General features: G+C 33.5%; 3 protein-coding genes and 1 long non-coding RNA gene across 10 annotated transcripts; 2 read left to right on the top strand and 2 right to left on the bottom strand.

The window, feature by feature from the left end:
- Positions 1-101,363: 101,363 nt before the first annotated feature.
- Positions 101,364-154,867, bottom strand: LOC118196743 (E3 ubiquitin-protein ligase MARCHF5). Its single transcript, XM_085813804.1, has 5 exons — positions 154,614-154,867; positions 125,998-126,203; positions 113,905-114,035; positions 104,564-104,929; positions 101,364-101,744 (listed from the first exon to the last, which is right to left on the bottom strand). Exons 1-5 carry the CDS (start codon positions 154,697-154,699, stop codon positions 101,568-101,570), a joined length of 966 nt encoding a protein of 321 aa, XP_085669930.1. The 5' UTR covers positions 154,700-154,867; the 3' UTR covers positions 101,364-101,567.
- Positions 154,868-155,274: 407 nt separating this feature from the next.
- LOC118203484 (cytoplasmic polyadenylation element-binding protein 2-like) lies at positions 155,275-437,512 on the top strand. Of its 2 annotated transcripts, XM_085813802.1 has the most exons (10): positions 155,275-156,306; positions 314,692-314,806; positions 373,734-373,784; positions 373,895-373,918; positions 401,225-401,407; positions 403,912-404,001; positions 405,152-405,270; positions 414,168-414,282; positions 424,587-424,768; positions 430,512-437,512. In XM_085813802.1, the coding sequence occupies exons 1-10, from the start codon at positions 155,386-155,388 to the stop codon at positions 430,737-430,739; spliced, it is 2,028 nt and encodes a 675-aa protein (XP_085669928.1). In that variant the 5' UTR covers positions 155,275-155,385; the 3' UTR covers positions 430,740-437,512. The 2 variants fall into 2 exon arrangements, with proteins under 2 accessions (XP_085669928.1, XP_085669929.1); XM_085813803.1 differs by lacking the exon at positions 373,895-373,918 and having other exon boundaries at positions 155,276-156,306.
- A 67,103-nt stretch (positions 437,513-504,615) lies between these two features.
- LOC118197050 (ELMO domain-containing protein 3-like) lies at positions 504,616-550,145 on the bottom strand. Of its 5 annotated transcripts, XM_035368521.2 has the most exons (11): positions 549,601-550,145; positions 535,412-535,466; positions 532,678-532,749; positions 532,408-532,496; positions 528,714-528,837; positions 522,038-522,160; positions 519,100-519,230; positions 518,202-518,278; positions 513,319-513,446; positions 507,629-507,680; positions 504,616-507,243 (listed from the first exon to the last, which is right to left on the bottom strand). In XM_035368521.2, the coding sequence occupies exons 1-11, from the start codon at positions 549,652-549,654 to the stop codon at positions 507,207-507,209; spliced, it is 942 nt and encodes a 313-aa protein (XP_035224412.1). In that variant the 5' UTR covers positions 549,655-550,145; the 3' UTR covers positions 504,616-507,206. The 5 variants fall into 5 exon arrangements, with proteins under 5 accessions (XP_035224412.1, XP_035224413.1, XP_035224411.1 ...); XM_035368522.2 differs by lacking the exon at positions 507,629-507,680 and having other exon boundaries at positions 504,617-507,243; positions 549,601-550,143; XM_035368520.2 differs by having other exon boundaries at positions 504,619-507,680; positions 549,601-550,143.
- On the top strand, positions 540,144-556,552 carry LOC146998258 (uncharacterized). 2 transcript variants are annotated; one of them, XR_015040399.1, is made up of 6 exons: positions 540,144-540,158; positions 546,318-546,360; positions 550,934-551,004; positions 551,086-551,221; positions 556,072-556,171; positions 556,322-556,552. It is a non-coding gene; the product is annotated as an uncharacterized LOC146998258 (long non-coding RNA). The 2 variants fall into 2 exon arrangements; XR_015040398.1 differs by lacking the exons at positions 540,144-540,158; positions 546,318-546,360 and adding an exon at positions 550,306-550,458.
- Positions 556,553-576,716: the final 20,164 nt, after the last annotated feature.

Below are 576,716 nucleotides of genomic sequence, written 5' to 3'. Positions count from 1 at the left end.
AGAAAAAAGGAAACACAGAAGTCTTCTGTTGCTCAACATTGTTGGTCCGAAAATCACACTTTCAATTTTTCTGCTGCGAAAATTATTCAAAAAACATCTTCCATTGGAGAACTGGATTTTCTAGAGGCATTTCACATTCATAAAAATCTTTCTGTTCTAGTTAACGATCCTAATTCCAATCCAAGGCATTTCACATTCATAAAAATCTTTCTGTTCTAGTTAACGATCCTAATTCCAATCCAAATTTGCCTTCGGCTTTTAGAGAAATTATGTTTTAGTTCTGGTTTCGCCAAAAGATGGCGCCACTTGCTTATTCTTGTCCAGGTTTTCTTATCTTATCTAATCATTATTTCCTATCTTGCTCATTTGCGGTTTTGCAGCTGAAGATGATGGTTCGGTAAAACCATCGAAACTAGTCCTGTGAAAATTTTGTAGGTATAACGCTGATTTTTGTTGTTTGACTTCTGAATTAGTATTTATTCGGCGTGTTATTGTATCTTAATTATAGAAGCCCCAAACAGGCTTACATTTTGCTTTCTTTTTTGCACGTGGTGTGGCCGCCATTTTGTTATTGTAGGAGTTTCGGTGAGTACATTTTTGCAATTTTCAAGTTATGTTTATGTTTTGTACATTTGGATATTGTGCTTTGCTTGTCTGATTTCATGCATTTTGCTTACAAACGTTTTGTTTTCTATTCATTTCAGTGAGAGATTTTTCTGCTGTTTTGTGTGTACTTTATTATTGCTCAGTTAACTTAGTTTGATTTTCTGCATTGTTTATCATGCCTTCATCCGTTAATCGTTTCACTAAATTACGCCTGAAACGGCAAAAATTCCTGAATCATCTTGACTTTTTACTTAAATGTAAATGTAAAAAATTGATCCCCAATTTTATTCAAATCAAATCTAATCAAAAACCTTCGAGTCGCGTTTCAAGAATTCTGTTAAATTGCAAGCTTGCCTTACTTCGGTCCGTGATAAGGGATACACGTCAACAATTGTCCAAAATTGAACATGAACTCTATAAGCTTCACCTGGAACTCGCTAAATCATATCCAAAATTCACTGCCCTTGAACAAAAGTCTTGGTCTGGAACAGAGAATGCAGTTAACCGTCATAAAAACACCCTTGCAGTTAAATTCAAAAAACTTCTTTTACAGTTTTCCAGTTCAAGTAGTTCAAAAAATCTTCCCATTGTAAACATCAAGCCCATTGTAAACATAGTTAATATTTCTAATGTTAGTCTTTCAGAAGAACAAGAGAGAATTCTAAAATATAATTTTAACTTCTCACAAACCTGTAAACCCTCGATTCCAAAGATTTTGGCTCCTATCGAAAAAGCTTTCAAGTTCAGTAAAGTTTCAGATTCACAGAAAGAAATGATTAGGCATCTTATCGCTCATAATGTGAAATTCAATAATAAACCTTTGAAACCAAATCTAACTGCGAGAGAAAGAGCTACAATGCGCGAAATTCATTCTAACCCGGATATTATCATTTCAAAGGCTGACAAAGGTGGCCAGATAGTCGTCATGGATAAGAACACTTACATCGATGGTATCACTAAACTCTTAAACGAAGGACCATATAATCCGATCCCTAAAGATCCTTCACCTTCGGACTTATCCAAAATAAAAACTGCGATCAAATCTTCGCAAATCATTTCAAGCAACTTAAAACATTCGCTTATCCCATCTGTTGCGAATTGTGCCAGATTATATGCTCTTCCCAAAATTCATAAAAGTGGTAGTCCTTTCCGCCCTATTGTATCAAATTTAGGTACTGCCTCGTATCCTTTAGCTAAATATTTAGTTTCTAGATTTTCCACTCTATTAGACAATAACATTTACACCATAAAAAATTCAATAGAGTTTCTAAAAAAGGTTAAAAACATTTCTCCTAGTAATTTTACTCATGGTTTCTTTTGATGTAAAATCATTATTCACCAATGTCCCAGTGGAGGGTGCATTAAGATGTCTAGAAACCAGACTTCGCGAATTTCATTTCTCTTGCATCGAAATTGATGAGCTAATTTCTCTCACTCAACTCTGTTTGAAACAAATACATTTTGTTTTCCAAAATAAATATTACAAGCAAACTGAGGGATTAGCCATGGGAAGTCCCCTCAGTCCCATCCTGGCTGATATCTACATGCATTATTATGAATCAAAATTGTTTGAAACTTTAAACTTCCCGGCATGGTTCCGCTACGTAGACGATACTTTTACCCTGTTTAAAGGTAATAAAGATGATTTAAATAAAGTTCTTTCAACAATGAATTCTATTGATCCTGCTATTCAGTTCACTTTTGAACTTGAGACTTGCAATTCTCTTCCGTTTCTCGACATTCTGGTCACACGTAACACATCCAACTTCAGTACTACAGTTTACCGTAAACCTTCATCGGTTTGCCTTCCACCACACTTTAAATCATGTCATCCGACTAAACAAAAGTTAGCTTCATTTTATTCCTATGTTTTCCGTGCTCTTCAAGTTTGCTCCTGCAAACTAGCCCTTGATGAAGAACTAAATTATTTAAAAGCAATAGCTATTGACAGGGGCTTTTCACCCAACATTATTAATCAAGCAGTTAAAAAATTCTCATGTCAACACACTAAAAGCCACACTCTTATTTTAGGAGATTATAAAAATTCTGTTGTCATTCCCTTCTTTCCATCAATTAGCTATAAAGTTGCACATATTTTGCAGAAATTTAACTTTCGGGTTGTTTATTCTCCCATCAATAAAATTCCAACTTCTATACTCAAGGACCCCATTCCGGATATGAATTCCTGGGGTATTTATAGGATTCCTTGCCAGTGTGGTTTAATTTACATTGGCCAAACTAAGAGAGCCTTAAAATTTCGCGTCAAAGAACATGAGGCATATGTTAGAAAAAAGGAAACGCAGAAGTCTTCTGTTGCTCAACATTGTTGGTCCGAAAATCACACTTTCAATTTTTCTGCTGCCAAAATTATTCAAAAAACATCTTCCATTGGAGAACTGGATTTTCTAGAGGCATTTCACATTCATAAAAATCTTTCTGTTCTAGTTAACGATCCTAATTCCAATCCAAATTTGCCTTCGGCTTTTAGAGAAATTATGTTTTAGTTCTGGTTTCGCCAAAAGATGGCGCCACTTGCTTATTCTTGTCCAGGTTTTCTTATCTTATCTAATCATTATTTCCTATCTTGTTCATTTGCGGTTTTGCAGCTGAAGATGATGGTTCGGTAAAACCATCGAAACTAGTCCTGTGAAAATTTTGTAGGTATAACGCTGATTTTTGTTGTTTGACTTCTGAATTAGTATTTATTCGGCGTGTTATTGTGTCTTAATTATAGAAGCCCCAAACAGGCTTACATTTTGCTTTCTTTTTTGCACGTGGTGTGGCCGCCATTTTGTTATTGTAGGAGTTTCGGTGAGTACATTTTTGCAATTTTCAAGTTATGTTTATGTTTTGTACATTTGGATATTGTGCTTTGCTTGTCTGATTTCATGCATTTTGCTTACAAACGTTTTGTTTTCTATTCATTTCAGTGAGGGATTTTTCTGCTGTTTTGTGTGTACTTTATTATTGCTCAGTTAACTTAGTTTGATTTTCTGCATTGTTTATCATGCCTTCATCCGTTAATCGTTTCACTAAATTACGCCTGAAACGGCAAAAATTCCTGAATCATCTTGACTTTTTACTTAAATGTAAATGTAAAAAATTGATCCCCAATTTTATTCAAATCAAATCTAATCAAAAACTTTCGAGTGGCGTTTCAAGAATTCTGTTAAATTGCAAGCTTGCCTTACTTCGGTCCGTGATAAGGGATACACGTCAACGATTGTCCAAAATTGAACATGAACTCTATAAGCTTCATCTGGAACTCGCTAAATCATATCCAAAATTCACTGCCCTTGAACAAAAGTCTTGGTCTGGAACAGAGAATGCAGTTAACCGTCATAAAAACACCTTGCAGTTAAATTCAAAAAACTTCTTTTACAGTTTTCCAGTTCAAGTAGTTCAAAAAATCTTCCCATTGTAAACATCAAGCCAATAGTTAATATTTCTAATGTTAGTCTTTCAGAAGAACAAGAGAGAATTCTAAAATATAATTTTAACTTCTCACAAACCTGTAAACCCTCGATTCCAAAGATTTTGGCTCCTATCGAAAAAGCTTTCAAGTTCAGTAAAGTTTCAGATTCACAGAAAGAAATGATTAGGCATCTTATCGCTCATAATGTGAAATTCAATAATAAACCTTTGAAACCAAATCTAACTGCGAGAGAAAGAGCTACAATGCGCGAAATTCATTCTAACCCGGATATTATCATTTCAAAGGCTGACAAAGGTGGCCAGATAGTCGTCATGGATAAGAAAACTTACATCGATGGTATCACTAAACTCTTAAACGAAGGACCATATAATCCGATCCCTAAAGATCCTTCACCTTCGGACTTATCCAAAATAAAAACTGCGATCAAATCTTCGCAAATCATTTCAAGCAACTTAAAACATTCGCTTATCCCATCTGTTGCGAATTGTGCCAGATTATATGCTCTTCCCAAAATTCATAAAAGTGGTAGTCCTTTCCGCCCTATTGTATCAAATTTAGGTACTGCCTCGTATCCTTTAGCTAAATATTTAGTTTCTAGATTTTCCACTCTATTAGACAATAACATTTACACCATAAAAAATTCAATAGAGTTTCTAAAAAAGGTTAAAAACATTTCTCCTAGTAATTTTACTCATGGTTTCTTTTGATGTAAAATCATTATTCACCAATGTCCCAGTGGAGGGTGCATTAAGATGTCTAGAAACCAGACTTCGCGAATTTCATTTCTCTTGCATCGAAATTGATGAGCTAATTTCTCTCCCTCAACTCTGTTTAAAACAAAAACATTTTGTTTTCCAAAATAAATATTACAAGCAAACTGACGGATTAGCCATGGGAAGTCCCCTCAGTCCCATCCTGGCTGATATCTACATGCATTATTATGAATCAAAATTGTTTGAAACTTTAAACTTCCCGGCATGGTTCCGCTACGTAGACGATACTTTTACCCTGTTTAAAGGTAATAAAGATGATTTAAATAAAGTTCTTTCAACAATGAATTCTATTGATCCTGCTATTCAGTTCTCTTTTGAACTTGAGACTTGCAATTCTCTTCCGTTTCTCGACATTCTGGTCACACGTAACACATCCAACTTCAATACTACAGTTTACCGTAAACCTTCATCGGTTTGCCTTCCACCACACTTTAAATCATGTCATCCGACTAAACAAAAGTTAGCTTCATTTTATTCCTATGTTTTCCGTGCTCTTCAAGTTTGCTCCTGCAAACTAGCCCTTGATGAAGAACTAAATTATTTAAAAGCAATAGCTATTGACAGGGGCTTTTCACCCAACATTATTAATCAAGCAGTTAAAAAATTCTCATGTCAACACACTAAAAGCCACACTCTTATTTTAGGAGATTATAAAAGTTCTGTTGTCATTCCCTTCTTTCCATCAATTAGCTATAAAGTTGCACATATTTTGCAGAAATTTAACTTTCGGGTTGTTTATTCTCCCATCAATAAAATTCCAACTTCTATACTCCCATTCCGGATATGAATTCCTGGGGTATTTATAGGATTCCTTGCCAGTGTGGTTTAATTTACATTGGCCAAACTAAGAGAGCCTTAAAATTTCGCGTCAAAGAACATGAGGCATATGTTAGAAAAAAGGAAACACAGAAGTCTTCTGTTGCTCAACATTGTTGGTCCGAAAATAACACTTTCAATTTTTCTGCTGCGAAAATTATTCAAAAAACATCTTCCATTGGAGAACTGGATTTTCTAGAGGCATTTCACATTCATAAAAATCTTTCTGTTCTAGTTAACGATCCTAATTCCAATCCAAGGCATTTCACATTCATAAAAATCTTTCTGTTCTAGTTAACGATCCTAATTCCAATCCAAATTTGCCTTCGGCTTTTAGAGAAATTATGTTTTAGTTCTGGTTTCGCCAAAAGATGGCGCCACTTGCTTATTCTTGTCCAGGTTTTCTTATCTTATCTAATCATTATTTCCTATCTTGCTCATTTGCGGTTTTGCAGCTGAAGATGATGGTTCGGTAAAACCATCGAAACTAGTCCTGTGAAAATTTTGTAGGTATAACGCTGATTTTTGTTGTTTGACTTCTGAATTAGTATTTATTCGGCGTGTTATTGTATCTTAATTATAGAAGCCCCAAACAGGCTTACATTTTGCTTTCTTTTTTGCACGTGGTGTGGCCGCCATTTTGTTATTGTAGGAGTTTCGGTGAGTACATTTTTGCAATTTTCAAGTTATGTTTATGTTTTGTACATTTGGATATTGTGCTTTGCTTGTCTGATTTCATGCATTTTGCTTACAAACGTTTTGTTTTCTATTCATTTCAGTGAGGGATTTTTCTGCTGTTTTGTGTGTACTTTATTATTGCTCAGTTAACTTAGTTTGATTTTCTGCATTGTTTATCATGCCTTCATCCGTTAATCGTTTCACTAAATTACGCCTGAAACGGCAAAAATTCCTGAATCATCTTGACTTTTTACTTAAATGTAAATGTAAAAAATTGATCCCCAATTTTATTCAAATCAAATCTAATCAAAAACTTTCGAGTGGCGTTTCAAGAATTCTGTTAAATTGCAAGCTTGCCTTACTTCGGTCCGTGATAAGGGATACACGTCAACAATTGTCCAAAATTGAACATGAACTCTATAAGCTTCATCTGGAACTCGCTAAATCATATCCAAAATTCACTGCCCTTGAACAAAAGTCTTGGTCTGGAACAGAGAATGCAGTTAACCGTCATAAAAACACCTTGCAGTTAAATTCAAAAAACTTCTTTTACAGTTTTCCAGTTCAAGTAGTTCAAAAAATCTTCCCATTGTAAACATCAAGCCAATAGTTAATATTTCTAATGTTAGTCTTTCAGAAGAACAAGAGAGAATTCTAAAATATAATTTTAACTTCTCACAAACCTGTAAACCCTCGATTCCAAAGATTTTGGCTCCTATCGAAAAAGCTTTCAAGTTCAGTAAAGTTTCAGATTCACAGAAAGAAATGATTAGGCATCTTATCGCTCATAATGTGAAATTCAATAATAAACCTTTGAAACCAAATCTAACTGCGAGAGAAAGAGCTACAATGCGCGAAATTCATTCTAACCCGGATATTATCATTTCAAAGGCTGACAAAGGTGGCCAGATAGTCGTCATGGATAAGAACACTTACATCGATGGTATCACTAAACTCTTAAACGAAGGACCATATAATCCGATCCCTAAAGATCCTTCACCTTCGGACTTATCCAAAATAAAAACTGCGATCAAATCTTCGCAAATCATTTCAAGCAACTTAAAACATTCGCTTAACCCATCTGTTGCGAATTGTGCCAGATTATATGCTCTTCCCAAAATTCATAAAAGTGGTAGTCCTTTCCGCCCTATTGTATCAAATTTAGGTACTGCCTCGTATCCTTTAGCTAAATATTTAGTTTCTAGATTTTCCACTCTATTAGACAATAACATTTACACCATAAAAAATTCAATAGAGTTTCTAAAAAAGGTTAAAAACATTTCTCCTAGTAATTTTACTCATGGTTTCTTTTGATGTAAAATCATTATTCACCAATGTCCCAGTGGAGGGTGCATTAAGATGTCTAGAAACCAGACTTCGCGAATTTCATTTCTCTTGCATCGAAATTGATGAGCTAATTTCTCTCCCTCAACTCTGTTTAAAACAAAAACATTTTGTTTTCCAAAATAAATATTACAAGCAAACTGACGGATTAGCCATGGGAAGTCCCCTCAGTCCCATCCTGGCTGATATCTACATGCATTATTATGAATCAAAATTGTTTGAAACTTTAAACTTCCCGGCATGGTTCCGCTACGTAGACGATACTTTTACCCTGTTTAAAGGTAATAAAGATGATTTAAATAAAGTTCTTTCAACAATGAATTCTATTGATCCTGCTATTCAGTTCTCTTTTGAACTTGAGACTTGCAATTCTCTTCCGTTTCTCGACATTCTGGTCACACGTAACACATCCAACTTCAATACTACAGTTTACCGTAAACCTTCATCGGTTTGCCTTCCACCACACTTTAAATCATGTCATCCGACTAAACAAAAGTTAGCTTCATTTTATTCCTATGTTTTCCGTGCTCTTCAAGTTTGCTCCTGCAAACTAGCCCTTGATGAAGAACTAAATTATTTAAAAGCAATAGCTATTGACAGGGGCTTTTCACCCAACATTATTAATCAAGCAGTTAAAAAATTCTCATGTCAACACACTAAAAGCCACACTCTTATTTTAGGAGATTATAAAAGTTCTGTTGTCATTCCCTTCTTTCCATCAATTAGCTATAAAGTTGCACATATTTTGCAGAAATTTAACTTTCGGGTTGTTTATTCTCCCATCAATAAAATTCCAACTTCTATACTCCCATTCCGGATATGAATTCCTGGGGTATTTATAGGATTCCTTGCCAGTGTGGTTTAATTTACATTGGCCAAACTAAGAGAGCCTTAAAATTTCGCGTCAAAGAACATGAGGCATATGTTAGAAAAAAGGAAACACAGAAGTCTTCTGTTGCTCAACATTGTTGGTCCGAAAATAACACTTTCAATTTTTCTGCTGCGAAAATTATTCAAAAAACATCTTCCATTGGAGAACTGGATTTTCTAGAGGCATTTCACATTCATAAAAATCTTTCTGTTCTAGTTAACGATCCTAATTCCAATCCAAGGCATTTCACATTCATAAAAATCTTTCTGTTCTAGTTAACGATCCTAATTCCAATCCAAATTTGCCTTCGGCTTTTAGAGAAATTATGTTTTAGTTCTGGTTTCGCCAAAAGATGGCGCCACTTGCTTATTCTTGTCCAGGTTTTCTTATCTTATCTAATCATTATTTCCTATCTTGCTCATTTGCGGTTTTGCAGCTGAAGATGATGGTTCGGTAAAACCATCGAAACTAGTCCTGTGAAAATTTTGTAGGTATAACGCTGATTTTTGTTGTTTGACTTCTGAATTAGTATTTATTCGGCGTGTTATTGTATCTTAATTATAGAAGCCCCAAACAGGCTTACATTTTGCTTTCTTTTTTGCACGTGGTGTGGCCGCCATTTTGTTATTGTAGGAGTTTCGGTGAGTACATTTTTGCAATTTTCAAGTTATGTTTATGTTTTGTACATTTGGATATTGTGCTTTGCTTGTCTGATTTCATGCATTTTGCTTACAAACGTTTTGTTTTCTATTCATTTCAGTGAGAGATTTTTCTGCTGTTTTGTGTGTACTTTATTATTGCTCAGTTAACTTAGTTTGATTTTCTGCATTGTTTATCATGCCTTCATCCGTTAATCGTTTCACTAAATTACGCCTGAAACGGCAAAAGTTCCTGAATCATCTTGACTTTTTACTTAAATGTAAATGTAAAAAATTGATCCCCAATTTTATTCAAATCAAATCTAATCAAAAACCTTCGAGTCGCGTTTCAAGAATTCTGTTAAATTGCAAGCTTGCCTTACTTCGGTCCGTGATAAGGGATACACGTCAACAATTGTCCAAAATTGAACATGAACTCTATAAGCTTCATCTGGAACTCGCTAAATCATATCCAAAATTCACTGCCCTTGAACAAAAGTCTTGGTCTGGAACAGAGAATGCAGTTAACCGTCATAAAAACACCCTTGCAGTTAAATTCAAAAAACTTCTTTTACAGTTTTCCAGTTCAAGTAGTTCAAAAAATCTTCCCATTGTAAACATCAAGCCAATAGTTAATATTTCTAATGTTAGTCTTTCAGAAGAACAAGAGAGAATTCTAAAATATAATTTTAACTTCTCACAAACCTGTAAACCCTCGATTCCAAAGATTTTGGCTCCTATCGAAAAAGCTTTCAAGTTCAGTAACGTTTCAGATTCACAGAAAGAAATGATTAGGCATCTTATCGCTCATAATGTGAAATTCAATAATAAACCTTTGAAACCAAATCTAACTGCGAGAGAAAGAGCTACAATGCGCGAAATTCATTCTAACCCGGATATTATCATTTCAAAGGCTGACAAAGGTGGCCAGATAGTCGTCATGGATAAGAACACTTACATCGATGGTATCACTAAACTCTTAAACGAAGGACCATATAATCCGATCCCTAAAGATCCTTCACCTTCGGACTTATCCAAAATAAAAACTGCGATCAAATCTTCGCAAATCATTTCAAGCAACTTAAAACATTCGCTTAACCCATCTGTTGCGAATTGTGCCAGATTATATGCTCTTCCCAAAATTCATAAAAGTGGTAGTCCTTTCCGCCCTATTGTATCAAATTTAGGTACTGCCTCGTATCCTTTAGCTAAATATTTAGTTTCTAGATTTTCCACTCTATTAGACAATAACATTTACACCATAAAAAATTCAATAGAGTTTCTAAAAAAGGTTAAAAACATTTCTCCTAGTAATTTTACTCATGGTTTCTTTTGATGTAAAATCATTATTCACCAATGTCCCAGTGGAGGGTGCATTAAGATGTCTAGAAACCAGACTTCGCGAATTTCATTTCTCTTGCATCGAAATTGATGAGCTAATTTCTCTCCCTCAACTCTGTTTAAAACAAAAACATTTTGTTTTCCAAAATAAATATTACAAGCAAACTGACGGATTAGCCATGGGAAGTCCCCTCAGTCCCATCCTGGCTGATATCTACATGCATTATTATGAATCAAAATTGTTTGAAACTTTAAACTTCCCGGCATGGTTCCGCTACGTAGACGATACTTTTACCCTGTTTAAAGGTAATAAAGATGATTTAAATAAAGTTCTTTCAACAATGAATTCTATTGATCCTGCTATTCAGTTCTCTTTTGAACTTGAGACTTGCAATTCTCTTCCGTTTCTCGACATTCTGGTCACACGTAACACATCCAACTTCAATACTACAGTTTACCGTAAACCTTCATCGGTTTGCCTTCCACCACACTTTAAATCATGTCATCCGACTAAACAAAAGTTAGCTTCATTTTATTCCTATGTTTTCCGTGCTCTTCAAGTTTGCTCCTGCAAACTAGCCCTTGATGAAGAACTAAATTATTTAAAAGCAATAGCTATTGACAGGGGCTTTTCACCCAACATTATTAATCAAGCAGTTAAAAAATTCTCATGTCAACACACTAAAAGCCACACTCTTATTTTAGGAGATTATAAAAGTTCTGTTGTCATTCCCTTCTTTCCATCAATTAGCTATAAAGTTGCACATATTTTGCAGAAATTTAACTTTCGGGTTGTTTATTCTCCCATCAATAAAATTCCAACTTCTATACTCCCATTCCGGATATGAATTCCTGGGGTATTTATAGGATTCCTTGCCAGTGTGGTTTAATTTACATTGGCCAAACTAAGAGAGCCTTAAAATTTCGCGTCAAAGAACATGAGGCATATGTTAGAAAAAAGGAAACACAGAAGTCTTCTGTTGCTCAACATTGTTGGTCCGAAAATCACACTTTCAATTTTTCTGCTGCGAAAATTATTCAAAAAACATCTTCCATTGGAGAACTGGATTTTCTAGAGGCATTTCACATTCATAAAAATCTTTCTGTTCTAGTTAACGATCCTAATTCCAATCCAAGGCATTTCACATTCATAAAAATCTTTCTGTTCTAGTTAACGATCCTAATTCCAATCCAAATTTGCCTTCGGCTTTTAGAGAAATTATGTTTTAGTTCTGGTTTCGCCAAAAGATGGCGCCACTTGCTTATTCTTGTCCAGGTTTTCTTATCTTATCTAATCATTATTTCCTATCTTGCTCATTTGCGGTTTTGCAGCTGAAGATGATGGTTCGGTAAAACCATCGAAACTAGTCCTGTGAAAATTTTGTAGGTATAACGCTGATTTTTGTTGTTTGACTTCTGAATTAGTATTTATTCGGCGTGTTATTGTATCTTAATTATAGAAGCCCCAAACAGGCTTACATTTTGCTTTCTTTTTTGCACGTGGTGTGGCCGCCATTTTGTTATTGTAGGAGTTTCGGTGAGTACATTTTTGCAATTTTCAAGTTATGTTTATGTTTTGTACATTTGGATATTGTGCTTTGCTTGTCTGATTTCATGCATTTTGCTTACAAACGTTTTGTTTTCTATTCATTTCAGTGAGAGATTTTTCTGCTGTTTTGTGTGTACTTTATTATTGCTCAGTTAACTTAGTTTGATTTTCTGCATTGTTTATCATGCCTTCATCCGTTAATCGTTTCACTAAATTACGCCTGAAACGGCAAAAATTCCTGAATCATCTTGACTTTTTACTTAAATGTAAATGTAAAAAATTGATCCCCAATTTTATTCAAATCAAATCTAATCAAAAACCTTCGAGTCGCGTTTCAAGAATTCTGTTAAATTGCAAGCTTGCCTTACTTCGGTCCGTGATAAGGGATACACGTCAACAATTGTCCAAAATTGAACATGAACTCTATAAGCTTCATCTGGAACTCGCTAAATCATATCCAAAATTCACTGCCCTTGAACAAAAGTCTTGGTCTGGAACAGAGAATGCAGTTAACCGTCATAAAAACACCCTTGCAGTTAAATTCAAAAAACTTCTTTTACAGTTTTCCAGTTCAAGTAGTTCAAAAAATCTTCCCATTGTAAACATCAAGCCAATAGTTAATATTTCTAATGTTAGTCTTTCAGAAGAACAAGAGAGAATTCTAAAATATAATTTTAACTTCTCACAAACCTGTAAACCCTCGATTCCAAAGATTTTGGCTCCTATCGAAAAAGCTTTCAAGTTCAGTAAAGTTTCAGATTCACAGAAAGAAATGATTAGGCATCTTATCGCTCATAATGTGAAATTCAATAATAAACCTTTGAAACCAAATCTAACTGCGAGAGAAAGAGCTACAATGCGCGAAATTCATTCTAACCCGGATATTATCATTTCAAAGGCTGACAAAGGTGGCCAGATAGTCGTCATGGATAAGAACACTTACATCGATGGTATCACTAAACTCTTAAACGAAGGACCATATAATCCGATCCCTAAAGATCCTTCACCTTCGGACTTATCCAAAATAAAAACTGCGATCAAATCTTCGCAAATCATTTCAAGCAACTTAAAACATTCGCTTATCCCATCTGTTGCGAATTGTGCCAGATTATATGCTCTTCCCAAAATTCATAAAAGTGGTAGTCCTTTCCGCCCTATTGTATCAAATTTAGGTACTGCCTCGTATCCTTTAGCTAAATATTTAGTTTCTAGATTTTCCACTCTATTAGACAATAACATTTACACCATAAAAAATTCAATAGAGTTTCTAAAAAAGGTTAAAAACATTTCTCCTAGTAATTTTACTCATGGTTTCTTTTGATGTAAAATCATTATTCACCAATGTCCCAGTGGAGGGTGCATTAAGATGTCTAGAAACCAGACTTCGCGAATTTCATTTCTCTTGCATCGAAATTGATGAGCTAATTTCTCTCACTCAACTCTGTTTGAAACAAACACATTTTGTTTTCCAAAATAAATATTACAAGCAAACTGAGGGATTAGCCATGGGAAGTCCCCTCAGTCCCATCCTGGCTGATATCTACATGCATTATTATGAATCAAAATTGTTTGAAACTTTAAACTTCCCGGCATGGTTCCGCTACGTAGACGATACTTTTACCCTGTTTAAAGGTAATAAAGATGATTTAAATAAAGTTCTTTCAACAATGAATTCTATTGATCCTGCTATTCAGTTCACTTTTGAACTTGAGACTTGCAATTCTCTTCCGTTTCTCGACATTCTGGTCACACGTAACACATCCAACTTCAATACTACAGTTTACCGTAAACCTTCATCGGTTTGCCTTCCACCACACTTTAAATCATGTCATCCGACTAAACAAAAGTTAGCTTCATTTTATTCCTATGTTTTCCGTGCTCTTCAAGTTTGCTCCTGCAAACTAGCCCTTGATGAAGAACTAAATTATTTAAAAGCAATAGCTATTGACAGGGGCTTTTCACCCAACATTATTAATCAAGCAGTTAAAAAATTCTCATGTCAACACACTAAAAGCCACACTCTTATTTTAGGAGATTATAAAAATTCTGTTGTCATTCCCTTCTTTCCATCAATTAGCTATAAAGTTGCACATATTTTGCAGAAATTTAACTTTCGGGTTGTTTATTCTCCCATCAATAAAATTCCAACTTCTATACTCAAGGACCCCATTCCGGATATGAATTCCTGGGGTATTTATAGGATTCCTTGCCAGTGTGGTTTAATTTACATTGGCCAAACTAAGAGAGCCTTAAAATTTCGCGTCAAAGAACATGAGGCATATGTTAGAAAAAAGGAAACGCAGAAGTCTTCTGTTGCTCAACATTGTTGGTCCGAAAATCACACTTTCAATTTTTCTGCTGCCAAAATTATTCAAAAAACATCTTCCATTGGAGAACTGGATTTTCTAGAAGCATTTCACATTCATAAAAATCTTTCTGTTCTAGTTAACGATCCTAATTCCAATCCAAATTTGCCTTCGGCTTTTAGAGAAATTATGTTTTAGTTCTGGTTTCGCCAAAAGATGGCGCCACTTGCTTATTCTTGTCCAGGCTTTCTTATCTTATCTAATCATTATTTCCTATCTTGTTCATTTGCGGTTTTGCAGCTGAAGATGATGGTTCGGTAAAACCATCGAAACTAGTCCTGTGAAAATTTTGTAGGTATAACGCTGATTTTTGTTGTTTGACTTCTGAATTAGTATTTATTCGGCGTGTTATTGTGTCTTAATTATAGAAGCCCCAAACAGGCTTACATTTTGCTTTCTTTTTTGCACGTGGTGTGGCCGCCATTTTGTTATTGTAGGAGTTTCGGTGAGTACATTTTTGCAATTTTCAAGTTATGTTTATGTTTTGTACATTTGGATATTGTGCTTTGCTTGTCTGATTTCATGCATTTTGCTTACAAACGTTTTGTTTTCTATTCATTTCAGTAAGGGATTTTTCTGCTGTTTTGTGTGTACTTTATTATTGCTCAGTTAACTTAGTTTGATTTTCTGCATTGTTTATCATGCCTTCATCCGTTAATCGTTTCACTAAATTACGCCTGAAACGGCAAAAATTCCTGAATCATCTTGACTTTTTACTTAAATGTAAATGTAAAAAATTGATCCCCAATTTTATTCAAATCAAATCTAATCAAAAACCTTCGAGTCGCGTTTCAAGAATTCTGTTAAATTGCAAGCTTGCCTAACTTCGGTCCGTGATAAGGGATACACGTCAACAATTGTCCAAAATTGAACATGAACTCTATAAGCTTCATCTGGAACTCGCTAAATCATATCCAAAATTCACTGCCCTTGAACAAAAGTCTTGGTCTGGAACGGAGAATGCAGTTAACCGTCATAAAAACACCCTTGCAGTTAAATTCAAAAAACTTCTTTTACAGTTTTCCAGTTCAAGTAGTTCAAAAAATCTTCCCATTGTAAACATCAAGCCAATAGTTAATATTTCTAATGTTAGTCTTTCAGAAGAACAAGAGAGAATTCTAAAATATAATTTTAACTTCTCACAAACCTGTAAACCCTCGATTCCAAAGATTTTGGCTCCTATCGAAAAAGCTTTCAAGTTCAGTAAAGTTTCAGATTCACAGAAAGAAATGATTAGGCATCTTATCGCTCATAATGTGAAATTCAATAATAAACCTTTGAAACCAAATCTAACTGCGAGAGAAAGAGCTACAATGCGCGAAATTCATTCTAACCCGGATATTATCATTTAAAGGCTGACAAAGGTGGCCAGATAGTCGTCATGGATAAGAAAACTTACATCGATGGTATCACTAAACTCTTAAACGAAGGACCATATAATCCGATCCCTAAAGATCCTTCACCTTCGGACTTATCCAAAATAAAAACTGCGATCAAATCTTCGCAAATCATTTCAAGCAACTTAAAACATTCGCTTATCCCATCTGTTGCGAATTGTGCCAGATTATATGCTCTTCCCAAAATTCATAAAAGTGGTAGTCCTTTCCGCCCTATTGTATCAAATTTAGGTACTGCCTCGTATCCTTTAGCTAAATATTTTGTTTCTAGATTTTCCACTCTATTAGACAATAACATTTACACCATAAAAAATTCAATAGAGTTTCTAAAAAAGGTTAAAAACATTTCTCCTAGTAATTTTACTCATGGTTTCTTTTGATGTAAAATCATTATTCACCAATGTCCCAGTGGAGGGTGCATTAAGATGTCTAGAAACCAGACTTCGCGAATTTCATTTCTCTTGCATCGAAATTGATGAGCTAATTTCTCTCACTCAATTCTGTTTGAAACAAACACATTTTGTTTTCCAAAATAAATATTACAAGCAAACTGAGGGATTAGCCATGGGAAGTCCCCTCAGTCCCATCCTGGCTGATATCTACATGCATTATTATGAATCAAAATTGTTTGAAACTTTAAACTTCCCGGCATGGTTCCGCTACGTAGACGATACTTTTACCCTGTTTAAAGGTAATAAAGATGATTTAAATAAAGTTCTTTCAACAATGAATTCTATTGATCCTGCTATTCAGTTCACTTTTGAACTTGAGACTTGCAATTCTCTTCCGTTTCTCGACATTCTGGTCACACGTAACACATCCAACTTCAATACTACAGTTTACCGTAAACCTTCATCGGTTTGCCTTCCACCACACTTTAAATCATGTCATCCGACTAAACAAAAGTTAGCTTCATTTTATTCCTATGTTTTCCGTGCTCTTCAAGTTTGCTCCTCCAAACTAGCCCTTGATGAAGAACTAAATTATTTAAAAGCAATAGCTATTGACAGGGGCTTTTCACCCAACATTATTAATCAAGCAGTTAAAAAATTCGCATGTCAACACACTAAAAGCCACACTCTTATTTTAGGAGATTATAAAAATTCTGTTGTCATTCCCTTCTTTCCATCAATTAGCTATAAAGTTGCACATATTTTGCAGAAATTTAACTTTCGGGTTGTTTATTCTCCCATCAATAAAATTCCAACTTCTATACTCAAGGACCCCATTCCGGATATGAATTCCTGGGGTATTTATAGGATTCATTGCCAGTGTGGTTTAATTTACATTGGCCAAACTAAGAGAGCCTTAAAATTTCGCGTCAAAGAACATGAGGCATATGTTAGAAAAAAGGAAACACAGAAGTCTTCTGTTGCTCAACATTGTTGGTCCGAAAATCACACTTTCAATTTTTCTGCTGCCAAAATTATTCAAAAAACATCTTCCATTGGAGAACTGGATTTTCTAGAAGCATTTCACATTCATAAAAATCTTTCTGTTCTAGTTAACGATCCTAATTCCAATCCAAATTTGCCTTCGGCTTTAAGAGAAATAATGTTTTAGTTCTGGTTTCGCCAAAAGATGGCGCCACTTGCTCATTCTTGTCCAGGCTTTCTTATCTTATCTAATCATTATTTCCTATCTTGTTCATTTGCGGTTTTGCAGCTGAGCATGATGGTTCGGTAAAACCATCGAAACTAGTCCTGTGAAAATTTTGTAGGTATAACGCTGATTTTTGTTGTTTGACTTCTGAATTAGTATTTATTCGGCGTGTTATTGTGTCTTAATTATAGAAGCCCCAAACAGGCTTACATTTTGCTTTCTTTTTTGCACGTGGTGTGACCGCCATTTTGTTATTGTAGGAGTTTCGGTGAGTACATTTTTGCAATTTTCAAGTTATGTTTATGTTTTCTACATTTGGATATTCTGCTTTGCTTGTCTGATTTCATGCATTTTGCTTACAAACGTTTTGTTTTCTATTCATTTCAGTAAGGGATTTTTCTGCTGTTTTGTGTGTACTTTATTATTGCTCAGTTAACTTAGTTTGATTTTCTGCATTGTTTATCATGCCTTCATCCGTTAATCGTTTCACTAAATTACGCCTGAAACGGCAAAAATTCCTGAATCATCTTGACTTTTTACTTAAATGTAAATGTAAAAAATTGATCCCCAATTTTATTCAAATCAAATCTAATCAAAAACCTTCGAGTCGCGTTTCAAGAATTCTGTTAAATTGCAAGCTTGCCTTACTTCGGTCCGTGATAAGGGATACACGTCAACAATTGTCCAAAATTGAACATGAACTCTATAAGCTTCATCTGGAACTCGCTAAATCATATCCAAAATTCACTGCCCTTGAACAAAAGTCTTGGTCTGGAACGGAGAATGCAGTTAACCGTCATAAAAACACCCTTGCAGTTAAATTCAAAAAACTTCTTTTACAGTTTTCCAGTTCAAGTAGTTCAAAAAATCTTCCCATTGTAAACATCAAGCCAATAGTTAATATTTCTAATGTTAGTCTTTCAGAAGAACAAGAGAGAATTCTAAAATATAATTTTAACTTCTCACAAACCTGTAAACCCTCGATTCCAAAGATTTTGGCTCCTATCGAAAAAGCTTTCAAGTTCAGTAAAGTTTCAGATTCACAGAAAGAAATGATTAGGCATCTTATCGCTCATAATGTGAAATTCAATAATAAACCTTTGAAACCAAATCTAACTGCGAGAGAAAGAGCTACAATGCGCGAAATTCATTCTAACCCGGATATTATCATTTCAAAGGCTGACAAAGGTGGCCAGATAGTCGTCATGGATAAGAACACTTACATCGATGGTATCACTAAACTCTTAAACGAAGGACCATATAATCCGATCCCTAAAGATCCTTCACCTTCGGACTTATCCAAAATAAAAACTGCGATCAAATCTTCGCAAATCATTTCAAGCAACTTAAAACATTCGCTTATCCCATCTGTTGCGAATTGTGCCAGATTATATGCTCTTCCCAAAATTCATAAAAGTGGTAGTCCTTTCCGCCCTATTGTATCAAATTTAGGTACTGCCTCGTATCCTTTAGCTAAATATTTTGTTTCTAGATTTTCCACTCTATTAGACAATAACATTTACACCATAAAAAATTCAATAGAGTTTCTAAAAAAGGTTAAAAACATTTCTCCTAGTAATTTTACTCATGGTTTCTTTTGATGTAAAATCATTATTCACCAATGTCCCAGTGGAGGGTGCATTAAGATGTCTAGAAACCAGACTTCGCGAATTTCATTTCTCTTGCATCGAAATTGATGAGCTAATTTCTCTCACTCAATTCTGTTTGAAACAAACACATTTTGTTTTCCAAAATAAATATTACAAGCAAACTGAGGGATTAGCCATGGGAAGTCCCCTCAGTCCCATCCTGGCTGATATCTACATGCATTATTATGAATCAAAATTGTTTGAAACTTTAAACTTCCCGGCATGGTTCCGCTACGTAGACGATACTTTTACCCTGTTTAAAGGTAATAAAGATGATTTAAATAAAGTTCTTTCAACAATGAATTCTATTGATCCTGCTATTCAGTTCACTTTTGAACTTGAGACTTGCAATTCTCTTCCGTTTCTCGACATTCTGGTCACACGTAACACATCCACCTTCAATACTACAGTTTACCGTAAACCTTCATCGGTTTGCCTTCCACCACACTTTAAATCATGTCATCCGACTAAACAAAAGTTAGCTTCATTTTATTCCTATGTTTTCCGTGCTCTTCAAGTTTGCTCCTGCAAACTAGCCCTTGATGAAGAACTAAATTATTTAAAAGCAATAGCTATTGACAGGGGCTTTTCACCCAACATTATTAATCAAGCAGTTAAAAAATTCTCATGTCAACACACTAAAAGCCACACTCTTATTTTAGGAGATTATAAAAATTCTGTTGTCATTCCCTTCTTTCCATCAATTAGCTATAAAGTTGCACATATTTTGCAGAAATTTAACTTTCGGGTTGTTTATTCTCCCATCAATAAAATTCCAACTTCTATACTCAAGGACCCCATTCCGGATATGAATTCCTGGGGTATTTATAGGATTCCTTGCCAGTGTGGTTTAATTTACATTGGCCAAACTAAGAGAGCCTTAAAATTTCGCGTCAAAGAACATGAGGCATATGTTAGAAAAAAGGAAACACAGAAGTCTTCTGTTGCTCAACATTGTTGGTCCGAAAATCACACTTTCAATTTTTCTGCTGCGAAAATTATTCAAAAAACATCTTCCATTGGAGAACTGGATTTTCTAGAGGCATTTCACATTCATAAAAATCTTTCTGTTCTAGTTAACGATCCTAATTCCAATCCAAGGCATTTCACATTCATAAAAATCTTTCTGTTCTAGTTAACGATCCTAATTCCAATCCAAATTTGCCTTCGGCTTTAAGAGAAATTATGTTTTAGTTCTGGTTTCGCCAAAAGATGGCGCCACTTGCTTATTCTTGTCCAGGTTTTCTTATCTTATCTAATCATTATTTCCTATATTGTTCATTTGCGGTTTTGCAGCTGAAGATGATGGTTCGGTAAAACCATCGAAACTAGTCCTGTGAAAATTTTGTAGGTATAACGCTGATTTTTGTTGTTTGACTTCTGAATTAGTATTTATTCGGCGTGTTATTGTGTCTTAATTATAGAAGCCCCAAACAGGCTTACATTTTGCTTTCTTTTTTGCACGTGGTGTGGCCGCCATTTTGTTATTGTAGGAGTTTCGGTGAGTACATTTTTGCAATTTTCAAGTTATGTTTATGTTTTGTACATTTGGATATTGTGCTTTGCTTGTCTGATTTCATGCATTTTGCTTACAAACGTTTTGTTTTCTATTCATTTCAGTGAGGGATTTTTCTGCTGTTTTGTGTGTACTTTATTATTGCTCAGTTAACTTAGTTTGATTTTCTGCATTGTTTATCATGCCTTCATCCGTTAATCGTTTCACTAAATTACGCCTGAAACGGCAAAAATTCCTGAATCATTCTGACTTTTTACTTAAATGTAAATGTAAAAAATTGATCCCCAATTTTATTCAAATCAAATCTAATCAAAAACCTTCGAGTCGCGTTTCAAGAATTCTGTTAAATTGCAAGCTTGCCTTACTTCGGTCCGTGATAAGGGATACACGTCAACAATTGTCCAAAATTGAACATGAACTCTATAAGCTTCATCTGGAACTCGCTAAATCATATCCAAAATTCACTGCCCTTGAACAAAAGTCTTGGTCTGGAACGGAGAATGCAGTTAACCGTCATAAAAACACCCTTGCAGTTAAATTCAAAAAACTTCTTTTACAGTTTTCCAGTTCAAGTAGTTCAAAAAATCTTCCCATTGTAAACATCAAGCCAATAGTTAATATTTCTAATGTTAGTCTTTCAGAAGAACAAGAGAGAATTCTAAAATATAATTTTAACTTCTCACAAACCTGTAAACCCTCGATTCCAAAGATTTTGGCTCCTATCGAAAAAGCTTTCAAGTTCAGTAAAGTTTCAGATTCACAGAAAGAAATGATTAGGCATCTTATCGCTCATAATGTGAAATTCAATAATAAACCTTTGAAACCAAATCTAACTGCGAGAGAAAGAGCTACAATGCGCGAAATTCATTCTAACCCGGATATTATCATTTCAAAGGCTGACAAAGGTGGCCAGATAGTCGTCATGGATAAGAACACTTACATCGATGGTATCACTAAACTCTTAAACGAAGGACCATATAATCCGATCCCTAAAGATCCTTCACCTTCGGACTTATCCAAAATAAAAACTGCGATCAAATCTTCGCAAATCATTTCAAGCAACTTAAAACATTCGCTTATCCCATCTGTTGCGAATTGTGCCAGATTATATGCTCTTCCCAAAATTCATAAAAGTGGTAGTTCTTTCCGCCCTATTGTATCAAATTTAGGTACTGCCTCGTATCCTTTAGCTAAATATTTAGTTTCTAGATTTTCCACTCTATTAGACAATAACATTTACACCATAAAAAATTCAATAGAGTTTCTAAAAAAGGTTAAAAACATTTCTCCTAGTAATTTTACTCATGGTTTCTTTTGATGTAAAATCATTATTCACCAATGTCCCAGTGGAGGGTGCATTAAGATGTCTAGAAACCAGACTTCGCGAATTTCATTTCTCTTGCATCGAAATTGATGAGCTAATTTCTCTCACTCAACTCTGTTTGAAACAAACACATTTTGTTTTCCAAAATAAATATTACAAGCAAACTGAGGGATTAGCCATGGGAAGTCCCCTCAGTCCCATCCTGGCTGATATCTACATGCATTATTATGAATCAAAATTGTTTGAAACTTTAAACTTCCCGGCATGGTTCCGCTACGTAGACGATACTTTTACCCTGTTTAAAGGTAATAAAGATGATTTAAATAAAGTTCTTTCAACAATGAATTCTATTGATCCTGCTATTCAGTTCACTTTTGAACTTGAGACTTGCAATTCTCTTCCGTTTCTCGACATTCTGGTCACACGTAACACATCCAACTTCAATACTACAGTTTACCGTAAACCTTCATCGGTTTGCCTTCCACCACACTTTAAATCATGTCATCCGACTAAACAAAAGTTAGCTTCATTTTATTCCTATGTTTTCCGTGCTCTTCAAGTTTGCTCCTGCAAACTAGCCCTTGATGAAGAACTAAATTATTTAAAAGCAATAGCTATTGACAGGGGCTTTTCACCCAACATTATTAATCAAGCAGTTAAAAAATTCTCATGTCAACACACTAAAAGCCACACTCTTATTTTAGGAGATTATAAAAATTCTGTTGTCATTCCCTTCTTTCCATCAATTAGCTATAAAGTTGCACATATTTTGCAGAAATTTAACTTTCGGGTTGTTTATTCTCCCATCAATAAAATTCCAACTTCTATACTCAAGGACCCCATTCCGGATATGAATTCCTGGGGTATTTATAGGATTCCTTGCCAGTGTGGTTTAATTTACATTGGCCAAACTAAGAGAGCCTTAAAATTTCGCGTCAAAGAACATGAGGCATATGTTAGAAAAAAGGAAACACAGAAGTCTTCTGTTGCTCAACATTGTTGGTCCGAAAATCACACTTTCAATTTTTCTGCTGCGAAAATTATTCAAAAAACAACTTCCATTGGAGAACTGGATTTTCTAGAGGCATTTCACATTCATAAAAATCTTTCTGTTCTAGTTAACGATCCTAATTCCAATCCAAATTTGCCTTCGGCTTTAAGAGAAATTATGTTTTAGTTCTGGTTTCGCCAAAAGATGGCGCCACTTGCTTATTCTTGTCCAGGTTTTCTTATCTTATCTAATCATTATTTCCTATATTGTTCATTTGCGGTTTTGCAGCTGAAGATGATGGTTCGGTAAAACCATCGAAACTAGTCCTGTGAAAATTTTGTAGGTATAACGCTGATTTTTGTTGTTTGACTTCTGAATTAGTATTTATTCGGCGTGTTATTGTGTCTTAATTATAGAAGCCCCAAACAGGCTTACATTTTGCTTTCTTTTTTGCACGTGGTGTGGCCGCCATTTTGTTATTGTAGGAGTTTCGGTGAGTACATTTTTGCAATTTTCAAGTTATGTTTATGTTTTGTACATTTGGATATTGTGCTTTGCTTGTCTGATTTCATGCATTTTGCTTACAAACGTTTTGTTTTCTATTCATTTCAGTGAGGGATTTTTCTGCTGTTTTGTGTGTACTTTATTATTGCTCAGTTAACTTAGTTTGATTTTCTGCATTGTTTATCATGCCTTCATCCGTTAATCGTTTCACTAAATTACGCCTGAAACGGCAAAAATTCCTGAATCATTCTGACTTTTTACTTAAATGTAAATGTAAAAAATTGATCCCCAATTTTATTCAAATCAAATCTAATCAAAAACCTTCGAGTCGCGTTTCAAGAATTCTGTTAAATTGCAAGCTTGCCTAACTTCGGTCCGTGATAAGGGATACACGTCAACAATTGTCCAAAATTGAACATGAACTCTATAAGCTTCATCTGGAACTCGCTAAATCATATCCAAAATTCACTGCCCTTGAACAAAAGTCTTGGTCTGGAACGGAGAATGCAGTTAACCGTCATAAAAACACCCTTGCAGTTAAATTCAAAAAACTTCTTTTACAGTTTTCCAGTTCAAGTAGTTCAAAAAATCTTCCCATTGTAAACATCAAGCCAATAGTTAATATTTCTAATGTTAGTCTTTCAGAAGAACAAGAGAGAATTCTAAAATATAATTTTAACTTCTCACAAACCTGTAAACCCTCGATTCCAAAGATTTTGGCTCCTATCGAAAAAGCTTTCAAGTTCAGTAAAGTTTCAGATTCACAGAAAGAAATGATTAGGCATCTTATCGCTCATAATGTGAAATTCAATAATAAACCTTTGAAACCAAATCTAACTGCGAGAGAAAGAGCTACAATGCGCGAAATTCATTCTAACCCGGATATTATCATTTCAAAGGCTGACAAAGGTGGCCAGATAGTCGTCATGGATAAGAACACTTACATCGATGGTATCACTAAACTCTTAAACGAAGGACCATATAATCCGATCCCTAAAGATCCTTCACCTTCGGACTTATCCAAAATAAAAACTGCGATCAAATCTTCGCAAATCATTTCAAGCAACTTAAAACATTCGCTTATCCCATCTGTTGCGAATTGTGCCAGATTATATGCTCTTCCCAAAATTCATAAAAGTGGTAGTCCTTTCCGCCCTATTGTATCAAATTTAGGTACTGCCTCGTATCCTTTAGCTAAATATTTAGTTTCTAGATTTTCCACTCTATTAGACAATAACATTTACACCATAAAAAATTCAATAGAGTTTCTAAAAAAGGTTAAAAACATTTCTCCTAGTAATTTTACTCATGGTTTCTTTTGATGTAAAATCATTATTCACCAATGTCCCAGTGGAGGGTGCATTAAGATGTCTAGAAACCAGACTTCGCGAATTTCATTTCTCTTGCATCGAAATTGATGAGCTAATTTCTCTCACTCAACTCTGTTTGAAACAAATACATTTTGTTTTCCAAAATAAATATTACAAGCAAACTGAGGGATTAGCCATGGGAAGTCCCCTCAGTCCCATCCTGGCTGATATCTACATGCATTATTATGAATCAAAATTGTTTGAAACTTTAAACTTCCCGGCATGGTTCCGCTACGTAGACGATACTTTTACCATGTTTGAAGGTAATAAAGATGATTTAAATAAAGTTCTTTCAACAATGAATTCTATTGATCCTGCTATTCAGTTCACTTTTGAACTTGAGACTTGCAATTCTCTTCCGTTTCTCGACATTCTGGTCACACGTAACACATCCAACTTCAATACTACAGTTTACCGTAAACCTTCATCGGTTTGCCTTCCATCACACTTTAAATCATGTCATCCGATTAAACAAAAGTTAGCTTCATTTTATTCCTATGTTTTCCGTGCTCTTCAAGTTTGCTCCTCCAAACTAGCCCTTGATGAAGAACTAAATTATTTAAAAGCAATAGCTATTGACAGGGGCTTTTCACCCAACATTATTAGTCAAGCAGTTAAAAAATTCTCATGTCAACACACTAAAAGCCACACTCTTATTTTAGGAGATTATAAAAATTCTGTTGTCATTCCCTTCTTTCCATCAATTAGCTATAAAGTTGCATATATTTTGCAGAAATTTAACTTTCGGGTTGTTTATTCTCCCATCAATAAAATTCCAACTTCTATACTCAAGGACCCCATTCCGGATATGAATTCCTGGGGTATTTATAGGATTCCTTGCCAGTGTGGTTTAATTTACATTGGCCAAACTAAGAGAGCCTTAAAATTTCGCGTCAAAGAACATGAGGCATATGTTAGAAAAAAGGAAACACAGAAGTCTTCTGTTGCTCAACATTGTTGGTCCGAAAATCACACTTTCAATTTTTCTGCTGCCAAAATTATTCAAAAAACATCTTCCATTGGAGAACTGGATTTTTTAGAGGCATTTCACATTCATAAAAATCTTTCTGTTCTAGTTAACGATCCTAATTCCAATCCAAATTTGCCTTCGGCTTTTAGAGAAATTATGTTTTAGTTCTGGTTTCGCCAAAAATGGCGCCACTTGCTTATTCTTGTCCAGGCTTTCTTATCTTATGTAATCATTATTTCCTATCTTGTTCATTTGCGGTTTTGCAGCTGAAGATGATGGTTCGGTAAAACCATCGAAACTAGTCCTGTGAAAATTTTGTAGGTATAACGCTGATTTTTGTTGTTTGACTTCTGAATTAGTATTTATTCGGCGTGTTATTGTGTCTTAATTATAGAAGCCCCAAACAGGCTTACATTTTGCTTTCTTCTTTGCACGTGGTGTGGCCGCCATTTTGTTATTGTAGGAGTTTCGGTGAGTACATTTTTGCAATTTTCAAGTTATGTTTATGTTTTGTACATTTGGAGATTGTGCTTTGCTTGTCTGATTTCATGCATTTTGCTTACAAACGTTTTGTTTTCTATTCATTTCAGTAAGGGATTTTTCTGCTGTTTTGTGTGTACTTTATTATTGCTCAGTTAACTTTGTTTGATTTTCTGCATTGTTTATCATGCCTTCATCCGTTAATCGTTTCACTAAATTACGCCTGAAACGGCAAAAATTCCTGAATCATCTTGACTTTTTACTTAAATGTAAATGTAAAAAATTGATCCCCAATTTTATTCAAATCAAATCTAATCAAAAACCTTCGAGTCGCGTTTCAAGAATTCTGTTAAATTGCAAGCTTGCCTTACTTCGGTCCGTGATAAGGGATATACGTCAACAATTGTCCAAAATTGAACATGAACTCTATAAGCTTCATCTGGAACTCGCTAAATCATATCCAAAATTCACTGCCCTTGAACAAATGTCTTGGTCTGGAACGGAGAATGCAGTTAACCGTCATAAAAACACCCTTGCAGTTAAATTCAAAAAACTTCTTTTACAGTTTTCCAGTTCAAGTAGTTCAAAAAATCTTCCCATTGTAAACATCAAGCCAATAGTTAATATTTCTAATGTTAGTCTTTCAGAAGAACAAGAGAGAATTCTAAAATATAATTTTAACTTCTCACAAACCTGTAAACCCTCGATTCCAAAGATTTTGGCTCCTATCGAAAAAGCTTTCAAGTTCAGTAAAGTTTCAGATTCACAGAAAGAAATGATTAGGCATCTTATCGCTCATAATGTGAAATTCAATAATAAACCTTTGAAACCAAATCTAACTGCGAGAGAAAGAGCTACAATGCGCGAAATTCATTCTAACCCGGATATTATCATTTCAAAGGCTGACAAAGGTGGCCAGATAGTCGTCATGGATAAGAACACTTACATCGATGGTATCACTAAACTCTTAAACGAAGGACCATATAATCCGATCCCTAAAGATCCTTCACCTTCGGACTTATCCAAAATAAAAACTGCGATCAAATCTTCGCAAATCATTTCAAGCAACTTAAAACATTCGCTTATCCCATCTGTTGCGAATTGTGCCAGATTATATGCTCTTCCCAAAATTCATAAAAGTGGTAGTCCTTTCCGCCCTATTGTATCAAATTTAGGTACTGCCTCGTATCCTTTAGCTAAATATTTTGTTTCTAGATTTTCCACTCTATTAGACAATAACATTTACACCATAAAAAATTCAATAGAGTTTGCAAAAAAGGTTAAAAACATTTCTCCTAGTAATTTACTCATGGTTTCTTTTGATGTAAAATCATTATTCACCAATGTCCCAGTGGAGGGTGCATTAAGATGTCTAGAAACCAGACTTCGCGAATTTCATTTCTCTTGCATCGAAATTGATGAGCTAATTTCTCTCACTCAACTCTGTTTGAAACAAACACATTTTGTTTTCCAAAATAAATATTACAAGCAAACTGAGGGATTAGCCATGGGAAGTCCCCTCAGTCCCATCCTGGCTGATATCTACATGCATTATTATGAATCAAAATTGTTTAAAACTTTAAACTTCCCGGCATGGTTCCGCTACGTAGACGATACTTTTACCCTGTTTGAAGGTAATAAAGATGATTTAAATAAAGTTCTTTCAACAATGAATTCTATTGATCCTGCTATTCAGTTCACTTTTGAACTTGAGACTTGCAATTCTCTTCCATTTCTCGACATTCTGGTCACACGTAACACATCCAACTTCAATACTACAGTTTACCGTAAACCTTCATCGGTTTGCCTTCCACCACACTTTAAATCATGTCATCCGACTAAACAAAAGTTAGCTTCATTTTATTCCTATGTTTTCCGTGCTCTTCAAGTTTGCTCCTCCAAACTAGCCCTTGATGAAGAACTAAATTATTTAAAAGCAATAGCTATTGACAGGGGCTTTTCACCCAACATTATTAGTCAAGCAGTTAAAAAATTCTCATGTCAACACACTAAAAGCCACACTCTTATTTTAGGAGATTATAAAAATTCTGTTGTCATTCCCTTCTTTCCATCAATTAGCTATAAAGTTGCACATATTTTGCAGAAATTTAACTTTCGGGTTGTTTATTCTCCCATCAATAAAATTCCAACTTCTATACTCAAGGACCCCATTCCGGATATGAATTCCTGGGGTATTAATAGGATTCCTTGCCAGTGTGGTTTAATTTACATTGGCCAAACTAAGAGAGCCTTAAAATTTCGCGTCAAAGAACATGAGGCATATGTTAGAAAAAAGGAAACACAGAAGTCTTCTGTTGCTCAACATTGTTGGTCCGAAAATCACACTTTCAATTTTTCTGCTGCCAAAATTATTCAAAAAACATCTTCCATTGGAGAACTGGATTTTCTAGAGGCATTTCACATTCATAAAAATCTTTCTGTTCTAGTTAACGATCCTAATTCCAATCCAAATTTGCCTTCGGCTTTTAGAGAAATTATGTTTTAGTTCTGGTTTCGCCAAAAGATGGCGCCACTTGCTTATTCTTGTCCAGGCTTTCTTATCTTATCTAATCATTATTTCCTATCTTGTTCATTTGCGGTTTTGCAGCTGAAGATGATGGTTCGGTAAAACCATCGAAACTAGTCCTGTGAAAATTTTGTAGGTATAACGCTGATTTTTGTTGTTTGACTTCTGAATTAGTATTTATTCGGCGTGTTATTGTGTCTTAATTATAGAAGCCCCAAACAGGCTTACATTTTGCTTTCTTTTTTGCACGTGGTGTGGCCGCCATTTTGTTATTGTAGGAGTTTCGGTGAGTACATTTTTGCAATTTTCAAGTTATGTTTATGTTTTGTACATTTGGATATTGTGCTTTGCTTGTCTGATTTCATGCATTTTGCTTACAAACGTTTTGTTTTCTATTCATTTCAGTAAGGGATTTTTCTGCTGTTTTGTGTGTACTTTATTATTGCTCAGTTAACTTAGTTTGATTTTCTGCATTGTTTATCATGCCTTCATCCGTTAATCGTTTCACTAAATTACGCCTGAAACGGCAAAAATTCCTGAATCATCTTGACTTTTTACTTAAATGTAAATGTAAAAAATTGATCCCCAATTTTATTCAAATCAAATCTAATCAAAAACCTTCGAGTCGCGTTTCAAGAATTCTGTTAAATTGCAAGCTTGCCTTACTTCGGTCCGTGATAAGGGATACACGTCAACAATTGTCCAAAATTGAACATGAACTCTATAAGCTTCATCTGGAACTCGCTAAATCATATCCAAAATTCACTGCCCTTGAACAAAAGTTTTGGTCTGGAACGGAGAATGCAGTTAACCGTCATAAAAACACCCTTGCAGTTAAATTCAAAAAACTTCTTTTACAGTTTTCCAGTTCAAGTAGTTCAAAAAATCTTCCCATTGTAAACATCAAGCCAATAGTTAATATTTCTAATGTTAGTCTTTCAGAAGAACAAGAGAGAATTCTAAAATATAATTTTAACTTCTCACAAACCTGTAAACCCTCGATTCCAAAGATTTTGGCTCCTATCGAAAAAGCTTTCAAGTTCAGTAAAGTTTCAGATTCACAGAAAGAAATGATTAGGCATCTTATCGCTCATAATGTGAAATTCAATAATAAACCTTTGAAACCAAATCTAACTGCGAGAGAAAGAGCTACAATGCGCGAAATTCATTCTAACCCGGATATTATCATTTCAAAGGCTGACAAAGGTGGCCAGATAGTCGTCATGGATAAGAACACCTACATCGATGGTATCACTAAACTCTTAAACGAAGGACCATATAATCCGATCCCTAAAGATCCTTCACCTTCGGACTTATCCAAAATAAAAACTGCGATCAAATCTTCGCAAATCATTTCAAGCAACTTAAAACATTCGCTTATCCCATCTGTTGCGAATTGTGCCAGATTATATGCTCTTCCCAAAATTCATAAAAGTGGTAGTCCTTTCCGCCCTATTGTATCAAATTTAGGTACTGCCTCGTATCCTTTAGCTAAATATTTAGTTTCTAGATTTTCCACTCTATTAGACAATAACATTTACACCATAAAAAATTCAATAGAGTTTCTAAAAAAGGTTAAAAACATTTCTCCTAGTAATTTAATCATGGTTTCTTTTGATGTAAAATCATTATTCACCAATGTCCCAGTGGAGGGTGCATTAAGATGTCTAGAAACCAGACTTCGCGAATTTCATTTCTCTTGCATCGAAATTGATGAGCTAATTTCTCTCACTCAACTCTGTTTGAAACAAACACATTTTGTTTTCCAAAATAAATATTACAAGCAAACTGAGGGATTAGCCATGGGAAGTCCCCTCAGTCCCATCCTGGCTGATATCTACATACATTATTATGAATCAAAATTGTTTGAAACTTTAAACTTCCCGGCATGGTTCCGCTACGTAGACGATACTTTTACCCTGTTTGAAGGTAATAAAGATGATTTAAATAAAGTTCTTTCAACAATGAATTCTATTGATCCTGCTATTCAGTTCACTTTTGAACTTGAGACTTGCAATTCTCTTCCGTTTCTCGACATTCTGGTCACACGTAACACATCCAACTTCAATACTACAGTTTACCGTAAACCTTCATCGGTTTGCCTTCCACCACACTTTAAATCATGTCATCCGACTAAACAAAAGTTAGCTTCATTTTATTCCTATGTTTTCCGTGCTCTTCAAGTTTGCTCCTCCAAACTAGCCCTTGATGAAGAACTCAATTATTTAAAAGCAATAGCTATTGACAGGGGCTTTTCACCCAACATTATTAATCAAGCAGTTAAAAAATTCTCATCTCAACACACTAAAAGCCACACTCTTATTTTAGGAGATTATAAAAATTCTGTTGTCATTCCCTTCTTTCCATCAATTAGCTATAAAGTTGCACATATTTTGCAGAAATTTAACTTTCGGGTTGTTTATTCTCCCATCAATAAAATTCCAACTTCTATACTCAAGGACCCCATTCCGGATATGAATTCCTGGGGTATTTATAGGATTCCTTGCCAGTGTGGTTTAATTTACATTGGCCAAACTAAGAGAGCCTTAAAATTTCGCGTCAAAGAACATGAGGCATATGTTAGAAAAAAGGAAACACAGAAGTCTTCTGTTGCTCAACATTGTTGGTCCGAAAATCACACTTTCAATTTTTCTGCTGCCAAAATTATTCAAAAAACATCTTCCATTGGAGAACTGGATTTTCTAGAGGCATTTCACATTCATAAAAATCTTTCGGTTCTAGTTAACGATCCTAATTCCAATCCAAATTTGCCTTCGGCTTTTAGAGAAATTATGTTTTAGTTCTGGTTTCGCCAAAAGATGGCGCCCCTTGCTTATTCTTGTCCAGGCTTTCTTATCTTATCTAATCATTATTTCCTATCTTGTTCATTTGCGGTTTTGCAGCTGAAGATGATGGTTCGGTAAAACCATCGAAACTAGTCCTGTGAAAATTTCGTAGGTATAACGCTGATTTTTGTTGTTTGACTTCTGAATTAGTATTTATTCGGCGTGTTATTGTGTCTTAACTATATCATGTTGTTTAATATATCTCGGAGGGCTTCCACCAAAAGAAATTCACGTGAGGACTGTTTATCGATATAACCAAAGCTTTCGATCAAGTTTTGTGTTACGCACTTACAAAATTCATTATTCGGAGTTCCCAGATTACATTACACATATAATTAAATCCCACCTACCAGGCAGACATTTTGTCATTCAAACTTCTGATACACAGTTAACTCGCCGTACCATTTTAGCAGGCGTACCACAGGGTCCTTACTTGGCCCCACTTTATTCAGTATTTATGTGAACGACATTCCTGGCACACCACACACTACATTTGCAAAGTATGCTGATGATGCAGCAATCCTTTTACAAAACGCATTTCTTAGTCCAGTTATTCAACATCTCATTCTCGATTCTGAGCGTAGAGCGTGAAGGTGCTGTGTCCCCTCGCTTCGGATTATTTGAGTGATTGAGTCTTCGATTCGATTCTGTTTCTGATTCCTATGTTGGAATTTCGCTTCACATGTGAGTGACTGTTCGTAAAGTATCTTCTACCTATGATCTGTCGTGCATAATGGAGGGGGAATGATATTCCCTCACCTGTACGTAGTCGAAGTGATGTTAAGGATGCGGCTTGCCGCCACGTGTTCGGTCTACCTGATGATATACTGAATTATGGAAACGATTTGCTGGATGGCAAGAACTTCTGGTGAAAGAGAACTTATCTTTAAAGGAATTTATATGTTTGCTTCATAACTGTGACAAGTCATCCGGGACACTGCTAGTATGGACAATTTCTATGAGCGAACTGCCAAAAAATTTACTATCAATGAAGAAATGGAGTATCTGAAGCATCGTGATATTACGGAAGGTTTACTGAACACTGTAAAAGGTAAGTGTGAGTCTTTATGTGCTAAAAACCCTAGTTATGTTGAGTCTAAGGATGCAAATGCCGTTAGGTCTGTACTTGGTCTGAAAAATGCTGTCGATGTTGTTAAAAATGCTGCTTGAGTTAAAAATGTGGATGTTACTAAACATGTGGACGTTGTTAAAAATGCTGATGATGTTAAAAATGTTGCTGTAGTTAAAAAGGTGGATGTTGTTAGAAATGTTGATGCTGTTAAAAATGTATCTGAGCAAAGTGTATCTGATAATGGCGTTATCTGTTTGACTGAAATTACTAACCAGGAGGCAAGTAGTACTCCTTTGCCGAGAAGGGCTTCAAAAAAAGAAGGTTAAGCGTTCAATTAAGGTGGTCTACTACAGCAGCATTACAATACTAAAAATTTGTTTACACTTAGAATCGCTAATTAAGAAACTATGTTGCGTGAAATTTGGCAGAAATATAAAGCAATAGGTCAGTTTTGGAATCAAAATGTTAGAATCAGGTTTGGAATGAAATTTACTTAAATATTATATTTAAAAAAAATTAGTTTGAAATACGTAATTTTAATGTGTAGTTTGGAAAGCTATCAATAGATGGCTCTACGAGTTAAAATTTAGCATTGTAATCTTATTTCTGCAAAAATTCACGAAGTAATTGATTTTGATACCAGTTATAAATCATATTTTTTTCTAAATAATATTTAGAAGCGTTTCATATATTCCTTTATACACAGTTTTCACTAAACAGGGTCAGCTGTCAGCGGAATGACGTTTACGGCAACCCTATTGCATTGCTATTCCGCACTCGTTTTGTTTACATTTATTTGTACTGTGGTCAGTTAGCAAAAAATATGCGAAAATATCAAGGAAGACCGAAAAAAAACATCCTGGTTTTAATAAAAGATCCAGAATTTAGAGACAACGTCGAGCTCAAGAAATAAATATGGAATTAAATTCCCGAGATGTGGAAGATTCCGAACAAGCGGATATTTTCGAAAGGTGAGAAATAATTTATTCTTTATATCGACTACCTCGTGTTTATGATTTCGTAGTAAGTTAATTCCGAAGTAAAATATGCGTATTTTTTTTATTGAAGGTCAGAAATTATTGATACAACTGCATCTGTGTCAAAGGAGAATCATTGCCCGGATAATTTTTTTACAAAGTAAGTTTTTTTTTTTTTTTTTTTGTTGTATGTGTGTGTGTATGAGGGGATGCTAATAATTGTTCAATCCTGTTATAACAATTTATTCCTCCATTCACACTAAATTGTTGGGAAATATTAAAAGGGTAAATTCCAATTCACAAGGAATTGCTGAAATAAATTAATCTTTTCAAAAGTATGAGCATGTTCTTGCGATCTATCTTGCGATTATATGGTGTTTGCTACGAAATGCTTTGTCAGTTACCTATGGTATATTTTTACAGGTATATGCACATTTCATTCATGTGCTCGCTGTTCAACTTGCTTTTTTTTATTATGTCACTTACTTGGATGTTAAAACGTTCTTTTAGCGTTGGAACATTTTATGATCATTTAGTAAAATTTATATATAAATATATATTATTGCTTGTTTATTTATGGCTCTGTGTATTTGTCATGTATGCATGTTGTGAAGTGTAGTTTTTGAAAAATATGTCACAAATGGTAAATTCCACCAAAAGCTAAATTGAATTGATATTGGGATGCAGGTAATTAGAAAATATTTGCCGTGTATTTTGAGCGTAAACCATACTAGTGCCAAGAATGGGACCAATACGCTCAGGCTTGCTTAGCCTTTTTGCCATTGTCCAAATTGAATTAGCTCTAGTAGAAAGGGAGTGAATGCTTTCTCTGTATAACAATAAAATAGCTGTCTGATCAATAATCTACCAATAAGAAACTTTTCATATGTTATGTGGCAGACTTTCTGCAAACAGAAGTCCTCAGCTCTGTTCTTGTACATGTTTTTTAATTGTGGTTCAGATGTGTACTTCTCAAAGGAATTCTTCTCATAGGAAGATTGTCTGAACATTTAAAAACTATATTCTGCTTTTAGGGGCCTAATATTTTAGGTGGGAACTTCCTTTTTTCATGTTTGTATTCATTACTGCATGATTTGCTATTTGAATTGCTTCAAGCTGTAAGTAAACACCATAGATAAAGTCAAAAACCTTATTGTTATAACAATTGTAACTCATTAGCAGCAAACATTGTTAATCTTGTAGTGAATATATAAATGATGCTTCCAAACTCGGTGAATGCAATTATTTCAGTGAGCAAAGAAATAACATTTGTGTGGTTTTGATTATTCTAATTTTTTTTCATTTGTTTATGAGCATGGATGAATTAAATCCATATAATTGTTGCAGTCATAGGTCCTACATTTGGCATGCTTCCTGTGATATTTATAAAATGTTGAAAAATATGTCATCTGGATTCCGTGCAAAAAATATAATCCTTTTTTCATTTCTACATTTGCAATTCCTGCATTATCTTTATTCCTACATTTTTTAATTAGAAGGAATTTCATTCGCAGAGCCCTCTAATTTATTCTTACAAATCATGTAATGTACCATTTTAGATAGATATAAATAACACATTTTGTAATTTTTCTAAACTGTGGTTATACAACATGATATAATAGCTACACAAGGTCCGAAAAAGTGGCCCACCTCATGAAAGGTATTGCTGAAGATTTGTACCAGGTCCTGTCGTCCCAGGACTATGACAGCGTCGATGCCTTCGTGAAACGCTGCCGTCACATAGAAAGCCTTCGACGAAGACGTATCGCCCGATCACGATTCTAGAGGCTGCCTAATGTCTCCGCGGTCTCGGCCGATGCGGACGCCAGTGAACTAAAGTCTATAGTGCGCACGATCGTCAGAGAAGAGCTTCAGAAGGTCCTTACGCAAGTTCAGGGCTACACGGAAATAGAACCCGTATCACCGAATGACATAGCATCTGTGGTCCGGGAAGAGGTTATAGAGGCGCTGGCACCACTCACAGGAGCAGGGAGAAGCAAAAACACTACCCAATGTTCACTTCCAGTTAGGTCGCAACCAAGACGTGAAGCCAGCTAGAGAACTGCTCCACAACGTAGGACAGATCTGTGGAGGACTGACGATAATGTACCTCTCTGTTTTCATTGCGGGCGCCCAGGACATGTTCTGAGGTACTGTAGGGAAAGACGCCAGATATTTGAAAATGCAACAGCCGCAAAGACGTCCAACCCTCGACGGGACAGGGACACTGAATCTACATACAGCTTCGACGACGAATATGCACAACCTAGTTCTTTCCGAATAAGGAGCAGTTCACCTTATCCGCGACGCTCTCTCAACCGCCGACAATCGCAGTCACCAGTACCCGGTCCAGCCGTTCCCCACGCCGAACCAATGAGGAAAACTAGCTCAAGCGACCTGTACAGGAGGTGAGGCCGCAGTTGAAGAAAATCCTCCGACGTGCACCACAGCCAAGTTGGAAAAGAATAACACTTTTATCACCGTGAACGGACAGTGTGTGAAAGCCCTTGTTGACTCGGGTGCCGATTATTCTGTCATATCTGAACAGTTACGTCGACAGCTAAATGCTCCTATGTTTGCTGAGAATGGACCTGTATTGAAAACTGCCTGTGGTAAAACTGTAGCTGCCTCGGGACGCTGTGTATTGAAAGTTGATTTGAATGGGACTAAGAAGCCGTTTGAATTCCTTGTGTTTCCTGAATGTAGTCATCAAATGATACTTGGATGGAATTTTTTCCGTGCCACCGATGCCGTTATCGATTGTGGAAATCAAGAACTTACACTTGCAGAAATCCTTCAAGACATTGAATATTTAAATAAGTCACACCTCTCCTTGTTTGCCGCAACCGATTATGTAATTGAAGCAAACACCGCAAAGCGAATATGTGCCTTGAATTCAGAGCTACGAGAAGCAGACGAAGCTATGATTGTTGGAAATAGAGTTCTTATGTGCGAAAAAGAACTATCGACACCAGCCTCAATTGTCACTATAGAGGATGATTGTGGTAAATGATGGGTAACTAATTGTTCTCGACGAACCCAACTGATACCGAAAGGGATGAATTTCGGCTATTTAACGACCATAAAAAGCGACGCTATTTGCTCCCTCAGTGATCAGGCTCCAGCAGGTTCCAAGGGACATAGGTCCAGGAAAAGGTTATCTCAAGAAAAATTAAAAGAGATTTTTGATACTGATTTGACCAATGCTGAAGAAGACGAGCTATTGAGTCTACTACATGAATTTAGTGACATTTTTGACTTTAACAGTATTGCGAAAAAATCCCGATGCAATTCGGTGAAGCACAAGATTGATACAAGTGACAGTGCACTAATCAAACAAAGGCCATACCGTGTGTCAGCCACTGAGAGGCGTGTGATTGCAGACGAAGTGCAACGAATGCTAAAAGAAGATGTGATACAACCATCAGATAGTCCATGGTCATCTCCAGTCGTGCTTGTGAAGAAGAAAAATGGTGAATGGCGTTTTTGTGTCGATTACAGAAAATTGAACAAGGTAACGAAAAAGGACGTCTATCCGTTACCTCGCATCGATGATGCTTTGGACTGCCTGGCTGGTGCAAAACTTTTCTCTATGATGGATCTGAAGTCAGGCTACTGGCAAATAGATGTTGATGATAAAGACAGAGAAAAGACAGCTTTTGTGACTCTGTAAGGATCTTAAGTTTTACTAACGTTTAATTTAGTTTAAATCTTTACTATCACTTCTTATTTTCTACTTCCGGCCAGAATTATAAGCGTTAAAGTATTTATGCAAAGTTTGTCTAGCGAACGCCAAGTATTTAAGTTGTGGCTTTTTGCCAAGCGAGAGAGAGGAAGCAGTTAGTCGTAGCAGGCCGCTTACCTTAGAAGTTTTACGCAGTTGCTGGTTGCCTTCCAGGCCAGAGGTTTTAATCCTCTTGATAAATTTTAAACGTATTGTAGTGTTCACAGTTCTCTGTACTACATACGGCTTCCTGTTAATATAAGGCCAATCTTCCACGTTTACTATTTTAAAGTTAAATTAGAGTTTAGTTCTATTTTTATATTTTTACGTTAGACCCCAAGTAGCGGGTCTGTGTATTCCGAAGTACGGAAGTTATTGTAAATAGAGAAAAATAAAGGGTTTTGTATACCCTTCTTGTGTATCCTGTTTACTTCCCACAGTTTTGAACATAGCTTTAGTAAGCTCTCTGTTCCGAGTCAGGTCCTTGCATGTTCCCGAAGAAGGTTAGACGGAACATTGAACCTGATAGTGGCGTCCAACGAAGAAGAATAACCATGGCCGAGTTTCAAGAAGAACCTGTTCTGCCTGCAGAAGCGGCTCAGAATCCAGAAATGCCAGCTGCCGCCCTGGAAGGATTTGGTTACATCGTCCAGACCATGCGCGCTTCGATGAAACCAGAAACAACATTTAATGGAAACTCATCGGTAACCAGTTTTTTGGAAAAATTGGATGACCACTTCATGCTCTACCCCGTGCACGAATTTCAAAAACTTACCTTAGCTACCAGCGCTTTGAGGGGCCAAGCGCTTAATTGGTTCAAATGTATAGGCAGAAGTCTCTTGGGTCAAGCAGGAAGTCCCACCTATACTTACGAGAATTTCAAGACTGCCCTACTAAAAGCCTTCCCTGTTGTAAGGGATCGTGCGAAATTAGAAACGGAACTTTTTAGTATATATCAACAAAGAATCGAAAACCTCTCAAGCTTTATTTTAAGAAAAATTCACGTCTTCAAGCTCTTGTATGAAAACCGTCCGGATCCTGAGATAATTCAAGTGATTTTGCCGAGGTTACTGCCCCAAGTGCAAGACTTTATTGAATTAAGAAATCCGACTACACTGGAAAAGTTATTTGAGTTAGCAATCCAGTTTGAAAGTAGAAGAACGGCGGACGTTGAAAGAAGACGCCAATATCAACAGCGGAACCAATTTGGTGCGCCAAGACTACAGCAAACTCAAGCACACGGCTACGGAAGCAAAGCGAATCAGTGGGCAAGGAAACCCGAGCATTCAAATACAGCCGGCGAACGTCGACAGTTCAATAGCAATCCAGAAAAAAAAGTCTCAAGGCCAGGGAAAAAAGAAGGAAAGCACGGAAATGAAAAATAAGTTAAACTAAAACGGATTTCTGCTGACAAGAGGGTGCGGAAATCCGAAGGCCACGAAAACCCCTCTTCCTTCAAGTTAAATACAGTAATGGTGAAAAATTTGACTCTTACGAAGATTGAAGTGTTGGTGAATAATATCCCAGCCACCGCACTCCTGGATACAGGCGCGCAGTGTTCCTGTGTGGCAGAAGATTTTTTTAGGAAGTATTTTCGGAAATACCGCATATATAATTCGGATAATACGACAGTGTTAGCGGCGCAAGGAGAACTATGTAAGTGTATAGGTAAAGTACCGCTATATGTCCGTATCAAGGACGAACAAGTAAAGGTGATGTTCTTTTTAAAGAATCTGCAAGCACATATAAGTTTAGGAATAGATTTTCTTTCAGAAGCACAAGCAACGCTGGATTTTAATGAAGCGTCGCTTAAGCTGACAACGAAACCAGTTCGTGCAGAAAAGGCTAAACCGCCGATGTTAAATCTTGACCACCTGCCTAATGACGAGCAAGGAAGAATCCGACAAGTGGTAAGTGAATTTGCTTCGTTATTTAGTGATATTCCAGGATTTACTCAGGTTACTAACCATAGTATTGACACCGGAGATTCAATGCCAGTTCGCCACAAAGCATACTGGCATGATAACAATAAGGAAAAAATTATAGAATGGCATGTCACCGATATGCTACGTAAAAAGATCATAACGCCCATCTCAAGTAGTTATGCTAGCCCGGTGGTTTAATGTAAGAAAAATAATGACTATCCTTTGACACATCCAAAAAAGTGGAGATTCGCTATTGATTACCGTAAATTAAACTCCATAACTAAATATCCGGTATATCCGTTACCTATTATTGATGAGATTCTAAGGAACATAACATCCACCAAATATATGACGACTTTAGACTTGACGACTGGTTATTTTCAAATAGGGGTTAGCCCTGAGGACGTGCCTAAGACTGCTTTTATAATCAAGTCTGGCACTTATGCATTTTTGCGTATGCCGTTTGGCCTTTCAGGAGCGCCGGCAACATTTCAGCGATGTATGGACATTGTATTAAGATCTGTTCTTGGAAAGTCCACATTTATCTATTTAGACGATATCATTATTACTAGTGATAATCTCGACCAACATGTACAGCATTTAAGACAGGTGTTTTCTTTATTAAATGAGGCCGGTCTAAAAGTTAATGTCGAAAAGTGCAAATTTGCAGCCCCTGAATTAAAATATTTAGGTTACAAAATATCTCAAAAAGGAATCGAGACAGACGAATCAAAAATAATCGCTGTACAAAAGTATCCGACTCCAAACACGGCGAAGAAGCTCTCTTCTTTTCTAGGATTTTGTTCATATTATAGGTCCTTTATAAAAGATTTTGCAGCTATTGCTGAACCATTGTTAAAATTAAAAAGGAAAAAGGCAAGATTCTCGTGGACGGCCGAAGCCAATAGTGCTTTCGAAAAATTAAAGCAAGCATTAACGCAAGCCCATGTGTTGAAATTTCCTGAAAAGGATGAGATCTTAGAAATTTCAGCGGATGCTTCGGATTATGCGGTAGGAGCGGTACTTTCGCAAAATCAGCAGCCCGTGGCATTTTTTAGCCGAACTTTAAATCAAACACAAAGAAATTATTCCGCGACCGAGAGAGAGGCACTTGCAGTTCTGTTAGCAGTGCAAAAGTTCCGAGTCTATTTTGGAAAGGCGCCGATAACAGTGTATTCTAATCATGTAGCGGTAACCAGATTGTACTCAGGGAAAAACTTATCCCCAAGGTTAATAAGATGGGCACTCAAGCTACAAGAATATAACCTGGTAATCAAGCATACCCCCGGAAAGGAAAATATCGTAGCAGATGCCCTATCCAGAATAAAAATAGATGAAGAAGGTAATACTGTAAAGAAGGCAATGCTCACAGCATGTACAATAAATTCCCGAGAAACTGTAATAACCGAACTGGGTAAGGATCCTGAGTTTGGAAGCATTTATGAGTATTTAAAGGATCCTGAAAATTTTAGCCACCAAGATATTGTGGCGATAAGAAATAGGGCGGCCCATTACGAACTAATAGATGGTCTATTATTTTATACAAAAACTACAAATTCCAACAACGAATTTCGACCTGTTATCCCAGCTAGTATTAGATTAAATATCCTGCAGGAGTTACATGACAGCCTTTTAGCTTCTCATGCTGGTATTCGAAAAACTATCCAACGCGTATGCGAGGCAGTCTATTTTCCCGAACTGCAAAAGTTAACAAGGGCGTATGTCCAGTCCTGCCCAACATGTCAAGCAGTTAATTATATTAATTTCCGCCCGGCCGGGTTTCTAAATAGTATTAAATCTGAATTTCCAAATGAAATAATTGGCATCGATTTATTGGGCCCTTTCCCAAAAAAGTCAGTTAAATAAAAGTCGCTATCTCCTTGTAATGGTTGATCATTTTAATAAATGGACCGAAATTGTTCCCTTAAAACGAGCCTCCGCGAAATTAGTTACTGATTCTATTTTAAATAAATATATTTTAAAATACGGGGCGCCCCTAAAAGTTATATCGGATAATGGTCCTCAATTTGTAAGTAATATATTTGAAGACATGTGCCAAAAACTGGGCATACGTCATTTAAAAATGGTCCCGTATCGGCCGCAATCAAATATAGCGGAACGGGTCAACAGAAATATAGTGAAAATTATCCGTAGTCATGTTAAAAATTTTCATAAAAGCTGGGATAACTATATCAATGAATTTGCTTTCGCCCTTAGGACCGCAAAACATGATACAACGGGCAAAACTCCTGCTGAGTTATTTTTAAGCAGAAAGATTATAACGCCGTTAGATAAATTATTTTATGTGCAACAAAGAGCCCCAGAATTTAAAATGGGTGATATAGAAAAACTAATTAAGGAAGCAAAGAAGAATACTGAAGTAGCACAGAGAAAACAGAAACTCTATTATGACTTAAAACGACGGGGAGTAACTTATAAAGTAGGGGATGAAGTTTTAAAAATTAAGCATTCACTTTCTTCAGCACCAGAAGATAAAACTGCCAAATGTTTCCACGATTTGAAGGATTATATGTCATAGAAAAAATAACTCATGCTTTAGTAGTGTTAAAAGCTAGAAATGGTGAAACCTGCTCCGCAAACATTGATCAAATCAAACCCTACTATGATCGTAATAAAATGCAAATATTTTCAGATCTTTTGCAGTATCCGGCACGGCAGACACCGCAGGCACAAGCTCCAGAGGTGGAAAAACAACAAGTACAAGGGAAAGCCATTAAGAGGCAGGAGCAAGTGAAAAGAAAGTTTCCCCGCGGAAAAATTGAAGGTGGCAAGAAAAAGAAGCCGTTCCACCGTCCAGAAAAGAGAGCTAACGAACACCCCCAGATTGAAGAAGGGAGAAGGACGACGTATGCAAAGAGAGCCAGGAGAAATGACGGCAACTATAACCCGGCTCTAAAACGGAAGATCTACTCATCCGACAGGACTCTCCGCAGCAAATGTCGCCGAACTGCGGAAGGGCCATCAGCGGCGGAGGAAAAGTTACAAGGAAAATTTGAACGGCCAGCAACGAGGTCCAAGCAGGAACACGAAAGAAGTTTCCCAGTTCCGCCAAGACCAGCTGCCATCAAACGACCAAGACCACAGGCAGAAGCGAAAAAGAAGGTATTCAAGCGTGACCGAACTGGAGGAAAAAGAAAGCATCTAGAGGAAGGCACTCAAGGGCGAGCACGTACAAGAAGGTGGATAAATCAAACAACTATCTGCACTACCTTTAAGGACTGGGCCCAGAAAAGAATGTCCGAATATCACAAAGATAAGTAAAATTTTATGTTACTTTGCAAACTTAAGTTAATCCTTCATTCTTACTGCAAGTGGCAGATTTCAAGAAGTTTTACCTCATGCGAGGTCTACCTTTATCGCCAAAAGTGCGAGAAATGAGTTCTTACCGATTTTGGTATTATGTTTTACAATTATTCGCGCGTAAAACTAAAGTTGATGTATAATAGCGTTGTGTAAAGACTGAAATATTGTAAAAAGTTATTGTATAAATATTATTTAAAACATTCTGGCAAGAAAGAAGTTTTAGTCTGAAAGACTTTTTGAAATGTATTATTTCAATGTAGAAAGAAGTGGCACTTGCTTTGAAAAGAATAGAAGTTAACAATGTACTACTAATGTATGTTTTCAAATGTGTAAAATTAACGGCATGATAATATGTTCTTATATACAATGTGAACTGTTATTTTAAATGTTAAGAAATACCGTGATATGGTAAAAGTGAAAGTAATGTTAAGATTTTTTTTATTCGTGTGACTGTAAAAAGACTAAATCATGGTGAATATGTGTTAAAGTTTGAATGATGTAGTTAGGCTCTCTGACGCTACACTTCAGAGTTAGCTACTTTCAGAATAGTACCTCAGGGTTTAAAGTTGAAATTAGGGTGTGTTAAGAGGTCTTGTTATGTTGAATTTTAACACGTTAGTGTTTTGATTGTAGGAGGAAGCGTGGAACACGTAGACAGAAACACATTCGTGTTTGGTGTTCTTTTACAACACATGTCAGAGAGCACGGGGAGAGATAATTAAAATAGTCATGAATGAAATAAGAATGTTAAGAGAAATATAATTATACATGTTACTTGCCAGCTCATTGTGTAACATTTCATTAAACTAGTTTTCCTTCCAGATCTCTGGAAGGAACCAGATTTGAATAAAAGCTCCTGTTTAGATGCAGTACAGATGAAAAAAAATTGTGTCCTGGGAGCTGCTATTGTAAAAACAAATTTCTTTCTTTTAAATTTCTAATTTCTAGCGAAAAATGTTTGTAAAAGATTGGCCTCGCGTTAGATTCTAGAGCTAAAAGTTTTCAACAAGGTCATTTTAGACCTCAGTTTCAAACTAATTAACTCTGGCGGGAAGTATGTAAGGATCTTAAGTTTTACTAACGTTTATTTTATTTTAAATCTTTACTATCACTTCTTATTTTCTACTTCCGGCCAGAATTATAAGCGTTAAGGTTTTTATGCAAAGTTTGTCTGGCGAACGCCAAGTATTTAAGTTGTGGCTTTTTGCCAAGCGAGAGAGAGGAAGCAGTTAGCCGTAGCAGGCCGCTTACCTTAGAAGTTTTACACAGTTGCTGGTTGCCTTCCAGGCCAGAGGTTTAATCCTCTTGATAAATTTTAAACGTATTGTAGTGTTCACAGTTCTCTGTACTACATACGGCTTCCTGTTAATATAAGGCCAATCTTCCACGTTTATTATTTTAAAGTTAAATTAGAGTTTAGTTGTATTTTTATAATTTTACGTTAGACCCCAAGTAGCGGGTCTGTGTATTCCGAAGTACGGAAGTTATTGTAAATAGAGAAAAATAAAGGGTTTTGTATACCCTTCTTGTGTATCTTGTTTACTTCCCACAGTTTTGAACATAGCTTTAGTAAGCTCTCTGTTCCGAGTCAGGTCCTTGCATGTTCCCGAAGAAGGTTAGACGGAACATTGAACCTGATAACTCCAGATGGTCTCTATGAATTTAAAGTCATGCCGTTCGGATTATGCAATGCTCCAGCCACATTTGAACGGATGATGGACACGGTACTAAGAGGTCTCAAATTGAATATTTGTCTTTGATACCTCGACGACATAATCGTGTAAGCACCTAATTTCGAAGAACATCAAAAGCGTTTGAGGGAAATATTGAAATGTATTCAAAGAGCAGGGCTGACGCTAAATTCCAAGAAATGTTCATTCGGCAAAAAGAAACTGACTATACTGGGACACTTAGTCGATCAACATGGGATATATCCCGATCCACAAAAGGTAGAGGCTGTAGCAAAGTTCCCTATTCCGAAAAATATCGCCGATGTCCGAAGTTTTCTGGGCTTGTGTTCCTACTACCGACGATTTATCCAAAATTTCGCAGATATCGCAAAGCCCCTACATGACTTGTTGAAGAAAGATGCAAAATTTTCTTGGAACGCGTTACAGAGTGAATCTTTCGCAACGCTCAAAAGGCTGCTGACCAGTGGCACTGTTTTGGGACCAGTGGCACTTTTTTTACCATTTGTAACATTTTATTCCAGACGCAGAAACCAGGATACATTCTGACGCTAGCGGCTATGGTATCGGTGCAGTACTGGTTCAGATCCAGGATGTCAAAGAAAGACCAATAGCCTATGCATCCAGGTCCCTTAGTGCAGCTGAAAGGAATTATTCCACCACCGAAAAAGAATGCCTTGCCGTCATCTGGGCAATTAGTAAATTCAAGCCATACCTCTACGGAAAACCCTTCACGGTAGTCACAGATCACCACTCTTTATGTTGGCTGGCCAATGTTAAGGATCCATCCGGAAGACTGGCACGGTGGGCTCTCAGGTTGCAGGAGTACGACATAAATATCGTCTACAACAGCGGTCGGAAGCACTCTGATGCAGATTCACTATCGAGGAAGCCTCTTATAGAACCAATAATTGAGAACAATGAAGATATCCCTTTCTTTGCAGCAATCGTAGATTACGGAAAAGAGCAGCAGAAGGACAAACGATTAAAATCCATCATTACAACTCTCAAGAGAGGTGACGCATATCAAAATTATCAAATAAAAATGGTATACTGTACAAAAGAAGCTATGACCCTATGGGACAGAAGTGGCTCTTGGTGGTACCAAAGCAACTTCGTAGCGAGGTTCTAAGAAGTCTTCATGGTGCTCCAACCGCTGGCCATCTCGGATTTGCCAAAACGTACGACCGAATAAGGAGGAAGTACCATTGGCCAGGGCTATATGGAAGCACACGGCGGTATGTATCACACTGCCGAGAATGCCAAAGACGGAAATCACCGCCGCAACGTCCGCCAGGACAGCTTCATCCGATAAAACTTCCTGACACACCGTTTACAAAAATTAGAATAGATTTACTTGGACGCTTTCCTGTTACTCGAAATGGGAACCGGTGGATTAGAGTTTGCACAGATTACCTTGCCAGATTTGCAGTCACAAAGGCAATACCGACAGCTGAGGGCACTGAAATTGCCAAGTTTATAGTTGAAGAAATTGTACTGAAGCATGGTGCCCCCAAAGAAATGATAAGTGACCGAGGACGCAACTTCCTATCCAATGTTGTTAAAGAAGTAATTCATCTATGCAAGACGTCTCATCTGCTGACGACTGCTTACCACCCTCAGACCAATGGCTTAACTGAAAGATTCAATAAAACATTGGCAGACATGTTGTCCATGTACGTAGACGTTGAACAGAAAAATTGCATACATTTGTAACCTATTCCTATAATTCAGCCAAACAAGACACAACGGGATTCAGCCCATTCTTTCTCATTTATGGCAGAGATATCCAGACTCCTCTCGACGTAATTTTCCCATACAGTATCGAAGATCCCGAAGATAGTTATGCGCAACATCTGATCGCTAGAGCTGAAGAAGCTAGACAGCTTGCAAAACTCCATATTCTTAAAGCGCAAACCACAGACAAGCGCCGATACGACGAGAGACATCGACCTGTCAGCTACAACATCGGAGACTTTGTCTGGGTCTTCACTCCAGTACGAAAGGTTGGGTTATTCAAAAAGCTTCTAAGACGTTACTTTGGACCGTATCGAATAACACGACAGCTCTCTGACGTGACGTACGAAGTAAAAAGTATGGAACAAAATAAGAAACGACGGAATTCAAAAGACATCGTTCACGTGTTGAGGTTGAAGCCCTATCTTGATCCGAAAGTGCAACTAGATGATGAAAGAAAGTCCAATATTTCCAGGAGACCGGTTACAAGAAGCCAGACCAGAACGCAGCGGGACGCTGCTTCTTCCTCAGAAGGGGATAATGTAGCGAAAATCGCTCTTTTTAAAAGAGCTCCTCATAGCTTAGCGGAGAAGGCGCAGGACTCGAAACCTGAAAGTACCGGGTTCGAAACCCATCAACGGCAAGGTGATCGATAATTGGTTTTTATGTAAATATCCTTGCTGTTAATGTTATTTTATTTATGTAAATTTCCTTCTTTTTCTTCCAGAATATTCCAAGTCTGGAATGTTCCAGCATGTTCACCTGTATATAAGTAGCTCTTCATTCAGTTCTAGTTAAAAAAAGTCTTGAGTTTAGACTTGTACTTGCCTGTTCATTTGTAGGATCCCCTCATCTACGCGACAATATTGTAGCTATCAAAAAGAGGGGGATGAATTTGATTTGTACCAAATTTGGACGTTTTGCATTAAAGAACTTGTAAATAAAATATTTTTTCAAAATATATTCATTGAAATCAGTGAAATTTTCAGACGGGACACTGAAGCAAATGAAAATATTTTGGGGTTCGATTCTTTTGATGGGAGCCTCATCAATAAGCCTACTATCTGTTTTAAATATTGCTTCTTTTTCATTGTTTTCATGATGTTTTATATTCCCTTCATGAAAGAGATTTTTAATAATTTAAATTTTGTTAATAAAATATAACAAAATGAAATCTGTGATTATGTGGCTATTATTTTTCCATATATATTTATTTGAGGAAAGCCAAAAATTTTATTATTTTACAGAATTTTTAAGAAAAATATAAGGATAAAATTTTTTAAATAGTTCTGATTACTACCTTTTCTTTCCTCTCGTAATGTGCCTCAAGTTAAAGCAATTAGACAACAAATTTAATTCATGTGATCTTTTTTTTCCAAGTTTTTTTTAGGCTTAGGAGTATAAATTGCTTATCCCCACAAGACATTGCATCTTCTTAGTATGCCATCCTGAGGCTCCGTTCAGATGATGGTATAAATGTCATAGACGCATAATCATAAGGCATAAAATGTGGGAGTTCCATTCCCACCTGCGAGAGAGGGTCTAAGCCATAGCCAATTAGAGAAGCTAAATTTGTGCATGCATGTATGTGTCTACAGCTTTCTCTCTCAATAGGTTTCATGTATATGCTCTGATTGGCCGACTCTTATATCAAGTCGGCACAAAGTTGAAAACTTCAAGCTTAATGCCCAAACTAGTTTTTGTGACATAGCAAGGTCTGACTACGAAGCGTTGTTAGTTGTGAATTATGACATTTATACAAAGGCTTGAATAGAGCCTTAGAAAGCTATTTGGTAACTGAGGTATCCACCATGAAAGAGTTATTCTTGCCCCTCTGAATTCAGTGTTTACTGGAACACGAACATTTTATACTCAGGTGTAGAGGCTCTTCATGTGAAACCTCCGGCACACAAAGTACTGACTAATATTGCACGAGCAAATGACACTGCGAGCATGGAAGCAGCAGTTGTGAAGATTACTCCTCTTCTTGTATTAATATACTGATAATCCAATGTATTATTATTGTTAATTTATTTGCTATCTGTTGCCTAAATTTTTCTAAACCTAATTGCGAATGGGCTGCCTGCATGGGCGTTTTCATTGTTTTCCCCATGTATAATGTGTATATGAGCCATTTCCCTTAGAAAGTCCTCCATGAAAGCATCCCTCCTCTTAGGCAGATCGAGTGCTTTGCTGTCATCAAATAAGCCAAATTTAAACCTAATTTGTAATATTTATGTATATTAATTATATATATGTATATATATACATATATTGTGTGTGTATATAGTATATATATATTAGCTTGGAGTCTGAGCCTCTTCAGGAGAACCTTAATGATGAATTTCTGTGTCCTGATTCACCTTTAATTATCGAAAGGGAAGATCGACGAAAGGCAAATCCATTACCATCTGGCAGAACAATTTGCAATATGTCTTCTGTGATAGTGCAGGCTAGAACATTAGAGCAACATTCCCTAAATTGTAAATTTGGAGGATCATTTATTTTTGTCAAAGTGATTCGACGTGGTCTTGTCACTACATATAACTATGTATGTGATAAAATTTTATGTGGGAAATGGCAACAATTTGTTCTGATATGGAGAAAAGCAGCCTAAATCAGCTTGCAATATTAGGTGCGTTATCTACTGGCAGTGGATTTTCACAAGAGGAGGAAAAGTTTAGCATCATGGAAATTTCGTATATGAGCAACTCTACATTTGCTTCTTGTGAGGGAACTACTGGCAAAATAATACAGGGATGTGCACAGGAAACTATGTGTGCTGCTATAGAAGAGGAGAAAAGGCAGGCAGAACTTCGCAATGATAAAAATAATGATGGTTATCACTGTATAACTGTCATTGTTGATGGAGGTTGGTGTAAAAAGAAGCTATGGGCATGGTTACAATGCTTCAAGTGGCATATCTGTTATTATAGGCATGGTCACCCAGAAAATTTTGTTTGTTGAAATTCGCAACAAAGTGTGCCTTATGTGCAGTGCTATTGAAGATGGCAAGATGCCAAATAAAGTGTACCTTTGTTGGCGAAATTGGAATGGGCCTTCTACAGGTATGGAAAGCAGTGCCATTGTGGAAGGTCTGAATTATCTCCAGTGTGTTCACAAAATACGTTGTACTCGACTTGTTAGAGATGGAGATGCTAGCACAATGGCCAAAGTGAAAGAAAGCGTTTCATATGGAGGACGGTTGATAAAAGTAAAATGTGCTAACCATACTGTTCGAAGATATCGCAGAGCTCTTGAGAAACTTCAGCAAAATACTGCGCGCTTCCCTGGAGCTAAAGGAATTGCTGCCCGTAAATTACTGAAAATTAAAATGCCACTGTTAGTCAGAGGTGCTAGAGTAGCTATAAAAGCTCATGCTTTACCTAGCCATTATCAGCACACACAAGAAGCTATTGATGCATTAGTATCTGACTTGAGAAATGGGCCACATCATGTATTTGGCAAGCATGATGCTTGCAGTGCTTTTTGTGCAAAGAAAGGTGCTGAGTTGGACAGCACATACAATGAAATTTTTTCCTCGGGTATGTTGCAAGCTATTGAAGTGGAAGTGGGAAGAGTGCTGATATCGTGTAGCAGTACTCTTATTTGGAATGCGAAAAATAATCCTGCTGAAAGCTTCATGAGTCAACTGTGTAAAACATCTGGTGGAAAAAGAGTTGATTTTTCCAAAGCTGGTGGCATAAACAGGCGTGCAAGTATTGCTGTCATGGCCTATCAAAATCCAGCACAGCAGTGGCAAAAAAATGCACAAAAAGCTGTAACAGGAAGTAGCCCCAGGACTCCAACTTTGAAATTCTTAGCTTCCAGAAATAAGCGCCATGTAAAACGTCTTGAGAGACGCAGACTTTTTGACACTGAGAAGAAAAAGAGAAATATGAGGAAAGCAGGACAGATTCAGCAAGGTGGGGATATTTCTTATGGTGGTTTTCCTGAGAAACCAGACCTATCAGACGAAGCATATGAATTGGCAGCTAAAAATTTTTTTTATGTCGATTGAAGTTCCAAAAAAAGATTCTCTTGAGGCCGTAACGCGTGGACAGTCATCATCTGAAAGATGGCGTCACGAAAGATCAAGAAGAATATCATCATCCTTTTTCAAAGATGTTGCTGATAGGCGTCCAACAACACTAAGTGTTGCTTTAGTGAAACGTATCATATATAATGATAACGTTTCAACTAAAGCATTAAAGTATGGCTTGGCTAATGAAGCAGTACCTTAAATCAATACAAGGATAAGCACATGGGAAAAAACATCAGACGTTGTGGCCTTTTAATTGATCCTAAATATCCCTTTCTTTGTAATTCGCCAGATGGATTGATAGACGAAGATGGATTACTAAAAATAAAATGTCCTTAAACGGCCAGATTCTCAGCAGACTTGTCAGACTTTTTCAGCAAGTCTAATTCTGTTGGTCTCCGGATGTATGCTGATAATAATCTTTATTTACCGAAAAGCCACAAATATTATTTTCAAATTCAAGGGCAGTTAGCCATAACATCGAGGAATTGGTGTGATTTATATATATGGTGCAGAGCAGATGCAATCACATTAAGAATACCCGAAGACAAAACTTTCTGGATCAGTTTAATTCCAAAACTCGAAAAATTTTACGTGAATTGTATTCTTTCTGAGCTTGTTGATCCAAGAGCACCAAGAAAAATGTCTCTTAGAGAACCGAAGTATATTGTTGATGCTAGAGCACAGAATGAGAAACAAAAACAGGCCACTGTTTCTGTAAAACAAACACAAGAAAAAGGAGAGATTGAAATTTCAGAAGTAGATAAAATTGTTTCACCTCCTAGAAAGAATGCAGGAGAGAAAAGAATCAGGAAACCAAAAATTATTTTTGATTTGTAATTAGTAACAAGCCAAGCCAGCACATCGTCACATTTTCCACGTCTGAATACAAACTATGCCTGCAACGAAGCATTATGATTAAATCCATACCTAATTAGAATATTACCCATTTCTCCAAAAAAATATGTTCAGAAAGTCTCTGCTTTCAGTAATAGATACGTCTGATCAATTCTGCCATAATTCTGTAATCAATACTTGAAGCTAGAATCTCCTGTGCTGCACTGCCATTGCAGAAAATTAAAGTCATCTCTTTACTGAATGTTTCATCATCCACTTCTCCTTCTAAATATTCCTGTGTGCTTTCATTTATAGCTGCTAACTTGTTGTGAACATTTTCTGCACCACATGTTATATTTTGCAGTGTAAATAATGCCTGCAATCATATATTTTGGTTTTAATCATCAGTAACTTCGGTAAAACTACATTTATGTAAAGAAGACTTCCATAAAGTCACAGTTTCTGTGAAAAAGAAAATAAGTTTGATGACTCTGCCATAATTCAGTAAATAATTTTTTAAAATAGCATCACCTGTGCTGCACTAACATTGGAAAAAATTAAAGTCATCTTTTTTCTGAATGTTTCCTCATGCACTTCTGTTTCTAAGTATTCTTGTGTGCTTTGATCCATAGCTGATAACTTGTTGAGAACATTCTCTGCACGACATGTTATACCTCTGAACTTAAATAATTGCGGTAAAGAAGTATTTTGGTTTGAATCATGTGTAACTACAATATAAGTCCATTTCTCCAAGGAAAACCTCCACAAAGTCACTGCTTCTGTAGAAAAATAAGCCTGATGAACTCTGACATAATTCAGTAATCAATTTTTGAAGATTATATCTTCTGTGCTGCACTGCTATTGCAGTAAATTAAAGTCATCTCTTTTCCGAATGCTTCCTCATGCACTTCTGTTTCTGAGTATTCTTGTGTGTTTTGATCTATAGCTGATAACGTGTTGAGAACTTTCTCTGCACCACTTGTTATACTTTTGAACTTAAACAATTGCCGTAAGGAATTATTGTGGTTTCAGTCATTTTTAACTCCAATATAAGTCCATTTTTCCGAGAAAGATTCCATGAAGTCACTGCTTCTGTAGGGAAAAAAAGGTCTGAGAACTCTGCCATAATTCAGTAATCAAGTTTTGAAGATAGCATCACCTGTGCTGCACTACCATTGCAGCAAATTAAAGTCATCTCTTTTCCAAATGTTTCCTAATCCACTTCTGTTTCTAAGTATTCTTGTGTGCTTTGATCCATAGCTGCTAACTTGTGAACATTTTCTGCGCCACATGTTATACTTCGCTATGTAAACAATACCTGCAATGATGGTTTTCGGTTTCAATCATCAGTAACTTCTGAATAACCACATGTCTGTAAAGAAAACCTCCATAAAGTCACTGCCTCTGTAGAAAGAAAAACAAGTCTGATAAACTCTGCCATAATTCAGCAATCATTTTTTGAAGATAGTCTCCTGTGCTGCACTGCCACTGATTATTAAAGATAGCATCGTTTCTTTTGCCCTACCGTTGCAGAAAATGAAAATCTTTTCTTTTCTGAATTTGTTCTAGTACTCATGTGGCCTGATATGCTTGTTTTCTAAACATTCCTGTATATTTTCTGTGCAGCTGCTAACTTTTTGTGAACATTTTCTCCACCATACTGTATACACCTGCTTGTAAACAGTGATAGCCATTAAGTGATGAACATCTACATATACTTAATTTGAATACAAGAAATAAATATATGTCTGATGAACTCTGCCATAATTCAGTAATAAATTTTTGAAGATAGCATCTTCTGTGCTGCAGTGCGATTGCTGAATATTAAACTGATCTCGTTTCCGAATGTTTCCACATCCACTTTTGCTTCTAAATATTCCTGTGTGCTTCCTCCATAGCTGTTAAAATTTGAACATTTTCTGCACCATGTGTTATACTTCACAATGTAAAACAATGCCTGCAGTGAAGTATTTTGGTTTCATTCTTCTGTAATTCCAGTATAACTCCATTTCTCCAAAGAAGACCTCCAAAGAGTCACTGCTTCTGTAGAAAAATGTGTCTGATAACTCTACCATAATTCAGTAATCAATGTTTGAAGAGAGCATCTTCTGTGCTGTACTGCCATTGCAGAAAATTAAATTCATCTTGTTTCCAAATGTTTCCTCATCCACTTCTGCTTCTAAATATTCCTGTGTGCTTTCTCCATTGCTGCTAACATGTGAACATTTTCTGCACCACGTGTTATACTTCACAATGTAGAACAATGCTTGCAGTGAAGTATTTTGGTTTCATTCTTCTGTAATTCCAGTATAACTCCATTTCTCCAAGGAAGACCTCCACAAGGTCACTGCTTCTGTAGAAAAATGTGTCTGATAACTGTACCATAATTCAGTAATGAATGTTTGAAGAGAGGTGCGCCCGGTGAGCCTGTCGGCAGCATCGCAAAGCGTAATTTTACTAACGAAAAGATCATGCTTTGAATCTGGTGAGATTGCCGTGCTATTATCCACAAAAATGAATCTCTCCACTAGTCGCACTATGCATCACATAAACGTCAGCTGTGCGCCACATGACCTGACTCAAGCAGATAAGGTCAGACGTGTTCGAGCCTGTACTATTCTTCTCGAATATCAACGCAAAGACAAAGTTCTGGACCAGATAGTCACTTGTGTTGAAAAATAAATTTATTTCAACAAATAGGCCAAAAATTTAGTTGATCTGCGCCCGTGAGTCCGTCGGCAGAACCCTAAAGCGTAATTTGACTAACAAAAAGATCATTCTTTTGTATTTGGTGGGATTGCCGTGGTATTAATCACAAATAGTATATGGAAAAGGTAAAACCCTTGACAGTAAAGGATACAACGAGATGCTAGTGCATGTTGACGCTGCTATCAAGGAAAAGAGTCGAATTGAGTTCCGGCGCAGAAAGGTAACTGTGATATCATCCCTTTCATCATCCACCGCCTCATAGAGAAATAACTCCACCTTCTTGTATTTTTAAACATTTATTTCACAAACACAAAACTAATACTAAACTACAATACTAATAACTGAAATATATAAAGTAATAAAAGTGAATTTCGGTTTCATTAATGGCTCCCACGAGCCTTCCGTATGACCTCTTTGTCAGTCTCCCTCCTGAAAACTAAACTTTTGGCGCCTCTCCAGACTGAGAGTTAGCGCTCTCTATACATCTTGTTGGTTGGCGTCACCCATACATCACACCCCCCCCATCCAAGATTGAAATAGGGTGAAAGCCTATTGAAATATGACAAATTATGGTGACGTCAAACGAAAGAGTTACTTACCTACTAAAGTCTATAAATCAATCGATACTGAAGTTGAAAGATATATAACACAATACTTATATAGGTTAGTTCTACACCTACTACAAGATTTCTTCTAAAACTGTAATATATAAATGATTAAAAATTAGTATTCAAACAATTCTAATGCAATAGAATACTTAAAGCGTCTATGATATACTTAAAAGTCTCTAGGAGAGTAGCTGAAAAAGAAACACACACATAAAAAATAATAATATTAAGAGTTCATAAATGTCTATGAAAAGTTCTTTCTTTCACACAAGTCACTCAATAGTCTCTAGTCTGGACAACGCATCAGCATTGCTTAACTTAGCACCTGGGCAATGTGAAATTGTAGTATCATACTTTTGTAATGCTAAAGCCCATCTCTGTAACTTAGAAGATTGTGGTGCGTTCTTTGTGATGAAAGTTAACGGATTGTGATCAGTTATCAGTTCCACAGGTGATCCAAAAATCCAAGTTTCAAACTTTTTCAAGCTCCAAATAACAGCATAAGCTTCCCTCTCGATAGTTGGCCATGCTTGTTGTGTTTTGGTAAGTTTCTGGCTTGCGTAAATAATCGGGTACAACTTTCCGTTTTTCCTTTGAGATAAGCAGGCTCCAACACCTGTTGAAGATGCATCACATTGAATTATAAAAGATAACCCTGGAACAGGGGTATAAAGACTAGGTGCTTCCATTAGGCATTTCTTTAATTTAATGAATGCTTCGTCGCGTTTTTCTGTCCAGCACAGCTCTTCAGGACTTCTTCTTTTGGTGAGCTCGGTTAATGGATAAGCTGTTTCGGCGTAATGTGGAATGTAGTCTCTGTAATAATTACATAGGCCTAGAATGCTTTTCAATTGTTTTTTTGTTTGAGGTCTAGCTAATTTCTGGATAGCCTCCACTTTCTCTGGATCTGCACGATGACTGCCGGAACCGATGATATGTCCTAGATACTTAATATGAGTTTTAGCGAAGGAACATTTCTTGAGATTTACGGAAAACTGTAGTTCTAACAGTTTTGAAAAAAAAGGTGTCAAAATGTACTAAATGTTCATTCCAATTATTTGAATAAACAGCTATGTCATCGACGTAGGCTCGAGCAAAATCTTTGTATTTAGCAAGGGCCTGGTTCATCACTCTCTGAAATGTTGCAGCGGCGTTGCGTAGCCCGAAAGGCATGACTTTAAATTGATACTGAGCTCGATGTGTCTTGAAACATGCTAATTTTTGACTCTCTCTTTCTAATGGTATGGCCCAATAGCCTGTGAGTAAATCAATGCTGGATATCACTTTGGCTTTTCCAATGTAGAATAAGAGCTCTTTAGGATTTTCCATAGGGAAGTCATCTGGTTTTGTTACTGCATTAAGGGATCTAAAGTCAATGCAAAGGCGAATATTACCGTCTTTCTTCATAACGCATATAATAGGGTACGAAATTTCAGCGTTGGTTTCTTCAATCAATCCCATTGATAACATTTCTTCGATTTGTTTATCTACTTGAAGCTTCAATGCTTCTGGAATTCGATAAACATATGGCTTCTTCCTTTCATTGTCATTTAATCTTATTTTATGTTCTCCTACTTTGGCAATTTGTACCTTATTTATAAATAAATTTTCATATTTTCTTAACAAGTTCATCATTTCATTCCTTTTATCATCATCTAAATGGCTTAAATCTACTTCGCTAAAATGAAAATGATCGGACTTGTCACTCACACTGGGTGTGGGATGGACTTCTCCTAGCTCTTCTTCGTTCTCAAATATTACACCTACTGCCTGTACTTTTGGATTAAATTTTCGAATTTTATTTACATGTACTCTTCTTATTGTACCATCTGTCAGTCTGACTCTGTAAGAATCTGGATTACAACGAGATACTATTTCTGCAGGTCCTATCCATCTGGCATATAATTTATTACTGGAATCTGGAATCAGCAGGTACACTTGATCTCCAGGGTTGAATTCTTTATATATAGCCCTTCGATTAGCATATCTTGCATATGCACCTTGTTTCAATTCTGCAGTTATAGATGCTTGCTCTGCTGCTATTTCTAAATTCATCTTTAGCTCCTGTAGATAATCAACAGCACTTTTACCCAATTTTATTGGTAATGGAATTTCTCCTGGCCATGACGATTTTAATACTGACAACGGACCTCTGGCCTCTCTTCCATACATTAATTTAAATGGGGATACTCCCGTAGTACAATTTGGAATTTCGCGGTAAGCGAATAACAGGTATGGTATATGTTTGTCCCAATTTTTAGAGTCGTTTCTAATGATATGATGAAGCATACGTTTTAGAACTTGGTTATACCGTTCAACTAATCCCGAACTTTGTGGATGTCCTGGTGTTGCAAATCTAGGACTTGCTCCTAATCTGGCATGGAATTCTTGTGTTAATTCTGCAACAAAATTGGTAACTTGATCGCTAGCTATTACCCGAGGTATGCCCGTTCTCATAAAGATTTCTAATAATGCGTCGCATGTTGATTTTGCTGTAATAGTTCTCAAAGGGACAGCTTCTGGCCACCTAGAATGTTGGTCGACTAAACATAGTACATATTTGTGTTTACGTGCTGATGGAGGTTCAATTGGACCGATTATATCTACATTCACTGTGTCAAATGGAAATTCAGGCCTCTGAACTGGAACTATGGGTATACGATCATTAGTTCTTTCTCTACTTTGTAATTGACATTCCTTACAAGTTTTACAATATTCTTCAATATCTCGTGACATGTTTGGCCAATAAAATGAATAACGAATCCTTTCTTTTGTTTTTCTCATCCCTAAATGATTTGCAAAAATAGATTCGTGAGCTAATTTTAAAATTTGTTCCCTTCTTCTTCAGGACTTCTTCTTTTGGTGAGCTCGGTTAATGGATAAGCTGTTTCGGCGTAATGTGGAATGTAGTCTCTGTAATAATTACATAGGCCTAGAATGCTTTTCAATTGTTTTTTTGTTTGAGGTCTAGCTAATTTCTGGATAGCCTCCACTTTCTCTGGATCTGCACGATGACTGCCGGAACCGATGATATGTCCTAGATACTTAATATGAGTTTTAGCGAAGGAACATTTCTTGAGATTTACGGAAAACTGTAGTTCTAACAGTTTTGAAAAAAAGGTGTCAAGATGTACTAAATGTTCATTCCAATTATTTGAATAAACAGCTATGTCATCGACGTAGGCTCGAGCAAAATCTTTGTATTTAGCAAGGGCCTGGTTCATCACTCTCTGAAATGTTGCAGCGGCGTTGCGTAGCCCGAAAGGCATGACTTTAAATTGATACTGAGCTCGATATGTCTTGAAACATGCTAATTTTTGACTCTCTCTTTCTAATGGTATGGCCCAATAGCCTTTGAGTAAATCAATGCTGGATATCACTTTGGCTTTTCCAATGTAGAATAAGAGATTTCCAATAAGAGATTTCCAATGTAGATCCATCTTTAACTGTATTCTGACTTCTAACTTTTTCTAATTCTAATTCTTTCTCTTGCTGCGCTAATTTTAATTTTTCAAGTTCAACCTTTTGAGCTTCTAGGTCTAACTGTGTATCCCTAGCTTTTATTTCATTCTCTTCTCTAATTTTTCTTTCCTCAACTATTGAGTTTAATAATCCAATTACAAATTCTGGATCATCTTTAAATATTTTACTGTCCTCAATTTTACCTTTTAGTTGAACCACTGTTAAACCAACAGTTTGTGTATCTTCAATTTCACCAAGAAGATTTACTAAGTCTTCTTTCTTAGTATTCTTATACATTTTAATTTATATATATCTTCAATACATCTATACTTTGAGTAAATAAAATCAAAAGCTTCCTACCTGCTTCTCTTGAAGTTTCTCTACCGTCATCTAAAGCTCTGGTTCTCGATAGAGAGCGTGTGATATCATCCCTTTCATCATCCACCGCCTCATAGAGAAATAACTCCACCTTCTTGTATTTTATGTATTAACTTTAGGTAATACCAATTGACTAACTTGTTCTCCGGAAATTCTTTCAGTATGATAAATCAAGTCATCCATTAAAAAATATTTATTTTTATTTCTTTGCGCGTTTTTATAGATACTGCGTAAGGTCTCACATTCCCTTTGCTTTTGTTTAAAAATACTGACATCTGAATGTTAACCCACCCCACTTTCGTTTTCACCCTGAATGCAACTTATGACTAAATCTTGCTCTCCTCCTGTCATAAATAAATCAGCGCGGTTTTCGCCTTCGAATTGTTTTGACTGATGACTCCTCGTTTCCGGTATCTGCGATGGAGACACTGTGTCGCAATCACGATTCGCGCTAAGCAGATGAGATTCAGAGGTCAATAAATCATAAACATTTGGAGTAATTACGCAGGGAATATGAAGTTTTTCTGTTTAATACTTCGACAGGTTTCAATAAATTAGGATTATCAGTATTTTTGATGGATAGAGGAATTCTAGCCACTTTAGCTGATATGGTTTCTCCGAATGCAGAAATTAAGTCAATATTACAGTTGTTCTCAATAGAGAAATTTGATATGTGTTTCGGATTTATTACAGAAATTTCAGCACCTGAATCAATTATGGCTTGGATTTCGTTACCTGTAACGCAAATATTTACTTTTTGCAATGGTTGCGTAAAACTTTCATTTGACAAGCATGAAGATCCGATTTTTGCTATTACTTTATCACTAGTATTTTTCTCTGGTGTTTCTTTTTTTAGAGGAGGGTTTTGTGTTACCGATTTATTTCTTTGTGGACAAGATTTAGCGAGATGCGTTAATTTTCCACATATGTAACAGTCTTTGGGTGGATATTTATTTTTATTTATGTTGCTTCTCATATGAGGCGGAATATATTTCGATTCTCTTGAAGAGTGGGACGATTTAGCTATGTTTTCATTAGTGTTAAAAGTGGTTTCGTTTAACGATTTTACAAAATACAAGTCAGCTTCTTTAGCTAAATCCTTAGGTTTTAACCAATTTTCTCCTGTTTTAATATTAATGTAAGTTGCCGTTTCTTTGTCTAACGTTTGGAAAAGTTTGTCGGAAATCATTAGTTGACAAAGTGCATCAAAATCATTAACTTCACGTAACTGACAGTAATACTGGAAATTTGCAGACAGCAGTCTAGAAGCGAACTGAACATGTGACTCTTTAGGATCGCGTCGTGCTCTTCGGAAATTCATTAAACATTCATAAGCAGTTGGCTGATATTCTTTTAATACTAGTTTTTTAATGGTTTCATAACATTTTAGTCCTTCATCATTAGTGTAAAATAATATATTAGTTGCCTTATCCCCTAAAATGTTTAAAATGTTAATCAAAATTTCGGATTTGAGCTCCTGTGGTACATTTTTAGTTATGAATGCTCTCTCTAATGTTTGAAAAAACAAATTGAAATTTTCCGATCTTCCCGGAACAGGAATAGTTAACGTTTTAACACTCTTTATCAAATTTTATAAATAATTTCCCGAACCTGTAATCATGTCTTTATCTGTGCGAGATCCATCTTTAACTGTATTCTGACTTCTAACTTTTTCTAATTCTAATTCTTTCTCTAGCTGCGCTAATTTTAATTTTTCAAGTTCAACCTTTTGAGCTTCTAGGTCTAACTGTGTATCCCTAGCTTTTATTTCATTCTCTTCTCTAATTTTTCTTTCCTCAACTATTGAGTTTAATAATCCAATTACAAATTCTGGATCATCTTTAAATATTTTACTGTCCTCAATTTTACCTTTTAGTTGAACCACTGTTAAACCAACAGTTTGTGTATCTTCAATTTCACCAAGAAGGTTTACTAAGTTTTCTTAGTATTCTTATACATTTTAATTTATATATATCTTCAATACATCTATACTTTGAGTAAATAAAATCAAAAGCTTCCTACCTGCTTCTCTTGAAGTTTCTCTACCGTCATCTAAAGCTCTGGTTCTCGATAGAGAGCGTGTGATATCATCCCTTTCATCATCCACCGCCTCATAGAGAAATAACTCCACCTTCTTGTATTTTTAAACATTTATTTCACAAACACAAAACTAATACTAAACTACAATACTAATAACTGAAATATATAAAGTAATAAAAGTGAATTTCGGTTTCATTAATGGCTCCCACGAGCCTTCCGTATGACCTCTTTGTCGGTCTCCCTCCTGAAAACTAAACTTTTGGCGCCTCTCCAGACTGAGAGTTAGCGCCCTCTATATATATTGTTGGTTGGCGTCACCCATACATCACAGTAACGTTCCATCAAGATAATACCATACGTGTCTGCATTCACCGGCTGGCCTCTGTACAGACTCGAAAGGGATCTTTCACCACACCCACTATATAACCCCGACATCGCACGTTCAGACTACTACCTTTTTTTCACACTTGCAGCTACATCTTGCTGGCCCTATCTTCACTTCTGCACAAGACGTCCAAAATGAGGTTGACCTGTGTTTGGACTCGAGCCACCAAGTTTCCGGGCGGAAGGTTTTGAAAAACTACCAAAAAATTGGCAGGAAAGCATAGATTTTTGATTGTGATTACTACCCGCACTAAAGGTACTGACTGCTTTTTTTTTTTTTTTTTTTCTATAACTTTATGAAGAACGTTCGGGCTTAAAATTTTCGTTACAACCATTAAATTCTGCAATTTATGAATTCCTTCCCACTTCTCATGTATTTATCATCTGTACTTTATGAACCTGATATTCCTACAATTATCAGCTGTACTTTATAAATCTGATATGTAGAAACGCAATTTGATTTTATGCATTTCAGTATCAAGTGAAATCTTGAAACTAATCGTTTATTATAACACTTTATGTTGTTTTCATTCAAGCTGAATTCAGATAATGTGCCGAGGTTGAACTACCAGTAATAGGCGACTTTAGCGCTCGCCCGCTAGAATTTAGTGAGGAACTGAGTGCTACAATTGGGTTAGGCTCTTTGAATATAGCAAAGCCACGAGGTGGCAGATAGCAGATGCCTTTGTGAAGGAAGTTTCTGAAGGCTTAGTTTAGTTTATAGCAAAGCTCCCCATACACGTTACACACGGGGAAGATTATGAAAACGCCCATGTAGCCATCCCGTTAGCCTTGATTCGAACCCAGGTCGGAACTACCAGTGTTCAGCGATTTAACCTCTCGACCGCGGGTGAGCCTAATTGCTGAAGGAAACTGGCTTGTATTCATGTTGCACAACGGGAAAACAAACCATGCAGCCAGCTGCTTCGCCTGGGATCGAACCGAAACCAGGTCGAACTTCCAGTAATCAATATTCTTAACCACTCAGCCATTGGTGGAGCTGTGGCAGAAGTAAGAGCCACAGATATTGTAGTGAGCAGCAAAAACCTCTAATACTGGCTCTGGTTACTAGTAGGATTATATATTGGTAATAATCCAATCTACAGCAATGAAATTTCAGAGCATAATTGTGAAGTTAAATACGAATGGAAAAACATAATTTTTATAGATTTGTAGTGGAGTTTTAGGTTCCGTTTCTTTTCTACTGCGAAGTAACGTCATGCAGTCACATTCACTGCTCCAAACAATTAGGGGATATTGTGGGTTTGGTATGAAATAACCATATAATCGATAACCTTTTTGAACAAAAGGAAATAGAAGAGATTAATTATAAAGGAAAATTATAACGTTTACAAAGTTGGGAATATGCAAATTTAGTCTGTGACGTCAAAAACTATGCGTTTTAGATAAGGAGCATGGATCGACCTGCAGTATTCCTTTTCTAATAGAAGATTAAAAACAATTGACATGCGTTGAATGCTTCTTAGCAGTGAATATACGATGTCTCAGCAAGATGACTTAGTTGAATCGGTAGCCAGGAAGGCCATCAGTCGTTTACAGGAGAGTCAAACGCAATCCATTGTAGCGGTAGCATTAGGATTTTCCTAAAATGTCATTTCCAGATTATGGAATCGGATTTTGGAAACTGGATATGTTTGAGAAATTCGAGACAAGGTCGTGTTATCGTTTTAAAATAAAAAGTGGGAGATATAAGTGCATTTTGCTTAAAAAAATAAAAATATATCTCTGCTTTGGAGAAGTAAAGTGGTTAGGAAGAACGTTTTGGTTGATGTACTGCAAACTGGTATTTTATTACAATTTTACCAGACAAATCAAGAAAATAAATAATTAATTATATTACAATAGTTATTAATTTTAAATATATTTTCCAGAAATCGATCAAAATAAAAACTGAAATTTTCCGGAAACTCTTGTCTGGAGACCATTTGGCGCGGGCATCATGCATCCCCTGGCCCCCTTTCGCTACGCCACTGCAAAGATATTCAATCAAGAATAGTATTGTCATTTCTAAAATCCATAGTTCTATTTGGGAGAGCTTTCGATTTCTATATTCGATTCAAATCACTACTTCAATTAAGTCTTAATGAATTTTATTTACACACATATTTTATATTACAATATATACATAATTCGAGATTAATTTCAAATCAAAAGATGGGGATTATCCCCCCTTCGTATCAAATTCTATCAAGAGAAACTGAGTGAGCGACCGCTCTCTTCCAAATTCGTTTTTTGACTCCCCGTTGCCACTGGCAGAAGAGAAACTTTCGCTCATTTCGCGTTCGAGTTGCAACAAGTATCTTTTACTACTTTTATGTGTATGGATACATAGACCGTTTCTCCGTGTACTAGAAAAATCTGATAAGGATTTATCCACTTTTGAAGTAAAGAAATAATAGTTAGGAGTGTTATACGATTTTATAATACAAGTAAAAATATATATATAAAGCTCTGGAAAGTGCTAACACATATTTATGGAATATTATGGATGGATGAGTAAATGGAATATTATGTGCATGCTATATATGTATACACATATCATCAAGTATAAAATCATTTATGTAGTGGGGGAGTTGAAGATGTTAAATAACAATTCCAACGTTGTTTTCCACACCACAGAACATTTAATAAAGATAATCAGAAAAGGTACAAATTAAATTAAATACAAGTGCCGTTTGATACAAACAGGATTCTGTATAGTTTTTACCAGTCTTATCACATAACCGATTAGTGCCTAATCGCACTTGCTGATGTATTAAACAGTCAATTTACCACCTTCGCGTGGAAAACTACAGTTCCTTATTCTACACCTTCACGTGCAGACAGACATCTCACCACCTTCGCGTGGGATAGCAGAAGAAGGTCTCTGTCATACTCCTCTTTCACCTCGCTGCTGGCGCATCGGTGTGGTCCTCTGGTGGTTGTGTCGCACTTACGGATACTACAACTCGTCCGTCCTGACACTTTTTCGTCCACGAAAACACGGATCAGCAACACTGGAACATCAAGACAGCACCTGAAAATAAATTAAAAAAAAGAAAAAAGAAAAAAAAAAAAAAAAAGAAGAAAAAAAAAGAAAAGGGGAAAAAAACAAAAAGAAAGAAGTGCGGAAGAACCACACATAGTCCTATATAGTAGAAGTCCACGGCTTCATGAGATCAGCTGCTGTAGTGGTACATCCAGGACGCTCATGGTGTCCCACTTTTTCCACCTGGTAACGATCTTTGCCTTTCCTCGCTGTTACACGATATGGGCCGAAGAACTTTGGCCTTAACTTTAGTCCACCTCCATATTGCGTTCTTTGTATGGCAACTAGGTCGTTCACATTGTATACTTGTGCCTCTTTTCTCTTCTTGTTGTATGTTTTTATATTCTCTTCCTGAATTTTTAAAATGTTTTTTCTTGCTTCCTCTCTCATATCTTCTCGATCTTTCCTCATAATATTTCTTTCTTCTTCTTCAAGAATTTCCATAATCTTTAAGTCCTCTATATTTCTCATTTTAACTCCAGTGAGAAGCTCAAATGGAGAACTCTTTGTGCTTCTGCTCTTAGTGCTGTTCAATATCCTTTGTACATCTCCAACATACTTGTACCACTTGGTTGGATCATCTATGGATAATTTGGATAGGACTGGAATCAAAGTGAGATGAATCCTTTCCACTTGTCCATTTCCTCTAGGAAAGCCTGTAGTCGTAAATATGTGCTGGATCTTCTCTTGACTACAGTAATCTTCAAAGTCTTTAGAGGTAAACGCCGTACCTTTATCACTTATAATTCTCAAAGGACTACCGAAAGTTGATTGTTGCAGTTTCAGCTTCTGCAATGCCTCTTGAGCTGATGTAGACTTTACTGGATAGAGCCACACGAACTTTGTGAATGCATCAACCACGGTTAAGATGTGATTGCAGTTCTTATTTGTCGACGGTAATGGTCCTATAAAATCGATATGAAAAGTGCTCAAAGGGATACTATCTTTTGGTATGGGATTCAGCAATCCTTCGCTCTTGCCTCGTTTTCTGTCGCACAAAATACATTCTACACAATTTGAAATAACTTGTTCAATTCGTTTTCTAAGGTTAGGAATATAAAAGTCGATTTTCAGTAGATCTTCCGTTTTAGACACTGCGAAATGTCCCTTGTTATGAATACTACGTATGATTTCTAGCTCTAATGCTTCGGGTACCACAAGTAACTCACGACCACTGTCGAACTTGTATAATACTCCATTTTTCACTAGAAAATCTTTCTTTAGTCCTTGCTCGACTAAGTATTTTAGCAACTGGAGACGCTCATCACTTCTTTGTGCGGCTGCAATTTTGGCCGTAACTTCTCCCTGAGAACAAGTTATCAGGTTCAATGTTCCGCCTTACTTTCTTTGGGAACATGCAAGGACCTGACACGGAACAGGGAGCTTACTAAAGCTATGTTCAATAAATGTGGGAAGTAGACAAGATACACGGGAAGGGTATACCAAACCCTTTATTTTTCACTCTTTACAATAATTTCCGTACTTCGGAATACAGAGACCAACTACTTGTGGTCTGAACGTAAGAATATAAAAATATTTAACTAAACTCTAACTTAACTTTTGAATAATAAACAAGGGCCTACGTGGAAGATTGGCCTTATATTAACAGGAAGCCGTATGTAGTACAGAGAACTGTTAACACTAAAATACGTTTAAAAATTATCACGAGGATTAAACCTATGGTCTAGAAGGCAACCAGCAACTGAGTAAAACTGCTAAGGTAAGCGGCCTGCTTCGACTAACTCCTTCCTCTCTCTCGCTTGGCAAAAAGCCACAACTTAAGTACTTGGCGTTCGCCAGACAAATTTGCATAAATAAGTTAAAGCTTTTAATTCTGGCCGGAAGTAGAAAATAAGAAGTGATAGTAAAGATTTAAAATAAAATAAACGTTAGTAAAACTTAAGATCCTTACATACTTCCCGCCAGAGTTAATTAGTTTGAAACTGAGGTCTAAAACGACCTTGTTGAAAACTTTTAGCTCTAGAATCTAACGCGAGGCCAATCTTTTACAAACATTTCTCACTAAAAAATAGAAATTTTTAAAAAAATTTGTTTTTACAATATCAGCTCCATGGAGAACCAATTTTTCATCTGTACTGCATCTAAACAGGAGCTTTTATTCAAATCTGGTTCCTTCCAGAGATCTGGAAGGAAAACTAGTTTAATGAAATGTTACACAATGAAATGGCAAGTAACATGAATATTTATATTTCTCTTAACATTCTTATTTCATTCATGACTTTATTTTAATTATCTCTCCCAGTGCTCTCTGACATGTGTTGTAAAAGAAAACACCAAACACGAATGTGTTTATGTATACGTGTTCAACACTGCCGTCTACAATCAAAACACTAACGTGTTAAAATTGAACATAACAAGACCTCGTAACACACCCTATCTTCAACTCTAAACCCTGAGGTACTATTCTGAAAGTGGCTAACTCTGAAGTGTAGCGTCAGAGAGCCTAACTACATTCATTCAACCTTTAACACATATTCACCATAATTTGGTCTTTTTACAGTCACACAAATAAGTTTAAAATTTTTTTGGCATTACTTTCACTTTTACCATATCACAGTATTTCTTAACATTTAAAATAACAGTTCACATTGTATATAAGAACATATTAACATGCCGTTAATTTTACGCATTTTAAAACATACATTAGTAGTACATTGTTAACTTCTATTCTTTTCCAAGCAAGTGCCAATTCTTCTACATTGAAGTACTACATTTCAAAAGTCTTTCAGACTAAAACTTCTTTCTTGCCAGAATGTTTTAAATAAAATTTATACAATAACTTTTACAATATTCCAGTATTTACACATTCCTATTATACATAAACTTTAGTTTTACTCGCGAGTAATTGAAAATCATAATACCAAAATAGGTAACAACTCATTTCTCGCTTTTTGGCGATAAAGGTAGACCTCACATGAGGTAAAACGTCTTGAAATCTGCCACTTGCAGTAAGAATGAAAGATTAACTTAAGTTTGCAAAGTAACATAAAATTTTACTTATCTTTGTGATATTCGGACATTCTTTTCTCAGCCCAGTCCTGGAAGGTAGCGAAGATTCCAGTTTGATTTATCCTCCTTCTTGTGCGGGCTCGCCCTTCAGTGCCTTCCTCTAGAAGATTTCTTTTTCCTCCAATTCGGTCACCCTTGAATACCTTCTTTTTCGCCTCTGCCTGTGGTCCTGGCCGTTTGATGGCCGCTGGTCTTGGCGGAACCGGGACACTTCTCTCTCGTTCCTGCTTGGACCTCGTTGCTGGCCGTTCAAATTTTCCTTGTATCTTTTCCTCCGCCGCTGGTGGCGCTTCCGCAGTTCGGCGACATTTGCTGCGGAGAGTCCGATGAGTAGATCTTCCGTTTGGGAGCCGGGTTATAGTTGCCGTTATTTCTCCTGGTTTTCTTTGCATTCGTCGTACTTCTCTCTTCTTCATTCTGGGGGTGGTCGTGAGCTCTCTTTTCTGGACGGTGGAACGGCTTCTTTTTCTTGTTACCTTCATATTTCCAACGGGGAAACTTTCTTTTCAATTGCTCCTGCCTCCTAATGGCTTGTCCTTGTACTTGTCGTTGTTCCACCTCTGGAGCTTGTGCCTGCCGTGCCGGATCCTGCAAAAGATATTTGAATATTTGCATTTTATTACGATCATAATATGGTTTTATTTGATCAATGTTTGCGGAGCATGTTTCACCATTCCTGGCTTTTAACACCACTACAGCGTGAGTTATTTTTTCTATGACATATGGTCCTTGAAATCGTGGAAAAAATTTGGCGGTTTTATCTTCAGGTGCTGAAGAAAGTGAATGCTTAATTCTTAATACTTCATCTCCTACTTTATAAGTTACTCCCCATTGTTTCAAATCGTAATAAAGTTTTTGTTTTCTCTGTGCTACTTCAGTATTCTTTTTTGTTTCTTTAATTAATTTTTCTATATCACCCATTTTAAATTCTGGGGCTCTTTGTTGCACATAAAATAATTTATCTAACGGCGTTATAATCTTTCTGCCTAAAAATAACTCAGCAGGAGTTTTGCCCGTTGTATCATGTTTTGCGGTCATAAGGGCGAAAGCAAATTCATTGACATAGTTATCCCAGCTTTTATGAAAATTTTTAACATAACTACGGATAATTTTCACTATATTTCTATTGACCCATTCCGCTATATTTGATTGCGGCCGATACGGGACCATTTTTAAATGACGTATGCCCAGTTTTTGGCACGTCTTCAAATATATTACTTACAAATTGAGGACCATTATCCGATATAACTTTTAGGGGCGCCCCGTATTTTAAAATATATTTATTTAAAATAGAATCAGTAACTAATTTCGCGGAGGCTCCTTTTAAGGGAACAATTTCGGTCCACTTACTAAAATGATCAACCATAACAAGGAGATAGCGAATTTTATTTAACTGACTTTTTTGGGAAAGGGCCCAATAAATCGATGCCAATTATTTCATTTGGAAATTCGGATTTAATACTATTTAGAAACCAGGCCGGGCGGAAATTAATATAATTAACTGCTTGACATGTTGGGCAGGACTGGACATACGCCCTTGTTAACTTTTGCAGTTCGGGAAAATAGACTGCCTCGCATACGCGTTGGATAGTTTTTCGAATACCAGCATGAGAAGCTGAAGGGCTGTCATGTAACTCCTGCAGGATATTTAATCTAATACTAGCTGGAATAACAGGTCGAAATTCGTTGTTGGAATTTGTAGTTTTTGTATAAAATAATAGACCATCTATTAGTTCGTAATGGGCCGCCCTATTTCTAATCGCCACAATATCTTGGTGGCTAAAATTTTCAGGATCCTTTAAATACTCATAAATGCTTCCAAACTCAGGATCCTTACCCAGTTCGGTTATTACAGTTTCTCGGGAATTTATTGTACATGCTGTGAGCATTGCCTTCTTTACAGTATTACCTTCTTCATCTATTTTTATTCTGGATAGGGCATCTGCTACGATATTTTCCTTTCCGGGGGTATGCTTGATTACCAGATTATATTCTTGTAGCTTGAGTGTCCATCTTATTAACCTTGGGGATAAGTTTTTCCCTGAGTACAATCTAGTTACCGCTACATGATTAGAATACACTGTTATTGGCGCCTTTCCAAAATAGACTCGGAACTTTTGCACTGCTAACAGAACTGCAAGTGCCTCTCTCTCGGTCGCGGAATAATTTCTTTGTGTTTGATTTAAAGTTCGGCTAAAAAATGCCACGGGCTGCTGATTTTGCGAAAGTACCGCTCCTACCGCATAATCCGAAGCATCCGCTGAAATTTCTAAGATCTCATCCTTTTCAGGAAATTTCAACACAGGGGCTTGCGTTAATGCTTGCTTTAATTTTTCGAAAGCACTATTGGCTTCGGCCGTCCACGAGAATCTTGCCTTTTTCCTTTTTAATTTTAACAATGGTTCAGCAATAGCTGCAAAATCTTTTATAAAGGACCTATAATATGAACAAAATCCTAGAAAAGAAGAGAGCTTCTTCGCCGTATTTGGCGGCGGATACTTTTGCACAGCGATTATTTTTGATTCGTCTGTCTTGATTCCTTTCTGAGATATTTTGTAACCTAAGTATTTTAATTCAGGGGCTGCAAATATGCACTTTTCGACATTAACTTTTAGACCGTCCTCATTTAATAATGAAAACACATGTCTTAAATGCTGTACATGTTGGTCCAGATTATCACTAGTAATAATGATATCGTCTAAATAGATAAATGTGGACTTTCCAAGAACAGGCCTTTGCACAATGTCCATACATCGCTGAAATGTTGCCGGTGCCCCTGAAAGGCCAAACGGCATACGCAGGAATGCATAAGTGCCAGACTTGGTTATAAAAGCAGTCTTAGGCACATCTTCCGTTCTAACCCCTATTTGAAAATAACCAGTCGTTAAGTCTAAAGTAGTCATGTATTTGGTAGAAGTTATGTTCCTTAGAATTTCTTCGATAATAGGTAACGGATATACCGGATATTTAGTTATGGAGTTTAATTTACGGTAGTCAATCGCGAAACGCCACCTTTTTGGATGTGTTAATGGATAGTCATTATTTTTAATAAAACCATAAACCACCGGGCTAGCATAACTACTTGAGATGGGCGTTATGATCTTTTTACGTAGCATATCGCCAATGTGCCATTCTATAATTTTTTCTTTATTCTTATCACCGGTATGCTTTGTGGCGAACTGGCATTGAATCTCCGGTGTCAATACCATGGTTAGTAACTTGAGTAAATCCTGGAATATCACTAAATAACGAAGCAAATTCACTTACCACTTGTCGGATTCTTTGTTGCTCTTCATTAGGCAGGTGGTCAAGGTTTAACATCTGCGGCTCCGATTTTTCTTCTCGAACTGGTTTCATCGTCAGCTTAAGGGACGCTTCATTAAAATCCAGCGTTGCTTGTGTCTCTGAAAGAAAATCTATTCCTAAGATAATATGTGCTTGCAGATTCTTTACTATAAAAAACATAACCTTTACTTGTTCGTCCTTGATACGGACGTATAGCGGTAATTTACCTATGCACTTACATCTTTCTCCTTGCGCAGCTAACACTGTCGTATTATCCGAATTATATATGCGATATTTACGAAAATACTTCCTAAAAAAATCTTCTGCCACACAGGAACACTGCGCGCCTGTATCCAGGAGTGCGGTGGCTGGGATATTATTCACCCACACTTCAATCTTCGGAAGAGTCAAATTTTTCACCATTACTGTATTTAACTTGAAGGAAGAGGGGTTTTCTTGGCCTTCGGATTTCCGCACCCTCCCGTCAGCAGAAATACGTTTTACTTTAAATCATTTTTCATTTCCATGCTTTCCTTCTTTTTATACTGGCCTTGAGACTTTTTTCCTGGATTGCTATTGAACTGTCGACGTTCGCCGGCTGTTTTTGAATGCTCGGGTTTCCTTGCCCACTGATTCGCTTTGCTTCCGTAGCCGTGTGCTCGACTTTGCTGTGGTCTTGGCTCACCAAATTGGTTTCGTTGTTGATATTGGCGTCTTCTTTCAATGTCCGCCGTTCTTCTACTTTCAAACTGGATTGCTAGCTCAAATAACTTTTCCAGTGTAGTCAGATTCCTTAATTCAATAAAGTCTTGTACTTGGGGAAGTAACCTCGGCAAAATCACTTGAATTATCTCAGGATCCGGGCGGTTTCCATACAAGAGTTTGAAGACGTGAATGTTTCTTAAAATAAAGGTGGAAAGATTTTCGATTCCTTGCTGATATATGCTGAAAAGTTCCGCTTCTAATTTCGCAGGATCCCTAACGACAGGGAAGGCTTTTACTAGGGCAGTCTTGAAATTTTCGTAAGTATAGGTGGGACTTCCTGCTTGACCCAATAGACTTCTGCCTATACATTTGAACCAATTAAGCGCTTGGCCCCTCAAAGCGCTGGTAGCTAAGGTAACTTTCTGAAACTCGTGCACGGTGTAGAGCATGAAGTGGTCATCTAGTTTTTCCAAAAAACTGGTAACCGGTGAGTTTCCATTAAATGTTGCTTCTGGTTTCATCGAAGCGCGCATGGTCTGGACGATGTAACCAAATCCTTCCAGGACGGCAGCTGGCATTTCTGGATTCTGAGCCGCTTCTGCAGGCAGCACAGGTTCTTCTTGAAACTCGGCCATGGTTATTCTTCTTCGTTGGGCGCCACTATCAGGTTCAATGTTCCGCCTTACTTTCTTTGGGAACATGCAAAGACCCTGACTCGGAACAGGGAGCTTACTAAAGCTATGTTCAATAAATGTGGGAAGTAGACAAGATACACAGGAAGGGTATACGAAACCCTTTATTTTTCCCTCTTTACAATAATTTCCGTACTTCGGAATACAGAGACCAACTACTTGTGGTCTGAACGTAAGAATATAAAAATATTTACTAAACTCTAACTTAACTTTGGAATAATAAACAAGGGCCTACGTGGAAGATTGGCCGTATATTAATAGGAAGCCGTATGTAGTACAGAGAACTGTTAACACTACAATACGTTTAAAATTATCACGAGGATTAAACTTCTGGCCTGGAAGGCAACCAGCAACCGAGTAAAACTGCTAAGGTAAGCGGCCTACTTCGACTAACTCCTTCCTCTCTCTCGCTTGGCAAAAAGCCACAACTTAAGTACTTGGCGTTCGCCAGACAAATTTGCATAAATAAGTTAAAGCTTTTAATTCTGGCAGGAAGTAGAAAATAAGAAGTGATAGTAAAGATTTAAAATAAAAATAAACGTTAGTAAAACTTAAGATCCTTACAAAGTAACCATCATGATAGTGTTTCTACTTAATGAATCCACATGCTTCATTTGTTGCCCAGATCTGTGAACAATTTCATAGTGAAATTCTTCTAGAAGTAACGCTTATCTCGCCACTTTAGGGTTTTTCTTTCTTATACATGGTCTTCTGGAAAGCATCGCAATCCGTAACTATCCTGACCTTAGATCCTAAAAGGTAATTCCTGAATTTCTTTAGAGCTTCTACTATAGCTAAAACTTCAAGCTCATAACTAGAGAGCTTCTCTTGTTGGAGACTAGTTTTTTTTTACTCATGAAGTAAATGGGGTGTAACTGTCCATCATATGACTTTTGTAGCAATACAGCGACGAAACCATGACTGCTTGCGTCTGCATGCAATTCTAATGGTGCTCCTTGTTTAAATGATCTATGTTGTTGTGCTCCTGTGTCTCAAGGACAGAAGCAATGGCTTTGTCGATCATATCATTTTTTTTCCCAGAAGAATCTGAAAAATAAATAAAAATTTCATTATTAAATAGTAATCTCAATCTCCACTGTGCATATTTTACTGAAAATATTTTAAAATTTGTTTCACTATTTTGCTTTGTATTTGGAATATATACATGTGCATTTTAGAAAATTAGAATTTTTTTTATTATTATTTAAACATATTTTTGTAAATTAGCACATGTATAAATAAAAAAATTTTCATCATCTAAACATGATGTATAAAAATAACTTAAAAAAAAAAACAATTTTTAATCTACCAGAATTCCAATTCATATTAACTAACATACTTTTATGTAAGGTAGACTCAGAAGCTGTTTCTAGTCCAAAATCTTCAAAATCCTCTGACTCTTGCACATCTAGCTGCTCAAAATCCGTGGAGCATGATGCTTCATTGGAGCATGATGAATTCATGCTTTGGGTGCTCAAATTAGACCATGTACTGAAACAATTTCAAATTAATAATTACAGATTATGCAAAATTCAACCTTATGCTCATAAATTTTATTCAAATTCAACAGTATATTAGTTTTATTGAAAAAAATTGTTGCAGAGCAAGAAATGTTTAAAATTAAAATGCTTTAATATACAAAAGACCAAAAATAATTGCATATGGACCTGTAAGGAAGTACAGCTTACAATGCATGTTTAAAATTAAAATGCTTTAATATACAAAAGACCAAAAATAATTGCATATGGACCTGTAAGGAAGTACAGCTTACAATGCATGTTGCTAAACTGTGCTAATGGAATAAACCTTTTCATTACCTGAGTCAATCAATAATTAATATAATTAGTGGATTATACCTGGAGGTATATTAAAATGTATTAATAAACCAAGCAAAATTGTATAGTGATTCTCTGATAGGCTATATTTTAAATCTTAACTTACTTTGATTTTCAAAAGATTTATACTTCAAACTTTTAATAATACAGTGTTACAATGGAGTGGACAACTTTTACTTTGCTCTGCGACTGAGCTTTTAATCTGATCTACTCATATCCTAAAAAATTTTATTCTTTAAGAAATATTTAGATACCATTAATCCATTGCAGTCCCCAAACAACAACCTCAGTTTTTAACGATGTGTTTTTAAATAAAAAATGAATTACATGTTATACAGTTCTTATTTATTTTTTATGCACTATATTGCATAAAAATAAATAAAATATGTATAAAGCATAATACAAATATATGAAAGAATTTAAAGAAATAAAATACTTTTACAAAGCTTAATTATTATGTTCTACTTATGTACAACATACCTTCATTATTCTTTACTGTTACCTTTTTCTCTACAATTTTTTCATTTTCATCCCTAGCTCATTTCAGTAAAAAATTGTCCAAGAAAGTATGTATGTCATCATATGATGTTTAAGATTGTTTTCAAAATGTGTTAAAGAAGTCTCACTTGAATAGCGCTGTTGTATGGCAAGTTGCCATTTTTTCCAATGAACTCAGCAACCCTAAAGTTAAACTTTGGGTCTATGAGTCTCATCAACAAAATCTTTTTTTAGTATATGCAAAGAAATTTTTGTTAAATGTTTCCTCATCATCGCCAAGCGTAGTGTCAATATAAAAGGTTAACATACTCCTTTATTATTCAATTTCTAACATAAAAAAAGAATGTTTAGGCATTGCTACATGAGTCTTTACTCAAGTTGCCATGTGTGGATAAACATGGCATAATGAAAGGAAAGTATAATACACATAAATAATGATTCGCCAGGTTGGTGTCATATCAGCGATGTATCTATATGGAATGTTTCTGTTTGAGATGTGTGCCAATGCATCTCAAACACAGCAATGAAGCCAAATTACTGATTGTACAAATTTATGCTAAAATGATTGTTTCTTCAATAAGAATGTATTTTATTTAGTGTAGAAGTGAAATTAAGAATCAGGACTCTTCACATGTTTTATTATGCATGGAGGGGTTGGGGAGGCAAATGAGGTGGGGGAGTTTTGAGGTCCAGATTTTATATCATTCCGGACTTTATACTGTATAATGTTTACATTTTATTCCCAGCATCAAAAGATGAAGTTTTCAAATAATATTTTTTCACGATATAAATAGGCACTTGTTTCTCTCAAAGTAAAACTTCTTAGTATCGTATTAAAGAATTACAGTTAAATGTTTGTCATTTGATAAAGGGTCTTCTATACAAAAAAGAAAAAGCGTAAATTTGGACATTCAAATGTTCAAAATTTGATTACTTGACCTGTTCAAAGTAATCAAATTTTTAAGGTAAAAAGAAGTGCTTTAAAATTCATAGAAACACTTCTGAAAATATATATACATTTTAACATGAATAAATTGGATGTTAAATTTCATTCAGATGTTTTTGTATATTAATTTCAGTGATGATATTAATTTGATAGGACACTAATACCTATTTTCAATCTGTATATTTTCCCCTTAAGCATATCTAACATATTTTCAAACCATATAAACTCACACAAAAGAAACTATATACATTTAAAAAATATTAATTGCTTAAAATTATCTTTCCAAATTAAAATCCTCAAAAAAAGTTCTGTTAGGTAAAATAATATTGTATGTAGTTAATCATAATGCTATGCAAGAATATTGTGGAACAAGTACATAATTTAAAAATCTTACTCTTTATCAATTAAAAACGGCTCAAGAAATGTCATTGATTGAAACAGTGGCCATTCTCTTTTTCTTTTTGCACCACTGCCACTCGTCTGCTTAAGCAAACGTTTTTCTTTCCTGAAGCGATCTCGGAGCGATTTGTATCGCTCCTGGCATCTGTCAGCTGCAAGAACAAATCATAAATATAATGAGAAACTTTAATCTGTAGAAAAGTCATAGATCGTAATACTTCGTTATTTAAATTGATTAAAGAATATAAACTAAAAATGAAATAAAACATAGTATTCACTTTAAGCAGTAGTATGAGAGGAAATTACGATATTTTTAACTTACAAATTCAGTAAATCATGTTTTATGAGTTTATTTAAAAGTTAATTTTAGTCAAACTGAATTGGTTATATTTCAAAAATTAGCGTAAGTAGTTAAAATAGAAAGAATTTTAATCAGTTTAAAATGCAGAAAAATTGTATGCCACTCACCTGTAGATCCAATGGCTTCAGCTATGCTGATCCACGCATTTCTCCTCATCAGGGAATTTTTGTGGCGTTTATCGTTCAGATTATATAAGTACGGGTATTTCTGAATTTCATTTATTAGAAGTTCATCCGTCGCTAGAGAAACACTCATTTTTTTTTTTTTTTTTTTTTTTTGATTTTTTGTTGGTACAAAGTGCTAAAATGGGTAAAAATGGCTTTCAAAGCTGCAGTAGTAAGCGGGTAAGTAAGCAAACATAATCATTGGTTGTTGCAATCACTTGAATCGAGAAACACACGCGTCAAAAAGTTGAAGTTGAATCAATCCATCTGGCCATCCGTCATCCGGCGAATGCCGCCTCTGAGCTCGCTTCTGATTGGTTAACGCTTTACGCGCGAACGCGTTGCCGCGCCAGTGTGAACGCAGCTTTAGGTGTTGGAGATGTGGTGCTGAAGGCCGCATACGACGGCATTGCAGAACACCGCAGGGCACGGAAATTTGACAAGACCAGTCAGGCACTTGTCAGTGCCTTGTGACGGAACAACAGTGAAAAGAAACCAGTCCTAAAGTGATGGAACTGCGGTGTTGAAGGCCACATACGAAGGAACTGCTGAATACCCCAGAGTACGAAGAATGAGACAGGCGAGTTAAACAGACAATTAAATGTCATGAGATGGAAAAGAATGACAAGAAACCAAAGTGCTGAAACCGAAGGCCACATACGAAGGAATTTCAGGACACCCTACAGTACGGAAAATAAGACAATTTACTGGCAACGACGGAGAAAACAAATTAATGACCATATCGTTGAACGGAGGTTGCCAGATAATTAAAAACACCGCTTTAAAGCGTTCAAGATTTCTGCAGTGAATGGTAACAGTAATGGACTATCCATCAATAAGTATAACGATAGAGTTCCTTACAATGTGATCATTGACAGAGGAACTAATGTTACCTTCATTCGAAAATATTTAGCTCAACAGTTTCAAGAAGAACTTATTTGGACGCCATCCTGTGTTACCCTTCAGAGTATGTCTAGCGATGAAATCTCCATAGCTGGGAAGTTAAACGTGAACATCTATCTCGTTTGGAAGTGCCGCCTGTTATCACACGGCATATGTGGCGGATAGAGCTTTCTTAACTTCTGAAGAAATGACCACGATTCTCTGCGACTGTGAAGCAGTGACTAACTCCCGTCCATTGACATGTGTAACTGAAAATGATACTACTTTATATGCATCTTTATTTCTGCGAGACATTCAAATAAGTGGTGTTCCAGATCTTTATCGCATTGGGCATAAAAGTCTTAAAAAGCTGGTTAAATATAGAGAAGACCTGCAAAGAGATTTAAGAAACAGGTTTAGGTCTCAATATCTAGGGGCACTCATTCAAGAATCAGAAAATCTGTGAAAGTGAATATTGGTGTTGTCAAGAGAGAAGTAGAGGGCGCTGCTTGGCAGTAGCGTAATGCATGTAAGTAGAAACGAAATATCGTTTGACTAGGCAATATGATTTCTGTGAAGGTAGTCCGCCTAACAATAGAACAGTTGTAAATATGTAAATATAAACGGATAATAAATAGCATTAGAAAAACTGAACCACCGGATGTTTTGTGTCCCTCTTCGGGCCGCCATAGTAAAATGCAGGGTCGTCACAGTGGTGCATCTTACGGAAATGTTTGGATTTGTTAAAGTGAACTTCACGAGGAAGGATGTGTCCAGACCATGCCCTAGGTAAGAGCATGATTATTATTAAATTTTGAACGTGTTTGATTTGAATTTTGATAATTTGCAGTCTTAGGTACATTTACGTATTAACGCGAAATAATGGCGGAACTAGATAGATTAAAACGAAAGAGAACCGCATTGAGAACGGTAGTATCTATTAAAGAAAGTCGAGGATAGCTTAGCAAAGAAAGATACAGATCAATTATGCGAAGTGCATGAATTGTTAATAGAAAAGAAAAGTAATTTAAAAGAATTAGACGAGGCAATTCATTCCGTAATTGAGATAGATTCTCTAGAAGCGGATGTAGTTAGTTCTGAGGAATATCAGGAAAAATGTTCTCGAGCTATTAAACGAATTAATCGAATGTTGGAAGAGGATAAAATAAGTATTAAAGATCCTGAACAAAACTTGGTTAGACTGCAAAATGTACAAAGTACGGTAAAACTTCCAAAACTAGTTTTAGAGAAATATTCAGGTGATCCTGAAAAATTTAAATTTGGAACAGTTACGAAAGCACTATAGACAAAAACGAAAGTCTTAGTAAGGTAGAAAAATTCGCATACTTGAAAACATTACTTACAGGTGCCGCGAGTAATGTAGTATCTTCATTAGAATTAAATGCAAAAAATTACGATGAGAGTATAAAAACTTTGAAGGATAGATTCGGGAAAAAAGATATAATAATTAGTCAATTTATGAACAAACTGTTAAATTTAGAACCAGTAAGGAATTCAAATAATATTAAAGCTTTACGTAGGTTATATGATGAAATCGAAATTGCAGTTCGGAATTTGGAAGTGCAAGGAGTTACGAAAGGTTCATTCGGTCAATTATTAATACCTGTGTTGTTAAAAGCTATCCCAGAAGAGTTCGTTCTGGAATTTAATCGAAGGAAAAACCCAAATGAAGAAATTAATGTATCTGACTTGTTGGACTTCATAAAGCGGGAAATTGAATGTCGTGAAGCGTCGAGTTTATTGACGCGAGATAAAAGAAATACCTTGCCTCCACGTTTCGAACATGCTAAGTCTGATTATAAAAAAATTCACAGAATGTACCTACGGCTGCCAGTTTCAATGCTGTCGATAATCGTGCATGCATCTTCTGCGAAAAGTCCCATAACTCATTTTCTTGTGATAAAAGCATTAAAGAAAAAATGTGTAAGTTACGTACTGAAAATAGATGCTTTATTTGTTTTCGAAAATATCACATTTGGAAATCGTGCAGGAATAAAACTAACTGCTTAAAATGCGGGTTTAAGTCGCATCATGAGTCACTATGTACGAGTAGTTCAAATCGTAACAAAGCGCGAAACTCCCCGAAAGAACACACGCTTTCTGTTGTTCCTTGTGATAAATCATGGAAGAAAAATGCTTTATTGCAAACCTGTTCAGTGTTAGCTCATTATGACGGAAGGTCAGAGTTAACTAATTTAATTTTCGATTGTGGTGCTACACGAAGTTTTGTTCATATTAGTGTAATTAAGAAATTAAACTTAAAATTTGTTGGAGAAGAAACATTGTCTATTTATTCTTTCGGAATGAAATACGTAGTACCTGAAACATATAAGGTTGTCGAATTCTGTGTTTCGGATGCGAAGCAAAAGAACAAAATAAAAATCAGCTGTCTTGTCACTGACGCCATTACGGCTGCGCATATGACCACGCCGTCAAAACAAACACTAAAAATGATGAATGAGTGCGGATTGCGAATCGCTTGTTTATGTAAAAGAAGCGTTGGAATTCTAATAGGTGTGGATTATTACTGGAAGATGGTAAGGGGGGAAAAGATTCAATTAGGAAAGGAAATTTATGCGATTTCTACTATGCTTGGATGAGTCCCAGTTGGCCTTCAAGAGAGCGAAATAGTATCTCAAAACACGGCAATAGTAAACCTTTCTTCATGCGTAACTGATTCATTGCGATCGTTATGGACTTTAGATTTGATGGGCCTTACCGATGACACTAGCGATTTCTAACGAGGTGAGGGAAATGATTCAGAGCTTTGAAAAGGAAATACGGGTAAAAGGTAATAGATACTATGTCAGTTTATTATGGAAATCGGAAACAGGGCAGTTAGAAAATAATTTCGGAGTCGTATTAAGACGATTTGAAAGTCTTAAAAATAGACTTATTAGAAATCCTGAGATTTATCAGCAATATAAATCCGTAATTGAAGAGCAAATGAAGGAGGGTATAGTTGAGAAGTGTTCACAGGAAATAACGGAGGCATCGTATTTTATGCCGCACAGGGAAATAATAAAACCTAAGGAAACCACAAAGTGTAGGATTGTTTACGACGCGAGCTCTTCTAGAGCTAAAGGTGTAAAGTCCTTAAATGATTTTTTAGACATTGGACCTAGTTTGATCCCCGTGGTTTTGGACATAATTTTAAAATTTCGGAAATATGAAATTGCTTTCAGCGGAGATTTAGCTAAGGCCTTTTTAATGATAGGAATCTTAGGAAAGGATAGAGAATATTTAAAACTTCTTTGGTTTGGGAATAGTGAGGAAAAATATAAAGTTTTAAGGTTTAAACGACTTCCATTCGGACTTTGCTGTAGTCCAGCAATTTTAGCGATGACGATAAAATTCCACATTAAAAAATATAAAAGCACAAATCCAGAAAGTTATGAAATGTTAGATTCCTCGTTATATGTAGACGATTTATACTACGGTGCAGACACTATTGAAGATGCATGTCGATTATCCTCAGACGCGGTTAAGATTTTTAAAGATGCTGAGATGAATTTGAGAAAATTAAGGTCAAATTCCGAGGAACTTAATTCCTGGTGGATTGGAAAAGGTTATAACATAGAACCAGCTAAAGAGTCAAAATTTTTGGGCATGATCTGGAACTCTGAAGCAGATAAGATCAAGTTGAATTGCGAATTTTTAGGAAATTTATCCCATGGCAGTGCTGAGGCCACAAAAAGGACTATTCTCCAAATGGTGGCCAAAGTTTACGATCCAATTGGTGTTTTTCAACCGTTTGTGATGAAAATGAAAATTCGGTTACAAAATATTTGGACATTAGGTGTGGACTGGGATGATACCCTTCCATTAGAAATAATTAAGGACTGCAGTCGCTGGCAAGCTGAATTAAAGGTGTTGGAGGATTTTTCTATTCCGAGAAAATATTTTCAAGACTATGACTCTACCTCGTTTGGAGTTGATGGCTGCTTTAGTAGCCGCCAAATTGTCTATGTATTTGACAAAGCTGTTTCCTGAACTGTGTCATCAAAAGTTTCTTTGGACTGATAGCCAAATAACTATCTACTGGATAAAGGGATGTGCAAGAAACTGGAAACCCTTTGTATCAAATAGAGTTTCTGAGATTCAGTCGTTCACGGATCCTGAATGCTGGTTTGACTGCAGTGGGAGTGAAAACCTTGCTGACCTTTTATCTCGAGGAGAAAATGCCTTTAATCTTGTGAGAAGTTCCCTTTGGTTACAGGGACCTAGCTGGCTGTCTCAACCTGAAAGTGTTTGGCCAGTAAATCAACAGACCAACATCGACGAGGAGAGCATTCAGAACGAAGCAAGGATGCAAACATCTCTTCATGTTTCTATTCAAGACGTAGAATCTTCGGCATTACTAGAGTTAACGCGATTCAGCAGGCTGCTGAAGGTATATCGAATTACGGCTTATGTTATGCGGTTTACCAACAATATAAAACGAAATTCAGTGAAAGTCAAAGGTCCATTAAGCTCTGTTGAGATTCCGAGAGCTGAGCTCTATTGGGTAAAAGTTACACAGCGAAAATACTTTGCGAAAGAGATTCTAGATCTATCAAGTGGAAAATGCTTAGAAAAGACATCGTCGATTTATTCACTTAATCCAGAGTTGGATACCCATGATCTTCTGCGTTTAAAGGGCAGACTTCAATTCTCAGACTTTGCTTTCGAAGAAAAACTCCCATGGCTGTTACCTTATAAAGATAGATACAGTGAACTAGTAATTTTTGAGTCTCATAACAAATTGTTTCATGCTGGAGTCGAAGCTACCGTAGCCGATATTAGAGAAAAGTTTTGGATCATAAAAGGACGCCAATTCGTCAAGTGTACAGTAAGTTCTTTTTGTGTAAACGATACAAGGTGCGTGCCGGTACACAGGAAACTGCTCCTTTACCACCTGATCGTGTTCTTCAGTCATCTCCATTTTCTGTAACAGGGCTGGATTATGCTGGTCCCTTCTTTACAAAGGACAGCAAGAATAAACATTATCTGCTTTTGTTTACATGTGCTACAACTCGAGCTTTACATCTAGAACTTGTCCCTTCTTTGAGTGTGGAGAATTTTATGCTTGCGTTTCGCAGGTTTATTTCTCGTCGTGGATTGTGCTCAACGATATATTCAGACAATGCCAAGACATTCAAATGTGCTGATCTCGAGTTGCGAAAAATTTGAAAGTGTATTCAACATCCATCTGTACAAAATTTGTTTTCTTCCCACGGTATAACATGGAAGTTTATTGTGGGAAAAGGAGCATGGTGGGGAGGGTTCTGGGAAAGGCATTTTAGAACGATTAAAACTTGTTTAAGGAAAATAGTTGGACGTTCTAGTTTCTGTTTGAATGAGCTAGAAACAGTCTTCGTAGAAATCGAAGCCATAATTAATTCAAGGCCCATAACGTATGTCTACAATGACTCTTCAGAACACTCACCGCTAACTCCTGCTCATTTCTTAATTGGTAAATGTTTACTTTCTCTTCCAGTTACAAGAGTGTGCAGAGAAGACTTGACTGGGTCTAGACATACCTTGATCAAAAGGTATAAACATCAACAAACCTTGTTAAATCATTTTTGGAATAGGTGGAGGAAGGATTAGATTACTTGCTTTCTTTAAGATCTGTGAATTTATGTCCACCTACTAAAGTGTCTGGTGAGTTTAATATTAATGACGTAGTCCTTGTACATGACGACCGTTTACCTAGGAATTTGTGGACACTAGGTAAGATAATATAAACTTATCCTGGCAGAGATGGTCAGGTTCGTTCTTGTCTCATTAAAACTCAAACAGGTAATCTAAAGAGACCAGTACAATTGCTGTACAACCTTGAAATGCATAATTAGTAGTAAAGAGTTACAGTGTAATAATCTAATTTATTGTTTGCACATATGTCATCTTCAGAGTATCTATATTGATTGTTGCTAAATGTAATTTAGTTTATATAATTATTGCGAATTTTTATTTAGTATAATGTTTCTTACTAATTCAGAAGTCAAACAACAAAAATCAGCGTTACATTTACAAAATTTTCACAGGACTAGTTTCGATGGTTTTACCGAACCACCATCTTCAGCTGCTAAAACCATCGAAACTAGTCCTGTAAAAATTTTGTAAATGTAACGCTGATTTTTGTTGTTTGACTTCTGAATTAGTATTTATTCGGCGTGTTATTGTGTCTTAATTATAATGTTTCTTATTTAGTAATTACTTTATAAGTTGATTTAAAATTAAACATTACTTAATTGTTATTTGCAATTTGATGTAGTTTATATAGTATTCAAATGTTGTGTTTGATTTAGAAATACTGGTTTATTTTGTATTCGGTATGTGAACTTAAAGAGTTCACAGGGTGAGGAGTGTTGTAAAGAGAGAAGTAGAGGGCGCTGCTTGGCAGTAGCGTAATGCATGTAAGTAGAAACGAAATATCGTTTGATTAGGCAATATGATTTCTGTGAAGGTAGTCCGCCTAACAATAGGACAGTTTGTAAATATGTAAATATAAACGGATAATAAATAGCATTAGAAAAACTGAACCACCGGATGTATTGTGTCCCTCTTCGGGCCGCCATAGTAAAATGCAGGTTTGTCACAATTGGTGGTGTTGTATTGATAGGAAGTGATAACACCAAGCGAATTAATTGGCCATAAGGTAAAATAATTCAGATCCTTCCATGGAAAGATGGAATTGCAAGACTTGGTAAGCTTAAAGCAACTAATAAACCATTGCTAAGACTAATTCAAAATTGTAACACTTGAAGCATCGAACGATCATTCCATTATTGAGAAATTTCCAACCGAGAAGTTGGAGACGAAACTTGTGAAAATTCTACCTCTGATGACTTATGTGAACCTGAACTTCAGATTCAAAAGACTAGAGCAGGTCATACAATCAAATTACCTAAGAGACTGGACTTATGATTACTTACTATTTAGTTTTCTTTTTTAATTTAACTATTTATAATTTTATTTTGTAAATTTAATTTTTAAGATAAAAAATTTAACTTAGGTGGAAGAATGTCAAGTTGAACCTCTTGTGTGACTAATTTAGAAAAAGGTACTTATGGCAATAGTGCAGGTTTCTTATATTTACGTTTTGAGCTTGTTCTTTTTGTGAGAAAAGGAGAAAAATGGCTTCGAGTCGCATTTCACAGTATTTTGAGAATTAATGAGTATTATCTTACGCCTTTATATTTTGAGTGTTGCTTTGAGATGTTGAAACTAGAGTTGTCACTTATTAGATTTATAAATAAACTGTTAGTGTTGTAACGAGATGTTTCAATGAATAATTGATTACACTCATTTCTATGACTAATTCTTCTGATGTTCGAATGCAAAACGTAACACCGAATGCATACATAATGAGAATAATAATAATAATTAAATCTGAAAGCTTTCAGATTTTACATTAAGCCCAAAGGGGCGATTTTTAACGTTTTGTGTGTTACCTTTATTTATTAAATATGTCCTTCGCACTTAAAACATAAAATTCTGTTCGACAGCAATATCGCAAAATAGTTTTAAAATGAACATATCTTTAGAATTTCCGATACATAGTCTCGCGAGCTGGAGATAAAAATGTCTCCCCCCTCCGTTACAGTTTCTCACTTTCAAATCGTTGAGTATGTTAATAAAAAATTCGTTAAAGTTTTACAAAATATGAAATAGATAATGAAATTCCAAATTCGAGGTTCCAGATGCCCATATTCGGGGGAAACGTATGTTATTCAAAATTTGATGGTTCTAGGTACCGTTGTTTTATCCCAATGCGAGAAACATATATACATTTATGCACATTCTTCATTGTTTAATTTCCTTAAATATTATACAGGGCTGTAATATTTGGCGGCAACAGATTGAAAAGTGAACCGACATTTATCGTGAATCAATGCAAAATGCCAAAAAGAAATTAATAGCCCTTCTGGGCTAACAAATTCCAAATTAGGAAAGCAATTAGCAAATTAGGAATGGAAAATTAAGGCTTCCAGATGCCCTAATTTTCCTTTCCTAATTCCACATTTAAAGTTTCCAATGCAAAATTCGAAAACGAAATTAATAGCTCTTCCGGGTTAAAAATTAATTTAAAAAAAGTTAAAAATTAATGTTTCAGAACATATGATTAAAAAAATTTGTGGCACAGTTTATTTGAAAAATAACTAAACATAAATGCACTTTAAATTCATTATTTTAACAACAACAACTAAAAACTATTTTAATAAAAAACATAAAAATAATAACATTATACTGGCCGGCCAAAACCTCATTAAGCTTTCTAAAATCACTACAAATAAGTCTTCTTTATGAAGATGGAGCCACATAAATTCTCATACATACGAGTCTAAATGCTGTCGTGAATACTGGTAGTTCAGTTCGGGCGAGCGGTCTGACTGCATAGCCGTTTTCGTGGTTTTCCCCAAGTATAACGTGGATACGAGCCAATTTTCCTTACAAAGACCTCCACAGGGCATTCCTCCCTTTCCGCGTAGTTCAGAAGGGCGGAGCACCTAATAAGTTAAAAAAAGGTGCTGTCGTGCAATGCTTTTTGTTTCACCATTTTGCCGAGTTCTTTGCTGAGTGAGTTTCATCTTTCGGCTTTCTGTGTGCGTGCACAACAGAATTATAACTGCGAATGACCTTGAAATGTTCGAAATTTGCAGCTCTTAATTCGTCAGTCGTATATGCCTTCCATAAGTCAGAAAAAATAATAGATCCTTCATCAATATTGTCTTTAATTGCTTATAAGATTAATTGCTTCAATATTTGTTTAATTGCTTGTAAGACGGTTGTAAAGACATTAGGTTAATTGGAAGCAGAAAAGATGAAAAATATGCAACCGCCTTGGCCGGGAATCGAACCACGGACCTCTGAAATACCGGCTCAGTGTGCAGAACCACTACACCACGAAGGCACGCTAGGGAAGTGGGAGAAATACCTTATAGGGTGACCGCTGTTCTATCAGGAACTCTTACGATAAAACACTCATTATTCTCGCGACCAATTCCTCCAAACATCCATTTCTCAGAAAGTATTCTACCTGCTATCAATCCTTTCTTAGTTAAGCTTTTTTTAAAATTACTTAACCAGTAATCGACATTTTTCAATGTATTTCTTAACTTTCTGATATTTTCCTATTCATATCATTTTACATTCAGAAAAAGAAACCGCAAACAAACACCATTCAAAACGGAAACTGAAAAACTGACTTTCAAAACTGAAGATATTTTGAGTTGAGCTGTAATTTTATGAAACAAAAGTGATATAATTTTATTCACTAACAATGACCGGCATCATTTGCGTGTATTAAATTAAAAAATGCTGTTTCAAATGCTATACTTTAACCTGAATTTTTAGAAAAATTTAAAAAAAAATTTATTGCCTTAAAATATAATAATAAATGGACACTTTTCAAATAACGAAAAGTTTTAAGATGTGGTGAAAGTCAAGAGCCAGTGTTTGTTGAATTGCATAAGTATTCCACACACTGCCTAATTAAATAAGTATTTGAAATTTTCAAGATTTACCCATGCATTCTTATTACCACAGAATTATACTAGCAATCTTAATGTTATCTCTCAGCTACTACACGGGTGGGATTTTATGACCCACAAGGTGTACGGTGAAATTCATACTGTACAGTGAACACTCGAGCAAATTAATATTTTTTGAAATGAAACAAGCGAGTACAACGTTGAAGATAATCTGAATGCTGGTCTATCAACCACATGAGGCAAATAACCCTTGCATGCTTTGCCCTAATGCAAGTTAAATAATCTGTCAATCGTAAGACCTCATTTAAAAAATTCTGTGAAGGCATTAAACACAGATTTGAAATTACTAAATGACTGGGTTATTTGATGAAGGCATGATTCATACAAACTCCCATAATTACGACAAAAAGCATACCAGACAATGGAAACAAGATTTTGTACTCCTCTTGCTCTACCATCAATCTCTCAAGATGACTTGTTAGATTAACACATTTTAAGCGACTTATTCCACACAAAAGTAAACAGTCAGAAACATCTATGTCTTGATCATCTTAATCTGAATAAACTTATTTCTCTTAAAGGTTATTTTTTTATCGACGGACCAGCTTCACTGCTTCGTTTTTAATTATTTTATTTATAAAAACATCATATACAAATATTTACAGTGAAGCAAATACAATTTAATTGTGAGCTTCGGTTACATGCTTCGGTTAATTGCTCACGTCAGACCGGTTAGATTTCTTTTTTCAGTCTGCTGCCTCAATCGTAGGAGGCAATGATTTGGCGAGATTCGTTGGCGTAAAAATGCGCCAACATAATCTTTGAAATAGAGTTCAACACCAAGATAGCCAGCCCCTCTTAAGCCACCTAACCATCTGAGACGGTATAAACTAAAGAGTATTAACATAATGAAAATAACAGACAATAGAAAAATTCAAATAATTACATCCTATAATTGTGAATGTACTGTTAAGTATGCTGTCAATCAAAGGAATTATTATTTTTAAACACTGATGCTTTGAAAGTTCTCTGGCACAGAATGGCTCCTTTCCTTTTTTCTTAAGTCAGTTCCTCAGTAGCATCAAAATGAGGGTTCTGCGACAAGAGGGTCAGAGGCATGCCAATAACCCTCTTGTTGCAGAACTCTCATTTTCATGCTACTTTCCTCTCACATCTGAATTTTACAATACACCATTTTCTCATCAAAAAATTTAATAATCGTATTATCTATAGTTATTCATCTTTAGTGCAGCGCAATATAGCAGGCATGTAATAAGCATACAAGCTTGATAAAAAATCAACACAAATAGGCAAACAATTTTTTTTTTACTGCACTTTAGTTTGAGCTAAGTCATACATTATCAAAGCATTGCTATTATGATGAATACAGTAGAAGTTGCAATGCTTCATGTAAAAGTTAAAGTACTTGATTAAAAATGAAATGTGAGCTGAAAACAGATTTTCACACACCTGATGAAAACTGCTATGCGCAAAAATTTAAGAAGCATCTGAGAAATTTAAAATGAGAAAAAAAACTTAGTGTAAGCAATTATTTTGATCTTTTAAAAACTGGAAGCTATGATTTTAATTCCAACAACAGCTGTAACATAAAACCGAAAGTTGCAGTTTTAAGTTCCACTATTAACTGCATTCCCCCCCCCACACACATTCAGTCCTTAGAAATGTATTTTGTAGACAATACAAATATATATTTTATTTTTCTAAACTCGGTAAAATAGGGTAAAGAATTTCAGTACAAACTTAAAGGATTAAATATGTTTTAATTCTACTTTCTGAGGGCATGAAATAACAAGTTATGTCGCAGTTGACTAGTTTTATACTTTTACACCATCATAAAACTCTCCCCCCTTTCTCTATTTATGTTATTTAACATCCATGCGTTCTTTTGCATTGATATGTGCTACTCACTTAGTCACATGAAAGTAACAAAAATAACATTTTATAATACCATTTAATTATAAAGACAACTTTATTTAGAAGATTATTGATAAGAAAGCACATAAAAAGCATTTAAAGAGGAAAAAAATTAATATTTTATAGAATTCTGTAACAAATTAAAATTTAAAATTTAGTGGCAAAATAAACATTGGAGATCTATTTAGGGAAACATGTAGCATAATTTATGCTGAAATCTTATTTCATTATGATTTAATTTTTTTATAACAAGAACTGTTTCAAGTATAACATGCAATTATACAGCCAATGAAAAATTTTCCTAGACAACATACACTTCTTTTATGTGCTGTCATAACCCTGATCAGTATTAGCATAGTAATTCTTAAAATTTCAGCATCTTTCATTAAACACATATTTAAATTTTCAGTTTCAAAATTTATCTCTTAAGGCATAAGCAGAGAAAGACCTTTTTTAACTATAGTTTTTCATACATAAAATGAAAACTATATATCATAAAATGATGTGTGATTTCATCACACATTAGTTCGACGAGATAATTTATATACAGTCTGAGCAACTACCCTTTCCCAGATAATAAGAATTCTGTTATCATTCAAGAAGGAGCTGTTTTTTTTTTACACTTCAGAGATTATAATAATTTCTCAAAAATGCTTCATTTTGCATTTTAAAAATATGTTGTATATACATATATTATATATATATAATATGTGTGTATACACGCATATACATGTATATACACGCACAAATATACAGGGGAAAAATACATAAATAACAGTTCACCAAACATCCATTTAACTTTGAATAAAATTTGAACTTGAACTTAACCATGAGCAAACAATCATACACTGCTCGACATTGAAAATGCAACACCAAGGAGGAGTGGTTAGAAATTTATGTAAATTTTAGAGTAGACGCATGTCAATGAGTTATGCGAATGACGTGAAATGCGCAGCTCTCCTACGCATGTGAAGTAAGATATAAGGGAAGGAACGTGCAGAATGGGCAATATTTGTGTCGTTCTTTCTGCCAGACGAATTATCGAAGAAAGTTGGTTTTTGTCCCGGAGGATACATGTAATAGGAGTTACCGAAGGGACTTTCAGCAGGTAGACGATTTTACGAGGGGTATGGTGATCGGACTGAAAAAGGCGATGCGAGCACGGTGCATCGTCTATGGCGAACATGGTTGGAACAAGGAAATGTGGGAAGAAGGAGGGGTGCAGGTGCAGCCAGAGTGACGTCATCCGCCGACAAACTGTGGCGGTCCCGCAAGTCACTTGTACCACGATTCTGCAGCATGTGCAAGATACCCTGGATGTTCCTGTGTCGACCAAAACCATTTCCCGTCGATTGGTTGAACATGGCCTGCACTCACGGCATTCGTTCAGAAGACTGCCATTGACCCCACAGCATAGACACCAATGTTTAGAATGGTGCGGGACTGGAGCGATGTGGATGACAGAACGACAAAACGTCGTGTTCTCAGATGAGTCACGCTTCTGTTTAGCCAGTGACAGTCGCTGCATATGTGTGTCGTGTCGACGTGGAGACAGATCTAATCCGGCAGTTACTGTGGAACGCCCCACCGTGTGACATAATGGTTTGAGGCGCTATTGCCTACGATTCCAGATCACCTCTAGTTCGTATTCAGGACACTATGACGGCCCAACGATACTTGGATAATGTACTGCGGCCGGTGGCAATCCCCTACATTCAGGGGGTGTCTAATGCAATTTTTCAGCAGGATAACGCCCGACCACATAGTGCTAGCATCTGCCAACATGCTCTGCAAGGTATACATATGCTTCGTTGGCCACCGTACTCTCCTGACCTGTCACCAATCGAACATGTGTGGGATGTGATTGGACGCCATTTGAAGACTCTGACCCTGCCTCGTTCAGAAGACGAATTGTGGTAAATGCTTGAAAGGGAATGGAGAGCCATTCCTCAGAACACCATCCGCACTCTTATTGACTCTATGCCTAGACGTGTTGTTGCAACTCAACTCTTGCTGAGATCCGATGGCTGAGTGACGTCATCTCTAACTATGAACTCTCACTTAAAGATTGCACGAGAACTCGGAACGGAGAAGTCGCACGCTGCGTTGTGCCACATTTAAATACTTTTCATTATGTAAATATTCTGTAACCCGTTTGCGTCTTCATTAAATATGTTTGTGTAAAGAAAGTAGTTATCATTTATGGATTATTCCAGTCAAGATTTTGCAGATAGAGATGCATAGAGGAGAATTCAACCAGTGGTCCTGGCAGAACCCATTGGGACACGGTAAGTAGTTTTTTTTACCTTGATTAATTAGTTAGAAGTAACGATAACGATAGGAAAATAAATAATAATATTGTGGCGCCAAAACGTGGGCTATTTGGGTTGAATTTGAACTGAAATTTAATAGATTTTGCTTTAAGCAAAAACATGGATTTAGAAAAATTAAAAAAGAAACGATCTGCTATAAGAGCAGTAATTACGAGGCTGAAAAATAAGATAGAAACAGAAATTGCTAATGAGGGGGATAAAAATGTATTTGAAGAAATGGTTGCTCAGATAATTAGTAAAGGAGAACTAATCTTAGCGTATAATGGTATTCAAACATTAATTCATGTAACAAATTTAGAAGATGAAATAATGTCTAGAGAAGAGTATAAAAGTAAAATTATTGTTTGGAAATTACGCGCGAAAAGATATTTAAATACTAATCCACATAGCGCTAATTCTACTTCATGTGGAAGTGTCACTGAATCGTAAAACAAAATTAAACTCCCCAAATTGGCCCTGGAAACATTTTCGGGAAAGGATGTGTGCAGTTGGTCCGGGATTTGGGCCCGATTTGAGACAGCTGTACACAAAAACGAAAGTCTACATACAGTAGATAAATTTAAAGTCAATTCTTACTTCCAATGCTATACAAGGGTATAGCAGAAACTGTTATACAAGGGTTGCCGTTAACAGCGGAGAACTACGAGAAGGCTATGAAAATATTAAAAAATCGCTTCGGACGCAAAGAACTAATAATAGATACCCACATGAACAATTTATTAACTCTGACTCCGGTTAAAAGGTCTTGCGATGTGACAGCACTTCGAAAATTATATGATCGTTGTGAAGTACAAATTAGAGGATTAGAATCGTGTAATATTTTACCGGATTCGTACAGTACCTTATTATATCCGATATTAATAAAGGTGATTCCGAATGATTTAGCACTAGAATTTAATAGGAAATATGAAGATGATAACCAGACAAAAATTACACAAATTTGCTAAATTTTTTAAGAAAAGAGATAGAAAGTCGAGAACGTACAGGATTTTTAGTTAAGCCAACAGATTCTGAAGTCACTGAAAGGAAATCCCATTTTGAAAATAAGCGGCAATTTCGAGAACGTTTTCGAGACAGCGAAAGAAATCGGGATTATAATAAGGGTAAAATTCCTTCAGCTTAAGTTAAACACATCACTATCTAATAGCTGTTTATTCTGCTCTGAAAATAATACGTCAGAATCATGTCAAAAGACTGTGCCAGAAAAAAAGGAAGCGTTAAAGCAAAGGGAAATTTGTTTCATGAGTCTTAGAAGGTATCATTTAGCGAGAAAGTGCAAATCGAAACTAACTTGTGGTATTTGCGATCGACGACATCATACATTGATACACTCTGCTGAAACGAATGCGTCAGACAAGAGTCCCGTCCAAGGGGCAGTAGTCTCTTCTGTTTCCGATTGCGCAACAGCAAATAACTCATTTCTTCTGAGAGTACGAGCTGAAATTATAAACACAGGCAATTGGCGCCAGCAAAGCATTCGCTTGTTGTTTGATTTAGGATCCCAGCAAACATTTATTAGGGAGGACATCTGTAAAAAATTAAAACTTCCGGTTATTGGAGAAGAAAAAATAAAAATATTCTCTTTTGGTTGTATTTTATGCCACATCAAGCCGTTATAAGAAAAAACAAGGAAACTACAAAACTCCGTGTGGTTTTTGACGCTTCGTTACATGCGGAGAATTGTTTGTCATTAAATGACTGTTTACATTCAGGTCCCAAGATGTGTCCAGACATACTGGAATTGCTTCTTAAGTTCCGTCAAAATCGAATTGCGTTTACAGCTGATATCGAACAAGTATTCTTGCAGATTTCTCTTGCTGATGAAGACAGAAACGCAGTCAAGTTTTTAAGGAACGATGGTGAATTAAATGGAACCAAAACAAAGGCTCTTCGTATGACAAGGGTAACTTTTGGAGCAACATCTAGTCTGTTTCTTCTCAGAGCAACTTTTAATGTACACGCTGACAAATACAAGTTTATTTTCCAGTATCCGAACGTATTTTCCATGCTAACTGAAAATATGTATGTTGACGACTTACTCGTTGGAGCAAATGAAGAATCAGAACTTATTAAACGCATACTGAAAGAAGGTGGATTTAACATGTGGAAGAAATTTACAAAAGGTATTGAATTAAGAAGATTTTTCTCAAGATTCGACTTATTCTAAAGTATTGGGATACATATGAAATAAGTCAAATGACACATTTTTGATAGAAATTGAAGATTTGATAAAAGGTGCCGATAGATAACATACCCACTAAAAGGGAAATCTTGAGATTTGTAGGACGTTTCTTTGATCCACTGGGGTTTTTAAATCCATACACCATTCGAGCTAGGATTTTATTGCAAGATTTATGGCAACAAAAGATAGCATGGGACAGTGAAATACCAGAAAATATCAGAAAGAATTGGCAAAGCTGGTGTGATGAATTAGCTCATATTTCTAGTTTGGAAATACCAAGACATCAGTTTGCAGATGCTGGGAAAAGGGATATAAAGGATGGTTTACAGCTACACTGTTTCACAGATGCGAGTCAGAAGGCCTACGAGGCTGTTCTGTATTTTTGGTACTCCAAAAATCGAGTCATTCATACAAGTTTCATTACATCAAAATCACGAGTAGCACCTTTGAAAAATTATCACTTCCCAGATTGGAATTGATGGGTGCTTTGATAGGCTCCCGCTTGTCAAAATACCTCCAAAAGAAACTTCGGGACATTGATTTAATTGTATATACGTGGACTGATTCTAGCATAATGTTACACTGGATTCGAAGTGATGTGAAAAGATTGAAGCCATTCATTCAGAACAGAGTGAAGGAAATACAGAAGAATTCAGATGTCTTGAACTGGAGATATACGCCTGGTGAAAATAATCCAGCTGATTTGCTAACTAGAGGTGAAAATGTCAAACATCTGAAGCAAAATAGCATATGGTGGCGAGGGCCCACGTGGTTAAAAGAAGAAATGGAACACTGGCCAAAACTGAATTTATGTTCCACAAAGAACATTGAAGATTCCAACAAGGAACTAAGAAAAACATCGAAGGAAGTTTTCGTAAATTCATGCGTTACCGAACCTTCCGAAGATTTACTGAAAGCCCAAAATTACAGCAATTTACACCGAATTTACCGAATTACTGCGTGGTGCTTAAGGTTCATCAACAATGCTAAAAATACCTCGAAATTATCAGGATGTTTGCAGATTACCGAATTGGAAATGGCAGAAACTTATTGGATCAAACGTGTTCAGGAGCGAAATTTCACAAATGAAATACGTGCATTGAAGAACAACGAGGAATTAGGTTAAAAATCAAAACTGAAGTCCCTCAGTCCATTTGTAGACAAAAGTGGTGTAATTCGTGTTGGTGGACGATTAGAAAATTCAAATTTGGATTACAAACATGCACATCCAATCATGCTGCCCGACCAAGATAATTTGATTGATCTAATTATTCTTCACAGTCATCAGGTGGTAGGGCACGGAGAAATAGCAGATACTTTAAATCAGATAAGAGATAAATTTTGGTTGCTGAAGGCTCGTCGAAAAATGAAAAGTGTTCTGTACAATTGCAATGTCAGCAAAATATTTTGAACTAAACCTGTCATGCAAAATATGGCACCTGTCCCACCAGACAGATGCTGAGAAGCCTTTCCGTTTGAAAACTTCGGGATAGATTGTGCGAGTCCACTGTACGTCAAAAGTGGAAGAGAATTATCTAAGACATACTACGTTTTCCTGTTTACCTGTGCTGTAACTAGAGCCATTGCATTTAGAATTTACAGCTGACCTTTCCACAGAAAACTTTTTGCTTGCATTTAGACGGTTCATAGCGAGAAGAGGTTTGTGCCGAATAGTGTATACCGATAACGCCAAAACCTTTAAAAGAGCGAAAAAAAGAATTAGAGCTACTGAATGAGTTAAACTTCAAGACGAGTTCTCTAAGCAAGGAATCAAATGGAAATTTATAAGTAAGAGGGCGGCATGGTGGGGAGGCTTTTGGGAGTATATGGTTCAGTCTCTGAAGGCTCTTCTGAAGAGAATCCTAGGTAAATCATCCTTGACATTTAGGGAATTAAAGACAGTCATAACAGAAGTGGAAGATATATTAAACTCCAGACCTCTAACATTTATATACTCAGATCTACGACAGCCAGAATCTTTGACCTCTGGTCACTTCTTAATAGGAAGACGGTTACTGTCATTGCCACAAGAAAACTCTAAATTAACTTCAACAAAGGAGAGTCTTACACGTCGATTTAGACATCAACAGATACTGGTAGAAAGAATCTGGCAAAAATGGAGAGAGGATTATTTGATGAATTTAAAATCTGCTCATCATTCCAAACTGGCGAAAAGAGGAACCTGTTTGAAGAAAGGAACTATTGTATTAGTGCATGAAGATAAAATTCCAAGGCCGAAGTGAAAGATGGGCATCATAATGGAAACTTTTTCTGGAAGAGATGGCAAGGTGAGAGCCTGTGCTGTCCGCTTGCCAAATGGCCATACAATTAAAAGACCAGTGTAACTACTATATCCAGTGGAGCTGGAATGTAATAAGGACAATTACAGAAATTGTCCTTCCGGGCCGGAGGATGTTGCAACTCAACTCTTGCTGAGATCTGATGGCTGAGTGACGTCATATCGAACTATGAACTCTCACTTAGAGATTGCACGAGAACTCGGAATGGAGAAGTCGCATGCTACGTTGTGCCACATTTAAATACTTTTCATTATGTAAATATTCTGTAACCCGTTTGCGTCTTCATTAAATATGTTTGTGTAAAGAAAGTATTTATCATTCATGGATTATTCCCGTCAAGATTTCGCAGATAGAGATGCACAGAGGAGAATTCAACCAGTGGCCCTGGCAGAATCCATTGAGACAAGGTAAGCAGCTTTGTTTTACCTTTATTAATTAGTTAGAAGTAAAGATAACAATAGGAAAATAAATAATAATACGTGTTTCTTCGTGCATTGTTGTCTGCGGTGGTCCTACATCATACTGAGCCGACGATGCTCGCTCTGTATTCTGACTATCATTTTGAAATAAAGATCACTTATTGCTGCTTGCTGTCTCTGTGTTTTTTCCAAATTTCATCACTTCTGAACACACCTTCTTGGTGTTGCATTTTCAATGTTGAGCAATGTATTTATTAGCAGGTATATTTATTTTTATTTTTTAATATATTGACTAACTGTAAATTGTTGGTTTGCTAGAAATAAAGTACAATGAGTAAATAAAAAGTTTCTTGTGCACTTAATGCTTCTGTTGCATAATGTGGCCAATGCATATTTGCAAACTTTCTAAGAGAAAACTCAGTTTTTTTTTAGGACGGGAGGCAGAGAATTCAGAAAACTGTATACAGTGAATATTATAAAATTAACTCTACTTGAATACTTTGAAATGATCAGACAAAGAGAATATTCTTTTCATATAAAACAAAACTGGACAAATGAAATTAATTTTAATATGATTTTAGTAGCTTGTTTTTGCTTTTGCCAGAAAATAAGTTGGAAAGAGTGCTTAATTACATTTACTTACTTAGAGTTTAGAACCAGAATGTTCAAAGAATTGCCAGAGTGAAAAGTAAAGACTTAAAACATGAAAAAGAAATAAAATTGTTTAATTTTTATGTTACTTTTCTAAAAAATGTAATTCCAACATATTATTTTTACTCAAATAACATAATTAAATGAAAAAAATGTCCCATATTTCCCAAACCACCAAATCAAAATTTTTCTATACAAATTGATCATAAAATGGCCAAAATGTTAATAGGTTACCTGATTTAGAGATCCACAATATATAATTCATATTCAAAAAAGGGAAGAGTTTGTTTTTGATATAATAAAAGGCCAAATGTCTCCCCAAAATATGTGAAATAAAGAAATTTAGGGAAAAAAACAGCAAACTAGTACACTTTTTGGCACCTCTGCAAAAACCGAAAAATTTTTAAAAACGTGTAAATTGTAAAAATTATGAAAATTTTGTAAAAACTGGCAGATATGTGAAAGTAATCCAATATAAAGCTAAATGGAACATGTGGTACCCATACTCATGATGTTGTTACCAAACGCATTCAAAATATACTTATTTTTCTTTCACATTATCCAGTAGCATAATACTACGCTAGAGTAGCTACAGCCTGCAATTAAAATATATGGTTTGTGGTAGTAGGATGACATAACTATTGTGTAGTAGGTATCATTCTACTTCACTATGAGGCAAAAGCCGGAAGCAGTTAAATGGGAGATTTTTCACTGTAATACAGTACAAAGTCTGAGATCCGAACGTCCAATATCCGGAATGATCTAAAATCCGAACCCTAAAGTCACCAACAATTAAAAAGAAAAAAATATGCTTTACGCATGTGCAATTGATTTTTTCACGTAAGAAAACCCGTGGAGAATCCCAATTCTTAATTTCATTTTGGCACTAAATAAAATACCTCATTCTTGAAGAAACAATCATTTTAGCATAAATTTATGTAATCAATAATTTGTCCCTGTAGCTGCATATCTGCTTGGCACCATCCCAAACCATAACATTCTACACAGATAGTTTATTTTACAACTACTAATATTTTATATTCCTGACGCCAATCTGGCAATCATCATTTACTATATTTTGCTTTTATCACCATATGTTTATCAACATAAGACAACTTGAGTGATGACTCATGTAGCGATGCCTAAAAATTTTTTTGTATATCAGTATTTGAATGACAAAGAGTATGGAAACCTTTTATGTTGACATTACACCTGGTGATGATTACAGATTTAAGTTTAATACGCTAAATGTTGACAAGGAAAAATTTAACAAAAATTTCTTTCTATATGTTAAAAATCGATTTTGTTAATGATACTTATAGGCCAAAAGATTACATTTAGTACTATTTGAATTAAAAATAACTCATATTTTTTATTCACATAAACCCAGAACCGGCAACTGAGCTCGTATGGCTGCACTGGGCAGCAGAATAAAGGGAAAGACAACATTTTTGAAATTTAGAGAAGCATCGAGTAACAAAATTAAGGAATGATAAAATTTTTAGAATTTGAGAAAAGTAATAGGACCCAAAATTATGGGGCGGCAAAATTTAGAACTTAAAGATGCCCTTGTTAGCAGAATTTAGGACTCACATAGACTGCATCAGGCGGCAAAATATCTAGCACCGGCCCTCAGTAAGCTTAAGTATATGTGGCAATTTAATTTATTCACGACTCGGATAAGCCTTAAGCATGTGCAAGAATTAGAGGCAAGTATAATAAATAACTAAATTAATGCAATTCAGCCTTAATTATCTCAGTGCACGATAGAAGCAAAGCAAAATTTAATGGAACATTTTGTCTTTCGTCGCCAGTCTCATGCTACATAGCCAATAATGTATAGCAGAGTCTGTTAAGCTAAACTAAAATTATACTTTACTGATTTCAAAGAATTTCAGTTAATACAGCAGATTGTGCTGTTACGAAAACTTTCTGATTTGATCTAGCTTATTATCTTTTGCAGGCTGTTATAATTACAGCAACTGTATGAAAACTAGTCTGAACTTTCCATTATGTCAAAAGGAGTTTCTAATTCTGGAGCTGCAACAGGATCTACAAAGCACAAGCATGTTTCGATGTCCATTAAACAAAAAGTGGAACAGCTGCAACAAATGGATATAGGTATATCACTCTCAAAATTATGCAAGGCATTGGAAAATCAAATGTATATGACAAAACAGGAAAAGGAACTTTATGAATTTTTTATGAATTCTGACCCCCCACTCGCAATGAATAACAGAAAAATTATTCGCTATGCCAAAAGCAATGATCATGACAAAGAGATGATTGAATGGTCAGACAGAGACACAACGAGAGCATGCCACTAACGGGTCCAATGCCAATGGCTCAAGACGAAATATTTCATGAAGAAATTTAACTTAAAAACTGAGTGCACATTTTCGACAAAGTGGTTAGCCAAATTTTAAAATCGCCACGGTATAATGTCATTAAAAATTTCAGAATAGTGAAATGTTATCTCCAGGACATATTTATAACGCTGTTGAAACTGGTCTTTTCTGGCAATATGTACCAAGAAATACCTTGACAACCTCTACAGAAATGGCTCCAACTCGTATCAAAGATTCCAAAGCTATACCAACAATTTTAAGATGTGAAAATGCTGCAAGAACACACAGGTGTAAACTTTTCATAATCAAAAAAAAAAAAAAAAAAAATACATGACCTCGAGCATTAGTAGACATTTTTCCATTATATATCATGCAAATATAAGAGCACTGATAACACAAGCGTTAATGTATGATTGGCTTGAAAATCATTTCATATCGGAGGCTCGCCAAAAATTGCAGCTCCATGTAAAAGTTATCTCTGAATATAAAGTGAGTTATTGCCTTTCATTAATCTTTAGTGTGGTCACAAGATGCAGCAAAACATGTAAAACTTATTCTTTTCATCTAGTGAGACGTAAAATAATTGCAATTTGTTCAAATTGTAGTGAGGCAAAAATTGTTCTGATCGTAGATAATTGTTCGGCTCATATTTCACTTAAAGTTTTAATGAAAGATAATGTATCCGTGTTATTCTTTCCTCCAAACTGTGCATCCATCATTCAACCTATGGATATCGGAATAGTGCACACGCTGAAATGCAAATATAAAATAGCACTTTTAAACTCCTTCTTGAATAATGGCACAACTATTCAAGAATTTAAAAAATATTTTAGTGCAAAATCTGCTGTGGGGAGCATCATAAGATCGTGGCAGGATGTGCCTCCAGAATACTTTAGAAAAAAAAAAAAAAAAGTGCAGAAGCAGTAATAAATGATGATATAACACGAGCTTTTCATTGCAATGACAATATTCCAAACATTAAGCAATTAACAGACGGCAAAATTTATATTATGGTTCTAGATTCAGGAATTACAACTCCCGATAGTGAAGAAAATGACAGAGAGGTTATTGAAAATGAAAAAATTGTGATTGACAAGTTAGTCGGAATTCTCGACACAGAAACTACAGGACTTAACAGTGGAACTTTGTAACTGAACAAGAAATTACGTCTGTCTATAGAATTGAAGAAAAAGTATTAGCATAAAAAAAAAAAAAAAAAAAAAAAAAAAACAATTTACATAAAAAAAAGTGTTTCATAAAGCAAACAAATAAATATCAATTTTTTTTTTTTTTTTTTGTAAATTTTGACCCTTTAGATCATAAATGATCATAAATCGGAATATCGTGGGAGGATGTGTCTTCAAGTACGTTAAAAAATGCTAGGCATAATTTATGGCCATCTACCATATTTCATGGTGAGGAGGATGAAGATGATAGCAGCGAATTTGAAGTTTTCGGACATCGCAAACTAAAGGTGAAATTTTTCAGTTATTGGATTTTGTAAAGAAATGTGGAGAAGCGGTAATAAATGAAGATGATATAAGAGAAGTTTTTCATTGCGGCGACAATGCACCAATCATCAATCAATTAACGGACAGCGAAATATGTTGTATGGTTCTAGATCCAGAAAATATCGCTTCCGATAGTGAAGAAAGTGACACAGACGTTACCGAAAACGAAAGAATTTCGATTGACAAATTAGTCGATATTTTCGACACCGCAATTATAGGACTTGAACAGCGGAACTATGTAACTGAACAAGAAATTACGTCTGTCTATAGAATTGAAGAAAAAGTATTAGCATAAAAAAAAAAAAAAAAAACACAATTTACATAAAAAAAGTGTTTCATAAAGTAAACAAATAAATATTAACCTTTTTTTTTTTTTTTTTTTGTAAATTTTGACCCTTTAGATCATAAATGCTTCATTATTTCATAAATCATTTAATATTTTTAATTTTATAATTTCTACATGTCATCTTAATAGATTTAAAGTGATGATCTAATATCCGGAAAAATCCCAAAATCCGGAATCGCCAAAGTCGCAGCAATGAATCCAGATCTCGGACTTTGTACTGTATTCTTTTACTTCATGTTTGCTGGAAATGTCTCCGAAAGAGCAATGGTTCAAATCATATAAATAAAGTGGTCTGCTTCAAACAGTTTTATACAGATGTTATGAAATACTACGATTAAACAGACATCTTTAAACTTGTTTATCAGTGGAACAACTGCCTTAACAAGGGTAGTAACTTCTTCGAAACAGATTTAGCTGCCTACTGGGCTACGCAACCTACAATAAAACTTTTAACAATCACTACGTATTTGTAGCACGCAAATTATACATTCTTAAAATGGGAGAATTTTTTTCACATTTTTAAATTGGGCACCAAATTTCAAAATACATTATTTAGGTATAAAAAAAAAAATTTTTTTTTTTGGCTGCTATTTAGTTTAATTACATACTAAGTTTCATAGTAAGCTTTGATATTCAATAAAAGAATCAATTCACAGTTACCTGAATTCCAATTACAAATCTTTGGAAATTATATTTAATTTCATTACAATTCTCATGAAAGTATTGCTCATGAAATTCCACATGTTATTTTAAACAATCTGATTTATGTCATCTAAAATTTTCCCTTTTCAGAAAATAAGGAATTGGGCAAGACTGAAGTTTAATCTCAGAAGTGTTCTGAATAATTTTCTGCTTTGTTCACACTCATTAACTCCACCAATTAACGTATTTATTTGGTCAAGGGAATGCTTTAAAAAATGTATATAATAATTTTTTACTTCATACTTTTTTTTAACTCTATTATTTAAAAAGTTAAATTAATTCAAAATAAGTAATAGAAAATAAAATATAAAAATGGCATCAGTATTTTAAGACTATAAATAGGCAAAATTTCATAAATAACCCATATAATATGAAATATTCCTTGTTTATTTAAAAGAAAAATTTCATAATTTTTATAAATAAATATAATAAATTAGAACTGTTTATATGGCAACATTAACTCAGTCAGCTATTAACTGATACATGATTAAACTATAATACACTCACTTGTTTTCAGTGAATTAAATGAATGTTTTCTTAAAAGACTATAGTTATGATATTTTGTACAAAACTTGCTTTGGTTTTATACAATATTTTCCAACACTGCAATGTAAAACAATAATAATGACATATATATACAACTTCTATTTTCTTAAAACACTTCTTTCTATGGGTACGACATCTGTTCCTAACAACACCATCATCAATGAAATATTTTAATAACTTGATTTTCAAATATTGGATTCAAAATGCATTGACCAAAAGCAAGGAAAATGAAGTACCAGACAGTTCCTTATACTACCTTTTATAACCTCTTTACTTAAAACATACAAAAAATTTATTCCATTGAATATTTAGTGTAAAGAAACCCCAATCAAGAGGCTGATTTAATATAAATCTCTGATTAAATTTTTGGCTATAAAAATCACATGAAATGTCTCTCCAAAACCGAACGAAAGCACATTTCAATTATAACGATAAAATTTCCAAGCTTTAATGATCAGGATTAGAATTGTCATTAGTTTGTGAAGACTGTGAATTGGTTGGTGAATTAGGATACACAGAACTTCTGTCAAAGTTCAATATTTTACGTTGACACTGTCGAACATATTGCTGCTGTCTTAAATACATTTTTAAAACTCCTTTAACAGCTACAAATGTTATTCCACCCTGAAATATACAACAAAAGAAGAATTAAAATTTGTATAACATTATATAGCAGTATATAATGTTTAATCTTTCTCTAACAAATTAAAATAAATAATTTTGTTAGGCATACAGTTATTATATCACACATACAACACACAAACTAAAAATCACACACATTAATAGCAAAAATAATTACTGAGTAGTTACAAATAATTAGATAAATACTAAATGAAAACAAGCTTAAAAAGGCATTTTTACACCTTACAGATGATATCTTACAGATAGCCTGAAGTTATTCAAAAAATAATTTAAAAAATTCTTAAAAATTCAAAAATATAAAAAATCAAGAGGTGGGGACTGCACTCTAATTTTCGTATGATTACAGTGCAATGCTAAAATCCACTTTAAGCTAGACAGTACTTTAAGCCATACCACAGCTGCCAACTTTTAAATATGAAAAACTGGAAGTGTCTGGAAAGTTTTCACATTGCACAACTACATATCTTCAAAAGAACTCAAATTCTCTTTATAGTGCATGATTCAGGTTGCTCAACTATTTACATCATGATTCTTCAAATATCCTCTATTGTATGCTCTTTGGCTTATTTCCCTTTGTAATTTTATTACATTTTTTAATTCTGAGAAAATTATGAATAGGGAAGGAAAGATTTAATTTATAAAGGTAATTTTAAACATGATAGAAAAATTTGATGAAAATATTTAATGTGTAAGCTATCGAGTGGATAAACTTATTAATATAACACATTTGACATAAAACAAAATTAAATACAAATATTTACTGATTATACATTAGCTGAATATTCATACAAATTTCTGTAAATGTCTGTAGTAGATTTATCGGCTCTGATTTATTAAGAAAAATTATGCTGAAACTTTCTTGGAAGAATGAAATTCATGCAATTTAAGTGTTATTTACTTAATAAATTTCATTTATTCTTCTTTGACCAAACTCTTAGTACTTAGGTTGTATATAAAAAATTCAACAACATGGGATAAATGTAGATCATTCTGCATTGAAGATAAGGTAAATATTATTTGAAAAGTACAAAATGGTTGTAGCCCAATAGATATCTGCTGGGAATGAAGTTTATCCAAATCTACAATTGGTAACATACGAAAAAACAAAGATTTGATCATTTTTGCTCATGAAACAAGTTTGGAAAAGGTGAGAAACACCACACATAAGGATGTTGAACAAGTACTGTTGAAATGGTTCTTATTTAAAGAAACTGTCATCTGCCAATATCTGACCAAATGCTTCAGTTAAAGGTCCAGATGCTTTAGAGAGACTGACATTTTGTGCTCAAATGGCTGGCTAGATTGGTCCAAGAAGAAAAACATTCCTTCCAGAAAAACTGTTGGAGAATTAGGCAGCATTTCAAGATTAGATGTCAAGAGATTGGGAAAAATGTTTTGGATATCTTGTCAGTACCAAGCTGATAAAGCTCGGTTGTTCTACAAGATGAAACCAAACCAAACGTTAACATTTAAAAGGCCAAAGATGCACTGGCGGAAAATCACCAAAATACAAATCACAATTCTTGTGCATGAAAATATGAATGTTACTGAGTATCATAGGCGCTTTTGGTAACTGGAAAATCTTAGAAGCCAGGATGCTTAAAAAACTCCCAACACTCATTGAAGAAGACCTACAATAGTGGGATGGACTTTCAGGAAAAAGCGAAAGATGTCAACCCTTACTATCTGACATCCATACTGCACACATTAATGTCAGAAACTCAGAGAATGAATTAAGATTACCCCCCTTCAATGCAACTTTAATGCCGCAACCTATGAACCAAGGCATGATTAGGAGCTTGAAACGCCATTACGGGAAGCAACTTAGTTTAAGTACTTTTGGAGAAGTTTGAAAATCATGTCTATTATAGTGTTTCACCTTCTGGTGGAATGCTAGACTAGGAAAAAAAATTGCAGTTTGTTACAGAATCAACCACGCAAAATTGTTTTTGTTATGCAGGTCTAGCAAAGGGTTTTGAAGATGATGATGAAAAGGGGATATGTCTATTGCTAAATGGCTAGTAAAAAATTATATTTCAGTATTTTCAGAATGTGATAAGGAAGTTTTTCACTCATGTTAACAATGTTACACATGAAAATCAAAGTGATGAATATATAATGACAGAAATTAAGATGAGAAATGCTGATGAGAATATTTATGCTGATGAGAAATGCAATTCATAGAAAATTAACTTTCTACCACTGTGGATGCCAAGACATGTTAAGTTTTTATTCACACAATCTGTAGAAACATGTGATGGAATCTTTCAAATTTTTGGACAAAAGTATGAATAAAAATTTCCCTCAATTTGCATTAGCTCAGCAGAAAATTTCACAGATTATTTTTTATTCAGAAGTAAACTTTAAAGGTAAATTTGTCAATATTTTGCATTATCCATTTTTATGAATAAAATAATTTTTCATGGTTATAAATGTGTAATTCATGAAAAGAATCAGAGCCATGATATTTATGCTAAACAATGTACCATATAAAGTTATTAAAGTATACAAAAATTGAAAAGAATGACCAATAAATTTAATAACTGAGCATAATGACTGTAATTAAATCTTGAGATTATTTTTAAAATTTATATGCATTTTTCACACACTGTGGTAGAAGTGACAATGCTGATCTCCCCCCCCCTTTTTTTTTTTGCGTTTCAGAATTTTACACGTTTTTGTGAGATTATCAATTTTTCTTATAAGGTCAAATACACTGAACCAAACTTCTGGTTCATGATAGTTGGGTGCAAATGAAAATAACGTTTATGTGAGATGTCAAAAATATGTTTACTACTTACGAGAAGAATTCTTTGAGGATTGTGAGGGATGTGGCTAAAAAATACACGGCCAAACACAGTAGCCATAGTTGGGAGTAATAATGCACCACAAAGAACTCGAGTTACAGATACTGGGTCAGAAAATGCAGGAACATCAGGAGGTGGCCGATCTCTAATACCTATTCCTTCAGTATCTGATGATCCTCCTAAAAGCTGCTTAAGACCAGGAATTCTATTTGAATATCGCCTCCATAGCTTTAGTAAGTAGTCCTCCCATCGAACCATCTTCCCCAATATTAACATAATTGGAATGGTTGGAAGACCAACTAACAACACAAGAGGGTCTGCATGTTCCATAGTACTAAGACCTTCTTTATGACCAAGAATCTACAATAAAAAGAAAATATTTATTTACAATAATCATAAAGCAAAGAATCGAAAGCATTATAATTATTACTTGCAAATTTAATATTAGGGAAAAGTATGCTGAAGTACTGTTGAGTTAATTATGGTTCCGCATATGTATGTAACAAGAATTATCATAAGTTTCCAGTGGGTTGCATACATCCATTTTTGATAATAAAGGATTCAAATTTTTATTTATATATCGAAGCAATAATAAAATTAGGAGCTTGCAGCACTATTTATTTTAAAAGAAATAAATGATTTCTTAAAATAAGCATAGACTCCAACCTTCAGAAAACCTTGTCAGTAGTCAACGCACGAACGACATTTTTACAACTTTGAAAATGTGCGCGTAGTGTATGTTGTAATTAACCATTCATTAATTTTAAATTAATAATTAATTGTAATCAATTTTATTACATTTAAAATCCATATACATATAAAACTGAATAATTAAAAATATACCTTGTAAATTATATGCACATTTAATTAGAAATTTTCTTTTTAACTCCTCAAGCATTCACTAATAAAAAGTACTTCAAATCACTACTAATCATAGAAAAAATCAGAAGCTATAAATCATATCTTTATTCTGGATATGATTTCTACAGGGAAATAAAATTTAAATAACCAAGAATGATACATATAAGTATTAAACAAAATACGCATAATTTATGAATGCAAAGATTTATATGTAGCATGCTTAGCAAGCTTAAGTTCTGATTTTGAGAATGTTTTTTTATAACACAGTTCTTCATTTGCCTGCATATTTATTTTTTCAATCAAAACTGCTTCAAGAGTTTTAAGACCTAAATTTGGTCGAAATTCCGTCTGATTTTTTTTAACAATAGAAAAAATTCTTTCGTAAGCTGCATTTGAATGAGGTATTATTAAGACAGCAAGCATTACAGAAGGCAATACTTTGTATTTAATACACCCATTCATATTTTTTAATTTGGCAATTTCTCCCCATGCTATATCAATACGCAAATCTACAATTTCTTTCAAATCATCTACTTGATACATGGAAAATTCAATTTCTACTTGATTAAGACATTTTTCATCAATAATGGATGGAAAAGTATTCATCAAGTAAAGAACAGATGAAAATGAGACTTCAGTTCTCAAGTTGATGTCAGCAACTTCAGCATGTTTTAGAAATGGATCACTCAGTGGAAATTTATCAATTATATATGAACATGCAGTTACAAAAAAAGCTCGCACAGAATTGAAAAATGATTTCACTTCACTTTCATTCAACTTGGCATTTTTTAAATATAGTCTTGTTTCCGCACCAATCACTAAATTTTCATTTTCTTTTTGTTTACTATACTTCTGAAATGGAATAGACGTTAGAGTAACATCTTCATTTTCTTTAGAAATTACTGATGGTTTTACGAATCTAACAAATAAATTCATTAAAAGTTCAAAAAGTTCTCTTCTCAATTTATGTATATAAGGAGCTTGTTGTTGCAAATTAATATTTACTGTTATAAACAAAGGCAAAGTATTTTTCAAAAATAACAAGTACAATTTGGTGGTCGGTGACTGTAAAATTTTTTTAATGTTTTGCAATCTCTTTCCTTCATTCTCACTGTTATCTGGTTTATCTCCAAAAAAATTTATCACAGCATCCCACTGTTCCAAAATCCTTGTTATAGATTCTAAAAGAGACAACCATCTCGTACTGCAATATTTCAAAATTTTATGAGATTTTGCATTCTGTCCCAAAATTTGTTGAGCAACTTTGAAGCTATGCTTCCGTTTCGAACTTTTCTCCAAGTAAAAATATATATCTATTATCAAAATTTCAATTTCTGAGCCAATTAATTTTTCAGTAGCTTTTTTTGCAGCTATATGCAAGAGGTGGCACGGACAACCTCGGGTGATTATACTTGGTTGATGCATTTTGATAAATGATGCTACACCTTTAAACTTTCCAATCATATTACTAGCATTATCTGAAGAAAATGATAAGCAATTTTTCCATTCTAAACCTTTGTTTTTAAAGTTTTCATTTATACAATTAAAAATACCTTCTCCTGTATTATTCGTGCATTCTAAAATAGAAATCAATGAAGTAATTATCACTCCCTTTTCTTTACTGTAGTATGTTATAACCAATGGGTACAGTTTGTTATCATTGTTATCATTACTTCCATCAGTACTTAGAGAAAATGATGTACTGCACACTGATTTTATAATATCAGCAACAGTATTTTCTGCAAGCGTTTTCACAATAGCAGCAGTTTTGGTATGACCGCAGCTAAATTTTTTTGCTATGGCAGAATCCGGAAACATTGCTTTGAAAAGCTCTTTGGAATGATCCGAAACAGAAAGCGGTAGATTATGTTCAATTAAAAAACGAACAAAATAGCATTCGGCTTTTATAGGATCTGTTTCATCATCTTTTATTAAGAAATTTGTTATTTCTTTAGATTTTACGGTGCCAAGTTCTATATGCTTTTGAGAAAACACATGCCGTTTACAGTCATCTTTTCCGCCATGAGCAACTGAGAAGTCTTTGTTGCATACACTGCAGTGTGCGTGATTCACAGAAATTTCGGACGCTTTAATGCATGGAAAGAAATGCAAATTCTGAAGAATATGAATCTTTAAACTTCTGCTTTGATAATTTTGGCTTCTTCGTTCGAGGCAGCATTATGATTAAAAATCTTTCACCTGATTCACAGTTCACAAGACACACGCTAAGCTCTCGCAGTAAACTACACAATGCAGCCGAATGCAGCCTAAACACGCATCAGCGAGGAACCTGGGAGACAGACAATTGGGTGGAACTATTGATAAGTCGTTAACGGTTGGAGTTACTGATCTACGATTGGCTAATTCTTCAAAACTAGGAACGCACTCAACACGTGATATATGATAACACGAGTATTCAGCCAATCATCGGATGAATTAGTTGGTTCCGTTTTGCGTACTGGTTCTCCTGCTCTTGTTTCTGTAAAATCCGTAGTTTTTTCCATACTTTTCGTAGCTCGTAGTTTTTCATGAATTTCCATAGAAACTACGGAGAATCCGTAGTAGTTGGAGTCTATGAATAAGTGATGAAAATGTATTTTGAGAAAAGACAAATCTTTGTCCTAAATGAGACTTAAGTCATGGCTTTAACTATACTCCAAAGTCTGAGATCTGGTCTTGCTGGAACTGTGGTGATTCAGGATTTGGGATTCTTCCAGATCTAATCTACAAATTTAAATGTTAATCTACAAATGTAATCCCAAATATAAATCTACAAAAATGACATGTAGAAATGTCCCTTTCTTCATAAACAGTAGCGATACTTTCTGAATTTAGAAGCATACTACCGATTTCGCAATCCATTAGTTTAATGATGATTGAGGCATTGCAATGACAAACGTCTGTTGTATCATCTTCATATATTACCATTTCCCCATTTTTCTTCAGGAATTCCATTAATTAGAAATTTGCCCCCTTTTTTTTCCCAATATTTGAAAACCTTTCTAATTGAGGCTACCATCATAAAGCTAAGCTAGTGTCTACTATAAATTATTTACGATGTATCATGAGAGTGGCCACGAAAGACATATCACCTAACCAGACCTAGCTCTAAATTTGGCTTGCTTCTATTGCATGCTGATGAAGTTAAGCCTGAATTGTGTAACTTTAGTTATTCATAACACTTACACCCATTTCCCTCACATGCTTAAGATTTATCAGAGTTCCAAATAAATAAATTCCCACATATACCGAGTGGCCATAATTAAACTGACAGTGCTCACAGTGTTCTGTAGCGCGATCTATTTGCGAGAATGACACCACATTTTGTAGGAAGATTAAACAAGACGGAGGATTCCGCGAAAAAACAAATTAGTTCCAAAAGTCACCGCTAGGGGAATATTTGGCGCTGTGTAATAGAAAATAGAGTGTTAACAAATGCAAATTAATACGGAATAAAATTACCTTTTATTATGCACATTTTCTGATTTAGTTCAAGCGCAATATAGCAACACTTTTAAAAAAGCGTAAAATCTACATAAGCACCGATAAAGTCTCGTGATCTGCAATATCACGTATGCTGAGCAGAAGTTCTTTATTCAAATTTCACATTACACCCATTCGCACAGTGCCAGCTGCTTGGGTTTTAAAAGGCAATGTGTTACGTTTCGAATCAATCGGATTGAAAGTTTATGTGCAATGTCTCCTTCCTTAGTCGAGCGTGTGTTACTGGTCAAATTCTTTTAACTCAACCAGTGCAACGTGTCAGCCGCTCCTCATGCTTTTAGAACACACATACAAAAAAAAAAAAAAAAAAAAAAGCGTAAAGGTAATGGTCCTGTGTCAGTTAATGGGCTAAAAGCAATGGTTGCGACGTTTGAGATAACAGGTTCTCTGAAGGTTCAGTCAGGCAGAGGACGAAAACTTGTACCACAGGATACAATCAAAGCAGTTGCCACGGCGATTGTCGATAGAGGACCAGACAATATTGCTGCCACCTCTAGCGCTCGTGGAGTAGCTCGGAATATGGATATGCCTTACAGTACGGTATGGAAAATCTTACGAAAGATTATAAACTTCTATCCGTACAAGATCAGCCGTGTACAAGAGTTACTGTAACCCAACCATGATAAGCGATTGACTTTTGCTCTCACCTTTCTTGCCAGAATGGAGGTGGATGATGCTTGGCCGTGATGGGGAGACGAGGCCCACTTTTACCTAAATGGAACTGTGAATACCCAGAACTGCCGAATTTGGGATGACAAACCACCACATGCAGTCACAGCAATTCCTTTACATTAATTAAAACCAAAGGTAACTGTTTGGTGTGGGTTCACAGTGGAATTTATCGTAGGTCCATTCTTCTATGAGAATATTACCCCGACAGAACCGGAAACCTCTTCTGTTACCAGAGAGAAATATTGCCACATGTTGAACAGCTTTGTCATTCCGGCACTTCAGCAAAGACAATGCCTGGGGGAAATCATTTTCATGCAAGATGGAGCCCCTCCACACATTCCTGTATGGGTGCAACAGATGCTATGACAGAAATTCACAACAGAAACAGTCGTTAGCCGCTACTTTCCAACTGCATGGCCACCTCGGTCCCCTGATGTTACCTCATGCGATTTTTGGCTATGGGGTTACCTTAAGTCCAAGGTCTATCAAGGAGTGGTCCAGGATCTGGCTATGTTGAAGGATAACATATTACAGACTGTGCGGGAGATTCCTGCAGACATGTTACTTTCTGCTGTTGTGCATACTGTGCACAGAATGCAATATGTGGTCCACAACATTGAACCTCATTTGAATACAAAATAAAAGGTAATTTCCGTATTGATTTGCATTTGTTAACACTCTATTACACAGAGCCAAATATTCCCCTAGCGGTGACTTTTGAAACTAATTTGTTTTTTTGCGGAATCCTTCGTCTTCCGCCTTGTTTAATCTTCCTACAAAATGTGGCGTCATTCTCGCAAATAGATCGCGCTACAGAACACTGTGAGCACTGTCAGTTTAATTATGGCCACCCGGTACTTAAAGTTTATCCAGAGCCAGCAATAGAAATTTTGTGGCCCAGTGCAGTTTCTACAGTAGAAAAATTCTGCTGTCGAACATCTCCCTTAATTCTAAAAGATTCTGCCATCCCTTAATTTTGTTGCTCAATGTTTCTCTAAATTCTAAAAATTTTACTTGACCTACGTTCGGTTGGCTGGTATGGCCACAACAGATCTATCAGCCCTGGAATTATCTGAATAACAAAGCAATTATTCTTAACTCAAAAATCACTAAATGTAATTTTTTGCATACAGGAAAAAAAAAAAAAGTGTTAAATTTTTCCTCCAGAGTTCATACAAATTTCTGCACAAGGAAATTGTAATTTTAAGACTTAAGGACCATTAATGATAAAAATTAAGGACCTATCAGCAAATGAGAACTGAATAAATTCAATTAAGGATATTATCTATATATTTACATTATATTTTCCTTGGAATATAATAATATAATATATGTATGCAGGCACCTATTTCTTCTGTAGGATTTTATGTTTTGTGATACGAAATCAAATAATGTCTGGTTGTGAAAATAACTCAATTATGGCCAAAGTAGAGCAGCATTGCCAGACTGTGCGATTTTTAACAAATTTGTTGCATTTTACAAACTTGTGCTACTAAAATTTATGTGAATATGCTGCTACTTCATCATTTCACCATGCTACTTTTTAACATTTCAAAATTTTTTCCTTTTCCCTCTATCATCAAATGCATACATGTTAACAACTACTAATTTATAATAAAAAGTAACAAAACTATTTAAGCTTAAATAAAAGTTGATAACTGGCAAACCTGCAATTGTAGCCCATGAATACACGGGCACTCAATTTTCAGCATCAACAGCTGGTATTTTCACATGTTTCGTTGATTGCTTTGCTTACCATTTTTTTTAATCTATGAAGAGGAATCCACTGTTTCAATTAGACTACAGCTGTTGCGTAAGTTAAAGAGTGAAGTAGAAGGAAAATTAGCAATCTGATATTAAGATTTTCGTCAAAACTGATATCATAAGAACAGGAATTGAACTACAATCCATAGCCTACCGAACTCGTGAATTTGGGATAACATCAAAAGTGATTAAATTAGTTGTTCTGATGAATTGTACAACATGTGGAACGACAAGCAATATTTGGTGCATAAGCAGCCAATAAATATTCATAGAAGTTTTTCTCATTTTCTTTAGGGAAAAAAAAAAAAAAAAACTTTAACACTGTCAACAGGTTCTTTTGGTTTCGTTTCCTTGATTATGGCAAAGCAATGCACATTTTTAGCAGCCCATTTGCCGAGATTTGAACACCAGACCAAACTACTAGTGCTCAGCCACTGGTGGGCGCTAAACACAGAAGTAGCTATCTTGAGTGGTTAGTAAAGGTGGCTAATGTATCTATCTACCCGGGTTCAAATCCTTGGTATTGGTAAGTTTATAGCGTCTGCTTGGTATCAGAATACTTAAAAACTGGCCAGCCAAAATTTTTTTCGAAGGGTTTGCTGGTAGGTAAAAAGGGGTGACAGATCCTTGGATCCATGCCCTGGAGTGTGCTCCATCAAATTTGGCCCAGAACTGTACAGTTAGTATGGTGGAACTACATTTGTAAGACCATATGGTCAAATTCTGGTGTCCTTCTTTTTGTCAACAGAAATAGTCTTCCTCAACAATACTCCCCAGCTCTTAAAATAAATATATATTTTTAAATGGTTATAAAGGCCAGTTCTTTGGGATTATCCCGTTGACCTGTAAATGATCGCGGAAATGTGCAAATCCTTTGGCACCATCATAATAAAAAAAACATTCTAAACACATTAAATTTATCAAATAATAATAACAGAAAAATATATGTAACAAAAAGAATCAAAACAAAGTAAAAAAACCTATATATTTTTTAATAATTACATAATTATTCTTGAATCTAACCATGCATATTATCATAAATCATTTCAGTGACCAAAAATCCTTGACAGCTTTTAAAGCACAAACAAACAAGTCATTATGCTTGTGCACTCTCCGCCACATAAATTCATTTAAATATGAATCCAAGTGTTTGCAGGTAGTTCCGAAGTCTTTCTTATTTCTCTAATGAGCTTTGTAAAAAAGCTCTCATTTATCTTTACAATTTTGTTCCGACCTCCTATTTTTTCGAATCATGTTGTAGAAGGCTTTAAGTGCACACTTCCACCGTATAATTGTTCCAATCAACAACAGCCTCTTCTGTTAAATTCAGCTGTTTTTCTTACCATTCAATTAATGTTACTTCTTGCAAAGAGCAGTAAATAAACTGGAGGGCAGTCAGACATGGGAGTTTAAAACCCTCCAACCCCGTGCCTTTTCGAATAGCTACTCATTTATCACACCTCTTTATATGCCACTGCACTTTCTTCGGTGCTAGGTAAATCCCAAATTCAAATCATTTTGCAGAATAATAATAATAATAATAATAATAAAAACCAGTGTATTTCAACACACTAAAGAAAACTAACTTGCGTAGTCAAGGATTAAACAGTTATTTATTTGCAGTTATTGGCGCAGAAGCTACCTTTTGGCGATAATATTGGCTTTGGTGAAATTGGTCGATGGGATAATCCCAGAGTACCCAAAGGCCATTTTCTTCAAATATTCAAATAAATTCTAAAAGCACATAGTTACTGTAATTAATTTATACCTGTGCACCATGCTTTTTTTTTCTTCATTTTGTATCAGATAAGAAAAAAATATCCTTTTACTATCAGCACAAATGGTCTTCTCTAAAAGAAATTTAAATTTCTTAAAATAATTTTCTTTCCCTTTAAAGAAACTATAAAGGACTTATTCTTTAAATATCCAAATACGTTCTAAAAATATACAGTTAGAGTCTTACTTACTAACCTAAACTTACTATGAAATTCCTTCTTGAAAATTTGTTGCTCTGACAGATTCAGTACAAAATGGAGTTGGAAATTTCTAGAAATATACATACATAATAGCTAAGCGTTTGATCCCTAAGTCCTGAATTTTTCCAAAAGGCAATGAGTAATTATATTTTGTTGATTATAATTCAAAAATGACCATCCCACTTTGTATCTTGATTGTTTTTCTTCCAATATATATTCTTAATTGCCTAGATACATTTCAAGATGAATATCTATATTTAAAGGTATCATGATCAAATTTTTTAACATATATATGGCCAAATAATATATATGGTCAAATAAAGTTTTTTGGTGGTAGTAGTGGCAGAGTAAAAAATTGAAAGAAATCTTGATGCAGAATTTCACAAGTTATAAAATAAAAACTATATCTTGCAACATTTCTTCTTTAACACGTTCATTAGAAATGTAAAGAACATTTTTCTAAAATTATGTAATCTAAGAATGAATTTTTCCTACTATTGAAGTTAAAACTAAATAAACAAAATTACAAATTCTTTGTACTGAATAAAAATTATTTACCTGCATTACTGTTACTGCACCATAAGTAACAGCAGTCCAGTAAATTGACCCAACTACAATACCAGCTGTGGCTAAAGGGCACATTTTATACATAAGTCTGTCTGCCATATCTAGTACAAATACAAAACGTCCTGAAAAGAAGGAAATCATATGTTGCAGATAAACAATTCAAAATTTTGTTAAATGTATTTAGAAACAAAGTGTAGAATTATTTGCAATATTCATAATTTTTTATTTGATTCCATTGATTTTTTCCATGACCCATAATTTTTTATATGATTAAGATGGATAAATAAAACATATTAAAAAAAACTAAATGTGGTTATAAAAAAATGTGATTTTTAAAATTTTAGTCCCTTTATTAATGCAGCATCATTTGATGGTTAAGTTATCATTGTTACCTAGGAAAGAAACATTATTTGAAAACAGAACTAAACTGAATAGATAATTTGATTCCATTGATGCAGTAATTGGCTGTGAAAAATTAATCCCAATGTAGTTCATTCATGTCATAAAAGGTGATTAAAATGAACCACCCAGTGGTCATTGATATAGCAAGTACCCCATCACCTGAAAATTTATAAATATGGAGGTCTACTCTTTGAAGCTGGGAGTTTTTACAGATATTGAATTTCTAAAAGGTTGTAATGAAATCAGAGTTTTCTATTCTATTCTTATCACAACAAGGGAAATTTAGAATTCGAGTTTAAATTTTAGTGATAAGAATGGAGGGATTCAAGGATATTCAATCCATCCATTTTAAAGAACTATTCAATACTAACTCAATAAAGAGAACTTTTGATGTAGATATGGTCCACCCTCTATCTTGGAAGAAGTTAAAGTTGCAATGAAAAAATTTATGCAATAAAGCTTCAGGCCCTGACCATATTCCAGCAGAAGTAAAAAATGGAATTCCATTATTAACAAAAACTGCATGCAAATTTGTTTTTTCATGCTGCAATAATGAGGTTCTGAATACTGATTGGAGTTTGGATATAATACATGTAATGCAGTACTCTCAAGCTTAAATTAATTGCCTGCAGGCTGCATGCACAATCTAAAAACAACAAATGAGCCAAAATTTTTAACAAAAAAAATTTTCATTAATAAAATATTTTAAATAAATTTTAAATTTCACTTACTAAATATTTTTCAAAACATATATAAATAATAATATCGCAAAGGAAAAAAATTCAAATTTATATTTAGTTTCTGGCTGAAATCCAAAGTTTGATACCTGCAAGACATTTTTGTTGGTTACACTCTGTGATACAAATACATCGATAGCCAAATATTAAATTTTAAGACTGATGTTTATTTAAAGTAGTTCTAACGTGCTTAATTTATAATTAAATAGCTTACTTTAATAGAGACAAAAAATAAACAAATTAAGAAAACTTTCTATGTTTTCAGGCAAAATTTTCAAAGTGGAATAAAATTTATTTTACATATGTTTGTATGTAAATGATTATAAATGTCTTTTATTTTTTACTACAGCTTGATATTGGATGACATTTTGAGCCCAATAAAATTTGTAGTCTAGGACAGTAATTACTAGAAATTATCTTCATCATGGATCATAGATGGTCATCGATCAATCCTTTTTTGTTTCTTATTAATCGTCAACTGTGGGGGGAAAAGGCCATTTACATGTAAACATATTCCCAAATAAAGAGATTATTTGGTACAATTTTGTTACAGGGACCGTAAAAAATCACCAAACTATTGTTGATGCCAATGCTGCTAAAAATAATCACGGTAACCCTAAGGCAAGAAAGGAAGCACAACAGTTAATAACTATCTAAGATTATTGTTTTAATTTAGATGAAAAATTAATTTCACACAATACATTTTTTTATTATTAGAATTTATAAAAAAAAAGGCCAAACATAACTGAAATACAGTAGGAGGCATAGAAATCAACATAGCAGAGAAAATTTCAGTTTTTTTGTGCAAATGTCTGCGAATAAACTTGGACAAATAAGAATCGAAATGCTCTTGAGCAGAGTCCCGATGCCGTTTATTATGCAATTTAATACTTACTGCCCTACAGCCGCTCTACTGTTTGTGTATGACACCCACTTTCGGGGTCCACAAAACTGTAGTTGTTGTTGAAGTTAAATGTTCATAACCGGAGTCTTACAGTTCAATCTGACTTGTATGATTTCTCCAGCAGTCAGTACAAATCATGCTTCCCTCTGCAGAATCTTTCTTTATGACGTTCAATAAGGTTTTTGCCAATCGAACTAGAACAGCGACTAAGAAAGATTCATTTGATTCTTTGCATAATCCGCCGATAACCCACTGTGATGGAAGAACATGTCCAAAATTATTCTTTTATTTACTGAAAAGGCATTCTTCTATTTCAATAATTTTGCCACATCCGACGATTTTCAACTTATGCTAAGCAATTAAAGTTGCGGCACACACTTTATGCATGTAACTGTTCCAGTCTACAACTGTACCATGGTTCATCTTCAGCTGGAGTTCAGAAAATCCAATAGATGCCATTTCCTGACACCAAAAACAGATGAACTAACGGCTGGAAGGAAGGGGATTTTTGACCCTTTGAACCAATTTTCACTTCTTAATCCTTTCTTCCCATGAAAGATTTCTTTCCTGCATCACCATTTCACTGCTGAGTTACTGCTAAAGCAAAATTTCATCTTGTGGTTTTTCGTGTAAGCTTCTATCATGAAATGATGCCTTTTCTTTGAAACAATTCTTGCAGACTTTTCGTCACTGGGCCATTCCCATATTGTTAAATCCATAGCATTACAGTCAAAAGTCGTTAATCCGGACTCGTCGGGACTTTGGCAGTTCTGGATTATCGATTTTTCCACATTATAGATCATCAGTTTAAATCTGGTAAGATGGCATGCAGAAATTATAAAATTAAAAATATGAAACCGTAATTTATGAAATAAAGAACAATTATGATCTAAAGGGTATCAAAATTTACAAAAAAAAAAAAAAAAAAAAAAAAGCTTAATATTTATTTGTTTACTTTATTAAACATTTCTTTCAATGTAAGTTGTTTAAGTTGCTTCGTTTTTTATGTGATAATACTTCTTTTTTAATTCTATAAACAGACATAATTTCTTGTTCAGTTACGAAGTTCTGCTGTTCAAGTCCTATAATTGCTGTCTCGAGAATACCGACTAATTTGTCAATCGAAATTTTTTTGTTTTCAATAACATCTGTGTCACTTTCTTCGCTATCGGAAGCGAATTATAATGACGAGGAATTTGATTTAAATCATATCAAAGACGGAGTACATCGAGATGAAATACTACATTTAGTAAAGAATTATAAGCCAATTAAAATAAAAACATCTGCCACAAAGATAAGGATAGTGCTGACAGATCAACTTCCAATTCATCGCGCGCCGAGGCGTCCCCCCCCCCTGCCGCAGAGCAGCAGCGTGAAATTTATAAACAGATTTCGGAATGGTTAGATAAACAAAGGATATGCCATTTTTTGCAGCAATTCCACTTTTTGTTTAATGGACTTCGAAACATACTTTCGCTTTGTAGATCCTTTACATATTAGTAAATATATATCAGAAATTCTATTTGACATAATCAAAAGTTCAAGCTTACTTTTATAAAATTGCTCTAACAGTCTGCAAAAAATAATAAGCCGGATCCAATTCGAAGATTAAGGTATAACACAATCTGCAACATTAACTAAATTAGATAATTTTAGCTTAGCTTATACCGTCCGTTATACATTAAACGCACATTCGTAAACGTATTTTGCGCATGCACACACGCATATTTGCAAGCCGTAAAGGTCTCATGCGCATGCGTCAATGCGACGCATGCACATAAAGTTTGTAGCTTTGAGGTCTGGATTATAGATCATTCCGGATTATGGGTGTCCAAATTAACGACTTTTGACTGTAATGGAAAAACATTGTTCTCAAGCACATTAATAGAGCAGAACCTGCAGCAGGAACAGGGCTGTGGAGTCGAGTCATGGAGTCAGAATCGGAGTTAGGCAGATTTTTGGGTAAAAGGAGTCGGAGTTGGAATCGCCACAAACAGGTCAACTCCAACTCTAGCTTTTGTTGGACAGTTTGAAGTGAAGTTAAAGATATTGAAAAAAAATTAATGACAAACTAAGTTATTATTTTTATTTATGGACTATATACATTAATAAATAGTTAATTTCTATTTTATTGACATAATAAATAAATATAAGGGAGAAGTATGGATGTGATATTTTCCATTAGTGATTAAACTGATTCATTTAGTTAAAAATCTCACTGGTAAATTTAGATAAGCAGCAACACCAGCAAGAACTCCCAAAATTGATGCCATTCTTAGTAAGCCAGCAGGAAAAGGAGCAATTATTGATCAAGCAACGCAATGGAGAAGTATATATTTGATGATATAGAGGTTGTTAGAATTAAAAACGTTTCTAGAAGATGTAGATAATCCTCAAAAAGATTGTGGAATGATGTTTCAGAATTGGAAACTCTTCTTTCTACACCATATACAGACACAAAAGAGCTACAATCTGAAAAATTAAGAGGAGGTGAAATGGAAGAATGCGATGTTTGTTCTTCCTGAACTGAAGAGTTTATTGCAGAAGGAACCATTTCTTCAATGTAAAATAGAGAAACTAGTTTGCTAGACAATGAGATCTTGCTGGGTTCAATATATGTAGATCTAAAACACCAAATTTTGTTTGATGACGAACAAATTAAGAAGGCAAAGAATGCCATCTGTGAACTTTCAATAAGAAGGAAATTATTTTGAGAACAATTGGAGTATTCAAATCAGGACAGTCAAACTGCAAACATCACAACTGAGTCTCTATCATACTCTTCCAGTGATGAATTAAGGATCATTTTCAAGATGAACATTATGATCATTTCAAGAGTTTCTGTTCCACTTTTTCCAAGCAAAAGCAGAATTTCAGTGTCGCATGCCCTTCAGAAAAATCAATGATTGCAAAAGCAACAATCACATAAAACAGCTGTCGCTATAAACCTCGCCGAAACTAGTCCTAACCTTCTTCAGAGATGGCCCTTGGCTTATGGACTCGGGAATATTCACTCTATGCACTCAGCACTACAAAAACTCTGCCCACCAAAAAATTAGTTCTGTTTCTTTTGGGTATCCCCTCGTAAAATAATGTGAAGTTTTACACTCCCTCTCCCCTCCTGAACTCACTATATTTACCATATAAATAGTCATACATCAATCAGCATTTATTGTTTGTTCTACAGCCCTCCAAAGAAATGATTCCAATATGACCTGATTTACTGCAAATGTAGCAATAATTTTCTTTGAAGCAATATGTGCATGAATTTTTGCAGGATTTAATTCATTCTGATTAATCAAATTATTGTTTTAGTTTATGATCCCATGAATAAATCCATTTGTCATCACCAGAGTTAAATCTTTGGAGATTTTCTTTCTGCACCCTATGAGTATCCTTCTGAGCTGGGTTTAACTGCATGGAACATATTAAACACATATTTTCTTTCATGTTTAAATGATCATGTAAATTGTATGCACTCAGATTCTTAAAATATTTAAAGACGCTTTAGTTTTATCATATGTGACATGATGATAAAATGTGTGTTTTTTGGGGGGAGGAGGTTACTGCACCAATGTTTTCAAACACAACAGCAGTTCTTTGTCAACATTCACAAAACTCATCCTTCAGATTTTAGTGTTTAAAATAAAATTATTTAAATTTTTACTTTAAAAATGGTGTTCATCATTAAAAGTCCAATTAATTTCATTCACACATAGCTGTTGTATGAAACCTAATTGAAAGACATAATAAATCATAGCTCGAAAATCTCTCTAACTTAAAACTGCATTTTATAACTACCTTATTAACATCAAGATGATACTGCAAAAGGAATTTTATAGCATTTTTGGTTCTTACACAATCAATATTCACAAAAAAGAAAAATTCACATTGAAAAAAAAGTCTGGACTTTAATTCCAGTATTAAGAGTTCTAAAAGCTTAAGTACCAATCTTTATAACTGTTGGCATTTTTATTTTATTTATTTTCTTAAAAAAAGTTAGTTGATGAAAACTTTATTCTAAAAATATACATTTCTTGTTATTATTTGCATAAGCACTAATGACACAGTGATATTTTACACAACAGAAGACACATTTTTTTAGTATGTTCAGCATTCTTTCTTGCCAATTCGTTGAGAATTACAGTTGCTTTTTGCTGAGCATATCATTATTAACAAAGAGCTTTTCATTAGACAATTGATCTTCCTTCATTGCAACAGCAGGATGCATACTGCTTGCATCTACACAACAGCTGCTTCATTAGCTGCATGGACGCAACAGCTATTTTGTAAATTTGAGTGGGGATTATGGAGCATTCAGAAAACACAATTTTTTCACAAAATTGAAAGAATTTGGGAGGAAAAGCATTCACTGACTGCAAAAGCTCAGAAGGTAATAGTAAATGATACTGGATAAACAATAAAACTTAAAATAACAGAATAAAAGAGATATTAAGTTTTAAAAAAATTCTTTCAGTCTTGCAAATATGGATGCAGTGCACATATTTGTTATTGAAATTCTAAAGCAGATTATGTATGGGTTACATTTCATAATCTAAGAAAATTTTATTTTAAAATTTAAAACGAAATATTAAAATACTAATAAAATGTTAATTTATACAATCAGGAAAGTCATTAATTAAAAATTTTATGTTTTTGAAAACTAAAATTTTCTGCACAAGATTCTGACCTTATTATTTATATTCTATTATTCATTTTAGTTAACCCATTAACCACCAAAACTATAAGGAATGTTTCTTTTCTCATGAAAATAATAACAAATATTAAATTAAGCATTTATAACATAAATTTACATTGAAAATTAAAAAAATGCTCTTACCTGTGGAAAACGCGAGTGTTGCGTTCGCGCAACGTCAGCGGAATAAGACTACGGATGTTTAGTGAGTAGGATTGTACTCGTGTGATGTTTCTTTTGAGTGGAGCACAGGATTACTTTTTAGCTGTATAACGTTTCATAAATCTACAAATCACTTTACTTGTAATTAATTTAATATTAAAATATACATTGTATTTCTTTTACAAATACAGATTATTTCAATTGAAAGATTCAAGCATTACAATCATGATGTAAAGCTACATTCCATACTTTGCATCTATAAACAGTCTGGCTATGGTACTCTTTACAACAAAGTCTTTTGCTATCAACAGACTTTACGATAAAATGTCTACCATCTCCATGCAATGGTTTTTGAATGCTGAATTCACTAGGTCTTCCTGTTGCTGACCTATTTCTGGCTGATTCTACACTCTCAATAGGAGTTTGCAAAAGTAATAATGCATTCTCGCATCTGAAATCTAAAAGAGACTTTATATTTTCAGTAGTAAAAAGTGGTGATATTTAGTAAGTTTAGATACGGTCTCACCTAATATAATTTATCAGTATTGTCAATTTGACTATTCTCAAATGCAAATTCTGTTTCATATTCCTGTACTGCAAACATGATAACCATTCTTGCTCGTACAACAGGAACAGAAATGTCCTTATTAAAAGACCAATACATTTTTTCTTGAGGTAAAGAATGATATCCTGTAAGCAATAATATTCTAATAAATCTTCTCATATAGGCTTCAGATGCAATAAATTCTGGGCCTTTTTTTTTTCTTTTTCTGCTGAGCGTATATATTTGTCTGTTCAACGAGAAGAGAGTAAATGTCTAAACCAAAACGAAAATCTAAAATCTGTGCACTAGTTTTACCTTGTGTTTTGTCTTTTATAATTTCTCTTCTATCTCTTTCGTCATGATCTTCCTGAAACATAACTAACAGTTCCTTTTTTATCCACTTCAAGATTTCAGTCTTCTGCTTTTTAAACTTTTTAGTATGACTATAACTGCTTTTAGAAGGCTGAAACTTACTTCTTACGTGAATTTCAACTTCCCCAGCAGTATCATTTGGTAAAATATCATTATCATTATTTAAAACATTGCCATTCCTTTCTTCTTCGTCACTAGATTCTACAATTTCTGAGGGAACAACAACAATATCAGTTTCATTCTGGTCATTATTTACATTATCATCATCTGTTTCTTCATCAAAAAATCTTTGAAGGGCTTTCTCCATTGTAAGATACCTCGTTCTAGGCATTTTTAAACAACCAGAGGTACTTACGTATTATCGCAACCAGGTTGGCGCGATTTGTAAGTTTGAGTAAAAAAGTATGAATAGAAAGAAAATGTACATTTATTAATTACAGATAATTTTTACAGTTTTTTATATTATTTTGTTTTAAAATATAAAATAGCAATTAAACCCTTCCGGTTTCGAATTTGAATAAGTTGCAGAATTATTTTTTCGGCAGAAATCTTTTGGCTATTGCTTTTAGCACTGATTAAAAACCGTCTTCGCCATTAACAGCTTGACCTTGGCGCCATATAAATTCGATACAAGATGATGACGGGCTGTTCCTCTCTGTTTTTTGTTGCGCCATTTGGCTGAGCCCCACATGCGCTCTACATGTTGTGTGTGAACGCCTGTGTTGGGATCCACAAAGTTATATTTGTGATTAACAGTTCGATGCAGAAATCCAGCATTTTCGAACTCACTTGTATTGTATCCTTTCCAGCAATCCGAATAAATGATGCTTCCTTCCTTGATATTTTCGCAAATTTTTTCCATGAGGCTAACGGCGCTTCTGTTAGGTACAGTAAGCAAAAATGTCTCTTTCTTTTCTCGGCAAATTCCGCCGAAAACCCATTGCTGTGGTAGTACACGCCCAGTGTTATTTTTTCTTTTTACAAATAAACTTTCGTCTAAACACGTAGGGTTGCCGTAAGTAGGGTCGCCAAATTTGGCGATTTATGCGAATTTTGGCCTGGTTGCGTTAATACGTAAGTACCAAACCAGAACATGAACCAGAACATCGAAAGGAATGAGTGAAAAAGGGGATTGACTACCCGTTTCCTGCTGACGTTACGTCAGCGCAACACCTGTTTTTCCTTCGTTCTCAACACAAATATAAACATCTGACTGATGTAATGTTCTGATAAACGGTGACCTTGACTAAAAATAGATCACTCATAAAAACGGCGATTCTTTCGTTAAATATTTTCAGGAAAAATACCCGGTCGAAAATTTTGCTTAAAGTATGAGATTAATTATTATAAACAAAATGCTTGTTGAAGGTAAATATTTTTTTACAGATATAATCTTCATAATATTCCCTATACAAATTCATCAGCTGGTATAAAATATCTTAGGTAGTTATATTCATATACGCATTTATTTTGACCGTTGCGTCAAGGCAACACCAGCAGCTAATGGGTTAATAAATTTTTAGTCTGTTATTAAATCTTTTTTGTGAACCTTTACATATAAATATCCAGGCATTCTAGAATGAATGCAGTAATTTGTTATGATGATTATATGAACTTTTAATATTTTCTTTCACTTAATTTCAAAAGGAAAAAAAAAAAAAAAAACTAAGATGTAAATTAAGATTTATGAATGACATATAAATTCAGTTCAAAGACTGCTATTTGAATTTGTTTCTCATATACAGTCAAGAGTCGTTAATTTGGACACCCATAATCTGGACCTCAAAGCTAAAAACTTTCTGCGCATGCGCCGCGTTGGCACATGCGCACAGGCGTTTTACGCGTGCACGTAAGACCTGGACGACTGCGCATATGCGTGCACGCAGGTGCAGAATACGTTTTCGCCTTCGTGTTTAATGTATAACGGATGGTGTAAGCTAAAATGATCTAATTGTTTATTTCAGTTAATGTTAATGATTGCGTTGTTTCTTAATTTTCGAATTGGATCCCGCTTATTACTTTTTGCAGACTGTTAGAGGAATTTTATAAAAGTAAACTTGAACTTTCGATTATGTCAAATAGAATTTCCGATGCTGGAATTTCCAAAGGATCTACAAAACGAAAGTATGTTTCCATATCCATCAAACAAAAAGTGGAATTGCTGCAAAAATTGGATAAAGGCATACCTGTCTCAAAGTTATGCAAGGAATATAACATTGGAAAGTCAACTGTATATGACATAAGCAAAAAGAAAAAGGAACTTTTTGATTTTTTTGTGGATTCCGACACCCCACTTGCAATGAGTAACAGAAAAAGGGTTCGTTATGCTAAAAGTGATGATTGAATGGGTCAGACAGCGTCGCAGCGAGGGCGTGCCATTGATGGGTCTAATGGTAATGGCTCAAGCCAAAATATTTCATGAAGAAATGAACTTAAACGGAGAGTGCATATATTCGACAGGTTGGTTAACAAAATTTAAAAATCGCCATGGTATAAGACAATTAAAAATTTCTGGTGAAAAATCTTCAGCTGATACTGAAGCTGCTGAACAATTTGCAGATAAATTCATCGAATTCATTACTAGTGAACAATTATGTGCAGAACAAATTTACAATGCTGATGAAACTGGTCTTTTCTGGCAATATGTACCGCGTAATACCTTGGCAACCTCTACAGAAAAGGCTCCAACTGGTGTCAAAGATTACAAAGCGAGACTAACAATTTTAGCGTGCGCAAATGCTGCAGGAACGCACAAGTTCAACTTTTCGGAATCGGAAAACATGCACGACCTCGACCGTTTAAAGGAGTAACGATTTTCCCTGTTATATATCGTGCAAATAAAAGAGCATGGATGACACTGTTGATGAATGATTGGTTTGAAAATCATTTTATACCCGAGGCTCGGCGACATTTGAATTCAGTTGGTTTACCTGATAACTCAAAAATAGTTCTGATTGTTGATAACTGTTCGGCGCATACTTCACTTAAAGTTTTAGTGAAAGATAATGTATCCGTGTTATTCTTCCCTCCAAATTGTACGTCTATCATTCAGCCTATGGATATGCGAATAGTGCACGTGCTGAAATGCAAATATAAAACAGCATTTTTAAAATCTATGTTAAATTTCTTGAACAGTGGCAAGACTATTCAAGAATTTTTGAAATTTTTTAGCATAAAATCTGCCGTATGAAGCATCGCAATATCGTGGGAGGATGTGTCTTCAAGTACGTTAAAAAATGCTTGGCATAATTTATGGCCATCTACCATATTTCATGGTGAGGAGGATGAAGATGATAGTAGCGAATTTGAAGGTTTTCGGACATCGCAAACTAAAGGTGAAATTTTTCAGTTATTGGATTTTGTAAAGAAATGTGGAGAAGCGGTAATAAATGAAGATGATATAAGAGAAGTTTTTCATTGCGACGACAATGCACCAATCATCAATCAATTAACGGAGAGCGAAATATGTAGTATGGTTCTAGATCCAGAAAATATCGCTTCCGATAGTGAAGAAAGTGACACAGACGTTACCGAAAACGAAAGAATTTCGATTGACAAATTAGTCGATATTCTCGACACCGCAATTATAGGACTTGAACAGCGGAACTATGTAACTGAACAAGAAATGATGTCTGTTTATAGAATTAAAGAGAAAGTATTATCACATAAAACAAAACAACTTAAACAACTTACATTGATAGAAATGTTTAATAAAGTAAACAAATAAATATTAAGCTTTTTTTTGTAAATTTTGTTACCCTTTAGATCATAATTGTTCTTTATTTCATAAATTACGGTTTCATATTTTTAATTTTATAATTTCTGCATGCCATCTTACCAGATTTAAACTGATGATCTATAATCCGGAAAAATCGATAATCCGGAATCGCCGAAGTCCCGACGAGTCCGGATTAACGACTTTTGACTGTATATAAGTCTGTTACAAATTCATTTTTTATTCCTAAAACTATATCTTCTTTAACATAAATAAATAAATAAAAGTAAGCATACAGTTATCTGTAATTTTTTTTTTTTTTTTTTGAAAATTTAAGGTACCAATTACTGGATTTCATTCCTCTATACTTCAGTGAAAATACTGAAAAATTTAGATAATGAATTATATATTATTCTGCATGGCAAAATGGAACTAAACAAAACTTTGGGTTATTTAAATTATAAAACACTAGAACACATATATGAAAAATAAAATTACTTTGCAACTCATGTATAAACCAATTAAGTAATCAATAAGGAACAGTAAATTTACCAAATGGAGGAAATACAAGAATGTACTCAGCATTGCACTGAGGGCAAGAAACTGCAGAGGTACTATTGCCCTTTTGTTTTTCATCAATCCACCGCTGAAGACAAGTTTGATGAACCCATCTTGTTGTACCTCGACACCTACACGGTTGAACCCATTCAGCATCTCTATCGTCATCTGCATTTCCAAAACATACCCAACAATTTACTCTAAAAAAAATTTTTAAATTAAAAAAAAATTCATTGCGGAGAAACAATTTTAGTCTTAAAATATTTGGAATTTTTAATACCATTTGGCAATTTAATTATTATCATTTCCATTATGATGTTTATGTATCTGATAAGTATACAAAAATCAAATAATATTTAAAAAGTTCAAATTCACATTAGAAAATACATGTAGGAGTGACATGGATATCTAAAGTGTTTGTTTTCCTAAGATATATTATCTTAATCAATAAAATGTCTTTCACTTTAAAATAAAAAAAATCCCAATGAATATAAAACTAATTAATAGCAATTTTCCATTAATATTACCTACCAACCTGGCTGAACTTTTTTTTTAATTTGGATCAAAATTATGTTTTATTTATCAATAAATATTTGGCTACAGTAACTCTATTAAGAAAAAGCTTGGGGTGTAATAAAAAGCAAAAGAAGAAAAGTAAAAGCTTTGATAACAATTAAATATATATATGTAAAAAATCAATTTATATTTATGCTTGCGATTAATATCTTTCTAAGATAGAGGGGCAAACATGAAAAATAAGTATATAAAATTTTACTACAAATAAGTGTAAAAAAACTGTTAAACAATATTCATTATTCCATACCATTATAGAATGATCGAGCTCTGAGGACAGAAGCTTTGTACTATTCCGCTTTGAGGACCGTAAAAAAATTGCAGCGAGAATGTATGCGCAAAAGCACCAAAACTAGCAAACTCGCCCATTTAACAGCGCGCCAAATCTAGCGTACGTGCTGATTTCAGATTGCGTAAGTTTATATAGATCTATATTTCTTAAGACGCCATTGAAATACTAGTTTAATTTTTAAATCCTTTTTTGATATCCTATGGATTTAACAATTTGGGAATTGCCCATGACGAAAAGTCTGCAATAGAATTTTGGGTAAAGTGCAGAATCACCCACTGCTTGACGCATTTTTAAGAATTGCACATACTCAGTATCCATGTACACATCAACCTATTTTCACATAAAAAAAAAAAAAAAAAATATCCCAGAATTGCTCAAAAATGGCACTGCGCACACCCTTGACTTTTATCTATTACACATCAACCTATTTTCACTTAAAAAGTAAAGAAAAATTGACAAAAATCCAATTGTCCATTGTAAAAAGTGGCAAACAAATAAGTGGGTGATTCTGCACTTTACCGAGAATATTTTCAAAGAAAAGGCATCATTCATTATACAAAATTATGTTGAACAACCAACGAGATGAAAATATGCTTTAGCGAACTCGTTAGCGAAACAGCGATGCAGGCATCCATTCAGTTATGTTTAGCAATTTTTATATAAATTATAATAATGATCTGAAATAGTTATTTAATCTTATGCTTCCATTCATGTTTAGCCCTTTTTTATATAAATTACAATAATAAAAATGTATTATATGAAATTAACGTTTCATCTAAATTAAAACATCAATCTTAGATAGTTATTTACTATTATACTTCCTTTCTTGCATTAGAGGTGCCGAAGTTATTTTTGGCAGCACTGGCATCAACAATAGTTTGGCAATTTTTTATGGTCCTCAAAACCGAATAGTACCGAAGCTTTTTATACTGAGCAAAATTATGAGTTTGACTGCATTTAAAGTAATTTTCTTTTCTGATTCACACACGATTTAATACTGCATCCCCTTTCAAAAAAAAGTTCCATATTATGATTATATGTGTAAATCCTGATTTGACAAAATACCATTTCTGTACAGAAAAGTTATAACTTTTTCCCCTTACCTTGTAAATTCCAAATGTTCTAATAAAACTTCAACAACTGTATATAACACAATTAAATTCTAAAGATTTAAAATACTGCCATTATGTGTGTAATATTTCTGAAATTTCATTACCTAAACATCACTTAAAATGGCTGAAGGGAAAAAAAATGCTTAGGTTTAGTGGACCACAATCATATTTGTTAGGTTTATGATAACTGTTTTTTTTTTTTTTTTTTTTTGATACATGCTACATGCATAAAATTCAATTTTTTTATTATTATTTTTCAGTAAATAGTACAATTGAAAAACTCTTTCATGTAAAACTTTATCCCATATTAGATGCTACATAAATATACAAATTCAAAATAAATACATATTTCATTCTCTTTTAATACATGTCATTTTAATTTTAAGTGAACCAAGCCAAAGAAAAACAATACAATTTTTATTTGCGATGCAATAGTACATCCATGTATGAATAGATTGCAAAAGGACTATTTTTTCCCAAGATCCAGTTGGTCATGAAATGAAAATCACAGGGAAAATCAAGCTGTTTTTACTGAAAAGAACTGTTTTTACATTTTCCAGCTACTTCTCTACATAGCTGCTGCTCTGACTGTAGTGTGGCACCAACTTTCCAATATCCTAGTCATAGAACACGGCCACCTGTGCTTGAACCAATTCTCTACACTGTTACAGTTATCTGACAAGAGGCGGAAATTATAATAACATGGTAGAATGCCTAAAATATTGTTTTGGTCAAGATGAATTACTTATGGAGTTCTATGAACAAGAACTGCTAAAGTTAGTTGTAAAATATGCTACAAGCAATAACCGAAAGTTGGACACTGTTAGACTGTATGATAAAGTGAAATCCTATCTGAGAGCTCTGGAATCCATTGGTTTGACAGCGATATATATTCTGCCATGCTTTTCCCTCTCATCAAATCTTGCATACCAGAGGAGATGGTTGCAAAATCTGATAGTTAATACACTGGATAAGTCAGCGAAAAATCCATACAGTGAGAAGCTAAAAAGCTTGTTACTATTTATGAAAATGGAAATAGAAGGACAGGAGTGAATTCTTTTAGCGAAATCTGAGTTTTTCAAATAAATATGAAAAAGCGGAGAAAGAAAAATAAAGATAAGATGACTAAAGTTCTTAATCAACCGACAGCTGCAGATTTCAAGAGTTTTCGAAAAGAGAAAACAAAACATAGCTTTTGTACTTTGTGAAAAGGCACACAAGAGCAGACATTGATTTAAAGCTCTGAATTTCCAGCAGAAACAAGATATTTTAAAGCAGGATATTTTAAAGGATAAGGAAATCTGCTTTATATGTTTAAGAGCTGGACATCGGTCAAAATTTTGCAAGACATATATTAAACGTATTCTTTGTAAAAAAAGACATAAATATAAAAATCACCGCGAAAAAGTTGCAACGGGTCGTGCATCGGAGTTGTTCAACGAAACCTGCCTAACTCATTTCCGCAATATCCTGAAAGGAAGGAAGAAACACACCTCCTTGGACAGTTTCTAAACGATCTGCAGGTGAAAATGAGCAAAGCATGACGAAAAAAGTGAAGACCAGTGACGAAAATTAAGCACTTCCGTAAGCACTTCACTTTTTCTTTTAATTATGTTTATATAGAAAATGTATTTGTTATTTATAAATAAATGTTTCTTCTTGTAAATACATTTTTCTCATTCAAAAACACTTAACAAAAACAACTGAGGTGGTATTTTGAGAGCCGGAACGGATTAATGGCATTTCAATTAATTTTAATGGGAAAAACTGCTTTGAGATACGAGCAAGGTTATGGAACGAATTAAACTCGTATGTCGAGGTACCACTGTATAAAAAATTTCATTTTTTTAAAAATATTTTTAATTGTAGAAATATAATTTTAGTCATCTTTATGCAATGCATTGCTCAAGTTAAACTTTAAAGATAATTTACCTTGAATTTTCTTTCTTTTCTTCTCGGACAGCATACGTAAGCAAAATTTGAAAATAGGCCATGAATGTGATTTCACTTGCATGGACTCAAGTAAAAAAAACAAAGATTAAAAATAGCTTCATTTAACCCTTTGACGTGCGGTGGTCATGCCCTGAAACCACCAATTTTCAAAATTTTTTCTCTTCTTCCTTCCGAAATTTTTGAGTGAAAATCAATTGATTACTGATCTTTGACCTCTAAATCAGTGGTGCGCAAACTATGGGTCGCGACCCCTATGGGGGTCGCCAAATTTTTATGAAATGCATTATGCCTGCATGCTGCATACCATACAGTGTACATATAAAGAGTGAAGCGCCGTCACTCATTGATTAATTGCAATTTCATGCTGTCCGCTCTTTCTTTGACCGTGATGCTTAATGTATGTAAAGTGTGAAACGCAAGTTTTTCACTCCGGTAGATAGAGCCCTCTTCGCGGTAATTCGCCAGTTTTACTAAAAAGCGCCTATTTGACTAGACGTTAACCGCAGGGAAAGGGGAAATATTCGGTTCCGTGATCAGCCAATCAGATGGCGAGGTACGCAGTGTATCTGACAGTCAGAGTGAAGACGTGAAGTGTTCGCATGAAGTTCTAGCATGTAGCAGTTGGCCTGCAATTGTTTTAGTTTATCCTCGAGTTTTATCATGTGACGTTGTGTAATTATGATTTTTTATATTTTTATCGTGCTCTGCTACTCTTTGTTATCAGGTATGTACTATCATTAGAGAAAAATCTCTCTTAATTGAATTTATCGAAAAAAAAAAAAGATAAAATTTTATATATTATTTGTTTTAGTTCAAATAATTTAATCCCTATCTTCATAATGGATAGATGGGTAATACATACACCAGGTACATCTTCAGCTAACAAACGAACAAATACTGATGAGGAGTCGCAAAATACTGAACCAAGTGCCCTATCTAAAAAAATAAGAAAATACAATGAGGAATTTATTAAGTATGGTTTTACATTTTGTGTTGTTGATGATGAAGAACGCCCGATATGTGTCATTTGCAACGAAAAATTAGCAAATGAGAGCATGAAACCAGCTGAATTAAAAAGGCACCTGGAAAATAAACATAAAGAACTTCAAAATAAACATGTCGATTTTTTTCAAAGACGTGCTGAAAATCTGAAAATTCAAAGTGCACATTTAAAGAAATTTACAATACATCAGAAAGCATTACGAGCTTCTTTAGAAGTTTCTTATCTAATAGGAAAAACAATGAAATCCCATACAATTGGAGAATCCCTTATCCTTCCTGCAGCAACTAAGATGACATCAATTATGCATGGCGATAACTATGGAAATGAACTAAAATCAATACCATTATCAAGCGATACCGTGTCTCGGCAGATTTCTTCTGACACGAAATATCGACTCAGAAGTCATAAAACGCATACAAAATTCATCTGTATTTGCTTTACAACTGGACGAGACTACCGATATTACTAAAATGTCACAACTAATTATTTACGTTAGGTTTATTTTTAATGAAGATATAACAGAAACATTTTTATGTTGCAAAAGTTTGAAAGGACAAATAACTGGAGAAAAAATATTCGAAGTAATAAATGAATATTTTGTAACAAAGTCCCTTACCTGGGCAAACTGTGTTGCGGTTTGTACTGATGGTGCTGCAGCATTAACAGGTTTGAATTCAGAAACTCAGAGGCTTAATTCAGAAGGTGGCGCCTCATATGGTATTTAATCACTGTATGATTCATCGGCTAGCTCTTAATACAAAAGACATGGATGAAGAGTTGCACAACATATTACAAGACGCAGTTAGTTCAATTAACTACATTAATGCAACAGCCACAACAGCCGTCTCTTTTCAATACTTTGCAATGAGATGGGCTCAACGTATGAGAGATTACTGTTACACACCGAAATCAGATGGCTTTCACGTGAGAAAATACTACGACGGATATTTGATTTGAGAAATTAAGTGTACATATTTTTAATCGAAAAGAAACATAGATTGGCAAGTTATATCAATGAAGTTTGGCTAGGGAAGCTGAGCTATTTAGTTGATATTTTCGAAAAACTTAACGACTTAAATTTGAGCTTTCAGGGTGAGAATTCAACTATCATAACTTCAGCCAGTAAAATTCAAGTTTTTAAGAATAAGCTTAGTCTCTGGCAAATTGAACTGAATAAAAACAACACCGACATGTTCCCTTGCTTTAATGATTTTATCGAGGAAAATAATATAGATATATTTACATTTAAAAACATCAGTTCCATCACATTGAAAAGTTAAAGGAAAATTTTTCGAGAAGATTCGAGGATTTTCCTGAAAACGATCTTGCTTGGATTCGTGATCCATTTCCTTTGACATATGCAGTTCAACTCTTCAAATTAGGGAGAAAGAGCAATTGATAGATCTAATTAGTGATTATACTCTTCGAAATCAATTTAAGACTTAGCCTTGCCAAAAATTTTGGCTATCCGTGGAAAAACAATATCCCGTTTTATGCAAGAATGCCATCAGATACAATTTGCATCAACGTATTTATGTGAAACTGGATTTAGCAAACTAGTTTCAATAAAAACTAAATACCGCTGGCGTTTAAACTCTGAAGATGATATGCGAATTACAATTAGCAACATACATCCAAACATCGATGAGATAATTAGAAACTTGCAGCCACATACATCTCATTAAAGGGCAATTTACTGATTTTTGTGTTATACAAAAAGTATTTTCTTAAAATTATAAATAAAATTAATATGAATCAGATATGATGATGTTTTTATTCGATGAAATGAAAGAAATGCGGGAAATATACGTCGTATTTGTGAACATTTATCTCTAGGGGTCGCCAAAAATTTTCTCTCTACAAAAGGGGTCGCAGTCGAAAAAAGTTTGCGTATCACTGCTCTAAATAACACAAAATGACTACAGAATCATACATGTTTTAGGTCTTAGTACTTCAAATCGGATGCCTTATAAAATTTGTTTTCAATGAGACAAAATAACATCCTTTTATTAATATAAACAACTTTAAATTTCAAAAGTTATTCATCACACATCATGATTTCTATCATAAACAAGAAAAAATAGCAATAATTAAACTGCATGTATAAAAAAACCCCTCTATATGTATGGCATTTGCTTTGTGGTTTCAGGGCGCGACCACTGGCCCCATTGCCACTGCCACTCTAGAGCATTGTGTCACAATGCTCTAGAGGCTCGGTGGTCGCACCTTGAAACCCCTGTTTTTCACAATGGCATTTGCTTGCTTCTCAAATAGGAATGTTTATTTTTACCCAGATATAGATAAGGGGTTTTGAAATCACAGTTATTTTATTACTAAACAATACATGCACCTGCCCAGTAAAAAGTCTTTCTTTTCCAGACACTTTTCTATGACCTATTGTGATTTTATAAATTATTTCCTGTGTTTTAAATTTAATGTATGCAAATATACTTTGCAGTAATTAAAAATAGAAATCGCATAAAGTTTTATTTAAATAAAAAATATTTTCTGAATATTTTGAGATGAAATACGAATAAAATAAGTATGAATGGGAAACGAATGATTCATACCAAAGCCAAAAAAACCAAGCCCACCCCCCAACCATTAACATAAAAAAACCACAAATGTCATGTGCCAGATGAAAAAAAAACTAAATAACGCTGGACATATACCGGTGAAATTTAGATCCAATCAGTGTACATTTTGTAGCACAAGATAGAAACATCATAGAAGAAGATACATGTGCGAAACATGCAATGTGGGTCTATGCATGTACCAAAAAGACAAAACATGCTTTGAACAGTGTCACAAAAATATTTGTTCTTTGAAATAAAATAAAATAAAAAAAAAAAAAAAAAAACTGAGTCTTTTTTTTTTTTTTTTTAATCCTTATTTTACTGAGTTTTTTAATCCATAGCCAAATGTCCTTGTAGGTACTTATACTTTCACTGCTATAGAAAAATTACATATAAATGCTTATTTTTTAATTTTTTCTGACAATTTAGTTTGTAAAATAATGTAAAATATGTATATTATGCAATTCTTACATGCATTTTTTTAAATTCGTCAATTTCGTCATTTATTGCACATGGAAAAATGTAAGTTTTTTCCCCCTACTACCTATGTAAGTTGGTAAGTTTCAAAGTCCTAGATGCGTGGTGTTTTCACAGTGCGACCACCACTAACAAAACAATGGGCAAGAGTAGATTTTTTTTTAAAATTCATATATTATTTGTCTCTAGGATCATAATATTCAATTCTACAGTTTTTAGTTTAAAAAATTATAAAAATAATATCGCGCGCGTCAGAGGGTTAAGAGGTATTTTCAAACTCTGAGTCAAATGAAAGCATTGACAATGAAAATTATGATGAAACTCAGATTATGAATGAAGAAGATTGGATACTGGGATTAGGCATTATAACCAAGGAATATGTAAGCTGTGCCAATGTAATGAAGTCAGACTTATGAACAGTTGAAGAACTGACTGAAAACATTTTACCAGATGAACATTCAAGTAGCAGGGATGATAAAGAAAATGAAGACATAATCCAACCTTCTTTTCAAAATGTTATCTACTGCATTGACACTATCAGAAATTTCTTTGTGCATCATAATGCAAGCAAGAAACATTTCAAGAACTGAATTCAATTCATTAAGGCTGAATAGGAAAACAAAAAAATCACAGTTATTAAAAATTAAGAGGTTTACTTCAAAATTATATTAAAATTTTAAAATCTAATTAAAATGGATCCTATAACCATGTGATATGGATTTAAACATTTAATATACAATGAACACTCTTGTGGTGACCTCTTCCAAAAGAACTTCCCAGAGTAGAAATAAATGCTTGTACTGAGCATTATCTCTCTAAGACAACCATCTTCACCGAAGACCAAAATAATTGGAAATGTGGATGATGGTCTAACAGAGGATTTAATATACTTTTACAATTCACCAGTGCGTGATCCACCTAGATCTGAACCATCTAGTAGCCCATAAACAATTGGCGACCACTTCCAAAACTGACCAGCATTTCTAAAGATATAAATAAACACCTGCAGTGAACATCATCTGAGGAGATCACTTCCACAGAATACCAAAAATCAACTAGAAAAATAGATAGATATCTTAGAAAGACTTTTACTCATAGTAGTTACATTCATTGCAATTATGTGTAAAGCTTAAGGAAATTTATAAGCGGCCGAGCGGTTAAGTTGCTGAATACTGGCAGTTAGACCTGGACTCGATTCCTAGCAAAGCGGCTTTTCTTGGTTTTTCCTACACATAACGTGGTTACGAGCAAGTTTTCCTTAGAAAGCCCTCCATGAAGACAACTCTTCTCTTAGGCAGATAGCTTTCATGCGCTTTGTTATAAATGAAACCAAATTAAAGAAACTTATTGATTTTACACTCTAAATTGTATCCCAAATAAATCATACGTGGGAGCTTTTTGTATTCAGAACCTAAAAACATATCAGAATGGAGGTTTTTCCCACATAAAACGTGGTTACGAGCAAATTTTCCTTATAAAGCCTTTCATGAAGACAACTCTTCTCTTAGGCAGATAGCTTTCGTCGCTTTGTTATAATTGAAACCAAATTAAAGAAACTTATTCATTTTACACTCTAAATTGTGCCCCAAATAAATTATGCATAGGAGCTTTTCGTATTCAGAACCTAAAACGCATCAGAAAGGAAAATTAAATAAACTTAATTATTTAACTTCATTATGAAGAATTCCAGTTTTTAATTTATCTCTAGTTTCCAAAAATCTGAGCATGAATAATCATGTAATAAAACATAGATCGATAACTTTGAAATTCAGAGAATAACCTTGATGACCTTCGACCGCTAGCAACTGAAAGGTAAAAATCGTTGAATATTGGTAGCTCGACTGGTGTTCAAACCATGGCGGATGGGCTACTTACAAGGAAATTTCGTGGTTTTCTTCAAGTGTAACATAAATATGAGTCAGTTTCCATCAGACGTATGAAATAATTTTTGTATCAACTCCACACTATAAAGAGTCCTCCATTAAAGGCATCCATATCCTCTCGGCAGATAATCTTAGGGTACTTTGACATAATCTAAATAATCTGATTTGATGATCATGCTAATCTACTTTCATACTGAAGCTTGTGATGCTTTAATTAATGTTTTATTTATCATAAACTGTGTTAACTACTTTAAATTAATCATTTCAGCACCTTTTCTGTTAGATTTCCTTTTTAAAATCATTTTAGAAGCCTAAATATGTCTGATTGTTTTAGTAAAACATACTATTTGTAACTGTTTAACATATAAGTACAGAGAATCTCATGACGACGAACTCTAAAAGTGTTTCCTATAACATAAACAGGCTTTTGTAAATTTGCCTCTCTAATGCAAAAATCTATATAAGTGGCCCAAATTGCTTGAAGCCATTAGTGGTCGCACTAGAAAAGTCTCATTATATTTGCATTTTTGTGGCATTTAATAATTTCAGTTTATTTAACATGTCTGCCTTATAAATTCTAATATTAATTTTTCAAGGTCATATAACAACTTTCAAAAGAAATTAGAACAGTAATAATCTTTTACACTCCATTTGGATTATTGTATTCGTATGAAAGCCTTGAATCAATTGTTTATCATTATTTTGTATGTATATTATTGGAAAAATTCAAAATCCTTAATTATGATAATTTTCAGCATTTGAGCTGTAAATGCCAAGTTATTTAATGACAGATTAAAAATTTGTGCATTTACAATAAGAAAACTATAATTATGAGCTTTTTAGCATCTGAAGCTGGTTAAAACTGGCTGAAACGTGTTGCAGTCTCAGTTTCGTATGCAAAACCATTCTTGCACTGATTTGTTATATGCTTAATTTATAGCAGTTTCCCTAAGTAACAAAATTTTAGATTTATATCGTTTTTTAAAATTTATGAAAATAAACAAAAGGAAAGAAAAAAATTTCATTTATACATTATAATTATTTTCTGTTCATCGTTTTCGTCTTTCCTAGCAAATTGCAAATTTTAAGATTCAATAAATCAAACTCAATCAACCCAATTTTAAGATTCAATAAAGACACTAAAGTTATATAACATTTAAGAACTCTCGGTAATTTAGAACTCCAGGGCATTTGTACTCAAGAAATGATTTCAAAAATGTTCTGCTGCATCTATTAATAATTGTTCTATCCCTTGAACAGCTAATATATACTGCATTTCCCCCTCATTTCTTCTTAGGTTACTTGTATCATGATAAAAGACATGTGGGCTACCTGTCTAAGAGAAGGGATGTCTTCAGGGAGGACTTTTAAGGTAAACTGGCTCTCATTTACTTTATACATGAAGAAATTCACAAAATTTCTCTTCGAACCAACTTGTTCACTGGGATTTAAAGCCCGGTCAAAGAATTAGTGTTAAGCGATCTTACCGCTGTAGCACTAATGGGCTGCATTATGTATCATGCTTTATGTATTTAGAACACAAATGACCTTCAGTTCTTTTATATCATCTTATATTATATATGTATTTAGGGGCCATAGAGATAGTTCTAATCATTCTAAGGAGTGTGTTTATGTGAGTATCGTTTGCTTCATTTTATTGTTGCAAACAGCATAAATTCCTTTTGTTTTTCTTCTTTTAGTTTTGAACTTTATGTGTGGCAACAAGATAATTGATTGATAGAATTGTGTTTGTGACAGCCATGTAGAATGGCTCGCTTATTTTGTATCAATTATTTTGCATCGCTGACAAGTGTAATGAAATAAAAGTGTAGGAATACAGTCCATTTGTTGATTGATTATTGTTTGTGAAACATATTAAGTTTAAGAACATTTATTGTTGGTCAAAAGTCTAGCCGGAGAGCTAGCGAAGATAGTGACTGTTCTAAGTGTATTCTAACAACGCAATTATGCATATGGTTGGTGAAAATTATCCACTTTGTGAGGTAAGTGGATTTTGAACAAAATTCGTTTAATTTGTTGTTAAATTTTAAGAACAATGTTGTAATACAACATAGAATTCGATTTCATTTTAATAATAGTGTTAAGTGATTTAAGAACAATTTCTGTTTTTGAATTGATCAATTATGAGTGAACTTATAACTTTTAAAACAAAAAGAGCGGTCTTACGCAGGAGTGTTACTAATTATGTAAAGAAAATTGAAACTATTTTAACTGCAGATGAAATTAATTTAATAGAACTAGAGGAATGTGTTGAATTATTGACACAAAAAGAAACTGAGTTAAGGAAGCTTGATTCTGAAATCGAATTACAGATACTAAAGAATTAGAAAACGATACTCACATAAACAGAGTGTATCCATAATATTTTTTACCAGTAAGACCTTTTTCCATTGCTCTTTTTCTTCCCTTTTTGTTCTCGTGATCTCCTGTTCTCATGCCCAAGTTTTATGACATTCAGTGAATATCTATCAGGTATTTCTCCTGCCTTCTTAGCATGCCTTCGTGTTGTAGTGGTCAGACACATTTTTATTTGATTTGTTTTGTATAAAAATGAGGTTAGTGCTACGAAATCTACTTGTTGGGATTTGTTCCATCAATCATTAAGAATTGACACGAATAATACTTTATAACTGAAAATATTCCATCATAAATGGGTAAAATTTTAAAGCATGAAATATGACTAGGATATTTTCAGCTAAGTTTTGCATCATGAATCCTGACCTACCAGTTGATGTTATTAGTGATGCAATCAGAGTCGTAGCTAGGGTTTTCAGTGCCCAGGGACAAATGAAGATCACGTGCCCCCTACTGCTTGCCAAGGATGGAAAACATTTAATTCTAAAATGTCGTAACATCGGTTTGGCGCCCCTTGGATTCTGTGCCCGGGGACAGATGCCCCCCTTGCCCCCCTCTAGCTACACCCCTGGATGCAATATATGTTATCATTAAAGCATATAATTCAATTATTTCATAGAATAACTAGGTATTTCATGAATTAACTAGTTAAGTCAATTAAAGTGTATAATAGATTAATAAGTCACCCAACCAGGATAGTGGTTAGTGAAGCTGACTGCCGTATTGAAGAGCCCGTGTTTGAATCCCAGAGAAGCCATGGATGCTTGGAAATGTATAGTGTCTGTGCGGCATGGGAGCACTCTAAATTTGCGGCGAGCCGAAAGGCCTCTTGAGAGGTTGGTTGCAGAGGGAAAGTGGTGGGAGACCCGCAGACCTGTCTTTTCTCAGGATGCCCTCCTTCAAAATTTAGGGCAAGAACTTAGCAAAGTCATACTGTCAACAGTAGAGTGCGCAAGGCTCTTGTCAATGACAGGTGCAATCTTGCACTCCAAGCAACAATGTATTTCGTGGGCTTGCTCTGATGTTACAGTCTGACAAGGGAGATAAGTCACGACAAAAACAACAACAATGGATTAATAATTTCACATTTTCTAATTGTTCTATAAAATAAATAGTTATTCTGTAGATTAATTAAAGATAGATTGTTAAAGTAAAAAATAAACAATTTGGATTAAAATCAAATCCTTTGTTTTATAAAACAACTAATGATAAATTGCTATTCTCTCGAAAAATACATTTTATATTACGGATAGATTAACTGATAAATAATAAAATAAGACAGAATACATAAAAAGAAAATCTGAAAGATTTCACATTTTAAATTATGTCCAAAGAGGCGTTTTCTTAAAATTTTAATTTTATTTATTAAATATCATGCTCTTCACACTTAAACCCTAAAATTCAATTCAACAAAATTATCGCAAAATAACTTTAAAATGAGCATATCTTTAGAATTTCCAATACGCAGTCTCGCACGCTGAAGACAAATTCCCTCCCCCCGTACAGTGTTGCCATTCCTCATATTGAAGTTGTTGAGTCTGTTAATAAAAAATTCTTCAATGTATGACAAAATATTAAATAGATAATAAAACAAATTCCAAATTATAGCTTCCAGATGCCTATATTCGATGGAGGATTACGCTGTTCAAAATTTGATGGCTCTAGGTATCGTTGTTTTATCACAAGGTGAAGAACATACATACATTTATGCAGATTCTTCATTATTTAATTTCTTTAAATATAATACAGGGCGATGGTGGCCACACTTTGAAAAGTGAAACGGACATTCAGAGCAATTCGATGCAAAATTGCAAAACGAAAACAATAGTCCCACAGGGACAAAGCCCCTTTGAACTAATAATAAATATTGTTGCTATATTAATTAAACAGCAATAAAATAATAATATACAAAAATAACAGATTATATTGCACCAATAGTTATATTTTTACAACTTATTAAGTTAATTAGGCTACTTAGTCATACTTTCAATAAAGCAGCTTACGCGTGCCATCTGCTAATGATCAGGCATTTTCTAATACAATAACGAAGGTATTTACTAATACTTCATAACGATTAGGCCATCATTATTCTATAAAATAACTATTTATATCGCAGAACCCAATGATTTTATATACTCTAACTGATTCATTAAGGTAATTCATGAAATATAGTTATTTTAAGAAACAGTGAATTCCAGGCCTTTAACGGCAACATAAATAAGAGACTATATCGAGCTGTGAACAAACTGCTAGTTTTCAGTCAGGGACAGATGAAATCGTTTAGTTCCACAGATGGTAATCATTAATACATTAGAGTAGAAAAACTGTTCCCCCATTGATTCTTTTCTTCCGGGGGATCTACCCTGAAACTGGATCTCTTTCCAGAACGGTGTGAAACAAAGTGAGATCTTTCCAGAGGCATCTTGAAAAAAAAACTCTTTTCTAAGTGACCTTGGTAAGGTGCAGCTAGCTCAGCGTCTTATACTACACTCCCTCAAGATGGCCCGCTATAACCTTCCTGGTTAATTGAGAATTTGCCTGTTTTCCCCAAGTCAGATTGGCGATATTATTTGGCGAGATTTTAGAGTTCCTTTTCTTTTCTGTTCCTTATTTTCCGAGCGGACATTTTTTTCCCTTCTATATTTTCCCGTGTGACATTTTTTCCGCACACCGCTAATGTATATGTTTCATATCGTTAATTCAAATTTTGTTTGGTAAAAGTATATTTTAGGGTACCCTTTGGAGAAACCTGGCGATTTTTGGCGGTACATGGATATTCAGTTTGTGCAATTCTTTGACTTGTGATTTTGGCTTACACAGTGGCGATTTTTGCGCCAAAAATTGCGACACAAAGCCAAAATAACAAGACAAAGAATTGCACAAACTCGGTATCCATCTACACATCAACCTATTTTCACTTAAAAAAAAAATCCCAAAATTGCACAAAAATGGCATTGCACTCTTCCTTGACATTATCTATGTACACATCAACCTATTTTCACTTAAAAAAACATCAGAAAATAGCACAAACTACGCTAAATCGCTGTTACACAAAGACAAAATAACAAGACAAAGAATTGCACAAACTCGGTATCCATGTACACATCGACTTATTTTCACTTAAAAAAAAATCCCAGAATTGCACAAAAACGGGACTGCGCACTCCCTTGACTTTATCCATGTACACATTGACCTATTTTCACTTAAAATAACATCAGAGAATTGCACAAACTATGCCTTATGCACTCCCTCGAGTTTGTCCATATACACATCAATATATTTTCACTTGAAAAGTCAAAAGAAGCACCCAATTCTACAGTACAATCAAACAAAAAATACATAATCTCAATAAACTACATTTTAAACCAAACAATAAATTAACATAAAAAAGAAAAAAAACCTTTTATGCATTTCTGCACTACACAAAGCAAAGATCCACTTACCTTATTTAGAAATTCGTTCGTCTTCAGTCTATGGCACACAAATTCCTTAACAGCATCCAAAAACTTCCTAAAATTATCTGAACTAGAATCCATATATCGGCGTCACCACATAAAGTCACAAAAATAAGAGTAAAAAATATACTACATAGTTTCGGACTGTCCGGAAAATGACTACTACATTTACACACCAGTAAATTCATGCATGTTTCCCCTTTCGTTCCCAAATCGTACAGAAACTTCAAATTAATCTTACTACATTCAGCCATTGTATTGTCTAAACAATGAAACAAGCAATGTACTTCCTAAGCAACAAACACCACAAAAGCCCTTGCAAATCATCCCATGATCAAAATTTCGCAGAATAATGCAAACGATTATGCCATAACAGGATTTCCATAATATTCAACTACTCAGGTTAAAACAACTTGGCGATAAATGAAACAGCAACATCGCGATAATACAAGGGGTACCCTAAAGTCAACTCTAACTTTTTGTTTATATGTTTTTCTCAATTATATGTTGTCTGTGAATGGTCCCTTGAAAGACATATAGTAAATAGTGCTTCACTGTATTACAAATATTCATGACATATTACAAAACTCATTAGCTAATCTTCACTGTACGGTACCTCTCGTTTTTTATCTTAAAAAATTGCCAAGCGTTATTGGTTGTTCGTGAAATCTGGAAGCCTGCAGTGCTTTTTTGTAATAGTAACCCTTTTGTATGGACCCAGGTTTTTGGTTCTTACTATTCTTTTCAGTTGCTGTCTTTGCTTGCATGTGCGTGGTATGCTCTTGGATTTTGAACTTGCTATTATTTTGCTGTGGGTACTATCATTTGAGTATTTCTGAGGTGAGCAAGAGGATGAATGTTGATTAACAGTGGATGAGCTAAAACGATGAAAAATTTAACTGAACTGCTTACCTGGAAGATGGAGGAGATGGTGATGGGAAGCCTAAATGTATGCACATGAAAAAAAAAGTACATTAAAAAATTGACATTTAGTTATTCGTCTCTGTGTCTTAATTTTTGCTAAAAGATTTGTTGTTTAATGTTTTTATGTTGGGAGATATGTATTTTCGGTTATTTGTTCGTCACTGTATGTTAAGACAGCGGCGAATTTTTTCTGGTTACCATGATAGTTTATATTATTTTAGTTTCCTGACTTTATTTTGGTTTTATGTAGCAGTGATCTCGAAATCGGCGATCCTTCCTGGCACCGATCTTGGCGTCAAAAAAAAGATTCGCCAAGGGGTATCGTAGAGTAAATTTTTACTAACTCCTCTAACAGCAGTGAGAACAGGACTTAATTTTCTAAAATACCAGAGTCCTTGGGCGAACTGACACAAATTGCGAAGAATAAATAATGAATAACATAAAAATATATATAAAATTAAAGAAATGATACAGCAAATGAATAATGAAGCAGGCTCACTTTATACAATAAAAAGAAAAGGGTTTAAGGGTACAGTAGACTTTAAGGTACCCCTTGTATTATGGCGAAGTTGTTTGATTTATCGCCAAGTTGTTGTTTCATTTATGGTAGCCTGAGTAGTTGAATGTTATGGAAACCCCATTGTGACATAATCGGGTGCATGATTCTGGGAAATTTTGAATCATGGGATATTTTGTAAGCGTTTTTGTGGTGTGTGTTGGTTTGATTCTTTAGACGGTAGAATGGTCGAATGTAGTAAGATTAATTTGAAGTTTCTGTACGATTTGGAGTGAAACGGGAAAAGAGCTTTAATTGACTGGTGTGTAAATGAAGGCTTACTTAGTAGCCATTATAAGTGTCCTGTATGTAGGAAGGATATGCGTCTAGTCAAACGTAAAAACCGTTTAGATGGATTTGAATGGATTTGTAGGAAGAAAGGTTCAGATGGTCACTATGTGAAGAATTTGATCAGAAAGAGTACTTGGTTTGAAAAAACGTCATTTGAGTACGATTGATATTTTGATTTTTACATGGCTCTGATATTTTGATTACGAAGCGAACTCGAAAATCATGGTAAGTGAATACTTGCTTTTGGTAGTGCTTAAATGTATAACATGTTTTTCCTTTTTTATGTTATTTTATAGTTTGGTTTAAAATGTATTTTATTGAGATTATGTATTTTTTGTTTGCCTATATTGTAGAATTTGGTGCTCCTTTGACTTTTTAAGTGAAAATATATCGATGTGTACATGGACAGAGTAAAGAGAGTGCACAATGCAAGTTTGTGCAATTCTGGGAATTTTTTTTAAGTAAAAATAGGTCGATGCGTACATGGATAAAGTTAAAAGAGTGCGCAATGCCATTTTTGTGCAATTCGGGGATTTTTTTTTTTTTAAAGTGAAAAGAGGTCGACGTGTACATGGATAAAGTCAAAGGAGTGCGCAATGCCATTTTTGAGTAATTCGGGGGGGGGGGGTTAAGTCAAAATAAGTCAATGTGTACATGGATACCGAGTTTGTGCAATTGTTTGTCTTGTTATTTTGGCTTTGTGTAGCGGAAAAATTGTTTTTTGGCTTGTGTAGCGGCGATTTTTAGAACAAAAATGCTGCTTTTCAAGCCAAAATAACGAGTCAAAGAATTGTACAAAATTGGTATCCATGTACCGCCAAAAATCGGCAAGTTTCGCCAAGGGGTACCCTAAACTATACTTTTACCAGGTTTAATCCTAGTATCCGGTGCACACGGGATTTGGCTACTTTTGGCGATTTTTATGATGAGCAGTAAAAACGGGACATATACGATGAGTAGTAAACGGGTATTCAAAGAATATATATAGTTATACATAGTATATGCTATGTATATAGTGATAGTATAGTATATACATAGACATTCTTTGGGTAATTTTTGGTGTTGGCGATAATTTTCAAAATCGTGCCAAGGCTGCACAGTATACTAGGATTTTACCAAAGAAAAGTATTGGTTAATCTTTGGATTATGGTAACTTGGCAATTTTTTGGTGAAAATTTGGCGACCAACCCTGCTACAGTAACCTGCTAGTTTTTGTTTGGATGCCATTTTGTTTTCACGAAGCAAAGGCATTTTTTTTTTTTTTTTTTTTCTTTTTTTACTCAACATTTTTTTCCAACAATCTGCTAGCCGAATTACGCTTATGCTAGAACTTTTATGGAACAAAAGTGCTTAATCATGACGAAGATTAGGTGTGAAATTGGGAGAAAGTGGAGAATCGCAAACTGCTTGCCGCGTTTTTAAGAATTGCACATACACGGTATCCATGTGCACGTCGACCTATTTTCACTTTAAAAAAATCCCAGAATTGCACAAAAATGACATTGCACACACTCTTGACTTTATCCATGTATACTGCTAAAGTCCTAGCTAGTAACCTTTATCGCCTTACCAAAATGTCGCCAAACTACCTGTTACCATATTCCAAAGATTAGCCAAAGTATTTTAAACAGGTTTAGAGCTCATATACAATTGTAAAACACACTTTTTACTCAAAACTTCACAAAAATTTAACTGCAAATGGAAAAATTTATCACCATAAATTTTATTGTAAAAATGAACTAAAACTATTCAACATAATACATAAATATTGATTGGATAACATTTGTATTGATTACAATCTTATAACTAAAATTTTGATAAATAAACCTTTCCTATATCTGGATACCATAATATCTTACAATCAAAACTCTCATATTTTTCGTAAACATAACATCATCATAGCATTAGATAGGTTTCTTTCAGTTTCTAACTACATTCAAACCCTAAAATTAATTTGACACTTTGGCTTACATCAATCATATAAAATTTCCCTTCGAATGTGGAAGTGAAATTTGCATTTCTAACCCCTCAGTTGTTTCTTGCATTTCTTATGCTGAAGTTTTTGACAATGCAATTTGCCTTTAATCTTCCCATGGAATGAGACACATACATTTGGTTGCTAATATTAGCATCAATGGGGTAGAGTAGACTTTAAGATACCCCTTGTATTATGGTGAAGATCTTGTTTGATTTATCGCCAAGTTGTTGTTTCGGGTTTTCTTCCGCAAAGGATCCGTTGGCGCTTCCGCAGCGGATCTGGTGGCACCGATGCGTATTTATTCGCCAAGCTCATCAACGGCTAATAGGCCATGATTTTAGCGGTGCATAGTTAGTTACGTTGCAAGATATTTAACATATGGAAGTGATGATTTGAGCGGTGTACAGTCAAGTTATAAGATATATAGCATACAGAAGTAAAATAAATAGGTTAACCATGACATTTAGCGGTGTATAGTTAACCTGGGAGGATGTGCGCTATATTATTATGTAACACGAGAACGCGCATCGCAATTAAACAATGTACAAATGTAATAATGTAAAATAATGCATTCGATATTAATTACAGTCAAAAGTCGTTAATTCGGACACCCATAATCCGGAATGATCTATAATCCGGACCTCAAAGCTAAAACCTTTCTGCGCATGCGCCGCATTGACGCATGCACATAGGCGTTTTACTCGTGCGCGCAAGACATTTACGACTACGCATATGCGTCTGCGCAAGTGCAGACTACGTTTTCGCGTGCGCGTTTAATATATAACGGACGGTATAAGCTAAAATTATCTAATTATCTATTTCAGTTAATGTTGATGATTGTGTTGTTTCTTAATCTTCGAATTGGATCCGGCTTATTATTTTTTGCAGACTGTAAGAGCAATTTTCTAAAAGTAAGCTTGAACTTTCGATTATGTCAAACAGAATTTCCGATGCTGCAGGAGCTCCCAAAGGATCTAGAAAACGAAAGTATGTTTCGATGTCCATCAAACAAAAAACGAATTGCTACCAAAAATGGATAAAGGCATATTCTTTGTTTATCTAACCGTTCCGAAATCTGTTTATTATCAATTTCACGCTGCTCTACGCGGGGGGGGGGGGGGGGCGACGTCGCGGCGGGCAATGAACTGGAAGTTGATTTGTCAACATTATCGTTATCTTCAGGGCACATGTTTTTATTTCATTCGGCTTATAATTCCTTACTAAATGTAGTATTTAATTTCGATGTACTCCGTCTTTGATATGATTTAAATCAAATTCCTCCTCATTATAAATATCACGAATACAAATCAAATAGTTTTCTGGTCGCAATTTTCTAATTTGGCTATGCGTAAGGTATGCTTTACGCATCCGCGCGTTGAAAGAAATGTTTAATAAAGTACACAAATAAATATTAGGCTTCTTTTTTTGGTAAATTTTGATACCCTTTAGATCATAATTGCTCATTTTTTTATAAATTACGGTTTCATATTTTTAATTTTATAATTTCTGCATGCCATCTTACCAGATTTAAACTGATGATCTATAATCCGGAAAAATCGATAATCCGGAATCGACGAAGTCCCGACGAGTCCGGATTAAAGACTTTTGACTATATAACATTTACAAAATTTTCACAGGACTAGTTTTGATGGTTTTCCAAAATAAATATTACAAGCAAACTGAGGGATTAGCCATGGGAAGCCCCCTCAGTCCCATCCTGGCTGATATCTACATGCATTATTATGAATCAAAATTGTTTGAAACTTTAAACTTCCCGGCATGGTTCTGCTACGTAGACGATACTTTTACTCTGTTTGAAGGTAATAAAGATGATTTAAATAAAGTTCTTTCAACAATGAATTCTATTGATCCTGCTATTCAGTTCACTTTTGAACTTGAGACTTGCAATTCTCTTCCGTTTCTTGACATTCTGGTCACACGTAACACATCCAACTTCAGTACTACAGTTTACCGTAAACCTTCATCGGTTTGCCTTCCACCACACTTTAAATCATGTCATCCGACTAAACAAAAGTTAGCTTCATTTTATTCCTATGTTTTCCGTGCTCTTCAAGTTTGCTCCTCCAAACTAGCCCTTGATGAAGAACTAAATTATTTAAAAGCAATAGCTATTGACAGGGGCTTTTCACCCAACATTATTAATCAAGCAGTTAAAAAATTCTCATCTCAACACACTAACAGCCACACTCTTATTTTAGGAGATTATAAAAATTCTGTTGTCATTCCCTTCTTTCCATCAATTAGCTATAAAGTTGCACATATTTTGCAGAAATTTAACTTTCGGGTTGTTTACTCTCCCATCAATAAAATTCCAACTTCTATACTCAAGGACCCCATTCCGGATATGAATTCCTGGGGTATTTATAGGATTCCTTGCCAGTGCGGTTTAATTTACATTGGCCAAACTAAGAGAGCCTTAAAATTTCGCGTCAAAGAACATGAGGCATATGTTAGAAAAAAGGAAACACAGAAGTCTTCTGTTGCTCAACATTGTTGGTCCGAAAATCACACTTTCAATTTTTCTGCTGCGAAAATTATTCAAAAAACATCTTCCATTGGAGAACTGGATTTTCTAGAGGCATTTCACATTCATAAAAATCTTTCTGTTCTAGTTAACGATCCTAATTCCAATCCAAATTTGCCTTCGGCTTTTAGATAAATTATGTTTTAGTTCTGGTTTCGCCAACAGATGGCGCCACTTGCTTATTCTTGTCCAGGCTTTTTTATCTTATTTAAACATTATTTCCTGTCTTGTTCATTTGCGGTTTTGCAGCTGAAGATGATGGTTCGGTAAAACCATCGAAACTAGTCCTGTGAAAATTTTGTAAATTAACGCTGATTTTTGTTGTTTGACTTCTGAATTAGTATTTATTTGGCGTGTTATTGCATCTTAATTGTATAACATTTATTATATAAAATTGCTTAAAAATAAGGTTACTTTTAAAATTAATGACAAATAAATCAAATGTACTTAACTTTTTTTTCATATGACTAGGAATCATTGATTTCTATGAGAAATTTTGTTTTTTATTTTTGAATGCTATTATAATCCAAATTATGCAAAATTATTACATGGACAATGAGTTATATAATTAATTTTCAAATCAATTAGGCTCAAGAAGAATTAGATATTTTGTAGTTTATACATGAAGCTTCTGTTTCATTTATTATTATGTAGCTAATATTGCAATTTATTTTTACCTTTATTTCAGCTAAAAGGATTTGGGGCTGCCTCATTATGACATGCTACTTAGAAAATTTAAATGATATATTAAGCTTGACATATTTTTTTTACACATCACACATACAGTTTTTGATTTTCTGTCTTTTTTTCTTGAGCACATGTAACATCTCCGGTAACATAATTTTGTTTTCTTTGTTTGAGAATCTTCATTGTATTCCTACTGTTTCTGCTATGATTTCAAATGAGGATCTAAAAGTGCAAAGGCCAAATCAGAAGTGCCTCCTATTCCTGAACTTCTCTGGTGGAATTTTAATAGATAAAAGCAAGATCCTTGAATTTATGCCGGCAATATATAATAGCGAAAAAAAAAAAATATGCCCATCAGTTTGATATTCTGGCCATAGAATAAGTGCCACCCATTTCGTCGACTATATCAACTGCTCCTTTTGTCATGTTATAAAACATAATTACTTCAGATTTCTTCAAATCTCCAGTGCTTTCATCAATATGGTCATCATTGTGCATAGTTGACAAAAGGTTAACACATTTGTTCTTTTCAGCCATATAAGAAAGTAGCATTATATCCTTTTGAAACCCCAAGAGAGTTGAATGCTGTTCTTTATTATTATTCGACACTAATTCAGGTGGGATAATCTTCTTATCCTTGCATATTGTTCCAACGATAGAATTTTTATTTTTCTGTAAGAAATTGGCCAATTCATGACTGGTATACCAACTGTCTGTGTCAAACAAAACATGACAATTCTGAAAAATGTTTCTTCCAGAATTGTATAATGGAGCTAGGATGCACTTTGCTTTTTCACAAGAACTGTTGACTTTCTTGTATGACCCATCTGGCTGCTGACCTGAGTAAATTTCCATATTCAAAGTATAGAAGGTTCTAAAATCAACCACAGTAAATATCTTTATACCATATCTTGCAGGTTTCTTAGGCATATACTGCCAAAAAGAGCATCACCCTCGAAAGGGTTATAGTTTTTCGTCCAAAGTCATGTATTCCCCTACATGATATAATTTCTGACAATTCTCGACAAAATTTTCAAACAAATCTCTTATTGAAGCTAATTTATCACTCTTTCTTCTGTCATCCCATGTTCCAACATTATCGAATCGCAAGGCACGAAGAATGAGAACATTCATAGTTCATTTGTTTTATGAAAAATATCCAATGTTGTTCCAACAGTCGCCCATAATCCTCTAGCATTTACATGGGAGGATTTGTGCAATCCAGCTATGTACGAGTCCTAAAAAAGCAAGAATTTCTTCTTTCTCCATAGGTTTTGCGTCTCGTAAAATTTCCCGAAATATTTTTTACATAAATATTAGAGCATCTCACAATCATTGTGTCATCAATATTAGCTTCCATGCATCGATGGGTGAAGCCACATCTTTAGATATATGTGTATTGCCAGGCAATTTTCTCATGATATTATGGGAATCTTTGAATTCGAAAGTGTTCTTTCTTCCATTTTGTTGTTTTATCTTTTCCTACAAAATAGTCAGTTTGATCACAAGGAATGTCTTCTGTAGAGTCGCACTCTTTTTCTGATTCAGACTGATGATCACTAAATATATTATAAAGTATTTTGCAGTAATTGACAAAATAGCAGATGATCTTCTTAATAAACCACAAATTTTATTTTTAGTTTAGGGAGATAGATAATTTGAATAAAATTCTTTAGTGGCAAAATTTTCATACAACTACTAGCTGGTAAAACTTCAGAATTCTCATTTTAAACAATTCCTTACGTTGCTCAGCAATGGTTACATCATACAAATCTGGCGTTGCCACTTCAATAATAAATATATATTTATTGGTTAAATAACAAAATATTACAATATCTTCATTATCTGAATCTTGTAAGAAAGTCCACCTCTGAAAAGATGTTTGAAAACTTATAAGAAATGATGTTCCGCAAATTTATCTTAAAATGGACCTAATTCAATGCTATATACATTAGTGCAATTTAGAATATCCAAAGTGAGAATTGAAAAAGCAATATTCTCATTTCCATTTATGAAATAACCAATGCTGTTGACAAATGAATATGTACCCTAGAATAATTTTAGTTCCAGGATATCATTGAAATTATTTCTCCTTATAACAGATGTGGGAAAAACCCCTAATGAAATTAAACATGACAAATCTCTGTTATAGTGAGAGTCTTTGGAGAGACTGCCGATGATATATTAGTTTTGACAAAGTGGGTAACATGGTCAAGTGAGATTGTTATTATGCCAAGCAGTAATAACTTTAGGGGGCATGACAGTGTTATGGCCCAAGATAATGAATACTGAAGATTGAAACTTGGGTCAAACTACCAGTATTCAGCAAATGTATTGCTCAACTGCTTGTGAATTTGAACAAAAGTATGAATATCTTGTTAGTGAAACCCATGACGTAAGAAAATCGGGAAAATTTATAAAGTTTTCAAGATTAAAACATGGTCTATTTTGTTATAAATCCCTGACATGTTTTAAATACACTCCTGCTACACGGATAGAGGCGGAATGATCATTATCCTGCTTACAACAAATACATCATGTTAATGTAGAAACTAAAGGAAAGTTTAGGTTATTCGAATATGGCAAAGAATACCAGCTATGGACCTGAAGAAAGATGCTGTTTTGAACAACTTTCTAAGGGAAACTGGCTTGTATTTGCATTACATATGAGGAAAACTAGAAAAATCAACCATGCAGCCAGCCTTTAACCATGATATGAAACCAGATCAAACTACCAGTATTCAATATCAGTTGCAGGGAAAATCTGAAGAAAATGCTTGCAATATCATGTAATCAGAAATTAACTATGTGTTGCATAGCAGGATTACTTTTGCAAGTGTCGAGGTAGAGAATACTACATTTTTTGTGTGTGTGTATGTGTGTTTCTTTTTCTTTGTATAGGTATTTGGCTATGGTATTCATTACATATATTCTCTGACATTCATACAGAATACTAATATTTTTAGCAAAAAGCGTCTTTTTCATTAAGTGCTTTGCTTGTCGATATTCTTAAAATTATGTTTAATAATTAGTGCTACTGTACTAATAATTAAATAATAATTAATATAATAATTAGTGCTACCATTAATAGATTAATGGATTCATTACTAAATAATACATTTAAAACATTCATTTTACACAAGCAATTTTTCAAAGTTGTTTTTTGAGTTTACTTTCTGATAGCTTAAAGTATTTTATTTTGAAACAACTGCCTTTTTCATAATAAATTTGACAATGCCAAGAATCTTCAATAATATTCAAATCCTTTAAAGTAGCATTGTAAATAAAACTAGAAGAAATATTATACATTTTGTTATTTTTTAAGATTCATTCAAACTTTGATTAATTACTCAAAGCAGTGGTTTACTAACTTTGATGACCCTGGGAATACATAAAAGTATTTTGTCATCTCAGAGAACCAATAATAATTTTTATTTCATTCTAATCATCTGTTGTATATAAACACCTAGCATCCTTTGAAAAATAATTGTTAAAATGCCTAAAAAATATATGAAATTTTTAAGCACGAAAATTAATTTAATTCTTATTATTTTAGATAAAAATAAGAGCTATAAAAATAAAAACGTAATTATTGCAGCCCACGTTAATCATGTTTTAGGAGCCGTATGGCTCTGCGTATTTAAAGTCTTTAAAAAAGTAACGTAAGAACACAGCCGTAATTATCATTCACCCCCCTGCGCCGATTTTCACCACCTTATCCGGTAGTTGACAGACCGCTAGCCACCGGCGAAACGGAGCCCCGAACAGATGAGAAATATTTTGTCTAAAAGTGAACCAGGTTGCTACCTCACACAAACCAATTTGCCGGGTTACCAGCTTTGAACTGTTATCGCCATTTTTGGCGATGTTTACATTTACCGGATCTTTTGCGGAAGTGCTTCCGTTGTTTAATTTATCGTAGCCTGAGTAGTTGAATGTTATGGAAACCCTATTGTGACGTAATCGGGTGCATGATTCTTGGATATTTTGAATCATGGGATGATTTTTAAGCGTTTTTGTGGTGTGTGTTGGTTTGATTCTTTACACGGTAGAATGGCCGAATGTATTAAGATTAATTTGAAGTTTCTGTACGATTTGGAGTGAAACGGGAAAACAGCTTTAATTGAATGGTGTGTAAATGAAGGTTTACTTAGTAGCCATTATAAGTGTCCTGTATGTAGGAAGGATATGCGTCTAGTCAAACGTAAAAACCGTTTAGATGGATTTGAATGGGTTTGTAGGAAGAAAGGTTCAGATGGTCACTATGTGAAGCATTCGATCAGAAAGAGTACTTGGTTTGAAAAAAGTCATTTGAGTATGATTGATATTTTGATTTTTACGTGGCTCTGGAAATACGAAGCGAACTCGAAAATCATGGTAAGTGAATATTTGCTTTTGGTAGTGCTTAAATGTGTAACATTTTATTCCTTTTTTATGTTATTTTATTGTTTGGTTTAAAATGTATTTTATTGAGATTATGTATTTTTTGTTTGCCTATATTGTAGAATTTGGTGTTCCTTTCACTTTTTAAGTGAAAATACATCGATGTGTACATAGACAAAGTAAAGGGAGTGCACAATGCAAGTTTGTGCAATTCTGGGATTTTTTTAAAAGTGAAAATAGGTCAACGTGTACATGGATAAAGTTAAAAGAGTGCGCAATGACATTTTTGTGCCATTCGGGGATTTTTTTTAAAGTAAAAATAGGTCGACGTGTACATGGATAAAGTCAAAGGAGTGTGCAATGCCATTTTCGTGCAATTCGGGGATTTTTTTTTAAGTGAAAATAAGTCGATCTGTACATGGATACCGACTTTGTGCAATTGTTTGTCTTGTTATTTTGGCTTTGTGTTTTTGGTGCAAAAATCGCCACTTTGCAAGCCAAAATAACGAGTCAAACAATTGCACAAAATCGGTATCCATGTACCGCGAAAAATCGCCAAGGGGTACCCTAAACTATACTTTTATCCCATCAATGTTGCTTATTGCTAAAAGAAATAATAATTATGCCAAAAATCTCATTTGAAGCTAGGGCATACTCTAGCTGGACTTATGATCTATCTTTAAAATTAAGAAATATCCCAGCTGATTTCCAACGTTGTGGAAAGTGTAGAATCACCCACTGCTTGGCGCGTTTTTAAGAATTGCACATACTCGGTATCCATGTACACATCGACCTATTTTAACTTGAAAGAACATTCCAGAATTGCACAAAAATGACATTGTGCACTCCAAAGAAAAGTGACAAAAATCCAATTCTTTTTACTCTTGTAAAAAGTGCAAATAAGTGGGCAATTCTGCAATATCCTTCAAAAAAATTTAAACACTGTGTGAGAACAAAAATAACATGCCTCAATGTTTAAAAATTTATACCTTTATTAAAAGGTTTATATTTAAATCATGATACAAGTTTAAATAACATAAACGAGAAAATATTATAAAGTAAATAACTACTTATATAACATAACACTCTTTTATTATGATTTAAATATTTTATAAAACAGCTTAAGAATTTTCTCACATACTAAACGTGTTAAGTATCCTATACTTAATTTCATCAAAAGCAATTTTTAAATCTTGATTGAGTTCATATTTTATTTATGTTACTTCTTATTTCGCGGACTGTCAAGTTTTGATATGTACTTCAAAAAATCCTTTTTCATCCATTCACCTGAAACACTGCAGTTATAGCCGTATTATATTAAACGGATTATTAAAACAATTAAATTAAAAATGTATCCTATAATACATATAAAAAGCTAATATTATCTCATTACAAATTAAACCTTATAAAGTATACGTGTTAGGAACACTGGGTCACAGAGAAAGACTTTTATTTTTTGAAATTTTTTGCCAACTCAGCCAAATTTCACTTTTTTTTCCCCTGCAATTACACCTTAGCCATGAAGTTAGGTTGTTTAATTACATACCTATCATTTGGTGTTGAATTTTCCACATTTACAGGGGCATCGTCACTATTGGAAGATCCTGGTGGAGAATCGCTACCCTCAGTCATTTGTGTGCTTTATGAAGTTAATAAAAAAAAAATCTAAAATTATAAATTTTAATACCGCGTTACGTTCATGTCCAACAGAAAACTAGCGATCTAAAACATACAGATAGCAGAACACGGTACCAGTTTCTTAAACCAGGAAGTTATTTCCACAACTTACAACTATATGTCACATCTTTACTATCTTGTTGCCATTCTAAATAAATATGGAACAAATAGAAGAATTATTTTCCCCCCTTAATCTTATTTCTGAATAGATTACATTTGTGTTCTAAAGTTTTCTTTGTATCATATTAAAAATAATAAATTTTGAACTCAATACTTTACACTGGATATGTTTGTTTAAAAAATGACGGTTCTGGAAATAATCGTTGTATACAGAATATTTTACATACTAGTAATGTGAAATATTTTAAATACTACGTAATATTTTAAATAAAGTAAGCTTTAAAATAAATCGAATATTATTGTGGAATGTATTTCATAGTTAAGTAATTATTTTAGCTGAAATAAACGACGCTGTTGGCAGCCGTGCTGTGGAAAAGAATAAAAAATGTTACCGTCGTTTGGTTTCGATGCTGCAGTGCGCATTACATAGGTCGGTCGAACGCGGTGGAAGTTGGAAAAACGAGTCGCGGAGAGAACAGCTGAGCCAAACTAAATAAATACGCAATCAAGTTGGCCGTCTGATGGGGGATTACAATTTTGGTGTAAATTCGAGCGTCGCGGCTTTATCTCCAGTTGATTTTCAAACGAATTCCGGCAGCACATCTCTATTTTTTCCGAGCGAACCGGTCGCGCATACGATGCAAGATGATCTACTGCTCGATAAATCTACCGGCAAACAACTTCAGCAACTGTCTCCTTCGACTGATAATAACACAAATGGAGAGCAAAATTCAGATGATTATTCTCTAAGAAATAAAAAAAATGAAGATTCAGAAAATGATGATGTTCAGATCGAAAAAAAAAATTTGGACTCTTCATCTCCTGGAGCTACGAGTTCTCCTTTGCAACTGGGATTTTCGGAATCATCGAATTCGATAAATATCACATCAACAGCACCAAGCTTCTGGTCAACAGTAGGTACAGATGATACATTTGTACCAGGAATACCTACCATGAATGGCTCATTACCGTTCCAAAACTTTGCTTCATCAACAAACCCGATTCTAAGTACCAATATGGGACCTCAGTTAAATCTTTCGCAGCAGCATACACCTCAGAGGCGTGCTATCACCGGTGCTCACAATTTCCCTCAAAATAGGCATCAGCCTCAACCTAATTTATTCAAAGCTTACACAAATTGGAGTAATCCTCATCAAACAGCGTGGTCCACTCCACAGACCCCAAATGCATTATCAGCTTGGAATGCAGTAAACATCACAACAAATCACAAAAGGTCCGTGCCAAATATGAGCCCCATCTCACCAATGAAGAAGACACAAACAAATGTTGGTCAACATTCTATGGTTATATCACCGTCCAAATTTCGTCGGAGTACATCAATGCCTGTTGGGAAACCATTTCCCCATGGACTTGGAGCAAATACAACATATGATATGACTGGTGATGAAAATAGGGATGGTAATGTTATCATGCCTTTCCAGGTAAATTCAATTTCATAACTTTTTTTTTTTTTTTAATTTGAATAATATGATCTAGAAGGGTGCAGTGAAGGATTTTGGAATCATGTTTAAATTGTATTTTAATACTTTGCTAATACCATTCTGATTCAGATTCATTTTATTAGTTTGCTTATCTCATTTATATCATTTTTGGTACACTCCTTAAGACTAATTTATTTCTAAAATCTAATGCAATTATCTTCAAAATAGTTGATTAAAATTAAAATATTTTACTTATTAGAATATTTTAAATGTCTGACTGCAAAATTTTTCAGATCTTTGTTAGATTAAATTTGCCTACTTTCCTTTATTTCTAGCTTTATACACATTTTTTAGTATGGTTATTATTGTGGGAAAAAAAAAGTGAATACATTTAAGATTATTTTCTTTGTGTTCATAATGTGTGTATCATGAATATGGGAAATTCATATAAGCAGGGTTATCTTCAGTTACAAATATTTAATCTTGACTTCTTTCTATAGCTGAATGATTATATTCATTTAATATTATACAGCTTTTTTTTTTTTAATATAATCTTTAAATCATGATGCACTTGATAAATTTTTAATGAATTCTGTAATTTTTCCAAATATCTATGAGTGAAAATGGACCTGTGCACTTGACTTGTTGTGTTGTCTTGGCCAAAAGTTGGTGCAGAAAAGTAATATAGGGCCCAAAGTATCTGAAACAGTCCTAGAGGAAAAAAGGTTGCCAGTGTTTCAAAAAAGTAGGACTTTTACCTGTTGGTCCGCAGACGGTATTTTACTTTTCTTCTACCAACCAGTGGAAATTGCTAGAGGCATTTTCTATCCGCAACCTGGTGACGCATCCTCTGGGGGTTACAGGCCTTCCCGAGAAGCACTTGAGTAGAATCTTTGAAATAAAATATTTCTAACCAAACTATATGTTTAAATTCAAAATTTTTCAGACTGTATCACTAATTAAAGATAACTTTGTGTCTAACTGTTTGTGTGTTGTCTAACCGTTTGTGTGTTGTGTGCCAGTTATCATTTGTAACAGCAAACCTATCCAGCTTATATAAGATGTCAGGTCGCAGGTTTTCATTTTCTGCGATTTCTGAAACTTTTATAATTATCTCACATAATGTCATATTAAACCTAATTTTCTTCTAATTTTTTTTATTTTGCTGCTAGACTCTATTTGATTTTGAAATCATTTTAGATATTCTTCAGCAAAACCTAAAAAGTTCAATGGAATGGATATTTATATAATCAAATTTTATTTTGTATAATGAGATGTTACATATGCTTTTTCAGAGTAGTAACTTTTATAGTTTTGTATTTTTCTGAACTTTGAAAGTAAGCAGCATAAAAAAGTAAAAATGAACTCTAGAAATTAATTAGTATCAAGATATATTTAGGGCTTTACATGCATATGGTCTTGAGAAAACTCAAGTTATGAAATGTATATAGTAATAATTTTTTGCCGTCATTCTTATTTACATCCAACGACCTCCCCAGTAAAATGGTATCCAAAACATAATGCTATAAAACAAAATTAAAACCAAGTGCCCCTTTGATTAGTGACAATTTTTTTTTAAATTTTGGCGATGAACCCTCCTGGTTACCATGATAGTTATAACTTTGTTTTAGCTTTCTGATTTTATTTAAATGAAAATAGACTGAAGTGTACATGGACAAATTTAAGGGAGTGTGCAATGCCTAGTTTGTGCAATTCTAGGATGTTTTTTCAAGTGAAAACAGATCGATGTGTACATGGACATAGAGTTTATACAATTCTTTGACTTCTTATTTTGGTTTTGTGTAGCGGCCATCTTGAAATTACAAGGGGCACCTAATTGTAAACTTTTACCACAAAAATATATAATCTCAATAAACTGCATTTTAAATTAAACATGGAAATAACATAAGAATGAAAATACATGTTATCTAATCGACGTGGTATAAAGAGGAAATATCTATTTACGTTATTTAAAAATTTCTGTTTCTTCAATATTTGCGACACACAGAATTCCTTAAAACAGCATCCAAGAATTGTTTAAAATTATTTAAACTAGAATCTGTATACTGCCATCATCATATTAATTCACAGAAGTAAAAATGAAAAATATTCTCCATACTGCTGTACTGTCGGTAGCATTTCTTTCGAAAATCCCTTTTTATTACACCCCATATTTCTTCCATAGTGTTGATATGAGCTCTGGTTTTGGAATCCTTAAATCTCACTATGTAATTTACCTAAAGGTGAACTAAGCCATTTAAAACTTCATTTACACACCAGTCAATCAATGTTTTCTTTCCCAATTGTTCTAAAGTGTACAGAAACTTCAAGTTAATGGTACCACCAGCAGGCATTTTATGGTGTAAAGAACAAAATAAGTAACGTATTTCCTAGCACATAAATAAGCCCTTACAAATGTTTTCCCAATCATTCAAATTCACTGCAATCATACAACCAATCACGTCATAATAGGATTTCTATAACATTCAACTACTCAGGTTACCATAAATGAAACAACAACTTGGTAATAATCCAAGGGGTACCCTAAAATATAGAACTCCATATTTTTTCATAGCATAATATAAAGCATTGAAATTATCCTAGAATGTGTATGTAAGTAAAAACAACTCAGATTCATTAGACATGCTGGTAAGATATATAAGTCAGATGTTTAAGAAGGCTAGTTACCTTCAGAAAAATCTAAATCATCTTAGTTTGCTAGCTTGTACTATGAAGACTTCATTTAGAATAATAATTTTTTGGCTAAAAATTTGAATGTTTATTCACTAGTCATTTTTTTAAAAATTGTAACAGTTAGTTCTTTTACGTTGTTTTATTAAAAGATGCAAGTAATGTTTATTTAAAAATAACAAACAGTAAAGCTGAATACTTTATGGAAATTAACAGATGTAAAATAATAATGAAATATGTATATTTTTAATATTGCATTTATTATATTTAAAGGTATTATTTAATTGTTTGAAATGGTCTTTTTTTATTTCATGAAATAAATGGGAACAGCGCTGTTCCAAATGAATATATAGGTATGTATTACCAGCATGATGACTTACTACAATTCTGAAATAGCATGTTTTGAACCAAATGCATTTAGAGGTCTGTCTGAGAAAAGCCAAGATATATTACATAATAATTCGTTTATATGGATGATGAAAGCTGTTTATTTCTATTTATTGTTATAGAGTAAAACTTGTAAGTGTCTGGAATATAAATTTAGGTGGAAACAGAAGAAAAATACAAATTTGTGGTTTTGGCCTGGTGCCAATAATATCATTCAGAATGAATGATTAAGTCTTTTCCCTTGTAATTGAATATTGTCTACTATATCATTGGACATAGGCTATATCTACAATACTATTGTAAAAAGACTTTTTTTTTTTTTTTTTTTTGTACAAGATAAACTTGATGGTAGGATACCACCATATCCCCAAATTCAAGTTCTGAATAAGAATTAATTAGTTCTGAATAAATTCAAGTTCTGAATTTTCCCTTGTAATTCAATATTGTCTACTATATCATAGGACTTAGGCTATATCTACAATACTATTGTAAAAAGACTTTTTTTTTTTTTTTTTTTTTTGGTACAAGATAAACTTGATGGTAGCATACCACCATATCCCCAAATTCAAGTTCTGAATAAGGCGTTGCATTTGTGACTTAAGTAGTTTTGTGAAGTGTTATCAAGAATTTGTTAATCCAAAAAACTGTACATGGTGGAGGGGTAGTGCCAGATTTAAGCTGCACAAACTATAGCTTAGGACCCCCACTTTCTGGGTGCCATCCCCAATAATTGTATCATATCCCATATAAAAAAAATTGACACATAGCCCTCATAAAGGGCCCCATATCTCAAATAGCTTAAGATTTCGTCAAATCTAAATCCAATCCTGTGGAGGAGTTAGTGTAACAGAAAGATAAGAAGTAAGCTTTCTTATCCTGGAACAGAACAATGGAGAACAGCAACAAAGAACATTCCGTACTTACGTATTATCGCAACCAGGTTGGCGCTATTTGTAAGTTTGAGTAAAAAAGTATGAATAGAAAGAAATTGTACATTTATTAATTACAGATAATTTTTAATACAGTTTTTTTATATGATTTTGTTTTAAAATATAAAATAGCAATTAAACCCTTCCGGTTTCGAATTTGAATAAGTTGTAGAATTATTTTTTTGGCGGAAATCTTTTGGCTATTGCTTTTAGCACTGATTGAAAACCGTCTTCGCCATTAACAGCTTGAGCTTGGCACCATATAAATTCGATAAAGTATGAGTCAAGATGATGACGGGCTGTTCCTCTCTGTTTTTTGTTGCACCATTTGGCTGAGCCCCACATGTGCTCTACATGTTGTGTGTGAATGCCCGTGTTGGGATCCACAAAGTTATATTTGTGATTAACAGTTCGATGCAGAAATCCAGCATTTTCGAACTCACTTGTATTGTATCCTTTCCAGCAATCCGAATAAATAATGCTTCCTTCCTTGATATTTTCACAAATTTTTCCATGAGTGTGACGGCGCTTCTGTTAGGTACAGTAACCAAAAAAGTCTCTTTCTTTTCTCGGCAAATTCCACCGAAAACCCATTGCTGTGTTATTTTTTCCAGTTACATTTGATACAGTTATTCCAGTGTTATTTTTTCTTTTTACAAATAGATTCTTTTTACAAAACTACGTATAACACGTAGGGTTGCCGTAAGTAGGGTCGCCAAATTTGGCGATTTATGCGAATTTTGGCCTGGTTGTGTTAATACATAAGTACCGAACATTCTCTAGTTTCACTACAAAATGTTCCAAAAAATACAATCTATGTTATTTCTCCTTTTTGTAAACACATTTTCATCAGTTTTTGTTGCATTCATTGATGTTTAATGCTAAGAGAAGATAACAAGGAACTAACATATGTCTTTTCGGTACTTACGGAAAGTCCCGTCGACCACAAGAGACAGCGCCAATCATGCCAAACCAAAAAAAAAAAAATTACTAAATACAAGAAAAAAACGTTCTATTCTTATTTTTATAATAGAATATTAATAATTATTTTTATAATATAATATTATAATTTATAATTTTTCTTAGCATAATAACTAACTCGTGTAATAAAGGTTATATCAAACCCAGCGTGTTTGAAGAAGACTTTTCCATTTTGGCGAAAAATCGTGCAGTTTGGCGCCTTTTCTTTAATAGGCAAAAATGGTTGATGGGATTTTCCATAAGTACTCTTTTTTCTAATGTAATTATTTCAATCAATCACTGTTACATAATTTATTTGAAGCAAACTTTGGTTTATAAAACTCAGTAGATATTAACTCCTGACACTATAAGAAGTTAACAGTATAATAGTAAGGAAAATAATGAATGACCTAACAAGCCATGTTTGTATTCAGATAACCATTTGGGTTCTTGGCTAAATGAAAATTGTGAGCTATTTTGTTTCAAGTCATATTTTAATTTCATTAGGTGGTTATTCAAACACAGTCTTTCTTTGTGAAGAACATCTCTTTCTTTAAAATGTTTACATAGGCTGTCTGAAAAGTTTCCGACCTAACAAAGAAAAAAAAACTTTCTGCCTCCAAATTTACATTTATGTTTCGACATAGTCTCTGTTAATTCTAAACATTTCTTCGAGCGAGGCGCCTATTCTTTTAACCCGCCCAAATAATATGCGGAATCTCTTTCTGCAAAGTCTCCTCATATCTTTGCCCTACAAATGCTTCTTTTAGCCTAGGGGGAAAATGTCTTATTGATCTGGCAATAGAGTGAGTGGTCAAGCAGTTCAAACCATAATTCATGGATTTTCACCATTGCAACTGCTGGGGTGTGAGATGGAGCATTATCTTGGCGAAATGTTTTTTTTTTTTTTTTTTCTTTTGCAGATGAGGCCGTTTTTTCGCAATATCTACTTTCAGCTTGTCAAGTAACATTGCATAGTGTGCTCCAGTAATAGGTTTTCGCTTTTTAAGATAATCTGTTAAGACAATCCCATGGTTGTCTCAGAAAACAGTTTCAAATTTTGAATTAAGTTATAAAAAATCTGCTTTCCTTTTTTAAACTTACTGAAAGTCATTGAATAACTTATGTATACAGTAGAAAGTTCATAATCCGGATGTCCATTATCTGGAATGATCTATAATCCGAACCTCAAAGCCGCAAACTTGTGCATGCGCGTTTGATGCACACGTCCGCTACGCATGCAAATAAAGCCAGTAAAGCATTTACTCATGCGTGCTTCCGGTAGTGAAGAAAGTAACAGAGAACGTTATTGAAAACGAAAAAATTTTGATTGACAAGTTAGTCGGTATTCTCGACACAGCAATTACAGGACTTGAACAGTGGAACTTTGTAACTGAACAAGAAATTATGTCTGTTTATAGAATTAAAGAGAAAGTATTAGCACAAAAAACGAAGCAACTTAAACAACTTATATTGAAAGAAATGTTTACTAAAGTAAACAAAGAAATATTAAGCTTTTTTTTTTTTTTTTTTTTTTTTTAAATTTTGATACCCTTTAGATCATAATTGCTCTTTATTTCATAAATTACGGTTACATATTTTTAATTGTATAATTTCTGCATGCCATCTTACCAGATTTAAATTGATGATCTATAATCCAGAAAAACTCTTAACCCGTAATCGCCGAAGTCCCGACAAGTCCAGATTACGGACTTTGTACTGTATAGTACCCTGCTTAATATTAATATTTCCCGATTTCATTAACTTTTGCTTCATGCACTGTTGGTGATTAAATTATGATTCTTTTCTGAATGAATTATGATTTATCGTATTCTGTTAATGAGATGCCAGTTGCTAAATGTGAACCAGATCATCAAATAGGGTAGCGTGGTTATATCGTGTTATGAACATCTGTGCAGCGATAATATACAATTGTGTGCAAAATTCAGAAAATTTGAAAATGTTACCTATTTTTAAGAAAAGTATTGAACCAAAGGTACTATAATGCAAATATTTAGAGTCAAATATATAAATGTACACATGCGTGTCTCCAGAGCTGTGATTGTCGAGGGGATATAATCGCATGAGGTGTTTAGCGCATTTTAGCACTTATTCTCCATGCACCGCCGCTTCTCTAGGAGCGAATCCAAAGACAGGTTAAAAGCACAGTGGCTAAATACTTGTGCACCTCCATGGTCGGCGATTTGTGTGCTCGTACTTCTTTCTAATATTTGTCGTGTTTCTCGCTAGTGTTGAGCAAACTATATAAGGTGTCAGGTAAAACAAATTACCATGAACATATGGATAGCGGAATGAGATAGAAGAGCCATCCAGTCATAGTGCAGGTGGCGACAGAGCTCAGTGTAACGACCAGCGTCTTCTGCAGTTTGTTTAAACTAAACAGTTTCAGGGCACTAGATCTATACCGAAAAGACCTGGACAAGCTCAACCAAGAACCACAACGACAAATGAGGATCGTTAGTTGACACTTTTAGCATGGTGACACAGAATTCGTACAACCTCACAGCTCTCACTTGAACTGTATGCTGCAACTGGAATCCAAGTTTCATAGTCTTCAGTTTCCTGAAGGCTTTATGAGATAGCGTTGTTATGCCAGAAGGTCTGCTGTTTGTCCTGTTCACTGCAGCACTCAAGCGAGTACGTTTAGCATGGTGCAGACGACAGTGGAGCACCGAGCTTTTTACAGATGAGTCGAGGTTCAGCCTGGATACGTATTCTCGGTCACTTGCATTTGGGGCAAGCTTGGAACACGATACCATTCCTTCGTAATCTGGGAAAAAGATCATTGTGGTGGTGAAGGTATAATGGTTTGGGTAGGCATTATGTTGGACGACCACACATCCCTGCATGTTTTTGACAAAGGCTTCCTGACTGCTAAAGCTATAAAGGTTCCCTACCTGCTGCGAGGTATAGGGAGGAGGGCTTAGAGCCCTACGTTCGCCTTCCCAGCGGTGTAGTAGGTCCTGAGATCGTACGTCTACATAGGGCTCTACGATTACATAGAAATTGACGATATTCCCCGTATGGCTTGGTCAACCAGATCTCCTAACCGTAGCCCTATAGAGCAGTGGTACTCAACCTTTTTTGGTGCTGTGGCACACAAGACAGTTTCAGAAAGCGAAGCAAGCACCACATAACATTTCCGTCCCGGTTTATATTCAGGCCATCCCTTGGCGATATTATCACATTACTAGTTAACGCTAGCCTATAAGAAAAACAAACGCGCCCTCATAAAGATGGAAAAAATGGATCTAGATAGAAACAAAATATACATTTCATGCACAAAGTTTTTATTACTTACAAAATAGTCATGGCTCTTCTGTTTATTGTGTTGCACTTAATGTGATTTTTGACACTAAATTTTATCCACCAACATATGTACATTAGGTGCATACACTGAGGTTCCCACACGCAAGTAATTGTCAAGAAGCAAATCAGTGAGCCTGCTCTGCTTCTTTGACTTGATTAATGTTCATAGTTGAAAATAGATATTTGCAGAAGTAGGAAGACCCAAAACAAGATTTGATTTTATATGCAACACTTCTTAATAATGGAAACCTATTCTTTTACACAAGTTTCCAGAAGTCTACATCTGTGGCATGTACTTGCAGGATAATATGTCTTCAGTACGACTATTTCCAGCTCGAGGTTTTTCACTTCTGCGGCAACCATGCTTGCAATTGCTGTAGTGGTTTCAGTTCCTTCATGGTGAATGGGTTGACAAAAAAGCTCACCACTGGCTCCAGGCAACTGAAATCTTGAAATCGCATTTCGAATTGGTCCAAAAGCATCTCGAGATGGCCGGAAAATCGCAATACCCAAAATTGCCGTTATTCACCAATTTTTTTCACGTTTGAAAATGAACCAGGGACTTTGATCTCATTTGAGACATCCATAATGTCAATTTGGCTTTGAAAGCTTTCACAGATCCCATCATTTGATCCAGCTCCTTTTCTTTACCCTGAAGATCCAGATTTAAAATGTTGAGTTTCTCAGTGGTATCGGCAAGGAAAGCCAAATCAAATAGCCATAAAGAGTCACTTAGTTTTTCAGTGTGTTTACTGAATTTGTCAGGGTTAGATTGAATGAACTCTTTTATCTGCTCAATTAGAGATAAAAACCTTGATAGAGCTTTACCTCTGCTGAGCCATCGAACTTCTGCATGCAAGATGGGGTCGACTGTTTTATCTTCGGAGTCTTCCAGCAGTGCTTTAAAATGCTGGTGTAGCAAAAGAGCCGCACGAATAAAATTGATAATCGACGTGACAACATTCATGACCTGTTCATATGGAAGTATCTTTGTGCACAACGCTTCTTGATGAATGATGCAGTGATCAGTGGCGTAACTAGAATTTTTGGACGCCTATGCCAAAAGTCCCAAAAATTTTACAGTACTAAAAAAATGGGAGGGAAAGAAAAAATCTGAAAGATTTTAGATTTGAACGGCCACCCAAAAGGATTTGCTAAAGTTGTTTAGGCTCTCTCTGAGCACGCAGTCTACCAGTCTGTTGTCGTACTCACTCTTGTCAATCGCACTTATTTTTGAAATCTTTTTAGCTTTATTATAGCATCAATTTCTTCGCGCGCTTTTAAAAGCCCATGTTGAGAAACCCCGATGCGGTGTTAAGCGTTGGCATACATTTAAATTTTTTTTTTTCAGTTTTCCCTCAGTGTATTATATTAATATTCAGTTTTCTTAGCAAGATGGCTAACGATTTTTTTTTGGCTTTTTATTATTTTATTTCCTTTTAATGTGTTAAGTTTATTTATTAAGTATCACATTTATCTTATATCTCTCTATATAATATATATATATAAAGATAGAAATTTAGAACTAGTTCCAAAAATTGAAATTCGTAATTAATAAATTTTAATTAATCCTTCTAAATGTAGAATACGAATTCTTATAGATATGTTGCACGTAAGGGATTCTTAAAAACTTAAAAGAAAGCGGAATCCATTTTCTATTAAATTAAAACATATGAATGAAGCAGAATATTCAAGGGCCCCTATGCGACGGCATTCCTGGCATACCTTTATTTATGCCACTGGCAGTTATAAGACATGAATTTAGGAAAACACTCGTCTTTCTTGTACAAAGTGACAAAGCTGTTGGTTCTTCCTGTCATGACAGGTGCTCCATCTGTGGTAATAGCCGATAGCTTTTTAAGCGGCAAGCCAATTTTTTGCCGCAACCGTCATAAAAACATGTAAATGTCTTCTCACCGCGTTCTCATCTTCAAAGGCAGAATTTTTAATATCTCTTAATTAACAGAAAAGTCGTTAAATACCATTCTTATCATAACAGCTAAGTGCGACGTGTCGGAAATATCCGTGGACTCATCAAATTGGAGAGAAAACCGTCCGCATTTTTGCAAGTCTCTCTTCAGTTGAGATTGCATGTCATCAGCAATTGCTTCTTTTCTCCTTAAAACAGTGCTGTCTGATAATTGAAGGTCCTGAATCGCATTGATGATTTCACGTTTGTTAGAGAATCCGTCAAAGAGGCTTTCGAAACCTGCAAGAAATGCTTCTTTCAGCAACTGACCATCTTGAAATGGTTTTTCTTCTTCATCAGTAAGTGAGCAATTTTAAACAAAGCTGTTGTTGCATTTTTGGACTTTGAAACTGGCCTAAAAAATAGCGATTGCTGTGCTGAAAACTTCAATTTTCAGTTTTTTCACTTCAGTTTCAGCTCGCATACTTTCTTCTTCCTAATTTCCAAACCCTCCGGGCAGTTCGTTTTAAATGTTCGATTATTCATATAAAGTGACGTTCCACATTATGTTTCTTGGCCAGTGCTACAGAAGCACTACATAGCAAACACTCGCACTTCCCTTTCACATTAACAAAGCAGTATATTTCTTCCCAGCTGGAATTGTATATCTTCTGCCTGTATCTGGGCCCATTCATCGTGCTACAGTGGTGTACAAAAAAAAAAAAAAAAAAAAACTATTCTCCGACACAGAATGAGCATGCCGAACAAGACTGAGTGCGCCACTAACACTGTAACTGCCAAAAGCTCAAAGAAGACTGGTGAAGAACGCAGGTCAAAAGTTGCCTATTTCACCTTTTGAAATACTGCATTATGCCTACATGACTAAATAAATTGTGTCATACAGTCGAATCAAGGATCGACTCTGACCTGTAGTTCCCACCACTTTCGTCCCTCTTTTTCAGCCCTTGGTGTAGTGAGCACCAATCTTAAAACTTTATAGACCTATTAACCCACGAGGGACGCGCGTCGGGCCGGCCACACCGGGTTGTTACAAAAACATAATACAGAAATTATTCCTTTCGGGGAAATTTTTCGACCTTCACAGTAACTGCGTTCAAGATCATGTACGTGCCATTCACAGGCATTTCCGAAATTTATTTCTCCCTCTTTTTCGGAAATTGGGTAGCCAGGCCCGTTTTTTACGTCCGTTCTTTCACGAACTCTTGAACAGGCAACATAAAGTTGACCGTGTCCAAATGCAGTCCCAGGTAAAAAAATGCTAACACGCTTAAGCGTTTGGGCCCTGAGACTTATGGATGGTCATAGCAAAGGCAAGTTTTACAAGACGCGGCTTAAGCGTCTGTTTGTCGCCGATAGTTTATTGGTTGCTTGCGTATATATATGGGGTGAAGTAACATCATCTCCTCCGAAACGGCTGGCTTCCGGGCTTAGCGAAGCACGTCGTTGGATTCCGCAGGTCCGTGGCACACCATTTTGACCATTCGCGTCTTCTTGGGAATTTAATTAGCCGAGATATTAATTAAAAACTAATTTTCCACTGCGTTTTTCTTACATTTTTCACGTTCTTTCTTGAGTTTTCCCTACTACAGGGATTTGACTACGTGCCAAATTCTTTTTTCTCGAATATCTGAAACGGCGCCGAGTTGAAATTCGAGACGCGTATCCTCGGATTACAAAAAATTCTCCGAATCCATCGATACCGTTCTCATCTTCGTACGACTTTAATCGGCCGAGATATTAATTAAAGACTGCGGAAACGTTATTTTCTGTGCTCATTTTTCGGAGTGGCAACAATAAACTATCGGCATCACACACTTTAGCCGCTTATGTATATAACTAGGGAGCCCGGTGGTCATACGAAATGACCGCTGTTCTAGATATTATAAATTGAAATTAAAATGATTTGTGCAAAGGTGTCTGCTAATTCAAATTAAAATACCCAAGCCAGGCGGCGAGGACGTCCCTTTGCTTACTGGCCCACGGAGTTTCCCCCTTCTACTTTCTTAATTGCTTAAAGTAGAGTGCAATGAAGAAAACATTGGCGATGCATTTCTTAAGAGCCACCGCTAGCTCAATAAATAAAGGTAATTTAAATAATAAAATGTTAATTCACATGTCATAGATCTCTTCGTACACAACATTTCTAGTGTAGATCTTTCCATCATTTTTAAGCTTGCCTTGCAGAGGACCATCCATTATTTTTAATTTTACGTCCGGTCTTTCACGAACTCTTAAACAGGCAACATAAAATTGACCGTGTCCAAATGCAGGCTCAGGTAAAAATATGCCAACACGCTTAAGTGTTTGTCCCTGAGACTTATTGATGGTCATAGCAAAGGCAAGTTTTACAGGAAATTGTCTACGTCTCAATTGAAACGGCAACCCTGTGCCGTGGCAACTTCACCCCATTGGCTAGTACAGTTACTCAAGCAACCAATAAACTATCGGCGACAAACAGACACTTAAGCCGCATATATGGGGGAAAGTAACATCATCGTCTCCGAAACGGCTAGCCCCCGGGCTTAGCGAAGCACACCGTTGGATTCCGCAGGTCCATGGCACGCCATTTTGCCCAATCGCGTCTTCGTGATACTTTAATTAGCCAAGATATTAATTAAATCTAATTTTCCCTACATTTTCCACTTTCTTTCTTGGGTTTTCCCTATTAGAGGGATTTGGCTACGTGCCAAATTCTTTTTTCTCGAATATCTAAGGGACGGCGCCGAGTTGAAATTCGAGACGCGTATCCTCGGATTCCAAAAAATTCTCCGAACTCATCGATACCGTTATCATCTTCGTACGACTTTAATAGGCCGAGATATTAATTAAAAACTGCGGAAACATTAATTTGTGCACTCTTTTTTCAGAGTGCCAAGAATAAACTATAGGCGACACACACTTTAGCCGCTTATATATATAAAAAGAAGATAATATGTGTGTGCGTGAGTAAAAAAAAGTATTTCGATCATATTCATATAGTTAACTACTTATTGTTTTCCACAAGATAAATAATTCTAATAATTTATCGTATATTTGCATAGAGACAAAGAGGAGTAGGATATTGTAATTTGCACATTCTCTTATTTGTTTTAAGAAAGCGTCTGCTTAATTTTTTGCAGTGATAAACTGGTGCGAAGTTGGCTAAAATAAATCTACTATAAAATAAAAAGATTGCAGCGCAAGATCAGAAAGAAGAGTAGATTCTTTCGTAGTGTAACGACGGAGTTACGTTTTGAAGGAAATAGAGCACAGAGAAAAGCAAAAGAAAAAGGCCAATCGTTTCGTCCCGTCATACAACGCACCACCAACTCGTAAATAGCGTTTTTTTTTTTTTTTTGCAGATTTTTATTTTTAAACTTTAACGTTTTATGCCGACATTTCAAATGAATTGCATCGCCACTGATCTGGTCAAGTGTATTGAACTAAAGCTATCGTGCACTGATGAATTCTGCCAAACGCGATCTTTTTTGTGAATGCCGTGTATTTATCTTGAACAGAAACCTTAAATTTCATTTTAATTTATTATGCTATAAAACTAATTATATAGATATAGGATTTTTTAACGTATTTTTTTAATTATATCAGACTTTAGTCAAAAACTGAGGACACTATCGGAGTATTTTCCCCAACTTGTAGTATATCAATGACTATTAATTAATGAAAGACACATTTACAAAATTATTCGTGTAAATGTTACGATTGTGATAAAAATAAAGGTAAAGATGTAAAATAATTCTTGGCATTTATTATTTCTTATTTTCAGAGGTTAAATTCGTTGTTGCCGGTGTTACTTCTACTGCTTAATTTAAATTTATCTGCCGGGAGGGGAATCTTTTACTTTTTAATAATTTTATTTTAATTTGTATCTTATTTTAATGATGAAGATCTACTTCTGAAACAATGAACTACTTTTAAAAGATTGCCTTTGATTCTTATTTTCCTGTTTCTTTTTAATAAAAGCCTGTTTTAATCATTATATTAGGTAATTTTAACAATATTATTTTTGAATGGAAATCACAGTCGTTATCATGCTCCATACATCAAGACAGCATTTTCGTAAGGACTTTAAGCATTGCTCGTCTAAAATGAAACGTATAACGCATCCACGTGGGTGGAATGCGGCTTGCCGTTTTCATTTTAATTTTACTGTACGGAAATACATGTAAATAGAGCGGGGAGGGTGATAATAAAATGAATCGGACAGCATTTACATTTTTGAAAAATATTTACAAATTATTTTAATAATAATTAAGACCATACATGGTAATTAGAAAATTTTAACAATAATAGATTTACTCTTTGCTGTTATTTACTTATTTTGCATGTAATGTTTCTCTTGCGTTCTTTGAAAATGCCTTTATATTGTAGGAATCGTATGCAATTAAAATTTAATAGAAATCACCTATAATTTGATATTCATTTCATCAAAAAAATTCTTCATTTCAAAGGAGAGCTTATGCGGCTCTTTTGAAATGCCTATACAACAGCGGTTGAGCGGTTAAGTCGCTGAACACTGGGTATTTCGATTTGGGTTCGAGGCATCTCTGCCCTTATGCAGATAGCCCTCGCGTGTTTTGCCATAATCAGATAAACCAAACCCTCGAAATGCCTAGTTTTCCTGTATAACCAATGCCAATCTAAAGTTGAATTTTTCTAATTTTAAATTGTGTAATTTTCGTCCTCGAATTATTATTTTGTACATTTATTGCTGTACCGCTAGCTAAATAGACGTTGGTTCCCATTAATTTACTTAAATTATCTACTAGTAATCTAGCTGGATTTTTCGTTTTAGCTGAATTCTTAGAGCTAAATCCGCTTCCGCAGTGTGCATTTGATGTCCGAAACTTTACCATATTATCACAGAGAAAGAATATATCACGAAAGTCTGAAGCTCATCCAGTTTTAATTTTCTCAGTAATTATAAATCAAACATTCTAATGTTTAAGGAGAGTCGTATCACTTTCGTTATTTGTAATAAATCTTAATTTACCCCCTTTGCCCAAAACTGCATTAGCCTGAATGAGATACTAGTCTCGAAACGGGTATCTGCGTCGTCCACTATAAACGGTTGTATCACTTTTCAAATTGTTGCCATCAAATATTATCGTCATGTAATATTTTTAAAAAAGTTAAAGAATCTGCATGCATGTATGTAGTATGCTCCTCGCATTATAAAAAAATTGGTGGTAGCTAGGGCCATTAAATTTTGAATAACATAATCCTTCACCTGAACATGTATACCTGGAAGCCTGAATTTTATATTTAGAATCTTATATTTCATATTTAATAAAACTGTAATGAATTTATAGTTAACAGATTCAACGATTTGAAAGTGAGCAGTAAATAAACTGCCGAATAAAAAATTTTTATCTCCAGCGTGCGAGACTATCGTATATCGCACGTATCGAAAATTCTAAGATATGCTGTTTTTTATTGTTTTGTGATTTTGCTGTTGAACTGAATTTTATGATCGTAAGTGGGAAGAATATGATATTTAATTAATAAATTTAATACACAAAACGGTAATTATAAAAAGACCCCCCCCAAAAAAAAAGAGTTTTGCAAGCCATTTTACTAAAAAAAAACATTCATGTGACGAGCTAATTAAAGCCTGAAAAAATAGAAAAATGTATGCCAACATTTAATACTACATCGAGAATTTTAAACATACGCTGCTTTTAAAATTTTTGTAATTTTGCTGTTTAATTTTATAGGGCGTAAGGGCGAAGAAAATGATGCTAAGAAAGCTAAAAAGAAAAAAGAAACGGGTTAGCAGGAGTAAGTGCAACAGCAGAGTGACTGCGAACTAACAACAACAAAAAAAAAAAAAAAAAAAAAAGTCTAACAAATCCTTTTGGGCTACAGTTTTAAAATCTAAACCCTTTCTTATTTCTATGTGCCATATTGACGAGATTGTGGCCGAGTGCTTAAAAGACCGCTGAATACTGGGAGTTCGATTTGAGGTGAACGGGTTGGCGGAACGCTAATTTTTCGTACTTTTCCGTGTGCGTTAACATAAATACGAACCAGTTTCACGTAGAAAGTTCTCCACGAAGGCGTTCCTTCTAGGCAGATAGCCCCCACTCTGCTAAACTCTTTTTTCCGTCTTTTTATTATTAACGTTTTGTGTATTACATTTACAAATTAAATATCATATTCTTCGCACTTAACGCCTATTTCAGTAGTCTGACTTTTCGATTGTCGCCATAGGGTTTAATAGAGTCTACGTGACTTAACATGCATTATTATGCGGTCACTTATGTGAGCAGTTTATGAAAAAAATTATGCGAATTGCTATTTGTTGTCATAAATGATGCCAAGTTTTTTAAAAAAAGATTCGATATTTTTATCATAGTTGCTGTCAAGACAAATTTCAGTGTCTGTAGAGTTTCTTTTCACATTAGCACATACTAAATTTTTATGTATTTTGTATGCAAAATTTTCACAATATCTGAAAGAATGAAACAGCGATTTGTGATTTTAACCGAAAGCGCCATTTATAAAGAGAAATGACTTTTTAATAGGAAGTATTTTCTTTTTCGTACTTTAAGCTCTTAAAAAAGAAGGGCAGTCAAAATCGAAATCAAATTTCTTTTATTGGGATCCTTTTCACCTGTTTAGAGAAAGGGGGAAGGGAAAAAAGTTCGTGTTGTTCATTAATTTCGTGTCTTTTGTACACTGGTAAAGCAGGTTTTAATAAAATAGCCCGTTATTTTCTGTAGCCAAATCTTTCATAGGAGTCAAACCTACATCTTTGGTTTCGGACTACAGTCAGCTTTTGCTATGAGGACTGCCGTCAGCCTGACTTACTACTGTTGTCTAGAACGGCAAAATTCCGTAATTTTGAAATCACAGATGAATGCAAGCTCATTCTGAGATATTAGAACGGAAAGTAGATTTGCTTTTTCTGGAGTTTAATGGGCCACTTCGAATTCTGGAAATGGTACACGACTTATTTTAATATCTCCACATATTGCCGTACGTTAGGAGTTGTAATTTTGCATTTTCTATTTTAATTGTCGGTAGAAAAACAAATAATTTTGCTTTTGTTTATAAAAATGAGTTTTTACTTTTCATTTACCAGCTTTCACCACTTAGTGGCTTTTATGACTTCTAAATGTTGTTTAACTGTAAAATAAGCTGCTTGCTTTTATTAGTCAGTGTAAAAATTCCAGCTGTTCCATTAAAGCTTAATCTTCTTGATGCAGTTAGAATATTTATCACTTTATTCTCTAGATGTGAAAGTTAGATTTTTATCGTTGTCTGTGTGTTTATGGGAATGTTTTGAAATGAAGTTTACAACATAAATATTAACATTCTTTCCTGTTTGGTTAGAGTTTCATTTCAACAAAGGAAGGGAATATTAGAAGGAGGGAGAACTACTGAAAAGATTTTTGTTTTCGTTTATAAGATTTTAGATTTACTAAGCTTCATTCAGCTGGAATAAATGTTATTAAAACAGCCTGATGCTGGTTAATTACATGTTAAGGAAATTATTAAGATTAAAACTCCTATTCTTAGATTATTCTCTAACATCAATTGAAACAATTACGGATTTGATTTACCACTCGGCGAGGTAAATTTACTGTCGATGGGATTTCCGTTTAAAGGGCTTGTCTTAAATCGTTGGTTATAAATAGCTAAAAGGAACCATATCCTTGGAATCTAATGCAGTCCGTTCTACGTTCCTGCCTTTTCCTGTCAAAATACTGATATCCTATTTTGAGTGCTTTTCAGCGGGTATAGTTTTTATTCTTTTCCTACTTCTAGATTTCTAATCGGCTTTCGGCCTTGCATATTTAGCAAATTCTTTTTATATTGAATTTTATTTCTCATTTCTGTATGGGCTGCGAGGCAGATAGATAACCTTAATCAGTTAACTAAGCTTATCACAGGCTGTGGATTTTTAAAATTTACTTACGAAATAGAATATATATAAAATAAATACTTTCTTTTTTATGCCTATTCACTTTCGAAGAAATTTTTTATAGAGATATCGGATAAAATTTATATAGCAATTGAGTATTAAAAATGGGAAATTAAACTTGCACGTTTATTTTTTGAATCTTTGGCTACAATATATATGCATATATGTAGGATAAAAAATAATGTAAATCAAAATTGTAATTTATACCGGTAAACCTTTAATTCTCCCTCTGTAGTCTAAAAATCGTAATAGTAACTTTTCTGAACTGCGTCATTTCTAGATCAATCCATCTTTCATGACTTGCGTAACCTTGATGACATATCTAACTCGGAACCTGAACTCAAGTTTTCGAGAACTAAAACTTTTCTAATCTAAACCAAAATCTTCTCTTGGTGAGACTCCATATTTGTTCAAACACACTTTTTAGCTTCAGCTGTCCTGCAGTCAAGATGCTACTTCGCTTCGTTTGCTTTGTCGTGCCGCTAACTATGCCGTTATCTAAAATGTAATGCTATATATAAAATTGTGGGGTGCGTATCGCGCCCATGATCATGTGTGATGAAAAATATTTTTGATAATTAGTTCGTATCTACAAATAAAAGTTATATTCAATTCGCCCACGTCTGTCTACTAGTCGAGTGCCATCTTTCTAACCGTGTTATCTTTCTAACTTCTAACGTAGTTAGAAAGATGTCGAGTGTCATCCTTTTAACTACGCAGTAAAATCTTCCCAGGATGTAACGCAGAGAACCACTGTCAATCTGTTGAAGGTTACTCCAAGTCATCATATTACACACACGCACATATATATAGTGTTACAAATTTTTATTTTGAAACAAAGTTATCCCAATATTATTTCCGTTTAGTATATTGCTGGAAATTAATCAATAAGAGACAAAAAGTAAGAAATTTAGAACCAAATCCACAAAGACACGAACGAAATTAAATTCAAAACCAGTAATGTCCAAAATTCTCTATAAGTATGTAAAAATTAACCAATAGTCATCAATTCAGAAGTCGAACAATAAAAATCAGCCTTATATTTTCAAATTTTCACGGGACTAATTTCGATGGTTTTACCGAACCATCATGCTCAGCTGCAAAAGTGCAAATAACGGCTTATTTTTGGCTTCCTTTTTTGCGCGTGGTGTGGCCGCCATTTTGTGATTGCATGGGTTTCGGTAAGTACTTTTTTTGCAATTTTGAAGTTCTGTTTGTGTTTCCTATATTTGGATATTGTGCTTTGCTTGTCTAATTTCATGCATTTTGGTTAAAACGTTTTGTTTTCGATTCGTTTCAGTGTGGGATTTTCTCTGCTGTTTTGTGCGTGCTTTATTATTGGTTAGTTAGTTTATTTAGTTTGTTTTTCTACATTGTTTATCATGCCTTCATCCATTAATCGGTTTACTAAATTACGCCTGAAACGGCAAAAATTCCTGATTCTTCTTTACTTAAGTGTAAATGTAAAAAACTGATCCCCAATTTCATTCAAATCAAATCTAATCAAAAACCTTCCAGTCGCGTTTAAAGAATTCTGTTAAATTGCAAGCTTGCCTTACTTCGGTCCTCATAAGGGATACACGTCAACTCATAAGGGAACACTGTCCAAACTGAACATGAGCCTTGTAAGCTTCATCTGAAACTCGCTAATTCATATCCAAAATTTACTTCCCTTGAACAAAAGTCTTGGTCTAGAACGGAGAATGCAGTTAACCGTCATAAATACACCCTTGCAGTTAAATTCGAAAAACTTCTTTTACAGTCTTCCAGTTCAAGTAGTTCAAAAAATCTTCCCATTGTAAACATCAAGCCAATAGCTAATATTTCTAATGTTAGTCTTTCAGAAGAAAAAGAAAAAATTCTAAAATATAATTTTAACTTCTCACAAACCTGTAAACCCTCGATTCGAAAGATTTTGGCTCCTATGGAAACAGCTTTCAAGATCAATAAAGTTTCAGATTCACAGAAAGAAATGATTAGGCATCTTATCGCTCATAATGTGAGATACAATAATAAACCTTTGAAACCAAATCTAACTGCGAGAGAAAGAGCTACAATGCGAGAAATTCATTCTAACTCGGATATTATCATTTCGAAGGCCGACAAAGGTGGCCTAATAGTCGTCATGGATATGAACACTTACATCGATGGTTTCGCTAAACTCTTAAACGAAAAACCATATAATCCGATCCCTAAAGATCCTTCACCTTCGGACTTGTCAAAAATAAAAACTGCGATCAAATCTTCACAAATCATTTCAAGCAACTTAAAACATTCGCTTATCCCATCTGTTGCGAATTATGCTCTTCCCAAAATTCATAAAAGTGGTATTCCTTTCCGCCCTATTGTATCAAATTTAGGTGCTGCCTCGTATCCATTAGCTAAATATTTAGTTTCCAGATTTTCTACTCTATCCACAATAATATTTACACCATAAAAAAATTCAATAGAGTTTGTCAAAAAGGTTAAAAACATTTCTCCTAGAAATTTACTCATGACTTCTTTTGATGTAAAATCAATACTCACCAATGTTCCAGTGGAAGGTGCATTAAGACGTCTATAAACCAGACTTCGCGAATTTCATTTCTTGCATTGAAATTGATGAGCTAATTTCTCTCACTCAACTCTGTTTGAAACAAACATATTTTGTTTCTCAAAATAAATATTACAAGCAAACTGAGGGATTAGCCATGGGAAGCTCCCTCAGTCCCATCCTGACTGATGCCTACATGCATTATTATGAATCAAAATTGTTTGAAACTTTAAACTTCCCGGTATGGTTCCGCTACGTAGACGATATTTTTACCCTGTTTGAAGGTAATAAAGATGATTTAAATAATCCGATAGTGAAGTTCTTTCAACAATGAATTCTATTGATCCTGCTATTTAGTTCACTTTTGAACTTGAAACTTGAATTTCTCTTCCGTTTCTCGACATTCTGATCACACATAACACATCCAACTTCATCGGTGTGCCTTCCACCACACTTTAAATCATGTCATCCGACTAAACAAAAGTTAGCTTCATTTTATTCCTATGTTTTCCGTGCTCTTCAAGTTTGCTCCTCCAAACTAGCCCTTGATGAAGAACTGAATTATTTAAAAGCAATAGCTATTGACAGGGGCTTTTCACCCAACATTATTAATCAAGCAGTTAAAAAAATTCTCATCTCAACACACTAAAAGGCACACTCTTGTTTTAGGAGATTATAAAAATTCTGTCGTCATTCCCTTCTTTCCATCAATTAGCTATAAAGTTGCACATATTTTGCAGAAATTTAACTTTCGGGTCGTTTATTCTCCCATCAATAAAATTCCGAGTTCCATACTCAAGGACCCCATTCTGGATATGAATTCCTGGGGTATTTATAGGATTCCTTGCCAGTGTGGTTTAATTTACATTGGCCAAACTAAGAGAGCCTTAAAATTCCGCGTCAAGGAACATGAGTCATATGTTAGAAAAATACAGAAGTCTTCTGTTGCCCAACATTGTTTTGTCCGAAAATCACACATTCAATTTTTCTGCTGCCAAAATTATTCAAAAAACATCTTCCATTGAAGAATTGGATTTTCTAGAAGCATTTCACATTCAAAAAAATCTTTCTGTTCTAGTTAACGATCCTAATTCCAATCCATCTTTGCCTTCGGCCTTTAAAGAAATTATGTTTTAGTTCTGGTTTCACCAACAGATGGCGCCACTTGCTTATTCTTGTCCAGGCTTTCTTATCTTATCTAATCATTATATCCTATCTCTTTCGTTTGCGCTTTTGCAGCTGAGGATGGTGGTTCGGTAAAATCATCGAAACTAGTCCTGTAAAAATTTGAAAATATAACGCTGGTTTTTGTTGTTTGACTTCTGAATTAGTATTTGTTCGGCGTGTTATTGTGTCTTATAAAAATAGTCATCAAAGCAGTAGAATTACAGAGAAGAGAAATACGAAAATTACAAAAAATATGTAGGAAAAGAAATGCAATAAAAATCTGATTCAGCGTTATTAAGAGGAGGTCGATCAAATTCAATTGAGCCCCTCTTCCTTGGAAAACCACTGCCTTTCTCTAATTTAAAATTAGCTGATGAACCATTCTAAATTATTTAATTATAACAGTTAAGCGAAAATTTTGAATGGGTTAACTGTTGTAATTAAATGATTTAGAATGGCTCATGAGCTGATTTTGGATGAGCAGAAACGCAGTCGCTTTCCAGGGTTCAGCTGAATCTGATCTACCTTCTCCTGATAACGTTTAATCAGATTTTGGTTGTGTTTCTCTTCCTATATATTTTTTGTAATTTCCCTTCTCTGTAATTTTACTGGCTTGATGACTATTTTTTTTTTTTTTTTTTTTTTTTTTTTTTTTTTTTTTTTTTACATATTTACGGGTGGGGGAATTTTGGATTCTATTGGTTTTGAATTTCGATTCCTTCGTTTCTGCAGAATTGGCTCTAAATCTCTTACATTTTGCTTTATTTATATGTATGTATATGTTAATCTTATTTATAAATCATTGAATTTTTTCCCCGTTCTACAGTTAAGTTTTCTGAGTCCAGAAATTCAGAAGCTTGAATTGTATAAGAATAACGGAGATTTTGTAAATATCCCTAAATGAAAATGTTGCGTATTTTTAAGCACTATTAATAAATATTAAATCCAGATACGACAAAAGGTTGACTTTACTATAACTAGCGACAGTTGTTGGCATATTTTATCTAACGGTGAGTTTGAAAGTGTTTATAAACTGATTAATTATAATTTCAAATTCATAGTGGCATTTATTAGCCCAAATTGATTATTGTATGAAGCAGAGGTAAAGGAAACAAGTTTGATAGCTATGCCTTGTTATATATTATATCGTTATTGTTTCTCTAATAGATCATGTGTAGAGAAGACGGAATTAAATTTTTAGATGATTGGGAGGGGAGAATATTTATGAGCATAAGAAAAATAAATAATATGATAAACTGAAGCAGTTTACAAATATAAATATTATAGCCAAAGAGGAGATGCTCCTTTCCTCTTGCTTGCCCCCATATGACTGACGTTTTACAGAAAGCTGGATATTGTTATTTTTTATTAAATGAACTGTATAATTAAAAATGGACATTTTTTTAGGTATGAACTATAGTAATAACGGTAATATTTCATAAAACAGTCTCGTCATAAAAAAATCGATTAATATATATTATAATATCGATTAATAATTAATCGATAACATATTTTATTTATTTTTAAAACAGTTATTAAATGTTTAACCTCAGAATACTAAGGTCTTAAAAAGTTGCATTGTTTCTGAACCATCATAAATTTTTGGACAGATACTGCTGTGCATATAAATTGGCTATTGGAAACTTAACATAAAAAAATAAAATAAATTTATTGCTAATGAAAATATTCTTTGGTATTATATAATAAGTTTAAGGTAATTAATAGCATAACCTGTTTAAGGTAATTAATATATACAAGTCTTTCAGAAGAAAAAAAAAAGCATCGTTTGAGTATATGGAGAAGTAATATAAGGATAGTGATCTAAAACTGCATACATACACTAGAGACTTGGCTTTTCAAATGGAAAATCCTTGTAAATATAGAAAAGACCAAAGCTGTTTTATTCACAAGAAAAACTAAGATCAGCAAAAATCTACAGATCTATGGCACCGATATTCCATGGGCCAAGCAAGTCCTTTATCTTGGGGTGATCCTCAATAATACTCTTACATAGTCCCCACACATCACATATATTGTCCAGTTTGGGCCCATACAAGAAAAACTAATGGTCAAAAACTTCAAGTTATAGCCGAAATAGTGTGTTGAGGCAAATTATAAACGCAGAATGGTATATTCGAAATAACAGAATCCATGAGGAACTTGGCATGGAGTTGCTCAGGACTGACTATTACAAACTTGCAAAATTTTTCACAATAGACAACCACTCATAGACAACCCAAGCATAAAAATATGCAATTATGATTTCAATAGCCTAGATAACACTGACAGGCTGTTGGCCCAGTTAAATACTTGGCTAATGTAATCCACACTTCTCCTTCATTTCCCCTTATGCTATGTACCACCACACGTTGGCTGTGTGTATTCTTTGTATGATATGTTTTTGATTTTGTGTATTTATATTGTGTATCTTACTTGCATATTTATTATTTATTTTATTACTCCATCTGTATTGTGTATTTGCACTGTGTATTTTACTTGCAGTTTGATATTATTATGGATTCAGACTTCCAATATTTACATTTATTTTTACTGTGACATTAACACCTGCTCGACAACCTCTGTGCATAAGATCATTAACAGCTTATCAATTTCCCAGTTTAATTTTGCTCATCATGTTATGTAGCGAATTTCAATTATTAATATGTGTTTTAAGTTATTATTATTCTAATATTTTTATTTGTATTCATGTGTATTTTAATCTGGAAAAAAGTATTCTTAAGCTCTTAAGGTTTTATTTAACTCGTTATTCTTGAGTAGGAATTGTAACAAAGGCGAAAGACAGTTGCAAGGAAACACTTCTGGTTGATTGGTTTATAGCCTTTTTACTAACAGTGGAGGCAGTAGGGTCCTTTTAACTCATGGCGTGTGAAACGGAAATTGTCTTCCTGTCGCTTTGTAAAGTTTACAGTTTTGCGTACTTCAAGACAGTGGGGGTTAGGTAATTGGATGCTCGTAAAGCTTAGTTTCGCTTGTTAGTTGGGGGGGTCTATTTTTTTTCCTCACGTTGTGAGTACAGATGTTTTTCGGATTGCATTGTCAGATTTTCTGGTGTTTGATTCGTCATGGGTGTGTCATTTTCTCAATTTAGATAACATAAAATTCCGGGATTGGTAAGATTTAATTTTATGATTTTTTTGAAAGTCTATGAACTCACAGAAGCGGAGAAACTGAGATTTGCTGGGTGCTTGCACCAGGCTGGATATTATTCTGATTCTGATTTTTGAGCAAAAAAAAAAAAAAAAGGAGAAGGAGAAGCAGAAAGTGTGGCGGGGCTTCCCTTTCGTGGGACGCTTTGCTCTGCTGCGGGCTTCTTGAGCAAGAGGGACTGGGTACCGTTTTTCTTTGCTCTAGAGAATGCAATCTTTTTCTGCGGGATGTTTAAAAGTTTTGTGCGAAATGCAAGGAACATTTTCCTGCGTGATGTATGGAGAAATGTGCGCGAGCTGCAAAGAGCACTTTTACTGAGAGCTGATTGAGATGTATAGAGAAAAATCTACCAAGAAAATTTAGCACAGATTTTCTCTCTTCACCTGAATCGCAGGTTAATCTCCAAGAGCCTTTTTCCGAAACATTCAGCATAAAATGTTGCCTCGCCGCTTTGATGATGCACGTGATTGTGCTAAAAACTGGTGTATATTCAGCTACCTGTTATTGAATTGAAATAAAGAGCCTTCTGAATTGGACTATTGGTTCCCACCTAATGGACAGATAAAAGATCCTTCTAAATTGGACTATTAGTTCCCACCTAATGGACAGATAAAGCGATTCCTGGCTGTTTGAAGAATTATTAGACTGTAATTTCCACTCGTGATTCCTAATGATTTTTAGATGCTTCAGAAAGGGTTGTCACAGAAAGAAAAATGGACTTGGCTCATTTCCATGTGGATTGGACACTAAGGATCCTGCTAATCAGGAAAAACTGTTTTCCATCTGTGAGTGAAATTTTTAAGTATATTTTCTCTCTCTCTCTCTTTCTTAGTTTTCCGGAATGCAGAACAGTTAATAATGATTTATTTACCTGTATATTGTTATTACTTATATAAATTAAATATTACAGTTAGAGAAATTGAGAAGTTACTTATAATTTCAAGTGAATGCCAGTTTTAGGAGGATTAAAATTTGTTTCACCTACTGAATTTTGTGAGCTAGAAAAGCGTTACTTTCTAATTAATGAGAACCTGTTATTTGGAGGATTAAATTTTGTTACACCTCCTTAATTTAAAAAAAAAAAAAAAATGTTAACTTTTAATTGTTGAAAGCTGTATTTTTGTGTAACAGATGCGATATTTTCATAGTAAAAACATGTGGTAAGGGATACTGATCAGTTATCCATTATTTAATTATTAATAAAATAGTTAAGAATTTAATAAATGTGTGTTTAAAACTTAATTGCATTTGTGTATTTATGTTGTGTATATTTTACTGTGGTCTGTCATGTCCCTCCATTTGTTTGAGCCGGAAGGCTTTTAAGAAACATGGAGTTTAATTATTTTGGGGTTATTGATTATTCCTTGGCATAGGTTACTCACAACGCAAACCTAAAGGTTAAATTGTACTACCACTATACGAATGTTTATAAGAATGGCGATATGATATACCATATGCTATATGAATGATGAATATTTTGATGAATTATTTGAGATTTTTAGTTAGTTTTTGTCCGGCACCATAATTGAGTCAAAGTTAAGTTAAAAAACTATTAAAACACCAACATAAATTTTTTCTATATAACAGTCACAGTTACTGGTACATAATTTCTCACTTGCTCATATCAAAATTTAATATTAATTTAAAAAAAATGAAGAAATTATATCCTGAATTGATAGGTTAATCTATACTATCTTTCGAAATCACTAATTATTCTACATGGGGTAGAGCCTAGGCTCAGGCACCCAGGTGTAGCAAGCACCGTTCCACAGGGAGGATAGTGATCTAGGATTCAAATAAATCTCTATTTTGTTTCTTTTGCAGAATTTCGTTAGGGAAAAATCTCTTGTTTATTTGTTCTTTCATTTACTAGAGTGACTTTTTTAGTTTAATTACTCTTCCTCTCCCTTTTTTAAAGTTTACTCTTATATTTTAGAATTTTTCTAAATATTCAAGCGACATATTCACCTCCCCCCTCTATTTTTACTCCTGCTTATTGATGTGCCATTATTGAACGATAGTGTGGTATTTGCGTAGCACCGGTGTGCGCAAAGCTCTCTCTGTATTGGCCATGAGCCAGAAGTGATGGTCATGCAATCAGCTGAGACGCAGAATACGGGCTTTTAAACGCGAGTGCATACCTCACGTGATCAATGCGGAAGAGAGGTAAATACTTAGCTTCAAACGCGCAGCTCGTGCAGATAAAGTAGTCGTGTTTGATGTCTTCGCGATTTAATGTTGGAAGGTCATGGTCTAACAGAAACACCTTGGTTTCCGAAAGCGACCCTATTTCTTGTTTGTTTATTGCATAAAATGGGCAGAAAGGAAAATAGCTTGAGAAACATGCCTTTTTTTAGCCTGGGCATCTTTACTTTTTGTGTCCGTTCCTTGAAGACGGAAAAGTTATATTGGAGACATACTTTGTTTAGCTTGGCACTTTGTGTACCAACATTTCGTTTCAGTAACTACATTATAGAAAATTAAACAGTGTGTGATTGGTACTTTTTTATTTTAAAGCAGTGCTTATATTTTGATTATTGCTAATTTAAAACCTGCAGTTCAAGCCATTTATTCATTTCGTTGTCCCCTTGTACCAGTTTCCATATGATCCGATTTATTTTGAATCTTGATGGGGAGGAGTTAATCTTGATTATTAAATGTCAATAGTAGAATTGTTTTGGAATTCTTTTGCTTTTTGGGTTATCAATGGTGCGTATCCGTACGCAAATCTATGAAACTGTACGTTATTACCGTACGCAAATCTATGAAATCAAGCCATCAGATTTTCAAGAAATACTAGATTCCCTGAAAATAATCTTAGACACAAGTACAAGGTGGCTTCAAAAGGTTGTTGCAATTATCGCCTCCTGTATAAAAAATGTCAAAAAGGTATTACTAAGTGGCAGCACAGTACTTTTAAATTGTTGAGTTTATTAATCGAAATGTTTTTCGTACAGAATATGAAATAAATTTTGAAATATTTTAAATTCAGGCTTCGAAGTACATTTGTTCGGGTGGTGGACTACGTGCATTCAAAATGTGTTGGTTCTATGTGCCACTATTTTTCCACAGTTCTAGGAACATGCGTACATACGGATTCTACATTATTTAATAATGTGTAATGTAGCTTGCTATTGGATATACATAAAGTAGAAAATCAGTTGCCTATAAACAGTGCTGTATCAAAGACGTCAGTTTATCATCTGGATTAATGAAATATAATTTTTCAAAATACGATTGTTGGTGTTTGTCTAGTAGGTCGTCATTTAACAGATCAACTAAAGTAGTGAACGTGGCAATAATAGCAAAATTATAGCTCCTTATAAATTCTGTATTATTATATTATTAACAAAAATTATAGCGCCATACAAAACGTAAATTGCTTTGCCTTTAAACATGCAGCCGTGAATGCAGAAATTTTGTCAAATCTCGAGCAATGACGCGGTTTCTTTGCCTAGCGCGTCGCGCAGCTGCACCACATGTCCGGGGTTCGATCCCTTGGCTGGGCAAGGTTGACTCAGCCTTTCATCGCTTGAGTGGCTCGATAAAATGAATACCAAGTTCGCTGGCGTCTAAACCCCGGGGGGAGTTATATCGGTCCCCCCAAAAAACATGTACGTACCAGAATTCCAACCTTCAAGAATGGAAACTGATAATTTAGTGGAAGGAGTTGTTCGCTTTCTTTCACAGCATAGGACGAGTATACAATGAGAGAGATATTCCAAAAAATTACTTCAACTGCTCCAAAAAATTACTCTAGCTTTAAGGCAGTGGAATGGATGAATGGAGGAATGAATCCTGAAACGAAGATTGGGATTATATGGTCTGGTATTCTTTTGAATTTTTGTGTTTTTGGAATTTTAATCGCCTTCGCGCAACACCGCATCGTCGAATGGCATAGATAGACTGTTTCTTCGGTCTTATCCACGGAAATATTTATCACCCTTCGATTTTCACAGGCATCCACAAGTCGTCTAATGGTAGTCACTTCTATGGAGAATCTCGTATCTAGCTCAATTTTGTCTTTCAACTGAAGTACTTTCATGAGGGAAGCCAAAATCTTTTCGTCTGTTAACCCTTTGCGGCACCTAAAAATTTCCTTCTGTACGCACAGAAAAATTGAATGAAAAAGGAGTTGAAGGTTACTATGAACTTTATTTATAGTAGATGGCAGCTCAACACAAACCAGTCCATATATTTTAGCCATGTTTAGTTTTCTAAGACCCTCATTTTTCAAAGAAATCTGGAAGATTTTTTTAGGGTATAAAAGGAATTGTTTGAAGGGAAATTTCCATGTTATTTTTTGGTTGTATGCTAATCTCCGTATTCTATATTAGTTTTAAATTTTTACCTTGAAATCTTGCCTAAAATCGAACGGCGAACCGAAGTGTTCCCAGACTGGGCTCACTGCGAGTCTAGGTCACTAAGAGGCTGCTGTATCTTTGTTTCTCTGCAGCTCATTAACATGGAAAGGTGGGTCCACATCTGTATTTCATTTCCTATTTTCCTGTTTCTTCTCTTCTTTTTTTTTGGGGGGGGGAGGAGGGTTGGTTATCAACTAAGAAATTGTTGGGTGCTACGTTTAATAGTTTTGAGTTGTAGACATTTATATTTTTGTTTTATAGTTTATAATTTCAAATTGTAGATATAGTTTTAATTGTTTTCAAATTGTAGATATAGTTTTAATTTCAAATTGTAGATATATATTTAGTTTATTTTTTCAGAATAGTTTTAATTGTTTTCAAATTGTAGATATAGTTTTAATTTCAAATTGTACATATATTTAGTTTATTTTTTCAGATTTTTAATTATTTTCCAAACGGATCGGAGAGGGCTGACCATTTCTAAAGCACCGAAAGTGCTACACGAGTTGCTTTCAGATAGTGAATCTGATACGGATCCCAACACATGTGCAAAACATGCAATATTGGGTTGTGCTTTTTCAAAGGTGGTGTCACTTTCTTCGAAAAGTACCACGATGAAAAAAATAGACTAAAGTGTAAATATGAAATGTAAATAATGTAAATTCATATACCCAAGTTAATTTTTTTTCCTTATTCATAAGCATGTAATAAAAAATGAGCCAAAAATATAACCAAAATATATAACCAGATGAGCCAACATATAACCAAAAATGAGCTTTTTATGGGGGTGTAGAGTAGGAGATCTCCCCGCGGCACACCTTGGGTAATGCTAAATCTGCTATGGTATTTAGAATCTAGTGTTTTTTAATCGTAGGCAAAATCTCTTACTCTTTTACGCGCTTCCCAGGCAATGCTCGTTTTAGCACTCTTTTCGTATGCATATTCAATCAATGTGCCCGTTTCGGGCACACCCACAGAATTAAAACGATGCTATCTTTACAAAATTTTACTTATGTACTCATCTAGGCCTAATTAAACTGCCTACTTTTTTTTTTTTAATCGAAATTTCAGTTTTAAAAGGTAGCGTGCCGGAAAGGGTTAAGAGTTTAAACAGCTATAAGCGAAGTGCTGACTGGCGTATTTAAGCCTTCTGCTTGGGTATAAAACCGGATGAGATGCTATGGACTTAAATCAGCTGTAGTTCTCCGAATGAGCTGTCCGAACAATTCTCGGACTGTATATGGAGTTCGAATCATCGGTACTCCTTGCACATCCTGAGGTAGTTGTTCAATATCTTTACTGGCGAGGAAAGTAATTTCCTTGACAATATTGACAGCCTGGTATTGGTGATTCGGCGGAAAAAAAATTTTTTTTTAGTATTATCTCCTAATTCAACTGGGAAGGGGAGGATAAAAAATAAATTGTTAAAGAAAGTTTCTTCCGGTAATATTTTGTATCAAACAATTTAAAAGAAATATTGTGATAAAATCATGAAAAAAAAAAGAAGGTGAGACAGAAAAATGCACACCGAACGTTCATTGGAACCAGCAATGTACACAGTATCATGAGCTAATGATAAAAAAAATCTAAAATTAAATAAATTATTCAAAATAAATAAATGCATTCACTTCTAGTATCACATTTAGAAAAAATATTCTAACAAAATCTCATAAAGATAACTAAACGAAATTGACATTAATATTTAACTCAAATTCGGAACCCCTTTGGTAATATACAAGGACAAAAACAGGCGACTTTAATAAACGATTTGATTAACTTCATCTAATAACTATTAAAATCAAATAGAATACGTTCAAAATTAAAAGAAAAATAGAATCCCTTCAGATATACGTTCAAAAATAATTGTTAAAAAATACGTGAAAAAGATGTTTTGGTTGACGTAATGTAGTATACCGTTAAGGGCGCATGAGGTAGAAGACTACATGAAACAAATACACTGATTGGTTGAGCGAGAAGCGGTTAGTGTTTAAGAGTCTATTCCTTCACCTTCGCGTAAGCACAAAGGCGTGAAGCGGTTTGAGCACAAAGGCTTGGAGCGGTTTGAAAGGCGTGAAGCGGAACAGGCTTGCGCATATGCAGTAATTTAGCCTAATGGCGTGATAGTGGTTTATACTGTACGGCAATACCAAAAAACAGGGTTTAATAAACAAATCGTAGCTTTGTGATATCGCATGTATCTTCAATGCGAGAGGTGAATTCGATTTCTAGCTGTGGGGTTATTTTTAAAATCCATGAAATTACAAAAGAAATTATTCATTAAAATTGCTATATTAAATTAAATAATAGAATCGAATCAATTAAAAATAATGAAAGATTAAATAATTAAAAATAATGACATTTTAAATAATTAAAAATAGTAAAGGAAAAAATGATATCATTCCAAACGCGTGGTTCAAGAAGTCGTTGCTACAAAATAAAACTTTGGAAAAATATTGTCGTGCCGCAAAAAATAAAACTAACATGCATGACATCATTCATACACATCTACGTCACTTCTAGGTGCACGTGAATCAATTGGCGGTGGCCACACTCCTTTTCAGTGATGTTACTTCCGTCACCCAGTTACTTTGTGTCGTCTAGCTTTGTCGTCCTCTAGCGGGACATTATCACCTATAGCCCCGGCAGAAAAGCGCACATAAGCACCAAGGATTTGATTTCTATACGCCTGAGCATTCATGGTTCCACGTGGAAAGACATGGAGGTCTGTGCGTCCACCCAAAGAGATACCACCCCAAACACAGACATTGTCTCCTCCGCATGCATCTCTTTCAAGAATGTACTAGGTTCTCTCTCCAAATCAAATAACGCCTACTATTACTTTGAAGGCTAAACCTGGACTCGTCCGTAAAGAGAACATGTTGACGTGCCCACCTCAAACGTCCCTTCTATGACGTGACGTGAGTGGTACGTTAATGGCTGGTCGTTTCGCGTACAGGCCTTCTTCGTGAAGCCTTCTTTGCGCGGTTGACGTTGACACCAACTTTCCGGCCCACCAGCGGCCGAGCGGTAAAGTCGCTGAATACTGGTAGCTCAGTACGCGAACGGGCTGGCTGCATGGGCGTTTACGTGTTTTTTCCCATGTATAACGTGTAAACGAGCTAGTTTCCCTCAGGAAGTCCTACAGGAAGGCATCCCTCTCCTTAGTTAGATAGCCGTCAAGGGTTTGCCGTAATGACATAAACCAAACCAGACACCAACCTTCCGGTAGCTGCTGCAAAGGAGGACCGGAGTTGGGGTTCGTTCTATCCCTTCATACGCATAAGAACAAATATCGGTCATCAGCGTTTGTCGTAGCAGCCAGCCGTCCTTGGCTGAACCTCTTGGATGCCGAATCTGTGGTTAGAAGTTGTCGCTAAAGTCTGAACCATAGAAGTACTCACATTTAGCCATCTGGGCACTCCTGTCTGACTTGCCTCTAGTCTCCCAATAGCTCTCCATCGTAGTTCTTCATGCAAATGATACCTGGAGGTCATTGTTATAATTTGGCTGCTCCAGATTTCTTATCTCGGTATCACAGGGAAATTTGCAGGCTTGCTCTGAGACATACATGCATTAGATGACGTATTTCGATTTCAGCCCCTATAATTTGCATACTTCAGTTTTACTCTGCAATTCTTATTTGACAGCGTATTCAAATTGCATAGGGATTGTCGTATTTTTGTTATCGCTATGGTTTTTTTTTTTTTTTTTTTTTTTTTTGGTTATTTTCCCTTAATTTTTGGAAACTAGTGTATTATAATTGTACCATTTTAAGTTTGTAATTTTAATTAATAAAAGATGTTTCTAATGCTAAATATTAGGTACTATGTACAGGATAATTGCTTCTATCCTAACAATAAATTACTAACAGTACAAGCTTTTTCAAACATACAGAAAAGAGAGAAATATGCAAAAAAGGAGAGTTTCCTTAATTTCATTAATTATTTTTAATACTAGTAACGGTGCTACTTTGGTAGACGGTTGCACGGATTTTGGCGACTTTTTGGCGATTTGCCTTTTGGCGAGTAATACAACTTATGGTAAACCCATTGCTGGATAAATTATTTATGGTAACCGATACTTTGTTGTCATTTTATTAAAAAAATAATGCGTTTTATTATACATAACTTCCGTGTTTTAAATATTATTTATGGCTTCTAAATATTAAAAATCAATTTAATTTTACATTTTTATTTGAAATAAAAATTTTGTTGTTTATAATATTTTATGTTGTGGATGATGTAATCAGTGGCGTCACCTTACTTAAAAAGTAATTGATTTTATTAATATCTAGAAATTTAATCTAATGTTTTAAACATTATTTATGGCTGTTAAATATTAAAATAAAATTTAATTTTGCATTTGTTTTAAAATGATTTTATTATGAATGATTATTTAAATAATTTTAATTCTATGCGTGATGTAATCAGCTCCTTGATTGGTTACTGAATATTTGTTCATTACCGCGCCATTTTAAAATTTTATTATTCATCTCTTCGAATTCCTCGGATTTCAAATGGAATGGATATCTCCGTTTCGAAGACGAATGTTGTTATTGGTAATTACCAAGAATTATTCGTATTGGAATAAAAAAATTGCCCTTTGAGACTTTATTTTGGCCAACCTGTCTTTCCTAATCAAAGATTTATTTATAAATTGTTAATAGCGTTCAGAGGAAATTTTGGAGGAAACCTCGCTAATTGCTTCTTCAATGAAGTGCGAGATATTTGGATAACAGATGAAGATGGTTAAAAGATCCGATTCAATTATGATTTCGATTTTTTTTGTGGTACTTATCAATAAACAAGACGTTAAATTACTCAAAAAAAATGTAAGTACATATTTTTCTTTTATTTTATAATTGTATACTTCAATTTTTGTTAAAAAAATTAATACACTATTTTCAAAAATTGCTGAGATAATTATTGTCACATATGTTTTAATGTTAATTATATTTTATATAACGTATTTTAAAGTATTTAAATTTAATAATATTCTAATTCTTTTAAATGTTGGTAGGATGGTTTTTAATTCGATATTCAATTTCAGTAATATTTTAATCTAATTAAACGTTGGCACAATGTTTTTATAGCGGTGTTTTTATTCTCTTTTTTGCTATGTGAAACTAATAATAGCCTTACTTTAGTACTTTATACTCATAGTAAATGTATTTATTTACACTTGCCTGCCATCTTAAAAAACGACATTTTCAACAAAAAATTAATCCATTACTTTTAACGATATTTATTTTTTTTAAGTTTCGAATACTTTACTATGCGTAAAAACAGCGTTTTTCAAAATGGCTGACGATTGAAAAAATCGCACCAACAATTGCGCCAACGTAAATCGCCAAAAATCCGTACAACCGTCTACCAAAGTAGCACCCTAGTAACTGAATGAAAATTAGGTAATATTTGTATTTCCTCCGTCTGAAACGGGGAACTGGAATTAAGAGACAGTTGGGGGGGGGGGACTGAGGAAAAGACAACCTTCCGCAGTTGAAAAGGAGGAAGGAAAATTGGGTGTAATATCATTTATAAACCACAAGTATTGTGAATAGCGTGTAAAATATTTTATGAAAATTACAGATCATTTCTTGTTTTTAGGCTATAAGGTGATCAAAAATATTTTTGTCTTTGCTGCATAGTGTAAGTTAGCAGCTATCTGAAATTCTGAATTGATATATGCATAAAGGAATCAACATAGTAAGTAAATTGTGAGAAAGTTTTTTTATTTTTACTTCCTTGTACGAAGTAAAAAGGAAGTATTGCAATCGCGAAAAGTTACAGGCAGCATATTTCAACGAAAATATCCCATTTTGACCTCTTTCAAATGCAATTTAACGATGTATTTCCGTGATATCTGTATGTAAGGACAGAATAAAACACTTTTTTCTCCCCCCCCCCAAAAAAAAGATAAAACTGCTTTAAAATGAATTCTGAAGAGAATTTTTCGTGGCGTCTGTACGAACGTATGTACGTACGTACGTATCTCGCGTAACTAAAAAACGAGTAGCCTTAGAACGTTGAAATTTTGTATATAGGACTGCTATAACATGTAGATGTGCACCTCGTACTTTGGTTATAATCGGCCGCACCAAACGTATATAAATATATTTATATATATATCCACTCTGTTACCCGGCTCAGTGATCTCAGTTTCTTTACTCTTATATGTTTGTAAATTGTAAATTTTTTGCTTTAAAAATGATTGAATTATGTTGTTCTTATCTTCTGGTTAAGGTTTTTATGCCTTTAGTAAATCTGTATGCAATATTTTTAGAATTATCAAAAATTTAAAATTGTTTAAGTGCCGCTAAGCCTAATAATGTTTTTGATGGCGGCCATTGCTCTTGTTTACTTTTGAAACAGCAGGATAGCGGATTTGTTGCCAATCTAGAGAAACTTAGCTTCGCAACAACAAAGATAACGCCTTCATTTATTATTTAAATCATGTTTAATCCTTTCTGGAATTTTTTCGCGGAAATAAGTGTTTAAGATTTACTTCGTAATTTTTAATACAGATATTTTGAGTTTTTATGTATTTTTGCCTTGTCGCGAAGTGAAAACTGAATTAATTGAATGAGAAATACTCAATCGTCTGTGAAAAACTGGTCCTTTTTGTGTTGTTTGCTTAATTTCTTTTATGCATAATTCTAGCTTCATTATAGTATTTGAATAGAACATGTGGCAACGATTAGATAATTCTTTAACTGATATAAATTTTGTGCATTCTGAGTTATAATATGAACGAAATATAATACTGTTAAGTAAACCTAGCGCCAGAGTGTCGCTATGGTAAACAAGGTGAATTTTAAAGCATGCATTTATTCTATTGTGGTTTATGCGCTGTCGACGAAGTAGGTTTAATTCAATCTAATAAATTTAAATGAAATGCAAGAAAAAATGCGTATAATTTAATATTCTGTACAAGGAAGTCATGTGGTGTACACATCAGATTTTTATACTTGGAAGCCTAGATTACCAAAGGACAAAAATAAATAAAAGATTAAAAATGGTGGTAGTAATAAAAAATTTTTCTTCTATCTTTTGCATTAATTGCAATCTCCATTTTTTATCTTCTTTACTTTGGCCTTTGCTTTCTCGGTTTGCTTGCCACCGAAAAAAAATAATAATACAATTTACTTATTTTATTGCATTATTTATAGCAGGAATGGCGCACAGTTAATAGAATTTATTTTTGGATTTTCATTTCTATTGTATGTATATTGTTATGAAATGTACAGGCGCGGTAAGATGACTTCCCCGCAAAGCAGTTTTAGGGTTTGCCATAAAATAGCAAGAAGGCAGGGTTGCCACATTTGGTAAGAAATCGCCCATTTGGCGGCAAAATTGGCGATATGCCGTGGACGGATAGAGAACCTTCTGGAACAAATTCTGACCGGTTTTGGCCTGAATGTTCTCGAACACAAGCCGAAAGCTATATAAACCCTGCTGGTCCGCAGTCAGGGAGTGCCTCGCATAGAGTGAGAGATTGTCATTGCGTGCGGAGCCGATCGAGTGGACAGCCGGGCAGCGAATGCCGAGTGCATAGAAGAGTATCTTAGTGTATCGCTGTTAGTGCATCGTCGAGAGAGTGTGTTAAGCTCCAGGAACGACTGAACCGAGGAGTCGGGAGCTGTGCTCTGTGTGTCGTCGAGTGCATCGCGAGTTGTAGCGTGGAGAGTCTCGAGAGTACGTGGAGTTCCGAAAACGACCGAGCAGAGTCGGGAACTGTACTCTGGTGCTTTGCAGTGAAGCTGTCTCCACCGTTATTGCCTGAAAGTGTGAAGGCTGTGTCGCTGATTGTTCCAGCGTGTTTATAGTAGATCTTCGACGACTGTAAAAGTGTTTTGGAGCTGTCCTGATTAATATTAGTAAATAAAGTGTGTTTCGATATTCCATCAAGTAGTGTCGTCGTTATTCACTCCAAATCCACACGAACCCCGTACGAACGTGAAGGAAGAAAATAACGTAACAACTGGTGGGGGAAAAAAAAAAAAGAAGTAACAATATGTTATCGCAAAATTGCGAAAATCAGCTGATGTGTGGATTATTGAGACTGTTTTTTTAAGAGTGAGGAAAATTGTATCATTTTTCACATTCTCTGCTAGACACTTCATTATGTAATTTCTCACATTACCTACTAGAAAGAGAAAATAAGATTTTTGCTCGAAATACAGTAACATTTTTGTACTTTTAAATTAATACTTGGCCAAGACAACTCAGTAATACTGGGTACTAGTAATTAAAAAGCGTGTTCTACTTTTATTCCATAAATTTATAATTTCTTGTAATAGTTAGCAGATTGCAAATAAAATGCACTGTAATTGTTGAAACGTAAAAATATTTATTTACTGATCAATTCTGTGTAATAATCAGGGAAAACTGAAAGTAAAACACTGGCAGTGATGAAACATGGTAATATTTATTTAATTTTTTTTTCTTTCTCTTTTTTTATTTATTTATTTAAAAGATTAAATTATAATGGCCATTTAGTCTGACTAGATTTTCATCTCACGTAGTCTGACTAGACTAGATTTTCATCTCCGCTCGAACATGTGCACCTCAAAAGTCCGAATGCAAATTTTGATTTTTTTTAAAATTTACTTCAGATTTTGTAAGAATGTCATGAGTTTTTGATTAACGAACTGGGCCATTAAAAAGCAGTTTGTCGCCACTCTGCAAAGCGTAAGGTGTTAATATTTCAAATTAAATCAGAAAAATCCCGGTTTAAAAAGAAATCTGTCGCCACTCGACAAACCATAAGATATTTGCCAGTTAAATTTAATAAAAGAACTGGGCTATTTGAAAGAAATGTGTTGCCTGTACCTGATAAAATATTTTTATCATCCACGCGCCAGTTTGTTGCTATTTGGCGAAGCATAAGATATTTTTCTGTGAAATTTAATATGTCTCTTATCTATTAACAAAGTAAGCAGTTTAAAAGAAATAAGCGCTTCTTTATTTCTGTTATTAATGACTAGCTGGACCCGTGAAATTACACTAGGATTTATTAAAAATGCTATTTTGGGAAAAAAAGGGGGGAGGGAGAATAAAATTATGTTTCTTTGTTAGTGCAATTTAACAACGGTTGACCCTTTCAATTATATAGCAACTGACTTTTGCGACAAGCTATGAGACAAACTAAGAGAACGTGATACCAGAAAAGAAACTTCAACAACTGAAGTTTCAGAAAAGGGAAAGGAAAAGAGAGGAACAGTCTTTTGTCTTGAGTTGATTCAGAGTACGTTAATATGCACTTAAACTGCCTTAAAAGTGCGAAAAACTCTTTAATTTGTAGATGATCCCGCACTTTAACGGAATAAATCAGGTGATCTGCACTTGAACAAATCTTTATCTTTAACGGTAACATATAGGTGTTGATTCTAAAATATCTGGCAAATACGTAAACAGGCAGAGAGAATCGAAATAAGCAGATTTTGGAATGGACTGTATGTGTGGAAGTGGCGCATATAAGTACTGGCACATAAGCAAAGTATGAACTACAAGTAAGAATGAAAAAACTGCTAAAGCCAAAATAAATAAACATTTTAATCATTCAGCTTTTTACAACAGGGGCTCAAAAGTATAAATACCAATAATAGTACAATGTTAATTCTCGCTCAACTCCCACTTAATACACTAAAACTCTTGGCGATTCGGCAGCTGCCTTCTGGGTTATTATTCGGTTATTCATTTTGTTTCATTCAGAGCTCTACAGATAAAATGCAAGTCGGCCATCTTCGCGTTCGTGTAGCGAACTAGACATCGCTACACGAACGCGAAATGTGCACTGAAATGTGCACTCGAAATGTGCACACACACACTCGAAATGTGCACTGAAACACACTCGAAATGTGCACTGAAAATGACAGTTTTACGTCAGGCGGACTGCTCTCATCTACAGATCGTATCCTTCTATTACCTCAGCTCGCCATTTCCGCAAACACATTCCATAACTATCTGCTTATTTTGATCTCTTATACTTGATTTTACATTTTTGCCAAATATTTCAGAATCGCCCTACGTATATAATTTTGTGCTGTATATTATACAAGATTGAGTATGCTTTTTTAATTTTCTTCAGACTGTAATATATATTTTTAATATTTTTTTGTTTCTACTATTTTACCTTGACGAAATGCAGAAACAAATTCTGGAGCTTTTATAATTAAAATTCTCGAGACTTCAAGACTGTAATATATATTTTTAATATTTTTGTTTCTACCATTTTACGATGACGAAATGCAGAAACAAATTTTGGAGCTTTTAAAATTAAAATTCTTTTTGAGTTGAGTTTTAATTTCGTTCAAAAATAGAAATATTGTTTTTAGAACCGAAAAAAATTGTTTGAAGTAAGCTTTTAGATAGTATTAGGCTTTTCGGGGTAGGAAACGAGAAAAATCAATTGTACTCTTGGGTATTGGATCTTAGAGTTGCTAGTTGTTAGCTAGATGTACAAATCACACCAGTAAAAATGAAAGAAATGCTATAATTCTTCATAAACTCTTTTTCGGAGTTTTTAGATTTTGAGTTAAAATTTTCTTTTTGTCTTGTTATTAAAACTTATTTTTTGGAAGAAAATGAGTGATTGGATAAATTGTGTTTGAAAACCTGTTTTCTTTATGACAGAGATATAATCGGAGCGTTAAAAGGAAGAGTATCTTTTCAGTCTTTTTTTATGAAACTGCTAAGTTTAAACAGACGTAATCTACTCACAGATTTGGAAGGAAAATTGCTAATTTCTCATTCTGTTCTTCAAGGAACTGCACGATCATTTTGACGGCTTAAATCTGTTAAAATGTAGAATCATTTCTTAAAATATGCATTGCATCAAGAATTTAAAGTTAACTTGTTAACTTATATGCTTGTTCATATTATCCAGAAACCAAAATGAAAAAAGGTGTAACTTTTCCTCTTAATATATTATATTATAACTTGAGCTGCGGAAAATTCAAATTCATGACTACATGTTATGTTCTTTTCCGTTTGGAAAATATCTGTGCTGCTGAAGAGTTCCTGCAACTGCGTATTATATCGATTCCTAACGTAGATTCTGGTGATCAACACCCTCGTTATTCATAAGGCTTCTAAGTTCTCTTAAGCGAGGTGAATCTCTCCGTTTAAACCGCCCTTGTTTATTATTTCGTATTAATATACTATGTACAGGAACAGCAATTGTATGAACTGGGTACTTGTCTGAATCCGTACTTCTCGTTATCACGAGTTGCACATTTAAATTTTCTGAACTTTTCAAGATACAAAGGGCGAAATTTTCTTGTACAGTCACAAAAAAAAGGGGAGGGATGGGACAGTTCTATATCTCCCGTTCTACTGGGCCAATTGACGAAATTCAAATTGCGTTTTTCATGTCTCGAAAGCGCGACTTAGTATATATATATATATATATATATAATGTTGTATGATTTTAAATTTAGTGCGAAATCGAGTTATTCTACTACTTGCGCAATTGCTGCAAAGTAAGTTAATAATAATTTATTTACTAAAGAAATATTGACTAATATATATGGTGCGAAATTTATGGAGAAATTCAAAAATTTGTCTTGGCGTATTTTTTTCGGTTTTCGCTAGGATTAATTTACTTGGTGAACTTCTTAATTTATAGCAAGCTAGAGGTTGGTTATAATAAAAGTTACACTTTGAAATGGTCATGAAAAGAAAACTACTGTTTCAAATGCTATAAACTTGTTAGTCGCGTAAAGGTCATGGGAAATTATTTTCCGCGGAAAAAAAAAAAAAAAAAAAAAGTTCAAAAAGTCACCACCGGCGGGCAAATGGTGCTGTATGCAATATTGTTAAACAAAATAAGGAACGGAATGTAACTTCTTCTTTTTCTACACGTGTTTAACATGCTGTATACCCTTAAGAAACATTGATCTAAACAAAACTATCATTTAAAGAGGTCAAAGGCGACAAAAATCCAGTGCGGCATCCGTGTAACGGAGAAATCCGTCCATGAAACCCACAAATTAGCGATTAGGAAAATCTGAGATCGCAAAAGTGTGCGCTTTCCGGAAATCGTTTCTTTTAATTTGTGATTTTTGAAGCCTGAATTCGGCTCGAAGACATGCAGATATCGGTTTTAAATGTTTTTAATCGTTTCAAAAACGAGAGTGTTTGCGGGGTTATGCAAAACCGCAAAGGCTTATAATTGGCTTACCGCAGGAGGAAGCAAATAATTTATGCAAATAATGTAAACAATTCGGAGGAATTAAAAAATGCGATATACCGACATGTCCATAACATTTCTCCTCATATGCTAAGAGCTGCTGTTGAGAATGCGGTAATACGCTTTCGGAAAATGCTGGACGCCACATTGAACATGCTTTGTAACACGTTTCAGGAACAACTGAACACATTTTAAACCGATATCTTCATGTCTTATTACGTTTAACAATATTGCATGCAGCGCCATTGGAACTTTAATTATAACCATCCTGTATTTTCCTTTTCTTCTTTTCGTTGTAGACGAGTGCGAAAAAATCATTCATACTTTCAAATAATTTTAAAGTATATAAACCACATTTGGCGTTATTATGGCTGAAAAAAAAAAAGATGCCAAATTTCAAAACGCGTCAATATGTAAATTCATGTACACTCATGTCCATAAATTAAGGATAATGCAAAATCAGGCAAAGGAAGAGTTAGAAGCAAAACAAATTTGACTTATTTCTAAAGCTTATTTATTAAACAAAAGGTAAAGAGCAAAAAAAGATGCTATATGTTTGATATTATTAAAAAAATTAGCGATTTTTTCTCCCTGGAGCAAATTATAAAAAAAAAAAAAAAAAAAAAAAAAAACCCCTATTTAGGGGGAAAAAAACAATATTACATGGTTGGTATGATTGTTAATACACTGTATGTTTCCCAGACGATGCAATACAGTCCGTAAAACGCCTAGGCATTCTGAGTATCAAATTAGCGATCTGATCTTGGGGGATATTACACCACTCAAAAAGCAATGCTCTCCGAAGTTCCGGTAGACTTGTAGCAGGGGGTTGACGGGCTGCAAGTCGTTGGCCAAGCATATCCCACACGTGCTCTACTGGATTCGAGTCCGGTGAGAATGCTGGCCAGTCCATACGAGTGATATCCTCCGATTGAAGGCATTCGCTTACGATGTTTGTACGGTGAGGACGGGCGTTGTCATCCATAAACACAAATTGTGCGCCCATGGCGCCCCGAAACAAACGTACATGTTGTTCCAGAATGACGTCCCGATAGATTTGGCTTGTAATGGTTCCAATTTGAACATGCAGGTCAGTTCTGGAACCCAGAATAATTCCATCCCAAACGAGCACTCCTGCACCACCGTAACGGTGTCGTTCAGTGATATTTTCTTGGTGGTAACGGGTACCTGGAGCTCTCCATATGAAAGTCCGGCGAGAATCAGACTGCTAGCTAAACCTGGACTCGTCGGAAAACATCACACAAGCTCACTGTTTCGGTGTCCACAGTGCATGTTCTCTACTCCAGGCTAACCGCAGGCGACAGTGAGTTGCAGTAAGTGGAACGCATCTGACAGGTCTACGAGCATATAGACCAATCTGCCCTAAGCGTCTGTACACGGTCTGCCTTGAAATTGTCGTACCAGTGGCTGAAGAGAGCTGACGAGACAGGTCTGAGGCTGTGCTCCGCCTGTTTCTTTTGGCAGTAACTGCCAAATACCGGTCCTTATTCGGCGTTGTTACTCTGGGGCGACCTGTGCTGTAACGTATACTCACATTACCATCATCTTGGAATCGTTGCCAAAGCCTGGAGATGACACTCTGGGCAATTCCAAGTTCGTCTGATACTTCCAGTTGGATACGCCCACATTCCAGACGGCCGATAATTCTACCACGTAAAAAATCATCCAAATGCGTCCTTTGTGTCATAACTATTCGGTTATTGCATTGAAATGCTTATAAAGCGTCTGCGAACAATTTTACTTCTTTGCCTGTATTCCTTATATATCACTCTCTTACACTCTCGTCATTGTGACGTACCATCGGTGTCATCTGGTTAGTTCCTGAAATTTGCATATGATTCTTGAAGATGTGTGTAGTGATTTTACAGGTGATATATTTATTTTAGAGTTTGATTTCCGCGTGACTCCGAATTATCCTTAATTTATGGACATGAGTGTATATCTTCAAAAATTTTGAATAAAAAACTTAATTTTTTTCAGGTGTGCCTAGAAATACATCTGCTTTAAGACGATGTAAAACATTTTATAAGTAAAAATAGAAAAAAAAAAAAATTCGAAAAATTTTAAAATAATATTTAAAAATATAAATTTTAAAAATAAATCCTAAAAATGTGCGAATTATATTTGGATTAAGCCTAAATTTTGAATTCTGGAAGAATGAATCAAGTAATTTTAATAAAGAAAAGAGATATTAATAAATATATATCAAATTCAATTAACATGAAGGAGCTAAAATTTTGAGAATTAATTTTTTTTAAAAACTGCAGTACAACTATAATTATCTGAACTCTTACTATGCGAATTGCTGATTATCCGAATCGCTTTCAGAATTTTTTGGAATCAACTTAAGAAGAGAAAGAAAAGGAGAAAAAGGAAAAGAAGATCAAGAAAAGGAAAGGGAAGAGACAGGAGAATGTAAGGACGACTTGTCACTTGAGGAATTAAGAAACATTCTTTTAAAAATTCCTGGATGTTCAGAAGTTGTTGATGTCTAAATCGACGTGTAAGACTCTTTGTTGAAGTTAATTTAGAGCTTCCTTGTGGCAATGATAGTAATCGTCTTCCTATTAAGAAGTGACCACGGGTCAAAGATTCTGGCTCTCCTAGATCTGAGTATGTAAATGTTAAAGGTCTGGAGTTCAATATAGCTTCTACTTCTGTTATGACTGTCTCTAATTCCCTGAATGTCAAGGATGATTTTCCTAAGATTCTCTTCAGAAGAGCTTTAAGAGACTGAACCATACGCTCCCAAAAGCCTCCCCACCATGCCGCCCTCTCAACTATAAATTTCCATTTGATTCTTTGCTTAGAGAACTCGTCTTGAACTTTATTGCTTTTCATCACCTCGTTCAATAGCTCTAATTCTTTTTTCGCTCTTTTAAAGGTTTTGGCGTTATCGGTGTACACTATTCGGCACAAACCTCTTCTCGCTATGAACCGTCTAAATGCAAGCAAAAATTTTTGTCAGTGTCCATGCTGTGGAAAGGTCAGCCGTAAGTTCTAAATGCATGGCTCTGGTTACAGCACAGGTAAACAGTAAAACGTATGTCTTAGATAATTCTTTTCCACTTTTCACGTACAGTGGACCCGCGTAATCTATCTCGGAGTTTTCAAACGGAAAGGCTTCTCGGCATCTGTCTGGTGATAGAGGTGTCATATCTTGCATGACAGGTTTAGTTCGAAATATCTTGCAGACATTGCAATTGTACAGAACACTTTTAATTTTTCGACGAGCCTTCAGCAACCAAAATTTGTCTCTTATCTGATTTAAAGTATCTGCTATTCCTACGTGCCCTACCACCTGATGACTGTGAAGAATAATTAGTTCAGTCAAGTGATCTTTGTCGGGCAACACGATTGGATGTGCTTGTTTGTAATCCAAATTTGAATTTTCTAATCGTCCACCAACACGAATTACACCACTTTCGTCTACAAATGGATTGAGGGACCTTAGTTTTGATTCCGAACTTAATTCATCGTTGTTCTTCAATGCCCGTATTTCATTTGTAAAATTTCGCTCCTGAACACGTTTGATCCAATAAGTTTCTGCCATTTCTAATTCGGTAACCTGCAAACATCCTGATAATTTCGAGGTATTTTTAATATTGTTGATGAACCTTAAGCACCACGCAGTAATTCGGTAAATTCTGTGTAAATTGTTGTAATTTTGGGTTTTAAATAAATCTTCGGAAGGTTCGGTAACGCATGCATTTACGAAAACTTTCTTTGATGTTTTTCTTAGTTCCTTGTTAGAATCTTCAATGTTCTTTGTGGAACATAAATTCGGTTTTGGTCAGTGTTCCATTTCTTCTTTCAACCACGTGGGCCCTTCCCACCATATGCTATTCTGCTTCACATGTTTGACATTTTCACCTCTAGTTAGTAAATCAGCTGGATTATGTTCACCAGGCGTATATCTCCAGTTCAAGACATCTGAATTCTTCTGTATTTCCTTCACTCTGTTCTGAACGAATGGCTTCCACCTTTTTACATCACTTCTAATCCAATGTAACGTTATACTAGAATCGGTCCACATATATACAATTAAATCAATGTCCCGAAGTTTCTTTTGAATGTAATTTGACAAGCGCGAGCCTATCAAAGCACCCATCAATTCCAATCTGGGAAGTGATAATTTTTTCAAAGGTGCTACTCGTGATTTTGATGTAATGAAACTTGTATGAATGACTCCATTTTTCGAATAACGAAAATACAGAACAGCCCGATAGGCCTTCTGACTCGCATCTGTGAAACAGTGTAACTGTAAACCATCCTTTATATCCCTTTTCCCAGCACCTGCAAACTGATGTCTTAGTATTTCCAAACTAGAAATATGAGCTAATTCATCACACCAGCTTTGCCAATTCTTTCTGAGATTTTCTGGTATTTCAGTGTCCCATGCTATCTTTTGTTCCCATAAATCTTGTAATAAAATCCTAGCTCGAATGGTGTATGGATTTAAAAACCCCAGTGGATCAAAGAAACGTCGCTTACCTTGTTCCAATGGGTTCGGCCAGGGCCAATGGGCTGAAGTTCCTCTGTGCTGTGCATCTGCAAAATCTTGAGAGAGATAATCCATAAATGATAAACTTTCTTAACACAAATATATTTAATGAAGACGTTAACGGTTACATAATTTTTACATAATGAAAGGTTTTAATGTTCGCACGACGCAGCGTGCGACTTATCAGTCCCGAGTTCTCGTGATCTCTAGCGAGAGTTCATAGTTCGAGATGACGTCACTCAGCCATCGGATCTCAGCAAGAGTTGAGTTGCAACAGAAGTTAATGCTGAGGATACAGCAGAATGAATGGTGTGCGATTTGTCAGACCCTGGGTTTCAAATTCTAAATGATAATGAACTGATTGAAAGTGTGAGAGAAGAAAGTGTCGAGAAAGAAGATACCCTTAATTTCGAAGTTGAAGCAGACACAGGACCATCAGCTAGTGAAAGGTTTGCCGGCTTTGAAACTGCGTTGAATTGGATGGAGCGTCAACCCGAGTATGACTACATGTAACTTCTCACTGTCAAACAGCGTACCTTGAACGGGATTTTCAGCAAGCAATGACTTTCAGCACTTGTAAGTACTGTACAGTACGCTGTGTAACATGTACGTAAAAGTGCTGCCTTTTCATTTTAATAAATTAAAACCTATTTTTCTTTAGAAATAGTTTCTTTTTTCATTTTAAACATACAGTGCATACAGTAATTAATTAAAATATATGTTAGACCTTTTTTTCGGGAAAAATCCAATTATCCGAATTTTTGATTATCCAAATGGGGTCCGGTCCCAGTTGATTCGGATAACTGAAGTTCTGCTGTAAAAACTTGCACGAGTACAGCAGAACTATATATAAATCTAATACATATCCTAAGTTGCGCTTTCGAGGCATGAAAAACGCAAGTTAAATTTCGTCAATCGGCCCAGTTAGAACAAGAGAAATAGAATTGCCCCCCCCCCTTTTTTTTGGCAGTGTACTTCAGTGTTCTCTAGATAAATAACGCATACGAAGAATACGCCGCGAATTCTGTGTGAAAGGCGGTAATTATACTAACTTCCATCGATCGAAGGTGTGAAAGTAAGCATCATACATGGTAATTTGCATCATTAACTAACTTATGACACTTCATTTTATTACAACACAAGCATCCAAGAAATAATTATTTCGGAGTGCCCAAGTTTTAGTACCATCAACTGATTGATTGCCTGATTGCTTTCCTTTCAATTCTGGTACGAATTTCTAATAATTTTTACCATTTCTTTCTAAAAAGCCTATATGGCCATTCACGGTGTTTTTATTAATAGCGTGCAATTGCACCGCTGACCCAAAAGCGAAAATAAAGTTCATGACTGAATCAGGCGATTTTACAGGGGTGGAAGGTCAAGGTGATCGTAAACATTTATAAAGTTCGTAATCTGAGGCGATTCAGTCGTAAAAGCACTGCGCTAGCTTAAATTCAGTAAGGTAACCTCTACCTTTACATCATAAAAATGAAAAAATCGGATGTGTACATTACATGACTTCCTTGTACGGAATATTAAATTATACGCATTTTTTCTTGCATTTCATTTAAACTTATTAGATTGAATTAAACCTACTTCGCCGACAGCGCATAAACCGCAATAGAATAAATGCATTCTTTAAATTTCACTTTGTTTACCATAGCGACACTCTGGCGCTAGGTTACTTAACAGTATTATATTTCGTTCATATTATAACTCAGAATGCACAAAATTTATATCATTTAAAGAATTATCTAATCCTTGCCACATGTTCTATTCAAATACTATAATAAAGCTAGAACTATGCATAAAAGAAATTAAGCAAACAAAACAAAAAAGAAACAGTTTTTCACAGACGATTGAGTATTTCTCATTCAATTAATTCAGTTTTAACTTCGCGACAAGACAAAAATACATAAAAACTCAAAATATCTGTATTAAAAATTACGAAGTAAATCTTAAACGCTTATTTCCGCGAAAAAATTCCAGAAAGGATTAAGCATGATTTAAATAATAAATGAAGGCGTTATCTTTGTTGTTGCGAAGCCAAGTTTCTCTAGATTGGCAACACATTCGCTACTCATCTGTTTCAAATGTAAACAAGAGCAATGGCCGCCATCAAACTAGGCTTAGCGGCACTTAAACAATTTTAAAATTGTTGATAATTCTAAAAATATTGCATACATATTTACTAAAGGCTAAAACCCTTAACCCGAAGATAAAAACAATATAATTCAATCATTTTTAAAGCAAAAAATGTCCAATTTACAAACATATAAGAGTAAAGAAACTGAGATCACTGAGCCGGGTAACGGAGTGGATATATTTATACGTTTGGCGCGGCCGATTGAAACCAAAATACGAGGTGCACATCTACATGTTATAGCAGTCCTATATACAAAATTTCAACATTCTGAGGCTACTCGTTTTTGAGTTATGCGAGATACGTTCGTACAGACGCCACGAAAAATTCTTTTCAGAACTGATTTTAAAGCAGTTTTTTAGTTTTTTTGGAGGAAAAGAATCTATTATTCTGTCCTTACGTACAGATATCACGCAAAAACATCGTTAAATTGCATTCGAAAGCGGTCAAAGTGGATATTTTCGTTGAAATATGCTGCCTGAAGCTTTTCGCGATTATAATACTTCCTTTTTACTTCGTACAAGGAAGTAAAAAATGAGCAGAATTAGGAAAGGATACATAATAGGCGTTGCAGAAAATTGTTTAAGAAGAAGCCAACATGACTTTAAGAAGTTTAAGAAGAAGAAAAAACTTTTAAAAATATTAAAAGTTTTGAGAAAAATTTGTAGCGATTAGCGGAATTCGATCTCGGGACCTTTCAGTCTCAAGTCTAATATATTAACCGCTGAGCTAGAGAGAGAACAAATATTTTTGTAATTTCGAACTCTTTATTGTTTTGGTATTTTATAATTTGTTTTTAACATCTCGACAATACAAAAGTAAAAGCGGCTAGGAAAGCGATTAAGATTAATAGGCTGCTTGGTTACTTGGATGTAAAATCATAGTAACGCTTAACATTAAATAATTAAAATGCGCATAGTTAAAAATTAACGCTTTACTAAAAATGGGAGTTTTAGAGATGTTTAATTTGGTACTTATCTTCTGTAATGGTTTTGGTGAGAAAATGAATGGTGTTTGCGCAACTGGCTCTTAGGAAAGTGAGATTTGATGCGAAATGTTGTAAACACCCGCGAAAACTAAATTGATGACGGGAAACGATAAATCGGCAATTCATTCATTATCGGCTCAATCCAAGTTATTTAATGTACACATATCGAAGGAATTTAAAATATAAATTTGTGTTTATAATGCACATATATAGAAAAAATTTATATATAAATTGTGTTTCTTATAGTATTTAAAGCAATTTTATCAGCATTTTTTTTAAATAATAATTCAACAGAACGTATATAATATATGCGTTAATTACCTTATTTAATACAATTATGTAAACATTTTATTTAAAATAACAAACTTTATAAACATGATGAAAAATTAATTATTTTATAATTATTTACTTTTTTATACCTGATTTGGTCCTAATATAGAAACTGTAGTAATTTTCTTTTTCTTTTTAAACTTTGCTTTTTCTCTTTAAATCAAACTTGGTCTGTATAAAAGTTTAATTGGAAATTAAGTGGCACTGCTACTGGCATTAAAGAACCAGTATGAAACTTCCATTAAAATATATCGCTTCTTGGCCTAACTGCTTGCGCGGCCAGCCGTCTAAAAAGCTATTACAAGAAAAAAAAAAAAAAAAAATATATATATATATATATATATAATGATTTTAATCAATCTAGATAATGCAATTTCATGGGTCCATTTGGTAATTAGTAATTATTAAAATTAATCTGCGTTTATTGCTTTTAAATCGCTTATTCGATTAATTAATAACAGAATAAATTTGGAAAAAAAAAAATTATGTTTTGCCAAATGGCAATGCAAATCGCTAAGTTTTTAAATTCGTACAAAGCAGAAAATATATGTATAAGGTATAAAATATTAAAGTAAACTACTAATTTTGATTTGGGAATAGTCCCTTTTATTCCTCATTTTAATTTGGCTGCTTCGCCTTCCTACTAGATGTTTATAATATATGAATCTAAACTGCGTCATTTCAAAATTAATCCGCATCGTACCATTTTATGTAACGCATAGCATCGCAGATATATTTTATCCATTCATAGATCAAAATTGCAACAAAGAACCGATTTTGTATCTCTTGCTGGTGCTGAATGAGTACTTACTTTACCGTTGTTCCTTGCTGTACCGACACGTTGCTGGTAGTTGCTGTGTATCGTTCACTGTTTGAAAATGTAAGCTTTTGAAAATTATAGGGGGCTTGTTGTTTCCCTGATGATGTGTGAATAAGAATATGTGTATCAAGAAATAGTTGTCCAGCAGTAAATTATGTCTTATCTTCGGCCACGTCTGTCTGTAAATGTTGTCTCTGTAAGTGCGCAGTTGCCAAGTTCCGCCCAATTGTTACTACGCCACCATCTCCAATCCATTGTTGCTATCATTCTGTCATCAAGATATTATAGATTATATTACACACACATATATTTCGAAATTCAAAATTCAGGTTTCTAGGTGATAATTTTTGGCTGGAATATTTCGTATATTCAAAATTTGCTGGCTCTAAGTGCAGCCTGGTTTCCCCCCCCCCATAGTATGACAAACAGATTCTTAATTATTTAATGGAGATAAATGAGTTCACCGTGTTTTTAAAAGAATACATAAATAAATTTTACATGAAATCCCTCTTTAAAATGTCTGCTTCTACAGAAGCTGGGAATCTGAAACAATATAAGGGTTTCTCGCTTTTTTAATGTTTTCTTCCTTGAGTTAGAGAGAATTTTCTATTTATAGAACTCTGCTCTTTTCAGCGTAGTCAACATGTTTCTTACGAGCTTTTGCGTCGGAGTAGCCTCATCTATTTTTGTGAATGAAAAGAGGTTTCGAATAATACTTCCAGGTTCACTGTCTTTTAGATTCAAAAACGAGAGAAAACACACCAAGTAAAAAATGTTTTGTTGTTTTATATTAGAATTTATGGAAAATGTTTCTTTTTAAATAGGTTTAAGATACGAATGAAGTTTAAGTGAAATCACTAAATCTGTGAATCAAAGAAGATTATGATTTAATCAGAGCTATAGTAAGAAAATTTTTATGGCGTGTTTATAAATATTTAGCAAAATTACTTAATACTATATATTATTATCGAATTTTTGTATTATATAATTGTAGCCTAAATTATGAATCAAAAATTAATAATCTCTGTTATGGAGCTTATTTATAACATAAATACGAAATCACTTAACAAAAGTCTTAGATCGTGGGTTGTCAGTTTTATGACTCTCATTATCCAAATATGCACATATGGTAGATTTTTTTATGAGAGTAGGTTTTTTTAATTGATTATTATTCATCCTTAAAAAAATTATTGTATTACGAAATTTCTTTTTGTTGCTTGAAATCTGAATTAAAACTTATCAACTACTGAAAAGTTAACTTATATTTTTACATTATTTTCTTATGATTTAATATTGTGATGACCCTCACATTAATGGCCGATTGGATAAGACCACTGAATATTGGTATTTCGATTCGAATACTTGAGCGGCTGGCTATTTAAGTATTTTCGTGATGTTTCCATCCGTAATGTAAATACGAATTCCCTCATAAATTTTCCCGCAAATTTCATTTATCCTCCCAAAGGCATCCCTTTCCTTAGACGGATAGCGCTTGTGAACTGTGTCGTATTTTATTAACAAGCAAATAAAAGTTTAATGTTAAGAATGTTATAGTTAGCTATTAATGTCAGTTGTCACTGAGTGTTATACTGTCGATTATCTTTCAGTACAGCCCAACTGTAGGTGAGTGATTAAAATCGTCGAACTCTAGTAGTTCGATCCAGATTCAAATCCCGGTTAACGGACTGGCTGCCTGGGAGTTTTCGTTGTTTTTCTCATGTGTAATGTAAATACGAACCAGTTTCTCTTAGAAAATGGTTCCGTAAGGCATATAGCTCTCGTATACCTTAATTAACTCTCTCGATATATTTTCTCTCGATAAAATTTCATTGTACTCGAAGAATAATCGTGTCCAATCCGCGCATCGTAATCAGTTAACTTTCAGGACTTGCTGATCCGATTCACGTTGTATGACCGAAAAATGTGCGAAAGTATGGGCTCATGCAATGTTGAGTTTGAGAATGAGGACTGTGTAGATGATTTTTAGTGCATGTGACTGCTTAATTAAATATTTTTGACATGCCTCTTTACGAGCAGATGCAACTAATGAATAATATTTTTAAGACTGCAGAATTCCAATTTAAATTGAGGTTGGACAGTGCTACATTAAGGGCCGCATTTTATTCATTCAGGACCTGTATTGTTTCTGGATTAAACTATGTACTTAATGGAATTATGTGTCATGGATAGCCATTTTCCTTTTCGCATAGAATAGGTTTTGAGACTGCAAAAAACACTTAGATACATCTGCTAATTAATTTTGATTTGACATCAAATTTATCTGCTTATTTCAAATGAAATGTGTAGAATTCCAATCAAATAGTCAATGTAAAAATCAAGTTTGGTTTTTATAAGTTGTACGTACCCAAGAAAAAAAACTTTCACGAACAACGAACATTCCTTGTTCATGGTATCACTTTTCGAAGATATATATATTAGCGAGTATCTAAATAAAGCACGCAACTAAAGTAATATGGGAACAATACTTTTAGTATATTGTTGCGTTCTACGGGTTTATGGGAGTGATTGATGACAACATTTGATGAAGAATCAAAACACAATTTACTTGTCAGTATTACACAGGACAGTTCTAAAGACGAGTTACAGTCGTCGAAAAACTCTGACAAACACGCTGAAACAGTCAGCAACACAACCTTCCGGCTATCAGGCTATAACGGTGAAGACAGCTTCACGGCAAAGCACTGAAGTACAGCTCTCGACTGGGTTCGGTTGCTCTCAAGCTAATCTCTGAACTCAAAGCACTATTACTGAACTCAACACACTCCCTTACTCCAGGTACAGGCAAGGTATATATAGCCTTTGACCTGCGTTCGAGAGCATTCTCGGGAAAACCGGTAAGAATTCGTTCTAGAATATTGTCGCTCCGTCTATGGCATATCTCATATTTTGTCGCGAAGTGGGTGATTTCGCGCCAAATTTGCAACCCTTCCTTTCTTTGCCACTTTCTAGCAACCCTATCCCCGCTTTGCGAGGAAGCTATCTTACCGCAGCTGGGTATTTCGCAACAATATGCTCTTTACAATCACTGCCATGCTCGTCAAATTAAATACAGATGCTCTGTTATTAGAGGAAAACAGGCTCAATGTTCACTTTAAAATATTAATATCATATTTTTAGAATTTAAAAGTAATTGTAATTTTATCAGACACAATATTTACACAGGTTCTAGTATTATTAAATTCTGCGTATGGCCGTTATCATGTTTCATGAGAACCATGGCACATTCTTGTTAGACTAGGCGGCCAATAAGTTCTGAAAGACATCTATATTACAGACATAGATGTCTTTCAGAACTTTCAGACATCTATATTAGAGTATTTAACATTCTTATTTAAAAACATCAAGTATAGTCAGTTGTGTTTCAAGAGGGGAAGGGCCTGGATTCAAACCCCGAAGAAGGCATAGATGCAAACTGTCTTTCCCCTCGTAGGAGGTAGCCGCCTATTAAGTGCTTCCATAATATAAATTGACCACCACTTCTGGCCTTAGTGGTGAAAGGTTAAAAACGGCTAGTGCCCGTCATTAAAAATAAATTAATAAATAAAAAAGTTACTATTAGATAGATTCTATGTACGAACGTTTTCAAATATTTGGAAAACATTTTGTTTGTTTCAAATTCCATTAAAATACGTTACAGTGTTTTATTACACAAATTTCCCCCCCCCCAACTCATGCTACTTAGAGGCAACTCTACCTCGATTTCTCAGGAAGAGTACCATCAGATTTGGTAGAGAGACTAATGCGACATGAGAAAAAATATTCTGTGAATATAAATATAGCTGAAAGTTACCGATAGGGAAAATGTGGTGCTGTTCTATTCTGCACGGCTAAGGAGAGCAAAATTAATAACAAAGAAGTTTCAGTGCATCACCGCTTTAATGCAGCAAATGAAGGCTCAGGTGCGGTGTACGTTTGTATCAGGCTCCTGGGCTAATAAACCTCATCCTAACGCCGTAAGGAGTGACATGACTTCCCTAACATAACGGCATAGAACTCATCAGCTGGGCATCTTTCATAGTTCTTAAATGAGAATAAATCTCGTGATAAGCATTGATGAGCCTTGCGCATGTACGTAACGTCGAGTCAGTTACTTCCGATGTCTGAAGATGTTTCAAGCAGTAATATCATGGCAGTTGTTGCAATAAAGCATATCTTAGATGTCAAGGGCTACCTTCACGGCTGCTGGCGCTCAAATGTGCAAGTATGAAGATAGAAGTTCTCCGGTGACTTGTGTGGAGCTACTGGGTCATATGGTCCAATGGTGATGCAGCAAATGAACTGCTCCAAAGGGTTACAGAGACAGGGTTCGTACGGTCCTTAAAAGTCCTTAATTTTTTCAAAAATGATTTTTGGTCCTTAAAAGTCCTTAATTTTGCTCATTTGACATTTCTTATCATTTCTAATGGTTGCCATTCTGTGTGTGAATTGCGATTTCTCATGAATATGGAATTAAAATTGCACGGCTCTTAACCAATCTGTTGGCGGATTTGCGTTGTAAACGATTAAAAAAAAAAAAAAAAGCTACCCGAACGAAAGTATCGGTGTGTCTGATTGGCTATTCACCCAATCTTTCGAAACAGGTGTTATCTATAAATTTAGGCAGATTGTGACGAAAGCGTGAAGCCGGAAGTTCTTTAAGAGGCAAAAGTGATGATGAAGGTACTCGAGAAAAAAAAAAGGGGGGGATTCTGAAAATATTTGCCAAAATTAGAGCAATCCCAACCTGGAAGGCCACAACCCTTCCGACGCCAATAGGAACGAGATGCCTGGAAAGTGCATTTTCAATAAACTGTGGCTTCATCAAGCTGACTACAAAGACTGGATATTGATGGATGGCAATCCTTAAATGTGGTCTTTGTATGAAACAAATTGAAATTTCTAGAATGGGAGAGTCAGCGCTGAAAACTCACATGAAAATTAAGTTTCGTTTTATCATTTCAATTTGTTTTTACACGGTTTTGCTTAGCTTAATTTCTATGTTTGTTTCAATTAAGCCATAAATTAATTTATCACCTTCTACGGAGTTTATTCTCTTTTGCACATACTATATGTATGGGATATCGGGATTATGAGTTTATTTCTGCAGAGGGTCTGTTATCGATTTCGCGAGAAATCTGTTGCCTCCATTTCGATTTTAGGTCGCCAAGGGCAAATTCGGTAACGCTATCAGGTTCAATGTTCCGTTTTACCTTCTTCGGGAACATGCAAGGACCTGACTCGGAACAGAGAGTTTACTAAAGCTATGTTCAATAATTGTGGGAAGTAGACAGGATACACAAGAAGGGTATACAAACCCCTTTATTTTTCTCTATTTACAATAACTTCCGTACTTCGGAAATACACAGACCCGCTACTTGGGGTCAAAACGTAAAAGTATAAAAATAAAACTAAACTCTAATTTAACTTTAAAATAATAAACGTGGAAGATTGGCCTTATATTAACAGGAAGCCGTATGTAGTACAGAGAACTGTGAACACTACAATACGTTTAAAAATTATCAAGAGGATTAAAACCTCTGGCCTGGACGGCAACCAGCAACTGAGTAAAACTTCTAAGGTAAGCGGCCTGCTTCGACTAACTGCTTCCTCTCTCTCGCTTGGCAAAAAGCCACAACTTAAATACTTGGCGTTCGCCAGACAAACTTTGCATAAATACATTAACGCTTATAATTCTGGCCGGAAGTAGAAAATAAGAAGTGATAGTAAAGATTTAAAATAAAATAAACGTTAGTAAAACTTAAGATGCTTACAACGCTAGCTGAGAAAAAGTGAAGTTCGGAAATACGTTTAGAAGCTTCAATAGACAATTAAGTATTTGGTTTAAACCTATGTTGTTGATAGTAATGCATAATTTTTGCTAATGGCGATACAATTATTAGTTGAAACTAACTAATTAAAAATTTTTAAATATTTTTAAAGCTGAAAACAACTAATTGAAACTAATTTTCTTGAATTAACTAGACGCAAAATTAACTTTCATGAATTACTAAAGTTATTATGTAGAAGTTTACCTGAAAATATACATTCCGTATTATATATGTAATGTTTTCAGTTATTCCAACACATCGTGGGCGAATGGTGAGGCTATTCCATTACACGTTCTGGCAGATGGTTGACGAAGGTGGGATGATTGAATCACGGAGAAAAATGACGACTCGGGACTTTTCACTTTTAACAGCAAGCATATCTGTATTTTAATTTACAGCAGATGACTTTTTCCAGATGGAGTTAATCAAATAACTTATTCAGTAATTGAACTATTAGATACGACTGACTTTAAACTTTAATACGTCATAACGTTCTAACAAAGAAAGAGGAGCATAGCGGAAGTGTTAGCAGGAAGAAGGCGAGAAGGCATCTGTTTAGGAGAACTTATGACGCAGCATTTATATGAAAGGTTATGTAACAGAGTAGCTTCTAGAAAAATGTAGAAAAACTTATGACGCAGCATTTATATGAGGAGGTTATGTAATGGGTGCGAATGTTCTAGAAGGTACTGGCGTAGGGGAAGATCCTGAATTGCAGAAAATTAATTAAAGGTTGCTGTTTCGCAAAGAGCATAGCCATCGTATTTATATATATATATGTATATATATTTCACATCTTCCCCCCCCCCGTCAAAAAGAGAGGCCGGGGTGAGAAAAGCATTAGTACAGGAGTAAAGCAAAGGTATGAGAAAAGACATGAAAACGTCCTGGACATAGCGTACGAGCTTTAACTATGGCCTATCATAGTTCATGACTTTCTCATATAAAATTTTGACTTTATAGCATATGAAATTTTGAACATTAAAACTATGAGTTATAAATAAATGTACAATATATGACTAATTTTAAAACTATAACATAAATGAATATGGAATACTGATAAATAAATAAGTTATAATTACAAAAGTCCTCAATTTTGTTAAAAATGTCCATTTTGTTTTTTTGAAAGTCTTTTTCATAAAAAAAGTTCGAATAGAATGAAAATATCTGGTAAAATCTCTAAATGCCAGATAGTCCACAAATATTATGCATGTTGATAGTTCACAAATATGATGCATTTTTTTTCACTGAATATGTTTTCATAATAGTAAGCTTTGATTAGAAAATATTTTAAATTTTTCTTCCTTCAGATAAAACTTAGAAAAGAAATAGATTATACAATTTATGAATAATATATTATGTGCATTTTTTCCTCTCATCGTAGGCAATTAAAGATTGACATATTTTACACTTCAATACAAAATATTATAATTATTCAAAAAACAATTCAATATAAATAATACAATTATACACTAGAACATGAACACTTTGACTTTAAAACTATGGCATGTCCTCGCCAACAGATCAGCGGGATTACTTGCTGATGGTTGGGGGGTGCTAGGTACAAATATCGAAAAACCTCCGTTGCCTAATACAAGGTAATTGGTTTTTGGCATTGTACATTACCTCTAAGTACATTACCTCAAAGATCATATAAAATCAAAATTATAAGGCAGATAATTTGTATAATCAAGCTAAAGTCTTTTTTATAATTTTGTAAATTAGAAACAAATATTATCCTACAATAAGAAGAAAATTTTTGCTGCAAAATAATTCAAATTATGTGAAAAATATAAAAGGTCAAGATCGGGAGAATAATTTGTCATAATAGGGAAAATAATTTGTCGTAGTCAGGAAAATAACTTGTCGTAGTTAGGGTTTAAGTCTAAATCAGGTATTAAAAGTCATAATCAGGAAAATGTTTAAAAGAGAATTTTGAAAAAATTAATTTTAATTTTGAACAGAGATAGGAATTCTACTATTTCTGACAGTTAACTTAAACTCACTTGCTGGATTAAAAGGTCTTAATCTAGTTGAATGAACAATTTCTGATTTCTTTTTAGTTAAAGGATTAGGTTTATCTATTTCATAAGTAACTTCAGAATATTGTTTTAAAATTTTATAAGGTCCTGAGAATGGAGGAGATAATTTACGTGTATTAGGGTATTGAAATTCTTCATACATTACTAAATCACCAATTTTAAAATTACTAGGTTTAAAATGAGTATCATATCTTTCTTTATTTACATTATGATAATCATCAGATCTCTTTTGAGCTATTTTTCTAGCTTCTTCTATTGACGGATACAATTCTTGATTTTGAATTAAGGAATCACAAGGCAATTTTCCATACATTAAATATGATGGAGGGAATTTTGTTACAGAATGAGGGGTATTATTATACTCTTCAGTTACTTGGGGTAATAATTTTGTCCATGCTATATTACCTTGATAAGAATTTAGTTTACATTTTAATCTAGTTATAATAGTTTGATTAACACGTTCAATTTTACCATTAGTTTGGGGTCTATTTGCAGTAGTTAGCAATTGTTTTACATTATGATTCCTTAAAAAGTGCTTAAATTTTGAAGATGTAAAAGCAGCATTCCTATCACTTAAAATCTTTTTAGGGACCTGAATTTGGAAAATTTGTTTTAAGCAATTTATATAAGTATCTGTAGTTACACTTTTAGAAGCAAAAGTCCAGATATATTTAGTTGCATGATCAGTAATTATATGAATATACTTTTTAGTAGAATTATAATAATTTAAACCACCTACAGTATCAATAGATAATATTTCAAAAGGTTCACTAACTGATGGTAAATTTTGCATTAAACCAAATTTCTTTTGTTTAGTTTTCTTATTAAACTGACATACTTCACAATGTTTACAATAATTTCTAACATCTTTAACAATTCCTGGCCAATAATATTGTGGAGATAACAAATTTAGCATAGATGATACACCAATATGACCAAATTGTATATGGGCCTTTTCAAGTAATTTCGTACGTAGAGACATGGGTATCACAATTTTGTACAATCCCTGTTTTTTGATAGTTAAGACATCATTCATTTTCCTATACTTAGTATTGCAAACATTATCTAAATTTTGATATTCTTTTAATTCTTGTAATGATAATAAATTAACTTGCAATCTTAAATGTTGACACATAGGATTTCTAGAGAGCATGTCAGCTTCAACATTAGTAGATCCTTTTTTATATTTTATATCAAAATCATACATAGATAATTTTAAAGACCACCTAAATAGATGACCTGTAGGGTATTTTATATTTTTAAGCCAAACTAAAGCAGCATGATCAGTATGTACAGTAAAATGGTTACCATGTAAATAATAATAAAATTTATCAATTGCATCAATAATAGATAAACATTCCAGCTCAGTAATGGCATAATTTTGTCATAAGATCTTAATTTTCTAGAATGAAAAGCAATTGGATGTAAACTACCATCAGGATGTTCTTGTTTTAAAACAGCACCAACAGCTTCTTTGGACGCATCAACAAATACATGACAGGGATATTTAGGATTAAACAAAGTTAAAATAGGTCTAGAAATCAATGCATCTTTTAATTTTTGAAAAGCTTTTTGACATTCATCAGTCCAATTATAAGGAGTATCTTTCTTAAGTAAATTAGTTAATGGGGCTCTAATTTTAGCATAATTTTGAATAAATTTATGATAAACATTAATACTTCCTAAAAATCTTTGTAATTCTTTGATATTTTAGGGGGTTGCAATTTCTTAATAACCTCTATATTTGCATTACTGGGCTGGTATTTACCTGCTTGAATTTCATATCCTAGAAAATTAATTTTTTTCTTTAGCAAAATTACATTTAGATTTTTTTAATTTTATATTCTCTTTGTCACATATATCAAATATTATTTTAAGATGATTTAAATGTTCACCAAAATTTGGAGAGAATACTATAATATCATCAAAATAATTTAAAGCAAATTGAATCTGATATTTGTTTAAAATTTGTCTAAGAGCTCGTTGGAAAACAGCTGGGGAATTTTTCCAACCAGAAGGTAATCTAGTAAACTCATACAGTCCAAAATTTGTAGTGAATGCCAATTTTTCAGTATCCTTTTCATTTAATTTTATATGCCAATAGCCTGATGCCAAATCCAATGTAGAAAAGATTTTTGCATTTGTTAATTGATCTTAAACAGCATCAATTCTAGGAATAGGTTCAGAATCAGTTTTAGTAATTTGGTTAAGCTTCCTGAAATCAATACACAATCTGCTTCTGGACTGCTCGTCTCGCTTATAAGCTAAGTTACAGGAGCAGCATAAGGACTATAAGAAGGTTTAATAATTCCAGCCTTTAACAATTCATCTATTTGTTTTTTAATTTCACTATTATCTTTAGGAGATGCTCTATATGGTCTATAGGCTATTGGTAATTCAGAAGTTAATATAACTCTGGGAGGTTCAACCCTCACACAACCAACATCATATTTACTTTTTGCAAAAAATTTTTAACGGTAAAACGTTAATTTGCGATCCCGTATCAATAATACTGGGAATATTTTCCTGTCCAATTTGGACATTCACTTTAAAGTAATATCATTTTTTTAACTTCCCTTTTAGGAACCGTGTTATAATTAATAGCAGGTAATTGTGGATATCGAATTGGCTGATACGCATACTGTTGAGGTCTATATTGCACTTGTTGATAATTAAAAGGTCTCACACTACGAAAACATTGATAAGGAGTGGCTTGCACTGGTCTGGGATAATAGCACCTCGGAACAGTTTGCCTTAGAGAAACAAATTGGTAATTATTATTTCCTAGACCATCCAACGGCATCTGAACTGAAAACAGTTTCCTAGCAAGAGTAATCCAGTCTTTCGGTGTGTCTATTTTTTGCACTGTTAACAGCATTCTTTGAGACTCAGGAAGTCCTTCCGTAAGTGATTCCACCATTGTGGAATCAGGTAGTTTCAAACTGGCTCCTAATTTCAACTTATTACGAAAATAAACATCAATATTATTAAATTTCTCGTATTTTAAAGACACAAAATCATTAAAAGTAACAGATTCCGATGTTGTGAAGTATGTCTCGAAAATATCCTTTATATTGTTCCAGTCTTGATCTAAACAATCACGTAAATAGAGGGCTAAAGCCTCTCCTCTAATACACTCTGAGAAAACAAATTTCTTTTCCTTTTCTGGAATGTTCTTTGCGGCACATTTCTCTTCAATAACAATAGAAGATATTTGTCTATTGGAAAATTTGTACTTGTGCCGTCAAAAATGGGGAATTGAAATTTCACTGTATCCACAATAGCTACGGATTCTTGCTTATAAGTTGACATTTTTGCCGCTTTTGAGCGTGTTGGCTTTCCAATCACAAAATCTTGAATTTAAGAGTTCGCATACACATCAATTTGAACACTAAAATCAATCACTTTAGAAGCACTTGATAAAACGCATAACTTTAGAGACGAGGGAAAGCACTTAAGAATCGCCGGAAAAGAAGCAAAAACATCAGACCATCACACACTGTCCTTGACCCACTGTTGAATTTAGAAGCGCGTTAGAAATAAATCCAGGAGCTTTTTTCCCACGTAGAGGTTATATCCTGTCGACTAATTAATAACTGTAATGTTTTCAGTTATTCCAGCACATCGTGGGCGAATGGTGAGGCTATTCCATTACGCGTTCTGGCAGATGGTTGACGAAGCTGGGATGATTGAATCACGGAGAAAAATGACGACTCAGGACTTTTCACTTTTAACAGCAAGCATATCTGTATTTTAATTTACAGCAGATGACTTTTTCCAGATGGAGTTAATCAAATAACTTATTCAGTAATTGAACTATTAGATACGACTGACTTTAAACTTTAATACGTCATAACGTTCTAACAAAGAAAGAGGAGCATAGCGGAAGTGTTAGCAGGAAGAAGGCGAGAAGGCATCTGTTTAGGAGAACTTATGACGCAGCATTTATATGAAAGGTTATGTAACAGAGTAGCTTCTAGAAAAATGTAGAAAAACTTATGACGCAGCATTTATATGAGGAGGTTATGTAATGGATGCGAATGTTCTAGAAGGTACTGCCTTAGGGGAAGATCCTGAATTGCAGAAAATTAATTAAAGGTTGCTGTTTCGCAAAGAGCATAGCCATCGTATTTTTTATTTTTTTTTATTTTACATATATATATAATATAACAAGCAAGGTAGTTAGTACAATACTGTAAGACCAATTTGGTCTCGATAACATTTTGCGCAATATGCTGCAAAATAAGTAAATTAGAAATTGTAGTAAGCTCGCCTAAAAGTTACCAGGAGCTGTGGCTCCAAAAAGTTCGACACGTTTTAAGAAACAATGTCATTTAAGGGTGAGATATATATTTATACAGTACAAAGTCCGAGGTCGGGACTTCGGCGATTCCAGATTTGAGATTTTTCCGGATATTAGATCATTTTAAATCTACTAAGATGGCACGTAGAAATTATAAAATTGAAAATATGAAATCGTGATTTATGAAATGAAGCATTTATGATTTAAAGGGTATCAAAATTTACAAAAGAAAAGAGCTTAATATTTATATGTTTACTTTATTAAACATTTCTTTCAATGTGAGTTGTTTGATTTGTTTTCTCTGCTAATACTTTAGACTAATACTATAGACATATAATTTCTTGTTCAGTTATTAAGTTCCATTGTTCAAGTCCTGTAATTGCTGTGTCGAGAATTCCGAATAACTTGTCAATCAAAATTTTTTTCTCGTTCAGTAACCTCTCTGTTACTTTCTTCACTATCGGTAGCTGTATTTTCTGGATTTAGAACCATACTCAGATTTTGCCATCCGTTAATTGATTGATGATTGGGCATTGTCATCGCAATGAAAAACTTCTGTTTAACTTCGCTAAATTCTGCTGCCTGTTGCGGCCATGCGAGCTCTGGCGCTGGTTCTGGCTTTATGTGAATAACAAATCAGTTATTCTTAATTCAAATAGCACTAAATATAATCGTTTGTTCTATGAGTATCATTAACAAAATCTATTTTTAGCATAAGGAAAGAAATTTCTGCTAAATCTCCCTTTGTCAACATTTTAGCGTATTAAACTTAAATCTGTAATCGGATAATACTCTGTTATTTGGCGTCGCTGCATGATTCATCACTCAAGTTGTCATCCGTTGATAAACATGCGGTGATGAAAGCAAAATACAATAAATAATGATTCGCGATTTCGGCATCAAGGATATAAAATATTAGTTGGTGTAAAATTAACAAATGTTTCGGTTTGAGATTATGCCAAGCAGATACGCAGCTATGGAGTCAAGTTACTAATCACACAAATTTATGCTAAAATAATTATTTCTTCAATAATGAGATATTTTATTTAGCGCCAAACTGAGATTAAGAATCGGGATTTCCGGCATGTTTTTTTATGATGAGGAAAAAAAATCTAATGCGCGTGCGTAAAGCATACCCCTTCCCTTCAAAAAGCCCTAAAAAATTGGTTGGTGGTGGCTTTGGTGGTTGGTGGTGGCCCTAAAAAATTGGTTCCGGATTTTAAATCATTCCAGATATTGGATGTCCGGATCTCGGACTTTGTACTCTATATATACATCTTTCAAAATATAACTACCAGTATGGATTCACTTTTTAAAAATAATTCTACTTTAATTAAACTTAGGAGGTAATATAATCAATGGGTGTACTCCAACTGCGCTGATGAAACCCCCCCCTCGTCCTGAGATAGTCCAACTGCGCCGATCAAAATTTCTTTTTCCCGTTGGCCACAGGGTTACAATTTTATTTTTCGAAGCCAACTGTAGCCAAGAGGAAAATAAAAATAAAGAAATATATTTTTTATAAATGAATAGTGGATTTGTTGCCAATCTAGAGAAACTAAGCTTCGGCAACAACAAAGATAACGCCTTCTTTTATTATTATTGTGAATTAAGTCATGGTTAATCCTTTCTGGAATTTATTCCAGGAAATAAGTGTTTAAGATTTCTAGAGTAAATTTCTTAGGGGTTGAAATTTAAAAAATGCAGCAGAAATGAGGAGAGAATTTAGATCTCTTTCATATCATAAGTTTATTAAGCATTATATACCCTACACGGAGCACGCATTCCTTGAAACTGAAATACGGACATAGTGGCACAAAAAAATATTTTTTGAAAAGAACTATGTAGTAATGCATAAATGAAGAAAATTAAATAAAAACTATCAAAGAAAATATATAATAATTATTACATCAAACACTCTCTTTACCGCAAGTGATAGAATTTTGTTTTTTCGTTTATCTTTCAGCAAAGCTTATACAATTAAATAATCACTTTCATTCGCGTAAAATTATAAACAAATGTAAATTATTATAGAAAACGCATAAAGTTAAACACTACAGTGTGAAAGGAAAATTCTGGAATAAAAATGTTAAGAAAATTAGATGAGAAATAATCCATAATTTATTGATATCCATATAATCTATATGCTTTTGGAAAAAGTTACACATAATTTGCACTGACGTAATTAAGACACAATAACACGCCGAATAAATACTAATTCAGAAGTCAAACAACAAAAATCAGCGTTAATTTACAAAATTTTCACAGGACTAGTTTCGATGGTTTTACCGAAACATCATCTTCAGCTGCAAAACCGCAAATGAACAAGATAGGAAATAATGTTTAGATAAGATAAGAAAGCCTGGACAAGAATAAGCAAGTGGCGCCATCTGTTGGCGAAACCAGAACTAAAACATAATTTCTCTAAAAGCCGAAGGCAAATTTGGATTGGAATTAGGATCGTTAACTAGAACAGAAAGATTTTTATGAATGTGAAATACCTCTAGAAAATCCAGTTCTCCAATGGAAGATGTTTTTTGAATAATTTTGGCAGCAGAAAAATTGAAAGTGTGATTTTCGGACCAACAATGTTGAGCAACAGAAGACTTCTGTGTTTCCTTTTTTCTAACATATGCCTCATGTTCCTTGACGCGAAATTTTAAGGCTCTCTTAGTTTGGCCAATGTAAATTAAACCGCACTGGCAAGGAATCCTATAAATACCCCAGGGATTCATATCCGGAATGGGGTCCTTGAGTATAGAAGTTGGAATTTTATTGATGGGAGAGTAAACAACCCGAAAGTTAAATTTCTGCAAAATATGTGCAACTTTATAGCTAATTGATGGAAAGAAGGGAATGACAACAGAATTTTTATAATCTCCTAAAATAAGAGTGTGGCTTTTAGTGTGTTGAGATGAGAATTTTTTAACTGCTTGATTAATAATGTTGGGTGAAAAGCCCCTGTCAATAGCTATTGCTTTTAAATAATTTAGTTCTTCATCAAGGGCTAGTTTGGAGGAGCAAACTTGAAGAGCACGGAAAACATAGGAATAAAATGAAGCTAACTTTTGTTTAGTCGGATGACATGATTTAAAGTGTGGTTTAAGGCAAACCGATGAAGGTTTACGGTAAACTGTAGTACTGAAGTTGGATGTGTTACGTGTGACCAGAATGTCGAGAAACGGAAGAGAATTGCAAGTCTCAAGTTCAAAAGTGAACTGAATAGCAGGATCAATAGAATTCATTGTTGAAAGAACTCTGTTTAAATCATCTTTATTACCTTCAAACAGGGTAAAAGTATCGTCTACGTAGCGGAACCATGCCGGGAAGTTTAAAGTTTCAAATAATTTTGATTCATAATAATGCATGTAGATATCAGCCAGGATGGGACTGAGGGGGCTTCCCATGGCTAATCCCTCAGTTTGCTTGTAATATTTATTTTGGAAAACAAAATGTGTTTGTTTCAAACAGAGTTGAGTGAGAGAAATTAGCTCATCAATTTCGATGCAAGAGAAATGAAATTCACGAAGTCTGGTTTCTAGACATCTTAATGCACCCTCCACTGGGACATTGGTGAATAATGATTTTACATCAAAAGAAACCATGAGTAAATTACGAGGAGAAATGTTTTTAACCTTTTTTACAAACTCTATTGAATTTTTTATGGTGTAAATGTTATTGTCTAATAGAGTGGAAAATCTAGAAACTAAATATTTAGCTAATGGATACGAGGCAGTACCTAAATTTGATACAATAGGGCGGAAAGGAATACCACTTTTATGAATTTTGGGAAGAGCATATAATCTGGCACAATTCGCAACAGATGGGATAAGCGAAAGTTTTAAGTTGCTTGAAATGATTTGCGAAGATTTGATCGTAGTTTTTATTTTGGATAAGTCCGAAGGTGAAGGATCTTTAGGGATCGGATTATATGGTCCTTCGTTTAAGAGTTTAGTGACACCATCGATGTAAGTGTTCTTATCCATGACGACTATCTGGCCACCTTTGTCGGCCTTTGAAATGACAATATCCGGGTTAGAATGAATCTCGCGCATTGTAGCTCTTTCTCTCGCAGTTAGATTTGGTTTCAAAATTTGGTTTGGTCACACGTAACACATCCAACTTCAGTACTACAGTTTACCGTAAACCTTCATCGGTTTGCCTTCCACCACACTTTAAATCATGTCATCCGACTAAACAAAAGTTAGCTTCATTTTATTCGTATGTTTTCCGTGCTCTTCAAGTTTGCTCCTCCAAACTAGCCCTTGATGAAGAACTAAATTATTTAAAAGCAATAGCTATTGACAGGGGCTTTTCACCCAACATTATTAATCAAGCAGTTAAAAAATTCTCATCTCAACACACTAAAAGCACACTCTTATTTTAGGAGATTATAAAAATTCTGTTGTCATTCCCTTCTTTCCATCAATTAGCTATAAAGTTGCACATATTTTGCAAAAATTTAACTTTCGGGTTGTTTACTCTCCCATCAATAAAATTCCAACTTCTATACTCAAGGACCCCATTCCGGATATGAATCCCTGGGGTATTTATAGGATTCCTTGCCAGTGTGGTTTAATTTACATTGGCCAAACTAAGAGAGCCTTAAAATTTCGCGTCAAAGAACATGAGGCATATGTTAGAAAAAAGGAAACACAGAAGTCTTCTGTTGCTCAACATTGTTGGTCCGAAAATCACACTTTCAATTTTTCTGCTGCCAAAATTATTCAAAAAACATCTTCCATTGGAGAACTGGATTTTCTAGAGGCATTTCACATTCATAAAAATCTTTCTGTTCTAGTTAACGATCCTAATTCCAATCCAAATTTGCCTTCGGCTTTTAGAGAAATTATGTTTTAGTTCTGGTTTCGCCAACAGATGGCGCCACTTGCTTATTCTTGTCCAGGCTTTCTTATCTTATCTAAACATTATTTCCTATCTTGTTCATTTGCGGTTTTGCAGCTGAAGATGATGTTTCGGTAAAACCATCGAAACTAGTCCTGTGAAAATTTTGTAAATTAACACTGACTTTTGTTGTTTGACTTCTGAATTTGCACTGACGTATCAATCACCGAAACCAACATAATTTCTTTCCTTATTTTTTCTTATCAGAGTGATTTGTAAAAAGACACGCTAAGGTGAAAAATTTTGCAATATTTTCAAAGAATAAATTTTAAAAGTATTTTTACTTCATGAACTGAAATTTTTACTATACATTTTTACACAGTAAATAAGTACAAAAAAAGAAAGAGTTAGGGGATCACTGGGACTAGAAACTCGGGTTGAACTACCAATGTTTAGTGACTTTTCCGCTTGATCATAAGACCTTTTGAAATTAGGCTGAACAGTATATTAAAGAAAATAGAAGATATAGCACACGTAAGAACAAAAGTGGGCTGAATTAGAGATTTACATGTTTAATGAATAAGTTAAACTTACCTGTATGCCGTCATGAAATATTAGGAAGTAGCATAAAAGCATGAGTGAAGAAGGCAATGGCAACTAAATCATTCTAATCTAAATTTATAACATTATCAGTATCTGCTATTAATTTCAATACTGCTGAAAAAATTATAAATGAATTATATTATAAATCGTATGAACTCGTTGCATTATAAATTACAACAGTTAGAAATATGATTAGCGTGATTTAGCGACATCTTTGTTAACAAATAATTTCAAGTAACTAATTTTACAAATAAGTCAGCCTGAAACTAGGTTATAAAATAAGCTACATGCTGAAGATTAAGCTTTGCCAAGGTGTTAGAAACATCTTCTATTAACTAGAGTTTTGAAGCAAGAATTTGTAAAAATTATCATTTAAATATAAATTGGCATAAATACAATACAAATTATATAAATTTTACATACATGAAAACTTGAGTACAGTGCAACAATATGTGAAAAAGGAATGTATTAAAAGGGAGACTGAAAATCTCAGGATATGAATGTAAGGAAGTTTTAAATTTTTTTTTTTTTTTTTTTTTTTTTTTTTAATTATAAAAATTCTGATGACGCTCATAATTATCAATTTATTAATTAAATGTGTATTAGAAATTAAATGTATGCCAAAGGTGGAAAACAGAATAAATATTTTCTAGTATTAGAATATGGAATTTGTTAAAAGTTCGTTTCTAGTATTAAATATAATAAAGTTCGTTTCTAGTATTAAAATATGGAATTTTTAACAAAGTTAAATAACGTTAAAATAACTTCAATGATTAAAAATGGAAAGCTTAATACGGGAATATATTGCAATAATATTAATGTGAATTTAGAACGACTTAAGAAGTCCAATTTTTAGATTTAAAAAAGAGAATTTTTAAAATTAAATTAGAACTGTTTACCTAAAATAGTAAATTTGAAAGTTAAAACCATTCTGCTATCTAAGAAGATTTGTTAATATTTATCTAGACAAGAAACTTATTTAAGGTCAGCTACAAATCCGATATTTGATACGTTGATTATGTATCAGTTTTGTGTATGTCATTAATCTATCAATTTTACTATTCAAAACTGATATATATATATCAGCGACTAAAATCTACAATTTGGAAAGTTTTTAATTCTTACAGAGAATAAAAAAGATCTGGCTCATCATTCCTTTAAGCATCGTAAAACTTTAAAATGAGTGTAAAAAAAATTTATTTTTTAGCACACGCCAGACTTTAAATTAATATTTGTTTTACATGCACAATTTTTACAATATTGATAAACGAAAATAAAGGCTTGCAGTCTCAATAGAATGTCCCATTAATGGCGATAAACGACTTCTTGTAGCACCCAATCTTCTTGGAAAGAAATGGGGGACAGGAAACGTCGCGCAGTTCGTGGATTAAAAAAGAGGGGTACGGGGATTTTCGATAAAATTTGGCGCAGTTCGTACCCTACCTAATCAATTAATCAATATTGTTTAGGAAATAAATTATATATATATATATATAGTAAAAATGTATATTTTCACTATTCAAGTATTCACTGTGACAAGTATTCTTATCTTGTCACTTGAACAGGCCTCTGTAGAAAGGGGCTTCTCTTACATAAAATTTTCTGGAGGTGATCTTAATATCGAAATTAATAAAGAAATGAGATCAGCAGCAGCTTCTGCAAGAAGTGGAGTTCGTTATTTAGAAGTTCAGTATTTAGAAGAACAAAAATCTTTAACTTTAAAATTCAAAGAGGAAAAGAAATATTATTGACGAAGAAATGATTATATGAAGCAGAAGAAAAAATTTCTTCAAAGGGACATTAAAGATGTTAATGAAGAAGTAGATGCTTTAGCAGATGAAGCTGAGACCAGCAGGAACATTGATTTGTTTATCAAAGCAAATGAACTTAGAAGAATAGTTAAAGAAAAGGAAATAGACATAAATAAATTAGATGTTAAAATAGCTGAAAAGATTTCAGATTTAAAAAATAGCACAAATATTTTGTATCTTTTATTGTACAGTTTATTATTCTAGTATCTTTCAAAAAAACCAAGGAAATAAATTATATATTTACAAATCAGTTATTTTAATCTGCAAAATATTCTTACATTGTGATTATAATAGTAGTTGACTGTGTTTAAATAAATATCAAATAAGTTAAATAATAACCATGTAAATCTCTAAAATAGTGACTGTTATTAGTGTAAAATACACTTATACATGTTTTTCAAGAAATTATGTTCCTAATTTAATGAATCCTAATTTAATTAATTTTCAAAATTGTTTTATGGTAAGTATTAAATTGAATTTAATAATAGTGCATAATACACACTTCTGTTAGTTTCTTAAAGTGAAATTACAAGCATGAAGTCGGTTGTATGGATAATTGCTTTATTCTATTAATTTTTTTTTTTTTTTTTTGTTTGTTTGCTGATAGGTCCTTAATTTTTTCTTTGATGGTCCTTAAAAGTCCTTAATTTTAATGTAAGGAAATGTGTACGAACCCTGAGAGATGATGAAGTGGTTCCTCGTCGAGAGCATAGATCTTTTACAGTGTGCCCCCCCCCTTCTCATAGATCTCACATAGCATCTTGAAGACAGTCCTTTAAGGTCATCAAAGTCCTGACCCTACCAGGATAGCCCTTGAACTTCAAATAACCCCACAGAAAGAAATCTCATGGGGTTAGATTTGGGGAGAACGCGCCAATGCAGATTGAAAAAATCTGATGCGGACATTTCATCACTTCCTTGTACGGAATATTAAATTATACGCATCTTTGCTGCAATTCATTTAAACTTACTTCTTCAAATTTCATTAGAGCTAGATTTCTCATTCAATTAATACATTTCTCATTTTGCAGCAAGGCAAACATACATAAAATCTCAAAATATCTTCATAAAAAATATTGAAAAACATAAAACACCAAATATAGTTAAAACAGTTTAAAAAAATTTACAATTAAAATTAGAGTTTCTATGTAAAGTAAGCAATTCGGCTAGCACGCAAAAAGGCAGACTTTTCGGTGCACAAGCTTGAAACCCCACTCGGCAAAAAGGCTCTGAAGGTGCAGTAATTGACTTAGTTCACCATTCTGTTAATTTGCAATTGTAACCAAATATGCTATGGCTAAAAAAATTGGCCTTAACCGTACTTCAACAACTTTTAAATTGCTGATATTTCTTCAACTATTGCATGCAGATTAACTAAAGTCATAGAAACCTTAACGGGAAGAACAACATAATTCAAAATTCAATAATATTTAAAGCAAAAATGCACAATTTACCAACATATAAGACTAAAAGAAAACTGGGCGAGTAACAAAGTAGGTATATATATATACACCACAGTCTTATTTTAAATATTTATCTATATATATATATATATATATATATTATATATATTTAAAATAAGACTGCGTTATTCTTGAATTTTATTGTGATAAAACCTGTTCCATTAGATGTACAGTAAAAACTGTTATTGTGATGAGACTGCTCCATTAGATGTAATAAAAATGCGTTATTCTTGAAATAAGATTGTTTTATTATATCAGATGACTTATGATTTTATGAAAGTTTCAACGGATTGGAGCATTGAAGTTGATTGAATTCCTCTTATGTTTTTGTTCATTTTTCTTTAAATTTCATTAATTTTTTTAAATGGGATTTTGCTTGTTTGAAAAATTTTGGTTGTAACATTCTTAAAATTCTTTCTTGCATTTATAAGAATATTTGAAATTTATTAATTATGAATTTCAATTTTTGGTCGTTGTGAATTATTAGTTCTAAATTTCTTACTTTATGTCTTTATTGATAAATTTTCTGCAGCTGATATATTGTTTCACAAGAATGTAGTAAAGTTAATTTTAAATAATTCTCTTGCGCCATTGCTGCAAGGAATGAAATTTGAATTTAACAAATATTCACTATTCGCATAAAGCTAATATAAATTTAAAATTTAATTAAATTTTAATTGCAAAAATAAAAATAAAATTAATTATTGCTGCGAACTAATTTACATATGCTTACGTGCATTTAATTTACATATGCTCTTATAATTTAAATGATACTGTTGATTAGTTCGCATCAGTAATTAATTTTATTTTTTATTTTGGCAATTAAAATTTCTTAATTAAATTTTTAATTTATATTAGCTTTATACGAATAGTGAATATTTGTTAAATTCATATATATTGTATTTATTTTATATTATTATTTTTCAATTTTTATTATGTCTAGATAGCGAGTTTTTTTTTTTTTTTTTTTTTTTTTTTTTTTTTTTTTTTTTTTTTTCCCATAATTCGTATTGGGGAAGTACCAGAATAGCTTGGAGTTTCTAAATTACTTTGGATTTATACTCTTAATTACATTAGCAATGTACTTTTAATTAATTAACTTACCAAATTTCTTGAAATTCTTTTAAAATTAAATTTCTAATTTTGGTAATTCGCTACTGTTGGTTTTACTTTTGGTTTTGAATAATTCTTTACTCATGCCTGTATGATTGACGAAACACGAATTGAGTAATTGAAGAGTTAGGTTTGGGGGCAACCTCCCCTTGAAGAGATCTTTCCCCTACCTGCTCAACAATTATTCACTTTATGCAATGTAATTTAGTCTTAAAAAATTCTTTAAAGTTTTTAGGATTAATTTATGGATTTTTTAATATTTTGTTCGTGTATTAAGATGCTTAATTTGCATATGCTTCCTGAATTTGAATGATATTGCAAATTAGTTCACAGCAATAATTAATCTTTTATTAGTTTACAATTGAATTTTCATAAATTTAAAAATTAAAATAGCTCTATATGAATGAGATAATGTTTTTGTGTTTATATATATATATATATATATATATATATATATACATTTGGTGCGGCCGATTGCAACCAAAAAGGGAAGTGTACAACTACATGTTATAGCAGTTCTATATACAAAATTTCAACGTTCTGAGGCGTTTTTAAGATGGATACATAGGTACGTACATACAGACGTCACAAAAAAAATCTCCTCTGAATCCATTTAAAATCAATTTTATAATCCGTTTTGGAAAAAAGAGTCATTTATGCTGTCCTTACCTACAGATGTCACGCAAAAACATCCTTAAATTGCATTCGATAGTTGTTTAATCTTCATTAATTAAACGCAACTGCCACTCTTGGTCAAAATGGGTTTTTTCTTTGAAATATGATACCCGAAGTTTTTCGTGATTACAATACTTCCATTACTTCGAACCAGGAAGTAAAAAGTGACTTCTGTTCCTTTCATCTGCAAAGTGATAGCGCGAAAAATGCCGTATCCCTATAGACCAATGTACCTACATAAAAGTTACCTAATACAGTACAGTTACTGTATTAGGATGAAGTTATGAAATGACAAAACTCTCTGCTGAAGTTATGAAATGACAAAACCCTCTGCTGAAGTTATGAAATGACAAAACTAGTCAGCTTATCTGATACCTTTGCGTGCTAACGGTTATGGTATGTGGTGCCGATAGAGTTATGCTTTCAAAAAAGAATGGTCCGCTTATGAAATCTGCTGTGAAGCTACAAACAGTGACTTTTGGTGAATGCCGTGGGATTTCCTGAACTCGGATGCCGAAATTCGAGAACTGTGAGTATTAACCTTCCCATTTACATGAAGATGGACATCGTCTTTCCAAAGAATTCTCCACGATTTCCCGAAGAACCTCCTTCCGAGCAAGAAACATCAGAGTAAATGCTACCTGTTTATCGTAATCGCTATATTTTTAATTCCTGTCCGCAGCTAATCTAGTATGGGTAAAAGTGAAGTATTTTCTGAAATTTTTGCCATAGATTTAATTCCTTGGGTATAGGTATTATCAGTAATGGTCCCATGGGTGCAATCAACGACTGCAGTCGCGACATCAGTAACTGTCTGTTCTGACACCGGTTTCCGCCCTGTTCCAAACCTAACTGCTAAAGATCATATTTCTTCAAACCAATTAGTGCCTTAATTGGTAAAAAGTCTTTAGGTAAGCTGTTAGACTTTTAAACTCGCGAAGAGTGGCGGTTGCGTTTAATTACAACTTCTCAAGTAAAGTGCGCTGAGGTAAAGTGAGACGCACTTAGAACTTAGCTAAACATTCGGAATGCTTTGGTGTTCTTGCCTTATTTTTATAGACTGAATTACTGACGCTACTGTCTTTTACTTAACCGAGCATTTGCCATTTTCATATTTTACTTGCGTTTCATGCAGATTTTTCAGTTGTGTAGACTAGAACAGTGCACATTTCCTCTATCGGCAATTTTCGGAACTATTTTTTTCTTTCATGTCGTTATTCGTCCCCCTACTAAATTTAGTAGAATTTCAGCTGATAGATTACAAATGGCTGGAGTGGTGTGAGTTTAGCAAACTTCATGTAGAGCAATTAGCGTCTATTGTAGCGTTTTAATATATCATTCTCAGTTTAAAGGCTTTTAACATGTTATAGTTTTTATGCTGTAGTGTTAACAGTTGCTACGAGGTTTTTTTTAATATTATATTATATGATAAGCTATTTTGTTTAATAACAGCTTTGCGTGTGAAAAGAAAATTTAAGAAATGCAACTTTTACTACAAAACTGCAGAAATGTAAACTTACAAAGTATAAATTTGCTAAAACACAAAAATATAATTTGCTATTGTGACTGTGGAGTAAAACCTGTATAACTGAACTTTCTTGTTTAATATCAAGCATCCAACACTGCTAGTCACCTTACCTTTTGGGTTTTCTTTCATTTCCTCTAATGTTACTTAATTTGACCAAGTTTGTGTGCCCTGCTAATCGTGAGGATTATTGCGAATATCAAAATCAACGACTTTAGTGTTACATTTTCGGAAATCGAAAGAATAACTTCAATTATTTCTTAATTCAGGTATTGTGCATTCAAGCATGAATAATGGTCATCTAATTTTAAAATGCATGTAGCACTTTAAAAACCATGATGTATTTTTTGATATCATGTAAAATCCAGTTGAGGAGAGGTTCCGCCCCTTTCTGTCTATGTCAGATCATGTATACTTTACAAAGATTGTCTCCACCGGTGGTAGAATTATTTAAACATCTGGTCCGTAAATATTTTGCAAAAAGAAATCAGAAAAACAATCCTTTTTCTTCCATTTAGTGCCGTATAAATATTCCAGTCTCTATGTTATGCTATTCAAAGCGCAGATTGATAGCCAGCTATAATATCATTACTAGAGATATCCATCAGTGTAGGCAATGAAATGAAGCATCGGCTGAGTATTACATAAAATCTGCAACAGATCTTCGAGAAACTGATTCTTCTTTCACATAGTATGTGATTTAAGCCATCTTCATTCTACAATTACTACCATAATTTTAAGATTTTATTCTTTGAATCCTATAAACGCTGATTGTCGGTGCCTGGTGATCTTCATTTTGTGGATGTGACTGATTAATCAGACTGAAGGTAATTTGGTACAGTATTTTACACGTTAAACCTAATTTCATGTTTTTAATGCACTCATGAACAATATTCCCTATATTTTTTTCACAATGCTACGTATAAGATCTACATTGGTAATTACATTATAGTCCTCCCTCAATTTTTTTAAAGAAAATAGGGATAGGTCTCTCCATCAATGATAAGAAGTGATTTTTATGTCTTTTTATGTATATTAATCATACTGAGAAAAGGAATTTAGAGGAGAATCAACCAACCGACGTCACCAGAGGTGTGCAGACAAATTTTAACATCCGAAACATTAATAAAAATATTAGTAATAGCTTAAAAGTAGTGAGACAATCCTAAGACAACTATTTATAGTTCCAAACAATTTTGTTCTGAAAAGATGAAGGCTTAGAGAGGTGATGTCTAATATCGAAGTTTATTTATGTTTTAAGAAATACTTTTAGAGGTAGTTATTTATTTGAAAAACTTACCACTGAATTTTTGACTGTATCTAGTTTACGTTATAATTTCACTCATTTATTACATTTTCTGTTCGTGTATGTTTTATTGAGTCAAAGAGCCTCGCTCTTGATAATCTCTTTACTGCTCTGGTTCTCTAAGATACAGATTACGAAAACGTTTCAAATCTTTTTCAAAACTAGTCGATGATAAATTTCTTTATATTCTTTGGCAGTAAATCGTTTTATTTTTACTTCGTATTTCATTTAATTTAATAGTTTCTCGTATTAGTTCTGAGCATATCCGATTATTTCCAGAAATAGTTAAGATTGGTAAACGCAGAAGTAATGATTATTGTATCTTTGAATTAAATTATATGACATATTGAAAAGAGAAATAGTCAAGATCGGACAACGGTAATTTTGATTATGACAACACATTTAGCTTGCCCCGTTTTGAAGAATCTATGTGCAGTTTAACAAAGATGCTCACTTTTTAAATATTAGACTTTTCAAAAGCTGTATTATATGTGCTGTCAGAAGCTCTAATTTGAATTTAAAATTAGGCATTAAAGCAACTTTAGGTTGGCGAACCTAGTTAGATCTGACCTTAGTTTTAAAATTGTCTTGAAAGATTATTATATCGCATATCAACCAAATTTGCTTGTTAATAATAAAACAAAAATAACAGTGTTGGTTCAATAAGATTTTCAGTAGAATCGTGAAATAAGTCAATTGATGCACCAACTTTAATGCCCTTTTGCTCAGGGTGACCAAAAGTTAGCTTTCAATTTTGTGCAAAGAACATTTTGTTGTGCAACGAAAATTTGTCTTCCTGCCTGACGGCCGAATTGTTTGTTTATGCTCTGAAATTTAAACTGTAAAAACTGTTTTCTTAACTGTATTTTACAATTTTTTATGAAGATGTTTTTTGTTTTTTGTACTTTTGCCTTGCCGCGAAGTGAGAGTTGAATTAATTTAATAAGAAATATATCTCTAATGAAATTCGAGGAAATAAGTGTAAATGAAGTGCAGCAAAAAAAAAAAAAAAAAAGTGTATAATTTAATAGGCTGTACAAAAAAGTCCACATCTGTTTTTTTTTTTTTTTTTTTTTTCAAAACGGATTGTAAAGTAGATTAAATATAGATTTAGAATAGATTTTTTTCGTCACATCTGTACGCACGTATGTATCTGGCATAACTCAAAAACGAGGAGCCGTAGAACGTTGAAATTTTGTATATGGGACTGCTTGAAAGATTAATGTTATCATCACTCTCTTTTGTTCGCAACCTTCCCTCCGGTATGAAAATGATTATCTTGTATAGATCAAGAAAATCCAGATTCTAGATCTTAAAAGACTTTTTTAGACGTATAGTTTCTTAGTATTCACCTTGAATTTGAATCTGGTTAATAACAAAATATTTTGATAATTTTTCAGATTTTGGTATAAAAGAAAAGAAGAGACATTTTAAATAATTTGTACATATTTTGACAAAACTACGCAATTATACAAAGTTCTATCTGACACCAGCCCTATCCGCAACCAAATTTCTTACAAAAAGCTCAGTTTAATTTCAACTTTAATTTTACTCATTTATTATTACCATACACTAGGCTTAATTATTTTTATTAATTATTATTTTATAGAATTTCTTTTACATATATCTTGATGATGTTTTAAATGACAGAAATCAATCCGCATGTAACATATTGTTGTGTACCTCACTTTTTAGTTGCACTCGGCAGCACCGAACATAAATATATATTTATGTTTCGGTTTATATATATGTATATTGTCACTCTGTTACCCGGCTCGATAAGCAGTTTTTTTTTTATTTTTATGTGTTGGTAAATTACGAATTTTTTGCTTCAAAAGTGATTGAATTATGTTATTGTTGTGTTCAGGTTAACGTTTTTATGGCTCTATTTATTCTGCGTGCAATAATTTTAGAATCATCAATAATTTAAAAGTTTTATGTGGCGCTGCTAAGCCTAACGAGGTTGCCATTTGTGTACATTTGAAATTCTTAGTAGAATAGTTAATTAAATAAGTTGATCCACCAAGTTCGCTGTCTTTTTTGCCTAGTGTGGTCAAAAGTTAACTTTCAATTTTGTGCACCGAAAATTTTGTCTTCCTGCTCGTTGGCCGAATCGCTGGTTTTTTTCGTAGTTAAAAGTTTAAACTAAGTGTAACGAGCCGCCATTTTTTTACATTTGAAATTCTTAGTAGAACAGTGAATTAAGTCCGTTTGTCCACTAACTTCAGCGTCTTTTTGCCGAATGGAAGCACAAATAGGCTTTCAAATTTGTATACTGAAAAATTTGTCTTCCTGTCCGCTAGCCGAATTGCTTGTTTTTGTAGGAACTCTAATTTTAATTGCAAAAACTTTTTTTTAGCTATATTTGGTGTTTTATGGTATTTTACAATTTTTACTGTTTATTTAGATGGTTTGAGTTTTTTTGTATTTTTTGCCTTGCCGCGAAGTGAAAATTGAATTAATTGAAGAGAAATATACCTCTAATGAAATTCGAATTTAAATGAAATGCAACAGAAAATGTATGTAATTTAATAGACCGTGCAAGGAAGTTATGTGGTTTCCTATTCAGGTATTTCTGTCTGAGATCGGCTTGCAAAAATCTTGGCCACTTTGATTTAGTATTAGTTTATATTTATGTTAAATTTTTAGCTCCATAATCCTGCTTCCTTTTGGGGAGGGGAATCGCATTGATAATATTAGCTATAGTTTGAGCATAATTTCACCGTATGTTTTTAAGTCGGCTGAAAATCATTTCCAAATGATCTGAAAAATTTATCTAATGATTTATTTTTACTTTAGCACGCACACTCTCCTTTTGGGATAAGAAACTGTTGTAATACTCGCGGGAAATATGCCTGTAACACCCCTAAAAGCACCAGTTTCCTATTTAAAAAAAGATTACCGAACTCAAAATGTTAGAAATTTGGCAACAGAGATGGAACAACTCCACCACAGGCCGCAGAACCTTTCGTTTCTTCCCCAAAGTTGGCCTGAATCTAGTCTTTAGTAGTGCTCATCTTACACATTTTTTTTACTGGACACGGACCATTTCCAAGCTATTTACGGCGCTTCAGATTAGCTACTTCAGACAGTTGTAGATGTGGAACACTAGGTGATCCGGATCACTTTGCTTTCGAATGCTATCTCACGATACCATTTCATTTAAAAAAAACCCTCTGAAGCACACTGGTCCGGGTGGTCAGACACCTTCAAGAGAAGTAAGCTCGCATTTAATCAGATTCATCGAGTAATGGACATTTGTGCTCGTGAATTCTGTTGAACAGAAGCGGTGTCAACAGCAGCTATAGCAGGCAATTCTATACCAACAACTTTCATAATTCTTACCTTACAAATTTGGTATCTTACTATATACGATAATATTCAACTACTGAAATTAGGACAATTTCAGAGACTAATGGCATGCCATTGTACCTATGTTACGTATGTGCATGACAGCCATGTTTAGTGCAGTACATGAGTAACTTTGCTGGAACATGTTACCTCCTAGATGCAGATTACCACAATCAATGTCTGTTTATTTGTACTTCAGTATCGCTTCTATCCATTATTAATCTTTAAATTTTATTGTGTTTACTTAATTTTTGTATTGTATTCTGTGTATTTCAATTTACATATTGTCTTAGTGTATTGACCTGTTAAGTAGTAAGTGCGTTGTGTTATGTTTTCAAATTAAGTTTGCGGTATAATAGTAAATACATATATAGAGCTCTCGGCTAGTACCATGAAATATTGTGTGCAAATGTTTTGTAACAGTTTCTAGTATTGTGCAAAATGTAACAGTCTCTAACAAATATTCGTGGCTGCAGAACCAACTTTCTGATAAGCACATTGTATATTGATTATTTTGTAGTATTCGCCATTTTCTTTCAGTGTATGTACAGTATTCCATTAAGTATCTTGTATAATTTTTTTCTATTAATGTGGAGTATAATAGTTTAGGGTCGTATAATGATAAGTAAGTGTGATGTATAATAGTAGTATTGAACCAGACTTTCTTGGTTGTAGAGCTTTGTAAATATGTATTGAAATATTTTGCTGGATTTAATGTTTTGAAATGACTCGTATTCTAACTCTGCTACAATATATTATATTTGTAATTTCACTGTGACTGTTTCCAAAGGTTATTGTCTAGTGTTCTTTTGATTATTTTTAGCGTTACAGTATAGCATCATGTACAGAATTGTCTACTTTTCTGATACGAGCAGTGTATATGTTGTGTTTTATTTGTAGTATGAGCTTTACTATGTCAGTGTGTACTTTTCTGATACGAGCAGTGTATATGGTGTGTTTTATTTGTAGTATCAGTTTTACTATGTTAGTGTGCTGTTTAGTATTATAGTAATATATTGCATATTTTTTTTTTAAGTAATGTGCGGAATTATAGTAAGTGTATAATAGTAAGTCAGTGTGATGTATAACTGCAGGCTTGAAATTCCAATGTTAGTCTTAAATTTTACTGTTTTTGTTTTACCTTTACCAGTTTTGTATCAATGCAGCTTTGTACTTCTAAGTACTTTTTTTTTTATTTTTTTTTAATCTGTGCTATCAGGAATGTCATATGTATTCAAGGTAGTCCTTTGTATTCCCTATCTAGATGTGACTCTTTAATTTTTTTTTTTAATTTAGACTTAATAAATGTCTGCAGGGCGGACATCATACTGCAAAGGCTTGTTCCCGGTCAGTAGTCCTCCTTAGCAGTGTAAAAGTAAAAAAAAAAAGTTAGGAATACAAAATTGTTCCAAAGTAATTTGTTAGCTTAACTGGTTTTTACGTGAATAAAAATAACTTTTTTCACATAACTAACTCAAAGACTTGTGTATGAAAGTCACATTTAGTCTTAAGTCATTTAACTACAGTAACTCAAAACTCGGACTGCTGATGACTTCGGACTGGGACTATATGAAACTATTGATAATAAAAGGAAAAATATTTAAATAAAAATAAAAATGAACTTTATTTACTCTTTTAAAGTACTTCTAAATTAAAAAAAAAAAAAAAAAAAAAGATTAAGCGAAACCTTTCTGCATTAATTTTGAAAAAGTTCATTGAACAATAAAAAATAATCTCAAAATCAAACTCGGGAATAATTATTGTTGTGATTTGAATTCTTTAAATAAAATTTAATATTTGGCTTATAAATCTTTATTTACTATAACGCCTTTTAAACTATTAGGCACTGAACAGACTAATTTTTCGCAATGATTAAAAACAATTTTGGACCACTCTCTTTTAATGCTTTTTCTAAATCTTTTGAATTCGATATGGCATGATTTTAAAATTTTTCTTTCAGGGTTGCGCATAAATTTTAATTTCATTTAAGTCTGGAGATTGAGAGGCCATATCTATAACATGTAGGTAGTAATAAAAAAACCACTCTAACAATTAAGGCTGTATGATTCGGACCGTTGTCTTAATAAAAATGAAAGCAATCGTCTATACCCAGTTTTTGAGCACTCTATTTAAAATTTTCTTTCAGAATTTGTGAATATTTATTTTGATCCGTGAATAACATGAAGATTACCTGGTCCAGCGGATGACATTGATCTCCATATCATTATTGATCCAACCACCATGTTAAATTTTTTCTTTATACGCTTCATTTGGGCAAACATATCTTTGCCCATTCGGACAAAAGATATTAAATTTGCATTTTTCCGTAAATAAAACTGTCCACCAAAATGAAAAATATTTATTTTGATGAAGTTTCCCAAATTTCAGTTTTTTCGAACGATTAATCTTATTCACAAAGTGCTTTTCCCAAGCAACTCATCTACTGAATCGTTTTTTTTTCCTTAGAATAATTTTGATTGTTTCTAAAGTAGGTCTTTTTCCAAAATGATTTTCTGCTTCTACATCCAATTTTAGAGTATTTTAATTTTATTAATTAATTAAATAATTAGTTTTTTTTTTTTTTTTTTTTTTTTAAACGTTTCGCGTGATCTAACAGTTTTTAGAACTCCTAAAAGTCTTTCTTGTGTGGAGAGCTCACCAGTGGCCAAGCAGTAAAATTGTTGAATAGTGGTAGTTCGACATGGGTATGAATCCCAGTTAAACGGGCTGGCTTCATGGGCATTTTTGCAGTCCCCCCCTATTTGTAGCGTGGATATGAACCAGTTCCCTTACAAAGACTTCCACGAAGGCATTCCTTCCCTTAGGCAGATAGCCGTCGCGTGCTTTGTCAGAAGGAAATAATTCAATCGTTTGCTTAGTTTTAATTTATTGTCAATGGTGTTTTTCGTTTGAAATCACTTGATTGTGTCACGTGCTTCGTTATACTACTTATTACTTACAATAATTTTACTTATTACTAGCAATATTTTTTACTTACAATCCTTAATTAAAATGCTTTATGATAAGCTCATGAATTTCCAAAGGCGTTTGTCCAGATTACCATCCCATTCTCAATCATCAGAACGAAAATTAGCAATCAAAGAACGAATCAAACTAATATATCAATGCTAACAACAGGAAACTAATTAATTTTTTTGCATTTTAAGTAAGAAAATTCGCAGAAAGTAAATTGTCTTTTTTTTTTTTTTCCCTGGAGACTAGTTTTTGCTTCAAAAGTTCAAAATAAAATTTTTTAAAAAAAGTAGCAGTAATTAATTTTTTTCTTTTGTTAATATGTATAATATGTGTAAATTAATATGTATTCAAATTCTGTTTCATAAAGGCTATTTAACATTTTATTTAAGTTATCTCTGATGTTGAAAATTGCTTTATAAAATGTAGAAGTGTCAGATTTTGCTTTGAGCCTCTATAAGTCGTTAGAAGCAAACTGAATCATTAGCTATATATTATTTTATCTAATCTTTTTGTTCTATAAGGCTGTAAGGTTTGGGGTTATACTATTAAAGCAGAACTTGTCACTATATTTGTGTACTGTTATGCCGCGATAACTACTGCCAGTTCTAAATTAGCATCACCACAATAGTTAGTCGCAGAAGCGGAAAGTATGCGCCTCCTTTTTTTTTAATAATTAACAAACGTTGAATGATTTGAAATTGCTTGAAAATTATTATATACGTGAAGTAATTTGAAAAATTAAATTACTAATTTGAAAAAGTGCAACACAGTATATCTTTTACAAATAATAATTATGTTTTAAAAATGAAGTTATAGTGTTTGGGCCGAAGATCTACCTACTGATCATACGTGATTCATGCAATTTTTAATTCAACATGGAATGAGAGATCAAGGTTAAATGAACTGAGGATGAAACTAGAGAAAATTTTATTCAAATTCAATGCATTGAAGAGAAGACCCTGAACTCTGTAGCCATAACATTTTTAAATATTTACTTCGAGAAATAGTATAATACAAGTGGCATACATTTGTATAAATGGTAAAGTGTGAAGTTGTATAATGTTAAAATGTAACATAGAAAACCTTCTTATGCTTTGCGGTGTTTAGATAAATAAATAAATGTTATGTGCAGTGTTATTTGGCACTTTTCACACGCCTTAATATATATGATCTTTTTCATTTGCAAATGCTTTGATGTTTTTTTTTTCCTCTATTACATTATACAGTGCTTGCGTGAAAAACTTTTATTTCAAGAAAATTTTTTTTTTTTTTAAGAAGTCAAATTATAAAGTAAAATATTAAATCTTATCCAATATTTTTACTTAAAATTTCATATCATAATCGTTTTATCTGATATTCGCTCAAATGGTATTCATTTTTAAAATAACGAAAATCGTGTAAAACATTTCTGAATTATTAGTAGGCAGTTGAAAATACCGTGTCTTTAATATGTACGGGAATCCCTATACGCAGTTATAGACAAGCTTGTCTTAAAACATCCAGTTAGCGCAGTGTTCGTGTATTTGCTGTTGAATGTTATGTTCTTGATAATAACCTATCTCCTTTCACTACAGAATGACGCTTTCCGTCCGTAGAAAATAGAGATAAAAAGAAATAGGTTAAAAACCTGTACATTCATGTTGTTACTTATCTTTGACGACTTGCGTTTTATTCAGATCATATCTAAATTCACCTCTTCTCCTTGTTTGTTGGCAGAAGGAAATAAATATTCGTAAATAGTAAAGTAGAGATTAACAGATATTAAGGGGAAAAAATGTAGATTTATTTAGAACGTCGTTTCTTGACTCTTGAAGCAGAAGAATAGAAAATATTAAGCAAAGGTAAATATTGTTGCGTGCGTACGGGTTCGTTATGAAATGAATGCACAAGTCCGATGAAAAATGAACAAAAATTTATTATTATCACAACAAAAATGCTTAAATTTTCTCAAATTATCATGCAGTATTACAATATCTCACAGTAGTTTCCTTTTAACTACTCAAATGTCAATAGAACGTAATTCAAAACAGCTAAAGAACGCTAATCCGCGAATTCGCTACAATCAACAACAGTAGTTTTCTAAACAACAACAAACTAAGCAACTACTACAAACTGAGATGTTTTCCTCCTTTTATAAGATTTTAAAATCACGCGCTAGAATTTTCCAGTACTTTCTCGAAATCAAAAAGAGATATTTATTTATTTAATGCACGCGCTCTTGTATTTTCAATTTTCCGGCTTAGCTTTCTTTTAATATTCGTCACGCGCTGCACTGCGCGAGAAATAAAACCATTTAATTTCTAATTGAACTAACATTAGCTTTTTAAATACCAAATTCGTAACACTGCCCCCTTCCCAAGGACTGCACGTCCCGGGCAGTACAATCCCTGGACAGGAAGCAAAACTTACAACTGTGGCATAAATGCATTAATAAGCATTACATTACAATAATAAACAACATGAACAATAAATGCAATACATAAAACAAATCAAATGCTATCAAATACAAATCAAATACACATTTAAAAACAAAAATGGACCATGGTCTTATACTATTTACAATTATTTACATTATGTACTATGGCCATAGTAATGAGCTAACCTGTCGTAATGAACGACTTTAGGTTTAGAGTTCGAAGACTTACGAATCCGAACCACGACGTCATTCAGCCTGTTTAGGACTGTGTACGGCCCATCCCAAGGTGACTGTAATTTCGGACAAAGTCCTTTCCGAGTCGGATTCCACAACCACACCTTGTCTCCTTCGTGGAATTGATGTTCAGTAGCTCTTGTGTCGTATCGGGTCTTCATCTTCTCCGTCGCCAAGTTGACTCGCTCTCGTGCAAAATTGTGCATCACTTCAAACCGGGCCTGGAGATCTTGAATATATTCCTCAGACGATGAAGGAGCATCCGGAGGGCGGCCAAACAATAGATCACAAGGCAGACGAAGGTCAAGACCGAAGAGCATCTGTGATGGAGAATAGCCGGTAGTCTCGTGGACAGCACTGCGGTAAGCCAGTAAAAAGAGTGGTAATTTCTTGTCCCAGTCCTGTTGGTTTCTGGAAACCACTAATGAGAGGTTATTAAGGATGGTTCGATTGAACCTCTCTACCATGCCGTCCGACTGGGGATGCAATGGCGTCGTTTGAGTTTTGTCAATGCCAAGTAGTTTGCATAGTTCTTTGATTACTGCCGAGGCAAAATTCCTTCCCTGATCGGAATGTAACTGAAGAGGCACTCCGAACCTGGAAATCCAGTGCTGTATCATTACCTCAGCTACTGTGACTGCCTCTTGATCAGGAATAGGATAAGCTTCAGGCCACTTGGTGAAGTAATCAATGACAACGAGTATGTATTTGTTGCCATCAGCAGTTCGTGGCAGAGGTCCCAGGATGTCAAAGGCGATACGTTCAAAAGGCGCACCTACGTTGTAACGTTGCTGTCTGCCTCGGCTGCGTTTCCTCGGTCCTTTCCGACCTGCACAGGCATCGCAAGATCGGCACCACTTTTGCACGTCATTCTTTGCATTATTCCAGTAAAAGCGCTCACGAACTCTCTGTAAGGTCTTCATAATTCCAAAGTGACCTCCTGTAGGGCTGTTATGTAGTTCTTTGAGGACATCAGGAATCCGGGATCTCGGAAGTATCAGTTGCCATCGGAACGTCTTCCCATCATCCGACTCGAATTTCCGGTATAAGACGCCGTTTCGAATGTGAAGTGAATCCCAGAGTGCCCAGTATTGTTTTGTTGTAGGACTACAGATAGAAATGTCCTGCCATGTAGGTTTTCTGTTTGATGACTCTATTAAATCAAGTATGGGTTTAATGTCGCGGTCTTCCAGCTGGTCTTTCCTGACTTCATCATCACTCCACGGGTCTCGAGCAGCCGATGTTGATGTTGTAATTTGTCTTGCGACCGGAGTCAGCAGTTCGTATTTCGCTTCCACCCTGGAACAATATCGGCAGTTTTCTTGGCAAGGTCTTCTAGACAGGGCGTCGGCGTTTCCGTGTGATGATCCCTTACGATGACGGATAGTGATGTCATATTCTTGGAGTCTCTGTATCCACCTGGCTATTTGACCCTCAGGATTTTTGAAATTTAAAAGCCACGCCAATGAGGCATGGTCCGTGCGGAGGAGGAATTTTCTCCCGTATTGATAATGATGGAAATGTTCTACAGCTTTGACTATGGCGAGCAACTCTTTCCTTGTGACACAGTAATTCCTCTCCGGTTTAGACAGGCACTTGCTCCAGTAAGCTACTACACGTTCTTGGCCGTCTATTTCTTGGGACAAAACAGCACCGACACTTTCATTGCTCGCGTCGGTGTCGAGAATAAATGGTCTGTCGAGCTGAGGATACGTCAGGATTGGAGCAGATGTTAAAGCTTCCTTTAAGTTGTTAAATGCATCCTCGCATTCCTTTGTCCACAAGAATCTTTGCTTGCTCTCTGTCAGCTTGTGAAGTGGTCTTGCGACGGAAGAAAAGTTCTTCACGAATCTCCTATAGTAGGTGCAAAGCCCTAGGAAGCTTCTCAGCTGATGGACATTTTCGGGACGCGTCCAGGATTTAACCGCTGATACCTTTTCAGGATCCGTGCGCACACCTTCTGCAGAGATGACATGTCCCAGGTAAGTCACTTCCTTTCGAAACAATTTGCATTTAGCGGGAGTCAGCTTCAGATTGGCCTCTTTCAGTTTCTGAAGCACCTTTCTAAGATTTTCTAGATGCTCTTCAAAACTCTTTCCGACGATGATGATATCGTCCAGGTATATCAGACGACTTCGTAAGAAAGGCCTTTCAAAACAGTCTCCATAAGACGTTCGAATGTTGCCGGCGCATTACACAGTCCAAACGGCATCACTTTGAACTGCCAAAGTCCTTGTCCCGTAGTAAATGCCGTCTTTTCTCGGTCATCAGGATGGATTTCTACCTGCCAATACCCACTCTTTAAATCAAGTGTTGAGAACCACTTGCTTCCAGAAAGAGTGTCTAGAATGTCATCAATTCTAGGAAGAGGGTAACTGTCTTTCTTCGTAACCTCATTCAACCGGCGATAGTCAACGCAAAATCTTGTTGAGCCGTCTTTCTTTCTGACGAGAACGATGGGAGATGCCCATGGACTCGCTGAAGGCTCGATGACATCGCCTTCTTCCATATCTTTTAACAGTGTTCGCACCTCTTCCTGTTTAGCAAACGGTAGACGTCTTGGATGTTGCTTGATCGGGGGATGATCGCCAGTATCTATTCTATGTTGTGTCAAACTAGTTCGACCCACGTCAGAAGACGAGCGGGAGAAAACAACTTGAAGATCTTTAATGACGCGATCGGCAGCATTTTTCTCTTTATCGTTTAATTGTGCATTCTGCAATAACTCCGATGTAATGCTCTCTGAGGACACGGATTCTGGGATGTTACTCTTTTTTTCAACGCTGGTTACTGGAGTACATGTTGCAACCACTTCACCTTTCTTAATAACTCTCGACTTTTCAGTTACATTGGCGACTCTCACCGGGATAACCGTTCTGGATAGGTCGACGAGTGTTGAGGCTACTAATACTCCTTTTGGGATATTACAGTTATTGGGATATTCTATGATGCCGTAGCGGAAATTTCTATTTTCGGCTATGGATCCAGGAAGTAAAATTTCTGTTCTTGCCGGTATTGTAATATAGTCTTGTGCTATGATTTTATGGACAGATTTAACTTCTTCATCATTAACGAGAAATAACGCTATGTCCTCAGATGTAGAATGCAATTCGTTATTTTTAAAATCCAAGGAAAAATTGTATTTCCTTAGAAAGTCCAATCCGAGTATGCAAGAATCAGTGATTTCTGCTACATATGCCGTGTGATGGTAAGCGGCACTTCCAAACGTGATGTTAACATTTACTTTTCCGTCGATGTCGATCTTCTCACCGGACACAGTCTGGAGGGTAACGCAGGGCGGCGTCCAGATAAGTTTGTTTCCTAGTTGTTGAGCCAAATCTTTTCGGATGATGGTGACGTTGGCTCCTGTATCTATAGTCATATTGCACGGAACTCCATTAATATGTCCTATTATGAAAAGTCCATTACTGCCGCCTCTCACTGCAGAAATCTGAAGCGCTTTAAACGGGGGCTTTTCATTATCTGGCAACCTCCGCCCCGCGAGATGGCCACTAATTAGTTTCCCTGCTGCTTGTTAGAAGCGGTCTTAACATCAGTACCCTGGGGTGTTTTGCAGTTTCGTCGTATGTGTCCTTCAGCACCGCAGTTCCAGCACTTAACGGTCGGTTTCTTCTCACCAATATTCCGTCTCAAGGCGTTCAGTTGTCTAGTTAAATCGTCAAGTCGAGCGGTGACTTGATCCCCTGGCTCCTGGACTTGAGCAGCTCTGACTGGGTGGCGGTCTCGACGAGTGGCTTGCTGGGCTGCCTCAAATTTCATGGCGTACACTAGAGCACTTTTTAAATCTTTTACATCCGCCATTCGTAGAGCTTTCTGTATTTCAGTATCTCGGATGCCGTCGATAAAGTATTGCAAGGACAGGATTTCCCTTGTTTCTGTTAGGCATTCCGAAAAGGCGAGATGGGACAGCCTTTCAACATCCGCGGCGAGCTCCTGAAGTGTTTCGGTAGGCTTCTGTTGACGAGATTTTAATTGGAGCCTGCTGTAGTCTTTTAAACACTTCTCCCCAAAGCGCAACTCCAAGGCGCCGGACAGAGCTTCGAAATCTAACCTTTTGTTTTCGGGAAGAGTCTGAAGGATATCCGCTGCGTCGGCTCTTAGAGAAGCGGCGAGATGACAGGCCTTAGCTTGGGAATCCCATCCATTCGCATCCGCCACGATAGAAAATTGTGTCTTATACACCTGCCAGGAGGTCTTCCCATCATATGTGGATAGCTTCAGAGGTGAACGAGCAGGCATTGGTAAGAATTTAAAATCATCACTCCTGCTCCCTGCCGACGCTACGAATTTCTTTAAAGTATCCATTTCTTTGGCAACTGCAGAAACTCTCTCATCAATTTGTTCTTTTACAGAAGAAACTCTTTCTTCTATTTCTTCTTTCACCGAAGAAACTCTTTCTTCAATATGTCCAACTTTATTTTCAACTGCGTCAATTCTGCCTTCCATAGCTTCAAATTTATTTTCTATTATGCAAGTAATTTCTCTTTTCATTTCTTCTTGACCAGCTTGAACGGCTTTCATTTCGTCCTTAACGGATTCCTGGCCCAATTTCATTTCTTCCTTAACGGATTCCTGGCCCAATTTCATTTCTTCCTTAACGGATTCCTGGCCCAATTTCATTTCTTCCTTAAATGATGCTTGGCCAGCTTCCATCTTTTCTTGGAATGCAGCAAAAGCACTAATGAGCTGTCTCAATTGTTCTTCCATCGCTCTTGTTATTGGCATTCAAATCCCACTCCTGACACCAAAAATTGTTGCGTGCGTACGGGTTCGTTATGAAATGAATGCACAAGTCCGATGAAAAATGAACAAAAATTTATTATTATCACAACAAAAATGCTTAAATTTTCTCAAATTATCATGCAGTATTACAATATCTCACAGTAGTTTTCTTTTAACTACTCAAATGTCAATAGAACGTAATTCAAAACAGCTAAAGAACGCTAATCCGCGAATTCGCTACAATCAACAACAGTAGTTTTCTAAACAACAACAAACTAAGCAACTACTACAAACTGAGATGTTTTCCTCCTTTTATAAGATTTTAAAATCACGCGCTAGAATTTTCCAGTACTTTCTCGAAATCAAAAAGAGATATTTATTTATTTAATGCACGCGCTCTTGTATTTTCAATTTTCCGGCTTAGCTTTCTTTTAATATTCGTCACGCGCTGCACTGCGCGAGAAATAAAACCATTTAATTTCTAATTGAACTAACATTAGCTTTTTAAATACCAAATTCGTAACAATATTTTAAGTCACACTATTGTAGAAAATTTAGAAATCTAAATAGTAAAAAAATTGTTTTTTTTTTTTTTAAGTGAAGAAGAGTGCTCGCACCTTTTGGGCTTAAAGTAATTTAATTTTTAATGAAGGGGAAAAAGTACTTGCATACGCCTATTCATTTTTAACAATATTATTTTCCAAGCTGAATATTCGAGTGGCTAAAGTCGGGATGTACTGGTAAATATCCTAGACTTTACGTTTAAATGGTTGGACTTCATGGGGTTTCCCCATATGAGAAGCGGCCCACCAGTGGCTGAGCGGTAAAGTCGCTGAACACTGGTAGTTCAGTCCGAGGTTCGAATCCAGCGAATGGGCTGGCTGTATGGGCGTTTTCATGGTTTTCCCCATGTGTAACGTGTATACGAGTCAGTTTCCCTTAGAAAGTCCTTCACGAAGGCATCCCTGCCCTTAGGCAGATTAGCCCTAGTATGCTTTGCCATAATTAACTACACACACCATATGAGAAGCATAAATATTAGCCAATTTTCTCCTCGAAGGCATCCTCTTTTTTTGACAGGTAACCCATGCGCATTTTGCTAAAATATAATCCAAGGCTAGGTTGAAATCTTCTCAGGTAAAGATAAATTCTAAACATTATCTTAGGTACACTCATTAGAGTTAGTAATTTTTAATGTTCAAAAACATGATTTAAAAGTCAAATTTTATCAAGCGATTTTAATAATAATTAAACTGAAGCCAAGCAAGAAATATTGCAAACAAGATTTTTGACTCGCGTGGCCATTTTAAAAGTTATAGAGAGGCTATTTGCATATTTTTACACTTTTTGATTGGGAAAATTGAAAATCTCAAACATTGCAGAAAAATTGTATGGTAGCAGTTTAGCCTTTTTTTTTAATTCTTAATTACATTTTAAGATATAATTAATTAGAATGGTAAACGTAAAGGGATTTTGGTCAAAGACTATGCGTGTGCCTTTTCCGAAGACAAATCTTACAACTTCAGAATTGAAATCGTTTCTCAGAATCATGGGATTAGCATTTCTAAATGCAAAATAGGCAATACTCTTTGCTCTAAATCTGAAAACATCCAAGCGTAATCTTTACTTGAGCAAAAAACTAACAAACTAGTATCAGAAGGTATTGCATATTTTTATATCTGTTTCAAGAGTGACGTCTTTGGTCTTGAAAGAAAGATATTCAAAAAATCTATATAATATCCTTTAAAATTCTCTGTCAACGGTAAAAAAATCATAACAAAGGTTTAAATCTTGAAAGAGCTAAGAAGAGTAATGTTTGTCGCCTTTTGTATTTGATTGAATGCATAGTATATGATGATTAACATAGATTTGAACTAACACTGAATTCCGCAACTCTATGGACATGCGGCTTAATCAGAAGGTCATTGTCGCTAAAGCTTAGATTTCTAAGTTACTTAATAAAAAATTCGATGTATTACTGTGAAAGTAGATAAAAGAACCTGTAATTAAAAAAATTATAGAAAGTTTTAATAAAGGATATACGATTGTTTCTGACCTTTTTACAACGAAAAAGGTTAAAAAAATGTCTCAAAATATATTAAAGTCATAGTTATATATAATTAAAATAGCATCTTAACGTTATTAACTTAAAGACAAGTTTTCCGCTCTGTCTTGCCATCTAAGCGTTACAGTTGTATTTCTTGAAAAGACAAAAGAGGCATGTATTAAATCTAACTTTATTTTTTGCTCACATTGCTTTAAATCCCTTGAGGTTTCACGAATGAACCATTATGCCTTTGGATTGTGAATAAAAATACCTTCCAAGCACACATCTAAAACGCTAAACGAAATGTAGAAAACGGTGGAAGAAGGATGAAAGAAAACACTATAGTTAACCATATGTCATTTTATCTTGTAAATTAACATGCATAGAATGTGAACCCAGAGAAATGCCACTAAATTAGAACATTAAAGAAGTAAATATTTTTGTTTAAATATTAATTATAAGGCAAGATATTTCGCTTTAAAGGTACCTAACCGTATTCAGTTGTTGAATAATATTAATAACTGAATATGTGGAATCTTACGTAAGTATTTAATGAATAATTTATGTAACTAATGCGCAAGTAACGGCAGAATTGATAAAATTGGCTTGTGGTCTAGGGTATGAGTCCAAAGTTTTTATCACTGTATAAATTAATTATAATTTAATTCTTTCTGTATACTCGCAATAACTTTGTAAAATGAACTTAAAAAGACTCATGTAAAAAACCGCTATCCAAGTCCTAAATGTTAAACTATTCTCGTTAATCATGACTTGTTTTTCTCCACTAATTCACTTAAATATTCATATAATCGTTTTCACGTGCTTTTTCTGTATTCAGAAAAACCGAAGCAGTATGTTTTTGAAATGTGAAATCAATTAGGTAACGTGCAAACGTTGATAGCTATCGTATTAATGGTATTTTTTATTCATTTTTCAAAAATATTTTCCTTTTTAGTTCTTAAGAAATGTAGAAAACGGTGGTTAAGTTAAACTTAAGAAAGAACGTGCTGTGTACGGAGTGAGAAAATGATGACCTAGTTTCTTTCGTCTGATTAAATTGCTTGCTTAATTCCTTACATAATTACCGTGTTGATTATTGTAGTTGTCTGTATGTTTGTTTTAATAGCAGTAATTATTATCTTAATGCTGATACATTTCATTACTACTGGATATTATTTCTCTAAGTTTAACCTACAGATAGGTCTCCAGCCCTATTCCTGTCGGTTCCATAATGATCGTCGGAATTCTTGAGTATCCCTGCCACTGTTTCGCCACAACTGGAAGAAATTGTTTGAATTTAAATAATAAAGCTGGTTATGCTTTTTAAGTGATAGCAGCTCATCAATGACAGAGTGAATAACAACTGTTGAATGTCGATTGTTCTTGGGCTCGGTTTTCTTTGACTGAATGGCCTCACCTGTGGCTGACCGGTTAAAGACTTCTAAATACTCATAGTTCATCTCAGATTCGAACTCTGCAAACGGGCTGGGTGCAAAGTCGACTTTCATGCTTTTTCCTGTGTGTAGCAGGAATATGAGCCAGTTTCCCTTAGAAAGTCCTCCACGAAGGCATCTCATCACTTAAGCAGATAGTCCTCGTGTGCTTTGCCATGTTCAAATAACGTAACATAACCTATCGATTTTCGTGATTTTTCCCGTTGTGTAACATAAATGCTAATCAGTATCCTTTTGAAAAGTTCTGTTTAGTTTCTCTCGCTAGCACAGAAGGCATCTGTGCTAAGGTAGGTAAACGTCAAAGTTTTGCCGTAAACAAAGAGGTTTTTGACTAGTGTTGCCAAAAAACGCGCTTAGTTATAATTCGGTAGAAAAAAAAAAAGCACTTGTATGTACAATAAAACTTCTATTCAGTTTTGTGAGTGTATATTATTTAATTTGCATTAAACTTGCATTTCGATTATTCGTTATGTGACCGTTTTAACCGAAAACTTGTAAAATGATATAATGTGTTACTTATTACCAGTAAACCTCGGATTATCTTTAAATTAAAATGACGAACCAACGTACTGTGTTCTGTCCAACATTTAAACCCTTGCGTTTAATCCCCAGTGATCTGTCTCGAATGATTTTTTTTTAAAACGTGTTAATACTGATGGTAATTTGTAGAGCGCATGGAGAAAACTAGAGATTTTTTTTACTACTTAATGATCTGTTTCAGATTGTTTTTTTATTCTCGAAATTATAACTTAAAGTAAGCATTGATCAGCTGAGTGCGTCCACGCCACATATAATTTCCCCCCCTTTTCTAAGATAGCAAATTAGTGAAAGACTACCTGTCTTATGAGTTATGCTTTCGTGAAGGACTTTTTAAGGGAAATTGATTCTTACATAAACAGGGAAACCACGAAAATCATTCGCAGCCATTTCATTAAACCCCGGTATCGTTTCGGACGAACAAGGTATATTATGAACCACTAAAGAGATTTTGCCATTTAAGTTACTAATGGATTGCAAACTTGGGGAAATTCGTAGTCTGTCAGAGGTGAATTTTCTAACATACCGTAATTTTTCAGCAATTATTAGTAATACTATTTATTGTTATTTCCCAGTGAATTAAAAAAATAATTTAATCGACCACAAAAGTTCAGTACTTACTAAATAAAACTGTTGTAAAAATATGTAATTAATTGTTGTAAGATATCTATCTATTTATCTACATTTTAAACTTAACTGAAATGAAGAATATTGAGGGGTGACAATTTTAAGTCGCTTTTTATTTAGAATCCTAACAATGATATGAAAAAAAATCTTATATTTGTAATCTACTGAAATTATATATATATATATCTGTAAATTTTTTTTCAACGATTGTAACACTAATCATAACTATTGCTGGATCATCCATAATAACACTCCTGTCATTAATACCATTCAAACAATTAACATCCAAAACATTAACTGCTATGACTTTGAAAACTTATATACCTCACATCCAAAACATTAACTGCTATGACTTTGAAAACTTATATACCTCACTTCCTCTAGAAGAAATCTATACCAGTCTACTTGATCTGCCTAAACTCTTCCCTGATATGCTCAAAATTATGACTCTTAACAAATGGAAAACCTACCTAAAATGCACACTTTTTCATAACTACATCAAGTTTCAAAATCAACTTTTTAAACAAGTCAGAGGATTGCCAATGGGCTTACATTCCAGCTCCTCGATCTGTAATATCTTTTTATTTATCAAAGAATTTAACTTCCAAAAAAATCTACAACCCACAAGAGTTAAATTACTACAAACACACCTACAGATATATTGATGACCTTATTACAATTAATAATTTTGGTAAAATTGAACACTCCGAGATTTATCCAAATTGTCTTACACTTAATAAAACTAATAATTCACAAAATAGCATAGACTTTCTAGATCTTCAAATCATTAACTACGAAAAAAATTTTACTTTTTGACAAAACAAGAAACTTCAATTTCAATACTAACAAATTAATAAATTGGAACTCCAACGTATCCAAAAAAGTAATTAACAATACAATAATTAATCAAATACAATGAATTAAAATTATATGCACAGATACAATAGATTTACAACGCGAAATTTTGCTCCTTATTAAAATTCTCAAAAATAATCTAATACCCAATTCAATTTATTAACCATTGCCTTAAAAAAGAAGGCGTTAAATACACACTCTAAATCATTTAACTGATAGGGATATGATAATTTGTTCCTAAACCTGAGAAGGCGGTATAAGTTGGATGACTATCAGTTGAAGGATTTGTATATAGTGTAATTACTCAGTTGTATATATTGTAAAAAGCTAATTGTCTTCAGACTTATGCTGTTACTAAAAAAATGGGCCTATTTCATGACTTTAGTCTGTCTAATAGCTCTTGGACAGTGAAAATTCCTTTTTTCCTTTCTTAAATTCTTAATCATTACGACACGACAATTAGCCAGAAATTAATTAATTTCCATTCACTAGTATTTTCGAAAAAATCTTAACAGATAGTTTCACTCAAATAAGAACTCCACATAATACATCCCTCAAGAATTCCGAGTCCCACCCATTACCATAAATTACTTCACCCAATTCTTACCGACTGATATTATTCAAAGCCCCCACTGCCGCTAAGAATTTTTCGGATACCCTACACTTATGAGTCAGACGCGAAGAGAACACTTTGCCAACTCCCCACTAGAAAGAGTTTAAGTTACTTAATACCTTTTCTGGCCTTTATACGAGTATCTTCATGTACATTCACTGTTCTTATTATATTTTTTATTTTTATGTTATTTTTGATTTTTTTTACAAAGTTTGCATTATTTATCTTATTTTGTAATCTTCTATGTTTATTTCAACTTAACTTTGAATTCTATTTCATAATGACAATTTCCAATGTTTAATTTTTACAAATAATATAGAACTCAAATGCATAAACACGAGGGTGTCGGGAACGGTTACTCGAGTTTTTTCGGATTTCTCTACAGAAATTGCCTTTTACTCCAAATTGAATTGGCTAAAATGCTTCATAAGAATAAGTTCTTTGAGTATCAGCATTGGTTTATAATCCCTTCTATTCGCGGAAATATTTGGCCCGACTAGAATTGCTGGTTTGGCTTTACCTTATAACTCGAGTAAAGACGAAACACCTTCGTATTTACGTATTTATTTATTTATTTATTTATTATTGTTCATTGAACGGAAGTTGGTTTGTTCCCCTTGAAAAGTCAACTAATTTCCGATCAGTGACAATGATTACATGTTTTTAACTACGTTTGGATTTTCAGTCATGAGTTTTAAATAATAGGTTGTTAGTTATAGTCAAGATTTTTATATAATAGGTCGTTTCATGGTATAGTATATATATAAAGCGTTTAATGATACATTCGCATAATTGTGAATATATTTTAGTGCAGATATTGCTGGCAAACTTTATATTCGGCGTTTTTTATTACTGATGTTTGTATAAATACTCTAATAACTGGTCAAATTATAAGCGAAATATAATTTGCCCATGTTTACAGTTATTGTTGTATTTACAATTAATAAGATGTTTACTGTGAATAAAATTTGAAGATGAAAGATGAGAATTTTTTGCACTTTACATTTGCTTTTACTGTTTCTACATTTGTGTTGTGGCATATCTTCATTGATCCTGATTAAAACATATCTTATACTGAACTATTTCACATCGAAATAATCTAATCATACAATCTGCTGGAAAATCTTAAGCCAATTTTGCGTTCTTTTGGGAGGGGGGGGGGGAATTCAGATTCTTAAAGTCGGAATTCATTTATTCAAGCCTTTATTTTCTTTAATAATTCATTATAAGGAATTCGGATTCCTTAAGTCTTAAACTGATTATTGAATTCAAGTATCGATAAAACATTTTCCGAGTTTAAGTACATGTAGCCGAGAGCTCTCGGGTTAGCTACTTGGCAGAGAACTGGCTGATTTGCATGGCTGTTTTCATGATTTTATCAGTATGTAACGTAAAAATTTCTCCTTGAAGGTATTCTATCTCAAAAACTGGTAGATCTCTCTTTACCAGAATGTTTTTTTACATTGCTGTTGGTTTGCTGTCATTTTTCTGAATAAAATTGAAAAACTGGGATTTGTTGCTATTTCAATTTTACCCATCACAAATAATTAAAATATATTTAAAACTGCGCATAAAATTGCATAGCAGTACTTGATTCTCAGCGATGTGGTTGATTGATTATTCCATGTAATTAATATTTTATAAATGGATTAACTTTTTATAAATGACGCATGTTTGATATATCCGTTCGCAGTGAATTTGCCGCCTTTGATATTCTCTTAGTCAAGGTTTCTTAAACTTTTTTCAGTCACGACCCACTTTTATCATCGAGATTTTTTTCGCAACCCCCAGGACCCTATAATATTTACAAAACTTCTGTGGAACCCCATAAGTATTGCGCAAATCCGACACACGCTTGAGTGAAACTGTCAATTTTTTCACTTTTACCGTAATATACTATTGCAGTTTTAGGTCATTAGCTTTAATTTCTAATTTTAAGACATAGAACAATGTGAAAATTTTAAATAAGTAACAGACGAAATGACAGCGTCACGTGCAAAGCCAGGAAAATGAACGTTTATATTATAAAAAGAATGCGTCGAAACGTTTTCGTTTTTGTCTTTGTCTGTATTGCCTTATCTTTATAACTTTACTTTATCTTAATATAACTTTATTTTACTTTAACTTATCTTAATACTTTCAGATACATTATGTAAAAATATTTAGTAATTATAAAATTATTATAATTAATAAGTTCAATATCAAAACTGCTAAAAGTTTTGGCGACCTCCTACTGCAGGTCCCGCGACGACCCCCAGTTTAAGAAACCCTGCTCTTGATTATAAATCATGGGGAGAGTAAGGTGCAGACCTGCTTCTTTTGCTGCCTTGTTAGAATTTGCATTATTAGGTAGTAGCTTTGTTCAGTAAATACTGATTAATTCGAAGTTGGTTCTAACGTTTTACACATAACGTAGTTTCGCAGTTGTGTTGTGACTTTACTCCCTTGTCTGACAGTAACATCAGAACAAGCCCACGAAATTCATTGTGGCAAGGAGTGCAAATTGCGCATTTCATTGGCAAGAGAATGGAATCTGACTTCAGTAGACATACAGCCGTCTTCAGAGGACACATAGTCAATACACTGTTTTGCTGTCGTTTTCTTTGTCCGTTGAGATCTCTGTATATTTGCTGAGTGTTTGAAAAGACATGATCTTTCTTCCTTAGATTTACATGAAAAGCTTTTAGAATGTGACGAATACTTTAATGATACATGTCGAGGAAAGCAGTGAAAAGTCGGAAATTTCTATCTTTTATTCTGAAGAAAAATTCTGGAGAAGGTATATTATCCTGTAGCAGGCCAGCTATTAAAAACTTGTAACTTGGCATTTTCTGAACTTTGTGTTTAGCACCACGAAAAGGCCAACAAAGATATGTATAGCAGGCATAAAAAGAAAACTTCGTAAAGAAGCACTCTGTTAATACGAGCAGTGTTTTTTTATGTAGAAAGCACTCTTTGAAAACCCCTTGCCTTTTCATTTAGACTTAAATGCGGGAAAAACTATGACTGTTAAGCTGCTTTATCAATAAAAATGATCGTTGGTGACCTTTATTCAAGGTGACCAATAACTGACCATTGGTGAGTCCCGTAATGCTAAAAAGAAATCTGGAAAAGAAAATTAAATAGCTTATCTGTAAAATCGAGAGAGCCTTTCGAAGCAAGTTTCATTACGAACGTGTAATTTAATGCAAAACTTTATTATTTTTTTAAATCGCGGGGAAAAAAATCCCCGTCCCCTTTTTAGGACTGCAAAAATTCCTTTCTTTTCTCTGCACTGGAAGTATAAATGATGCTGTGGTCGACATACTATAGTGAATAATCTGACTGGACTTTTCAACTATCTATTTTCCTTTTTAGTAGTTAGGTAAACTAAGAAACCAAAGGAGCACAGAAGCAGCTGTGTGCTTCTGCGTATTTCTTCAATTTTAAGCCGGTGAAGATATGATCAGGCCATTCTTTTCATTTGGTTTTTGTTAAGTATTTATATTGAAAAGCAACTTTTTGAAAATAATACTGAAATATCAACCTATTAAATAATAAAATGTATTATTTTTATCATCGGGGGGAATTATTAGAAACATTATGTGTGTTTATTGTATAGATGAGTAATATACTAGTGGAAATGAGAGCTACTGGCCAGGCTACCGACCTAAGGTTTAACCAAGCGGGTTTTGTGCCCGGTCAGTGAGATAAATGACTGTCAGCGGTTTTATTATTATTATTATTATTATTATTATTATTATTGTTATTATTATTAATTTATTTCAGAAGAGAAGCTTACAAGGTAGGTTACAATTTTTAGTGATACAGGTCATCTGAGTTACATAGGATGTTGGCTACATAGGATATTTAAATTAGCTAAATGCAATGTTATTGTTGCGTTTTTCTTTTCTGACACCAGTTGTTACGTTATTTCCTTCCTTCACGTTCGTACGGGATTCGTTGGATTTGGAATGAATAACGACGACACTTGATGAAATATCGAATAGGACACTTTATTGGCCAGTGTTGTCAGGACAGCTCCAAAACACGTTTTTGCAGTTGTCGATGCAATACTATAAACACGCTGACACGATCAGCGACACAGCCTCCAGGTTATCAGGCTATCACGGTGGTGACAGCTTCACCTCAAAGCATCAGAGTACAGCTCCCGACTCTGCTCGGTCGTTCTCGGAACTCCACGTACTCTCGAGACCCCCCGCCACAACTCGTGATGCACTCGACGACACACAGAGCACAGCTCCTGACTCTTCGGTTCAGTCGTTTCCGGAGCTCAACAGGCTCTCTCGACGATGCACTAACCGCGATACTCTACGAGACTCTTTCGGTGCACTCGAGGACCCACTCGGCACTCGCTGGCCGGCTTTCAACTCGATCGTCTCCGCACGGACTAACTACACTGGTTATCATAAATTAAGGAAAAATCACAAAAATAGCAATAACTCCCTCAAAAATAAGCCAAACCGTGTAAAATTTGAATATGTTGCCAAGTAAGAGAGTAGCTGAATAAAACTGCAATATGCAAATTAGTGGCGCTGCTTTCGGAATACGTCATCTGCGAGGAGCATAAAAGTCCATATTTGAGAGCAAGCCCACATATTTCACTGTGACAGTGACATCAGAAATCTGAGATAGCCAATTCTTAACAATGACCTCCAGGCATCATTTGCCTTCAGAACTGCGATGGGGAGCCATTGGGAGATTAGAAGCAGGACAAAGTCAAACAGAAGTGGCCAGATGGCTAAATGTGAGTCCTTCTATGGTTCATAGACTTTGGACGCGATTTCAAACCACACTTTCGGCATCTAGGAGGTTCAGCGAAGGACGGCCAGCTGCTACGACGAGCTCCAATGACCAATATTTGACATTTATGTGCACGCAGGAGTAGAACCGCTACTCCGACTCTTCTTAGATCCTCCCTTGCTGCAGCCACCGGCAGGTTGGTGTCAACGTCAACTGTTCTTAGAAGGCTTCAGGAAGGTGGTCTGTATGCGAAGCGACTAGCCATTTGCGTGCCGCTCATGTAATGCCATAGGAGGGACCCTTTGTAGTAGGCACGACAGCATGTCTGCTGGACGCCTGATCAGTGGAGGGCTGTTCTCTTTACGGATGAGTCTAGGTTTAGTCTAGAAAGCGATAGTAGGAGTTTTTTGATATGGAGAGAACCTGGAATCCGTTATCATCCGTCAAACATCCGTTAAAGAGATGCATACGGAAGAGGCAGTGTCTGTGTTTGGGGTGGCATCTTTTTGGGTGGACGCACAGACCTCCATATCTTTTTAACGAAAATCATGAATGCTCCGGTTTACAGAGTTAATATCTTTGATGCTTATGCGCGCCCATGTGCCGGGGCAATAGGTGATGCTTTCCTGTTACAGGCATGGACCTTATAAGAGATAATAGACTAACCCAGTGGGCGGGGTGCGCGTCACCGACATGTCGGCAAGAAAGAGTAGGGACAATCTGGTTTACTTTAACACTGAAACCTATGGCGTTTGTATCACATAACTCTTTTTAATTATTAAATGTGATACGTTGTATAGTGATGAGATTATGAAAGCCCCAGTTTTTTCCAAATATGATTTAATATATCTTATTAAAGCACTTTTTACTGCATTTCGCGCATTTTTTTCACGCATAATTCTTGTACAAACATCTTTACTTTGGTAAAACGGTAAAAACTCTAAGCACAAAATTTATTAACTTAATTTTGCGTAAAAATAAAGTAAAATTAAATCAGATTGATAGAACGCGATGCTTTGAAATAAATAAGGTAAAATAAACAAGATCTGATAATTTGTTTTTTAATTTAATGAACATTTTCAGGCAGTGATTTTCCAAATTATAATAACATTACAAAACGATCATAAATATTTGATTACATGATCATTAAATTATTAACAGTAAAGTGGATTAGTTATTTTAATAATTCATAAAATTCGGAGCATAAAATTTTCTGAGTGTAATGAAGGGGAAAAAAAAAGATAAAATAAAATCTAGAAGCACTCAGATTTTATATTACGGCCAAAAGGAACCTTTTTTTAAAGTTTTGTGTGTTACCTATATTTATTGAGTATCATGTTCTTCGCCCGTAAATAACATACATTTGAAAACAGCATATGTTTAGAATTTCCGCACTGGAGATAAAACTGTTATTTTCTGTACAGTGCTCGCTCTGAACTCGTTGAGTTTGTTAATCAAAAATTCGTTAAAGTTTTACAAAATAGGAAATAGATTAAAACAAATTCGAAATTCGGCCGTCCAGATGCCCATGTTCGGGTGGAGGATTACATTATTCAAAATTTGATGACTCTAGATACTGTCGTTTTTGTCACAGTGTGAGAAACATACATGTATTCATGCAGATTCTTCATTATTTAATTTCTTTACATATAATACAGGGCGATAATATTTGGTAACAACAATTTGCAAGGAGACACGGACATTTATAGTAAAACAGCACAAAATGCCCCTTCGAAACTAACAGCCTTTTTAGGCTACCGCTCCTTTGGGAAATGTGTAACAATTTTTAAGGAGTCAAAAGTGTTTATCACTATGATGTATTATGAAATATAATTGAAATAAAATTCCTTTATAGAAATTGTGCTATAATACTCATCTATAATTTTAAAAAAGTAGCACAATTTAGAATTTTAAACAAAACTTTCAAAATTCGATTTTAAATATTTTAGTATTTTTTACTTATTTACACCAATAAAAATATTACACCATAAATCTTATTACACCATAAAAATTGCAAGAGAAAATTGCTTGTTTGAAATGTTCTATTAGTTCAGATTTAAAATATTATTTTCTAAAAGTATATAGTTACAAATTTCCGTACAGCATAGGAAAAGCTATAAAATATCCAGTCCTGAAAGCATGCAACAGCTTTATAATTATTTAGTACGTTAATTATGCTTGATAAATATGCTAAATTTTTAAAAATCAATTTTTAAAAATCAATCTCATTTTAAAAAATAAAAATATGTAGAAATTCTAATTTGTGAAATGAGACGCTACAACCAGCTTTTTCTTGACAATTACACACGCTGGAATAGGCAACCAATGTTAAATTTCTGCAAGTCGTCCCTACTCCTCCGGATGTGATCAACGCCTCAGACGAGGGAGAAAACCCGTTTGAGTTAGTCTATTTCTTATAAGGTCCATGGTTACAGGACGATAACGCAAGACCACACAGGGCTCGCATCGTAGATGATTATCTTCAACAGGAAACAAGTATGCGCATGGAGTGGCCAGCTCGATCCCCGGACTTGAATCCTATCGAGCACGTTTGGGATGCTTTAGAGAGACGTCTAACCTGCTCTCAATCTGCCCTCTCAGACCCTTTCTGCTCTTGCAACTGCTTTGCAAGAGCAATGGCTCTCGCTTCATATAGAACTGGTAGACCGCATAATTGAAAGCATCACGCATCGCTGTATGTGCTGTATTGCTTCTAGAGGCGACCATATTCCATATTGAAGGTACTTTTTCTATAGCAAACTGACACCTTCGATTTGTTCATTTTATGCATGTGCTAATTTCTATACTACCATAATTGTCTGGTAATTTATTTTTATGTTATTTGATACCTTACTATGTGTTGTATATTGTGGGTAAGTTTTAGAAAATTCTACATGTAACTTTTTCAGTAATTGTCATTTTTCCTTAATTTATGATAACCAGTGTAGATGAGACACACTCACTAACTCGCACTCGACGAGGCACACACTGACTGCGGACCAGCAAGGTTTATATAGCTTTCGGCTTGTGTTCGAGAACATTCTGGGCTAAACCGGTAAGAATTCGTTCCAGAAGGTTCTCCATCCGTCCATGGTATATCGCCAATATTTTCGCCAAACGGGCGATTTTTCGCCATAAGTGGCAACCCTGCTTTCTCTTTCCAGTTTATGGCAACCCTAAAACTGCTTTGCGGAGAAGTCATCTCACCACGCCTGTACATTTCGTAACAATATCTTGTTTCGTGATATTTATGTTACATTTCGCGTTTCCTAGTAGTATCTTAAGCTTCATTTACATTATATTGTATATTTTTCTTTCAATGCATGCGTTATGTTAGGGTGTAGTACATTACACCCTACATTATATTGTACTGTACATTATACATGGAATTACTGGGGATTATTATATTTGAGTACATACATTATATTAGAATACAAAACATTAAATCATATATTATATTATTCAATACACTCTACATAGCACATTACTAGCACTTAGTATACTGTACACTACATACATGGTACTAGTTACTTAGTACTTCATATAATACTGGAATACATTACTGGATTACATAATATACATTACATAGTAAGAAATGCGTTATACGTTACTGTGTTCGCTTTTCATAGTTGTGTGTCGTGATTTTCCTTTCAATGCATGTGTTTTTTGGATACAGTGCACTATATCATACGTTAATTTATACAAAACATTATACGTGGAAGACATGGAATATATTAACGGATTACACAGTACATTACTGGTACTTAGTACATGGTACTCTACTGTAAGTACTGTACTACTGTATTTTGCAGTAATTTACAAAACAGGCAATCTTCTTAGTAGAACATAAATTTTGTTTCTAGTTCACGGTGATAGACAAATTTTATTCAATTCTTAAGTGGCAAAATTTTTATACTACTCCTAGCTGGTAAAAATCTACAGAATTCTAATCTTTTTCAAACAATATCTCACGTTGCTGAGTAACGGTTTAATACAAATATGGCGTTGCCACTTCAACAATAATTATATTTATTTATTAAATAACAAGATATTACAACCTCTCCCCCCTCCAGATAAACTTTAATTTATATTTTTGTAAATTAAAGTTTACAGTTTTTAAAACAATAATATCAGCACAACACAGAATTAAAATACAAGCATTTAAAGGAGAATTAAACAAGAAATAACATAATAATATACACTGAAGAAGAGAGGAAGGAACAAAATATTTTTTTTTATCTATATAGAGAAACAAATTATTTAATCAGGCCAGGGAGTACGACTTAATGCGTCTACATTTTTATGGTTTTTACCACTTCGATGAACGATCGTATAATTGTAGGGTTGTAGTACCAGTGCCCATCTCATAAGTCGTGGATTTAGACTCACATTATTTTTGAGCCAAACTAAGGGATTATGATCGGTCATGATGAGGAATTTAGTATGCCCGTCTAAATAACATTGAAGTTTCCTTACAGCAAATATTATGGCGGCGCATTACTTTTCTGTGGTAGAGTACTTTTTTTCAGTTTCTGTAAACTTCTTACTGAGGTATAATACTGGATGTTCATTGTCTCGTTCATCTTTTTGAGCTAGAATGACACCCATACCAGAGTTTGAAGCATCAGTTTGCAAAATAAACTCCTTATTGAAATCAGGTGCATGTAGTATAGGCCTTTGAGACAGTTTCTCCTTTAGCTCTTCAAATGCTTTTGTGCACTCTTCTGTCCAGTTTATTTCCCCTTTCTTTAAGTTTCCTTTCAAAGTTTCTGTTAAAGGTGCTGCGATAGATGAGAACATGGGAATGTAATGATTATAATATCCCGCTAATCCTAAAAATGCTCTGACTTGACATTTTGTGGATGGCTCTGGAAAATCAAGAATAGCTTTTACTTTCACTTCACTTGGCATTCTTATACCACGACCTACAATATGTCCTAGATATTTTACTCTATCTTGAGAAAATTTACATTTTATTGGTTTAATAGTTAAACCAGCGTCCTTTATTTTGGACAAAACGGCTTTCAGGTGACTTAGATGTTCTTCCCATGTGTTTAAAAAGATTGCCACGTCATTTAAATATGGAACAGCAAAGTTTTCACAACCGTGAAGGATTTCGGCCATCATTTTACTAAATGAAAATGGTGCATTTTTAAGTCCGAAAGGCATCCGTAGAGGTCTAAATGTGCCAAAACTTGTAATAAAAGTGGCTAATCTTTGAGCATTAGGTGTTAAAGGTATTTGCCAGTATCCCTTTGTTAAATCCAAAAGAGTTATATATTTTGCGTCTGCTACCGTTTCTACTCGTTGTTCGATGTTAGGCAAGGGGAAGAATTGTGTTTTAGTCAATTTATTCAATTTTCTATTGTCGATACAAGGTCTTGGATCCCTCCCTGCTACTTCTACTAAAATCATAGGAGAAGTGTAATCTGAATCTCCTATTTCAATTATTTTATGCTGAAGCATTTTATCGATTTCTGTTTTTAATATATCCGTTTGTCTAGGAGACATTCTGTATGGTTTACAGTGGATTGGGGTGTTTTCTGTCACGTTATTAAATGAGTTTTTCCAGGTTTATTAGAAAAGATTTTTGAAAACTTCAGGAGCATATCATGCAATTCTTGAATCTGTTGTTCATTTAACTTATCACTTAAGGAGCATATCATGTCCTCAAAATCGAACAATGTTGGTTCAGAGTCAATTGTTGGGAAATTTTTCTCCATATCATCAATTTCAGATTGATCTTCTGTAATCATAAGGTTAACCGATTCTGCTCGCCTGTGATAAGGCATGTTAACATGGTAGACTTGGTTAAAGTCATTTTTTCCTTCGAAACTCAAAACATAATTAGTTTCAGATAATTTCTTCTTAACCTTCACAGGACCTTTCCATTCAACTGCTAGTCTGTTTGGTTTATTCGTTGATACAACTAATACTAAATCTCCTTCAGAGAATTCTCTTTTGATGGCTTTACGATCGTACCACACTTTTCTTTTGGTTTGCATTTCCAGCATTTTATCTGTAACCAGCTCTTTGCATCTTTTTAACCGATTTATTAATTGAAAAACGTATTCATCAACATTATTTCCTTCGTCTTCAGGATTCATCCATTGTTCATATAATAATGTTACAGGTGTTCTAAGATTTCGACCATATACTAATTCTGCAGGTGTAAATCCCGTACTCTCGTGCGTTATTATTCTTAAAGCAAATAGAGCTTCTCCCACTCAGGGGCTACTTCGATACATAAAACTTTTAAAATTCGTTTGATTGTTCGGTGAAATCTTTCAACAGGGTTGCTCTGCGGATGGTGTACTGAGCTTCTAGTTACTTTTATTCCAAATTTTTCTACAAATTCAATGGCTAGATTGCTCATAAAGGAGGTACCTTGATCAGTTTGTATTTCTTTCGGGAAACCCATTCTACTAAATATTTGTAACATGGCTTCAATTACTGACATTGTGCCAATATTAGGAACAAGTACAGCATCCGGATATTTTGAAGCTACACAAATAGCTGTAATTAAGTATCTATTGTCATTCGGTGTTATTGGTAAAGGACCGCATGCGTCAAAGTTAATTTTTGAAAATACTTCTGCAATAATTGGTACTAAAGTCAAAGGTGCTTTGGCTTTATCTTTAGATTTTCCCACTCTTTGACATTGATCGCAAGTTTTAACATACTCCTCTATTTCTTTATAGCAATTAGGCCAGTAAAAGTATCTTGTTAATCTATCTTTAGTTTTGATGACGCCTAAATGTCCAGATGTACTATCATGACATAATGACTTTATTTGATCCCTATATTTTTCAGGAATAACAATTAATTCCCTTTCATTTCCATTTTTATCTATTTTCCTTTTCACCAAGAATCCGTTTTCTTTTACTTTGAAATCATTTGTCTTGCTGGAATTTTCATTTTTAGCTTCGTTAAGCAATGACGCTAGATCTCTGCTTTGATGCTGAGATTCAATTAATTGCTTTGAATTAACATTAATCACTTTCTTAATTTCCTTGTCTTCCTCATCAGCTTGCGGTAAAATATCTTCGTCAGTGTCAATAAACGTTAATTCTTCTAGTTTCTCCATTTCGGTTTCTCTATTTCGATCTTCTTCACGAGATCTTTTTACTTGAGATCGTGTCAAACTGCATGAAAAAACTGTATTTTTTCTAAATTTAAGAATGATTTATTTTTGAACAATTGGGCAGTTTTGTTACCCAATACATATCTGCCTGGATCATTTGTAACAACAGCTGCCTTTGTCTTTATATGACCAAGTTCGCAATTAATTTCAACTTCCGCTAACGGTAGACACACTAAATGGTCATTTAAAAGATATTGTACCCAGACATGTTCTCCAGTCCTTTTGGCGTTATCAATGTATTTTCGAGAAATAACATCAACAGTGGCTCCTGTGTCTCGAAGAATAGGCATTTCATACCCATTCACTAAACCGTTAATTGTATATGTCTCTAACAAATCATCATTCGAAGATACGCAATTTACCTTTTCATTTGGTTTTAAGCGAGGACACTGAGGCTTAAAATGTTCGTATGATCCACACTCGAAACAACGTGGTCGATATCTTTTGTCATATAAATTTTCTTGGTTTTTGTTTTGGAACTGATTCCTTTGCTGATGATCTTTCTTGTATTTTGAATCATCCCATCTATCAGAATGCTTAAAATGAGGCGGATGCTCTATTTTTTTCACAAAATTATCATAACGCGGTTTAAATGATCCTTTGTTAATTTTCTCAGTCTGATTGGCAGAAAATTTCGGTTTTATTGTTTTTCTCACATCTTCAAAATCTTCAATTTTCTTAACCATTTCAGTAGATGAAATGATGGTTGTCCATTGATCCATAAAATGTTCTTTGAAATCAGGAGAAGTACGCTTTTTTATTTGATCAACCAGCATGAGATCTTTTAGCTGTTCAAAAGTTTTAATGTTTAATCCGTTAAGCCATCCTTCTAAATAATTCTTTAATTCATAGTAGAAATCATACCAAGTACTTTCAGTAGATTTTTGGTGTTTATTAAATAGTTGTCGAAATTTTTCTGCACTCAATTCAAATCGTTGTAACAGTAAAGTTTTTACATATTCATACTTTTTCGGGTCCTCTTCTGGTTCCCTAGCAATAAGCTGAACAATGTCGGGAGGCAGCAATGAAATAAGTTGAGTCACTTGATTTTCAGCAGGTATATTCATTATTTTAGCTTGACGCTCAAATAACACCAGAAATAAACTTTTTTCATCTTCTCTAGGGTTAAAACGTGGCATGACATCATGAATTCTGATTTTTAAAGGCTGCTCAGGTAACTGCGTAGTTTCTACCGGCTGTGCTGTGGCAGCCATTGCTACCAACTGAAGTTTCTGTAGCTCAAAGGCTCTAATTCGCTCTTCTCTTCCACGCTCTTCTTTTCTTTCCCTTTCTTCTCTTTCGCGTTCTTCTCTTCTTTCTCTTTTTTCCCTTTCGCGTTCTTCTCTTCTTTCTCTTTCGCGTTCCTTTTCTCTTTCTTCCCTTTCGCGTTCTTCTCTGCTTTCTCTTTCTTCTCTTTCGCGTTCTTTTTCTCTTTCTCTTTCTTCTCTTTCTTTTTCTCTTTCTCTTTCTTCTCTTTCACATTCTTCTTTTCGTTCCCTTTCTTTTCTAATTGCAGCCAGTAGTTCTCGAGTAAACTTCTCATCATAATCGGGACTTTCAAGAATCAGTTTATGCAACTGAGCAATCTTAAATTCATGTTTCACGGTTAAACCTAACTTTTCTGCTAGAACTTTTAAATCCTGTTTTTCACTCCTAGCTAAGAATGACATGTTGACACAAGTTATCTTTATTAGGCTTCCTTTTGAAATTGAATCTAAAAGATCGTACTTGTACTAAAAATGTATAATTTCTGGCGAGACTTAATTTGTCAAATACGAAATTCACACTAACCAATTGGAGAGAATTATTTAAACAACTTTGCCAGGTTGGCAAAAAATACTATAATACTACGTCGGGTTGACGTTTTAACTCACTATTCACAAGCCTCGTTAGCTATAACTATATAAGCACCTTTGCCAGTTAGGCAATTAATTACTCACGTCAGTTTGACGATTTTACTATCTATCACGACGCCTCGTTCGCGATAACAAAAAGAATTTTTGCCAGTTTGGCAATTCAACTTTTAGAATAGACAATCTGTAATACGTCGGGATGACGTTACTATATACCACACGCCTGGATGGTGAGAACTAAGAAAAAAACTTTTTGCCAATTCTGCAGTATAATCAAATCACACTACATCAGTTTGACGTTGCTACTTATTTTCCACGCCCCTGCTTGGCAACAAATTCAAAATTCGGTGAAAATGTGCTTTAACCCACTGCTTGGCGATTTTCAGTAGCGGCGATTTTTTTAAAATCGCCAGTAAACGTTGTATAAACAAAGTTGCGAAGGCGGAGCTATGTGACGTTCATAAATGGGTGGTACTAAGATTGTGACGTCACAATGTATTTTCTACAGATGTAGAAATAAGTATACTAAATTTTTTGTATTTCAAACTATTAAATACGGTAAGTGAATTGTAACAGTTATTAAAACTGTAAACAACGTCGCAGTCTCTCATACAGGGTGAATATTTTTAAGCTTTAGTATTTATACAAATAAAAACAGATTTTTTTAAATTTTAATTTCATATTGTGGAACATTTTAAATTTATCATCTTTACAAAATTACCTTATTGCTACGTAACGACACCATCTGTTACATACTAATAAGTAAACAATCTTCATTATTTTCTAAAAATTTTTAAGCTTTATATTAATAAAAAAAAGGAAAAATATTTATTATTGAATATCAACATCATACACAGCTTTCATTTCCATGTTTCTTAAATTCCTAAACCACGTTCTATACTTTCGTATTAGAATTCTACACATTAATAAATTTTAAAAATCTAATTTCTCACAATGAAAGATAATATTAAAAATAAGCAATTTTAAAAAGAAAAAATATTTTCACTTACCCTTTTCAGGAAAATAAAAAGTCTTTTTGACAATGATGGCACGTTTCCCTTGCATTTGCAATAAAGTAATAAATATACATATACATTCACTCACGTCTCTCAGCATCACAGATAAATCCATAGCGATTGTTTATTTAACGAAATATATGCAGAAAAATGGCAAAAACACACAAATAAAACCACTCGATTGATAACTACCACATAGGAACATTCAAACGGCAAATGAATTAACTGCTCAAATTACGAAGTAAAAATTCTAAAAGAAATCGTCTGCTTGGAAATTCTTTTTAACTGCAAGTATAGTTTTGAAAGCATAAATTATCGTCTGCTACTTGACAATTTGTCTTCGGACATTTGTGCTCTCTCCGAAGAAATTTATTCTTATCTATTTATCAAAAAGCGCTGTGAAAGCCATGGCTTTTCGATATCTAAAGCTACGATAGGTAATATTGTCAACAATAGGAAATTTAAAAACAAAGACAACAAATATAATGAAATTAAAAAACAAAATAAAATCTGAAATTTAAGATTTTACATTACGCTCCAAAGGTGCATTTTTTTAACACTTTGCGTGTTACCTTTATTAATTAAATTTCATGTTCTTCGCACTTAAACCGTAAAATTCAGTTCAACATAAATATCACAAAATAATTTTAAAATAAGCATATCTTTATATTTTCCGATACACAGTCTTGCGCGCAGGAGATAAAAATGTTTTTATCTGTAGAGCATTGTCATTGCTTGCTTTGAAATTCCTCAGTATGTTAATCAAAAATTCGTTAAAGTTTTACAAAATATGAAAACGATAATAAAACAAATTCCAAATTTCAAATTTGGGCTTCCAGATGCCCATATTCGCAGGAGGATGACGTTATTCTAAATTTGATGTTTCTAGTTGTTTATCAAAATGAGGAAAAAATACATGCATTTATGAAGATTTTTAATCGTTTAATTCCTTTAAATATAATACAGGGCGATAATATTTGTTGGCCACAATTTGAAACATTGGCTACATTGGCTTTTCCCATATACACATCGATCTATTTTCACTTAAAAAAAATCCCAGAATTGCACAAACTCGGCATCGCGCACAACCTCGGCATTGCGCACCACATTGGCTTTGCCCATGTGCACATCGATCTATTTTCACTTAAAAAAAATATCCCAGAATTGCACAAACTCGGCATCGCGTACAACCTCGGCATTGCGCACCACATTGGCTTTGCCCATGTGCACATCGATCTATTTTCACTTAAAAAAAATCCCAGAATTGCACAAACTCGGCATCGCGCACCACATTGGCTTTGCCCATGTGCACATCGATCTATTTTCACTTAAAAAAACATTCCAGAATTGCACAAACTCGGCATTGCGCACCACATTGGCTTTGCCCATGTGCACATCGATCTATTTTCACTTCAAAAAATCCTAGAATTGCACAAACTCGGCATCGCGCACAACGTCGGCTTTGCGCACAGCATTGGCTTTGCCCATGTACACTGCTCAAAAAAAAAATGGGACAGTCCTATATCTCCCAATCTACTGAGCCGATTGACAAAATTCAAATTGCGTTCTTCATGTCTCGAAAGCGCGACTTAGGATATATATTAGATTTATATATAGCACTATTCTAACATAGGTATTTTGACACAAAATCGGACTTTTTCTGAAATAACGTACTAATTTTTTTCCATATTTCGATTCTGCGACTCAAATTACGCCTAAATATGAAATTTTGTAAAATTTGGAGCGAAATTTACGGAGAAATTCACAAATTTATGTTGGCACTTTTTTGTCAGTTTGCGCCAAGAATAGTTCACTTGGCGAACTTCTTAATATATTGCAACCTAGTTTCCTTTCCCGTGAGAGGAAAAAAAGTCACCATCGTTCCTTTTTTCCAAATAATATTCTTTATATTATATTTTTAATTATAACTTATTATTTTAAGTAATTTTTTCTTTTCGAATTTCATTTTAATTGTTTAAGTTGCATGGTTTTTTTCGAATAACTATTTTAAAAATTTCTACTTACCTATTCGAACTGCGTAAATAAAGGCGCAGCGTTTATTTTTTTTTTTTTCAAATAGTTTTCTTTATATATATTTTTTGTCATAGTTATTATTTTATGTAATTTTTAAATTCTTAACTTTTATTTTAATTGTTTGTGTTGCATTGTCTCTTCAGATAATTGTTTTAAAATTTTCTATTTATTCCTTCGAATTGAGCATTTTAAATACATTTATTAATATAAATTTTCCAGAATTTGATTTTATTTATTTGAATTGCGTTTCTTTCGGAGGAATACTTTGTAACCCCCCCCCCAAAAAAAAAAACGTTGCGTTGCGTTTGAAAACTGCATATATTAAAACAGAAATTACAGTAAAGTACAGTTAACACGCCTTTCAATGTTCCGTTCAGAAAAGATATATATAAATAAGAGAGACATTTAACTTGGGATTGCGACATTTTAACTTAGGATGACTTGCATACACTGCTTTAAACAGTTTTATCATTGTGCCCATTGCTTTACAGAATTTTATCCTACATTTGGCATCTTAAATGTTATTCATGTTTTAGTCAAATATTTTATTTTTCAAATCGTAAGAATCAAATATCATATAATTAAAAAGTTTTAAATTTAAAAAAAAAATATAAATACTAAATTTTACCGTAAAATTGATTTTTTCTTCTCTTTTTCTTCAGGCATTCTACTTTATTCTTGCTCTTTTTCTTTAGGCATTCCGCAAGTATATTAAAAAGTATCCAAATTTTCGAAATATCTTGATATTTCTGACAATCATTTTAAATAAAGTTATCGACTTCCAAACATAAAGGCCCAAAAACGGCCGAGCGGTAAAGTCGCTGAACACTGGTAGTTCACTCCGGGGTTCGAATCCCAGTAGACGGGCTGATTGCATGGGCGTTTTCGTGGATTTTCTCATGTATAACGTGTATGCCAGCTGGTTTCCCTTAGAAAGTTCTTCACAAAGGCATCCTTCCTTTTAGGCGGATAGCCCTGCTTTGCCGTAACTTAATAATCTAGTTCAATCCATTTCATCAGTATTTAAGTCAGAGCCTTTATCAATCTTTAGAGGTTAGCATTTTGAAAGTATTAGATGAACGGAAAGGCTGGTTTCATAAAGAGGTTTTGGTTTATTTAATTATGGCAAAGCACACTAGGGCTATCTGCCTAAGGGGACAGATGCCTTCGTGGAGGACTTTCTAAGGGAAACTGGTTCATGTACACGTTGCACATGGGAAAAACCACGGAAACGCGTATGCAGCCAACCCGTTCGCGGGATTCGAACCTCGGACCGAACTACCAGTCTAAAAACGAACCATATAGTCTAAAACCAGTCGCTCTTCACTTTAATGTGCAATGATATCGTTTTTGCCTTTTCTGTTAATATGAGCTGAATTGATGGTATTTGCTGGGGTACACGTCCAAGTGTTTTCTCGTTGAACACCTAAATTCTTTAAAGTATCCTGAAAGTATATTCAAAAGCGTCTAACTTTTTGAAACATCTTTGGGGGGGGGAGAGTTCAAAAACTCGTCACCAGGGGGAAAATGGCACTGTATGCTATATTGTTAATTGAAATAAGACATGAAAATATCGGTTTAAAATGTGTTTAATCGTTTCCGAAACGTGTTACAAAGCATGTTCAAAGTAGCCTCCAGCATTTTCCGAAAGCAAGTTAAATCCTATTACCACATTCTCAACAGCAGCTCTTAGCATATCAGGAGGAATGTTACGGACATGTCGGTGTATCACATTTTTCATTTCTGCCAAATTGTTTAGATTATCACCATAAACAGTGCTTTTGAGATAACCCCATAGCTAAAATTCACAGAGGTTGAGGTCCTGGTGGGAAGATGGGAAGTGTCGGCCTCTAAGACGTTCATTCATGAAATGTTGCCTAAGTAGCTGTGCGACACATCTGAGGTGGGGCCCAGCCCTGCGTAAAAATCCTAGTATCTAAAATGCCACGTTACTGCAGTTCATGTATCACGAAACATTTTAACATTGACTCTAAGTGAGCTGCAATCACAGTGGTCCAGCTATCGACTGCTCTTCAGAGAAAAATAGTTCAGTTATAAAACTAGCTGTCATTCAACACTAAACGGTGTGGAATGACTGCTATGCAATCGAATGCAGTAGGCGACTGCAATGGAACTAGATAGATAAGATGAGGGATTTCTTTGGCCTAAATCGATTAAAAGCGTTTTGAATCAGTATCTTCATGTTTTAGGGCCGAATTCAGGCTTCAAAAATTACAAATTAGCGATCTGTAAGAAAACGATTTCCAGATTGTACGCACTTGTGCGAGTGATTTGCGATCTCACATTTTCTAATCGCTAATTCGTGGTTTTCACGGACGAATTTCTCACTTACACGGATGGTACACTCCACGTTTATCGAATTTAACGCCTTTAAATGGTAATTTGCTTACTTCAAAATTTCTTAAGGGTATACAACATATTAACCCCGTGTAACAAAAGGTTAAGTTAGATTCCGACCCATATTTCGTTTAAAAATATTGCATACAGCGCCATTTCCCTCCTGGTGGTGAGGTTGGCTGTTTCTAAATTTAGATGGTCATTCCTTAATTAAATAGCCCGCCAGCGGCCGAGCGGTAAAGACGCTGAGCACTGGTAGTTCGTCTGAAGTTCGAATCCCGCGAACGGGCTGGCTGTATGGGCGTTTTCGTGGTTTTCCCCATGTGTAACGTGTATACGAGCCAGTTTACCTTAGAAAGTCCTCCACGAAGTCATCCCTTCCTTGAGGCAGATAGCCCTCGTGTGCTTTGCCATAATTAAATAATCCAATCCAATCCTTAATTAAATATAATTGATTTGTAACTTCTACTAGAGCTGACGGTAAAAATTGAAGTGCATATAAATAATATCGTGTGCAATCTTGATTAATATAAAAATTTTGCATAGAAAAATATTTGCATTCACAGAAAGTTTTTTGAAATATTTGCAATTACTTTATAAGAAGGATTTATTAATAACCGTAATAATTACTTATTATATTACTGATGATTAGGATTCAGTTCATGACAATTACATTCTAAATTAGAATTTTAAGGATATATTGAAAATACGCTACGCACAAAAATACATTTTAGGATAAAAATGAGTTGATTTTTTATGTTTTAAAACTTCTTAAATTCATTTAATAAACATCGTATCCTCGTTGTTAATTGAATCCAGAATGTTGTGTGTCGTTTATATAATTATTCTTACTTGTCCACAGAAGCTACTGACTTATCCACCATTAAGTAGCTGCAGATCATTTGTACATAACCATTGAACTTCCACTAATTCAGTCTCTAGAGGGTTGTATGTTTATATCATAATTTGACTTATATATATAAATGATTATTCTAAACCTTATGTTTCTATAAAAATATACTGTGCTTTAAAAATATGGATAATAGTATCTGCCGCTCTTTCAGCCACTTCAAAAGCAACAGTTTGTTTAGAAATAAATTATGCAGTTAATGTCATAAAATATTTTCATAAAATTCAAATAAACATTAAAAGAAAATTCTCAGTTTTAGAGAATTCGATTTAAACGAAGTAAAGTAGCAGACGATAAAACGCCGAAGGTAAAAATTTACTCTTAGAAAAATGTACTCTTATTTTTAAAAAAAAAAGGAAGAAAGAGAGAAATTTAAAAAAATTGTTAAAAATTTGAATATCATCTATAATTTAAAAAAATAGCTTTTCATATAGTATTAATAAATATTTATTACGCCTTATTGAGGGAAAAAATTTCATATAATTAATTCTCCGTAAAATTTTACTTGAAATTTAAGGTTAAAAATAGCTGTGGCAATTCAGTGTAACAAAAATCCATAGACCACATTTGGCGTTATTATCGCTCAAAAAAAAGGTGCCAAATTTCAAAACACGAAAATATGTAAATTCGTGTATATCTTAGAAAATTTTGAATAAAAAAGTCTAATTTTTTGCAGATATGCTTAAAAATACGCCTACTTTATGATGATGGTAAAAATTTCATAGGTTATAATTCAAAATTTTTTTCGAAAAATTTATAAAAATTATTTAAAAATAGAAATTTAAAAAATAAAACACAAAAAATGGGTAAATTTTATTTGGAATGAACCTAAATTTCGAAATGTGAGAGAAAAAATCAAAAAAGTTTAATAAAAAAAGAGATATTAATAAATGTTTGCCAAATTCAATTAACATTGAGGAGCTAAAATTTTGAGAGCTAATATTTTAAAAACTAGTCGTACGATTTTTACAAAACTTGGTATTCTGGCATAATTTGAGTCGTAGAATCGAAATATGTAAAAAATTGGTATGTTATTTCAGAAAAAGTCCGATTTTGTGCCAAAATACCTATGTTAGAATAGTGCTATATATAAATCTAATATATATCCTAAGTCGCGCTTTCGAGACATGAAAAACGCAATTTGAATTTTGTCAATCGGCCCAGTAGAACGTCCTTTTAGTCCAAAGGGGCTAAGATATAGCACTGTCCTTTTTAGTCCAAAGGGGCTTTGTCCCTGAAGGACTATTGTTTTCGTTTTGCAATTTTGCGTCGGACTCATAAACGTCGGTTCACTTTTCAAACTGTTGCCACAAAATGGTAGAGTCCTGCATTATATTTGAAGAAATTAAATAATGAAAAATCTGCATAAATGATTGTCTATTTTTCGCATTGTGATAAAACAATGGTACATAGAGCCATCGAATTTTGAATGACGAAATCCTACTGCGAATATGGGCATCTGAAATCCCAAATTTGGAATTTGTTTTATTATAGATTTTATATTTTGTAAAACTTTAACGAATTTTTGATTTACAAACTCAATGCTTTAAAAGCGAGAAATGGCAACGTTATATAGAAAAAAAATACTTTTATCTCCAGCTCGCGAGACTGTATATCGGAAATTCTAAAGATATGCTTAATTTAACATTATTTTGCGATATTGCTTTTGAACTGAATTTTATGGTTTAAGTGCAAAGAACATGATATTTAATAAATAAAGGTAACACTCAAAACGTTAAAAAAACGCCCCTTTGGACGTAATTTAAAATCTGAAACATTTCAGATTTTTTTTTTATTATTATTTTTTTATTTATTTATTTATTTATTTATTTAGCAGTGTACATATCGATCTATTTTCATTAAAAAAAACATCAGAGAACGTTAGCTTTTCCAATCTTATAGGATTGAGCCAAAAAGAAATACAAAATATTAAAATAAGCAACTTTAAAACGAACCATACAAGAAAAATTTTTTCACTTACCCTTTTCAAGTAAAATGTAAAGTCTTTTTGAGGGGTTTTATATATGAATTTATTTCAGGGGGAAACCCTTTTGGATCCCGCCCTCATCTTTAAATAAATTTACAAACGTTTATACGCCGTTTCCGTAATATACGCAGAAAAAAGCCTAAAACCCACAGGGGGGAACACTCGATTAAAAAAAGAAACCACATAAGAACATTCAAACCGCAACAGAATTAACAAGTAAAAATAAATAAATAAATAAATAAAATAAAAATAATGAAAGCTTTTAGATTTTACATTACGCCCAAAGGGCGTTTTTTTTAACGTTTTGTGTGTTACATTTCTTTATCATATAATGTTCTTTACACTTAAACCATAAAATTTAATTCAACAGCAATATCGCAAAATAATTTTAAAATGAGCATATCTTTAGAATTTCTGATACACAGTTTTGCGCTCTGCACATAATTTTTTTTTTCTTCCTTCTTTTTTGTACTGTGTTGCAGTTGCTCGCCTTGAAATCTTTGAGTTTGCTAATACAAATTTCGTTCAAGTTTTACAAAATATCAATCAGATAATAAAAAAAATTCCAAGTTTGGGCTTCCAGATGCCCATATTAGGTTGGAAACGTATGTTATTGAAAATTTGATGGCTCTAGGCTCTGCGGGTTAAGTTTTAAATAACATGGCGGACATATTTGTTTACATTTGAAACAGCAGAATTGTAGATTTGTTGCCAATCTAGAGAGACTAAGCTTCGCAACAACAAAAATAACGCCTTCATTTATTATTGAGAATTAAATCATGCTTAATCCTTTCTGGAATTTTTTCGAGGAAATAAGTGTTTAAGATTTACTTAATTTTTTAATAATTAGTAATTTAATGTTTAATAATTAGTAATTTTTAATACAGATATTTTGAGCTTTTATGTATTTTTGTCTTGTCGCGAAGTGAAGACTGAATTAATTGAATGAGAAATACTCAATCGTCTGTTTTTTTTTTTTTTTTTTTGTGTGTGTGTGTGTTTGCTTAATTTCTTTTTTACATCGTTCTAGCTGTATTATAGTATTTTAAAAGAACATGTGGCAACGATTAGATAATTCTTTAAATGATATACTTTTTGTGCACTCTGAGTTATAATATGAATGAAATATAATACTGTTAAGTGAACCTAGTGCCAGAGTGTTGCGAAACAAATAGAGTGAATTTTAAAGAATGCCTTTATTCTATTGTGGTTTATGCGCTGTCGGCGAAGTAGGTTTAATTAAATCCAATAAGTTTAAAAGAAATGCAAGAAACAAATGCGTATAATTTAATATTCCGTACAAGGAAGTCATGTGGTGTACACATCAGATTTTTTTGAATGCTTTAAAGATCTCTTTAAATGTAATCTAGTATCTCTGAATTTTTGGAAGTCAGTCCGTCATGGGGCATTAATCTTTATCTTCCTGAAACAGAAAACCCGAACGTGCTCTTTTATGGGAGCGTTAAGGAAATGAAAAATCGATTCCTCATTGAAACTTAAAGTTCCTTTTCTACTAAGTTAGCTTATTGATTTTGGGCTGTCCTAAGTTTTGCTGCGAGGTCTTGCAGTCATTTTTCTTGAGAATCCTTGAGATGATAGTCCATGTTAAATAATCTATTCATTTCATATTTACTTATGCGATGCTTACACATGTTTTACATTTTCAAGTGCTAGTATGCATTCAATTTTTTTTTCCTTATTAAATGAGGGGTAGGTAAATACTTTTAACTGCGGGTCAAAATGGTCCTTTTTAGTGCATCATGCAGGCAAGGCCGCGACGATCTTTTTGTTTGTAGAACGCAATGGGATAGACATCCCTTCTCGGTAGAAATTAAAAAAAATTCCAATTTAAAATAATTACAAGTATGTCAAAAATGGGATCTCTTTTCCTGTTGGTCACCAAACGCTAGTATAGTCATGCGTATATGTGCACATATACACCGTAACAAACATATGCGCAATCTTGCTCCTGATTTCAATACTGTTAAGTTAGAATAATTCTGAGTGTTAAGTTATAATTTGAAGGTTAATAATGCAGAATTTTCCTGCTGTCTAATTGTTTTTACATTTTACTTCGAAACACGAAAAACAAAATTAATTTTAAATATGTAATTATCTTAAAAAAACTGAATTTGAGTGAATGTTGAATGGATCTAGAATAACATTTTTCTTTATAATATTTAATTTTAAATGTGTTTGGGACTGCTTCTTGCGTAATTGTTTTAGTTGCATTGTTAAAGTTATGCAACTTCATTATTTCTTGTGCGAATCTGTATATCTTGCTTAATCATTTAAAGAAGCTGAGCATAATGTATTTTGCAATAAATATTTTGCTGCTTGGAAAATATTTCTCCCTTTCTTTCTACAAACTCATTTCTGCCTTATCGCATCTAAAAATTTTAAATAATTTGAGTTGTGTATTTTCATATTACGCCTTAATCGATATTATAGAAATATCTTTTTTTGTAAGTAATGAATATGTTATTTTTTTATAACCAAATAATTCAAGGAAACAAACTTGCAGGTCACTCGTAGAATGCAGATAATGGCATGTATTTCTTCATTCACCATTGACACATGTTAATATCAAATAGTCACTCTGGAATTTTAATATAATGTTTGTCGCAATTCCAGTACACATTTTGAAATTTGATAACAAATGAACTGCGCAACCAATGTCAAATTTTATTGCTGTGAAATAGAAATAAATGTAAGTTTTTTTTTTCAGTTTTAACAAACGCTGAGTGCCCTTTTTCGCTGGTAGACTTAATATGTATGCCTCGCTATAGAAAACTGGCAGATATAATCGGAAGCATTGATGATTACCTTCTTTCAACACAACAGTTTCTGACTCGTTACTACAAAAGTGATTATTAAGATCAAATGCAAGAATGTCTCGATAAAAAATTTTCGAAAAACTGAAAATATTTTCAAAAGTTTCTTGATTTCTACAAAGGTGAACAGGCAAGCAGAAGACGCATTTTTACGGTATCTCGTTCTCTCGGATTTAATTCCATTTGGCATTTATTTTTGAGGCAAATGGCGGATTTATGAAATGAGTGGTTTACCTCACCTGAACACTTTGAGGCTTCACATCTCAAGGCGCGTGCTATGTTTGCTATTTTTTTAATGAGATAATAGTTTCGGGGCTCCACGATTGCGACTTGTTCGAACGGATAAATCCACCTCTGTAGCGGGATCTGTTTTATAGGCATTCTATTTATGCTTCTACTCCATTCCTAATATCCAGGTCTTCGTGACTGTATCCCTGATCATATGAGTATACTCGATCATAGTACACTGTAGCATGTGAGGGACGAAACGGATTATCACGTAGATGTGTACTATATCAACAATGATGAAACAAATATTTATGAAATAGATAAAAATATAAGATAATTTAGTATGGCTTGCGTAATAACTGTGGTGAATTTTTATAATTTTTCACGGAATTATGAATAATTCTGCATAATTGTTTATAAATTCTTATAACTGAGGTAAAGCTGAAAAAAAAAATATATGTGAAATTGTTGTTTATTCTTTTGCATTTGGCTCATAGTCGTTAATTTAGCTATAGATCTGGATTAAAAAGAATTTCGTTTAACAGGAAATTGTTTCCACAGTCGTAGATTTTTCATTTTTCTCTGTTTATATGTAAATCTGTTTTTTTTTTTCTTCCGTTTTAGCTACATCTTGCTTAAAATTCTTTTGCATAAAAATTTTTAATATTTTTTTAGATTTTTGGGGCCCAAAGGATTTAATACTATTAATATAAGATTATAAGATTTTAAAAAAAAGTCTCTCGCAAACTGTTTTGTGTTAGAGAAAGGAGGGGAGGTATAGGCAGAAAAGGAAAGTAAAGGTGAAAAAAAATATTGCTATGAGGATTGAAATATTTCTATATATTGGTATGAAAATTTTGGTTGAAGTAATGTTCTGCTCCTTTTCCGTGATTTTAAATTTCAAGATGTGTTTTTATTAAAAGCTTCCTGTTTATAATTTTTCAAGAGAAGTCTTTGATATAGTGCAGTGATGGTTATGGGAAGTATAATTCGTTGCGAATTGGCCTACCAGTGCCGAGTGGTAAAGCTTCTCAATACTGGGAGTTTGATTTGGGTTCGAATCTTGGCGAATGGTAGGACGGAAATTTTCGTAATTTTCTCCATTTTGTAAATTGAATACAAACCAGTTACCCTTAAACGTCTTTGCGAAGGCATGCAAGATAGCCCTTGAATACTTTGCCATAATCTAATTAATCCAGTGCAATAGTCGCAGTCTGAAATAGCAATTTTTTTTTAATCTGTGACCGTCATATATATAATTTATCTTTCTAAAAACTGACCGCTGAATTCTAAAATCGTGAAAGCTAAAAGGTTTAATTGCTTTAAACAGCTTTCCTTAATCATTTTGTAAAATACATAACGATTATTCCATCCATATACAACTCTGTGAAATAATGTTTTTCGTAAAATAACAATCTAAACATAATATTCAGTTTATTGTATACTGCTTATTGTGTACTATATTCAAGTTATTGTTATTATATACAGTGTATATGGTGTCAGAAATCCTAGTGTTTACTTCTTGTCTAGTATATGTTGTGTGTGTTACTATTGTCGGGATGGCTAATTTTCTCATCTCACTGTGCTGTAGAGGATTTGGATGTAAGTCTCGCCAGGAAATGCAGCTGTTATGAAACAGGAAATGATGCTCGTGGGAAATCCTCATCTAGAATCAAATGTCCGTTGTCGAAGCTCACTTAGGTGTTCCATTAAATACTTTGATATAATCTCAATTGATTTTATATTCATTTAATTTTATGTTAATGTCTTCAAATCTCATGCTTTCATATTCTGAAACTTAAGAGATTTTGGAATGCTTTCTTGCTTCTTAAAACATGTGTAATGAGAAAAGGATATTTAAGAAAAAGTAAAAAAATAGAAAAGGTAAAAAAAGTTGCTCAGTCTTTTATCGTATTCCGTTTAAAATAAATTAATAAATTCAGTGTTAAGTTTTAAATTTATGTATTCGAAATAGCTATTATGTTAGGCCACGCTATTAAGCATACGCATAAAATACTAACTCGTTTTGTATTGTCTTATATCCTTATGCCTTACACACACAATACCAAAACGTACTTTATGTACACATACTTTTTAATTGTGTAGTCTAAGGAAACGGATACGAATGCATTTGAGTATACATGAAATAATATCTTGTATGCAGTCCAAAGCCGGGCCAATGAGGTACTTGCCTCAGTTGAACAACTAGAAGTAGTGTCAAATTGGCTGTGAAAAGTTAGAAATTCATTAAAAAGGAAATTATGATTGTTAACAATAAATAGTCTTTGAAATAATATATCAAGAAACATAGCTTTAAAATATCATAGTATAAGTAATGAAACGTTGTTCACCATAACATACGATTAAGTTAAAATATTGTGTACTTAATACTGCTTTCATTCTCAGTGTTGTATGGCTAATTGTCTGATTCCGATTAATCATATTTGGTAGGCAACTCCTCGATTGGGGTAACGTCTTTCAAATTACGTTTGAAACAATCTAGCGCCAACATAATGAGCAGCAAAATTATTTAAAAATGAATTAATTGATTAAGTTGGAATCTTAAAATCAGTTCCTTTAATACACATTTTTATTAGATAATTTTCTTTAATTTCAGGAAAGGAAAGGGGTTTTTTATTAGAAATAATTAACAAAAGCGTCTTCTCGAAAAAAAAAAAAAAAATTGCTGCGGTTTCACAGCACTGTATATATAGTGTTTTCAAATGTTTAAACTTTTTACTGTTGTAAACAAAGTAATGATGTTGATTTTCGTTCATTTATTGTAATTGAGCTATATAAATTGAATTTGGCCGGGAAATGACCGCTAGCTTAGTGATTTTTTAGTGTGTTCCATTAATCTGGAGTTGAAGCTGTAACTGTGCTTTCTGTTGTACAACCCGTTAAAGTTCAAAGTAGCTCAGCTTCGCCATAGCAAGCTTTCCAAAATCCACAAATTGAAAGTAAAAAGCACGGCATTTTCTTAAAATTGTTTTCTAGAAACGCATAGCACAAAACTGCATATGAATGACATCAAGAGATTAAACCATCATGTTAAAAAATAAAATACTATAATCGCATAATCAATCAGTTGCATTTTTCATTCTTCCTGTATTGTTTGCCTGGCTCTGTTTTTCTTTCCAAAGTTTGCCATTGAACGACATGTATAACTGGAGTTTTCTTCCTGTTGTAGTTGGCCTACGAGCGGCCGAATGGCAAAAGTCGCTAAACACTGGTATTTCGGTCCGAGTTTCGAACCCCGCGAACGGACTGGCTGCATGGGCTAGCCTTTTCCCCATGGGGTTCTCCCCATGTGTAACTTATTTTACTTCTCCATGTGCAACCAGTTTCTCTTAGAAAGTCCTCCATAAAGGCATCCCTACCCTTAGGCAGATAGCCCTCGAGGCTTTGACGTATTCACATAAATCATTCTATTGTAGCGATATTTAAAGTTTCGTCAAAACTATACAGCTGACTTTTGAACACGGAACTGCACTTTTGCCAGCCGGACGGGTTTCAATTGTACCATGAAGGCATGCGATAAAGTAGGTGAAAAATATCTTACACGGTAAGAACTTGACTTCTCTTGTTCTGGGGTTTTTTAGATTGTTTAAAATGGAGAGGAGAAAGATGAAGGTTTAAAATTTTTAACTCAATTAAACAAAACCGTTCTCATTAATTATTAGAAAAATTTATTTACGATTGCAAAAGCACTGATTTTTGAAAATATCTGGAACAACCCCCGTCTTCCCCAAAAAGTATTGTTAGTAAATGAACTTTGTTTTTGAAAAATAAATGTTCTAAGTAAAGCAAAAGTTTTTTTTATTAACATTTTTACTAAATTAGGCACTAAATTTAACAAAAAAAAAAAAAAAAAAAAAAAAAAAAAAAAAAAAAAAAAAAAGAAGGTCTTTTTAGTATTGTACTTACAACCTAGCTTATAATATTATATATACATATATATATTAAAGATATATTATATCTATATCTTTTTTTGGGGGGCTTAAATACAAACTAGTATCCGTCAGAAAATTCTCTATTTTAACAGATAACTCTCACGTGCTTGGAATGCCTTCGTAAAGGAATTTTAAGGAAAACTGGCCCCTGTTACACATAGCGTAAACCACGAAAACTACTATGCAGCTAACACATTCCCCGAGATTTGAACCCGGACCGAACTATCAGTGATTAGCGACGTGACCGCTCGGCGCTGGAGAGCTGCTAGTAGTTGGAAAATACTTAATTAAAATTATGGTCAGGGCAGAGTAGATTTATTTGTCCTGCTTTCGAAAACATCCGAACAGTCTCCTTATCCTCGCATTCGAGCTCTCGTGACGCAAATGATTAGTACATCCATCTGTTAACACTATTCCTGTCCGGCGAATTCACAAGTGATTTTTCATATTTCTAGGCTTCGCAAATTTTTGTCCAGAAATATCCAAACTATGATAGTTCAGTAATACTGGTCATTAAAGCAAGATCAGATCTTTTAGTTGATCAAGATTTTAAAGATAATTCAGGAATACTCTTCAGTTGTAGCATATTCGAATTCGGGTTTCATTGAGAATATTTTTTTGATTGTCATTTCTATTGTTTTCTTGATCAAAGCTTCAACAAACAAAAATTAATAAAAATTTCTCAAAATCGTTCTTAAAAATACTCGTTCTTAAAAATTTGTCAAAAATGGCTTTTGTTTTCCTAGAACATGAAATACGTAATGAAGTATTAAAATATATTGGCAGTTTGAAATATATTAGTTACTGTCGATTTTTCTTCGATTAAGCAAAGTAAGTTGCGAAAAGAGCTTGAAAATCAGTAACAAGTTTTTAATAATACTTGCATTGTTATTTATGTTATTCGTGCTTATTTCAATACTGTTTGCTATTTACCTACAAAGATTTTTTCAAGGCTTTCTTTCATTTTAGAATTATCAATTGTACATGCATTAGTTTTCTGGCTGCATAGAACTACAACTAAAAATATTATTAAAAGTGTTTTAATTAATATAATTTGTTAATTTGATTATATATAAGGCTGTATATTTATTTACTTTTTTACCTCAGGCGAAAAAATATCCAGTCAGTTTCTGATTAAGAGTTTCAGTATTTAAAATGTTAGTGATATTGCTTCTTAAACATTTTAATAACTAATCACTGAATATTATAATTTGTGCTTTTTTATTCTTTACTTTTAACGTATATGAATCAGAAATATTATATCGAAGTTTTATCGAAAGTTTCCACCACCACAAAAATCGTCTGCACAAACAGTTAACGTTGGCGTGTTTAATCATATTTTTTCAAACGATTTTTGGCATTTGAAAGAAAGAGAGTTGTTTTAGTACAGTGTGTTGTTAAATTTGTAAAAAAATATCGTTATCATTAAGTACAAGGTGTTTTTTTTTTTTTTTTTTTTTTTTTTTTTGTTTGTTTTGTTGTTGTTGTTGTTGTTGTTGTTGTTGTTGTTGTTGTTGCAAAAAGTCAGCTACAGAATATTATCAAATCGTGTGTACAGCTTTAGGTTCTAATGTTGCATCATATGACACTGTGAAGGTTTGGTACCAGTTCAAAAACAAGGACTACAACATTGAAAAAGCAGAGCGCTCTGGCCGGTCTACTAAGGTCGGCGAGGGCCGCTTGCGAGAAATTTTGCAATTTTGGCGGAAAATTTCGCCACTGCCAGGTATTTTGCGCTATTGCTTGTAACATATATGAATCAGAATATCAACCGAAGTTGGAGTTAAGGTTTATAATAAATATGGATGTACAATAATTGGTCTAAACTACCATATAGAATAACAAGAAATTAATTTTCAGATTTTCACGTGCGAGGAATCCTTAGCTATTACGTATTTAAAATATTTGTATTTGTAACTGTCAAAAAATTATAGTAAGCTGTAGCTGTGCGCTATAAATATTATGTTTAAAAATAACATTTTTATTCTATAGAAAAGTACATATGTATACATGTTGATTGAAAAAGTCCTAAAAACATTTATCTGTTATCTGTTTTTGTAGATAGGCCAAAGTGAAATCCTTTACAATCTTAGAATTGTTATATTTAGGTCTTCAATTTACTTTACGACTGTAATTAAATATGTCTCTAATCATTTGTCTTATTTTATTGTCATTAACTGCGACTATTATATTAAATTATTACTTAGAAAGTAGTTCGAGAAATTCATTTTAATTAATATGATGAAAATATATGAATATGTATTAAAATTTTTGTTCGATGTTTTTGTAAATTTTTATGATTATTCAACCAGGAAAGTTAGTTACGAAATTCTTCATTAACTTTAAATATTACAGTTGCATTTGAAAATTTGATTCCGATTTTTTTCAGAATTTTTTCATTTCCTAGGATAAGGCAACGTAGCCGCGTGAAATTTTCCATTATTTCATTCTTGTATTATAATGAGTTAGTTTGGCTTTGGCTGTAAAGTTTTTCTGTGCAAAATTTTTGTTAAGCAAGCAGATACTTATTTCGCTGGATTAAAAATTAACATTACTGGATGTTAATCTAAGAATACCATAAATAATTTCAGTTTTCAAGCTCGAATACTAGTTTTAACTTTTAATTCAATTAAAACTCTTTTTCACCAGAAATTTTAGAATTATCATTTTCTATACTTTTCGAAAACATGTGGTCGCTTAATCAAGACAGTGAATGGCCAACGAGCTCGTGCACACATGAGGTGAATTTAGCAAAAATTGCTTGATCTCAGATATATATATGTTACCGTGAAAGACCGAAATTGGAGAATGTCGACTTTCACCGGAGAATGTCAACATTCACTTTGGTGAAAGATTGAATATTGCATTACATTCTTGTACATTCGGACCCTCACCGGTGTATGTCGACAATCACAGATATGCTCTGGTGTAGGTCGAAAAGAGAGAAGTATATATGGACGTGCTGTCATTGCAAAAGAAGTGTTCCACAAATAAATGCAGTTGTAAAAGCAAGGACCTCTTGTGCAATTCAAAGTGTCCTAATAGTTTAAGTTGTTGCAGTAAATAAGATTTGAATCACATAATTTAGTAAGTTTTTAACTTCTATTATTTTCCTTTCTTATTTTGAATGTACTGTGTGTTTTAAGTTCTTATATTAAGTTCTCGTTTTAAGTCTGAATTATGGAGAAGAAAATATAATATTCTTGTATGTTCAACATTCACCATTACCACATGATGAATGTCAACATTTACCGGTGTAAGTCAGAAATAAGAGTATTTGGAAAATATTTCGGACATGCGCCAAGCGACTATGTGAATGTTGATATTCACCGGTGAAAGTCGACATTCTCCAGATTTCGGTGTTTCACCGTAACATATATATATATATAGAGAGAGAGAGAGAGAGAGAGAAATTTTGCCGTAATGTAAGGTGAAATACGTTTCCATGTCTTTTTAATCCTTTGGTTACACACAATTTACACAACAAAATTGCGCAAGTAATATACGAAGAAACTCTTCGGATTTTATTCAGTTGAAATAAATTATTAAATAAACTGCTTTGCAGGATAGAACGCTGACGCACTCTCTGATTTGAATGCTTATCCAACACGATTTGTTTATAAACCTTCAGAGCCATCACCTGTTACAACAGCTTACAATTCTACTATTGCAATTCGAGATTTAAAACAATTTTATGCAGTGTGATTAAAAAATATGTGATAGAAATGTAAAGGCAGGTAGAAGGAACTCAGATAAACAGATTTTGTAATGGAATGTGTTTGCAGAAATGGGACATTGTAATAGTACAAGGCGCTGTTGAGCGGAAGATAAAAGCATTCTCCTGGCGTAAATAGTCATTTCCCGTGCAGATGTTGAACATAGAGCTCGCTAACATTTATCTCTGGGGCTGCGGTTGGAAATGGAGCATCTGCTGCTGCCAAAGTAGCTGCTCAAGAATCCATCTGTGTAACTACTTTGAGTAGCTGCTCCGCTTTAGCCACAGCCCAAAATGCATATCGTCTAGCCTTGCGTTCAAGTAGCGATGCATAGCCCTCAAAATTCTGTTTTGGACAGTGACAATTTCCTCCAGCAGAAGGCTTTTATCTATCGCTCAACAGCGCCTTGTATCACCTCAACGTGCCATTTCTGTTCTTGCATTCTATTACAAAATCTGCTTATTTCGGTCTCCTTTACTCGTTTACGGTTTTACCAAATATTTTAAAATTAGTCTGCTTGTGTAAAAATGTGATGTGTTTATGCAATGTTGTATGAAGGTAATCTAGCGTTATCATTTAAGAATACCAAGAAACCCAAGAAACTAATTAACTAAAAATTTATATATTTATTGTAAACTGAGGATCATATATAAATGCACGTACCAAATAAATAGAAATCAGATGATCAGAAGTAAACTTCTAGTGAAGTGATTTAATATTATATGCCGATAAGAAACAAGGATAAATAATGTAATGAATCTTACTTTGAACATAAATGTTCAAAGATGATATAAGTATGATTTAAAACTAAAATTACTGAGTTTTGACGTTTACTCTGTAATTTCCATTAAACATTAGTATCATAATGAGTTAAGTAAATGTTTAAATGTTAGCAGACGAGAAATAGTAGAGCAGTATATGCATGAATTGCCATCAATGTATAAATGCGATGTACGAGTTACTACTAAAAGAGAACACGAATACTACGAAAACATCCCGAAGAATGAAAAAGTGTCTCATCCCCCTTCTTTCCATTACCAATAACTTCCGAGTCGACAGATCATAGGTTCCTTTTTCCTCACAGACGTTGTGGTTGGAAATATTCGTATATTGTCCAGGATTCAAAACAAAGCTCAGTAATAAGCTTGCTCTTACTTGGTCATATCGAACGTCAAACTGTAATTTTAGTCTTAAGATCTCGTATCCCCCAGGCCGAGAAACTTACCACTTCAGAGCTCGCTCGAAGGCAGGAGAGACGATGCTATAGAGGACGGTTATGGCAAAGAATTTGTAGGGAGCTACCATTGTTTCCTCATTACTGTTATAAGTTAGTGAACTTATAACAGTAATGGGGAAACAATGGTAATCAACTTGCTACAATCAGTCACGCCAACGAAAGATTGCTAAGCATACTTTAGGTCATGTAATTTAACCGAACAAAATTTTATCTAAAATTCATAATCGCTTTTATATATGAAATCATAACATTAATGAAAATCTTAGATTTTTACTGACATGAGTTATTTTAAGACTTCAGACAACTTCGCTTAAGAAAGTGGATTGTATTTGAATGGGGAAAGAATAATTATTTGAGCGCGTCTGCAATTTCAGGCACGTTCTGCAAAAGTTTCTTATTCATTGGTATGTGATAATTTGCATATTCCATAATTCACTCACATATATTCTTTAGTCTAAAGACTGGTAAAGTCTTAGCATAATTTCGTATTCTGTTGGTATTTGTCGTTTACTTTCAATTAAATATTAAAAATATTTGTGTAGGTTTTCAAGGTATAAAAAATTTGCAGTTTACTGAGGTTTTATGTAGTTTTACTTGTGTACGAAGTTTAGTGAGGTTTTATGTAGGCTTTGCTTTCAATGTCCTCATTTCTGTGTAAAGATAATTGTTTGTTGAAAAATATGCAGTCTCAGTGTACCATACATACCACAGTGCCTACCCTAAATTGTAAAAATTTGGCCATCCCTAAATTTTGTTGCTCGATGCTTCACTAAATTCCTTAAAAATTCTGTTACTAGCTCTGGCCCTAACCTTGTGTAATTTCATATTAATTCTGAATACCCATATTATCTCTACATATAATAAAACAAAGAGTCTGTGTGTGTGTCTTTCGATCGCGTAAGCTAATAGACCCACGGCTACGAAATTTGGTACATAGGTACATCTAGACAACAGCCAGTGCACCTCGAAGCGATTTTTTCGAAATTCGAATTCGAATTTTTTTTATTTTATGTTTTGTGACGAAATCGCGTCATTTTGAGACATAATGGGCTATAGGAAAGCGAGATTTTACTCTATACAATCCATTTTCACATCGTCATGAAACGTAGGCACTTAGCTATTTTACGAACTTAAAATAAATTTCGTGTTTCAATAAATCGATTAAATACGAATTTATTTAACAAAGCGAGCTTAACACCTTTTCAAAATTTTTTCTAAAAAAGCTTATTTTTAAAAATGTACAGTTTATTTTTCTTTGATTTTTGGACACGTTAAACTTCCATCCTTGCGACTGCTTTTACAAAAAGAATTTTGGAAAAATGATAATATTTTGTATTTTTAAAATGTTTTTTAAATGAAGCTTCCGAGTACACTTCTCACATCTCACATCTTTAAAAATGTGATTTTGGCAACAATTTTCCTGTCTTATTGTTGTTGATAGATTTTTGATGAAATCGCATCATTTTGAATAGTTTCATTCTTTTAGAAATGTGGGTTTGGCAACAATTTTTCATCGTGTATCTTATGTCACTGTTTTTAAGAGATTGGCATATTTCATTGTCATTTTTTTATATATATAATACATTTTTATTGATTTTTTTTTTCATTAAGTTGGTCTGTAGAGTAAAATTCTGCGCAGAATTTTATGTTTTTTTTAGTTGCTTTCATGTTATTTTTTACTTATTTCACTGTTTGTAAGATATTAAAAAGTTTTGCATGATTTTTTTTCTTCAACGGAAAGTTGGTTAATTTTTTATTAGGATAATTGATATTTGTATTAAGGGATATAGCTTATTTCTTTTCTTGCAATTTTTTTTTCTTGGAAAATATGAGATAAAATATCATTAATTATACTTTCCTTTTCAGAATTTTTTGTTTTTTGTATTCTTTTATGTTTTTTATTGCTCATTTCACTGTTTTTAAGATATTGAAAAGTTTTGAGTGATTTTTTTTAAGAAACAAAGTTTTTAACCTCCTTTATACAATTTGAGTTCTTACAAGTTTGCAAAGGGAAGTTAGTTAATTTATTTATTAGGATGATTAATATTTGTATTAAGGGATATTGCTTATTTCATTGTAATTTTGTTATACGTAATAACTTTTTTATGAAGTTGTTCTGCAGAGTAAAATTCTACGCAGTTTTTAAATTAAACGTTTGGTGTTCCCTTCAGCCATTTTTCCGATACATTTAAAAGCCAGACGAAGGCTGGCAGCGAAGCTGCTAGTTAAAGAAATATAATGAACAGTTCTTTATGTACACTGCGGGGTGGGGTCCTATATCTCCCGTTCTACTGGACCGACTGACGAAATTCAAGTTGCGTTTTTCACGTCTCCAAAGCGCGACTTAGAATATGTATTAGATTTATATATAGCATTCTCTAATATAAGTATTTCAATAGAAAATCGGACCTTTTCTGAAATAACATGTCTTTTTTTTTTTTTTCATATTTCAATTCTACGATTCAAATTACGCCAAACTACCAAGTTTTGTAAAAATCGCACGAGTAGCTTTTAAAAAATTAGCTCTCTTTGGGTATGGTATATATTTATTATCTTTTTTTTTATTAAACTTATTTGATTCTTCCTTTCATATTTCGAAATTCAAGATCATTCCAAATAAAATAAATTCCGTTTTTTATGATTTATTTTTAAAATTTGTATTTTTAAATAATTTTTATAAATTTTTCAAAAAAATTTGATTTATAATCTATAAAATTTTTACCATCATCTTAAAGTAGACGTATTTCTAAGCATACCTTAAAAAAATTACAGTTTTTTATTCAAAAATTTCCGAAGATATACGTGAATTTATAGTATATTGAGCAGTTTTGAAATTTGGCATATTCGTTAAAAGCGATAAAATATCAAATGTGGTTTGCTAAAAATTATTTGCTAAAATTATTTGAAAGTAGGAACGAAGTGACTTTTCTTCCGCTCATGCACAATATGGTGTTGGTGTATTTAATTATGGCAAAGCATACGAGGGCTATCTGCCTAAGGGGAGGAATGCCTTTCGTGGAGGACTTTCTAAGGGAAACTGGCTCGTATACACGTTACACATGGGGAAAACCACGAAAACGCCCATGCAGCCAGCCCGTTCGCGGGATTCGAACCTCGGACCGAACTACCAGTGTTCAGCGACTTTACCGCTCGGCCGCTAGTGAGCCATGCACAATATGAAAGGGTAGGAAGGAGGTACCTTTTTTTCCGCTCCAGCATAATGGAACGGAAAGAAAAATTGGTTGCCATATATTAAGAAGTTCACCAAGTGAATTATTCTTGGTGCAAACTGAAAAAATTGCGCCAAGATAAATTTTTGAATTTCTCCATAAATTTCTCACCAAATTTTACAAAATTTAATATCTAGGCATACTTTGAGTCGTAGAATTGAAATATGGAAAAAAATTAGTACGTTATTTCAGAAAAAGTTCGATTTTGTGCCAAAATACCTATGTTAGGACAATACTATATATAAATTTAATATATATCCTAAGTCGCGCTTTCGAGACATTAAAAACGGAATTTGAATTTTGTCAATTGGCCCAGTAGAACGAGAGATATAGGAGCTGCCCCAATTATTTATTTATTTATTTCCTCCGCAGTGTACATTTTAAGTACAAGCAGTGGTTGTTCAGTAGTAACAGTCAGGGGCCGTTATGTGCTGTCTGCGTCACGCGGCAAAAATTTCAATGATCGGCAAAAGCCAAGTTCTGCAGGCTTGGCAAAAGCCAAGTTCTGTACAAGCAGCTCTTTAGAAGAACAGAAATCTTTAATTAAATCTGAAAATTCTAAAATGAAGAGGAAACTAACTGTAGAAGAAATTGCTTTTATAAAAAGAGAGAAAATTATTCTTTAAAAATACATTTCTGAAATTAACAAATTAGGAGATAAAGCAGACTAGTGGGAACATTAATTTGTTTATTGAAACAAATAAATTTAGGAGAGATGTAAAGAGAAGGAAACTAATGTAAATTGGCTAAAACATCTAGAAAATTTTCAAATTAAAAAGACGCATAAACATTTTGTTCTTGGTACAAAACATGAATGTTTTGTAGCCTTTAATGTATAATTATACTAATGTCATTTTAGAATCAGTATCATAAATTATAACTGCTGTAACATGTTTTTAGTGCTTTTTAATGGGTATTTTTTTAGAAATAATAATAAAATAAGTAATTGTAACCATGTAAATAAATCTATTGTGACTGAGGATATCTAACTACGTAATTTAATTATTTGTAACAAAAGTTACCTTTGTTAAAGTGAGTTTATTGCTTTTTCATAATCCTTATTGTGGGTACAAGTTGTATCACAAGGATGTAAAAAACTTACATAAAACTTCATTGTTGCTCTCTTGTCCATGTATTTTATGAAAGAACGGCTGCCAGAGCCTCAAGGAGGTTGAACTTCTACTTCCACCCCAATTTTGACGGAGAGCACCCCGGGGGGGCGGTGGACCGAAAGTCTCCTACCCCCTCTTTCCTACCACCATACCACATGAAAAGACTTTCGGCTCGACATATATTTAGAGTTCCCCGTATCGCAAAGACAATTTTTGTTTACAAACATCCATGCCTTTTCTGGGATTCGAACCTGGACCCTTCGGGAACCGCAGTAGGCTCCCTTAATCACTATACCGTCTGAGAGGCGTAAAACTTTATTCCTTACAGCTAATGAGACTTAAAACAGTAAAGTGTAACGTATAAATATTTTAAAAAGTTTTATTTTAATTCTAATTACCTGAAAAAAATTATGTAGTTAGTTTTATTCTTGAATTTGTTTTGTAATTAAATTAAGTACCAGATTATATTTAATGACAATTTATACTACTTACAGATTTACTGTATACTTACTTACAAATAGCAAAAATGATGTTACAAAAGTGGTATTCCAAAAGGGAAGTTCGGGGGAGGGTAATTACTTTAGTTAATCCAGTTTCTATGCCCTTAATATTTATTAGTCTTTAAAAATACTTTATTTCCACGTGCAGAAATATGTACGAACCCTATAATAAAGAGACAACATCAAGAATAAAGAATTTTTTGATTATCACTGGTGGTGTTTGTCACGTATTATTGAGTAACTAAAGCTGGAAACACTGGTAATTTCCTCCAGTATCTGGTTTTATTGGCAACATGGGCTGTTTGTATGGCTGTTTTCTTGATTTTTCTCGACAGGCTACAGAAGTGGTCATTTTTAAATAATAAACCAATTTTTCTTGGAATTTCTTCTAATAAATTTAATTTCTCAAAAGAAAATACATTCAGAGGCAGACCAAAGGGTAAAATGATTGAAAGGTCAAAGCTAATCTTACATAACACATTTCTTTCGAATAGCAAGAACACTCACTGCCGGAGAACTGTCTGACATTTACAGATTATATGTTGGTTCCAGATTTTTATTTGAAGCATTTTCCTGCTATTTTGCAAATAAATTTTTTATCTTTTTATTTTCTTTCTTACATTTAAGAGTAACAGAATTTAAGGAACAATGCAGTTAACAGAATTTAAGGAATTTGTTTACTATTAAAAATTGGGAAAGGTGTTGCTTCAAATCTACATTCGCAATGTAGATTGTAGAAAAAAATTGATTAAGAACTCTATAAGAAGTTTTTAACTAGGAATGAACTTGTCTTATGAAGCATTCAAAATAGCATGCACTGCAGCTTGAGATTCATTTCTAATTGATTGGTTAACCATTCAGAGATTGTTACATGATTAAATAGAGAATTGTTCTTTCTAAACTTTCCGAGATTTTTTTTTTTTAAAGCATTAAATTCTTTTACCCACTCTTTGTATTATGTAGTTTGGTATAACAGAACGCATCGATTAAATGGTCGTTGCTAAGGGCGTTGACCATCGGGGCCCACTGCAAACAGAAACGCAATATAGAACCGTACGTACTTAGCCTTCTCTCTTCTTGGACTGAAAACCTTTTATGTTTTAGAATCGGGGTTCGATTTGTTAGGATAGAATGTATGTAGGAGTGTCACTCATTCGCTCTCTCCCTCTTTGCGATCGCAGAGTAAAGGATCTAAAAATGATCCTACCCATGTTGCGTCTCCGTTTTTACTACGTATTACGAGGACCAAAGTGGGGAGGGAGCGACAGCATGATGCACATCCCTATCGCTATTAATAGGCTCTACTTCGTTTGGGCAGTTTTTCCTCTTGACTCGCGTGTGTTGCTAGCTGTGCTGCAGTATTTGGTAGATTCCCTTTTCTGATCCTCTTCCTTCTGTTTTTCCTACGCGGTTATTGAGTTTTGAAATTATTTGCGGTTTCCCTTCACCGTCTCTTGGCCGTGGGTTCTTTGTTTCTGCACAAATTGTTATAAGATTTGTATCTCTTCCTAGAACATAATGCATCTAAATATTTCATGCGAATCTTAAAACAGTGTTAACTTTCAGTCAGTTAATGATTTAAGTTTTCCGGATAATTTTGATTGAAACTCGAAGAAAAAGACAACCGAAGAAATCGCTGGCACCTTCCACTGCGTTCCGAAACTGTCAGTTTGCCTTTTTACTTACTATAAGCGTTGATACATCATGGCACCCTCATCCCTTCTTTCGTTCTTTAAGCGAATTAGTTAAATTGCATTTACTTAATGGTAAACTACTCAAATAATTATTTTTCATGTGAAAATTTTAATGATGAGCGTTCAGTAGCGCATATTATCTTCCATATTTCTGTAAATTGAAAATGTTCAAAATGTTCAAAAGTTGTTTTTATTATTTTAGAATTAATATTCCTAAGTGTTTTTTTATTATTATTATTTTATTTTTTATGTGTACGCATTTATTTACACATGCAAATTCAAAATTTGCATCTTAAATTTAAGTACATCCTCTTATCGCAATATATCCTTAAATTTCAAATATTAACGTAGAGCGTTCAATTAAATGTATCTAAAAATATGTTTAAACCTGAAAAGCTTTCAGAAAGAAGTTCACTTTTGATTATAAGCTAAATTGTCCGTTATAGAAACTGTCAGTTTGTCTTTTTATTTACTATAAGCGTTGATACATCATGGCACCCTCATCCCTTCTTTCGTTCTTTAAGCGAATTAGTTAAATTGCATTTACTTAATGGTAAACTACTCAAATAATTATTTTTCATATGAAAATTTTAATGATGAGCGTTCAGTAGAGCACATTATCTTCCATATTTCTGTAAATTGAAAATGTTTTAAAGTTGTTTTTAGTATTTTAGAATTAATATTCCTAAGTGTTTTTTTTTTATTATTATTATTTTATTTTTTATGTGTACGCATTTATTTACACATGCAAATTCAAAATTTGCATCTTAAATTTAAGTACATCCTCTTATCGCAATATATCCTTAAATTTCAAATATTAACGTAGAGCGTTCAAATAAATTTATCTAAAAATATGTTTAAAGCTGAAAAGCTTTCAGAAAGAAGTTCACTTTTGATTATAAGTTAAATTGTCCGTTATAGAAATTAAGGTGTCCAAATGCTTCTTTTCTGTTTCTTTTTTGCTATCCAATTTTGTAGGTAATCTGATTTCCTCTATCTTGTTTGGAAGCGCATGATCTTTGAAATGATGACTTCACCCTGATTCTACGCAATAGAGTCTATATAGAAATTTTATTTTTGTATTTCTTTTGTTTTGTTTTGCCACTGGATGTTGATTTTATTTTTTCATTTTATTATTTTCAAAATATACGTTCTTGAATAAATTGTATTAAAATTAAAACTCATAACTGTGTTTCATTGCATTTAAGAAAAGTTCTTGATGCCTTGAACTTCCGTTTACGTGGAAATTCTTGCTTTGGTCCCAAAAATAAATCCGAGTTATGATCGGTAACATGCTCTTTATCTCGAATTCTACTTCGGTTAACTCAGACTGCCACGAGAATACAACCATGTCTTAATGTTAGTGAAGACAGATAACTTTCTTATCAGCAAGCTAAATTAAGCTGGAAATAATGACTGTTTCACTAGAGATTGTAGCCAGTTGTTAAAAAAAATACGGTTTTTTTTTTTTTTTTTTTTTCCATGCTGTAAGCGATAACTGAAGGTATAAACTAATTAAACATGTAAACATCTTATAATTGGAAATACATCTGAAATATTAAAAGTATGCAGGGGTAGTATCAATAATTTTTAAATAGCGTCAGCTACGATATGATAATATAGAAACTCGCTAATAAGGAAGAAAGTACACAAATGGGCAGAACAATTTGGCCATATAGGGTGTCTTGTCAATTCTTATTCTTTTATTGATAACATAAATAAGAAATCATTGCTATGGTGTACTTCTGATTTTCACCATATGTAAATATAGACAGTACACTACCTCATAAGAAAACTCCCCAGGTAAATATACATTTTTTTTCTAATAATTTATCATATGAACTTTATATTACGGTGAGAATATTACTGTAGGTGATGAAAGATATGGCCATGTACGAAGACAATTTAAACTGATTAATACGGAGCATGTCATCCTCCGCGTCGCTTTCTGTTTATTGTCATTTAGTGATAAGATGTACCACATGTTCTCAATCGCTACTTTTGAATCACCACTCAAAACGCCACAGCAGAGCGATACTGATTTACATTACTGCTGTAGTATATGTTAGAATCTCTCTTCGTTTTTCAATTGCATTATGGTTTAGGGTTAAGATGCGACATTCTAAACATGGCACATTTACCGGACTCAAAATTAGAACAATGAACATGAGATGCTGCAAATTATCTTGACTTTTCTTTCAGCAATTACAAAGAAGTATTACTGAAGCTAAATACTCATAAAACCAATAATGATGTTGTAATGGTTTTGCGTTCCTGATATCAAACCAGTTAGATAGTCCAGTTATTAGAAACATTTAAATTTTGTTTTTCTCATCTGTCAATGTAATGAGCTAACCCTGTCTGTAATCACGCAAGTAATTTATCTGTACTCGAATATGAGTTCTACTCGCCAACTAGCAAATTATCTCTATGTTTGAAAATAGTATGACAGAGACTTACGAAGGTTTAAAAAATTCTTTTATTAAACTGAACTTTAACAGAAAGGTACAACTTGTGCTAAAAATAAACCACTATTCTTGGCGATGTAAATTTTAACCAATAATAGGTACTTATATTTAAACGTTGATAAAAGTAATCTAAAACTACACAAGCAATAAATTAAGTTATAAGCTGGCTCAACTACCTTTACCGGCGCATAAGCGATCGCCTGCGAGAGACAAGAGAGCCGAGATAATTACATTTAGATAGAACTGGCAGAAGTATCAACAGCCCTACGCGAGTGCCAGAAGCTCTCTAATATCCTTAAGCTTAAGCAAAACCATAAGCTTAAACCATAAGCTTAAAGCAAAACCTTAAGCAAAACCATAAGCTTAAAGCTACATACATATATATATATATTTTTACAATAAATACATTTAAAGCTAATTTTCATTCTGATAAGGAATACAGAAAGAAGAACTTTGAAGTAAAGATCAAAATTATAATAACTCGTTAATTAACATGAGAACCTTACACATGTATTTGTATTCTTAGTTGAATCGGTCTTTTTCATGTTGTGATTATGCAAGATGTTTTTGAATAATAGCCTCATTTTCTATTGCCTCAATAGACTGTGTCTATATAGCTGTCTTGATTTGAGGTAAAGACAGTTTGGGGAGAGGGGTTAATCTCACTGTCTGCCTGTCTTCATGTTGCCTGCGCTCTTTGGCATCGTGATTTTGCATATTACCAGTTAATATTTTATAAATATTAAATTATACATAATTATACATTTTAAATGATGCAAAGCTGTGATTGCATGTACCTTACCTTCTGGTTTCAGTATGATTATACTGTAAATCTTCTTTTACATGAACTGTAGGTTTCACGGTGGTGAAAACTAGTCCTTTCTTTTTATAGTGCGATACATAGTTTTGCTTAATCAATCACAAACTTTACATTTGCATAAAACATGCAAATGTGTCTAAACGTTTGAGACATATATAGATCGTATATCGTAATATTTTCAAGTAAATGCTTTTATGTAATCTTTAGAAATTCTGTGCATTGCACTGCCATTATTTTATCATTTTACACGCTTATTGTTACTCATTTATTTTTAGTCGGCAGATTTTTATGAATGTTTCAAATTTTAAAAAGAATGAATATACCTGTTATAAAAATTCTGTGTTTCTTGGAAAACATTGAAAAAGTAAATACAGCATAATTTATATCAAAATAATTGCTTCGAAAATTTTATAATAAGATGATGCTTTTTTTGAAATATGTTCGTTTTGGTAATAGAAATTTGAATATTTAAAACGCTGTTGTAAAAAATAAATTAAAAAAAAAACGCTATGTGTCTTAGGGGGAAAAAGGGCCAACTTTTTAGAGATCATTACACATTTTATATTGGAGCAGGAGACGTGAAAAATATGCAATGCCTCGCCGAGAATTAAACTTGGACCTCCCGATGCTAGTCGGATATGCTTTCCAATTAGACCACGGTGACACGCGGTAAGGAAGGAGGAAAACCTTAAAGGGTGGCTAGAGTGGCCGGAACCCAGTCGCTGAACTCTGGTGGTGACGAATTATCGTTCATTATCTTTTGGCGTTATATGTGGAAACCATTAGAAATTTTATTTTGCAAGGGATGTGAAGCTAGGCCGTGCCTTTTCTTAGACTCGGAACTCCGGACCTTTCGATGCTAGCCGGACGTGCTTTCCAAGTACATCACGAAGGCATGCGGTAAGGAGACCCCCCCCCAAAAAAAAAAAAAACTTAACAAGATTTTTAATAAAATTTAGGGCATCGTTATAGAAACCTGTGTGACATATCTTGCCTTATACTGTTTTGAGTAATTCACAAACACCGGATACCTATTGTAAATCACTGCAGAAATTCTACATAAATTTTGAGTACCATCAAACTTTTATTGAAATTTTAAATAAATAAATAAATGAAAAATAAATAAGTTTAGAAGCTCTGCAATCTTTAATCCATTGGGAAGCTTTAACACTATCACTGAGAATCGTTTTATTCAGTGCCTAAGAATTGCAGGGAGAAGACTTCCAATTGTAATTTATAGCTTTGGCCTTTCTTGCTCTAATTTCATTGTTTTGCTGCGTTGTTGTTATATATGCATTTCTATTGTTCGTTTTTCTTATGAGAGTGCAGTTTTTTCCCGCCAGATTCTTTGGCCCCGCGTACTGAATCGTTAGCAATTAAAGACCTTTACGCTGGATGAGTGCCAGTTTGGAACTCATTTCTGTTTGTGGTAGAGAAAGGTTTGAAAAATGTCACCTGGCCTTGTTCATTTTTTTTAACTAGATCTTAGTGTATTTGCATTTGCTCGGAGCATGTGTGTTCAACTTGGTATACGTTAATTCTCCCGTTTTTTTTTTTTTTTTTTTTTTTTTTTTTTTAAAGTTTATTTGCGTTTTTATTTTGTAACTATGAGCCATTTTTGATTTGAAGAAGGATTTTCACTAAGTTAGGCCTCGTGTTTTTTCTTAAATGTGGCACTGAGTAATTTAACACACGGTGCCCAAATGCATTCTCGTTTTCCAGTTTCACCCTTTGAATTGTTTTTATCATTATTATTATATTTTGAGGCGCCTTGTATGAAAGAAGCTGTTGTTAAGTTTTTGACTATTGTGTTAATTTTGTATAAAAATTAGACCAAAGTTTTATTTTTGGAGAAATTTCGATACATTGAAAAGATTTAAAAATCTAATATTAGAAAAATGCAAGTGCTAGTGAAAGGGTTTGTGTATATATATGTGTGTGTGGTGATGTTGTAGAAGTTATTGGCATGGAATATGAAACAGCTTTCAGGGACGATTGAACATGTTTGATTTCTTGCCAAAACAATTCTTGAGAAGCACATTCATAACCTGGATTACATTGCGCGAAGGGCATAGTCTGTGCCCACTTTCTAATCACATTTGTACATTTTACATCATTATCAAAATATAGGTGATGAAAGATAGGTAAGCGGCGACTTGGTTGTAAGACAGCAAGCGACAGCAGAAATCCAAGATTAACGTTTGGTGCAAAAGGATTTAGTTGAAGTTTAGCTTTATTTTATTTGGTTAATATTAAGTCTCTGTTCCTAAATTTAAAATCATTATTGGCATAAATATTATATAGGTATCTGTCCTAAAAGCGTTATGTAAGAATCATATGACATAGATTGATCTTGAAAAGACATATATATATAAGAAGGAGATAAAGAAAATATATTTCAATTAAAAGTGGGAAACTGTCTAATAGGAAGGCACAAATTAAGACTGATTTGAAGGAAAAACTTAAAAATTAAACCTGAAATAAAAGTAAATTAATTCAAAAACAAAAAAATTTAAAACAAATATTCTTCAGTTTTTATTCTCTCTCTCTCTATATATATATATGTGTGTGTGTGGGTGTTGGGTGTGTGTATTGCTTTTCATAGAGTTACAATGTTTCAGTTAATAGATTCAATGAGGGCGCAGTCCGACAAATTTAGCAAACCAAACAGTCGCCCTATGGTCAGCAATTAATACACATTCTAAAACATTATCGCGCTTACTCTTTGAGTTGCCAGAAGTATTAACTAGCAGTTCAATTTTTAAAATGATGTTGTGTACATTCTCACAGCTCTGCCCTATTTCAAAAAAAGGGGGGGGGGATTTAAAGTTGTTCTAATTATCTTTCCCCTTATTAACAAGGTTCATAATACTTAAAAAATTTCTAACAGGATGTAACTTTAGTAATTAGATAAAATTCTTACATTTGGAAAAGATAAAATGTAGGCATTTAACGAGAGAGATGCAGATTTATGGTTGTTGAATATTCGAAATACCTAGTAACTTCATAGTTGGGAGCAAGATTAATTTATTAAGTATTTAAATTAATTAGAACATCATGAAGCTCTAACTCATTTTTGTTTTAATTGAAAAAAATTTAGTTCTTCTATTCTAAAAATTTCGTAAAATTTACTTCTTGACCCTTTTGGACCCGACTGGCAATTATTGGCTTGATATATTCAAATAGCTGGTATTTCGGCTATGTTATAATATTTTCTGACTGACAATATACGCCCTTTCTCAATAATCGCAAGCTTCTAGAAGGATACTGATGCGGGGATTTCCCATTCAAACAATAGTATTAATACAAGACTGTGCGAACGAAAATTAATTTTTCATTTGCAGTGTAATCATAGAGGAAAAGTCTAATTTAATTATAATCACTAATTATAAAATTTAGTTATAATCATTAATCCAATATATATCTTTAATTTCTTTCTTTTTTAGTCCAAAGGGGCTTTGTCTCTGAAGGACTATTGTTTTCGTTTTGCGATTTTGCGTTGGTTAACTATAAATGTCCGTTTCCCTTTTTGCCGTCAAATGTCCTGCATTATATTTGAAGAAATTAAATAATGAAAAATCTGCATAAATGTATGTATATTTCTTGCATTGTGGTAAAAAAACAGTACATAGAGCCATCGAATTTAGAATGACGTAATCCTACTGCAAATATGGGCATGTGGAAGCCCAACTTTGACATTTGGAATTTGTTTTATTATCGATTTCATATTTTCTAAAACTTTAACGAATTTTTGATTAACAAGCTCAACGATTTAAAAGGGAGCAATGGCAACGTTGTACAGAAAAAAAAAAAAAAAAAAAAATTTTTTTTTTCTCAAGCGCACGAGACTCTGTATCGGAAATTCTAAAGATATGCTCAATTTAAAACTATTTTGCGATATTGCTCTTGAATTCAATTTTATGGTTTAAGTTCGAAGAACGTGGTATTTAATAAATAAAGGTAACAGACAAAATGTTAAAAAAAAAACTCCTCTTTGGACGTAATTTAAAATCTGAAACCTTTTAGATTTTTATTTATTTATTTTAAACCCAAAGGGGCGTTAGACCCAAAGGGCTAATAGTCTCAAAAGAGCATTTTGCTTCGTTTCACTTTCTGCATTGGTTCACTTCTCAAACTGCTGCCACCAAATATTATCGCCATAGATATTTAAAGAAACTAAATAATGAAGATTAGGCATGAATGCTTGAATATTTCTCGCATTGTGAGAAAATAGCGGTGCCTAGAGCCATCAAATTTCGAATAATGTAGTCCCCAACCAAACATGGCCACTTGGAAGGCCGAATTTTAAATTTCGAATTTGCTTTATTATTTATTTCAAATGTAAAATTTTAACAAATTTTTCATCAACACAGTAAAGATCGTGACTTGTAAAGATCATGACTTGTGAAGATCGTAACTTAAAGAGAACGTGAAATATAAATAATAGGACAAGAACTTGCATTTTACGGTGTGGCAACAAGAGGAGGATTCGAAAGATTTTTATATATTTTGTTTTAGAGTTTAAGATTTTTTAGTTTTTTTTTTTAATAGTTGTAAGAGTTTTAACTGCAGTAGTTAAGAGTTTAAAATTTTGATAGTTTAGAGCTGCAGTATTTATTTTTTGGTTCTGTTTTAAAATTTAAATAAAAGTATTTTGTTTATTCTGAAAAATTAGCTTTATTCTTCCTACAAGATTCAATATTCATCATATTGAAATAAGGAAAGGATCTTTACTGGCGCAGTCGACAGGATCGGGATTTACCCGCATATAATTACGAACCAAAATAACTCAGGTGAGAGCTCAATTTACCTTGTAAACGTAAAATAATTTATTAAGATTATGAAAAGTTAGTTATTGTTTCCGTCATGGAATCTTAGTTTATTTACTTTGAAAGTAATGAATACGCCAGTGTTCAAATGTAATTTCGTTTGACTCGCCAGAGTAAGTGAACAACACATTAAGTATTGATTCCACTGATTGATTTTCGTGCCGAATAAAATTAAATTCATTGTGAATTATATTTAAATAGAAAAAGAAAAGAGAAAAAAATTGTTTTTTTAAAAAAAAAAACTAAGAGTCTATTGGCTGAATAAAATCGAGACATGGCTTTTATGGGACGTGGGAAAAAAGAGGATTTGCTGGCTTTAGCTGCTGAATTAGAAATTCAAGTAGATCCAAGTATGAAAATCGTGGCGATAAAAATGAAATATTTCAAAGTGATACATATGATGAAGCATTTGCTAAAGAAGTGTTTTTAACGATTATTGAAGAGAGGAAAAGAAAAGAAGAGGAACAGCGAAGAAAGGAGAAAGAAGAGCTTGAGGAAAGGCGAAGGAAAGAAGAGATTGAGGAACAGCGAAGAAAGGAGAAAGAAGAGCTTGAAGAAAGGCGAAGGAAAGAAGAGATTGAAGAACAACGAAGGAAAGAAGAGATTGAGGAACAACGAAGGAAAGAAGAATTAGAAGCACAGCAGAAAAGAGAGCAAATGGAGTTTGAATTGAGGAAACTCGAAATTGAATCTCGTGTTCGACTAACACAAACTCCACCAACAAATGAAAATGGACATCATAATTTTGATTTAATTAAGCTTATTCCCAAATTCAATTTAAGACACGATGATATTGTGATTTATTATCCTTATTTGAAAGACAAGCTAAAAGGACAAAGATTGATCCTAAAGATTGGGTTTCATGTTTATTGACTTTAATGCCATCTGAAATCATTCAATTAATTGGTAGGGAATCTGAAGAAAATTTTGAAGATTATGAGTACATTAAGGCCATTTTATTGAAGAGATTTAAATTAAATCCTGAAAGCTTTAGAAAAAAATTTGTGATGCACCAAAAGAGCGCTGAAATATCATGGAGAGATTTTTGCTACGAAATTACAAGTTATTTTGAAGAATGGATCAATGGTCTTGAAATCACAAATTTTGCCGCGTTAAAAGACTTGATTATTACTGACCAAATTAAGAAAAGAGTACCGTATGAAGTAAGAGACCATCTTCTTGACGACTGGGCGAAGTTCGTTTCTCCAACCAAATTAGCTGATAAACTTGACGAATATGACAGTGTTCGTAATATCTCAAAACGGACTGGTGGTAATCCATCAGCAGACAGAACTAATAAAAAATGGCAACCTCATTCTCCACTTCCAGAAAGAGCTTTCAGAAATAAATCGCTGTCCGCTGAAAACACGCCAAGAGTGTACCCATCCCGTAAGAGTGACGGACCACAAAAGCCTAGTTTCAAACTAACTTGCTATAATTGTGGAAAAGAAGGTCATACATCTAAGTTATGTACCAAAAATCGGATACCAAGAAGTGCTTCTGCAACAGCACAAAACAACTTAATACAAACACAAGCACCCCTTACAGAAAAAGAAAAACCAGAAGTGCTAACTGCCAAGATCTCTATTCCTGTCTCAAAATCAGTGGACGTGTCTAGAAACATAGATGAATTAAAACTTGTCAAAGTTAAATGTGGAGATATTATTTTAAATGGAATCGTAGACACGGGAGCACAAATCTCAGTAGTCCGTGAGAAATTGGTTGACAACATACCTTGCGAAGGAGAAAGTAAAATAGAGATATCTTCTGCTTTTGGTGAAAACGAAATTACTCCACTAAAGATTTTCCAGATGAAAATTGACGATGATTTTCACGGTAGAGTGTCCATTACGTGTGCTGTTTCAAAAAAGCTAGTTACCGATTTGCTATTGAGTTCTCCAGCTTATGAAACACTCTGTGGGAATATCGAACTGTTTAACTGTGATCGTTATTGGGATGCATCCCCCATAGAGTACAAAGAGACAGATGATAAACCCTTACCAGTTGAATACAATACTACAAATTTGGCTGCTGTTAATCAGATTTCCCAAGAAAACATAGAGTCTGGGAAAACAACGAATAGAGTAAGACTAGAATTCAAGACACATCAAGAACAAGACGAAACTCTGAAAAAATGCTTTGAATGGGCAAATAAAAATCAAAATTCATATACTTTCGATGATGGCATATTACTTCATTCCGAATATATCTGTGGTGAAAACATTAAGCAAGTTATGTTACCTTTAGAAAAAAGAAGGGAAGTCCTAAGAATGGCACATGAAATCCCTCTTGCCGGCCACCTCGGTGAGAAAAAGACAATTCAACGAATCAAGTACTCATTCTTTTGGCCTACTATTAAGCAAGATGTTAAAAATTTCTGTGGAAGTTGTAAAGAACTGCCCTTTACAGAAATGGAGAAAACAGAAATGATAGAAGATAAAATTGTTGAGCAGGAAGCACAGAAGGAAGAAATTATAACAGGAGAAACTAAGAGGGTAGAAACAGAAGATGAACTCAAAGGGGAAAAGTTAATTGACAGCAAAATAACAGATGTAGAAATTATTCCACCTGAAAGTAAAAACGAATTTATGGGTGAGACTGAAATCCCAGTTGAAAAAGAAACTGTCAATGAAAGTGAAACTCAAGTGAAGCCAATAACCAAAACAGAAAATACAGATGATGCTGAAACTGCAGCTGAAAAAGAAATAATTGCAGATGACAAGAAAACTCAAGTAAATCTTGATTATGAGAACATAGAAGAGAAAGAATATATTGCTGAAATTGGAAACGAGAAGGAAAAAGTAGATGATAAAAAGAATGACTTAATAATCCATAAGGAAAGTATGAAAGCTGACTTAGTAACTGAAAATGAAAATGTAAATCACACAGAAGCTGCAGATCTTGAAACTGAAAATAAACTTGCAGATAACAGTGAACTATTACAATTTACTGAAAAAGAAATTCTAGATGATAACAGAAACAAAAAGTACAATAAGGACAGCATAGATACTGTTGAACTGGGAGATGAAAAAGAAAGTGTGGATTATACAACAAAAGTTGAAACTGAAAAGGAAAATGTCATCCACAATGATACTGAAAACCACAGAAACCTTTCAAGTTCAAGGGTGAAAATATGGAAGATTGAACAGAAAGTTATTCGAATGAAAGCGAAGAACTGGAAGACGAGAAAAAAACGGAAGGAATTGCTGAATTAATAGAAGAGCCCGAGTCGAGGTAGACGATCTACATCATGTTGATGAAGAATTATTAGAAAAAGCAGAAGAAAAAAATTGCTGAGATTTTTTTTAGTTTATAGGACTTTCACCAAGCACAGAAATCCCATATTTGAAGAAATTGATAAAGTTGAAACAATTGATAAATGGTATGAGCTACTTGACAAAGCCATTGGAAAGATAGAAGAGAGGAGAGATGATAAGGAATAACAGCTACTAGGATTGCCTACCATAGGTGAGAATGATAATGAACATAAGCCATTTACAAAAGAAATGCCCATAACATTTTTCAGCAAGAAATTAACGCCCTGTCAACAACGATGGTCAACCATTGAACGCGAAGCATTTTGTGTCATCGAAGCCTTGAAAAAATTTGACACATGGATTTTCGGTGCCAAAGTGCAGATTGTGTCTGATCACAATCCCCTCACCTACTTGACCCAAAGCGCCCCTCATGGTGTTAAACTGTCTCGTTGGGCCTTAGCGTTACAACGGTATAACATGACTGTGACATACCGCAAAGGAAGTCCACATGGGAATGCTGATGCTTTTTCAAGGTTAGCTGTTAACTCTTTCTCTCTCAATGAACTCTGAGCAACATTCTCTCTACGGTGACGAATGTGCTTCTTGTGGGGGGACTAGTAAAGATCGTGACTTGTAAAGATCATGAATTGTGAAGATCGTAACTTAAAGAGAACGTGAAATATAAATAATAGGACAAGAACTTGCATTTTACGGTGTGGCAACAAGAGGAGGATTCGAAAGATTTTTATATATTTTGTTTTAGAGAGTTTAAGATTTTTTAGTTTTTTTTTTTTTTTTTTTAAATAGTTGTAAGAGTTTTAACTGCAGTAGTTAAGAGTTTAAAATTTTGATAGTTTAGAGCTGCAGTATTTATTTTTTGGTTCTGTTTTAAAATTTAAATAAAAGTATTTTGTTTATTCTGAAAAATTAGCTTTGTTCTTCCTACAAGATTCAATATTCATCATATTGAAATAAGGAAAGGATCTTTACTAACACACTTCAATGATTTCAAAGCGGTGACAACACTGCACGGAAGGGGGTATAAATAAAGTAAAATGAAAAAGAAAATCTGAAAGATTTCAGATTTTAAATTACGCCCGCGCACTAGGGCGTTTTTTTAACATTTTGCATGTTAACTTATTTCTCGCATTTGATATGTATTAAATATCATGAAATCTATTAAATATCATGTTCTTCGTACTTAAACCATAAAATTCAGTTCAAGAGCAATATCACAAAATATTTAAAAACAGCGAATTTCCGATACACAGTCTCACGCGCTGGAGATATTTTTTTTTTTTTTTTTCCTGTACAACTTTGCCATTACTCGCTTTGAAATCATTGTTTGTTAATAAAAAATTCGTTAAAATGTTAAAAAAATATGAAATCGATAATAAAACAAGTTCCAAATTTCAAATTTGGGCTCCCAGATGCCCATTATTCGCAGTAGGATTACGTCATTCAAAATTTGATGGCTCTAGGTACCGTTGTTTTATCACAATACGAGAAGCATACAATGCAGATACAATGCAGATTAATGCAGATTCTTCATTATTTAATTTCTTCATCTATAATACAGGGCTATAATATTTGGTGGCGACAGTTTGAAAAGTTAAATGGACATTCAGAGTGATTCGACGCAAAATCGTAAAATCAAAACAATAGTCCCTCAGGGACAAAGTCCCTTTTTTTTTTTTTTTTTTCCTTTGAGAACATACAGACTCCCCGTGCACCACATATGTACAACACGGGGCTTACAGAAGTAAGTTAACTAGAACATTAAAGGTTACATGTATAAATAAACATTAAAAATTACATGCGTAAATAAAGCGAACAAAAGCAGAGAACAGCAGTCTGGACTTCACGAAAACAGATAAGTTCACTGGCCAAGTCACTCCGAACATTTTCAAATCGTTCTGTAAGCATAATCTAGGGCCATCAAATGTAGGGCACGAGAAAATCAAATGTTCCACATCCTGAGGAACTCTTTTTGAACATTCACATAAATTGTTTGATCGTAGATTAAAACGAAACAGATAACTTGCAAATTTACCGTGACCAGATAAAAACTGAGACACTTTAAAATTTAACGAGAGGAAAGACTCGGAATTCAGTCTATGGTAAATAGAAGGAAGGAACTTTTTGGTGACTTCCGCATTACAAGATGAAATGTATTCCTCATTCCACATAGCTAAAAGCTTTTTATAATGAAAGGACTTCCAATAACTCTTTGGAATGCTAATGTTGATATCAATGGGTAAATTTAAGGCATCTTTAGCTAAGAAATCAGCTCTTTCATTTCCGTAGAAACCATGATGAGCACGCACATAAGCAAAGCAGATATCAATACCTCTAATTCTAAGTGAACTAACAGTTACTAGGGTTTCGATAACTAATTTATCGCAGCTGGTAATACTGTTCAAAAGTTGAAGAGAAGAAAGAGAATCAGAACAAATAAGGTACTTTGAGGATGCTGTCCCATGATCCTGGATCCACTTGACGGCAAGATAAATGCACAGAAGTTCTGCTTGAAAAACTGTACATTCATTCCGTATACGATGTCTAAGAAAACAAATCTCGGAATTGCCTTCAAAAAGAACAAATGCAAGGCCAACCTTGTTGTTCATCTTGCTGCCATCTGTAAAGAAAACCATATGAAAATTTATTTCAGCAGTCTCTTTATAATCGCAGAAATTTATGGGTTCTAAAGAAGCGGGATGAGGAAGATCAGTGAAGTGGACAATTCCATTAATACAGTCTTCCGAAGCATGAGTTGCCAATGACTCAAAAATATTATTCTTATATGCAATTTCAAAATCAATAGGCAGAACTCCTGCAAGAACAAAAGTAGCCTCATAGCTTAAGGTTCTATAACCACTAATAATACGAAGAAGAATTCTCCGTTGAATCTGTCTTAAATTTCTTTTGTTAACCTTCTTGGCAAGAACATGTCCCCAAGCACGACAGCCGTACGAAATGAAAGGTACAATACACTGCTTATACATGAGTTTCTTAACATCGTAGCTTACTCCAAAAGTATTTTTGGCAATTCGGTGAAAGCCATTAATAATTTTTTCACATTTAGCAGAAAGGAATTCAATGTGCTTTTTCCATGTTAATTTTTGGTCAAGAATGACACCAAGATATTTAACATTTTCTACAAATTCCAACGGAGAATTATCGAGCATCAAAGAAGCAATATTTTGTTCATCAAACGTACTGGGAACAAGCATAACTTTACTTTTTGAAGGATTGAAAGTGAGTTTATGAGAAATCGCCCAACTGGAGACAAAATCTAGAACGTCTTGTGCTCTCAAAAGAATGTTATTCAAAATCCTTCCTTGGAAAATTAATAGTAAGTCGTCTGCAAACGCAATTTTTAAACAACCGTCGAGATGACTTAAAAGATCATTTATGATTATGTTCCAAAGAGTAGGTCCGGATACAGAGCCTTGAGGACAGCCTTTTTCTAGAGAATAAACCTTAGCTTCGTTCCCAAGCTGAAGCTCAGCAGTCCTCTCGTTCAATGAACTAAAAAATACTTTTATCTCCAGCGCGCGAGACTGTGTATCGGAAATTCTAAAGATTTGCAGTTTTTAAATATTTTGTGATATTTGTCTTGAATTTCATTTAAGTTCGAAAAACATAATATTTAATAAATGAAAGTAACACACAAAACGGTAAAAAAGCTGAGGTAATATAAAATATGAAAGCTTTCAGACTTTTCTTTTATAGCTTATATTATTTTTATTATTATTATTTGCTATTATTATTTTTTTATTATTATTATTTCAAGTCCAAAGGAGCAATTTGCTCAGAAGGACTATTAATTTCGTTTTGGCATTCTGCCTTGAGAACTATAAACGGCGAATCCCTTTTCAAATTGTTGCCATCAAATATTAGAGCCCTGCATTATATATAAAGAAATTAAATAATTAAGACTCTGCATGAATGTATGTAATTTTCTCGTATTGTGATAAAACAACGGTACCTGGAGCCATCCGATTTTGAATAACGTAATTATTTTATTAAAATACAAAAAAAAAAAAAAAAAAAAATCAGAACTACGCCGAGACCACCCGTCAACGGTTGTTCTGTACAGGTTCTTAATATACGTATATAAACCTTAATAATAATTAGACACAGTGAGTCTACTATTAGAATACCTGTTTACAATTTCAATATTTATAGAAAAAGAAATAAATCTTATCTACTTGGTTTCTGCACATGCTTCTTGTCGAATAAACAATTTTATTAATATTTGACATCAGCATTTTCACAATTTCTTTGAAGTAAAGCAGGAACTAGGATATTATTCAATAAAAAGAACAAAAATACAATATATATTTTTGCGTTTTTCTCTTCCTGACGCCAGTTGTTACGTTATTTTCTTCCTGCATGTTCGTACGGGGTTCGTAGATGTGGAGTGAATAACGACGACACTTGATGAAGTATCGAAACACACTTTATTTATCAGTATTGTCAGGACAGCTTCAAAACACGTTTTACAGTCGTCGATGAACTACTATAAACACGCTGACACGATCAGCGACACAGCCTTATCACGGTAGAGACAGCTTCACGGCAAAGCACTAGAGCACAGCTCTCGACTCTGCTTGGTCGTTCTCGGAATTCCACGTTGCAACTCGCGATGCGAACGACACACAAAGCACAGCTCCCGACTCTTCGGTTCAGTCCTTCCCGGAGTTCAACATGCTCTCTCGACGATGCGCTAAGAAACTCCGTCGGTGCGCTCGACGAACCACTCAGCACTCGCTGGCCGGCTGTCAACTCGATCGTCTCCGCACGGACTAACCAGATGAGACACTCGCACTCTAGACGAGACAGACTCACTCGCCGTCTCGACAAGGCACTCACTCTCGATACTAACTGACTGCGGACCAGCAGGGTCTATATAGCTTTCGGCTTGTGTTCGAGAACATTCTGGCTAAACCGGTAAGAATTCGTTCGAGAAGGTTCTCCATCAATCCATGGCATATCGCCAATTTTGTCGCCAAACGGGCGATTTCTCGCCAAATGTGACAACTCTGCCTTCCCTTGCCATTTTATGGCAACCCTAAAACTGCTTTGAGGGGAAGCTATCTTACCACGCCTGTACATTTCGTAACAATATAATTCAATTCAATCCATATCAACATCAACATCAAAATCCATAGAACACTTCTATCAGTAAGCAAACACGGATCAGAACGTGAACGAAAACTGATACCATCCACAAAAAAAAGGATACATAAAACTCGCGTCATTAAAACATTAATACATTAAAAGTCTCGTGTTCATTGAATAAGTTATTCATAATAAAGCCTCGTGGATATCTTCCGAAGTTTATTGACAGCATTATGTAACATTAATCTTCCACCGAATATGGGCATCTGGAAGCCCAAAGTTGGAATTTCGAATTTGTTTTATTATCGATTTCATATTTTTTAACACTTTAACGAATTTTTGATTAACAAACTCAATGATTTCAAAGCGAGCAATGGCAACACTGTAGGAAAAAGGAAAACATTTTTATTTCCAGCTTGCGAGATTGCATATCGGAAATTCTAAAGGTATTCTCATTTTAAAATTATTTTTTGATATTGCTGTTGAATTGAATTTTATGGTTTAAGTGCGAAGAACGTGATATTTAATAAATAAAGATAACCCAGAAAACGTTAAAAAGTCCCTTAGAGCGTAATGTAAAATCTGAAAGCTTTCAAAATTTTTATTTATATATTTATTTTTTCTGCTGCAGTAGTACAATATGGGAAATTTATAGCAGTATTTGAGTAACCTTTTTAAAAAGGATGCTTTGTAATAGAATATTAAGTCATGTTTTAGTGTCTTGTATCTAAAAAAAAAATTTTTTTTTTAAATCTGATCAAAGAAAAAAATATGGAAATTATATCAGTAGCATAGAGTCCAAAGGGGTTCATAACGTTTTTGAATCGCAGTAACGCTGTAGAGGAAATAAAAGTAAATATAGCACTTCTTTAACTAAATTTGTTATGTATAAAAAAAGGAGTAAAAGATATAGTGTCTGTTGCCAGTTAAAAAAATATTTTTAAAAACCTCTCTCCCTTTGAACAGCAAACGACTTCTCAAATGCGTGAAAAGACGCTCTTAGTGAGGTGCAGATCTCACTTTCATCGGGAGTGGGGGAAACGGACACAATGTCTGAATGTATAATAGGAAACTAAGGTGAGTGCTATTTTTAGACTGAAGCTGTGCGGCGCTCGGAAAGGGTTGCCCGCGATTCCTGGGGGGGGGGGGGATCGGGTCGATTTGAGCACGTGATTCATATAATTTTAGCGGATTAAATTGTTCTGCATTCTGCTGCTTTCAAGGTTAGTTTTCTTCCTCGTTTTAAAAACCGTGATCTCACCTATATATTGCAAATAAGCAGATGATACATATTCTCCAACAAGGCTTTTTAATTGTTAATATAATGCAATATTTGATATTGAAATAGTCTAAGATAAGACATAACAGAAGGAAAATTTCATTTATATGTTTTAAAAATTTTGCAGATCATTTCTCATTAGTTTACAATAACAATTCAGTGATTTTTTTTCAACTTCTTCGCAAATTTTAGTTTTTTTTAATTAATATTACTATCTTCTGCTCATGCTTCTGCACTTCTGTAATACTGTTATTATTTCCTTTCTTATCTATTTAGATTTTTTATGCGACTGAAACATTTCTGTGGGGAAGATTGAACCCTCAAAATTTTCAAGTAATTCTCTCCATATAATGGATATTAATGATCCATATATGATTTCTACAGAATATTTCATTTTATTGTAGCACCTAAAGGATGCAAAACATTAACATAAAGCTAGCTGTTGATAATCTTGAGTCTTGTTTATCTACCTATGTGCCCATTTTCCTTTGAAAATTGCTTTACATTTGTTCTTAAACCTATAACTCCAGCAACGTGAAAATAAAATGCATCTATTAATTAAGTGGGAAGAACATTATGACAAACTAATTATTCCTGACGTTTTACTTCATATCAATCATATATTTTATTCACCCTCGGTGCTTATCTTTTACACCGTATCATGTTTTGTCTTTTACACCATATCCATGTTATTCTACTTTCTTAGCTTGCTTCCCTGGATTCCGTACTGTGATGCCAGCAGATTTTTAAAAAAATATTCAGTAGTCGTACCTAGTTTTTTCAACCTAAAGGAAGAAATTGTCAAGCTTCTTTTCATATGAACCAGCAGACACAAATTATTAACAGAAGCAGAAAATTTTTATTCCTCCGTACCATCAAGGCGGTGCTTATTTGAAATATTTATATTCAATTACTGTATAGATTTTGTTGAAAATGTAATTACTTTGACCTATTACAGAAAGATTAAATATGATAATTTTTCTGTTGCCATCAGTCATTCGTGCTCCAGATTTAGTGAATTTGCGTTTCGCCGAACTACTAGAGAAAATGAAATAATTTCAAAATAATAAGCACATAGCCACTTTGGGAGGGGCTGGAATTTTGGAATGTGGAGATTTCGCACTATCATATGCATGCCCAGTAAGCCATGCTCGCATTTGGGTATCATGCATTTTACAGGGTGATTCGCTACCAGACCGACAAACGTGTAGACGATTCGGAATCACATAGGAATGTAGGGTAGCAAATGCCGTAGTTGCGAGCTATGGTGCAAAGAAGCATAGAAAAAGAACAGAAGCAGCAACGCATTAATGGAACAGAAAACATTTTATTGAACAGTTGTACTGGAACGTGTGTAGGCTTTGGAGAACCCTCATCGTAAGCAACCACGTACAGCTCAACATATTATTTATGTATTATTACAGCGTTTATCTATTAGTGTTTCGGAAGGCGTTCTTAGAGACTACCTCATTGGACCGTACCTTCTGCCCAGTCCTTTGGACAGTAGGGTATACCTGATCTTCTTGCAACAAGTCCTGCCCGAATTTCTTAACGCAGTACATGTTCCACTGTAGTTGCTGCGCTCCAGGTGGTACCAGTATGTTTGCCACATTACACGATGGATGTCCGCTGACACCTCGGCGTAACGTTTGGACAGCGGTGGATAGGTCGTGGTGTCCCGGTGCACTGGCCTGCCAGATCACCGGACCTATCATGCATGACTTTTTCTTCTGGGGTCACATAAAGAGTTTGGTGGACGGAGACGATAGTTCCTTCAGTTGAAGACCTCATCGCTCGAATATATGTAGCTGTCAGGAGCATACGTGACATGGCAGGGATCTTCCAAAACTTAAGGGATTCCATGCAGCACCGCTATCAGGCCTGCCAGCCGATTTCTGGTCGTAATTTCGAACACCTGTTGTAGTGCAATCTTTCAATGAAATGTTTTCTATCCCACTAAAGTGTTGCTGTTTCTGTTCTTTTTCTCTGCTTCTTTGCACCATAACTCCTAACTACGGTATTTACGACCTTGCAACCCCTACACACCCTGCAAGTTTGTCGCTTAAGAAAGAATTTCCCTGTATAAACTGCACCATTGTACTTCAGGTATTAGGATCGAATCTGTAATTTCAATTCTGATCTTTAAAAATGAAGCCGCCAGAATTAAACTAATACCTCCCACACTTAGGTTTAAATTTACAAATTGGATTACAGGAAGAAGACTGCATAGCATGTTTCTTTATGTCGATCAGAATTTAATTAGCAGCTCTTCGCAATTTACCCAATACTAAGAGGGCATATCCCATATATTTCCTACGTTCATCGTTTTGGCTTCAGGAATAATGACTTCTGCATTTGCGCTAGCGTCGGTCATGTTGATTGCTATTTATCAACTGCGCATATACCAAAAACTATCATTTGAAAAGACCCTCTATGACCCACCGACAAGCTTGGGTCAAGAACACTAGCAAGCATAAATATGCACTTAGTTGCATAATACATTATACTGCCATTGCTAAAAGTATAGCTGACAGCCTGGAATTATTCGCTACTACTTTCCTACCTTTTACCCCCAAAAAGAGCCGGCAGCTATGTACATTTGCATTTTATTATGTATTTTTTCCTTCTTCGTAAGTATTATTTTGTGTTTTATATCCCTGTATCACTTACTGTACATAATTTTAAGATTTCTGCATGTAATAATGTATAGTTTTATTGTATTATTTATCTCCTTGAATGCATTTCTGATGTTAATGTTGCGCTAATGCACTGTTCTGTTTCACAAATATATTATTTTATTAATAATTTTATGCCTTGCTTTTAACTGTATTCATATGAAAATGTTTACATAAATATTACCGTGCCCACATTTCATCACTGTGTGTTTTTTTACAATTTGTATCTGTGTGATAGTTTATACAGTTTGTGGCTTTTTATAGTATTGTATCTATGTATATGTATAAGTTTTTCTTTCCGTGCATGCAAATAGTGTCATGAGCAGAACTGAGTTGTCTAAACATACTTTTACTTTCATGCTGCAGAAGAAGACTGCTGACCCTACGGCTAAAAAATCTGCCTCACTGCATTATTGTTCTCCTTGCAGAAGGGATCTAATGCTGCTGCGCTCCCTCCGCAGGAAAGCCGGTAGAATAGAATGCTACAAACATATGAAGAATAAGAAGTTCACAAGGCTATTTACAGCAATGCATAAGTCCTCGCAGGCTACACAATCTTGCCCTAATCACTAAGTGAGATCACTGTTGGTCCTGTGTTCAGATAGAGACTAAATTTAGGACTTAACAAGCACAGTTATAATATTACAATCTGAGATACATGAGGCTGCATTACAGATACAGATGCAGTCTGTATATGACTTTATTGCTTATCATATATATGAAAAAAGTGGTATAGTATATGATAAGCAATCATATATATGATTGCTTATCATATATTATACCACTTTCAGGCTAATTTCACAGAGCGCTATTGAACAATGCATTGAAAGTGCTATTAAAATTACTTACTCTGTTGAATGAAGCAATTATGATATTAGAATTGAACAAGGTAATAATCATAATACAATTGAAGTAAAGATTAAATTCCGTTGTTACAATAAGCAGCAAAACGAAACAAGGATTATACATAGATGCAGTGTGTATATAAATGCAATTACAATTGGAACACACAAAAACCGCATGTATGCAGGTACTATTGAAGGAGGTGTTTATACTACTAATGAAACTTTGTGTAATGAGACCTACTGTTGTGCTTCTGCTTTTCAGAGTGTCATTACATAGTATTACAAATCAAAGGGACTTATGATGTTCTGAGAAAAAAGTGTGCATAGTTTTTGGTTAATTTTGTCTGAACATACTACTTGTTGTCCTGCCCTGCCAAACCTCTTACCATTAACTGGTTGAAAAGTGTCCTTCTTTAGATGCACATATTTGGTTTTCATCCCAAGGAGTATGGCTTAAGTCCCTCGCGAGTATGACACAAATTATCAAACACTTCCAATAATGGGGCTTTCAACTGGAAAACTAACTAAATCCAATGGATGACTGCCCCATTATCGATGGAAAAGAAAAGGTATATAACCTTTCAGCTTCATATACATAAATGTAAATATATGTACACAGAAACTTCAAAAGGTGATTACAGGCTTCCTTTCTTTATAAATATTAATCCCAAGAAAATGCTGCAAGTAACATATTTTCTCAAAATAAAGTGGACAATTTATTAATTATTTGTTAATTTTCTTTTTGTTATTTATAGAATTATTTATTTGCTTTGTTATTTTTGTAGGATCGCCAGATCACCAGTAATCTAAGCAGTCCCCTTGACAACCTACGGCATCCCCTGGAACAACAATTAATGGACATCATGCGAACTACGATGGATGGACAGGATCATTATAAAGGTTGGTCAATCTATAGCTGTCTGATATAATTAAGTAGACTTAAAGGAATGTTTATAAAATTATAATAAAATAAAATTTATAGTCCACTGCGATATTATATCCCGTCGCTTTGCTTTTTAAATTAGATTTGCTTAGAGCTTTTCTTAATACATCAGAATCTCTCAATTTTAGTTAGTAATTTTAATTAAAATCCAGTATTTGCCAAACGTTTTAAAACCGTTTTTCTTAACTTTTTTAATCATTTTTATTTTGTTCAGTAAATGGCACTATTATCGTTGATTTCTCCTTTTTTATTATTTTATTTTATATATTTCAATAGCATATTTCCTTCTCAAGGACTCTCTACATGGGAACTTCATATATATATGAGGTTCCAAAATTTGGGTTCAGTTGTTGATATGTGAAATAACTCTTTATAGTTTAAACTTTTACTTACGTAATTAAATAAATTGTAAGAGAGAATCGAGCAGAATATTTTTGCGCTTTGAAGAAGAAGGGTTCGTGCCATTCGCGCTCTAAATGCTTAATTTTTCTATAAAACTATCATCTGTCTGTCCAAAGTCGGCAGAAAATTCCCATTCATCGACAGCAACGTCAAGTTATTTTTCGCTTTTTTATCTTGATTTCTGTCAATGCTGAAAATCCAAATTCGTAGGACCATGAAGATTCAAAAGGCAGAAACATTTTAATTGCTTTCAAGCTGACTGCAGGGTACAATGTTTTGATAGAAAGCCACAACTCATCCAAATGTTTTTCGAAGAATGTTGAACGGTAAAACTTATAGTTTCTCAAATGAATGAGCATTCGTTTTCTGTTATTGTTAAATTTTGTGTTTGCAAATTACAAATAGGATGAAGTTTGATTTACCATTCATGTTCTTCAACTTAAAGCAAAAGGGAGTAGCTAAGTGACTTTTAAAGTTCTTTAGTGGTGCCTATAATTTCATGAGCTCCCCCCCCCGACTGAGATTCATTGACACCCAGAAAATAGACAGAATTTCCTTTTGATATTTCAGATTTCCAGATTGTTAATTTTCTTCAAATGACTTCAGCTTTGATATTGATCTGACGATAATCTTGATGGACTTTGAGGACTGAAATTTAGAGAGTTCAGCTTTTTGAAACAAGTCCGAGAGAAAATTAACTTTAAGCCACCAAATTTCTCCCGAAAAGGAAATTAAAAAGCATTTTTCGACCTCCAAAAAGAAAACCCACCTCTGCTTTTAGGTGCATGAGTCGTTTAAAAACCTTTCCCTTTGAAAGCTAACGCAATTCGGTGTCATGTAAAAGAGTATTGTACTTAGTATGCATTGCGTCGCACAGCTGAGAAAAAATCCGGGACTTAAATGGTGGCTTCTTGATGAAATTGACCATTTGGATGACTTGATTCATAAAATTCAACATATCTGGAGGTAAAGATTTTAAACGAGAAATTTTTTGTGAATCATGCAGTGGACGCTTATAATAATTGAATTTTCTTGGCGTACAAGTAGTTCCTGACATTGAGATACATCCGTCTATCGGAACACCAGTGCATTTTATCCACAGCGAAACAAAGCGTGAAATATTTTCTTTTCAAGCTCAAATATGTCTTTTCGTGTCGTCGTGCTCTTCAAATCTGTGCAGAAAATATACTCATTTACGAATTTTTCATCTTTAACAAATCCAATGAAAGCAAGGAGCTGTGCTTTTCCACGGGTATCTTCGATGGATCAATCTGAAATGACCAGAGTTCACTGCCGTGCGATTTGAAATGCTTGACAATTTATTTTTTTTTTCAAGTCTGAAGATAAAGTTTCGATTCTGTGTGATACTGAGTCATTCGAAAATGGTATTTTCTTTCTTTACCTTCTCTATCGCTTCCTTTCCCAGCATTGTTTCGACTATGATAAATGCTGGTACTGTGAATGGACTCGGCATAGGTGTGTGCTTTTTCGCATTCTGTTATTAATTATGCAATCTTGTAGTTGGTAAACAATCCCTTTTCTGGCATCTTCAAATAGTTTGAATTTTTGTTTTCCCCTCTGCTGCCTGTTTTCAAAATATTCTCTTCCTCCCCCTTTGAGGGAAGAACAAATATCTTTTCAATTTACTAGGAACGAGAGATTCATTTGCATGTTTAATTTTGCAGACTGCACAGAATGATATTTGAGAGTCTTCCGTTTCATTTGTGATGAATTCGAGTTTGATGTAGTTATCTTTATACTTCAGTTTGTTTCTTTGTTTATCTTCCGTTCGTGAAGCAACAGATTTTATTCTTTTTCCATTGTGGTGGTCAAATGAATAAAACGCTTTTTTAATTGCTTCACAGCAGTGCAGTTACATGAAGAAATTTAGACTTACTTATTTAACAAATCTGCTGACTTTAAGGAACAGCCAGTTTGAATCAACGTCTGTTACAATTGGGGAAAAATGCAGTAAAATATCATATAAAATAAGTTTTATCTATGTCCCTTTTAGACAGATTTGCAAACTAATTTGGGGTAAAATAATCTCAAGGTAGTGGACTTGACATGAAGTGGAAGACAAATTATTTTTCTATTGATTTGTTAAAGAAAAAAAACTTCTGTAATCAATTTTTATCATGGATATAATACACTAATAGTTCATATTTAAAATAATTAAACTTCTTTATCTAAAAAAATAAATTAGGTTACAAAACAAAGAGGTTGAGTAACATGAAACTTGAAAGGGACAGGCATTTTTACCTACGATCACACATTTTAAGATTTATATCTAAAAAATTTTAATTGATTTTTTTCGTACAAGGAAGTATTGTAATCGCGAAAAGTTTCAGGTAGCATATTTCAGCGTAAATATCCATTTTGACCACTATCGAATGCAATTTAACGATGTTTTTGCGTGATATCTGTACGTAAGGACAGAATAAAAGACTCTTTTCCTCCAAAAAAAAATATAAAACTGCTTTAAAATGAATTCTGAAGAGAATTTTTCGTGGCGTCTGTACGTAGGTACGTATCTCGCATAACTCAAAAATGAGTAGCCTCAGAACGTTGACATTTTGTATATAGGACTGCTATAACATGTAGATGTGCAGCTCGTATTTTGGTTGCAATCGGCCGCACCAAACGTATATAAATATATTTATATATATATCCACTCTGTTACCCGGCTCAGTGATCTCAGTTTCTTTACTCTTATATGTTTGTAAATTGTACAATTTTTGCTTTAAAAATGATTGAATTATGTTGTCTTTATCTTCCGGTTAAGGTATTTATGCCTTTAGTAAATCTCTATGCAATATTTTTAGAATTATCAACAATTTTAAAGTTGTTTAAGTGCTGCTAAGCCTAAGCCTTTTCTTGATGGCAGCCATTGTTTGTTTACATTTGAAACAGCAGACCAGTGGATTTGTTGACAATCTAGAGAAATATAGCTTCGCAACAACAAAGATAACGTCTTCATTTATTATTGCCAATTAAATCATGCTTAATCCTTTCTGGAATTTTTTCGAGGAAATAAGTGTTTAAGATTTACTTCGTAATTTTTAATATAGATATTTTGAGTTTTTATTTATTTTTGCCTTCTCGCGAAGTGAGAACAATTAATTGAATGAGAAATACTCAATCGTCTGTGAAAAACTGTTCCTTTTTTGTTTTGTTTGCTTAATTTTTTTATACATCGTTCTAGCTTTTTTTATAGTATTTGAATAGAACATGTGACAACGATTCGATAATTCTATTCTTTAAATGATATAAATTTTGTGCATTATGAGTTATGAACGAAATATAATACTGTTAAGTGAATCTAGCGCCAGAGTGTCGCTATGGTAAACAAATACTAGAGTGAATTTTAAAGAATGCATTTATTCTATTGTGGTTTATGCGCTGTCGGCGAAGTAGATTTAATTCAATCCAATAAGTTTAAATGAAATGCTAGAAAAATGCGTATAATTTAATATTCCAATACAAGGAAGTCATGTGGTGTACACATCAGATTTTTTTATATTTTTTATATTTTATATTAGTCATCTTTATGCAATGCATTGCTCAAATTAAACTTTAAACATAATTTATCGTGATTTTTTTTTTTTTTTTTTTTTCTTTTGGGACAGAGCATGTAAGCAAAATTTGAAAATGGGCCAAATATAAAATATAACTTTTTGTATTAGCCCGGTTGAGCAAAAATTCCTATTAGTAAAGTAATTACTGTGTATTTTTAAGTGAAATGCGGAAGTTTCGTACCTCTACGGTAAAGTTCGCAGTGATATGAATATGTAATAATTGCATGGGAATAGCTGCAAATTTAACAATATATGCCATTTTATCTTGTATGCTTATATGCTAATTTCGAAAACAAGCAACTTTTGTGTTTCATTTGCGTATATTTTGATAAAATGCTAAATTTCGATGGTTAATAGGAAGTGAAAAGTGATTTTAGTGAATAATTTCATTCTCGAATATCTCCACAAATTTTGTATGTATAGATGTGAAAGTTTTGTATTGAACTTATAGAATAATAATTTTTATTTAACCGTATGGAGACAGGTTATTTCGAAGCAGGAGAGATGAAAAATGAGCAATGTCCTCTCTGGGATTCGAACCACGGACCTCTTGAATACGTGCCGAGCATGCTGACCGTTACACCACTAAGGCATGCTACGAAGGCTTGTATACTCCCCCTTTTAAAGGGCGACTGAGGATTACCCATTTACGACTGAGGGACCCAATCGCCAAATCCTGGTGGTGAAGAATCATCATTCACCACCCTTTAGTTGGGGCGCCACTGTAATGACTTTAGGTTATTTCGATGCTGAGAGAGGTGGAAAATTAGCAATGCCCTCGCGGGAACTCGAACCACGAACCTCAAAACGCGTTCCAGCATGCTGACCACTACACCACGAAGGCTTGCTAAGAAAGCGGGAGAAATACCTTATAACATATAGTATTAAAAGTGTTTTGATAAAATTCTCTATTTTGAAAGCTTTGTAAATGGAAGTACATGCCTAAGATGAATAATTTAGGAAATGAAACTTGTAGCCACTTTTCGAATAGCCTGTATGTAGATTCGAAGACATCTGACTTTTTTTTGCCTGTGTTGTAAAAATTCTTGTATTTAGTCTTTACTGGCTATCGACTTATAGGTGAGGAATATATAGTAGAATGTGGAAGTTTCAGCGTTTGATTTAAGGTAAATGCGATTTTGCATCGTATCGATTTCAGCGTTTGATTTAAGGTAAATGCGATTTTGCATCGTATCGATACAGATATATTTCCCTAACAGAACAAAATCTCTATGATTTCCTCCGTGCCTTTTATTATTAATAATAATAATATTTTATTTATTTATTTCCATGTTTGAACCCCTGACCAAGAGAAATGTCATTGAAGAGGATTTCATAATTATACGAAGTCTTCCTGACATTTTTCTTTTGATTATACGAGTGGAGTTACTTTCTTATTTTGTTTTAGGCTATTCATGCAAATCTCCTCCAATTTCATGAAAATTTGGGTTCGTCGCATTGCGTTGCAAAAGATTGTTCAGTAGTGAACATGTAACTAGTGATTCGAATTTAGTTTTGAAAAAGTAAAATTTCTCTACCAAGCTAATTCTATAAAGTGGGACTTTGGTTGCTATCGCCCTTTCATTTAACACCGCCCTAAGCCAACGATGGCATCGATGCCTCATCATTATGATCTCGCGGGCACAGAGTGCAGTAGCTTTTGCTGAACCGCCGCACTTGTTCCTATGGCAACCATGTCCCCGCCTGCACATGCAGAGAGTTAGCTAGCCAGCTGTGAATGCGTTCTATCCACAGCTGCGAGGCCTGGTTGGTTGCTCATTTACAATCAAGGAATGCACTTTGCATACTGCTATGATAGACCCGGATGAGCTGCTTCATTGCTATTTTAAGATCTTCACCCCAGCCTTTCAAGTACTTGTTTTAGATTTTAAACTTCAGATTTATAAATTTAATATAAACTCTTATTTCATACATAAATCTATGTAATAATACCCAAATACGCCAACGTTCTTACTATACCTTTAAGTCTTTTCAACCAAGAAATTTAAACTCATGTGATTAGAAGTGAGTAAAAGTGTTTCTTCTTTGCTATATCAAATCAGTGCTGTTTTATTCTTTTATTACGCATGGGTTTATGTTTTTCAAATATTAGTTTTATAATTTTTCTTTAATTTATAGAATAGGAATAAACAGAACTAATACTAAGGTTGGTACCTGGATGGGACAAGATACTTTTGTAATATTATTGTAAAAGTATCTGAGGAATCTGGCCGATTATTCACTGCATTGCGAAAAATCAGTAATATGCAACAAAGCGTTCATAATCTTCTGCAACTTGCGTGTAAAGTCATTAGATTTTGTGGATGGGAACTGGAAAATTTTATTATTATTACTGAAAAATTGATTGCTTAAAAATTAGTAATTAAATAATAAAGAGACATAAAAAGATTTATTACATATTAACTAATTTTATTATATGTAATCCATAGAAATAAAAGCTTTTTAAGTTTTTAATCTATCATACCTGTCTGGAAATTGAAAAGCGCAATACTGTAAAAACGCTTAATCACTGATTTGTGCTAATAATTTAATTTAAAATCCCTCTGTGGCATCTGTCAGTGATATACCTACATATTTATTTAATAAAAAATTAATATGCATTTAAATAAGGGATGAAAATTATGCACAGAATGGAACTAAGCATGCTGTATGCAAAGTTTACAGTTAGAAAAAATTTACTTATTAAAAGTGACAGTGCTGAACTAAACTCAGTGGCGCAACAGCCCTAGTGGGCCACGGCGTGCAGTGCCCCAAATCTGCTTTCTTGACCTTTGGCCCCGGAATGTATCAGCATATGCCCTGGGCATAGGGGGTCAGCTTGTCGCAGGACCCCTGGTATTTAGTCCCCAAGCGAACTTAGTACTCATTTTATGGACCCACTCAAGGGATGAAAGGCTGAGTCAACCTTGCCCAGCCCGGGGATCGAACCCCGGACCTGTGGTGCGACTGCGCGACGCGCTAGCCACTTCGCCACCGGGCGGTCGAAAAAGAGGTGTATATTTATTATTATTTCTTCTACTTGCCTCAAAACAGCGTTATCACCGGATTCTGGTCAGTTGATTTGTGCAAGTCTTATTTAACATCATATTATTTTAATTTATTCATTTATACTGAAAACATGAAATATACACTCTGTCACAAAAAAAATATATCACTCAGACGGAAACAAACTACTATCACGAAACTTAACATGTATGTAGTGTATGAGGAGATAGACAAGTGATTACAAATTCAGAACAAAAGATAATTTTATTAAGAAGTTATGGCATGAAAAAGGTTACAAATCATCAAGTAGTATAGCCGCCTCTGGCAGCTATACAAGCCCAAACACGGCGTTGCATCGAATCAGGTAGGTCACCTATGACCCCCTGCGGAAGATTATGCCGTAAATTTGCAATTGGTGTACCATATGCGAGCTTACGAGATGGAGAAATAATCTGACCAGTGGTCTTTTAAATATTTATTATAAAACTTAGACAAAGATTTTTGGGTTAAATAAAAGTAAAACATCAGTACAGCTGCAGAACGAACAGACAAAACTTCCGCATGATGCGGATCAGACAATCGCTTGGTACGACTTCTACCTACGGCATTTCTCGGGCAAAAGCTTCTTCCTTTCCTTTTACATATTCATCGCAAGGAAACCGTACAAGGGGACTGTCCTTTAACGAGTTTTTTCTTGTTGATTACTTTCCGGGCATTTAGCCCGGAAAATCACAAGCTCGGAGAAAACAGGAAGTGCTCTATTTTAAAGCTGACGTTTCATGAAAACTGGGGATCGTTACACTGGACAGTTAATTCACGAATATTCCGGGACAGCTGCAGTTGCCTTCCAAGTATGTCCCAAACGTGCTGTATTGGCGAGAGGTCTGGTGACTTAGCAGGCCACGGAAGTATGTCATATCCTTGGTAACATTGTTGGGAGAGTCGCGCAGTGTATGGATGAGCGTTGTCTTGCTGATAAATGGCACTTGGCGCCATGATAGCATAGGCAGTACAACCGGCGTTAAAATGTCGTCCACGTAACTGCGAGCCGTCGTAATGCCTTGAAGGATAACTAGGAGGTGATCATGTGTTCCAACAAAACACTCCTCACACTGTCACACCTCCAGTCGCCACACACACGCCTCCAGTCGATCACACTCCAGCTTGCCATTGCCTATGAATCCAGTCGACACTGCTTATGATGTGGGTTCAGTGTTAGGCGTCTTTAATGTACGTCGGCAGCATATACCAGCTTCGGCTAGTCGTCTTCGAATGGTTTCTCTTGGTACCACCGAATGCCTGGAAGGTGGTAAATGACGTCGAATCGATGCTAGCGACGTTATTGGTGAGGAAGTGGCTGCTCTTATGATTGCGTGATCCTCGCGTTCATTGGTGTTACTGGGACGCCCTGACTATCTGTTTCATGACCCATTCTCGCCAACACCGAGCAACTACCATATCGCTCCGACCGAGGTGGTCACCTTTTCAACTAAAACCTTTCAACTCTGAGGCCTACTATATATAGGCCCTTCTCAAAGTCCGACAGCTTTTCCTACTGCCGCCGGTTACGTCTCAGAGACATGTCTAGTCAGAATACCGTTCATCCAAGACAACAGATTCGTTTGAATAGCCCTACGGCACGAGCAATCATGCTTTTAAACTCTCCCAGCTGCACATCTCATATGCGCATAGCACGCTTACCCTTGTCTCATTGGCATCGAAATTTAAATCATTTGCATATCTCTTACCAGACTATATTCCAGCCGAGTTTCGTGATTTAGGCTGGATTTCTTCTGGGTGCATTTTCTTTCTTTCTTTTTTTCTTTCTTTTTCCTCTTTTTTTTTTTTTTTTTTTTTTTTTTTCCTGTGACAGAGTGTATATTTTTCCTGCAGCGCAAAATTTGGTATCCAATTATAGCTATAGATATATTATCCAATTATATATCTCAATATCTGTGAATTTTCACCTTTAAACAAATTGAAACTGTCTCTTCTAATAATAATAATGTTTTATTTAGTACGAATGAGTTCTTCTTTTTATCTCGTATTGATTTAATGAATGAATGAAAGAAATTTTTTTTAGGGGGGGGAGGGATATCTTCTTCTAAATGATAATTTGAGACAATATCGGAGCTTCTTTTAAAGTTGTTATTATTTGTAAAACAAATATAACTTTAAAATTCTAGAATTCAGTTTCGTACTGGAAAAAAAAGCTACAGAGCTTGTGATTTTCTTACAATTTTAATGCAGTTTTAAATTCATATATTTAAAATTTAATTTCCTTCTGCAGATAATTTATGAGACTACTCTCTTTCAGAAAGGAAACATTACTTTTGGGTTTTAAAAGGCTATTTTGCCTGTTTTAGATAATCTACTCAATAGATTCTTTTGGACAATCTACTCAACACATTTAAATCGTTTTAAATATAATAGCTGCCCAATCGGTATAGTGGTTAGCGTCGCTGACTGCCGTGCCGAGAGAAGGGCCCGGGTTCGAATAGTGTCCGTGCGACGTGGGGGCACTCTAAATATGCAGCGTGCCGAAAGTCCTCTCGAGAGGTGGTGGTAGGGGGAAGAGAGGTGGGAGACCCTCGGATCCATTCCCCTCCGGGGGCTGTTCATCAAAATTGTGGGGCGGAACTGAGCTAAATCGCACTGTAACCTGTAAGGTGCTCAAAGCTGTGGCCAACAACAGCGTATACTTGCGCTTCTTGCCGCTAGTATTTTCTTGGGCTTGGGCTGACTATAATTCAGAAAAGAGAGTTTTAGCCACAACAAATATAATATATTAACCGTCAATAGTCGAAATACAACTTTCGTGACGTTCGAAGCATTTTTAATTATCTGGATTAAATTGGAGTTGCTATAAATTTTTTTACTGAAGGTTATATCAGAAAGTATTCTGAATAGAAAAGAATAGAAAACTAATGTAGGAACTAGAGATCTGCTCCGAAATTTGTATTTTTAAAATTACTAATGTTTAAATAATTGAAATTCATTAATTATTGGAATTTAATTAATTTAAATAATTAATAAATTAAAATTTGCACCAATTTTTAATTGCTGAATTTTCCATCGATTTTGCTTTCTCACTTGGATTTTGATGGGTGAGGAGTGTCATTAGGTCACGCGTATATATGGTTAGCTGTTTTGGTTGTCATGGAGATGGAATGGTCGTTACAGAGTTGTCTGTCCAAGGTGGGAGACTAATGAATGAAAGCCATAAGAATGTACTGGTAGATTTGCTTTATTTATTTAATGCCCTTATGCTAGATTAGAAATCGTCACTGAAGCACTTAAAATTCTTGTTTCTATTTTGGGTTGAGTGGTGATCAGTAACCGTTGGAAACGTAAATACATATTTTCTTCTGTATTTTTAATAAGAATGTTTAAGGTTTCACAGAATGGCTGCAGAACCTTCTAATTTAATTTGGTACTACGAGTTGGATATGTGCGAATAGTTCGCATGAAATACGTCAATCTCAATATGTGTAATTTGTCTAATATATCTTATGTGTCACGACTTGACACTGAGCTCCATTGTTAGTTACGTTGAACAGAACTGATAAACGTAGAAAATTGTAATGGAACATTTTTCATGTGAAACTTTTCAATACTTTATGAACTAAAGTTTGCCATCCGCTTTCAGTATAAATTCTAATATAAATACATTACCTTTCACGGCGATCATTATCCATACATATTTATATCTTGAAAGTGAAGAGTATTTCTTAGAATATGAATCGCACAAGGAACAAGCGTTATTCCAAAAATGTGCGTGAGGGAATAATATGTTATTTATTAAATGAACCCTTTTAAGTATTACATCATTGGTCATTTCCATATTTAACTTTTAATTGTCATTTAGTAAACAACATCTTTCTATTGGATGTAATTAATATTAGTTAGTAACTAGTAAAATAGCTTTCTAAACGGTATGATTTTCATGGGATTTTTCTTGCGTGGATAATGAAAGAACGAGTTTTTACTATAGAAATAATATATATGATAATATATTAACGGTATTTTATTGTGCGAAGTGACTTTCTGCCATTTTTAAGGTGCTACGAAGGTAATTTTCTCCCTTTGTTTGTAGACAATTCAAAAGACCTTTTTAATGCTGCTTTAAGTTTTTTTTTTATTTGTTACTTTATATATTTCTCTCTCTTTGTCGCATTGTTTATATTTTGAAAATTGTAGTTCTGTTTTAATGCAACTAATTCCGAAACTCTCTTGGCTTAATGTCATCTTTAATAGTTTAATGCACTGAAATTAAAAAAAAAAAAAAATCTTTGCTTCCTTTATAGGGTAGTATTTCTTCATTGAATGGTAGTCTTTCTTTATTGAATAAAGTAAGTTCGCATAAAAAATGTTTGTTTTTCTTAATATCCGCAGACATTATATGCCAGAATCATGTTGTAAGTCTCTCTCGCTTCATCTACACGCACACACACACCAGTCGTGTAATAGATGTTGGCATTCTGACGGTTGTAAAAATTCTTACATGATGGGAAACCTAAAAGGGAAGACTATTTGAAATCTAAATAAACTGAATGAATAAATATACATGAAACGCCCCCCCCCGCCGCCTTAGAAGTGCTGTAGTGCAGTCTCTCCAACCAAAATTTGTAGATCGTTATGTTAGTTACATGTCACTGCCACCCATTTATCTTCTAAGGACGTACGTAAGGGTTGTCATTATTTTTAAAATTGTCATCAATATTTTTAAATTTCTAAGTAACTCATTAAATTGAATTATGAAGATTACATTATTTGCATAAATTTAAGCGAAATCAGGTTTAAAACTGTTTGACTGTTTTCTTTCCGGTTTTGTTTAAACAGTATTTTTCCTTCTGACTTGTATGCAACCGAGCTGCACTAAACTATGAAAGAAAAGAAAAAAGGAATTTGAGTAGTTTAAACAGAGTTAATTTACTCCAAAGATCGTTCGATAGTCTTATGGAATTTCAGAACCAAAACATACATGCAAAAGCCGAGGAATTTCCACGAAATTTTGTGGAAAGGAGGAGAGAAAGAATAAAAACTGTAACTCTTTCGAAGAAATACTAAAAATGAAATCTCGTTGAAGTTAGTTTGGTCGCATTGCAGAACACTGGTTATGAGAGGCAGTAAGTGACAATAAGCTGGAAAAACAACCAGAAAAATGCCTGTTGTGAACTCTAAAAGGCCTGCTATGAGGTGCTAAGCGCCACATAGCAAGTACTTAGAGTTTTAGAGGAATTGGAAGAAAATGACATACAGACTTCAGTATCAATGTGTTCTAGTCTTTGAAATGTCTGTCATCGTAATAAAATCTTTTAATTAAAGTAATTGTAATATAATTTATATACGTTTGTGATGAACTTTTATATCACCTGCAATTATCATAAAATTTATTCCTATAATATTTTTGTTAACTTTAAATGAATACGATCTTATTTTATTTTTTCTAAATATTATGTGGTAAGACCCTGTGTACTTGAGTATTGTGTCTATGGAAATATTTTCTCAGCTTACGTCGTGTCCATTCTGTTTCCAGTCTAGGAAGGAATTACGGTACTTTTTTAAATAATGACATTTTGTATAGTTTTATATTACTTACTAATTAATTATTATAGGTAAATTAAAGCACATAAAAATGACCGAACTCGAAAGAAAGAAAGGAGGGAGGGTACTTGCAATCCGAAAACTTCAACTTAAAAGTCTAAGCTTCTAATTCATGAAATTTGCTATTATAAATTTTTAAATCGTTTCCCCGAAAAGAAATAATGGAAGTATTAAAAATTGGAAGTATAAAAATTTAGAATATGAAAAATTTTATGATTTTATTTTGCTCTTAAATAAAAATAATATGTACTTTTGCCAACTCATAAATCTGATTGTTAAATAAAAATTAAGACTCAGCTCAAAAGTAATTTCAGTTTTAAAAGCTACGGAGTTTGCTTCTGCCTTTCTTTAAGTGTATAAACAGAAGAATATCAAAATATTGCCATTTGAATGAAAAAGGAAAAAGAAAGAAATTTATGACAGGTTTATGATGACACCACGATGAAACAATAATATTTTGAATAGGTTTTTCTTCGAAATGTTAAAAAGAAGAAAAATATGTCTGTACGACTGCAAAAATTAAATGTGCATGGGTGTCATTTACATGCCTACTTCTAAGTCAGCTTTTGCAACACGAGATAGAAATCCGAAATAAATAAATAAAATGTAATTTGTTCAGAAATTAGAAATTTTAAAAATTTCTTTTTTTTGGGGGGGGGGCTATTATAAAAGAACATTTTTGCATTCATAGGAATAGTGCAAGTGTAGAGATTAATAGGGTGTAATGCTGCCATTCAAAATTGAAGCGCATGTCAAATTCTTAAATTAAAATATAATCTAAAATATGCTTTTAAGAAATTACAATACATTATTTTTTATAAATTTTTGCTAGTTTATTAGGCATTTACTTATTAAAAGATTGTTGAGTTTTGCAATTTCTTTTATTTACATCAGTTCGGCCGTCATGTATATCTTGTTTTCAAAATATTGCTCAATGCTGAAGTCATATATATATATATAGGTTTTCTATTTCATTTCTTGTTTTTATAAATTCATCTGTAATACTCTATGGGGAATTATGAATATGCATCTGTACGAACAGATTCTTCTTATAACACCTGTAAGACTGAGTGCCCTTTTGAGGATAAGCATAAAATCATATTCTACTAAAATAAACTATACAGCAAAAGAGTGTATATATATATATATATATACATTTTGAAAAATATAATATGTTATTTATTTTTGTAACTGGATTAGCCGCTTCCTAATTTTTAATAATACCTTTATATTTTTCAATAGAAGCGAGGTTGTTAAGGGGACTATATCTGAATCGCGGCTTCCATGCATGAAGGATGTAAAAGGAACTTAAGCCGTAAAAACTAGCAGGTGTATATCTAAGCCGTAAATCTAGCCGTAAAAAACTAAGCCGTAAATCTAGGAAAAGTTCCTTCAGAAAAATGGAGAAAATACGTGTCTACATACGCATGTAAAGCAACTGATCGCGGAAGAAATGCACAAATTTAGAAAATTATTAAACACACTGAATTGAGTCAATCCTAGAATTATAGCTGCCAGCAACTTGGCAATGAAATACCTTCTATACCAAGAACCGATAGTCTAACCCAGCGAGCGTTTCGTAACCCTTTTCTTGCTTTGACCTCTTCTAACAGAATGTTTTGTTCATCGACCCCCTTATATTTTTCTCTTCAATACAGTAGAATAATAATACAAATAATTGCACATAAATAGTTTAAAGGTAACCATTAGACTATGAATATGAACAAAAGTTTAAAAAAAAGGGTATTAGATGTATGTTTTATTATATTTGTATTATTATTCTTTGTAATTTTACAAATACGAGTTTAATAAGTATAAATAAGTTTTAAGCAACAAAATCAAAGCTTTTAATTGTACAAAATTTCAGTTTTGATTAATATAATAACTGAGTTTTATGTATCGATTTCATACGGCAGCATTAATTTTTGAAAGCCGATAAACTTTGAATTTTACAATTTAAGTTTTAAAATCGACTTCCCTTATACACCTTCTTATAACGACATGCAAGAAGTTCGTAGAGAGTGCATATTATTATATTGCTGTTCTACTCGTATGATCGCTAGTATCTCTTTTGTTGTGTACTTTTATTTATTTATTTATATTTTTTTAATTTTATTAATTTATTTGTTCTTTTGTGTAGTAGTTCATAATGGATGCAGTAACATGTTGCAAATGCTTATCCTCGTATGGTGGTAGTGCTGTTCAGCATTTAGCTTGTAGAATTTTTTATCAAATGTAAAGGATGAACTCACGTATTGATGACGTAATTGCGAATTGACTATATAATTTTTCTTAAGTTTCAACGGATGGCAAGGGTGAAAGAACAAGAGTAGATTTTCTTATGGTTCATTAGTTTTGCGTACCTTTTTAATTGTGTTTGCGTTTTAGTTTTTTATATTGCACTTATTGCTTAAAAAATATTATTCATGTTAGTGAAGTTTAGTGAATCTCTTTTTTGTATTTCCATTTTTATATGATTTCTTTTTTAGTTCTTTTCCAGTACATGATATAGCTTTATATCAGTGAACAATTATTATCAATTATATTAATTTTTTGTAATGAATGGAATATTCAATTGCCAGTGCATATTCGGCTATCGACCCTTGCTATTCGGCTATGACCGACTATCATTGACAGCATTTAAAATTTCATCGACTCCTAAAGGGTGAATATTGAACCCCGTGGGAAATCCTGGTTGAACCCTTTCCAGCTTTTGTTGCATAAATTAATAAAGGAATTAAAAATGTTAAACGAAGAGGCAGTGCGACTATTGATGTCTATTTGCAAGTCAAAGCATTAAATCACACCGTACGTGTTTCACATTATACTGTTGCCTTTACATAGCGGGATATAAATAATTGTACGAATAAGAAAAATAACATAGGTCTAAGTTTAGGAAATTGAAATAAATGCATTCTGCAGGAGTTAGACTGAAATCTAATTGCTTATTCTTTGAAAACTTGAAAGAATTATATGTATTTTAATGTCTTAGTTATTCACAATGTGTATTATTTTTCGGAAGAGATATGGTGTATTCTTTCATATTATTCTTTCACATGAAATTATTTGCACTCAATTCTGTAAAGAACGTAGAATTACTTTTGGAGAGAAGCTGCAATCAATTTCATAACGTTTATAAACTTGCAGCAATTTCTCTTGGTAACTCATATACTTTTTACTGTATTGGTTATACTTCTTCATTTGTAAAAACTGTAACTGTATAAAAACTCCAAAAGGTTTTTTTTTTTTAAATTAAATCCTTTACCCTTTAATGTATAGCTTTCCTTTAACCATTTATATATAGCTAGAAAAATAGCATTTCGCGACTGAAACGGGGTGGTGGAAAAGAAGCTTTAAAAACGCTTCAGTCTGTTAAAAATTTTATATTATTTGTTTACTAAGGTAAGATGTTTTGATTTCTTTCTTCCGGTATAGCAGTTTTTCTGCGATCTATTTTGAAATCTAATAATTTGTAATTTTCACTATCGGAACTCGGATCAGCTCTAAATATGGCTTTTAACTCAATTTGTCATTTCCGCCCATGTAGCATACAAATTCGAGCACCTTTTTTTTATCAACTGATGCGGTACACATTCATGCTTGAATGCTTTGAGTGTTCTTTCTTCTTTATTTTCTTTTCCTTGTTTTAATCTTTAATCCCTTTTGACCTGTTTAGGGGTAGCGGTGTTTCGTATCGATATTCACGCATCGTTAGCTGTAACATGTGACGTAATTATTGTCATGGCGACAGCCTGTACCTTACAGCTAAATGCTGGCCAGATGCACACCGTTGCTCCATGGAGCTTACTAATAAGAATCGAGATAAGATTTTTTTTTTATCTTTTATTCTCTAATTGTTAATGTAGAAAGTCTTTATCTTAAACTACAAGTGTGGATGAATTTACTTCTTTAAAAAAAAAATTCGCCCCTAATGCCAAAATCATACTGGAATAAAATTGATCTCACTGCAGGTTAACATAATAATGTCATAATAATATGCAGCAAAAAGAAAAATAAATGTCGAGCATTAATGTTACGTATTAAAATTTACTGCATTGTGTTTAATAAAACGCATTTTTTCATTGACTCTTTAAGTATATTTTCGTAATTATTTTAACGTTTTTAAGTGCTTTGCATTTATTAAAACAGTTCGCTGCTGCATAATTCAGACCCGTTTTGAAGCTGTTATGGTTAGTGTTTGAAGTGTTGATGAATTAAGCGATTTATTTTTAGATTGCAGTGCAGTGATGTCTATGAATTAGGAAGCTATTTTAGTAGTCTCGTAATTAATATAATATGTATAACAGAAATCTGTCATTTCTTTAAAGAACATGCTATAGCTAGCAATAAAAATGTCTAACCGTAAAAATTAAATAAAGCAATTCTTCGTCCATACACAGCCGACCAGTGAAAGCCGTTGGATAATAATCGTTCACTGCAGGTTCTTTTCTCAGTAGCTGAACTGGTTGGCTTGCTTTGTGAGTTTTATTTGTTTTCATGTGTACACACAGGTCTGGTTACTTTAAAGAGTTCACTTAGCAAACGTTTAAAGTTAACAAAAAAAAAAATCTTCAATTCTTAACTGCATAAGGAATGAATGTGATGGTAGATATCGTACTAACTAAAGAGGCTTTGGTTTGGATTTTAGCAAACAAGGCAACAGAAATTCTCCTAGAGATGCTGAAAGCGAACTGCTTCGACAGTCATGCAAAATCTGGTTTTCATACCTGACACTTTAAAAAAATGTGAAAAGAAATGCATCTCAATTTTGAAAACGTAAGAATCTAAAATTAACCAACAAACAATTGGAAAAAATCCTGAAAGCGTGCTTTGATTTGATATGATAATTTTTGCAGGTATATCGGGTTTTAACGAAAGTTATCGTAGGCGTGTTTAATCATATTTTCTCAAACAAGTTTTGGAATTTGAAAGAAAGAGGCTTGCTGTTAGAATACTGTGTAGTGAAATTTGTAAAAAAAAAAAAAAAAAAAAAAAAAAAAAATTAAATTAAAAAAAAATAAATAACAACGTGTCTGAAATGGAACTATCACGCTACCAGATACCAGATTAGAACCATCATTTGCACACCATCAGTGACAAAGTACTGTATGCTTGTATGCCAGATATGACTGAAGTAAGGTGGGAGAACTTCCCACCTTAGCTAGTTGGTGCTTTAGTATTCTGGTGTTTCCGATGTTGGTGGTGCTTTAGTATTCTGGTGTTTCCGATTTCTTCTATACGGTGGTACATCTGATGTATACGTTTCTTGAGTCAGTCACTAGCTGGTTAGGTGGTGATTGCGCAGCCATATTGCTATACAGATAGAAAAAAAGGCTAACTTATAGCTTCTAAATCATGTTTATTAGCCGAAAACGATTATTAGTGTGGAAACACGATTTTTCGTCGGTTCTTCTTAAATGCCATGCATTATAAATGCATTATTTCACTTTTCATTCGAATCTGTTGCCATTGAGCAAAATGTAAGCTATTTGTCTTTTAGATTTAATCTGTTTATTAATTAAAAACTAAGCTATTTAAAAGCATTAGATGAAGCTAGATTTTTTTTTTACTTTGATTGATTTAAATAAAAATGTATTTAATTCATGATATATCTAATTCAAAACATTAAATATTTTTGTAAAATTACGTTATATACACTGGTGTGCAAAAATTAAGGACGAGACGGTTTTTTCAATATAACTTTGTACAAAAGCTTTCCAAATCAACACATTTAATACCGTAAGATCCCCACTACGTAAGGACATGAGTAATGTAAGCAACACTTACTAAAAGAGAAATCAGAGGGATAAAAAGAAGCTTTATTGAAAAAGTAGCATGGAGCGCAATGCGACTGAAGGCCGAAACATCCGCTCTTTAATAGGGGATATGATCTCCCCTGACTGCTAGGTAGGTTTCACAGCGTCTGCCCATGCTGAGAATGAGGGTGTCAATGAGTTGTTGAGGCATTGCTGCCCATTCGTCTTGCAGCGCCAAACGAAGCTCCGGAATCGTTACTGGTGGTAAGGTACGAGCTGCCAAGCGTCTGCCTAGAAAATCCCATACATGCTCGATGCGATTGAGATCAGGAGATCGTGCCGGCCAATCCATACGTTCAATATCCTCTTTCTCTAAGAGCTGTTCGGCAGCTACTGTGCGATGACATGGTGCATTGTCGTCCATGAAAAGGAACTGCGGACCCATAGCGCCTCTAAAAAGACGCACATATGGAAGAAGAATCTCGTTACAATAACGGGTCCCGTTGACTGAACCTGCGTCGAAGATGTGAAGGTCTTTACGACTACCAAGCATGATGCCTCCCCAAACGAGAACACCGCCACCTCCATACCTGTCCCTTTCAATGATGTTCGAGGGATGATTGCGGCTTCCCCGCTCTCTCCAGATGAGTATGCGATGAGAATCGCTACTCAGACTTAATCTGCTCTCATCTGTAAAGAGTACTCGTCCCCATTTATTGTCTCTCCAATTCCGGTGATCCCGGCACCACAGAGAACGCCTTCTCCGATGGGCAGGCGTTAGAGTACACACCGTACAGGGCGTCGTGCAAACAGACCACCACCGTACAGTCTTCTGACCACGGTAAAACGCGATATCGGTCGTCCAGTCGCCTGTGTCGTGTATCTAGCGATTTCTCCCGCTGTCTGCCGCCTGTTTCTCCTGGCCTGTAAGGCAATATACCGGTCATCTGCGGGTGTGGTTCCTCGTGGACGACCACTACTAAACCCCCGGATAGCTGTTCCTGTAGTTTGAAATTGTCTCCAAAGTCGTGAAACGATGCTGTGAGCAATTCCGAATTCTGCAGCCACACTTGTCACACTGCGGCCTTCCTCCAACTTCCCAATGATTCGACCTCGGGTAAAAGCATCCAGATGTCGTCTAACAGATTGATTATTCACCATTTCTCGCTGAGGCAGCAATTCGGTGTGATTTTAACTGCTATACGGCGTGCAATCTCTTTTCCAGAAATACTGATCTTACACCGACAACATGCTTTATACTACTCAGACACTCCCCCATTACGTCTACCTGCATATCTGCGCATGTGCTACCGTACATCACCTTACTTAATCTCCTGATTGGTCTTTCTGTCCGCTCTGCCTCTTCGTTCAGCTGATATGCTAATTTTTCGACTTCGTCCTTAATTTTTGCACACCAGTGTATATATATATATATATATATTTATTTTTACAAACCAAACGTATGCAAAAGATATATGTGACGTTCCCTTAAGTTTAAGTGTATACTTATCTAGTATCCTGCATGATTTCGTCATTCCACTTGGGCCATGTCTATCGCTGATTTATTTAACTTAAAAATGCCCTTTTAGGCGACTGTTAAAATCTGAACCCTTTCAGATGTTTTATTTATTTATTTATTATACTTTTTATTTACCTTATATCAATACTTATGTTTGGAATTATCCATAACTTCTGAATATTGGTTTTGAGCGTATTAAAAATAAGCCTACGTAAAGTTCTTGCAGTACCATTCAGAGCAAAAATAAATGTAAATTTGATTTTTTCCCTTTGCATTATATTAATTAGTATTATTTATGTATTTTTGATAAATATTTTATGAGTGAATTTTAAAATTTAATAAAAAATTTTCTTAAAAACATTTATATTTTGTAAGGAAACACTTTCATTTTGTTTTTTAAAAAAAATTAGGTTAATCTGCTGCTTTCAGATCCTGTATTCGACTACCACTGATCTAGGTATCTCATGCCCCTGTGAGAGCTAAGTTTTGTGTCATCTTTTTTGTGATAATTGGTTTCTTTTAAGACTTTGTTAAAACCAGTCATTAAGAAAAATAATGTTGTTTTTTATTGTGTAATTAATCATTAAACATTATCTAACACATCTTTAGATACTTAGAGAAATAAATTGTAAATCTACTTACATTTAAAAATTTCTTTAAACTTTTATTTTGAAAAGCTAAGGAGAGTCCAGTCTTTCTAATTTTGATAGCTTTATTTTACGTGCCTGCATAAAAACCCATTCGAGAAATTTCTTGCTTTTTGTTGTTGCCAATAGAAGAATTTCCGGAAGAACCCTTTTAATAACATCTTCCAAGTTATTCTTCATGTGCCCATTAGTTTTAATGGTTAATGCCATTTTCGTGTCTTAAACAATAAATAAACAAAGGAATTTACTAATTTAAAAAATTAGCCGTCTGTACGGCCAGTGGTGTAAAAAAGTTTATTATAAAAGAAATAAATATAATTATTGTAATGAGTCATGCTAGTTTAGGCCCACCAACGGCTGCAAAGTCGCTGAACGCGTGTAGTTCGACCCGTGATCGAATTCCGGCAAACGGGCTGGTTGCATAGTTGGTTTTGGATGGATACGAACCAGTTTCTATTAAAAAGTCCTCAACTAAGGAATCCCTTCCCATAATCAGATAGCCCTCTAGTTGCTTTGCCCTAATGGTTAACCTAAACAGACTGGACAGCTAGTTATAACGAAGACATATTACAGCTAATGTCCAGCCTAATGAATTAATCTAAACATGGATTTCGTTAGTAATTAATAATAACAGAATTTAGGAACTTTGTTTAATGATTTCATATCGCTTGATATGTTAACAACAGACAAACTAAATATGAAAAAAAAAATGAAATATCTTATTCTTTGCCGGTGGAAGCTAAAATTATTTTTTATTTCTGGCAATGGCAACACATTTCTCTGAAATCGCCAAGTTTGTTGATTAAAGTTGAAAGAAAAATATATTAAGCTTTGTTGAGTGGCAATACGTTTCTTTTTGATCACTGAGTGTTTTCTAATTAAATTTTAAACATAACTATTGTATGCTTTACCTAATGGCAACACACTGCTTTTAGAATGTCATTAAATTCGCACAAATATGAAATAAAAATTCAGGCTTCGAGACGCACATATTCGGGTAGATAACTATGTATGCTCAAAATTTGGTGGCTCTAGGTGCTATTATTTTTCCACAATGCAAGGAATATGCATACATGCATACAGATTATTCATTATTTAATAATATATACAGGTGGACAATATGAATTTACAACAAGCCAAAATTTAGCCCTTTAGAAGCACAATATTTCTTTATTTAATTTATTGGGAAAAAGCACCCTAGGACTATCTACCTAAGAAGAGGAATGCTTCGTGGACAGCTTTCTGAAAGAAATTGATGTGCTTGCAGATTTCGCGTGGGAGAAACTACTAAAATACCCTTTAACCCAACCCGTGTGGAACCCGAGTTGATCAACCAGTTTTCAGCATTCTTATCTACTCAGCCAGTGGTCGGCTTAGAAACAAAGGCCTTATTTACGAACAGAACTTTGTTGTGAGTTATATGAATTAAAGCATCCTATTTGTCTTCCACATTTTTTGAAGGAAATTAAAATTTAAGAACTATGTTTTCAAAATAAATCATTTGGCACATGAAAAAATGTCAGCCTCTTTATTAGTAGTTCTTAATACTAATGAAAAAAATAACAGCTTTAAAACCGTCTGCCAAATTGAAAAATGAGAAATGTCTTGATTACTGCAAAATCGAAAGAATAAATCTCGTTTCATTGGGTGTGGATGCCTGATGCTCACTAATAAAAGTTCTTGGCCTAATGCATTACTGGATACCTAATTTTATTGTTTGCGTTCGGATGTCCTTTCGAAGGAACATCGGGAGTCTTTTTAGTGATTGTACTGGATAAACTTACTCCAGCGCATCGTTTTGAAAAATATATGTTACCTTAAGATTTTCTATTGATATAACGTGAAAAGTCAAACCAAATAGGATTTATATGCAAAGATACATAAAAAAAATATAGGCCATTGTTAAGTCGGAAGAGAATGTGATGTTCTGGACAGGAGATCGAGGAGTGTTAGTACGAATTCGGTTGATTCGAACCTTTGATTAATTCCAGCTAATCCAAAGTCCCCAAAAAACTTGTATATTGGAATTAATGTTAAAAATATTTCATTAATTCTAATTAATTTTTTATCAAACGGAGAAAATAACGCTGAAATAAGAATCTCGTTTAAACGGAGAAAATATATGCTGTATTTCTTATTTTATACGTCAAAATTATCTGTATTTCTTTTCTGTGTAAAGAGGCACATGCCTGCATTCCTAGACACTCGCATTTCAGTTAAATGTTAGTGACTATTATCCTGCTGTCCATCTCTTATCAATGCTTTAACGGACAGAGCTCCCTGCCCTAACCTGCTTCCTTGGATTTATTCAGAACCTTTTATGAACGGGTCGGGGTAAGGGAGAATCATTTATTTATTTGTTATTAATTTTCTTAGAATTTCGTAAAAAAAAAAAAAAAAAATTCTTTACACTATAAATTCTACAGATCTGTGTCAGTTACGCCTGCAGTGCAGGCATGTTAATGTCCTCTAGTTTTTCTCCCTCAGTGTGCGTTGTGAACGTGTAAAAATTCAGGACATATACACGTTGAAAAGTACAAAACTTTTAACTTCGGAGACAAAGGTAGAAATAAAAAAAAAGTAGAGAATGGCAAATGTAAAATAAAATTAGCAACTGACTAAGGAATTAAAAAAATACCTTGTCCCGGTTACTTCAGACTAAAGGTACTCATTAAATCAGATAAATGAGACGGCTCGCTTGAAATTGACAAACAAGAAGTTTCTTTAAAGGCATAAACATTTTGTTTCAATTATTTGGAACAAACCGCTTCATTACAAACTCATTTCTATTGTTAAAAATCTTTAAACTAGTGTTCTAATCATAGTCTCGCGATAAACAGAGGCGTTGCTACTCTTCTTCAAACAAACTATATTAACTGAGGTAATTTACTTATCATAAGTGGTGCATCACCTTGTCAACTTATTTGAAACACAAGGAATCAATTTTAGGCTCATTGGAAAAATCTGAATTTGCTAGATGAAGGAAACGTAAGAGAAATGCGTCCGAAGAAAATCTAGAAAAAGCTCTACTGCTTTGATTCCAGGAGACTAATTCTCGAAATTTTACGGTAAATGAACCCCTACTGCAGACGAAACCTGATGAATTTGGAAGTCAAATGGGTATTGAAGATTTTAAGCGAAGTGATGGATGGCTTCGATCCAAGTCAAGGCACAATATTTCTTATCAAACTGTATATGGGCAAAGCTCTGATGTAAGCGAAGACGTATGCAGTAATTTCGGTAGGAAATTGCCAGGGCTTTTCTCTACTTATTTACCGAAAGATATTTTTAATGTTCTGCATTTTTTATAAACTCTTCCCAAACAAGATATTACATTTTAAAGGGGATGTTTGCGTAGGAGGTTAATGCAGTAAACAGAGGATTACAGCTTTAGTTTGTACTAACATGAATGGGAGCGAAAAGCTTAACTTATTAGTGAGTGGAAAGTGCAAGAATCCAATATGTTTTAAAGGAATTCGAACACTGCTGGTTGATCATGTATCCAATACACAAGCATGGATGACACGAGCTATCTTCAGTAACTGGTTAAAAGGAGTAAATAAGCAATTTTAGAGGGAAAAGCGTAAAATTCTCTTATTTGTAGACAACGCAACCCGCCACAATAACCTTCCAGAACCGAGTTCCGTACAGGTTAAATATTTGCCGCCAAACATAATTGCAACGCTACAACCAATGGATCAAGAAATCTTCCAGAATTTTGAAACAAATCATCGTAAGAGACTCTTATAATAAATCATTTTTTCTTTAGATTGTGATGAAAACTACGACATTACTCTGCTGACAGCTATAAATGATCTATACGCCGCATGTGATGCTGTTAAAGATTATAGCATTTATAGCATCACAATTAGTAATTGCTTTCGTCATGCTAGCCGAAGAGAACAGTCATATCGAAGAATGTGACGATACTGCTACAGCTTTTCTGAATGTACTCTTCGTAGGGTATTGTACGGTTTGAAAAGACAAATAAGCGAATCTATGATAAGACAACGCGAACAAAAATATACCTTCGAATTCGTGTTGAAGCCTAAAATGGTATAGTAGACCAAGACTTGCACTAAATCTTATTACATATGTATGCTTTTATAATTTCATATTTCGTAATCTACATTTTCGCAAACAAGTATTGTCGGTCACACCAAGAGGAAGTTGAAGAAAAATCCCCATCTTTTGTCAGAATCTTCTGGAAATTTGGGGAAATTATGACTTGAAACGAGAACAGTTCAGAAAATAAAAATATATGGTTCTAATTACCAAAATTATTTAATTAAAGTGGGGAAAGGTAATAGAAATATTTAAACTCATATGTGAAATCCTTTGACACAGGTCGTCCCGTTACTGGATCAGATCCCGCCGTCGAGTCGAGAGGTGACTACAGCCTGTAGAATATGCTTTTCTGCTTAAATACTAAGTTTGGAAGGAAGCCTTACCTCATACTCGCTTTTTGAAACGAATAATTTATTTCAGAGTCTTTTTATTCTTGTTTTGTGCTTGTGTAACTTGTCGTAAATTGCAGTTTATATTGCTTAACGGTCTCAAACGTGCAGACTTTAAAACTACTCACTTTAAACTTTTAATGAATAAAACTGCAGACTTCAAACTTTTAATGAATTCAATGAAGTGAATTGGTTATTTTTTAATAATGAATGTGAATTGATGTTTTTTTTAATTTAATAAATCCTAAAATCCTTTAATTTTTTAGCTTAAATCTGCATGTGAAATACGTTATGTTACCGTAACAATATAACTATTTATTTGGAATAATCTTTAAGTTCCGGTGAAGTGTGATAAGTAAACTTTAAAATTAATGCTTTACCCATCGATTTTGTTCTTTTTTCAAGTAATGAATTTATTGTTATGAAATTATTAAACCCAGTGCTTGTGAGCCAGAATGCTATTTTAATAACCAAATCAAACAGGATTTGTGTGTCAAAATCAAACCATGCTTTTCATGTTTAAAATTTTAATTAACTGATACCATTCGATATAAATTCTTATTTACAAAAGTCAATAAATTAGAACACACTCAGCAGTGGCTTGCTTCACCCTACCACAACTGTTCTTACTAAATAAAATTAATTGGTTTTAAACATAAGTGTAATTATTTTATTAATTTATTCTGAAATCGTTCGTAGTTTCATTCATGTAAAGTAAATCATTAAAGCATGAAATAGTGTAAAGATTCTCTGAATGCGGTAGGGTTTAATAAATGCACATTGTGAAATTCCTAATGAATTTTTGTGCATACATTGCGAAGGGAAAGCACATATTATTTGTATTTCTAAATGTAATTTTTCTTGTATTAATTCTGATGTAAACGGCGCCTATGTAATCATATCCCCTAAAGCAACAGACAGATTATAATGAGCAATGGCGTTAATTTCGATTATATCATTTTTCTTAGAAAGTCGTTGATAATATTGCAGAACTTCAACACAATTAATTTATAATTGCTTCAATAAATTTTCGTATTCTTGAAAAGTAACCGTGTAAGGTTAGTAAAGAGAAATAATATTTAATATCGATGGCATTGTAAAAATGCAGCTGAAATGCGTCGCAGTTGTGTTGACCTCCATGTGAATCTAAGTAAATTTTTTTTTTTTTTTTTTTTGTGTGTGTGTGTGTGTGTGTGTGTGTGTTTCTTTTAGTGCATATTCATTAATTTTACAAAAAAAAAAAAAAAAAAAAAAAAAAATGGTAGCTGTGGTATTACTAATGCCTGCCAGTATTGTTAACTGCACTGTAAAGTGCTGTTAAAGGTTTCGTCTGTATGCGATTAAAGGGAAGAATGCTACTGACTTCTTATGTTTTTCAAAATTAAAAAATTTTATTTAGAAAAATAACTTAAATTCTGTGTCCTCTTCATGTTAAATTTAGCATCATTCACTACTTTAGCGGGCAACAAACTTTTTTTTAATTGATAGGGAAAACATAATTCATATACGAAATTGAAGGTAGAATTTGTTCGATAGAATCAGAAAAGAACAAAAATTATGAATCCAAACCTCAGACGACCTTACATATAAAAGATTACTATGTTTTTGAAAATGTGTATAAAAAAGCAAAAAGAAAGGAATTGTACATAAGACAATCTTTAAATACGAGACTTACATATTTACATAAATTACATACGTTGAAATTGTTCTACTAATAATAGTGAATTTCATACGTTGAGAAAAACTACGCTTATATGTTTCCTTTCGACATGAAAGTAAAGGAATCAGATATAAATAATCTTAGGTTTTTTTTGTTTTTTTTTTAATTTAATGTTAGGTTGCTCATCTGAGACGGTTTGGTTTATGAAGAAAAGGGCTGTCGTCTTGTAATACATTCAGTTGAATACACTAATTCAGTTTTAACAATTTATGTTTTAAAAATTGAGTAATAATAAATAAATTTAATACTTAATAATAATTTTGACTGCATAATAATAATAAGATTTTATATCTGAAAAAATTCAAAATGTAGTTTCAGTTCCAGAAACTGACGGTACCGTGTCATAAATTTAACTTTTTTTAATTGCTGAATGCGTATGTAATTACTTATTTTGATAAAATGTGATGTGAAAAGTAACTGGAATATTTTTAAATTTAATTTAAATGTAAATTATGCATAAAGTGTAATTTCTGTTGAGAGCAAAATCTCGGAATGATACGTAGTTGTACTCCTACTTTTAACGCAGTAGATGATCTGTTATACAGTGCGTAGCTGAACAAGTAATGTTTAATTGTTAATAAAGTAAATTATCTTTTCTAGTTATTCATTGCGGACAAATATCTTTTCATGTGTCACGTGGTGATCCACCTTCTGCTTATCCATTTTTCTCTCTCCGCCGCATGATTCCTCTTTTCCTTGGCTTTCCGCGGAGTGGATATCGGTGAAAAGCGACCTCCAACATCTTGAAGGAATGGCGTTGCCCGGGTTACTGCATTGATTTCTCTGCTGTAGCCAAGGCCGTACCGTGGTAGCTATAGTTATACTAGTATTGGCTCTTTCCTGGGATGGCTGGACCTGGTAAAACAACTGTTCGATATTGCGTGACCTGGTTTTCACCTCGGTTGCGTTTACTTGCGGAGAAGAAAAAAAATGCTTTATTTTTAGCATCAATGGTTAATGTTATAGCGTACCCTGGAATAAGTAATAGCTTTTCGCCGTCTATATATTTTTTTCTTTCCCTGTTTTGCATGCGTATTACTTTTTGTCTACGTGCACTTGTGCAGATTAAATATAGGATATTTGCCAATAACCTTTAATAGTTGTATCGCGCCTCACACACACTTTTTTTAGAGAGAGTAGCATTAAAACATTACGAAAAAAACTTTAATCTCAAATAATTTGGTAATATATTAATGCGTTGTATAATTGGTTAATATATTAATGCGCTGGAAGAAGAAATGCATTTCATGGCTAATAACTAATACCAGTGGCGTCGCTTAAAAGGTATATCGTTAACTCGGGTTAAGCGATACGAATACTGCTTTAAAACTCCTCTTGATTATTTGCGGAATATATTGTTTAATTTTTTTTTCATGTGATCCAATTTTATCATCATTTTTAAATGAAAATATTTAAAGTTTATTTCTTAAAGTAGTTGAGGGAATTATAAAACTCTTATAGATTTTCTGTATATCTGTGAATTTCCAATCACATTTAATATTTGCATGTATTTTTGATTAGAGAAGCCTTATGTTTAGCTTTTGATATTTCTGAGATGTTTTAAGTCATTCTCCGTATCTAAATGGATGATCTTAATATAAACACTTTGCTATAGTCCAACCTCTGCGTTATTCTGTAGCAGTAACTGTCATTTGAGCTAATATTTAGTACATTCATAGTCTGTCATGCAATCATCGGATCGCGTAATATCCAAAATTTGGAAGAGTACTTAGGTTATCTTTGTCTGTGAGATTTCTTGTAACTTGATTGTCTTAAAACTGTTTCATATGCGGAGTTGTAGTTAAAGTTCGGATTGCTTCACTCATTTTGAATTTTGCACTTTTTAATGAGTTAAGGGACAGTTCTGTATTTCCCGTTTTGCTGAGCTGATTGATGAAATTCAACTTGCGTTCATGTCTCGAAAGCACGACCTAAAATATGTATTAGATTTATATATAGCATTGTTCTAATATAGGTATTTTGACACAAAATCGGACTTCTACTAAAATGACATGCCATTATTATTTTTTTTTTCCCGTATTTCGATTCTACGACTCAAATTATGCCAAACTGCCAAGTTTTGTACAAATCGCACGAGTAGTTTTTACAAAATCAGCTCTCAAAATATTAGCTCCTCAATGCTAATTGAATTTGGTATATATTTATTAATCTGCCCCTTTTTTTAATTGAGCTTATATGATTCTTTCTTTCACATTTTGAAATTTAGGCTCATTCCAAATAAAATTCGCCCATTTTTACTTCCTTGTACGAAGTAAAAAGAAAGTATTGTAATCGCGAAAAGTTTCAGGCAGCATATTTCAACGAAAATACCCATTTTGTCCGCTATCGAATGCAATTTAACGGTTGCATTCGTTTTTGCGTGACATCTGTACATAAGGACAGAATAAAAGACTCTCTTCCTCCAAAACAATTATGCAACTGCTTTAAAATGAATTCTGAAGAGAATTTTTCAGGGTGTCTGTACGTACGTATCTCGCATAACTCAAAAACAAATTGCCTCAGAACGTTGGAATTTTGTATATAGGACTGCTATAACTTGTGGATGTGCACCTCGTATTTTGTTTGCAGTCCGCCCCACGAAACGTATATAAATATATTTTTATATATATCCACTCTGTTACTCGGCTCAGTAATCTCAGTTTCTTTACTCTTATATGTTTGTAAATTGTGCATTTTTTGCTTTAAAAATGATTGAATTGTGTTGTTATGTCCGAACAAGAGAGAGCAGAGAGGGAACGCGAAAAAGCAGAGCAGGAACGTCACAAAGAGAGAGCATGGGCTGCGGCTGAGCAGAAAAAAGCAGAAGAAATAGCCGAACAAGAGATAGCAGAGCGGGAACGTGAAGAAGAGAGAGCGGAACGGGAGCGGGAGCGAGTTTTTGAATTGGAAAGGTTAAAACTGATGAATGTAATTCAGACTAATAGCCTAGTTTCCACGGTTTCGAAAGTTGAACAATCTAGAGAAAAAAAGGTTAATTTGAAAGATCTAGTACCGCGTTTTGAACCGAGTAATATAGATATTTCATTATTCTTTATGCTATTTGAGAAACAAGCTCAAAAAGAGAACGTTAATGAGATTGATTGGGTCTCGCAATTAATTCCTTTATTACCTCACGATGTAGCCCAGTTAATAGTGAAAGAACCAGCGGATAAAGGGGATGATTATCAGCGTGTTAAGAAATTACTCATGCAGAGATTCAAGCTTAGTTCTTGGGCACTAAAAACAAAATTTGAAGAACATTCTAGAAAAAACCGAATGTTATGGGTGGATTTAGTGTATGAATTGAGAGTGTCTTTAGAGAATTGGTTGGATTCAGTAGAAGTTCAAGATTTTGAAAGTCTTAAGGAACTTATGCTCACTGAGCAAATTAAGCGGCGAGTCCCTCTAGAAATAAGAGAGCACTACTTAGACAACTGGGAAGAATTTAAAACAGCTTCCATTTTAGCAGAGAAATGCGACAAGTATGAGGCTTTGCGAAGAGATACGAGGAAGTTAGAACAGAGAGCTGGGTTAAAGAAACCATTTGAGAAAGATAGAGAGCGGTATGTAAATTCTAACTGTAGTTATAATCACAAAAGTAGTGGTCATCAAAGAATTAAATCAGAGGAGCATAGAAAAGTGGAGGCTCCTAAAAAAAAGCAAGTTTTCAATGAAGGAGGTTTCGAGAAACAGCGTAAAATAAGGTGTTACCTATGTGGAAAGGACGGACATATCCGACCTAACTGTCCATCGCTGGAAAAGAATAAGGCTAATCTGGTGAATAATCTAGGAACGGAGAGTTTAGGAAAATGTTTTGAGCCGTATTTCAAGAAAGCAGTAATTAATGGGATAGAGAGAGAATATCTGAGAGATACTGGAGCTGGTATGGATCTGTGTACTTGGATTAATACTAGTGACTTATTAGGGAAAACTGTATGGGTGAAACAGCCTTTGGACACAGAGTGTAAATGTTTACCTTTAACGAAAGTCACCATTGAAGGTGATTTTGGTGTGGTCACCACAAAGGCAGCGGTTACTCCAGTAGAATTAGATAAAGAGTACTATTTGTTAGGAAATAAAACTGCACAGTGGATAGAGGAAATTAAGGAACGACCGGTTCTCTTGAATGTTGTGGAGACTCGTAGTCAGGCGCATGCGCGCAGGAGTTTAGAGAGAGTGCAAAAGTCTTAGATTCCAGATCGAAAGAAGAGAAAGAGATAGAAAGTGAAAGGGTCGTGAATAAAGAGCATTCGGAAGAAAGGTAGTTAACCAGGAATACGGAAGAGGCAATTAAAATTCCAGGCATCAGTTTAGAAGAAAGGTCTATCCTTGTGAATGTTTCGCCAGCAGAATTCTCAGAAGCACAAAAATCTTGCGCTAGTTTAGCGGCCCTGTGGAAGAAAGGGGAAAGTGAAAATGAAAAAGAGTTTATAATTGTCAAGGAAAGGCTATTCAGAGTGGCAGGTTCTAAAAAATGGAAAGATAAGCGTCAGCTGTGTGTGCCTCTCGTTTTTAGGAAAGGGATCTTGAAGTTATGCCACGAGGAAATCTCTGGTCATTTAGCGGTAACAAAAACCAAGGATAGAGTTTTGACGCACTATTTCTGGCCTAATTGCTACCATGAAATTGAAGAATTTGTGAGGACGTGCGATATTTTTCAGCGTGTAGGTCACAATAGGGATAAAAAGAAAGCCCCTATGAAGATTGTGCCCGTTATATCAGTAATGTTTAGCAGATTAAATATTGATGCAGTAGGACCTCTGATCCCTAGTTCGCGTGAAAATAAATACTTAATTACGTCTATTTGTATTGCTTCCAAATATCCAGATGCCATCCCTGTACAGAATTTAAGCTCTAAAAGTGTGATTCAAGCCTTGATACAAATCTTTTCTAGATCTGGTTACCCTAAGGAAATTCAGTGTGATTTGGGTAGATCGTTTACCAGTGAACTTACATCTGAGTTTTTTAGCAAGTTCGGAATTAAGGTGTATCATTCTTCTGTGTGTCACCCTCAAAGTAATTCTGTTGAAAGGTTGCATTCCACCTTGAAAAGGGTATTGAAGTCTTTGTGCTTGGAAAGCGGGAAGGACTGGGAAGAATGTTTGCCATGTGCTTTGTTCGCCCTCAGAACTGTTAGCCATGAGAGCACAGGTTTTAGTCCCTGCGAGTTAGTACATGGAAAAAATTTGAGAATGCCTCAAACGATCGTGTATGAAAACTGGCTAGAGGAAGAAAGTTCAGACCCCACTGTGGTCGAGTATGTTCTAGACTTAATAAACATATTAAAGAAGTGTCAGGAGCTGGCTGTAGAGAGGATGAAAGGGTGTCAGAGTAAAAGGAAACTCTGGTATGATCGCAACGCTGTTACGAAAAGGTTTAAGGTCGGAGATCTTGTGCTTGTTTTAGCCACGTCTAAACCACACAAAATGGCTGTGAACTGGATAGGGCCAGGTAAAGTAACAAGTGTGATTTCCGAAGCCAATTATACGGTAGAAATTCCGGGTAAGCGTAGCAGTGACACCATTTATCACGTAAATATGATGAAACCTTTATCAGCGCCCCGAGTTTGTTAATCTTGTGATGGAGGAGGTCATGGAAGATATTGAGGGAGAAGTGTATATTCCTTATTCGTTGGCTGATCCAACTCAGGTAGATTTTTTGGAAAATAGTAGGAGATAGTAAGGTAGAAGAAAGAGCTTCGGCAGAGGAAATAGGAAAATTCCAGGAAGTAATAGGGAAGTATGGAGCGGTGTTTTCGTCCGACCCCGGCTGTACGTTTGTGGTCGAAATGAAAATTAAATTGTTGGATGAGACTCCGGTTAGAGTCAGGTCTTACCAAATGTCGGCGAGACAAACCGACATCCTAAAAGAAGAAATTAGGCGGTTGCTTGAGTTAGGAGTCATAGAAGTCGGGCAATCTGATTATGCTTCGCCTATGATCTTAGTAGAGGTCCCAGGAAAAGATCCTCGTCCTTGTATAGACTACAAAAAATTAAATTCAAAAACTATGACCGAATTTTTACCTCTTCCCAATATTGAAGAAGTGGTAGAAAAAGTCAGCGCAGCTCCATTTATCACAATCATGAATCTATCCAAAGGATACTTCCAGATACCACTCACAAAGCGTGCACAGAGGTATGCCGCATTTGTGACGCCTTTTGGATCTTTCATCCCGAAGAAAATGATGTTTGGGCTTTTAAATGCGCCTTTCTATTTTTGTAAATTGATCGCTCAAGTTTTAGGAGGGCTGGACAATTTTGTTCTACCGTATATTAACGACATCGCAGTCTTTTCGCCGACTTGGGACAGGCATATGAAGGATTTGGATGTGGTCTTAGGTCGCCTTCAGGAGGCTAAATTGACTGTTAAGCTCTCGAAATGCAAATTCGCACAAGACCATGTGAAATTTCTGGGTCATAAAGTAGGGTCTATAAAAGGGCGCCTAGTGAGGCCAAGATTCAAGCAATCAGAGATTTTCCGATCCCCACTACTAAAACACAGATACGTTGCTACCTTGGTACTGTGGGCTACTATGCAAGGTACATAAAAGACTACGCCCGTATTGCGGCGCCTTTGACAGACGCTTTGAAGGGGAAAAACAAAAAAGAAAAAGTGATTTGGACAAAAGAGTGCGACGAGGCTTTCAATAAACTGAAGACCAAACTAGAAAAAAGTCCAGTTTTATTTGCACCAGATTATTCTAAAGAATTTATTGTGCAGACAGATGCCAGCTTATATGGTGCGGGTATTGTGTTGTCTCAAATTCAGGATGGGGAGGAACACCCTATACTGTATCTTAGCAAAAGGTTTACTAAAGCGGAGCGAAATTATAGGACCATTGAAAGAGAACTAGCGGCCATTATTTATAGACTGAAGAAACTAAATCATTATTTAGACGGACAAAAATTCAAAATCCAGACGGATCATAATCCGTTGACTTTTTTAAACAAAATGATGGGATCAAATTCTCGTTTGACTCGCTGGGCATTGTGTCTCCAACAGTACAACTTTGAAATTGTTCATAGGCCAGGCAAATTACACGGTAATGCAGTAAAATTGGTGAAAATGATTTTTATAGCGTTTTGGAATTATATTTGCATTGTGTGTTTCATTTTCAAAAAAAAAAATTGTTAGAATTAAATGTTTTATCGTAAGTATTAGCATTTTATAAAAGTTGAGGAATGTACTTTGTATGAGGCAGACATTAGGAGTAGTTTAAATTATTTTCTGCGTTTATGTTATGTAGAAATAAGTGCAGAGTAATGTAACTGGCTTCTCTATTATCACTTAAATGGTTACCACTTGTGTTTTGAAAGCAGTGAAAAGTATTTAGAATTTTTCCTTCCATAATCAAGAAAAATTCCTTTATGAGGGAATGAGTTGTGATAAGGTCGCATAAAGGAAGAAGAAACTGAAGATTAATATAGACAAGGATGTCTTGTGAGCATAAGATGAAAATTATTATTATTTAACTTCCGAATACGTTTTCAATAGTTTTTAAAATAGTTGTTATTAAAATAATTAAATTGTTGGCAATGTTAAAAACGCAAGCTCGAGAGCCACGTATTGCTCTCGCACGTAAAATGTGTAGAATTTGATTTTAAGAAAAATTTTTAGGTTTTTCTCTTGGATTGTATGTAGCCATTTTTTTGAGCGTTCAATAAATTTTTTATGCTGTGTTTTTGTCAACCTGATGTCACAAACCAGGGTTTGCATAGCGGTTTCGGCCACTATACCACAATATCATATTTTTTCATGAAAATCTGTTCAGCACTTTGTAAAGCATCACTACTGGTTTATCAATTTTAGACCGAATTTAACATGCTATTCCCATTGATATAAAAAGTCAATTGATAAAATTAAAAGTTTTGGATTATATTTTAATGTAGTTTTCATTAAAAAGTATTGTGGGTTTTAAGTAAAGTACCTGTTTCCGGTTATCCAGTTTTACTCCCAAATCTAATCAACTCCTTAAAGGAAGGAGTTTAAATTCGGAAAATAGAAATTTTTAGAAGCTTGTTGTAAGAGGTATCATGGACGAAAAAAATGGTCATACACACAGACAGACAAACATCATTATAAAAATAGTAAAAGCATGCTATGGGAACCTTAGTTCCTGCTTATTCACTGAAATGTCACAATCGAATTTTTCTACCGAATTCCCTTACCTCTTTATATAGGTTGATGGGAGGTTAAAAAATAAAATAAAATAAAAAGGAAAGAAAATTATGCCAAAAAAAAGCCAAACGTTCTCACTAACCTTTCAAGCGAGTTTGAACTCAATTATGTTATTCAAATTATCATTTGAATATTGTTCTTGAATGTCATTTATAACTTAGTTTCTTTATTTCTAATTATGTTTATTCTTCCGTTATTTATAAGATTTTTTTTCTTTAAATACTGATTTAATTTACGTAACAAAATTAACATATTTCCTTAGATTAAACTGCTTAAAAATATAGCTAAATTCTAAATAGTATTTTCATATGAAATATGAAATTGGTTATTCCTCTTTCCTTTGTTTTAAACTGCCTTCGGATTAAGTGACTTTACATTAACCATGCACATCTTTCCTAGTATTTTCTGCGGATTACTCAAGTGTCTACTATCCGTCTGAAGTATATAATACAATTTGTGACTAATGGTCAGCGATAGTTTACCGCCTTTAATAATGCATTGCACTTAGAAAAATCAAGACTGTGAGGATTGATTTTTATTTTTTCTTCATTTCTTTTATTTTAACCTTAAGGGTTAATTTTGAGCACATGTTTTGAGTTGGCATTTTATTTCTTCAGTTCTCTATTTTGTACTTTTATTGCATTTTTCATATTTCAACTCAAGATTGTGCTCTGAATTATCTTCGAATATGAGCTGTCTAGCCACATGGGAATTAGTCACAACCGTCTTCCTTTGTATGAGATTTTTAGACAATGCTATGCTAAAGTGATGTGTTCAGTGTGCCATTATTTTCAAGAGGTGGTTTTAGATGGTTGCTGAGCTCAGTGCATTTCCAAGTTCCATTAAAAAAATTGAAAAATTATTTAAATTCTATTCTAATGCTTTCCTAGTGAGAAAATTTCTACATTTAATAGGAAAATAGCTTTGATATTGAATAAAAAATGCAACAGTGGAAAAAATCATGCCCATTTCTATTAAAATTCAACAGTACATGCAATACCATTACAGCTGTTCCTAATAGATTATAAAGGTACCTAAAGATGTTTATAAAAAAATAAATTATTTCAGAACCAACAACTTTATAACAATAAGAAAATAAATATTAATAAAATAAAACAGATTTATGTGAATTTAATGATTTCAGTTTATGCGTGTTTCATATTTATGAATCTCAAAGAAATTGCCTTGAATTAAGCTGAATATACATATATAAATGTTTGGATACATCTTTCCACATGTTCAGTTATGTAAATATTTTACTTACTTTTATCGCTATACTGCCCAGAAATTTGTAAGTTTATGCAAACAATTTTCCACAACAGTACAGTTAATCTTGATCAAATATACAAATTATATTCATAACAATTCACAAAACTTAAAAATGAATAATAATAATTAATACATAAAGAAAAGCATTGATTTATTTAACATCTTTAAAATTCGAATAAATAGTAACAATTGATTTCTTACTTTTCATGAAAATTTTAAAACGAATTACATAAAATGTTCAAATTATATAGTTTAAATTCTAGCATATATCATTGTATATTAAAGAACAAAGATACCAGTTATAAACAGAAACATTAAAATGTATTTAACATATTTTGATTATTATTAAGTCCTTTTTTCACATCTTATTTCATCTTTCAAAATAACATGACATTGTGATATTTTTCAACATATCAAATTAGATAAAAAAAAACATACACATAAACATATCAACATATATCAAATTAAGGAAACGAAGTTCAATACTTACGAGTGAAAAGTAATCCCAGAAAACATTTTAAAAATCGGTTCGTGCATCCATATGCAACACAAGATCACGTGCTTCAAAAATAAAATTTAAAAAAAAAATTGTTGAAATGACAATCTTCCTTACACAAGTCACAGTAACATGGCCATGTTACTACTGTGTCTTGTTCCTTGCACAAGACACAGTAGTAACATGGCCGCAAAGATTCACGGTTTGAGTTGAACCTTCCCTCCTTCTATTCTAACCTGCTTGGATATAATTTTTATGCATTCTGAGTTATAAAATGAATGAAAAGTGTTAAGTGAACCTAGCGCAAGAGTGTCGCTATGGTAAATAAATATAGTGAATTTTAAAGAGTGCATTTATTCTATTGTGGTTTATGCGCTATCGACGATAGTATATTTAATTCAATTCAAAAAGTTTAAATCAAATGCAGGAAAAAATGCGTATAATTTAATATTCCGTACCGGGAAGTCATGTGGTGTACACATCTGATTTTTATATTAATTAAAAAAAATAAAATAGCTTTTAATATGCATTTTATTCCTCCGCTTATCATGTTTAAAGTCATCAAAATTGACAGTGTTTCCCATAAATTATTTATTCGTGGGTAATTTTTTTTTTTTTTTTTTTTTTTTTTTTTTTTTTTTTTTTTTTTTTTTTTTGATATTTTTGTTGTTGTTGTAAGAGTTTTCTGATAAGAAGTTAGACTGAATGAAACTAGTGTTTTAATAAGTCCAGTTTTCGTGCCGAATTGTAGAATGGAATGTTGTGGGTTGTTTAATTAAAGCAAAGCTTAATCGGCGAAAACTATTTTAAAATATTATTAAACTTTCAGGATAAATAATTAGTGATTATTCCAGAAAGCATTAATCCATGATTCTGTAAATTAATTTGAGTGTCTTAATGCTATAAAACAATTTTGAATTGCATTATATAAAAATCTGTGTATGTGTATGTGTATATACATATATACATAGACAGACAGAGAAAGAAAGAGAGGGGGGCAACCATTGAAATATTCTGGAAAGCAGTATTTTAGAAGTAACTATATTTTAGATTTTCATTTTAAAGTCTTAATTTTCTTTAAATTAAAAAAAAAATGCTTATATTGTGTGTTTAGTGCTGAGATAAACATAATGCATAGTAGTAAAAGGAAAATTAATTAGCAATGCAGCAAATTAGAAGCCCAAATTTATAAGTCTATTTTTATGTATTATTTCAAAATGCAACGTGTTCAAAGCTTACGTGAAGCATAAAATAAGCTTCACGTAAGCTTATTTTATGTAATAATAAGCTTACGTGAAGCTTATTTTATGTAATAATAAGCTTCATGTAAGCTTATTTTATGCGCATACGACTTAATAAATAGAATAAAATAGACTCGCTCTTATAATCATCAATTAAGTTTTAATCCATCCATGCTAATAAAATTTTTCAAAAGCTGTCACATATCCATATGCAAGTTTTCAAATAATTATGCATTTTAATCTTGAAATTTGAATTTTCAGCAGTCTCCCCGCCATTAAATAGCAAACTTGAAATTAGTGCCTTTATTTACTAAATTCATCTATGTTTGTACGTTTGTTTATGCGTTAATATACAGGCATAAATCCATCATTTTGAGAAATAGCTGCTAAACCTGGAAAAGAGATATATGTATGTGTAATCATATTAAATAGTAAAATTTTGGGGAAAGACTTCATTTCAATCGAAAACTGTAACTTTTACAATTATAAAAGCTTGTTATTTTTTAAACTTTTCTTAAGCTTTAAAAAAGAGGGGAGAGAGGAGAGAATGAAAAAAAATAAATAAAATAAAATAAAATAAAATTGAGCAAAGAACTCATTACACATAAATTAAAGCCATTTTTATCATGTCTTAAAGGGCAGCGTATGACAGAATAGTCAAACTGACAGTCAGCTGTCTGTTGTCTGTTATGAGCTTTAGGTTAACCTGTGTGACACGTGAACACGCAAGCAGGTGGTTTAAATCGGAAAGCGAGACTCCGCATCGAAATACTACTGCACATCTATCGTAGCATGGCACTAGTCAATTTTTCCTCTTTTTCCTTGTGATAGAATGCACCTGTCTATCATACGGTTCACAATCAGATTTAGAAAAATAGCCGTGAAAAATAACAAAACTTATTCATTCCGAGGAAATACCCTAAAATCTGTCTTTTCTTCCTTATAATTTTTGTTAAACTCTTTAGCATCCTTTTATTTTGTGCAGAGCAGTAGTTGTAAAGTGATATTTTCAACATAAAGGTACATCAGAGTATGCAATTGCCGTTGCAAACAATAAACGCGAGTTCAGATAGGCACTCTCTATAATAAAATTTAATGTAACCTTGTTTGTTCTGCGTCTGCGATGACTATTTTTGTGAAAAGATTTGTTCGAAGTTATGTTTTACATATTACCATAAACACTCTTTGTTTTGCTTGAACTTGCAGTGCTCGATTCGAAGTGCTTTCGTCTAGAAGGTTTTTCTGACAAATATGCAGCTAAATCTTGTAAAACAATATCTAGCTACGCAAATATTTTCAAAAAAATTTGACTGTATGGCCTTCCTTTGTGCTAACCAGCAAAGCTTATCATGGCCAAGATGTTACCCAGATCCATGTGAGCCAGGAACTTCACTGTTTTTAACAATGCTGTAATAACATTTTTGATCGCATTGGCAATCCGTAGTCATTCAGTGCGACAGTTTCTTCGCAGCTAGTTCTTAATATTTTTTAAACAATGCTATGCAATTCATGTACGAATATTTCCAAATTTAATCATTAATAAATAATTTTTTGGTTCGAGAGCTATATTTATTTTTTGATAACTCCTATAAGAAGTGTAGTATGTTTTCAGTTTTGAAAACAGTTTATGTATTTATAGCTTCAGCTAAGAAATATAATCGTAAAAATGCTATGTATACCTTTGAAAACAAAACTAAACTTTTATAACGTATCCATTTTTGGCCGAGTCTTTTCCATGTGTTTCCTTTTAAAATTGTGTTTTGAGTCTAGCCATTTTCATCACGTGATCAAATTAGTGTAAAATATAAATTGCAGAATGAATTGGATCACATCGATTGTGGTATGTTTATTGATATATAAAATTATTAAAATATGCATTGAAAATAGATACTTAATTTTTTATAAACAATTAATTAAGTAAGAACATTGACTTCTCAAATTAATTATCATAAGCGTTTTTTTTTTTTTTTTTTTTTTTTTTTTTTTCGGACTGTGTGACTAGGGAGAAATTGTCACATCGGTATTGACATCTTGTTGGAGTACAATAGATGATCTTTCAATGTATCCAAAATTGGTAAATCTTCTAGGAGTTCTTCTTCATTTCCAAAATATAAGCAATAGAAAACACGAGAAAATGTCCTCCAAATACGTATAAAATTTCTTAAAATTTGTAATTTAAATCGGCTCATCGTATTTCAAAACAGTATATAAATGCAAAGTATTAAGTAAATATAATAGCATGTTATTATGTCTTTATATTTGAAATGACACCATGTCGTTTTAGCTTCAGAAAGACAAACACTAAAAACGAAGCAAAATATTTGAAACCGTTACATTTCTGCCAGCAGAAGATCGTAAATGCCATCCTCGAAAACTTCTATTTTTCCGGAGGTTATAAATCTTCATTTCCTTGGCAAGAAGGTAAATAATTGAAAATCTTCTGCGTCGGAAATAAGGAATATATCAAATAAAGGAAACTATGAAGTCTTTTTCTTCGAAATATTAGAAGAAATACAGATTATAGGCCAAAAGAAGTGGTAATAAATTGATAAAATGGCCATAAATGGTATGGTACCATATCCAAACTAGTTCATTTCTTGTAGAATTGTTGTAAGATACATGATCATACGTGGTTTTGAATTCAATTTAAGTATAATTTTTCATGCATCTACGTATTTCGATGGTTTTGCTCTCTGTTTTCATATAAAAACTATTGAAGGATGGATGACACCGGCTGAAATCTGTAATACAAGGTTCACAACTTTGGTATAAGACTCTTCCGGGGCTCTTAATTATTTTCCGGGGCACTTGGATTGAATGTGATAGTTAAACAAAACATCTCAGGTTTATAGTTCAATAATTACAGCAGGATGGAGAATAGTTTCCAATTTTACCTTTTTTGAAGTATCTTATGTAAAAAAAAACATATTCAAAACACGTTTTTTCAGTTAGCTCCTGCGACATTTGTTTATTAAATTATTGCTTCTAATCGACGTTCTTATACTGCCTGGCCGTAAGATCAGTGAGCATTTGCGCTGTAATATCTTGTTATTTAATAAATAAATATAATTATTGTTGAAGTGGCAACGCCATATTTGTATTAAACCGTTACTCAGTAACGTGAGATGTTGTTTTAAAAAGATTAGGATTCTGAAGATTTTACAGCTAGGAGTAGGATAAACATTTTGCCACTTAAGAATTGTATAAAATTTGTCTATCACCGTGAACTAGAAATAAAATTTATGTTCTACTAAGAAGATTGTCTGTTTTGTAAATTACTGCAAAATACATTACAGTCTTAATTAATTGGAGGTTCCACCGAGATACTGGAAATTAGGAGTGCAATTATCAATTTCGATGGTGCTGGTCTCCTAATCCCAGAAATTTACTGAATTTTTTAGAACAAGTTTTAATACCAATTGCCAAGTTTGTTTATTTCAAGGAGAAATGGATGTAAGAAGTCTGCCGTTTTAAAGCCAGATTTGAAGCGGATCATTCAAAGGTTATCTTCTGTGCTTCTGTAACTTGCGTCCGAGCAAAAACTGTCAAAAATAGGATATTGTAGATCTCTGAAGATAAGATTAACTTTTGGTTTCCTTAAAAAAGATTTTATTGAATTTTAATACTTTGTTTCAGAATTATAGTTTATCGTGTAAGATTTTGTTTAAAATAACTGACCCCAAAATTATTCAGCTTAAATTTATAATTGATATTTGTGGTAAAGAAGTATTTTGAAATTATTATTTATGCTTTACTTTTATTTGCATTGAATTTTTATGTTGATAAATGATATGTGTAAGCCATCCCGGCATTTATAAAAAAAAGAACTGCTAGCTGAGTTTTTGAATTTGTTGCCAAGCAGGCGCGTGAAAATAAGTAATAACGTCAAACTGACGTAGTGGGATTTTATTATACTGCTGAATTGGCAAAGATTTTTTTCTTAGTTCTCGCCATGCAGGCGTGTGATAGATAGTAACGTCATCCCGACGTATTACAGATTGTATATTCTAAAAATTGTATTGCCAAACTGGCAAAAATTGTTTTTGTTATCGCCAACCAGGCGTGGAGATAGTAAAATCGTCAAACTGACGTGAGTAATTGCCTAACTGGCAAAGGTGTTTATATAGTTATAGCTAACGAGGCTTGCGAATAGTGAGTTAAAACGTCAACCCGACGTAGTGTTATAGTATTTTTTGCCAACCTGGCAAAGTTGTTTAAATAATTCTCTCCAATTGGTTAGTGTGAATTTCGTATTTGAGAAATTAAGTCTCGCTAGAAATTATACATTTTTAGTACAAGTACGATCTTTTAGATTCAATTTCAAAAGGAAGCCTAATAAAGGTAACTTGTGTCGGTGCTACTTTGGTAGACGGTTGCACGTATTTTGGCGACTTTTTGGCGATTTGCCTTTTGGCGAGTAATACAACTTATGGTAAACCCATTGCTGGATAAGTTATTTATGGTAACCGATACTTTGTTGTCATTTTATTAAAAAAATAATGCGTTTTATTATGCATAACTTCCGTGTTTTAAATATTATTTATGGCTTCTAAATATTAAAAATCAATTTAATTTTACATTTTTATTTGAAATAAAAATTTTGTTGTTTATAATATTTTATATAATTTTATGTTGTGGTTGATGTAATCAATGACGTCACCTTACTTAAAAAGTAATTGGTTTTATTAATATCTATAAATTTAATCTAATGTTTTAAACATTATTTATGGCTGTTAAATATTAAAATACAATTTAATTTTGCATTTTTTTAAAAATGATTTTAATATGAATGATTATTTAAATAATTTTAATTCTATGCGTGATGTAATCAGCTGCCTGATTGGTTACTGAATATTTGTGCATTACCGCGCCATTTTAAAATTTTATTATTCATCTCTTCGAATTCCTCGTATTTCAAATGGAATGGATATCTCCGTTTCGAAGACGAATGTTGTTATTGGTAAATACCAAGAATTATTGGTATTGGAATAAAAAAATTGCCCTTTGAGACTTTATTTTGGCCAACCTGTCTTTCCTAATCAAAGATTTATTTATAAATTGTTAATAGCGTCAGAGAAAATTTTGGACGAAACTTCGCTAATTGCTTCTTCAATGAAGTGCGAGATATTTGGATAACAGATGAAGATGGTTAAAAGATCCGATTCAATTATGATTTCGATTTTTTTTTTGTGGTACTTATCAATAAACAAGAGGTTAAATTACTCAAAAAATGTAAGTACATATTTTTCTTTTTTTTTTTATAATTGTATACTTCAGTTTTTGTTAAAAAAATTAATACACTATTTTCAAAAATTGCTGAGATAATTATTGTCACATATGTTTTAATGTTAATTATATTTTATATAACGTATTTTAAAGTATTTGAATTTAACAATATTCTAATTCTTTTAAATGTTGGTAGTATGGTTTTTAATTCGATATTCAATTTCAGTAATATTTTAATCTAATTAAACGTTGGCACAATGTTTTTATAGCGGTGTTTTTATTCTCATTTTTGCTATATGAAAGTAATAATTGCCTTACTTTAGTACTTTATACTCATAGTAAATGTATTTATTTACACTTGCGTGCCATCTTAAAAAACGACATTTTCAACAAAAAATTAATCCATTACTTTTAACGATATTTATTTATTTATTTTTTTTTTTTTTTTAAGTTTCGAATACTTTACTATGCGTAAAAACAGCGTTTTTCAAGATGGCTGACGATTGTAAAAATCGCGCCAACAATTGCGCCAACGTAAATCGCCAAAAATCCGTGCAACCGTCTACCAAAGTAGCACCCTTGTGTCAACATGTCATTCTTAGCTAGGAGCAAAAAACAGGATTTAAAAGTACTAGCAGAAGAGTTAGGTTTAACCGTGAAACCTGAATTTAAGATTGCTCAATTGCATAAACTGATTACTGAAAGTCCCGATTATGATGATGAATTTACTCGAGAACTACTGGCTGCAATAAGAGAAGAAAGGGAAAGAAAAGAAGAACGCGAAAGAGAAGAAAGAGAAAAAGAACGCGAAAGAGAAGAAAGAAAAGAAGAGCTTGAATGAGAAGATCGAATTAAAGCCTTTGAGCTACAGAAACTTCAGCTGGAAGCAATGGCTGCCACAGCACAGCCGGTAGAAGCTACGCAGTTACCCGAGCAGCCTTTAAAAATCAGAATTCACGATGTCATGCCACGTTTCAACCCTAAAGATTCTGAAATAAGTTTATTCCTGGTGTTATTTGAGCGTCAAGCTAAATTAATGAATATACCTGCTGAAAATCAAGTGACTCAACTTATTTCATTGCTGCCTCCCGACATTGTTCAGCTTATTGCTAGGGAACCAGAAGAGGACCCGAAAAAGTATGAATATGTAAAAACTTTACTGTTACAACGATTTAAATTGAGTGCAGAAAAATTTCGACAACTATTTAATAAACACCAAAAATCTACTGAAAGTACTTGGTATGATTTCTACTATGAATTAAAGAATTATTTAGAAGGATGGCTTAACGGATTAAACATTAAAACTTTTAAACAGCTAAAAGATCTCATGCTGGTTGATCAAATAAAAAAGCGTACTTCTCCTGATTTCAAAGAACATTTTATGGATCAATGGACAACCATCATTTCATCTACTGAAATGGTTAAGAAAATTGAAGATTTTGAAGATGTGAGAAAAACAATAAAACCGAAATTTTCTGCCAATCAGACTGAGAAAATTAACAAAGGATCATTTAAACCGCGTTATGATAATTTTGTGAAAAAAATAGAGCATCCGCCTCATTTTAAGCATTCTGATAGATGGGATGATTCAAAATACAAGAAAGATCATCAGCAAAGGAATCAGTTCCAAAACAAAAACCAAGAAAATTTATATGACAAAAGATATCGACCACGTTGTTTCGAGTGTGGATCATACGAACATTTTAAGCCTCAGTGTCCTCGCTTAAAACCAAATGAAAAGGTAAATTGCGTATCTTCGAATGATGATTTGTTAGAGACATATACAATTAACGGTTTAGTGAATGGGTATGAAATGCCTATTCTTCGAGACACAGGAGCCACTGTTGATGTTATTTCTCGAAAATACATTGATAACGCAAAAATGACTGGAGAACATGTCTGGGTACAATATCTTTTAAATGACCATTTATTGTGTCTACCGTTAGCGGAAGTTGAAATTAATTGCGAACTTGGTCATATAAAGACAAAGGCAGCTGTTGTTACAAATGATCCAGGCAGATATGTATTGGGTAACAAAACTGCCCAATTGTTCAAAAATAAATCATTCTTAAATTTAGAAAAAATAAATGCAGTTTTGACACGATCTCAAGTAAAAAGATCTCGTGAAGAAGATCGAAATAGAGAAACCGAAATGGAGAAACTAGAAGAACTGACGTTTATTGATACTGACGAAGATATTTTACCGCAAGCTGATGAGGAAGACAAGGAAATTAAGAAAGTGATTAATGTTAATTCAAAGGAATTAATTGAATCTCAGCATCAAAGCAGAGATCTAGTGTCATTGCTTAACGAAGCTAAAAATGAAAATTCCAGCTGGACAAATGATTTCAAAGCAAAAGAAAGCGGATTGTTGGTGAAAAGTAAAATAGATAAATATGGAAATGAAAGGGAATTAATTGTTATTCCTGAAAAATATAGGAATCAAATAAATTCATTATGTCATGATAGTACATCTGGACATTTAGGCGTCGTCAAAACTAAAGATAGATTAACAAGATACTTTTACTGGCCTAATTGCTATAAAGAAATAGAAGAGTATGTTAAAACTTGCGATCCATGTCAAAGAGTGGGAAAATCTAATGATAAAGCCAAAGCACCTTTGACTTTAGTACCAATTATTGCAGAAGTATTTTCAAAAATTAACTTTGACGCATGCGCACCTTTACCAATAACACCGAATGACAATTGATACTTAATTACAGCTATTTGTGTAGCTTCAAAATATCCGGATGCTGTACTTGTTCCTAATATTGGCACAACGTCAGTAATTGAAGCCATGTTACAAATATTTAGTAGAATGGGTTTCCCGAAAGAAATACAAACTGATCAAGGTACCTCCTTTATGAGCAATCTAGCCATTGAATTCGTAGAAAAATTTGGAATAAAAGTAACTAGGAGCTCAGTACACCATCCGCAGAGCAACCCTGTTGAAAGATTTCACCGAACAATCAAACGAATTTTAAAAGTTTTATGTATCGAAACAGCCCCTGAGTGGGAGAAGCAAGTTCCCACAGCTCTATTTGCTTTAAGAACAATAACGCACGAGAGTACGGGATTTACACCTGCAGAATTAGTATATGGTCGAAATCTTAGAACACCTGTAACATTATTATATAAACAATGGATGAATCCTGAAGACAAAGGAAATAATGTTGTTGAATACGTTTTTCAATTAATAAATCGGTTAAAAAGATGCAAAGAGCTGGCTACAGATAAAATGCTGGAAATGCAAACCAAAAGAAAAGTGTGGTACGATCGTAAAGCTATCAAAAGAGAATTCTCTGAAGGAGATTTAGTATTAGTTGTATCAACGAATAAACCAAACAGACTAGCAGTTGAATGGAAAGGTCCTGGGAAGGTTAAGAAGAAATTATCTGAAACTAATTATGTTTTGAGTTTCGAAGGAAAAAATGACTTTAACCAAGTCTACCATGTTAACATGCCTTATCATAGGCGAGCAGAATCGGTTAACCTTATGATTACAGAAGATCAATCTGAAATTGATGATATGGAGAAAAATTTCCCAACAATTGACTCTGAACCAACATTGTTCGATTTTGAGGACATGATATGCTCCTTAAGTGATAAGTTAAATGAACAACAGATTCAAGAATTTCATGATATGCTGCTGAAGTTTTCAAAAATCTTTTCTAATAAACCTGGAAAAACTCATTTAATAACACATGATATTCAATTGACAGAAAACACCCCAATCCACTGTAAACCATACAGAATGTCTCCTAGACAAACGGATATATTAAAAACAGAAATCGATAAAATGCTTCAGCATAAAATAATTGAAATAGGAGATTCAGATTACACTTCTCCTATGATTTTAGTAGAAGTTGCAGGGAGGGATCCAAGACCTTGTATCGACTATAGAAAATTGAATAAATTGACTAAAACACAATTCTTCCCCTTGCCTAACAGCGAACAACGAGTAGAAACGGTAGCAGGCGCAAAATATATAACTCTTTTGTATTTAACAAAGGGATACTGGCAAATACCTTTAACACCTAATGCTCAAAGATTAGCCACTTTTATTACAAGTTTTGGCACATTTAGACCTCTACGGATGCCTTTCAGACTTAAAAATGCACCATTTTCATTTAGTAAAATGATGGCCGAAATCCTTCACGGTTGTGAAAACTTTGCTGTTTCATATTTAGATGACGTGGCAATCTTTTCAAACACCTGGGAAGAACATCTAAGTCACCTGAAAGCCGTTTTGTCCAAAATAAGAGACGCTGGTTTAAGTATTAAACCAATAAAATGTAAATTTTCTCAAGATAGAGTAAAATATCTAGGACATATTGTAGGTCGTGGTATAAGAATGCCAAGTGAAGTGACAGTAAAAGCTATTCTTGATTTTCCAGTGCCATCCACAAAAAGTCAAGTCAGAGCATTTTTAGGATTAGCGGGATATTATAATCATTACATTCCCATGTTCTCATCTATCGCAGCACCTTTAACAGAAACTTTGAAAGGAAACTTAAAAGAAAGGGGAAATAAATTGGACAGAAGAGTGCACAAAAGCATTTGAAGAGCTAAAGGAGAAACTGTCTCAAAGGCCTATACTACATGCACCTGATTTCAATAAGGAGTTTATTTTGCAAACTGATGCTTCAAACTCTGGTATGGGTGTCATTTTAGCCCAAAAAGATGAACGAGACAATGAGCATCCAGTATTATACCTCAGTAAGAAGTTTACAGAAACTGAAAAAAAGTACTCTACCACAGAAAAGTAATGCGCCGCCATAATATTTGCTGTAAAGAAACTTCAATGTTATTTAGACGAGCATACTAAATTCCTCATCATGACCTATCATAATCCCTTAGTTTGGCTCAAAAATAATGTGAGTCTAAATCCACGACTTATGAGATGGGTACTACAACCCTACAATTACACGATCGTTCATCGAAGTGGTAAAAGCCATAAAAATGTAGACGCATTAAGTCATACTCCCTGGCCTGATTAAATAATTTGTTTCTCTATATAGATAAAAAAATATTTTGTTCCTTTCTCTCTTCCTTAGTGTATGTTATTATGTTATATCTTGTATTTCAATTCTGTATTGTGCTGATATTGTTGTTTTTGAAAAAAAAAAAAAAAGAAAACTTTAATTTATAAAAATATAAATTAAAGTTTATCTGGAAGGGGGAGAGGTTGTAATATCTTGTTATTTAATAAATAAATATAATTATTGTTGAAGTAGCAACGCCATATTTGTATTAAACCGTTACTCAGTAACGTGAGATATTGTTTTAAAAAGATTAGGATTCTGAAGATTTTACACCTGAAAGTAGGATAAACATTTTGCCACTTAAGAATTGTATAAAATTTGTCTATCACCGTGAACTAGAAATAAAATTTATGTTCTACTAAGAAGATTGTCTGTTTTGTAAATTACTGCAAAATACATTACAGCGCCTTTCAGTTCTAAGATTTAATGAATAATTGTAAGTTTGACTTTGGAAGCTCGTATCGCTTGCTTGAGGTTTGAAAACGATAGTGTATGATAACATTTGCTAGTTGTTTCTTAACCAATTACTGTGTTTGACTTTTTTACTTCTTCTGCAGAGAATCTGCCAATCGTGTGTCAAAAACTCATAAGATTAATTAATTAAGAAAAATTTTAACAAATCTGGCTGTTTTCCATGATTCACTTCGTCTTTGCCGTGTTTTGTCTTACCTGTTTCCTGTAAACCTAGTCTAGTAATAACATCGTATCATACATTATCCTGCATAGTCTGAAAAGCAACAGATATTGCTAACGGCACAGAAATTAATCATTTTAATTCTTAGAGCGAAATAATTTTAAATAATTAGAATCAATGAAGCCGTTGCTGCTTAGTTACTGATAACGCAATTTTAAATCAGATTTACATCTTATAACCTTTTGAAATATGAGCGCTAGTAGTATCATTTGTAATTACTCCTAATATAGATTTTACCGCTAAGAATGATAATATAAATAAATGTGCAAAGTAGTGCTGAGAGAGCTACGAGTACTTTTAAACATACAAATAGTTCTACGTCCTTAGTATATCTGTATCCGCATTTCTGTCCGCATTTTAGCCCTGCTTCTAGTCGCTCCTTTTAAATACTTTTTTAATACAAACAAGTCTAAGGTCAATAATTTCCTGCTTTTAAAGTTGTTTGAATTTGGCAAAACACGCTACGATTGTGTGCCTAAGGAAAGGAATTTCTTCGCGGGAAATTTGAGAGGAACTTGCTCGTATTACTTAACGCATGGAGAAAATCACAAAAAACCATACACTCAACCCATTTCCTGCGTTCGAACCCAGGTTAAACTACCAGTATTCAGCTGTTTTAGTCACTTGTGGGAAGAAGGGGGCTTCTGCTTCCAGATTTAGTTGTTTAAAAAATCTATCAAATGCATTTTAAAACAATTTCTGTTCATCCAAGAACATTTCTACTAATTTTATTCATATAATATGTAAATGCATGTAAGCTTAATGACGTTTGCGTTTTTTTCCAGTTCTCTGAATTTAACAAAACCTTAACAATCGAAGTAACGGCGTTTAAAAATAGTTTCTGAAGACTTTTATCAATCCTGGTATTTGTAATAACTTTAACCCCGGTCGAACTAGCAGTTTTCAACGATCTGACTGTTTAGTCATTGGTGGGCCCGCAAAATAGAATTAATGTTCTCCGCAAGCAAATCTATAGATTACATCAAAGTTATTTTTAAAAAATCGCTTTGACTGTTTTATTAATGATACTGTTGCGTGCGTACGGGTTTGTAGTAGATTGGATGCACAAGTCCGATAATAGGTTAATAAACTTTATTCTTATCAAAAGAAATATATCAGAATTCTGGAATTTTCCTCGGATATATTCGTACAAGTGTTCAAAATATCACGCAGTAACAATCAGTAGATATACTTCAAATTACTAAAAACGTTAAAACACAACGCAATACAAAGCGCATCTAAAGAGAAAGCTAATCTCCGTTCTCACGAAACTGAACAACTCGCAACAGCAGAACTTAAGCAACTGAACTCAGACGCTCTCTCTGCGGCCTTTTGTAGCTTTAAACCGGCCGCGAGATATTTCTCGTACTTTCTGTTCCTCGAAATTACTAGAAAGCAGTAAGAGGATGGAATTACGGTTACTGCTAACATACTGGTCAACTATATTTATTCAATTTCAATACAAATTACCGAGATATCCATTTGCTCAGTGTTAAATGCCCCTATATTCTTATTTTTCCGGCATAGCCTTCTCTTAAAATTTGCCTCGCGCTGTATTGCACGAGGAAATATAACAATTTTAATTATAATTCTACTAAAATTAGCTATTTAAATACAAAATGCGTAACAATACAATTTTGTTATCGTTCAATTTGCCTTAAACGTAGGCCAATACTTGTTTTATTAGAAAACAGTGCAGAAAATACTTTTTATGGGAATAATTTTTTTCCCCATTTTGAAATATGTGCCTCTAGCAGAAATATAATTTTTCATTTGAATAAACTAATTTTCAAATAGTTCTGCCAATTACTTGCATAGCAGAAACATGGGATTTGTGAAATAACCCCAATCAGTGTCGTGGTTAACGTTAATAGCTGACATATCATTAGGGCCGAACGTGAATTCTTGAGATGGCATAGCTGTTTGTAAATGTACGAGGGCCATCCAGGAAGTAGATTACGTTTCCGTCTGTGTCCGCTAGGGCCGGGGCTAGCGCGGCCATCTTGGGGTCAGAGCGTTGCGCAGCTCAGTCTGCATCTAGCCGTGCTAGTGAGAGGTTCGTGCTGTGCTCCGTTCAGATACTGTGACGGTTTGAAATGTCTGCGTTAATTGAAAATCCCGCGAGGTGCGCTCAGTAATAAGGTTTCTGACTGCAAAAAACTGTAAACCGATAGAAATCTATCGGCAGCTTCGTGAAGTGTATGGGGACAACATTATCACTGAAGGTGGAGTGCGTCAGTGGGTCATAAGATTTCAAAATGGCCGAACCAATGTTCACGACGAAGATCGAAGTGGGAGACCCAGCATAGTGACCGCCGAACTTCTCGAAAAAGTCGATGCTAAAGTCCGTGAAAATCGAAATTTCACAATAACGGAACTTTCTTTGAGTTTTCCACAAATTTCGCGAAGTTTGTTGCACGAAATCATCAGCGAAAAGCTTGGTTACCACAAGTTTTGTGCAAGATGGAAGGCAAGAAGAGGTAACGAAGTGGTTGAAGGCGCAGGCGGCCGAATTTTTCGACGAAGGAATTTCCAAGCTCGTACATCGCTACGATAAATGCCTTAATTTGTATGGTGACTATGTAGAAAAGTAGTATTTGAGTGTGGCTTTCATCTGTATATAATAAAATTTGTTTCCTATACTTTGTTTATTTTTTTATTCCAAAACGTAATCTACTTTCTGGATAGCCCTCGTATGCTTTGTGGCATGAGATAATTATAAAATATCGTCGAGCCGGAAATCCCCTCGTGAGACTGGTGATGAGAGAACAGGACTAGAAACCTTTGGATATGCCTTCCTCAGAGTTGATCTCCATCAAAATCGTGATAACCCATTTCGGGCATTGCCTATTTAGGCTTTCTGGGTATATCAACGAAAATCGTGCCATTTCATTTTTTAAATATCCTTCTTCAAGTGTTGTGGATGAGAACATCAGAAATCTTGCCATTTCAGCCTCTCTATTTTTAACCTTTTTTTATTGTTGGTAAGAATCATGGAGGTAGGAATTTGGTAAGAATACGCTAAGGGGAGGGGGAGAGAGACTGAGAGCAGGTGTTCAAAAAAAGAGGTTGGACTAAAACAAGGATAGTCAACCTGGTCCCTACCAACCATTAGTGGACGCTTTACGCTTTCACGGAGGTTTTCGTCCGATAATGATCAAGGAAGATCGAAACACTCAAGTATGTATAGATATATATGTTACCTCTATAGTCCGAAAGTCGTTAATGTGCACTTTACCTAACTAATCTGCAGATTAACTGATTTGCTCCGTTAAAGTGCAGAATCAAGAGTTTTCCTCACTTGACCTAGGTAATGTGCACATTAACGGCTTCCGTATCCTTAAAGTTCAAAAGTTTATTTTTCTCATTTCCTTTCCCTCTCCCTCCACTTTTGCACATTACCTACTAGGCACTCGCTAATCTGCACATTGCCTACTAGGCGCTCGTTAAACTGAAAATAAGATCTTTGCTGGAACAACAACAACGTTTCTACGCAGTGTTACTTATTTATTTTTCGATACCTAAAAAATCAGGTTAATAAATCAAAATCAACAAATTGGTTGGAAGAATCAACCATCATTCAAGTAAAAAAGTACAATACAAAGAATAAACGGTTTAAAATATTATTACAACTAAGGAAAGGAATTTGCAAAACATATGATAAAATTATGCTCACTAATTGGTGCAGTCTACAGATTGGTGACACTCTGAATTACATGTCAACGGGATTTTGCGACAAGCACATCTATTTGTGGTACATTTAGATTTGCAGTAACATTTTCTAAAACTCTGCCCGATCACCAATTTGAAAGTGTAAGTGGTGTTTATTTAAAGCGTGCAGAAACGTTGCTGTTGTTCAGCAAAGATCTTATTTTCACCGGATCACCCTAGGTAATCTGATTAGGTAGATAATCTGCAGAATAACTGATTTCCGCCACTTTAACAGTCACATATACACACCCCTTAAAGTTTAGTTTTCTACTTGACCATTTCCCTTCGCGCAATGCTCTCCTGTTTCTATATATTTATACGATTTTGTTTGTTAATGAATTTTCTGTCTAATAAACTTCAGTATCGTAAATTATAGTATAAATAAATGCCTAAATTTAACTATGTATTTTTTACTAAAACTCCTCTTAAAAATAAACTACCCTTGTACTAAATAAACGACGTGTTGTTATTTCATTTAGAACTTCGCTACATTTTAAATATTATCTGGCGAGGAAAAGTGCACTTTCTTCATGCATGTGTTCGAAAACGAATTTTTGGAAACTTCAAAAGGTAAACCATCTATAGCATATAAGGAATATACTTATTCTTTTAAACAAGAATATATGTTTGCAAACTCGAAATGGCTATGTCAAAAATCAAATTGTTTCGAAATTACTTTTTTGCTGCTAACTGAAAGCAATGCCACATTAAAAGAGAATAAACATTTGTATGCCTCGTATATTGCTAAAATGGAAGTTCTAAAATATGTTTATCTATGCAAAAAATGTGCTCAAGCAGAATTAACCCGTGCATAGAAAATTTATGATTAGTTTTCCACAGCTATGGATTTCAGATTATAGAAATGACTCTCGACTATGTCACAGACTAGAGAAAATCCAGTATTATCAAGTAGCTATACAGAAAATTTCCTTATTAATGACGAGGGAAAAATAGAGTATTATTATTTGCAACAAATAAAGAATTATAATCTCTAGGAAAAACAAAATTGTTTTCATGAAACTTTTAAATCTTTTTACCCTCGATTTAAACAAGTATATTCATTCTGATTGCGAATTCTGATGTAATAGCAGTTATCCTTCTGTAGTTATCCTCTATAAAACTGAAATAACTTATGAAAATACCTTCTTGCGAATCAAAAACTTAAAAAAAAATTATTTTGAAATTGCTATAACAAAAGTTTCAGAAATATGTTTCTAAACGCTCTAACTTCCACTTTTATTAATATTTACGGAGACAACGCATACGTCTGACTGTTAAGTGTAATGAAAACCAAAATGTAAAAAGACATACTATTTGTAAGTGCCTTTCCTCAGCCCACTTCAAAGCATTGATGAGGGTTGCCTCAAAATAATGAAGGATTCTTCTATATTCCACCTAACAAGAGATACATTGAGTATATGGTGTAGCAGACACACAGCAGGTTAGACAACGAAACTATGGAAGGAAAGCATATGGAATTGCTATGGCAGAAGACATAAAAGTCGAATGCTGTAGAACGCTGACATTGAAACTGAGTAATGGCATAAGCAAATCTCATTCAAATGTATTGGAACTCATTCAGAAATTAAGAGAGGAAGCCTGTTATAATGATGTTCTGAAATGTACAGTAAATATGAAAATTCCTGGAATGAAAGAGAATGATATTATACTCCGAGTAATACGAAGTGGTGAAGCTGTAATGGATATTGGACATGGTAAGATCACTGTTAGAATTTGTTTGCGAAAGTCATCTTTTACATTTACAATGTCTAAACTTTTTTATATAACTTTTGTTTTAATTTGAAACACTGTCCCCGCATTCCATTCGGTAATGAATTGCATGTCCTGTAATAGAAATTAAAAATCTAATATTCAGTTGAGAATTTCATAACGTAAGTTATTAACTGTTGACAGATAAGTGGATATAGTAAGCATACTGTAGCTGTAGGATAAAATTCGATTATTTTAAATTAATCCGAAATAAACTGTGTGCAAAGCAAGGAAAGCCGAAAAAGGGGCTTTGTAAAGTGAATGAAGAACATTTATTTCTACCAGAAAGGAAGACATATCCTTTGTTTAAAAACCATATTGTAATTCTGTTTGGCAGATGGTCGTAAAAAATCCATTTCCTTCTGTATGGTTTAATATGTATGATAAAAATAACATTTTTAAAAGTCTGTGAAACAATGAATATATTGTGATAACAGCATGACTAATAATTTTCATTATTCTTTACAGCATTATATTTTTAACACAGAATTAATACTAGTCATATCCTCAAAAATTTTTCTCTGTCAATGTGATTTTTTTGCTTTCAGTGTTTCAGTTTTAAAGATTTAGAATTCTATTTCAGGATAATAGTAATACTGAATTGTAATTAAATTTTAAAAACATCGTATTTTCTGTATTAATTGTAATGATCTTTGCATAAATGTTTTATCTAATCAATGTGTAAAGTCATTAGGTTATTTTGAAGGAGGAGACTTGAAAAATGAACCTCGAACCTGACCTCTCTAATACGCGCCAAGTGTGCTTACCATAACACCACGAATGCCTGCTGGAACAATGAAGAAAATACCATATATACTCCTCCTTTTGGGGATTAGGAGACAAATTCGCCAAATCCTGCTAGTGAAGATTCATCATCAACCACCTTTTTTAGTTTGAGCGCCATTGTAGAATCATTTTAGAATTTTTCGAAGCAGTGAAATCGAAGAAATCCACAACGACCTCGGCGGGACTCGAACCCTGGACCTCTCGAATACGCGTCGAGTGAGCGGTTACACCACGAAGGTATGCAGGAAGGAGGGAGAAAATGCCTTATATACTCCCTTTTTTTTAAAGGGCGACTGGAGATTATGGGATCCAATCGCCAAATCTCGGTGGTGAAGAATCATCATCCACCACTTAGTTCGGGCGCCACTGTAGAGTCATTATGGTTTTTTGAAGGAGAAGACATGAAAAATTAACAATGCCCTTAGCGGGACTCGAACCTCGACCTCTCGAATACACGCTGAGTGTGCTAACCGTTACACCACGAAGGCATGCTGGAAGAAGAGAGAAAATACCTTATAAATGTCCAAACTAAGTTTAAAAGGCGAAGCGTCATTGGGACAACACTTCAATACATACTTCTTAGTTGCATTTTCTGGACTGAAATGCTTAATGGGCTGACATGGGAATCATTCTTACCTACCGCATCAAGAGAGGCAAGGTACGATTTTTAAAAAAGCCTCACTGGGAAAACTTGAAATGAGGCATAACCATCAAAACTAGGATAGGCTGAGCAGGGTCATACTGTCACTTCCGATGTTCTTAAGGCCTCAACCAACGAAAAGCGCAGGCTTCTGGCCTCATCGAATTCATGGACTGGATCTGGGTTATGTACACATCAGGAGGATTAGTCACAATAACATGTGATTTATAAGCTTCAACTGATTCTTCCAGGCTCTTAAATCCATGATATATTTACATAAAATTAGAAAAAATTATCTTGTGTTTGGCGTAGATTTTAGTGAAGTCTCTATCGATTTCAAGGACAAACAGGTACAGTTCCCTCGTCACAGAGCAAAGAAATCCGGGCAGTTTTCTTCCCCAATTTTATGTTTTACTTGCCGTGTTTCTCTTTTTGTCTATGATATATTATTACTATTATGTAGCAGTTTATGTTTCACCATTGCGAACAAGAAAAATTCATAGAGTGCTGTACCATACGACTAAAGCAGCAATTTTATTTCGGGAAAGAAGTATGAAATTCAGGAGAAAATCCTGACATTTCGGGAAAATTGGCAGCTGAGGACTTATACTACCAACAAATAAAATAAAGATAACAAATAAAAATGTGTGCGAGCTGCAAAGTAATTTTTCAGGTAACTAATGCATAGCTAAAATATGCAATACGATATATATTTTAAACCGATTCATCCCAATGGCGTGGGGAACCTTTGATGGAACTTTAACAAAGCCCACTGGAATTAGTTTGTAAAACATCTCTAACGATCTAAATTTGCAATCTCAGACTTGGAAAAGGAATGGTGCCATTCCAAGGTGCCAAATCTTCAATTCCTAGAGAAAAATATAAACTTCGTTTTTTTTCCTTTGCTTACAATTCAGACCTCATCCAGCCACTGATTGCCAAAAGAGCTGGACTCTTGAAAGAAACTACTCAAAATGGGGTTTTGGACAAAAAAAGAGAAAAAAATCGAATTGAACAAGCTGAATGCTCAAATTAAGAGAAAATGTATTCAGGTCAAAAGATCAAAATCTATACGAAGTGGCTAAATCTGTGTTAAAAGCTAGACTTCAGATTTGGAAACAGAACTTCAAACATGGAAAAACTGTCCAAACAGATTGATCATCTGAACCCAGTAACGAGGTGATTAACCCTATCATTAGTGTTTACGGCCATGTTTTGGTGGTTCTTGCGCAGCACCACGCAATTGAAAGTAAGCTTTTTTTTAGTACTTCTGACAAACACCTGGCCAGGGTCATCAGGGATCAGATAAAATCTTGTAGAAATAGACCGGCAGATAATCCACATTTAAATGTTGATTTTGAGTTTCCCGAGTTAATTTATGCCTTAAAAAATATGGGCATCAACAAATCACCTGGTCGAAATGGCATCCATTTCTTGTTCCACCGCGGAACTTTGGGAGAGAAAGACTTTTATCACTCTACTATTGACCAAATATTGTACTTCTCCCAATATATTAGAGATTCTGTCAGAATCACAAACTAGCGAGACACACCGTGGCGGCATTCTTAGATTTTTCCAAGGCCTTTGATAAGGTATGGAAATATAAACTTCTAAATAAGTGCTTAGGTGTTTAAGGTAGAGCACTGCCTTGGGTATCAAACTTTCTGAATCTTCGAACTCTTTGTTCCAATTTTCAATTTAATCTATCGGGCTATTGTAAAATTTATCAAGGAATCCTCCTCTAGGGCTCCGTTTTGAGTTCCACTGTATTCTGTTTATTTCCGGGATTGAAAAATGCGTTAACCCTTGTGAAATACGACTGTTTGTTGATGATGTTGCTGTGTGGTGCAGAGATTATAGTATATGTTCATTCCCGCTTAGCTCCCACTTAATTACACTAGAACAGAGTTTCTTAAACTGTGGGTCGCGAGCTGCAGCAGGGGATCGCCAAAAATGTTAGCAGTTTTGATGTTTCTCATTATAATAATCTTACAGTCACCAAATATTTTTACACAATCTGAAAATAGATAAAGATAAGACAATACAGACAAAGAAAACAACGAAAACGTTTGGACGCATTCTTTTTATAATATAAACGTTCATTTTCCATGCTTTCCATGTGACGCTGTCATTTCGTCTGTTACTTATTTAAAATTTTCACATTGCTCATGTCTTAATATTAGAAATTAAAGTTAATGACCTAAAGCTGAAATAGTATATCACAGTACAAGTGAAAAAATTGACAGTTTCACTCACGCGTGTCTCGGATTTGCGCAATACTTATGGGGTCCCACAAAAGTTTTGTAAATATTATGGGGTCCTCGAGGTCGAGACTGAAAAAAGTTTAAGAAAACCTGCTCTAAAGCACGCCTGGGCAAAATTTTGGCCGAAAGGGCCACATTAAGGAATTAAAATAAATAAAAATCTGAAAAGCTTCAGATTTTAAATTACGTCCAGAGGGGCGTAATTTTTTAACATTTTGTATTTTACCTTTATTTATTAAATATCATGTTTTTCGCACTTAAACCATAAAATTCAGTTCAAGAGTAATATCGCAAAATAATTTTTAAATGAACATATCTTTAGAATTTCCGATACACAGTGTCGCACGCTGGAGATAAAAATGTTCTTTCTTTCTGTACAACGTTGCTATTGCTCGCTAAATTTTAAGTACCTTGTATTTGTTTCATTATATGAATTTTCATATGATATGTTGATAGTAAGATAGTTTTTGAAGTCACAAATTTTAATCCCCAATGATCTGCAGTGTTACCCAATGGTTTCTTCATTATATTTCTACAAAGTCGGTTTTTTATATCTTTGAAAGACTATTGAAAAAAAATTTGCCAGAGCACTTTTTCGGTGTTGACAAGCTTTAGCGATCGAGAGCGGATCAACCTGATTTACATATTTAAAAGCTGTAAAATTTCGCTTTTCAAATAATTTGGTACCAAACACGTTATTGAAACGTTTGCTCATAAGTATACGTGTGCAGCTTTTAAAATTTTCTTTTTCGTACAATTATTGAAAAAATAATAGTGTTTTAAAATACTGCATTTTTACCTTGTGTATAATGTATAATTTTATCATTTTTTACAATGTAGGTGTATAGATAAATTTTCTTTCTCTTTTGCAGGTTATATTAATTACAATTCAAACAACATGCAGTCTTTATCTCACGTACCCGGTAAGTTCCCCCACTTTTTAAATATTTTTGATAATTTTTGTCTTTTATTTTAAGTATTATAAGAAAACTGATGTATTCTTTAAATACGTGTAATCTTTACTTCCACGCAGCTCGTAGTTATGGAAGGCGCAGAGGTATAAAATGTTTATATTCTACAATAAAATGTAATGAAAGAAAAAATATTAGTGACGTTTCAAAAACTAAGAATTTCAAATATTTAAAATTAACTTTTTAGAAATCTAGATGAATTGTTATTGCTTTGATATAGAAGTTAAGAGTGTCGTAAATTCTAATTCGGCTCATTCGTTCATTTTTTGAAATTTCTTTTATTGAAACGTTGCTTGTACTAGCTGTGGTGATATCGTCATAATTTAAAATGTGTTTTACAAAAACAGCCTGGCACTTTATGTGTTTTGTTTATTGAAAGCAAATTAACCATAATATTGTATTGTTATTTGCGGTATTATATTAAATTCGTCGTTTCTTTTGTACTTTTGTATGTTGCAACACACTAATTCTAAAAGGTATGTCGCAAAATTTTCGCATTTAAATATGTGTTCCCCGTCCTTTGAAAATGCTGTGCACATAAATCTGTTTCATATTGGTAATGGAGTCAATGGTTTTGAGGTTTCGTTTGGAGGTTAATCTGTGCTGAATCACAGTAAAAAAAAATCTGTAAGGTTACTAAGAAAACTCATGGAAACTGGGATGCCATGGGTTATTTGAGTACCAGTAAACAGGTGTATTCTTTGTAACTTTACAAGACATTTGCCTGTAATGTTACAGATCTTTTTCTTGTAATATCACAGCATATAGTTATGTAGTAGAACATATTTTTCTCATGTAAAATCCCAAACGATATATCTGTAATGGTTACAGATTATTTGCGTTAATATTACAAAAAATAATTATGTAAAAAGAACATGTTTTTCTCATGTAAAATCTCAACAGATATATCTGTAACAGTTACAGATTATTTGCTTGTATTATTATAGCAAATTATGTGAGTAGAAGATACTTTTCTTACGTAAAATTCCAATGGTTGTATCGGTAAAGATTTCAGATTATTTCTTACTAATATCCCATTAATTATGCATGTAGAATATATTTTTCATAGGTGAAATACTAAAGTATATGGTTTTGTCTAAAATGATGCTTATTATAATAAAATATATTGAAATCAATATGTTTTGAGTAAAAGAATGATATCTGCAAGTGAATCATAATAGTTTGGCTTTTTAAATTAGTCAATATGACCTCAGAATAGCATTAATTTAAAAGATGTGCTTTCAACAGTTATGTAACACTTCAACAGTTCAATGTTCTTTTTCAAAAGGAAACATTATTCTGTTTCAGAGTATTTTTGTTTTATGAAGAGAAACTTATGTTTGATATTATTGAGAGGCCTTTCATATTATCATTTTGATTAATTTAAAAGTTCAAATTGATATGCTACTCCTTACATTAAATCACATGTTATAACGTACTTAATACCTTTACATAAAATAATAGAAAGGCATCTGGAATTTATATTTGCCATGTAAAATAGCTGAAAACAAAAACAGTACGTTTTATTTGCATGTTTTAGTGTAAATTAATAAGATATGATCTAGAACTTTCTTTTTAGTAATTTTAGCTAAAACAGAAACATGTTGCTTTAGATTTAACTCTTATGAGTAAACGTGTTGCATGTTGATATGATCATATTATTACAGTACTTTGTGAAATGATATGATCATATTATTACAGTACTTTAAGACACTTTGTGAAATATTTCTATGAAGAACTCAGAACAGCTGTTCGTCATGTTTAAAAAATATTATATTCTGTCCTTCTAAAAAATGACATTTTCAGTAAATTAAAGAATTCAACATAGCAATGAACTCCTTTTGTTACTACAAGGAATTCAAAATTTTATTCATACGCTTGAATTACAACGTCCAGCTAATATTTTTATTCTTATCTGCACTCAGTGTTTGTCAACAGTCTGCTATTGTTTGAAATAATAGATGATAAATGTATAACTTTTTTACCTTACCTTCAAATAATTTCCTTTGAATTAATAGATAGAAATCTTTCATTAAAAACCTAATGTCATGCTTTTTGAATAAGCATAAAACTTCACCAACTAACCTTAATTTGTAAAGCCTTGCTTCCATTAAAATTCTAAATACAATTATGCCTTTAACAGATTTGTTTAAAAAATTAATACTTCAGTTTGGCTTAAAATTTAATGCATTTTAATTTTACCTGTAATTTTTTACAAACATGATATGTAATAAATCTAAGCTTAATATTGACCATTTAATATAAAGTAAAAAAGTATTCTTAGTTTTTATAAATTTAGAGATTTGCATACAAAATTGTGAAATATACATGTGACAACAGAAAAAAAACTTTATGCCCTATATATATATATATTACAGCATGTTAATTAAAAAAGTTTATTGAATTTATAATTTTATTGTGAAACACTATGAAGCAAATAATATGCTAATTAAAATACAGAAGTAAAAATAATTTATTACTTAATTCATAAACTTTACATAAAAACCTGAAAAAAGAATTAATTAAAAAATAACACAACATTTCATAAAAATTCGTTTCGACTGCTTGTTAAAAATGAATGGTTTTTCCTCTTTGCACATGTAAACCATGTCTCCTAAATAAAGAAAAATCATTTCTTTTAAAATCATAATCATGCTCTTAAAAAAAAGCTTATAAAAATAATGTTTTAAACATGTACTCATCATATTTCTTTATAATATCTCAAGTAATTAAGAACAGCTTAAGTTCTTTAAAAAATTGGATTACAATGATCCATCTCATTACTTTTTTAATTTAACCAGCATTCCTCATAAAATAACTAATTAGTAAACATACCTTCTCTAGGATGCCCACTATTATTGAAGATCAAAATCTTCATGAATCACATATAGCAAGCTTAGTTCATTGTACAAAAACAGCAAATATGCAAATCTTTTCATAAATGAAGCCATCATAGATATTAACTATAATATACAGTATACTTATATTCAGAATTCATAACTTGAATAAATTTCTCGAACTGTTCTAACATTCGAAAAATATATTTATTAACTTAAATTTCTAAAACAATATTACATATTGGTCCAAATGAATCACTGGGACTCAGACAACATTTTCCCTCTAGTTTTCTCTTTCTTTTAGCACAGGATTCTGAAATTGTTTTAATGATTTCGGTAATGTTTGTCTTCCTTAACGCACTCATAAAACGAGTTACCCTAAATTTTTCGTCCGAAGGTGGTCGTTTTCATCTTACTAACTGATTTGCTAGTGGATTTTCGGTGCGTGGCCTATCATTGATGAAACAATAATAGTGAACAGCTTCAAGAAAATGGGGATATCTAATGCTCTTGATTCCCACTTATTTTTACTAATTTTATCTTCCGATAATTGAAAGGGAAAAATTAGGCGAATAATTTAATTTCCAAAGGACACAGTCACAGTAAGAATATAACAAATGAAAAATAATCATGGATAAACTACTACTATCACAATATTATTTCTTTAAAAGAAACCTATATTTCAAAAATAATACACATAATTGCAACATCTAATAGGTTATCTCATTTCTTTATAATTTGAATTTCTCTCATTCTCATTGTTATTCTTGCAACTCCTTAGGCCTCAGATCATACATAAATAATTAGAAAAGGTAAATATGCAGCTGATATGGCAAAATTGCACAGTGAATGGCAGTTGGTATTTGCTTTCACTATCATAGATCATTTTTTGTATTAGGCTGACATAATATTCAACAATTAGAAGAGAAAGGTTCAACGAGGCCTTTAGTATGCAAAAATTTGCCTTTGTTAGGATGACGAAAACAATAATTATGTATCCATTTTAAAATCTTGGGATGTTCCTTTTCTGAATGCATTAAAAAGGTGAAAATTATGCAAATATTTTTTTTTTAATTTTCAGAATCTGGTTCTAAAGCTGGGTGGGGTGGAATATGCAACGCAATACGGTAATTATGAAGATCATTGCTTGTGGTAGTACAAACGGAACGGTTATAACTTGCATACTGTATAAGACGACACATATTGCAGTTCTAGATACATTAAATGCTTTGAAGTCTAGGGAGTAGCAGTGGACAATAATAAGAGTGAAATTCAAGGTATAGGGAAGTAGGAATGAAAATTATTATTATCAGATACTGAAATGTTAATATTACTATTCTTATTGGAATGTAGGTTTATGTTAAATAATAATATTATGATAGTTGCCAGTAATTCACTCATAAATATTTTTGATTGGTTATGATCTTACTGTAATCATATCCTTCAAATTTAAATTGATTGTGCTTAATTTCACCCTCGATTTTCATACTATAATATTAGTAAAAAGGAAGAAAAAGTGTGCAAGTAAACATAACTCCTTTTTCTCCCTCTATATATAGGCATGTATCTTCGTGTGCAACAACTAAACAAAACAAATGTGACTTTTTCTTCTTTAAAAAAATTGTGTTAATAAATAGGATGAGAATTAAGTTCATTTTTAAAGACTTATGTCGTATGAAATATACATGATCAAAATAAATTAGAAAATTAAGTTCAAATACATTTTAAGCTAAATTACGTGTTTAAGTTGCAGTAATTCAGTTGTAATAATTAATACTAACAGAATCAAACATCATATTCCCATTCTGCAAAGTATAAGAATTCTTGGTACTTTTCCGTTTTGCTGGCGCAAGTGATAAAGTCGCCAATAATGGTACTGTTACCGGATGGAAAGTAGACACAAACGTTCGTTATTGCGTTTATTAGACTGTGTGAAGAACAAGTTCGTACAATAGATATACAAGTAGTTCGGCGCTCGCAGGCGCCCTCTTGCAGGGAACAAAATCAAAATTTACATAAGGCGCGAACATGCTGCCCACCTTGAAATACTATTTCAACATTTAGTGGTTAAAATTCAGTAAATTTAAAACACAATACAATATTAAAATTATGATATAATACTTAATTTATAATACATGAATTAAAACTCAAATTGGTAATGGACACAATTTTGTAATATTTCTTTTAACCATGCCATCTGAAGTCTTAATAGTCACAACCCTAACAACCATATCAAGACCAGGATGTAACTGAGTAATTCTACCCATTTTCCATTTAGTTGGAGGTAAGTTATCCTCCTTTATGAGACACAGATCATTAACCTGAAGATTTTTAGTTGGCAAAAGCCATTTTGGTCTTTGTTGTAATCGACACAGATATTCTTTGTGCCAACGTTTCCAAAATTGTTGAACCATTTTTTGAATATGTTGCCATCTAGTGAGATGGGAAACTTCAATGTAATTTGGTTCAGGAATGCTTGTTAATGATCTACCAATAAGAAAATGACCAGGCGTTAATGCTGACAAGTCATTTGGATCATTAGACAAACTTGTTAAAGGTCGCGAATTAAGACAAGCTTCTATTTGTGTGAGAAATGTTTCAAATTCTTCATATGTCAATCTCGCCTCACCAACTACTCGTTTTAAATGGTATTTTGTTGATTTTATGCCAGCTTCCCAGAGTCCACCCATATGTGGCGCACCTGGAACGTTTAGATGCCATTTAATGCCATTATCAACCAAATATCTGCTAACATTTTGGTTATAAGTTGCAGACCTAGCAAGCCTTTCAAATTCCATCAGTTTGCGTTTTGCTCCAACAAAATTGGAACCACAATCGCTATATATATCACTGCTTTTGCCTCTGCGGGAAATGAACCTCTTAAGAGCTGCAATAAAAGCATCTGCTGAAAGATCAGTCACTAATTCTAGGTGAATAGCTCTTGTCGTAAAACAAACAAATAGAGCTATATATGCCTTGAATGACCTAGAGCCTCGACCCGTATTTGCTTTAATTTGAAAAGGACCTGCGTAATCCACTCCACAGCGCAAAAACGCAGGAGCGGGCGAAACGCGACTAGACGGCAAATCGCTCATCAATTGATTAGTGACAGATGCTCTAATTTTGCAACACTTTATACATTTCCTAACTAAATCTCTGATAACAGCTCTACCATTTATGATCCAATATTGTTCTTGAATGCAAGATTGCATAAGTTGTGGACCTGCATGCAAAAGTCTTTCATGGTAATGTCTAACAATGAGATGAGTTAAAATGTGCTTCTTTGGAAGCAAAATTGGATGCCTAAAACCATATGCAAGGTTTGCATGTCGCAAGCGACCGCCCACCCTGAGAATACCTAAATTATGTAAAAATGGATTCAAAGATAAAATTTTGCTTGTACCAGATAATGATTGATTTCTGCCTAAAGTGTTAATTTCATTCTTAAATTCAACATATTGCATTAATTTAATTAACACATGCATAGCTTTAGTTAATTCACTTGTTTTTAGAAATCCACTTACCTGATCTTCTGAATTTTTACAGTTATTTACAAACCTCAGACATAATGCTACAACACGTTTAAGTTTAGTGAGAGAGGAATATTTATAAAATAAATCATGAGCGTCTGTCAAGTGACTGGCAGCAGTTGTAGACTGTAAAGCACATCTTTGCTCTGGCACAGAATCATTCAGTAGTGGTGCAGATAATGCTTGCTGAAAAGGAAATAAATTATACAATAAATCTGGACCACGTAACCACAATGAAGTAACCAGTGCAGATGATGACACACCACGCGTTGCAAGATCAGCAGGATTAGCATTTCCACTCACATGATGCCACTGGACAGGAGAGTATAAAGTCTGGATTTTTGCTACTCTGTTGGCGACGAAGGTCTTCCATCGGCTTGTATGAGATCTTATCCAGGCTAATACAATAGTGGAATCAGTATGAAAATAAACTTGCGATATAGGAGTATTTAAAGCCCTACAGGTGAAATCCATTAATTTAGTCAACAGTAATGCTCCACAAAGTTCCAATCGGGGAAGTGATATGGTTTTTTGTGGTGCAACTCTTGTTTTGGCTATCACTAACTGAACATTAATTTGTCCAGTATCTAACACAGAACGATAATAAATTGCAGCGGCGTAGGCCTTCTCTGAGGCGTCACAAAACCCGTGCAGTTGAAACTGGTTATCTGATTCAACCAACAAGAATCGTGAAATTTTGATACTTTTAATAAATATCAAATCTTCTGTAAGTTGTTTCCACTCACATTCAATATCTGGAGGAACCTTTTCATCCCACTGAAACTGATGTTTCCACAATCTTTGCATAATCAATTTATACCGAACCGTGATCGGTGCCAACCATCCAAGAGGGTCAAAGGTCTTTGCGATTATTGAAAGTAATGTTCGTTTGGTTAAGACTTCAGGATATGATGAATTGACTTTGAATAAAAACATATCTGAAGCTGGATGCCACAGGATACCTAACGTTTTCACAGTATCATCATTGTCTATGTTCAAAGAAACATTTGATAAGCACAAATCTGGATTAATTGAATTCAAGACTTCTTTGCTGTTAGAAGCCCATTTTCTTAGAATAAATCCTGCACGTGACAACATCTGATTCAATTGCATTTGTAATTCTATAGCTTCAGTAACTGAATTGGCTCCGGACATCAAATCATCAACGTAGAAGTCCCTAAGACATGTCTTGGAAGCCAAAGGAAAATTAGTTGCTTCATCTATGGCTAACTGCTGTAAACATCTTACCGCAAGGTACGAAGCTGATGCAGTACCGTAAGCAATCCTAGTTAATCGAAAATCCTGAATTGGTTTATAAAGTGAATCGCGCCAGACTATTCTCTGAAAGTCTGCATCTTTTAGTATAATTTGTCTGTACATTTTCTTTATATCTGCAGTTATAGCTATTCTGTGAATTCTGAAACGAATAATTAATGTTGTCAGATCAGTCTGCAACTGTGGACCAACCATCAATTTCTCATTAAGAGAAATACCGCTAGAAGATTTTGCAGAACCATCAAATACGACTCGAAATTTATCACCATTTTTATCCGGAACTGAATGGTGCGGAAGGTAAAAACTAGAATTATCTGGAACATCAATTTCATTTTCTGGAATCAATTCCATATGACCAAGTTGTTGATAGTCCTCCATAAATTTGTGATATTGACTGGAAAGAGATTTATTCTTAATAAATTGACGTTCAATGCTTTGTAAACGATGTACAGCAACATCCCTTGATGACCCAAGTTCATTTCCCGATCTACGAAATGGAAACTTAACAACAAATCTACCTGTTGAATCACGAGAAAAATTCCGCTTGAAATGATTTTCACATTCAATTTCCTCTTCTGTGTAATGCTTTATCTCCGAAATTTCTTCCAATTTCCAAAATTTTTCAAGCTGGAGCTGAACATTGGTACAACTAGCATGGTTAGATACAATTGTCTGTGATACACTTTTAGTCTTTCCGATAATGACCCAGCCGAATATTGATTCCAAGGCTGTTAACGAATGACCCGGAACAGTTAAACGTCCATGAAGCATTATCTCGCCAAATACATCTGCGCCCAAAAGAATATCTATTGGGCCAGGCTGGAAACAATTTGTATCTGCCAACCACAAATGTTTGAAAGATGTCAAAACAGATCTATCAACTTGATATTGAGGGAGGTCACACGTGATCTTGAGTATAATTAATGCATTAACTGAAATGCTTGCGTTTTTATAAAATGGAGATGTTACTTGTAATTGAACTGAACCTGAAACCTTTCCAATTTTTTGCGAGCTCAGGCCATTTACACTTATGTTTGCACTAGTGCGCTTTAACTGCAGTAAATTTACACAGTGCTCTCGAATAAATGAGCCCTGGCTACCTGAATCAATTAGCATCCTGCATTTTTGTAAATCGCCATTAATATCTTTAACATAAACAATCGCAGTAGGCAATAAAACTGCTTGCGCAACAGGCACCGTGGCGTTATTGCTACTAATAGCAGAAGTTCCGTGTTCCATGGGTATATGACATTTTTCATCATTTGAATTTTTCGAACATAACACTGTATTATGTGGCTTTGAACAATATTTACACATTCCTGCACGACATTTAAAAATGGGATGCGTTTTACTATCTTTCAAACAATTAGCACACAACTTATTCCTTTTAATAATATCCCATTTTTCTTTGATAGGGAGTTCTAAAAAACTATCACATTTAAATAACTAAGAATGAGAATTACTCTTACAATGAACGCACACATTAGCCACAAGTTGGGACGAAAAAGCATATCTGCTACCTGAACCGCGAGTTTTAATTTCAGAAGGCAAAACTGCCTTCTCCCTCTGGCACTTCGCCAAAGAGGCAATAGCATTCGCTCTATTTAAAATAAAACGCTTGAATTCAGCGAAAGCAGAAATTTTCTTGTTCGAATGCACCATCGTCCACTCTTTTAGTGTTTCATGATCAAGTTTTCCTTTTAACAGAAAAATAATCATAGTATCCCAATGCTCTACCGGCTGTTTAAGGATTTTTAATGTATCAATACACTGTTGTGTTGTATCAATTAATCTCCGCAAACCTGAAGCTGATTAATGTTTTAGAAAACAGGCTGTGAAGTTAATTTATTTAATGCTGCGTTTATTATTTCTATTTCGTTTTCATAACGTTCAGTAAGCGCTTCCCATGCCTTTTCATAATTCGCGTTTGAAATTTGAACTGATTGTAGTAAAACAGCAGCTTCACCTTTCACAGAAAGCGTAAGATATTGCAATTTTTGACTGTCACTTAATGTACTATTATTTCCAACACTGGCAAGAAATAAATCCCTAAATGATATCCAGTCAACATAATTAGAAGTAAACACTGGCAATTCCACGCGAGGAAGTTTCAAGCCGTTTGCATTAGCATTTATTATATCTTTGCCTGAATTACTAAGTTTTCTTGATTCTTCCTTTAAAGTAATTTTTAATACATCTAATTTGGAAAATAGTTCATGCATTTCTATTTCATATTTACTAAACTCTGCGTCAGAACAAGTACCAAGAATGTTATCGTTTAAACAGTTCACTTCAACACTTAATGCACCAACATCATTTTCGTACACTTCAATGGCAGAAAAAGAATTTTCTTGATTTTGTAAACTATTTATTTGTGAAATTAAACGAGTCAACTTACCCTTAATAATTCGCTTTTGCTTTAAAATCGACTCCATATTCCTGCTGCTGCTTTCACAATCCAGACAAAATATAAATCCGTTTTCCCTGCACGAAATGTCCTCCTATACCAGAACGTTAAAAATTGTCTTGACACATCATCCAAAGAAATGCTCCGGCTCGACGGACCATGTTAGCGGATGGAAAGTAGACACAAACGTTCGTTATTGCGTTTATTAGACTGTGTGAAGAACAAGTTCGTACAATAGATATACGAAATACCCTTATATGCGGTCAGGTCGTAAATTTAGAACCCCTTTTTTCACAGGGGGGCTGAAAAGTAGGGAGTAATCTTGCTCGGGGTCTTGGGGGTCGTTTAAACATCTAACTTCTCTACATTGTTTTATATAGAGGAAAATACAAATTGAATTCTTCGAATGAATGCAATTTTGTACAATGAAAATGTATTACTTAATGATAAACTGTAAGATAAATAACATCTTTTTTTAAAGCCATAGGTGTAGAAAGACAGATATTTGTTACACGAATAAATTTGTAGTAAATATTGAGTTTTTCATTTCAAATGCTATGTTCCATGTATGCGAAGTAGCTGAGTATGTGAGATAATAGTCATAACCGAATGGCTTTCAACCTTTTCACGGCTAAGGACTGTTTCTCAATTACATTGTGGTCGCTGCTTTTTGGTTAATTTTCTAATGACATATAAACAATAGTTGTTTTTATTTGAGACTTAGAATAAAATAACGCAAACTATAATGCAGAAAATTCTTAAGAAGGAAGTTAAATAATACTGAAAGATACATTATTGATGCACTTTTGTGTTTTATATGTAGTAGTATTAACTACTACTATAATCCTTAAATGGAATCCTTAAATTATATATATCTATGTATAGGTATATATAAATGGAATCAAATATAGAACAAGGTATAAAATATCTTTATTATACAATGTTCATTACCATACGTATATTTACGTAATATCAATATAAATGGTTAGTTAGGTTTCGTACATATATAATTTATTTTTATATTTTGTATTTTTTGTATTAGATTCAGTATTGTATACGTATCTGAAGTTTAATTTGTTCTCTTTTTGGGTTACGACTTTAAGTGACTTTAAGTTACGACTTTAAGGTTATTAAGTGAGAAAGAATTGTTAGCGCCTTCATAGGGATTACATTATATACAATCAGTTAGGATCCTACTTTTCCTTTCTTTTAATCATTATATATATTGAAATATTACTTGATAAGTATGCGTAAAATATAGCAGTTTTTAAGCTACTTATATCTATTGTTTGGTCTGGTTTCTTTGATTATAGCAAAGCATTCGACTGTTATTTGCCTAAGGGTAAGGGTGCCTCGTGGAGAACTTTCTAAGCAAAACTGACTCTTATGCACGTTACACGTGGGGAAAACCTCGAAAACGCCAATACAGCCATCCCCGTCGATCCGGATTCGAACCCCGGATCGACCTGCCAGGTTTTACAGCTCAGCCGCTAGTGAGCTACACACACACACACATCCACACATATACATTAAATAGTATTTACATGTCGTTTATAAAGTATAATTGAGTGCAATTTAATCATAAAGAGAAAATATTCTACGGAATTACTTCATTTCGTAGACTTTCTGCTAAGCTTCACCATATTTCTTAAAGAGAATCTCAATGCTAGTTCCATTTCCAAGCTGTTTATGTACCTTATTTTTCATGCTTTGAATTATATTTAGAAAATTATTTCACTTGGTTATAGCTGAAAATGCAGTTTTTTTTATTGAAGAATTTAAGGGTAAGAAGAGAGTTATGCCCTTTTCTAATTATTCTTGAAACATTTAAATTTTTTTTAAAAAAAGCGCACATTAATACGGATCACTGAACTAAAGTGCTCGATACAGGACAGATTATTTAGCTACTAAATTTTGATTTTCATTGAGTAAAAATGAATTTATCTGCATTCTATAAGAAAGTAAATATTCAAAAAATGTTTTTTTTTTTCCTATTCTCGCAGTCATAATATTTTTCTTAAATATTCAGCTAATTCATATTCAAATATTCCAATCCATTAGAATTAATAAAAATCGATACAGTAAATAAATAATTAAAATCAATTAAATGGAATTTAATTGATTTTAATTGGCATTTTCCCTCTGATAAACCCCTCTTTAGAGTTTAATAGCAGTCGATCAGCTTTTGTTGGGGTTCATTTTTCTTTATGGTATGCTTACGTTATATATGTATGTATTATGCATTGCTCATACTCGTCAATTGCAGCTTTTAATATCTTTTGGAAAAAAATCAATATGAGAATCCAGAAAATGATTCTTAGTGACGCTAAAACTATTATTACTAGGCACTGTCATGCCACAGTGTTTAAAAAAAAAATCCCATTGTTTAAAGGTAGATTCTATGCTCATATCCTAGTCTAAAATTAAAAGCTGCGAGTCAAAATTAAGGGGGTTGCTCTTAGAAAGCCTCAATTAAAAGTAGTTATATGAAATGTTAATCAATACTTATAATCTTACGGATTAAACACTTATTCCCTATTTGATCACGTGTATGGCAAACAGATATTAGTCATTCATAAAGAAAAGAAAGGTGAATCAAAATTAGTTTTCAAGCCCTATCGCATACATTAGCAATACTTATTCTCGTAATAACAGATACGTATGTGTTATTCTCTTCGTAATTTTCAGTACATATATTTATATTTATAATTAAGAAATGAAAGCAGCGTCAAACAGCTGTGAAAATTATATTTTAAAATTATTATTTAGAAATGCGCTTATAATGGTTTCTATATTTACGAAAGATACTTCCCGTTTACTCAGGCTCACTGTATTCAAGTCGATAGGACCAATTGAATGGAAAGATCGATTTGTTAATTCATTCCCAAGTTTCAAATCGGATGAATGGACTCGCGAATAAAATGGCACATTAAAATACGTTCACTGAACTACAGTGAGCTATGAAAATTTTAACAAAGGTTTCGTACTTTATCTTATGAAAGCAAAATATCAGAATTTAATTAATTGTTTCACTTATTAGAAAAATAGAAAATATAAATATTTGTGAATAAAAAGAAATTATCTTTAAAAAAATAAAATTTAAATGAAAAAAATAAAAGAATTACAAAATATTGCAGAAATTACATAAAATAGCGAATAAACTTATTCGGCACAAGCTCGCTAAATGTAAAACAAATTGTACAGTCAGAAAGCTCGCCTTGTCACACAAATGTACTGTTCATCGGGTTTAAAGGTTATTCAGACTAATGTGCGAAGTTCAGTGAGTAACTTGTATTTTCCTTTGAATGTATAAACTAGCCAAAAAAACACTTTTTTAAAAAAAATATATCTCCCCTTATGATCCCTAACACAGCCGTTTACTTTCCCCTTCCGTAATTAACGTCAGTCTTCTGCTCTTGACTGCATTTGCCACGCCACCAGATATACAAGTAGTTCGGCGCTCGCAGGCGCCCTCTTGCAGGGAACAAAATCAAAATTTACATAAGGCGCGAACAGGTACAACCGATGCCAAACGGAATATTCTCGCTGGTAACCTTTTACGCCTCATTTTCAAAACAAGTCGCAGCTTTTCTTATCAGATTGATTGTTTCTTTCAATACTGGCATATAATTACATAGAATTTTTATCAGATAGTTCAGTTTTATGTCTAAGGTCATTTTCGGTAATTAAGTCAATTAGGATGCAATCACAGCTCTTACCCGAAGCCGAAAATATAGAAAAGGAAAATCAAGGGTTAAATTCATCAATTCTAATGAGAATGCATTAGCGAAGTAAAGCACTGCAGTTTTACATAATTTCTGAGTAAGCTATTCGTACGCATTGAAATGTTTCTTGCATTTAAACTTGTGTGTTCCAAATTAAGATTTAACTTGAAATTAATGTAGATAATTACTGAGAGCATTAGATTTTTGTAGAGTAGTTTACGTGAGATGAGATCGCTTGGAGTCACGTGATATGAACCGGCGAATTAGGATGTTGAACCATGAAAGCATAGTAAATTCTTAAATTAATGTCTTTTTTCAAATTTATTGTCTTTATTTATTGGCTTTTTATAAAGTTTTAAGCGATGTTAAAATGTTTATAACTTTTCTATGTATTCTATACTAATGTATTTTTTCAAAGAAAAGGCATCATTCATTATAGAAAATTATGTTTGAATAACCAACGAGTTTAAATTATGCTTTAGCGATAACTCGGTAGCGAAATAACGATGCAGACATCCATTCAGTTATGTTTAGCAATTTTTATATAAATTATAATAATGATCTGAAATAGTTATTTTACTCTTATGCTACGTTGGCACTTCGAAAACATTCGTCATTCTACAATAAACAAACCCTGGATTAATTTTGAAGAGCTGGCACTAGATTTCATTTTTATGCACTCGCAACAAATCTCGGGTTTTTTTTTTTTTTTTTGTTGCTGTTGTTGTTGTTGTTCACATTTTTATATTGCTGTTGAATTGCGTTGCACTTATTAAATCACCATATATGTTGGATTAAATTTCAAAGAATGGATTTTGATTTAAAACTTTTAACACGACTTGCTGATTCCAGGTTGCGCACGTAGATTGACAGAGCCGAAGATATCTTGAAGATTTATAACATGAAGGCATTAATTAACTAATTTACTTTCACAAAATCGTAGCCAAAATTTCGATGATAACACTTCTGTGAAGAAAAGGCACACTTTGATGATTTAATTTTTTTTTTTTTTTTTTTTTTTTCCGAATTGTATAACATATGGCCGTACACTTCGTTTTCACTGACTTTAGTACTTATGGACTTGCAGGTACTCGATGTCCGTTACACATGGAAGTTTGAAAAGATGGTTGGTTATTGCAGACATTTCTACTGGAATTCCAACGCACAGGACATGTGTCCTGTCTACTTACTCAGTTGTAATATATTCAAACTCAGAAGCAACTGAAGAGCAGGAGGAGGAATTTGGATGGTGTAGAAGTGTTGATCCATAATGACTAGGAAATTGGAGGCGAAGGCAGATTAAATCTTTAGTTTTATCTTCAGCTACACACAAGTCGGCACATTAAATGTGACTGTTCCAGAAGGCTTACATTTTTGATAACGTTGTAGCAAGAAAGCAGGAGCAGACAGACAGCAGTTCAGACAAAGCAAAGCGTAGAAGTCAAGTGCGTAATTTTCAGGATGAAATCTTAAGTCAAACTGAGTTAGTTTTGGTTCTCAAAGCATATTGATTGGATAGTTAATATTGCTGTAAAATTATTATTGGCTGCTTGAATTTTAAATCAATTTACATCACCAAAATTACGTAAGAGTCATATGACATAGACGTTTCTCCATGGACCTTATAAGAGATAGACTAACCCAGTGGGCGGGGCGCGCGTCACCGACATGTCGGCAAGAAATAGTAGAGACGATGTGGTTTACTTTAACATTGAAACCTATGGCGTTTATATCACATAACTCTTTTTAATTATTAAATGTGATACGTTGTATAGTGATGAGATTATGAAAGCCACAGTTTTTTCCAGGTAGGATTTAATATATCTCATTAAAGCACTTTTTACTGTTTCGCGCATTTTTTTCACGCGTAGTTCTTGTACAAACATCTTTACTCTGGTAAAACGGTAAAAACTGTAAGCACAAAATTTTCGAACTTAATTTTGGGTACAAATAACGTAAAATTGAATAAGATTGATAGTACGTGATGCTTTGAAATAAATACGGTAAAATTAAACAGGATCTGATAACTTTTTTTTTTTTTTAATTTAATGGCCATTTTCAGGCAGTGATTTTCAAAACTATAATAACTATAAAACAATCATTTATTTGATTATATCATCATTAACTTATTAACATTAAAGTGGAATATTTATTTTAGTAATTTATAAAATTCGGAGCATAAAATTTTCTGAGTGTAATGAAGGGAAGGGGAAAAAGGTAAAATAAAATCTAGAAGCATTCAGATTTTATATTACGCCCAAAAGGAACCTTTTTTTTTTAACGTTTTGTGTGTTACCTATATTTGTTGAATATCATGTTCTTCGCCAGTAAACCACATACATTTGAAAACAGCATATCTTTAGAATTTCCGCACTGGAGATAAAACTGTTATTTTCCGTACAGGGCTCTCTCTGAACTCGTTGAGTTTGTTAATCAAAAATTCGTTTAAGTTTTACAAAATATGAAATAGATTAAAACAAATTCGAAATTCAGCCGTCTAGATGCCCATGTCCGGGTGGAGGATTACATTATTGAAAATTTGATGGCTCTAGATACTGTCGTTTTTGTCACAGTGCGAGAAACATACATGTATTCATGCAGATTCTTCATTATTTAATTTCTTTAAACATAATACAGGGCGATAATATTTGGTAGGAGAAACGGACGTTTATAGTAAAACAGCGCAAAATGCCGCTTCGAAACTTACAGCCTTTCTGGGCTACCGCCCCTTTGGGATAATAAATCAAATTAACATGTCTTTGTAAAAAAAAATCTTATTCAGAACTAAAAATAAATTTAAAAAATAAGCACTATAAAATACAAGCAAAATTAATTATTACGGTTAAATACAATTTTAATATTAGAATTAAATGTATAAAAATTATTAAGGAGTCAAAAGTGTTTATCACTATGATGTATTATGAAATATATTTGAAATGAAATTCCTTTATAGAAATTGTGCTATAATATTCATCTATAATTTTAAAAAAGCAGCACAATTTAAAATTTTAAACAAAGCTTTCAAAAATTCGTTTTTAAATATTTTAGTATTTTTTACTTATTTACACCAATAAAAAGCATAAAAATTGCAAGAGAAAAATTGCTTGTTTGAAATTTTCTATTAGTTTAGATTTAAAATATTATTTTCTAAAAGAAGTAGTTACAAATTTCCTTACAGCATAGGAAAAGTTAAAAAAATATCCAGCCCTGAAAGCATGCAATATTATTTGGTATTAGCTGTATAATTATTTGGAACGTTAATTATGCTTGATAAATATGCTAAATTTTTAAAAATCAATCTCAGCTTCAAAAATAAAACATGGAGAAATTCCATTTTGTGAAATGAGGCGCTACAACCAGCTTTTTCTTGACAATTATACACGCTGCAATAGGCAAGCACTGTTAAATTTCTGCAAGTCGTCCCTACTCCTTCGGATGTGATCAAGGTGACAGCCGGGAACGGCTCAGACGTCACCGACATGTATGAAAATTATTCATTAGGGAGAAAACCCATTTGGTTTAGTCTATTTCTTATAAGGTCCATGAGTTTCTCGAAATGACGTAGTGCAAGTAGATGTTGCTATTTTTAAAATAAAGAAGGGAAATTAATTTACGCTGCTAATTTAATGTTTTACATATTCTTTTTCTTACATATCTATATGCACTCTGTTACCCGGCTCAGTGATCTCATTTTCTTTAGTCTTATATGTTTGTAAATTGTGCATTTTTTGCTTTAAAAATGATTGAATTATGTTGTTCTTATCTTCTGGTTAAGGTCTTTATGTCTTTAGTAAATCTGCATGCAATATTTTCAGAGTTATCAACAATTTAAAAGTTGTTTAAGTGCGGCTAAGCCTAATTATTTTTGCGATGACGGCTATGTTTATTTACATTTGAAACTTGGCAGAATAACGGATTTGTTGCCAATCTAGGTAAACTAAGCTTCGCAACAACAAAAATAACGGCTTCTTTATTATTGCGAATTAAATCATGCTTAATCCATTCTGGAATTTACTCGAGGAAATAAGTGTTTAAGATTTACTTCGTAATTTTTAATATAGGTATTTTGAGTTTTTATGTATTTTTGCCTTGTCGCGAAGTGAGAACTGAATAAATTGAATGAGAAATAATCAATCGTCTGTGAAAACTGTTTCTTTTTTTGTTTTGTTTGCTTAATTTCTTTTATACATCGTTTTAGATTAGTATTTGAATAGAACATGTGGCAACGATTAGATAATTTAATTCAATCCAATAAGTTTCAATGAAATGAAAAAAAATTGCGTATAATTTAATATTCCGTACAAGGAAGTCAAGTGGTGTACACATCAGATTTTTTATTGATTACACTAAACTCAAAATGCCATAAAAATTTAATAGTAAGATCGAAAACTGAACTTAAAACACAGTGACAGTACTCTGCGATTGATAATTGTTGCTTTATAGGTAATATTCTTATCCCTGAGGCTTTAGGGAAGGCTTAGAATATGAATAATGAATAATTACTGTAATCTGAAAAATATTATTTCCTTTCTTTAATGGGATTTTAACAATTACAAAATAATAAGTAAAAATTTGTCCTTTATCAATGCTGTTGTAAATATTGCTTTGATTTCAAAGCTCGTGGAATTCTGCGAACTACTCAAAATAAAAAGTGGCATTTGAAGGAAGAAAAATGCTCTTGAACGTAAACTTTTTTAATGATGATATTTCTAATATAAATTGTACATATTAAATTTGCTGCATGTTGTATTTAGCAATATGAAATAAAGCAGGGTTTTTCTTTGTATTTTTGTTTAAAGATTCAAATCATAGTACTGTTTTCTATAATCTTGTAGCTACCGTAACTTCTTTAATTTCTCAGCCAGTTCGTTTCCTTTTCCGGGAAAAGGAATTTGCTTATCTATACTTTATAATATGATTCTGTATTTTATAATATGGAAATACATTAAAAAAATATAGAGGTGATTTCATTTAAATTTTTAAGCCTAAGCTTGATTTTCTAAACAAGAAACTTAATTCCTACGTCTCAGGTAAAAGTTTTAAGCTCTTTTTTCAGACATTATAGTCCTTAAGACTTTGGAGATAACGAATGTAGCTAAGAAGCAGCATACTGTAAACTCGGAGAGTGCCCCTTCCTGTCAAAAAGTGTTTTATCAAAGAGTGTTAAAACAAACAAATCCAACTCCTAAAACAAATTAATACACAAATTGTTAATGGTCAAGATATTTGCAGTTTAAAGCTTTTTAACCGAGTTTTGCTATGTAAAATGTAGTTGTCTTTAAATAGTTTGCTTGCAGTCCTCCGTTGACTCTTGATAGCACTCTTTTCACTCAGAAGATTTGCATAGAAGATCCCAAGATTGCAATAAACTATTTATATTGCAGCTTAAAATCCTTCTTCAAAGGAAAGAATTTGTTTTGTGTTTATACAGCTCTTGAAATCCAAATAAAAAGTAACAGGGAAAAAAGTGCGATTTTTGAATGAAAGAATAAACCACGAGTCCAACAATAAAGTCGTAAATCAGATGCGAATGAAAAAAGAAATAACCTTCGAAACAAAAGAATGCAAAGGCATATTGTTATCCAATGAAAGAGATTTACGCTTCATATTGTCTGTGACATAGGCTCAGCATGATACGGAGTGTGATCCGCAGCGTCCGGACTGGGCGTCAGACCACTGCCAAAATGACGGATTCGATAATCGATTTTGAGCCTGCTCTCCTTTAGGGAGCAGCGGGTGAAATATGCTGTAATAAAAGACGCAGTGTTCCGCATTTTCTTCCCTCTTAAATTCTCCTAAAAAACATAGCTCGTATTTGGAAATTTCTCAACTAAAGTTTATTTCTTCGTGACTTTGTTCTTTAATGTCATAAATGTTTCTTATGCAAATATCGACACTTTATTTGTTAATTGCAATTTATATAAGTTCACTGGTCTTACATATTTCGTTAAGCATTATGTTATAAGCTTTGCTTTCAAAGTTAAATTTGTTTTCAAAGCTATACGCATTTGCTTAAAAATACAGCTTTTGAAGTTTTGGTTGGAAATCTGGTAGTAAAACTATGGATGCAGTTTTCTACGACAGAATGAAATTAATATTAAAATAGGTAATATGGTGGTATTTTTCTATCTATTTGGCAAAATATAGAAGTAGTTCTTTCGAATATTCAAATTCGAATGCTATATAAATGAGGGTTTGAAAAAAAGGTTTTTAACAAATGCTTTTTAACGTATCGACTTTATGTACTGATAGCTAAGCATGGACATAATTACGTTTATCATTCGATAATTTGCACTTACTTTAAGCAGATTGTAAATAAATCACGTTGAGAAAAATGCTTTGCATCATAATTTAACGAGATTGAAATTATCCACTGTTTAAAAATTACATATGAAATTCATTTAAGCATTATTCAGAGCTAAAAGAGCATTATGAACTTAATTATATTTATCATTTCACATTTGGAAATCTAATTTATATTATTAATATAACTTATAAAAATAAACAACATCTAGCCATGATCATATCTCACTGCTAATTATGATGAATAATATCCCAGGATCTCTCCCGGGTTTGGCAGCTTTGAAGGCAGACACTGCTGTGAAAATTTGTTGGTATTGTTATTGGAGATAAATTTAGTTTTTACTTCCTTGTAAGAAGTATTGTAATCGCGAAAAATTTCGGGTATCATAATGTCAACGAAAATATCCATTTTGGCAGCTATCGAATGCAATTTAACGATGTTTTTGCGTTACACCTGTACGTAAGGACAGAATAAAGGTTTTTTTTTTTTTTTTTTTTTTTTTTTTTTTTTTTTTTTTCTGATCTAAAATGAATTTAGAAGAGATTTTTTTCGTGGCGTCTGTACGTACGTATGTATTTATCTTGCATAACTCAAAACCGAGTAGCCTCAGAACATTGAAATTTTGTATATAGGGCTGTGCGCGCCTCCCTTTTTGGTTGCAATTAGCCGTACAAAATGTATATAATTATATATATATATATATATATATATATAGTAACAGAGAGGATATATATGTATATCCTCTCTGTTACTCGGCTCAGTGCGCTCAGTTTTTTACTTCCGTGTGCGAAGTAAAGGAAGTATTGCAATCACGAAAAATTCCGGGTACCATATTTCAACAAAAATATTCATTTTGACCGCTATTGAATGCAATTTAACGATGTTGTTGCGTGACATCTGTATGTAAGGACAGGATAAAGGACTCTTTTTCACCAAACGGATTATAAAATTAATTTTAAATGGATTCAGAAGAGTTTTTTTTTTTTTTTTTTTTTTTTTTTTTTTTTTTTTTTTTGTGGCTTCTGCACGTATGTATGTATCTCGCACAACTCAAAAACGATTATCCTCAGAACGTTGAAATTTTGTATGTGGGGCTGCAGATGTGCACTTCCCTTTTTGGTTGCAATCGGCCGCACCAAAAAAGTATATATATATACTCCACTCTGTTTCTCGGCTCACTGAGCTCAGTTTCTTTATTCTTATATGTTTTGTAAGTTGTATATTTTTTCCTTTAAAAATGATTGAAGTATATTGTTCTTTTCTTCCAGTTTAGGCTTTTATGCCTTTAGTTAACCTGCATTGTATAGTTGTAAAATGATTAACAATTTAAAAGTTGCTTAAGTGCGGCTAGGCCTAATTTTTTTACTATAGCAGCCATATTTGTTTACATTTGAAAATTAGCAGAGTAGTGGATTTCTTGCCACAAGGAAGGCGAGTGGTGTATCAAGAGAAACGAAGCTTCGCAACAACAAAGATAAGGCCTTCTTTTATTATTGCGAATTAAATAATGTTTAATCCATTCTGGAATTATCATTTAAGTTATTAAATTATCCCATATATTGACTCAGCGTAGAGTCTACAATAAATTAAATTAGTTTCTATGCTTTCAGTGTCCTTTTGCCGAGTGACACCAAATGTAAACTTTCAGTTTTGTGGACTGAAAAATTTATCTTCTTGGCCGCTTATTTTGCTTATTTTTGCGTAGAAACTATAATTTTAATTAATTTTTTTAATACTTTTAACTGTATTTGTTGTTTTATGTCTTTCTATATCTTTCAATTTTTCATATAGATATTTTGAGTTTTTATGTATTTCTGCCTTGTCGCGAAGTGAGAACTGAATTAATTGAATTAGAACTATATCTCTAATGGTATTCGAGGAAATAAGCGTTTCATATTAGCAGAAAATACTGTCGCCAGTCTGTTTCGCACTGAGGAGAATGGTTATGAGTAGCGCATGCGCATTAGGTAAGCAGCGCTGAATCATCTGTTAAAAACTGTTTATTTTTTATTTGTTTAATTTCTTTTAGACATCGTTTTAGATTTATTATAGTATTGAAATAGAACATGTGGCAACGATTAGATAATTCTTCAGATGATGTAATGTTTTTGCGTTTTAAGTTATGGAATAAATGAGATGTAATGCTGTTAAGTAAACCTAGCGCCAGAGTATCGCTATGGTAAATAAATATAATGAATTTTAAAAAGCGTATTTATTCTATTGTATTTTGTGCGCTATCGATGAAGTAGATTTAATTCAATTCAATAAGGTTAAATGAAATGGAGAAAAATTGCGTATAATTTAATATTACGTACAAGAAAGTCATGTGATGCACATATCAGATTTTTTATATTTATATGTTCGTAAATTGCACTCTTTTGCTTTAAAAATGATTGAATTATGTTGTCCTTATTTTCTGGTTAAGGTTTTTATCCCTTTAGTTAATTTACATACAATAGTTGTAGAATTATCAACAATTTAAATGTTGTTTAAGTGCGGCTAGGCCTAATTTTTGTTGACCGTAGCAGTCTTATTTGTCTACATTTGAAACTTAGCAGAATACTGAATTCAGCTTTTGCACTTTCAGTGTCTTTTAGCCGAGTGGGTCAAAAGTAAACTTTCATTTTTGTGCACCTTAAAATATGTCTTGTTGCCTGTTGGCCGAATTGCTTATTTTTTCCCTAGAAATTGTAATTTTAATTATAACTTTTTTTATTATTATTATTATTATTGTTTTAACTGTATTTGGTATTTTATTTTTTTCTATATTTTTCAATTTTTAATGAAGATATTTTGAGGTTTTATGTATTTTTGCATTGTCGCGAACTGAGAACAGAATTAATTGAATGAGAAATATATCTCTAATGAAATTCTAGGAAATAAGTTTAAATTAAATGCAGCAAATAGTGCATATAATTTAATATTCTGTACAAGGAAGGCGAGTGGTGTACACATCAGATTTTTTATAAATTAAATCTTAATCTCCAATAGCAATATCAAAAAAATTTTCTATCAAATTACAATAACAGTACGCAAATATTTCTGTTGAAATTTCATCCTGTCAAAAATTCTTTCACCTATCCTTAGTGTATTTTAGGAGAGAATTTCGTCCGGTACTTCGGCCTTTTTGAGTAATTATATATAGTTAACATATTCACTTTTATCTGAAACTGCTTTGAAAACCGTCACATTTTCGACAGTGGGCATAATCTGAGCATCAGATTAACATGCATTATTTTTCTTTTGCATTTCACATCACTACAAAATGTAAGTAATCATGAGGTGCGGTTTCGAGACATTCATCAAATACCAGCCTCAATGGATAAAAGTTACTCTGAATATCTTGTTGCTCCTACCCCCTTGTTATTTTCACAAATGTATATTTGTGTATGTTTTTCACTTCAGATGACAGACATTAGCTGATAGTTGCTTACGTGCCTTGTAAATCCCTTATTTTTATAACAGTTCTGTCAATCTACATTTTACTCTGTTGCGTGACTAGCATGTTTTAGAGCTCTAAACTGAATCTCCTAGGTGACTGTTGATTCTAACAGACTGAAGCTTCCATCCACGTTACCATCAATGTCAAAGAATTTGTTAATGGCATGGTCTCCGATAGATGGATAGACCCCTCTGTTAATACAGATCGAGCTGCCTCCTGGAAACTCCATCTTTTATCATGTAAAAGTCATTAGATAATATTTATCGCAATAAAGCTACGAGATAACTGAATTATTTAAAGATGCTATTAGGATGATATTCAAATACGAACCACAAAACACACATCTTTTGTAAAATTTCGCACAAAACTAGGCATAGCGATGCATCATTTTGTACCGCGATAGTTAAGGTGTTCACACTGATACTGTGGATGCTTAAACAAAGATATCAGCCAGTATTAATTATCTGAAATAATATACAGACATGAAACGTATATTCGTGAGCAGAAATGGGAGGATAATAATAAAATGGTCCGGACTGTTTGATAGGCCCACTGCATGGCTCGCTCACCCATTGAAATTCTCCATTTCTGTCAGGAGTTGCGAGCTGCAAACTCAGCGATCATTAAGCTTCCATGTACACCACTCATCCCGGGTCCAACAACCTGAGGGTGGCGGATTAAAAATACTGCCTCTAAACACCACGAATGATGTGGAACTTTTGAAGCTGGAGAAAGACTGATCGTCAAATTTGCTACCTACCAGACAGGACTTTCGAAACCGAACCCCTCTATGGGGCCCCAAAATTACTGGGCTGTAAGCCTTACCCTATTCCACAGATTACAGGAACCCCAGTTCACATATTTTATACCCCCAGAGCCAAGACTTTTAAAGTACAGATATCCGCCAGACTCCTGTATTTTGTATCACTAGAGCCAAGACTGCCAAAATACAGATTACAGCCAGTACAACATACAAGCGCAGGCGGAAACAGGGGATAACAAAGCTTTCGGACCACCGTATACAAGGTCAGTCAGTAAGTGGTAACATTTAAAAGCCTCTTCCTCAATGATTCGTCTTTGGCAAGCATTTTGCACTATGTTTTGGATTGCTTTCTGTCTTTATGTACTATGTTTTGGAACTCAAAAATATCTTGAAGATGATTTTATTGATTCTTAATTAATAAAAATAATAAATGGATTACTTAAAGCTGTATAAAAGTGCTGTATTATTAATTGCATTTGGATTGTACTGAAATTACCATGCATTTATTAATTACCTGAGTTAACATCCTATTTAACATTATTTGTGTTTCTTCTAGTAACATTGAATTAGTGAATGTAATTACTGTTTATCTTTCATTCAACACTATATCTTATGTGAAATCCGATTTTAAGTTTCTAGGTAGCTGATATAGAAAATAATTAATGAAAAACAAAAAAAAAATCATTATGGGTTTAAGTTAATTTCTTTAGCATTTTTACTGTAGTCAAGCATTGAAAAGAGGGAGAGAAAAAAATCTGTTATTTCAAAAATTGATGTACTATATTAATCAAAATTAAGTAACTTTCTGAATTTAAAACCTTTGCCAGTATCTGAATCCATTTTAATTCTTGAAATTTTCATACATTCTGGATAATAAAATGCCCGTTTCATTTCAAGAGTGGGGAAAAGAAGGACTGGGTAAAAGTGTCAAGTATGAAATTCTACTTTGCTTCATAGTTTTATATGGAATTATATATGTTATTAATTTTATCTCCTTTGTCTTTTAATTTCAGTCTATCTCTATGCCTGTATATTATTACTTAGTTATTACACTGTAGCTACAGGAGATAGAAATCATAAACAATGCGTTATTCCGACACAAAGGAAATACCAACATTATAATGTAGTTCAATGTGTATTAAGTACGTTTCCATGCTACTTAATGAGAAATTTATATTAAATTACATAATTACTGCCTAAGTCAACTTAAAACGTGCAGTTAGAGCAGCTAATTGTAACAAAAAACTACAACAAAAACATTTAAACTAAAAACTAAGTTAATATTTTATATCATAATATACTGGTCTTTCATTAAAGAGGTCTTTAGCTTTAAAAAACATCGTCGATCACTCACTGGATCAAACATTGGTAGACCAAGTATGCAGATTTTCTCTGCAATAAAAGAACGTAATCTTTGGCAAATGCTGAACTTGCCAGTACGTCATTTGATATCAGCAAAATAAGCCATATACCTAATCTTTAATACTACATTTTAAACTGTAGCTTAAAAACCTTCACCTAAATCATATTTGAGTAAAGTGGGTACATGGATAGTTTCATAATGCACCTGTCAAACTCTTTTATAGCCATAAAAGTAAAACTTTAAAAAAAAAACTAAAGTTCTTCACATGGCTGTAAACGAACACCATTTCTTTTAAGAAGTAACCTCATTTGTAATTTAGTGCAAATATTTTTTTCCCCCTGTGCAAATTGACAAATTGTTCCTTTGTGGGATTTCTGTTTGTCAGTAAAGAGCTTTGGAGATACTGGTGATCTCACATCTGACAGATTTTCATACTTGTACAGGGCTGGATTAACCATTAAGAAGTATAAGCACATGCTTAGGGCATCAACAAGAATAGGCACCACAAAGAAATTTTGAGATATTCAGGAAAGCGGCATCTAAAAAATTTCCTATTGCCGGGTTTACCATAGAATGCATAATGCAGCCAAACCAAAACAGACAAAGAGAAAGAATGAAGCAAAAACTGGCATAAACATATGTGGGGGGAGCATAAGTCTTATAATTACTTAGGGCCTTGAGAAGTCTTATTTCGGCCTTGTGCCTATAAGTAAGTCCTCTTTAGACATATTCAGTGTGAGTTATTTAATCCTATAATCTCACGCTTTTAAAAATGTTCATTGCTTTTAAAATCAGAATCTCAGCCAGATGTGTACTTACAGTAAAGCCTCTTCGTATATTTAATATCGCCCCTCCCATTCTGAAAACTAACTATAAGCCTCTGTTCATACGGTGGTAATAAATGTCATAACTGGTTTAAGCCGAGCTTCGTTGCCAGGTAACCAGACCTTGATACGTCACAAAACCTGATTTGGAAGTTATAAAGTTTGAAGTTCTCTACTCTATGCCAACCTGGTATAAGAGTGGACCAATTGGAGCGAACGCATGAAACGTATTAAGCTTGGAAACAAAGCGGGAAAGCTGTAGACATATCCACACATGGGCAAATTAGCTTCTGTAACTGGCTACGCCTTAAACTCTGTGTTGCAGGTGTGAACGGAACTCCCACATTTTATGCCTTATGGCTATGCCTTTATGACATTTATACCACCGTCTGAATGGAGCCTTATGGGACTTGCAATGGATATGTATAGTTATAAGAAGTACATGCTTTGACATAGGTAATCTTTAATTTTATATGTTATATCAACCACATGCTGTTGTTTAGAAAGTTTCATATTTAGTGTTCGATACGTATATATGTGGTAACGTGAAAGATTGTTGAAAACTTTAGTAGTAAATGTAACTGCAGTAATTCCTTTACATATTAATTGCTGACTTCCTGATTGTGTGCTATTCTCTGTTAACTCAGATGGCAAATTTTGCACTATGTTATACGCAAATATTTTCATTGGTGTATGTTTGATATAAATATTATTAAACAGCATTTTTCTATACTTGCTGCATAAATAAAATTTCTTTCAATCAAAACTGCTTGCTTCTCTCTCTCTCTCTCTCTCTTTTTTTTTTTTTTTTTTTTTTTTTAAGAAAAATTTCTATTTAAATGGCTGATATACATTTGAATCTTATTTTATCCAAGGTTACTAATGACTACGTTTGTAATATTTTCTTATTTTTTCTTTAAAGGAAAATCACCTTTTTTTACGGGGTTAGAGGAAAATCATCTTTTAGAAGATGGCCATTTGGAACAAATTGTACCATCATTAAATTCATCGGTATTTTGTGCACCTAAATCTCCTGGAAACGATTCAGGTGAAAGATTCTCAAGAAAAGTCTTTGTTGGAGGGTTACCCCCTGACATTGATGAAGGTTTGTATATAGATATTGTTTTAATTGTGTAGTACAGTGTTGACGTTACTATCAAGGGGAAAAAAATGTTTAACTTCCATCAAAATAATGCAAGACCTGTATGTCTGCATTCACCGGCTGGACCCTGTACGAACTCGAATAGGATCTTTTGTCATACCCAACGTGTAGCCCCAAACATCGCTCCTTCGGTATTATATCGGGTTGGAGGGAAAGTTCTGTCCTATTTTAAATAGGCAGGTGATTTTTCTTGTAAATAAAAAAAACATCTGGCTAGTGAGTCAATTTTTTTTTTTTTTTTTTTTTTTTTTAGCTGCTGTATAATATAAAAGGTGCCCTTTTTTACCGTTCATCATTTACTTGTAATATTTAAAGGGAAAAACATGTCGGTAGATAAAGTGCATTTACGACACTGCATTTTATATGAATTCCAAAAAGGAAGCAACGCATCTGTTGCATGTAAAAATTTATGTGCGGTATTTGGAAAAGATATTGTAAATGTTCGTACTTGTCAAAGATGGTTTAGCAAATTTCGTTCCGGGGACCTGAGCCTCAAAGAAAGTGTTCGATCTGGACGACCATCCAAGATCGATAATGATGTTTTGCGATCCATGTTGGAAAATAATCCACATTTAATAAGTCGAGAAATTGCAGAAGAGTTTGGCATTCATCATACAACTGTTGGAGATCACATTAAATCTCTTGGGTTTGTGTTAAAGCAAAGTGTTTGGGTTCCACATGAATTAACGGAAAAGAATTTGTCTGATCGTGTAAGAATATGTTCATCACATCTGATTAGACACAATTGGGAGCCGTTTTTGGACAGGCTGGTTACTGGAGATGAAAAATGGATTCTTTACGAGAATATTAAAAGAAAAAAATCTTACTGCAAACCAGGAACATCATCAGCAACAGTTCCAAAACCAAGTATCCATCAACGAAAAGTACTGCTTTGTTTGTGGTGGGACAGGAAAGGTCCAGTGTATTACGAGTTGCTGAAACAGGGAAAAAACATCAACGCGGATCTGTACTGCAATCAGCTGGATAAATTGAATGCAGCCATCAAAGAAAAAAGGCCAGCATTAGCGTCCAGAAAAGGAATAGTGTTCCATCACGATAATGCTCGCCCGCATACTGCAGTGGTGACACTACAAAACCTGAATGCGTTAGGATGGGAAATCCTTAGTCACCCCCCATATTCACCTGACATTGCACCCTCTGATTATTACCTGTTCAGATCTCTGCAAAATTATCTAACGGGAAAAAAATTCAAGTCTTTTGAAAGTGTTTCTAAGGCAGTTGCTGACTATTTTAACTCCATGGATGAGAACTTCTACAAAACAGGAATTTACAGGTTACCTGGAAGGTGGCAACAGGTTGTAACAAATAACGGAGCATATATAATTGATTAATATTAAACACATATTTTTATAAATGAATTCAAATATTTTTTTTTTAAATACTACAGAACTTTCCCTCCAACCCATTTTTTTACACCTGCAGCTACATCTAGCTGGTGCAATCTTTCATTCTGCACAGGACATCCGAAATGAAGTTAATCTGTTTTTGAACTCAAAAGCCCTAACTTTATTAAGATCGTTTTTTTTTGGCGGAAAACTTTCGTTACAATCAGATATATAAGCATCATATGTGATTCAGTGCTTATGAACAGAATAATGCTTATTTTTTTTTTTTTTATTGTAAAATTCTGCTGTTATAAAAAACTTGGAGGGGGAAAAAAAGAGTGGAACTGTTTGAATAATTTTCAATATCTTATCTGTCTCTTTTATGCAAAACATTCCAACAAGGTTATATATTTCTTTCCCAGCTCAAAAATTCCTTACTTTTGTGGATGAAAATCAGCAAAACAAAGTATTTTCTAACAACATGCTGTGCACATGCTAATCAGATTCTTCAATGCTTGAGGATAAGCTGTTAGAAAAACAGTGTTTCTATTTAAATAAGTGATTATTATTCCTCCGTATCAATGAGTATATAATTTTCATTTTGTAACCTGAAGAATAACCTATCTTGCACCCAAATATTGTTGTCAGTGTTATTTGAAATTTTGTCTTTGCCTAACTGTTACCTTAAAATGCAATTTTTGCTTAAAAGTTTTAAAGCTTCTGTTTTTTTATGTTTTTGTATTTGTACTTTATCACATACATAAATACCCTAGTTTTGTTTCTTATTGGCAGGTGGAAATAAAACAGCATACATCAGATATTTATCATGTTTTAACACTGTAAATACTAAAGTACTTAAATGTTAAAAATAATACAATAATAGAATGCATGGTTTTAAAATGGAATAGAATGAGTGAAATAAGATATTCTTCATTACTGCATCATACTGATTTCTGTGTTATTAATGTAATTATGTAGAATCTGTATTGTAGATCTCATGTAATAAAAAAGGCATGTAGTTATTGAAAATTTTAAAGCAATTTTTCTCCAATTATGTTAAACTTGGTTTTAGATCCTCATTTACTGTATTTTATGTTACAGATGAAATTAATGCAAGCTTTAGACGATTTGGTCCTTTGGTTGTTGATTGGCCTCACAAAGCAGAAAGTAAATCCTATTTTCCTCCAAAAGGTAAGCAAAATTATTTTCATATTACAATTAGTTAAAGAAATACATTTAATTATTTAACATAAATTGGCTTGGCTATACAATGTATACATTTATCATATCATTTTTTATACTTTTTATTCATATTTAGTTTGCACAAAACTGATAAATTTGCCTTTCAAAAATTAAAAGGTTAGACTTCAAAATATAAATGTGATGAATTTTGGCTTTATATTCCATATTCACTCTTTCTGAACTGTATCATTATCTCTAAAGCAGCTGAAATAAAGCAAGTAGATCTTAACTTTATTCAAGTAGATGAAAAAGAAATATTTCATGGATTAGTCTTCTGAGAAAGGGAATGTATTAAGATTTATTGAGAGAAACTGATGTTATTTCGTGAATTGAAATGTTGAAGCATTTTAGAAAATGTAAAGGCTTATGACTGTCACATATACTACAGTTAAAATATTTAACCTGCTGTCCATGATTTTAAAAAAATAAAAACGAAATTCCTAATTATTGTAGTGAATTACATAAGTGCTTCATCTTGAAATTTATTTATTCTTTATTCTGTTTTAAGTAATCCGTTTTCTTAATTAGAATTATTTCCTACTTTAATTTTCATTTTGAGATTAAAAAGTTGTGAATTTTTCATTATATTTCTCAGATTAATGTTTGTAATTTAAGAAATTATTATTTAGTAATATTCAGTTGTTTTGTTTAAGACATTGTAAGTACTTTGATTAAAATCTTAAAATTTTTTATTGAAGTAAAATTTAATAATTATTATTATAACAGAAATGTAATTTAACTTTTCTTGATTATGATTATGTAATAGAATTATAACCAAAAAGCAGCATGGTATAATAAAATGCTCTGAAATATGCTCATGGTATAATAAAAAACTGCAAAAAGTTAGTTTGATGTTTAAATTGAGCTCATTTTTAACAAGAGGTAACAATTTTTTTAAATAGAGTGAATCTTTTTATGGTGATGTCCTCTGAAATTTATCGGTTTTTCTGAAAACATAAAAATATTACTGATGGTCATATTCTGTGAGGCTACTAGCTGTTTAGCCGATCAAAATTGTCTGGAATCATTAGTGATCTTTTAAAATTTCACTGCATTTCAGAAAATTCCATTTAAAGTGTATTTTAATTATATTTTATAGGCTATGCATTTCTGTTATTTCAAGACGAAGCTTCTGTCCAAGCTCTAATTGATGCTTGCATTCAAGAAGATGACAAACTATATCTTTGTGTATCCAGTCCTACCATTAAAGATAAACCGGTAAGACATAAACTGCTTAACATTTAAATAAGGTGTGGTAATGTCTGACTGCTGAGAAAGTGTTCTATTCTTATTTTTTTTAATGTAATAAAGCATGAACATGATTTCATTATGCAAGGTAACCAAAAAAGTCCTTGCCGTTTCTGATAAGGCATTGGAAGAATGAACCCCAACACAAAAATAGTCACCAAACCTGGTGATGAAGTGATTAGAATGGGAGTCTGGACATTAACGAATAGTATAAAAGTGTGTTACATTGGTACTTCAAACATAACTCACACAGCGACCGATTGAAATGGGCGTGTCAAAGGTGCTCGTTCAGAGTTGTTTGCTGTATGATTTTAAAGTGGGCCTGTCAGCAGCACAATCAAGTATTTGCCAGGCCTTTGGGGATGATGTCATTAATGAACGAGCCGCTAGACATTGGCTCCAGAGGTTCAAGTCAGGGAATATATCACTTAGTGATGCACCATGCAATGGTAGGCCACAAGTACTGGATGATGAGGCCCTCAGAGAGCCATAGAGAGGGCCAGTAGGCAACATGTGGTGAGCTTGATGCACACTTTCAGGTATCTGATGAAATGATCAGACTCCATTTCCACTGCATAGGAAAGGCAAACAAGCTCAGCAAGTGGGTACTCCACTCACTGTCCAATGCAAACAAGCAACAGCATGGCACTGCCTTTTTGTCATTGCTTGCTTGGCACCACAATGCATCCATATTTGATCGAATACTCACCAATGATGAAAAGTGGGTCTAGTATGGCACACCCAGGTGTTCCAGACATTGGTTGTTACCACGAGACCCTGTGCCTCACACTGCAAGACCTTCTTTCCACCCACGCAAGATTATGCTCTGTATCTGGTGGTCACCAAGTGGTGCATTAATGAGCTCCTGCCAGTGGGCCGAACCATCACCGCAGGCATTTACTCGCAGCAGTTGGTATATGTGCATCAGGCACTGATGCATAAAGAGCTAGCACTATTCAGTCGTAAGGGTGTACTCCTCTTCCATGACAATGCAGGGCCACATGTGGCTCGGGATGCCAGGGACACCAACCAGCGACTTGGCTGGGAGACACTACCCCATTCACCATACTACTACCCAGACCTTGTTCGAACAGACTACCACCTTTTCCATTCCCTGGACAACCATCTTCGTGGGAAATCCTTCAATAACCGGCCAGACCTCAAAAAGGCCCTCATGGACTTTGTTTGTGGAAAATTTTGTGTCCAAGACTCCTGAGTTTTACTACGATGGCATCTCACAGCTAGCCACTCTTTGGCAAAAGGCACTGGATGCCGATGGTGATTACTTTAAGGATTAATCGTGATTATTATTTGCTTTATGACTTTTTGTTTCTGACTGACCAAAATGGTAAGAACGTTTTTGGTTACCTTGTAGAATCACTGATGAAAAAACATTTGCTTTTTTATCAGTGATTTCAGTACTAAATGGGATTCATAAAATGTTTCAAATAAAGAATTTGTTAAGGTAGTAGAAAACTAAATTTAATTACAAATTCCAATGATTAAATATTCATCTCTATTATTAAATAATAAAGGATTAGTTTATTAATATGTTTATTAAATAGTGAAGGATATGTACATATGTATCCATATTCCTCACACTGCAGAAAAATAGTGGCATCTAGAGCCACCAAATTTTGAAGACGCACAGTCCTCTACTTGAATACATGCACTTCAAAGCCCAAATTTTGAATTTGTTCAGATATTTATTTCATATTTTGTGCAAAATAAATGCAATTTTGATTAACAAATTCAGCAGTTTAAATGAAAGTGTTTCCACTTGTCTAAGCATCAGGTGTTTCAGTTTTAATCAGAAATTTCAGTGATTAAAAAGAAATGTGTAGCCACTTCGCAACATGTAATTTTTTCAAATTTTATCAACAAACTAGGCTATTGCAGAGAAATCTGTTGCTGCTGCCTGAACTAAAACATTTTTATCTTCTATAAACAAGTTTATGCCTTTCAACAAACTGTTTGATATTTAATTTTTCTTTCAAATTTAATCTATCTGTTATTGATTAATAAACTAAGCAATTCAAAGGCAATAAATGCAGTTCTTCATCTATTATAATTATTTATTAGCTGTACCTAAGAAATAGCAGTAGCCAGACTTATTAAAATCATTACATATTTTTCCTTTTTTTATATATATATATTTTTCCTTTTTTTATATATATATATTTTATGCTACTAGTCACATGAGCGACTAATATATATAAATAATATACACCATGTCCACTAAAGTCCTTACCTAGTCTTTATTTTTGCAACTGTTGGAAGACGTACCCTTCCAATTACATAACTAGTTTCAATTTTTGCTTTTATTCCTGTTTTGGCATTTTAAAATTTAAAACATTAATTTTTAAAAATTTCAAAATCTAACTGTTTATATGTTTTCCTGGTCTCAATATTTATGTTTAGGAAAATTTTGTTTGCTTTATAAAAAAAAGTAAAATATAAGAAGTGTGACATCCATACAGTCAGAATTGACTGATATGTTTGTTGTGAGAACTGCGTATTTTATTCATTAGCTGTACATAAACTGAAGAGCAAAATGTTTGCGTATATAACTAAAAGTAAAATATTTATTAAGAGAAAAGGTTTCTGTTTTCTAAAGATTGACAAGCATTTCTGTACAGATTATTATGAAAAGTACAGTCAAAAGTCGTTAATTCGGACACCCATAATCCGGAATGATCTATAATTCGGACCTCAAAGCTACAAACTTTCTGCACATGCGTCGCGTTGACGCATGCGCGTAAGACCTATATGGCTGCGGATATGAGTGTGCGCATGTGCATAATATGTTTACGCATGCACGTTTAATGTATAATGGACGGTATAAGCTTAGCTAAAATGATCTAATTCAGTTAATGTTGCAGATTGCGTTGTTCCTTAATCTTCGAATTGGGTTCGGCTTATTATTTTTTGCAGACTGTTAGAGCAATTTTATAAAAGTAAACTTGAACTTTCGATTATGTCAAATAGAATTTCTGATATATATTTACTAATATGTAAAGGATCTACAAAGCGAAAGTATGTTTCGAAGTCCATTAAACAAAAAGTGGAATTGCTGCAAAAAAGGGATAAAGGCATATCCTTTGTTTATCTAAACTTTAACGTTTGTTTATCTAAACTTTGTTTATCTTTAATGTCCTGGCATGCAATGAATTGGAAGTTGATCTGTCAGCACTATCCTTATCTTCAGGGCAGATGTTTTTATTTTATTTGGCTTATAATTCCTTACTAAATGTAGTATTTCATCTCGATATACTCCGTCTATGATATGATTTAAATCAAATTCCTCGTCATTATAATTCACTTCTGATAGTGAAGAAAGTGACTCGGAGGTTACTGAAAACGAAAAAATTTCAATTGACAAATTAGTCGGTATTCTCAACACAGCAATTATAGGACTTGAACAGCGGAACTTTGTAACTAAACAAGAAATTATGTCTGTTTAATAGAATTAAAGAGAAAGTATTATCACATGAAACGAAGCAACTTACATTGAAAGAAATGTTTAATAAAGTTAACAAATAAATATTAAGCTTTTTCTTTTTGTAAATTTTGATACCCTTTAGATCATAATTGTTCTTTATTTCATAAATTATGGTTTCATATTTTTAATTTTATAATTTCTGCATGCCATCTTACCAGATTTAAACTGATGATCTATAATCCGTAAAAATCGATAATCCCGAATCGCCGAAGTCCCGATGAGTCCGGATTAACGACTTTTTACTGTATTGTTTAATATTTTTTCCTCTCCCAAAATGGAGATCTTATTCATAGAATCTTAAAGAGCTCTTATTTTAGTAAACACTGGCAGGCTTTATTATTGTTGCATAGCCTACTAGTAATATCATTTGCATTAATTAAAAATATTTCTAGTTTAATAATATTTTGATATGATTATTAGATTATGAATCTGAATTAATAAATCTACATGAAATTCTAATAACATATTCTTAGCATTTGAAAACTTCTAAATAACTTGTGTGAATATTTTTTGGTGTACTAAATGTAACAAAATTATAAATTACTAGTAAAACCATTTCTTCAGCGCAAAGTGAAAATGGTGTTAAAAATCACAAATTTTGAATTAAGTATTTTGGTCAATTTTTATTGCATGGAAATCAAACCTCTGGTGTAGTATTTTTTATTATGAATATAACATTTTCCTGAAAATGAGTTAAGAGATTGAAGAAGTGTATAAAAAAATAGGTTTAATATTTTTACAACTTTTTTTTAAATTTAAAATTACAAACACATGAATTGTTTAAAGTACATTTGATACTGCAGTTCCAGAGTAAAAAAGTTCACTTTCTGTCTCAATTGTTTTTGTTTGATGAAACGCGCAATGGTATTAGCTAAATTTGAGTTTTTTCACACTTTTCCCTTGATAAGTCCATGTTAAACCACGAGTTGGGCTATTTTACCATTTATTGCAATTCTTTGTATATATTTTCTTTGTCTTTGAAATGTTTTTGATTGTTTGCATGCATCATATAAAAATTTTTTATTTAAAATTTTTTAGTTTTTTCTAATCCTTTTTTGTTTTTGAAGTTTATATTGTTTTGTAGTTATTACAGTAGGTTTTTACGTGATAACTTTTACTGCTTTAGTATTATATTATTGTTTATACTTGGTGTAACTTTTTTACTCTGGAACTTCAGTATCAAATGTACTTTTAAGCATTAGCTATTTTGAACTTTCCTCTTCTGTGCAAATTTTAAAAATTTTGCAGCTCAATGCGCAAAATTCTTGACCAAATAGGTCTCTCTTTTTCGTTTACTACTTTCTACTTTTGTAATATATACGTATATGTAAGAAAAATAAATAATATGTAAAAGATTAGCAGCATAAATTAATTTTCCTTCTCTATTCTAAAAAAAGTAATCTCTCTTCACTGCCTCATTTCAAGATTAATCCACATCCTATGACTTTTACATAATTCTGATAATGTAAATGGAACTAAACCTCAAACAACCAAATAGTGATTTTACAGCAGTATTAGTTATCCAATCAAAATGCATTGAGAACCAAAACTAACTCCGTCTGAATTGGGATTTCACCCTGAACATAACGTACTTGCTTTTCACACTATGGCCTATCTGGATTGCAGTCTGTCTGCTCTTTCTTTCAAACTGCAAATTTATTTAAAATGTAAACTTTTTGGAATAGACATAAATAATGTGCCAACTTCTTTGTGGCCATCACATGTCTGCTGAAATAAAAGTTGAATTAAACCTACCTTGACTGCCAAATTTCTTATTCATTGTGGATTGAAGTTTTAACATCTCTAAGCCATCAAAATTCTCACTGTTCATTACAGATTCAACCGCCTGCATTCTACTTCAGAATCTATTTCACAGATATATATATAACACCACAAAGGTATCTCTTTTCATAGGTGTACAGTCTTTGTTTGCTTTCCTTTTAATCAATTAATTCAAATACTCCTATCTGTCAGTGAATGTCATAAACAAACATATTTGTTTAACAAATTGATGCATAGGAAGAGCCAGAATTAGTTCCTGTAAATATATTCTGCTTTAACTATATTTCTTTTTCATATTTACTGAAAATATATATAGTATTTAACAAAGGATTAGTTAGTAATTTATGTCGCTTTTATAAGCTGCAGTACATGCAAAACGTAAGCAAAGTGATTCTAAATGGAACATACTAATAATTTTCTTATATGTGATTATCCCTTTGTATTGTATATTATTTAATGATTTACTATCCAAAATGGTGAACTATTTATGATATACTGTCATTTACTATAGTTTTCATTTATGATTACCATTTCCATAAGTTATATAACTGAAATTATCAGATCAGTTACTTTCTTAATTATGTAATTGTAAGTAACTACTAATTTTAATTAGATTATATAATTGCAATTACATTTTAATTGTAATTAGATTACACAATTACTTTGTAATTACATGTACTATGTGGTCATAAATGCATTGTAATTTAATTGTATTTCACAATTACTCACAATTACATAGAAATTGTGAAATACAATTACAAAGTAATTGCTTAATCTAGTTATAATAAAATGTAATTGCCATTACATGCTTCAGTTACAAGGTAATTGCAATTACATTTTGCCCAACTCTGGTTGAGAGTATATCACAGCAGCAAAGGATTTGCTCTAAACATTTCATTGATGAGTTAACACTAAAGGTGCTTAGCTTAACTTCTGACTCCAAACATATTTACATCGTATTAGAAAACTTAAATTTCTATAATGTGTATGCTTGTTTGAAGTTACCATGTTCCATATTAATGTGAGAATCATAAAAAATTTGTTTCAGTTTGTTTACTTTTTTCTGAAATTGCATTATTACAGTCTACTTTGTATGTTTCATAATATAGTTTTTGTCAAATGCATTGAAATTCAATTTTTAGTGTGTCTGTCAGCATGTGATTACTATGTATTATTAAGTGCACACAAAAAAATAATTTTTGCTAATTCCTGAAACCTAAAAAATGTGCCTAACTGTTGTCAAAATGCTTATAAAAATTAAAAAGTAATGTAATAAAAAAGTTTATCTAATTTATCCAAAGAATGTTAAAATATTTTCTTCTAAAAAATGCAGTTATGCAAATAATAATTCATTTTGGGAAATCACTGAAGTATTTAATTTAGAATTTAACAAATTTGAGAGAAACTCTCCTTCCTTGTCTGTGTTCTTTTAATTGCTTTTACCCCTCCTAATACTGTTTATCTCTATTAACTCTAGTACTGTCAAAAGTCGTTAATTCGGACACCCATAATTCTGAATGATCTATAATCCGGACCTCAAAACTAAAAACTTTCTGCGCATGCGCCGCGTTGACAAATGCGCATAGGCGTTTACGCGTGCACGTAAGACCTTTTACGACTGCGCATATGAGTGTGCGCAAGTGCAGAATACGTTTTCGCGTGCGCGCTTTATGTATAATGGACGTATAAGCTAAAATTATCTAATTATCTATTTCAGTTAATGTTGATGATTGCGTTGTTCCTTAATTTTCGAATTGGATCCGGCTTATTATTTTTTGCAGACTGTAAGAGCAATTTTATAAAAGTAAGCTTAAACTTTCGATTATATCAAATAGAATTTCCGATATATATTTGTTAATATGTAAAGGATCTAAAGCGAAAGTATGTTTTGAAATCCGAAATCTGTTTATCAATTTCACGCTGCTCGGCGGGGGGAACGCCGCGGCGGGCGCGTAATGAATTGGAAGTTGATCTGTCAGCACTATCCTTATCTTCAGCGCAGATGTTTTTATTTTATTTGGCTTATAATTCCTTACCAAATGTAGTATTTCATCTCGATATGCTCCGTCTTTGATATGATTTAAAACAAGTTCCTCGTCATTATAATTCGCTTCCGATAGCGAAGAAAGTAACAGAGGTTATTGAAAACGAAAAAATTTCGATTGACAAATTGGTGTACTCGACACAGCAATTATAGAACTTGAACAGCGGAACTTTGTAACTGAACAAAAAATTATGTCTGTTTAATAGAATTAAAGAGAAAGTATTATCACATGAAACGAAGCAAAACTTAAACAACTTACATTAAAAGAAATGTTTAATAAAGTAAACAAATAAATATTAAGCTTTTTCTTTTTGCAAATTTTGATACCCTTTAGATCATAATTGTTCTTTATTTCATAAATTACGGTTTCATATTTTTAATTTTAGAATTTCTGCATGCCATCATACGAGATTTAAACTGATGATCTATAATCCGGAAAAATCGATAATCCGGAATCGCCGAAGTCCCGACGAGTCCGGATTAACGACTTTTGACTGTATATTGCAATTTATTTTAACATTTTGTTGTTCTGAAATTCAGTAGCTTCATTAATCTGAGTATTGTATTCTGGTAAAATTTTAGTGTATTTCACTGTACTTTGCCAAATCATATTCAGGCTCTCTATGAAAGATGGTTATCGACTTTATTTTCTTAACCATTGATCCTAAATATGTATTTCCATTTGCAGCTGAACTACCTTTTAACAGATACTCATGGGCCCAAGGTTTTATGTGTTATTGATTAATGCTCTCTGAATAGGCATGCACTAATACCTTGTTTTGAGAATTCAGTAACCTATGATGAATTAATGAAGCATAAAGTTTTTCTAAGTAAGATGGAGTCTTTTATGGGAGCAATTTCAACACTGGGTATTAAACTGCTTTTGGTCCTGCAAAGCAAAAAGATCGTTAAAAAATTAAATGCAAAAATACTATACCTTTACATGAAAAATTCAGTGAGATGTGAACAATTAATAATTTCTTAAGGTTTTGTAATTTTTAAGTTTTATCTAAAATGGTTTCATTAATCTCCATTTGTTTAATTGTTGCTTCCTGAAAGCTGTTCAGTTGAAAATATATACTGAGAAATGATCTGGGCCAGCAAGTTTTATTTTCTGTCTTCACGAATTTTACAGGTAAAGGTATGGAATATTTTCTTATTAAATCCAAGTGAATAATTTTCTAACTGAGCTTTTTTTCTTCAACTTATTTTGCCTTAAAGGAAAGCTATATAAAAAAAGTTAATTTGTATTTTTAAATTTTATCTCCCATGTACTGAGATTTTCTCATAAAATGTTCCACCTTTGATATTAGAAGTACAGGTCTTGGATTGGTAGTTAAAAACGTAAAGCCTGTTGCTGCTTTTTATGAACATTTTGTATAAGTTTAAAATTGCCAAATTTATGGTACTTTTTCTCTGAATTGTGACCACTCTGTTACCTGAAATATTCTTTATGATGAATATGTAATCATTGTATCATGTAATATTCTGCTATTTTATTTCAGTAGAATTAAAATTTCATTATACTAAATTATTTAGGTTCAGATTCGCCCTTGGCGTTTAAGTGATGCAGATTTTGTACTAGATGCATCTATGCCACTGGATCCTCGAAAAACAGTGTTTGTTGGTGGAGTTCCTCGGCCATTAAAAGCAGGTGAATAAATTATCTGTGCACAGAAATGGTATATTGATATAATTATATCAGATTTGTAATGTTTCTGCTAGTTTTTGCTAAAGAGGTAAATTCTTCAAGTCTGAAAGAAAGTTTCTCAAGAAAGGTTTTGAATTTTTTCCCTCGTGAATATGATGGGGGGGGGGAGACCTTGTCTAAATTTAAAATGAAGCAAAACTCGAAGTTAGGCATTAATTTCAGTTACATTCAGTTAATTTCAGTTCAGAAGTTACATTAATTTCAAATAAAAAAGGCTGTCTGCATTTCAAGAGGAAATCTAACACTTGTCTTTATTTAATAGTAGCAAATATTCTGTGTTCCGGCTGGAATAATATTATGGATGTTAGATTATGCTTGAAATGCATACAGCCTTTTTTGTTTGGATGTGCAACTTGAGGATGAAGTAAGAACTTAATTCTGTTTGTGTGAATACTGTGATACAGTAAACCCTTGCTAAATGACATCATGAGCACATTACATGTATGGCAAACTCTTGCATTCCACAAACTTTCTATGAAAAAGAATGGGTTAGTTATAATTCAGATTAAGAATGTGTGTATAATTTATATAAATCTAAATATTATTGTAGTTAAAAAGAAGAAATAAAATGTAAGTTAATTGAAATGATATTTATTACTACTTAATTAGTAGGTACATGACACAATTACTGTTTTAAGTAGCTGGTGATTTTTGCTTGGGACAATGTTGAGCAACGCATTTTGCTTCGCTGTAAGGAGTGCAAGTTTTTCAGTACCTCTCATAAAGTGCCCTGTTTTTTCTCCATTTGCATCAATCTCCATTACACATTCTGGCAGTTCCTGTGCTTATTTAACAATTTGTTTAACTTCTTGTATGTTAAAGGCTCTTTATCTTCTTCATTATTGCTATTTTTACCATCAACTGGTGTTATAAGATCGTCCAGTCCTTCATGTGTCATTTCACAATCGTTATTCTCGATTAATCATGAGATTTATCTTTATTCCATATTTGAAAATCCTTTGCTATCTATTGCTTTTGTTATTTGTACAATTTTCATGGATTTATTTTCATTGAATGGAAATCCTTTAAAATTGTTGATAACTTCTGGCTAGAGTTGATGCCAGCAAACGTTTCATTGTTGATCAATACAGTTGTTCCCATGCAAGTTTAATCAATTTTATGCTCTATCCTATGTTGAATTGCTTCCAAATTGCTATTATGGTGTTGTGCTTTTCTTCATCTGATGCTTCATGTGCAGAGATTTAAACATTACCTAATACAATAGGTTTTGAATGTTTTTATGATTCCTTTCTTCCTCCATTGGTTGGATTAATGAAGTGTTCGGTGGATGAAATAAAATTTCTACATTTGTATGCAGTGTGGTGAGGGCTTCAGCACTGTGTCCTGGAGCGTTATTGAGAATTAGGAGAATGTTAAAGCTTACTTTTAGCTGTTCTAAGTAATATTTTACTTTAATAAATGAATTTTAAAACCAGTAATTAAATAGGGCTTTTGTTATCCAATCTTTTCTGTGCCACTTGCACATAGCCTGCAATTGCTCAGAATTTTTTCCTGGCAATACACGAAGTTTTTAGATCAATAAATAAACAGAGACTTCAGCTTGGTGTTGTCTGATGTGTTTCCACATAAAGAGCAAAGTGAGTCTATTGTTAAAAGCTTTGAAGCTTGGGGCAACTTTTGTGTTCTTTGTAATGTAGGTTCATTTCCGCATTCGATAATAAAATAGGTCTTTCTCATTTGCATTGAAAACTTGTTGTGGAATGTAACTCTTATCTTAAATTAATTTTAAAAATTCAGGTTTGAATATCTCTTCTGCTTCTTTATGTGCACAGCCAGCTTCTATCTGAAGCTTAGCATTGAAGATTGGCTATCTTTGTTTAAAACGAAAGACACAAATCTAAAGGTTTGTTTCGAATGGCAGCACAACCAACAATTGAGCCTCACTTTTTTTATCCTTACTTTTTTCCTTTACTTGATCCTCAGTCCAAGCTATTAACGTTTTGTCCATTTCTTCTAGTTGAGGCATTCTTGAAATTTGAGGAATTTTTGTTGAAATATCCCCAGAAGCTATGACACTAAACCAATCTTTTCTCCATTCTCCTATACCATTTTTGATTCATTTATAGTTAGTTCATTTGCAAGCAATGAAACGTGTACTGTTCTTCCATTTATTTAAAACTTCAGTTTTCTACAATAATGTCAAAACATTTTTTTGGCTGCTTTATCATTTTTATTATTATTTTTAGATGTTGCATTGAATATTTTAAATTAAAAAATATGCAAATGCAAAAGGAAAAGGGGATAAACATTTATAAATATCTGATTACTGCTTTGATAACAGGAGTGAAATGATAGCAGTTCGACCTGAATCACTCAGTTAACAGGCATCATCAAGCAAAATTGGCATATAGGTGTTATCTTATAAAATGGAAGATCAAAAAAAGGAATAATTGTTTTTGAGCAGACTAAGAGTCATTCATGCCACATGCTCAAAGATTTCTCACTGGGAAAGTGAAACTTATATGCCTAATAAAGAGTATGTTGCTATCCCAGTATGGCCAGTGCTTCACAGCACATTGCATATAATTGAAATCCTTTTGTTTGACAAATTAATTAAATGGAGACAATTAAGATAATGCGGACAAGAAAATCATGTTCTGAAAGGGTTTATTGTACTGTAAATGTATTGGCAACACAGTCAAGATTTAATTATCAGTTTCCTGAAATATATTATATAATGTATTGCTTGTCATTTGTTTTTAAAATATTATTAATATTACAATTCTAAATTGATTGTAACCACTTTGTTTCTTAGTTTTAAAACTTGATTACAAAAACTTTTTTTTAAATCTGTCATCTTCTTTCTTATATAAATATTTTATTTTAACATATCAAGTCTTTTTAATTACACTTTTATTGACCACAAAAATCAGTTTTAAGTAATAACAGTACTTTTTTGAATCAATATATTTTAAATGTCTGAAGCAATGTATGTTCTTTATAAGTAGTAAAAATAACCAACTAATGCAGATAAAAAGTCATGAACATATTTCACATGAGGAAGACAGAACATAGTCAAAATACAGCCAGTACTTTAACATTACAATTCATATTACGGTTTTCAAAGTTCTCTTCTTTTGTTATAGGTTCCATAATTTCTAATATTATTTGGCATGTTTCCTATTCAACTTTTTATACATTTCCCTCCATAGTATAACAGTTGATATTAACTAAGCTGGTAATATATAAAATAACTAAAAAAGCAAAGCTTTACATCTGGTGGCATTAAATTTTTAATATGCAGTAATTTGAAAATTTGTGCAGGAAAATTATTTTGAAATATGCGCACATACATCATCTATAGAGTAAAACAACATAACATAAAATAAAAGTAGATATAAAATAAATAATACAAAATACATAATATGAAATATAATTTTCCCAAATGAGAAAAGCTTCTAATTGAACTTTATATATTTAATTTATTGTTATATTTTGATGATCATGGCAGATAAACTAGCCAAACTTTTATATACATATACACAACAACTGTGACAATATCTCCATCATTCCTTTCTTTGCATGTCTGGAAAAGCTCCATATCACATTTTCAAAATATCTAAATGCTATCTCTACATAGCCACTTTACAAGATTATTAGGTTATAAATCTGGAGCAGAAGGCATAAAAAATTAACTCTATGCTTGGCTAGGGGTCCAAATCAAATATCCTCCAATTGGCAGTTCCACATGATACCAATTATACCATGAAAACACACAATGGGTTTTAAATTAAAAATTTCTTGTATTCTCCCCCATTTAAAGTGTGCCTGGGAGGGAGAAGACTCAGTCACAAATCAAATTGTGACAAATTAACATTCACCATATTTTAGTTAAGCTTCAGAACAGAGCTCTAATTTATGTCAGAGCAGGATATGTGAAAAATCAACTAGGCTGCCAACTGGATTTGAATCACAAATCATCTAATTGCTAGCCAGATACAGGATGGCCAAAATAAGCCTGACCTGGAAAAGTGAATTCGTAATTTCATAAAATTGTACTCTGAACAGCAAAGAAATCACTAGAAATGGGGATAGACACAAATGGGTGTAATTATGTGCAGACACATACATGACAGCAACATATTGTTTGAGTGAGAGGTGTGGATGTATTTAATGAGAAGCTTAAGTGGGAGGTGTAGACTTGTTTAGTCATTGACTAGTTAGTTGAATGCAACATAAAAATGGTGCTAACCTCAAAACAGCGATTTTTCCTTGTCGAATATTATATGAAATACAATTAGTGGAAATTAATGTTCAGGCTGAGCCCAGGAGTACAATTTGTATTCAGACAGAGCCTGCAATGCAGATCTGACAGTTTGTTAAATCAAGTACAGCATTGCATCAATGTCGATGGTGGCCATTTGCAGCATTTTTTGTAAAGAAATTTAAAAGCTTATTTATATATTTTGTGGACCTGAGTAAAGTTTACTTACCAAGTACCAAAGAGCCTACTCAATAAAAATAAGAAACTTAAAACACAAGAAATGTTGTTTTTCTTGATTTAAAACTGGACATAGGTTCAAAGGACTGTAAACGTAATGTTTATTGTATGATGTGTAGAAAGAAGCTGTATGTTGTGTCCAGATTTAAAATGGAGACCAAATGTCTTCCCTGAGAGGAAAATAATTCTTTTACCTAATACGTGTCATTCAGGAGAAGTTTTACTCCAGAATTACTGGTGGGTATTATAGTCCATGGAGGAATACATCTGATCAGTACAGGTTCTCAATTCTACTGTAGATAAACTTAAAATAAAATTAATGCTTTCTCAGAACTTGACTCGTCATTTGTATTGGAGCAACCTCATGTAAGAACCATATTGGAACAACATCATGTAGGAAACATAAATGCTACACAATAAAGATTAATGACCCATAAGTGAGATATTTATATGAAATGCCAGTTTTAGATCAACTTACTATTTGCGACTCAATACCATTTATTTCAGAGGACCATGGATGAATGAAAAATGTGAAAAAGGTGTTGGTCTCACAGACAAATACAATTAAGAAAATGCATTTATTGAAATATTAATAGGTGCAGACTTTGCAGAAAAACATTGCGTAACTAATTTTAAGCTAAAATATAGACTAGTTGTGTTTGACACATTTTTTGACTGCATTTTAATTGGGAAAATGGAACAAGATACAAAAAAAAAAAAAAAAAAAGTCTATGATTGCTGTTCAAACTTTACTTTTGATATATATCAATACTATTACAGACTTTTGGATTTTAGAAGCTATTGGTATCAATGACCTGTCTGAACAGCAAAACAGGAATTGCATTGAAGATGCAATAAGGGATCAGTTTAAAAAGACTGTGAAAACTGACGAAGCCTGAAATTAGTTCTTTAGAAAGAGGTGAAAAATTTTCCAGGCAACAAAGTTTTAACTGAAAAGAGATTAGAGAGAACACCTTCAAAATTGATTATTGGAAGTAAATATGAAGACTACAACCCGTTTTTGTTGAATGGTCACAAGGAAATATTATTGAAGAGGTTCCGTCTGAGGAAATGTGGTTATCAAGCCGTCATGTTATTTGCCTTCTTAAAGGAATTTCAAAAGTAGTTCTACAACAAAGATTAAACCTTTTTTTGACACTACCAGTAAGCAGAAAGTTTTTCCAACTGTCAATGATTACTATTGGCGGTGCAACTGCTCACTGTGTGGTGACCTGTCCCTGTCGACGATTACTTTGAGAAAGGACCCATCACTGTGGAATTAATGCATTCAATTCTAATGACATATAAAGAAATCTCATTAGATAGTAGGTGTGATTGCAGATATAAAAAGGGTGTTTGTACATATCCCTGTCTTCTATTTTTTCTGGTAGAAAAGATCTCAAACACAGAGAGAGAAAAGTTTTTAGACACATAAAAGTAGTTTTCAGTGTATAAAAGTATTTATGTGTATACCTTTTGTACATTTTAGTTCATAAAAGGAGTTGACCTGTAATCCTTTTACCTTGGGCACAATTATTTAACACCACTTGGAAAAGACAACCCCTGAAGTTAGATGTATTTCCAGGGACATAGCTAGAGGGGGCATCTGTTCCCGGGCATAGAATCCAAGGGGCGCCAAACTGATGTTACGACATTTTAGAATTAAATGTTTTCCATCCTTGGCAAGCAGTGGGGGGCGTGAAATCTCAGTTGTCCCTAGGCGCTGAAAACCCTAGTTATGACTCTGTGTATTTCATAAAAGCTGAAAAGATTTTTCTATGTTAAAAAACTGTGTTCCGTCAATGAAGCCAAAAGTGAGTTTGAAAAATTTATAGATGTATCTTCACAAATAATGGCTGAGACAAGTCTAGAGCTAAGAGGATGTCTTAGCTCTAGTTAGCACTCTGGTTTATTTGATTTGGTTGTCTTTGAATCTACCAATTCAAATAAACCAATAATTAGATCTGAGCCATTTTCTGTCCTTGTTGTGGAAAGCCAAAATCGTTTATAGTGACAATATTCTATCCATAAAGGGTAAAAAAAAAGTATTATGTCTGTAATATTATTATGTCTGTAAAAAAAAAGGAAGATAGTTTCATAACTATTTTGCCGTGTCCAGTGAGCATTCATTTCCTATAAAATATGTATAGTTGAAAGTAAAAGTGCAATGCCTCTATAAAAAATATCTTAAATTTTGCAAAAGACCTAAACTCGCTATTCAGAAGGCAGAACTTGGAGAGCCTTTTAGATTCTGAAACAAACAAAAAAAAAAAAAAAAAAACCTGATAAAGATCAAAAGATTCAATTTCCCAAAGGACAAATCACCCATATAGCTGCAAGCTCATTAGAAGCATAGGATTTAAAAACCAATCAGAGTTCTTTGGATTGATGATTATCAAGGATCAAGGAAGTTCGTGTTACAGAGTTCTTAGGCATAAATGCCTTTACCTCCACATCATCTGAAGAATAAAATGTCATCATCAAAAGAGGGAATTTTCTAATACGGTAAAAATTTTGTTAAGCCGAAAAAAGCTTTTAAGAATAAGTGCCTTCACACTGAAAACAAATATAAAAACTCAGAAGGTCTAATTTTGTGCCAAAATAAGAGCCAGAATAAATTAGATAGGGGCAGTCATCTTTGACAAAGTTTTTGCTAAAGACTAGAAAATAAAAGCAGGTGTTTCCTTGATACTTGATCTTTCTTTGCGAACGTCAACTTCGCGGAGGGGAAAGGACGGGGGGACACTCTTACACGTCGAAAAAGTTGCTGTGTGAGTTGGTCAGCTGACGGAGGGAGCAGTTTCGTTTCCGCCCGCTATTCAGTGCGGTCTTTAAGGCCAAATGATTGACACCTCTTAAGGGGGTGCTAAAAGCAAGTAAAAGCCCTTTTAGAAGGGCTGAAAGAGCTATTTTGAAGTAGAGAAATAGTCAATTGACTTTAGATTTAAAAATTAGGTTCAGGTGCCTGCGACTGTAAAGCTTCTTCTTAAAGAAGCAGGAGGGGTTCCTCCGGTCAATGACTTAAGTATTCAAGACTCGAGAGGTGGGAAGGGGAAGGAACAAGAAGTAATTATTCACATGCATGTCAGTGTGAGCATACCTTGCCCATTTAAATGGGTTTGCAGCATAATCCGGGTTGAGAACCGATCTCAGTCTCTTCCTAGACGAGGCGACTGCAGGATCATATACAGGTAGCATATGCAGCACAGGATTTGCAACATATTGAATATTTTTGAAAAAGTTTTCCGAAAGTCGCTGTATAAAGCGATTAATGGGCATAATTTTGAGATCATTATGAATCTCTTCGTTCCTTATATACCACGGAGCTTTGAGTATTTGCCGAAGCAATTTAGATTGAAAAGTTTGGACATGTTTTCTGTTAGTCAGTGCTGATGGGCCCCAAATGGGGCATGCATAAGTCAGAACAGGCCTTATGATAGACTTGTAGAGCAAAATCTTGTTGTCAATTGACAGGTCGCTATTTAAAGCGAAGAAGGGGCGCAGATTGGATTTGACAGCCGTCGCATTCGCAATGATTTTTTGAATGTGAGGTTGCCAAGTTAATTTTGAATCAAGTAATACACCAAAATATTTATATGAAGAAACCTAGGGAATAGGTTCACCGAAGAGAATTAAGTTATCTAAATGGGGGATATTTCTTCGGATGAACAGAGTAGCAGCACATTTTGCGACATTCATTTTGATTTTATACAAACCGAGCCAGAGTTCTAAGGCTGAAAGGTAACTCTGTAGTGTAGAGATTACCGTGAAGGTGTTGGAATGTTGTGCGATGATGGCTGTATCATCCGCATATAAAGCAAGATCGATACTAGGGGCCTTAGGAATGTCATTTACGTAGAGGTTGAAAACTGAAGGCCCGACGAGACTGCCCTGTGGATAGCCGGCATAGATTGGGCGGGGAGTGGAGAATTCGTGGTTAACTCGCACACGGAAACTTCGCCCGGTCAAGTACGAGTTAATAATTTTAATGAAATGAGCCGAGAAACCAAGCCGCATGAGCTTGTAGATAAGTCCGTCATGCCAAACCCTATCAAAGGCTTTGGCTACATCAAGATAGACGATACCAGTTTTCTCTCACTTGCGAAAGCCTTCGTGAATGAATTCCACTACACGTAATAACTGGTGTACAGTGGAGTGTTTAAGTCGGAAGCTGAATTGTTCCAGGATGATCAAATTTTGATCTCGACAGAATTCATTCAGGCGATTAATCAAGACATACTCGTAGATTTTTGAGAGAGACGAGAGCAGACTAATTGGTCTGTAATTGACGTGTAAGTTTAAATTTTGTCCCGGTTTTGGAATGGGCACGACAGCTGCAGTTTTCCAACAGTCGGGAAAATAGCTTCTCCTGAGCATTAAGTTAATAAGGACCGTAATCCAGACAATAAACATTACGGGGAAGTTTTTGATCATGCGATTCGAAATTGAATCTATGCCAGGGGCCTTGTCAGGCTTAATTTTATCAATGTAAACCATGACTTCAGTTGGCCTGAGGTCAGGCGTGAAAGGTTGTGATAGAAAGTCTTCAACCCGTGAATGGATGCGCCCCTGTGTAACCTTGATGATTATGTTCATGACGTGGTGTATCCTTATTGTGTGTTTTATTCCCCAAAAGGTGGGTGCTACAGTTTTATTTGCATAGCTTTTATTCAAAGTGCAGAGAAGAATGAAGGTGAAAGTAAAAGAATGATCATTCCACTTTGATGGAATATCAATCCAGACACCATACACATGGATAATTTTATGTATTACTAATTATTATTTAGTTGAAATTGCAAAAATTATGGACAAAAGTATGAAAAATATTTTTTTAAAGTTTCATATCCATAAAATTTTTTATATCTCATTTTCATACCTAAGTAGATTCACTATAGCTATAAATTAAGTATGTATAAATTAGACTTGCTATAGGAAGGTTTTACTGTAACCTATTTTCAATTTGAAGCTCAATATCAAAATGGCTTTTATTTCTTAGCTTAGGAAATTATCTGTATAATAATGCATGCTGTTAAAAGTATAATATAAAGAAATTTCTGTATTATAATTGAAATTATAAATGAACTTACAACAAAGTATATTTTATATAATTATATTTATGTAATCAATAAAGCAAACATTTGATTGTGTAAACAAAGCATAAATAACATATTTGCATGGAAATAATATGTCTGACACTATTTTATTTTGAGAAAGTTGAAGCATCTGATAAAAATCTAAAACTTCTAAATCAAATTATAAGTTTTTTTAAAAAAATTAAATGTGTGGGATGCATACCTTAAAGTATTAAAATAATTGAAATTGAGATTTCAATTAAAAGCAATTCTAGTACATAAAAATGTATTTTTTCTCAAGTTAGATTTAATAAAAAAGTATAAGAAATGGGAACTAATTTATCAAAGATTTTGGAAGTATTTGAAAGCTTTTACATTTGACTGGATTTAATCCATATATGCAAACTTTACCTTTTGCATAATGTATTTTCAACTAATTAACCCCTGAACCAGTTAGTCTAATTAATGAAAACAGCAATTTTATACCCTGATTTTCAAAACGTTTCTACTTTTGTAGTCTCTTTACATATGCTTAAAATATATGTTGACATTTTAACAAGTGTGATATTTCTACATTAATGAAGTTTAAACTTAGCTCATACTTTTCAGTGTGTAATTAGTATTCAATGCTGAGTTAATTTCTGTACCTATTAATTTAAAATTTGATTTTTCCCTCTCACACATTAATATATGTTGAATTTTTGTTTCTGTAGTTGAATTAGCTATGATAATGGATCGTCTGTATGGGGGTGTTTGTTATGCTGGCATTGATACTGATCCTGAACTGAAATACCCTAAGGGCGCTGGACGTGTGGCATTTTCAAATCAACAGAGTTACATTGCAGCAATTAGTGCAAGGTTTGTCCAGCTGCAGCATGGGGACATTGAAAAAAGAGTATGTGAAGTCTTCTTTTTATAAAAAAAATAACTTTTCCCTTTTTATTATTTAATTTGTGATTTAAAACCAGTACCTTTTTATATAAAGATTTGTTCATTTGTGTTAATTTTTTATCGCTCATGTAAATTTTACTTTTATGTTTTCTGTAATAAAAAAGTGCTTTTATATTTTATTTTCATTTATCAAGTGAGTAATGTATAATTTTTAGAAAGCCAATGTAAATATAACAAGGAATGAATATAATCAACCACAATTCCTGTTTCATTGATATTTTGTATTAAATTTTTAGTATAATGACAGTCACTAAGTAGTATTATATTAAAAATCATTGTGTAGTTGTAATGCCCATAGTCCGACAAGGGGAAGAAGGAAAAAGCCTGGCGAGAGAAATGGGACTAATTACTGCCAATCGCCGGCTGGTTTGTTGGAAGCAATAAAAAAAAGGGGGGATGAAAGAGAACGAAAGAGACAGTGAGGACAGGTGACGAAGGACGAGGGCGCCTGATGTTTAACATAGGTAAACAGGCATATGCCCCGCGTCCTCCACTATCTAGTGGCAGCAACTCCCTGGAGCCTCATCAGGCTGCCTCGGGAGTATATTTGAATCTTAATGAGAAAGTTACATGGCCATACAAGGGCGGTTGACATAGTCTACATTACAAGTGATGTGTATGACATTTGAAAGTTTTAGGATTACAGTGGTTACAGGAAATCTAAAAAAAAAGGGGGGGGGTGGAGGTGGCATAATAATGTAAGACATAATACACATAACAACACACTTAAAATACACAGAACATACTCACAGACTACTAAGTAGAGTAAGTAGAGTACTAATAATGCATTCATGTGATGCTGTTAGAACATATAATGCTGAGCAGATGTAATACTATGTGACATATAAAAACGTGTAATAAAACTGGTAAGATCACAGGATGCAGAGCAGAGATAAAGCTGCGATACTAGTGAAAACACATGGTGCATGCCAGATATAAAGCATGCGTGTAACATTGCCAGATATAAAGCATGCGCGTATACTAATTAAAACACATGATGCAGGGCAGTTTTAAGACAGATAATAACATAAGTTGCAAATAATTATTAGCAATGAACTTTTGGTTTACATATGAAACAGATGGTAGTATATGAGTAATAATACTTATGGGGAGACAATTCATAGTGCATGAACCTAGGCTAACACGATAGGAGTACATGATGCAGAGCAAATATGTTAATAGTATATACACATTATGCAGAGCAAATATAGAGCTAAATAAAAGACATGATTCAGGACAACTATAATACTGATAAAAACACATGACTTTGGGCAGAGATGATGCTATTTAAAAGCACATGATGCAGGACATAGATAATACTAATGAGAAACACATGATGCAAGCATGAATATGATACACATGGTACAGGGCATATGTTATACTAATAGAAACTCATGATGCAAAGCAGATATAATACAAATAGGAGCATATGATACAAATAAATATTAGGGTACTTTATGCAGAGCAGGTATGATGCTGGTATATACACATGATGCAGAGCAAATATAGAGCTAATTAAAAACGTGACATAGGGTAGATATAATACTTATAGAAATACATGAAATACATTATGCAGTGCAGTTTAAGTTCTAATGAACACGTATGATGCAAATCAGATATGAGGAAGAAAAAAAAAAAAAAAAAAGGCCACATGCCACTGAGCAGGTTAGTATGATTAAAATCATTTGATGCAGGACAGATATGATACTAATGAATATACATGATGCAGAACAGATAAATAGCTTATAGGCTCATATGGTACAGAGCATATGTTGTACTAATAGGAACGCATAGGGGACTTTTCTTCCTGGATGTCAGATTCTTAGCTGGAGGATCGTCGCCATTCTTCTTTTATGCAGGGATTGTTTTCTTGTCCGGCGGGGACACAGCTGAACTTATATCCCAAATGATGGTAACCTATGTTATTATCTAATCAAGAGGAGTTTATTTCTTATTAAAGTTTATTACTGAACAAAAAATAAAATGTGTCATCTATGTGTTAATTGAAGGAACCATGATTGATAAAAAATAAACCCTACCCTACAGAGGAACAAATACAATCATTCACTTCCCATATATCCGACGATGAAGGACGATGGGACGTATGTAATCAATAATATTTGTGAATTTATAATGAATGTGTTTCTTCTTTGGGTTATAGTGCGTATTTTAAATACTCACCATTTAACTACTTTAAAAATTTGTGAGACTTATGGACTGCAAATGCAAAATGTAGTTTGGCTCAAAATTTGCCTTCACAGACATCTTTTAAAATATGTGCTTTAAAGTGGTAAAAAATACAGTGGGCCATACAAAATGAAGCATCCCACAAAACAAAGTACAAATGGATTGAAAAATGTCCCACATTATTAAACCAGTCACAAATATCATTACATATTGATTGTGAAGCTAAATCCATTTTATTTTCTGTTTTGGAAATGGATAAATGCAAAGAATACATAAGCAAAGACAACAAGCAGAGGAGTAAACAAATTTCTTAATGTTGTATTGCCACTAAAGAACTGCAAGCTCTTCTTGAGCAGAAATGTAAAAAAGCCCAGAGGGAAGTTTCTTTCTGCGAGTACAAGAAGAATGCAAAAGTTCCTCTGCAATCATCGAGGGTGTCTGCCAAAAATATCGCGGCAAAAACATTGCGGATGAAAACGTAGTGGAGAAAACAACATAAGGCATAAACGTCGTGGAACAAAACATGGTCGAAGAAAATAAAGTAAAGAGAAAATATCGCAGTTCTAAAACATCGTGGTACAAAATATCGTCCTCGAAAATAAAGCGGTTAAAAAACTTTGCACTTTAAAAACATTGTCGTTGAAAATATTGTGGTAAAAATAAAGTACCTACAAATAATCGCATCATGATAACATTGCAAATGTGCGTTTTTCAGGCTTTAATAATTGTAAAAGGATACTCTCATAATGATTTGTGAGCGCGAGATGGAAAGAAGGATTATTTTTTATTAGCTAATAAATATTTGTTGAAAATGTAAAATGGAAACTTAAGCATAGAAAATTAATGCAACTTATAGCACTTAATAGAATTTTAAACTGACATAATTAAATAACAAAAGTCATTAATAAATTATTTTTTATAAAGTTTTGCTGGTAATATTTCATGAAAAGTATATCTAAAAAGAATAGAAAAATGAAGATAAAAGCAACTGCATGATTTTACCTATAAAAATTTCCTAAGCTAATTATGAGATTATTTTCTTCACTTTTTTAATCAGATGCTATAGTGAAAACTATTTCTTGTTTTGTTTAGATTTCTTGTTCTGTCTTTAAAAAATTTATTATTTAATAAAAATATGAAAGTAAAAATTATCTTTCTTTCCATCTTGCACTCACAAATCATTATGCGAAGATCCATTTACAATTATTACAGCTGAAAAACACATGTCTGTGATGCTATCATCATGCGATGATTTTGTGGGTACTTTATTTTTTACCACGATATTTTCGACAACGATGTTTTTAAACTGCGAAATTTTTTAACCATTTTATTTTCGACGATGATATTTTGTACCACGATGTCGTTTTAGTACTGCAATGATTTCTCTTTGCTTTATTTTCTCCATTACGTTTTCACCTTGCGTTGTTTTCTCCGCGATGTATTCGGCTGTAACCATCATCGAGTGCCTTCTGAAGAAAGGGAAAGAGATTCAGGCTACAACCAAGCAGTGGCACCTCACATAAGCTAAGATAAACAGATTGACTGATCTGTTAATTGACAATGCCATGTGCTACTTTAAACCATAGTAAAAAAGAAGAGAAGCCCCCCAAAAAAGTCAATTACAAGCGAGTCCTTCATCTCCAGTAAAAGACTTCAAAGACCAATGCCAAACTGTATAGAAAAAAGTTGTGAGACTGTTTATATAGATAAAGGATGTAAGTATTTTTGATAACTAATAAATTAGTAAATTCCTAGCATTTCCAACATTAGTGGTGTTTTAATATTCTCTGAAATTTTTTGGTTGGGGCTCGGGCTCGAAAATGGATTAAAATTATTTTCCTAGTAACTTAACATGGTAAACATCATTTCGCATAATGAGTAATTCATATTATAAATGTCATCATGGGATGGATTATGTTTATTATTCGAGGCCCTAAATTGTTTTTCCCATTTTAATAATTATACCCATTTAAGCAGCTGATTTTTATTTAAAATCCCTGCAGATCTTAAGATGAAGAAAATTAAAATTTTTGTTGCTACAAAAAATAACAACCAGAGATTTATTGCAAAATCGCATTGAATTTTTTTTCAGATGCAACTTTTTATACGAGTCTGATGTAATTAATTGTCTAAAATGAGAAAAAGTTGGAGTTTTATTAAAATATATGCTGTTTTTCTTTGTTTTATTTAAGTACTTCATTGTTCATGTTTTTATTATTTTATAAGGTCTAGCTCCCCCCCCCCATTATACAAAGTGTCTAGATCTTAGAGTGTGACCTAATGACTTCTTGCACAGGTGTAGAAATTAATACTGGAGGGAAAGGGTGTAAATAGCCCTTTTATTTATTACAGCTCTGTAACAGAAAGGCATGGACTTCATGTTCACAAAAACACCGACTACTTGCAGTGTGAACTTAAGGTGAATTTAATGATGCATTCGAAAGATATAAAGTAGTGCTAGACTTCACATTTTAATTTAACCTAACAGGCTGACTCAGCAACCTACACCGGTGATAGACTAACTAAACAGTCAGAATATGTAGCCATTACTAAGTTAACAGCTGGAGGACAAAAATAGCAAATGTGCACTATACTAGAGAAATCACACTCTGTCTAAACTATTTGTTTCACCCATTTAAACACTCTCTATCACTCACTTAATTTGCATCCTAGTGAGGAAATGCGAGAGGGAATAGAGAATTCAGCAAAGGTACCAAAATTAAAATAACTAGTTAGTGAACTAAAGGAAACCTTACATTTTTTTTTAAACTTTAATTTCAGCTTCTATAAAAGGTAGCACCAAAAACTGTTATTTGTTTTAATGACTTTACTGTATTTGTTATGAATGGTTTGCTCATTCATATTAGTAGTGGTAGCAAAAAATTATAGTTTCTCTATTTCTAAGAGCCATTGCTTTAAATGGAATAATAAGTGGCATTCGAAAAAGGGGTGTGTCTGATAACTCTTTAATCTTGAATTTCTGTTTGTATTCTACATATGCATGTCTTCTCTTTCATGAAAGTAACTGAAATGGAAAACTCTGTATTCTGTGAAACTATCGTCATACACTATAATAAAATATAATAGGTCTGTAAAATTATTCTGTTGAAAATAATATCTGTGCTGTAATTTTTTATTTCATTATTTTTAATTTTTCTTGATAAGAATCTTCTAAAATTTCATGTCCAGAAAACTCTTCTGTTTGAACTATAATAATGTTTTGGGTCTAGAATTTATAGATGTGAAATAACTAGATTATATATTAGAAGTGCTACAGTTCTGCTTTTTGTTTATATATTGCAACTAAATGATATTTAAAAATAAATACTTACCATTTCTTTTTATGTTATAGACTTAAACATTATACTGTTGCTTTAGTGATCACACAATGAAAACAAAAAATAATTCCAGCCTTTAGTATTTCAAATAATATATTTTGATTTTACATGTGGAAGTAAATTGTTGCCTTTGTACAAAAAACATACTTTCATTTGTTATAGGTGGAAGTAAAGCCATATGTTTTGGATGATCAGATGTGTGATGAATGTCAAGGTTCCCGTTGTGGAGGCAAATTTGCCCCTTTTTTTTGCGCCAATGTCACCTGCTTGCAGTACTACTGTGAACATTGCTGGGCTGCCATACATTCACGTCCTGGACGTGAATTCCATAAACCTCTGGTCAAGGAAGGCGCAGACCGCCCTCGGGCAGTACCTTTCCGGTGGTGTTAATTCACTTCTGCATTCTGTGTCGCTTCTTTAACAGCTAAATAATTTTTGTAATTATTTTTAGCTAGTGTCGATTTCAAAAGTATTCTTGACAGCTTGGTATTAGACTGTTTCCAGATGGAATTTTTCCTACATGTTTACATTATTGGAACATAATTATTTTGATGCTGCAGTGGTGCTGCATGCCATCAAAGATATTTGGCCAGTGTATTCTTTAGGAGTAATTCACTTTATATAGTTATATTTAAATATTTTCCCCCTTTTTCCAAATAGCTGCCTTAGAAATTTGGATCTGATTACCATTTAGCTAGTCCCGTTTATATATAGCACTAGTTTCTAAATCCAGATTTCTCATCCTATCTGAGCAATAATTAAAGCCTTACCTTTTAGATACGTTTTTTAAACTGTATGTTTAATAGTGACAGAGGTATCATTTTTCTGAACCTAATTTTTATTCATTGATGCATTTTTATGATGCCAAATTCCTTTTCCCGGGCAAAGCATTGCATTTTATACAGAAATCAACTTTAAAAAAATCTTATTTATTGTTTTATTTCCTTATAATTATCTATTTAAACAGATTCTGCTGAATATGTTTTAATTGGGATACGGGTGTTGGCAGCAAAACTAGTAGTCTTTCAAGTCTTTTATAAAGATAATATAGCCATTATTTAGAAAATATATTTATTTTAATGTGATGTATATGTATGTAGCAGTGCAGCAAAAAATTGCTTTATGCTTTACCAAAGAACATCAAAGCTCTAAATATTTAATGTATACTGCTGTACTATGGCAGAGAAAAATTTGCATTCCACTGTATACTTAAAAGTATTTTTTAGATGTGTGTTTTGGTGTGTACATATTGAAAGAATGAGCATGTATAGTATGATGACTAATTGTACATGAAGGTGTCAAGAAAATGAATCGTATTTAACTACTATTCAGTACAGTGTTTAATATGTGGATTTTTATAAATTACTGTTGTTGTTGTTAGACTCCTTACTGTGTATTTTAGTAAATATGCAGTGTTGTAATTACTTGCAAGACGTTTTTATAGTATTTTTGATTTTGTTATATTTGTAGAAAGCTTTCTCTTTTTATATATATGTTTTATATATTATATGCAGTTTTCTAGTCTCTAGTATACAGTGGAATGCACTGACAAGTCATAAAGATTAAAATTCAAAATTTTAAAGTAAAATATAAAATTTAATTCCAATAAGCACTTTCATATGTTTTACCTTCAAACCACAGTCCCATAATATTATTATTAACTATAATATTAAATTGTAGTTAAAACTGTTTGCTCTTACCTTGGTTTAGACGTAAACTTTAATAGAATACCTAGTTCATAATATCCATCAAGTTAATTGTACCTCAATACTTTCCCCAGCAGTATGCCAAAATATTTCAGTCGCCGTTAGCTGTTTTACATTACTAAGTGGTGTAAACTGTTGTGCAATTCAATGTTAAGCTGTGATTTGTGATTTGTAGCATTATAGTTCATGATATTGCATAAATCTTGATGAATTAAAAAAGTTCATTTATTTAAATATAGATATATGATAGAAGTAATTTATTTTTTTCTCATGATGTCTTTATTCAGCGTGGAAAATTTTTGCTTTTGTATAGCACAGGTATTAAAGTCATAGTGTATTTTTAATATAATCCTTGCTGTATATATTATAAACCAAAGCAAATTTTTGTGTCAGTGTTATCCCTCATCGGTTTTTATATGGGTTAGGGACAATCAGATTCAAAATGTTGCTTGAGTGGATATCTAGTCAAAAACACTTGGCAAATATTTTTCAATTTTATTGTTAAAGATATTTAAAACTTTGAGCGAGAAATAAAAGTATGCTTATTCAAAATTTTGAAATTAATATGGATTTTCTAGTATTCTTTAAGAGTGCTAGTATTTATTATTTTTAAAATAGAATGTAAATAATTATATATATATATATATATAAATATATATTTAATATATATATACTCTTCTCTATTAAATTATATTTCAAATTACTTCTGAATCTAAAATGTAACTGTACTTCTTTCCTAGACTGCATTATGTATGCAAATTATAAATATTTTATCAGAAAATCTGAAAGCATCAGCGATGTAATATTGCTACACTTATATTAATTGACACATATTCCTGTAAATAATTTTTAATGAAAATTCATTTGTTATTTTTAGTACCAAAATTTACCATTTCATTAATTTTTACATTCTGCAATACAGTAATGTATTTGATTCATAACTGTTATTCAAAGATCTCTGACTTTTAATTAATTTTACATAACTTGTAAGTGTGAAGTGTTAGAAAATATTTTATAGATAGAATCTTTATGAAGGCAGGTGTAAAATTTGCTTTCATCCCAGTTGGGTATACTTTTTCATAGGATAAATTTCAGATTTTTAGTATTGAACTTGAAATTTAATAATAGATAAGTAGATGAATAGTTTTGAATTAGGTGTGCTTTTACTTCCAAAGTATCACTGTATGATATTTGAGCTTTAAGTAACTATTTTAACTAATGATAATGATAATGCAGATTGCTCAGAAAACATTTTTCAATAGTTAAAATTCCAGTTTTTTAGATGTTGCATAGAAATTTATTCTTCTAAATTTTATTGCTATTGAAAATGACTGTTTTAAACCCATTATTCTGATATGGGTTTCATACATTACTCTTATATAGCATTTAATATATTGTCAAACATCTTTCAGCAGCATATTACAGTGGAGAGTTATGGTAGAGAAAAGAATTAATGGTACTGAAAAATTAGTCATATCAGACATCCATGTTTGCATTGCAATGCAGTGTGCCACATTTAAATGTTCAAATTAATATTGCGCAGATTTTTTTAGGCAAATTATTTGAAACAAAACAAAAGACTTTTAAACCATTGCAAGCAGAGAGAATAGCTTTCATTCCTTCTATGTTAGAGGGTCATCTGTGAATTGCATATGTTTATAAAAGAGTGTCTGTTTAAGTGATAAAAAATGAGATATGTATATTTTCAGATATGGTATACATATATGTGTGTTTATTTATTATAAGATTATATAGGATAATACCTATACTTGTGTTGTTGAAATTATTTTTTGATGTAAATCAGTGTCAGAAGGAATCTATTTATTATGACTTATTAAAGTGTATATTAACGTATTTACACAGTTGATGTATGTAGATATTTCTCTTGCTACCACAGAGTTGTTATTTTTTATTCTATTTTTGTCTCTGAGATGTACAAAGTATATTTATATGCTGGGAAAGTGTCAATGTGCAATAAAATGACATTTAACTAAAATATTGAGACCTTATTTTTTGTCAAAAGGTCTTTATTTTAGAGTTTTCTATAGAATCTTTTGTAACTAAAAGAATGAGTTATTGCTTTTTTGTAACACATGTCATTTACAGATGGCCCTTAAGATACTTTATGCTAGAACTAGCTCCATTGAAGCTGCAATTTAGGAAGGATTTTTTGCATCAATATTTGGACTAACAAAAAAAATATGCTATTGAAACATTATTGTGCATGGATAGCAACATGTCTAAAGCGTTCAACGAGTGTCACTGTATGTTGACGTGTTAGACGTTTGCTCCAGTGCTAGTATGTTTGTATGGTTTTTATGAATGTTTTAATGTGTGTGCATTTGTTGTTTTTTAGCCATGACTATTAAATCCATTGAATAATCCTTTTTTATTATCCTTATGTTTTTAACCCAGTGGTAAAGTTAAGAGGAAAAAAAGAGAGTGAGAGCTTTTTAAAACATTTTATTGTATTAGAGAGTAATACACCAGAATAATTAATATATCTTTTAATAAACCTTTGTAAATTAATGTTACATTTTCTTAAGATTTATAATGTTTCACATTTTGTATTTTTCTGACCATGTAGTGGTTTTCTCTAAATATGCGTATGTACATGTGCATAGTTTGAAAAGATCTTGTTAGAGCACTTCTCTGTATTGGATGGGATAATTTTTATTTTTGTGGACGGTGCTATGTGTACTCTTTTCCTGCAGCCTATAGCTTCCCTTTTTCGCTGAAGCACCCTTACTCGAGTTGATATTTTAGTAGATTTTTGAACTCGATTCAGAGTTGGACTGCAGAGAAAGAAAGAGAAGTGTTCTACAAAAAGAAGAAAGCAGGGACGGATAGCCGCTCCTGACGGAGGTTGACAGCCTCCATTCTCCTATGTGGCTGTTGGTGAGGAAAAAAAAAAAAAGGCTCCAAGTACAATTTCTTTGATTTTTTGTAATACTGCAAAATAAGCATGAAAGTGGAAAAGAAGGCATGAAATGTCTCCACTTGTCATAAATGTGTTCCTTTGTAATTTTTGTATCATACTCATTTTTGAAGATTTATGAGAGGAAGCTATAAAAATGATGCGATTAGCTGCTTCCTCTACATATTTTTCTTTTGATGTTTGTGAAAAGTTGGAAGTTAGTTTTTAATTTTAATAACTTATTTATAACTGCCATATCTATAGTTTTTTAATACTAAAGGAATTTTTACCAGTATTATTTTTTGTAGGAAAAAAAAGAAGTCCACGCATTTCCAAAATGTAAGGACTTCATAAAAAAAATGCTGTTTTTAAGTGTTTAAAATTATTTATCTGCATCCCTTTGATGCTACTTTTTTTCAGAACTATTTTTGTGTTGCTGTGGCTGTGGCCATAGATTTCATAGTGATGTGCTGAGAGAGGTCTGCTAATAGTGACTGTCGTAACTAAGGCAAAATATATATATATATATATATACAGGAAAAAAAGATATTTTTTTAGTATCTATGAAACCCACCGACATTATGATTGCTTTGACATTAGCCTGTGATAATTTCCTAACCTTCTGTTGTGATGCTAATGGTAAGCTCTACCTCCTGTTAATGTATCATATGTCAAACTAGTCTCCTTATATTTTAGATATATTTAATTGAAAATTTATTTATCATAGCCACATTTCAATGTCTGTGTCATCCCATAACCAAAACTTTGTAATTATTTTCAATTTTGTTTAACATGCATAACAGTGTTTGATTTCAAAAATTTATTTATAAAGTAATATTTGCAAGCAAACCTTCTCCACTACTAAACATATAGATGTAAGTAGTGCCAAAAGCTTTTCTGCTAATGATAATATATTTAGATTTCCTAAGATTAGAAAAATTTATTTTTCCTGATTTAAAAGTCTGCAGCATGGTTATTAAAATTTTAAAAAAAATTGTTGATTAGTTTTGCAGTCACAGTCAGTTTGTTTAAATTTTTGTATGATCTCCTTCCTCTCTTTTTTAAACATTTGATTTAATATATTTAGATTTCCTAAGATTAGAAAAATTTATTTTTCCTGATTTAAAAGTCTGCAGCATGGTTATTAAAATTTAAAAAAAAAATTGTTGATTAGTTTTGCAGTCACAGTCAGTTTGTTTAAATTTTTGTATGATCTCCTTCCTCTCTTTTTTAAACATTTGATTTTAATTTTTAGACCTCTGATTTTAGGCCTACTCAAACATTTTTTATATATATGCCACAAATTTAAAGAGTCAGAATTAAAAATATATTTATTAATGTTGTATGCAGACTGACTATTAACTCTGAGATAAAATTACTGTCAATGCTTAAATTTTATTTTGTTTCAGATGATTTATTTTTTATATTTTTTTTTATTTATTTTCTAGCCTATATAAATTATATTAAGTTTTGGAGTATTAATTAAGTCAATTACATTTTTGAAAAAAGTTTAACATTATTTATTTACTTACTTTTTACTTATTTATTGTAAATTTGATTTAATAATTAGTTGTTTGTTATACTTGTTTGATTTTTATATATGTTTGAAATTTATAAGAGTTTAATTATATTTTGTTTTTTTAAAGTCATATTAGCTTGTGTTCCTTTTGCCCTCAAGTGATAAAAATATAGGATATGAAATATTTCTTATGAATGTATTCTTGGCTGAGTTCTGTGTATTAGGTATAATGATTTATTAATGCTTTGTTAAGTATTGATTTTCATGACTTAATTAAATAAACTGATTTTCAAAATATAGTCTTTTCTATAAGGGTTGATGTGATTTTTAACACCAGTTTACAATTTTCATCTTATTTATAATTAGTTTTAAATTTTTAATTTTTGCAAATTGCATCAAATAGTATGAATTAAATCATACATCCTTGATTGTAAAACTATGCCTGAGCTGTAATTTATTTCTATTTCATCCATATGTTGCAAAATCCAATTCCTATCCAATTAAAAAAATGAAGAAAGAAATTCAGTAAATGCAAGCAGTAGTAATACATTTTAATTTTATTTAAAAACGAATGATAAAATGATCAGATTTTTTAATGTAATTTTATAGCAGTAATATTTTCTTTAAAAATGGTATTGAATTGCCTGGGTTACGATCAGTTTCACATGTTCCCAGACTTATCATTAGAATGTGGGAGAGTTTGGAGATTTCTTGAGTAAAATTACATTGTTGCTGATATTAAAAACCAAGTTGTTGCTGGTTTTTTGAAAATATGAGTGAATAATCATATTTTTGTTCAAAGTGACTTTTCAATTGTATGATACAGTTTTGTAAAATGTTATAATTTATTTCAAGTTTTTGGTACTTCTGTGTTTTTGCCGTCTGAGGCATATTAGTTTCAAGATTTTTCATGTTTGTATTATTAATATTTAATATCACTCGACTACATGTCTTTTCATGATCTTTGTGTAACAGGTTATTTCTGGTAGTTCTAATAAAAGCACAGCAAAACTTTCAATAATTGTGATTTCTCACTTCTTAAGCTTCCGTACATAACAAAGTACAATTTGATTAACATACAGTATGAATAATTAAAATATTTAAAACAGCACCAAGAGGAAAAGAGTTAACTCTTCCAAGCAGATTGCAGTGATTGATCAAAAGTAGATACACAAATGTTGATGCTTTCTAAGTGTACTGTAATTGATTAAACTATATAAATATAGCAACTTTAGTAACTTAAATAGAGTAGTTGTCAGTGCAGCACAGATAGATGATTCTAGCTCTGAATTGGCAATTACTTTAATTTTCAGAAACATCTAGAATGAACATATTATGGTTGCTTATAGCAGCACTCATCAAACGCATGGGAGCCGGCCAAATGCATATCACTGATGGCTGGTTTTATAGATTATCCAGGTAATGCATTCTGGCAAGTTGTTGGAAGATCAGTAATACAAATGGCATCCATGCTGAATACTGGAGCTCAAATACATGTCAGTGATCTGACTCGTACGTGCTGCCACAGTGGTCAAAGGGCACCATGGAATAGATCATGTTTATGCTGAATGCCAGAGCCAAATAGCTAGTAGATGACAAAACAATGTAGTTACACATTTGTCATCATACACTGCGCCTTGCTTGATATTCGATTGGATTGGATAATTTTATTATGGCAAAGCGCACTCTATAGCTGTTTACCTTCTTGGAGAGTTTTCTAACTGAAACTGGGTCATATTTTTATGGTACACATGAAAAAATAGCATCTATTGTTGAAATTCGACCTGTATTGTTCGTTTGTCTGTGTTGAGTTGTGTGTTTCACTAGATCACTTCTGAACTACCACAGAACTGCCTTGAATTGAACTTTGCAGAATGATCATCGATGCCACATCATTATCTTATCATAAGCCAGTTGGCAAAATGGGATTCATATACCCATCAGTGATGAGAAATGAAATGCATCTGATACATCAGTGTTGGATAATAGGAATTCATTTTTTCCCCCACTGGGCTGATGAGAGGATAGCAGTATGGCATCGATAATGTAAGATCATTAGTTCATCTAGTGAAGTTTAATTCAAGACAAGTGGCAGCCTTATGATTACTTAAGTGAAGCAGATTAGATTCTTAAAAAATACTTGAAACTATCCATGGATGCTGCATGCTACCAATATGTACTATACAGGGTGTCTGTCCAGAATTTAAGAACCCTGTTTCAAAGCAAACACCAGCATAGGCAAAACTTGTTTCAAAACATAGAAAAACCGTTCATCAGGAAACTGAAATTTTGTGGCAAACTTAATGAAGGGATGGAAAAAAAATTGTTGTAAGTACCGCCAAGAAGGCGTTTTATTAATAAATTACTAATTTATCCTCACCTTTACACTCACCTTGTTTTTACACTCACCTTTACACCACCTTGTTCCTCCACCTCACCTTGTTTTGAGGTCGCTGGTTAGACTCTATATTAAAGACAACTTTTACAACAACAACAACAATTTTATTTCATGGACTGTATCATAACTAAAAATCTAAATCGAAAATGATAAATTCCCGACCATACTGGATCAAAAACATGTATGCTACGCTAGGAGTTCGAATCTTAACTAACTAAAATTGCGCAGAAACAATGCGCTGTACATAACTTATATTGCCGCGTAGGAGGCAACATACCGCCCCACGTTGCTGCAATATCTATGATATGCAAACTAAATCTAAGCATACAATTCAATATCAAATGCTAACAATTCAGCTATTCAGTTTTTTTAAGCATTAACAAAAGACTTAAAGTTAATAGATCATTTACAGAATGAAATAAACAATTCAGAAAATTCCATAAAGTTTGAACATTTGCCTTTTTTTTTTTTTTTTTTTTCAATACTTATTGTAAGTATATCAACATTTCAAACAGTAAAAAATTCACATTTTTTCATCAAAATTACCAAAATATAAGTATAATAAAGAACAATGTATATTTTATTAACAATGAAACTTAATCCTTGAAATTATCCTCAATAGGCAATAAACAAATTTTTGATATTGGCCTTTTAATTGGACCAAACTTTGTGTTAATGACTACTACTCGTATCTTACCATCTTTACCAGGAATTGTCTGATCAATTCTTCCTAGTAACCATTTAAATGGAGGTAACTGATCATCTTTAATAATAACCATTGTATTTTTCTTTATGTTGTCCTTTGAAAAATACCATTTCTTTCGTTGTTGCAAGTGATTAAGATATTTATATCCAGCATTTCCATATAATCTGTACCATTTTAGTTAATTTTTGCCATCTTGACAATCTGCTTTCTGACAAGTCTAAAATTTGAGGTTCTACAATTGAGTTTATGGGTCTACCTATTAAAAAGTGATCTGGCGTCAAGGGTTCGTAATCTGAAGGTTCAGACGATAAAGGAGAAAGAGGTCTCGAATTTAGTATTCCTTCAATTTGATCAATTATGGTTAAAAATTCTTCATAGGTTAGTTTTGCATCGGAAATAGTTCTTTTAAGATGAAATTTGAAAGACTTGATTCCCGCCTCCCAAATTCCACTAAAATTGGGGGCACGAGGAGGAATAAATTTCCAAGAGATATTTTCAGATGTCAAATACTTACCCAAAACTTCATCAGGAACAGTAACTAAAGAAGCAAGTTTCTTTAACTCTTTGTGAGCTCCTACAAAATTAGTTGCATTGTCACTAAACAGACATGAGCTTTTACCTCTACGCGAAAAAAAAATCGTTTTAAACATGCAATAAAGGCTTCAGATGTTAAGTCAAATACTATTTCTAAATGAATTGCTTTTGTAACTAAGCAAACAAAGATTGCTATATAAACTTTATGTAAACTACCTTTCCTTTGATTTCTATATTTCATTAAAAAAGGGCCTGTGAAATCTATCCCTGTGTTATGAAAGGTTAGATTTGGATTTACATGTTCAGGAGGTAAATCGGCTAATTGATCTGAAATGATAGGTTTATGACGAAAACAAATTAAGCATTCATGAACTGTTTTTCTGGCTAAGTCCTTGCCACCAATTGGCCAAAACCTTTCCCTAACAAAATGTAATAATGCTTGAGGACCAGCATTAAAAATTTTTCAAATGATAATGAATAAATATTAGCTTGGTAAGCTTATGATTTTTTGGCAACAAAATTTGATGTTTAGAATCATAATTAATTGTGGCATGAGTTAAGCAACCGCCCACACGTAATACAGTCAAAAGTCGTTAATTCGAACACCCATAATCCGGAATGATCTATAATCCGGACCTCAAAGCTAAAAACTTTCTGCGCATGCGCCGCGTTGACACATGCGGATAGGCGTTTACGCGTGCGCGTAAGACCTCTTACGACTGCGCATTTGCGTGTGCGCAAGCGCAGAATACGTTTTCGCGTGCGCTTTTTATGTATAACGAACGGTATAAGCTAAAATTATCTATTTCATTTAATGTTGATGATTGCGTTGTTCCTTAATTTTCGAATTGGATCCGGCTTATTATTTTTTGCAGACTGTAAGAGCAATACTATAAAAGTAAACTTGAACTTTCGATTATGTCAAATAGAATTTCCGAATCTGGAGCTCCCAAAGGATCGTACAAAACGAAAGTATGTTTCGATGTCCATCAAACAAAAAGTGGAATTGCTGCAAAAAATGGATAAAGACATGAAGAATGTGACAGAGAGGTTAGTGAAAACGAAAAAATTTCGATTGACAAGTTAGTCGGTATTCTCGGCACAGCAATTAACGGGACTTGAACAGCGGAACTTTGTAACTGAACAAAAAATTATGTCTGTTTATAGAATTAAAGAGAAAGTATTATCACATAAAACGAAGCAACTTAAACAACTTACATTGAAAGAAATGTTTAATAAAGTAAACAAATAAATATTAAGCTTTTTTTGTAAATTTTGATACCCTTTAGATCATAATTGTTCTTTATTTCATAAATTACGGTTTCATATTTTTAATTTTAGAATTTCTGCATGCCATCTTACGCGATTTAAACTGATGATCTGTAATCCGGAAAAATCGATAATCCGGAATCGCCGAAGTCCCGACGAGTCCGGATTAACGACTTTTGACTGTATATCTTTTCCATCTAAAAATGGATTTAAAGTTTTAACCTGACTTTTGATTGTTCCGTTCAGGACCATTCCACGACAAGGAAGATGTCACAAGTTCATGAGGATAAGCACCACGAGAAATCAGATCTGCCAGATTATTTGCTGATGATACTTGCTTCCAGTGTCGCGGTTCTACTAGTCTTTGGATTTTGGAGACTCTATTTGCTACAAAGGTCTTCAAAAAGATGAGGAGAAGTCTTCAACCATGACAGTGCTATCGTTGAATCAGTGCACAGAATGATGTCATCTAAATGCATCTTCAGTGAGTTGCTAACTTTCGAAATCAGATGAGCCAATAACAAACATGCACAAAGTTCCAATCTTGGAATAGATAAAGTTTTCAATGGAGCCACACGAGATTTGCTGGCTATAGATGAGATGACGAGCCGTGATCTTCATCGACACAAATCAAGTAGACAACTGCACCATAAGCGGCTTCCGAAGCATCTGCATATCCAATGAGTGAAATCTTGCTTGGATGATTGGAGAGGATGCAACGATTAATTTTTATGTTCTCAACAGACTTTAAATTTGAAACTATCTGTTGCCATTCGTGAGCAATAGTTGCGAAAAGTGGTTCATCCCAACTCAGTTTTTGAACCCATAATTTCTGTAAAAATATCTTGGCTTTGGTGATTACCGGACCAATCAGTCCTAAAGGATCATAAAGTCTGGCAATTGTTGATAAAATGTCTCTTTTGGTATATGATGATTTCTCCTTGATTGAGACTTTAAAGCTGAATTCATCCTTCTGAGAATTCCATGTAATGCCTAAAGCTTTAACCACATTATCACTTTTGGAGGAGAATGAAAGCTCAGAGCTTGTAGAAGGGTTATCCAACAGTTCAGGAGAATTAGAGTTCCATTTGTGCAAAGTTCATTCCACAACTATGAAAAAGCTGTATAAGCTGATTTTTCAATTTCCTTGCTAAGTTTGATGAACCAGAGATGACATCATCAACATAACAGACTGACAAGACAGCTTTGGCAGCTTCAGGATATTTATGCATTTCGTCATATGCAACTTGCTTTATGCATCTAATGGCTAAAAATGGAGCACTTTTAGTACCATAAGTCACCGTTTTATGTCTATATGTCACAGGTGAGTCGCTAAGGTTTCTCTTCCATAAGATTCGAAGTAAGTCTCTTTGGGATTCATCAACCAAAATTTGCCGGTACATTTTTTGTATATCCACAATAACTGCAACTTGATGTTTTCTAAATCTCACAAGAATATCAAAAGTATCTTCTTGGACTGCTCCCGCTAAAAGTAAATCATTCAAACTTAATCCATTTGAGCTTGGGGCACTAGCATTAAACACAACTCTTAATTTTGTACTTGACTTCTCTGGTCTATATACTCCATGATGGGGAAGGTAATATTCAAGTTCCGGTTTTGAATTATCATCGACCCTTTCCATATGGTCCAAATTTTCATATTCTGTCATGAAATCTTGATATAAATGTTGCAATGCAGCGTTTTTGCTAAGACGTTTAACTAATTGATTGAGTCTAATGTTGGCTAAGTGCTTTGAATCTCCTAATTGTTCGTCTTTCATAGGCATTTTTACGATAAATCTGCCATCTTCATTTCGTCTGTGTCTTTGAAATGTTGTTCACAGAATTCTTCTTCTTGGCTAAGAATTGGCTTTTCTTCACCAATATTTTCAACTAACCAAAATTTTTCTACTAATCTATCAATATTATCAACATTACCGATAAGTCCACAATAATTCTGACAATTTTCAAAGGATGTTTTCAAAGAACCAGTAGCTATATAACCAAACACAGAATTTCTGAAAACGAGTGATTTTGTAGAAGATTTAAATTGGCCATTAATAAAAATGTCATCAAATATTTCTGCTCCTAAAAGCAGATCTATACTAGATGGAGTTGCAAATTCTGGATCACCCAAACTTGATGTATTAGGAATATCTATATTTTCAATATTTAATTTTGTAGAAGGTACTAAATCTGTAATTTTATTTACAACTAAAAAATTTATGAAGCAGAGAACGAATTATTTCCGTTAAAAATAGAAGCAAAAGTACGAGATTGAATGTTTGAAATTTGCCCATTTAAACTAGAAACGGGAATATTTATTCTTTCCTTTTTAAAATTTGCACGCTCACAGAATTCATTTGTAACAAAATTTGACATCAGCCTGAGTCAAGAATTACCCTTGCTTTAACGAATTGGCCATAAATATTTCTAACCCAAACAATCGCAGTTGAAAGGAGAACAGTTTTATTTTTCGAAAAAAGACACGCCGATAAGGCTTTTTCTGTTGATTTATTGCTATTCAAAACAGCCTCATTTTTGCGGTTCTCTGGGAAGGGCGTAGTTTCACTTTGCTTTCCCCCACTTGTTGCAGACGACATGGATCCTTCATTCCGATGAAGAAGTGAATATGTTTTAATTTGCAAACCGAGCAAAAGTGTCTAGACTGACAGGAAGCTACTTTGTGATTCGATTGTAAACAATTAATGCACAAAGAAAGCTTTTTAACCATTTCGTATCGTTCCATTCGATTTAATGCTAGAAATGTCTCGCATTTAAAAATTGCGTGATTATCTTTGCAAACCGGGGGACACATATAAATTTATTATTATTATTCGTTATTGACTCTAACGATCGAACTTTATTTGGAGGAATTTTTTGTTTTGTTTTTGCAAATACAGTTTTGTTTTGCATATTTTCTAACATCTGGCATCGCTTTTGAAGAGATGTCATGAAAGAATCCCATTCACATAAATCATTACTATTTAATGACATTTCAAATTGCTTACGTGATTCTTTATCTATTTTATTGAGAATAATATTAATCAGCAAAGCTTCGCTTAATTTATCCATATTTAATTCCATAGCTTTTAATGCTCTTAAATGTTTCTGAACTTTATCAATTAATGAGCGTAAATCTTTAGGATTTTCATGAACTATTTTTTCAATAGAAAGTAATTCATTGATATGAGAATTTACAACCACTCTCTTATTATCATATCGTTTTTCAAGTGCCTTAAATAAGGAAGAAAATATATCATCTATTGTTTGTATCTGCTTTCCATCACCAATTAAACAAGATTGTAAATAAAACAATTTCTGAGAATCTGTTAATTGTCCATTAGATGAAATTAAAGCTACAAATTGGTTTTTGAATAAATTCCAGTCTTTGAAATTGCCAGAAAATTTAGGTAATGTTATTTCAGGCAATTTATAATTCAATGAATTACTTCTTGTTTCTGGAAAACTATTATTTGCATTCTTACTACATAATGAAGTATAAAGACATTTCAGGCTTACCTGAACATTAGTAATATCCATCTCGATTTCTTCAAAAGTAGCTTCGATGTCTGATATTTCTTCATCTTTACACACTTTATAATAATCCAAGCGAAGTTCATCAATTTGTTTATTTAACTTGTGCACTTTTTTTTGCAATACTTCTATTTGTTCGAAACCAAAATCATCACTTTTTCCACTGACAGACTAATTTCATTATTTGTGATTTAATTCCACCACGTTTTCTGTTCAACGTAGTTATGTCTTCATTAGCCTAAGTAATACTCTAAGTAATCCAAACGACTGGAATTATATTTCTGGAACGCTAAATCCAGCTGACCTCCCTTCCCGAGGATGCAGTCCGGAAACCTTAGTCAAATCGAAATGGTGGGAGGGTGCCGATTGGTTGAGAAATGATCCAGAAAAATGGCCTACCTCTGAAATTGTACCGAATTTCGACATTATAAATGCTGAAAGAAAGAAGACAATAATTTCTGCAATTAATTCGAATGCTATGACTGAAGTTAATTTTGATAAGATTTCTTTGTACAATACCATTCTAAAGATAATATCTTGGATCTTCCGTTTTGTTAAGAATGTCAGACTAAGTCCTAATGAAAGAACTTTTGGAACAATTACAGCGGAAGAAATCAAAAGAGCCGAATTAATTCTTTTGAGATTAGTGCAGAGTGAATCATTTTCTGTATTAGATGACAAAAGATTACGTGTACTTCAACCAATGATTCATTCTAACGGAATCCTTAGGGTTAAAACCAGAATTCTGAGAAGAGATGATACAGAAAATTTTCGATTTCCTATTATTCTTCCTTCAGATCATCCTATTGTAGTAAAATTAATTAGAGCTAAACATGAAATGAACAATCATGCAGGAGCACAATTTTTAATATCCGCTTTACGAGAACAATATTGGATTCTGAAAACACGAAAGACTGTCAAGAAAGTTATAAGAAGCTGTGTTGTATGTCAGAGGTTCGATACTAGTTCTTCGAAAACACCCATTGCTCCTCTCCCTGAAGACCGAGTAAGAGAAGCAGCAGTCTTTGAGATTGTAGGTGTTGACTTGACTGGACCGTTGATATTGAAGGGAAATCATGGATAGCGATTTTTACCTGTGCTATTTTTCGCGCAGTACATTTGGAATTGATTTTCTCGCTATCAACTGAAAGTTTTCTGCAAGCGCTGAGACGTTTCATTGCTAGACGTAGAAGACCCCACACCATCTATTCCGACAATGGAACGAATTTCAAAGGAAGTGATAGATTATTCAAAAGCTTAAATTGGGAAAAAATCTTAGAACAAGCTAGTATCTACAGGATCACATGGAAATTTCTTCCGCCATCAGCTCCCTGGTGTAGAGGATGGTGGGAGCGATTAATAAGAGTCCTGAAAAGAATCCTTCGCAAAGTTTTAGGACTATCACCTCTGAATTATGAAGAAATGATAACAATTTTGTGTGACTGTGAAGCAATAATGAATAATCGTCCATTGATATATGTATCGGAAGATGTTGAAGATTTATCTCCGATCACACCTTCCATGTTTCTCCATGAGATTCGACAAATTGGAGTTCCTGATCTGGATAATATAGATGCGAAATCTTTAAACAAAAGGCTTATTTATCGACAAAAACTTTTACAAGATCTACGTAAAAGATTTCGAATCGAATATCTCGGACAGTTACGGAAAAATTATGAACATGTAAAAGCTTCACAACCTTTGAAAATAGGAGATCTTGTTTTAGTGTCCGATGATAATAAGAAACGAGCAGACTGGTTATTGGCGAAAGTAATCGAGATTTTCAAATCTCGGGATGGACATGTGCGTTTAGTTAAGGTCAAGACTAAGCTTGGAGAAGTTTTGAGACTAACCAAGCGTTTGTATCCTTTGGAGATAACATCATCAGATGAACAGTCTAGATTTAGAAATGTGGCAAGCAGCTCTTCTGATGAACCAGATACTTACTGCGATCCTGATATTCGTAATGACTTACCTCAAGATCTTAAGAGCGAAAAGATTTCATCGATGACTACAAGAAGTGGTCGAATGGTAAAGCCTGTTCAAAGGTTATAGTTTTAAATTTGACTTTTCAGCAAATTTAAAGGTGGGAGTATGTTGAAACTCTCACCGACAACCACGTGATTTGCGCATGCGCGCAGCAGAAACTAAATCAGAACTTTTTAGTTGAACTTTGAGAACTCGTGATGGACGTTTGAGTGAAACATGTTAATCCTATTCTTCTGTGTTACATATATATTTTAATTTAGTGCTGTGATGTAAATTAAACATCTTATTATCTTAGAAGCCTCTCTCTTTCTGTGAGTAGTGTATAGATGTACTTAGGAAAAATACTCCCGGATATACCTTTGGATTAGAAAGAAAGAAGATCGATTAAAGATTCTTTTTACCTTTTATTTTCTAAGAATTACACACATATTATATAACTTTTATAATCTAATATGTAGCTCTTAATTTTGTTATAGATTTGAGGTTTAATTATTACTAGTGCACCAAGAAGCTCACACTACTTTGCCTATTATTTATACGAATGTTTTTTCTGCACCAGGCTCTAGCCAGCTCATTCCTCCTTCCTCCTTCCTCGGCCTCCCCACATATCACTTCAGGTCTATTGAAACTTGACGCACACTTTAGTCCTTTTAGAAATTTATCTCTTATCTTATTTCTATTCTTATAATTTAAAAAAATATTAAAAACAAGATTCAATTATTTATATATGTATATATATACTAGTTACTCATGACAGTATTCGAGCCCACCAGCGGCCGAGCGGTAAAGTCGCTGAACACTGGTAGTTCGGTCCGAGGTTCGAATCCCGCGAACGGGCTGGCTGCATGGGTGTTTTCGTGGTTTTCCCCATGTGTAACGTGTATACGAGCCAGTTTCCCTTAGAAAGTCCGCTACGAAGGCATCCCTCCCCTTAGGCAGATAGCCCTAGTGAGCTTTACCATAATTAAATACACCACACACCACACCATGACAGTATTCGAAATAACATATCTGTTCTACAAGAGGTAGGGTCCTTGACCCAGGCACCCTAGTGCTACACCGTTTCCCCAGTGCGTCAATTCAAAACGTCCTGAACGGAGTTCATAATCAAATGCTGCTTTTTTCAACTTTCAAATTTTTAAACCATTTCTGGGCAGTCCTTACACTAAATAGTGTGTTCACCATGCACACTATTAATTTTTTTCGCTGCAAACTTTGCAGATTCACCACACGAAAATAAAAAATGTAGCATAGCACGTTTGTACCTATTATCTATATCCATCTTCTATGGGTACTAAAATGCGTTCGATATTTGCGAAAGTTGGTGTTGAACTGAATAATATGTTAGTCAAACGATGACAAGTTTCAACAGGTTCAAAACTGTATTCTTTTAGTAAATGCGTCATAGTGAATTCCACGCATACTCGTAATGCGCACGAACTTATGGACTGACCCGATACTAACAAATCGCGATCTCGTAAACTTACCGTCACGTAGCAAGCTCATAAGTCCGCCACGAAATTTAACGATTTTCTGATGACTGGTTTGGCCTAGGCGGCTGAAATAGGGTTCTTTAAATTCTGGACACCCTGTACGTATTCTTTCATGCGTCCTTTTATGCATTCTTTTATGCGTCCATTCTTTTATGCCTCCTAATACGGGTCATTAGTTTCAGCAAGACTGTGCGCCGCCCATGGCTTTGTCCCACTAAATATGAATAAATATGATTCAAGGAATCTCACATGGATTCCAGACCATATACTGACTTTAAATATACTGTTTTGACTGTCCATTGTTTAGTCTCTGGGATGATGTTGAACAAAGCATCAGATCCATGAATTTGGAACTGACTGCATATTACTATAATACTATAATGAAATTATGAAAAAATAGTGTTCATACTAGAGTTTATTTTATTTGCTTTTTTAGAAGGAATCCTAGGTCTGTCTCCTGATTGTTTTTCTTTTATCAAAATTTTCATCTGTATAACTCAGAATTAATTTCTTTTAAAGGAATTCTCACTGTCAAAAATTCTGAGGCGCTCAGTTTTTAGGTATGTATTCATTCGAATTTTTACTTTCAACGTTTACTTCTGCAAATAGTAAATTTTATTAAAGGATTTATAGAATAATAATTTTGATAGAAAATAATTAGGCGCATTTTCGGTCAACTGTGAGACTAATAGTAATTTATTTGAGAAAGCTTTGCTTAAAGCTTGCTCAAACATGTGATTAAACTTCCTTTTGTTTTTCGTGCTGAAAAGTATATTTTAAACTAAGCAATTGTATGTTTACTCATGTAATATTAACTATTTGCTTTTAGGAGTATTAAACATGACAAATCTTCCACTTGTTAGATGGGTGAGGGTGCATTTACACTATATGAGCCCGCACCCGGGGGTGTGATACAATGATTCTATCCTCAGTCCAATCGGCCAGATTTAGTTGGTGAAGAATTATTATCCACCAGATATTACTTCAGACGTGCATAAAATGTGAAAAATCCCCTGTGTGTCGCTGGGATTCGAACCAATGATCTTTCTCTTGAGAGCTCGACATTCTAACCACCAAGACTACAAGAACACGTATGGAAGAGTGACATAATTTCTTAGAACATTTTCTTTAGCTTAGATTAGGTCATATTTAACTATAAAGAGTCTCAATTTTTCAGAATCAGATTAAACTACTAACTGATTAACCATGACACCTTAACGACGCATTCTGAACTTCCTTCTTTGTCGGATTTGTGTCATTCAACTGTAACAAAGCAATCTCCCTGCCTGACACCCTCCCACCCCACCCCAAAATGCAGTATAAGTATTATTGAAAAGAGGGAGGAAAAACAGAAAATGAAGTTTTTTATATTTTAAAATTTTTTGTTTCCAATTTTACACTTTTATTTGGAAATTTAATTAATTTGTTGATAGTCATTTGAAACAGATCAGAACTGGATTTCAGTAAATGAAATTTTAATAACCTAACCTTCATAAATAATAATGATAATAGTGAACTTAGAAAATGAGAAAAGATGAAATGAAGAAAGCAAAGAAAAATCAATATAAAAACCGTATTTTAGTATTAGATTAATCTCTGCTATATTCTCAAAAAATTAAAACTACTTACGTCTTCTCATTAAGAGAAGTAATGACATGATTCATGCCACTGCCTTTCTTAATGGGCGATTCTGTTACTAATCAGAATTCTAAGTAATTATCATAATATTTCCCTTGAATCGGTTCTTTTATTTTTCAATACCAAACCTGCAAAAGGTATTACATTAATATGATAATAAGAATAGAGTTTTTTGGAGATGCATGATGTGTTATCAGCCGATAGATGGCATTGTAGAAAAGCCGCCGATAGGGGGCGCACGATATCAATCGAGAATCGGGAAGCGAGAGAATAGGATTAATGTTAAGAATGTTCCGTAATGATATGTATATATGTATATAATTGTTGTAACAATAAATCATTTATAAAATGCAAGAGTTATCCCGATTAAAGGAAAAGTGAAAGCTCGACTTACCCCTAGCCGTCCTGAGATTGATAACGGAGATTAAAGCTAACATTTTCAGAAGTGGGATGATTGATGTAAGTACGCATTGAATGACTCGCGTACCAAGAACGTCGAAGAAGGGGTAAGTTTCGTTTTTAAAGATTTGAATGCATGCGAACTGTAGAATAATTCTAACAGAATTTAGAAGTATAGAATTATATTATTAGGTAATATTATGGATGAGAATACAAAAAAAGCTTTTGATAAAGCAAAAACGAAACGTAAAACGTTAAGAAGGTTAACAACACAAGTAATTAACAGAATATGTGAATTATTAGAACAGGATATTGTAGATACAAAATCATTAGAAGAATGTGATATGAATCTACAAGAAAAAGCAGATCAGATATTTAAGTTAGATCTAGAAATTGAGAATTTAATTCCTGAAGTATCTGATCTAGAAACAGAAGTCAAGAAGAATAATTCTTCACTTATTTCGAATAGTGAACCAGACAAACCGAAAATAAATTTGCCGAAACTTTATGTAGAACCGTTTGAGGGTAATTTAGAGAAGTTTCAGGAATTTTGGTCACAGTTTGATAATGCGATTCACAGTAACGAACGCTTATCTAAAGTAGATAAATATAATTATCTTAAAGCTTTCTTGAAAGGACCAGCCTTAATTAGTATTCAAGGACTATAGGTATCGGAAAATAATTATGATTTAGCAGTTGAATTGCTTAAAGAAAGATACGGGAAAAAAGAAATGATTGTAAGATCTCATATTAACCATTTGTTAAATTTAAATGCAGTAAAATCAGCTTCGTATTTGAAACAATTAAGGGAGTTATACGATATGATAGAAATCCAAATACGGGGTTTACAAACTCTTGGTGTCGAAGTGAATTCATATGGAAGTTTGTTGTTTCCACTACTAACCAAACTTATTCCAGATTCCATTGTGCTAGATTTTTATAGACAGCATGAAAAAGACGATTCTTGGAATGTAACAGAATTATTAAAATTTCTTAGAAGAGAAATAGAAACGCGAGAACGGACATTTTTGTTTCGACAGGCAAGGGAAAATAATGAATCAGTTAAAAGCGTAGACTATAAACTGTCAGTTAATAAATTTTCGGAAAAGGGGAATAGATTTCAGAAGTTTAAAAGGAAGCAGCAAGATTCAATTCCTAACGCAACCGCACTGAGCACATTTCAGAAAATTTGCATTTTTTGCAATAATTCTGAGCACAGTTCCGAAAATTGCGATAAGGAACGCCAACAGAAATTAGAAAGTTTAAAACGGAACGCGAGATGTTTTCTATGTTTCCAGAAATTTCACGTGGTCCGCTTATGTAAATCAAAAGAGCGCTGCACGACATGTAAGCGTAAACATTCTAGGTTGATTTGTGACGCCAAATGCCTCCCGCGTCAGACAGAGAGTCGCGAAGAAATGAAGAATGATTAAATGAAAGATCAAAATAGTGTCGCGATGAATCATGATGGATTATCTGACGTTCCAAAGTATTTGAAGAAAGCAATAATTAACGACAATGAACCGATCGAATGTTTGATTGATACTGGAAGCGCTGTCAGTCTATTAAGATTTTCGGTCTTTTCGAAATTACGATTACCAGTGCAACCGGAAACAAAAAAAATTGTTTGGAATCGAGAGCGTAAATCACGCATCCACAACGACCTTGAGAAAAGTTCATGTTTCACTTCGAATCGGCGAAATCCAAACAACCGCGAATTGTTTATCGTAAATGATAAGGTACAGCCGTATGACCTAATTATTGGGAGAGATATTTTAAACGATCAGATGTTGGCTTATGGGAAAATAGGGGATTCGTTTAATATATGGTATGCTAATAAAATTCCATTCGCGCAATTGATAAACGAAACGGAGCATAAACACATTAAGTTATATTCTGAGAAACCAATAGAAATAAAAAGTAACACGATAAACTTTGTGCATTCTGTAGCCCCAGATATAAATAATGAACTGATTTTATTTCAAAGCAAGCGTGAAAGTCCGGATTTAGTAATAGAGGTTACAAATGGTAGGGTAACAGTCCCAGTTATGAACATAGGACACAATAACATCAGATTAAAAGAAAATCAGTGTATCAGCAGGGTAATAGATATAACAGAAGATTGGGAATTAAAGGAAGTAGACAAGCCCAATATAAACAAAAATGAAGAACAAAACCATGTATTTTCCATTTCTCAAAATATTCACCAAATAAAGATAGATGATATAAAATTTGATGAGGCAACTACAGATAGTGAAAGAACTGATATCTTAAAATTAGTAAATGAATTTAGGGATTGCTTTGCTCTTAATTTAAGAGAATTAAGTTGCACGAACGTAATAAAAATGGACATCAAAGAAATTGACGGGAGTAAGCCTGTGTCTTCTCGCCCATACAAAACGAATGCAGCTGAACGTAATGTAATAAAAGAAATTGTTAAGAAATGGAAAGATAATGGGATAGTTTCCGAAACTAGATCGACTTACGCTAGTCCAGTGTTACTAGTAAAGAAAAAAACAGGGGAATACAGACTGGTAATTGATTACCGCAGACTTAATAGTCAGACGATAAAGGATAAGTTCCCTTTGCCTCGAATATATGATCTTTTAGAATGTTTAGGAGGATGCAAAATTTTCACTACTCTGGATTTAGCCCATGGCTATTTGCAAATACCCTTAAGTGAAGAAGCTAAATTGAAGACGGCGTTCATTACCCCCAGATGACACAGGACAGTTCGAAAGGGTGACATTTGGGTTAGTAAATGCTCCCGCTGAGTTTCAGCGCCTAATGTCATATGTCCTAGGCCCCTTGTTGAATACTAAGGTGTTGTGTTATATGGATGATATACTTATTCCTGCAAAATCTCGGGAAGAGATGATTTTCAACTTAAAGGAGGTATTAGAATGCCTACGAAAAGCAAATTTAACCTTGAAATTATCTAAATGTGAATTTGGGAAAAGAGAAGTAGATTTCTTAGGTTTCATTATAAACGAAGACGGTATTAGACCGGGATCTAGAAAAATAAAAGCCATAACAGAATTTTCGGAACCAAAGAATGTGCACAAAGTGCGAAGATTTTTGGGCCTGACTGGATTTTTCAGACAATTTGTGCCGAAGTATGCGTTAAAGAGCGACAAAGAAGAATCGAGACTTCGAGTGGAAGCAAGAACAAAAGAAGGCGTTCGAATTATTGAAGAAACAACTGACTGATAAGCCCATATTAGCTCACTATCAACCGCATGCAGATACTGAAGTCCATTGTAATGCAAGTGCAGAAGGTTTGAGTGGAATGCTAATGCAACGTGATGAAGATCGAAAATGGCATCTTGTTTATTGCGTCAGTAAGAAAACAACAGAAGCAGAGAGAAAATATCATTCCAGCAAATTGGAGTTAATGGCCATCGTATGGACGTTGGACAGGTTAAGACAGTTCTTAATCTGCATAAGATTTACAATTATTACTGACTGTCAAGCTCTAATATATATGAATGCGAAGAAGACTACAAATCCTCAAATAGGCCGTTGGGTGTAGTTTGATTCAAGAATACGATTTTGAGATAAAGCATAGGTCAGGAAAAAGACTGTCACATATTGATGCTTTGAGCAGAGGTCCTGTATCAGAAGCTGATGACACGATGGCGAGAATAGCTGAAAATTTTGAAGTTTGTCAGTCCCTAACCGAAGAAGAGCAAATACTAATGATACAACATGCTGACCAAGACCTGAAAAAAATTATCGAAATATTCAAAAAGAAACAAGAGGAACAAACTGCTGAGGAAAAAAAAATAATTATGAATTACGTGTTTAAGAAGAATAGACTGTTTTAGAAAACCGTAGTGGATGAAAAGGAGAGATTACTCTATGTGATTCCAAAAAGCATGAGGAAGAGTGTAGTGGTGAAATTCCATGATTTATTTGGTCTTTTTTCTGTGGATAGAACAGTTAGCAAAATTAAGGAATTATATTGGTTCCCAAGCATGAAACGATACGTACGAAGACACATATCAGCATGTATTGAGTGCCTTATGAATAAAGCGACAGGTGGCAAGCAACAAGGACTGTTACATCCCATAAAAAACCTGGTAAAAGACCGTTTGCTATTGTTCACATGGATCACTTGGGTCCTTTCGTAAACAGTTCGAGAGGTAATCAAGAACTATTAGTGATAATTGATAATATGACTAGGTTCATGAGAAGTTTTGCAGTTAAGAATACTAGTGCTAAAAATGTTTTACAGTCTTTGAAGAATTTTGTTAATGATTTTGGACTACCGGAAAGAATAATAAGTGATAGAGGATCTTGTTTTACTTCTCACCAATTTAAGCAGTATTGTACAGATAACGGAATACATCATACTTTGAATTCTACCAAACACCCCCAAGCCAATGGTATGGTAGAGCGCGTCAACAAAACAATTTTAGGAACGATAATGACAAATTTGATGGATAAACAACACAAGAGATTGGGATTCAAAAATAAAAGAGACAGAAAGAAATCTTAACAACATGGTAAAACTACGAATAAAACTCCATTTGAAAAGCTACATGGATATTCTCCCAGATTTAATGATGGAACACTTAGGAAATTAGCAGATGAAGATTCAGATGCATGGAAAGACCCGCGAGAAATCCAAGAGCAAGCGCAAGGAAGAATTGAGGAACAGCAAGTGAAAATGAAAAAGAGATTCGATGGGAAGAGGTGTCGCACACTAATATTCGAGCAAGGAAAAATAGTTGTGATGAGATGGTCTCCTAAGGCTACAGGTCAACCTACCAAAACACAACCAAAATATCGAGGGCCATTTATAATAACGGAAATATTACCTAGCGATACCTACAGAATAACTCAACTAGAAGCGAAGAATCGAGGTCGCTACTTCACTACCACAGTTCATGTGAGCCAGCTGAAGCCATGGAGGTGCGATCCCAGCTCTGACGATGATGATGACGACGGCAACGATGAAGATTCTGACCAGTTATCAAGCTTAATTCCTCGACGGAATCCAATCAGATCTGTTCGTAAGGACTGATGGAAGTGCTCTACCCTCTGATTAAGGTGAGATCTTTCCTTTTTTTGTGTGTGTGTGTGCTTATCTACGCATGTTTGCTGATAGAAAACGATGAACTTTTGAACATTAATTGATTTTGAACTTTTGAACATTAGCTGAAAGACTTTAGTGCATTCGTTTTGAATCATTTTAGGACTGAAAAAAATTGAGTTATTTCATATATATCACGTATTTAGTAATGATTTACAGAAAATGTTTGATTATTATGCTAATGTATAAAATATGTGAATTTATGTATGTGAAAATATTTTAGTAAGTTTGTTATCATATCAAATTTTAGTATAATGTGTATTCTTCTTAGTGTATTAGTAATATGTATGTTTAGTATTGTGTTTAAGAGTCGAAGTAGAAAATTGTATTAATTATAAAATTGATTTGTACTCCGAACAATCGGGACGATTGTCAGGTCAGAATGACCGAATGTTATCAGCCGATAGATGGCATTGTAGAAAAGCCGCCGATAAGGGGCGCACGATATCAATCGAGAATCGGGAAGCGAGAGAATAGGATTAATGTTAAGAATGTTCCGTAATGATATGTATATATGTATATAATTGTTGTAACAATAAAGCATTTATAAAATGCAAGAGTTATCCCGATTAAATGAAAAGTGAAAGCCCGACTTACCCCTAGCCGTCTTGAGATTGATAACGGAGATTAAAGCTAACAGATGCATCATCGTTTTTGACATGATAATAAGAAAAGTGTTTTTTGGAGATGCATCGATGCATGATGCATCATCGTGAGACGGTGATAGCTATATAAATACAACTATATAAATACAGATATGCTCAAACACACGAAAAGGTGGACTACGGCAATGTAGAGGATTTCGAATATGGCGGTTAATTTTGGATTTCTGGCAGTCAACACATGAACGTGCCCGATCAGTGTTATTCTAATGAAGGACCATGTACAACGGTTACAAATTAAGCGGCTTCTAGTTCCAAGATGAGCTAAATTGTGGAACAAAAGGTTGGACTCGGTTCCCACATAGCACAAAAACATCCTTGGGATATCTCAAGGATGTTGCTCGCGGGATATGCGCACATCCTCAGGACATCCCGCGAACCTCCTAAACACCTCCTCCCGAGTGCTTAATGTCACATCCCGGGATATCCTCAGGACATCCTAACCAAGTCCCATCGACAGCGTGCGGGATGTTATTAGGATATGAACTCCTACTTACTACATCCTCAGGACATCCCGGGATATCCCACAAACCTCCTAAGCACATCCCATTATATCCTAAAAACATCCTATCTATGTCCCATAGATAGCATATGGGATGTTATTAGGATTTTAAAGTCCTACTTACTACATCCTCAGGACATCCCGTAATATCCCAATTTCCTCCTGAGCGCATAATGTCACATCCCAGTATATCCTTAGGACATCCTATCTACGTCCCACCGACAGCGTATGGGATGTTATCAGGATTTGAAACACTAGTTACAATATCCCTTTAACCTCTTAAATACATACTCTCAACTACTTAGTGTCACATCCCAGTACATATACAGAGGAAAATTCCAGTGAAAGTATGTGAAGGTGTGATGATCTAAAACCTACTTTTTTTATACAGATAGTCTCAAATCCTTCTCCTATGGTTACTATGGAAAAATCAGAAATGTTGAAAATATTTATACAACTTATTTTGTTTTTAAATCTGAATTTGTGAGTATATTGAAACTGAGCAAGGAAATTAAAATGAATTATTAATACAAAATATTAAAACTGAAAATTTTGCTTTTATTTTTAAAATATTAAAAATCTTTTGATCATTTTTAAACATCCAATAGCCCCCAAATTGAATTATTCATAATTAAATTGTTTTACAAAATCAGTTTCTAATTTCAATTAATTTGTATTAAAAATTGAATAATAAAATTAGCCATATAATAATCTTTACATAAATGAATCATCTTTCTTTAAAACATGTAAGGAATTTATAGTGTTTTGATGACACTGTTGGGAAATTGTTAAAAGGAATAAATTGTATTTTTAAAACTAAATCAATTCCTAGCCTCAGAATAAATAAATATGTTTTCGTAACATGAGAATGCTGCAGGCTTTTTTATATATTTAATATTTAGTTGTAAAAATTCGACATTATGTTAACAATTCTTTATATCATTCAAAAGGTAACTCAAGAAGCTCTTCTAAAATTCTATCTTTCTGCTCACACAATTAAAAAAAAAATCTGAAAGGCCTCAGATTTTAGCAGTCACTCAAAGAGGCTGAAAGTTTATGAATGCATAGATTATCAATACAGATGGGGCAGTGGAAATAGCAAAACATTTTATAAGATACTGACACCAGAAAGTTATATATCTTCTATATATTTGAAAACTGAAGAAATATATCATGTAATTATGTAGAAATATTAAAATGTTTTCAATTAGATATATCATGAATTAAATGCATTTTAAATCAATCAGATTAAAAATTTAAAAAAGCATTGTTAAGAACTGTGTGTAATGCTTTTAAATAGCTTGGCTTGTTAGTCAATAATATATTAGATTTTAAAGATAAATATGTTAAATTTTGCCAAATGGCAAGACTTGAATGAAAAGCGAAACAAGTTTACAACTGACGATATGAAGTCACATTTCAAAACTAATAGCCCTTTTAGATTAAAAAAAAAAAAGTTCTGAAAATAATTTGCAATGGTTCATTCGTATTATTTTATGCAAAATTCAGTAAAATGAAATTTACCCGTTGAAATCAGCACCAAATTAAACTTTGTAAATTCTAGCGCATGTTAAAGGTTGTCTCATCCAGAATTTTATTACTAACCATTCATTTCAGAGCAAAATAAAACAGTAATTGCCATTTATATGACAATCAATATCAAAAATTTAAATCTGCATTTTACGCAACATAGAAAAACTTCAAAAGATCTACTGTTTACCATGCAATTAAGGCATTTTATTCTGCAATCAACTCTACCAATTATTAATTCCATTAAGTATATTAAGTTTACTCTTTCTGCTCAATATATGCTATGTAAAATTTTCCATAAATTTATTAATTCATTTTATTTTGAGGTGAGCTTTTATTCAACTCTCAATGTCAACGAGAATGTTTAGTTCATTTTTTATTCGGTCTCAAAAGAGAAATCAAAATACATGAGAAATCACAGTGAGAAAAGCACTGCTACCTTAAATTGTGATTATATATAACAAATGCAGTGAATTATAGTTAAAAAATAGTGAAAATATTTATATTTCTGAACTATTTCATATATAACATTTTCAGTTTCGCATATGTGGCAATTTAAGAACTTTTTTACGTATACCAATTTTTTGAAATATCTGCAAATTTTTGTATCTTCAAGGAAAGCTTATTCTTTCACCTTAGTATATAAGTAATGGTAATTTACCAGATAAAATTACTTAATGGGGAATACAGAAAAATATCTAACCACTTACCTTTGTGACTTCATCTGCAGAGAGACTAAAAAGGTAGTTCAGCTAAATCTGCTATAATTAATATTTATAATAATGCTAAATTATGCAATATCTATTAATATGACAAATTTTTGTAAAGCTATTTATTTGGATGAAAAATAAACACATTCAGAAATTTATGGCACTATATTATGATTAACAGAGGAAAAACACTTTTCAAAATTCAAAATAGTTTTTATTAATCCAATTTATCACATTTTATTTGAATTCATGAAAAACAATCTTATATCCATGTATTCTTATGTATATAAGAACTCTTGATAAATTGGATCTCTGTCATTGCCTTTCACAGCACCTAAAATAAAAAAACACTCACAATTACTATATGTGAATATAATTCATAATTAAATTTAAACAAATGACTATTACAATGCAAATTAAAGGAAGCATTTAAAATATTTTAACATTTAATACCTATAAACAGAGTAGCAATTATTTGATTTTTCGATTATAGTAAAATAAACATGGGGGATGCCTTTTAAAATTTTTTATGTCAGAAAATAAACTCAAACCACCAGCTGAACATATGAGCAGTTTTATCAATCAGCCACTGGTAGGTAACCTGGATACTGAATCAACATATAAAGTTGCCAAGATAAAGAAAGAAACAAAATTATGATAATCACATCTTACCTATTCATAAAACTATTTTAAATTTAATGTATAGGCAAGTCCAAAAAGAGTGAGAATGAATTTATTTTGCAACACAAAGTAAAGTCTTGCAGGAGCAAAAAAAACTTGTCTCATGAGATTGGCAAGTAAAAAATAATTAACTGCATCTGGTAACATTTATCTGACAACACATAAGTAATTGTTAGCTACGTGCAGAAAATAAAATCTGATCAAGGGCGTAGCTAGAGGGGGAAGGAGGGGCATCTGTCCCCGGGTGCAGAATCCAAGGGTCGCCAAACTGATGTTAGAACATTTTAGAATTAAATGTTTTCCATCCTTGGCAAGCAGTAGGGGGCGCGAAATCTTCAGTTGTCCCTGAGCGCTGAAAACCCTAGCTATGACTCTGAATCTGATCATGTTAATGCAATTTTAAACTTTTGAATTTAACCGCAGAAATTTACCAAAGAAGTACTTGTAACAGTAGTAAATGAAGATGTGGCTAATCTTTACTGTATGGTACACCTTGGTTTCTGTCTGAAAAAAAATCGCAAAGTGGTTGTTTGTGAAATTTGGAAGCCCATTGCGTCAAATAAGTTTTTCGGTAACCCTAATGTTGATAATGTTGGCGAAAGTAGCCTTTAGGAAAAAAAAAAAACTTTTTTTTTGTCAATAAAAAGGAGTTATTTCAAATATTGCCAACGTGTTGTGATAAATTTAGTTTTGAGCTACTTTTTTTAATAGTAAACCTTTTGTACGGTCCCAGGTTTTTGGTTCTTACCATTCTTTTCAATTGCTGTGTTTGGTTGCACGGAAGTGGTATGGTCTTGTATTTTGAACATGCTATTTATTATTTTGGTGTGGGTACCATCGTTTGAGTATGTCTGAGGTGACTAAGAGACGAAAAATTGAATTGAATTGCTTACCTGGAGGATGGTGGTGGGAAGCCTAAACATATGCATGTGAAAAAAATGACGTTTCATTTATTTTTTTTTTGTCTTTGTGTGTTAATTTTTGTTAGAAGATTTGTTGTTTAATGTTTTTATGTTAGGAAATATGTATTTTTGGTAACTTATTCCTCTGTGTTTGTGTATTTTTGGTTGTCTGTGTGTTAAGACAGAGGCAAATTTTTTCTGGTAACTATGATATTTTTAACTTTCTGATTTTCTTAAAGTGAAAATAGATCAATGTGTACATGGACAAAGTTAAGGCAGTGCACAATGCCCAGTTTGTGCAGTTCGTTTTAATAGGTCGATGTGTACATGGACACAGAGTTTGTGTATGTCTTTGACTTCTTATTTTGGTTTTGTGTAGCGGCCACCTTGAAATTGGTGCCGATCCTCTCAGGTGACGATCTTGATATAAAAAAAAGAAACGATTCGCCAAGGGTTACAGTAGAGTAAATTTTTACCAAAGATGTTCTACCATAATCACCATTTCAGTGGTTTAAACACTAGTGGAGCAGTATGCAGAGATGAAGATTTGAGTTTTGTTTACACAGCATGATGGTTTAGGCACTCCAGCCATTACAGTGAACAAAATTATAATAAACATAGCCACAATAATTGCCTATAAATATTGATGTATAACACTGCATTAACTAATATATTTCTTATGCTAGTATATACAGAATCCTTAATCGAAGGGAAAATCAGAAGACTGTGCATGCATTTTCCTTTAACTGAAACATGGATTTGACCATACAAATCTCAGTCTTACGGGACATGCCACACTATGCAGATAGACAGTAAAAAGTGCTTGCGTTGTTTTTATTTGTTAGAGGTATGAAATAAATATACTTCTAGATTTTAATTTTTTCTTCTCTTGTTTTACATTTGGATTATCTATCAAAAAGTAAGGAATTTTGATATTATTACAATATTGGAGTTAAAATAACAATTATTGGACATGTTAAAGTAATGAAAATTTTAAATTAGGTTAAAAAGTAACCCTTAATGTGGCATATTTTTGAATTAAACTCTATCAACATTAAAAACAACAAAACGTCCCTCTTTATTAAGGACTTTAATTAACTAATTTTAAATACGGAGCTATGAATGAATTTTTTTCCTTGCATGTTATAATAACTGAAACAAAATTACTCTGATACAGTCAAAATTCTTAAATGCAAGTACATAAAATTTACTTTAGCAATTTAAAGAGATGAGACACACTGAACACATGAATAAATTTCTATCAAAGAATAATTTATTAAATTTGGCCTGTTCCATAGTAAACTTTAACCATTAGATTACATTATTACACCATGTTATCAATTTGAAAAGCAAGTCATATGCCAGATCTTGGATGTAAAAGAAATGCACAAAATAATATACAGATTATTGAAAAATGATGTATACCAATGTTTATAGATATGATTAAATGTAACAGAAAATTTACTGTCACAACCACATTTTTAAGTGAAATGTATTATTTTAACATTTTACAATATTTAAGGTATGGCATTAAATGCAACATTATGTGCCTGGACATAAGTTAGTAAATTAAAAAAAAAAAAAATAATAATAGTAGTAATCAAAGAATGAATGTCATGAAAAATTTCAAAAACAAGCAGAATTTAATTTAGAAGACCTTTAGACACTTATGATAAATAAATTTGAGAATTCTTCACCCAAAATTAAATTATAATTAACTAAAACCAGTTTGACTGACCTTCTACAAAATCCTTCAGCTGCAATTTTTTCTAGCTTGAAAACCAAATTCTTCTCCACATGGTAATAACATCTTAACCAGTTGAAATTCCTGCAGAAAGTTTGATAACACAGTAATAGAATTAATAGAATAGAAAAATTAACACAAAAGTATAGAACATCATTTAAACTTAACATTATTACAAATTTTTGTGCTTTCTGACTATTTGCAAAGCTGTGAAAATTGGCAAAATGGTTAGTTTACGGTTCATATCTACTGCTCTGTTCACAAGTAGTAATTCAAATAAGCACTTTATAAGAAACAAGAAATTTTAGGATGCACACACACAAAAATATATATATTGGGTCAATATTCACATATTTTTCATCCAATGGAATACTATTCAGAAATAAAGATTAAATATAAAGCATGTTAATACATGTGTGTGGTATGCATATTCATAGTTTGCTATTATTGTGTGCATACTCTTGCTGTTTTAGCATAAGTTGAAGCTGTGAGGGCAGATGATAAGAAAGTATCAGAATTTTTCCTGTATAAGAAAAGATTGCCCCGAAAATACTATCTCAATTGTTTAGCACTGACATTTACATAGCGCATTAGAAATATATAGTAATATATGTATAATAAAAAGGTAATTGCATATTATTAATTCATTTTTTTTAAATGCCAAACTTTAACAATTCTTTCACATATAATTAAAGAGAATTCTTTCACATGAACATCTAAAATCCATTCTTAACTAAAGAATAAATAATAAAACCATGCAAATTTCTTATCAAGCCCATCATTTCCAAAATGTCTACTTCTGAAAGTTCCCAGCATTTCTCAATATATTGTTAAATTTCTAAACTAAGCATCAATGATCGTCATGTTCGCTAATGTGGCAATATCTTTCACACTTCTTTGTTACCACAAGTAACAAGTAGGCTTCAATAAATCTTTAACTGTTACATGCTACTTTTGTCTAAAATTTGTACAAATAATAAAATTAAATGGGCTCTTTATAATATGCTCAAAGAAATAATTTTGTATGAAAATTTGTATGTTATATATTGGCCTGATTAATGATTCAGGAAATAATTCGGGTTTTCAAAGTGCTTCCTAATAATTCAAATTTCAGCTTGTGTCAAAATAAAATCTATAACACAAAGATTTCCTTATGAACAATGCATTTTAACATTATTCAATCACTGGCAATCACACAGTACTGATTGCTTTAATAAACATTACTGTAACTGTGTTATTTAAAAAACTGTAATGTTTTAATTATTTCCTTAATTAAAACATTACAGTCTTTTCCTCCTTCTAACATCAAAAGAAAACCCAGATAAGAAATATAAAAATATCAGTAAAAATAAATTATATTATTGAATGACACTTTACATTAATTACACTTATGCATATATTATTTTATTATAAATTATTTCAAAATCAAAGAAGAGAAGGAGGAGAAACTTTAATATTGACATTTCTAAAATGATATAAACATTAATCATTTAGCACAATTTGTTATTTCAGGCAAAAAGAATTCACTTTTCTGGATAGCATTTATATTTCCATCTCACTTTCAATGAAACATTAAGAGAAATGCATATAATTTAAACACCAGTTCATTTTATTTATCAGACAGATTATGTCAACTCGAAAAAACCTATCAGTAAAATTCGGTAGTAATAATTCTGAATGTTAGGCAACTTGCAAGATTCAACAAAAATTATCAATACTTTTACTATAATGACAATACTACAGTAACATGAACATAAAATTAAACTGCATATAACTATAAAATAAGCCAGCATATAATAATGGTGCATTGGTTTCTAAAACAATGGGCTGGATGAAAAAATACATGTATTATGGTAGCTATTCATATTCTTCAGCTTTCCTAATATTCTCATGTTCACTTTACATAACTAAAGTATCTAAAATACAATAAAAATGCAAACAATATTTATGAGAAAATGATAAAAGCATTCATAAGCATTTGATTGAATGACCATATTTTGTCTTCCTGCAAGTCGAATCTTAAAATGATATGCAGATTGAAAAATGCTTAATCCTTTTATAAAATATTCAAAAAAGATTAAAAAAAGGTACTGTTCTGTTATCAGGACCGGGTTCAGAAATGTATTTATGTTTGTATATTTGTATGTCTACATATACACATCTATGCACATACTTACGAACACAGGTTCATACATTTCCGATTCTGGTCCCAATAACAGAACAGTACCCCCAAAAAACTTGAATTACAAACTAGATTAAGATAATGTTTCAACCATACATATTTTGGACAAAACAATGCAAACTCTTATTTTTATACAATTGTTCAAACTATTTAACATAAATTTATTGCTGCAATAAAATAATAAGCAATCTGATCACACATATTATTTTGAAACTGAATGCATAAACTAGACTAAAAAAAATTCAGTCATAAACATTTGGATAGCAGGGCAAATTAGATATTTGAAAAGACAGCCATCACGACAGAATGGTAACAATTCATAAAGCTGTGAAACATTTAACTGTCAAAATGACATAAATAACATAAATTCGAAAAGCAAAAAAAGTAAACATACAAGTATTGCAATTGAACTTACCTTTCATGCAACAAAAAATATCCATACAAGTTAACCTCATGGCGCAGCCATTTTGGATTTCGTTTCAAATCAGACAGATGTTTACGGATTTGCGGAAGAATACGAGGAACTAGTAGTTTGCCGGATACAATGTGAAATGACGCGAAAGAATATAGTTCTGTAGAACTTCCTACATTATTCCGTAATAAACAGTACTATTTCCTAATTTTTTCTTTATCTAATTAATTAATTAATAGGGAAATAGTTAAATAACGCCGAATTCATTTTTAATGAAATGTAAAATTTTGCATGTATGGGACGACCACCTTCCATCCAATGTTTCTGAGAATATAAACAAATTTTGGAATCTGAGAGTATCAGTAAATAAATATATAGAATATCGCCTCTCAAACGACCACTTCTGAAAGTGACCAATAGTTCTGAGATTATAAATAAATATTGATATTAAGCATTATTTCTATAAGACGACCATCTCTATATAAGACCAAAGTTTCTAGAATCTTGGATAGTCATCAGAGATGTATCTTTACTGCGAAATTATCGCACGACTGTAATTCAATATCAATAACAGATCGCGCGATTGAAAAACATTTTCTGTCCTGTAATTAGAGGGAAAAAATTTTCCTTATGAGGTATTTCTCCCACTTTCCAAGCGTGCTTTCGTGGTGTAATAGTTCTGCACGCTGGGCCGGTATTTCAGAGGTCCGTGGTTCGATTCACGGCGAAGGCGGTTGCTAATTTTTCATCTCTACGGCTTCCCAAAAAAATCCTAATGTCTCTACAGTGGCACCCGAACTAAAAAGGTGTTGGATGAGGTATATCCACACCCAGGATTTAGTGATTGGATCCCCTTAAAAAAAGTCCGCCTTTAAAAAGAGAAGTAATATAAGGTATTTCTCCCGCTTTCCTAGCGTGTCTTCGGCCCACCAGCGGCCGAGCGGTAAAGTCGCTGAACCCTGGTAGTGCGATCCGAGGTTCGAATCTCGCGAACGGGCTGGCTGCATGGGTGTTTTCGTGGTTTTCCCCACGTGTAACGTGTATACGAGCCACTTTCCCTTATAAAGTCTTTTACATCCCTCCCCTTAGGCAGATAGCCCTAGTGTGCTTTGCCATAATTAAATACACCACCACCACACCTAGCGTGTCTTCGTGGTGTAGTGGTTCTGCACACTGGGCCGGTATTCCAGAGGTTCATCCTTCGATTCCCGGCGAAGGCAGTTGCTAATTTTTCATGTTTCCTGCTTCCAAAAAAATACCTAATGTCTCTATACCCAAATTAAAAAAAAAAAAAATCGTTTCCGTAATTAAATATATATATATATCTAATTTTACCTATATTTGTAGTAGGGTTTGTAATCTGTAAGTAATTATACATGTAATTTATACATTTTTTATAAAAAAAAATATGTTATTTAGAATTTTGCAAATATTCTAGAAAATGCTAATCCATTGAAAAAAATCTTTTCCATAACTAAATAAATTTTTAAAAACGTCAGAAAAAATAGCAGTTAAAATTAATAACAAAATAACAAGAATAAATCATCAATCATATCAATATTTTTAATGTACAACATTTAGAAACAACTTAGTAAAATACATATGGAAAATAAAATAATGTGCAAGTTTCAGATGTGCAATGTCAAAAAATTAGAACTGGTAAATTTGAGAACAAATATCCTCAAAATGTTTGACAACGAAAGTCCTCCGGACAATGCAGAATGAATGTCCTCAGGATGTGAAATTGGTGAACTCCTCAGGACATCTGAGAATCAACATCTTCAGGACATCCTGTCATATCCCGGGACATAGCGACTTAAATAAGACATCCCCAGGATGTTAAATTACGATCTCCTCAGGACATCTGAGAATCAACCTCCTTAGGACATCCTAAGTATGTCCCGGGATATTGCGACTTAAATAGGACATCCTGAGGATGTTTTGTGCTATGGGGGTTGTGGTTGATATGACTATAAGTTTTCATGGAACCAAATGGTAATGCTGCAAAACGAGTAAAATATAGTTATTTGTTAGAATTAACTAGAGCTCCTCATCAGAAGCCTGAGCTCTTGCAAGGGATGTAAAGTTTATTCTAGGAGGAGGATTATCGTTAGTGCGTGTCAATTTATCCACTACCATGTTGTCTGATATAGAGTGATAACTGCGCTATAAAAGCTGGATGTTTGAATATGGCGCTAACTTTTTACGAAAGGAAAAAATTAGAAAGTGTTGATCTGTGAAAGTAATAAAATGGCGGCAATATTCTGTGGTTTCCGCCATCATGATTGCCGTTAAACAGATTTTTGCTGGTGATCGATCAATTTCAGTGCCGCATTTAGCAGCCCGTTTGAACATTTCAAAGAGCATGATAGCCCTTTAGGTACCTTTGCATTGGAAAAAGATTTGCATCTATTTAATCCGGAAAACTTTGACACCGGCTAAATGTAATGCTGTCGTAAGCTCTTGGCTGCTTATAAAGCGTAGCCCTTGAATTTTCTCGGCTCTTGATTGGTCATGGATTCATCACTATGACCCGTTGTCCAACATCGAAGCCATTACTAAAGCTTGGAAGAAACCTGGCGAAAAGACATCCACGCGAACCCAACAGCAGAAGCTTGTCGATAAGATACCAATGACCTGTTTATGGGATTGGGAGGAGTGATCATGAAAACTATCTGTCGGACCATGAATGATGCTTAGTACGCTGAATTGAATGGCTGATTGCTCCACCCCTGAAGAAGAAATACGCAGAGGATACGTCTGCTGCACGACAACGCACCTGCTCACAAAAGTTACGTTTCCTCGATACTGGATTTCAATTGCTCAGTAATCCACCCTACTTGTCTAGCATAATTTCTGCCAGTTTATTTTTTATAAGAAACTGAGTAAATTCATTGAGAAGGATTTGATGCGAAGTGTTCAGCAACCAGTATGTTACTCCTAATGCGGCGGCGTCTCCTGAGTTTTCAGATAGGGCATGCTGCTGAGTACCAAATTTTAAAATAATGTATTTATGAATGTAAGTTAGAATTACACGTATTCTAAAGTTCCATACAATACTTGCGTAGTGATATATACTTAAATATTGCACAGAATGTAAAATAATGAAATGTAGGCCAAAAACATTAAAAATTCATCGGATTTAAGGTCTGAAAAAATATATGGAAATTTTTTTTCAAATAAAAGTTTGCGAATAGTTTGTATCCTAGAGTCACAATTAAATTTCGCCTGATAGATTCATATCACACAATAATTTATTTCCATGTATAATCAATAAATAAATTACGCAAATCTATTTATAATTCATCCTAGCACCGGGTAAAAGTTGGGCCAAGCGATAAAATCGCTAAACATTGGTTCCTCAGTTCGATTCCAGGCGAACCTCGGTTCAATTCCAGGCGATGAGGAACAAACTGCGGTTCGATTCCAGGCAAACGAGCTGACTGCGTGGGCATTTTCGTGACTTTTCCTATGTATAACGTGTATACGAGACAGTTTTCCTCAGAAAGTCCTCCACGAAGGCGTCTCTTCCCTTAAGCAGATGGTCCTATCGTCCTTTGCCATAATAAACTAAATCAGATAAAAGTTAAAAAGTGGTATAGTTAATGTTGATATTGGCAAAATCAACGACTCCAGTCTTTTAAATTTCGCTTATCATGCTATGAATACTGATGGTACACATGATATAAATTTACGTGCAACTTTATTCTTACGTGCAATTCAAATGAATTCGTAAGACTAATGTTAGGTATATTTAATAAAATTTCGAATAAATTGAAATTAGAAATTTCTCTGCGTTCACAAAAGTTCGCAGATTCGCTTATTATTGAATCAAACTTTTCGCTATTTTTTTGCACATAATACAGTTTCACAGTACATGTAACTGGTTTCATAGTTTTCAATGCACATTCTATTTGGGGAGGGAAAAAAATTGTTTCCTTCATGTATTGTTTTTTGTGACTTGAAACTGTGCTTTTTGATTGAAATAAAGAAGTCGCTATTTGCTTTATATGGTATTCATAAGATATTTTTATTGTAATTTATAAAATCCTTCATTTCAAGCAATAAGAAATATTCACGCTAAAAATAATATTCATGCCAACATTTTCTACTTAATTTATCAATTTTCTGTAATTTTTATCGGTTTGCATAATCAGCAGATTGATTATGGTAGCCCTTGTTTTATGAAGGCATATATGTAATTTATGAATCGATTAAAATTTTTATTACTTTTATCATCATATCTTTATAGATAGTTTTATTTGCTTAATTTAATTGCTTTTTATAAACGAGCGATCGAATCTCTATCGCTCGTATACAAAAAGCTCTAAACCTGTTTTAATACTACAGTCAAGTCTTAATTTCTAAAATTAGAAATGCTGGAATTCTATAGAATAGCGATAGGCTCAAAAGGTGCTCCTACATTGTAACGTTGCAGCTTGCCTCGGCTGCGTTTCTTCGATTCTTTCCGACCTTCACAGGCATCGCAAGATCGGCACCACTTTTGCACGTCATCCTTTGCATTATTCCAGTAAAAGCGCTCAGGAACTCGGGATCTTGGAAGTATCAGCTGCCATCGGAACGGCCTTCCATCGTCTGATTCGAATTTCCGGTGTAAGACGCCATTTCGAATGTAGAGTCAGTTCCAGAGAGTTCACTATTGTTTTGTCGTAGAACTATAGATCGAGATGTCCTACCAGGTAGGTTTTCTCTTTGAAGACTCAAATTCAATTATAGATTTAATGTTGCCGTCTTCCAGCTGGTCTTTCCGGACTTCTTTGTCACTGCATAGGTCTCGATCAGCCGATGTTGAGGTCGTAAATTTTCGTGCGACCAGACTCAGCAGCTTGTATTTCGGTTCGACCCTGGAACAATATCGGCAACTTTCTGGACAAGATCTTCTAGACAGGGTGCCGGCGTCTCCGTGTGATGATCCCTTCCGATGACGGATAGTGATGGCATATTCCTGGAGTCTCTATATCCACCTGGTTATTTGATCCTCAGAATTCTTGAAATTTAAAAGCCGAACTCCGCACGGATCATGCCGATGATGCATGATCCGTGCGGAGTAGGAATTTTCTGCCGTATAGATAATGATGGAAATGTTCTATGGCTTTGACTATGGCGACTCTTTTCTTGTGACACAGTAATTCCTCTCCAGCTTAGACATGAAAATCGAGAATCCGGTCCTCACCTCAAAGTAGAGGTATCTCCAGTTTGGACAGGCACTTGCTCCAGCAAGCCACTTCACATTCTTGGCCGTCTATTTCTTGGGGAAAAAAACCCGACACTTTCATTGCTCGCATCCGTGTCGAGAATAAATGGTCTGTCGAGTTGAGGTTACCTTAGGGTTGGAGCAGATGTTAAAGCTTCCCTTCCTTCAGGTTCTTAAATGCATCCTCACATTCTCTTGTCCACAAGAACTTTTTCTTGCTCTCTGTCAGTTTGTGAAGGGGTCTTGCAATGGAAGAAAAGTCCTTCACGAATCTCCTGTAGTAGGTGCAAAGCCCTAGGAAGCTTCTCAGCTAATGGAAATTTTCGGGATGTTTCCATTCTTTAACGGCTGACACCTTTTCAGGATGCGTGCACATAGCAGAGATGATTTGCACACAGCAGAGATGATATGTCCGAGGTAAGTCACTTTCTGTCTGAATAATTTGCATTTAGTTGGACTCAACCCTAGATTGGCTTCCCCTAGTTTCTGAAACACCTTTCCAAGACTCTCCAGATGTTCTTCAAAACTCTTTCCGACTATGATGATGTCATTCAGGTATATCAGACAGGCTTCGCATGAAAGACCCTTCAAAACAGTCTCCATGAGGCGTTTGAACGCAGCCGGCGCATCACACAGTCCAGACGACATGACCCTGAAGTTCTAAAGTCCTTGTCCCCCGCAGTAAATGCCGTTTTTCTCGGTCCTCAGACTGTATTTCTACCTGTCTACTACCTCCACTGTTTAGATCAAGCATCAAAAACCCCTTGCTTCCAGAAAGAGTGTCCAGAATGTCGTCAATTCCAGGAAGAGGGTTGCTTTCTTTCCTCTCAACCTCGCCCAACTGGCGACGCAAAATCCTATTGAACCGTCTTTCCCTCCTACAAGGACGACCGGAGACGCCCATGAACCCGCTGAAGGTCGGCACCGCTCTCCTGCCGCGGCACCACCCTCCTGCATGTCCCCTAGAAGTTTTGCTACCTCTTCCTGTTCAGAAAACGGTAGATGTTGCCGGATCGGAGGATGATCGCCGGCATCGATTCTATGCTATGCCAACCTGGCTCGACCCAGGCCACAGAACGAGCGGAAGAAAACATCTTGAAGATTTTTTATGACACGATTGGCAGCACTCCTGTCTTCATCGTTTAACTGCGCACTCTGCAATAACTTCGATGCAGTGCTCTCTGAAGACACGGATTTTGCGATATTATTCTTTCTTTCAGAGCCGGTTACTGAAGTACATGCCGCAACCACTTGACCTCTCTCAATAACTCTCGCCTTCTTAGTCACATCGGCAACTCTCACTGGGATAACGGTCCTCGACAGGTCGAGGAGTACCGAGGCCCCTAGTACTCCTCCGGGGCTGTTCAAGTTCTTGGAATATTCTATGATGCCGTAGCGGAAATTTCTGTTTTCGTCTATGGATCCAGGAAGTAAAAATTTCGTTCCCGCCGGTACTGTGACATTCTCTTGTGCCATGATTCTGTGGACAGATCCAACTCCCTCATCATCAATTCCAAATAACACTATGTCCTCAGAGGCAGAATGCAAGTCGTTATTTTTTTTAAGTACAAGGAAAAATTGTATTTCCTTAAAAAGTCCAATCCGAGTACGCAAGGATCTGCAATATCTGCCACATATGCCGCGTGATGGTAAGCGGCGCTTCCAAACGTGATGTTAAGGTTTACTTTTCCGTCCATGTCGATCTTTTCACCGGACACAGTTTGGAGGGTAACGCAGGGCGGCGTCCAGATAAGTTTGCTTCTCAGTTGTTGAGCCAAATCTTTTCGGATGATGGTAGCGTTGGGTCCCGTATCTATCGTCATATTGCAGGGAACTCCATTAATATATATCCTATTATTAAAAGTACATTACTGCCAGCACTCACTGCAGAAATTCGAAGCGCTTTCAACTGGGATTTTTCCTTATTTGGCAACCTCCACCTCGCGAGATGGCCACGAATTAGTTTCCCTGTTTCTTGTTGGGAGAGGTTTTAACATCCGTACCCTGGGGGTGCTCTGCAGTTTCTTCGTACGTGCCCTTCAGCACCGCCGTTCCAGCACTTTACGATCGGTTTCGTATCACCAATATTCCGCCTCAAAGCATTCAATTGTCTAGACGAGCAGTGACCTTGATCCACTGGCTTCTGAACTTGAGCAGCTCTGATTAGGTGGCGGTCTCTACGAGTTGCTTGCTGGGCTCTCTCAAACTTCATAGCGTACACTAAAGCGCTTTTCAAATCCTTAGCATCCGCTATTCTTAACGGCTTTCTGTATTTCAGGATCCGGGATGCCTTCGATAAAGTATTGCAGGGACAGGATTTCCCTTGTTTCTGTCGGGCACTACGAAAAGGCGAGGTGGGATAGCCTTTCAACATCCGTGGCGAGCTCCTGGAGTGTTTCCGTGGGCTTCTGTTGACAGGATGTTAATTGAAGCCTGCTGTAGTCTTTTAAACATTTCTCTCCAACGCGCCGGAGAAGTCTAGTCTCTGGTTTTCTGGAAGAGTCTGAAGGATATCCTCCTCGTCTGCTTTCAGAGAAGCGGCCAGATGACAGGCCTTAGCTTGGGAATCCCATCCATTCTTAACCGCAACTATAGAAAATGTGTCTTATACACTTGTCAGGAGGTCTTTCCATCATATGTCGATAGCTTCAGAGAGAGACAAGTAGGACATGGGTAGAAATTTAAAACCATCCGAATTGCTCCCTGCCGTTGCTACGAATTTCTTTAAATTATCAACTTCTTTGTCAACTGCAGAAACCCTGTCATCAATTTGTTGTTCGAAATGTTCTTGGACGGTCGAAACTCTTCCTTCGATTCGTTGCTCCACAGCAGAAACTCTCTCTTCTATTTCACAGAAGAAACTTTTTCTTGAATTTCTCCAACTTTATTTTCAACAGCGTTTATTCTGCCTTCCGTAGACTCAAATTTTTTTCTGTTATGCAGGTAATCTCTTCTTTAACAGATTCCTGAACAACATTCATCTCTACTTTAAAAGTTACTTGGCCAGCTGTCATCTCTTCTTTAACGGATTCTTGGCCCAATTCATCACTTCTTGACAAGCATCCACCTTTTTTTTTTGACTGTTTTCATCTCTTTTAACAAAATCTTGTTGCGTCTCATTTCTTCTTTAACAGAGCTGACGCCTCCTTCCATCTTTTCTTGGAATGCAGAAAATGCAAACATTAATTCCTGAATTGTTCTTCCATCGCTCGTGTAACTGGCATTCAAAATCCCACTTCTGACACCAAAAATTGTTGCGTGCATACGGTTTCGTAATAAATTGAATGCATAAGTTCGATGAAAAGTGAATAAAATATATTCTTATCACAGCAAATAAAAACAAAGTGCTTAAATGCCCTTAGTGATATTCGTACAATATCGCAATATCTCACTGTAGTTATCCTTTAAACTACTAAAACAGAGAAACTAATCCGATCAAAAACACAGAAAACTAATCCGATCTCGCCGCGAATTCAATACAGTAAACAACAATAGTTATCCAAACAACAACTGAATTGAGATGTTTTCCTCCAGCTTTTATAATCTTTTTAAATAAATAACGCACGAGAATCTTCTGGTATTTTCTCGACTTTTCTGGATAGCAAAATAGTACAATTACGAGATATTTATTATTAAGTTGTTAAATACGCGTGCTCCTGCATTTTAATTTTTCCGGCTTAGATTTCTATTCAAATAAGTCTTCAACCGCATTGCACGGGAATATAAAATAATTTTAATTACAAATTCTATTAAAACTAGCTAAATAAACACAAAACCGTGTCAATGTGGTTTTCTTTTGAATGGGCGAATGGGGCCATGAGTTATAATTTGTACCTATTTTTAGTATAAACGGTTGCATACTCAAATTTCTGGACAAGAAGTGAAACATAAGCACAGTCCCCGTTAAACATTTTTAACAATTTACATTCAAGTTACTTTAAAACAATTTTCGGAATTAAACTTACTAACTATGGATTCACTCTTTTTAGATAATTCTACTAAAATTAATCTTAGGCGATAATATAATCAATATTTCTTTAGTAAATAACTTATTATTAACTTACTTTGCAGCTATTGCGCAAGTACACTGACTACCAATAAGTATTTGGACACCTGTGATAGAAAAGAAAAACTAACTAATTCAAAATCAATAGTTGGTAGAGCCTCCACGAGAGGTAATTACAGCGTGGACCCTCCGGGACATACTTTCCACAAGTCTTTGTATGACAGCTAGTGGTATTTTCTTCCACTCGGCTTGGAGAAGGCATAGAAATTCCTTCACCGATTTTGCGCGGGTAGTGCACCCCTGAATTCGGCGATGCAACTCGTCCCAGAGGTTCTCGATAGGGTCCAGACCAGTCCATTCGATGAACTCCATTGGCACCATACCAAGCCTTGGTTAACGTCGAAACATGACAACTGGCATTGTCGTCCTGAAAGTAACAGGGGTCCAACCCGTAAAACTGCCACAACGTAGGAAGCAACGTAGGAAGAAGACATAGAAGTTCCTTCACCGATTTTGCACGGGTAGTGCACCCCTGAATTCGGATATGCAACTCGTTCCAGAGGTTCTCGATTGGATTCAGGTCTGGACTCTGGGCAGGCCAGTCCATTCGATGAACTCCATTGGCACCATACCAAGCCTTGGTTAACGTCGAAACATGACAACTGGCATTGTCGTCCTGAAAGTAACAGGGGTCCAAACCGTAAAACTGCCACAACGTAGGAAGCACATTGTCATCCAAAATAGTGCAGTAGGCATCGGAGTTGAGCTTACCATGGGCAGGAGAAACACCCCCAGACCATAATTCCACCTCCGCCGAACTTGACTGTTGGCACAATCCATTCTGGCAGGAGACGTTCTTCAGGTAGACGCCAGACCCAGACCCTGCCATCCGAACGGTAAAGGGTGAACCTTGATTCGTCACTCCAAAGAACCCTTTTCCGCTGATCTACAGTCCAATTTCGATGTGCTTTGCACCACATTAACCGAGCAGCGCGGTTGGACTTTGTGATCAAAGGCTTATGGGCAGCAGCACGACCATTAAAACCAAGCAGATGTGCTTCCTTACGGATGGTATTCATTGAAACAATACTCCCAGATGCCTGTTGAAACTCCTCGCGGATAAGGGCCATCGGTTGGGTGCGGTTCTTCCGAATTTCTCTGGACAGCACTCGTCGGTGTCTGTCTCCCAGTTTCGTTGGTCTGCCGACTCGGGGCACATTCCTATAATCACCGCTCACCTTCCACTTCTTAATCACATAGGCCACTGTCGATTTTGGGTACTTCAGATCGCTAGATATGTCCCTTAAGGATCGGCCACATTTGTGATACCCGATAATTATACCCTTCTCGAAATCAGAGAGCTCCGAACTGCGAGGCATCTTGCATGCGACTAAAGCCGATGCTCTTTTCTGCACGATATATACCGGCGGAGTCCGTGACGTACCTTAGGACCGCAGATATCGTCATTTGCATAGGTGTCCAAATAGTTATTGGTAGTCAGTGTAGTAGAATAATTCGCACTAAGTGAATTTAAGATCATACAACATTTGATATATATATATATGTAATAATAAAATTCCATAGTCAAGAATACACTTAAAATTCTAATTGTATGTTCTTTTCATTTTTGATGGCGACGGTCTCTTATTTGAAAGTACGTGGAATTAAATCCACGACCCCGGAGTCAAGTTGTTTTCCCCGCCTTTTCTACACGTACAGTTATAGAATGTTCTGGAAATATTTAAAGTGAACTGGATGGGCTGACGTCATTTCTTGGAAGCTTCGCCTTTCCAGAGACTATAAAAGGACTCGCAAAAGAATATCAGGGGCTTTTCTTTAATGCAACGATGCAGTAAACTTCATACAAAAAGTAACTCAGGATATCTGATTTTGTAACTGCTATTTCTCCTGAATAATAATAAATGGATCCTGTTTTTTAAACTTATCGTCTGATAATTTAAGCTACGACTACATCTATATTTCTTCAACGATCTATTTATTCTGGACAAAAGCTGATACATAACATATATATATATATATATATACTGAATGACCCGGCAAATGTTGTTTTGCCATATAACTTATTTCCAGGGAATATTTTGGTAGAAAAAAATAGCTAACTTATTGTAATTGTGTGAGGATGTGGTATATGAATGAAAGAGGCATGGAGCGAAGTGAACGATTACGGAATATAAAAATAAAAAACCACCAAACATTTATTTTTTAATTTATTGTAATTTATTCTTTAAAATTATATATATCGTTAATGATGATACATAACTAAAAAATCTGATGTGTACACCACATGACTTCCTTGTACGGAATATTAAATTATACGCATTTTTTCTTGCATTTCATTTAAACTTATTAGATTGAATTAAACCTACTTCGCCGACAGCGCATAAACCACAATAGAATAAATGCATTCTTTAAAATTCACTTTGTTTACCATAGCGACACTCCGGCGCTAGGTTAACTTAACAGTATTATATTTCATTCATATTATAACTCAGAATGCACAAAATTTATATTATTTAAAGAATTATCTAATCGTTGCCACACGTTCTATTCAAATACTATAATAAAGCTAGAACTATGTATAAAAGAAATTAAGCAAACAAAACAAAAAAGAAACTGTTTTTCACAGACGATTGAGTATTTCTCATTCAATTAATTCAGTTTTCACTTCGCGACAAGGCAAAAATACATAAAAACTCAAAATATCTGTATTTAAAATTACGAAGTAAATCTTAAACGCTTATTTCCTCGAAAAAATTCCAGAAAGGATTAAGCATGATTTAAATAATAAATAAAGGCGTTATCTTTGTTGTTGCGAAGCTAAGTTTCTCTAGATTGGCAACAAATCCGCTAGTCAGCTGTTTCAAATGTAAACAAGAGCAATGGCCGCCATCAAATTAGGCTTAGCGGCATATAAACAATTTTAAAATTGTTGATAATTCTAAAAATATTGCATACAGATTTACTAAAGGCATACAAACCTTAACTGGAAGATAAAAACAACATAATTCAATCATTTTTAAAGCAAAAAATGTATAATTTACAAACATATAAGAGTAAAGAAACTGAGATCACTGAGCTGGGTAACAGAGTGGATATATATATAAATATATTTATATACGTTTGGTGCGGCCGATTGCAACCAAAATACGAGGTGCACATCTACATGTTATAGCAATCCTATATTCAAAATTTCAACATTCTGAGGCTACTCGTTTTTGAGTTATGCGAGATACGTACGTACGCACGTACGTACATACGTTCGTACAGACGCCACGAAAAATTCTCTTCAGAATTCATTTTAAAGCAGTTTTTTAGTTAGTTTTTTTTGGGGGGGGGAGGAAAAAAGTCTTTTATTCTGTCCTTACGTACAGATATCACACAAAAACATCGTTAAATTGCATTCGAAAGCGGTCGAAGTGGATATTTTCGTTGAAATATGTTGCCTGAAGCTTTTCGCGATTACAATACTTCCTTTTTACTTCGTATAAGGAAGTAAAAATCTGATGTGTACACCACATGACTTCCTTGTATCGGAATATTAAATTGTCATGTATCTGGCTACGGTGAGCCAATCAGCTGCCTGGCAGAGCCCAGCAAGTGAGAGAGACAACAGTTGCATGTTAGCCTCAGAGGAGGCAGGTGGTAGATTAACTATGTTGTAGGAGCGAGGTAGTGCTCTGAGTTTACCATTATTCTTTGAACGTTAATTTTTTAACCATTATTCTTTGAATGTTAATTTATAATAAATGTTCGTTATGGTGCCTTATTCATCCGTAAGGTCATTACAGCACGCTCTCTTACGAGAACCAGAGCGAACGAAGGTGACTGGATTTTGAGAAAAGGTGAGAAATTTTAAGGAAAATTTCTTCTAAATATGTTTAAAGGAGTAGTTAAAAGTGATTTGATTTCGGTGTTGAAGGAACTCGGTGAAGAAGCCGATTCTAGTTTAAAAGTTGTAGAATTAAAAGATAAGCTTTTAAGTTCTAAAGAATATTTGAAAGATAAAGATTTTGTTGTTTTATTTCTTAATACTACGGTTGAAGAAAGGAAAAAGTCAGAAGAAATTGTGAAATTGCGTTTAATGCAAATCGAAAGTAGCAACGAATCTAGTAATAACGTAGAAAATACACTTTCATTAGACAAGCTTTTGAAAGCTGTACAGGCATTATCGATTTCTGTACCTAAAAAGGGTGAAGCATGGAACTTATTTTTTGATTCCATAGAAAAGGCTTTTAAGCATAAGAACGTACCAAATGAATTTAAGTCTGAAATTTTACTTAAACTCATAGGTGATAAATCTTCTAATATTCTGGTATATATTAAAGATGATGATTTGAAAGATTATGAAAAAATTAAATCTTTAATCCTTAAGGAATATGAACCATCGCCAATTATATGTTTAGAAAATTTTCGCCAAGCTCAAAGGTTGATGGGGGAAACTCATTTGCAGTTCGCCTCTCGTTTAAGATCATGTTGGATCCATTATTGTAAAAATAGAAACGTCAATGATTTTGAGTCTTTAATTAACTTAATAATTTCTGACAAACTTTTTCAAACGTTGGATAGTGATTTAGCGTGCCATGTTGCAGTTCGACAAGGTGAAAGTTGGCTACGTCCAGAAGAACTAGCGAAGGAATGCGACACTTACTTCATCGCAAAAGGTAAATCTTTTGATGACATAAAAGGTGAAAAACGCACTAATTTTCGTGATTCATGCAACAAAAACTCTAAATATATTCCACCAGCGCTAAGAAAAGATTCAGTGGTAAATGAACAGAAACATTCGTTTAAACCGCGAGAATGTTATGTGTGTAGTAGCAGTTTACATTTGGCTAAGGATTGCACGAACAGGCGAAATAAATTTGAGAGGTCCAATAAACAGAACGATAATTTCCCGGTCAAACCGAAAGTTAACACTTCATGTAAATCGAAGGATAATGCGGTTATTACAAATGTGAATTCTAAACATTTACAAAAACGCGAGTGTTCCGACGGAAAACTTCATTTTTATTCCTTGGAAAAGATTACTATTTACATTGCAGGGAAGCAAGTAGAAGCTATAAAAGATTCCGGTACGGAAATACCAATTTTGAACACTACATTAATTCCTGATTTAAAAATAGAAAGTAAGGGTAAAATCATTCTAAGTTCTGCATTTGGCGACGTCATAGAGGCAACGTTAGCAACTATTCCCATTTATTACAAAAAACCAAACAGTTGTCTATATTCGCGCGTAGAAGCTCTTTTCGCGTTAACAGATAAGCTCAATGTTCAATGTTTAATTACACCAGATGTATGGATCGCATATTTGAAGACGAGAATGAATCAGTAGTCTACCCCGAGACGAAACCGGAAACTCATAAACAAAAACAACCTAAGGTTGGCGCCGTTGATGGTTGGTGTATTTAATTATGGCAAAGCACACGATGGCTATCTGCCTAAAGGGAGGGATGCCTTTCATGGAGGACTTTCTAAGGGAAACTGGCTCGTATACACGTTACACATGGGGAAAACCACGAAAACGCCCATGCAGCCAGCCCGTTCGCGGGATTCGAACCTCAGACCGAACTACCAGTGTTCAGCGTCTTTACCGCTCGGCCGCTGGTGGGCCCGATTGGCGCCGTTGAACTATCAAATGTAAATCTTTTTTATAGCTCAGTTGCGAATCAGAATGATGAAAGACTAAACAGTTATTCGGAATCGAATAAATTTAAGGTCGATCAGAGAAACTACCAAACATTAATAAATTCTTTTAAGCACGCAGAATTAGGGACGAATTATTATTTCATAAAGAAAAAATATGCGGGGAAAACATAAAACAGTTAGTTTTGCCCGAGAATTATCGAAATAAAGTCCTTCAATTAGCTCATGATTCCATATTCGGAAATCATTTAGGTATGAGGAAAACTAAAGAAAGAATTAAGCTTTCATTTTATTGGCCGAACATATCCAAAGATGTAGAAAATTATTGTAGAACATGCAAAAGATGTCAATTAAAAAGTCCAGAAAGACAATCGGATAAAATTCCAATTACTCCTATTGTTCGCGCGCCATATCCCTTTCATACAGTAAACATAGATATTATTGGTGAAATTTCACCGCCTTCAGGAAGGAAACATAAATATTGTTTGTGTTTGATAGATAATCATTCAAAATGGCCAGAAGTCATACCTTTAAAAAGTTTTTCTGCTAAAGCTACTTGTGATGCCCTTTTAGATATTCGACACCGGGTTACCCAGCATCAAACGGCTCAGTGGAAAAATGAAATCGGGTGTTTAAACAAATGTTATTATTCGAGCATATAAGTACTCATGAAACACAAACACTAAGCTTTAATGGACTGTAGCTTTATTTCTTTTAACTTCTGTTTGGATGGACACTCTTGCCATCGCATAGGTGCACCTCTCAGCACGCAATCAAGCACACTAATCATGGCCGCTAGCTAACCACGTTGTCGTTTTCTCCCATCGTGGTTGCCAGATCACTTCTGCCTTAACATACCGCCCGGGTTGGGCATTTGTTACATAGTTAACAATGACCAAAATTAAACAGTTTTAAATCACCATATAGTCCAAATCATATATCAGAAAATTTAAATTGATACACATGAACAAAAGCAATAAACATAATTAACCACAGAACATGAAATGCACAACATCTAAATTAAAATACAATGCATATATATAACAATTTTTTGAACTCAGGAAATATACATGAAATTATGTCACATCTACTGGTAGTACAGCTAATTTAGTTATTGGTCTTTTTAAAAAACCTGACTTGGTTTTTACAATACAAACTCTAACCTTTTTATCCTTACCATAAATTACCTCTTCTATTTTACCCAGTAACCAAGTCGAAGTGGGCATGTTGTCTTCCTTTACTAAAATTATAGTGCCCTTTTTAACGTTATCCTTAGAGAAATACCACTTAAATCGCTGCTGTAAATGACTGATGTAATCATTTTGCCATCTTTTCTACAAATATTGCGTTACTTTAGTAGTGCGCTGCCAGCGCTTTAAAGAACTATCAGAAAAATCAGTTAAATCAGGCTCTGTTATTGATGTTAAAGGTCGCCCGACTAGAAAGTGTGCGGGCCTAAGAGCTTCTAAATCATTGGTGTCATTTGACAAAGGGGATATTGGACGTGAATTTAAAATGCCTTCAATCTGGTTCAAAATTGTAAGAAACTCCTCAAATGTAAAAATCAATCTCCCAACTGCACGCTTAAGATAAAACTTAAACGACTTAACACCTGCCTCCCAGATACCTCCAAAGTGAGGAGCCCTGGGAGGGATAAACTTCCAATGAATTCTTTCAGATGTCAGATATTTGGTTAAGAATTCATCAGGGTATTTCAACAAATTGTAGAGTCGCTTCAATTCATTGCTAGCCCCAACAAAATTTCGAGCGTTATCGCTAAATAAGGTTGCGTATTTACCCCTTCTAGAAATAAATCGCTTCAAAGCAGCAATAAATGATTCTGTAAACAAATTTGAAACGATCTCGAAGTGGACTGCACGAGTCAAGAGGCAAACAAAAATTGCAACATAAATCTTGTGCACTACGCTCTTCTTCTGAATTGTATACTTTATACCAAAAGGACCACAAAAGTCAACACCAGTATGGTTAAAGGGAAAGGATGGATTCAGTCTCTCTAATGGTAAATTTCCCCTCTTTTGATCCAGCAATACTGGTTTTACTTTGGCACACGTAACACATTCTCTTACTATCTTTCTAGCAAGATTACGTCCACTTATCGGCCAAAATTTTTGTCTAACACTATGCAAGAGCGCTTGTGCTCCAGTATGAAAGTTTCGAATATGGTAGTGTAACATAATTAAATGAGTCAGTTTATGATTTTTTGGCAGGACAGCAGGATGCTTGGTGTTAAAGGGCAAGTTAGCTTCTTGCAGTCTACCACCTACTCTAATAATTTGAGATTCATCTAAAAAGGGACATAAAAATTTTAACTGACTATTTTTACATACTTCCCTTCTCTTACTTAAGTTCTTGAATTCTTCAGGAAAGTTTTGACATTGGACTAAGGAAAGTAATTTATTTTCGCTTAACGAAACCTCATCTACTGTCAGATGACCTACTTGTTTTTCCTTGGATCTACAATTTCTTATAAATCTTAAAACATAAGCAAAAACATTAATTAATTTAGCATAACAATTAATAATACTAAAAACATAATCCAAAAGAGAATTTTTAACAGTTACGGTCAAATTTACATTAGAAATAAGTTTCAGTTCGCGCACATAGTTCTCATTTGAATTTTCAAAGTTATTATTAACACTATAATTAATGACTTGTTGATGCAGAAAATTTGGTCCTTGAAACCACAAAGAGTTGTCAGCAATAATTTCCGGTCTCAGACCGCGAGAAATTAGATCAGCGGGATTGTCTGCTGTTCTGACATGTTGCCAGCAGAAATCCTTAGTTAGCTCTTGGATACGAGCTACTCTATTTGACACAAACACTTTTAGAAGATGAGGAGATGTAGCAATCCAGGCTAACACAATTTTTGAATCTGTGTACAGAATAACTTTGTCAACATATAAACTCAAAGATGTTATTACCTTACACAAGTTTGGAAAGGAGCTCTGCTGCACACAACTCCAGACGAGGAATGGTTATTACCTTGATAGGCGATACTCCAGATTTGCTGCAAAGTAAAGTCACTTTAAGTTCGCCAATTTTAGAGACACAGCGCAAGTAAATTACTCCACCATATCCAAACTTTGAAGCATCAGCAAAACAGTGGAGCTCAGTTTCTTTAATTGATTCTATTGTAAGGATCTTAAGTTTTACTAACGTTTATTTTTATTTTAAATCTTTACTATCACTTCTTATTTTCTACTTCCGGCCAGAATTATAAGCGTTAAGGTTTTTATGCAAAGTTTGTCTGGCGAACGCCAAGTATTTAAGTTGTGTCTTTTTGCCAAGCGAGAGAGAGGAAGCAGTGAGTTCGAAGCAGGCCGCTTACCTTAGCAGTTTTACTCAGTTGCTGGTTGCCTTCCAGGCCAGAGGTTTTAATCCTCTTGATAAATTTAAACGTATTGTAGTGTTCACAGTTCTCTATTCTACATACGCTTCCTGTTAATATAAGGCCAATCTTCCACGTTTATTATTCTAAAGTTAAATTAGAGTTTAGTTTTATTTTTATACTTTTACGTTTTGACCACGAGTAGCGGGTCGGTGTATTCCGAAGTACGGAAGTCATTGTAAATAGAGAAAAATAAAGGGTTTTGTATACCCTTCTTGTGTATCCTGTTTACTTCCCACAGTTTTGAACATAGCTTTAGTAAGCTCTCTGTTCCGAGTCAAGTCCTTGTATGTTCCCGAAGAAGGTAAGAAGGAACATTGAACCTGATAGTGGCGCCCAACGAAGAAGAATAACCATGGCCGAGTTTCAAGAAGAACCTGTGCCTGCCTGCAGAAACGGCTCAGAATCCAGAAATGCCAGCTGCCGCCCTGGAAGGATTTGGTTACATCGTCCAGACCATGCGCGCTTCGATGAAACCAGAAGCAACTTTTAATGGAAACTCACCGGTAACCAGTTTTTTGGAAAAATTGGATGACCACTTCATGCTCTACCCCGTGCACGAGTTTCAAAAAGTTACCTTAGCTACCAGCGCTTTGAGGGGCCAAGCGCTTAACTGGTTCAAATGTATAGGCAGAAGTCTCTTGGGTCAAGCAGGAAGTCCCACCTATACTTACGAAAATTTCAAGACTGCCCTACTAAAAGCCTTCCCTGTTGTAAGGGATCGTGCGAAATTAGAAACGGAACTTTTTAGTATATATCAACAAAGAATCGAAAACCTCTCAAGCTTTATTTTAAGAAAAATTCACGTCTTCAAGCTCTTGTATGGAAACCGTCCGGATCCTGAAATAATTCAAGTGATTTTGCCGAGGTTACTGCCCCAAGTGCAAGACTTTATTGAATTAAGAAATCCGACTACACTGGAAAAGTTATTTGAGCTAGCAATCCAGTTTGAAAGTAGAAGAACGGCGGACGTCGAAAGAAGACGCCAATATCAACAGCGAAACCAATTTGGTACGCCAAGACTACAGCAAACTCAAGCACACGGCTACGGAGAAAAAGCGAATCAGTGGGCAAGGAAACCCGAGAATTCAAAAACACCCGGCGAACGTCGACAGTTCAATAGCAATCCAGGAAAAAAGTCTCAAGGCCAGGGGAAAAAGAAGGAAAGAACGGAAATGAAAAATAATTTAAACTAAAACGGATTTCTGCTGACGAGAGGGTGCGGAAATCCGAAGACCAAGAAAACCCCTCTTCCTTCAAGTTAAATACAGTAATGGTGAAAAATTTGACTCTTCCGAAGATTGAAGTGTTGGTGAATAATATCCCAGCCACCGCACTCCTGGATACCGGCGCGCAGTGTTCCTGTGTGGCAGAAGATTTCTTTAGGAAGTATTTTCGGAAATACCGCGTATATAATTAGGATAATACGACAGTGTTAGCGGCGCAAGGAGAACTATGTAAGTGCATAGGTAAAGTACATTTGTATATCCGTATCAAGGACGAACAAGTAAAGGTGATGTTTTTTATAGTAAAGAATCTGCAAGCACATTTAATCTTAGGAATAGATTTTCTTTCAGACGCACAAGCAACGCTGGATTTTAATGAAGCGTCCCTTAAGCTGACAATGAAACCAGTGCGTACAGAAAAGGCTGAACCGCCGATGGTAAATCTTGACCACCTACCTAATGACGAGCAAGGAAGAATCCGACAAGTGATCTTTTGCAGGATCCGGCACGGCAGACACCGCAGGCACAAGCTCCAGAGGTGGAAAAACGACAAGTACAAGGGCAAGCCAATAAGAGGCAGGAGCGAGTGAAAAGAAAATTGCCCCGCGGAAAAATTGAAGGTAGCAAGAAAAAGAAGCCGTTCCACCGTCCAGAAAAGAGAGTTCACGAACACCCCCAGAATGAAGAAGGGAGAAGGACGAAGTATGTGAAGAGAACCAGGAGAAATGACGGCAACTATAACCCGGCTCTAAAACGGAAGATCTACTCATCCGACAGGACTCTCCGCAACAAAAGTCGCCGAACTGCGGAAGGGCCATCAGCGGCGGAGGAAAAAGTACAAGGAAAATTTGAACGGCCAGCAACGAGGTCCAAGCAGGAACACGACAGAAGTTTCCCGGTTCCGCCAAGACCAGCTGCCATCAAACGGCCAAGACGACAAGCAGAGGAGAAAAAGAAGGTATTCAAGGGTGACAGAATTTGTGAAAAAAGGAAGCTTCCAGAGGAAAGCACTGAAGAGCGAGCCCGTACAAGAAGGAGGATAAATCACACAACTATCTGCAATACCTTTAGAGACTGGGCCCAGAAAAGGATGTCCGAATATCACAAAGATAAGTAAAATTTTATGTTACTTTGCAAACTTAAGTTAATCTTTCATTCTTACTGCAAGTGGCAGATTTCAAGAAGTTTTACCTCATGCGAGGTCTACCTTTATCGCCAAAAGGGCGAGAAATGAGTTGTTACCGATTTTCGTATTATGTTTTTAAATTACTCGCGCGTAAAACTAAAGTTGATGTATAATAGCGTTGTGTAAAGACTTAAATATTGAAAAAAATTTATTTAAAACATTCTAGCAAGAGAGAAGTTTTAGTCTGAAAGACTTTTTGAAATGTAGTATATCAATGTAGAAAGAATTGGCACTTGCTTTGAAAAGAATAGAAGTTAACAATGTACTACTAATGTATGTTTTCAAATGTGTAAAATTAACGGCATGTTGATATGTTCTTATATACAATGTGAACTGTTATTTTAAATGTTAAGAAATACCGTGATATGGTAAAAGTGAATGTTAAAATTTTTTTATTCGTGTGACTGTAAAAAGACTAAAGCATGGCGAATATGTGTTAAAGGTTGAATGATGTAGTTAGGCTCTCTGACGCTACACTTTAGAGTTAGACACTTTTAGAATAGTACCTCAGGGTTTAGAGTTAAAGTTACGGTGTGTTAAGAGGTCTTGTTATGTTGAATTTTAACACGTTAGTGTTTTGATTGTAGGAGGAAGTGTGGAACACGTAGACAGAAACACATTCGTGTTTGGTGTTCTTTTACAACACATGTCAGAGAGCACGGGGAGAGATAATTAAAATAGTCATGAATGAAATAAGAATGTTAAGAGAAGTATAATTATATATGTTACTTGCCATTTCATTGTGTAACATTTCATTAAACTAGTTTTCCTTCCAGATCTCTGGAAGGAACCAGAATTGAATAAAAGCTCCTGTTTAGATGCAGTACAGATGAAAAAAAATTGTTGTATATCCTGGGAGCTGCTATTGTAAAAAAAAAAACAAATTTCTTTCTTTTAAATTTCTAGTTTCTAGCGAAGTATGTTTGTAAAAGATTGGCCTCGCGTTAGATTCTAGAGCTAAAAGTTTTCAACAAGGTCGCTTTAGACCTCAGTTTCAAACTAATTAACTCTGGCGGGAAGTATGTAAGGATCTTAAGTTTTACTAACTTTTATTTTTATTTTAAATCTTTACTATCACTTCTTATTTTCTACTTCCGGCCAGAATTATAAGCGTTAAGGTTTTTATGCAAAGTTTGTCTGGCGAACGCCAAGTATTTAAGTTGTGGCTTTTTGCCAAGCGAGAGAGAGGAAGCAGTGAGTTCGAAGCAGGCCGTTTACCTTAGAAGTTACGCAGTTGCTTATTGCCTTCCAGGCCAGAGGTTTTAATCCTCTTGATAAATTTAAACGTATCGTAGTGTCCACAGTTCTTTGTACTACATACGCTTCCTGTTAATATAAGGCCAATCTTCCACGTTTATTATTCTAAAGTTAAATTAGAGTTTAGTTTTATTTTTATACTTTTACGTTAGACCCCAAGTAGCGGGTCAGTGTATTCCGAAGTACGGAAATTATTGTATATAGAGAAAAATAAAGGGTTTTGTATACCCTTCATGTGTATCCTGTCTACTTACCACAATTAGTGAACATAGCTTTAGTAAGCTCTCTGTTCCGAGTCAGGTCCTTGTATGTTCCCTAAGAAGGTAAGAAGGAACAAAGACCCTGATACTATTAGAGTGCAACGAGGGACTTTGATTTGTTTCAACTCTGGTAGGGCCTTTTGAAATGTCTCCCATTCTTGTTGCTCTTTGAAAGGAAGTGGATCATCCCACTCTAGATGTAAAAGCCACAGCCTTTGCAGGAATATCTTAGCACGCATGATTACAGGCCCTAGGAAACCTAAAGGATCAAACAGTTTAGCAATATCAGCCAAAACCGTGCGTTTTGTACAGATTTTTGACGAACTAGACACAGTAAAACTAAAAGAGTCTTCTTCTGGATTCCATCTTAAACCCAGAGTCTTTACGGTGCTTTGTGAAGATTCTCCAAAACGATACTCTTGTTTTTCGAATGGAACTTGTTCTAAAAGAATTTTTTCGTTTGAGCACCACTTGTGCAATTCCATTTTCGCAGATTGTAGCATGTCTATTAACTGCCGCTGCAATTCTACAGCAGAGGTGACATCTTCTGCACCAGACAAAATGCCATCAACATAAAAATCGTTGAGTGTCGTTTTAGAAGCCAATGGATACTTATTCTTTTCATTTAAGGCTAACTGCTTCAACACTCTTGTTGCTAAAAAAGGCGCTGATTTTGTTCCATATGTTACCGTAAGCAATTGATAAAGTTTAGATGCATCATTCAACGTATTTTTCCAAAGTATGCATTGAAGTTTTCGTTGCTCAGGATCTATACGAATCTGCCGATACATCTTGCATATATCAGCAGTGAAAGCCACCTTGTGTTTTCTAAATCGTAGCAAGATAGCAAACAGGTCATCTTGAACTACACCTCCATTCATCAAACAGTCGTTTAATGAAAAACCAGACGATGAAGGAACCGATGCGTCGAATACCACTCGTAACTTAGTTGTACTGCTGTCTGCCTTATAAACACCATGATGAGGCATTATGTATTTAGGAGTTTCCGTCACACTCTGCATTTTTTTCATATGCCCTAACGCTTCATATTCACTTATGAACCCACAATACATCCTAGACATGTCAGGGGTTTTGTCTAGTCTCTTCCACAAATTATTTAACTGTTGGGTGGCCAACTGCGAAGAATCACCCAAATGAACATCTTGCCTTAATGGTAGCGTCACTACATATCTACCCTCAATATCCCTCTGATGGGATTTTCTAAAATGCTCCTCACATTCTACTTCTTCTTTATTTTTTAGTTTGAGAGATTCTGTAACAGGCTCAATTTCCCAAAAGGACTTGATTAGTGAATTTAAGTCTTCTTCGACTTTCATAAATTCGCACTGAATCGTATTGCCTGAATTTGAACCAACATTTACACCGGTAGCAATGTATCCAAATACGGAATTTTGAAGAGTTAAATTAGAATTTCGTGGATGAATTTGATCAGCCTCCAGTAGTTCATAAAAGCATTCTGCACCTAACAAGGCATCTATTTTCTGAGGCTTGTTAAAATGAGGATCCGCTAGTTTGATCTTTTGCGGAAGCTGTGAAAATGAAAATTTAAAATAATTCACTGGTACCAAATCATTAATTTTAGGTACAACAAAGAATTCGAGAGCACGGTGGTAATCACGCTTGTTTGATATCACAGCAGTAAGCTTTGATTTTACCGATAGAGCTTTTCCATTTAAACATGAAATTGATATGTTAATTTTACTCCCTTTTATTCCAAGCCTATTAGCGAAATCATAGGTGAAACACGAACACTGACTTCCGCAGTCAAGTAAAGCTCGACAAGCAATAAATTTCCCGCAAGAATCTTTAACATAAATAATAGCAGTAGATAGTAATACCTCCTTCGAAATCACTTGTGAAGCAGTTACAGACGAACCACTAAATTCCGAATTGTTTATTTGGTTGCAATTAGATAACATTTCAAAACATCTAGCATCAGGGTTTAGATTCGAGTTGTCTACTAAAGGAGGGTCAGAATTATTAGCCGGTGCTTCCTCCTTCCCCACACAACTCGCTATAGTAGCAGGTGAATGCGAAATGTCTTGATTGGGAAAATGCAGTAAACTATGGTGTTTTTTTATGCATTTTGAACAGCTGAACTCTGAACGACAGTTCTTTGCAGTATGAGTCGGATTAAAACCCAAGCAATTAAAGCATAATTTATGTTTCTTAACAAATTCAAGACGTTCACTTACAGTCATTTTCAAGAAAGAATTACATTTATACAACTTGTGAAAATTGATACTTTTACAACAAATACATTTAAAATCTTGACCTTTAACATTTGACTAGGTTGACCCTTTTTTGCATTAAACACATTAGATGACTTTGACGACTGCAAAGTTCTAGCATGATTTTTTAGAAATGTAATAAGCTCATAATTTAGGTAACTCACTTGTTTTTGAATCTCTTTCCCACCAAAGACGAGTGGAAACATCCAATTTTTGCAGCAAAATATATGCAAGAAATGTTTCTGCGAATCCCTCTATTTTTTGGTCTAATATTTCCAGAGACCTTACACTTTCATTCACTGTGTCTACTAATTTCAAAATAGAAGACGGGCTTTCATTTTGTATGGGAGAAATTGACATGAAACGCTTTATCTGAGCGAAAACCTGATCACGTTTATTGGAGTATCTCTCTTCTAAAAAATCCCAAGCAATTTTATAGTTATTGTCACAAATTGTGACTGATTGAATAATCCTAGCTGCTTCGCCATGAAGCGATAACTTCAAATACGAGAGCTTTTGGGAATCCGATAATGCATTATTATTATGAATGCTTGAAATGAAAAGATCCCGAAAGCTTAACCAATCTTGAATATTTCCACTAAAAGACGGAAAGTTTAATTTAGGTAATTTCATACCTTGTGCACTGGTATTTTCAATCTTTACATTACTTGCATCTTTAGCACTAAATTTTGACATTTGTCGTTTAACCTTAACCCACAAAGTATCAATACTGTCTTGAATAGTTTGTTGTTCAGTTACATATTTGTCAAACTCTTTTTCATCAACTATTACAAATAATTTATCAAAAATATCTGAACATTCATTATTAAATTTTGCACATTTATTTTCAAAAAGTTGTAACTGAAATTCATCAGAAGTATATTTTTCGAAGTCTGATGTCGCTTTCGTTATATTTTACTTTAAAATTCTTTTCTTAATTAAAAATGCTTCCATAATTAACGTTAATTAATAATACCGAACATATGAGCAAATTCACTTACCTCCGTTTGAGGTAATCCAAATGAACCCGAAATTTGTAAACCAAATACACTCTAATTTTTATGTCGAATGCGAAGTAACATATCACACTTTTTTATCAATTTAACACTTCACCTTTAAGCTTTTTAACCAGCACTTTATCCATAGGCACTAATCTTCCTACCGGGTTGCACGGACCACAAATTATGTTCGAAAATAAACATACTCATGAAACACAAACACTAAGCTTTAATGGACTGTAGCTTTATTTCTTTTAACTTCTGTTTGGATGGACACTCTTGCCATCGCATAGGTGCACCTCTCAGCACGCAATCAAGCACACTAATCATGGCCGCTAGCTAACCACGTTGTCGGTTTCTCCCATCGTGGTTGCCAGATCACTTCTGCCTTAACAGTTATATCATGTAATTCGCACAGATCCAGTTAATTGGGACAAGCACATACCTTATTTAGTTTTTGAGTATCGTGAAGTTCCAAATTGCACTACAGGTGTATCTCCATTTATGCTTATGTACGGTCGTTAAGCTAGAGGTCCCTTAGCTGTGTTAAAATCATCATGGTCCGGTGAAATACCATTACCTCTTAATCTGAGTAATTCAGCAGTTGATTATCTAACAAGAATTAAAGATAAATTTAGAGAAAGCATCTGAGCTCGCTTCTTTATCTGCCGCGGATAAACAAGAAGCTTATGCATATTATTTTAACCGTCGCAAAAGCATGGAAGAATTTAAAAATGGTGATCTAGTATATTTACTTATACCAGACTCTAGCAACAAGCTACATGGTAGGTGGACAGGTCCAGGTGAAATTGTTGAAAGAGTAAATCCTCATTCTTATAAGGTTAAATTACCGGATGGGAGTGTGAGGCATGTTCATGTGAACAAAATAAGAAAATTTTATGTTCGAGCACAAACTGTGGGAGTGATATTTGAAGATGATTCTGAGTTTGGGTAAATTCATGCAACTCCAAATAAAGGAGATTGCGCAGCAATTAGAAGGGACATCGAGGTGGATATTAGTCATTTAGAGGGTAGTAAACAAAAGAAATTACACGAGCTCTTACTCAAGCACATCGCGTTATTTTCTGGTGAGATCCAAGTAGCCAGCGTTGGTGAACATATAATTCGGTTGTTACCTGGAGCTGAAAGAAAAAAAGCCATATATTTATAAGATCCCAGAATCTTTGAAACCTGAAGTAGATAAACAGATCGAGGAATTAGAGAGCTTGGGTCTTATTGAGCCAAGTGAAGCTGAAATAGCATACCCAGTCGTATGTGTTGCCAAGAAAGACGGAAGTGTGCGTTTATGTATTGATTTCAGGTTGTTGAATCAAGTAACCAAGCCTGTTGATTTTCCAGTGGAGAATGTGACTGATCTAATCAATAAAATTGGACACGCGAATGTTATCACCTGTTTAGATGTCTTGAAAGGTTACTGGGAAATACCTTTAGAAGAAGAAAGTCGTGATTTATTATCATTCAAGACATATCGTTCCCAATATCGTTGGAAAGTGATGCCTTTTGGATTAAAAAATGCAGCTTCTACTTTTCAGCGAGGGATGAATGATGCCTTAAGAAAACATAGTGATTTTTGCAAAGCATATATTGATGATTTTGCTATCTTTTCACTAGATTGGAATTCTCATCTCAAACATTTAGATGCTGTGCTAACTACATTAAGTGATCTCAGGTTTACGGTGAACGTAAAGAAATGTGTTTTTGCACGTTCGGAGATAAAGTATTTAGGACATATAATAGGAGCTGGAAGACATCAACCTGATCCTGAAAAATTACAAGCCATTGAAATTATAAAAAGTCCTAAAACAAAGACTGCTCTAAAGAGTGCATTAGGCTTATTCAACTATTATCGTGATTACATAAAGAATTATGCAGAAATAGCTCGCCCATTGAAGCTTACGAAAAAGAAAATTTCTGAGAATTCCATGGACTGATGATGAGGAATCAGCATTTCAAGAACTGAAACGTCGACTGTGTGAAGCACCAAAACTGTACACTCCAGAACCAGGAAAACCTCACACCATACAGTGTGATGCTAGTTCATATGGTGTGGGTGCTTGCTTATCACAACGAGACAGCAAAGGCAGTTTGCATCCTATCAGCTTTGCCAGTCAAAAACTTTCGAAGACTCAGCAGAACTGGTCAACTATTGAACGCGAGGCTTATGCCGTTGTGTGGTCATTAAAAACGTTTGAGTGTTGGGTGCTTGGATCAAATATCGAGCTGATCACAGACCATAATCCATTATTATATTTGCATAAGTCGGCACCGCATTCTGCCAGATTACAGAGATGGGCAATGGCACTTCAGCGTTATAATATTCATATTTCTCATTGTCCTGGTGCACAATTAAAAAATGCAGATGGTCTTTCAAGACTAGTTGGTGAATGAAGTAGGTGTGAACTAAGTATGAACTAATATGTTTTAAAACTTTGCATTAGTTACTTTCTTTTGTTCCGGAATTGTACGAGAGCTACTTTCCATCTGTTTTGAAAAAAAATTAGTGGTTTTCATTTAATGTTGCATTATAATATTGTGTTCTGAAATAGTATTGCATATATATTTTATTACAGAACTCCGGTATTGTATCAAAGCGTCTGTTCATCTGTTTTCAGATGAATGTTTATTGCACTTATTTTAAAGTATGTTATTACGTCATGTATACATGTTCATATATTTTGAATTAATTTGGTATGTGGAGTATATATACAGCAAATACAAATACAAACTTAAATTGTATACAATTTAAGTTTGTATTTGTATTTGCTGGTTCAGTTTTCAATTTAAGTTTGTATTTGTATTTGCTGGTTCAGTTTTCAGATTCTGCTTCGCTATGGCGTAGCACAATCTTACCGGGGGGTGTCATGTATCTGGCTGCGGTGAGCCAATCAGCTGCCTGGCAGAGCCCAGCAAGTGAGAGAGACAACAGTTGCATGTTAGCCTCAGAGGAGGCAGGTGGTAGATTAACTATGTTGTAGGAGCGAGGTAGTGCTCCGAGTTTACCATTATTCTTTGAACGTTAATTTTTTAACCATTATTCTTTGAACGTTAATTTTTAATAAATGTTTGTTTCGTGTTCATTATGGTGTCTTATTCATCCGTAAGGTCATTATACGCATTTTTTCTTGCATTTCATTTAAACTTATTGGATTGAATTAAATCTACTTCGCCGACAGCGCATAAACCACAATAGAATAAATGCGTTCTTTAAAATTCACTCTAGTATTTGTTTACCATAGCGACACTCTGGCGCTAGATTCACTTAACAGTATTAATAATTATATAACAGTTAACTTATATATTTCTTTCATATTATAACTCATAAAATATTTGTGTATATGTATATACACAAATGATATAAATTTGTGTATATACATATACTATGTGTGTATAGTATATATACACCCAGAAGTACTTCAAATGCACAAATTTTAATAATGCACAAAATTTATATAATGCACAAAATTTATATCATTTAAAACAGTGTTTCTTAACCTTTTTGGCACAATGAACCACTTTAAAAATTTTAAGGTTGATCTTTACAATATGGTAACTGGTAGTTTGGCGACATTTTGGAGGCGATAAAGATTACTACCTGGGACTTTGGTAATAATGTGAGCAGTACTCAGTTCCGATTACGCATTATTTTGTGTGAGGGAAATGAGAGATCATGGGATATGTCATGTGATATTAATGGACGAATTATGGTTCTTTAATCGGAAAAGGGGGGGAAATCGGGAAAAAATCTGGAAATTTTGTATTTGGCTTTATTCTGTGTTGTGTGAAACAGTCTTGGTTAATTTTTGGATCCCATGGCCGTAACTAAAGTGAATTCGAAATGGGTATTTAGTGGTACTGAAAAGGGTAGTAATAAATGTTTGTTTAAGGTTGTGCGAGATAGACATAAAGATAGAAGAAAAGTTTATCGGACACGTAATCAAGATTCTGAAGAAGATTAGGTAAGTTAGTATTTTTAATTATTTGAGGATATTATTTTTATGCATTATTCTAAATGTAAGGTGGAAAGGAATTTGGTATTATTGGGAAAATTGTTATTAGCAATGATTTAGTTTAAAGTAATTAGGATTGTAAGCTAATTTTTATTAATTTAATGTATGTGCTCATTTATATTTTAAGTAGTGTTTTTGAATTTAATTATATTTTAATGAAATGATAGTTATTTTGTGAATTTTATGTTTGTAGGAATTTGGTATACGTTTTAGTTGAAGTAAACGTGCATGGAAATAATTTAAATATCTGACACTAAGTATTTGTAATGGTTGCGGTATGAATTCGTTGGTGACGTTTATAATATAATAGATGATTTAGAGGTAAAAGTTTTTGGATATTTTATTTATTTTATATGTGGAAATGTTCATATTTGGAAAGGGTAAATACTTTTTCGCGATCAGGTAATTTCATATATGTTCTTTTTACCGGGTTTAAAGATTGAGAAAATTGTCATGTATTTTCGTGAAATTTTTCTAATTTATGAGAAAAAGCAGTGTACATAGATATAGTGAAGAGTGTGCGCAATGCCATTTTTGTGCAATTCTGGGATGTTTTTTTAAGTAAAAATAAGTCGGCGTGTACATGGTTTATGTGTATGTGTTGCGTAAGGAGTATGGTATTGTGCACTTTTTCCCAATTTTGCAGTGAATATTTGTCATGATTAAGCAGTTTTGTTTGATAAAATTTCTAGCATAAGTGTAATTCGGCTAGTAGATTGTTGGAAGAAGTGTTCAGTAGATAAAAAGAAAAGAAACATGTCTTTACTTCGTGAAGACAAAATGGCGGCGGGGAAAAAAAAATAGAGGGTTGCTGTAGGAGAGTTGGTTGCCAAATTTTCGCCAAAAAATCGCCAAGTTACCATAATGTAAAGATCAACCAATTTTAAATATGTCACGGACTCCTCTGTGAAAACAAAATTGCTTAAACATCATTTATTACAAAATATATTCTGTTTTATTATTTAATTATTTTAATATTTTTATTTCAATAGTATAAAAAATTTGAAGAATTTAAAATTTTTAATGTGAAGGCTGTTGCTGCTTTTTCTTGATTAACAGATTGAATTGAGGGATGGTTTTCGACAAAGCAACGCGCATATCATGTTCGACATTCAGTCTATTTCGATGTTTTGTTTTTATTGTGACAAGTGTGGAAAATCCCGCTTCGCAAAGATATACTGTAGCAAACGGAATAATGGCTGGCATAGCTCGTTTTACAAGCAAGGAGTATGCTTCTCTTAAAAAAGACCAAAACTCTCCAAGAGTTTTTGAATCGAAATCCATTTTTAATAAGGACTTTGTTTTCAAATCAATTAGCTCGTCTTTGTCAAGGTTCGTGTCATCAATACAGTCACAACTCATCTTTTATATTTATTCCATCGGAATTGAAATATTTTTCAAATGAAACTTGAAGTACTTCTGGGTGTTCACAGATTTCATTTTTTAAGTTATTCAATAACAAACTATCTTTTCGAGATCTATTTTCAAAAAGCACTTCGTCCAACATTTGAAAGTTTACATATATCCCATTTTGAATTCTAATTTTCCAAAGTGACATTTTCAATAAAAATGCCTGTAGTTTCTCAGTGGTTTCCATAATTGTATCAGGCCCTTGAATTGAAAGACAAATCTTTTTTCTTGAAATATTCGAAGAGTGAGTTATCTTTTTCTTCTAAAAAAGTGATACTTCTGTCTTCAACATGAAAATTCGTTTCAAAACCTGCCCTCGTGACAGCCAGCGCACTTCTGTGTGGTACAGAAGTACCTCATGTTCTGCGTTCATTTCTTGACACAGTGTTTTAAAAATACGATGATTAAAGAGCTCTACTTCTAATAAAATTCACAGTTTTAATAACTATTGACAATACTTCGGTTTAATCCTAGTATCCGGTGCACACCGGATTTGGCTACTTTTGGCGACTTTATGATGAGCAGTAAAAACGGGACATATACGATGAGTAGTTAACGGGTCATTCAAAGAAAATATGTAGTTAAACATACTATATACATAGTATATATGCTATGTGTGTATATATACTGTATATAGTATATATACTATGTGTGTATATACATATACTATGTGTGTATAGTATATATATAGACTTTTTTGGATCATTTTTAGTGTTGGCGATAATTTTCAAAGTAGCGCCAAGGCTGCACCGTATACTAGGATTTTACCCAATACTTCTTTTAAGCTGGTTGGAAGAGTTTTTGTAGCCAGTGCATGTCTATGTAAAAAACAATGCGTAACAATAACATTAGGAGCCTATTTTTTTACCAAATGGGCAAAACCAGATTTATTGCCAAGCATCGCAGGTGCTCCATCCGTACAAAGTGAATGAAGTTTTTGTTTCCAGTCGAAGTCGTGTTTGGAAAAGAAAACATTTAAAAACGCTAAAACATCAACTGCCTTTGTAGTTTGCAAAAGAGGCTCACAAAATAAGAATTCTTCTTTGATAGTATCAGCAGACACTTAACGAACTAAAACAAGAAGTTGACTACAATTCGAGATGTCTGTAGTTTCATCCAGTTGCATACTAAAGGGAAATGGTGATGCTTTCAATTCATCAATGATCTGTTTCAAGATATTGCAAGAAATTTCAACTATTTTTGAATGTATCACATCCTTGGACAGCGGAATAGCCTCACGTTTTTTTCTCTGTTCCAGTCCACAAACTAATTCAACCATTTCCAGCGCACATGGCTTAATTAATGTCTCTCCAATAGTATGCGGTTTCTTACTTTTGGCAATACGATATGCAACTCTGAAAGATGCCTCAACCTAAGGTTTTTGTGAAATACCAAATCCAAGTTTAGTTAATGTTCCAGATTTCGAAAACTGGGCTTTCTCCTTTGTAAAAAATTCTAGATCTTTAGATGCATTTTCAGGTGTGTCGTCATACCCTGTTACACCTAACTTGAACTATTAGCCTCTGTGTTTACACATTGCTCAGTTGCTTTGTTTCTTAGTTGTAGTTTATGTGCATGCATTTCTTTATAAGTGCATTTATTTTAATATGAATCATTTGCAAAAAATAAATTAGACTTTCATAGTACATGCATATGCAAGCTAGTTTACTGTATGAAGAGAAAATAAAATTAAAAACCCTATTCCTTAGAACATTTCAACTGGCTCTTTATCCAACTCACATACGTATATTACTGTAGCACCAGGGGTGAGATTTAAATCGACCACTTCATTTGAAAGTTAAAAAATGGACATTCGTACACTATGTTATCTTTTAGTGCATGTTTACCTGCTGAATTTCTATGGCAAAGGCCCTGAGGGCTATCTGCTTAACCGCTTAACGACCACATCCGAGATATCTCGGAAATAAATGCCGTTTCCATTTTCCTATGAATGAGTTAACTCGGGCACTGAAAATTTTACGCATTTTTAATGACATCGCCCGTAATATCGACACTCTGCCATTCACATGTTTTCTTGGTTTTGGGAGGCGTTCAACTGCCATGCACGTGTTTTCTTAGTTGTGGCAAAGGTCCAAGCGGCTTTTGTAATTGGTTCCTCCATGACCCTGAGCTGCAGTCGGAGACATTATAAATGAACTTTAAATTCAGTTTGTTTTATTAGTCGATGCAGATTACCAGATTATAACGCTATTGCAGACTGTGATATGCCGCTTATGTGTTGCACCATGTTTCAGACTGTCAATTGTGAGGAGGAGGGTCGTTTTATATAGGTTCATACAAGAGTCGTGTATAGTATAACAAGTATTTATTAACAGGTTTAAGTTACACACGGACATTACATTTTTAACTTACTATTAGAAATACTATTAGAAAATTACAAAGTAAGAATTTGATACAACCTATCAGGTTAGGTTAGAGACTTGACTTTTACTGAAGTACTTCTCTGGCTACTCACCAGAGGGTACCCTTGTTATTTCAGAAAATGTCCGATTTCGTGTCAAAATAACTATGTTAGAATAGAGCTATATATAAATCTAATATATATTTTAAGTCGCGCTTTCAAAACATGAAGAACGCAATTTGAATTTCGTCACTCGGCCCAGTAGAACGGGAGATATCGAACTGTCCCCCCTTTTTTTTTGCGCAGTGAACATTGCTCACTTGCGTTGCTTCGTAAACTCCCACATTTTCACACCGTTTTTAAAAAATTTTTCGTTCACGACGAGCGAAAAAATGGTACTGGAGAGTTTTTATGTAGACAATTTATCAGATTGCCCTGACAGTTATTCAGAACAGGTATAATCTGTGGCTGAGCGGCCGGTCGGACGTGCGTATGCTGTTAACCGCTAGCGGCCGCTAAAGTGTTAAGTGGGGTTTTATTATATAGTTAGTGTGTTTATTTATTGAACATTTTATCATTTCTTTTTTTTATTTTTTCTTTATCATAGGATGAAAAAGATAGTCATAGTCTACAGGCACGAAGAAATTGGTGTGAATATATTGGATGAATTAGGACACATCAATTCCTAGTTCCAGTTGCAAAACAGCTGATTAAACATTGCAGAAAAAATATAGTATATATAAGTGATTTACTGATATTTACAAATACACGTAGGATGAACAATTCTGTGACTAATATGTAATATATCAAATTTATAATAAATAATATAAAAAATAAAATTCTATTATTCATACATTATTTTCTATTTTTAAATTGCATTGGTTAACAGATCAGTTCTCTGGAATATGCTATGTTTCTCTGGTTTTAAATAATTTAGAGTTCATTTCTTAAACTACATTTTTATTCTTCAGTACTTTTCCCTTGTATTGTCATTTAAGTCAGTATGTTTATTATTTGGTTTTGATCTAGTCTTGTACTGTTGTATACTTTCTAATTACTCATTTAGCACATTTTGTTCAATCTTAAATGTGTAGCAATTTTATGTGCTTGTATGTCCAGTTCCTATAGTATTTTTATGTAGCTTCTTTTGTGCTGGCTGATGTTTAAATTGGGTAGAATTTTGTGATATGCAATATTCCTTGAAAATTTCGACTTACTCTGCCCTGCCCTTTTTATTTCCTTGTACGAAGTAAAAAGGAGGAATGTAATCATGAAAAATTTTGGGTGTCGTATTTCAACGAAAATATCCATTTTGACCACAATCAAATGCAATTTAATGATGTTTTTTGCGTGACATCCGTACAAAATGACAGAATAAAGGACTCTTTCCCCCAAAAAGTATTAAACTGATTTAAAATGAATTCTAAAGGGATTTTTTCGCGGCATCTGTGCATACGTACGTATCTCGCGTAACTCAAAAACGAGTAGCAACAGAACGTTGAAATTTTGCATATAAGACTGGCTGTAACATGTAGATGTGCACCTCCTATTCTGGTTGCAATTGGTCGCACCAAAAAGCATTTAAATATATGTATATATACACTGACTACCAATAAGTACACCTATGCAATACACCTATGCAAATGACGATATCTGCGGTCCAAAGGTACGCCACGGACTCCGCCGGTATATATCGTGTAGGAAACAGCATCGGCTTTAGTCGCATGCAAGATGCTTCGCAGTTCGGAACTCTCTGATTTCGAGAAAAGTATAATTATCGGGTATCACAAATGTGGCCGATCCTTAAGAAACATATCTAGCGATCTGAAGTGGCCTATGTGATTAAGAAGTGGAAGGTGAGGGGTGATTGTCGGAATGTGCCCCGAGTCGGCAGACCAACGAAACTGGGGGATAGAGACCGACGAGTGCTGTTCAGAGAAATTCGGAAGAACCGCACCCAACCGATGGCCCTTATCCGCGAGGAGTTTCAACAGGCATCTGGGAGTATTGTTTCAATGAATACCATCCATAAGGAAGCACATCTGCTTGATTTTCATGGTCGTGCTGCTGCCCATAAGCCTTTGATGACAAAGTCTAACCGCTCTGCTCGGTTAATGTGGTGCAAAGCACATCGAAATTGGAACGTAGATCAGTGGAAACGGGTTCTTTGGAGTGACGAATCAAGGTTCACCCTTTACCGTTCGGATGGCAGGGTCTGGGTCTGACGTCTACTGCCAGAATGCATTGTGCCAACAGTCAAGTTCGGCGAAGGTGGAATTATGGTCTAGGGGTGTTTCTCCTGGTATGGGCTGGGACTCTTGGTCCCCATTCATGGTAAGCTCAACTCCAATGCTTACTGCACTATTTTGGATGACAATGTGCTTCCTACGTTGTGGCAGTTTTACGGGTTGGATCCCTGTTACTTTCAGGACGACAATGCCAGTTGTCATGTTTCGACGTTAACCAAGGCTTGGTATGGTGCCAATGGAGTTCATCGAATGGACTGGCCTGCCCAGAGTCCAGACCTGAACCCTATCGAGAACCTCTGGGACGAGTTGCATCGCCGAATTCAGGGGTGCACTACCCGCGCAAAATCGGTGAAGGAATTTCTATGCCTTCTCCAAGTCGAGTGGAAGAAAATACCACTAGCTGTCATACAAAGACTTGTGGAAAGTATGCCCCGGAGGGTCCACGCTGTAATTACCTCTCGTGGAGGCTCTACCAACTATTGATTTTGAATAAAGTTGGTTTTTCGTTTCTATCACAGGTGTCCAAATACTTATTCGTAGTCAGTGTATATCCACTCTCTTAATCGGCTCAGTGAGCTGTTTTTTAATATTTATATGTTGGTAAATTGTGCGTTTTGTGCTTTAAAAATGATTGAATTATATTGTTCTTATCTCCTGGTTAAGGTTTTTATGCCTTTAGCAAATCTGCATGCAAGATTTGTAGAATTATCAACAGTTTAAATGTTGTTTAAGTGTGGCTAAGCCTAATCATTTTTCCCGTGGTAGCCGTATTTGTGTACATTTGAAACTTGGGAGAATGGATTTATTGCCACTCTAGAGAAACTAAGCTTCCCAGCAACAAAGATAACGCCTTCTTTTATTATTGCGAGTTAAATCATGCTTAATCCATTCTGGAGTTTATTTGAGGAAATAAGTGTTTAAGATTTACTTCGTAATATTTAATATACACATCGTTTTTAGATTTATTATAATATTTGAATAGAACATGTGGCAACGATTAGGTAATTCTCCAGATGATATACATAATTTTTGTGCATTCTGAATTATAAAATGAATGAGATGCAATGTTGTTAAGTGAAGCTAGCGCCAGAGTGTCGCTATGGTAAACTAACATAGTGAATTTTAAAGAGTGCACTTATTCTATTGTGGTTTATGCGCTATTAATCAAGTAGATTTAATTAAATCGAATAAGTTGAAATGAAATGCAAAATACGTATAATTTAGGAGTAATATTCCGTACAAGGAAGTCGTGGTGTACACATCAGATTTATTTAATAATAATAAACTAGATTCTTAAAAGTTTCTCAAATTAAATAACATCTTTCCTTTTCTTCATACCTAGCCATTTAAAGAGAAACTATATACAACTTTTTAACTCAGAATTAAGCACTGAATTATCTATTATAGTTTATCAGTTTTTTTTTAATCCATTTCTTAATAGTAAAAGTATATGATAGAAAGTTTAAAAACCTATAGCAGATGGTAAAACTGAACCATCCCCTGTTTCCGCCATTAAAATGAGAAGGAAAATTTAAAAAAAATGTTGAAACTATATTATTAATTAATAAACAGGTCTCTCTAATAAAACAGTGTCACCGGAATGCATACATTTCCTTAAAAATGTGTGCTTCTTAGATTTACTGGGCTGTCTAATGCTGTTTAAAGACTGAAGTTTAACTAAATATTAATTTAATAGTTTTAATAAATATAAATTCCACTTGTATATTCTTTGGAAAATTAATAATAAATTTCAGTGTAGAAAAAAATAGTTATATTTAATAGTATAACTGCAACTGCTGGCACTACTAATATTTGTTAATTTTATTAGTCACCATTATCAAATTGAATGTATAATTGAGTTATGGAGTTTAAAGGGTTCTTTAAATCTCTATGTGGATGAATAATTTATAAGATTGGGAAAATCACCATAAAAATTAAATTTTTATGTGCAAATACACTTTTTAAAGGGGTCTGATTCTTCTGTTAAGCTAGGTCTAAACAGATGTTGAAAAAAAAATAATGCAGATTTTTTTACATGTATTTCTATAACTGAATTCTTGATTATTTTATTTGAGATTCTTTAGAAAAATTAAACAGTAATTTTTAAATATATTGGAATGAAATTTAATGCAATTTTCCAAAATGTTTAGAATTCGAAATGGTTATAATTGTAAGTCCTGGATTACCTTTTTCCCAAGGCCTTCTATGTGAAAAAGGAAATGGCCACCAGAAAAAAAAAAAAAAAAAAAAAAAAAAAAAAAGTATAAAGGACTGGTCATTGTTTATTTTTATCTATTTCCTTTATGTAAGTATAATTTCTAATTTTGATCCTTTATAAAGATTTCCTAGATTTGCAATTTTAGAGTTTTTTTTTTAATACAAGATTATCATATAAATACATGTGAATGTTTAAAAATTTCTTTCTTTCTTATTTTTTATTGAAATTGTGAGGAATGGCATAAGATATAAACTTCAATGTAATGTGTAAGTAAGCTACCGGATATCTCATAAATAAAAATATATTAGTTCCATCTTTGGTATTATTGTTACTTATATACATGTTGAGATTCTTGATAGTATTAAGATTTCAGGATTGATTATTAATTTGATTTGGACTAGAGGTAAATATAATTAGATTTTAGGATGAACTGTTTATCCATCTTTGGTTTCTTTGACAGAGCATGTAGGGAGATCACTTGATTTTGCAATTTTTTTGTTGAATTTAGCAGGGGCTTCTTTAGTGGGAGCTATTAATTTTATTTCAACTGTAGTTAATATAGAATAACTATGGAGAAAGTTCCATTATTTTTATGATCTGTATTAATTACTGCAATATTATTGTTGTTAACATTTGTAGGGGGTGCTATTACTATATCATTAACAGATCAATATTTTAATACATCATTTTTTGATCCAGCAGGAAGTGAGAATCCCATTGTATTCAAACAACTTATTTTGATTTTTTTGGTCATCCTGAGATTTATATTTAAATTTTGCTGGGCTTTGGAATGTACTTAAGTGCTTCTTTTGGAAAGTGAGAGACGTTTGAAAGATTAGGTATAATTTATGCAATGGTTGGAATGATAGCGTTTGTTTATCATATACTTTCTGCAGGAATAGATGCTGATACTCAGGCTTATTTTACTGCTGCTAACAATACTTATTGCAGTTCCAACTAGATTTAACGTTTTTAGTTAAATAGCAACTTTAAATGGATCTTATTTTAAAACAGGTGTATCAATATTATAGTGTGTAAGATTTGTTTATTTACTTTAGGAATAATTAGAGGTAGTACAATTGAGTTCTTCATTTGATAATGTTTTACATAATAATTATGCAGTAGCTTATTTTCATTATGCATCAAGAATAGCAGTCGTGTTTGCGATTTTAGCTGCAATTACTTATTCATTTCCTTTGTTTTTTTGGCGTGAAACTGGGGAAAAAAGTCCGTTTTCCTTTTTTGGTAATAATCATAGCAGATTTAAACGTTTTTCTCAGCATTTTTTTTTTTTTTTTTTTGGCTTAAATGGTAGCCACGGCATTATGCTGATTATCCTGATGTTTTATACTGAAATATTTCTTCTTACAGATCAATTTTATCTGTATTTGGGGTGTTAAGTTTTTGTTATAATTGTATGGGAAGGATTAGTAATTAAGAAGTCTGATTTTAAAGCTGGTCACATATGTTCATCAGTGGAATGAAAAAAAAAGAGCCTCTCTGTTAGATTATACCTTTAATGAGTTTATTACATGAAAAATGTGTGCTGATGTGAGGGTCAATATATTTTAAAATGCTTCATTTCCTATAACAGAAGAACTTATACTTTTTTTCACTGCCGTACTATAATTGTAATAGTATTAATAATTATACTTTTGTTGGAGTGTATTTTAAATAGTTCGCATTTAAAAAAGAATTATAATTTAGGTTTATTTGAATGTTTTTGTTTATTGGCCAGGAAACAGAGTTTGAACTAGTATTCCTGCATTGTTAGTGTTGTTTTTCCTTAATTATGATTATTTATACTATTAAAATCTCTGTGCATCTATATGTTTCTTTGTAACATCATCTCTTCCAGAATGGTGGGGAATTGAGTTTCAAGAGATGTACTATGGGATTACAAAAATTCGCGAGAATTCATTTCGACCATTCTCATGTTTGTACAACTTTCATCAGCCAAGATATTTATTAAAAACTCTGAAAACACTAATTCTCACACTAATTTTTGCTAGTGCAATAGTCTTATGCACTGGAGATAAAAATTCTTTATTTCAAAAAGCATTGTCACTGCCCACTTTCAAATCACACAGTTTGTTAATCAAAATTTCTAAGTTTTACAAAATTTGAAATAAAAACAGCATTGCCAAATGTTAAACATATAATTATTATGTAAGATTCTGACATTGAAAAAAGCATGCAGTTAAATGTTACTACATCATTGTACGTTGGAAATTTTCATTAATGTTGCATTAATTCTTTTAATGATACTGAGAAAAAAGTTGTTACATTTCATTAAATTTAAATCATGATGTCATACACATACCTGAAATGTCAAAAAGTTTTATTTCCTGGTTTGGCAACAAAAAAATTATTTACAAATTTTTATATATTTTCTTTTCATGTGTACATAGAACTTATTAATTTTACTTTGGCCACAGCCTGCTCACCTTTCGAGATTTCCTCTAGTTCTATTTAATCGAAGATATTGAATCTCTTGAGTTAACAGTAAAGGTACTTAGTCATCAGTGATAACAATCTTATGAATACAGAGATTTAGGTTTAAAGGGTTTCGATTCTTATATAGTATCAAAAGATGAGCCTTGTTATCTACATTTAATGTTTCAATTATTAAATGTAGATAATTTTTTAATTATTCTTCATAATACTAATATTAGTATAATTCATTTCAAGAATGGATGTAATTCATTCTTGAACAATTCCTTCTAAGTGCAAAAATTGATGTGATTAACTCAATGATCTGTTTTTTTTATATAACTGAATAGGCTTGCTTGTTGGTTCTGCATGTTCTGAAATCTGTAGAATGAATCACGGATTTATACCTGTTGTGATTCCCTTAATTCCTCAAATAGAGTTTTTTATAAGATGAATTTAATTGGTTAGGTGCCTAAAGAGAAGGTTTTAGTCTCTCAAACTAATTATGAAAAAGTTTCAAAGAGAAATATAGTTAAACATAAAATATTAGTTTGTCCAGCTAAAATTAAAAAGGATTCCTCAGTTAATACAGTTCAGATGTAAAGCACCTGCAGATAATAATTTACTTTTGAAGACAGGAAACTTATCACTTGAAATATACTTTTTCCCCCAATACAAAAGTTTTACTTCCTATATTGTTACCAGAATAAATGCTTGGAATGTGTGAAGGAAGGTTTTTTTTTGGGGGGGAAGGGGGAGGGAGAAAGACTAAAACAATTATTTAGTATATTACAGATAAAAAAATTTTTTTAACAAATATTAAACGAATTGGGGAAAAATTATTTTGAAGTATCTGATACATGCAAATATACATTTTAATTTTTACAGTAGGAATATATGTGAAAGAAAATAAAATATATAAAATTATGAAAATTGGAATAAACAAATATTTTCTTTTCTATTACTTTATTATTGCATTATATAACTTAAGAAATTGAAAAAATTTGCACAATTACATACATCCATGTGAAATATAAAACAGTATTTCTTGATCACATTACATTTGGCAAAGAACATAAAATGCATTATTCTGTTTTTAGAAACATGTACAGATTGTTTTACATAAATACATATTCAAATGAAATTTTTATGGCTTACACACAAACTTTCAGATAGAATATAAATATTCCAAACTATTAAACACTAAACATGGAAAAAAAAAATTCATGCACAGTAATAACATAAATGGAATGTTTTGAGTTATTTCAGTGAAAATACACTGAATTTGTTATTTGAACTGCAGTATAATTGTAAAGAATTGCACAAGCTTTTAAAATTTCTTTTCTTTCATTGGTTCAAATTTAGAAAGGCAGCCTAATGTCAGAGTAATCTTTATGATAATAGAAATTTTGAATTAACAATCCAAATATCAAAGAATGAAATTTGAAGGAATTTTTTTTCACATTTGCTAAATTAGATTCGGTTGCTGAAATAAATTTTTTGGCTATGAGGAATTAATTTTTTATGTTAATTCATACAAAAGTAGCCATTATGTTGCTTAATAGAATTGATATCATAGAATATAATTCTGATCTAATATTCATATTCGATACTTAGCTAAATACAAGCTTTATCATCAGCATGTCAAACGCTTACACAACCAACATTTAATAAATATCTATTTATTTTTAATATGGAAATTTTTAATGTGAAAAGTTTTAAAATATATAAAATTCTGATACCTGATTTCATTCAATATGTTACCTTTTTATAAGGTAACTTCAAGAAAATATTTTTTTCAATCAGAAATGAGAATAGTGTTTTTAAAAAATGTATAACATATGAGAAGCCATCCTTAGTAACATGTAAAGGTTATGTTTCTTCAGCTTTGCAAAACAATAACTTTCAATCAAGAAATTTCACATAATTTAATAAATACACAAATTACACCTTTTGTCACTTAACTGATAAAGACAGAATGCATGATGTTAAAATATGTAATAATATCTACTAACACCAAATCCTTATTTGCATGTTCGTTACATGTCTGTCCATAATTTAATTTTTGTACAAATTCAAATTAGTTTACATGAAAGTTAATAAATTTTCACTGCTATATGCATGCCAGTATTTTATGAAAAATCCTATGCAAATAGTTATTCTAAATTACATGGCAGAAGAATAAAGAAACATCTGGGGAGAAAGAAAGATCAGGTATAACATTTGTATAAAATTCTTGTTCTAAATATTTCAAAATGCAAAGTATTAGGAACTTTTATTAGATAAGTAAACTGTTAAAAATACATATGCGGAGCTAAAAATGAAAACTACAGAAAATAGTTTTTAATGCACAAAAGAAAATAATGCCTAACACACTCACCAAATTATATCAAGCTGAAAACATGTTTTCTTTTTAAATGGTCAACTATTACCCATTCATGATATGCTTTTGTCACATAGTATATATTACCTTGTTAGTTAAAATTTTTCATCTTCTTATTTTCTTTAATGATCTAAATCACACCATCTTATTGAATGGAAGGTTATGAAAATAAAGAGTAAAATAAATAATACAAACCTAAAAATGTAAATGAATAATTCTGTATATGAACAGCTTTTCATGAGCAGATCTAAAAAGTATGTCACTCAGATAATTAGAAAAAACTTCAAAAGGTATTTAAAAAATAAAGAATATGAAATTAAAAACTAAATCGTACAAAAATTGTTCAAAAAGTTAATATTTTATCACACTAAAATCTAGTTATAAGTAGTATAGTTAATATAAATATATATTAATATGTTAGCAGTAGTTGATAAAGTAAATATATTATTTTACACACACAGTAACGTTTCATTTCAGTCAGAAAAGTTATACTAAATTAATTCATAACCCTTTTAGTTAAAAATTTTAATGAAATGGGGGGGGGGGAGAGAAAGAAAGCAGGGAAAAAAATATTCTACACAAGATGATATATCTTGTATGTAGGCTACTTAACTTCATTTGCATTTAAAACTGAAAAAAATAAGTTTCAATGCATATTAAAAACATAATGTGGATATGATAAGTATCATTTGTACATTAAGGTATAATCCATTGCAACACAGATGAAAGCGAAAATGCCAAGAAAAAGCATTTGCATATAATTGAATAATAATGTTTATAGATATAAATGTAAGAAGTTAAAAATAGAGGTTATATTTATAGATAAGTAGGTTACTTTAAAATTTTTGAGAGACACACTGACAATAAATGGAAGAAAAAAGTTAATGGTTATATTTGAAAATATGAACTATTTTAGCCTAGCAAATGATTTTTTATCATCCAGTTGCAAGGAGCTCAGCAAAGAATAAATTTTAGGCAGAAGGAAAAATGGAGTTGATGCGAGAACATCATCATGCTGCGATTTTCTATGATTTTAATGTGGGATGAAATCAAGAAGAATGTGTTCAACATCTACAATTAAATTAACATTTTGGAATGAAGGTCTATCTCATGCTACTGCATTCAGATATTTTATTGAATTTCTCAAAGGTTGTAACTGTCTTTAGGATGAAGAACACACAGGAATGCTGTTGTCAGCAGTAATCCCAGATAATGTGTCTGCTATATGGAAAAACTTTAATCAAGGCACATACTAAATCAGAAGGAACTTAACATGGGATACACCACCATACATAAAATTATTCATGAAGAACTGCATATGAAAAAACTAGTTTGCCTCAGGTTTCCCATAATTTAACTGAGCAACAAAAAGAGAACCATATTAGAATCAGTAAAGAAACCCTTAAATTACTTAAAGATGGTGGCCACCGTATTATTTCAAAAATCGTAACTGGTGATGATGTCATTTTTTGATGTTCCAATATATCAAGAAAATAAAGTATGGGTCTTAGAAGATGATCCCATGGCCATAGTGGTTGGTGAAAAGACAATGTGCCATGGAAAAAGAAATGTATGCCATTTTTTCAGAAATACAGGACTGGTCAAAGCCATCAAGCTGAAAGGACAGAAGACAGTCACAGCTAACTGGTACACCACTAAGTATCTTCCAGGAATTCTTCAAGTAGTGAATGTTAAAGGAATCATGCTCCGCTATGACAATGCATCTTCTCATTTAGCAAGATCACCAGTGATAGAACATCCACCCTATTCACCCAAGCTAGCTATGTGCGACTTTTGGCTATTTTTTAATGCAAAAATGAGCTTATGTGAATTCTGAAGATGAAATTGCTGAGGCTAAAAATGCATTTTTTTCATTGATTTCACGAAACGAATGATCTGAGGCATTTAATCTTTGAAAAATTTGCCTAGCATATACTCGTAGGTTAATACTTCCCAATTCAAGTACCAGTAAATTTTGTCAAGTACTTAAAACAGCATAATATCTGATGCCATCATGATGTTAGATAACGCTTTGGAAATTGATCAGTGATAGTTGTTTAAATGCCAGTTCTTCACTTTATCAACATAAGTAGTAGAAGTCAGCATTCATTGTTGGAATGCATTGATGCTGGAAGAGACTACTTTAAACAGTTTTAAAATTTCATAAGTTTAAAACATTAAAAGTCTATGTGTATATCAAAATTTCAGAGTGATGCTTATATAGGAGATTAAAATACTAAGCACAAATAATAATATGCTAATATGAAATAACTAGTATTGCACATATGAATTTTGAAAACTGCTGTAAAAAGGCATTGCTATTACGCTAAACATTTCCCTACATAGAGGTAGAGCAACTTTTATATGAGCAAATGACACAAAAATATACTTTTAAAAAATTGAGCAATCATAAAATGTGAAAATACACATAAATTCACATAAAAAGACTAAAAAAATTAATTTGAAAATAAGAATATAAAACATGGCCAACATATAATGACTGATTTTGTATCATTTAATAAATACAAAAAAATAAAATATGTTATTAATTACCTGTAACTAAACACATAATTTATAACAATATACCAACCATTCAGAAATAGTCTTGATTAATTATAATTCAATTGATCAAAGGTTATATTAAAGTATAAAATAGGAACTTTCTAAACACATCTGCTACTGTTTATTTCAGTCACATTTTAGAAAAAATTCTACATAATAAATATCAACAGATCAAAACGTAAAGCATTTATTTAAATATAAAATTTCATAAGCACATGGGCAGCAAATTTATTTCATATAAAAAGTATATAAATGTGCCAATTTTCAAATTTTTACTTATATTACATTCCACTCAAATATTTTCCATAAGCACTAACATATTCATACAGCAATATAAATTATTAATAGTTAAGATTACTAAACCTATTTTATATATCCTTCATAGACAATATATATTTTTGCAGGTTTGGTTATTTTTTATTATTTTACTAAAAATAAGAATTATTGTTAAAAAAATTTTTAAAAGCTTTCATTTTAATTAAACAAATTTTAAATGTTAAATAAACTGTACAATAAAGCATATTACATTTTTTTTTAATTTAGTGCACAATTATAATTCACAAAAATATTGTCTAAATAGTAGTTTCAAACATTTATGTTTATTTTATGCACCATGTGACTTGTAATTAAGTTAACAAAGAATGATGAATTTCTAGAAAATATAATTATATATCTAAAAAAATAATATTTTTGCATGATTTTTCCTTGATAAGTAATGCATGGACGGAGTTTATATCAACTTATTATGAATTTGCACTGTTTATCAACCACAAGATGAGCAGATTCATTTTGAAATGAATGTACTGCTCAGGCTTTGATTAAATGGCAATAAATCAAAAACATACAGAAAGTCTGCAAGGTATTCACAGTGTCATGTTTTCCTATCTATTTATTTTTATAACCCTGAGTAATTTAATGTAGTTTGAGACATGAAGCTTTTAAGCATTCACAGCTAAAAGAATACATAAATAATGAGGCTAGAATCATGAGAAATCAAAACATATAACAAAGTACATACTGTAAAAATGGTGAATGATACAGTGAAAAAATACTGAAAATAAAATTTGCATAGTTTATGAAAGTGATGCTATAAGTATTCAAATAATTCCTACTTGTTTTAAGAAATCTCAAGCTAGGAATTTTAACCTGGAGGATAAAGACTTCAGTGGCTACTCATTGACTACAAATACAGGTATTTTCATGAATCAGATGATGCATGAAATATTATGTGACATCAATACACAATCAAATGAAAAAGGCTCAGCTGTATCAATCACTCAGAAATATAAATTCTCCATCATACTGCAGAGAATAAACTCTTTATATTTCCCCATATGAGTAGTTGATTTTTCAGCAAATTCAGACAAGAGTAATTCTTGAAGAGATCAGTAATTGGAGATAAAACTAGAACCCACTATAAAAATTTTAACCATAAACACTTTGGATACAGATATGATAAGTCTTTGGAAACATCAAACTTTGGAAGCATCAAACTTCACACAAAATTTTCTTGTAAACTTGGAAGGATCAGAAAGGCATCATACATGATAAAATGCTTCCATGAGATGAACAAATTCAGTGAAATGCTGTTTCCAACCCAGAAAACTAAAAGAAACAATCAGTTAAAAATGATGGCAATAATGCACAGATGAAGTGCCACAATATCAGGCTCCATATGTCATTAGCCATTAGAAACAAATTGTTAACATTTGACAAGTTCTATCTCGAACTCCATATTCTCGGAATATTGCCCCATGTAACTAATATCTGTTTCTTTCATTATATAATTCAATTTGCAATAAAATGTTAGATCAGTAAATGACATAAAATGTAATTGAAATGGTGCATTAAAAATAATATTATTTATATGAAGGGAATATTTACTGAAGAAAATTATTTAGAATATATAATTATCTTTGCAATAAAAAGTATATGTCAATGACATAAAAGTATATTTGGAATTGCAAGCAAATGACAAAATTTTGGAAAGATAGCATTCCTGGCAGCTTCTGGAAAGATGAAAGAATATAACAGAGCAAAACCTATTGCATATAACTGTTTCATTAAAACATACAATACTATGGATGTTTTACTTACAAATAAAATGAAATAAAATTTTGGGACAACCTAATAAAGTAAAACTAGCAATTCAAGTCAACAAGCTTGCTTTACTGTACATTTATTGCACTAGAAAACAAATTAGTTTTACTCTAGAAAATTTTCCCAACAAAGCACGTATGTACATGTCTTCAGTTTAATTTTACATTACATTAAAATAACTAAATAATTATGATTAGAATATCAATTTTAAAACTTAGCTTATCATTTTCTTCAACTGATTTTTACTGATTCATTTAAATGAAATTTCATTTAATAACCAACCTACCATAAATCAAAATAAAATCCTAGGACAAAGTTGAAGTAAAATGATATATAAGAAAGAATAAATAATACAGCAAATTGTAGGCCTTCAATATAAATAATTCAAAATATTTTTAGAATTTTAGGAACAGGCATCAAATGCAATTTATTTTCTGTTATTTATGGTTACAAATGGATGCTTCATGTCCCCATTACTGTGTTTCATATCAAATGAAATTTTTTATTTAATGCATCTTAGTTCACACAACCACTAAACCACAGCAGATTTCTGTATCATTTATAACTTCATTTGACCTTCAATAGGAAAGTGCAAAAATATCTTTTTTTTTAGATTACAAATGAAGCAAAAATGATAGAAAATCATGATCAAGTTTTTACAAAACCTGTGATATCACCGATATTAGAAAAGTCTACAACTGCAGCAGACTTTTTGGCAGGAATTTTTTTCTCTTTAATGTAACTGAATAATTCCCTAAATATCACAGCTGAGTGTTTCTTTGCGAAAGTATTTAAATCTAGGGAAAAATGGAAAAAATTCAGTAGCATTTTTAAATAAATGAAGAAGAAACTATGCTTTATGCTTTTAGAAGTTCTAATTAATTTTAAGTATTTCAAATTAATAAATTCAACTAATATGAAAACTATATTGTTTTGGCTTTGAAAGAATTATTATTACTTTTTTAAATAAAGAAGAATCATTAATGTGGAAACTATTTTTAATGTTCAAAAATAGATTTCACATTAAACATTCAATTTAAAGAAAAATTGCATGCATACAAAATAATTTTTAAAAGAATAATTTAAATAGTTAAACTATATTTTAAATATTGAGTATATTTAAAATAACTTAAAGCAAATCTTCTGGAAATCTGAATGTGTCAAAAATGATAATTTTTTACGACGATAAAAAAAATTAATTCACATAAATAAATAAATTTTACCTTTTATTACATATCCTGAGTCCATGATTGTCTTATTCTGTTCACACCAAATAAAATGCAAATGAAGGAATACACCAGCATAAAAATCATTGGTAACTTGAAAAACATCCATTTTCCTATTGCATTCCCTGCTCAGGAAAAAGTTTACAACAAATAAAAAATATCTGATACAAATTCTGATCTGAGGACAAATAAAAAATATCTGATGTTATTAAATTATACACATTTTGCGCTGCATTTCATTTAAACTTTATTCCCTTAAATTTCATTAGAGATACTGTTTCATTAAAACATACAATACTATGGATGTTTTACTTACAAATAAAATGAAATAAAATTTTGGGACAACCTAATAAAGTAAAACTAGCAATTCAAGTTAACAAGCTTGCTTTACTGTACATTTATTGCACTAGAAAACAAATTAGTTTTACTCTAGAAAATTTTCCCAACAAAGCACGTATGTACATGTCTTCAGTTTAATTTTACATTACATTAAAATAACTAAATAATTATGATTAGAATATCAATTTTAAAACTTAGCTTATCATTTTCTTCAACTGATTTTTACTGATTCATTTAAATGAAATTTCATTTAATAACCAACCTACCACAAATCAAAATAAAATCCTAGAACAAAGTTGAAGTAAAATGATATATAAGAAAGAATAAATAATACAGTAAATTGTAGGCCTTCAATATAAATAATTCAAAATATTTTTAGAACTTTAGGAACAGGCATCAATAAATACATTTCTTACTTCACTGCAAAGCAAAACTACATAAAAACTCAAAACATCTTCATTAAATTGCAAAATACAGAAAAAACTGAAACTGAAACACCAAATTTTTAGGGCAGGATTTATTAAATTTAAGAGTTTCTATACAAAAACAAGCAATTTGGCTAATGAGCAAGAAGATAAAATTTTTGGTGAACAAAACTGAAAGTAAACATTTAGCCCCACTGGGCCAAAAAACACTGAAGTTGGTGACTTAATTCACTATTCTACTAAGAGCTTAAAATTTAAACAAATGGTGGCTTTGTTAGGCTAGCAGCACTTAAATTTTTATATTGTAAAGAAATTTATAAATACTGCACGCAGATTAACTTAAGTCATAAAATCCTTAACTGGAACGTAAGAACAACATAATTCAATAACTTTTAAAACAAAAAATGCATAATTTACCAACATATAAGAATAAAAAAAACAGAGTTCACCGAGCTGGGTAACAAAGTGACATTCTATACTATTAAAATCTGTGCACATCTATCTGTTTGTCAGCATCATCATTGAGTTCCGAGAGAGGTACCCCCATATTCCAAAAATTTGTAAGAAGCAGTTTTTGCTTCTCATCTTCGTACTACTTTAATCAGCCAAGATATTAATTAGAAACTCTCAAAACGCTAATTTTCACCCTCATTTTTCTGAACGGCAACAGTCTCGCATGATGGAGATAAAAATCTGCTTTATTTTGAAAAATGCTGCCATTGCTCATTTTCAAATTGTAGAGTTTGCTACTAAAAATTGTAAGTTTTACAAAATATGAAATTAAAATAACATTGCAAAATATTAAATATATTATTATATGAAGTCATATTCTGATGCTGAAGAAAGTATGCAATTTGATGTGACGTCATTGTTATGTCAAAAATTGTTCATTAATGTCAGAATTTTAAATAAATAGCTGCTGTTACCAAATTTTTTTTCAGATTAGGATAACTGACATGGTATGTTATTGCTATGTTAATTCTTTTATTGATATTGAGAAAAAGTTGCATATTTTTATTATGCAGTTTTAAATTCATTTTACAATCTGTTTTGTAAAAAATAATCCTTTAATTCTGTCTGTACGTACGTACAGATGTCGCACGAAAACATGGTCAAATGGATTTGAGAGAAGTCAAAATGACTATTCTCATTGAAATATGACACCCAAAATTTTTTGCGATTATTGTGTTTCCTTTACTTCATACAAAGAACTAAAAAAGTATAATTTCAGAACTGATATATAGAATGCTTCTGATCAATAATTAATTATCACTAAAATTAAACTTTATTAAAAAAAGGAGCAAAATTAAATCCTCTGCTAAACAAAATAAAATCTTTTGTTGCTTTTACTCCTATATTAATAGACATAAAAACTAATGTTTTTACTAACTTTAAAGTCCAAAAATCGAGGAGGGAAATTTGCATGAATAATTTAATTTCTGAAGGAGGAAGTTACAGTAAGACCATAACAAATGAAAAGTATTCATGGATAAAGTCATCACCCGCTTTATTGTTATTGTTATTCACTGCTACTCCCTGGGCCTCAAATCATTAAATCCTGCTGGAACTGTTGCCTATGTCATCTATTGTGGTTTACGACTTGTCCCCATCATTTTCATCAGCGTTCAGTCTAATTTCACGCGTGCAATGATTACAGCATTAGATATCCCAGTTTTTTTTTTTAAGCTCTTCACTATGGTTACTTCATCAATCAGAGCCCATGTACTCAAAATCCAAAAGCAAATCAATTAGTAAGATGAAAAATGCCACTATGAGGATGAATTCATTTTAAAATTTAGGGAAGTTCACTTTCTGAATGCCTTGAAGAAGATGACAATTATGTGAATACTTAAGAACTTTCAGAAGCTTGTGCTAAAATGCTGAAGGGAAAACGTATTACATCTTACATAAGTGCATCATTACATAAGTGCATGCAGTTATCACCCAGTAGTTTATGGCAATGTTCAAAGAAGATAGTTATTGCTAGTTTCAGAAAATGGTGCTACTTGGTTCACATTAATCTAAACAAGAGACGCTCATGGAGTTCTTAAAAAAATTGAATCATTTCGTCACACTTGGGGTGTTTCACTTGAGCTTATTAAATTTTATTTTTTGGGCTAACAGAAGAACAAAGTGTACTGGTAAAAATCTTGGGAAGCAGCATAACAGCCATGCATGATAACCCACTCAGTACTTTCAAGAAAGTGGCTAACATCTTGGATAAAAGACTACTTTTTGTTCACTCTCAGTATAATTCAGAAATGTTAATAATTTTATAACATGTTAATAATGTTTATCTAAAACAGAATAAAATCAACAATAATACAACAATGCAATTTTTTTTATTAGAGTTCATGAACTTTTAAGCTACCTGTATCTGTAAATGATATTTTACTAAGTTGGTTCAAAGAAATCACACAACACCAACAAAATTTTGAAAATGAAGCATGATAAAATGTAGTCAATATATCCTTTTCTGAGTTACATACCGATCCCAAAACTTGAATTATCATTAATATTTTTCCTGGTATTCTACTTTTAATTGGACTGCATCTAGTACCCTTTGCATTTGACCTGAATATTCTCTTGGATCTTCATTGTGAACACTTTACTTCTTTTGTGAATTAAAGATCCACAAATGATACTAAAGTCAAAACAACAACCCTTACAGTGGAAAATCTCTAATTTTCAAAGTTCATTCTTCAATGAAAACAATGCAGACTTTTCCTCCCTCCAATTTGAAGAGAAGCATGCATCAATAATTTTGTTGTCCAAGTCACAGTCGAAGAACTACATTTCACTGCACGAAATGATGTGGACAGGTACAATATCCAATTTGTTTGTCCAAATTTTATTTTACTGATATCTCTGAATACTACATCATATCCACAGATGTTGGCTAGCTTTATGAGTACAGATGGAAGCTGCCAGGCTATTGGAGAGGGAAAAACATGCAAGAGATTATAACACAAGGGTTCTCATCTAAAAAGTATACCACAGATGTATAAGTATACCTGCCTCAAAGTTTATGTACAAAGGAACATATATATATTTACAATATTGCACACACAGAGCATATGCACATAGATCTTTCCAGCAACTACCTAGATGAAGCCATTGCATTAAATTATAAGGATGTATGGCAGGGTTATACTAACTTCCCAGACAAATTGCACACTCAGATAACTAAGTTTACAAAAAGAATATTTTTTGTAGATGACATTCTTAGACAAATTACTATTTACTGAATTTTGTTAAATTGGACAGGTATACAGAAAGACTGATATATTTCTTTTATTCTCTTACTACAGAAGCAAATGAAAATTATCATTTTAATTCATGATTCAAACACACAGTTAAAACAAACTCTTATTTGTAAATATAACAATCGAAATACCTAAATCATTGAGCATTAACTAATTCTATTCTCATTTTAGCAACTACCTAGATGAAGTCATTACATTAAATTATAAGGATGTATGACAGGGTTATACTAACTTCCCAGACAAATTGCACACTCGGATAACTAAGCTTACAAAAAGAATATTTTTTGCAGATGACATTCTTAGACAAATTACTATTTACTGAATTTTGTTAAATTGGACAGGTATACAAAAAGACTGATATATTTCTTTTATTCTCTTACTACAGAAGCAAATGAAAATTATCATTTTAGTTCATGATTCAAACACACAGTTAAAACAAACTCTTATTTGTAAATATAACAATCGAAATACCTAAATCATTGAGCATTAACTAATTCTATTCTCATTTTCTCTATCACTAAGTTTCACACTGTTATAACAGCACAATCTATCAAATGTCCTGTTTTCATAAAATTTTATTTAGAAATATTTTAAAGCATTTCACAATTTTATAGAGATAAAATCTATTAAAAAAATCTAACTTTAAAAGTGTTTTCATAAATACATTAAAAATATATATTTTTTGGAATGATGCAATTCACTAATTGACCATTTTTAATTAAATTTCTTAATGACAAAAGATAAAATTTCATTCTAAAACTATGAAAGTGATTAAAGGCTAAAAAGGAAAAGGTTAAATAAATAGTACACAGAACTCTGAAGTATTCAATCTTAAATTATAAAGTATTACCTGTTAAGAACTTCCTCTCGCATTGTTTCTAGAACTATTCTTGTTATATTGATTCCCATGGTGCAAAAGGGAAAATTCTATAAAAACAAAATATTACTGTTTAAAATTTGAAAAAGAATTACAAAAATATTTTGAAAAATGCATGATATACAAAATATAAATACTTAAAATGTTAACAGCATTATTTAATTTAAGAATAGCTTATAAAATTAAAGTCCTCAGCAATGGAAAATAAAGATGAAGAAATACTAAATTTTTTAGAACTAAATAATACTAAATTTACTAATTACTAACAAAAATAATTACTAATTACTAACTAAAATACTAAAATTTTAGAACTGCAATTAGTATCTGGATTACTTGTTCTCTCTAACCAAGTTAAATTCAGCTTTTAATTAAATTAAATTTTTAAACTTATCTATGCATTTTTAATATTTTTTATTTTTACATAAATGTAATACAAAATGTTTTATTGTTTACAACAGTTTGCATTTATTTATTTGGTTATTTTATATCAATTTTAAAAAATCCTGGTTTAAATTTAATTGAATAGAAAGATGTTATGCATTTTGTTTTAAATCAGCCTTTTTTTTATGGAAATAAAAATATTTTACTTTTTTCATTTCTAAAATTTTTATTGAAATAAAATGCAATAAATGAAAAAATAAAATTCCCTCATTTGTGATACAGTAAATACATATAGCTGACTTACAGAAAAATGATCACTCAGTTATCCAGATTTCACAACTATCCAAGTTGTCATCCTAAGTAGTTCAAATAACTGGAGTTCTTAATACCTAAATACTTTTTATTCAAAAATCACAAATAGCAAAATGGATATATATATATATATATATAAAAAAAAAAAAAAAAAAAAAAAAAAAAAAAAAAAAAAAACCTGTTTCTCAGTTTTTGATACAGTAGAAATTTCTTTAGCAAGTTCAGCAGTAGCTGGGTTCAGAATCATTGAAAGTAAATGAATAAGTCCCAGAAAACCAACCCCTCTCAGATCAGTTCCAGGATCAATACCTAAAAAATATAATTACATTATTTGTCTGTGCAGTACATGTATGACAAAACAGAAAGAATTTGAAAACTCCAATAAATCTGAAATTATGCAATGTACAGAAAAAGGTTAATCGTCATTCTTAGTACTGTTACCTAGAAATGTAGTTTACACCAGTGGTCTCAAATTCAAATTGCATGTGGGGCAAATGCACAATCTGAAAACAGCTGATGGGCCAGATTTTTTAAACAAAATTAAAAAATTTTATTAACAAGATAAAAAATTCTTTTAAATAAATTTTTCTTATGAAATAAATATTTATCAAAACATATGTAAACATTAATAATAGTAATATTGCAAAGGAAAAAATTCAAATTCATATTTACTTTCTATCGGAAATCTAAAGTTTTGTAGATGCAAGACATTTTTGCCAGTTATCTTTACTTAAATTTTCAGAATTACATTTAATTAAGATAATTCTAACATGTTAAATTAACCATTAGAACTTACTTTATTTTAAACTAAAAATAAACAAATTATGAATGTTCCATAGTTCTCAGAGAAAATTTTGCAAGTGTGACAAACCTTGAGAATAAATAACAACAACCTAATTAGTTTCTCTTTTTTTCTTCCAATGCAAAAATAAAAGTACTTACATTTGTATGTAAATAATTATAAACTTCTTTAATTTTATGCTACAATTTGACACTTGATAACATTTCGATTTTGATAAAGTTTGTAACCGTGTGAAGAAATTACTAGAAATTATCTTCATCATGGATTGCAGATGCTCAGTGGTGGATTGGGTTCTTTTCTTATTAAATTTCAACCGTGAAAAAAAGCTGTTCAGGTATAAATGTATTCCAAAAACAAAGCACTTATTCTCTGTGCAAAAATTCATAACTCAGCTTCTATACTTTTTGAGGAGTATGAATAACAGTTAATAAAATCTATACAGTCAAAAGTCGTTAATCCGGACTCGTCGGGACTTTGGCGATTCCGGATTATAGATCATCAGTTTAAATCTGGTAAGATGGCATGCAGAAATTATAAAATTAAAAATATGAAACCATAATTTATGAAATAAAGAACAATTATGACCTAAAGGGTATCAAAATTTATAAAAAAAAAAAAAAAAAAAAAAAAAAAAAAAAAAAAAAAGAGCTTAATATTTATTTGTTTACTTTATTAAACATTTCTTTCAATGTAAGTTGTTTAAGTTGCTTCATTTTTTATGTGATAATACATTCTCTTTAATTCTACAAACAGACATAATTTCTTGTTCAGCTACAATGTTCTGCTGTTCAATTCTATAATTGCTGTGTTGAGAATACCGACTAATTTGTCAATCGAAATTTTTTCGTTTTCAATAAGCTCAGTTTTTCAATTTCGTCACTTTGTTCGCTATCGAAAGTGAATTATAATGACGAGGAATTTGATTTAAATCATATCAAAGACGGAGTACATCGAGATGAAATACTACATTTAGTAAGGAATTATAAGCCAAATAAAATAAAAACACCTAAGTGAATTATAATGACGAGGAATTTGATTTAAATCATATCAAAGACGGAGTACATTGAGATGAAATACTATATTTAGTAAGGAATTATTAATATATAAGCTGTTTTTATTTTATTTGGCTTATGAATAATATGCTTATTATTCATAAGCCAAATAAAATAAAAACACCTCCTCTGAAGATAAGGATAGTGCTGACAGATCAACTTCCAATTCATTGCGCGCCGCGGTGTTAAAAATAAACAAATGTTAAAATTTAGATAAACAAAGGATATGCCTTTATCAAAATTTTTTGCAGCAATTCCAGTTTTTGTTTAATGGACTTCAAAACATACTTTCGCTTTGTAGATCCTTTACATATTAGTAAATATACCTATCAGAAATTCTATTTGACATAATCGAAAGTTCAAGCTTACTTTTATAAAATTGCTCTAACAGTCTGCAAAAAATAATAAGCCGAATCCAATTCGAAGATTACGGAACAACGCTATCTGCAACATTAACTGAATTAGATAATTTTATCTTATGTTATACCATCCGTTATACATTAAACGCGCATTCATAAACGTATTTTGCGCACGCGGACACACATATTTGCAGCCATAAAGGTCTTACACGCATTCGTCAATGCGACGCATGAGCAGAAAGTTTGCAGCTTTGAGGTCCCGATTATGGGTGTGCGAATTAATGACTTTTGACTGTATTTTCAAATCTTTGAGTAACACTTATATCACACTGTAAGTTAATCAGCTCAGTTTATAGATTTTCTGGTGGGTTATTCAACCTTGTTTTTAATGGCAATGAAATTAATGTAAAGCTGAGCTTCAAATTACTGAAATCTTTACAACATCATATTTGCAACAAATACATAATTGAAATGTATTTGTGGGCTGAATAAAATTGCCTCAGGGCCACATGCGGCGGTGAGTTGGAGACCACTGGCTTATGCTATTTAAAACTGTGACCAGAAACATCACTCTTTAGTGTTACTATAGAAATACCTCCTCTAAAAAAAAAGATTTTAATATATTTTGAATTTTCAATTATTAAAAATCTATGTTTTCATTTACAAAACAAGAAGTTAAAATTTATAAAAAAAAGGCACATATAATGCATTACTTGTGTCCTACTTTACTATTTGCTATGTACCATCCTTTAAAAAATTTAACAACTAATGCATTCTCCACTATAACAAAGTTTAAAATATTTAATATTTCAATGTGCTAATATATTTATTATTCGTAAAAAATAAACTCAACAACTCCGACAAAATGTTAAGACTTTTTAGCAATCATCTATCATAGCATACCTTGGAAACCAACATCTTCCCAATGTTTCCCATAACGAGGACAATCTTTCTCAGCTCCAGTCAAAGATTTGTACAAAGTTTGCAGAACTCTCATATGAATCTCATCACTTGTATCAAAAGGACCTAACATATGAAAGTGATCATAACAAAGACAATTAAAAATCAGATTTGTACATTAATAAAATTATAACTATAGACTATACAACATAATAACAATAAGGAAACTAAACTGAATGTTTATAATCCAAAACATCCTTTCATCATTTCAGAGCTTATTATCTCAATACCATTTTCCACTATTTTTATATGATACATTGTCAAGTCAAGCATTTATATTCCATGGAATTTTTTTAACACAGCATTTAAAAACTCTTTCTTTTCTCAGAAAAGTTTTACTTTATTTCACAAGAATTCTTGACAAACTTTTAATTTTATATATATATATATATAAATTCACTTTTGATTTAATCAAAAATGAATATTTAAATAATTAAACAGAATTCCTTATATTTACAGTAGTATTTACTGCAAAATAAATCAAATATAAGAAGAATAATGAATTTAAAAAAAAATTCAACATTCATTAAGATATCACAAAGCCATTTTTTCTGCCTTTAGTTTTTATATTCAAAACGTTTTTTGTCAGTAAAGGTAATTGCAAATGTAGTACTTATACTGATTACAATAACTTCTTGAAAGTATTTACTGCACTAAACTAAATAAATTAAATTAAATCACACATACACACAAAATAAATAAATGAAAACATTTATCATGCCTAATATTCCCAAACTTTATAAAGAAAAATGGTGGAAATTCAAAGTTAAATAACTAATAATATGAATGAACTTATATAGGTTGTTAACTTATTAGGTTAAATAACGCACACCAGAAAATCTTTACTGTATCAAAATTTCCTTTAATTGTTACATACAGAAATAACAGATAGTTTGGGAACTTGCCTATGCTGAGAATTATTTGCCTTCCACGTGTCATAATGTCTTTATCTTTAATGCTAGCCAGTGTAATAAGTTAAAGATATTTAAAAAAATGCATGCATTCCTAAATAATTGTCTTTTAAATTTTACCTTTTTTATAAATGTTTACACTATTAGAGAAATTAAGAAAAGATATTTTTAATGCTATGTTTATTAGAGCAAGTTAAAATGTTTATCAAATGTCAGAAGGTTTAAAATTTCTTAAACAAGAAGACTTATTAAGGTCTGTTACTTTAAAATATCCGCAGATGGTATAGTAATTAGGGAAGCCGAGTGCGATGCCAAAGGGCCCAGGTTCGAATTATGGAGAAGACATGGTTGTAACTGCCCATCCCTTCATAGAAGGCAAATGTGGCCTACTTATTATGTGCCTCCATAATAAAGTGACCACTGTTTCTGTCCTTATTAGTGGCCAACGTCTATGATGACTTGTGCCTGTCATTAAAAAAAAAACTTTAAAATATGCACTTCAAGGATTTTACAACCCTCCCTTATTTATGGTCGTAACAAGTGTTGTCATCACTACACAACACTTACATTCTCCACCTTATTTGAGATTGCAGTCTAAGCCAGTCCACAGTCATGCACCTTTTAAGAAGTGAAACATACTAAACATAAATGATATGGAAAAAGAAAAATTAAAGTTGTTGCAATTTAAGCAGCTGTTGTTATGCTTACGGAATTTATGCAGCAGCTATTATGCTTATGGAATAAAGAGGAAGGCCAAAAATGACTTCAAAGTTCATCTTCTAAAGTAATAGACTATAAAAGCTTCAGCTTAATTAGTGATAAACAACATCAAAAGGGAGCTAAATAAGTTAATTTAAAGTTTTATAATTTATGTTTTCATAATACTTTAATTTATGTTTTCAGTTTTGATAGAGCTAACTGATTGTAGATATGCCGCTTTAACATAATGCATCCAATTCACTTCAATTTCAGCAGTTTGTTGGAATACAGGATTCTGTAGTTAGAAGATATATGTAGATTTTAGTACAAATTAACTTGTATACATTGATAGATTTTATTAGTTAACTAATGTAATCAAAACACTATTTATTATTTTCCAAACTTTTTTTACTTCCGATCATATGAGTAGGGGCAGATGCCATAGCATCATATGTAGAAAACATGGCAGTCAGAGAACAAGAGAATGATCAAACAAAAAAAATTTTCAACTTCAAAGGAACTTAAAGATAGAATTTTTGCACACGTATACAGTCAAAAGTCGTTAATTCGGACACCTATAATCCGGACCTCAAAGCTAAAAACTTTCTGCGCATGTGCCGCATTGACACATGTGCATAGGCGTTTATGCGTGCGCGTAAGACCTTTACGACTGCGCATATGCGTGTGCGCAAGTGCAGAATACGTTTTCGCGTGCGCATTTAATGTATAACGGACGGTATAAGCTAAAATTATCTAATTATCTATTTCAGTTAATGTTGATGATTGCGCTGTTCCTTAATCTTCGAACTGGATCCGGCTTATTACTTTTTTCAGACTGTAAGAGCAATTTCATAAAAGTAAACTTCAACTTTCGATTATGACAAATAGAATTTACGATGCTGGAGCTCCCAATGGATCTACAAAATGAAAGTATGTTTTGATGTCCATCAAACAAAAAGTGGAATTGCTGCAAAAAAATGGATAAAGACATGAAGAAGGTGACAGAGAGGTTAGTGAAAACGAAAAAATTTCTATTGACAAATTAGTCGGTATTCTCAGCGCAGCAATTACGGGACTTGAACAGCGGAACTTTGTAACTGAACAAGAAATTATGTCTGTTTATAGAATTAAAGAGAAAGTATTATCACATAAAACGAAGCAACTTAAACAACTTACATTGAAAGAAATGTTTAATAAAGTAAACAAATAAATATTAAGCTTTTTTTTTGTAAATTTTGATACCCTTTAGATCATAATTGTTCTTTATTTCATAAATTACGGTTTCATATTTTTAATTTTAGAATTTCAGCATGCCATCTTACGAGATTTAAACTGATGATCTATAATCCGGAAAAATCGATAATACGGAATCGCCGAACTCCCGACGAGTCCGGATTAACGACTTTTGACTGTATATAAAACTTACCAAACGTGTGGGTGCAGGCTGCCCCCTTCCCATGCACACAAAAGGAAGAGGGAGACAGTTCTATATCTCCAACTCTACTGGGTCCACTAATGAAATTTCACTTTGTTTCTTATGGCTTGGAAGCACAACTCAGGATATATATTAGTACTTAAATACCAATGTGTTAACAATGTTAATTGAATTTGGCATATATTTATTAATATATCTATTTTTATTAAACATACTTAATTCCTTCTTTCACAATTTAAAAATTTAAGTTCAATCCAAATAAAATTCATTGTAATTTTTTTTTATTGTTTTTAAAATTTGTATTTTTTAGTAATTTTTATAAATTTTTTAAAAAACTTTTTGCTATCATCTTAAAGTAGATGTATTTCCATGCATACCTATAAAAAATTAGAGCTTTCTAAAAAAATTTTTTCTAAGATTTACATGAATTTACATATTGCTGTATTTTGAAATTTGGCATATTTGTTATAAGTGATAATAATGCAGTTTGTTAAAATTATTAGATAGAATGAACATTGGACCTTTTCACCTGCTCATGCACAATGAAATGGAAAGGAAAATAGCTTACCAACAAATTAAAAATTTTGCCAAGTGAATTATTCTTAGTGCAAACTGAAAAATGTCTGCACAGATTAAATTTTGAATTTCTCAGAATTCCAACGAATTTTACAACATTTGATATTTAGGCATAATTTGTGTTGTAGAATCAAAATTTGGGAAAAAAAAAATAGGTATGTCATTTCAGAGAAAGTCCAATTTTGTGTCAGAATACTTACGTTAGAGTAATGCCATATATATACACTCATGTCCATAAATTAAGGATAATGCAAAATCAGGCAAAGGAAGAGTTAGAAGCAAAACAAATTTGACTTATTTCTAAAGCTTATTTATTAAACAAAAGGTAAAGAGCAAAAAAAGATGCTATATGTTTGATATTATTAAAAAAATTAGCGATTTTTTCTCCCTGGAGCAAATTACAAAAAAAAACTATTTACAAAAAAACAATATTACATGGTTGGTATGATTGTTAATACATTGTATGTCTCCCAGACGATGCAATACAGTCTGTACAACGCCTAGGCATGCTGAGTATCAAATTATCAATCTGATCTTGGGGAATATTACACCACTCAAAAAGCAATGCTCTCCAAAGTTCCAGTAGACATGTAGGAGGAGGTTGACGGGCTGCAACTCTTTGGCCAAGCATGTCCCACACATGCTCTACTGGATTCAAGTCCAGTGAGAATGCTAGCCAGTCCATACGGGTGATATCCTTTGATTGAAGGCATTCACTTATGATGTTTGCACGGTGAGGACGGGTGTTGTCATCCATAAACACAAATTGTGCACCCATGCCGCACCGAAACAAACATACATGTTGTTCCAGAATGACGTCCCGATAGATTTGGCTTGTAATGGTTCCAATTTGAACATGCAGGTCAGTTCTGGAACCCAGAATAATTGCACCCCAAATGAGCACTCCTGCACCACCGTAACGGCGTCGTTCAATGATGTTTTCTTGGTGGTAACGGGCACGTTAGTTCCTGAAATTTGCATATGATTCTTGAAGATGTGTGTACTGATTTTACAGGTGATATATTTATTTTAAAGTTCGATTTCAGCGTGACTCCAAATTATCCTTAATTTATGGACATGAGTGTAAATCTAATACATATTGTAACTCGCACTTCCAAGATATGGAAAATGTAAATTTCGTCAATCGACCTAGTAGAGCAGGAGATATAGAACTGTGCCCTTTTTTTTGTTTTTGTTTTTTCCCCCTGTGCAGAATATACCTATGAAAAATTCATGTACATCTTTTTCCCTTCCAAGACTACAAAAATTAGATTTATTAAAGACTTATACAGAAATTGTATGTACAGAATTATACAGAATACAGCTTCTTATACAGAATTTCTAATCTGGGTTCTACAGTTCAGCTACAGAATAATTATTTAAATAATTTCCCATAACAGATTTACTATGTTTTTCTCTTATTGCTGCTGTGCCTGCTTTTGATAAAAAGTAACTGCAAATGTGCCTTCCAATTTTATGAAATCTCATGCCACTCTCTTCTTGTATGTTCAATAAAAATTTTACATGGAATGTAATGTTTTAATGCCTAAAATATGGCCTGCAGTACTATAAAAATTTAGAAGTCAAATTACTGCTTTGTTTTTTAGATGGGGAAAATCCATCGATTTCGAGATATTAGATCCAAGATGGTCACCAAGCTTTTAAAATTCTGGAGAGGCTTGGCTTTGAGCTTCTATATATGATAATATATAGAAAATTATTTTCTATCAATCACTGCCCTGTGCCTAGAAATCAATCTACTGCACTGTGAGTTAAAATTTCATATGCAATAAACAGCAAAACAAGTCATAGCTTTGATCCTGATATACAGTTGTGAGAACACAGAATTCTCACAGTGAACGCTGTGGCATTATCGATTCTTGTATCGTTATCGCGCGCTGCCACGTGCGTTGAAGGGTATAAAAACTGGAAGGACTGGTTTGTCTTCCTCTTGCCTTTTCTTCTGTCTGACGTCGTGTTAACGCGTGTGTGGGCTTTCGCTTCATACACTCAGCTCTCGGCATCGTTCCTGCATATTTTGCACGTGGAATGCCGTTGTATTTTGCATAGAAAGAAGCTGAATTAAGAAATATACTATCCAGAGGAAAATGCTTGGTTTGAGACTCACTACTAAGCCCTGCTGACGTGAATAACATTAAAAAAATGCTCAAGCAGAATATCAATAGGTGTTCAACTTCAAGATGTGCTTGACCAGCGATGTGTCACCACGTGATAAGTGTGTAAAAAAAATGTGAATGTGAAAAAAGAAGAGCTTATAAGTGTGTAACCAGACTGCGCGATAATACGAAAATTAATATGAGAAAATTTTGACCACTGATATATTCGATGAGACAGGATTGCACGAATAGTCATGTTTCAGCACTCAACGAACATTCCATTTTATTTATCACGTTTTGTGTATCTAAGTTCTGATATTTTGATATTTTATATGTGTGTGATAAATGTTCCTTATTTAATCCAGAAAATGAGTTTCCTAAAATAAATGTGAGATTGGAAAAAGAGAGTATTTGACTCATGCATGCATTATTGGGTAAGTCATTTTATTCTATTTAGTAAAGATCATGCAATGTACTAACGACTAAATTTTAGTTTAACTATTTACGCGGAATTAATTTGTATTTGATATTCTTAGTATCGTTACTTTTAGGCGGTCATGCCAACAACACCACATTAATAGTGCAGTAACACAACAACAGTAAGAGTAAAAAACTAAAATTCTCAATACAGCGGATTTAAGATTGCATTTAAGTTTAAAAGTACTAGAAAACTATACTGCAATTCAGTTTTCATCTAGCTTAAATGTTTTAATTTTCTACATAGGGATGATTCAGTTTTGAATTCTATGATTTGATGATGGATAAAAAGATGCACAAAGCACCAAACAATTTGAAAAAATAAATCATTATGTTAGAAAATTTTTCATTTCTACTTCAAAGCATCCTTCCACAGTACACAGACTATATAACGGAAAACTTACACATTGCAATAGCAAATAATAAGTTTCTCTCGGATACCAAACTGCTATGTAACTTTGGTGGTCCAATAATCCAGTGTTTTAAAGCTTCTAAACCCTTTCTTTGTTTTACAGGTTTTATGCATTTCTGGAAAATAAAATATAATACCTATAAGATATCTTTTTATAAGATGCTTTATTAAGTATTTACTTTGAAATAAAACTTACATAAAATTTAAAAACATAAGAAAAAAGGAAATCCTAGTACATGCCAAAAAAAAAATTAAAAGCAAATAAGAACTGTGGGAAAAAAAAAACAATTTAACATGAAAATAACAAAAACATCTGTAGATAAAGTGTGCACAATGGTTTTTTATATCTGGTTGTAACGGAAGCTTTCCCCTGAAAATGTTCTTAATACTAAGTGCTTTCAAAGTACACTTGTACAGTCGGTATGAATGATACATTTGATATTCTGAACATAATTCTGTCAAATAATTTGTGCTCCCCGAAGATCTACTCAGCTACTCCAGCTACTCCTGAAAATACTACTCAGCATTCCTGTTAGTGTTGCTAGTAGCGAAAGATAATTAAAATTAAAATTGATCAAGACATATTTATGGTCAAGTATATCGCAGGAAAGACTCGTAAAGCTTTGATTGCCATTGAAAATGAAATCTGTCAAAAAATAGATGCAAAAGAAATTATTAAAAAAAATTTTAATATGAAATTCAGAAAAATAAATTATCCTCGACAAATTGTTAAAAAAATTTCAACAAATGCTCTAACTTCAAAACTTCCTTCTGCTATACAAAAATTTAATAAAAAGGGGAATGACTTCAGCTATTTTGCAGGTGGGCAACCTTGCAGTGGCGCTATGCGGAATTAAGAGTCACCAGAAAAATGGCAAAAGATCATCAAACACAGAGGAGATTAAAGTTAATTTTTTGTATAGAAAAACTGAGTTTTATTTCACACTAAAAAACTGAAATTATCTTTGTTCCAACCTGATATTACGATAAGAAAAACTTTTATGAGAAAATTTTCAAATCAAACTAATTTACCATATAAAACTGAGCTTTGGGTAATTTTGTTGAAGCAATCAAAAATATTAAAAATAATGTAGATGTGGACAAAAATATCAGCAATAATATAGATGTGGCAGATTTATAAATTTTTTCCATTCAGATGAATTTTCATATTTTTAACCACTCATCATCTAATGAACACAAAAGAAACTGAGGTGGAAATATAAATTATTCACAAATATAAATCTATAATGGACAAGACATATAAATCTATAATTTTTCTATAGAAACAGAACTAAAATTTTATAAGAGGAAAAAAATATTTGACAATCATTTTGAAGATTTAGTTAATATTTATTACAGTTATATGCAATCTGGTCTTTCCTGTTATAGGATGATATATGCTATACAGTCAAAAGTCGTTAATCTGGACTCGTCGAGACTTCGGCGATTCTGGATTATAGATCATCAGTTTAAATCTGGTAAGATGGCATGCAGAAATTATAAAATTAAAAATATGAAACCGTAATTAATGGAATAAAGAACAATTATGATCTAAAGGGTATCAAAATTTACAAAAAGAAAAAGCTTAATATTTATTTATTTACTTTTTAAACATTTCTTTCAATGTAAGTTGTTTAAGTTGCCTCGATTCATGTGATAATACTTTCTCTTTAATTCTATTTGACATAATCGAAAGTTCAAGCTTACTTTTATAAAATTGCTCTAACAGTCTGCAAAAAAAAAAAATAAGCCGGATCCAATTCGAAGATTAAGGAACAACGCAATCTGCAACATTAACTGAATTAGATAATTTTAGCTAAGCTTATACCGTCCATTATACATTAAACGTGCATGCGTAAACATATTATGCGCATGCGCGCACTCATATCCGCAGCCATAAAGGTCTTACGTGCATGCGTAAACGGCTATGCGTTTATGCATGCGCGTAAGACCGTAAGAAATATTACGCATCACGTTGACGCATATATTTCTGCGCACACGTCGCGCAGAAAATTTGAGGTCCGAATTAACGACTTTTGACTGTATAATTTTTATAGAAAGATATACAAGCTAACTTTCCATGTAATTGTACTATATTTGATTCTTATTTATGTGAATTCATGCAATGATTCCAGAATAATGACAAATACTCATTTAAATTGCTCTTAGCTAGCACTGCTGTACCACTTTCAAATGAAATGTATTCATATATCTTTGTGTTCTTGTTTACAAAATCAGCATCTTACTCTTAAAATTTGTTATTCTAAATAGTTCTAAATAGAAAAAATAAGTATCTTAAGATATAAATTTTTTTGGTTTAAAAAATTCTGACAAAATTCGTTGTCCTACAACTGAAAAGATTTGGCAGTTTCATAGGCAGTGAATCAAAGCTAGTCAATAACAAGTTGGGCCTCCTATGGCTTGATAATATCTGCCACACAACAAGGATTAGTTCAATAAGTTTGCAAAAGCATTCTACAGGCATGGCTTACCAAACATTGGATAGAGCTGTCCATAATTTAGGAAGGGTCGCTAGTGTTGTGTGATGTGGTTCTACGCCTTTCACCAAAACATCCGAAAGGTGCTCTGTAGAATTTCAGTCAAGGCTTCTAGATAGTCAGTTCACTATACAGAAGTCAGAGGAATGTTCATCCAGCTACGGTAGCCAACCGGCAAGAGGTGCAGTTATCTTGCTGGGATACTCCATTTCCGTGTGAATGACAGAACAATATAAACGGCTGGATATGACTATCCAGAAAATCTACGAACTAAATTATATTGAAGGAGGTTGGTACAAGTACCAAAGATCCCAAACACTGCCAAGAGAAAAAAAATCTCACACCATGATTGAGCTGCCATGGCCTTGAACAGTTCCAACCTGGCATGCAGGATCCATGGCTTCATGAGGCTGATGCCATATTCTCAGCCTCATGTCAGTAATAATTAGACAGATTTGAGACTCATCACTCCATGCTAGTCCTTTAGAGTCTATTATCTGTGTTCTCTAGCCCAGTAAAGAAGTGCAGCTCGATGGCATACGTTCAATGATACTGTCATGGGTCTACGGCTCCCGGAGCCCATACGGTGAAGCAAGCCTTGCACGATCCCTTTACTGACTATACAACCTTGCACGATCCCTTTAGTGATTCAGCTGGGTGGTAATATGAGCTTATGTTTGGCTTCGTTGACTATGTACAACACGGTTGAGCCGTCTCACACCACACTCATTCGAGGCTAATTGGCCTTTGCAATTTTCCCGATCAGCAGTTATTTTTCCCACCATCCGTGTATTCTCAGTATACTCTTAACACTGTCGACCTTGAAAATCCTATATTTGAAGATTTTGCAAATTGAATGGCTCATGCTTCGAGCGCCTACTATCTGTCCGAGATCAAAGCTGTCTAAATCAGAAGTTTTAGACATACTGGTAATTGAAACGACTGATCAACAACAATCATACTACTAGCTATATATGCAGTTACCAAAAAGCCCTCACACAAATGCAGTACAGTGCTACAAAATTTGCATCTATTTCTATCCCTAATTCAGTGGCACTTCGGGATATTATACAAACACATACAATACATGCAGCAACAAATAATAATGAATAGCATTTCATATAAAAAATACAAATAAATATTGGCTCATGAAATAAAATAAAAAAAAAAATATATAAAAAAAATTACCAAATATTGGCTCATGTTCTTTGAACGAAAATAATTCAACACTTCATCGCATGAAACTGGTACACTCTGAAGATGAACAGGTAAAATTGCTATAAGAAATAATTTTAAAAATAAACAAGTAAATAAATAAATCTGTGAATTTATAATCATAGTTATAAATAGATATTATATATAATTAGGTTTCTTCCCTTCGCTAAAATCCTTGTTTTGTAATAAAGTAAACACTACACAACATGAACTTACAAAAATATAACAAAAATTATACATTACCTTTAGGTGTTGATCCAACTTGATCCCATTCTTCCTTTGCAATTTCAATTTCTTTTTTGGCTTGACTAATATCTAATGAAATTTCAATACATTTATTTATTTGAATAAAAGAATTTTAAAAACAAAATTTAACAATATAAAGCCCTGTTTATACAAGAACAAGTCTCCTAACAGCATTTCGTCAAGACAAGAAGATTTTTTACTTAAGTTCCTCTGAGATGCTTAACTAATCAAAGTATCAAAATCGTAAAAACAACTTTGTATTTAGCGTAGGTATAATGAAACACTCAATCGATTTCGAGGGCAGCTAAAGGTCCCTCCTCATCAGGAGAAATACCTAGAAAGAAGAAAATAAAGGAGAAGGAGTCACAGAAACACATGGTCCTTATCAGCACTACACGTGGTTATAACTAGATTTTTAATCAGAGTTGCATTGGCCGCCTACTTTTACTGAGCCAGGCTATCTAATCGAGCATGAAAAATTAACGAAGTTAAAATAGGGAGCGAGGGGCAAATGCACCTTACGCTCAAAATCTGAACTTCAAAAAATGGAAAGCAACCACTGAACGGATTTTTACCCTCTGGTAGTACTAAACGCGAGGAGGTAACGCCATCTATCAGCAAAAATAACTGAATTAAGATAGTAGAATTTTAAAGGCATTAGGAAGGACTGGATTGGACTTCAAATCATTAACTAAACCTGCTAAATCTTTGTGAATGTGAAAAGCCTCAAGAAAATTCAATTCACCAATGAAGAAGCCTTTTGGATAATTTTTGCAGATCCAAAATCAAAATTATGGTTAAAAGTCCAACTATGATACGCTATTGAAGACTTGTTAATTTCGCCTTTTCTGACATAAGATTCATGTTCCTTGATACGAAACTTCAACGCTTTTTTCGTTTGGCCGATATATCTTAAACCACATTGACACGATATACTATAAATTCCCCAAGAATTTAAGACAGAAACACAATCTTTTAGAATCGAAGGGTGAATTTTATTAATAGGGGATAAACCGACTTGAAAATTGAATTTCTGGAGAATCCGTGCAATTTTATAGCTAACAGAAGGATAAAATGGAAGCACGACAAGGTCATTAATATTATTTCTAACAGTGGAATGTCTTCTTTGATGGGAATCTGAAAATTTTTTAACGGCTTTATCAATAATCACGGGAGAAAATCCACGGTCAATCGCAACTGCTCTCAAATAATTAAGTTCAATGGTAAGCAAAGATTCAGAGGAACAAACTTTAAGCGCGCGGAATACATAATAGTAAAAAGAAGCCATTTTTTGCTTAACAGCAAAAATACGTTCAGTGGTTGCTTTCCATTTTTTGAAGTTCAGATTTTGAGCGTAAGGTGCATTTGCCCCTCGCTCCCTATTTTAACTTCGCTAATTTTTCATGCTCGATCAGATAGCCTGGCTCAGTAAAAGTAGGCGGCCAGTGCAACTCTGATTAAAAATCTAGTTATAACCACGTGCAGTGCTGATAAGGACCACGTGTTTCTGTGACTCCTTCTCCTTTATTTTCTTCTTTCTATGTATTTCTTTCTCCGGATGAGGAGGAAGCTTTAGCTGCCCTTGAAATCGATTGTTTCATTATACCTACGCTAAATACAAGGTTGTTTTTACAATTTTGATTGTCACATTAGCGTGTTACTCTTCTAGTCTAATCAAAGTATTCAAAGCAGATGACGTTATTTGTATCCAATAGGAGACCTTCATTGATCTAAGTTTCAAATGCCTTTATTTTGTAGGACTTATTTTTTAAAAATAAGTACGTAATAGTACTAATAGCAATAATACACAGAAGCCTTAATAGCAGGCAGAAAGTAACAACGTTTAAAAATGCCAATAAAAGTGAAAAAAGCGCAAAATACAAAAAATATAAAAAAATTGTATATTTAAAAAAATTAAATTAAAGATGTCAGAAACATATGTAATATATATAGATACAGATATACACACAGATACATGTAGCAGAAATTGAAAAGCTTAGTTAGAAATTTAGGGAAGAAATTGGGAATAAGTAAAAACCAAATAAATCCTGTGCTAAAGGATAGATGAGAAACAATTTTATTTCTTCATAATATTTTTAATCCAAAATATTTTTAATTTTATGGATTACTAATTCAAATTAACATTCCAAAAATATAAAACTTAGACAAACTGAAACATGTGATTTCTTTTTTTTTTTTTTTTTTTTTTGTAAGAACAAGTAATAATTTTGTAGGTGGAGTATTCTTACATGAAAAGGAAAAAGAAGTTTTGGAAAGTCTGAGATGACAGAACTTTAAAGCCTTAAATGGTTGGTTAGTCAAATTTTAGCAAACACATAACATTACTTTTAAGACTATTTGCGGTGAAGAACAATCAGTAGTTATTAGGCCACAAGAAACTCATGGAAGTTGCACGTTCTCCACCTGTGCCACATAAAATTTAGAGGGCACCTTAAACTAACTGACATACAAAATCTATCATTCAAATTGAAAATCACATAAAGTGTAAAAATTAAATTATAAAATTCAATTGTACAAAAAATAACAAAATTAGTTTTACATGTTTCATGAACATTTAAAATTACACACATACAGTTTACATATGAAGAGAATAACTGCAGTTTTGATATTATACATAGAAGTATATCCTATCTTCATGAAAAAAATAAATGACATATATGTATAGTAAATGTTTACTATTAAGGTAAATTTTACAAATCAATATACATACCAACATTATCTTTATGCTTAAAAATAGCAGGCTTATTGTTAACAGATACCCTCTTCTGAAAAAAATACACAGAATTTAATTAAGAGATACATTAAAGCAGAACAGGTTACAAAAATATCCATAAAATCCATGCACTTCTGTATTAATCTGCAAGCATGTGTAAAAACATCTTACCCTCCAGATAATTCTCAAAAAGATAAAAAAAGATCAAAATGATAATAAAAATTCTCAAAAAGTGGCAAAGTTCTTTTATTAATAGTGAAAAATTAGGGAAAAAAAAAAAAAAAAAAAAGAGAAAGAGATGCTAAATTTGTTTTAGTTGCTTCAAAGAGAATATTCTTGAAAGGTGAAGTTCACCCTGAAAATTTGTCCTTCCTCAGTGAATTCAGCATATGATGTGTTATCCGAATCTGAAGGGTTATGGCAGGAATATCACGAAAAGCTCAATGTGTTCTGCTCAATGATGAATAATGCCATTACGGTGCATAACTTAAGAAGTTCTGGATACACTAAGTTCCGGAAGGAAAAGTTCTGAGCTGAAGAAAAGAGCCAAGACATCAGAGTTTCATGACAGCTAGAGTTCACGCATGACAACGAGACAAGGCCACAAGGTGGTGCCATCCACTATTGCCCTCCAGAAGTAAAGAGAAAAATGTTTAGTTAGTAATCTTACTTAAAATGTAATCTTACTTTTCCTGGGAAGACTGCAGCTTTTTACATTTTTCTGCAAATTTAAAAAATTTGCCATATAAGTTTCTTAAGATTATAGTCCACCTGAAAATCCTTCTTATCTTGCTTCACAGCATCAGAATAAGATTTCGCACTTGGATTTTTGTCTTTAAGTACTTGCTCTCCATTCGACAGAGGACTGCTAGTAGTAGCTTCTAAAACTAGTCGTTTGGTTGTCTAAAACTGCTTCCTAGAACTTTCCGTATAGCCAATTTTCAGTCTGAATTCACAAGTTTTGGCCAACGCTACATAGTCCAATTTACAATTGACGCAGGCAGGCTTATTCTCTTTCTGAAGTTTACCAAGTGTAGGTAAGATAGTCTTGTCCCCACTTTAAACATCTTGGTAAATTGTTGCAGAATAACTGCCCATGTCCATATCATTAGCATTGAAAATATATCATTCTGTTTCTGTTGCTTTTGAAATTTGTGAAAAGTTACTTTCAGGTCAAGTAGCTTCTTCTTCCTATAAATATTTCTTCCAACATTGATTCTCTGAAGGAGAGACATAGAAAATGAGAAGTTTTACTTCATTGCCATATATTTCCTGAGTGAATTAGGATACTTTAATCACAGGGAATCTTTCACTGCAAAGTTCATTCTTGATATCCTCAAAGGAAGAATCATCAGTGATGCCTCAAATTACAACCTTTTAAGTAGTATCCTTTTTTGCTCTAAATGTGCTGAACTGAATTTTATTTTTCATCAGGGCAACCAACGCTAGATCAAGATGTTCAGCAGAGTCAAACAGGATGGTTATCTTCGAGTCAGCATTCTCGTAAAGTTCTTAACTCCATGTTTGGAGAAGAGACCTCTTATTTCACTCCATGTTCATCATAGCCAGGGATAAATGATTGGAGGGGTTCTTTCCTTCTTCAAAACTTGCATGGAAACATCAGTCTTCATTTGAGACGTCTCTTGTAGTAATTTCATTAATATAGTCCACAGATTCCGCAGGGAGAACTGTAGACAGCACATCGAAGTTATTATACGTGGAAATATATGTGATAGTCTCTGAGGCAGGAGTCCACTTGATAGGTGAATTACTTGGCTCAGGTGTCTGAACAGTAGTCAGTTTGGCGGTTTTCTGGGGCTTTATCCATTCACCATCATTAAGCAGTTTTTGAGTTCGATAACGAATCCTTCTTAAATACGGGGGCAGCAGGCAGCGAGTTCACAGACAGCTTATTTCTTCTCATATTTTGCCGACAGAAGCATTCAATAGCAAACTTGTCATCCTTCTTGAACATCTTGGCATGGTTAGGATCACAAAACTGGTTATGTAACATATTTCCTGATTCCACTATAGAGTAGAAATTTTTCAGCTTTTCGTAAAGTGGCTTTAACAGGTTTACCCTCTTTCAACTGCTGTTGAAGATCATCAACATTTCTAAGTAGATGAAATAATTTTTTATACTCTGAATTATTTTCTGAATGCCCAAAGCAGTGCAGAATAGCATAGGACTGGTCTACGAGAACACTGTGATGCTTATTAAGCATAGCGAGGCATGTAAATGCATGAAATGGGGACGTCTAACAAAAGTCATGTGGCAAGAGCCAGGCAAAAGCTACAGAAACGCACAACCTTCACGAATGAAGGCCAACCCAGAATGAATGATATGATGTGTTACCCACCTCTTATATTTCATAACAATATAGTTCAGTGGTTTTCAATCATAAGGAATTTTTAGAGTTTCAGGGGGGGGTTGGTCAACCTTTTATTTAGCTGTTCAGTATAAAAAAACTATTTTCACTCAAGTTTTAATATTTATCAACATTTTCTACACTTGTTTGCAGTTTAAATAATAAAGCGTGTTAAAAATAATTTAAATGTAAATAAATGTATTTTTATTCTTCAAGTTTCGGAAAGAGGGGGGCTGAATTTCCAGCAGTGTGAAAAAGATGCATGCAGCAAAAAAGGGTACTTTTTCGTTTTGTAGGCGCAGGCGATAAAGTCATCAATAATGGTATAACTGATGCCAAACGGAATATCATCGTTGGTAACCTTTTACACCTCATCTTCAAAACAAGTTGCAGCCATTTCTTATCAGATTGATTGTTTCTTTTAATAATGGAATACAATTACATAGAATTTTAGTTAATAGATAATTTTAGTGACAGATAGTTCAATGTTATGCCCTAACGCCATTTGCAGTAATTAAGTCAATTAGGATGCAATCACACCGCTCACCCGAAGGCAAAGTCAAGAGTGAAATTCATCAATTCTAATGAGAGCAAAGTACAGCACTGTGGTTTTACATAATTTCTGAGTAAGCTATTCGTACAGATTGAAATTAATTCCTGCATTTAAACTTCAAATTAAACTTCAAATTAAGATTTTTAACTTGAAATTAATGTAGATAATTACTAAGAGAATTAGATTTTTGTAGCATAGTTTACCTGAAATGAGATCACTTGAGGTCACATTATATAAACTGGCGAATCAGGTGCTGAACCATGAAAGCATAATAAATTCTCAAATTAAAACCTTTTTATTTGTCTTTTTACAAAATTTTAAATGATATTAAAATGTTTGCCTTCAAAATAAAAAAATTCTTAGAACTTAACATTTGTTAAAATTTTTTATGTGTATAATTGTATACGGTATGCTGTCGCCAATAAAATCTGCTTGGCAAGATTTGCGCCGGTGAAACGGAAAAGTACCAAAAAAGTTCTGAATCCCAGATATAGTTAATATTACATGAAGATAACAAACTGTCTGTAGAAGTTTGATGAACAAGGCATATGATAAATGAATCTAATGAGACTTTTGACAGATTATATCGAAGTAACTGTGATTCAGATCTTAGGAGAAATGATCCCCGAATTTATACTTCATGTGAAGATAAGAATATTTATGTATTTATCAAGCTAAAAAAATACTAGATGACTAAAAAAGAAATTTAAGTCTAAAAAGAAGCCTAACATTAAAACACTGGATTGAAGTTATCTAAAAATTTAAATAATTTGAAAATGCCACAAATCTCAGAGACAAACAATCTGTGAGAAAATGCCAGAGGTGTTAGCACAATGTATAAGTAGCACCAAAGATAAATTCTCATATTATGGTTAGAAGGGTTAAATAAGGCATTTACTGGTTTAGTCTACTCATGTAGAATACTATAAATTATTCTATGAGAATACAAAGAAATTTATGGACATCTAACTGAAAAATATTTAACAGAATTAAATCCTGCATACATTTTGATTTTGTTATAAATTAAATAAATTATAAAATCTATTTAAATAGCAGAAGTTATTAAACTGACACACAGGTGCCTGCTTAATAATATGTCAATTAACCAAAGATTAAGCATGAGAAAATGCAAAATAATTTTGCACGAAGCTCTCACAAATATACTAATTAACAACAGATACACGATCAAGAAGTTAGTAATAATCATTAGATGCATACCCATGCACTTATTCCATTAGCAAAAGCAATATACAATGCATACTTTTTATAATTCTATTCCATTTAATAATAATAATAATAATAATACACAGTTGATTAACCTTGAAGTTTACATTTATTCCCAAGTGGGCAACAATTATGAGTTTAATATTTGCATCAAATTTTGTCAAAAAAATTAGCTTCGAAAATTTATATATATATATGTTTAAAAAAAAGAGAGAGATTTAAAGTAGTTGTTAGAATTCTTGATACTTGATATTTAATTTTCACATTTCTACATCTATTTTTTGCATGTCTCTACATCCTAATAAAAAACTGTTTCACTAAATGTAAATGTTTAAATATCAGTTGAAAGAGAATTTAATGCAAAACTTTACACAAAACAAAATAACTCAAATTAACTGCTCCATATAAGAAAAGCTAATGCTCAATAAACACAAGTATAGGGTTTTCTTCTGCAAAACACCTGTTGGTGCTTTGGCAAAGAACTTATTTGCACAGCTGCAGTTTTACTGGCTGAACTCACCAATGGTTGATTGATGTCCAGGACAGAGGATAAACGGAGTATGGTTAGCAGATATTAAACACATGGAAGTAAGCTGGGGTAAGCGTGACATTTAGTGCATATAATCAAAATAAGTTAAATAATAAATGATATAAATTCCCAAGTTTTCCAAGAGATCCTCTTGGAACGATATAAATTCCAAGAGAAAACAATATATTAAGCATATGGAAGTAAAAATTCATAGATATTAAGCATATGAATGCAAAATTAACCGTTTAAACATGATATACGAAAATAAATTTCTATTAAATTCAAGTGTTAGCACAAACAATATACTAAGCATAAAGAAAGTAAAATAATCATGTAATAATAATATTTGTGATAATGAGCCTTTTTCTGCACAAAGCCGTCTAATGGAAAAAAATTTAGTAAAATACAGACCTGTCTTTGAATATCTTTCAATGTTATAAAATTCCTAGGTATAATTTATACATAAATAAATTGCATAAATAGAATTTTGATACTCATGATCCAGTCGCTGACCCATTTACTTGTAGTACTTCCACATTTTCAGCACACAAAAGGTTACATTTAGATTTTACACTAGCCTTATTAGCTTTTATACAGCTCCAGCTGGCACATCTATTTGGTACCATTGTTTTATTCATTGTCAATACTTGAACTAAAAATAGTCACACAGATCTCAACTGTACTTTATTTGCATCAATAAAGTTTTTTTTTTTGTTTTTTTTTGTAAAACATACAGATGAACTGTCTTCAGCTTGAAACAGTTACAATAGCAAGGGCCATTTCACTGACCCCCCCCCCCCAGAATCTGGTGAGCAAATAAGTTTACAATTATAATTGGTTCACTAAATCATGCATCATTGCCCTATTTTAGTAAGCATAACTCTTTGCTGTTCCCAGTATATTCAATGGAACTTGGATTTCTGACTGCAAGTTTTTCAATTCTGTTTTCTATTTTGAATGCAGCATTAAATTACCTTTAAATATCTGTACAAACATTTACATTTAATGAAGCAATATTTTCTTTAAGTAGGCACATTAAAAAAAATATGAAAATTTCAAAAAGTAACTGAAAATTTAGCCTTTTTTTATGTACATCATGTTCTTTATTATTTAAGTTAGACAGTTGAGCCAGGAATTGGACCTTAACTACAAAAAATGTTACAGATAAAACTTGGACTGTTAACTGTTATTTTAATACTTGAATATGATACGTAATTGAATTTGGTACTTTTCCGTTTCGCCGGCGCAAGTCTCGTCAAGCAGACTTTATTGGTGACACACACGGTATACACATAAAAAATGTTGACAAATGTTAGTTCTAAGAATTTTTTTTTATTTTGAAGGCACCAACATTTTAATGTTGTTTAAAATTTTGGGAACTACTCTGATATGCGCCCTCAAGTTGCCAAATTTCTCGCCAAACATTTTTGACGAGAAACTCCAAGCTGCCATATTACTATCTAAATTTTTTGTCTACATTTCGAAATTTAAGTATAAAATGTCTCCAAAAATGCGATTTTCACACATGAAAAAACCATGTTTTGAACACACAGTTTAAGCTAAAAATCCGAAACAAAAACAAAAAATTTAGATAGCAAAAACGCAAAGTTTCTACCCAAAAATATTTGACAAGAATCCATGTACACAGCGATATGTTTTAAGTTAAAAAAAAATCTACGAATTGTACAACCTAGGCAACGAATGAATCTACAAACTATGCACACCTCGCTTTAATAAATTAACATAACAACAATAAATTTCAAAGAATACCATGTACACAGCATTCTGTTTCAACTTTAAAATATATCTACGAATTGCAGAATCTAGGCACTATGCACTAATCAACAAAATAAACTAAAATTAATTTCAAACAATTAAAAAAAAACCACAATAACAACAGAAATTCATACTAAAAAAACAATGAACAAAACATTCTATAAAATAAGAACAAGAATAAAACAAAATGGACTTACCATGAATGAATGCTTTTTTGAACAGCAGAAATACCAATTTCATCCCGCCATGTAATCACTATCGTATTTATATGACAGCCAGACTCACTATCCAGAAAATTCATACTATGGTTCACAAATAAATGTTCAAAACCATCTCTTCCTAAATCCTTGTAAGATTTCCAGCCATTTGAAAAAATAGTTGTACGAGGCTCAATCCACTCTTTAATATACTGCATCAGCGTTTCCTTACTTCTATCATGCACAGCCACTAAAAATAATCTCCCACACCCTCTTGCAACCACGTCTCTCCACGAATGAGCAATTAAACGACACCAGCAAAAGATTTTTGAACATCAACAGGGTTGCCATACAACACACAATCATGCCAAAAACCAGCACAGAACACATATCGCCACATTTGGTGATATTAAGACGTATATCAGAGTAGAGCCAAATTTTGTAAAAAAGCTAATAAATAATGACAATAAATTTGTAAAAAGACATTAATTTAAGAATTTACTATGCTTTCATGGTACAACATCCTGATTCACCGGTTCATATCACATGCCCCTAGTGATCTCATCTCACATAAACTACGCTACAAAAATCTACTAATTCTCTCAGTAATTATCTACATTTATTTCAAGTTAAATCTTAATTTGGAATACAGTAAAAAGTTGTTAATTCGGACACCCATAATCCGGAATGATCTATAATCCGGACCTCAAAGCTACAAACTTTCTGCGCATGCGTCGCGTTCACGCATGCGCACAGGCGTTTACGAGAGCGCATAAGACCCTTACAGCTGCGAATATGTTTGTGCACATACGCGTTTAATGTGTAACGGAGTTATATGCTAAGCTAAAGTTATCTAATTCAGTTAATGTTGCAGATTGCGTTGTTCCTTAATCTTCGAATTGGATCCGGCTTATTATTTTTTGCAGACTGTTAGAGCAATTTTATAAAAGTAAGCTTGAACTTTCGATTATGTCAAATAGAATTTCCGATATATATTTACTACAAAGCGAAAGCATGTTTTGAAATCCGAAATCTGTTTATCAATTTCACGCTGCTCTGCGGCAGAAGGGGGGGGCAGAAACGTCATTATTAGATTATGATAGATTAGAAAGCTTATGTCAAATAGAATTTCCGATATATATTTACTAATATGTAATTTGTATCTACAAAGCGAAAGTATGTTTTGAAATCCGAAATCTGTTTATCAATTTCACGCTGCGGATTGGAAGTTGATCTGTCAGCACTATCCTTATCTTCAGAGCAGATGTTTTTATTTTATTTGGTTTATAATTCCGTACTAAGTGTAGTATTTCATCTCGAGTCTTTGATATGATTTAAATCAAGTTCCTCGTCATTATAATTCGCTTCTGATAGTGAAGAAAGTGACCCAGAGGTTATTGAAAACGAAAACATTTCGATTGACAAATTAGTCGGTATTCTCAACACAGCAATTATAGGACTTGAACAGCGAAACTTTGTAACTAAACAAGAAATTATGTCTGTTTAATAGAATTAAAGAGAAAGTATTATCACATGAAACGAAGCAACTTACATTGAAGGAAATGTTTAATAAAGTAAACAAATAAATATTAAGCTTTTTTTTTGTAAATTTTGATACTCTTTAAATCATAATTGCTCTTTATTTCATAAAGTACGGTTTCATATTTTTAATTTTATAATTTCTGCATGCCATCTTACCAGATTTAAAACAATGATCTATAATCCGGAATCGCCGAAGTCCCGACGAGTCCGGATTAAAGACTTTTGACTGTATATATTTTCTTCAATTATCTACAATGTCTCCCCATCTTACAGGCAGCTTTTTTATGCCATTGCTGTCGAAAGACTATGGTTTTGAAGCAAAAAAACTTGACAGTTTGTTGTGTACATCCTGTTTAGAATTTAATTTTTTTCCCAGTAAAAAATTTTGTAAGGCACGAAATAAGTGGAAATCACTTGGGGCAATATCTGGTGAGTAAGCAAGATGTGGCAAAAGCTCCCAATTAAATTCACTAATTTTTTGCACTGTTCGAGCCATATGCGTTCTAGCGTTATCATGATGAAACAACACTTTCTTGATATTCACCAATCGTGGGCGTTTTTTGATCAATTCTGAGTTTAGACGGCAAAGTTGCTCACTATAAACTTCTGAATTAATCGTTTGATTTGGTTCTAACAGTTCAAAACGTCCTGAATGGGGTTCATCATCAATGCTGCTTTTTCCAACTTTAAATTTTTTAAACCATTTCTGGGCAGTCCTTACACTAATGGTGTATTTACCATGTACACTATTTAATTTTTATCACTGCAAATCTGGCAGATTCACCATACGAAAATAAAAAATGTAACACAGCACGTTTGCACTGATTATCTATATTCATCTTCTATGGGTACTAAAATGCCTTTGATATTTACGAAAGTTGCTGATGAACTGAATAATATGTTAGTCAAACGATGACAAGTTTTAACAGGTTCAAAATTGTATTGTTTTACTAAATGCATCATAGTGAATTCCACGCATACTCTTAATGCGCACGAACTTATGGACTGACCCGATAATTTGGTTAAAATAACTTTGCATATTCTATATAAAATTTCCAGTTTTGATTTATTAAGCCAAATCATCTCAATATTTTTTCTAATTACTATATATAAGTTAATCGCTACTTACATATTATCACAACTGCCTTAATGATTTTCATGACATTTATAGAAATGATTCACAAGCTATCCGTATTAATTGTAAATTGGCAAGCATTACCATCATATCGAACCAAAACACACTTTAGTAAAAATAACAAAAGTTTATTCAAAACAAAACTCCACACTTAAACTGATTTGAATATTATAACTGTATGAAAGAAAACTTCATAATTGATTTGATAATTTGCTCAATACTGAAAATATAGTTGGCTGCCCAGACTCAGCCACAGAAGGGAAAAGCAATGCACCATGCGGTGTGTAATAGGCCATTCCCACTGCGGTTTATTAGAGCTAAAAGAGTCAGTTCCATGTGTCGACTAGCTCCGCTATGCCTGCGTTCAGATTTTTGCAGCCTGCTAAAATCTGGAAAAAACTGCTTTTGGAGATGGGTCAGCTGCATCAGTTATGTCCATTAGCTCAGATAAACTTCAGTGGGAATATCCCATAAAAAAACAAGTAAACAACAGATGTAGGTAGGACTAGCTACTATTCATTACATTGCTTCTGTACACATTTCATTCAGTCACAGAAGGAAAAAGCAATGGCACCATTGGGTTTTAAGAAACTAAACAATACAACAGGTGTGGGTAGGACTAGTTACTATTCATTACTTTGCTTTTGTAACATTTTGGACAATATCAGTCACATCCAAAATCCTCTCAACTAATTTTGGTTAGCCTATATTTAAGGGTGCCCCTTTGATTATCAGGAAGTTGTTGTTTCATTTATTGTCAAGTTGTTGTTCATTTATGGTAACCTGAGTAGTTGAATGTTATGGAAATCCTATTATGACATGATTGGTTGCATTTTTTTTTTTTTTTTTTTTTTCCAAGTGGTTGAGGACAGAAAAAATGCAACTTTGTTGGATGTAATTTAACAGAATTATAAGTGTCCTGTTTGTACAAAGGAAATATTTTTTACTCTTATTTTTGTGAATTTATGTGGCGACAGCAGTATATAGATAGTTCAGATAATTTTAGGAATTTTGTTTGACTGAAGACAAGGAAATTTCTAAATAAAATAAGCAGACATTTCCTTTGTGTAGTGCTTAGATGCTATAAGGAATTTCCTTTTTTGTGTTATTTCATTGTTTGATTTAAAATGCTTTTCATTGAAATTATACACTTTTTGTTTAGCTCTAGTGTAGAACTGGCTGCTCCTTTGACTTTTTAAGCGAAAATAGATTGATGTGTACATGGAAAAAAAGTCAAGAGAGTACATAATGCCAAGTTTGTGAAATTCTCTGATGTATTTTTAAGTGAAAATAGGCCGATGTGTACATGGATAACGAGTTTGTGGAATTCTTTGATTTGTTATTTTGGCTTTGTATAGTAATTTTGTACCAAAAATCACCACGGCACAAAGCTAAAATAACAAGTCAAAGAATAGCACAAACTGGGTGTCCATGTACCGCCAAAAATCGCCAGAGTCACTCATAAATAGATTTTTACCCTGAATTTCTTTTTAATAATAAATTTAAATTTTTGAAGTATTTATTATAACACTTTATTACTTTCATCATTATTAATTAATTTTTCCCGTACTCTCACAGGTACATGTATGACAGATTGGGAATCCTGAACTTGACCATTCATGTAATGTATTTTGATAAAATGATTTTTGAAAATTATTTAAAACTGCAGAATAATAATAATGATAAATGGAAAAGAAAAGAAGAAACAAAAATGTGTCATAATAGCAAGTTTTTTAAATGAAAATAAATAAAAATTATGACATATAATATTTTTAAATATATTGTAAAAGTTAACACATACCTATACAGACATAAGGTTATCATAAAAAGTGAATACTGCATACGCTGTAAGTTTTTTTTTTTATACAAATTTCGGAAAATTTTATACTTAAAATAAGACTTTTGTAAATTTAAAAGTTTTATTTTATTAATTTCTGCAACAAGTTTTCTACTTTGAAAATAAAGCATTATTAATATAAATAACGAATTCCCCGCCTTTTATCCTAATTTTCGAAAAATTAGGTTACTATAAGAAGAAAAAAAAATGTGAAGATTAGAAAAAATTAACAGCAAACTGAATTTCCAGGTTATATTTCAGAAATATTTACACAGAAGATGTTAAAGAATACATTTATTATTATCATTTTTTTAAATCACTAAAATAACATAACATCCAGCCGTTTTTAATGCGAAATACAGCAAGCCTTTGCCTACCTACTATTAATTGCCAAACAAAGCTCATGCCAAACATTTCTCACACCTATTTCCATTACGGCACAGCTTTAGTATTAGTCCTTTTTGGCGAGAAATTTGTTTGGCGACATTTTGGAGCGATAAATGAAACATTATGATAACCTTGGTAACCCTAAATACTGAGCTTCAAACATGCCGCCATTTCTGTCCACGTAACTTTAACGAATTTGATAGGTATCAGAGCTTTGATGGCAGGAGGGATAAATTGTGTGTTTTTCTTAAAGTTACTTTTGTGTTAGGAAAGCACAACATTTAAAATATTTTTTAAGAAGCCAAATTTTTGATAGTTAAAACTGGGCTTTTAATATTACATCACATGAGTCTTGACATTTTTTCATATGTCAACTCTGCATATTATTATAAACTCCAACCCCCCAAGGAAAAAAAAAACACATTTTCAGTAGCATGAGGTAAACTCTTGGTGTTTCCTTTGCTAAGGAGATCAAAATTACCATGGTCTAAAAATACTTATTTACCTCATATTAAAACTATAGGGCTGTGTAATTGCATGAATTCATAGGTTCAAATCAGGACCAAAATCAGGTTTCATTATTGCTTTTATAACATTTTCATTTTGTCTGACTATAAAAAATGTAATGTTGCTTAGATAATGGAATATATTGCTTATAATTTAGAGTTCTCAAATTTTGTAAATCTTACAACCTAACAGCTGTATATGAATAACCTTCACTGAGTATTACTTTTATTAATAGTATGTTGACATAGCAGTCGACTTTTTATTTTAAATTTAAAGCAAATTTTCTACATTACTTAAACATTTTATCTAACAGAAATCTGAATTTTTTGTAATAAAAACTCTATAATAAAAGTAAGAGTACAATTTATATATAAAAATTCGACTACATGGCAAGCACTTAGATACTGATTTCAATGTCTTTAAATGTTATTATCATAAAGTTTAGATATATTCTTATTAAGTTAAGATATACTTTTATTCTATTATAAAGTTTAGATGTACAGAACAGAAGGCACACTTTGTGCTTACGACTCAGTCAACCACTTGTGGCAAGATAACTTATGATAACAATTAAGTTCAAATGTAAAATTTAAATTCAAATAAATTTGTAGCCCAAAGGCTGCACAAATCAATTTAATGCAAAGTTGGTTAAAAACGTAACTGGCATGGAATTCAACTATCAGCAATTATAATGCAAGGCTGAAGACTATAAATATTTTCTTATCTAGCAACCTATTAATGTGGCCTCAAAAGGCAAAACACGGTTTGTTTTACAAAATAAAAACTTCATTTGGATTCTGGTGAGAAAACGGATGGAGGAAATTGACAGTAAAGATCCCAAGCATAAAATAACTCTGGTTACAAAATAAAGGAACGTTACAATATACTATGTTCCCTGATTAATTATTCAGTACATGAAATAGTGTAATGCATTTTTGTTTGCATCACATACAAATTATTTATTTTATTTAAATGCTTTCCAAAACTGACAGGATTTTGCAAACATATTGACCATATTTTTCGACCTATAGATGCAACACTTCTTCTCTTCAGAAGTAAGATTTAGAATTAAGAAATAAGAAGAATTATGAATAGAAAATAAATACATATGCTGTCTAGCAGAAGAAGGATGCCTACATAAAGTACTTTATAAGAGAAACTGGCTCAGATTCACATTACATCTATGGGAAACTACTAAAATTCCCACATAGCCAGCCTGAGCTACCACTGTTCAGTGGCTATCACTCCACCACTAGTGGATTCCAATGACTGTTCGAATTTTTCACAGAAATCATCATTTACGATGATTGTTGTATTATTACCATTGGTACAAAATTTACTCAGTATGATAATTTAATTTTAGCTTTTAAATTATAATCATAAATTACTTGTAATAAATTGAGGGATTAAAAAATACACACTTCTTAATATTTTTACCACTTACAATATTTAATCATAAAAAATATTTCTAACACTGGTACAAAACTTGCCCATTATAATTGAATTTGATTTCCTTCACTTTGAAATATTTTTTTCATTTTCTTTTAATAACAGAATCTAAGAAACTAAAGTAACATATACTAGTTTGAAATGCATTTATTAACCTTTTGTAAATTTCATTATTCATAACCATAAAAATTAACCTTTTGTAAATTTAAAATATTAGCTAAGTACTAATATAATAAAATACAAATATGAACTAACTACTTAAAATATTAATGTTTAATACATTATATTTTGTAATTAAAAATATTAACATTTTGTAAATTTCATTACTCATAACATAATAATTGTCATAAATTCATTTACAGTAGTGTTTCAAGAATTTATCATAGCAGTACTAGAAATATTGAAAATTAGAGAAAGACTGTTTATTCCGATTAAAAGCTTATTTTTTAGGATTGTTATTTAGTCTAGATCGGGTTTTGTTGACAATCCGCCATTTTTTTCCGATCTTCAAAACCGAGTCTACCTTGGCGACCGAAGTTTGTCACCAAATAAAATATCGCCAAAAGGACCAATACTAAAGCTGTTCCAAAATAGCATATTAATTCAAATAATTTGAAATTTTACCACTTTATTCATATACAAAACAAGCAAAAAATAAATGTCAAATCTACTGGAACTTACGTTATCTGGGCAATCACTTTGTTCATCTACTTCGTAAATAGCATCAAGAATCATTTTACAGCTAGCTCCCTTTTAGACTTATATACAGAAGTGAGAGCATTCAAAGTCGATTTCAATCAGCTGAAATTTTTAGTAGTTTTAAATTAACCTTAAATAATAATGTTACATTTGAATCGTAATTCATATGGTAATAATTGTATATAATTATATATCCTCCTATTTCATGTAGATAATTACTTAAATAAGTAAATATAATTTGTATCTCATGCGTATTTTATCTTTCTCAAATTAGAAAGAAGTTATTAAGTCTGCATGCTTTCCAACATGTTTTATGATTTTACGAAAACAAACAACAAAGATATCTCACTTTGCACCCGCTACGTCTTTCTGCCCGCAGGTCGAAAATTCAAGCTTATCGCCTAGTCTGGAAGCGTATTTTTACTTCCTTCCTAAGTAACACAACCCGTAACTAAGGGGTCTAGTCTGGACACCTGTCGAGATCGATATCGGAAAACCAGTCGGGATTCTCTTTCCACTCGACAGCGAATGGGAGAGCGAGTCTGACCCCTTCAAATTCCGTCGGCGGAAAATGAAGTGGAGATTCCGTGCGGAAGTGACGTTTATTGCATAGCAACCAGTCTGTCTCACCTCTACATTGCTCGAAGCTGAGTTTTACAGAATTCCGCAAATCGGAACCCGGAAGTGTGTTCTACGTCATCACCGGATATGTACCTTTGATATCTCTGTTGGCAACAAAGCTTGGCGAGCATTTGGCGTTATTTTTTTTTCCGTAAATTTTTCCGCAAGCTGAAGAATTGGCGCGAATTTAATTTACGTGTTAATATTAGCGCGAGTGAGGTGTGTATTTTTTGCGCTATTTTTCTCGCATTACTTGAGCTATTTACTTTTTTTTTTCTATTAATAATTATTTGTATTTTGTTATATTTATGATTAGTGTTTGATTTGATTTTCATTTAATTTATAGTTGCATTTTATTTACAGTATATATTACCAAATTATTGATCTGTGTTTCGATTTGTAGTTGTGTTTGTTTTGTCGATATGCAACCAAAAAAGATGAAATTGCTTATAACTGGAGATTCAATGGTTAAATATTTACCTGCGAATCTTCTGAATTATGAAGTAGATTTACATTCTTTTCCTGGTGCAATGATAGAAAGGTTAAATCCTTTTTGGACAATCAATACCATTTGATTTTGGTACATGTTGGTACCAACAATTCGAATAACAATGTTGAAGTTATTCTTAAAAAGTACGATTGCCTCTCTAGGGATATTAAACTTTGAACCCAAATATCAATGTTATCATTTCAGATATCCTACCATGTGATGAAGATTTTTTCACAACTTTAAATCAGCGAGTAGTAGCTTTGAACCGTTTACAGGTAATTAGTAGAAAAGTTGTAGAAATTAATTCTCAACTTGAAAATTACTGCCAAAATTGAGAAGCTTTTTTTTGTTTGCAGGTTGTCTCATCAATTTGGAGCTAGGTTATTGGCTAGGGATGTATTACACCTAAACCGTCTGGGGAACAAGAAACTTGTGGCAGTTTTTCTGGATAATATCAAGACTGTTATGACTTCAAAGCCAGTTTCTGCAAAGGTAAGTCATTTTGTATTGTCTTGTGTTTCATTTACTGCATTGGATTTTCCACCGCTGAGTGATTCTTTTGTTTCTGCAAGCCCTTCTTATCCTCTTTATTCAACTGTTTTGAAGCATGGTTGTGCTGTAGATGCTACTAAGAAGGCTAATTCTGATTTGAGAAATGCTGCTAAAGCTGCTTCTGGCTCTTGACTGAAGAGTGTTGCTATTCCTGGTGCTGGATCGCGTTTTAAATGTGTTGTCCATGGTGGTGACTTTCATTCAAGGAAAGCTGTTAACCCCACAGATGGTTCTAGTTTGCATCTGCAAAATGATACCACCCCTGGCTCACATCCTAAAAACGTTGCCAACCCAGATGCTAGCTCTCGGTCTCATTGCATGGTGGTGGATCACTCCGTAGAACTGATTCTGGTTTGCATGTAAGGAATGAGACTAAACCTAGATGTCATTCTAGAAATGTTGCCATACGTAGTGTTGGCTCTCATTTTAAGTATGTTTCTGTCCATGGTTTTGGTTCACATCCGAGGAATGCTGCCATCCCTTGCTCTGGTTCTGATTTGCATCCAAGGAACATTGCTACCCCTGTCCCATGCCCTAAGAATGTTGTCATTCCCGTTGTTGGTGTCCATGGTACTGGTGATCATCCGAAAAAGCTGCTTTTGGTTTGCATTCAAGGAATAACGTCACTCCCAGCCCCTGTCGTAGAAATGACACCCTTGCTGATGTTGACTACTCCAGACGTGTTGCAGTCCGTGGTTCTGGCCGTTTTCTGAGGAGCAGTGCTAGTTCCACTGTTAATTCTTCTACGAACACTACTGTCCCAATTGTTAGCTTTCAGAAGAATCCAATTCGTGCTTTTGGTGATGGTGTGTGTCCAAGGAAGGATTTGACTGTTAGTGGCGGTTTGCATCTGAAGAATGCTGCTTCAGCTGTTTTGCGCCTTAAAAGTGTAATGGCCTACACGGGATCATCACTAAAAAATGTAGTCGCTGCTGCTAGTTGTAGTGTACAGCAGGCAAGTGCTGTTTCTTTCAGTGATTGTTATCCATTGTATTGGCCTAAGTTTCTTTCACTTTAATAAATTTTGTTTACTAAAAGATCACGTAGAAAGCAGTGAAATTAATTGTCAAGAGAGGGAAAATAAGTCTATGTGTCCTATTCTGACTGGAGGGGGGGGGTCCGAAATTGACTGTAATGCACCATCGCTTTACCCTAGAAAATGTGATGTTTGTAAAAAAAACTATAAAACTAAAAATTCTTTTAATAATCATAAAAAAAATTGTAAAGAAAAACTGAAAATGTTAAACTTTCATTAACTTCTCCTCAAAGTAATATTGCTATAAACATTGATAATGTATCGAATGTTAAAACATTAGAAACCAAAGAATGTATTAATGACAAAATAGAAATGGCTTATCTTCATAAATGTGAAATATGCTTGAAGACATATAAATCGAAAAATTCATTTTATAAACACATACACACACACACACAAAAAAAAAAAAAAAAAAAAAAATGTTCAAATAAACAAGTACCTGATTTAAAACAAAATTTTTCATCTGTTTACCCTCAGAAATGTCTAAATTGTGATAACTGTTATCCTTGCAAATTATCATTTTTTAATCATAAGAAATTTTGCACAAAACTTAATAAATTGTATGTATGCTTCATACCTGATTGCCATAAGTCTTTTACATATGTTTTAAATTTTAATAAGCATTTAGCAGATGAACATAATTTAAATAACTTAAAAGAATATTCATTTGAAACAATGAGTTATTTTCAAGACTGGATAGAACTGGAAGGAACCTCGACATTTACTTCATTCAGGAAGTTTTCTAAAGTAACGAAAAGTTCTAAAACTTATCATTATTGTTGTTGTCAGTTTACCACGCAAGGTTATTCTGATTTTAAAAAAATACTAGTCGGAAAAATAAAAAATGTACAATTTCAAAAAATTTATGCTGTTCAGTCAGAATGTGGGCGTGTGAAGAAATGAATAAAATCTCTGTTTTTTACTTTCCTAAACATAATCATGAGCAAAAGTTGGAAAATTGTAAATATCAGCCATTGAAACAAAGTACGCGATGTTTGATAAAAGCAAATTTACATTTGTCTGTGCCTCCACAAAAAATAGGGATATCTTACAAGATGGATCAGGAAATCGCGAGAATAGAAATAAATTCCCCGTAAAGGAAAGCTTTGTCTCCCGTAAAGCTATTTGTGCTTATTCTAGATATTTAAACAATTCATTGCGTCCAAGTAGTGATGCAGTTTCTATTAATTCAATCATTGAAACTTTAAAATGTGAAGCATACAATCCTGTGTTATTATAATATATATTATAAGCCTCAGAATAATTCAACTTTGTACGGTCCAACTGATCTAGATAATCTTCCAAATCATAAAGTATCGTTTGCTTTTGGTCTTCAGACACGTGAACAGAAAGAAATGAGGATAAAAGGTTGTACAGAGATTCTATGTATCGATTCTCCGCATAAGACTAACCAGTATGATTTTTACCTTCTTAATCTTATAGTACCTGATGAATTTGGTTGTGGCTATCCAGTTGCTCATTTTATTACTAATTTTCTAGATGCTGACACTCTTTATTGTTTATTTAATAGTTTAAAGTGTCGTGTACCAAATTTATATGTAAACTGCGTAATGACAGATGATGACAAAGTTACATATCCTGCATTTTCAAAGGTTTTTGGCCAAAATGTTAAGCATCTTTTATGTTCGTGGCACGTACGCCAAAGTTGGTTCTGACAACTTAATTCTAAAGTGGTAGATAAGGAAGTACGACAAAAAATGCTAGGAGAATTAACAAAAATATTACATAAAAGAAACCAGATCACTTTTCATGATCAAATAAGGAAGTTTTTGAATGACTATTCTAGGAAAAGTAGAGATTTTATTGAATACTTTTCTGAAAATTATAAAAATAGATTAGAAGAATGGGCTTTATGTTATCGGAACTTTCCACATGCATTTACTGATACTAACATGTACTGTGAATCTTTTCACAATCAGTTGAAAACTGTTTATTTTAAGCGGAGACATAATAGACGATTAGATATTTTAATTTCTACACTTCTGACGATTGAGAAAGATAAATATTTAAAGCATACCTATAAATTATACACTAATGTATCTCCCAGAAATTCCATTTTTTGTTTAAGTAGGCATCAGAGAGGACTAAAAATTAGGGACAGTGATGTAAATAAATGCTCTGATAATTCTTGGACTGTTTGCTCCCAGGCAAAAAATAAAATATATACTGTGCAGCATCTTTTTGAAATTTGTCCGTGTCAGGATTTTTGCTTTTATAGATGCCCTTAAGTATTGTGTCTCATTGTGTAGTCACTTGTATCATGGCAATTGCTTAGATAAATTGCTGTGCAAACATATACATAAAGTGCATTCATTTCTTAATAGACAAAATGATTGTATGTTTAATCCCTCAGAGATTAATCTTAAATCGAATCAGAAATTCAATGGAAATATGAAAGCAATAAATGTGTATTCTGTTAATCATTACATTCCACAAAGTATTGAACAGAGAGTAAATCCATGTGAAAAGTTTGTAGAAGAATTACTGCGATTAATAAGACAACCAAAAGTCCAAAATGTCATGTTAAAGTGAGTTCATATAACATTAAATTCATTAGTTTCAGAATGTAGGGGAATTTTAAACTCGAATGAAAATTCAAGAAGAGTTTCAAGTGCATCGTGTCCAATTTCACCAAATCAAAAACTTAACCCACAATTGTTTAAAACTTCTAAAAAAAGAAAATTACAGAAACATCAGCAGAACAAGAATCGAAGATTTTAATGATAGTGTAGATGACCCAGAAATAACCAGAAATAAATGAATGTGTGGAAAAGAAAATTAAATTTAAAGTCATACCATTTGATTTAAATAACAGTGATCAATATCTGTGTGATTTAACCAGAATTGATCAAAATAAATCTATAATTGATGCTTTTTTGTTTAAAATATTAAACAGTTATGAAAATTTTGCCTTTGTTAAGTCTAATGTACAAATACCTAAAGCAAATTCCTGTATTAAAGATCTGTTATTAACAAGATTAAAATCAGCAAAATTATTTTTTATCCCTGCAAATTTAAATTGTCATTGGATATTAATAATAGTAAATATTCCAGATATGGTATTTGAATTTTATGATCCACAAAATAAATCATGTGTGCAAGAGTATCAAATTTTAATTCATACATGGTGTAAGGTTTTAGCTAAAATATTTGCTACTAGCACTAAATGGAAAATAATTTATCCTTTGCATATTTTTCAAACTGATAATATGAGCTGTGGTGTTTTAGTATGTTACTATGCTTATCAGAGGATTAAAAATCAAAGTTTAAATATGCCAGTTAATATAACTGAATTCCGGAAAATGATATACGAGCATATAATTTTAAGTGATTGATATATTTAAAGAAATTAAAAATAAGAAATGTTTTTCAGGACAGCATTCCATTCCTTTGGTAATGCTTGAAAAATATAAAGTATAGTGGACAAATATTTTGCAGTTCATCTGCTGCCATACAGTTTCTATAAAAGATTTTTTTTTTTTTTTTTTTTTTTTTTTTTGAGTTTGCTTTATTTTGTAATGTTATATGGCTAATAAACAAATAAAAATGCTTATGTTTGTATGTAACTTGGAAGTATAATAATAGTATAAAAGAAAATTGTTAAAGTAGGCAACAATGAGCCCTTTTGGCCAGGGTGATACTCCCCAATTGTGGATAATAGAGAATAGTTCATTTTATGTTAACAATGCATTCTCAGGGACCTACATGCCAAAATTTTCTCTTTTTTTTAAAGAGGAATCAGAAAATTTGTACTTTATCCCATTGACTGTGAAGGATTTCCTCAGGAATGATTGGTGGGTCTGTACCAATTTTCATGGCCAATGGGGTAATATGTAAGTACTGAAAATTTTTCTGTTCATAATTAATCTCATAACATATCTGATCATTTTTAATATTTCAGGTTTATGTTTGCAAAATGAATGGTGCATTGTTTTCAGTGATCTCGTGTTTCACAATTGAATTTAGTCTTCTTTATTTTTCAGTAAACGATGGATATCTGGTATGTATAAAGAGTCAAGAGCAAGCTCTGCCAGCAGAATTTTCTGAAACTGAAACTAGTACTCATAAATTTTGAAATAATATGGTTGAATAATAATATTTATACTCTATTCAAGGAATTTTATCTGATATGTCTTTATTTTCAGAAATAAAAGATGAATAAAAGCTATGTAAAATAATTATGTATTCTGAATAAAGTCTGGGAAAAAATTCTCCATTTTTGAATTGTTTTTTACTGAAAATTGCTCCACATATTATGAATTAGTCATCTGTGAAGCATAATATAATATAAGTATTGTTTCTTACAAGACATGAATAATACATTATCCCTTCTTAAATAAAACATATTTTCATTCTTTATTTCATCATCCATGATATCAATTGATTTTCATTAAGATTAAAAAACATTATAGTCACTTAAAAATGTGGACACTTTTGTTTCCTGGTTAATAAGAGTACTTGCATATTTGTAAGTTTCAGTATGCAAAGCCATATACAAATTAAACTTTCACACATTCCAATAACAGAAAAGGTCCTGCTCCCAATAATTAGATATTTTAATTTTCAACATTCAGAAACAAAGAAGTACGAGTGAACTTGCTGCTAATCAAAAAGATGAATATACTGGTCTTGTAATAGTTATGGAAAATGAGTGCTGAAGTTACAGCCCATTTTTTTAATTTTTAACTATTGCAAAATAAAGAGGCATAAAAATTTATGTGTCAGGCAAAGGGCTTGCAGTCTTTCACACAGAAGAGTTTAGCCAGATTTATCTAAAGCATTCAGGGAATTAAATATCTTGTAATTTTAATTCTAGAATAAGTCTTATCATTACTTAATAGTTAGATAATGCCTATTATTATTTCCTGTCATTACAGAAGTACTTGCTGAAATTTCTTTGTTTATCATTTGCATCGATGGTTTTAAAGAATTGAATTTTTTGCAGAACTCCAATATCCATAAATTGTTTGACACATTAAAAATAAGAGAATATTTGCTCTAAGCATATACATAAAATCCAGATTTGATTTAAACATTCATAACTAAAGAACAAACACTGCTTTTACAAAAGGCCATGTTTTCTCCCATTTTGCATCAGTTACAATTATTTTCATGCACATGAGTATATTTTGAAGTGTTAAATTAATTAATTATCATTTCTATTCTTGGATGCTATATGCCTGAGAAAATAAAACTTAATGCTAATCTGTATCCAAAATCTGATATCTAATTATTAATCTACTAAACCAAAAGAATGGGGTTTTATAGTGCATGAATTGGGCAAAAGTGTGCAGTTAAATTCGAACTTGTAATATTCTGTAGCAACCATTTAAAGTACGTAGAAATGCAAAGTAACTCTTCTTTGAGTTACTTTGCATTTCTACGTACACGTACCCTAATGTTTTCATTAAACGTAAAACTTAACAATTCTAACACATTCATAAATCTCTTAAATTATTTGTATCATAGTATATTAGGAATGATTCTTGGAATTTAAGTGTTAATTATTTCATCAATGTTGAACTGTGCTGTTTTTATCCAACAGTGTGAATAAATGTGACTGATTATAACAGTAACTAATATTGTGATATGCAAAATAGGGGTGTAAAAGGCCTACAAACAACAAGCAATTCTAAAAATTGGGTCTAGTTAAGCACGGTTACTGATTAAAAACATCAGTGTCAGAAGTATATGGAATAAAATCTGCATTTTTAGAAAATGAGAGGCTTCATAAATGAATACGTAAGGAACCAAAAAAATATTTTTTAGAAATGAGATACTGTTCTGTATTGGTGTGTATGATTTATACTGAGAAACATGACATAAAAATTTAGATTATTTCAGATAGGATTTCACCAGAATATTTTGTGTTATGGTATATCATTTGTGTATGTGGAAGTGATCTGTTCAAGATATAACTGTATTTTCATGCCAAAGATTACACCTACGAAACATGAAACATATCCTATGAACTTTGCAAGGTATGAACGAAACATAAAAATAAGAATTGGTTTTATTGGTGCAAATTTAAATGCAGTATACAGTATCAAATATATACCAAACATTTTCCAGATTATCTAAACTGATAAGTAAAGACAAGAATACATCCAAGTACATATAAAATAAAATTGTTGAGAACTGTTGAAAAAAACTACAGAAAAATTTTAGATTTTGCTATGTTAAACCACGTTGCTTTGTTTATGGAAGTATAAAAATTAAACGTGGCTTCTTCACAAACTTAATATATCTATAAAAAAGATTTTGTACTTTTCAAAAACGTTATCATAGGTTCAATGCCATATAAGCTATTTAAAGTTGTGTTCTATTATACATAACAGCCAAACCGATGTGATTAGGGAACCTAGAAACATTTGTATAGACTGGAATATAACTATTATATTCTCTGGATTCATAAAAATGCTGCAGTTAATAACATCACTGTTATCTTTAATAAAATTCTGAAATAATTCAGGTAATAATTAATAAAGTTTCATATGTGCAGAGGGGTATTTCTAGATCTATTCAGGCATAAGAATAGTTGTGTTACCTTTTGGACACGAAATCCAAAGGTAGGAGTGAGGAATGGATGCATTTAGTACCAAGAATGATAGTTACTAAGCACTGGATGATCAGATTTCCAAAACATTTTTAAATCAAAGAGAACTTTTTTAACTTAGGTGGAGTGATTGATAAAAGCAAACCACATAGTCTGAATAGATGTTCCAAATTTTCAGGTAATGTGAGGCTGTTTCCCTGAGAAAGATATCCCTCCAACTAAGCAGATAGCCCGTACATAATTTATAACATTCGATCAAAAAAGTTAAAGCTTGGTTGTCACTTGTTAACAGATTCACTAGTACAGAGTAGTGTACTAAATTTAGATAGCAGTTTTAATAATAATTATATTGAAGAACATAGATGCCTGCCAATGCTGTTGATCGCCAGAAACCTACAAGTAAAGATCACTGATATGTGATATTGCAGTAAATTTACATACTTTCTTAAATAAAATCCAAGAATACTTGTACCCATGAAGATCAATTTTATAAGAGATCCTTCTCTGGTGAGATTTTAGCTATTAAGAATAGGACTATGAAACAAATTTATGAATGTGTTATTGCTCCTATTATAATGTATGGTGTTGGAGCTTGGGGTTCTAGGGCAGCGGAGTTGCTGAGACTAAGGAACAAATTGAATTCTATCCAGAGAGGCTGGCTGCTGGCAATCACAAGACGTTTTAGAACTGTTCCTACGGAAATTGCTAATATACTTGCGGGCATTCCGCCCATCTCGTTGTCCTATGACTTTTATTATAAAAAGTTTTTATTGAGATCAAATAAGATTGACTTTTATACATATACAGATGATATTGTTTTTAACACTGCTTTTTATATTTTTAATTGTCATCTTTTACATCCAAGGGAAAGAAGATCAGTTACTTTTAATAGATACATTCCTATATTTAATGATATTGATGTCTATACTGATGGCTCGGGGTTGGAGGGAAAAATTGGCTTAGCATTTGTAGTGTTCTATCGTGGACTGGAGATTAAACATGGAAAGTTTAAATTAGAAAAATATAATTCGGTGTATCAAGCCGAACTGATTGCTATACAAAAAGCCTTGGAGTGGCTTGTAAGAAATCTGAATGAATCACAAATAATTACAATACATTCTGATTGTGTGTCAGTTCTTCAAGCACTCTCTGACCCCGAGCAGCAAAATTTAAATATTCAAATTATTAAAAATTTGGTGATACAATTGGAGGTATGGCATCAATTGAATTTTAATTGGGTTAAAGCCCATACTGGTTATTTGGGCAATGAGAGGGCGGATGTCTAAGGTATTTCTCCCACTCGCCCAGCGTGCCTTCGTGGTGTAGTGGTTCTGCACACTGAGCCGGTATTCCAGAGGTCCGTGGTTCGATTCCCGGCGAAGGCGGTTGCTAATTTTTCATCTCTCTGGCTTCCAAAAAATCCTAATGTCTCTATAGTCTTAGCAAACGAGGCAACAATGAGTAATGATATTGAAACTGTCGATGTACAAGCCTCCAGGAGAAGATGCATTAACATTATGAAGTGTGACATTGTAGATAAACGGCGGACTCAATGGGAAAACTGTGCTTAAAATAATATGTTCATGAAGATTTTTGTTCCTAAAGAAAATATGAATATTAACAATGACATTGACTTGAATCAGTTACTTACAGGTCATGGGAGATTTCCCTTTTATCTGAAAAGATTCCATGTTCAAGATAATGATTTATGTAAAGTATGTACAAAAGTAGGAGACAATGTCCACTTTATTACAGAATGTTAAGTTAACCAGATGCATTGATGGAGCGAACATAGATTTTATGAAAAATGGTTTACTTAAGGCAAGAGGAATAGCGCATAAGATTATGAAGATTATTAACAACAATAAAGAAGCCATTATCAGTGTGTGATTCGTGTGTTGTATAGTTGTGTGGTGATTTTTGTACTGGCGTAGCCCGTATAGGGTCATAAGGCAAACTTTGTTTTGCAAGGTGGACCGGGCTGCGCCCTAACATAACATAACCCATTAAGATCACTACTGACCTATGAATTGGCAGCCAGTGGAGATGACCGCCTAACTAGCTTACCAGTGTAAGACAGTGGAAAAAAGACTGAACAGATTTTAAAACTAAACTAAAGAACAGCAGTGCCCATCAAAACTATTGATGGTTATTGGCAGTCAGCCAAAAGGTTACTGGTGTCGGAGACTGCAGATAATTTAATAAGCTATGTGTTATGACATAACATAACACTCCGAAAATTTTGGAAAGAGTTAATGACTTAAAACAACAAAGTATCAGTTTTTATGAGAAACAGCCAGGCCTTCGAGAAATTTTTGTTTAAAAATTGGAAGGTCTCTGCAAACAACAATGAACAGATCTTAGAGAACTCCAAGTCATACACTTTTTTCTTTGTCACAAAAATATTGACATCAAGTGATTCCTCTTAAAAAAAGCAGAACATATAGCTCTGAACAGAAGTACATTATCAGTATTGATCTTCTTTTCTAGAAAACCATTGTGATTAGGAAAGGTATTATCATTTACTTCTAACTACTGATCAAGGCTGCAGTATGCCATCCTCCCCCAGAAGTTTGCGTAGGTGATTCGCAATTCTGGCTTTTCTAAGTTTTGCTTTTCGGATTTCTCTATGCCAAACATTAAATGCCCTGCTACAACCTCTATTACAAAGAGTAAGAAGGGAAACTAATAAAAGACTCAGTCAACGAATGCTTCAGCATGGAATTGCCAATATTCTCGGACTAGGGTTTGTCATAAGTCTTAACTAAACTTCTCTTTCTATGGTTCTGTTATGATTTTAGATATGTATCTAGGAAGTCTGTCTGATGACGTAGGAATACAGATTTGTGGTTTCTGAACGCCTGGACAACAGATCAGTAACGGTCTCCACAGTATCATCTATTTTTACACACCTTACTTTTTCATTCGTAAGAAAAGCTAGAGATGGAAGTCCGACACGCATATTCCTTTAAAAGACGCAAATATTGGGAAATATTCAGTATTAAATGCAGAGTCGTATCTAGGGTTTTCAGCGCCCAGGGACAACTGAAGATTTCGCGCCCCCTACTGCTTGCCAAGGATGGAAAACATTTAATTCTAAAATGTCGTAACATCAGTTTGGCGCCCCTTGGATTCTGCGCCCGGGGACAGATGTCCTCCTTGCCCCCCCCTCTAGCTACGCCCTGATTAAATGGGTCGTTCTAGATTCTAAATGTATAAAGTGATATATGTAATGGCGTACATATTACCAGATCAGTGCTGTGAAGTAGCCTTTTAATACCTTTTCAGTTCGTAGACATGAGTTTGCTATCTATCGTTAAGGAGGCATACGCAGTGACATACTTAGTTGCTCTGTTTACATATTTAAGTTTTTATCCTTACTTCCTTAAAGAGGATTCTCGTCATTAAAATCATCGGTTAGAACGAATGATGTAGATAAGTGCTATCTTAAGCGTTTTCGGTTGATATTATCTATGAGTCCATTAGAAGGCAGATAAAATCGATACTAGATATATAATATCAGTCTGTACAGGTTGAAGACAGTAGTGAGCCAAACACATAGATGTTCCAGAAGGAAAGCGTTTTCCGTCGGACATCGAAATGCACAATGGCAGTCAGCCTGTCCAGTTCTGCAAGAATTGATAAGTAGTGTACCCGTGGAGCCCGCCTCAGCAACAATACAGAATATAGTAAATTAAAAAATTCGAGAATTTAAAATGAATAAAATCCATTTATTTTCCAAATAGTTCTTATACGTGAGTAGTACCGTCTTCGCGAGATGTCAGAAGACAGAGAGGGACGGTGAGGATGTCAAAAGGATCTGGAGAACTATCTCATCTCGGTGAGTCGAGTAAAAAGATGTTTCTACATCTTGATACTCGAGAATAAAATACGATCTGTGTGTGGAAACTGCACCACTATGAAATGGAAAGCAAAGGCGATGAACAATGAGAGAAAGGGAGTAGGCGAAGAGGTAGTTAGGATACGTGCAAAACGGTACAAAATTCTTAGACTGGTCCGTTCTACCTTTTGAAAAGCGACTTGCTGTGTCACACAATCACGTGATGCTGATGCAGTTCAACTACCTGAGCAGTTTAGGATAGATAAATACAGATTTCGGAAGCTTTTTGTAGGTCTTATAAGATAGTCCATGAGAATCACATGCAAAACCACAATTAAACTTCCATCTTGGATGATTGGTCAGAAATGACTTCTAGCTTCTAAAACTTAAATTATGACTGATTCTAAATTGTTATGGACTAATTTGACTCTTTTGTGAAAACAAGAGGCATAAAGTGATAATATCAGATGAAACATGTTACTAATAGTTTCACTAAAACAGAGGGCTGGAAATTCGGATAAAGCGACAAAGGTGCTCAGTTCTTACCACCTGCACTTTGGAGGTTTTATGAGACTTTTACATGCTGAATGATTAAGACTACTGAATACTGGTAGTATCACTTAAGTTCGAACCCATGCGAACGCTGGTTGCATGATAGGTTTTCACAGTTTTTACATCTGCAGCATGAATTTGATCCAGTTTTCATTAGAAAGTCCTCATTTCCCCTCAGCAGATAGGACTAGCATGCTTTCCCGTATTCAAATAAGCTATCCTATTCGTCAGGAGGTCTGTCATGTCTTTTACATTATATAGATGGATCAGTGAATGCTCATGAATATTTCTGAATACATACATGTATTTTTCTGTAAGTACATGGCCGGACAGACATGTTTATAAGATTACATTTCTGTGGTAGGTAAATAAATATTAATTGTTGCAAATTTCTATAAATATTTAAAATCATTTTATTCTTATATAGATAATTTCTTACGTGCAGTTGTAGATATTTCAATTCTGAGTTCGAAAATATTTAAACTGTAAAAATAGCTTAAATAATACGTTAAGTATGAACAACTACGCTCCTAACGCGTCTTGCTGCTGACTTGCTTGCTTGCTTTTGAAGCCCTAAGACCAATTTTTTTACAGAACTCGTGCTGCACCATATACACTGGTCATCAAAATTAAAGGGTAATGAGGAAAAAATATGCTCACTAAGTTAATGTTGCAACCAATGCCCGATGCTATAATTATTTACATTAATTAACAGTGGCGTATCTAGGTTGGGGCAAGGGGGACATCCGTTCCCGGGCGCAGCATCCAGGGAGCGGCACATTGATGATAAACATTTCAGAATGAAATGTTTTCCATTCTTGGAACACAGAAAGGGGCGCAAAATCTTTAGGTGTCCCCGGGCGATGAAAACCTTAGCTACGCCTCTGTTAATTAAATACATTTGGACACAAAATTGCAGTTCCGCGCATACGTCAGCGCCAGAAATATGCAAATTCGGTGACTGACAATGGGGTGCGCAATGGATGCCTGTTGGAATTCCGGTCTGTTGTAAAGTTTAAATTGAATATGGTTTCTGAGACCGATCAGTATTCAGTAGTTATGGCTCAAAGCATCATTTAAGTTCAGGTCAAAAGTGGCGAATAATTGGTATAATCGAGAGAAGTCAGTATGGAGGTCGAAAAAGATTTGAATCTGGAGCTGCTTTTTAAGCAATGAATCGGTTGACAGACAGCCTTGGTCAACGGCGACCAAGAGTAACAAGTGCATCAGAAGAGCGTTTTATATCCTTGTTGGCGCGAAGAAACTGCAAGGGATTTGGTTTCAGAACTTCATGCTGCCATAGGAACTCGAATTAGCCGTTCTGCTGCTGCACGAAGGCTTAAGGAGGTTGGACTGTATGGAAGAAAACCAATGGTTTGTGTCCCATTCACTCCATCTTCCAGAGGGGGCCTGTTTAAACTGGTACCGTCGTCATGTTCAGTGAAGCTAAAACGACTGATCCCGAGTATTGTGTTATGAAGCTTCGTTCACGCCGGGAAATAATGTTATGAAGCTTGCTACACGGCACCATTGTTAAATAAGAAACTACTTGCCGTGAGAGGTTTCTACTTCCTCTTAGGGAGGAAACTAAACTCTTAAGAATTTGCCAACTACCAAACTTTTAGTGATCGTATAGTGAAACGGTAAAGCATTTTTGCGTTGTGAAAAAAATGCATCCCGGGACCGCGCCGTGAGAGGATCGAAAACATAAGAAAAACATATACAAGATATATAGGAAAAACATATTAAATATATAAATAAAACGTACTGTAATAGGTTTCCAGATTAAATATCAGTTTATTCAATTTCATCACAAAATTAGAATCTTATCCTCATCAGAGAGTCTAAGGATAATTCTTCAATTTGTCATTTACTTTTTTTTTTTCATTTAAATTCATATTAAAAAAACTTAAGGTTTGTCTTGGTAATTTAAAAGGGGAAAGGGAAACAATTGATAGCCTGAGAATTAATTTTAAGATTCGACGTTGTTTTTACATTCTAAGGACGTTTTTGAAAACTTACTTAAAGTTCAAACACAAAAAAATAAAACTTATCTTGTGTGGACATCTTGAAATGGAGGACTCGTATCCTAATAAGCGTTGACGTCGACGGGGCTCATCTTTACGGTCACAAAATGGAAGTTTCAGGAGACATCATCCTGTCCTGGCACTATTTGCGAAAACACACACGCAGGTAACTGGTTTTCATAATGACGACGTTCTTTTACCTCTGTAAAACAGAAACAGGAGCACTGCTGCCCAGGACGGCTATCCGCTTGGTCTTGAAAGTCTTAAGTGAACACGCAGGTAACTGGTTTTCATAATGACGACGTATTTTACCTCTGTAAAACAGAAACAGGAGCACTGCTGCCCAGGACGGCTATCCGCTTGGTCTTGAAAGTCTTAAGTCAACACGCAGGTAACTGGTTTTCATAGAACGCGGCAAGGGAGCAAGTTTGCAGCTCCCGGCCAGAAACGTTTATCTAGGCAATTACGGCTCGCCTGTTCTTGCTCATCCCAAGAGCAAGCATCACGAGTAACGTCCAAAAAAAAGTTACACACCAGTCAGTAAGTCTCGCCTCTTAACCAAAACGCGGCCGGGGAGCATATTTGCCGCTCCCCGCCAGAAAACATCTCTCTTCGTAATTACATCTTGTCTCTCACTTTCCAGCAAGTTTCAAGAGTAACGTCCAAAAGTCCAGCAAGCCCGTAAGTGAGTGCGTCCAACTCGAATTTCCTTCGTCTCCTTCACAAACGCGGGCTCCCACTATGGCTTCACTTATCGCCCCCTTAATTTTGGCAAAATTTTTGTTTTCAACCCCTGAATGCGGAAATAAGGGTGATCGCGCATGCGCACCCTTCTTCACTTAGCCAACAACCGGACCCTCAATCGCCAAAAACCTGAATGACTTACATTGAAAGACAAGTAGCAACCTTTGACCTTTTTGTCACGTACTTCCTCTCTTAAGGTCAACTACACAATGAAAATCCTTCTAGAACATTCTAAAGGACAAAGCGCGCGAAATCATGACTTGGCAAAAAAAATTGTTTCCCTTTCCCTGCTTCTTTCACAATGAATCAAAGCTTGTACAAAATTTGAAAATAAAAGAAAATAAATAATATTCTTTTAAACTAAATAATATTCCCAGAAGCATCTGTTTTTCCCCAAAATTAAAGCCTTAAAATAAATAATTCAGAATCAAATAAAAATTAAGATTTGCATAAATCAGAAAATCATTCACATAGTTTTTATAACGCTATCAGACAAATTCTCTAAACAAGAATTGTTTACTGAGAAGTCCAGACATAGTCTAAGCAGTGATTGTAGATGTGTGTTGATCTGGAAAGAGAAAGGAACACACAACTTCCCTTCTCTTGTCCGTGAAATATACCGTTTCCGCGGTTTAATGCTTTGGGGAGGAATTACGACCAGTCGCCGCATTGGAATCTTTCAAGCATATCTTTCAATGAGGTTCTGTAACCGCTCGGAGATATGTTGACGAGCTACTGGAACCCCAAGTTAGACTGTTTAGGAGTGCTATTGGCCCAGAAGTTTTGCTAATGGGTGAAAATTTTTGGCCTCGTCGAGTATATGTGGTGTAAGAATACTTGTAAACAGAAGATATCACTCAAATGTATTGACCACTTTACTCACCCGACTTGAGCATGTGTGGGATGCCTTAGCACGCCGAATTCGTTCGCGGACCTTCCAAGAGCTGACAAGTCCACTTTTAGATCACTGGCGTGCAATTCTACAAGACTAAAGTCTATGAAATCAAGATGTCAGATATGCAAACTTGCCCTAGGTGACCATACACCATATTAAAGAAAAATATTTTCTGCAAGAGGGGCTTAATTTTCCCATCAATTTGGTTTTAATTTAAATATTTTGCGAATAATCAACTGCCAAATATTGTAATTTATGTTAACTAATGATTTTGTACAAATTTCTATTAATAATTTTTCATTAAGTATCAGCTACTTTTATTTCTGTCATTATCCTTAAATTTTAATGACAGTGTAACTACGGCTCTGAAAGACGGGACGAATTAGTTGTTAATCAGCTGTAAGACTTTGAGGTTAGCGTTTTATTGTTGATTCATGCAGTGGCGTAGCTAGGGTGGGGCAAGGGGGGACATCCGTCCCCGGGCGCAGCATCCAGGGGGCGCCAAATTGATGATACACATTTCAGAATGAAATTTTTTCCATTCTTGGAATACAGAAAGGGGCGCAAAATCTTAAGGTGTCCCTGGACGCTTAAAACCTTAGCTACGCCTCTGGATTCATGAGTGATTTGGGAATATGTAATATTTCTTATGCACTAAGGGGGATAGCTTAATGTCCACATTCTCCTTCAGCTATTTAATTTCTTGCTGCTCATCTGAAGTTACTGTTTAAAGAGACAACCATATGTATTCATATGTATATGACAAATGAGATTCTCATATGTATTATGGCATACGAGACAGATGAGTATTGCCATATGTATATGACAAAGATCAGTTTCTTACAGTTGTTTATAGACCAGAAGACTGGCCTGACAAGTAGTTAAAGCCACAAACACTTGTAATTTTCCCTGAGGTTTATTCTGGTAGCTGGAAGAAACTGCTTGCATGCATTTCTGTAGATTTTATCTTGTGTAATGATGTATCAGCTAGTTTTTCTTAGAAAAATCTTCACAAAGCCATTCTGCTTGATAAACAAATAATAGTATATTTTGTCTAAAAATATACTATTATTTGTTTATTAAAATAATTTGTTTATTAAAATTGTTTCTACTTAAAAAAAAAAAAAAAAAAAAAAAAAAAAAAACTAGACTAATCAGTTCTTTCTTTTCGGACCCAGAAGTAAAAGCTGGGATCATAGTGTTTCCTACATACAACATGAATATGAGACAGTTTCTTTTAGAAATTCCTCCAGGAAGGCATCCCTTCATATCTTCATTTAAGCAGATAGCTGTAATGTAATTTGCTATATTCGAACAAATAAAACAAACAATTTAATGACTTCTGTTTCTACAGCATCTAGTCCCTCCCAATAGTTAGAATTTGCTGAATATTTTTTCAGGATGCATTCAACAGTGTCTCTAGTTTCCTTGCGAAGGTCATTTCAAAAATAAACATGGCGCATAGTACCTTTCAGCAATTCGCAGAAAACCATTTAGTTTTTTTTTTCATATTAATGATGAATTTTGAGATTTTTAGCACATTTTATGCATTAATCTGAATGAAGCAGGTGGATAGATAATTTATTGTGACAAATTATATAAAAGATATGCCTTTATGAGAAATTTTTTAAAGACAGTTAGCCTAAATTTCTATAGGAATAAATGCAGCTTTTTTGAAGTTAAGTAATTTGTATTTTTATGGGAAAGCCATGAAAACCATGTGTTTCTAATCTATTTATCTACTGGTTATTGAACCTGGAACAAACTAATAGCATTCCATGGCTTCAAACAACATTCGACCCATGATGAGCCTTTTTTTCTAATACAGTAAAACATGGGTAATTTTTATTAATGGGTAATGATAAATGGTGACCTTTCAGTAAATTTATGAAAATTAATACATGTATGTGTACAGTTGGTTGAATACAAAATGAAGAGCAAAATATTAATGTAATTTATTGTATACAGTCAAAAGCCGTTAATCCGGACTCGTCGGGACTTTGGCGATTCCGGATTATCGATTTTTCCGGATTATAGATCATCAGTTTAAATCTGGTAAGATGGCATACAGAAATTATAAAATTAAAAATATGAAACCGTAATTTATGAAATAAAGAACAAATATGATCTAAAGGGTATCAAAATTTAGAAAAAGAAAAAGCTTAATATTTATTTGTTTACTTTATTTAACATTTCTTTCAATGCAAGTTGTTTGAGTTGCTTCGTTTCATGTGATAATACTTTCTCTTTAATTCTATTAAACAGACACAATTTCTTGTTTAGTTACAAAGTTCCGCTGTTCAAGTCCTATAATTGCTGTGTCGAGAATACCGACTAATTTGTCAATCGAAATTTTTTCGTTTTCAATAACCTCTCTGTCACTTTCTTCACTATCGGAAGCGAATTATAATGACAAGGAACTTGATTTAAATCATATCAAAGACTGAGTACATCGCGATGAAGTACTACATTTAGTAAGGAATTATAAGCCAAATAAAATAAAAACATCTGCCCTGAAGATAAGGTTAGTGCTGACTGATCGACTTCCAATTCATTGCGCGCCGCGTCGTTTCCCTCCCCCTGTAGAGCAGGGTGAAATTGATAAACATATTTCGGAATGATTAGATAATCAAAGGATATGCCTTTATCCATTTTTTGCAGCAATTCCACTTTCTGTTTAATGGACTTCGAAACATACTTTCGCTTTGTAGATCCTTTACGTATTAGTAAATATATATTGAAAATTCTATTTGACATAATCGAAAGTTCAAGCTTACTTTTATAAAATTGCTCTAACATTCTGCAAAAAATAATAAGCCGGATCCAATTCGAAGATTAAGGAACAACGCAATCTGCAACATTAATTGAATTAGATAATTTTAGCTTAGCTTATACCATCCGTTATACATTAAACGCAAATGCGTAAACGTATTATGCGCATGCGCACACGCATATTCGCAGCCGTAAAGGTATTATGCGTCAACGCGGCGCATGCGCAAATGTTTGTATCTTTGAGGTCCGGATTATAGATCATTCCGGATTATGGGTGTCCGAATTAACGACTTTTGACTGTACCAGACATATACAAAATGTTATAGCTATTTCACAATAAAAAGGAATGGAAAAATTTATTTGAATAAACATTTTAATTTTAAAAATGCATAAGCCAGGCTATTTTCCATATAAACGTTTATACTATGGTATTGAGCAACTAATTGAACTGGGAGACAAGAGTTCATATCTACTTTGTAACATACTTCTGTCACCAGTCTATTGATTGAACAATAAGTAAGTGACAATCAAAATCATCCATTATCAGTCAATGATGTGTGCTAATTTAAGTTTGTATTTATATGAAGCGACACCTGCTTGATTTTTACTCACTAGAAATATTCTTTCATGTGAAATTAAATATCAAATTACGGAAGTTTATGAAGTTGACCTGTTAAAAAATCAAAAATGAGACAGTGACATGGAAAGTTCTTGGGCGAAAGAGATGACATGCATGATTAAGAATGTCCTGGAAAGACATCTATTATTTTCAATGAATTATAACATAGAATAGATAAAGTTGAAATTTGTGACTAGCATTACACCATTCATGAATTCCATACACTATTCTCATATGTGTTATATGAGAATAGTGATATGAACATTATGTGTTATATGAGAATCATGAATTCCATACACTATTCTCATATATCCATTATGCATGATATCATTGCCTGTCATCTGCTTTAGTGGAAAAGTGTGTGCTAAGTAATAACAATACAGTCAAAAGTCGTTAATTCGGACACCCATAATCCGGACCTCAAAGCTAAAAACTTTCTGCGTATGCGCCGCTGTGGCACATGCGCACAGGCGTTTTACGCGTGCGCGTAGGACCTTGACTACTGCGCATATGCGTGTGCGCAAGTGCAGAATACGTTTTCGCCTGCGCGTTTAATGTATAACGGACGGTGTAAGCTAAAATTATCTAATTATCTATTTCAGTTAATGTTAATGATTGCGTTGTTCCTTAATCTTCGAATTGGATCCCGCTTATTATTTTTTGCAGACTGTAAGAGCAATTTTATAAAAGTAAACTTGAACTTTCGATTATGTCAAATAGAATTTCCGATGCTGGAACTTGCAAAGGATCTACAAAACGAAAGTATGTTTCGATGTCCAACAAACAAAAAGTGGAATTGCTGCAAAAAATGGATAAAGACATGAAGAATGTGACAGAGAGGTTAGTGAAAACGAAAAAATTTCGATTGACAAGTTAGTCGGTATTCTCGGCACAGCAATTAACGGGCCTTGAACAGCGGAACTTTGTAACTGAAGAAGAAATTATGTCTGTTTATAGAATTAAAGAGAAAGTATTATCACATAAAACGAAGCAACTTAAACAACTTACATTGAAAGAAATGTTTAATAAAGTAAACAAATAAATATTAAGCTTTTTTTTTTGTAAATTTTGATGCTCTTTAGATCATAATTGTTCTTTATTTCATATTTTTAATTTTAGAATTTCTGCATGCCATCTTACGAGATTTAAACTGATGATCTATAATCCGGAAAAATCGATAATCCGGAATCGCCGAAGTTCCGACGAGTCCGGATTAACAACTTTTGACTGTATATGCTTACCAAAGAATATACCAAATATAAAGTGTGTGTGGGGGGGGGACCTTTCATTTAGAGCTGCACTGATATTGGCACAATAAGCAAATAAAGATGCTTATTTACTTTCTTATATCATGACTGAGAAAAAAAATCGAGTTGTCTGTTACACCCAAATGCAAACAAGGATGTGTAGCACGTTAGATCAAACAATAACTTATGGCATGGCATCGTGCACACTATTAATCAAGCTAAAGTGCAGCTAAGCAGATGACCACTGCATTGTGGTACAATAATTGCTCCAATTCTGCTCGTGAAACATTGAATACACTGAGCAGATCCTTTTGAAATTACAAGAAATGCTTCTTGGCTGACAGCATGAACTTAAGGCTAAATTCATAACAGCTACTTCAGAAATTGTGATTACAGGTTTGGGAGCAATTGGTCAATAACCTCAATTTCATCCTAAATATTTACTGTTTTTTCAACAGTTAAACAAATTTTTGGGCAAAAATTATTTTATAACTACAAAGTATTCCAGAAAATAGTATCTTCATTTCTAAATGAACTGCTAACAAATGTGTATGATTAGCATTAACAGAATCTTGTATCCTTGTAAAATAAGTATCTCAGTGCCACAGATACCTATATGGAATGATGGCCAAATTTACTTTAATATAAGGTGGTGTGGTGTGGTGTGGTGTATTTAATTATGGCAAAGTACACTAGGGTTATTTGCCCAAGGGGACGTGGAGAACTTTCTAATGGAAACTTGCTCGTATACACGTTACACATGGGGAAAACCACAAAAACACCCATGCAGCCAACCCGTTCGCCTTTAATATAAGGTTAGGTACTTTTAATATAAAAAGATTTTACTAAACTAACAGTCTCTATCTTTTTCTTTTAAATATTTTATTCCTAAATGGATACTGCTTTTTGGATTTTTTCATGTATTCATGAATATATATTTTTATGCTTCAGTTTTACATGCTTGGATACTTTTTGAAATTAATTAACTAAACCATAATTTTTCATCTTTAGGTATCTGATATATAAAATTTTAGTAAATAAAATTTAAAAAAAAAAAAAAAAAAAAAAAAAAAAAAAAACCTAATATTATCATAGATTTGTTTCATGGATAAAGTCATGAACAGGTTTAAGAAATAATTATGTCTATACTTCTCATAGTATATAAAAAAGATAAAAATCTATTAATCAGACCTTAATATAGAAAATGCATAATTTTTGTAAACTCACCAAAGGTTCTTCACTAGTTGTTAAAAAAATAAAATCTGTTCATAATTTTAATTCAAAATTCAGAAAGAAAATGAAATTTTGTGTGGTTTCTGCATATATGTGATTCATGCATATTAATGATTCTAACTAAAATTTAACAAAATCCTCCATTAAGAATAATAATGATAAACTTTATCTCTTACAAGAATCTCAAAGATATATTTTACTATTTTATTACATAAGTGTTACTTTATAACAGCTGCACATTTAAATAACCCCCATGTTCTCAACAATTTTAGTACAGAAATTATCTTTAAAGTAAGAACCCCGAAATTAATCTCTAAGAATTTGTAATTCAACCCAGGTTAGACTATTGGCGCACAATTTGTCTTCATAATTTTTCCTATGTGCACAGTGAATATGAATGTTACATAATCTTTCACGGAGGAAAGATTCCTCTTAAGCAGATAGCCTTCATGCACTTTGCCATAAATTGACTAACAAATACAGCTTCATAAAATAAGTAATTAGGGAAATATGAATAAAATAGCCATCAGTCAATTTTTAATGTTTTTCTTAAAATATTTTCAATTTTAGGACAAGCACATTTCTGAAAATATTGAATGAACTGAAATATTGTAATGAAGGTTCATTGTGTTCTCGATGAAATTAAATAATGCAGAATTTTTAATGTAATACTATATTGAATGCTTTAAACTCTTTAATTAAGTTAGCATAAAAATATTCAAATTAATTGTATTTTTATTTGAAATTCCAACAAGCAAACTTAAAACTGAAGTTACTTAAACTGTTTTTAAGTATTTTAAAATTTTAAATGCATTTATTTGCAACAAATACTTTAATTGTAGTAATTAGCTTTATAAAATTGAATTTTGATTCTTGTTTTTAATGGAAAATCAAAATCCTTAAAGAAGTATAGAAACAGACATCTATGTGTAAATATTTACAGCACTAGAGAAAAGTACTCAAAGAAACTCTGTTTCACATTAAATTTACTGGGAGTTAATAAACAATAACTAAATTTTGACAAAACAAATAAATTTACATTAATTGATGTAATAAATAAACAGAATATCAGAATGAAATGGGTAACAATGCAAAATATATGAAAATATGCATATCAATACATGCAAATTATAAAAATAATGAACAGTCAATGAGAAATATATACACTGCATGAATTACAAAAGAGGGAGAAGAAGAAGATGCATGAAATATGCTTTAGTTTCTTCCTTTATTTACTTTTAGTATTACAGTTTTTCAGTTATACAATGAAAATTTAAACAATGTCTGGAAAGAATTAAAAAACTCTAATTATATGAGCCAAAACTGTTAGTATTGTGACTAGTAATATAAAATTATATAATCAAATTAATAAATCTGAATCAAGATAATACAAAATATAATAAGAGAATAGATAGAATTACAGGAAAATTAGTTTATTTGAAATATAAAAACAGCCTACAGTATAGCATCACATTAAAACATTAGAAGGGTACCTTGGAAGTTATTAATATAAATTAGAATATAGAGGAAAGGATGAAATGATAAGACTGGAATTTTAGAAAATTTGTTATTCAGTGACAGATTACATTCTTTTGTTCAAAATGTTTTCTAAATCTGGAACACTGCACCACTAGATAAGGTTTGAGACTGTATATCCCAGAATGAAAATAGTAATTAAAATGTAACTGAAATAATAATACAGTAATTTTATTATAATTCAATAAATGCACAAAATTGTGAGATAATTACTTCAAAGTAAATCAAATTTAGAACTACAGTATACAAAAGTTTGGAATACAAAAGATCCCAAGTGTAAATGAAAAGAGTACCAGCTACACAAAATTCTTTGCTGAACCTAGATGTATACAGACATTTTATAATGAAAAAATTATTTTTAAAACATTCTGATAGAAAAATATGAAACTCTTTGATGAGATCTAATGAAAATATCAACAGAATCAACTTGAAGATGTGTATAAGTTTTTGCAATACAGTACGTTTTCTATGAAAAATTAAATAATATTTCTTAATTTCTGGTAGAGTTTTAACCCATAAAAATAAAAGTCAAATATTATTGTCCCAGCAGTTCGTACATGTGGTATATAAATATTGTTAAGAATTACCTCGATTTTCTATTCCTTTTCATTCATTACATCAGTTAATGAGAAATAATTATTTTGCTAATAACCAAAATATGAAATGTACTATGACCCAAAATGTTTTTCGATGCCCTTTAATTACTTTTTCTTACTGTTATTTATTTCACTTAGAGTGCAAGTAGATGCATAGCAATACAATAACAACAGTATTCAAATTATAATAATTTAATTCAATATAAGTCACAGAGTAATATCATATGTAAATTTTCTGTCAAACATTGTGAATTATATGTAATAGGGAATGTTTACAAACTAAGAACAATATCTGTGAATTTAAAAATGTTCTGCCTGAAAAACACTGAAGATGTATAGTTTTCCTATATCCTTAAAGTTCAAGTGCATACCATATAATAGCGATAGCAAATTTTTACCGATAACTACTGTGCTTGTTTACGATATTATTTACCTCTTGTAATTGCCAAGCAGTGATAAATCAAAGAGTAGGGCAACCACTGTTAGAACTATATTAACCCTGCTCGTATGCCATTGGTCAGCAAAGATAATGTAACGATGACGTAGGTACACTTCCGGTGATGACGTACAACACACTTCCGGGTTCCGATTTGCAGAATTGTAGCTCGTTCCTCGAAGCTCAGGGAAAGGGAGGATTGTTTGTTGTCAAATGTGCTGCTTCGCACGTGCTTTTCAATGAGGATGGCGGTATAAAAAAATTACCAATCTGTTGGAGTAAATGGTGAAATTTTTCGAAAACCTTTGCAGCTGTTAAGTGATAAACTAAATATTTAGTAAAGAGCACAGAAAAAAGAAATGGGAAGAGTCAATGGATATTTTACGCAAAACTGCAGATATGTGAAGAGCGTAAGCATAATTTTACGTATGATCTTTTGCAAAATGGAAATTTTCTAAAAGGTTACATGTTTGTAAACTATTTGTTAACAGTTTTATGGTTAAAATATTTTTTGTCTTAAAAGGTTATGTAACAGTGTCATAAATCAAATCATTAAAATATAGCATCGCGTACGCGTGTTTAATATTCCTATTGAATTTGAATCAAAAAATTTTTTAAATTTTTAGCAGCCCATGATTACATCAATAATTTTAATTATTCAGGAATTATATTTATCACGTAGCTACAAATATACCATGTATCGAAAATACCAATAAGCAGAAAACTTTAGATTGATGCATTAAAAGACGATTTACTAGTGAGTAAAAATATAAGAAATTTTTAACAAAAGTAATGGGAAGGAAAATAAAAAGAATTAAATAACTATAGGTTAAATCACAAAACATATCATCTTGCGTATAAATACACACACTTAAACATATATATATATATATATGTTTATATATATATTATATAAAATGGAAGGAAAAATTGCATAACAGCTGCATATTAAGATAATTGAAAGATTTTTCTGTTTATATAAATGAACTCTGGCATTCTTCCGTGTCAGTAGGTGCAATTATAGATACGTGGGTACCATCCTACAGCGCTGATGACACCAGAAAATCCAAACTTTCGATTGAATCGTAATTTGATTTTGTTTTGTTGAAAACTATGTAAATTTATCTATTTGGTGAAAATACCAGAACAAATAGCATATGTAACCTATCAAGTGCACCAACTTGACATTTAATTTCTCAGCCCAATATATCTGTCACTAACAATATATCTCTGGTCACTTCCAGAAGCAAAACAATTTAAGGCAAACAAAACTTGTTTTAAATAAATAAATAACTGTATATATATATATATAACTGTATTATAA

The sequence above is a fragment of the Stegodyphus dumicola genome, chromosome 3, assembly GCF_044657685.1.
Source record: "Stegodyphus dumicola isolate Sdum_Otavi_A_Nest chromosome 3, ASM4465768v1".
NCBI classification, from domain to species: Eukaryota; Metazoa; Arthropoda; class Arachnida; order Araneae; family Eresidae; genus Stegodyphus; species Stegodyphus dumicola.
Note: the sequence above shows the minus strand (reverse complement) of the source record. Positions and strands in the feature narration are given on the sequence as shown.

Coding starts and splice junctions, on each gene's coding strand:
- LOC118196743 (XM_085813804.1), bottom strand. CDS start 154,699: ATGACTGAGGGTAGCGATTCTCCACCAGGATCTTCCAATAGTGACGAT. Junction 114,036..125,997: donor TCTTGTATTTCCTCCATTTG/GTAAATTTACTG, acceptor CCTTCTTTTCAG/GACGTTTTGTATTTGTACTA. Junction 104,930..113,904: donor GTGCAGTAACAGTAATGCAG/GTAAATAATTTT, acceptor TTTTTATTGTAG/ATTCTTGGTCATAAAGAAGG.
- LOC118203484 (XM_085813802.1), top strand. CDS start 155,386: ATGGGGGATTACAATTTTGGTGTAAATTCGAGCGTCGCGGCTTTATCT. Junction 401,408..403,911: donor ACCCCCTGACATTGATGAAG/GTTTGTATATAG, acceptor TTTATGTTACAG/ATGAAATTAATGCAAGCTTT. Junction 405,271..414,167: donor CTACCATTAAAGATAAACCG/GTAAGACATAAA, acceptor TAAATTATTTAG/GTTCAGATTCGCCCTTGGCG.
- LOC118197050 (XM_035368519.2), bottom strand. CDS start 549,654: ATGATTCTTGATGCTATTTACGAAGTAGATGAACAAAGTGATTGCCCA. Junction 522,161..528,713: donor ATTATTTGCTATTGCAATGT/GTAAGTTTTCCG, acceptor TTCATATGTTAG/GTCCTTTTGATACAAGTGAT. Junction 518,279..519,099: donor TATCAAAAACTGAGAAACAG/GTTTTTTTTTTT, acceptor TTGTTTTTATAG/AATTTTCCCTTTTGCACCAT.